Below are 576,716 nucleotides of genomic sequence, written 5' to 3' on the forward strand. Positions count from 1 at the left end.
TATCGGTGAGTTTTAAGAATCGTCCATAAGCTATAATTGGTAAGTTTTAAGTACAATCCTTAAATTATGACTGGCGAGGTTTTAGTACTGTTCCTAAGCTATATAATTTTCAACATTAAAATTCAATATAAAATGTATATAATTGATACTTGAAACTACTGGTAGTTGGTGAAACTCCATAATTAGATAACTCAGAAAAAAAAATTGTATGTTTCACATTTAGCACGACCATTGTATCGCCGGTAAAAGTGCCATCAGGTTCTTTCTTACAACTCACATCTTGTCCTGTCATACAACACCCATTTTAATCTGTCAAATCAAGATATATCCTGGAAACCACATCTTCTCATGCCCCACAAGTTACATCACATTCTGTCAAATCAAGATATATCTTAAAAACAACATCTTTTCCCACCACAAAATTGACATTACATTCTGTCAAATCAATATCTACCTTTCAAACAACATATTATCCTGCTGTAACAGTCTGCTCTATCGTGGGTACAAGAGTGTTGTAGTGAGAGACATGACATCAATAACAACAGATTGATTAAAAAACCCAGGCATGCAATTATACATTGTTTACAACAAATCAAACTTGATTGTACACAGTTTACACAAAACAAGCCATGACTGATACAAACTTATACGTTGTTAACAACAAACATGACTTGGTTGTACAAAACTAAAGATTGGTTACATTAGCAAAAGGTATTGTTATATCATATTAGTTTTCTAACTTCTCACTCTGTATTGTCTTGAGTTTCTTCATGCAGGTTCTGTTCCTGTTCCTCCAGATTTCTTAGCTGGTGGTCGGAAGTGGAAGCTGGTGCAGACCCAACTGTAAATAGCAGGAGGTACAATGTTGGTCTGGTAATCATAACTGATTACTGGGGCTACAAATCTCTATAAAGGCAGGGTGATCCAATTTCTCTAGGGTTACACAGGACATCAAGAATACTTAGAAAATGAGCTGCAACTTTTCACGTCCTTTAGAGTCCAGCTGATTATGGTGGTGTTTCACCTTTCTCTAAATGTCGGGAAGCTCGTGGAAGAAATGCTCCCCTCCTTTGTGGACACTCAAGTCACATGCCGACAGTCGTTTTCTTTTAATAATCTCCTTAGAAAAAGATGATCCGAAACTGTAATTCTCGCAGTATCCACTCAACAGTGACTTATCTGATACTTTATAATATATATTTCCGACATCTAAAATCTTTTGATGTCCACTATGGGATTTTTTCTCAAAGTAGCGACTATAATATGATCAGATAATCTAAGTACATATAACACATAACACTCATATTTCGTTTCTTGATGGGCTTTTCACAAAGAATGAATTCCTCTTTCGGTTTGTTCCAATTTCAGAATCACCTTCCAATTATTGTTGACATTCCGATTTGACACATCTAGTTTTTTGTCGGTAAATTTCTTCGACATGGTTTCAGATGAATTCAATTGGTTTATCGGCATTTTTTTATCCTGTTCATTTAGACCAATAATTTTCATTCCAAACAGATTTAATTTCTTGAAAAATTTGCTACTCTTGTGATTGGTTATTAACTTTTTTTTCAGTAAATTTTATCATCACCATTATGGGTTGGCTATTAACTAAGCAAATTTTGTCATCACCCTTGTGGATTAGTTATTAACTAAGCAAATTTTGTCATCAAACTTGTGGATTGGTTAATAACTAAGCAAATTATGCCATCATTTTTATGGGTTCGTTAATAACTAAGCAAATTTTGTCATCACCATTATGAGTTGGTCAATAACTAAGTAAATTTTATCATCACCATTATGGGTTAGTTAATAACTAAGCAAATTTTGTCATTACCTTTATGGATTGGTTAATAACTAAGCAAATTTTATCATCACCATTATGGCTTAGTTAATAACTAAGCAAATTTTGTCATCACCCTTGTGGATTGGTTATTAACTAAGCAAATTTTATCATCACCATTATGGGTTGGTTAATAACTAAGCAAATTTTATCATCACCATTAGGGATTGGTTAATAACTAAGCAAATTTTATCATCACCATTATGGGTTGGTTAATAACTAAGTAAATTTTGCCATCACCTTTATGGGTTGGTTAATAACTAAGCAAATTTTATCATCAAACTTGTGGATTGGTTATTAACTAAGCAAATTTTATCATCACCATTATGGGTTGGTTAATAACTAAACAAATTTTATCATCACCATTATGGGTTGGTTAATAACTAAGTAAATTTTGCTATCACCTTTATGGGTTGGTTATTAACTAAGCAAATTTTATCATCACCATTATGGGTTGGTTAATAACTAAACAAATTTTATCATCACCATTATGGGTTGGTTAATAACTAAGCAAATTTTGTCATCACTATTATGGGTTGGTTAATAATACATTTTGTCTCCATATAATGTAATTAAGTTACTTCATATCTCACCAATTCGGTTCGTTTGTTGTTGTTTTTATTTAGAATCGTTTAGTTCAGTTAAATCGGTAGACTTTGAGTGTAACATGTCTTCATTTTGATTCAAATTTCTTTTTGTAACAAATATTGTAATCTGTGTATTTTCTACCGATCAAGATGACTTTCTCTGGTCCTGTGCTACAGTATACGTAAGAATAAAACTAGTACTACATGTACGGTGTTAATGAAATTCCAGTTCTCTAACCTAGCACTGACAAAGGTTGTTCTGGTATAATTCTTAAAGTTGGGACCTGTGCTTAATTCGTTCATGGCTTTTTATTCTTCCTTTGTCGATAAACCTAACAGTTCAGGCACTTTATCGTTTACTGGGCAAGAGTTTACTTAGTTTCATTTCTAAAACTGGACGGTAAAGTGATTCCTTGACCATGTCCTGAATAATTTATAACGAACTTTAAATAACCATTATCTTTTAGTTTTATCAATTTCGTTTGGAAATTGAATTAGATAAATTGAATTGAATTTAGTTAGATTTAAATAAAGATAAAGCTAATTATCACATTATATAACCAAGTTTCTGGGTTTTGTGTCTTGTAAAGATAAAATAATTGTGGTATGATTACAATCTTTTCACATGAACTTGCTATCCTAGCCTTAATACCTGAATATATAACATAGTTACATGTTACTACGTGTACTGAATATATCACAGAATTTGAATTACATACACTGATAGAACTGTCTATGTATTTTAACATTTCTTCAGTTAATTGGTTATAAGTATGCTCATCGATAGAATCAGCCAGATAAGGTTTTTCGTTTTTTATTGATAAAGCAAATTAATAGTTTAAAGTTAAATGCAATGGTACAACTTTATACAGTTGAAATATTCTGTCTGTAGTTGTTAGAGGCATTTCTACGAACATTCGTAAAGTATCTCTGATTGCAGGTGTCTTTACATCAGTCCGAATATAATACGTATAATCTGATCACTGAGGGTGGGGATTACAAATTGTAGATGTGGGTTCAGTTGTATCTCTTATTTTCTGTAATCTACTAGGGGTAACAAATAAAAGCGCAGTTCTCTGTCATCACTGACGTGAAAGCTTGAACTAACTTAGCTAATTCTGTTTTACAACTATCCAATCGTGTATTTCTTCTTTAGAAACTTGTCTTCGGTCAACTACTTTCTCATCTAGGTTCGACGTGGTCAAACGGTTAGGGAGCTCGTAATCTGACGATCTCAGGTTCGAACCCCTGCTGCATCAAACATTCTTCCTCTTTTAGTTCGGGGAATTACAATGTGACGATGAATCCCACTATTCTTTGATAAAAGCGTAGTCTAAGAGTTGGCGACAGATAGTGATGACGAACTGCCTTCCTTCTGGTCTTACACTCCTAAATTAGAAACGGCATGCGCAGATAGCCCTCGTGTAGTTTTATGCAACATTCAAAAACAACCAATCAAATTTCTTATTTAATTCTGTCGCTGCTGTTCCTGTCTATTACTGTCTGAGAGTGAAACGCTACTTTTGATATGATTTAGTTCGATCAATAATTACTCACTTTCTGCACGATACACATAAATTAATGTGCGATAATTATTTATGAAACCTGTGTGCATTATTCGTAATGCTCGCATTACAGCAACTCATTATATCTACTTCTTTATCAGTTGCCCCCCCCAGTGGTTCAGCGGTATGTCTGCGGACTTACAACGCTAAAATCCGAGTTTCGATACCCGTGGTGTACAGAGCACAGATAGCCTATTGTGTAGCTTTGTGCTTAATTCAAAACAACAACCTTTATCAGTAAATGTTCTAAGTTCTTCGTGTTCATTTGATCTAAATGTTACACTAGGTTCTAGAGTAATTGATTTATCGTAAGTTACTAGTTCTTATTGTAAAACCTGTCAATAATCTGATGTATTCTAAAAACGTAATATCTTCTGATAAATACAATAAATAAAATTCTTACATTATTTTCTATTGGGACAATACGTTTTAGTCTCCTATTATGTCGACAAGTAACATCACGGTAATCCTGGTATATCAAGATATATCTCCAGCTGCTTTACGTAACACACATTCACATGCAGCCGTATAAAAAATTAAGCTACGACTAAGTATATCAACCATGTGTGTTTATCAAGATAAAGTAACACATGAATAAATGGTCTTTTAACATCTGCTTTATCATTATTCACGTGCACTGCTTTCATGTGATTCTTGTGGTGGGTTCTGTAATACTTTTGGGTTAATTCTTACTCTTCGAGTTCTGAGTGCTGGTGTTTCTTTTTCTGGTTGCCTGGTTATTGTACTTGGTGATAATCATGTTTCACTGGTTCAACTGGTGGAGTAACTGGTTCTTCGGATGTTTCCTCAGATATAGTTATGTGATTTTTTCTTTTTTTATCATCTTTCTCCTTTCTAGTTCATTCTTTGATTCACTTTCTGATTCAACCATTATCATATCATCTACAATATGGTTTTCTCCTCAGAAGTATCTATCACATATCCATAGGTATGGGTTTTTTTCCGCCTTCTTTTCTTTTGAGTTTTCTGTTTGTTGTTTCCTTACGGCGTAACGGTATGGTTAGTATGATTACAATTCACTAGCTTGTTTGTTTGTTTTTGAATTTCGCACAAAGTTACTCGAGGGCTATCTGTGCTACCCGTCCCTAATTTAGCAGTGTAAGACTAGAGGGAAGGCAGCTAGTCATCACCACCCACCGCAAACTCTTGGGCTACTCTTTTACCAACGAATAGTGAGATTGACCGTCACTTATAACGCTCCCACGGCTGAAAGGGCGAGCATGTTTGGCGCGATGGGGATGCGAACCTGCGACCCTCAGGTTAAGAGTCGCACGCCTTAACACGCTTGGCCATGCTGGGCTGGACAATTCACTATATTTACATTAACTAACCATTAGCTGAATTTTTTTGTTAAATGGGTTTCTTTTATTCATTACTCTAAACTGTCTTCTATAACTTAGCCGTATTCTCTATGTGTTTTTTTTAATAATAAAGACTACTTAGTTAATCTAGATGATGGTCTTTCAATGCTATTAGCCATCTGTAATAACAAAATCTTATTTCATGTGTTTATTTGGGTTTTCTTTTCAACTCGTTTTTCTCTTGGGTCTGCAGTTTTTTTAAATATTTTTTTGTACTATTACATTATTTTGTTCCTCTCACCTTGTAGCTTTACATACAGCATAACTCATTCTAATAAGTTAATGTCACCAGAAATGGTAAAACTACATCTGTACCATGCAAAAGGAAAAGAAATCTTTCTTGTGTAGATTCGTTCTCAGCGTTTTTCCAGGCTAATGATAACAGTGCTACCCACTCAACCCAGGTCTCATGATTTTTTTCAAACGATTGTGAGATCATATCTAACAATATTTCCTTTCATTAGGATCATCTTCCCTAATTTTATTGGTCTGTGTCTAACTTGGAAATCAGAGTCCTGTAACAATATTAAGGACTACTTAATTAATCTAGATGACGGGTCTTTCAATGCTATTAGCCATTTATAATAACAATCAATTTTATATGAAATAGATAACAACGGATTGATTTAATGCCATGTAATACAGCTAAGTGTTTTTATTCCATTACTGAATAATTCATTTCAGCTTTTCCTAACTGCCTACTTCGTTAAGTTCTTTTCCACTCTCATTTAACTGAGATAATACAATACCTATTACAAAACTGAAACATCTGTGCTTAGAATAAATTTACTAGTGAAACGTGGTTAACTTAAGATTGGAGCTTTCAGTTGTACACACTTAAATTTTTACAAAAAATCCCATTTTGTTTTGTCTGTCCAATGAAAAGCTAAGTCTATGTTAGTCAGTTCTGTGAAAGGTTTAACTAACATTGCAAAATGTGGAATGAACCTTCTGTAGAAACCTACAAAACCTAGACATGCACACGTGTATTTTACTATTTTTTTACATTGGATAATATTAACATACTTCCAGTTTCTTTAGACCAGGTTTTTACACCTTACCACGTGACTTACGTATCTTACTTATTTTCTTAAAATGTGTCATTTACTTGGTTTAAGATTTAAATTAGAATCATATATTCTGTCTGATATGTATCTCAATCCCTCTAAATGGTTCTTAAAAGTTTTTTTTACAAAAGCAATAACATCATATAAATAACAAAAGCATCCTAAATCTGCAATCCTGAAAATACAATGTTCACTGATCTCTGAAATGTGGAGTGAGCATAACTTTAAGGCATTCTCTTGAACCAGTATTTACCTGAAGATAATACAAAATCTGTTTTTGCTTTGTCTTTTTCTTCTAATATCTCAACTTGCCAATAACCACTTTACAAGTCCATGGAAGAAAGCTATTTACTGTTACATGATCTTTCCTGGATATATGGTAGCAGGTACTGGTCTTTGACAGTAAAAAAGTTCAATTTTCGAAAGACATGCAAAACGCCAAACCACAGTCTTTCTCTGGTATTATTACCACTGGTGATACACAGGCATTACAATGTTCTCTACCTCTGGTACTACGACTAAGGATACTTCATTATGTACTTTGTGCTAGATCTTTGGTTCCATACTGTTGGAACTACTTCTAACGTGTAATTCCGACGGTATCATATATTTTGGATGTCCTTGGTGAAATTCTAATTTATTACTTTATGGTAAATTTCGCAAATACGTTACAACCTTTGAGACTTCTTCATCATTCATTTATGTTCCTTCTCTGAAGGTTTTCGCCACATGGTACATGGTGTCCATAGTTAAAGCAATCAGATCTACATCTGTTTTTTTATGACAGTTTCTAGCCAAATGCTCTGACTTATTACAGTTAAACCATTTAAGTCCATCGATTTTAGGTTTAGCTTAGTGTTTGATAGCTAGTTTTATTAAATTTCTGCTTTCTAACTATGTTTATAGCTGAATGTTGTTTGTTATATATTTATTCTTCTCATAATTATTTTCTGTTAGCTACTTCTATCAGATTTAATAATGTAGCAACAGGTGTGTTTGTCTTATGGTTGCATTGCTAGTTAGCTCATTTTCATAATTTCATTTCAGGGTATCCTGAACCACCTATTCACTTGATGGTTATGTGTATGCTCTCACTATTCTATTTCCTAACGTCCGCAATGTATTTCCGAATTCTTGGACCAATTTGCCGTTTACTTTAACCGTTGTTTGTATTCTTTTCATTATTGTGCTAGGTGTTTCTAGCTCACAATATTTTTATGAGAATCTGCAAGCTAAATACTCGAAACCTGTAAATTTTCTCAATGATACATGAGACCTGATGAAATACTAAACCTGAGTATATCTTCTGTTTGAGCATTAGATGAACAGCACCTCTCTGTATCGGAACCATTGGCAGTTCTTCGCTTAAAATATCAGTTCCATATTGACTATCAGAAGCGGTTTTTCTCTCTAGGGTGTGCGCCATGTTTACTGGTAGTATCAGCAGGAAATGTGACCTTTTTATACCTATGTCTACTCAACGTATACGACTAGTAAATAGCTATACTTACTAGGATTGGCAACTTTACTTAATATGTCCATGGTTTGATCCTATTGACTGAGCCAATTGTAAAAGACTACTTTATCGTGGGAAAAAGAATACTTCGTTTGTGGTGACAGTAGAATAATTACAAAATATTTATTTAAAAAAAACAAGTTGTACAGTCGCTAGTGGGTAAACAAATCAACTCATAATGGTGGATACACATAATCAACACATACAACACATAATGGTGTTCTGACAAATCAAGCTTCACTTTACAACCCACATTTTACTTCCATACAACACATAATGGTGTTCTGACAAATCAAGCTTTAATTCACAACCCACATTTTACTTCCATACAACACATAATCATGTTCTGACAAATCAAGCTTTAATTCACAACCCACATTTTACTTCCATACAACACATAATCATGTTCTGACAAATCAAGCTTTAATTCACAACCCACATTTTACTTCCATACAACACATAATCATGTTCTGACAAATCAAGCTTTAATTCACAACCCACATTTTACTTCCATACAACACGTAATGGTGTTCTGACAAATCAAGCTTTAATTCACAACCCACATTTTACTTCCATACAACACATAATCATGTTCTGACAAATCAAGCTTTAATTCACAACCCACATTTTACTTCCATACAACACATAATCATGTTCTGACAATTCAAGCTTTAATTCACAACCCACATTTTACTTCCATACAACACATAATCATGTCCTGATAAATCAAACTCGACCCCACATCTTGTCCTGCAATGTATCACCTCAAAGATTCTGTCTGAAATTTACTTAAAACACTATTATACACCCTTATATATTTTATGAAAACAAACGAATTATAAACACATATTTCAACTCATTTATTTGAAATACATTTTTAAATTAGCAGTTCTAAAACTAAGTAAAAACAAAATCTCCAACAAACTTACTTCTGTCAACATTTTGCCTCATCTTATATTTTTCAACGTATTGCTAGTTTGTTTTCGTAGCCTATATCAAAGATGCACGTTCACTATCTGTTCCGTCTAATCATTGATTCTTTTTGCTTAGCTCTTCCGAACTGGTTCGATCACACAATGATTGGTCAAGGCAATTGACTTCTGAGTTATTTATTGTTATTTACATTATGCTTGTTTATTTAGAGTTAACTTGTATTTTTATGTGCATATTTACTCTTTTTTTAGTCAGTTTAACTTCATAGTAGCATGTGGCTGGGTTTTAAGAAACATTCAAAACGCATTACTTTCTGTCTTCTCCGATTGTGTGATGCAACAAGCATGTCGTGTGAATGACGTTTATAAAACAGGTGGGACAAGACATTGTTAAAATACATTGTATGTTTGAGTTTAAGATAATCCCATGAGATGTGGTGTTACCGTATTGTTTGAGTTTAAGGTAATCCCATGAGATGCGGTGTTACCGTATAACTGCTGTGACAAAACTGTTTTAAGGAACAGTATATATTTCTATCCAATGTTGATCTGTCATTCTAATCGAGTTCCATTACTTTGTGAACCTGAAAGCTAATGTTGTCAAAGAGTTATTTATTTTGTTTTTTATAAAGGGGTTCGTGAGTGAAGTGAAGTTTTGAAAAGATGTGCTATAGTTATTTATTTTGTTTTTTATAAAGGGGTTCGTGAGTGAAGTGAAGTTTTGAAAAGATGTGCTATAGTTATTTATTTTGTTTCCATGTTTTTTATAAAGGGGTTCGTGAGTGAAGTGAAGTTTTGAAAAGATGTGCTATAGTTATTTATTTTGTTTCCATGTTTTTTATAAAGGGGTTCGTGAGTGAAGTGAAGTTTTGAAAAGATGTGCTATAGTTATTTATTTTGTTTCCATGTTTTTTTATAAAGGGGCTCGTGAGTGAAGTGAAGTTTTGAAAAGATGTGCTATAGTTATTTATTTTGTTTCCATGTTTTATATAAAGGGGTTCGTGAGTGAAGTGAAGTTTTGAAAAGATGTGCTATAGTTATTTATTTTGTTTCCATGTTTTTATAAAGAGGCTCGTGAGTAAAGTGAAGTTTTGAAAAGATGTGCTATAGTTATTTATTTTGTTTCCATGTTTTTTATAAAGGGGCTCGTGAGTGAAGTGAAGTTTTGAAAAGATGTGCTATAGTTATTTATTTTGTTTCCATGTTTTTTTATAAAGGGGCTCGTGAGTGAAGTGAAGTTTTGAAAAGATGTGCTATAGTTATTTATTTTGTTTCCATGTTTTTTTTATAAAGGGGCTCGTGAGTGAAGTGAAGTTTTGAAAAGATGTGCTATAGTTATTTATTTTGTTTCCATGTTTTTTATAAAGGGGCTCGTGAGTGAAGTGAAGTTTTGAAAAGATGTGCTATAGTTATTTATTTTGTTTCCATGTTTTTTATAAAGGGGCTCGTGAGTGAAGTGAAGTTTTGAAAAGATGTGCTATAGTTATTTATTTTGTTTCCATGTTTTTTTATAAAGGGCTCGTGAGTGAATGAAGTTTTGAAAAGATGTGCTATAGTTATTTATTTTGTTTCCATGTTTTTTTATAAAGGGCTCGTGAGTGAAGTGAAGTTTTGAAAAGATGTGCTATAGTTATTTATTTTGTTTCCATGTTTTTTTATAAAGGGGCTCGTGAGTGAAGTGAAGTTTTGAAAAGATGTGCTATAGTTATTTATTTTGTTCCCATGTTTTTTATAAAGGGGCTCGTGAGTGAAGTGAAGTTTTGAAAAGATGTGCTATAGTTATTTATTTTGTTTCCATGTTTTTTATAAAGGGGCTCGTGAGTGAAGTGAAGTTTTGAAAAGATGTGCTATAGTTATTTATTTTGTTTCCATGTTTTTTATAAAGGGGCTCGTGAGTGAAGTGAAGTTTTGAAAAGATGTGCTATAGTTATTTATTTTGTTTCCATGTGTTTATAAAGGGGCTCGTGAGTGAAGTGAAGTTTTGAAAAGATGTGCTATATTTATTTATTTTGTTTCCATGTTTTTTATAAAGGGGCTCGTGAGTGAAGTGAAGTTTTGAAAAGATGTGCTATAGTTATATATTTTGTTTCCATGTTTTTCATAAAGGGGCTCGTGAGTGAAGTGAAGTGAAGTTTTGAAAAGATGTGCTATAGTTATTTATTTTGTTTTTTATAAAGGGGCTCGTGAGTGAAGTGAAGTTTTGAAAAGATGTGCTATATTTATTTAAGTTTCCTCTGCATTATTTCGTCAAGGTTTCTTCGTTATATTCTCTTCCCAAGTTTTATTTCTTCTGAAAAAAAATATGATACGAACAAAAGCAGATATTTTCCGTTAACTTTACAGGAGTCATTTAACGAATGTTCAAGTTTCTGTCAAATCAACAGGATTATAAAGAGTTGTGTTATTTATTTTATTTCTAGGATAGTTTAATAAATAATTCCTGTTGTGACGTATGTTTCATGATTTTAAAGATTAATGTTTTTGTAAAGACGCCACAACATTTATTCAGGTGTACAATAGCTATCATTCAAGAATTATGCCTTTAATAGGCCTCTTGTTGTTTCTTGAAACGTTTCAGGAAGTAACAAGTATTTGTGAGACCATCTGAGCGCTGTAACATGATCAAACATATAAAATTTCAAACTACTATTATCGAGCAGCTATGTTTATAGTTAAATGTCTGTAGCGCCCAAGAAATACATCACAATTCAATTTCTTTCTACAATTTGATGTATTCAAGTGTACGCAATGTTCAACGAACCATTTCACTCAGCAAAGAACCACAATTTCTTAGCACATGGTTATGAATTCCAAAACAAAGACGATACCGTTGGAGGAAACTAATAAAAATATATTTCTCGCAGCCTGAGGCTTATAATGAAACATTTCCAAGTTCTTTGTATCAGGAAATATCAACTGTTTTTGGTTTAGTGATAAGAATGAAACAAAAATGTTTTTATTCTCCTCTCATCGAATAAAAGTTTTCCTAATTTCAACCATGTTTACATTACTGATGTATTCTCACATTTCAGATTAAATTAATGCTCTTTTTGTTCTTTAACAATATTAACATGCGAAAAATAAATACCACATAATATAAGTTAAAACAAGTATGTCTAAGTAAGCGTATTTGTTGTTGTTTGGAGTTAAGCACACAGCTGCTTACAGAGCTATCTGTATAGGTTCAATATTATTCGATGTAAATAACATTGTATTAATATTTTATCATGAGGTAAACAAGATTTAAACAGCATAAACTTACTGACGCAGTATTTGAAATAATAATAATACATTTTGTTTGGTATATTTCTATTCATTATGATAATATGTACAAATTATCTTTTAATTCTTTCGATAAACTCGTTTTATGATGACAAACCACTGCCAGTTAATAATTACCATCGTCTGTGGGTTATAAATACTACGGTTAGCCTTTGTGAACAGAAAGGTCATTTGATAAAAGTATCGACCTATAACTAAGGTCTCTTGATCATATGGCTACTTCATCATTTTGTTGTATGTAGCGACATATGTAGACGTATCATTTCCTCACAGGCCCTGACTACAAATACAAGGGTTCATTATTAGATTCTCTGCTATAAAATAGGTGTTTTCAACTTTTAAGTCATTGGTCTGCATTTTGATCAGACAATATTAGCTCAAAAATCAGTGGAAGGTGACACTTATAAGTTGTTTAGTCTGTAAGCTAAAAATAGGGACCACCCTGCACAAATAACTTTTAGTAAGTTTAGTTTGTAGTTAGACACAGAGCTGCACAAAGGGCGATCTGTGTTATGCTCACCTCAAATACTGAAACCATGTTTCTAATACTATAAATCTGCGGACATATCACTGTGTCAATGAGGGGGGGGGGCTGTTTCGGACGGATTCTTGAAAGTAGGTGTCTGTACCTTGTTGGCGATAAATTTTAACAGTAAAGAACCAGCATACAGTCCACTTGTTTCAAAATAATATATTAAAAGAGTCAAACGTTCATTAAAACACAAATGTTCGTTACTCAGTTAATTACCATCTGACAAGACAAATCAATATACTCTACCCTGTTGTTACAACAAAATATCTGATTACTACATTTTTGAAGGCGCTACTATACACTCTTTATGTCTAAACTCACGACCACTCACCCAATATCTCTTTTTTTTTCATTTTACTTTACTTCGTATCACATTTTGCATACACCTTTACAAATAGCCTAACTGAGCACTAAAACTTTCTGCATACCACTAGGTGTATCATGCAGAAATACTTACTTAAAGCAACAATAAAAACTCAGAAGGTTCGAATAACATGACGTAAATTTACATTAGTTGAACTACACAACAAACGATTCGTAGTTATGTAAGCCAATTTACCAATACTATTGCTCGTGAAAAATAACTTACTTCAGACGCTCTCACGATATAAACTAAATAATGATTGGTAGCAAACTTGAAATGAACAGTCACGTATATCTGATAGCATTAAATAAATTAATATCTTAGATAAAGCTCTTATATTTCGAGTCAATGAGAACGGAATCAGTGATAAAAATGTATTTATTAGGAAAAGATCATTCAACGATTAGTGTTTTGTTTCTTAACTTTACACATCTGTCGTTGTGTTCTGTTGTTTCTGTGTTATCTGTGGATTAACTTGGTGTTGCATGCTATACTATGTAATGATAATATATAGGGGGATTTTAATTTAGGCTGTCTTTTTATCCACTTCTAGCACTTTTAACTGGTGATTTCGAATTAACAAAGTATCTTGAGTGCCTTGTCTAATCATAGTTGATGATAAAAAGTGTTTTGGAACAAGAGAGTAAAGTTATAAAAAACAAACAATACAATAAATCGTCTTATATAAAATACTTTAACGTGTTATTAGTTCAAACAGTGATACCATACATGTTAGGTTATTAAATACACCTACTACTCAGGATGAAAATCAAAATTTAGCTTTTGAAAGAATGGTAGAAGAAAAGAAGACGCTGGTTTTCTTAACATTCTAAACAATTACAAATGTTTATTCATATATCTTGAGCTTACAATAATTTCGAATAATTTTAAATATCTTTTCAAATTTCTAAAATTAAAATACTGTTTTTATATAAAGATCTAAAAGAGCAATCAATTGGTTAATTAAAATTTGTTGAGTTTTTAAACTTACAATTATGTACTTCTAGTTTGGTCTCATAGAAATTAATATTTTTGTTTTTTATATCGGTATTTGCAATTTTTGTGGTGCACTTAATATCTTCATCTTACCCAACGTTGTAGTAATAGTGGTTTCTTTTGGATAAGTCTAGAGTTACAGTTGTGTTTAGAATTAACTACCTACTTGTACCTTGATCTAACAGAAGGTAGCAGATTTCGTGGGTTATTTTTAGAATATATTCAAGAGAATAAATGTTTTGCCCTGAAGCCAAGATGTGGTTTTACTTTATCGCTTACTTGTAAATATAAACGTACAGTTCCTCATTTTCTTAGTTAAACATTTAAAGTAGTGTTCATATTTAACATAAAAGTTGTTGAAGTTACATTAAAAAGTCACAATATAAGGAAGTGAGGTTAAACTAGATTAAGAACTTCACCAAAATCACTCAAATCCTCAACTTAAGTTCACCTCATCTTTACTCACTAACAAAAAGTTGTCAAATCTTAAGTTATTTACTCAGCAAATTTCGATGTATTGGCATGTGTTTCTACATTTATATCCTAGTAATAATAACTATCTGTCAAACACTACTAGAATATAAATATAGCAACACATGCCAACACATCGAAATTTGCTGAGTGTATAGTAACAATAATTATCCGTTAAACACTTCTTTACGGTTGAAAAAGCAACACACCTTGTTGCCTAAATGAACACCCAGTGGGTTAATTACATCATTGTAGTAACAAAAATAACATAAAAATCAAACAGTATAACGTACTTAAAGAATAAGAAATTGGAATGTGATTGTCATATTATTGAACAAACGTTTAACTTGATAGGTTGTTGTTGAGATTCCAATCCTCAACTGTGGTCATTTAAAGCCCCACGAGCAATATGTTCCGTTTTCAAAATACCCTTTAGTTATTGCTTTATATTCGGTTTCATCGCGGTCGATTTCTACACTGACACAGCTACTAGGAGTTAATCTACCTCAAGAAACGAGTCGAATTGTTCAGTTGGACATCACGTTGTGATAAAAAATATTTTGAACTTCTAAGACCAATCTTTCTTATATGAGATATCAATTTTCATTATGCAACAATTTTCAGTTTTTATATTCCAAGTTTAAGTTAACTTATATTACAAAAGGAAATTGGTTTAATCATTTAAATACATAATAAGTTCCACACAATGCAAATCGTATAGAACTTACCAACGGACAAACTTACCACTGAGTGGACAAACGCAACAGAAGGGTCATTTTACATCATTCGTATGTCTCTTTCATAAGATTGTTTGTTTTGAATTTCGCGTAAAGTACTCGAGGGATATCTGCGCTAGCCGTCCCTAATTTAGCAGTGCAAGACTAGAGGGAACGCAGCTAGTCATCACCACCTACCGCCAACTCTTGAGCTATTCTTTTACCAACGAATAGTGGGATTGACCGTCACATTATAACGCCTCCACGGTTAAAAAGGTGAGCATGTTTGGTGCGATGGAGATGCGAACACGCGACCCTCAGATTACGAGTCGCACGCCTTAACCCACCTGGCCATGCCGGGCCCTCTTTCATAAGAAAAATTGAGTTATTTGTGCAAATCGAGTATATTACTTTAAGAAGTTCAGTTTCGTATAATCCATTTTTTTTTTGACGAGCTCTAATGGCATAAAGTAATTTAATTCAAAAGCTTGTTGTCCAGTAATCTTGATCTAAACAACCCAACAATTAAGAAGTAAAATATACGACATAATTTACTGAAAGTTCCTGACAAAAATTTGATAAAATTTAAATATGATAAAATGTGTGAGAGTAAAGCTCCGGATTTCACTTCTTGTTTATAATATAAACAGAAATTAGTAAACAGCTGCTACAATTGTTCTGTGCAATGAAATGTATCGAAATAGATTACATAGACTTCTTCATGATTCACACATATCAAAAAAACTTGTAACGTCAAAATTTGATGAAACATCGACTATTGAAAATAATATTAGAGATACTAAGAACACTGATTTTAATTTTAGATTTTAAATAATTTTATTAACATCTTCAGAGGAACATCGATTTAGAGTAACAGAAAGTTTATTTCTTAATAATTCTCTTAAATCATAGTCTGTACCAGTGACAGAGCCGAATTTTATTAATTAGAATAATTGTATAGAATACATATATCACATCATAAACGTTTTTTTTTCATTTTAGCGTTTAACTGCATGATATACATCAGCTTTCAAGAAATAATGAAGTCCAGAGAAATAACGTCTTTAATATTTGACTTTTTCTAATTTCTTCTTGGAAGTATACTATAGAACATAAAATAAGACAACATCTTATACTGGTAAGTACAGAACACAAAATAACACATCTTATACTTGTATATATATGCACACAAAATAACAGAAACCTCTTATACTGGTAAGTACAGAACACAAAATAACACATCTTATACTTGTATATATATGCACACAAAATAACAGAAACCTCTTATACTGGTATGTACAGAACACAAAATAACACATCTTATACTTGTATATATATGCTCACAAAATAACAGAAACCTCTTATACTGGTATGTACAGAACACAAAATAACACATCTTATACTTGTATATATATGCACACAAAATAACAGAAACCTCTTATACTGGTATGTACAGAACACAAACACAAAATAACACATCTTATACTTGTATATATATGCACACAAAATAACAGAAACCTCTTATACTGGTATGTACAGAACACAAAATAACACATCTTATACTTGTATATATATGCTCACAAAATAACAGAAACCTCTTATACTGGTATGTACAGAACACAAAATAACACATCTTATACTTGTATATATATGCTCACAAAATAACAGAAACCTCTTATACTGGTAAGTACAGAACACAAAATAACACAACATCTTACACTGCTCTGTGCAGTCGTTGCTTTATCAGTTCTGCATTATCACGCTCAGTGAAAAAGATTTGAATCATACGTATATATTTCATATAGACGTGAGATCAACTCTTTATAATAGACAACCACTGTGCTGTCATCTAATAAAATGCAATCCTATTTTACCGAGAGTGCCACAGAGCAGATAAAACCAAAAGCTCTTAGCTCTGATGACTTGTTTTTTGGAAGGATATCAAATAAAATCCCTGAAGAATTTTTGTCTTCCATTTGAAAACATGATGTTAATGCTGCCATGCATATGCTTTTAAACTGATTTTATAACTCTGTTGCTGACAGCGAATAGTTATTGCGAAAGGCCTAACGTGTAAGGGAAGTTAACTGAAACTTGTCAAAATATAATGAAAAACTGGAGGAAAAAAATCTGTATAAACTTTTATATAATAACATATAAAACTATTTTATAAGCCTAAATGGTAGATTTTATTAACTGTACATCTCTTCGTGAAATACCACAGGGATTTTCTGAACTACGTTTAAAAGTAAAAATATTGCAAAAGGGTTAAAAAGGCTTCTTTCCCCTTATTTCACATCTGAAGCTCTCGATAAGTTACAATTTCTGCTTTTTATTAAATAAATCCGTGTAACAGCCATCCACTGCTGCCTTTCTTAATGAATCGTTTTGGTCATAAGCTCTTCTGTATGTTTGACAATAAACATACTTCAGTAACATTATAGACGATTCATTTCACTTCACTCAGATGATAAACTGTTAACACAATGTTAAGACCTATATTATTATCTATAGGTTAGTTTCGCGAGTTATTTTCATTAAATAAATATTTATGTGCCACTGTGATCATAAAAAAATTTGTAGTTTCTGTTACTCACAATTAACCATATTCATTAGTAACAGTAGTTATTATTGTAGGAATTTAACAGCGCCTCTGGTGCGAATTATTAATTGGATAATGGAAACACATTTATATTAAACAACACAAAAAGACATAAGTCAAGTGGCTTATTACGGAACAAAGGTGTACGTTTTGAGTGTTATAAAAGAATAAATCTAATAAGTAACTAAAACTTACGATGTGAGTGTAAGTTCAAACAGAATTCACAGAGAAATAAGAAACATTAAGGAAACTATAAAACATCTTTGGAATATCAAGAAATCCTTTAGGTTTCTTCTTTAGAAATACCGTTCTTATCAGTTCTTTGCAGAAGAAGCTCTCAACTGTTTTATTTCTAAAATCTTTTCCACTTCTTCTGTAGAAAACATAAGAAGAAAAACAAAGAAGAGATACCGCCATTTATAATTTCTAAATGATGAAATTCACAGATTTAAACTATAATTTCTTTGAATTCTTGACGACTGACTTCCTTGGATTGGAAATTTTCTCTCTCTAAGTGATTGAAAGACTTTATGTGTGCTAGTTTAAGTCTCTATTGATCTATTATCTACGTATACAGAACAAAATATGGTTTTCTACAGTTTGAACGAAAAAGAAACGAGTGGTACATTTATTGGATAAGGATCGGATAGATAATAACAACCTACTAGGTATATTTTGACAGAACGATGATGTATAAACAATAGCTACAAAATATCACAAATACCAAATATTATTTAATATACAGATGCTAATTAAATTATCTAAGAAACATCTCTTGTTTAAAGTAAATGAGAACTCTAATACGGTTAATTTTATTATAAGCTAGTGTCCAGAAATATGTTATTAATATAAAATGTTAATCCTTATTATAAATTAGTCTTACATAATAGATTTTATCAATACAAGATGATGATTTAAGTTTCATTATAAACTAGTCTTACATAAGAGATATTACTAATACAAAACAATGAGATAAGTCTAATTATAAACTAATCTTATACAATAGATATTATTAATACAAGGTGTTTAAGTCTTACTACAAACTAACCTTACATAATAGATATTAATACAAAATGTTAAGTCAAACTATAAACAAGTCCTAGATGACAGATATTATTAACACAAGATATTAAGTCTTATCACAAACTATCCTTATATAACAGATATTATTAATACAAGATGTTAAGTCTTATTATAAAATAGTCTTACATGATATATATTATTACTACAAAACATTAAGTTTTATTATAAACTAGTTTTACATAATAGATAATATAAATACAAGATGTTAAGCCATATCATTAAATAGTCTTATATAACAAGTATTAATAATTCAAGATGATGAGTTAAATGTAATTACAAACTAGATAATAGATAATATTAATACAAGATGTTAATTTTTGTTCTAAACTAGTCCTACACAATAGATATTATTATAATAAGATGATGAGTTAAATGTAATTACAAACTAGATAATAGATAATATTAATACAAGATGTTAATTTTTGTTCTAAACTAGTCCTACACAATAGATATTATTATAATAAGATGATGAGTTAAATGTAATTACAAACTAGCCTTAGATAATAGATAATATTAATACAAGCTGTCAAGTCTTATTATAAACTTGTCCTACATGAGGGATATTATTAATACAAGATGATTAATTAGGTCTTATATACTAGTCTTACAGAACAGATCCCATTCATTGACTTCCATTCTTTGTAGTGACTACAGCAGCTAACCCATTGAGGCTTTTCTGTAAGAGAAAAAATGAGCAATCGAATTTATTATATTTTTATACTTATGTGTACCTGAGCTTTTGTAGCAAACATATAAACATTGTTTTGGTTGTAAGTATTTTTACAAGGACGTTTGATCTTGACCTAAAGTTCTAAACATTGTCTGGATAGTTAGTATTTACACAGGAGCGTATGATTATAACTTTTATATTGTGATAAACCAGTAACAAACAAATTCATTAAGAATGAATTAACGTGACTTGCATAATAAACAACTACAATTTACTTTGTAACATGTTCGCTACATTTAATGTACAATATTCATATTCAGTAACATCTACTTTTTATAAAATTATCCAAGCATGCTCACCCTCTTAGCCGTTGGTGCGTTATAATGTGACAGTTAATCCCACTATTCGTTGGCAAAAAAGTAGCCCAAGAGTTGGCGGTGGGTGGTGACAATTAGCTGCTTTCCCTCTAGTCTTACACTGCTAAATTAGAAACGGCTAACGCAGATAGCCCTCGTGTAGTTTTGCGCGAAAATTCTAAACAAACATAAGATTATATTTATTAGATAAAGGTTTACTACACTCTTCTGATTTCCAATCATACAACTGTTATTAATGTATTTTCCAAGTTAAACTTATTGATATGAGTTCAGGTTTCCTGGGGCACAGATCAAGTTCGGTGAAAATGCTTACATAATGTAATTTACCGTATATCACAATTAATTTGCGACCTCCTAAGACATACAATAAACTATACAATTCAATGTTAACCCTTGCTGGTTTAACGAAAATATCTGAAAGAAATATACCTTCTGTAAACGTTCTAATTTATTTATTAGCGAGTACTTATTTGTTTCTTAAGAACAGATCAATATGAAATTTAAGAGTGATGCACAGAACAGGAATTCAAACTTGTAACTTACAAATTATTACATTGCACACTTAGATGTTTACTGCAAAAGAGAATTAGATAATGGCGTCTACCCTTTTTACTAAGTACTAATTGGACGTAAGAGAGAGTTTCAAGCAGAAAACCTAACTTAGTTTACTCACGTAACGCGTTCTTTTATTGGTGACTAAAGCAGTAAACGAGCACTGAGCTATGTACTAATATTTTATCTTGATAGGAACCGATGAAAGGGTCGGACCATTTTATTAGATTTTAAGTTTTAAATTTTCTTTTACGATAAATTTTTACTCTATCAGATAATGGATTAAAGTCATTAAGAATTTTGAAGTTTTGGAAAAGCAGTTCTTTTACACTCACAAGTAAAAACCATTAATCCATCTGAATGTAATCCGAAATACGAGGGTTATGCAGAAGTGCTCAAGAAATTACAACATTGTCGTAGATTCGTTGAATTTAAGGAAACATGCCTCTTTCAAACTGAAACATGCAACTAAATGTTCATAGAAAGCCACTTTAAAAAACACGTTTCTGTCGTCTCCTATGTTTTATACTTTACAATACTAGTAGCTTATGAGCAAAATTTGGGTTCGATACTCGGGGTGGACAAAGCACAAGTAGTAATGCATTCCACAAGTAGCCCATTGTGTACGTCAGTGGTTAACAAGGGAAAACAGAGGTCGTTCTTACTATACCGCTACTGAGTGGTTTAGTTAACCAGTATCAACATTATTACATTCCTTTATAATGTGGATAAACAACTTATCTATTTTATAATTTCTCACCCCTTTCGCAAGATGAAATTCAGTCTGTAATATGTTGTTTAATTAATAAAAGTATCCAAAAGATTGGATAATCCTTCCAATAATTTATCGTTTTTGCTATTTTAACACTTTATCTTCCACCTATAAGTACTTTTTCTCACAATACTCTCTGAATTTTCAGTGCTTAAGACGATGTTACACTTACCATTGTTACCACATTAACATTTCAGTCTCTCAACAAAATTATACACTAAACTAAAGGAAAATCGGAGACACTAAAACACACATAAAACACTTTCTTATTGTAGTACAGTTAAACACCTAAGAATATTGTATTTCTACTCAGCTTAAGCCCCCCAATGGCTCAGCGGTATGTCTGCGGACTTACAACACTAAAACCGGGGTTTCGATACTCGTGATTGGCAGAGCACAGAAACCCATTGTGTAGCTTTGTACTTAATTCAAAACAGCAACAATCACTGAGCTTAAAAGTAATTGACATAAAATATAAATATTAAAAACAGCGCGAAAACTCAACTGATGATTCAATGTTATTTAATCATTAATTTTATGATATATTGATGTATAATTTCAAGTATTTTGAGGAAGTTTGTTATTTCAGATTGTACTTTATAGTGTGTATATTATTTTAATAGTGACTCAGACATGATCATCTACTTAACTATTTATGTTCTCACTTTGGTCTCTGATGTTCGCTAACTTCTGGTTTAACAATAACCTATAGTTTCTTAGTACACATCTCCAAGACCATGATCCTAAATAAGGTAATATTAGCTAATGGATATACTTAATACTAGTTGTGTTAGTTTTTAATAAATATTAGTTTTTCAGTCGCACGTTCGAAAATTATCTAAACTTAGCAAATCTCACACCACCAGAATCGTGTTCCTACTTTATGCTGAAAATCTTAAACTGTCATGATCATGTTCAATTATTATTTCCTGAACCAGCTTCTGGTACCTCAAACCCACAACTCCAGGAACAAAGTCTCACACCATGTGAAACTTGTTAACACTCATTTCTTCACTTCACGAGCTTCCCAGTTCTACACCATGCAACACAATTAGTCTCCTATCTATTAAAATAAAACAAAAAAACGCGTGTTTTTATCAGTTCCATACTACATGGAACAATCTCCTAATCACCTATACTATATTTGATGTTGAAAGACGTGTGTGAACCCGAAGTTTTCGGTTTCCAGTTTCACACATCAACCATAGTATCCTTCCTCACTATGATGCTAGCAGTTTATCCTTTATTTTCTAGCGTATCTTCTCTCACAACTCCAATAACTTAATAAAACAAGTTTCCCTTTGTATTTATCTAGCTTCTTGTTCGTTACTAACTTCTTTTGCTCTTAAATAAACATTAAAAATGAAGCCGAATGTACATTGTGCGCATGTCAAATGCTTTATTCTAAAACGGGGTTTTAATCCAAAACCAAATATACAGAAAGGATTAGACTTGTTTGTAGTTTGTGAAGGACAAGAAGTGATAATTTATTTTCTGTTCACACTAATATAAAACCTTATATCCACATACAGAATGAAGGGATTGTGTTCGTGTGAAATGTCTATTATTAAATCCTTTAGAACTTCTTGATTCTTTTGGTGCTGACAAATGATCACCAATCGAGACTTTAATGTCTCACATGATTTCACAATATGAAAACATTTCTTAATAAGCACCATTAGCGACACCTGTGGGAAAATGGTGGAAAGCACGATCAATAATTTGCCCTCTTTTGTCAGTTCTATTCTTCATTTTCTATTAGAACATTGGTAAACTTGGCCACCACTTCACCTTCCATCTTCAAATTTACGAGATTTTCTAGTAAAAGGTTTGAAACTACAGAATAATGAAAAATTTTTGTCTTTGGTTTGAAACGAAGAAAAAAAAAAGATTTCAATCTACTTAAATGAAAATTTGTGTAACCAAACGTCACACAGAGTGTCTGGATTTTATATTAACAGAGATAAAATAAATAACTTTCTTAACATTATTTCCGGATGCTCGGCATGCATATATGTATATATAACTATACGAAAGGTTCTTTCAACAACTTCTGATAACTACTTACGTAATAAAACATTCTATCTATTACCAACAATTGGTCTCGATTGTGAGTTCTATTAGTTAATATTTTTCTGTAAATATCTTTAACCTAGTTATCCTCACTTCTGTTCTATTTCTGTAAATATTAATATTAAGTACATTTAAGGGTTAAGATATCAAGGGGATAATTAGACAGTAACTGGTCATTGGTTCGTTATGTACTTAAGGAAAAATTAATTCAAATAGAGTTATCAATCCACTATCAAGTAAGAAATAGGGATATCTGTACGACCATAACGTTACAAAGGGTAAAACAAACATCAAATATCTCATCTACTTTACTTTAACCTTGACTCTGAACAACGATATTAATGAAATCGATAATACGCACACATTGATACTGACTCATGCTTAGACGTCTCAAGTTCTGTTACCTTCTTATGTATTAAATATTACAAAATAGATGTTATATCATTATATTACTTATCATAATAATACACAAGAATATATTAAATTTCATCATTTTACAACCTTTAATTTAACATATTCTACTTTCTATTGCTGAATGAAACACAATAGTCTATTCTTATAACTTATACATATGTGAGACTTATTTTGAACTATTTAATTTTCCCTACTACCAATACAGAATCCTATGTAGGTAGTTGGTTGATAGAGGTAATCATACCGGTTATAAAAATAAAGAGGCGGTTTGTAGGGGTAACCATACTTGTTATAAAAGTAAAAGAGGCGGTTGGTAGGGGTGATCATACCTGTTAGGAAGAGTAAAGAGGTGATTGGAAGGGGAAAGTATACCTGTTATAAAAATAAAGAGGTGGTTGGTAGGGGTAATCATACCGGCTATAAAAGTAAAGAGGTGGTTGTTAGATAGGGGTAGTCATACCTGTTAGGAAGAGTGAAGAAACCTCTTTAGGTAGGGGTAATCATACCTGTTAGAAGAGTATAGAGGTGATTATTTGTAAAGTATACGTTCTCTACTTTATCGTTTTTCATTCATCTACGTCATCAGATGCTGGTGGTCATAATAAAACGTTTTCAAGAGCTTTGTAATCGATGGTGAGTTCAAATAAAACACAAACACTGAAGTGAGTTTTTTGATGGTGTTTTGTTGCTCTCTAAACAGATATTTCGGTACATGCGGGTATTTAGCAACATCGTATATACGATGATATCATATCCGTACTTTGTCCATTGTTGTAAAAACATAGTAAACTAGCGTCACATCCGTACTTTGTCCATTGTTGTAAAAACATAGTAAACTAGCGCAATACTGACATTTTTATTACTTGTTAATAAAACTGTTGTATTAAGTTATATTTTGATTTAATTTTTTTTTTAAATATAAGATGTTTTCTCTAGTATAGCTGAGTGTTTCTTGTATGTTTTTTTTCTTTTCCAACATCTCCAGAAAGTTGTATGGTTATTTCGAAGAATTTCGTTTTATTCACAAAACCATTCTTTGAAACTTCTATGTATCAGTTTAGCCAAACTCTTTTATCGTAAACTTACAACCAAGTGTAAATCTTTGTAAGCTACACTTGATTGATAGGTGTTGTCGTGTCGAACCATACACTAAAATATTGTTGACTTGGCGACACTTTGTCTTACTTTTTCTGTCATTTATATTCATTTACTTGTTCAGCTTATGTTCAAACCTCTATTATTTGACATATAACTTTTTTAATTTGTTTGAACACTTAATCTAATGCTGTTTGATTTTACAAAAACAAAGAAAGAAAAGAAAGTCGATATTACGAAAAGAAGTCTGAATAATAGATATGTGTTAAATCAATCGTTTTGATTCAATACATTTCTGGTACATTTGATTAATTCTGCCCATTAAGGCATTAATTCACTTTTCAGAATATTTTGAAAACTTTTTAAATAGATTTATTTAACTGTTTCGATGACCATTGTTCTGCTAATAATGATGTAGTGTTTGATGAATCATATCAAACTGCTCCTTTCTTTTTACATTTCTCACATCAAATTTTACGTTTAGACTTCCTGAGACAATACGTATTTGGTTAACCGAACGAGAAATAGTTAAATAAATAATTTTAGCGTTAACTTCTTAGTCCATAAGTCCTGACGAAATATTCCTAATGGTGATCCTGTTAAAACAGCCCATCGTTATGGCTAGTGTATTTAGGTAACAGAGAAATCCTATAGAATACTAATTAAAACAATATCGTTAATATTAACTACTTACAATACATTACCTGTTAACATTCACTACATTCAATATATTACCCGGTAAAATTAACTACCTACAATACATTACCTGTTAATATTCACTACATTCCATATATTACTCGGTAAAATTAACCAATTACAATATATTACGTGTTAATATTCACTACATTCAATATATTACCCGGTAAAATTAACTACCTACAATACATTACCTGTTAATATTCACTACATTCAATATATTACCCGGTAAAAGTAACTACCTACAATATATTGCCTGTTAATATTCACTACATTCAATATATTACCCGGTAAAATTAACTAACTACAATATATTACCTGTTAATATTCACTACATTCAATATATTACCCGGTAAAATTAACTAACTACAATACATTACCTGTTAATATTCACTACATTCAATATATTACCCGGTAAAATTAACTACCTACAATATATTACCTGTTAATATTCACTACATTCAATATATTACCCGGTAAAATTAACTACCTACAATACATTACCTGTTAATATTCACTACATTCAATATATTACCCGGTAAAATTAACCAGCTACAATACATTACCTGTTAATATTCACTACATTCCATATATTACCCGGTAAAATTCAGTACCTTCAATGCGTTTTTCATATCCTGTTTGGATGGACTCTTTATATGGTCTTGTTTGTTTTCAGAGCAAACCTTATACTAAAACTATTTGCACTTTGTTTATGAGAGAGAATCAAACCCGGATATTAACATCTGTTAACTGACTCACCGGATGTTTTGTTCCTTTCAAGTAAACACAAAACCTTTAAATTTCCCCTATCACACAAACATCGGTAAGCCTGAAGGCTTAAAACACTAAAACTCTGGTTTCGATACCCGTGACACAGTACAGATTGCCCATCGTGAAGTTTTGTGCTTAACAACAAACACTTTATTCACTATGACTCTTGAAATATATAAAGGTAGTAAAATCTTTTGTGTATGATACCTTACATTTCCGTGTCAATTTTCATCTAAAACTTGGACTCAAGTCCTGAGAACTTTGAACACATTAAAGGATTACCAATTTGAAATTTCAAGTACATATTTTTTGTTCAAAACTCTTTATTTTCATTTTTTGGTCCTTCAAAACCCATAACAGACCTTCAGAACCTATTTTCAGACCTTCCTTTGATTATATTCACCTAAGGTTATTGACTTACCTTTAACAAAATTACTGATAATTATGGAAATCCATTATAAACAAAATAAACATAAAAACTTGTTAGCATACAATTGAAAATTAGAAAAAAATATTTTCTCATTAGGCACAAGAGTGGTTAAAATGTTATTTTTTTCTAGAATATTTTTCAAATAAAGTTATAATTACTATAACATTACATAAGAATGTAATACAGATAACAGTGTTGGGCACATTTATATGCAAAAACGGCTCGTTTGGGCTGAGAAAACACTTTACATAGAAGAGCGAACAACGTTTCGACCTTCTTCGGTCATCTTTGTGAACCTGACGATGACCGAAGAAGGTCGAAACGTTGTTCGCTCTTTTATGTAAAGTGTTTTCTCAGCCCAAACGAGCCGTTTTTGCATATAAATTTCTCAACAAGTGGGTTTCTCGTCATCACTGAGTGTTGGGCACAGCACATGTTGTCCATTTTATAGCCTTCTGCTTAAATCCAACCAAACAATAACACTGTTTATTTAAAATAATTAACACTACATACACTTTACATTAAAAATAGGGGGATTTCTATTGTGTTAATACGGTTTTGGTGTAAACAGTTTAAATAAATAGTTTAAAATGTCATTAACGTTAATCACATGATGCATTTGCTTATTCTGGTACTATTCATATAACCTACCAGAACAGTGACATAAAATAAAAGCTATTTTATTATTTTCTAACGTAGATAAATAATCTTTACTTCCCAAGAGATGTACAATTCAACATTATAATCGACAGCTCTGGGAAGTGAACAGCTTTTCTCTAGACTGATAATTGTTTAAAGGGATAAAAAAAGTATGGAAATTATAAGTTTAAACAGTGTTATCTTACTCGAACCATATTGTTTTAAGTTTATAGAGGAGATTAGGCTTATTTAATTATTAGTTCCAAGTAAAATATCTTTAGCAAGATCTACACAAGCATGGAAACCTCTAGGGCTCGACAGAAGAATGAATTTGTTGAAGTCACTTTAAGCTGTTACACGAATGTAAACTTGATCGATATACATTATCATTACTATTATTTATTGCACGACTTTACAGTTATCATTACTATTATTTATTGCACAACTTTACAGTTATCATTACTATTATTTATTGCACAACTTTACAGTTATCATTACTATTATTTATTGCACAACTTTACAGTTATCATTACTATTATTTATTGCACAACTTTGCAGTTATCATTACTATTATTTATTGCACAACTTTACAGTTATTATTACTATTATTTATTGCACAACTTTACAGTTATCATTACTATTATTTATTGCACAACTTTACAGTTATCATTACTATTATTTATTGCACAACTTTACAGTTATCATTACTATTATTTATTGCACAACTTTACAGTGAGAAAGGCCAAATTAAGAATATTTGTACAAACAGGTTTAAGTGTTTGTAAATACTAACAAATAAAACGGTAGCTGAACTTAACGGGTCGAATTCAGCTAACTTACACATAAAAACTTTAAGTTGGTTTTTCTGTTGTTTTTTTTTTTGTTTCACAATCTCTATACTGCTGTCTTAGTGAATAAGCAGGACATATCGATTTGGGAAGGTGTTTATAACACTGCGGTGACCCTGAGCGGATATCAGTTTATTGTTTCTACAAAGCAAGGGTGGCTAGCCGTGTATTTACCAAGACAACCCAAATAAATGCTAGCAGGTGGAGTAAAACCTGCCAGAAAAATCTTTTCGATTGGTTGATCCAGCTAATCTCTGTGATTAGAAGACTGCACGAATCGCCCAAAGATCTTCATCGAAACTGACAACAACTCGTTGAGTTTCTCTTACAAAGGGATAGCTAAACCGGAAGTTGTTTTCTAGCTTGAGCCATTAAAAAGTACTCAACTTCATATGTTCGTACATGTTTATCTAAAGCCTTATAAAATATATTACTGCACAGTTAACTGATTCAAGTTTTTTTTTTTTTTAAATTAACAAACTAAATGTTGATTTTAATTCGTGGTTTTCTAAATGGTTTCAAACGAGTCACTATAAAAGTTTAATAAATTACTTGTTAATTATGTTCAACACTTTATTGGTAGATATGGTTTAGCTAATTATGAGGAAACAAACTTAAGGTAACTAACAAAAGAACGTAATTTGTGGTGAGGTTAATGTCTGAACTACTGTGAACGGTTTTCGGATAATTTTCTTTTTTCTTGTAAAAAATGGTAAAGTTATATGTGGTAAGATAGTTGGGAATAGACGTGAATCGTATCTATAGTCAAAAACCATCACCATTATCTCAATATAACTAATAAAGATATATATATGATGAGATTATTCGTATTACATATGAATCGTTTCTATAATCAGAAGCCTCACCATCATATCAGTCTAACTATCATTAATTAATAAAGTTATATATGGTAAGATTGTGGGGATTAGTCATGAGTCGTTTCTATAATCAGAAAACCTCACAATTATCTCAGTCTAACTATAATTAATAAATAAAATCATATATGGTACATTGAAGTATAGACACGAGAATCGTTTTCCATAATCAGAAACCATCACCACTATCTCAGACTAACAATCATTAATTAGTAAAGTCATATATGGTAAAATTATGGGGATTACAAACGAATCGTTTTCATAATCAGAAACACGCAGCGTTATCTCAGTATAACTATCATTAATTAATAATATTATATATAGTAAGACTGTGGGAAATAGAGATGAATAGTTTCTATAATCAGAAACCAATATCATTATCTTTGTCTAACTATCATAAATCAATAAAGTTATATATGGTAAGATTGTGGGAATTAGTCATGAATCGTGTCTATAATAAGAAACCAAAAGCATTACCCCAGTCTAGCTTTCATTAATTAATAAAGTTATATATGGTAAGATTGTGGGAATTAGTCATGAATCGTGTCTATAATAAGAAACCAAAAGCATTACCCCAGTCTAGCTTTCATTAATTAATAAAGTTATATATGGTAAGATAGTGTGGATTGGAGATGAATTGTTTCTATAATCAGAAACCCTCACCATAATCTCAGTCTAACTATCATTAATTAATATAGCTTTATGTGCTAAGATGGTGTGGATTGGAGATGAATTGTTTCTATAATCAGAAACCCTCACCATAATCTCAGTCTAACTATCATTAATTAATATAGCTTTATGTGCTAAGATGGTGTGGATTGGAGATGAATTGTTTCTATAATCAGAAACCCTCACCATAATCTCAGTCTAACTCTCATTAATTAATAAAGATAGATATGGCAAGATTGTCAGAATTAGAAATGAATCGTTTCTATAATCAAAATCAACACCATTATCTCAGTCTAACAATAATTAATTGTTAAAGTTATTTAAGGAATGATTGTGGGAATTACAGAAGAATCGTTTGTCTCGTTAGAAATCAACACCATCATCTCAGTCTAACTGTCAATAATTAATAAACTTATGTATCGGAAGACCTTGAAGATTGGAGATCAATCGTTTCTATATTCAGAAAACCACACCATTATCTCAGCCTGTCATTAATTAATAAACTTATATATCGGAAGACCTTGAAGATTGGAGATCAATCGTTTCTATATTCAGAAAACCACACCATTATCTCAGTCTAACTGTCATTAATTATTAAAGTTATATGTGATGAGATTGTCAGGATTAGAAATGAATCGTTTCTATAATCTGCAACTCAAACCATTATCTCAATGTAACTATTTTTGATTAAAAAAGTTAGATATGGTAGTATTGTGGTAATGAGACATGAATCGAGTCTATACTTCGAAACCATCACCATTATTTCAATCTAACTGTGAAAAATTAGTAAAGTTAGATATAGTGAAATTGTGAGGACTAGAGATGAATCGTCCGTAGAATTAGAAACGCCTACCATTATCTCAGTCTAAGTATTATTAATCAATAAAGTTTTATATGGTAAAATTGTAGGGATTACAGATGATTCGTTTATATAATCAGAAACACCCATAGTCATCTCAGTTAGCTATCGTTTATTAATGAAATTATATATGTTAAGATTGTTGGCATTAGAGACGAATCATTTCTATAATCAGAAGCCAACACTATTATTTTAGTCTAATTATCAAAAATTAATAAGGTATTTTCTCGGTTAAACAGCTGTTTTAACAGCACTTTCAAGCAGCAATTTGTAATTTTCTATTTTTAACAGTTAACACTTAACCAATCTATGGAAAGTCACTATTTATAAATAAATGACACTAACCGATAGCTCTAACCAAGTTTTTAATATTCTTTTGTTAATAAGTTCTTAAAACTGAACTGTTAATATATTTACATATTTGGACTTTTACAGTTAATCTTTAAGTTACTACTTTATATAAACGATCATTTTACCAATTCTGATTGTGGCGAATCGATACACTTGAAAGAATCAAGAACACAGCTACATTGGAATTTTGCTCGGCATTAGAACCTTTCTTGCATGATCCATCTAATTTAATAGAAGTATAGAATGACTTCACTACACCCATTTTCCATAATTTAAGAATAACTAGGGCATATAACTGTTTTATATAACTACTAAGCCAAAACAGGAGCAGTTGACAGCATTTCTCAATTACCCCAGTCATTAATATACTCTACAAATGGCAGCTAAAATGCAATTAACAAACAACTTTTTAAACAGAATTTTCCCCATGTATTTTTACTTGTTACGAAGGTAAACTATAATTTAAGACTTTCGTATCTTTTTCGTTTATTAATGAAGATTAAAAATACAATTTCAAGATGTGTTAGGTATGGGTATATGTTTTCTTATAGCGAAGCCACATCGGGCTATCTGCTGAGCCCATCAAGAGGATTGCTTTTTTTGTTTTTGGAATTTCGCACAAAGCTGTTCGAGGGCTATCTGTGCTAGCCGTCCCTAATTTAGCAGTGTAAGACTAGAGGGAAGGCAGCTAGTCATCACCACCCACCGCCAACTCTTGGGCTACTCTTTTGCCAACGAATAGTGGGATTGACCGTCACTTTATAACGCCCCCACGGCTGGGAGGGCGAGCATGTTTGGCGCAACGGGGATGCGAACCTGCGACCCTCAGATTACGAGTCGCACGCCTTAACGCGCTTGGCCATGCCAGGCCTCTCATCAAGAGGAAACGAACCCCTGATTTTAGGGTTGTAGATCCGAAGACATACCGCTGTACTAGCGGGGCGATGTGTTAGGCTTTCTTTTACGTTTTCGGTTACACGGCGTGGGTACGTTCATGTTGTCCGTATACTTTAGGAGTAGCAGTATGTAACACTGTAATTTCTATTTAGAGGATATACAGCGAATGAGTGAAACTTAAAAATTATGATTAATTTATCCTAGTCTCAAACTTACAGCTACTATCTCGTCACCACGTTTTCAGCACATGTTAAAATGTGTCTAAAACAAATATAATTGTGGAAGTTTATCACACGGATTAGCGACATATCCTTCAGCAACGAATCATGTGTTGTCTTTTCATATCATCTATATCAAACGCATAATACTGCAAAACTAGTCTCGTCTGTTTACAACACGTGTATCAAAACTTAACATTGCAAAATAAAACTAGTCTGTTTACACCATGCGTATCAAATACAAAATATTGCGAACCGAACCTTGTCTGTTTATACCATGTGTATCGAATACGTAATACCTTCAATTGTCCAATATTTTCAGTAACCCAGTATTGTTTCATTTGCATTTTCAAATATTACTGAGGCCAAATGATCCTCACTGTTTATTAATGTTAAATACTTCTGTATAACATGAGATCAGTGTTAACTGAAGCATGTATGAAAGATATACATACATACATAATTCCGTGATATTAAGAAAACGCGTAGGTTCCAAAAAATTAATGATGGACAAAAATAAGAAACCTCATAATACCTGAGCGCTTTCCGAAGGAAAACATTTCTACAACGGGGAAAATATATATATATATATTGCCCCCGAGGGAGAAGAAAGGTCTGCCTTTCGAAGTTTATCGGGTTAAGGGGTTTCCTATGTATTGCTGTCGTATATAACTGGGGATGGCGCCTCTGAAGAACAAAGGTTCGCCCTTCGTAAAACGCTCGGTTTATATGCAGTTTACCATTTTTTTGTCTGTTTACTTCTGCGTTTCACAGTTTCTAGAAAAGATATGTATCATTCATAGATGCTGAAAACTGAAAACATGAGACGTAGAGAAATATTACTTTCTGTATTACATTTGTGAACTTTACATGTATTTGACGTGTAAGATGTAGGAAAGTCTGGTAATGTTTATTGTGATAATTTAGTGTATTAACATAAATACATGAAGACTAGTCTTCAGTTCAAAAGGCAGATAAACTGGAAAAATGCCGTTGATGTCAAAATTCTCCTTTCTTCACAAATTTTTAATATTTTTGTTTTAGCACAAAACTACACAGTGTCACACCTGCGCAAAGTGTCACGGTGGTATGCCTGCTGATTTACACTGCTAGAATCCAAGTTTTGATATCTGTGACAGATAGAGCAGAGGGAGCCCATTGTGCAGCTTTGTGCTTAACTACAAATAAACACATATGCGCTATTTCCACCGTGGAGAATCAACCACAAGGTTTTAGTGTTGTGAACCTCTAAGCCTACCGCTGACTTACCATAAGAAGTTTGTACGCACAAAGCAACAAATTTGAAATGTTCATAAAAAAAACAGATGTAAGGGGGGATTACCTTGAAGAGTTAGATGTTAGCACAAAATAGAAAAAAAGTGACTTGGTGGATATTCATTATTTTACGAACTTAGTATATGATAAGAATTTCGAAGACTTTTTAACAGTTTAAAATGATTTAAGGCTGTATGTTATTACTCATGCGTTAACATGTGAAATATTTCATTAAACAGTATTAGTTTATCTATAAATAAAGAAGTTTTGACGTGATTTTTAAAGGAATCCTTTTATCATTTGCTCGTGTGACTACACTGTCTACGTAATTACTTTAGGTTTCACTCTGTTCTTATATCTTCTCTTTCCATTATATGTTGTTTTTCTTTACTTAAATTTTCTTTTAAATCGATCAGGAAGCGAGATTGTTTGATTTTTCAATAATAAATTCTTTTTTGCTGCCACGCTAGTTTCAATATATATATATAAAAAATAATGTACGATACAGCAGCCTCCAAATACGAAAAAAAAAAAATTCTTCCCAAACTCTAAGCTTTGGTACTTTACACGACACAAAGCGTGATCGATTCCATAAGACAGGTCCTACCCTGTCTCTCTTTCAATCTCCAATAGCAAAAATAAAATAATATAAGAAAAAAAAAGAGAAAACTCTTACATCATGACTTGAACTCACTTTAAGGAATTCTTTCTGACCTTGAACCAGCTCTTCTATTTCGTCAAATAATAATAAAAAGCGAAACCCGAGCTTCACACCGAAACTTTGAAATTATAATAAAATATCCTTTAACTCTTTGTTCTTCTTTTGACTTTTGTTTGTAAATAAGAAAAAGTCTCTGTACCACTACAAGTGGAAACGGTTTTTTGTCAATATTCAAAACAATTAGGACTAACAGAAGAAAAAATATTCACGTGCAGTTCGATGTCAGTGGTGTGTTTAAAACGTGCTCGCGGTAAAAAAACTAACATCTTACTAGAAAGTAATTTTCTAGAGAGATTTTTCACAGACGTAAAAACTTTAAACTAACCAATGTTAGTCCTGCCTGTCAATAAAACCGGTACATTCAACTAAGATTCTATTGTTTTCTCAGCAGTAGATTTAATAAACAATCGTGGTTTGGTTGTTAAATTAATGTTCTGGTTTAGGCAGTACTAACACCATTTTTTTGTCTAATCTAATCTAAGCCAAACAATTAAAACATCATCATCCTTAAATTTAGATCAACAGATGGCGCTATCCTAACATTAGCTACGTTTTGCTTGCATAGCTACAAAGAAAGACCGCTAGGTATCCAAGTAGTTTGTACTAAGCGCTAGACGCTTGCGGTAGCAGGTTTCCGGTTCGGGTACCAAGTTTTTTCAGAATGTCGTTTCTTCTCCGTCTGGTGCTCCTAACCACAGGTGAGTGATAAAAAAAAACCTTTGTTTTTCTATTTCAAAGTGTTTTAAAAACCAACCTTATAAGATACGAATATTATCAGCCTCTCAAGTTTTAGACTTTCGAATGTATTAATAAGTTTCTAACAAAAACTGCTTTTCTGTTAACATGTTTCCATTCAATGTTTCATAACAATTTCTACACATAAAATGCATACGTTTGGTTTTATTATTTTGTGAGCGATAAGCGCATGATGTGAAATAAGTAATATTTTGAAAAGAAGAACCGATGGATGCAGCCATTAAGATTCGATCTTTCACTAACTACAATGGGTTCTAATATTTAGTAGACTTGTTATACCATACCTATATAACTGTTGCGTAAGTTTAGGATTTTCGTAACTACATCAGAACTGTTACGTGAAGTGTAGGAGCACTTTAGAAGTTTGTTTATACAATAACATGTAAGTATTACTTTCAGTACCCGACAATAAAGTTATTAGTTTATGTCTTGTAGTAAATATTGTTAGTGAAGAAACGGGCATACTGTATACATATAACTACCGTTTTATAACGGCTTGTTTCATATTCAGATTAATATGGAAGTTATCGTATATGTATAACACGGAAGTAGTTAAGTATTTTTGACAAGGTTCCAGTTTTTCCTTATAATAAAGTTCCAGAAAATCATCTTTCATAAACAAAGATAAGTCTGTAGAAAATATTAATAGCTTCTAACACCGTATTAGTTTTCTTAAGATACAGTACAGATATGCTTTTATTAATACCTACTGTAGAATATTATGTTTCAGTAGAAGGTTCATTTCTTTATGTATTTCCCTAAGTTTCTGAAAGTGAATACAACATTAAAAGTAAAATAAAAATGGACATTCATTTGACCATCTGTATTTTTACCACTTGTAGTGTAATATATCACTGTTAGAAGTTTTACTGTTAGGAAATCGTCTAATAACATAAGACTTTATACATCTAACTACAACAATAGCGTATTACATAATTTGTAAAAGGGTATTGTAACTTGGTTTAAAAAATTGTAACTGACAGTGTAGTAAGTTAGCCCCCTTTGTTCAAATAACGAATCTCTGGGCGTTTTGTGAGTGACTATATCTTACCTAAAGAGCTAAAATCTATGAGTTATATACGTTATTCCTACAGTTTAAATTAACTGAGTTTTTATCTAAGTAATTAGGTTATTTTTAGCATATTTCTTATCTTTTCCGTCATGTTTTAATGTTTACACCCCTTAGTAGTAAGTAATGTTTAGCGTTTTTAACATTAAGATCGGGTTTCTGTTTTATCAACTGTTCTTGTTTTCTACATAAGAAACAATATCGCTTATTTCTTGTCTATTAGAAAAATGGCAGAGTTCCACTTCTCTCTCTCTCTTTGCCTTTGTTTTTGTTTATATTTGCCTCAAACAATAAAGCTATAATCTATATATCTTCTATTCTGTAGACAGACACATCTAGCTGTCGGTTCATTTCAGTAGTCATCCACTAGCACCAACAAAACATATTTGACTTCTGCATACTTCACAGACGCTACACTTAAATTAAACTTTCCTATCTATATACGTGTGCTATTCGCCCCTAATCTCAACGAACACGCCTCCTAGTGGATGTGTAGAATATTAGAGCAGGCGTTCCATTTCTGCATTCAATATCAAATTTCGTTAAAAATTCCGCGAATGGCAATACTTCGTCTTACATAGAGAAACAAAAGGAATGTTAACCATTATTTATATTAAAAACTAAGGTAGATTCAAATTCATGACTGTTATATTAATAAAACCTTCCAAACAAATGTGAATGAACTGTATATGTTAGAACCATAAAGAAAAGAAACCAATAAAGACAACGAGCTGGATAAAATTAAAATACGTTTTTTTATAATCTTCACTTTTGTGATTAATAATGTTTTAAACCAATAATATCTTACAAGTTTTAGCCATTTCAGGTGATTTATATTAATTCTAAACCAATATGACACTAAACTATTAATTATCGTAATTTTGACAACCATTTAAAGTTATCAAATACACTATATCAGTGAATAATTAGGGATATTAACTATACACAGAAACAGAGTATGTTATTACTTACAACACAGTAGCGCTTCTTGTACATGTATGTTAAAAATACAATAGCATTTTTTGCCCACGTATGTTACAATACAACAGCGCTTCTTGTCCACGTATGTTACAATATACTAGCGCACGTCCAACTGGTGGAAGGTCCTACTTAACAGACTAAAAGCCTAAACAAAAACATGCTTATAATCTCTGTTATTGTTATTTTTATATATATGAGTATATAATTATGAGACATATGCTTTACAGAGTCATATATGTAATATTTTATTGTAAATCCTTAAGAATAACATACTGAGCTAGGTGATTTAAATGTCTTTAAGAGTAAGTCATACCAAACGTAAACATAAGGTAAAGTCTGATTTGTGATTCTTACCTGCATACCTTATATTACAGTACGTTAATATTTTCAATATTGGTGAAATATATTTGTTCCATCGTACGGTTGTGCAGGTCTGGTTTATAATTTCATAAGATGTCTGTTTCACCTCAAAGTGTATAAATATATATATATAAATATACATAAAACATGGTTTCAAGACTTCTGTCGGGACACATATAATCTAATAACAATGTCTGTAGAGACGCATATAATCTGATGACAATGTCTGTAGAGACGCATATAATCTGATAACAATGTCTATAGAGACACATATAATCTGATAACAATGTCTGTAGAGACACATATAATCTGATAACAATGTCTGTAGAGACACATATAATCTGATAACAATGTCTATAGAGACACATATAATCTGATAACAATGTCTGTAGAGACACATATGATCTAATAACAATATCTGTCGAGAAACATGTAACCCGACAACAATGTCTGTTGGGACAAATGTAACCCCACAACAATGTCTGTTGGAATATTTGTAATTGAACAATAACAATGACTTTTGTTGGAACAATAACGCCCGTTTATAACACGTGCAGTAGAATCCTGTTAAAACGCGATAGTTGCGGTCCACGAAATGCGATCGTATTATATCGGGGTGGGGTATCCACAAATAGTCAGTTTCCATATCTCTTGTATTTTTATTCGGTACATGAGGTATTTTAGTAATTATATGAGAGCTTCAGGTGCCCAAAGTATTGTCCAGTTCCTGTTGTACATATCTTCTACTATAGTTTCTTTTTATCTTATATTAGAACCATAAACTGCGTTGTGTCAAAATTGTGTTTATTAATTACATTATTAACTTGGTTAAATGTCTTTGTTAAATACACAGTTGACAAAGATAAGTGTGATTATTAATTACATTGTTGTCATGGTTAAGTGTGTTTATTAATTACATTGTTGTCATGGTTAAGTGTGTTTATTAATTACATTGTTGTCATGGTTAAGTGTGTTTATTAATAACACTGTTGACATGGTTAAGTGTGTTTATTAATTACATTGTTGTCATGGTTAAGTGTGTTTATTAATTACATTGTTGTCATGGTTAAGTGTGTTTATTAATTACATTGTTGTCATGGTTAAGTGTGTTTATTAATTAAAATTGTTGTCATGGTTAAGTGTGTTTATTAATTACATTGTTGTCATGGTTACGTGTGTTTATCAGTTGCATTGTTGACATTGTTAAATGTAGTACGACACTTATCAACTCAAAGATCCATTGTTAACATTCTCCTAATTTTGATTGTCTCATTCCGACTGACCTCTGGCTGCGACCAAAATCTAGTATGCTGTAAACATCTAGGGTTTTCAACCCATCAACTACTGGCTTTAACTTCTCTTTGAAAGATTGTGCATGATACTATGTTGAATGGACAGCGACTGCCTGTTGTAGATACATATGTGAATAGGACGACGTTTCGAAAGTCCTCCATCTTTAGTTTTGAGATTCACTTGTGTTTTTACTGTGGATCCATTCAACTGATTTCATCATAGCTTTAACGTATTTTTCGTGATGACGAGAATACATTTTAAATATATTCTGTTGCTTCATCAGTGACCTAGGAGAAGTAGCTGACAAGTTATCATTGTTCTTTTTCATGGTAAACACCTGGCTCTGGTGTCTTTGGTTTTTTCAGCCCATGCTTTACGAATTGTGCCATAAATGGGAGGTCTTTTCAAGCGGGCATGAGAAAAAGAATCCGGGTTTCGAGACCAGATGCTGTTCTCCAACTTCACAAAATATACTTTAACGTGGTCCAACGTGTAGCTTTATCTGAAAAAACCATATCACAAATACAAAAATACAATAATAATAATAATAATTCTCAGAGAGTCTTAGTATTTTTCAGGAGAAAGCAACGTATTTGCCTCTTTGAAATAATATTAACCATTATTATAAAGACAATATAAAACATTATTTAGAGAAAATACAAGCGAACTCTATAGTATAGCCAAAGGATTATGAAAAACAAGAACGCCTTTTCGAATAATGTTATGTATTGAAATTCATCATGCAAAAATTTGTTTCAAACTCGTTTCAATTTCATTTTATCACGTAACAAAGACACTTTATGTCCAGCGTATACTGGAAAAAAAAACACGTGTAATCCTTCATGTTATATTGTGCTACAAAACTATATACGTATTCGTAGCAAGTGGAAAGATAATTTTATCATCATAAGAGTATGAACAACGAACCATTATATAATAAAATATTTCTTAAACTAATAAATATTGTTCTTATGTTTTATATGTATATATATATATATATATACCTATACGACGAGAGTAGTAAACAAAATGGAACTACCAAACCGTTTAAGGTCACATGAATGGTATTCGAAACTAACATAGGAATAGTTAAATATACGCTATACAAGCATAAACCCTGTCCTTATTAGCCAGTGAAGTGAACAATGGGATTTAGAACACCAGAAACACAGTAAGTTTGCAGACAAGCAGAGTCGTAGATTAGAATTCCGATCAAACTTGCCTTCCACTTCGTCAAAAGAAATCACCCAATATTACTTTAGTGATTTTACAATTTCATCAATCCTTCAAAACATATCTTCATTTATAAGAAAGGTTTAATATGTTTACTGATTTCGCTATTCTTCGTTATTATTATGAAATTTTAATAGGTGAACAAACAACGTCGGATAATCGGAATGTTCTTTTGGCTGATGTGGATTCTTCTAAAGAAATTACAAGCAAATGAGCTATACATAAGTAGCATCGTGAACATTCTTAAACCAATGAGTCATCTAAAGTTTTGTTTGCGAATGAGTCAAGCCTTAAGCTCATATCCTCTACGTCTTGAGGATTATACTTAAGTTGTTTTAGATTGCTTTAGGATTCCGCTATCTACGCTAGCCGTCCTTAATTTAGCAACTATAGATTAGAGAAAACCACCCAGTGTCAACTTTTGGGCTATTCTTACACCAAAGAATCCAACTGACTGTTATTTTGTAACTATCCATGGTGAAAAGGGCAAGCACCTTCAGTGAACGAGATTCGATTCCAGACCCTCAGATTGCAAGTCGAGCGCCCTAACCACCAGGCTTTGCCAGGTCCATGTTGATTTTGAATAATAACAAAGCCACTAAGCGAAATTAAAACAAAACAAAAACTCTCAGAAAATAAACTTGGAAAAAATTCTTGAATAATGAAAATTTATTAACAGTTTCCAGATAATATAAAACTGGAAATTGGTATAAACCGAACACAAAATTGGGCTTGAAAGATGAAAGGTTATTGTTAAATGAAACTCTGAACTCTTTTGTCAAATAACAGCTAAACAACCATAGTAATTGACTCTCACATCTTTTCAAACAATTTATACTTCCTATGTAACAAATTTGTAGATCACATAAAAGAAATTACTTGTAAAGTTTCTCCAATAGGAGTTAGTGAAATCTAGAAAGAACTAATTCAGTTACTGTATTCACGAGATAAACTATAGTTTGAAGAAGTTAAGGTAACAGGTTTCTAATTAGTTATTTTATAAACATATGGTTAACCCTGTTGTGAATCGTCGTTTTGAATTCTATCAAAAAGTCCTGATTTTATTTTGAATTCACGTTCTTCGAACGAGACATGAGAAATATTGTAGTTTCAATAAACGAGATGTATTTAAAATTCAATAATAAATATGTAAGAATAAATTAAATATAGTGTTAACATTTAGTAGCTTGTAACTGTAACATTTAATGCGTCTCGCCAGCTGAGAAATTTCTCGACAAACCTGAAGCTGATTGGTCCATATCCAGTTAAGAAGCGGAAATAGTTACCCAATGACGACTTTTACAACTAAATTAGATCAAAATGCCGAGTGTCACTTGAAAGAAAAGAAAACCATCGAGCACATATTTTTTGTGTTTAAAACCTACGTGTTTGGTAAACTACATCTTATATCACGTACCAGGTCTTAGTCAAAGATTCTCAAATGCTGAAACTTATATTAAACTCAGCTGAAGAAACCGTTCTTCGTGGATGTTACATGTACTATTTATAGTCTGTCGTGGCGTTTCACTGGAAAACTTTACCGATGGTTCGTAGATTCGTTTGTTTGTTATTTCAATGCAAAGCTACACAGTAAACTGAATCACAAATTTCAAGAGTTATAGCCGTGAAGCTTACAATTGAGCCACTAAGACCAGTATAGAGAAGGAAGGAAGCTAAGAATCCTAGTTTTATTTGATGGCTCCAACTAATTGTATCGTGTATCTAGAAATATAATAGGTTTAAAGTCGATTCAAATCGTACCAAAAGATGTAAGGACGTAAGGTAGCTGAATATAACATTAGTTGTTCTTGTTTTAAATATAAAAATATTCTGTTTTCGATTTAATTTGCTTTAGGTTTTAATGTGAACTTATCGATAATGGTTCATACATACAAATTAGTTGGAGTGTACAAAGCAAATCCTGTTTGTATTTTATAAAACTATAAAATACAACAAAATTATAGTCATGTGTTTATTAATCATTACTAAAAATACCAACAGCTTTTCACAATGTTTTCAAGATTTATGGTTTGTTTGTCTTCAAAGTTTTGCGTCAGCTACACAAGGACTGTTTATGCACAGCCGTATCTAATCTTGTTTTAAAATAATAAGGTTTGTTTGTTTTGAATTTCGCACAAAGCTACTCGAGGACTATCTGTGCTAGCCGTCCCTAATTTAGCAGTGTAAGACTAGAGGGAAGGCAGCTAGTCATCACCACCCACCGCCAACTCTTGGGCTACTCTTTTACCAACAAATAGTGGGATTGACCGTCACATTATAACGCCCCCACGGCTGAAAGGGCGAGCATGTTTGGCGCGAGCGGGATGCGAACCCGCAACCCTCAGATTACGAGTCGCACGCCTTAACACGCTTGGCCATGCCCGGCTAAATAATAAGGAAGAGAGATACTAGTCAAGGCGTTTATAGGTTTACCTGTCTAATAGAGCACCCGTTGCCCAATTACACCAACTACGATTAGTCTAAGACCAAAAACAAATGTTTAATTAGGTAAATTATTCGACATAAACGTAAAAACTATTAGCTTTCAACTCCTTCCTTAACAATAAACTTTCGACAGGACAGTTACTTATATTTAATTTCTAAAAAATCAAAATATAGAAATCTCATCTCACTTAAGAACAAATCCAGGATCAATTATTTAAAACTGATCATTCGGTCACACCATTGGTGTTAAATTCATTTAAAAACTGAATCTGACACATTTGTTGAACTCACAGCAAGTTTAGTTTCCAAACCAGGTTTTATAGGATAACGGCTGATATTGTAATAAGTAAAAAGTGTTGATGACATATAAACTTATCAAGTCCGTTAATAACCAATGGTATTACTGAATACTTAAGCCTTGGACAATGAAATACTTGTCTCATCCACACCCGAACAAAATGTACCATTTAGAACAGTGAAATACTTATCTTATCTACCTGAACAGAATGTACCATATAGAAAACACCAGAACAGGATGTACCATGTCGAACATGTACTTGTCTTATCACACCAGAACAGGACGTACCTGATTGGACAGACTAATTAACTGTGCGTAGAAACTGAAAGCAATATTCATCTTTATCTATTTTCTAACTGTTTAAAAAAATAAATTAAAACGAGAAATGGAGAATTTTATTGAACTATCGACTAGCTGTTCCTTTCCTTTTCTTTGTGTAAGCTGTTCACTTTAACAAGTAATAACAACAAGTGAAACACATGTCATGTGTGAGGCCACGTTCTACACTTCAGGTTGTCTTTTCATTCATTTATGGCCGTGCTATTTATTTGTCTCTGTCAACGTCGGCGAGTAATCGTATCCGTCATGACATGTATCGTCTTTTAAACAGACTGATTTGTACTACTGGGGTGGTGTATCGTATTCATTATTCTGTGAAGGCTCCACAGATAAGTTTCAAATTGTTACAGAGAATCCAAATATATTTACTAACGTGTCATTTTAAAACCACGTGGAGACAAGTTGTGCACGAGAGAAGTTTTCTTTAGTTTTTCAACTCACAATAACTAAAATGAGTTTCCTTCGTCGGTTACCTTTGTTATTTATCCATTTACTATTCATCAAAATTACTCATTTGTAAGTGAGATATATTGTACTTATATTTACATTTATTTGACGTTTAACAGTTCCACTAATGAGTTTTTATAGAGTATATATATATACAGGCGTAAAATAAAAATATATGAGCAGTCTGTTAATTGTTAAATTACACTTGTTATTTTGCTATTCATTACCGGTGGAGTATATTTACATGAAACTCAAATATTTGTTACACTGCAGATAATTAAGAGAGAAACATCGAAGTCTCTCATTTCCTTTCATGGTAATTGCTAGTATCTCTGAGTATTGTGTGACTCGTGTTATTAGGGGCTTGCAGCCAACAATGTCATGAGTCCACAAGCAAGTTGGTGTTTACACAGCTGCGATCTGATTTGTACTTATATGTAAAACCATATGGAGGAAGAACTATTTTACAGTAGATATGTCACTTCAGAGTGTGTAAAAAACACGAAATCATGTCGTTTTTCTTACTGATGTTCACACAGTTTTATGCTGTGAAAGAAATCCATTTCTTTGTGTGTATCTTTTAACGGTAACCATTTCCTTTATTCGGAACTTTATTTGTTGCTTTTCGAAAGCTTCCCATCAAATTAATATTACTACAAATAACGTTGGTTCGTTTTACTTCATTGTACATCAAGGAACATTCTGTGAAGGTTGTTAGTTAAGTGAATTATAATTTCATTTTCATGTAATGGGCTTTACTCGTATGTCGACGAATTAATTAGATCATTCAAGGCACATAAATGATAAATTTATCCATATTTATGACGATTTAAGCACCAAAATATTTTTTTTTAAAGTTCCTCTGGTGGTCATGAAATAAAACGTTTGATTTTCGACTTTTTAATGAATAACACTGTACTATCTGAAAAATCGATATGTTTATATGTAAGCAAGATGTTATTTACGGTGATAAGTAATCAAATTTGGATAAGTGGTTTCACGGGCCTTTGTTTGAAGACTGGAGATGGGTGTCAGAGATTTTATTCAATTTATATTTCGATATTCATTTTACGATTAAACATGTTGTGAATCATAATGCAACAAAGAATGTAAAAACCAAAACTTGAAAGTTTAAAGAATTAAAAGATGTTTCAATAGTAAGTTGGAAACTATTAATGGTAAATACAGTTACCTCAAACTGAAGGTTCAGATAATTAAATTAAGACGTGTATAAATCTATAAGCTGAGATAAAAGGAAAGCACAAGGCTAGAAGAATCACGTGTTTGATTGAAATGAGTCGGGCTCGTGCTAGGCATGAGTAAACCTTTCAGAATCCCCCTGGCCCGGCATGGCCAAGCGTGTTAAGGCGTTCGACTCGTAATCCGAGGGTCACGGGTTCGAATCCCGGTCGCACCAAACATGCTCCCCCTTTCAGCCGTGAGGGCGATATATGTGACTCTCAATCCCACTATGCGTTGGTAAAAGAGTAGTCCAAGATTTGGCGGTGGGTGGTGCTAACTAGCTGCCTTCCCTCTAGTCTTACAACAGGCATGCAAGTTCGCCACACTTGATTTGTTAGCTTTGAATATGAAGATAAAAAAAGTTTGGTAATTGCGTATCATGTATACTTTTTGGTGATGTCCCTTACTCGCTACGAGTAAGTAATATTTATTTCTATTTATGTTTGAATAATATGTCATATTATTACTAATTAATTTCTTTCAAAGAAATTTCTGTCATGAAACACTGCATGAATTAGTATAATTTGTTCTTTTCACTGTATGGTTGCGAAAGGAAGATAAGGTCCTTCCTTTTCAACTATTTGTCACAACTCGCGAAACAGTTCGATCGATTTGAATAAATCCCACCCCTCCATATCTTAGATAATAGAAGGCCAAAGAAAAGACGGCCAGATATCTATACAAAATATTGATAATAAAATAATAATTGAAATGTATTGTTACTAATACCAGATAAAATACTGAAAGCATTCAAGGAAAATTATCGTGTTCTTTTTTTTTTCTAAAACATTGAGTAAGTTCGTGTTTTTTTCAGTCTCACAATCTTGTAAGTCACATTGTATTCTTCCCTTTAAAATGGCAACGTTTTCCGAACATTACTGCCATGTAAAGTCTACCTGAACTCAAGTAATTAAAGAATATTAATCATATGTATTTTCATTTTAAGCCACCAGGTGCCAGCAATATCGTTTTGTTTTACCGTGTTCTGACAACAATGCTCAAAAAGGAAATTTATTACATCAAATTTTCACAACAAAACGTGAAGTTGTATTTTTTATCTTGTGTTTCGTAAATGTAACTTCATCCTTCCTTCCAAAGCTATACAATAACTTTCAGCGCATATTCATCGCTAATTTAGGTTAGAAGAAAGACACCATCACCAACCATCAATTCCTGGGACTAACCTTATCCAATTTAATATCGGAATTCGACTGACGCTCTAACGATGTACCAATGGCTCCGGTGATTTCAATGTCTCTGTCACTTTCCATTCTTATTTGATGTATTTCCACTTCCTTTGTATCATTTCTAATGTAATGAACCACTCAACAGAACTATTGCTTTAAAAATGACACAGTTAATTATGTTGTTAAATGTCTATAAATACAAACCTGAATTTAAAAGGGTAAAAACAAATACTAATGTTTCAATCTTGCTACAATTATCTAACCAAAATCTACATATACTGCAGCGTCCCCTACATTCCCGCACCCGTTTATAATCTCGTCCGTAAGACATGTGCCAGGCAACCGTCAGTTGCAAACTCTCTTAGTTAACCTGAAGGTGACCTGAGAAAGGTCGAAATGTTGATCTCTACTTTATTTTAATAAAAGTGTTAATTCCCATATTAGCCATCTTAAGATACATTTTTACTTTAAGTAGTTTCCTCGTCATCACGAATAACCAAATCCACTTCGGCTCTGAAAATCAGATGATTAAACTGACAGTTACACTTATATCGCTGATAATAATTATATGGCAAATATTCAGTCATCAGTCAAACAGGACGAGATTTTTGGGTTCGACGTGGGGCATGATAGTGGTTAAAATAAAATGCTCGGCCTAGTTAACTAAATAAGTGAATATTTGGTGTAAAAATTCTCATTAGTGCAATAAATGTAGCTATCAGTTTGACAGCCAGTTCTGTCTTCACTCCTTTAGATCGCACGCTGAGTTCCTTCTTTCACATGTAAACATCATAACGTTTTCTCAACACACACCAACAAACCACAGAAGTGACATTTTACTATTGACAAACACTATTATTTGTAATACAACTAACCACATTCTTTGAAGAATAAGTTGGCAATTGTTTGCCTCTAAAACATTGTTAATTTTTTTATTTACAGTCATGCGAAAAAGTTAGAACACTCTATGAAAGCCTGTGTATTTTTGTAACATTTTTGGATGTATAGATATTTAATCTCAATTTTAACAATACTGAGAGATTATAGGAATATAACTAAACAATTAAAACTGAAGAAAAGACTTTTCAAGATCTTCTGTAACTGTAATTATACAAAAATGCATATTCTAACTGAGGAAAAAGTTAGGACACCCTACCCCTAATAGCTAGTGTTACCCCCTTTGGCTGAAATAACTGCAGTGAGTCGCTTCTTGTAGCCATCTACCAGTCTCTGACATCGGTCTGAAGAAAGTTTGCCCCACTCCTCAATGCAAAATTCTGTCAGCTGTAAGATGTTTGAGGGGTTTCTTGCATGTACAGCCCGTTTCAAGTCACCCCACAGCATCTCAATGGGATTAAGATCTGGGCTTTGAATCGGCCATTTCAGGACTCTCCATTTATTAGTTTTCAGCCAGTCCTTGGTGAATTTACTGGTATGTTTTATGTCATTGTCGTGTTGCAGGGTCCAGTTCTGCTTCAGCTTTAATTTTCGTACAGATGGTTTCACATGATCATCAAGCACTCTCTGATACACAGTAGAATTAATGGTGGATTCTATGATTGTGAGCTGTCCAGGTCCTGCTGCAGCAAAGCAGCCCCAAACCATGACACTTCCACCTCCATGCTTCACAGATGGTATGAGGTTCTTTATTTGGAATGCTGTATTTGGTTTACGCCAAACATGTCCTCTGTTCTTGTGTCCAAATAATTCAATTTTGGATTCATTTGTCCAAAGACCATTATTCCAGAAGTCCTGGTCTTTGTTTACATTCTCTCTGGAAAACTTCAGTCTGGCCTTGATGTTTCTCTTAGAGAACAAAGGTTTCCTCCTTGTACACCTCCCATGCAAGTTAAACTTGTGCAGTCTCTTTCTGATTGTAGAGGCATGCACTTTCACATCAACAGTAGCCAGAGCCTGTTGTAGGTCTCGTGATGACATGTTAGGGTGTTTGGAGACCTCTTTTAGCATCTTGCGGTCTGCTTTTGGGGTGAACTTGGGCATTTTGGCAGTTGTTTTGAAAGGTCTCCACTTGTTGACTACTTTCCGGGCAGTGGAATGGCTGATTTAAAAAATCTTTTGGGATCTTCGTAAGGGATTTACCCTTACCAGACTCATAAGCTGCTACAATTTTCTTTCTGAAGGCCTCAGACAGCTCTTTTGCTCTCACCATGGTGCTCACTCTCACTTCAACAGTCAGGAGCACACCAAACTAAATGTCTAAGGTTTAAATAGAGCAAGCCTCATTCAAAATGCTGAGTGACGATCTTCTAATCATGTGCACCTGGTGTGATACACCTGTGTGTGAGTTGAGTCATTTTAAGTGGCAATAAATGTGGGGGTGTCCTAACTTTTTCCTCAGTTAGAATATGCATTTTTGTAGAATAACATTTACAGAAGATCTTGAAAAGTCTTTTCTTCAGTTTCAATTATTTAGTTATATTCATATAATCTCTCAGTATAGATTAAATATCTATATATCCAAAAATATTACACAAATACACAGGTTTTCATTAGGTGTCCTAACTTTTTCACATGACTCTATAGTAACGCAGTGGAATTTAGATTAACAGTTTTTTATCATCACCACCATGCACTCGGTATAGCCAATGGGATGGCTAGGTACAGAAAGCTTTTGTGTAGTTTTTGTAAAAAGAGTACAGTACACTTATAAACCACGAGATAAGAAAGTTATGCTAATTGCTTCAGCTAATACCAAATGATGCTTAGAACGATTTAATTAGGATAATTTTGTAAAACTGAGTAAACTTGTGTTAAAAAGTAGGCAATGAATAATCAATAATAACCGTCCATCCGAATAATTCTTTTGAAAATTTGAACTAGATACTGACCGTTACTCTAGTGTGCTTGACCTAATCACCGGTTATGTATCTGCACGTTCCTTTACCTTATAGTTCCGTTTGACTTAATCTGAATGATTGAAACTTAAAACGGTCCACTTTTATCCTGAGGTTAAGCTATAGTAAAAACGTTAGTCCAATAACTCATGTAACTTTGCATGGACGTTCGAAAGAAGAAACTAAGTCAAAGTTAGATGTTACATCTCAATGTTTTTAATTGATTGCCAAGAAATGTGATAAAATAGAGCATATCTACAGATCTAGTGTTTAGGATTACTAGTGTCAGAGATATAGACGATGATAGATAACTGAACTATAACTTCTTTTAATAACACACAAAGTGTCCTGTAGCAGATTGTATAGGTCAATGCTGTATGTCTTGATATACGGCTGGAGTGTTGTTTGCATCAAATATACTGTAACATTTACGTGTGCTGGTTTGATATGTTCTGATTTTACATAAATATACAGTAATATAAAGGGCTAGAGATTAGCAGCAAGTATAGTTATAAGTTTAATCCTACCTTATACGGGTTTATTTTATGCAACAAGTGAAGTATACCGAGACACCTTTACTGTTATGTTTAACTTTATTTTATGTTGGTATATTGTAATAAAAAAAAGCCAACGTACAGATCAACTACTTAAACATGTGTAGTGGTAGGTTTAATTCTGTCTCATGCAGACATATTGTAATAAATCAGGCAGAGAATAGGTCGAGCACGGGGATATCTGTACAGGTTGGTTGAACAGTATTTTTTACTGATATATCGTAAGAAAGGAACATGAGAAGAGTATCGAATACACTGAGACAGATGTATTGGTAGGCATATCTCTGTGCATTTATGTTAAAGTAAACGTGCTATAAAACAGCTTGAAGTATAGTGATATATCTGTACTGGAAGTTTTAACTCTATGTTATGTGAGTATGTTGTAGTAAAAAACTAATGAACTGTTCAGGTGTTCAGATATCTGTGCTGTTAAGTTCAACTGTACGTCATGTAAGTAAGTTGTAGTCAAAGGTTAGTGAATAGCTCAGATATTTAGGCCCAACTGTACGTTATGTACGTATGTTGTAATGTGAAAGCTAATGAACAGGCCAAGTATTCAGACTGCAGTATTGGCAGGTTTTATAGTATCTTACACAAAAGTTTCTTGGTAAAAACGCTAGAAAACGGCTTCAAATACAGAGACATTTGAACTCGAAGGCTTAACGCTATAGCGTAAAGGAACCATTCATTTATAGCCAAGCCCTAAACCAGTTCTTTGAAACATGTTATCTAATTAGTCAGTATACAATTAAAACTTTTACAAGAACAAGGAAACTATTTAGAAAAATGGTTAAAAATGAATCAGGAAGATTCTTATTGCATATTTTGTATTTACCGAACGTTTCGTTGCGTGCTTACTGTCAGAGGAAATGAGAGCGAGATAGTGTGATGTGATTTATTTAAAATCACAACTAACCTTTACCACATACAACTTTCATACACTTACTTCCAGTGTCAAGTATTATGAAAATAAATATGAAATGCGACTGGATTAGAAAAATAACAAATTCCATTTTCCTATGTACTTACTTATGTCGTGATGGCTCGTGTTATTCATCCGTATAGGAACTCGAAACGCTGTTTTGGTAGACGTTTTCATATTGATTATTTTATAAAACTTTCGTAATGTAGTTGTCGGGCCTGGCATGGCCTAGCGCGTTAAGGCGTGTGCTTCGTAATCTGAGGGTCGCGGGTTCGCGCCCGAGTCGCGCCAAATATGCTCGCCCTCCCAGCCGTGGGGGCGTTATAATGTCACGGTCAATCCCACTATTCGTTGGTAAAAGAGTAGCCCAAGAGTTGGCGGTGGGTGGTGATGACTAGCTGCCTTCCCTCTAGTCTTACACTGCTAAATTAGGGACGGCTAGCACAGATAGCCCTCGAGTTGCTTTGTGCGAAATATCAAAACAAAAACAATGTAGTTGTCAAAATTAGGCACATATATGTACGTACAAAATATCAGGTGCTTATTCAACAAACGTTCATTCTAACAAGTTTTAGACAGTTAATACACTGAGGACGGATGGAAAGCTGTTCTACTCTGTGAATGAAAATAAAAAAGTTTAACTTTTAGCTCTGGAAAGTCATTATTCTGTATTAGAACACTTCTAGATGGAAGGTTTTTTTACTGCTACTGGGTCAAAGTGCATGGTTAAACTAAATATATTTAATAAATCAGATGAATAAATCCAATGCGGAATTGTCCAACTTGCGGTTTGAAATATCTGCTTCAAATCTCCCATTCCAAAACAAATTGGACTTAATATATACATAGCTCTTTAAATGTGCCACACACATACAAATTCAATATTATTTTCTTAAGGGTAATATGAAAGATAAAATAAATATTTTTTTTCTACATACCTTCTAGTACTTTAGAATTCTTGAATATTTTTGTCATGAAAATATTTTATTCGCTTCTTACTTATAATTTGAAAACACGTATTCAAATGAACTTATTGAATTGTTGTATAATTTATTTTTGGTTATTTTACTCGTACACATACCATATATATGATTTATGTGGAAACGTTTGTTTGTTTGTTTTTTGATTTCGCGTAAAGCTACTCGAGGGTTATCTGCGCTAGCTGTCCCTCAATTAATAGTGTAATACTAGAGGGAAGGCAGCTAGTCATCACCACCCACAGACAAATCTTGGGCTACTCTTTTAACAAGAAGAGTTGGATTGACCGTAACATTATAACGCCCCACGGCTAAAATGGCAGCATGTTTGGTGGACGGGGATTCGAACCCGAGACCCTCAAATTACGAGTGTAGTGCCTTAACCACCTGGCCACGCCGGAGCCTGTGGAAAGGTTCGAGTCTTGTCATAATGTGACATTAACGACTAAGAACAATAACTTTCATACTTTTATTTTATTATTATTATGAAGTCAAATGTGTTTTTAATTATCTGGTTATTAGTGATGATGAAAAACCCACTTGAAGTTAAAATGTATCTCAAGATGGCTGTTACGATTATTAAAACTTTTATTAAAATAAAGTACAGAAAACTTTTCGACCTTCTTAGGTCATCTTTAGATCGAAACGTTGTTCTCTGCTTTGTTTTAATAAAAAATGTAACACCCACATCAGCGGTTTTTAACTACAATTATCTGGTTAATTTTATAGTTTTACTTACGGTCCAGACATGCCACACTGCGAACCAAGCGAGTGCAGCTGTGTTGGAGTGTACTGCGACGATCTGTTCCAGTATTTTTTGGTGAGAAAGTAGTTTAAAACTTGACGGTTTGTACCGTAGTTTGACCTTCCTTTTGGTCGGAAGTTCAAAATTAACATATAGAGATAGTTTTAGTAGATTTGTCTTAAACAAATTGACAGAAGACATAAACCGTAATTTACGTTGCTGAACATTTCAGTGCTTTATAGAACGGGCACTGAATTTGTTATTCACGGTTTCTTATAATAACAGCCCTTGCTTTTTTCTTTTGTTAATTTGGATTGTGTGCAGGGGTAAGTTCGTCATGATAAGAACAGCTGTAGCGGTTGATGACTTGCTTGTCAGATTTTAGATCCAACCATAAAATGTAAAATCATAAATCTAATTCTAACCAAAGACCAACACAAAAGCTTTTATACAATAGAAGGCCAATATGGATTCACGTCTTTCATAGAAACATCGATAAAGAAGTAGTGCTGTTCTTTATGGGGTCTGGTAGAGGTGATTAGTGTGTGTTTGTACATTGAAAAGCTTGTTTTATTGATCACGTATTTTTTTATGATAATTTGCTTCCACAACTTTGTATCAACGCTTTTGACTCGTAGTGCAATAGCCTATTGTTTCTAGCAGGACTTTTTCTAGAAAATAATAGGTATAGAAAAGCAGACTTATAGCAAGATGTATCAGGAAATTAAGCCCATGGTTTTCTTTAACAGGTTGGATGAAGCCGGTGTACGTTACAAGAAGCTGAAACCTTCTGTCACTGCCTCTGTTTTGTTGTCAGGAATTGACAGGGGAAACATATTAGACACATTTAACATAAATGAATACATGACAGACGTTTACCCACGCCTCATTATTGGATGTTTAGTATACGGAATTAGTTTTCTTATTATGAGACCAAATAAATCAATATACGTCAGGAAGTACATTATCGTCAGTGACATTGTTTAAACAGTTTACGAAACTGTAAAAATGTGTTAGATATTTAGGTTTGCAAAATTTAACTCTTTGGCTCTGCTTGTGTGTATTACGTCCTCCATGTAGCAACATTAAACCTAATCCGTATTTCTGTCAATCATGAGTGATTGTGTTACCTGACCCGTAATTTTAGTATCCAGACGTAAGATACAATATATATTTTAAATATAAAAAAACATCTTATATAATATATTTTGAACATTTTTTTGATTAACCAAATATGTTTATGTTATCTGATCAACTACTTATCTATTTATATTACTGATCAACTACTTATCTATTTATATTACCTGATCAACTACTTATCTATTTATATTAGCTGATCAACTTTCTTTCTTCAGCTACGAAATGTGCTTATGGTAACTGATCAACTTGTTTTTTTGTGATACCAAATCTGTTTATGTTACTTAATCAACTTTCTATCTTTAACTTCTAAATCTGTTTATGTTATCTGATCAAATTTGTATCTCAGAATGGCTGGTATGCGTATTAACACTTTTATTGATAAGCAGAGAACAACGTTTCGACTTTTCTAGGTCATCTTTAGGTTAAGAAATTTCTTTCTTCAGCCACCAGAATCTGTTTATGTTATCTGATCAACTATCTATTTTGAGCTACCAGAATCTGTTTATGTTATCTGATCAACTATCTATTTTGAGCTACCAGAATCTGTTTATGTTATCTGATCAACTATCTATTTTGAGCTACCAGAATCTGTTTATGTTATCTGATCAACTATCTATTTTGAGCTACCAGAATCTGTTTATGTTATCTGATCAACTATCTATTTTGAGCTACCAGAATCTGTTTATGTTATCTGATCAACTATCTATTTTGAGCTACCAGAATCTGTTTATGTTATCTGATCAACTATCTATTTTGAGCTACCAGAATCTGTTTATGTTATCTGATCAACTATCTATTTTGAGCTACCAGAATCTGTTTATGTTATCTGATCAACTATCTATTTTGAGCTACCAGAATCTGTTTATGTTATCTGATCAACTATCTATTTTGAGCTACCAGAATCTGTTTATGGTATCTGATCAACATGCTATATTATGCTACCAAAATATGTTTATAGTATCTTATCAACTTACTATATTGTGATACCAAATCTATATTAAAGACTGAAGCTCTGACCCACCCATCCCCATCCCCTGGATTCCTCATGCTCTAAATCTTATAAAAACACTTGAGTTTAAGACAAGACTCTTCTAGTATTTGAGTGGTTACAGTCGCTGTGGGATTAGAAAAGCACCATGTTATCGTGTTTTATACACAGGAAACTATTAGTAAGTTAAAGTATTTCTTAACATCAATTAAAATTCAAACACGGCACATAAATAAGATTTAAAAATACATCATATAAATTTAACACAAGTCTGTGTTATTGTTAAATAACAAACATAACACTGCACAACAAAGTTTTTGCTTCTTGAACACTGTTTGGTGTTCCTTATAAATTTTTGGCTGCTGATCACGAAAATCACATCCAAATTTGCCCATCACGTACCGTTTCATCAAAATCTTCAGTTTTTATTCATGTTTTTTCTTATATTTGTGTCCAAAAATTTTTGTTTCTGTAAGAGACCTATGAACACAGTATTGTGCAGTCTGGGCATGTCCAGGCATGAAATCAGGCCAGGTTGGAAGCTGTTCTGTGGAAGTATGCAGCCTGGGCATGCCCGAGCCAGCTTGACACTGTCTCAGCAGGCTATAAAAGTGACTTGCATACACAGATGCTGCTCATTGGATTAATATAGACCTGATAGTGTGAACGTATTGTTTCAGAATATAGAATTGCTTCAGTAGCACTGTAACAACTAACAAGTTAGATGTTATAGACGTTTTACAGGACGATTGGTGTCGGTAAATATGCCTCGTCAATGTCGTAACAGCCGCGATACATTCTGCTATATTTGTGGCGAGTATACTCAGAGACGCTCAATGACTACTCTTGTGAAGAAAACATATCATATGTACTTCAGCTGTAAAATTGTCGATCAAGACCAGGAATGGCGCCTCACATTTGTTGTGCGACATGTGCTGTCTATCTGAGAGCTTGGCTCAGAGGCACTCGAAAGACAATGCCGTTTGCTGTCCCGATGATATGGCGAGAACAGAAAGACCATGTGATGGACTGTTACTTCTGTTTGACTAATGTGTCTGGTTTCTCTGCCAAAAACAAGAAGTCAATTTAATACTCTAATCTGCCTTCAGCAATGAGACCCGTGCCACATGACGACAGCCTTTCAATTCCGAAACCACCAGAGGAATGGACCTTAGACGAACCAGATGAAGAAACTGCAATGCAGGGAACTGGTAGTGACATTGATCCGGGTTTTGAACCGTATTCCTCAGGCAATCCACATCTCATAACACAGTCAGAATTAAACGATCTGGTCAGAGATTTGGGTCTGTCAAAAGCAAAAGCCGAATTGCTGGGTTCGAGATTGCAGGAATGATGTTTGCTGTCACCAGGTACGAAACTTTATGTTTTTCGAAGCCGCCAAGATGATATAACCAAATTCTTTGCAAAAGTTGACAGTCTCTGTTTCTGTGTTGACATCGAAGGATTGTTCTCTGCCTTGGGTTGTGACCATGACCCGCAAGAGTGGCGTCTCTTTATTGATTCATCAATGTTAAGTCTCAAACTGTTCTGTTACACAATAACAACGTTCACCTTTTAATACCTGTTGGCTTTGCAGCACATGTGAAAGAAACCTACAAGACAATGGAAATGTTGCTGAAGCACATCCAGTACAGCAAGTACAACTGGAATATCTGTGGAGATCTGAAAGTCGTTGCTCTGTTACTGGGACAGCAGCTAGGCTATACAAAATACTGTTGTTTCATCTGTGAATGGGACAGTCGTGCCAAAGAGTCACATTATTCTAGACATAGCTGGCCACTCCGTAAAACGTTAGTTCCAGGATAGAAAAATGTGGCGCATGAACCGCTTGTCGACCCAGCAAAGATTTTTTTGCCTCCTCTTCACATAAAATTGGAACTTATGAAGAATTTCGTGAAAGCAAAGAACAAAGAAGGCGAAGGTTTTCGTTATTTAAAACAGATGTTCCCAAGGATAACTGAGGCCAAGATCAAAGAGGGCATTTTTGTTGGCCCTCAGATCAGACATGTTATGAGTGACAAGCGGTTCGAAGATCTGTTAGTTGGGCAGGAAAAGATTGCCTGAAAAGCCTTCAAAGACGTTGTTGACAATTTTCTTGGCAATTACAGAGCCCCACATTACATTCAGCTGGTAGACAAACTTCTCAAAGTATACAAAACAATGAAGTGCAACATGTCACTCAAGATTCATTTCTTCCATTCACACTTCGACTTCTTCCCCGCAAATCTCGGTACTGTCAGTGACGAACAGGGTGAAATGTTTCACCAGGACATTGCTACAATGTAAAAACGATATCAAAGCAACTGGAATCCGTCATTGCTTGCAGACTACTGTTGGACACTGCAACGTGATGCACCGGACATTGAATACAAACGAAAATCAGGAGCAAAACGCTTTAAATTATGTTGAACTTAACAGCGTATTAGAAACATAAAACGCAATTAAATACTTTATTGCCGGTAAACAGTTAACTGTCTATTTCTCAGAGTTCCTACGTGATGAAGCAAAACCAAAACTATATTTGTACATACCCACCAGGTACCTGTCACAATCAGCAAAAACTTGTCAGGAAGCAAAACTTTTCAAAACAATTGTTGTGCAATGTAATTATTAGTTTATAATACAACGTTTTTCTGTATATGTTTACTTTAAATAAAATTATTGGAACTTTTATTCATGTTACAACTGCTGGTTGTAAACAAAAGGCCCATGTGTAGACGAATTTGTTTCTTTGATTTTTTTTAGAGTGGAGTATCCATCGTGATGAATCGAATGTCGATTTTTACTTTGAATGTTCGTAATCTTGGCCAAAATCTTAAGGCCAATGAACATGAAGAAAAAATATGCATTTTGCATTGTTAGACTAAACCACTTATTTGAGTACAGCTTCGAAAGATTAAAATAAGAAAAGGGAAAATGCGAACGCTATGAAATTAGCCTAAATACTGGGTGATTAAAAGTTTAGGACCATACTGAAACGAAGCGTTAATCGCGTAAACACGTAACGAAATTTAGTTATTTGTGTTCAAGCATTAGCGTTGTCAACATCTCAAACTGATATCTCCTGTGTTACACTGGGTAACAACATTGCAAAGGCTAAAAAGTTGACGTGGCAGAATTGTTAAGCTGCAAAAGCAAGGTCTCTCTCAACGTGCCATAGCTGATGAATTTGGGCGTAGTAAAACTACTGTTGCAAATTTCTTAAAAGAACCTGAGGGATACGAAACAAGAATTCCAAGTAGTCAGTCCAAGAAAATTTTGCCGGCGCTGAGCAGGAGGATTCGGCGGATTCTGCGGCAAGACACCAACCGATCGTCGAACCAGATTAAGGCCCTTACGAACGTAGAATGCAGCTCAAGAACAATAATACGGCATCTACGAGAGAAAGGCTTTAAAACCGTAAACGTCTTCAAAGGCCACGCCTCCTTTCACACCACAAAACAGCTCGGTTAAACTTTGTTGAAAAGCACCAAACATGGGACGTAGAAAAGTGAACGAAGGTTTTGTTGTCTGATGATAAGAAAGTTAACTGGCACGATAAGGATGTCCTACCGGAGACATTTTCTACACGATACAGTGGAGAAGATTCCATCATGATCTAGGGTGCTTTCTCCTTCCATGGAACAATAAAGCTTCAGGTTATACAGTGGTGTGAAACAGAAGCTGGCTACATTGGCATGTTGGAGAGAGCATTCTTATTGACTGAAGGCCCTCGCTTGTATAAAAATGACTGGATCTTCAGCAGGTCAACGCTGCAATCCACAATGCCCGCAGGACAAAGGACTTTTTCATGGCGAATAACGTAATTCTTTTGGACCATCCAGCGTGTTCGCCCGAACTGAACACCATTGAAATGTTTTGGGGTGGATGGCAAAGGAAGTCTATAGAAATGGACGTCAATTCGAAACAGTGCATGATCTTCGTGAAGCCATCTTCACCACTTGGAATAACATTCCAGCCAGCCTTCTGCAAACACTTATATCGACCATGCCAAAGCGAATGATTGAAGTTATTCGCAGTGCAACTCATTACTTAGACCTCTTGTTGGGCATTTCTTACTCTGTTTAGGACTTCTTTTTGGTATGGTCTTAAACTTTTGACCAGCTAGTATTTAGACGACTTTCATAGTGTTCACATTTTCCCTATTAAATGCTAAAAACGTTTTTTATTTTTATTTTCCCTTTTCCTTTCTTCATCTTTCGAAGCTCTACTCAAATAAGTGGTTGAATCTAACAACGCAAAATGCATGTTTTTTCTTTATGTTCGTTGTCCTCAAGATTTTAACCAGCAGTGTATCATTGTCCTCAAGATTTTAACCAGCAGTGTATCATTGTCCTCAAGATTTTAACCAGCAGTGTACCATTGTCCTCAAGATTTTAATCAGCAGTTTACCATTGTCCCATCGGTGGAAGAATTAGGAGAAAAACTGGAATTCGTTAAACCTTCTTTAAGTTTTCAGTTAAACGAAAATATAACAAAATTTTATTTGAGCAATACAGCTTACCAAATCAATTTATCCTAATTTTCTCAAATAGTGTTTTGAAATAAATAAAAAAGTCAGTGTATTTACAAATATTATTTAATATGGATATTATTATTACACATTATTTCTGTCGTTACTTGTTTCCAAGTCTGGAATTCACCTAACATTTAAAGACAAATTCACGTGCGTAACATTGGAACAAATACACAGACAGGTTGATATTCCGTTCCTTTAGAGAAAGCTAAAGAAACGCCTCTTTTTCTCTGAATGAGCTTGAATTAATTTCCATATTTATTTATGTATGACACCAATATAATGCCGTTGCCACTTAATGTGCTTTAAAATAATGTAATTTTGAAAGAAATTCTACTTTTTTGCAACATCAACTTAGTTGATAGTTGTATTTAGTTATCTTTCTAAAATCTTGTTTAATATCAGTCAAATTAGAGAGTTTAGGCATAAAAGATAGGTTAAGATAACATTTTAGGGATATTTAATCTCTTTGTTAACCACCGTTATAAACGCTTGTAAACTATTTTCACGAGCTGTTGGTGGAGACATAATAAACAGAACACTTATATCGCTAAACCAATGAAATCTAAGTTAGTTATAAAATTGAAAGACTCTTGAAACATTGACGAGAAATTGTCTTTATTTTAAAGACCTTTAAGAATCCTGATTTCTAGAAGTTAAACGATTAAGTAGGATATGTTTTTTTTATTTGTAGAGAAATTTCAAAGATCAAATTAGGCTTAGCTTTCGTGTTTTTGTATTTGATATTTGATAAAAAGTGTACGATACGGTTTACTGAAATAGTTCATATTAGCCCGGCATAGCCAGGCAGGTTAAGGCGTTCGACTCGTAATCTGATGATCACGGGTTCGAATTTGGATCGCACCAAATATGCTCGCTCTTTCAGCCGTGGGAACGTTATAATGTGAAGGTTAATCCCCACTATTCGTTGGTAAAATGAGTAGCCCAAGAGTTGGTGGCGGGTGGTGATGACTAGTTGTCTTCCCTCTAGTCTTACACTGCTAAATTAGGAACGGCTAACGCAGATAGCCCTCTTGTAGCTTTGCGCGAAATTATAAAACAACAAACAGCAACAAGTTCATATTAATGGCTCCGTTTGGCTATTGCTCCTATACGGTTATAAATTACTCAAACATACGGTGTACGTTTCCACTTAAAATGAGCTGGTTGGAGTTTAAGCAGAAGAATGAACTTAAGCCACAATACTGAACCTGAAGTATGTATATCAGATAATGGCAAATACATCAATTGTTCTGTAAACAGATATCATGTTTACAATTAAATAGTATCTTGGCAGTCTTCCATTATTAAAGTAAAACAGAGTGTACTGTAAATAAAATTCTAAAATAACAAATACGTTTTAAAGGCTATATCACATTACTTATTACTCACTGTAACACGTTTCATCTTTGCGCGTTACTCTGAAATAACGAACGTGGTGTCTGACATGATATTAGCATGTTAATGTGCAGGACACGTTCTCTGGTGATGTCTGTGAGGTTGAGCGAAACGCAGGGGTTGGCATGATTCCTCAACATTGCATTATGTGACCTGTTTCTAAAGTATAAGTTTCTCATTTGGTAAATATGGTCTTTAATTGAAAATAATTTTCTGATAATAAAATCAACCGATAAATAACACAATGCAAGGAGTGTCTGTAGTCTGGGTTGGTATTTGTCGGCCTGGGAGGGTCAGGTCCAATATTGACCTCTTGCTCTCTACCTTGTTGTTTTTTTATTTATATATACTATATGGTTTGATTTGAATTTCGCTCCAAGCTACACGAGGGCTATCTGCGCTAGCCATCCCAAACTTAGCAGTGTAAGACTAGAGGGAAGGCAGCTAGTCATCACCACCCACCACCAACTCTTGGGCTACTCTTTTACAAACGAATAGTGGGATTGATCGTAGCATTATAACGCCCCTTTATGTTGTTTGATCACATTAAAGTCCATAAACAGTTCATTGACAAACATCACTTATCCCAGTTAAGGTATGAAACGAATTTCATATAAATAACCTTCACTTACACTTGTGATATCGAAATTTCAGATGAAGCATATGATTCAGTTTTTAGATGGTCTGTTTATTCGTAAGGTACCTTGGTAGTTCTTTGTATTTTAAACTATGGATGTGTTCATGAGCTTTTGTAATATATGGGACTATACACGAAAAATTAAAATTGTCTTAGTGTTTTTGGTAACCCTGACAAACTCTAAAATAGTGTTTTAGTAGCCTCTAATATAGGGTTATTTGCTATACCTGTATGTAGTTTGACAGATGCTTTAGAATTAGATGGGTTACTTGTATCTATTTCGACGTTTCTTTGTATTATTGTGGTTGTGTTAGTGGTTGTCTTTGTTTAACCTGTTTATTTTCTTAAGAGTTTGTGGTTTTACTGTTTCTGCTGGATATGTAGGTATTGACTCTATTTTTTGTGTGGACTGAAACGGAAGTGTTCTGGATATGTAGGTATTGACTCTATTTCTTGTGTGGACTGAAACGGAAGTGTTTGTACTGAAACAAAGAAAAAAAACTATTTTGTTTGTCGTAGTTACTGGATGACTGACTGCGGTAATTTTAAATTGATAGACAACTTGTCAATACCACCGACCGCTGAATATTGGATTACTCTTTATCAAAGAAGATAAGGATTTACCGTAACATTATAACACCCTCATGAGTGAAAAAGCAAGATTTCAGCCCCAACCCTCAGACTGTGGGTTGAGTGCCCTAACCATGCCCAGCTTAAAACACAACAAGAGAAATAAAAACACCATAAACACGTTGGTTTGTTTTGAATTTCGCGCAAAGCTACACGACGGTTATCTGAGCTAGCCGTCCCTAATTTAGTAGTGTAACACTAGAGAGAAAGCAGCTAGTCATCATTACCCACCGTACACTTTTTAGCTACTAACGAATAGTAGGACTGACCAAACATTATAATGCTTCCACGGCTGAAAGGGCGAGCATGTTTGGTATGAGGAGTATATATTGTTAACAATATATAGAAGTCCACATATATATAGTTTCTGTATATCAGTTAAAAAATTTTCTGAAAGAAACCGTGAGTTTAGTGTATGTAGGCCAAACATACCAGGTTACATAGCAGCTACACACTGATGCGATCAACCATACAGCAATCTGCCAAATACAGCGTTTGTTCAGTTGTATTTGGTATTTACGAATACATCAGATGTCTAGATGTATGGTGCACACAAACATCAGATGTCTAAAAGTATGGTGCGCACAAAACGTTTGAGGGACAGAATGGAATAACCACTATTTACATTTTGTAACCAATGGGATAATACCGTGTTCACGAAGAAGTGACGTTGTCTTTTGTAACTGCACGCTACCTCTCGTAACACACATTATCTTGTTAATATCGTCATTAGTTTTTACGGTGTAAGAGAAAGGAGCCATATCCTGTTTGTCGCTCATATAAAGATATCTCATTAATTACTCCCACTTTTACACAATATCCTGTTTGTCGCTCATATAAAGATATCTCATTAATTACTCCCACTTTTACACAATATCCTGTTTGTCGCTCATATAAAGATATCTCATTCATTACTCCCACGTTAACAGGATATCCTGTTTATCGCTCATATAAAGATATCTCATTCATTACTCCATCTTTTACAGAATATCCTGTTTGTCGCTCACATAAAGATATCTCATTCATTACTCCATCTTTTTACAGAATATCCTGTTTGTCGCTCACATAAAGATATCTCATTCATTACTCCATCTTTTACAGAATATCCTGTTTGTCGCTCACATAAAGACATCTCATTCATTACTCCCACGTTTACAGGAAAACGAATTCGCACAAAGATAAGAATGATAGCAGATACAATGTGCAGTTTTATTGAAGACAAGTTTTACTTTTTCATTTAGGAGATTCTCAAAGCAATCCAAATGAAACATGAACACTGTAATATGGAAAATGTATTTTTAATCTTAATAGGAAAATCACCTTGGTTTGCAACTGGTCAGTGTTCGAGTCATACACAGACTTCACAGTGTCAAACACAAAGCCAGATAATGAACAGTAAAATAACAACATTTCTAAACATCTTAACCGAACGTTTCAGAATTACTAATATTCTTGTCCTAATTCAACTCTCCTATATTTTCTTGCTGAACGTCATCACACATTGCTTGTTAGCAAATGTTGCCTGCTTCATATAGTTATGTGGATAACAATCTTAACAAAAGTAGGGACTGAAAACTATATAATAATGTATCCAACTAGCATCAACTTACTTGTCCATTATTTATATTGCATTATTTAATCTGTTTTCGATACTTCTTACAACAATTTTACGAATAACCATTAACTATAATGTTAAGGCCCGGCATGTCCAGGTGGATAAGGCACTTCACTCTTAATTTGAGGATCGCGGGTTCGAATCGCCGTCACACCAAACATGCTCGCCCTTTCAGCAGTGGAGGTGTTATAATGTAACGGTCAATCCCAGTATTCGTTGGTAAAAGGGTAGCCCAAGAGTTGGCGGTGGATGGTGATAACTAGTTGCCTTCCTCTAGTCTTACACTGCTAAATTAGGGACGGCTAACGCAGATAGCCCTCGTGTAGCTTTGTGCGAAATTCAAAACAAACCAAATCAAATCTAACGTTAAATTAAAGTTAATTTTTTTCCCTATTTATTATATTTTAATCCTCTCACACAATATTTATATATTATCAACAATACGGTATTAATATCAACATGCGAAGAATTATTTAGGTTTCAATATATAAGAACTCCAACTTCCTCCAGAAAGAATAGACGAAAGCTACGTAATAGTATTGAAAGGTTATTATTAGATATAATAAAGTTTGTTCTCGACGTTTCCCTATAAATGTTTATCAGAAGCTGAGTAACTTTATCTACCTCGCTATTTGACTGAGAGTTCTTCCGAATTCCCATTACACTATGACTGGTGGAATTGAATTACTGAAAGTGTATACATTTTTCCGTAGCAGCTCAACCTAGCAAAAGATGTCAAATTTGTTTTACATCTTTTTGATATCGGAATACTTTTTAAGTTCTTGATCATATTGAAAATCTGTCGAAAGTAAGATAAGGGACCAGAAAGTTTTTCATTTTAAAATAAAATCCAGTCAGTTTTCTTTGCATTCCAAAGATACAGATATCATGTGTTATCATTTCAGTTTATAATAATATTGTTAGTTTTCGAACTGGTAAGCATTGTGTGTTTAGTAGAATTTTAATGTTTTAACAATCATTATGTCGAAATTACTAACTACTTCCATTTCTAATCGGGTTTTGTTTTTGCTTGAAATTCTTGTGCTTACTTATTATTTCGCAGAAAATTTATCCAATAATAACAATTTTCACCTGGCTATTGTTTACTCACTTAAACACTCGAATTTCATTTTTTTTTTCTGAAATAGTTTGAAACTGCTTCCACAATATCAGTACTAATCTATCGTAAGGCTTAACTATCGTGATATTTGTGAATTTATCTTCTGATCCATTCACTCTTTGAAGTATTACAATAAGCAAACGATAAAACCCTCTACCAGGAAAAGCATCACTCTTTCAACATACCTTTAAAGATTTAGAAGTACTGGATTTTGTGAAACACTTAACTTAAATCAGGTTTTAGCCTTACCAACGTATGAAGTGCGTATCACTGGAGCTCTTGAAACACTTATGTTCAAGGAAGAGATCATCTTGCTTGGATAAATAATAGATTTAAAGAGTGCTTCGTCTATCTTTCAATAAAGATGATAAACCTTGAACAGGCTTTAAGTAATAAAACTCGATCTGCGTTAATCAGTAGTAATAATACTTTCTTTTTTTGTAATGTAATCATACATTATTAACCTCTAAAAATATGTACTGACTTTTAACTAAAATGACAGATGTATTTGTTCTTCTCTAGACATATCTGAATACTGACTTGTTACAATAATGTACACAACAACTTTGAATTCTCTGTTCAATTTATATGAGTTTGTTGGAATGACTTAATATATATATGTGTGTGTGTATGTGTCTCTTAGACTACTGCATAAGAATTATCATTTAGAGTTGAAAGAAGTGATATAAAAAGACAAGAATATGTTACAATACTATTAGGTTTTTATTACGCCAATATTGAAACAAGAACAGCGAAAACCTTGTCAGTTTATGGGTGTGACGCGCGTAATATTCACAAAAGATATTCCAGGAATAACGGAACAAACAAGTTTATCAAACTGGCGAAACCACGATTTTAATATTTCATCACAATAGCTGAGAGTAATATTATAGATACCAGAACTTTTCCACAAAGTGCAGCTTTCTTTTGTTGCATACTCGGCGTGTATACCGACCGAAAAGTGTGTTTGTGTGTGCGTTATGAGAAAAAACGTGAAAAGAATGCATTGATATGGGTTTTCTAGAAGTAATGTTTACAGCCCGGAAATATGTTTTACTGAGAATCTAGTTGTGTTAATATGTGAGTAACAGTAAGAGAGATGATATATATATGTTTAATGACAGTAATTACAGTGAAATACATATATATATATATATATAAATGCTATATTTAGTTTGTTTCTCCATCTTCATTATGTTTTACAGGTGGTGGTGAAATATGACATAGAATTACCTATGTTTGTTACGACACTATCATGAATTTAAATAATGACCACAGAACATTCCAACATATTAACTTTCAATTGGTCAGGTACTTCTGGTTAATCAAAAAATAATTTGGAATGCACCTTTCAAATTTTTTGACTTTGTCTGAAGGTTGAAATATTTTAACATGTAACAATTATGTCTGTTTTTATATGTGTTATCTTTTTAAAATGGAACAATCGAAATGTTATTTATAATGCTCTGTGTTACATATGTAATGACGGGTTTCAATACGTATCTTTGCAAGACATAAGCTTTACAGTTTAGACAGACAATCCATGATAACTGTAAAATACCGGTCGGCATGTGAAACTGAAATAACCTTAGGAGAGTATGGCTTCCAGAAGCTATAGTCAGAGATTCATGCTTTCAAGACTGTTTCACTTAATCAGTATGAATCTCTGACTATAACTCATGGAAGCCATACTCTCCTAAGGTTATTTCAGTATAATTATCGAAAATTAACGAAACAGTGTGTGTTTTCCTTATGACAAAGCCACAAAGGGCTATCTGCTCAGCCCACCGAGGGGAATCGAACCCCTAATTTTGGCGTTGTAAATCCGGAGACATACCGCTGTACTAGCGGGGGCATTAACAAAACAAAAGAATGTAATTTCTACGATCTTTATGACTGAATTTTAACGGAGTTTTTAAGTTGTAGATACAACAATCTAATGTGAAGGTAAACATGTGATCTATCTGTTAGAAATATACGTTTTATTATCGACAACAAAGATTAAGACAGAAGCTTTCTTAAGGCCATAGTTTGAGTAAAAGGTATAATTAAGCCAAGTATGCTAGGTCGTAGCACTGAATTGTAACGATACACTTTAGCAACTGAGATTAGAAAAACAGAGAACGTATTGTTTGGCTGGAAAGTACACTTGCGAGTTTGATACATTTGGTAAACTTCAAGTCTAAAGACAATATCACTTTATTTTTGTAGATAGAACCCACAACAGCGTTTCACTTCTTGAGTTATCTTTTATGGTAGTTCTTCATTTAGAGAAAGCTATAATTGTAATCTTTTTGTTGACTTTGTCTGTAACTATACCGTGATATTTTTGCTGCTTTGAGCGGTAAATGCACTGTGGTCTTTTAGCTAACATTATCTGTAAGTATATGGTTATTTCTTTACTGACATGATATATGATTATATTATGATCTATGTTTTGCCGACATTTTCCCGTAACAATGTTTTGATGTTTTTTTTAAAACACGATCTATAAATATATTGTGATCTTTTTACCAACATTATCTGTAACTACATTGTTATCTTATTACTAACATGATCTGTAATTATATTGTGATCTTTTTACCAACATTATCTGTAACTACATTGTTACCTTATTACTAACATGATCTGTAATTATATTGTGATCTTATTACTAACATGATCTGTAACTACACTGTAACCTTATTACCAACATTATCTGTAACTACATTGTTATCTTATTACTAACATGATCTGTAATTATATTGTGATCTTATTACCAACATGATCTGTAAATATACTGTGATCTTTTTACGAAATGACGCTTAATTTGTTCATCTGGGTGGTTGGAATTTGCGAAAAGTGTTTTGTTCTTCTTTGTAATACCTAACTCTTAACATTGTTTTCTTTGTACAGATATTTAATTTCTTCATTATACAGATGTTTGTTAAGTAATTCTGCTGGTAGTACTAATACACAACAAATGGACAGATAATATCTTTGATAGACAAAGTTGTTAAAAGTAACTTAGTAAGTCTACGCAGCTTTTTACTTATATAAAAACAACATGAATACACAGTTGATATGCAAAATATTTTCTTTGTAAAACAGTACAATATTTATACCTAATAACTACATCTGTTAATAACTAATATTTTTTATTATTATATCACATTAATGAAATCTGTAAGTTAATTGTATTGGTTTCCTCAATTATACGATAGTGCAACAAAAAACACACGAAATTTTCTGATAAGTAGATGAAATGAGAGATAATTATACAATGTGTCCGAATGTTTTATGAACATCTGCATGGGTTTGAGAGTAGCGAAAATTGCAAACACACCGAGGATGTGCTACGTGTTGAGTTAAGAAATGTTACATGGTTGAGTTACAACACTCGAAGTTGTGTTTACATCTCACTTGAACGAATAATTGTTGCTATCGGATACTGGGCAAAGTAAGCAAACAACGTCATCGAATTCACCGTTAAATCGCACCATGAACAAAATACAAGTCCTGAAGGTTGGACACAACATTTCATGGCGAGAAATTACCGTTTACTTCAGGTTTTTACTCGAAACACACGCAAAAATACCATTAACCACTGGTTTCTGTAACACCCTACGTGTGTGTAACATTCTGCGTATTGTGTTTGCAACTTCTTTAGAGGAATACAAATGTACATTTTCAAAGAAACGTTCGTACATGAATATATATGCATAGAAACAAAAGACGAAGTAAATTCATTTTGTTTGCATTTCTTTTGCTGTTATTTTGATCAATAGTTTACGTTCGTTGTTTTGTTTCGACGTTTGATAAGAAAGGATGTTAATCTAAAGGAAAAATATATATTTATAAGTAAGAAATTCTGAAGAAAAAACAACAACAAACTATAGTTTCGGTTGCTTCGATATTATGACGAAGAAAGGCAACATTTTTCTTTGCAGAAAACTCCGCGCATGCTCATTCATATTGTTGTATTCATACCATTCTTGTTACGTAACTTCCTTTTTTATTTTACTAAGCCTTGACTCGTTTGAAAAAGTAAATCACGTTACACATAAAAACAACTGTTAGGTATGATTTGATACATACGTAACTAGATTTGATACATACGTAACTAGATTTGATACAACATATGTTCCATTGGAAGTGGTTTAACACCTACATAACTGGATTGAATAATTGTATAACATCTGACATATTGTGGTTTAATGCCTACAGAAGTGGACTGAATATAACATCTTACATATTGTGGTTTAATGCCTACAGAAATGGACTGAATATAACATCTGACATATTGTGTTTTAATGCCTACAGAAGTGGACTGAATATAACATCTTACATATTGTGGTTTAATGCCTACAGAAGTGGACTGAATATAACATCTTACATATTGTGGTTTAATGCCTACAGAAGTGGATTGAATATAACATCTGACATATTGTGGTTTAATGCCTACAGAAGTGGACTGAATATAACATCTGACATATTTTAATTTAACACCTACACAAGTGGACTCAATTTAATATTTGTCCCATCAGATGTCATTTAACACGTACCTTATTAGATGTGATGTAATATCTACCTTATTAGATTGATTTAACACCTGCCCTATTGGATTTGATTTAAAACCTGTCCAAGTAAATGATTTTCAAGGTGTGAGCAAGGTGTGCAATATAATTTTCTCAAATAACACAAAATATAAATCAGGTTTGGATCACTATCAGTCTAACAGTAGACGTCAGAACTAAAAGAACAATGTTAAAGATTTTCCCTGTCCACGGCCCTCTATCATAGTGGTCTTTCCTTTTCCCGGGTCCTCTATAATAATGGTCCTTCCCTGTCTATGGTCACATTAAAACAATATATGGAAAATGGAGTAAAAACGACAATTACCATTCTTTTTGTGACTATTAACAATTGAACATGAAACATTTTTTTTTTTTAAATATACAGTAATAGGTTTGTTTATATTCCAGTCTCTTGATGTCAGCTAAACACTTACATTTCCAAGAGTGTAAGCATATAATATTTATCCTCGTAGTTTAGAAATGGGAAAAATTTATTATATTCATTCAAGGTTAAGGTACATATGTACTATGATGTTACATATCATATTGATGAAAACGGTGCAACAGAAAATAGTATCAAAATGTCCCAAACTATTAAAAACTTTCGTGTTGGGCCGCATTTACAGAGCAATCATAAGCCTTACATCTAGTCAGCCTTAAATATATTTGTTTAAAGCGTGGCGATCTACGCAACTATTTAAAGAGATATCTCATCTCTCCAGAAGAGATCTAGTACTGACAAGGAATTAGAAAGGATATTTCTTCTAATATAGCATAATAACCTATTTCTCGAAATAACTATTATCCTTAAAACAGTATTATCCTTAAAACAGTATATAAAACATATAGTTTTCATACTCTTACAATTACCGAAACGTCAAAATATGATTTTAAATTTTCATCTTATTTGAATCTCAAATTAATATCGATTGAAAACTCAATTCTATTACCACAGGTAAAAGAAAAAGAGGAACGAGGGAAGGAAGTGGGTGATTCAATTGTGTGCAATGTAAAAATTCTATTAAAGATTGTAAATTTCAACACTATGGTAATGCTGGACTGAACCCTGTTGACAACTGATTGAACCAGGGTGAGAATACTTATTATTCCTTATAATTTTCATATACTTGTACCAAAGGTATGTTATAAGGGTTCTGTTTGAATGAACATACTGTTGAAATTTAGACTCTGAAATGACTGTCATACTATCCTATGCAGTGTCTTATTTGTACAGAAAGAAACTCGCAAGAAGCTAGTATATGGTACCAGTATATGCTAAAAGATATCAACGTAACAGCACTCAACAAATAAACCATGATAAAAACAGTGTTTAACACTATATATTAAGTTTCGCTATCACGTCACGTCCTAAAATCGTGAAGAATTGTTAGTAGACTAAAGAGTTAACATAAAAGCTTTTCGTCATGATGGGTGGACTCTCCGACAAATTACTATAGATTTGAAATGTTCCCTAAACACTGTCAAGTACACCCTAAATCGTGAGACCAAGACAGGTAAATTTGAAAATAGTAAAGTAAGAGGTAGAACACCTAAACGTAATGGTACTGTTGTTAAGTATCTTTGTTTGTGTAGCCTTTAGGATAGAAGGAATATTGCCACTGATCTCAAGCATGAGATAAACAGCCATGGACCAAATGACAGAGAAGTGTACAGATCTACAGTATGAAGAAAACTTAACGAGATTGGAGTATTATGTCGTATAGCAGTTTTTAAAAAAAACCTTTAATCTCCAAGTATTGTGAAGAAACTGAAATTTGCTGAAAAGTACAAAATCCATACTGTTGGTAAAGGTTACGTCCAGTATCAAAAAGTGAAATATACTTACTTCAACGTATAGTAGCTACTATGATATGAAGAGGCAACTTACTTCAACGTATAGTAGATACTATGATATGAAGAGGCTTCAACGTATAGTAGATACTATGATATGAAGAGGCAACTTACTTCAACGTATAGTAGATACTATGATATGAAGAGGCAACTTACTTCAACGTATAGTAGATACTATGATATGAAGAGGCAACTTACTTCAACGTATAGTAGATACTATGATATGAAGAGGCAACTTACTTCAACGTATAGTAGCTACTATGATATGAAGAGGCTTCAACGTATAGTAGCTACTATGATATGAAGAGGCAGTTTGAGGGTGTTTCTCGACTGAGCCGACTTAAACAGATGGAATAATGGACCAGCGCAAGTACCATCAGATACCGATATATTCATGATATATAGCATTGGTTTGCGTGATATTAGATTCTACTATCAACTAAATAGTCACCACAAACACTCATCCAACCTAGTCACAATTTATTTAGCTAAGAAAGAAGCTGCTGGAGTCAGTCAAATAATGCAACAATTCCCACACGATACTGATCTCAACAAAACTGAGCAGATCTGGGATTTTATAGATCAAAAATTGGACAATTCAAAATTTACTTCCAAATAAACTTTATGAGAGTGTAATTCATACTGGACTATACATTTCCTGGGACTCGGTACAAGAAACAAAATGAAAACTCAATATATTAATAAACCAAATAAACACAGCCACAAAACTATGTTCACCTGATAACATTAACGATGAAATCAACAAAATAAAACAACACTTTATCAACATCAACAAATTTCCTCTAAAAACCGTGGAAAAAATTACACACACACACCTGGAACAGCAACAAACAAACAACAATAAATCCCATGATACAACAAACTACGAAACCTTACATTGCTGTATACCATATGTTCCGAAACTAAAAATAAAATAAAAGTTTTAATACCCATACCATCTGTCTTGAGATACATGGGAGTGTATAAGACACATTAAATCCTAAAACACAACTTCATTAAATATTTTGCAACAACGCCTGAAAGACTAACTGTCTGCAGTTATTAAAATATCAAGAGTTTCCTCAACTCACAAACATCCACTAAGTTTCTGTTGTACTTAGTAAATATTAATTAAAAATAATATTTCATTTACCTTTCATTGTTTTTTGAAAGAAGACTGAAATATAATTTTTGACTTTGTCCTAACATCTTTGCACAATACTGTATGTCGTATATTTCACTATTTACAAAATATATTTTATACTAAAGAATCTCTAAACAAGCATTTATCTTTTAATACACCAACACCTGTATATCTGAGCTCATTGTGTTATAGGTTAAGCTGTATACACCAACACCTGTATATCTGAGCTCATTGTGTTATAAGTTAAGCTGTATACATCAACACCTGTATATTTGAGCTTATTGTGTTATAGGTTAAGCTGTATACACCAACATATGTATATTTGAGCTCATTGTGTTATAGGTTAAGCTGTATACACTAACACCTGTATATCTGAGCTTATTGTGTTATAGGTTAAGCTGTATACACCAACATCTGTATATCTGAGCTTATTGTGTTATAGGTTAAGCTGTATACACCAACACCTGTATATCTGAACTCATTGTGTTATAGGTTAAGCTGTGTACACCAATACCTGTATATCTAAGCTTATTGTGTTATAGGTTAAGCTGTATACACCAACATCTGTATATTTGAGCTCATTGTGTTATAGGTTAAGCTGTATACACCAACACCTGTATATCTGAGCTCATTGTGTTATAGGTTAAGCTGTATACACCAACACCTGTATATCTGAGCTCATTGTGTTATAGGTTAAGCTGTATACACCAATACCTGTATGTCTGAGCTTATTGTGTTATGGGTTAAGCTGTATACACCAACATCTGTATATCTGAGCTTATTGTGTTATAGGTTAAGCTGTATACACCAACACCTGTATATCTGAGCTTATTGTGTTGTAGGTTAAGCTGCATACACCAACATCTGTATAGTTGAGCTCATTGTGTTATAGGTTAAGCTGTATACGCCAACACCTGTGTATCTGAGCTCATTGTGTTATAGGTTAAGCTGTATACACCAACACCTGTATATCTGAGCTCATTGTGTTATAGGTTAAGCTGTATACACCAATACCTGTATGTCTGAGCTTATTGTGTTATAGGTTAAGCTGTATACGCTAACTCCTGTATATCTGAACTCACTGTGTTTTGTATTAAGCTGTATACATTATGACCACCATACCTGAATAACTCACTGTGTTTTGTTTAAGCTGTATACATCAGTATATCTATACCTGCATAGATAAATACCTGCTGTCTATTCGTCAGCATCTCTGGACAGCTGAACTCAACATTATTTATGAACTTATGCTATGTGCAAAAAGATTTGTACTGAACTGAACTTGATTTAGACTGGGCTGTATGCATTACGAGAACTGAACGTGATTTAGACTTACGAGAACTGAACGTGATTTAGACTGGGCTGTATGCATTACGAGAACTGAACTCAAACATGAGCTCAACTTGTGTTTGATTAAACTTTGTATATCAACAGATTTATATCTGTACTATATGTTTTTTAGATAAGGTATACAACTTTATAACATAATGAGATCAGGTATACAGCTATTGGAGTATACAGCTTAACCTATAATACAGTGAGCTGAGATATACAGCTATTAGTGTATACAGCTTAACCTATGACACAATTAGCTCAGATACAGAGGTAGTTGTTATAGAATCATCACCAACTAACTTTTGTAAGAACATGTAAATACCTTCTACCGCTTAAAAAACTGTTATGTTTCTTAGGATTTATTTTCTTTAATTTATGCCCTTGTGCTAAGTTTGACAGTTGAATGAACGTGTTTGTAAACTTTCACTTCTGGATGAGTAGGGAAAATATTTTCCAATATGTGTAAATTAAAACTGGAGACTCAAGAAAGCTTAGACTGAAAGTAAAATAGTTTATAATAAACTTTCATAGATAAAGTTACGATAGTTTCCTATTCAACAATTACAGGCATGATTTCATTTTGTTAATTAAAATTAAAGGCTTAATGAAAGTGGTCTTAATCTAAAACTTATCTTGTTAAAAGACGCTGGTTTTCAATTTGTGAAAGCTCGTTTAGATTAGTTTTAAACAACAATACCCCCTTTTAGTTCCACATAAGACCACTTCCATTAGCCTCCTTAGAAACAGGTTGAATGTCAACAGCGTCAACAGAAGAAGGCCAGTTTGATTACTCAGTGCTAATAAACTTAAAGTCTGCCATTCTACAAATCAACAATATTTGTTAATAAATAAACTCTTTCGTATTCACTTGGTTCATGTACTTGAAGCTATATTCGGGTGAAAATATTGCGTGACATTTCGAGATTGCGTGCAAGAAACTGTTTTTTGAAAACTTGTTCAGTATGAATATGCCTCAGATCTCTCAAATCTGTAAGAAATTTAACGGCCTCTGGTGGTAGTTCATTTTAGATAACCGTAATGTCTATTTCAGTGTACGTAAACTATTACGACCTATCAAAAGTAAATATATGTCAGATAAATTCTTTGTTATATCGTTATGTGGTTAAAGTTAAATATTGAGACTTAGTCACTATAACTCACAGATTGTCTTCAATGTTATAACTAAACACGTTGGGCTTATTTAGAAATACTTCGTTTAAGACTAAGAGTTAGTTCCATATTCTATCTTTTAATTGTCCATTCAGTTAAATTTCAGTTAAAATAAATAATTATTCACTTGAGAAGAACAAGTCTCTTCTACATAAAGATATTCGAAGTTGAATAAACAAACCTTTGCTTTCCCCGCGGGTAGCCAGATCATTCTTTCGAAACATCAGCTTTATCGGTTATGCTGACGTCAGCATCTGGTTTAGTGCCTGTTCGACGTTTAGGTCGCAACGAATTTTTTTTGGCAATAACTGTAAATGATTTGGAACATTCTTTTGGAGACTTCTATTTGACTTTAGGGCTAGTTTTGCCCTCACCATCGTTATAAGGTTGAGCGCTTACTAGTTAATTCTCCAACTTCAAACGAATTCACTTGTTGACTTTAGGGCTAGTTTTGCCCTCACCATCGTTATGAGGTTGAGCGCTTACTAGTTAGTTCTCCAACTTCAAACGAATTCACTTGTTGACTTTAGGGCTAGTTTTGCCCTCACCATCGTTATAAGGTTGAGCGCTTGCTAGTTAGTTCTCCAACTTTAAATGAATTCACTTGTTGACTTTAGGGCTAGTTTTGCCCTCACCATCGTTATGAGGTTGAGCGCTTACTAGTTAGTTCTCCAACTTCAAACGAATTCACTTGTTGACTTTAGGGCTAGTTTTGCCCTCACCATCGTTATGAGGTTGAGCGCTTACTAGTTAGTTCTCCAACTTCAAACGAATTCACTTGTTGACTTTAGGGCTAGTTTTGCCCTCACCATCGTTATGAGGTTGAGCGCTTACTAGTTAGTTCTACAACTTTAAACGAATTCACTTGTTGACTTTAGGGCTAGTTTTGCCATCACCATCGTTATAAGGTTGAGCGCTTACTAGTTAGTTCTCCAACTTTAAATGAATTCACTTGTTGACTTTAGCGTTAGTTTTGCCCTCACCATCGTTATAAGTTGAGCGCTTACTAGTTAGTTTTCCAACTTAAATGAATTCACTCTTTTAACCCCCACCTATTTTTTCTTTCAAGGAGAAATGTTTAGTGTGCTCTAAAAAGGATTTTCAGCGTATTAAGCTCGTCTTAAATTCAAACATGTGTTCGGTTATTCCCTGATCGAACATTTCAAATTTCAGTTAAAGATACTGGATCACAAAATTAAAAGAAGACAAAATGATATCAAAAGAAAACTTCTTTATTTCTTCAGTACAGTTTTTTATTTGTTTAACCTAAAGTCCTATGGTATTTTAACTAATATCAAACTATAATATATATATACACACATAAATAATAAAGATGTAGCAAAAACAAAATAAAAAAAACATTGGAAACTACATTCATAGCATAAAATGTTTTATTTGAAACTTCACAGCATGCTGATAAACTTCAAAACTAACATCAATTCATTGTTCATGTAGCGGTACAGTGAATGGAACAAACAGAGTACTTGACTTGTAAAGTGGAGTTTTATTTATTTATTTATTTTTGAATTTCGCACAAAGCTACTCGACGGCTATCTGTGCTAGCCGTCCCCAATTTTGCAGTGTAAGACTAGAGGGAAAGCAGCTAGTCATCACCATCCACCGCCAACTCTTGGGCTACTCTTTTACCAATGAATAATGGGATTGACCGTAACATAATAACGCCCCCACGGCTGAAAGGGCGAGCATATTTGGCGCGACCGGGATGCGAACCCGCAACTCTCAGGTTACGAGTCGCACGCCTTAACACGCTTGGCCATGCCGGGCCTGTAAAGAGGAATCGAAACCTGTAACTGGTCAAGCTTGACCTTTTAATAGTAAGGACATCATAATGTTTCGTTTAATCCCACTATTCTTTAGTGAAAAAAACAAAAAAACACATAAATGTAGCAGTAAGCTGTGTTAACGAGCAGCCTTCCCTCTAGTCTTCCATTTAAAAAATTAGAAACGCTTATCTCAGATGGTCGTCGAGTAGCTATGTGCGAAATTCATTAAAACAGAATCAACGCGCAGAACATGCAACAGCGTAAAATCTTTTATATTACTCAAACAAGATGAATCGCTTATTGTTCCTGTCACTACTAACAACAAAGTATATCTCTTATTGTTCCTGTCACTGTTAGTACCATAGTATATCTCTGACTGTTCCCGTCATTGTTAACATAAAGGTGTATCTCCTATTCTTCCTGCCACTGTTAACATCTAGGTGTATTTTTTATTGTTCCTGTCACTGTTAACATCTAGGTGTATTTCTTATTGTCCCTGTCACTGTTAACATCAAGGTGTATTTCTTATTGTTCCTGTCACTGTTAACATCAAGGTGTATCTCTTGTTCTTTTTGCCACTCTAAGTACAATAGTGTGCCTCTGATTGTTCCTGTCACTGTTAGTACCATAGTATATCTCTGACTGTTCCCGTCATTGTTAACATAAAGGTGTATCTCCTATTCTTCCTGCCACTATTAACATCTAGGTGTATTTCTTAATGTTCCTGTTACTGCTAACATCAAGGTGTATTTCTTATTGCTCCTGTCACTGTTAACATCAAGGTGTATTTCTTATTGTTCCTGTCACTGTTAAAATCAAGGTGTATTTCTTATTGTTTCCGTCAATGTTAACATCAAGGTGTATTTCTTATTGTTCCTGTCACTGTTAACATCAAGGTGTATTTCTTATTGTTTCCGTCACTGCTAACATCAAGGTGTATTTCTTATTGTTCCCGTCAATGTTAACATCAATGTGTATTTCTTATTGTTCCCGTCAATTTTAACATCAAGGTGTATTTCTTATTGCTCCTGTCATGGTTAACATCAAGGTGTATCGCTGAATGTTCTTGTCACGGTTAACATCAAGGTGTATTTTTTATTGTTCCTGTCACTGTTAACATCAAGGTGTATTTCTTATCGTTCCTGTCACTGCTAACATCAATGTGCATTTCTTATTGTTCCCGTCAATTTTAACATCAAGGTGTATTTCTTATTGTTCCCGTCAATTTTAACATCAAGGTGTATTTCTTATTGTTCCCGTCAATGTTAACATCAAGGTGTATTTCTTATTGCTCCTGTCACTGTTAACATCAAGGTGTATTTCTTATTGTTCCTGTCACTGTTAAAATAAAGGTGTATTTCTTATTGTTCCTGTCACTGTTAACATCAAGGTGTATTTCTTATTGTTCCTGTCACTGCTAACATCAAGGTGTATTTCTTATTGTTCCTGGCACTGCTAACATCAATGTGTATTTCTTATTGTTCCCGTCAATTTTAACATCAAGGTGTATTTCTTATTCTTCCCGTCAATGTTAACATCAAGGTGTATTTCTTATTGTTCCCGTCAATGTTAACATCAATGTGTATTTCTTATTGTTCCCGTCAATTTTAACATCAAGGTGTATTTCTTATTGTTCCCGTCAATGTTAACATCAAGGTGTATTTCTTATTGCTCCTGTCATTGTTAACATCAAGGTGTATCGCTGAATGTTCTTGTCACTGTTAACATCAAGGTGTATTTCTTATTGCTCCTGTCATTGTTAACATCAAGGTGTATCGTTGAATGTTCTTGTCACTGTTAACATCAAGGTGTATTTTTATTGTACCTGTCACTGTTAAAATCAAGGTGTATTTCTTATTGTTCCTATCACTGCTAACATCAAGGTGTATTTCTTATTGTTCCCGTCAATGTTAACATCAATGTGTATTTCTTATTGTTCCCGTCAATTTTAACATCAAGGTGTATTTCTTATTGTTCCCGTCAATGTTAACATCAAGGTGTATTTCTTATTGCTTCTGTCACTGTTAACATCCAGGTGTATTTCTTATTGTTCCTGTCATTGTTAACATCAAGGTGTATTTCTTATTGCACCTGTCATTGTTAACATCAAGGTGTATCGCTGAATGTTCTTGTCACTGTTAACATCAAGGTGTATTTCTTATTGCTCCTGTCACTGTTAACACCAAGGTGTATTTCTTATTGTTCCTGTCAGTGTTAACACCAAGGTGTATTTCTTATTGTTCCTGTCACTGTTAACATCAAGGTGTAGCTCTTATTGCTCCTGTCATTATTAACATCAAGGTGTATCGCTGAATGTTCCTGCCACTGTTAACAACAAGGTGTATTTCTTATTGTTCCTGTCACTGTTAACATCAAGGTGTATTTCTTATTGTTCCTGTCATTGTTAACATCAAGGTGTAGTTCTTATTGCTCCTGTCATTGTTAACATCAAGGTATATCGCTGAATGTTCCTGCCACTATTAACAACAAGGTGTATTTCTTATTGTTCCTGTCACTGTTAACAACAAGGTGTATTTCTTATTGTTCCTGTCATTGTTAACATCAAGGTGTATTTTTTATTGCTCCTGTCATTGTTAACTTCAAGATGTATTTCTTATTGCTCCTGTAACTGTTAACATCAAGGTGTATTTTTTATTGCTCCTGTCATTGTTAACATCAAGGTGTATTTCTTATTGTTCCTGTCATTGTTAACATCAAGGTGTATCGCTGAATGTTCTTGTCACTGTTAACATCAAGGTGTATCTCTGATTGTTTCCGTCATTGTTGTCATCAAGGTGTATCTCTTGTTGTTTTCGCCACTCTAAGTACAATAGTCTGTCTCTGATTGTTCCTGTCACTGTTAGTACCATAGTATATCTCTGACTGTTCCCATCATTATTAACATCAAGGTGTATCTCCTATTCTTCCTGTCACTGTTAACATTAAGGTGTATTTCTTATTGTTCCTGTCACTGTTAAAATCAAGGTGTATTTCTTATTGTTTCCGTCAATGTTAACATCAAGGTGTATTTCTTATTGTTCCTGTCACTGTTAACATCAAGGTGTATTTCTTATTGTTCCTGTCACTGTTAACATCAAGGTGTATTTCTTATTGTTCCTGTCACTGCTAACATCAAGGTGTATTTCTTATAGTTCCCGTCAATGTTAACATCAATGTGTATTTCATATTGTTCCCGTCAATTTTAACATCAAGGTGTATTTCTTATTGTTCCCATCAATGTGTATTTCTTATTGTTCCCGTCAATTTTAACATCAAGGTGTATTTCTTATTGTTCCCGTCAATGTTAACATCAAGGTGTATTTCTTATTGCTCCTGTCACTGTTAACATCAAGGTGTATTTCTTATTGTTCCTGTCACTGCTAACATCAAAGTGTATTTCTTATTGTTCCTGTCACTGTTAACATCAAGGTGTATTTCTTATTGTTCCTGTCACTGCTAACATCAAGGTGTATTTCTTATTGTTCCCGTCAATGTTAACATCAATGTGTATTTCTTATTGTTCCCGTCAATGTTAACATCAAGGTGTATTTCTTATTGTTCCTGTCAATGTTAACATCAAGGTGTATTTCTTATTGATCCTGTCATTGTTAACATCAAGGTGTATCGCTTAATGTTCTTGTCATTGTTATCATCAAGGTGTATTTTTTATTGCTCCTGTCATTGTTAACATCAAGGTGTATTTCTTATTGTTCCTGTCATTGTTAACATCAAGGTGTAACGCTGAATGTTCTTGTCACTGTTAACATCAAGGTGTATTTCTTATTGTTCCTGTCACTGTTAACACCAAGGTGTATTTCTTATTGTTCCTGTCACTGTTAACATCAAGGTGTATTTCTTATTGCTCCTGTCACTGTTAACATCAAGGTGTATTTCTTATTGTTCCTGTCATTGTTAACATCAATTTGTATTTCTTATTGTTCCTGTCATTGTTAACATCAAGGTGTATTTCTTATTGTTCCTGTCATTGTTAACATCAAGGTGTATTTTTTTTTGTTCCTGTCATTGTTAACATCAAGGTGTATTTCTTATTGTTCCTGTCATTGTTAACATCAAGGTGTATCTCCTATTCTTCCTGTCACTGTTAGCATCAAGGTGTATTTCTTATTGTTCCCGTCAGTGTTAACATCAAGGTGTATTTCTTATTGCTCCTGTCATTGTTAACATCAAGGTGTATTTCTTATTGTTCCTGTCACTGTTAACACCAAAGTGTATTTCTTATTGCTCCTGTCATTGTTAACATCAAGGTGTAGCTCTTATTGCTCCTGCCATTGTTAACATCAAGGTGTATCGCTGAATGTTCCTGCCACTGTTAACAACAAGGTGTATTTCTTATTGTTTCTGTCACTGTTAACATCAAGGTGTAGTTCTTATTGCTCCTGTCATTGTTAACATCAAGGTGTATTTCTTATTGCTCCTGTTATTGTTAACATCAAGGTGTATCGCTGAATATTCTTGTCACTGTTAACATTAAGGTGTATCGCTGAATGTTCTTGTAACTGTTAACATCAAGGCGTATTTCTTATTGTTCCTGTCACTGTTAACATCAAGGTGTATTTCTTATTGTTCCTGTCACTGTTAACACCAAGGTGTATTTCTTATTGCTCCTGTCACTGTTAACATCAAGGTGTAGTTCTTATTGCTCCTGTCATTGTCAACATCAAGGTGTATCGCTGAATGTTCTTGTCACTATTAACATCAAGGTCTATTTCTTATTGTTCCTGTCACTGTTAACGTCAAGGTGTATTTCTTATTGCTCCTGTCATTGTTAACGTCAAGGTGTATTTCTTATTGTTCCTGTCATTGTTAACGTCAAGGTGTATTTCTTATTGTTCCTGTCATTGTTAACATCAAGGTGTATCGCTGAATGTTCATGTCACTGTTAACATCAAGGTGTATTTCTTATTGTTCCTGTCACTGTTAACACCAAGGTGTATTTCTTATTGCTCCTGTCATTGTTAACATCAAGGTGTATTTCTTATTGTTCCTGTCATTGTTAACATCAAGGTGTATTTCTTATTGTTCCTGTCATTGTTAACATCAAGGTGTATCGCTGAATGTTCATGTCACTGTTAACGTCAAGGTGTATTTCTTATTGTTCCTGTCACTGTTAACACCAAGGTGTATTTCTTATTGCTCCTGTCACTGTTAACATCAAGGTGTAGTTCTTATTGCTCCTGTCATTGTTAACATCAAGGTGTATTTCTTATTGTTCCTGTCATTGTTAACATCAAGGTGTATTTCTTATTGTTCCCGTCAATGTTAACATCAAGGTGTAGCTCTTATTGCTCCTGTCATTATTAACATCAAGGTGTATCGCTGAATGTTCCTGTCACTGTTAACAACAAGGTGTATTTCTTATTGTTCCTGTCACTGTTAACATCAAGGTGTATTTCTTATTGTTCCTGTCATTGTTAACATCAAGGTGTAGTTCTTATTGCTCCTGTCATTGTTAACATCAAGGTATATCGCTGAATGTTCCTGCCACTATTAACAACAAGGTGTATTTCTTATTGTTCCTGTCACTGTTAACAACAAGGTGTATTTCTTATTGTTCCTGTCACTGTTAACATCTAGGTGTATTTTTTATTGCTCCTGTCATTGTTAACTTCAAGATGTATTTCTTATTGCTCCTGTAACTGTTAACATCAAGGTGTATTTTTTATTGCTCCTGTCATTGTTAACATCAAGGTGTATTTCTTATTGTTCCTGTCATTGTTAACATCAAGGTGTATCGCTGAATGTTCTTGTCACTGTTAACATCAAGGTGTATCTCTGATTGTTTCCGTCATTGTTGACATCAAGGTGTATCTCTTGTTGTTTTCGCCACTCTAAGTACAATAGTCTGTCTCTGATTGTTCCTGTCACTGTTAGTACCATAGTATATCTCTGACTGTTCCCATCATTATTAACATCAAGGTGTATCTCCTATTCTTCCTGTCACTGTTAACATCAAGGTGTATTTCTTATTGTTCCTGTCACTGTTAACATCAAGGTGTATTTCTTATTGTTCCTGTCACTGTTAACATCAAGGTGTATTTCTTATTGTTCCTGTCACTGCTAACATCAAGGTGTATTTCTTATTGTTCCTGTCAATGTTAACATCAATGTGTATTTCTTATTGTTCCCGTCAATTTTAACATCAAGGTGTATTTCTTATTGTTCCCGTCAATGTTAACATCAATGTGTATTTCTTATTGTTCCCGTCAATTTTAACATCAAGGTGTATTTCTTATTGTTCCCGTCAATGTTAACATCAAGGTGTATTTCTTATTGTTCCTGTCACTGTTAACATCAAGGTGTATTTCTTATTGTTCCTGTCACTGCTAACATCAAGGTGTATTTCTTATTGTTCCTGTCACTGTTAACATCAAGGTGTATTTCTTATTGTTCCTGTCAATGTTAACATCAATGTGTATTTCTTATTGTTCCCGTCAATTTTAACATCAAGGTGTATTTCTTATTGTTCCCGTCAATGTTAACATCAAGGTGTATTTCTTATTGTTCCTGTCATTGTTAACATCAAGGTGTATTTCTTATTGATCCTGTCATTGTTAACATCAAGGTGTATCGCTTAATGTTCTTGTCATTGTTATCATCAAGGTGTATTTTTTATTGCTTCTGTCATTGTTAACATCAAGGTGTATTTCTTATTGTTCCTGTCATTGTTAACATCAAGGTGTATCGCTGAATGTTCTTGTCACTGTTAACATCAAGGTGTATTTCTTATTGTTCCTGTCACTGTTAACATCAAGGTGTATTTCTTATTGTTCCTGTCATTGTTAACATCAAGGTGTATTTCTTATTGCTCCTGTCACTGTTAACATCAAGGTGTATTTCTTATTGTTCCTGTCATTGTTAACATCAAGGTGTATTTCTTATTGTTCCTGTCATTGTTAACATCAAGGTGTATTTTTTTTGTTCCTGTCATTGTTAACATCAAGGTGTATTTCTTATTGTTCCTGTCATTGTTAACATCAAGGTGTATTTTTTTTTGTTCCTGTCATTGTTAACATCAAGGTGTATTTCTTATTGTTCCTGTCACTGTTAACATCAAGGTGTATTTCTTATTGTTCCTGTCATTGTTAACATCAAGGTGTATCGCTGAATGTTCTTGTCACTGTTAACATCAAGGTGTATTTCTTATTGTTCCTGTCACTGTTAACATCAAGGTGTATTTCTTATTGTTCCTGTCACTGTTAACATCAAGGTGTATTTCTTATTGCTCCTGTCACTGTTAACATCAAGGTGTAGTTCTTATTGCTCCTGTCATTGTTAACATCAAGGTGTATTTCTTATTGTTCCTGTCATTGTTAACATCAAGGTGTATCGCTGAATGTTCCTGTCACTGTTAACATCAAGGTGTATCTCTGACTGTTCCCATCATTATTAACATCAAGGTGTATCTGTTCCTGTCACTGTTAACATCAAGGTGTATTTCTTATTGTTCCTGTCAGTGTTAACATCAAGGTGTATTTCTTATTGTCCTGTCATTGTTAACATCAAGGTGTATTTCTTATTGTTCCTGTCACTGTTAACACCAAGGTGTATTTCTTATTGCTCCTGTCACTGTTAACATCAAGGTGTAGCTCTTATTGCTCCTCTCATTGTTAACATCAAGGTGTATCGCTGAATGTTCCTGCCACTGTTAACAACAAGGTGTATTTCTTATTGTTTCTGTCACTGTTAACATCAAGGTGTATATCTCTGTTCTTATTGTTCATCAAGGTGTCATTGTTAACATCAAGGTGTATTTCTTATTGCTCCTGTCATTGTTATTGTTAACATCAAGGTGTATCGCTGAATATTCTTGTCACTGTTAACATTAAGGTGTATCGCTGAATGTTCTTGTAACTGTTAACATCAAGGCGTGTATTGTTCCTGTCACTGTTAACATCAAGGTGTATTTCTTATTGTTCCTGTCACTGTTAACAAGGTGTATTTCCAAACGGGTGTATTTCTTATTGTTCCTGTCACTGTTAACATCAAGGTGTAGTTCTTATTGCTCCTGTCATTGTCAACATCAAGGTGTATCGCTGAATGTTCTTGTCACTATTAACATCAAGGTCTATTTCTTATTGTTCCTGTCACTGTTAACGTCAAGGTGTATTTCTTATTGCTCCTGTCATTGTTAACGTCAAGGTGTATTTCTTATTGTTCCTGTCATTGTTAACGTCAAGGTGTATTTCTTATTGTTCCTGTCATTGTTAACATCAAGGTGTATTTCTTATTGTTCCTGTCATTGTTAACATCAAGGTGTATCGCTGAATGTTCATGTCACTGTTAACATCAAGGTGTATCGCTGAATGTTCTTGTAGCTGTTAACATCAAGGTGTATTTCTTATTGTTCCTGTCACTGTTAACATCAAGGTGTATTTCTTATTGTTCCTGTCACTGTTAACACCAAGGTGTATTTCTTATTGCTCCTGTCACTGTTAACATCAAGGTGTAGTTCTTATTGCTCCTGTCATTGTTAACATCAATTTGTATTTCTTATTGTTCCTGTCATTGTTAACATCAAGGTGTATTTTTTTTTGCTCCTGTCATTGTTAACATCAAGGTGTATTTCTTATTGTTCCTGTCACTGTTAACATCAAGGTGTATTTCTTATTGTTCCTGTCATTGTTAACATCAAGGTGTATTTCTTATTGTTCCTGTCATTGTTAACATCAAGGTGTATTTCTTATTGTTCCTGTCATTGTTAACATCAAGGTGTATTTCTTATTGCTCCTGTCATTGTTAACGTCAAGGTATATAGCTGAATGTTCTTGTCACTGTTAACGTCAAGGTGTATTTCTTATTGCTCCTGTCATTGTTAACATCAAGGTGTATTTCTTATTGTTCCTGTCATTGTTAACGTCAAGGTGTATTTCTTATTGTTCCTGTCATTGTTAACGTCAAGGTGTATTTCTTATTGTTCCTGTCATTGTTAACGTCAAGGTGTATAGCTGAATGTTCTTGTCACTGTTAACATCAAGGTGTATTTCTTATTGTTCCTGTCATTGTTAACATCAAGGTGTATTTCTTATTGTTCCTGTCATTGTTAACATCAAGGTGTATTTTTTTTGCTCCTGTCATTGTTAACATCAAGGTGTATTTCTTATTGTTCCTGTCACTGTTAACGTCAAGGTGTATTTCTTATTGCTCCTGTCATTGTTAACATCAAGGTGTATCTCCTATTCTTCCTGTCACTGTTAGCATCAAGGTGTATTTCTTATTGTTCCCGTCAGTGTTAACATCAAGGTGTATTTCTTATTGCGTCTGTCATTGTTAACATCAAGGTGTATTTCTTATTGTTCCTGTCACTGTTAACACCAAGGTGTATTTCTTATTGCTCCTGTCACTGTTAACATCAAGGTGTAGTTCTTATTGCTCCTGCCATTGTTAACATCAAGGTGTATCGCTGAATGTTCCTGCCACTGTTAACAACAAGGTGTATTTCTTATTGTTTCTGTCACTGTTAACATCAAGGTGTAGTTCTTATTGCCACCTGTCATTGTTAACATCAAGGTGTATTCTCTTATTGTTCCTGTTATTGTTAACATCAAGGTGTATCGCTGAATATTCTTGTCACTGTTAACATTAAGGTGTATCGCTGAATGTTCTTGTAACTGTTAACATCAAGGTGTATTTCTTATTGTTCCTGTCACTGTTAACATCAAGGTGTATTTCTTATTGTTCCTGTCACTGTTAACATCAAGGTGTATTTCTTATTGCCCTGTCACTGTTAACATCAAGGTGTATTGTTCTTATTGTTAACATCAAGGTGTCATTGTCCTGTCAACATCAAGGTGTATCGCTGAATGTTCTTGTCACTATTAACATCAAGGTCTATTTCTTATTGTTCCTGTCACTGTTAACGTCAAGGTGTATTTCTTATTGCTCCTGTCATTGTTAACGTCAAGGTGTATTTCTTATTGTTCCTGTCATTGTTAACGTCAAGGTGTATTTCTTATTGTTCCTGTCATTGTTAACATCAAGGTGTATCGCTGAATGTTCATGTCACTGTTAACATCAAGGTGTATTTCTTATTGTTCCTGTCATTGTTAACATCAAGGTGTATTTCTTATTGTTCCTGTCATTGTTAACGTCAAGGTGTATTTCTTATTGTTCCTGTCATTGTTAACGTCAATGTGTATTTCTTATTGTTCCTGTCATTGTTAACATCAAGGTGTATCGCTGAATGTTCATGTCACTGTTAACATCAAGGTGTATTTCTTATTGTTCCTGTCACTGTTAACACCAAGGTGTATTTCTTATTGCTCCTGTCACTGTTAACATCAAGGTGTAGTTCTTATTGCTCCTGTCATTGTTAACATCAATTTGTATTTCTTATTGTTCCTGTCATTGTTAACATCAAGGTGTATTTCTTATTGTTCCCGTCAATGTTAACATCAAGGTGTAGCTCTTATTGCTCCTGTCATTATTAACATCAAGGTGTATCGCTGAATGTTCCTGCCACTGTTAACAACAAGGTGTATTTCTTATTGTTCCGGTCACTGTTAACATCAAGGTGTATTTCTTATTGTTCCTGTCATTGTTAACATCAAGGTGTATTTCTTATTGCTCCTGTCATTGTTAACATCAAGGTATATCGCTGAATGTTCCTGCCACTGTTAACAACAAGGTGTATTTCTTATTGTTCCTGTCACTGTTAACATCAAGGTGTATTTCTTATTGTTCCTGTCACTGTTAACATCAAGGTGTATTTTTATTGCTCCTGTCATTGTTAACTTCAAGATGTATTTCTTATTGCTCCTGTAACTGTTAACATCAAGGTGTATTTTTTATTGCTCCTGTCATTGTTAACATCAAGGTGTATTTCTTATTGTTCCTGTCATTGTTAACATCAAGGTGTATCGCTGAATGTTCTTGTCACTGTTAACATCAAGGTGTATTTCTTATTGTTTCTGTCACTGTTAACATCAAGGTGTATCTCTTGTTGTTTTCGCCACTCTAAGTACAATAGTCTGTCTCTGATTGTTCCTGTCACTGTTAGTACCATAGTATATCTCTGACTGTTCCCATCATTATTAACATCAAGGTGTATCTCCTATTCTTCCTGTCACTGTTAACATTAAGGTGTATTTCTTATTGTTCCTGTCACTGTTAAAATCAAGGTGTATTTCTTATTGTTTCCGTCAATGTTAACATCAAGGTGTATTTCTTATTGTTCCTGTCACTGCTAACATCAAGGTGTATTTCTTATTGTTCCTGTCACTGTTAACATCAAGGTGTATTTCTTATTGTTCCTGTCACTGCTAACATCAAGGTGTATTTCTTATAGTTCCCGTCAATGTTAACATCAATGTGTATTTCTTATTGTTCCCGTCAATTTTAACATCAAGGTGTATTTCTTATTGTTCCCGTCAATGTTAACATCAATGTGTATGTCTTATTGTTCCCGTCAATTTTAACATCAAGGTTATTTCTTATTGTTCCCGTCAATGTTAACATCAAGGTGTATTTCTTATTGTTCCTGTCACTGTTAACATCAAGGTGTATTTCTTATTGTTCCTGTCACTGCTAACATCAAGGTGTATTTCTTATTGTTCCTGTCACTGCTAACATCAAGGTGTATTTCTTATTGTTCCCGTCAATGTTAACATCAAGTGTATTTCTTATTGTTCCCGTCATTTTTAACATCAAGGTGTATTTCTTATTGTTCCTGTCAATGTTAACATCAAGGTGTATTTCTTATTGTTCCTGTCATTGTTAACATCAAGGTGTATTGTTCTGTATTGTTCCTGTCATTGTTAACATCAAGGTGTATCGCTTAATGTTCTTGTCATTGTTATCATCAAGGTGTATTTTTTATTGCTCCTGTCATTGTTAACATCAAGGTGTATTTCTTATTGTTCCTGTCATTGTTAACATCAAGGTGTATCGCTGAATGTTCTTGTCACTGTTAACATCAAGGTGTATTTCTTATTGTTCCTGTCACTGTTAACACCAAGGTGTATTTCTTATTGTTCCTGTCATTGTTAACACCAAGGTGTATTTCCTATTGCTCCTGTCACTGTTAACATCAAGGTGTAGTTCTTATTGCTCCTGTCATTGTTAACATCAATTTGTATTTCTTATTGTTCCTGTCATTGTTAACATCAAGGTGTATTTTTTTTGCTCCTGTCATTGTTAACATCAAGGTGTATTTCTTATTGTTCCTGTCATTGTTAACATCAAGGTGTATTTTTTTTTGTTCCTGTCATTGTTAACATCAAGGTGTATTTCTTATTGTTCCTGTCACTGTTAACATCAAGGTGTATTTCTTATTGTTCCTGTCATTGTTAACATCAAGGTGTAACGCTGAATGTTCTTGTCACTGTTAACATCAAGGTGTATTTCTTATTGTTCCTGTCACTGTTAACACCAAGGTGTATTTCTTATTGTTCCTGTCACTGTTAACACCAAGGTGTATTTCTTATTGCTCCTGTCACTGTTAACATCAAGGTGTAGTTCTTATTGCTCCTGTCATTGTTAACATCAATTTGTATTTCTTATTGTTCCTGTCATTGTTAACATCAAGGTGTATCGCTGAATGTTCCTGTCACTGTTAACATCAAGGTGTATCTCTGATTGTTTCCGTCATTGTTGACATCAAGGTGTATCTCTTGTTGTTTTCGCCACTCTAAGTACAATAGTCTGTCTCTGATTGTTCCTGTCACTGTTAGTACCATAGTATATCTCTGACTGTTCCCATCATTATTAACATCAAGGTGTATCTCCTATTCTTCCTGTCACTGTTAGCATCAAGGTGTATTTCTTATTGTTCCCGTCAGTGTTAACATCAAGGTGTATTTCTTATTGTTCCTGTCATTGTTAACATCAAGGTGTATTTCTTATTGTTCCTGTTATTGTTAACATTAAGGTGTATTTCTGATTCTTGTCACTGTTAACACTGTTAACATCAAGGTGTATTTCTTATTGTTCCTGTCATTGTTAACATCAAGGTGTATCGCTTAATGTTCCTGTCACTGTTAACATCAAGGTGTATTTCTTATTGTTCCTGTCAGTGTTAACATCAAGGTGTATTTCTTATTGCTCCTGTCATTGTTAACATCAAGGTGTATTTCTTATTGCTCCTGTTATTGTTAACATCAAGGTGTATCGCTGAATGTTCTTGTCACTGTTAACATCAAGGTGTATCGCTGAATGTTCTTGTAACTGTTAACATCAAGGCGTATTTCTTATTGTTCCTGTCACTGTTAACACCAAGGTGTATTTCTTATTGTTCCTGTCACTGTTAACATCAAGGCGTATTTCTTATTGTTCCTGTCACTGTTAACATCAAGGTGTAGTTCTTATTGCTCCTGTCATTGTCAACATCAAGGTGTATCGCTGAATGTTCTTGTCACTATTAACATCAAGGTGTATTTCTTATTGTTCCTGTCATTGTTAACATCAAGGTGTATTTCTTATTGTTCCTGTCATTGTTAACGTCAAGGTGTATTTCTTATTGTTCCTGTCATTGTTAACGTCAAGGTGTATTTCTTATTGTTCCTGTCATTGTTAACGTCAATGTGTATTTCTTATTGTTCCTGTCATTGTTAACATCAAGGTGTATCGCTGAATGTTCTTGTCACTGTTAACATCAAGGTGTATCGCTGAATGTTCTTGTAACTGTTAACATCAAGGTGTATTTCTTATTGTTCCTGTCATTGTTAACATCAAGGTGTATCGCTGAATGTTCCTGTCACTGTTAACATCAAGGTGTATTTCTGAATGTTCTTGTCATTGTTAACATCAAGGTGTAGTTCTTATTGCTCCTGTCATTGTTAACATCAATTTGTATTTCTTATTGTTCCTGTCATTGTTAACATCAAGGTGTATTTTTTTTTGCTCCTGTCATTGTTAACATCAAGGTGTATTTCTTATTGTTCCTGTCATTGTTAACATCAAGGTGTATTTTTTTTTGCTCCTGTCATTGTTAACATCAAGGTGTATTTCTTATTGTTCCTGTCATTGTTAACGTCAAGGTGTATTTCTTATTGTTCCTGTCATTGTTAACGTCAAGGTGTATTTCTTATTGCTCCTGTCATTGTTAACGTCAAGGTATATATCTGAATGTTCTTGTCACTGTTAACGTCAAGGTGTATTTCTGAATGTTCTTGTCATTGTTAACATCAAGGTGTATTTCTTATTGTTCCTGTCATTGTTAACGTCAAGGTGTTTCGCTTAATGTTCTTGTCACTGTTAATATTCTTTGGTCGATAATGTTTTTGATATATTTGTTCAAGAACAGTTTTGTGGGAGTCGTTAAACATTCTATATAGATTCTCAATGACACTACACACAGAACGTGCGAGAGTTTCGAACCTTCCTCTAATCTACTTTTGTTGGCATAAATGAGCAGTGTTTTTTTTTTTACTGTCAACTCTCAGTTTAGGAGTAAATTAGAGTTTATAGAAAGAAGAATAAGAAATGTATTTCTTTTAGCAAAATGGTTTAAAGTACGACACTAACTTTGTCCATGATTAGCATAGTGGGATCATGTATACATGAAGGATTTCGTTTCATTACAATGTTCATCACTGTTAGTTTTTTAGTTTAGTAAAATATCAGCATGACAAAAATCAATGAAATATAAAACATTTTAATGATATAGTTTAGACTAATAAATGTATTTATTCAGTTTCTTTACCTTCCTGTACTTCCAGTGGTATACAGTCTTCGACTTCAGAACGTTTTGTCCCTACCGCTGTTAGAAGTGGTGACCCCGTGTGGTTGAACTGTACCTTTAACTTGGAGTCTGATGAACTGTATTCGTTGAAGTGGTACAAGAACAACGTGGAGTTTTACCGGTATTTACCAAGTGACGATCCACCAGCACAAAAGTACGATTTGTCAGGAGTATATGTGGATGTAAGTAGTTTAGAATTACAAACAATAACTGTTTGGGGACAAATCTAATGTTACTGAAAATCATTTGTGCTTTCATCCTGAAGGAAACAAACAAAGAAGAAAGAACACCTGCTCTGAAATAGAGTTATTAGATTTAAATTTAGATGTATTGTGCCAAGTTGTGTATCAAATTACCGCATCTGACCCAGTGGCCACCTGCCTTAAGATATTATTATTAATATTCGTGCACAGTTATCAGTGGGAAATTGAATTTTCATAGCTGAGTTTTAATTTAATCTGATAAAGAATCGTTTTTATAATTTTGTTTGATGAAAACAGGTACCAACAAAATAATAAATTGGTATAATTTATCCGTTAAGTCTAATATCAATTTTCCCATTCAATGTATAAAGTTCACCAAAATTACTTTTATTAACTTAATTAAGATATTACTGTATAAAACATTAGACACAAGAATTCTTGTTGAACTAAGACATTCTTTAATTTTCTGTCATTCCTAAATAAAGTAACAAAACGTCTTCAGGTAACATACTCCAAAAACTATAATGAAGTTGTTAACTTCTACTTTATACATTCACCACACATCAGTAGCTTTTATAAATAAAAGACGTTGCAAAAGCTTGTATACGTACGTAATTAAATCTTTGAGTATTTCACTGTTTTGAAGGCATTTACGTTTCAAGATGACCTTCGTATTCTCACATAAGCACCTGAGGGTTAAAGTCAGTATATATCTGACTGATAGGGCCGGGCGTATCTTATGATTAATGGACCGTAGTCTTGAATCCATGGTTCCTAACTGACGTACCTTTACAGAATGAATATCATAATAGCAAGCAAATAAACATCATTATTCGATTAGAGTCGGCAGTGAACACTGTTGACTAGTTCCCCTTCGTCTGTTGTTAAAAGTTAAAGCTAGTTTGGTATTACTGAATAACATTTGAAGTACTCAGTAATGGTAGGCAGTTCTTATATTGCTAGGCCTAACTAGATACAACACTGTTTTATCAGATTTCCCTTTCGCCTTCCCTTACATTTTTTCCCTATACTAGAATGTCATTATACTGTTCTTAATATCCACTTATTTCTCTTCAATTCCTATTTTAGAATTGAAATCATCATGGCTATATTGTACTTTACTTTCATGATGTGCTAAAAACACATAGGCCCAAGAAGTATTGATAATCAGGGTTTGTACACTTCTGTCTATCAGCACCTTTTCAACATTATCATAGAATTCCTGTATCTCATCATCATAATAGTCAGATATTAGGATGTAAGCTTGGATTAATGTCATTGCTTCCCTTCTACTTAGATTTATGCCCAAGAATGTCGCTGCTTGATTATGTATGAAAGCTTCTAATATAGTCTTTAATTTTTATATGAATGACAGTCTACCCATTCCACTTGTAAACTTTGTTCTGTCTTCCCGCCTCGTATATCCATAATCCTCTTGTTTCTACTAGAACTTCTCCAATTTGTTTAGACCCCATGTGTCCCATTTCATTTTACATCTTCCAGTAATATTTCAAGATCGTATTTTGAAGTTCGTACAACATAAGTACAGATATGTATTTACAGTGAATCCATCTATTGCAGTAGATATATTTTAGTTTTTACTAATTATCTCATTTTAGATATTTTTCAATTTTCTTAAAACCTTTCGACACTTAAATAAATAAAAAATTTATATCCATTTTATCAATTACTAGCACAGGTATCAGACAACTAACACTGGGATAAGTAAACAATTTATATCCATTTTATCAATTACTACCACAGGTATCAGACAACTAACACTGGGATAAATAAACAATTTATATCCATTTTATCAATTACTACCACAGGTATCAGACAACTAACACTGGGATAAGTAAACAATTTATATCCATTTTATCAATTACTAGCACAGGTATCAGACAACTAACACTGGGATAAGTAAACAATTTATATCCATTTTATCAATTACTACCACAGGTATCAGACAACTAACACTGGGATAAATAAACAATTTATATCCATTTTATCAATTACTACCACAGGTATCAGACAACTAACACTGGAATAAGTAAACAATTTATATCCATTTTATCAATTACTACCACAGGTATCAGACAACTAACACTGGAATAAGTAAACAATTTATATCCATTTTATCAATTACTACCACAGGTATCAGACAACTAACACTGGGATAAATAAACAATTTATATCCATTTTATCAATTACTACCACAGGTATCAGACAACTAACACTGGGATAAGTAAACAATTTATATCCATTTTATCAATTACTACCACAGGTATCAGACAACTAACACTGGGATAAGTAAACAATTTATATCTATTTTGTCAATTACTACCACAGGTATCAGACAACTAGCACTGGGATAAATAAATGTTATTTTTATTCTATACGTCAAAAAGAAAACCAAAAAAAATATGTCGGTATTTTTCTCACGTCCCCATTTCCATATTTGACATCAACGTGGTTTTTGTAAACATTTGATTTTCACCGCCACTTCGCAGTTATCTTTTTCTCAGAATTCCGAAAAACACGTTTCTTGAAACATTCGCGTGCTGTAAAAAAACGAAATGAATGCTAAGAATTTTTTGAATAGCGAATACAAAGTCCTTGGTGGATGAACAGTGAGACTGAGGACTTATAACAATAAATATCGAGTTTCGATATGTGCAGGGGACAGAGCACAAATTTTCCCTTTCGTATCTTTATTCTTAACATGAAACAAACAACACAAAAATTAAAGCGAAAAAATCAAATTCTGCGACTTATGGTTTCATGAGTCTTTATATAAATAAATAAATATATATGCATATATATATGCAATACTTATATATGCTCTCATGTTTCTAAATAATAATATATAATAATATAATATTACATGGCCCACTTTCCCTTAATCACAGAAAGCTGATTTGTTTTCCTCAGATGTTTACTCAAAGTAATGATCATTCTGTAAGGGCTATCTTCGCCGGCTGTCCTTAATTTTGAGTCGATGGACTGAAGGGTAGGTGACTAAAACGCTGCTTTTTAACTGCTGTGATCGAATAGTAGCATTTGGCCATCACTCTTATAATACCTACACAACTCCAAGTGCGAGGCACGACATTTTGGCAACGGGACGCGAACCACGGCTTCTGTGATCGACATCAGACACCCAGTCTTAAAGAGCAGCATCACTCTTGTATTTTACTAAAATAAAAGTTTAGGGTGACGATTAGTAGAATTCTGGAACTTGAAGCTAACATAAAAAGTTCAAATACTACAAAAATACCCGACGGACTTCCCGTTTTGAGCTCTTTCTTAGAGAGAGATTCCCTTAGTGCATGTGTTAAGTTGTTGCTGGCTGACTCCTTTCCTCTGGTCAGTATTTCAGAGCTAGGAACGACGGCAATTCTAGTAGCTTTGCCCAAAGCCGACGCAGCTTTATCTAAATAAAATTCAATAATTTAATTAAAAGATACGCCCTCTTTCTAGAGGTGGACACTTGTTGATAAATAATATGTTTCTTAGGTGTTACCTTTGTTTTTGAAAACAATATAAATATATATATATATTTCTTCTTTGATTTTTACAAATATATAGTGGACTTTAATTTCTGATTTCAAGAACTAGGCCTTGTCAGAAATAAAAACTATTTTTTCCTAGTTTGCATAATTGCAAGTACTTTAGAGTCACTAAACTGAACTTCATAGTTTAGTACAGTGCAACAGTTAGGTTGTAACCGCTAGGGGATAGTGATGTTTTTTTTTTTGTTTTTGAATTTCGCACAAAGCTACTCGAGGGCTATCTGTGCTAGCCGTCCCTAATTTAGCAGTGTAAGACTAAAGGGAAGGCAGCTAGTCATCACCACCCACCGCCAACTCTTGGGCTACTCTTTTACCAACGAATAGTGGGATTGACCGTGACATTATAACGACCCCACGGCTGAAAGGGCGAGCATGTTTGGCGCAACGGGGATGCGAACCTACGACCCTCAGATTACGTGTCGCACGCCTTAACACGCTTGGCCATGCCGGGCCAGGGGATAGTGAAAGAAATAATTATTACCTACTCTCTAAATTAATGCAGTTTGGAAGTAACCATCTTCATTTACATACGTCCAGAGACAGTAAACGTATTGCTTCCAAGATTCGGTTTGGGCGGGTAATTTTCACGATTGATAGTTAGTGTGAATTAAACTGTTTAATAGTCCGTTTAAGTTAGAGACAGCATATGAATTGGACTTAATTTGATATTGATTAGAAAACCTAATTGGTCTCGCCTATTTTTCTGAATTAACCAACTGTACCGACGAATGTTATATCGTCGATGCCACGAACGTAATTTTAACTTAGAAGCTATATATATTATGATAGAATGTTTATGTACAATTCTACTCGTAAGTGTATGTGGAAAATTCTTATATCCGTGTGCGCGAAGCCCTGCCACGTAAGTATGCACGACACATATGTAGTTAATTTTACATTTTCCTAAAATATTATTTTGTATACAGCATGTTTTCTTTTTTTAGCATATATTTGTTAATTCCTATTATAGCCATACAGCGTGCACATTATTTCCTTTCTAAAAACGCCACGCAACACTCTGCATGTTCAACACCTAATAATCAATATTTCATTTCCGTACGACACATGTTTCCATTTGGCGGATTGCTTCCCACCTCAGATCGAATAATTCATCACGCCACATCCTTTCCAAGAACTATAAAACCTCTGTGCACGCGCACACTCGGGGGATTAAACCCCAATCCGTTTCTCTCATGGTACAAACATGCAAGCGAGAGATATTCACAAACATATCTTTGTTTTCTCTGTTAGTATGTGATCCATTATTTCCATATAATGTTTTAATGGACAGTTCTGTCAAGGAAATCACGCCTTCATCTACGGCTTACTTGAAGGTGTCAAGCGCTTTCATCATATGGAAAACAGGAAAAGACGATTCAATCAATTACACCAGAAAATTATAACTTTAACCCACTTGACCACTTCTTGACTATAAGCTGTAAAATGCTTTCTTGGAAACATTGCTGAGACAAACATTTAATGACCGCCCTAGACAAAGAAAGAGCGATATGGTTTAAATGTGAGCAGAAGATTATTACAGTTTATCTCTCAATGAAAACGTAACCCAACTCCAAGTCATTACGGTGAATAGAACAAGAATTTAAAACTGTAAAAAATAATAACGTTTCAATCTATTACTGGTAACCACTACGTTAAATATTATGATACTGTAATATTGAAGCATTAGAATATATTTGGTGCATTTATGTTGAAACGCCATATGGTTAAAATAATATTATTGCTATATTTTAATAGAAAGCTAATTAGCCTCAAACATTCCTTTGTAATGAAATAGCACACAATTTCGCCAAATTAACTTTCAACGACTATGAACACATAAAAATCTATTGTTTGAAACTCGCTACCACCATAAAGGTGATTAAATATTAAATATATTTGTTCACCATCAGGTGTGTCAGCTGCACGTCCAGTGATCGATGAACCCCCATCTCTGCACGTAGTCCACGAAAGGACAGGCATAGCTAGGTCTTCTTCACCTTTTTGAGAACAAGCTAACTTCAAAATAATCTTTCGTTTTGGATTCAAATGTAAACATGTTTTGCAATTTGACACTTCTCCATACCTAATATTAACCACAGACAGACTTGTGGCTGCTCTTATGCCTCATTCAACTCCCCATCAAATATGTCTGGTGTACTGTCGTTGAGACATATCATGTAACCTTTCTTTCGACCTTTAAAAGTATGATATTAGTCGCATACAAAGTTTGGAGTTTTGTACTACGGCGTTAATAAGGTGTTTTCTTCTTTAAACATTTTAAAATTTAATAGTTTCAAGTTTCGGATAAATAACGAAATATTAAAGCATTCCCTTTTGTTTTTCATACTCATGCCGTTTTGTTTTTCATACACCATAAAACAAATTTGGTAAAGGTGAATTTTTATTATCTGTAAGAGGCCTGGCATGGCCTACCGCGTTAAGGCGTGCGCTTCGCGCCCGAGTCGCGCCAAACATGCTCGCCCTCCCAGCCGTGGGGGCGTTATAATGTGACGGTCAATCCCACTATTCGTTGTTAAAAGAGTAGCCCAAGAGTTGGCGGTGGGTGGTGATGACTAGCTGCCTTCCCTCTAGTCTTACACTGCTAAATTAGGGACGGCTAGCATAGATAGCCCTCGAGTAGCTTTGTTCGAAATTCCAAAAAAACAAACAAATTATCTGTAAGAGTAACATTAAGAATGTTGTTTTTTATCTATAAACGTGACAGTGGGTAAGTTTATCTATAAACGTGACAGTGGGTAAGTTTTTATCTGTAAGCGTGACAGTGGGTAAGTTTTTATCTACAAGCGCGACAGAGAGAAAAATTTTGTCTATAAATAACATAATGGGAGTTTTTATTCCCAAACGTGGCAAAAGAGTTTTTATCTGTAAACTTAAATATAGCAATGGGAGAGTTTCTTTTTATTTATAAATGTGGCATTGAGAAAGCTTGTATTTATATACATTGCTCTGGGAAGAATGTTTATCTATTGGTGGCAGTGGGAAAGTGTTTTTTGTAAATTTGACATTGGAAGATTTATTTATCGATAAACGTGGTACTGGGAGAGATTTTTCATCAATAAACATGGCAGTTGAATAATATTTTTACTTTTATACGTGATTCTTTTTTTAATCTATATATTCTTATCAAAGTAAGACACCTACATAGACCAGTGTAAATAAACATACCAGTTAATAGACATGACCAGTGGGGCAGACAGAAGGAAAAGGACTTTGAAAAGTTAAGATCTTATAGATTTCTGAGATTTATTTAATTTATTATTATTATTTTTTAGTAATTTTGGTAACACAAAAACAACTAAATATTGTAAGATAGGTACATAAAAATAAAACGGTCACAGTTTTAACTTAGAGATTAATGGTGTAAATTTCAAGTTGACTACTTTGACAGAAGATTACAGAAGATCAACAAGTTGATGAAATTAGAACATGAATGTATGAAAAAAGTTGATTGTAAATGTAAGAATTAACACTAAGAATTTATTTGAATAAATTAAGGGTAAATAGAATGTTAGGATAGGAGCAGGACCCTTGAGGGGTGATAAAGGAAGACTTATATATCATATAATATGAGAGTTTATTAGATTTGTTTTCTTTTTCTTTGGTTTTTACCAACAAAGATTTAAGAGAATTTCACATTTTTAGCAGTTGGTAGATAGAAACGAGATAGAACAAGATGTCTGTGTTAATTGTGAGCTGCTTAAGAAAAAAATTGAGACGCTTAAAAAATTATAAGGTTCCTGGACCGGATAATATTTCCATAAGTTGATTAAAGACTGGATATCAGAACAACTTATTACTACTTTTAGTGAGTCCTTGAATAGTGAGCGGGTTCCAGAAGATTGTATCTTAGCTAATGTAACTCCTCTTTTGAAGGGAAGTGTTAAAATTGTCCCAGTAATTATAGGCCTATTTAGTCTTACATCAATTATGGGAAGAATTTTGAAACGTCTATTAAAAGGTGCTTTGTAAAATCACTCAACAAAGTTTAGAATTTTTTAGACTAGTCAACATGGTTTCATCACGGAAAAATCTTGCAAACAAATCATTTTAGATAATTTGAAAAGGTTAGTTCTTACATAGATGAGGTTAAGAGTGTAGATTTGGTTTACCTGGATTATCAGAATGCACTTGTCGAAGTGCCAAGTAAAAGTCTTGTAAAAACTACCTCTATAAGTTTCGGAGGTTAATTAGTAAATTGGATAGAAAAGCGACTAGATGGAAGAAAACAAAGTAATTTTAGAAATGGAGTTCATTCAAACTGGATTAATATCATACGTAGGGCACCTTGAGGCTTAGTCATGGGACCCTTACTTTACTTTATTTACATGACATAGATGAAGCAATATTCCATAAATTACTTAAATTCTTTGGTTATATTAAGGTCTTGGATGTTGCTAGCTATGAAGAGGAAGCTGCTTATATAAAAATGGATTTAGATCATTTAGTGAACTGGGCAAATAAATAACAGATGGGCCTTAATTATAATAAATGCAATATGTTTCATTTACGTTATCATAATTTAAATTATAAGTGTAGCGTGGGTGGAAATAGCTCTAATATCATGAGAGAAAGGGATCTTGGTGTAATAGTCAACCAGAATCTAAAGCCATAAAACCAATATGTTTTTACTAGTGGTAAGGCAAATAGAAACATTCAAAGAGGTTATAATTTCATTGTATAGGTCGTTGATCAGGACACGTATGAATAACGTGTTCAGTCTGGGGCTTCTTACATCACGATAGACGTTGAATTTTCGAAACTTCTTCAGAGAAGGGTTATTAAAATGATGACTGGTATGTAGGGATTGGTAAATCCCTGAAACTGATTAATCTTTAAGAGAAGGAGATAGGGGAACATAATTGAGGTGTTTAAGATTATATTATAATGTTGATGCTTGTTTGTTTTTAATTTCGCACAAAGCTACTCGAGGGCTACCTGTGCAAGACGTCCCTAATTTAGCAGTGTAAGACTAGAGGGAAGGCAGCTAGTTATCATCACCCACCGCCAACTCTTGAGTTACTCTTTTACCAACGAATAGTGGGATTGACCGTCATATTATAACGCCCCACGGCTGAAAGGGCGAGCATGTTTGGCGCGACGGGGATGCGAACCCGCGACCCTCGGATTGCGAGTCGCACGCCTTAACACGCTTGGCCATGCCGGGCTATAATATTGATGCAAATATTTTCTCATAGTTATATAAAATAGCAGGACTAGAAGACGTAAGTATACGTTTTGGGCAGGGTAGGAGTCATTTTCAGGTAAGACAGTTTTATGTTTCAAACAGTGGCTGGAACATAAAATATATATTTAAAAACGGCTGGTTTGGGTTGAGAAATTTTTTTTATGCAGAGGAGTGAACAACGTTTCGACCTTCTTCGGTCATCGTTAGATTCACAAAGAAAGAAAGAGATAACTGACCGATAGAAAATACCCAAATACTAAATAAAGAAACAAACATAAACAAACGTAAAATTAAAGAAGCTTTACTTATACAACAACTCAAGCCCAAAATAAACCAATATAAAGAAACATCTTTATACCTTTAGTAATAAATATATCAAACATCTAACACCGCCCTCTACATTCCTATACTCAGTTATACAACCGCCTTCAAACATGTGGTCAGCTATCCGTCCTTACCTTTTTCTTTCTTTGTGAACCTGACGATGACCGAAGAGGTCGAAACGTTGTTCGCTGCTCTACATAAAAAAATTCTCAACCTAAACCAGCCGTTTTTACATATATATTTTTCTCTACAAGTGGGTTTTCTCGTCATCATAAAATGTTTTGCGTTTAGATGTTGTGAAAGCAGTAAACTTAAGTGAGTTTAGGATAAAGTTTCTTAACTGTACGAATGATAGTTTTAAGTTTTTTTAACTTTAGTTGTGAATAGTTTTAATTTAGGTTAGAAGATTAAACACCTGAGATAGACCAATAACTTCCATATTATAACAAAAACGTTTATTTTATAAACTCGGCAGTGAGAAAGGTTTCTTATTTCGAATCGTGTCTGTAAGAGATAGTTTGTACATATAATTATAGCTGTAAGAAAGTTTATTATCAGTCCATGTGGATGTGGGAGAGTTTATTACCAGTAAGTGTGGCTGTGGTAGAGTTTATTATTAGTAAATATGGCAGTGGAAGAGTTTATTATTAATAAATGTACCTGTGGTAGAGGTTATTATTAGTAAATATGGAAGTGGGAGAGTTTATTATTAGTAAATATGGCAGTGGGAGAGTTTATTATTAGTAAATATGGCCTGTGGTAGAGGTTATTATTAGTAAATATGGAAGTGGGAGAGTTTATTATTAGTAAATATGGCAGTGGGAGAGTTTATTATTAGTAAATATGGCAGTGGAAGAGTTTATTATTAGTAAATATGGCAGTGGAAGAGTTTATTATTAATAAATGTAGCTGTGGTAGAGGTTATTATTAGTAAATATGGAAGTGGGAGAGTTTATTATTAGTAAATATGGCAGTGGGAGAGTTTATTATTAGTAAATACGGCAGTGGGAGAGTTTATTGTTAATAAATATGGTAGTGGGAGAGTTTATTATTAGTAAATATGGCAGTGGGAGAGTTTATTGTTAATAAATATGGTAGTGGGAGAGTTTATTATTAGTAAATATGGCAGTGGAAGAGTTTATTATTAATAAATATGGCAGTGGTAGAGTTTATTATTAGTAAATATGGCAGTGGGAGAGTTTATTATTAGTAAAGGTGGCAATGGGAGAGTTTATTATTAGTAAATATGGCAGTGGGAGAGTTTATTATTAGTAAAGGTGGCAGTGGGAGAGTTTATCATTAGTAAATATGGCAGTGGGAGAGTTTTTTATTAGTAAATATGGCAGTGGGAGAGTTTATTATTAGTAAATATGGGAGTGGGAGAGTTTATTATTAGTAAAGGTGGCAGTGGGAGAGTTTATTATTAGTAAATATGGCAGTGGGAGAGTTTATTATTAGTAAATATGGCAGTGGGAGAGTTTATTATTAGTAAAGGTGGCAGTGGGAGAGTTTATTATTAGTACATATGGTAGTGGGAGTTTATTATTAGTAAATATGGCAGTGGGAGAGTTTATTATTAGTACATATGGCAGTGGGAGTTTATTATTAGTAAATATGGCAGTGGGAGAGTTTATTATTAGTAAATATGGGAGTAGGAAACCCCTCTTTTTACAGCATGGCAATGCACCAGTGCACAGAACGAACTTTATAAAGACATGTTTTGACGAGTTTGGTGAGGAAGAACTTTATTGGACTGCCGAGAACCCTGATCTCGACCTCATTAAACATTTTTGAGATATATTGGAACGCCAACTGCGAGTTAGGCGTTCTTGCACAACACCAGTGCCCGACATCAGTAAGGCTCTTGTGGCTGAATAGAAGCAAATCCTCACAGCTAATATTCAGAATTCTGGTGAAAATCATTCCCAGAAGAGTGGAGGCTGATACAGCAGCAAAGACCAACTTCATATTCATGGTTTTGGAATAAGATGTTGAACAATCACATACGGGTGTGATGGTTGGATTTTGGAGAGTTCTGCTATTTACTAACGTAATAATTGGAGAGTTTTGTTATGTATTAACGTGATAGTGAGAGAGTTTTGTTATCTATTAACGTGATAGTGTGAGAGTTTTGTTATCTATTAACGTGATAGTGTGAGAGTTTTGTTATCTATTAACGTGATAGTGGGAGAGTTTTTTATTTATTAACGTGATAGTTGGAGAGGTTTTATCTATTTGCGTGATAGTGGGAGAATTATTTTTATGTATTAACGTGAGAGTTGGAGAATTTTTTTTGTCTATTAACGTGGTGATGGGAAAGAGTTGTTATATATTAACGTTGTAGTTGGAGTTTTTTTTTTGTCTATTAACGTGATGGTGGGAAAGAGTTGTAATATATTAATGTTGTAGTTTGGAGAGTTTTTTTGTCTATTAACGTGGTGGTGTGAAAGAGTTGTTATATATTAACATTGTAGTTGGAGAGTTTTTTGTCTATTAACGTGATGGTGTGAAAGAGTTGTTATATATTAACGTTGTAGTTGGAGTTTTTTTTTTGTCTATTAACGTGATGGTGGGAAAGAGTTGTAATATATTAATGTTGTAGTTTGGAGAGTTTTTTTGTCTATTAACGTGGTGGTGTGAAAGTGTTGTTATATATTAACATTGTAGTTGGAGAGTTTTTTGTCTATTAACGTGATGGTGTGAAAGAGTTGTTATATATTAACATTGTAGTTGGAGAGTTGTTTTGTCTATTAACGTGATGGTGGGAAAGAGTTGTTATATATTAACATTGTAGTTGGAGAGTTGTTTTGTCTATTAACGTGATGGTGGGAAAGAGTTGTTATATATTAACGTTGTAGTTGGAGAGTTTTTTTGTCTATTAACGTGATAGTGAGATAATTTAGAAAGCTCATGTTGCCTTTATCACAGAACCGATGACATTATATCAAGATAAGATTAAAAACACAATTATTAAATTCAAACCATTGGTACTTTTTTCGCTTTGTTTATATAATGTTTTACTTTGTGGATTAAGAAACGTTACACTATCTGTAGCTGTCTAAATGTGTTTCTGATCCATGAATATTTTCCATTTTGATCTATTTTAACATATTTCCTTATTAGCTGCACGAAGAAAATTGATATGATAGACGCTAACATTATTAATAGGTGTTTCGCAGGTTATATAATTAATAATGTAATTAGTGTTCTATTATCAGAGATACCACTCCCTTCATACATCCATGGCGTTAGTAAATATTACACATCAAGTTGCTTTCTTCATCATTATTTCTGATTATATTAAAACGTCAACAGGATTCTTTCACATTTTGATAATTCCTGCTAATGTGATTATCTGGAACATTCTCTGTTTCGATACTTAGTAGCCTTATCTTCTTTCTAGGTGATTTTACTTCCTATCATTAGTTGGCTGATAAGCGGAGCCGTTTAACACCTCCCTAGTTTAGTCCACTTCGTTTCATTTGGCTGTTTCTGCTGACCACCTTTTTTTTCACACCCGTTTGCTGACCAGCTATTCCATGCCATTCTTGATCACGTGTCTTTAACCCACTACTTCTTCCAACTGTTTGATGGCTTTCTGCTAATTCTAGTTTTATTCTTTCTGTTAGGGATGCTTCCAAAAATCCTTATCCTTTGTTCTCGGAACTTTATTTATCTCTTCCTTCACTTACGTCAGCAATTCGGTAACCTGTCTTTAGCCATATTGAATCATTTTCATGTGACTTAAAACTTATGCCTTATATCCTTACATGACGATACTTTGATCATTTTATATATATCAATGGATTAAGAGGAAAATCTAAATCGATTTTTTGACTATTGGGTTCCTGAATTAAGGAAAAAAAATCTGAAAGGTTCAAGTTAAATATTTGGATACTGTTGGAAAATGTTATTCTTCACTACAGTGTCATATATACATACATGTTTACATTTTTTTTTGGAAATCGGTATAAAATATATTCATGTCCAGTTTTTCTGACATTTGAACTTAGGAGTAACAGGAGATCTGGATATTATCAACAATCATTTTTTGTTCACATTATTGTTTCCCTTAACGCTAGAATTTTCCACGTTTGTTATATTTCACTTATGACTCATAACAATAGAGTACGATCATCAGTCAAACAGTTATAATAGAAAAAAATAAGAAAACGTATATGTTCTTCTGCTGTTTTGAGATTTTTCCTTTTTCGGATTTTGTTTTTATTTAACCTATTTTTATATATTCAGTCTCTATGAGGATCGTGTACGACCTACCGGTCTCGGTTATAAATGAGGTTGCCTTTCGAAAGGGAATTGTCTACATTCACACGTGATAGAATAACACGTGTTTCATTCCTCATACGGTTAAATATCCACTAAATAGTTTATACACTCGTTCACGTCCGATAGCAATTTCCTACTCAGTATGTTTCATGTACTTTTCATACGTCATCTTATTTCTCACAAAATCAAATTTCTCTCTCAGGTTATCTCTGTTGTTTTACAAACCATCGTTGTTTCACTGCTTTTCTTAAAGTTTTGTTTCTAAAATATTTTATTTCGCAATTTCAGCATGCCTATGTTTTTGATGCGCCCTAAAGGGTTACAAAATCTCCGGAATATATGACAAAAAGTACTTCCCAATCGGATCAGTTTTAAATAGATGATGTTTCATGATCATTAGAGGTTTCATAGACTGCATGCTCAATATATTTCGTTGGCAAATTCCTTAAAGTTAACGTGTCTATTGAGTAGCTTTGATAGAGAAGTTACTATTAACTAAATTGGTTATTATAATATTTTACATGTAAAACGTAAACTAGTTGTTCATAACTTGTTAATCGATGTTAACTATCAGTTGCCAGAGGAACTGATACCACTGGAATATTTGTAAAGTTACGAGACTTTCTAAGTGTTTACTTGTCCAAACACGGCCAGTATTTTCTATCCAGTTTTATTCGTTTTACATGCTGTTTGCTTATGGTTTTACATGTTGTTTACTTGTGGTTTTACATGTTGTTTGCTTGTGGTTTTACTTGTTGTTTGCTTGTGGTTTTACTTGTTTATTGCTTGTGGTTTTACTTGTTGTTTGCTTGTGGTTTTACATGTTGTTTGCTTGTGGTTTTACTTGTTGTTTGCTTGTGGTTTTACATGTTGTTTGCTTGTGGTTTTACTTGTTGTTTGCTTGTGGTTTTACATGTTCTAGTAAAATAATTGATCATCCTTAGATAAATTTGTTTTTTACTAATGATAAATCGTATACCTGATATAGAACCTGTTGATACTTAACAGTAGTCTGTTAGTGGCAATTAAAAGACAATTATTAACAGTTCTATCTCTTTGCTGTCCTGTTAGACAATAATCTGTATTTCATTTTCTCTATTTTTAGAAATGTACGTGATTTACTTAACCTCTGATATAGTTGCTGTCAAGAATTATTATATTGTTCAGAGAAATAGGCATATTCTGTCATAATAATTTGGTTTACTCACAATTTTTACCTGGTAACAGCTACAGTGCTTAATAAAAATTCAAACACCGATTTTTTTTTTCAGGTGGATTCTTAATATAAGCCACTAAAAGTTTTACAGTCACGCTGGGTTTATGATAGATTCCGGTTGTTAGTGACTTAAGATTCTAATTTTTCTTAATAGACAAATCGCTCCTAACAAGCTGGCTTTTTACTTGACTTTGCTCGTTACAAAGGTTTTACTGATCTAAGAGAATATCCTAACCAGTTGTATTGTTAATATATTTTATTTTCAGACGAGAACTTACATCCTGGATACTTACTTTTAACAGCTGGCTCCTAGGCTTTCCATCTCCAGGAGAAAAAACAAAAAAAACTATTGGTATAACCCACTTAATTAGTTGTATATGCTAGGTTTTCGCTTTATTCAATAGATATTTCATGTAATCAAATTTTATACACAGGCCTGCGATGGTTTTGTTGTCTTGAATTTTTATGTCCTACAGCAATTCCACTACGCTATATCTGAGATATGCATTTTCTCCATCACGTACAGATTTTTTACTTTTACCACTATTTTTCTACTTTGTGAACTTTTATACAACTGAATGATTTTCATTGAAATTAGATCAGATTTTGTTATGCTTAAAAGGTTAACTATCATTAGCTGCAGATCTGTTTAGACCAATCGTGACGTGAGTGTTTTATCAATCGTTCTAGAACAGGGGTGTGCAACATTTTTCGTCGGTGGGCCATATAACCAACTTCATCAATCAAGCGGGGCCACTTAAAAAACAAGCTTATTCGTGTACATGGACAATAAATTAAAAAAAATTCTCAAAATGCAAGCAATAATATTTTATATTTTTGCATGAGTGATCATTTTAGTGCGACACTTGAAATTTAGAGTCCTTGCAGAGCTTGTCAATATCAGCTTTGACAGAAGTGGTTGCCACTCTTAACTGACTGGTCAAATGTTCATCAGTCAGCTGACTTCTACATTTGGTTTTGATGAGCTTCATTTTGGAGAAAAATTGCTCACAGCAGTAGGTGCTACCAAAAAGGGAGGCAATTCTTTGTGCATGACGGGACAAATTGGGAAACTTTTCACGTACACAGAGTTTGTAAAAGTCTAGCAAACTGTTTTCAGAGAATTTCCTTTTAGTGTCCATGTCAGCCTGCAGTTCAATGAGTTCCATTTGGCAATCATCAGGACTGTCTTCCACTGCCAAATCAAAAGGTTGAGCGAACAATTTCAATCTAATTTCAGTTTGTCTGAAATCTGGAAATCTCTTTGCAAACTCATCACGCAGCTTTTGTACACTGGTTCCATATTTGGTGCAATCCAGATTAGGAAATTCCAGTTTCCTGGTTGCAAGACATGTAAAATGGGTCAATATGGCTCTTCTCAACTGAACCTGGAAAAGTTCCAATTTCTTCTCAAAAGCACAAATATGCTCAAACAACTTATTCACAAGTTGACTTTTCCCTTGTAGTTTTAAGTTTAAATCAGACAGATGCTGTGTAATGTCTGTGAGGAATGCTAAGTCATTCAGCCAGTTCTCATTGCTCAAGAAGTCCACATTCTGACGTTTGCTCTCCATGAAGAACTTAATCTCCTCTCGCAGATTCCAGAATATCTTCAAAGTAGCAGCTCTACTAAGCCAACGTACAGCAGAGAAGTACAAAACATCTGAATACTCACTGTCCAGCTCATCTAAAAAGTTTTAAATTGTCGATGATTTAATCCTCGTGTTCGAATATAATTTACGCATTGGACGACATTTTTCATGACTTCTGCAAAATCCAGAACTTTGGTGCACAAGCTCTCTTGGTGAATAATGCAGTGGCTTACAACTACGTCTTGTGCTCCAATTGCAGTTAGAGATTTCTTGGTGAATCCATTTGTCCTACCTGTCATGGAAGGAGCACCATCTGTTGTAACACCACATAATTTATAAGGATTCAGTTCAAACTTTTCTACAACCTTAAGCACTTGTTCACAAATATCCTGTCCTGTGGTTGTGGAGGAAAGGCTTGCCATATCTAAAAAACTCTTCGAAAACATCAAAGCCTGCAGTAACAGCTCTGATGAAAATGACAAGTTGGGATGTGTCATTGATATCAGTGCTTTCATCCAAAGCCAGACTGAAAGCTTCACACGAATTCAATCTCTCTTTCAAAGTTTCTTTGATGTCCTCTGAAAGATCTTTTGTCCTGCGTGAGACAGTAAAGCGGGAAAGGCTAGTTTGCTCCACCAAATATTTTTTCTCTGGACATGCATATTCTGTGAATATTGTTAAACAATTTTAATAAATTCTCCATCACTGAAAGGCTTTCCCTTTTCTGCCATACATTCACAAAGCTTAAAACTCAGTTTTGTCACCAGTTCTGAATTTTTCTTGAAAGTGGTAAAACACCTTGTTGCTTTTCAATGGATGTTTTAAATGTTCAATTTTGTCCTTTCGTGCCTGACCAACAATTTCATCAAACTGGGAGGAGTGCTTAGTTGCGTAATGTCGCTTAATATTGTACTCTTTCATGACTGCAATTGTAGTTTGACAGACGAGGCAGACAACACCTTGATTATGTGGGACAACAAGATATTTTGTGCACCATTCACTGTTGAATAACCTTCCCTCATCATCAATTTTCGTTTCTTAACTGCTGACATTTTACTAGCCCTGAAATCAAAACAAAAATTATTCTCACGAAAATAGCAAAGTAGAAAAAACATAGAATTTATTTACACATGGAACCTCTTATGGACAGAAACACATGTTTCTAAATTGGCATCCCGATCATAGCCTTCCGGTACTTAAATTAATTGAGAATAGCAAAATACAGTGTGACCTCGCCTATTCGCGGTTCGCCATTCGCGGCCCCGCATATTCGCGGGTTATGCGCGAACTGCGTTTTGTAGGTCACAGAGACTGAAAGGGCTTTCGAGGAGATTTCTGTTGTATTTACTCAATCAAGCCGTTTTATCAATTGTCGTCTTCACCAAACAAGATTGACTGCTATTGGCTGACTGCCTCAGCTTCCCAACAACGCAAACGGCAAAGCACAGCCCGGTAACGCACGGTACAATTTAGTGAAATACATAACAGTATGCAATATTGCTACATTATTACTGCATCAATGAGTATAAGTATCATTAGTGTTTGGGAAGCATTTCATATAGTATATAATCGCATACATATACGTTTTAAAACTGCATCCAATATTCGCGGTTTTCGCTATTCGCGGAGGGTAAAGAACGTAACCCCGCGAATAACGAGGTCACACTGTACATAGAATCAGATGCATCTGAAAGCAAAATTTTAATAAATTCAGTAAAGTCACAACAATATGCTAAATAATAATCAATTTACCTTCAATCTCTTGTAGTAACTGTAAAATGTAATAAAATTTTCACCAATAATGAATGACGGACAGCAGAGGTTAGGGAAAATTGTCGCCAGCGGGCGAAGGCGAGGTTCAGGACATGACGTTGAGTCGTAGACAATAGTGCTAGTGCACGTCACCTATTCATGCCCTAAGGAGGCCGACCAATCGAATTCGGCCTGCTCCTCTCTAGCAAAGATAATTTTAGAAGTTTGTCGAGTCGAAGCCTGGGAATCCCGTAGGATCGATGCTTTTAAAAATATTCCATTTGCGTTGGATTACAGATCAGGCCACATGGTTAGATTACAACAACTAGGGCCACACTAAATGGCTTGGCGGGCCGGGTTGTGGCCCGCGGGCCGCCTGTTGCACACCCCTGTTCTAGAACCTATGAAAAACACACCACTAGTATATAAACAGTTAACAGGTCGCATGACGTGTCATTTCTGGAGAGTATTTATTGGTGCGTGAATTTTTACATTTAGTTCCTTTATATTAATATTATTTATTAATCGCTATAGCAACAAGAGATATGGAAAAATAGCTCAAACATATTTGTGTTAAATTTGTAGTAAATTTGACCAAAGTAAGAGTGTTATATTTCCATCTCTATTTGTAAAAAAAAAATTCTTTACGCAAAAAAAAAAAATACTATCTTAGAAATCTTTATCTCTGAGTTAAGCAGAATCCGTTATTAAAACTTAACTTTTATAAGTTTAAATTTGCAGGTCTGTATTATCTCCAGTTTTTTAAAAAAATATTATTAACTATCTAGGTCTTTAATACTAAACAATTTCACATCGCTACATACTTTACGTGTATAAAATAGAAACTTTCGCTTTAGTTATCTAGATTGTATACAAAATGTTACATAGCAGTCGCTAAAATATTTTACCTTTATAAGTAAAACCTTCAATTAGGAAATTATTCTGAAGTTGTGCTCCTGAGAAATTTATATTTAATAATTCCAGTAATCGGTTCGGTTTCAACCAGCTGAATTTTCAGTTTACTTTTTTGTTGTATTATGTTTACCTTGTATAAATATCAACTATTTTATGGAATTAATTTATTTTTAAATAACTCGCAAAAGTTTCAACTTGTTTACATGTGATAGAAAAGTCTGTTTAACAAATTCGTTTCTATAGACAAGTTTTCTCGCCAAAGTAACTAGTGTATTTTTTTCTTCCTTCCTTATCTAATTGAAACTTTCATCTGAAAAGATATCCCTAACCAGATTAGCTATCAATAGTTTTAATTATTAGTCGCTGAATGTTTCTTTAGTTGATCATGGGTTTGCATTACTATAAATTTTACTTACAATCTGCTAAAATGAGGCCTGGCACGGCCTAGCGCGTAAGGCGTGTGACTTGTAATCCGAGAGTCGCGGGTGCGCGCCCGCGTTGCGCCAAACATGCTCACCCTCCCAGTCGTGGGGGCGTTATAATGTGACGGTCAATCCCACTATTCGTTGGTAAAAAGAGCAGCCCAAGAGTTGGCGGTGGGTGGTGATGACTAGCTGCCTTCTTTCTAGTCTTACACTGCTAAATTAGGGACGGCTAGCATAGATAGCCCTTGAGTAGCTTTGTGCGAAATTCAAAAACAAACAAACTGCTAAAATGTGTACGTGTCTAACTAATGAGGCCTCCGGTGGGTAGGTGGCGTCTAATATATTTTATTTGTCACTGAATAAATTAATAACATCTAAAAGGAAAGTTACAACTAAACAGCTGAGTTTTTTAATAGTTTGTACTGATTAGCTGATAAAGGTTCTACGAGAACATGCGACATTTTCTGTTGGAATTAGGTTGCTTATAACTTGTTGGATTTGTTTTTATATAATGGTAGATATTCTTCTGATCTGAACAGTACTTCCTTCAGAGAACTCGCTTCTAGCCAGTAGAATCCTTAATTTCCTCGAAAAGAGTTCAAAAACTGTTAATACAGGACACCCGTGTTAGCCAATCGCACCACCGTACAATAGACTGCTGTCTGTCAGTCAGTCATTAGACATTAAATTGACATCACATAAGGAACTCTTAACTTTGCAATTTGTACTATCGTGACGTTTGTAAAACGTACTCGTGCCATGAATCACGAGTAGAACTGCGCACTCTATAGGCTATAACACAAAATAAGATATGAACTTCAAATTCAATAAGTAAAACTATTGTTACCTTTAATTTTGTTTTATTTACTCTTGAAGCAGAACACTTTGAAGTACCCTGTGAAAGTACATCTAGTATACTTTACTTCTGCAAGTTCCCAAATAGTGCGTTGTTAAAGAAGTTTCCTCAGTAACTGATTTGTTACAATAATCCATAATGCATTTACAAAAGGTTTTCCAGACAAGGAAGAGCTCCAGTATGTCTGAAAATCTGATTTCTTAGTTTGCTGTTTTAGTGAGTTTTTCCGACTCTAAAAGGAGAAACATCGTTAAGAGAAGGTCACCAACTGATGAACCAATGTACTGTTACAATTAGAAGTTTAATCGTATTAGTTGTCGTAAACATAGTTAGAAAGGTATAATAAATTACTTATAGTAATTATTGATTTACATCTATATTATATTTTGTGTATAATTTATCAGAGGTAAATGATAATAGGTTTTACTTGTAAAGAACTATAGTTTTCTTACGCCTAAAAAAATAGTTTTCGAGGACAAATTACCTACTTCTAGCTAACAAGAGTTTTAACATTATTTATAGTTGCTAGTTACAATGTGGGACAAAGTGCCCTATTATACTGAAAAAGTCCCTTCCTTATTCTGAGTTATTTTTATAGCAACCCCAAGAGGAGTTCATGCCAGAAAACAACCTTAAGGACACTTTGCTGTATTACCTCAGGACGTATACTATGTTCGTTCTCGCTAGCCTGTAGTGGGGTTAAACCAACAGTTTCAAACATGGCGTTCCTGGGATCGATAAGGCGATAGGTGCATAATTTATGATGGTGGATTAGGTTCAGTAACTGTTTAAACCTATTCCTACACCCTCATTATGTCTGGATGACTTTTCAGGGGTATCTTGAGCTTTGTTGACACCTCTTGGTGTATCTTTGTTTTTTTTTTGGCTATCTGCTGTACCTCTTGTTATTAGGCTACGCTGTGTGAATAACAACTTCCCTCACAAATCCCCTTGAAATGTTTGGTCTTGGTAGTTCCATAATTCTAAATGGATACAAAAAGTAAACTACCAAACAATCTTCACAGAACGTGAACAGGATGTGATTTTCATGTCCAAGTATGAGTTTTCTTATGAAATTCGTTATTTTGTTAGAATTGATTTCAAACACACTGAACTTTGGGCAGTTAAATAATTAAAATACTTTACTCGTTAGTCCAAACATAAAGGGTGTCTTTCTTAGCCACTTGTATTCTTCATTCATTTTAACTGCTAGCCGCTAAATCTTTTGAATAGCTAGAGAAAACCTTTTGTGCTAAGTTTAGCCTTAATTATTAATCACTAAAATTTTTATTTATACAGAAAGTGCTGTCAATAGAAATATTTTATTTATACAAGAAGTGCCTTCATTAGAGGTTTTAATTATATATGACGTGACTTGACTAGAGGTCTTAATAATATAGGAAGTGACTTGACTAGAGGTCTTATTAATATAGGAAGTGACTTAACTAGAGGTCTTCTTTATATATGACGTGATTTGACTAGAGGTCTTAATAATATAGGAAGTGACTTGACTAGAGGCCTTAATAATATAGGAAGTGACTTGACTAGAGGTCTTATTAATATATAAAGCGACTTCAGTTTATTATCCCACCTAGTCTCTCGTAGTTATATAATGGTTTTGTTTATTCAAACAAGAACAGATCATAGAGTTTTTCACACATATCACTTTTCTTTTGTAATATTCTTTACGTTAAGACACTAGATTTAAACCTATGAAATTTTTGTTAACTCGTAATGTAATTATTCATTATTGACTGCAGATAAACATTAATAATATATAATTAAATATAAGTTAAAACATCAAAAAGCCAACTTATCATAAATATGCATTATTCTCTAACAATTAAAATAACATAAAAAATACAGTAACTGTATCAAATATTAGTAATTGCATATTCTATATTCTCGTAACGTGAACAGTTTTGTTTTTTGATACATTGATATAAATGTCGAACAAAAGTTTCATGTTTATTCGCAAGCTGTTATTAAAAACTCTTTTTTTACAGCAATATACAATTTATGGGGATCTTTTCTATGGATGCGACAGTAGTCCAAATACTTCCATAGTAAGGAAGGCTATATATTTAAACAGCCACGTTGATGATTTCTTGGGTCTCATAAACGTAGAAGTCCAGTCATAGACCACTTAAAAACCAAATTAATGATCGCCTCTTTAATGTTATTTGTCATCAGGATTTATAAAGACTGAAGAACAACACGAAATGAATTTTATACATAGGAAATTTACGACCGAGAATTGTTGATCACTGATACATTCCAAATGGGTTTCAAAACACACTTCGCGAGTCCAATAGCAGATTTATCATTACAATAATTACGAGAATTAAATACGGTTCGTACCACATAAGAAAGGTAAGATACAGACAAACATCACAGCAACTTCTCGGAGCAGCCACAAGTCGGTTTCAATTCTTTCTTTGTTTTCACTAGATATAACAATGACGTAACGTTTTGGATTGTTCAAAGAATCATCAATCATTGCTGTTAGTATTAGCAGTAGAGAAAAATTACGAAGAAAACTGCAGAACGGGTCGTGACATTAGTTGCGTTGTTCCAACAGTAAAACTGGCTGTTTTAGTAAGAGAACAGTTTTTGTTGCTGTAGAAGAATGAATAACGACAACAGTCAACCCGAATGAATTTCTTCATCCAGCCCAACCGATAATTTAAAACTGGTGGTTCTTTGAATTGAATTTCGAGCAAAGCTAATTTAGGGGTGAAATACATTAGGGAAGGCAGCTATTCATCACTACCCACCGCCACCACTTCAACTACCATTTCATCAATCTGTAGTAGGATTGATTGTAGAATTATAGCTCCTCCATGGCTGAAAGGGCGAGCGTATATAGTGGGACGGGATTCGAATCTGCGACCCTCAGACTGGGAGTTAAGCGCCCTAACCACGTGAACATTCAGGGCTTTCAATACTTTTACACTATCCTTTTAGTTCATAATCTTCTCACTTTTTCTTTAACCAATAGAATTACTGTATCTCAATTCAACTGACTGAAATGGAGATGGCCCATGTACCGCTGTGAGTTATTTTCGGTCCGTACACTGGTTGGTTGTTTAGTGTTCATTGAAACAAAGCAACTGAGCTATCTGCGCCAAATAGCCGGTAAAAAGTAAAATCAGTAAAATATGTAAAAATGAATCATGCTAAAATATAAAATAGTCCCATTTTCGGATCAAAATCTCGAATAGAGTTAAAAAGAACAATGGCCTTTAAAAATATAAAGACACAACTAAGCTGGACGTTCCCAACCTCACCAATGACACTGACTAATCTGAAGAGTGAATTCACCGTAAAAAACTATGTTTAAAATGGTGCTGTCGTTCTCAGTTGTAATGATGGCATGACAGTAAGATGTGTGCTATTGTGCTTCAGTACCACACAGACCCCACATTGGTGCATCAGTACCAGATAAAAGAAAGTGTGGAGTTAAAAACTGTGACCAATGCGTAGCCTATCCAGAACAACTTCCTCCTTTCGATCCTTACGGAAGCAAGATGGTCAAAGAGCAAAAAACGGTTTGATTTGGAAAACTACTATCATGTTGCTCAGTTCAAGTTGACTGCCAACTGACGTGGAGCCGAGACTTGAATACAGGACTATAGTCCATGTGTGGGACTAGCACGGTAGTGATAGTACCAGAACAGATTGACTACGCTGCATTGTCAGCGAGCTCGGTCCCGCAAATATCGACGTGGGCAGGTATCCCGAAACACTGGACAGAAGTAGACGATAGAGAGAAATGGGTTAGTCAGTTTGGAAAATGGACAAGAAATGCTTTTACAATAATTATAATTCAGGAAACGATTAAATTATAATTATGTCCAGAAAGCTTAACATTGAAGTATCTCCTGCCATAATGATATACTTAACATAGAAGTATCTCCTGCCATAATGATATACTTAACATAGAAGTATCTCCTGCCATAATGATATACTTAACATTGAAGTATCTCCTGCCATAATGATATACTTAACATAGAAGTATCTCCTGCCATAATGATATACTTAACATAGAAGTATCTCCGGCCATAATGATATACTTAACATTGAAGTATCTCCTGCCATAATGATATACTTAACATTGAAGTATCTCCTGCCATAATGATATACTTAACATTGAAGTATCTCCTGCCATAATTATATACTTAACATAGAAGTATCTCCTGCCATAATGATATACTTAACATTGAAGTATCTCCTGCCATAATGATATACTTAACATTGAAGTATCTCCTGCCATAATGATATACTTAACATTGAAGTATCTCCTGCCATAATGATATACTTAACATTGAAGTATCTCCTGCCATAATGATATACTTAACATTGAAGTATCTCCTGCCATAATGATATACTTAACATAGAAGTATCTCCTGCCATAATGATATACTTAACATTGAAGTATCTCCTGCCATAATGATATACTTAACATTGAAGTATCTCCTGCCATAATGATGTACTTAACATTGAAGTATCTCCTGCTATAATGATATACTTAACATTGAAGTATCTCCTGCCATAATGATATACTTAACATTGAAGTATCTCCTGCCATAATGATATACTTAACATAGAAGTATCTCCTGCCATAATGATATATTTTGTAATTAAATAATGCGTTTACTGAACATCCATTTCACATTAACATATTTATTTAAAATCAAGATTCAAACATGACCGATTCATTGAACGTAAAGTTCGATTAATGTATAAAATATTTCTAGACAAATATATACAACAACCAATTATTTCGTGATTATTTATTTTGGAGTAGATTACTAAAACTCATAATTTCACTGTTATGCTATTTTGGCCTTATATACTTTAAACAGTTAATTTAGTGGTTCGAAAGCAAATCCATAGTGAGCTATCTGATGCTATCGAACCTCCGATTTTAAGTTAAGTTAAAGATTTTAAGATTAGTTAAGTATGGTTGCAATTATTTCAATATTTGAAAATTCTACAATTATGTTTCTTTCTTTTTAACTTTTATTTTTATTCATGACGTTCTTGTGATTCCAGGGCCCGGCATGGCCTGGTGTGTTAAGACGTTCGACTCGTAATTCGAGTGTCGCGGGTTCGAATCCCGGTCGCACCAAACATGCTCGCCCTTTAAGCAGTTGGGGCGTAAAAATGTAACTGTCAATCCCACTATTCGTTGGTAAAAGAGTAACCCAAAAGGTGGCGGTGGGTGGTGATGACTAGCTGCCTTCCCTCCATTCTTACACTGCTAAATTAGGGACTGCTAACGCAGGTAGCCCTCGAGTAGCTTTGCGCGAAATTCAAAAGAAACAAACAATTTAATCCGAAGCCGAATCTTTATTTTATGTACAACTAAAATGTCACATTTTCAAATTGTTACGCTCCTGTTTTTTGTTTTAACTGTTCTTGTTTTTAATATTTTTAACGTTTGAATCACAAACAAACTTCCTGAAAATTAGCGATTCATTAGTAAAACGTTCGTATGTATAAGCCTATTGTTGTCAACGAAATCAATAAATGTATAAGACATATACAGAAGTATTATTGTTTAGCGTATTCTCTAACACGAATCTCATTACTTGCTGTATATAAACCAAAGGAAGACGCTTTAACTTGTACGATATTAATATACAGCAATAATGATTACTTGTCGTGTTGTATAATCACTTCAATAATTCATCCTAATTTATTTACATACAAAGTTACATACACGTGAAAATGTTTGCAAATTGGGAAATTTCTTCTGAAAAAAATAAACTTGTTTGAAAATTACTAAAATAATTGTCTCTAAAAGAGACAAATTAATTACTTTTATTCCCATATAGTGACAACGTGGGTCACTTCATATTAAACATCTTAATTTACTATAGAACCAGTCTCCTTTGTTCAGGAGATGATGGCTATTATTCCAATTTAGAGAAATGTTCTAATTATTTCTGTTTCCCTTCTCCATTAAAAACAACATATTTACTGCCAACTCAATGTTATAAAGTTTATATTCGATATTTATTTTGTCTTTCCAGTTATGTAAAACCCTAAAGTATTTTAACAAGAAGCACGTTTTTGGCTATAAAACTTATTGTTCTATAAACCGACTATCTGATACACTTACGGCTTTTTTTTTTGTAATTTCTGTGATGTTGCTTTCAGTTTATTTATGTCTTAACATAAACCGAGCGCCCCCTTCCCCTCCCCCCAAGAATTAGTAGATTAACTCTTGGCCCAGTGATTAGATATAAGCTTAACAACAAAACAAAGAAACCGATCTTGTGAGGTAAATATTATACTAAATAAATGGAAGTCCTGGTGTCATAAGTATACAGGTAACCATCACTATTATTAAAAGTCATGGTATAAGATCATCAGTAACCATCAGTATTATAAACGCTTATGGTATCAGATGTATGCACTTAACCGTCAGTATTGCTAACACTTATGGAAATACTTATAAAATATTTTGATGGCCTATATTAACAAATGTAGGATTGCAACAAAGCTCTTTCATCCAAGCTAATATTGCTATATTTTTGAGCCTTCGTTCATAGTGAGTCAGTCTGGAGAGAACTGGTAATTTATTATGTTGTCCGTAATGTACGGTACACACACCAGATGTTTGATAACATCTCTAAAACCCTCGTTCTATACCGTTAAATATATTAGAACTTAGTGCTACGTTTTTCTGTTTTTCCAACATTTAAATAGCACTCACAGTCTCTAATTGTATCAAAATCTTTGCCTTGCGACCAGTGAGAAACGTGGTTACACAGTTATATTGAAACATTAACCAAAATAGAATTTATCATCAGAACAGTTACTGGCCAGTTCTGAAGACACAGCGGAGCACCGTTGCGTATTATATTTTAAATGCGGAGAAAGAGACGTGAATTTGATAACTGGAGACATGAAACACGTTAATGTTGTTTGTTTTGTTGTTTTCGAATTTCGCACAAAGCTACTCGAGGGCTATCTGCGCTAGCCGTCCCTAATTTAGCAGTGTAAGACTAGAGGGAAGGCAGCTAGTCATCACCACCTACTGCCAACTCTTGGGCTACTCTTTTACCAACGAATAGTGGGATTAACCGTCACATTATAACGCTCCCACGGCTAAAGAGGGCGAGCATGTTTGGTGTGACAGGGATGCGAACCTGCGATCTTCAGATCACGAGTCGCACGCCTTAACACGCTTGGCCATGCCGGGTCAAACACATTAGTGTGTTAAAAATTTATCCAAGCATAATTTTTTTCAGTCGCATTAACTATTGATCATTTTAAATAACGTTTTTTATAATATTATTTTGTTCTAAACTTTATAGTTAACTCTTGAATAAAAGAAGTAGAACAAAGAAACATGAATAATAAGGAATGTCATATATATTTTGAAAATTAAATATGCCTACACTGTATTTGTATATATTACGTAACTTGTCTGATCGTCTACGTGTATCTTGATGAATTAACTCTTGTTTTATTGTATTGTACATTTGTAAAACTGGTGTTTGTGCAATCCATATTTCTTTTATACAGGGGCCCGGCATGGCCAGGTGGTTAAGGCACTCGACTCGTAATTCGAGGGCGGCGGGTTCTAATCCTCGTCATACAAAACATACTCGCCCTTTCAGCCATGGGAGCGTTATAATGTGACGGTCAATCCCACTATTCGTTTACAAAAAGAGTAATTGCCTTCCCTCTATTCTTACACTGCTAAATTAGGGACGGCCAACGCACATTGCCCTCGAGTAGCACTGCGCGATATTTAATTCAAACAATATTTTATGCACATAAGAATATTTTCTGAAAGTCTAGATCCATGATTTGCTGAATAAATAAAACCTTTTCAAAACATTTATCTTTTTTTAGTGGCTGTTAGTATAACAACAAAAGATGACAGTCATTAAGAGGAAATCTATTTCACTATTAAGAGACATCGAGGAATTTTATTTCACTATTATTAGTGTATTAGTCCGATAGTTTTTAAAACGTCAATAAACACTTGGTTGAATAAGTTATATTAAACCAGTTTTTCATATTCAAATAAGTAGTTTACGCGACAATCAGAGCGGATATAAAGTCAAGGTTGAACATGAACTATCAAACTACACTTGGACAATGTTTGGCATCACGTAAGTAGTCCAATAAATTATCGCTTTTAAGTCGGTTAAAGAAATAGCTCATCTGACATAAATATATATCTATACATTCAGATCACAAAGATATATTCATTTCTGGAATTTAGAATTTCCAAGAAAATGCACCAGACTAGCAACGAGTCGTGTAGCATTGCATCTTATTAATAGATGAGAGTCCAGGAGTACAAGAGTCATCAAAGGGCAATAATTAAAGCAGTCAGCTTGTAACACGTCACTAATCAAGAAAGATATCTATCTATACAGGTCACATATGAACGAACTGCTTCAACGACATATCCCTTCAGCCGTCATAACCTGGAACATGAAATGGGGAATAGAACTATTCCACAGGAAGACATATCTGTAAAGTCTCCGGACAAGAAACTTATAAATTTATGTGGGAATGGAATATCGAAAAGGGTTCTGGATAACCTTTATTCTCGCACATTACGTGTTTTATAAAAAGCAAACTTGTTTGTTTGTTTTGAATTTCGCGCAAAGCTACTCGAGGGCTATCTGCGCTAGCCGTCCCTAATTTAGCAGTGTAAGACTAGAGGGAAGGCGGCTAGTCATCACCACTTACCGCCCACTCTTGGGCTACTATTTCACCAACGACTAGTGGGATTAACCGTCACATTATAATGCCCCGAGGGCTAAAAGGGCAAGCATGTTTGGTGCGATCGGGATTCGAACCCGTGACCCTCGGATTACGAGTCGAACGCCTTAACCCACTTGACTATGCCGGGCCGAAAAGCAAACAAAGAGTGCTGATGAAAAGATTCACAACCATTAGATTGAATATTGCTGGACGTCGTGACATAGACTGTAATGACGTGGTGAATCTCCAAATTCGTTTTAATATAAAGTCATCAATCACATTACTCTTTAGAATTCACACGGGGAAATCTCACATAACTATTTTGAGTCTTGCATAAAAGATTGCAGAAATGGTACTGAAGTCGCACTCAACTAATCAATATAATGTTCCTCGTGTAACAGTCTTTCATTATTGTACATTATAAATATCTGCCCACGTTTTTCTTTCTCAGTTTAATGCACTTGTTTTAAATTTATTATTTAATTATTAGTTTCAAAATTTATATCCTAACTTACTTTTTGTAACGGCAACTGAGTTAATGCCAAAATTCAAATAACATGAATTATACGGAAGAATATTGACAATTCAATTTAATCTTCGTTTTGTAAAAAATACAATAAAAATGTATAATATTCTATATGAGAAATAGCGAACCAAAAAATTGAAAACTGAAGGGTAGCCTTAGACATATTGATTACTTCCCATATTTTTTTTAATATTGAAATTCTGATTTGTTAATTTTTTTAAAATTCAGACATCCATAACTGACTTAGTTCGTTATCCGCTAGGATTACTATAAGTTATTTTTCGTTTGTTTTTTTAATTTCGCACAAAGCTACTCGAGGGCTATCTACGCTAGCCGTTCCTAATTTTGCAGTGTAAGACTGGAGCGAAGCTGCTAGTCATCACCACCCACCGCCAACTCTTGGGCTACTCTTTTACCAACGAATAGTGGGATTGATCGTCACATTATAACGCTTCGACGGCTAAAAGTGCGAACATATTTGTTGTGACCTGCATTCGAACCCGCGACCCTAGGATTACGAGTCGAACGCCTTAACACGCTTGGCCATGCCGGGCTCCTACAGAATAGTACCATTTTATTTGTTACCTGTTCATTTGATTATTGTGTTTCTAGTGAGTCTGTTATGTTTACAGATCTCTAGCTGTTATTTTATCACCATGTTATTTGTTTAAGTAAGTGTATAATGTGTACAGTACTCTAGCTGTTATTTCATTATTGTGTTATTTTTTCCACTGACAGTATACTGTTTTCAGAACTCCATCTATTATTTTATTACTGTGTTATTTGTACCACTGACAGTATACTGTTTACAGAGCTCTAGTTGTTATTCTATTACTCTGTTATCTGTTTTCACTGAGAGCATAATGTTTACAGAAGTTCAACCTTTATTATTGTTTTATTTGTTTAAATGAGTCTATAATATTTACAGAACTCTAGCTCCTATTCTATTAAATTTTTAAGTAAGTCTATAATATTTAAATAACTCCAGCTGTTATTCAATTACTGTGCTATTTTAAGTGAGCCTACAATATTTAAAGAGCTCTAGTTGTTTTTTTTCTATTACTGTGATATCTGTTAAGTCTATAATGTTTAAATAACTCTAGCTGTTCTTCTATTACTGTATTAGTTGTTTAAGTAATTCTATAATGTTTAAAAATATAGCTGATTTTCTGTTACTGTACTAGTTGTTTAAGTGAGTTAATAATATTTAAAGAACTCTAGCTGTTGTTCTATTACTGCGTTATATGTTTTCACTAATAATATATTGTTTACAGACCACTGTCTCCAGGATCACTGAGCATATCACTCAGTTACTTTTTATTGCATCAGGGTAATACGTTTTGAATTACAGTTTAGACTATTTACGACAATATTTCTTCAGGGTTTTGCATAACACCATGATTTCATCTGTGTTATAGTGTTATTCTATTTTTCTTCAGTTTAGTGTATTATTATACGTGAATAATCACACATTATACCTGGCATATGAAATGAGATGATTTACTGTTCAGTGATTTCAAGGGCTTTAATTGTAACAATAAAAAGGAAGGCTAGTGGATGTATGCTCTACCTAAGAGCGACTCAGAAATTACAATAGTACATGTGTGACTGTTATGTTGATGAATGAGGTTTAATGTTATACTCTGCAACACAGTTGTGGTTCTTGAGGAGCATCTTGGAGGCATGTTGGACAAGTCCCACATCAGATGAAGATGTTTTGTTAAGAGAATATTATAGAAGGAAATTGCTGAGTAACATCAGAAAGACACAAATGAGTTACTGGGACACGTGATAGTCGAAACTGGAAAGACTAAGAAAAGTACAGAGGTTGACTTTTCTCAAGATTCTATCTAACTGGATGAATGTATGGATATTTAAAGTTTTTTGTGCCTCAAAGAGAAGAGATATGCGGAGAACTATGCTCACCAACGTCCTCTTTGAAAGTGAAACATACAGAGAGGAAAATACACTGTCTCTGAGATTGTCAACTTTTAAATGTTACGCTATTATTAAGTTAACCGTTGGAAATGAATATGAGTTTATGAAGTGTTACATCTTTAGGATCATCAAATGGTAACTTATTACTTGTAACTCCAACATATATTTATTTAAAACTTCACTGTAGTTTCTACAATATTTTGTCTATTTTATCATACAATATTTGCTTGAGGTGATTGTTCATTATATACAATATTTGCTTGAGGTGATTGTTCATTATATACAATATTTGCTTGCGGTGATTGTTCATTATATACAATATTTGCTTGAGGTGATTGTTCATTATATACAGTATTTGCTTGCGGTGATTGTTCATTATATACAGTATTTGCTTGAGGTGATTGTTCATTATATACAATATTTGCTTGAGGTGATTGTTCATTATATACAATATTTGCTTGAGGTGATTGTTCATTATATACAGTATTTGCTTGAGGTGATTGTTCATTATATACAATATTTGCTTGAGGTGATTGTTCATTATATACAGTATTTGCTTGAGGTGATTGTTCATTATATACAATATTTGCTTGAGGTGATTGTTCATTATATACAATATTTGCTTGAGGTGACTGTTCATTAGATACAGTATTTGCTTGAGGTGATTGTTCATTATATACAATATTTGCTTGAGGTGATTGTTCATTATATACAATATTTGCTTGAGGTGATTGTTCATTATATACAATATTTGCTTGAGGTGATTGTTCATTATATACAATATTTGCTTGAGGTGATTGTTCATTATATACAATATTTGCTTGAGGTGATTGTTCATTATATACAATAATTGCTTGAGGTGATTGTTCATTATATACAATATTTGCTTGAGGTGATTGTTCATTATATACAGTATTTGCTTGAGGTGATTGTTCATTATATACAGTATTTGCTTGAGGTGATTGTTCATTATGTACAATATTTGCTTGAGGTGATTGTTCATTATGTACAATATTTGCTTGAGGTGATTGTTCATTATATACAGTATTTGCTTGAGGTGATTGCTCATTATATACAATATATGCTTGAGGTGATTGTTCATTATATACAGTATTTGCTTGAGGTGATTGTTCATTATATACAATATTTGCTTGAGGTGATTGTTCATTATATACAATATTTGCTTGAGGTGATTGTTCATTATATACAATATTTGCTGGAGGTGATTGTTCATTATATACAATATTTGCTCGAGGTGATTGTTCATTATATACAATATTTGCTTGAGGTGATTGTTCATTATGTACAATATTTGCTTGAGGTTATTGTTCATTATATACAGTATTTGCTTGAGGTGATTGTTCATTATATACAATATTTGCTTGAGGTGATTGTTCATTATGTACAATATTTGCTTGAGGTTATTGTTCATTATATACAGTATTTGCTTGAGGTGATTGTTCATTATATACAATATTTGCTTGAGGTGATTGTTCATTATATACAATATTTGCTTGAGGTGATTGTTCATTATATACAGTATTTGCTTGAGGTGATTGCTCATTATATACAGTATTTGCTTGAGGTGATTGTTCATTATATACAATATTTGCTTGAGGTGATTGTTCATTATATACAATATTTGCTTGAGGTGATTGTTCATTATATACAATATTTGCTTGAGGTGATTGTTCATTATATACAATATTTGCTTGAGGTGATTGTTCATTATATACAATAATTGCTTGAGGTGATTGTTCATTATATACAGTATTTGTTTGAGGTGATTGTTCATTATATACAATATTTGCTTGAGGTGATTGTTCATTATATACAATATTTGCTTGAGGTGATTGTTCATTATATACAATATTTCCTTGAGGTGGATGCACATTATATACAGTATTTGCTTGAGGTGAATCTACATTATACGCAATATTTGCTTGAGGTGGATGCACATTATATACAGTATTTGCTTGAGTTGAATATACATTATACGCAATATTTGCTTGAGTTGAATATACATTATACGCAATATTTGCTTGAGGTGAATGTACTTAATCTATAATATTGTACATAAGGTGAATCCACATTAAGTAAAATATTTTGTATCTCTAATCAGTAAGTATATTATTACTACTAGTTACCGTTCGTTTGTGGTATTTTAAAATTTTTATAGCTAGAGTACATTAGTTTTCTCAACGTCGTTGAAAATTCAAGTATTATTTTTATACAGAGAAAACCTATTACTAACTGACTATTAGAAACATTATTTTTCAAATTTGGATTTTATTATACTTTCTATTACTCATATATTCCAAACATTATGTACAACTCAGTTACATCTTTATGTTAATACAAAACGTGGTATTGTAGTCAATCACAGTCATAATGTTAATTCAAAACGTTCCAGTCAGTCACAGTCATTGTGTTAATTTAAAGCGTGGAATTCTAGTCAGCCACAGTCATTATGTTAATTCAAAACGAGGCATTCTAGTAAGTCAAGGTCATTATGTTAATTCATAATAAAGTATTTTAGTCAGTCACAGTCAAGATGCTGATTCAAAACATTATATTTTAGTCAGTAACAGGCAATATGTTAATTGAAAATGTGGTAATCTACTCAGTCGCAGCAATTATATTAATACAAAACGTGGTATTGTAGTCAGTCGTAGCCATAAGGTTAATACATTGTAGTCAGTGACAGTCACTATATTAATTTAAGCGTGATATTCTAGCCAGTCACAGTCATTATGTTAATTTAAAGCGTGATATTCTAGTTAGTCACAATCATTATGTTAATTCAAAAGGTTGTATTCTAGGCAGTCACTGTCAGTATGTTATTTCAAAATGTGGTATACTAGTCAGTCACAGTAAATATAATTCGAAACGTGATATTCTAATCAATCACACCCATAATATTAATTCAAACTGTGGTATTATACTCTGTCACAGTCATTATGCGAACTCAAAATGTGGTTTTCTACTCAATAACAGTCAATATCTCCATTTGAAACGTGGTATTCTAGTCAGTCACAGTCACAATGCTAATACAAAGCCTTCTAGTCAGTCACAGTCATAATGCTAATTCAAAACATTCTAGTCAGTCACACTCATTACACTAATTTATAATGTGGTATACTACTCAGTCATACATAATATATTAATTAAAAACGTGGTATTCAATTCAGTCACAGTCATTACGTTACTTAAAAATTTGTTATTCTAGTCGGTCACAGACATTACTCTAATTCAAATTTTATGATATACAACGCAGTCGCACACAATATATTAATTCAAAACATAATACTATAGTCAGTTTTAGTCATTATGTTAATTAAAAACGTGGTATTCTATTCAATTTCATTCATTATGTTAATTCAAAACGTGGTATTTTATGCAGTCAGAGTCATCATGTCAATTGAAACAATGGTATTCTAGTCAGTAACAATATTTATGTTTATTCAAAATGCGGTATTCTAGTGAGTAGAAGCATTGTGCTAATTCAAAACATGGTGTTCTAGTAAGTCAAAGTCATTATGTTAATTGAAAATGTGGTATTTTGTTCACTCAGTAATAATATCTATTCAAATCGTTGTATTCTAGTCAGTCACAATCATTATGTTAATTAAAATCCTGGTATTCTAGACAGTAATAGTCATTATGTTAATATAAAACGTGGTATTCTAGTCAGTAACACTAATTATTTTAATTCAAAATGTGGGATTCTAGTAAGTCACAATCATTATGTTAATTTAAAATGTTGTATTTTATTCAGTCACAATCATTATGTTAATTGAAAATGTGGTATTCTAATCAGTCACAGTTATTATTTTATTTCAAAACGAAGTATTCTAGTCAATCACAGTAATTATACTAATTCAAAGTTCATGGTATTCTATCAGTCACACTCAGTATGTTAATTCAAAACGTGGTATATTAGTCAGTCACAGTGTTAATTTAAAATGTGGTATTTTATGCAGTCACAGTCATTATGTGAACTGAAACCATGGTATTCTAGTCAGTAACAATATTCATGTTTATTCAAAACGTGGTATTCTAGTCAGTAGGAGCCTTGTGATAATAAAAAAACATGGTATTTTAGTCAATAGAGACATTGTGCTAATTAAAAACATGGTATTCTAGTCAGTCACAATCATTATGTTAACTAAAAATATGGTATTTTGTTCAGTGACAATAATAATATCTATTCAAATCGTGGTATTTTAGTCAGTCACAGTCATTACGTTAATTCAAAACGTGGTATTCTAGTCAGACCAGAAATTCTGTTAATTGAAAACATGGTATTCTAGTAAGTCACAGTAATTATTTTATTCAAAACAAGGAATTTTAGCCAGTCACAAGAATTATGCTAAGTTAAAACATGGTATTTTAATCAGTCACAGTCATGATGGTAAGTGAAAACATGATATTCTAGTTAATCCAAGCATCGTGTGATTCAAAACGTGGTATTTCAGTCAGTCACAGTCATTACGTTAGTTAAAAATGTGGTATGTTAGTCAGTCTCCGTCATTATAGCAATTAAAATGTGGTATTCTAGTTAATCAAAGCACTGTCTAATTCAAAACGTGGTATTCAAGTCAGTCACTGTCATTATGTTAATTCAAAACGTGGTATTCTAGTCAGTCACAGTCATTACGCTAATTGTAAATGTAGTATTCTGGACTGTCACAGTCATTATGCTAATTCAAAACTTGGTATTCTAGTCACTCATATTCAATATATTAATTCGAAACGTGGTACTCTAGTCAGTCCCAGCCAATATGTTAATTGAGAACGTTGTATTCTAATCAGTCAGTCATTATTGTAATTGATAATGTGAAATACTAGTCAGTAACGTTTAATATATTAATTCAAAACTTGGTATTCTACTCAGTCACAGTCATTATGTTAATAGAAAACTGGTATTTTAGTCAGTCACAATCATTATGCTTATCCATAATGTAGTATTCTAGTCAGTAACAGTCTTGATCTTCATAGGAAACGTGGTATTCTAGTCAGTCACAATCATATTGTTGTGTCAAAACGTTGTATTCTAGTCAGAAACAATAATTATGTTTATTTAAAGCATGGTATTCTACTCAGTCAGAGTTATTTTGTTAATTTATAATGTGGAATCCTAATCAGTTACGTTCAATATTTTAATTCAATAGGTGGTATCCTAGTCAGTCACAGTTATCATATTAGTTGATAATGTGACATTGTAATCAGTCGCTGTCAAAATATTAATTCACAACGTGGTATTATAGTGAGTCACATTCATTATATTAATTGAAAACGTGGTAATCTAGTTAGTCACAGTCATTATGTTAATTGAAAGCGTATTATTCTTTCTATTCTGTCACAGTCATTATGTCAATTAAAAACTTCGTATTCTATACAGTCACAGTCAAGATATTAATTCAAAACATGGTATTCTAATCAGTAACAGACAATATGTTAATTGATGATAAGGTAGTCTAGTCAGTTAAAGTAATCATGTTAATTTAAAACGTGGTATTCTACTCAGTCAAAGTAATAGTGCTAACTCAAAATGTGGTATACTAGTCAGTCACAATAAATGTTAATTGAAAAGTGTTATTGTAGTTATTTCAAGCACTGTGTAATTCAAAAGGAAGTATTCTAGTCAGTCACAATCATTATCTTAATTCAAAAGGTGGTTTTCTAGTCAGGCATAGAATCATGTTTATTCATAATGTGGTATTGTAGTCACAGTTCTTATGTTAATTTAAAGCATGTGCTACTGATCAGTCACAGTCATTTTGTTGATTCATAATGTGGAATTCTAATTAGTCACAGTTAGTATATTAATTCAAATCGTGATATCTTAGTCAATCACAGTCATTATGTTAATTCATAATGCGGAATTCTAGTCAGGTACAATCAACACATTAATTCATAACGTGGTTTTCTAGTGAGTCACAGTCATTAGGTGAATTGAAAACGTGGAATTCTAATCAGACACAATCTTTACGCTAATTCAAAACGTTATATTTTAGTCAGTCAAAGGCATTATGTTAATTGAAAATGTGGTATTTTTTCAGTCGCAATAATTATGTTTATTCAAAGAGTGGTATTCTACTATGTCTCATTCATTATGTTAATTTAAAACATGGTATTCTAGCCAGTCACAGTAATTATGCTTGTTCAAAATTTTGTGTTCTAGTCAGTCACAGTAATTATTCTTGTTCCAAATCTGGTGTTCTAGTCAGTCACAGTAAGTATTTTAATTCAAACATGGTATTCTAGTCAGTAACAAAAAATTATGTTAATTGAAACGTGGTAATTTAGTCATTCCCTGTAATTATATTAATTGAAAACGTGGTATTATAGTGAATCGAAGAATTTTGTAATTCAAAACGGGTATTATAGTGAATCGAAGAATTTTGTAATTCAAAACGTGGTATTAAAGTCAGTAACAGTCATTATAGTAATCAAAGTGTGGTATTCTAGTTAGTCACAGTCATTATGTTAATTCAATATGTGGTATTCTAGTTAGTCACAGTGATTATGTTAATTCAATACGTGGTATTTTAGTCAGTCACAGTGATTATATTAATTCAAAATGTGGTATTCTAGTCAGTAATAGTCATTATTTAAATTGAAAATGTGGTATTTTGGTCAGTCATAGTTGTTATGTTTATTCAAATCGTGGTATCCTAGTCAGTCACAGTGATTATGTTAATTCAAAATGTGGTATTATAGTCATTCAAAGTCATTATTTAAATTCTAATCGTGGTATTCTGGTGAGTCACAATCATGTAAATTCAATCTTTCATTTTTTAGGTTTATGTTTATTAGCTGCTATATTCTCTCATTATTTAATGAGTATTATAATTACTATTTGTTTTTCTACTACGTTTCTCATTAAAGATAATGTATTTTCATTTTAGATTTTAGGCTTAATTATTATTCGTAGAATAGGACGTTTTCAAACTAGTATATGTGTTCTATAATCTGCAGAATATCACAAAGTAAGGCTGATGTACGTCCGTAGTATAAGAGAGGACAACATGTAATTTAGCTAGCATATATATTATCACTATTATCGTGCAATATGTGATTTTATAAAATTATTTCTTCAACATAATGTGCTTCGTTTTTTATATCGTTTAGTTTCACTATCCTTATATTGTGCGAGTGTAGGGAATTTGTAAGTACCATTATGTAGAATGTAATTTCTGTTTCTTAACACCGTCATACCTGGGATAGTTTCTTTATAATGAATTGAGTAAAAAAACATTAGACTTTGTGAATACCACCGTCATCAAATATCCTAGTGATTTATTACATCCAATATACGTAATTGCTGTCATATATTCACTGTTCTGGAAATTTTATTCTTTGTTCATATACCAAGGTAACAAATTTGTATTCTATAAATTTCTGGTCACTTTGAGAAATAATATACGTAAAAAAAAAAGTGGTATTTTTGTTTGATAAAACATAGCCCGGCACATTACGAAACGGAAAGCTTAATTAATGTGGCAAGTTTTTTCCTTGATATTAAGTGAGACAATCTCTGGCTCTGTATTAACTTGTATACAATTAATAATCATTCCCGAATAGTGCTACACATTAGGATATTAAAGGATTGATTTATTGTCAGACTAGTTCTGAACTTTCTAGCAGTTTCACGGCTCTGTTGTTATTTAACAGCTTAATTTGAAAACTCATGTATTAATTATCATAAGTGATTAACTAATATATACCGTGACTGCTTTTTTCACTTTATAATCATTAGTAAGGCATTCCTGAGAAAATACTATTAGATTTGTTCATACCTTATGATAAGACATTATAGGCCTACGAAAATTCATTGGTCTGAATAACCATAAACAACATTGGATTTATTATGCATCTTCTCAGTTCTTTGAAATACAGAGCCTTGTCTAATTATAAAAATTGAAAAAAAAAACGTTTTAAAATAACTGTCTCCAAGTAATTAATTACTTTATTACTTTTAAGCGTGTAAGTGATTACAATGAAGTTCTTAAAAGAATATAATATTTATATAATGTTAAAATAACTCGAAATATAACAAAGTTTTTTACACATTGTGATTAGGCGTTATGGAAAATATCGCTTCTCTCTGTTGTAGGCCAAACAAGAAATAGCCGTGCAAATGAATTCAGCTGTATCTATAAAAATAATGATATGATATTGTATTTATAACACACTATCGTATATGACAGCAACACGAACAACGCCTACACTGTTTTCAGAAGACGTTTGTCGTTGTTAAGACAAATAGATAGATGCACGTACAACTTAGCCAGAACATGGAAACGAAATAATACAAAGTGAGGCTTCAGTAGCGAATGGTTGTTTATAGCTATAGATACATCTCATAGTTTCGTATAGAGAAACTTGGGTGACTTGAATTACAGATCCTGTTATAAACTCATTTGATCAGTATTTGCATAATAAACGCTAGGATATTATTTTCTCTTACGAAATCTAAATAAGAACGTTACTTGAAACTGAAATTCAAGATCGTGTTTCTTCCTGTCCAATTAGTAAGGATCATACTGGATACTTTGAAGTGACGTGTACGGCATACGTATATATTGGCCTGCTTGAAAGATCCATTTACAAAACATAAAACAAATAAGTGTTTTCTACATTGTAAATTTAAGATGAATTTTGTTTATACATGTAATAAGCAGCAGTTGCTGAGTTTATACAGACTTGATAAAGATGTTCCACATTGACGTAACTCCCTTCTTGCATGTACGACTTATTCTGGTCTGTATACGTTGTTTCTTTAGTGTTTGTCAAATCACCCTTGTTTTATGTAAGAGACTGTACTTCTGCTATAATATTTTATACAACAGATTAACGTTTGTTCAGTTAATTTCTCTGTGTTTTGTCTACAGTCGTCACATTTCAGATGTTATAAGGCGTCAAATTGTTTATCTCTTCAGAAATGGTATGAAAGAAACGGACATTGTTAGAATAATAGGCTACCCAAGTGTACTTTATCCAAAATCCTGAAGTTTATCTAAACATATCTAGTAATAGACCGTGTTTTGATCAGCATAACACTTCAAGATCAAACGAAGTCTTTGAACATCATATGACAGGAATGACATGAACACATTTACTCGAGGGTATTCAGAAGAACAGCAAATTTGAGACTGACTAAACAAGGTTATTTTGCAAAAAGAGCTATCTACAAAGCAAAGTTAACGAGAAATCACTGCCTTCATTTCGTTATTTTGGCAGGAAAGCTTGCCAGCCTATAGTTAGGAAACTGGTGACATGTCATCTTTTTAGATAAGTCGTGTTTACGGCTTGTTAAAGCCATTGGTTTCCGTGTTGGTTCCTTCTCTAGAGCACAGATATGAGGGTAGACTGTCTTTCCCACAAGGAACACACTGGAGGTGGTGCAGTACTTGTTAGAGCAGCTATTCATCATGGTGGAAAAACTGCTCTTCATATTCTCTAGAGAAACGTTAATTGGTTGGTTGGCGTTTATTGGCGCAAAACAACTAGGTTATCTAAACCAAACAACAGGTAAAAAAATAAAATGAAAGTAAACTTTTTAAAATACATAAAAATTAATCATGGTAAAACAAGTAAAAAATCATGGTAAAGCAAAACAAAGTCTAATTTTCGAATTAAAAACTTAAATAGAGTTTAAAAGGTCAATGGCAAATTGAAAAACACAACTGAGATGGACAGTGTCACCATTGCAAATTGCACTTCCAATGTCAAGGGTGAACCCATGGTAAAAAATATGCCTAAGATGGTACCGTCACTCATGATCATAACGACGGCACGACATTAAAATGTGCATTATTGTGACGACAGCATATTGGTGCATCAGCCCCAGATGAAATAAAATGATGAGTTACAAAAATACTGCGACATTCTCCTGCCAGATTCAGTTCAAAACAACCAGAGGAATACCAAGAAAGGCAGAAGAGAGATGACGCAGCATCTCGTAGTGAATATCATAAAGTCTGACTGATATACTGCTAGACTGATGAAGAGCAAGCTTGAGTCCTACTGGTGTAAAGTAGAGATTATACTCATAGAGACGATCAGCCTAAGAGGAAGAAGGTGATAATTCTGCCCGAGTTTTGATAGCTAGGAAGGTAGAGGATGAGGCAGAAGTGCCAGATACCCAATGAAAGCTTTTACTCAGAGTATCGGCGAGATTTTGAACATCAGCAACTTGCCATCAGAGGGCAAGATTGAAAAGGGGCAGAAATATACTGCCACTGACCTTTCGAATCTTGACCCTATGACTATGGAACTGGTGGTAGAAGAGTTGGTAGATGTAAACGTAATTCAAGATTCCTTCTGGCTTTGACGTATTACCTGACGGACATGTGCGTAGGCCCGCTGGAAAGCAATGCAGTTTGAAAGTGTGGGATACCTACGAAAGGTATCCCAGGCCTGTTTGTTAGCCTTCCGTTTCATGTAGCAGGCATGGTTCCACCATGGATGAGGACACCAAAGAAAACGTGTCAAAGTTTCTTGAATAGACTAAGCAGCTGTTTGGACAACACAGTAAATTACTACCACCACAAAGCTGTATATCGATGGCTCACAGACGATGGCAGAATCAAGCTCCGAGAGAGCAGTGAAAGCGGGCCAGTTGGCCTGGTCCAGCTTCCACCATGGCATGCGTGTCGGGTGGCAATGACCACGGCTAGTCTTCCTTAAAATGATAGGAAAATAATCACTACCCTGTGGGTTACTTTCAAGCCTCGAAGAGAAATGAGAGAAAAGTGAAGGGAGCAGATAGAGAGGTGAATAGCAGTAAAAACTGACCAGGTACATGAAAAGAAGTATAATTACTAGTACTGAAGAGAGAAAGGTTGTGATCCAAAAGCATACACTCTACAGAACGACCCCTTCCATCAATATCAGCATTACCTCAGAGGGGATTATGTCCATTATAGTTGCCTAGGAGACGGCAACTGTTCAATAAGAGCTTCAAGATCTGACTGATCATAGTTCTCTACAGAAGACAGGTAGAGAAAACAAACAGTGATGGTACGAGCTAAGAAAACACGGATGGCTACAGTCTCCAAGGAAGTATCAAGTGACAAAGACAGGGTAGACACATGCTGATTGACCAGCAGTGCCACTCCTTCATGCACTCGTCCACCACATAACCTGTCGTTTCTGTACAAATAAAACTGCCAAAAGGTGACTATATCGGCAGGTTTCAGAAATATTTTCTGCAAGGAAAGACACACAGTATAGTAAGAATCGATCATCACTTTTATGTCATTTAAATTAGAATGCAAACCTCGGCAGTTTCATTGCGTTAAAGTGGCCATTTGTACTTACGTGAAGAAGAATGGGGTGGAGAGTTTTTTTGTCGTTTTTCTTCATTAGAAGGTCTACTGACCTCCGTGGATCCTGCTCTGGGTCGAGTGGGCAGGTTTCTATCGATAGATGAAGATTCCAGTGACTGAGAACGTGAACGAATAATCGTTCTGCATATCGAGAAGATGCCAGAAGCCAAAGGAAATGAATCCAGGGAGCCACTGGAGAGGAAGGTGGGGATAGAGATAAGTGTTAACGCTGACTCTTCAACTCTCCTAACCACGGAGGATAAAGAGATTCTTCACGAGGTTTGAAAACGACTCTTTCAGAGACACGGAAAGATCTGTCTGCACTCCAATTGTAATAGTGGAATGTAATGCAGCGAATACGTACAAGTTGGAGTGGTTGACAGTAGCCTCAGAGTAAGAAATGTTGTTAACCGTTTTCAAACGCTCTATCTCTTTTTCCTCCAACCATCTAGGACAAGAACGAAAGTAAGAGGGATGAAAGCCACTAAATTAAAATAATGAGGGTCAACTTTGAACTCCTAGGCATCATGGTCTTTGCCACTGCAACCGACACACGTCAAAGAGCCACGACATGATGTCTACAGGTAACCGAACCGTTTAAATTGGAAACATCTGAGAGAGTTTGGAAGATATATGGTTGTACCTTGCAATTTAGATAACCTCCCTTGATAGTGGCAGGTGGACATGATGATGTAAACTACAAAATTAAAACATTGATCGACATAATAAATTCCATCTTTGCAAGTGGAAATACGCCTCACTGCAGAAACTGCTTGGGTGGAGAAACCAGCAAGGATTTATAAGTCGGAAATGTTTTTCAAATTCCTCTCAATAATAACTCCTTGTGACGAAATGAAAGTAGCATGTGAAGTAACCTCACAGGGTATACCCCAATGGCCTTCGAATACAAGAGGATTTCTCCATGTTTTGGAGTGGATGTTTCCACCAAGATATCTTCAAAACGTAGCTTTTTAACTGATTTAGTAAAGCCAGATAAACTCTGGTACCTTCTGAATAAAAGGGAGACATTTGCTCTAAAGGTTTGTCTGATAAAGAATGTAATATCAGAACATGAGGTACAGGTGTTGAAGAACTTGAAGATTGATGTTCAGAATATTCAAAACATGGTCGTTTACTGTTTGTCTGCTTTTATTACTTTATTTTTATTTTGAGTTGAAGGATCCATAATAAAGAAAGAATAATTTGATGCCCAGTGACCCACCCAACAAGGACCTCCACGAAGGGACACACTACACTGCGAAACAAGGACACTGCAGCAACGCAGTATTTGGTTAATCCTAGCCCAAGTGGATTATCCGATTGACTCTTGGGGGTCTACCTCAAGGTCGCCCGTCTACAGGAGTTCAAGGTCAAAATGGTGTGTTATGGTTGTATCCTTCAATCACCAGAATTCTCTCCTCCCCTTAACGGGTCGCCATGCATGGCACACATGTGGGTAGATGTTTAGATCCCAAGGTAGGTAAACTGAGAGAACGGAATCTTCACTGGGAGTCCTCATCACCACGTAGAGGAATCCTCATATGAATCCTCATCACCACGTAGAGGAATCCACATCATGGGAGGGAGTATCAATGACACCTGCTACAGGCATTACATGGAGGCAATATTTATACCATATTCTAGGATAAGGTTTGGCAATAACGTTGTTTTCCAGGATGATAATACTATGAACAACAGTATTGTACTGGTATATCTTGACATGCAAAGATCGTTATGGTTAACAAAGTTTCCAGATTGTAATCTCATTAAGAACTGTTGAGCAAAACTGAGCTGGAAATTTGTTAACCACGACTCTAAAATAGTTACTGCAGCTGAATGCAGCGTCGTCTAGTGACAAGTTGAAACGAAATTAAGGTGGACTACATTAATAACCTTATGGAGAGCACATCACGTCGCCTCGCGGATTTTATTGGAGTACCAAGGGAACCACCTAAGTACTGAATACTTAATGTGAACTGATATAAGGTTATGATAAGTTGATATATTTTGTCATTACATACGTTTTCATAAAGGTTTGCTGTAACAGGTGAAGTGCTGATTAAATTGTTTACTGTTTTAAAAGCCGTTCATGATGTCTATAGAAAGTGTATCATTATAAAAACTACAGATGTAGATGTTAAATATAACATACAGTTTGACACCACTTAGTGTAGATTGTATTACATCTTAATAGTAACGATTTTATTTGTTACAAAATATGAATACAGTTTGGCCAAGACTGTGTTATTTTAAATCAAATATTACTTTAACCGTCGATTAACGAGTTTAATTCACACACACGAACTGTAAATGGAAGATAATTTTCACTGATTATCTTAGGTTCTTGTTTCCTTAGTTCAAAGCTATAGATGGGCTATCTCTGTTTTGTCCATCATAAAGAATCGAACTCTGGATGCTAGTAATGTAAGCAGGCCCGGTATGGCCAAGCATATTAAGGCGTGCAACTCGTAATCCGAGGGTCGCGGGTTCGTATCCCGGTCGCGCCAAACATGCTCGCCAAATCAGCCGTCGGGGCGTTATGATGTGACGGTCGATCCCACTATTCGTTGGTTATAGAGTAGCCCAAGAGTTGGCGGTGGGTGGTGATGACTAGCTGCCTTCCTTCTAGTCTTACACTGCTAAATTAGGGACGGCTAGCACAGATTGCCCTCGAGTAGCTTTGTGCGAAATTAAAAAAAAAAAAAACAAAAAACAAACAAAAACAAAAAAGTAATGTAAGTACGCCAGCTTACGGCTGTCTCACCGAGGAACAACTTTAATATTTCTTACACTTTGAATCAGAAACCTTTATTTGCTAGTCAATGTTTTATCCAATACTTATTTAGAATAAAGTGAATGAAATATTTTACTCTAAAAATATGTCATAAAATGTTCAGATATATCGCATGACAACTCATTACTTGGAATTTCGAAGAAAAGAATTATACGAAAACAACACCATATATCACGATAATAACCGTATCCGTCACGAAAACAAAAGTCAATCGTTTCAACTAATTTCATATCACAATGAAGCAAAAAAAAAAAAAAAAGCTTCCATAGCAACGATCGCCTGCATTTTGTTTTTGTATGGAAAAATAGAAAAACATAAACGATATATATACAAACATACCTACAGATTTAACTTACACAGCCCAAAAATAGGCTTACCTGAGCTCAGATAATATAGAATAAGAGTTTGTATATTATGCTATGTATAACTGTCATAATGGCTATTTTTTATAACTGTGTATAAAAGTTTTAGACAAGTATATTGGTTACTTTTAACAAATATGCAACATGTTAGCTCAAGAGAACTAGAATAAACAAGATAATGTTCAAGGACAGCAAAGAACCTATTGGCCCATCTCGACTGTCCCATCCTCTGGACTAGATTAAAACTATCACATAAATAAACTAAATATTCTTTAGATAAACCCTTGCTATTCATATATTTATCAAGCTTTCTTTTAGAATTATTTAAATTTACTGCTTACAAAACATCTGAAGATACTCTGTTCCACCCTGTTTACCCAACTCAATAAACGATCTAAATCCTTTTGTAAAGCAACAAAATCCTCTTCACAGCCATCAACACCCAAGATCATTATATTATCAGCACAGTAATTTACTGATAATTTCTTCATTAATGCCACTGATGTAAATCAAAAAAGAGCAAAGGTCCTAATAATTAGTCCTGAAGTGCATCACTTGAAACATTAATCCAATTTAACTGAACTCCATTTATAAGAACAGTCTGCTTTTTTCTATCCGTTTAGTGTTCTTTCTAATTTGCTAACTTATCCCCATACCTATAGAGACAGTTTTTACAAGCCTTTTACGTGTCACTTTGTCAAATGGTTTCTGAAAATCCAGATATACCCAGTCGACACCCTTACCTTTATCTATATATGCTGTAACCGTTTCTGAGAATGTCGAAATATTTATAAGGCAAGATTTTCCCATTAGTGAAGCCACGTTGATTAGCCAATAAAATTGTAACCTTTGTTAAATTATTTTTGAAAGTATCTTTATCAAACCTTCTAAAGTGTTTCCAACAACAGTGATAACACTAATAATTACTGGATGAATCTTTATTGAAAGGAGAAGTTACGTAAGCTAACTTCAATTTTCTGGTACCTACACACAATTCAAGGACTGACAAAAATATTAGCAAGTGGATCATATATTCAATCTGTAACCACCTTCAAAATCCTTAGGGTAATATTATGTGGTCCAGGAGCCTTATTGTTCTTTAAACTTTTCAATTGTTTCTTAACCAGCTGAGAACTGATGCAGTCATTTTGTTCGATCTTGTTACTACGTATTAACGTGGTAACGTTATTTAATACGTATTTAATACTACGTATTTAAGATGTGAAATAAGTAAAAACTAAAGACAAAGTAAAATTTAATATCCTCCCTCAAGGGTCGTACCCCAAGGATAAAGCTTTGTTTACCCTTAATGTATTTAAAGAAATCCATACTGATAAATTGTACATTTTCAGTGAATCCTTTCTTTACGTTCTTTTTGATCATCTGTAATCTTCTAAATCACCTGTCATACCAGTCAATTAACATTTCTTATGATGTTTTTCTTTAATTTTATCTCTTGCTTCTATTTTGATGTGAAAATATTTTGTTTTATTTATAACTATCTTTTTCTCTCTTTGCTTAACTTGAATATTTAAAGATATTTTCCACACTTCATCAATGTCTTCAGATAACTCGGCTGTCCAACTCGCAACAGTTAATTATTGTAAAATCCCCCCAAAAGTAGCAGTTTTGAATTTTGTGACCAAAATATTCTTTCTTATCTCCATATGCAAAGAACCTAATAGAACAACGATAACTTGTATCCACACTCTTGTCCATTAATATATTTGAAGTTAATAATAAATCTAAACTATCATTGTGTCTAGTAAAACCCTTGACCAACTGGCCTAGAGAGCCGTCGTGAGCATTTCCCAAAACTTTACTCTCCCATGGTTTCACTCTAGCAATACCCAGTTAATATCTTTGAAATTAAAATCACACATAATTATGACTTCATTAACAGTTGAAATCTTAACATCGTTGTGAAGGTTCTCACTAACCTCATCAGCAGTATTTAGTGATCTGTAATAAATTTCAACTAAAAGCCTTTTTCCCTTTATGTATACTTCAAAATAAATTCATTCTCCCAGCTGTTGTCTTTGCTACCCTCAACTTCAACTCACACTTTGCATATAAAGCCACTAATCACACTCTTTAATACTCTATCCATCTGTAACCCTACATTTCAAAGAAACTTCTTTCTCAAAATCATCTAAGTTTAATCATGTTTTAATTATTCCAATCATATGAAAATCATCTAAGTTTAACCATGTTTTAGTTATTCCAATCATATCAAAATCATCTGCCCCCCAGTGGCTCAGCGGTATGTCTACGGACTTACACGCTAAAATCCGGGTTTCGATACCCGTGGTGGGCAGAGCACAGATAGCCCATTGTGTAGCTTTGTGCTTAATTCAAAACAACAACAATCAAAATCATCTAAGTTTAACCATGTTTTAGTTATTCCAATCATACCAAAATCATCTAAGTTTAACCATGTTTTAGTTATTCCAATCATACCAAAATCATCCATTCCTATCAGTGCATTAAATCATTTATTTTATTTCTTATGTTTCTGATATTATAAGAGTAATAATTAAGTCTACCCATATAACTACTTCTACACTCATTTCCTATGACAAACCTTTCTCTAAATCTTATTCGTTTTATATTTAGTTTTTCTTGGCCCTCACCACTGTGTAGCCTCAGTTTTAAACTTCCCTTACAGTTGAGTCAATAGTTGTATCAAACAAGCCAGCCATTATATTATTTAGATGTAAACCATCCATTTCAAAAGGTTCCATTCTTTTGTTGAAATGATCTCACATGTCCAACCAATCGGTGTGTTCTTCCATACATAATAATATAACCCTAGCATTTACCCCTAGTGACCTACTCATAATTTCATTCACACAATTAACTGTTGGCAGTATTTCTGACACAATTAATTTATGAAAGTTTTCTTTAAATGCCTTTAACAGTTCAAGGAATTTATTAATTAGCTACTTTGACCTCCATTTTTCTACATCATTAGATCCTTCATTCACCACAAAAACGGCATCTCTGCTAGCCCCTTTATTATATCCCCTGCTATGTTAGTTATATCCTCCACCAGTGCCCAGCCCCTTTATTATATCCCCTTCTCTGTTAGTTATATCCTCCACCTGTGCCCAGCCCCTTTATTATATCCCCTTCTCTGTTAGTTATATCCTCCACCTGTGCCCAGCCCCTTTATTATATCCCCTGCTCTGTTAGTTATATCCTCCACCTGTGCCCAGCCCCTTTATTATATCCCCTGCTCTGTTAGTTATATCCTCCACCTGTGCCCAGCCCCTTTATTATATCCCCTGCTCTGTTAGTTATATCCTCCACCTGTGCTTTGGCCCTTTATTATATCCCTTCTCTGTTGGTTATATCCTCCACCTGTGCTTGGCCCCTTTGTTATATCCTCTGCTATGTTGGTTATATCCTCCACCTGTGCTTGGCCCTTTATTATATCCCCTGCTCTGTTGGTTATATCCTCCACCTGTGCTCCAGCCCTTTATTATATCCTTCTCTGTTGGTTATATCCTCCACCTGTGCTCCAGCCTCTTTATTATACCCCTGCTCTGTTGGTTGTATCCTCCACCTGTGCCCAGCCCCTTTATTATATCCCCTGCTCTGTTAGTTATATCCTCCACCTGTGCCAAGCCCCTTTATTATATCCCCTGCTCTGTTAGTTATATCCTCCACCTGTGCCCAGCCCCTTTATTATATCCCCTGCTCTGTTAGTTATATCCTCCACCTGTGCCCAGTCCCTTTATTATATCCTCTGCTCTGTTAGTTATATCCTCCACCTGTGCCCAGCCCCTTTATTATATCCCCTGCTCTGTTAGGTATATCCTCCACCTGTGCCCCTTGGTAGAGTAATCTGATTCTTTTTTCATTGTTTACTTACTCTACAGACTGTCATATCATATCCACTTGTCTTGTCAAGGAATCATCTGTGACTATAATTTTTTTATATCATTTATATCTGACATTTTCATTTTCCTTCCTTCAAATAACGTTTCATCTACAGAAAACAAGAGCTGAAACCTGTTGATCAATCAAACAGACTCCTTACACTTAAATTCACTACTTTAGTTCTAATAGTATTATTTCTAACTTTCTGAAAGTCATTGTTAATTAATGTATCTCTTGCATGTACAAACTTAAGCTATGTTCCACAGTCTACACTTAACTTTATCTGTTGCTCCTACTTTAATTATGATATCCATAAATTCTACATCTTCATCACTAACTTTTTTAAAGTATGTCATTCCCAGGATCTCAACTATAACCCACTTAATGTAATTCTAACACTAATCTTCACTGTTATATTTCTAGCTGAGAAATAAATACTCAAAACTAAATGTAAATACTATTAGCCTGTTGCCAATACTGTTATTGTTAAGCATAACGTTATAGAGTACTTAACATTTTTTGTCTCTACGTTATGCCTACAATAGTTATGCCAAATATTGTTTGTTTTTTGTAATTTCGCACAAAGCTACTCGAGGGCTATCTGCGCTAGCCGTCCCTAATTTAGCAGTGTAAGACTTAAGGAAAGGCAGCTAGTCATCACCACCCTCCGCCAACTCTTGGGCTACTCTTTTACCAACGAAAAGTGGGATTGACCGTAACATTATAACGCCCCCACGGCTGGGAAGGCGAGCATGTTTGGCGCGACTCGGGCGCGAACCCGCGACTCTCACATTACGAAGCGCACGCCTTAACGCGGAAGGCCATGCCAGGCCCAATATAACAAATAACTAGTGTCAACTTTATTTGTGGTTTACATCATTTTAATACTAGTAATACAATTAATTCAAACTGATTTATAAGCTACTTAAAAACTGAATTTAAACTAATAAATCTTAAGTTAAACAAAAGAAATCTTACAAAGTAGCACACAATTAACTAATCTTTAAATTGTACTTATTTAATAAAACAGTATATCAGCCTGTTTTACGATTTCCCGGTAAGATGAATTAGAATCTAATGCTTTAGTACAGATAATGTTATTAAGCTGTAACTTAGAAAAATAACCCTACTATTTTTATTTATTAATCTTACTAAGTTCAATTAATATTCTGTTATTCCCTGTAAATGATAATAGTAACTGCAATAACTTGTATGAAACATCTATCCTCCAATCTTCCATATCTTTTACTTCAACACCTTTCTAATATCGAGTTTATATATGTTTTTAAAACAAGCTTAATTTAACACTACATGCAAACAATAATTTATTTTAAAATTTAGGCCTTTGTGCTCGCTCGAGTGCCTTTTATCTTTTTCTTTGTTTTGCCGATAATCCACCTTTGACAAAACGTGAGCCTCATGGAGGTAAACTTATAACAATAATGTTGATGTTCCTTATAAATGTAAACAGATCAAAAGATTAAAGCACTGTTAAAGGATTTGATTATATGGTCGAAGTTTTGTTATTTCTGCATAACTGTCCTTAATTCTAAACTAATAACCTATAGAGACGGCAGTCAATCAACTGTCAGCTCTTGGACTACTCTTGCCAGTCGGAAGAGTGGGATTGCACCTCATTTTTTATTGCACCGATGGCCTTAACCTGTTGACTGCCGAGTATTTCAGCTGCTACAATACAACAAATGCTTCTTCATTTTGTAACTTTTCGTGACGCCATTTTAAATCGAAAGTGAAACAATTTGTAAGTAGGTCAAATGCATGTGTGGTGCTGACATCTAGCGTTGAAGCTAGGCATTATTAAGAACGAATTAACTCGTCCGTGGCACTGTGTTACCGATCTCGTCTACGGCACTGAACAGGTTAAAGTGAGTAGTGTATTTTAACAACAACAGTGTGCAAACCAAGAAACTACGGATCCAATACCCAAACATTTTACTGGTAGGCCACGCCCAAATGGAAGTAAGTAAAACTACGTTCATTCCACTAACCATTAGCGAAAGACTTGTACGTGAATCAGGTGAAAATATGTGAAACTATCAGTTCATTAATATCACATAGTTTGGAGAAACATTTTAATACCAGAGTTTCTGCTCTCACTTGATGATTTAAAATTTTTCTACTTGTTCATTACCTTGATGGAGGATTAAAATTACCTCACAGAAAATATTTATACTTCGTCAAAACTAAATTAATTAACATTCCTAAGAGAATAGCATGAAAAGTGGCTCAGCATGGCCAGGTGACTAAGTCGCTCGACTCGTAATCTGAGGGTCACAGGTTCGAATCCCCTTTACACCAATCATGCTCACCCTTTCAGCTTTGAGAGTGTTATAACATGCAGTCAATCCCAATATTCATTGGTAAAAAGGTAGACCAAGAGATAGCGGTTATGTGGTAATGACTAGCTTCCTTTTCTCTAGTTGTTACACTACCAAATTAGGGACGGCTAGGCAGATAGCCCTCGTGTAGCTTTGCGCGAAATTAAAAAATAAACAAACCATGTAAAGTAAAAATCTACAGCTTATATATTATGTATTAACTTTAAAACTCTTCCACTTTACAATTTGAGCTGGCCTTTATGACTCGCATGTTTACCTATCAACGTTACATCGACTTCAAAGCTAAAGCACATTATATAACTATTATTTAAAGAATTAGTTAGCACCTCGCGAAATGTGTATCACTTAGCATATTATTGTAAGGTTACATTTTGTAATTAATATAAAAATAATTATTAATTGTTGACGTTTTCTTTTAAACGAACAATTTGTCTGGAAATAATAAAATGTGATGAAGGCTTATATTGCCCTTGATTTTGGGTGAACCTTGCTGATGGCTATCTGAGGCATAAGTTGTCCCTAATTTTAAACTGATAAAGCGAAGGGAAATCAACCAGTATTCATTGCCAACTCTTGTTTGATTAAATAACGGAGCTTGAACGTTACGTTTATAACACATCTTTGTTTACGTAGAGAGAACGCTAACCACTAGATCTCTCTCGGTCCTTTAATGAAAACACTGAAACGCCGCTCAGGCAGATTGTATGTTCAGAAATACATTCGTTATAAAACTTAATAATGAATATTATGATCCCGAACTATTATGTTCGACTTGTTTACTTCTGTGAGATTTTAAAAATAAAATTTTTCGTGTTTTTTTTTCCTTAGCTGTACAAGTCTTCTCTTGGGCACGTATATTTGACTAAAACTGACCTCAACACTGAGGGAACTTATAGGTGCGAGGCGTCTGCAGAGGCACCCTCTTTTCAAACGGAACGAGCAGAAAGAGAACTCAGAGTTTATGGTAAGTTAAATTTTGGTCGTAGTTGTTTCTGTGGTCAATCGTAGTATATCACAATGCAACTTGAATATAGAATACATTGTATTAAAAGGAAGCTGAATATTCAAATCAAAACGTCATTTGACAGCTACAGATGAACACAATTTTGTTGGAACTGCATGCAGTAGAACAACATTTTGTTGTTACTTAGGTGTTACAGCCAAAATTTATCATTTAAATTTAAATTAAAAAGGTTCTGTAACAGCTCTTCCTGGTGGGAAATGTCTACATACTCAAATCATAAAGGTCAGTGTTTATAAAATAAAAGTACCTCTTATATTTATTGGTATTACAAAACAAAGGAATATGGATCAACTTGAGATACAAGGACTATTCAGAAAGAGACCTGTATTAAATCTTATTCGAGTACCGATGAGCAAACTGTAGTGCTTTTGTAGCAAGTGAGAATCTATAAACGCACAAAATTCGTCTACGTGCACTACTTAGCAATACGCAGGGATAAGTAGTGTGCTTTGAACGTGACAGCCTTACGAAGACGTTTTTGCAACGAAAATTATATAACAGTTTTATAGTTAACGTGAGAGGTCGTAAAATTGGGCATGACCTGAAGCGGGGACATGGACTTTAACAACGTAAACTTAATTTAATATAGCGCACTCAATTTCCTTAGATTAAATTACCAATAAACAATAGTACCTTTATCACTAAATAATCTAGGTTGTGTTTTATAATGTGGAACCAACGTTCCCAAATTGGAGGTACACATACAAAAGATCGTTAATCCCGCTTTAAATGTTAATTAATCTGCCTTTAGCAACGGTTAAATTACATGTTACAAATATTAATTAGTCTGCCTTTAGCAACGATTAAGTTACATGTTACAAATGTTAATTAGTCTGCCTTTAAAAACGATCAATTGGCATACGAGAAATGTTAGTTTTCCTTGAGAAACGACTAAGCAACATATGATAAACGTTAATTAGTCTATTTTTATCAACGACTGAGCATCATATGACAAATGTTAATTAGTCTATTTTTATCAACGGTTAATCATCATATGACAAATGTTATTTAGTCTATTTTTATCAACGGTTAAGCATCATATGACAAATGTTATTTAGTCTATTTTTATCAACGGTTAAGCATCATATGACAAATGTTATTTAGTCTATTTTTATCAACGGTTAAGCATCATATGACAAATGTTAATTAGTCTGTTTTTATCAACGGTTAAGCATTATATGACAAATATTAATTAGTCTGCCTTTAGGAACGATTAAGAGACATACAACAAACTGTTAGGCGACAAACAATAAATGTTAATTAATCTGTCTTAAAAATGGTTAAATGGCATGTTACAAACGTTTATTAATCTGCCTTTAGCGACGGTTAAGCGACATTTAACAAATGCTAAGCGAAATACAAGACAAATCGCAACATTATTCAGAATGAACTGTATAATAAAATAAATAAATTAAAATTATTAAATTTACATTAAAGACAATAAAAATAGATTTACAAACAAACTACTTTGATGAGTTGTTATTAATTATGATTTGATCGTGAAGAAAACTGTCAGCTTAATGAGATGATAATGTATTATTATATAATATAATAGATATGTTATTATATAATATAATACATAATGTGTTATTATATTATATAATACATAATACTTTATTGCATAATAGAATACATAATGTGCTATTATGTAATGTAGTACATATTAAAATTATCTTTAGAAGATCCTTCTTTTTAAATTACAAAAAAAGTCACTTCAGACTTATGAATGTGTCAACCATTAAATGTTGTAGAAAACAACAACTCTCACAACAATACCTTATCCTGCTATAAAATACAACAACTCCTACAACAATACACTTTCCTGCTGTAAAGTAAAACAATACTTACAACAATACACGATCCTGCTATAGAATAAAATAACTCTTACAACAATACATTGTCCTACTATAGAATACAACCACTCTTACAACAATAGATTGTTCTACTGTAGAATACACCCTGTAAAAACAGCTGTTAACTGCAATTTTTATGACTAAAGGCCACCGAAGAAATTCAGTAATTTACTCAAAACTACATGTATAGAAAGGCTTTATAAATGGAACTAGTTCTTTTTTGTGTAATAATTACGTTATATGTTAAATTATGGAAACATATTTTCTCTAATTGTGTAAATAATACAACAGAGGTGGCCTAATTTTATTAGATGTTAATAAATAAACTCACATAATAACTCGAACTTGTGTGTCAAATTTTAATTACCGGTGTCTCAGCAAATGTAACGTTTGTTAATTAGCGGTGTGTCGGTGATCATTGCATGAACGAGACTGTAATGTATTTTTAATGAAAATAACTATTTAACCAACATTTTTTTGATTCTCTAAGGACAACAGTTGTACAGCGCGTTCCAGTTCGTAATTAAAATACGTTGGTTCTCTTAAAAACAGGAAATATTATATTTATGTAGTAAGATATATCATAGTTTTAGATGGGTCTGTAGAGGGAAATAATTTTTTTCTCTAATGTTTGTACAAATGTTTTAACCCGGCGTTAATTGTTAATTAATCCACCAATCGGGTTAAACATTAAAGCTTGCTGAAATTCGTGATAAGGAAATGAGAACACCTACTCGCTCATGTTTTCGAAACATAGGTTTTTTTTTTTAAAACAACAACTGTAAATTGGGAACTTCTATGGTCATAACAATTCCTAACTTGTCGTTATTCGCAACGTAATTCAGATAGCAAGGTACTTCATGTTTATGATAATATTCGGAGTAAAATTCACGGATAAGATGCAAATCTTACTTATTGACATATCTCATCTGATAACCGACATAGTTTTCCTTTCCTGAAGAAGCTAAAACGATTCATCACAAAGTTTGGAATATAATTTGTGTTTCTGTTGTTTTGAATTAAGCACAAAGCTACACAATGGACTATCTGTGCTCTGCCCACCACGGGTATCGAAACCCGGTTTTTAGCTTTGTAAGTCCGCAGACATACCGCTGAGCCACTAGGGGGCATTTGTGTTTCTAAAGCATTCGCTCCCTTTTAAGAGTTCGACAGGTAGAAAACTAGTTTAACCGTTGTGAAACTTACCACTAGGAGATAACAATAGTTTTTTCAGTCACAACTAAAGTAAATTGGTAGTAAATTAATGTGTACAAGTTCTTTATACGAAATACACAATTCATTGATTCAACTTTTTAATATTAGTTTGTTCTGAATTTCGCAAAAGCTACACGAGAGCGCAACCGTCCGAAATCTAGTAGTGATAGATAAGAAAACTCCTCTTTTGCAAATAAGTAATGGGATTAACCAAAAGATTAAAACCACTCCACAGATGAAATTGTGAGAATGTTTGGTGAAAAGAATTCGATCCTGCAATTCTTAGATTGCGAGTCGATCGCCCAGAATACCAGATCATATCAGGCCCGAAGTCTTAAAGAAATAAACAAACGGATTTAATATTAAAGTGTCCTTTGTTGCATCGTTAAAACTATTAACATACTGCTTTATTTGTTAAATACTGTTCTTCCCAATAATAATGTGTTGGTAAAAGAGTATCCCAAGAGTTGGCGGTGGATGGTGATGACCAGCTGCCTTCCCTCTGGTCTTACGTTGCTAAATAAGGGACGGCTAGCGCAGATAGCCTTTGAGTATATTTACACGAAATTCAAAACAAAAACAATCCAATTATAATATGATCGTTAAAACTAGCCCAAGACTCCTTTACTCTTTAAATACTGCTCTTCCCGATTATAATATGATGGTTAAAACTAACCCAAGACTGCTTTACTCTTTAAATACTGCTCTTCCTGATTATAATATGATCGTTAAAACTAGCCCAAGACTGCTTTACTCTTTAAATACTGCTCTTCTCGATTATAATATGATCGTTAAAACTAGCCCAAGACTCCTTTACTCTTTAAATACTGCTCTTCTCGATTATAATATGATCGTTAAAACTAGCCCAAGACTGCTTTACTCTTTAAATACTGCTCTTCTCGATTATAATATGATCGTTAAAACTAGCCCAAGACTGCTTTACTCTTTAAATACTGCTCTTCCCGATTATAATATGATCCTTAAAACTAGCCCAAGACTGCTTTACTCTTTAAATACTGCTCTTCCCGATTATAATATGATCGTTAAAACTAGCCCAAGACTGCTTTACTCTTTAAATACTGCTCTTCTCGATTATAATATGATCGTTAAAACTAGCCCAAGACTGCTTTACTCTTTAAATACTGCTCTTCCCGATTATAATATGATCCTTAAAACTAGCCCAAGACTGCTTTACTCTTTAAATACTGCTCTTCCCGATTATAATATGATCGTTAAAACTAGCCCAAGACTGCTTTACTCTTTAAATACTGCTCTTCCCGATTATAATATGATCGTTAAAACTAGCCCAAGACTGCTTTACTCTTTAAATACTGCTCTTCTCGATTATAATATGATCGTTAAAACTAGCCCAAGACTGCTTTACTCTTTAAATACTGCTCTTCCTGATTATAATATGATCCTTAAAACTAGCCCAAGACTGCTTTACTCTTTAAATACTGCTCTTCCCGATTATAATATGATCGTTAAAACTAGCCCAAGACTGCTTTACTCTTTAAATACTGCTCTTCCCGATTATAATATGATCCTTAAAACTAGCCCAAGACTGCTTTACTCTTTAAATACTGCTCTTCCCGATTATAATATGATCGTTAAAACTAGCCCAAGACTGCTTTACTCTTTAAATACTGCTCTTCTCGATTATAATATGATCGTTAAAACTAGCCCAAGACTGCTTTACTCTTTAAATACTGCTCTTCCTGATTATAATATGATCCTTAAAACTAGCCCAAGACTGCTTTACTCTTTAAATACTGCTCTTCCCGATTATAATATGATCGTTAAAACTAGCCCAAGACTGCTTTACTCTTTAAATACTGCTCTTCCCGATTATAATATGATCGTTAAAACTAGCCCAAGACTGCTTTACTCTTTAAATACTGCTCTTCTCGATTATAATATGATCGTTAAAACTAGCCCAAGACTGCTTTACTCTTTAAATACTGCTCTTCCTGATTATAATATGATCCTTAAAACTAGCCCAAGACTGCTTTACTCTTTAAATACTGCTCTTCCCGATTATAATATGATCGTTAAAACTAGCCCAAGACTGCTTTACTCTTTAAATACTGCTCTTCCCGATTATAATATGATCATTAAAAGTAGCTTAAGAGTGCTTTGCTACTTAAATACCGTTCTTTCAAGTGCAAACGTTAGATAGAAACATTCAAATATTTGGAATGCGCAACGGTATACTTACCAGTTAATAACAACACATGATAAGTTTGTAACCAGATAATAACAACACACGACAAGATACCAGATAACAGTAACACATGGCAGGAGACTTACCAAATAATAACAACACATTATCGCGGTTCATTACCAGATAATAATTACACACGATAGGTTAGTTACCAGATAACAGCAACACATGATAAGATACTTACCAGATAATAACTAAACATAACAGTATACTAATCTGATTATAACAACAATGGACAAGATACCCACCTGATAATAACAACACATTATAGGTTACTTACCAGATAACAACAACACATGACAGGATACTCATTAGATAATAACAACGCGTGTTATGTAAGTTACCAGATAACTACAATACATGAGATAATAACAACACATGACAGGATACTTACTAAATAATAACAACACAAAACACATAGTAAATAATAACAACACAAGGCTGATACTTACCAGGACAAAATGCTTACCAGATTTTAACAACACATGACAAGATAGTTACCAGATAATAACAATATGTGATAGGTTAGTTATCAGATAATAACAACACATGATAGGTTAATTACCAGATAATAACAACACATGACAGGATACTTACCAGATAATAAGTAACGTTTATACCAGCCTCGAGATGTTTCGCTGTAATTCTAATTGAATTTTTCTAATACATTACAGGTGTAAATTAGCCTAGTAAATAAAACCTTGATGAAAGGTATTTTCTGTAATCTTCTGTTTCTTTCTTTGATTTTCGACACGCAGGCGTCTGACTAAAATAGTCTTCGCGATTGTCATGATTTCACTGTTTGTACATATATCGAGTTTTTTTTATAAAAAATATATATTTAATACCATTTCTTTACGTATGACCTGTTCTGGTTTAGCGATTAACGTACCGATAAGATCCATGGTTTGACCTCTCATATATTTCCTAATTCTATCTTCACTTTCAACTGAGCCGGCGCTATAGATACAACAGTCAGTTCTGACATTTGGCAAAGAACGGAGGCATATTAGGCGGTAGGTGGCGTCGTCTGTATTTCTTCTCTCTCTAATCACTAGTTCTAGATTAGGGACGGCAATAGTTTTGCTTTAATGGGATCTGTAACCAGTCCGCTTAACTGATGTGTTTTGCTTGTTCGAAACTTAGCACAAAACTACAACAGAATGGGCTATCTGTGCTCTGCCTACCACGAGTATTGAAACCCGAGGGGGGCTTATAGATGTGTCTCGTAAAGTATTGTAAAAGTTGAAAACACCAACAGAGATGAGAAAAATATTTTTATCTTGTTGAATTTTGTCTTATATGCATATATTTCTCTTTTTGTTTATGACGTATTGAGTTCAGTTCGATACCAATTTGTTGACATAACCATTTTTATTTATTTGGTAAATGAAAAATCGAAATGCTAATGAAACTTGTATATATTGAAAGCTTTGGCACAACTTCAGTGATGAGTTATGGTACACACTATAACTGAAAAAATAAAAGCCCTTGGAAATAGAGTAACAAAAATAAAAACAAGAAACGGATCACAAACTAAGAACAACAAAAACAGAACGATGTAAACATAATAACTGTTTGTCACAAGAATGACCGGAAGCAATAGGTACAAATGTTGAGTACATTTATCAAGGCAGATTTTTCTCTTTTCTCCTTTCATTTCTTCATTTTAGTTTTAAAAAAAAAGGTTTATATTTCCGTCAAGTTCCACATCTATTATTTCTTCCTCTTTCTCCTTTTGATTTCGTTTTAACTTCTTCTTTCAAAGCAAATTACTGTAAAGTAAACGAAATATACGTTGGAGACAAGTACACACATTTGTAACACAAGTCGTTAGTGTTAGTTGTTGTAAGTTTTACAACACAAAGTTGACTTGGTAGATATGATCTGCATTAGGAATGACATGACTCGTCTGTGGAGAAAGTGAGTCTTTGGTATAAATTCACACACAGAGAGAGAAATGTAATTGACTGCTATTAGTCCCCATATTTGTATGGTGACTAAGAGATTGTATCTTAAAGCAGTATTGACACACGGGTCGCTGACGATAAAACTATCAGCTTGTGTCATTAAGCAGTATTCAGACATGGGTTGCTGACGATAAAACTATCAGCTTGTGTCATTAAGCAGTATTCAGACATGGGTTGCTGACGACAAAACTATCAGCTTGTGTCATTAAGCAGTATTCAGACATGGGTTGGTGACGACAAAACTATCAGCTTGTGTCATTAAGCAGTATTCAGACATGGGTTGGTGACGACAAAACTATCAGGTTGTGTCATTAAGCAGTATTCAGACATGGGTTGCTGACGATAAAACTATCAGCTTGTGTCATTAAGCAGTATTCAGACATGGGTTGCTGACGACAAAACTATCAGCTTGTGTCATAAAGCAGTATTCAGACATGGGTTGCTGACGACAAAACTATCAGCTTGTGTCATTAAGCAGTATTCAGACACGGGTTGGTGACGACAAAACTATCAGCTTGTGTCATTAAGCAGTATTCACACTCGGGTTGCTGACGACAAAACTATCAGCTTGTGTCATTAAGCAGTATTCAGACATGGGTTGGTGACGACAAAACTATCAGGTTGTGTCATTAAGCAGTATTCAGACATGGGTTGCTGACAACAAAACTACTCGTAACGAATCTCACTCTGTTCATATACTCTTTTAATGTAATTTTCATAACAATATAAGAATTAAAAATGATTTCGAATGAGAGAATGACGTTGTCAATAAGCCATTGAAATCCAATAAACATATTTATTATTAATTGTGACATTTGTTTAGATTAATCTAGAAGTTATTAAACTAACAATAAATGCAACTGCGGTGTTATAAAAGGCAAAACAGCAAACAATGGTTGAGGTTGAAATCATTGGAAAAGAAAAAAAGAACCACGTGGTTGTATGTTTTAGCGGAAAACGTGGCTATAAAAGTGTTTTCCATTATAGCTATTTTAACAATTTGTTTCCATTAGTAACAACAGTCACTACACTAAAGTGTTAAGTTCGAAATTAAAGTAATTTATCCTTTGTTTGATTTGTTATTTTTTTACTTTCGTGCAAAGGTACCCGAGGGCTATCTGCGCTAGCCGTCCCTAATTTAGCAGTGTAAGACAAGAGAGAAGACAGCTAGTCATCACCACCCACCGCCAGCTCTTGGGCTACTCTGTTATCAACGAATAGTGGAATTGACCCTCATGTTATAACTACCCCACGGCTGAAAGGGCGAGCATATTTGGTGCGACGGCGATTCGAACCCGCGACCTTCAGATTACGAGTCGATCGCCTTAACCCACCTGGCCATAATTTATCCTTCGATCTGTTTTTATTTAAAGTGAACATGAATTATTCACCCATTGCAGGTATAGTTGTGGTGAAGAGTTTGGTGAATACATAGATGGATCAAAGGTTGAGTAAATAAGGGTTTTAAAGCCTCACTACGTCGTTACAGTCCATGTCGCCACATAGAACACTCTGGTGCTAGCTTTGACAATCGTGCTGTAACTGAACAAGAATATTTAAACGGTATGGCACTCTGAATTCTATAATTGTGAAACAACACTAGCAACATAAAAGGTACACGAAAAATCAACTTATTTAGAGACGACTCATGAGACAGAAGGACCGCACATGGCCAAGTGAAACGCTAGAGTACTCGACTCGCTCGCACTTTCAACCAAGAGTCGGCGGTGGGTGGTGATGACTAGCTGCTTTCCTTCTAGTCTTATACTGCTAAATTAGGGACGGCTAGCGCAGCTAGCACTAATGTAGTTTTGCGCGAAATTCAAACAAATAAACAAACAAAAATAAGACAGTGAAACAAGAACATTTTTGACACTATCGACAAAGTTCAAAGCTACTTCCACAGAAACTCATTTCATCAAAACTTAAATCTGTTTCTTTCACACTTATTAATGTGAAATTTTCACACTTTGTTATTTCTTTGTTCAGCCTTTTTCATATATTATTTTTTTGGATTCTTTATAATAATAAAATACTGAAATTATTTCCTTCATATTCATATTCATTAGCCTAGTTTTTTAGTTTCACCATTGATCAATTGACAGGCTTAATGCATCACAGAAGGAAACAGATCAATACAGATAATTTTCAAACACTCATTACGACGGTGAGTTTAAACCTGTGTTTTCTATTCTGTGTACAGGAACAATTAAATATTTTCCTTCTCGTTGAAATGGTTTGTATGTTTCTGTTCTGACTCGTCCGTAACCAATTATTCCCTAAAGGATAATACATGATATATTAAATAGAATACAAATTCTCGGGCTTGCTTTATGTCTGCATTGTACGTAATGGTATATGAACACGAAATCTGAACGTATTATAAACATTCCCTGAACGTGTGTCACGGCACGCATCTGAAGTTATAAAAGAATATTGTTATTATATTCGAACAAATATTAGATTCGAATATACATTTTAGCTATATTGTATTCGATTGTATAAAAAATACTTCAAAATAGTTCTTTTTTACACTTCTTTTTACGTACATCTGTATCCAGTACAAATCACGTACACGAGTATGTATAAGTCCACAGGGAAATACACTCAGTCTGTTAAGGGTACGCTGGGTAGCGACTTGAACTGAATGAATTATCACATAATGAGATAAATCGAGTTTTACAACTTGTCTAGTTCTAAAGTAGCCTCGCAGAAGATCTGATTGATTGGGTCACTATGGAATGAACTACCACTCTAAGCTATAACCGAATATACATTGCATAAAACTAAGCTGAAATAACATTATGAAAACATGAAGTAAACATAGATTTCTTGACTGTTAGTATCCAGTTTATTCCAATATATATATATAATAGACTGATGTGATTGTCACTAGAACTGAATGATTATCCAAACAGAGATGTCTTCATCTATGTTACATTGACAGTTGGATACTTCTTGAAACAACTGCTAATTAGTTTATTAGTTCGTTATAACTCTTGCCTTTTAAGTACTTACAACAATCAGTTATATTATATTTAATGTGACGTATTTGTATAAAAGTTTCTAAAGAGTTATTTCTTGTAACATTTAAAGATGGAAACAATTAATTTATATTATTCTGTCTTTCTGTAACCATACCTAATTAGCTTCGTATGAACAGAGTAAAACTTGGAATATAGTGCTATAAAGGAGTTTATATATAAGATACGATACATAAGATGTTGGATTACAAAATAATGCTTAGTTCTCAAAACGTAAGTTAATGAACCTCACTTTTGTCATGTCAACTAAACATTAAACATATATTACATACGTTCAACGTCTGATAATCTCCAAAGTAAAATTTTGATTTATTCCACTAAACCTTCTTACTCTGAATGTCACACACATATCTATATACACGTGTGCGTGTGCCTGCTATACCTACATTTTGCCATGTGATTTGCTTATTGCGTGGGATTACATCCAGTAGCTTTGAAACCTATTTAGTTAGCTACTGATTTCTTCGAAGGAAAAATAAACCCAAAGAAATATGATCACGAACACGAAATGCAACAGCTATATTATACATTGAGTTTTTTGTTAACGTAATACTGAAATACTCGAACTAAAAATTAACTTACAGTTGAATACGTACATAAATACATAACCATTCAATACATTTATTTATGCATTTGAAACTGTGAAAATATATAAGAAATAAAAATTTAAAAAGAGAGATGAAGTTTAGAAACATATCATTATACGTAATCTATGGAAAATAAAGTGTATTTATGAAAAAAAGAGACATTCTAGAACTGCTAAGTATATATAAAATATAATTATTTGAATTCCTCAAATAAGAAAGCAATAGAACAAAGTTCTACAATAAAACAAAGGTCTAAAATGAAACAGAGTTCTACAATAAAACAGAGGTCTAAAATGAAACAGAGTTCTACAATAAAACAGAGATGTATAATAAAACAGAAATTTACAATAAAACAGAGATTTACAATGAAACAGATATCCACAATGAAATAGAGTTCTATAATAAAACAGGAATTTACAATGAAACAGAGTTCCACAATAAAACAGAGATCTATAATAAAAAGATGTACAATAAAACAGAGATCCACAAGAAATAGAGATGTACAATAAAACAGAGATCCACAAAGAAATAGAGATGTAGAATAAAACAGAGATGTACACTTATGATAATTATTGATGTTTAGGAACTATTTAAAGTATTATAATCAGAGTTTCACAAAATGTTCGGGATATTTAGAATGAGTAACACGTTGCTCGCTACTTCTAATAATTATATACCTCAAGGTGACACAGTAACTCCTGATATTTATTTCTGACTTCAAATATAATTGAAATATTAAAAATCCAAAGAAAACAGGAACTGTGAAATAAATTCATAGCGACCTATACTGACATATATCAATTATGCTTTCTAAAGTTACAATAAAAATCGAGAGAAAAGAAAGAAGAAAAAACACAACTTTAACTCATATTCAATAAAAAGTTGCATGTTTACGTTCAAGAATTGCTTATTGATTAACGTTCTTGACAATTTAAGTAAAAATGTTGCACACATATTATTCGAACAGAACTGGTTTTCGTGTGTTCATTTTCTAGCTAATTTCAACACTAAAAAGTAAAGTTTTGGGTGACATTTTCAATTTGAATAAACCTAACCTTGTTGCTGTTGTACTCTATATACACGATCAGTAATAGGTGTTTGTATTTCTATGTCTGCATGGGGTCGAGTTGCCACATAACTCATAAATGTTGATCAAACAGAGAAGAAAGGTTAGGTTGTTTATTAAACAAACACCACAGGTCAAACAGCGACTAGATCTCGTTTAGCGACTTTCATTAGCAAGTGTACAGAAAAACAGAAACGTACGTTTTACTGTTGCTCAGTAAAAAACTGTTTATATATCGATAGTAGTACGTCATAATCTCTTAAAAACTTTATAATAATACGAACGACGTGATGGTTATTGCATTTCTTCGAGAATACGGTATTTGTTTTCGCTGTGTGGGACTACATACTGTGTTTACTTTACGGCAATAGCTCGTTACGTTTTCTTTCAATCACAAAGGAATTCTTATAATTATTAACATTCGCGCTGTAGAAATGTCGAAGAGAGAGTTTGCGTGGTAGAAAAAATAAAATAATTATTTTTACACTGTGTGTGAACGACACTGCTTAATTACGTGTAGTTTTACACTTACTTATGTGTGTTAAAATACACTTACGTATGTGTGTTAAAACGAACATTAAATAAACACTGGTGTAGTGTACGTGTTCATATATACATTACTGCCCATAGATGACACAAAAGGTTTCTATATCAACCAAATCTTATGACGTACAGCTCGCTTCTCGACATATATATATATATATGTTTATAAATATAGAAAATTATAATAAGATAAAACAATTCACAGTGTGTGACTTAGGTATGTGGTATTCAATACAAACCACAAAACCCGATAGGTATGTGGTATTCAATACAAACCACAAAACCCGATAGGTATGTGGTATTCAATACAAACCATAAAACCCGATTTCTTTCGAAACGCGGACCTTTTTTCTTCAGGAACAATTTGTACTAATGTGAATTTATTAAGAACAATAGGAGTTTACCAAGACATTATTAATAATGGGGCCTGGCATGGCCTAGCGAGTAAGGCGCGCGACTCGTAATCCGAGGGTTGCGGGTTCGCGCCCGCGTCGCGCCAAACATGCTCGCTCTCCCAGCCGTGGGGGCGTTATAATGTTACGGTCAATCCCACTATTCGATGGTAAAAGAGTAGCCCAAGAGTTGGCGGTGGGTGGTGATGACTAGCTGCCTTCCCTCTAGTCTTACACTGCTAAATTAGGGACGGCTCGGTACAGTGGGCTAACAACCTACTCACTTAAATACCTGTTGAAGAATCCGCAAGCGATTGCGGCCCTATGTTCCTAGATGGAATCTAAGGAGACAACTAACAAACTAAACTATTAATAATGAGTCGTAACTGGTAACTTGGTAACATGGCCGCAAGTTTAATATTTTTATATCCAACTTACAATTCAAAATTATTTCTAAATGAATTTCTCCCGAATAGAAACTTTTTGAGTTAAAAAAATAAAGGGATATGGAGTCTTGAGAGAAAACTGGAATTGTTATACTCCATTTTAAGCTAGTGACCAGATAGTGACGTAATATACGTCAAAAATGGTCCTCTCAAGCTTAACCTTTAATGAATACTCTCATAATTAATTAATTAATTACCTCTAACAGAACAAAAATCTTATGTAAGAATGGAATGTTGTAGTGCTAACAACACTTACTAAATAAACAGTTGTGATTAATGTGAAACAACCAGCTCACGTTAAATAAACTATATGATAGCACTGGACAATAGGAAACAACCAACATATTTTAAAGAAAGTATTATACTGATGACCAATAGCTAATAGCAATGTAACAACCAACTCACTTTGAACAAACTATATTAAAATAATGAATATTAATTAACAGCCAACTAATTCTAAATAAACTAAATTACAGCAATGTATCAACCAACTCACTCTGAACAAACTATATTAAAATAATGAATAATAATTAACAGCCAACTAATTCTAAATAAACTGAATTACAGCAATGTATCAACCAACTGACTCTAAACAAACTATATTAAAATAATGAATAAAAATTAACAGCCAACTAATTCTGAATAAACTAACCTACAGCAATGTAACAACCAACTCACTCTAAACAAACTATATTAAAATAATGAATATTATATTAACAGCCAACTAATTCTAAATAAATTGCAGTTACGAAAAGTAATAACCAAATCTTTTTTTTTTTTTTTTTTTTATTTCGCGCAAAGTCACTCGAAAGTTATCTGAGTTAATCGTCCCTAATTTTGCAGTTTAAGACTAGATAGAAGGCACTTGGTCATCATCACTCACTGCTAACTCTTAGACTTCTCTTTTGCCAACGAATAGTGGGATTCATGATGACGAGAAACCCACACGAAAGAAATGTATTTCAAAACAGTTGGTATGGGTATTAACACTTATTAGTAAAGTACAGAACAACGTTTCGACCTTCATAGGTCATCTTTAGGTTAACAAAGATAGTTTGCAACTGAAAGTTATCCGACGCGTCTAGAGACAAGAGTTTAAACGGGTACGGGATTGTAGGGGGCGTTGCAGTTAGACGTTAGGTTATTAATTAGTGTGTTGTGTGTGTTTTCTTATAGCAAAGCCACATTAGTTTATCTGCTGAGCCCACCGAGGGGAATCGGACCCTGATTTTAGCGTTGTAAATCCGGAGACATACCACTGTACCAGCTGGGGGCCTATTAATTAGTACAGGTATAAAGTTGTTCTTTTATATTGGTTTAATTTTGGTTTTAGTTGTTGTATAAGTAGGGCTTCTTTGATTTTGTTTTTGTTTATATTTGTCTTCCTACTTAATATCTGGGTGTTCAAAAACGTGTGAAGGTGTTTTTTAGTTTTTGTTCATGATTCAATGAACAGCTTGTTTCAGCTTGTTTCTACAATATAGAAGTCGTGGCAGTTGTTACGTTGTATTTCATAAATTACGTTGGTGTTGTGTTTGGCAGTGTAGTTTTTACAAAGTATGGAATTTAGTTACCTGGTTTTTAATAATTTTTTAGAAAAACCTTATAACAAAATGTTGGTTATTTTTTCGCTGATGTCAGGAACATAAGGTATGCAGCAGTGTAAGGTTCTGTAGTTTGTTATATCTTGGTATTTACTGTTGTTTGTCTTTGTGTGTGCGTATAATTTTTTCCAAAGTTTTTGGAGGAAATTTGTTGATGTTGATAAAGTGTTGTTTTCTTTTGTTGATTTCATCGTTAATTTTATCAGATTAACATAGTTTTGTCACAATCAGTGAAGCCTGCAAAACAGCTTTAGAAGTTCATATCTAAGACCCCAAACCATTAATATGCACCCCAGCAACCAGTTAGCAACCTTTATAGAATTCACTACCACCAAAACTAACTTTATGTTCAATAACCAAACCTTCCTACAAATAAATGACCTAAGTATGGGGAATCCATACAGTTCTAGCCAACAATTTTTACGACACAGAGTGAATCTTAAGCGATCACTTCAGTCTTACACCCACCACTATACTAGTACAGGAACGTTAACGTATGATTACTACATTCAGGAACGTTAACGTATGATTACTACACTCACACCTACAGAACACACAGTTTTTCAACCATGTTTACGCGATACACTCTAACATTAACTTCACCTGTGAACACGAAAAAAACTAATCAATAGTAGTTCTTAGCTTCAAGATCACTAGAACCGATACATAATTCAAACCAGAAATCCACCGAAAAATCACCCATACTGGATTATACATTCCCTGGGACTCAGCACATGAAACAAAACAAAAACTCAACATATTAAGAAACCAAATAAACACAGCCACAAAACTATGCTCGCCAGATAAACTTAACGATGAATTAGACAAAATAAAACAATACTTCATCAACATCAATAAGTTTCCTTCAAAAACCGTTGAAAAAGTTATACGCACAACCCAAAATTAAATCAATATAAATGAATACGTTATTGTAGCGGATGTTACAGTTAGATTATAAGGTGTTCTTTAAAACGAGAGTGTAAACGGTCAGTTGCAAACTCTCTTTTGTTAACATGAAGATGACCTGAGAAGGTCGAAACGTTGTTCTCTGCTTTATGATAAAAGAATAGACGGATTTAACATAACACATAACGCCACCACCGCTGAATTAACAAGCATGTTCGTATGACGGGGAGCCGAACCCTTGACCCTCACATTACTAGTCGACTGCACAAACTACCTGACCAACGACGAAAAAGTTCAAATTGTTTTAATCTATTAAAACACTTTATCTACAGTAACCAAAGCTGGTCAGTATGGAATTATGTTTAAGGTTATTCTTGTAGTTACTTCACCGTGAGACAGTGGCTAGTTTATGAGACAGTGGTTACTTTATGGATTTACAACGTCAAAAGACAACTCGTTGCGTGAGTTTTCACTTAGAAAACAAAAACATAAACACCACCATATTTTTTTTACTTATTTTTACTTATTACATTCAAATTCCAGTGTTGTTTCTAGCTTCGAAAACGGTTATGTCTCATTAAGAAAGATTGTTCAACTTTAAATCATATTAGAAACTCTCTGTAATTATTATTTGAACAAAATAAAAATGTGTTCGGATGACAGGTTTTAATTTAAAGTTTTTGATCATGCGCTCTGATACGAGAATTACTAAAATTTTAGAATATTTTAAATTAAATATATCATTAAATAAATTATAAATGTATTAGCTTCAAAGAAGAACCAATTTCAAAAATTGATTAAAACTAGTTTTGAGGGAAAAGACAAGAAAAGCTTATACGTTGAAGAAATTATTTCAACGTTCTGATATCAAATTATGTATGTTAAAGAAGCTGGAGGTTCATAGGTCAGTGATTTAAAATAATAAAACCAAAGGAGAAGACGTTTCATATTAAAACACAACAGAAAAAGTATACACTTATAGGATTATTTTAACTCATGTAATTTCACCTACCAATGTCAGTAGTAAATATTTCAGCATAATGTGGTGACCATCTTCATCCAAAATGCTGATGTGTAGAATAAAGAAACTTGAACGGTACAAATGTGACGATCATCTAGGGACTGTTAATGTAGTGCAGACTGGAAAATATGTTAATGCTAATATCTACAAGCAGAAAGCTGACTCGGCTGTTTTAACGACGTGGGATTCGAAGGATGCGTTACGTCATAACCTCCCAGAGGTTCCACATGTACTTATGATACTTGGTATGCACGCGCATGTTTATAAATCCGAGCAGGTTGTTTAATTACAACGGACTTTTTTACTTATCGAAACTAATTTCGCGTGCAGGTATCTTCACACAATATATTATTCTGCATGGAAAAGTAGAAACAACACCTCTGTTTCACCTTCTGATAACCAGATATGTCACTCACAATCGTAACCCATTTTTAACAAAAATAATAAATAACCAGATATTTTATTTCCGACCCAAACTGCTTTTAATAAGAATAATGAATAACCAGATGTTAAATTTATAACTGAAACCCATTTTCAATAAGAATAGTGAGTAACCAGATATTTCAATATAAATGAATAACGACTCTGAAAGCCGAGTGCTTTCGAAAAGTGGATCTTTCTTCTTCAGGGACAAACATATATTTCATTTCGTGCTGACGAGAAACCCGCTTGAAGTAAAAATGTATCTCAGGACGACTGGTGTGGATGTTAAAACTTTTACTGATAAAGCAGAGAACAACGTTTCGACCAAATACCTCTACCAGTCGTCCTGAGATACAAATAATTTCATTAGTAATCGACACCTTTTTTACATACAGTACAAAAAGTGTTTTACTGAATTATCTGTATTTCATAGCGAAAACGGGATTGTATTTACTTTTACAATGTGTTTACCTGATATCTATGTCAGGTTTTATACCATTTGCCTGAGTATCATTAGACTTGGTTGTTGTTTCCTTATTAGCTTTTTGAAGCTAATACGTTCTTTGAATATGTTGTACCGTAGGTCGATGTAACACAACACAGGCTAACAAACTAAACGTTGTTCCAGATTTACAATATATATAGAGAGAACAAACTTGCGTCATGCAGTCATTGTTAGTAGAATTACATCTTTGAATAACTTCTAATTACTTATCTCTTACCATCTATTAACATTCAGATATCGTTGTTCATAGATACAATAGAATAGGCCATTTAAATGTACTTAGTTTTACATAATCATGGTTCAGGAAAAATGTGTTATCAAACCGACAGTCAATTATTTAAAATACCGCCTGCCTTTTTACTCTCGAATACATGTATCGTAGCTATTTGGTTACTGACTTAATGTGTCAGTATACGAACATCTAAACAAAGCAATCCATTATTAGTTTGCCAAAAACACGTGTTGGTATGTCTGTTTTTTACGTATTCAATAATAGGGGTAAAATATAACGTGGGTGTTTATGGAAAAGGTGTGATACTAAATATCTATTATTAAAATGTCTTGTTATTGAACGTTTTATATTTTCGGGGATATTTGACTTAGTTAATGGATTAACATAACGAAAGAAATCGCGTGATATGTTTTTATCATTACATCAATGAACGCAGAAGCTGTAAGAATCCACAGATGTCTCTTAGTGACGAGATCCGGACGAACACATTGATTGACTTATAAACAATCACTAAAGATATCAACGTTAGAGTGAACATTTATGAACCATTACAGGTACAAGTGGTTGTAAAATACAACTTCTAAAGTCTAGAGAGACTTACTTTGAAATAACTGCTGACTGGTCTTAACGTGACTTCTGCGTGTATGTGTGTGAACAACAAACTGTTGGCAATAACATAGAGTTGTAGATAATTCATATTTTTTCCACACGAACAAAACTCTTTTCTCACTTATCCACCATGTATCAAGTTGATGGTTTCTATGGACACGTGACTTAAACATTCAAATAAGCGTATGAGATATTCAAGATAATCAAAATGACAGAGTACAATATGTTAAAATGTGGACAAAATAGCTAGTTTAAACAGAAATCCATCCAGCTAGATAAATACGTATTTATTCAGGTTTCTTTGTTGCCTTTAAGTTGAAATTAAAGTAGTCAGCCACAGGGCAATGTTTGCCATGATACTTAAGGACGTCTTTTATTTCTCATTAATAATACATCCTACAACTTACTAGCTCAACATATATTTCGTTTCTAAAATGTCATGCATACGTATAACATGCTCAAAGCTTCGAGATTGTGTATTTAGATAGTCCCTATGCAATACCAAACGAGCCTGTAAACTGACAGAAGCTATAGATTCATAAACCAACCCCTACAGAAGCAAATCGTATATCAGTATTCTTATGTTTCCTTTCTTCATTTTAAAATCAAACAAGACTACACGCAGTTCGTTAAAATTATGTTGTTATTTTAAAGGAATATAATATGGTTGAGAATGATTTTAAAGAAACGTGAGAGGAGTGTAACATGGTTGAGGGTGTATTTCAGGACGGCTGGTGTGGGTATTAAAATAAAATACAGAACAACGTTTCGACCTTCTTAGGTTATTCTTCAGGTTAACAAGAAGACAGTTCGGTTCTGACCGTCACATTATAACACCCCAGGGCTTAAAGGGTGAGCATGTTTGGTGTGACGGGGATTCGAAACCCTGACCCTCAGATTACGATTTCAATGTCTGAACTACCTGCCCATGCCGGGCCTGATTTAGTGAATTTTGGTTTGTTTGTTTTTTTAATTTCGCGCAAAGCTATACGAGAGCTGTCCGCGTTAGCCGTAATTAATTTAGTAGCGTGAATTGTTTGTTTTGGAATTTCGCACAAAGCTACTCGAGGGCTATCTGTGCTAGCCGTCCCTAATTTAGCAGTGTAAGACTAGAGGGAAGGCAGCTAGTCATCACCACCCACCGCCAACTCTTGGGCTACTCTTTTACCAACGAATAGTGGGATTGACCGTCACATTATACACCTCCACGGCTGGGAGGGCGAGCATGTTTAGCGCGACGCGGGCGCGAACACGCGACCCTCGGATTACGAGTCGCACGCCTTACGCGCTCGGCCATGCCAGGCCCAAGTAGCGTGAAACTATAGGGGAGACAGCTAGTCATCACCACCTCCCGCCAGCGCGTGGACTACTCTTTCATCACCGAAGAATGGGATTGACCGACACGTTATAACGCCCCCACGGCTGAAAAAGTGAGCGTGTTTAGTGTAACGGGTATTTGAGCTCGCGGCTCTCAGATTACGAGTCGAGCGCTCTGACCACTTAGTCATGCCGGCATGAGAATGAAGTTAATAAAAAAGTAAGATGACTATAACATTGTTAAGAGTGAATTTGAAGAGTACTGTAACATGGTTCAGAGTGAATTTAATGAGGACTGTAACATAGTTTAGAGTAAATTATTGAAAAGTAAGACGACTATAACATGGTTAAAAGTGAATTTAATGAGGACTGTAACTTGGTTAAGAGTGAATTCAATAAAAAGTGAAGATGACTATAGCATGGTTAAGAGTGAATTTAAAGAGGACTGTAACATGGTTCAGAGTGAATTTAATGAGGACTGTAACATAGTTCAGAGTGAATTATTGAAAAGTAAGACGACTATAACATGGTTAAGAGTGAATTTAATGAGGACTGTAACTTGGTTAAGAGTGAATTCAATAAAAAATGAAGATGACTATAGCATGGTTAAGAGTGAATTTAAAGAGGACTGTAACATGGTTCAAAGTGAATTTAATGATAAAGTAAGGTGACTATAACATGGTTAAGAGTGAAATTAATGAGAATTGTAACATGGTCCAGAGTGAATTTAAAGAGGATTGTAACATGGTTCAGAGCGGATTTATTGAAAAAGTTATAACACCTTGTGTTTAACTATTTAAACTACTATTTTACGCCTTTTTAGAAATAATTTTTAAGAATAAATAGCAGAAATCACTTTGAAAATATTTAAGCGCAATGCACGTGTAAAATATGCCTTATTGTTAAAAATCTCAAAACTTCTTTCTTAGCTTGTATGATACATTGTAGGTTCTATTACAAGATATCTTAATATCAATGTCATTGGCAGGTTGGAACTTATTTCTTAATATCAAAGACTTCGGCAGTTGGTACTAGTTCCTGTTTAATTAGAAGTAGAAACACTTCAATTACATATTTCATCGATCAGATAAACGTACAGATTCATAAGTTTCGCCATCTATTGTATGAAACTAAAACCGTAACATTTAAATGTGATTTCAGTTGAGTTTTGTAATCAATATTTGAAGTAGCTCCGAGAGTTATTATAACGAAGAAACTACTTGACATCTGTAGGATATCCAGGAAACTGTTAGCTAGTAAAACTACAAAGGTTTAAAAATAAGTAACAACGTATAAAACAAAGGATGATATCACTTTCCGTAGAGGACAAGTAGTTGTTTACTTGAAAGAAATATTTCTTTTGCTAAAATGAATTTAATCGAGTAACTAATACATTAATACACGTGTTAAATCAAGGAAAGGTTTCAGTTTAGATTTATTATAATGAAGCAAGAACAATATTTTTAATTTCCACGTTTTTTGTTTTAAAACACATTAAAAATTTCCTGCCTGATTACTATTTGTGAATACTTTAAGTTTATAGCTGTTTCTTGCACAAAAACAGAGAGATTTTATCCAATAATGGCTACTCTTGTATCTCACACGGAAGCTAGGAACACATCTAAATACTAAAACTTTGCTTTCCAACAGAGTCCTGATTATCGGAACGCTTATTTTATGATTCACTTAATACCTGGCCTCAGATGATTTATTAATACCTTAAACACACTGTTATGAACAAAAAAATGGCAAATGTATTGTTATTTGTGTAAGCATCTTATTGAGAATTAATAATAATAGCATATAATAAAAATATATTATTGCTTGCAACTAATATAATCACAATACAGTCGCACCTCGATTATACAAAATATAATTTAATTGTAGAATAGAACTTGGATTTTCGATGCAAAATTCAACAGAAGATAAACGATTTTGTCTAGAAATTTTAATGGTCGTAGTTTTATGGGTACTTATAAATCAAAATTAAGAAAATGTTTAGAGAGAAAAGTCCAGATAATCGAGGTTCGATAAAACAAGATTAAATCTCAAAAAACGTTTAATTCATACACAACCACTGTTTTATTACTTCATAGGAGTGAGGCTTTTGTCCACGTGTTCTTAGAATATTAACATTTCATAACAAATGCAAAATTAACTAAAATAATAGATGTATTAGACCGTCTAATGAAACTAAGTCATTAGGTACATCAGAAAGTCTACTTTAAAAGTTGTCATCTTATAGTTTTAACACAAAACTATAATAAATTGATTATTTTTACAAAACTATAATAAACTGATCATTTTAAATGGATGTGTATCTTAAGCGACAACAAAAGTTACACATATACAATCTATGATAACATTTGATTTAACTACATCTTGACCATTTCATTTTGAGTTTGTTTTATAGATATAATAAACGATATCACTTGGTTTAACTACTTCCTGACCATCTTATTTTGGATTTGTTACATAGATACAATCACCAGTGTCACTTAGACTAACTACTTATTGACCCATTTATATTGTGTGTTACACAGATACAATCACCCATATTACTAGGTTTAACTACTTATTGACCATCTTTATTTTGGATTTGTTACACATACAATTACCCAAATACCATCACCCAAATTACTTGGTTTATCTACATCTTGACTATCTTTCTATTGGTTTATTACACATACACCATCATCGATATCACTTGTTTTAACTAATTCTTCTCCATCTTTATTTTGGGTTTGTTACACAGATACAATAACCATTATAACGTATTTTAACTACTTCTTGACCATCTGAACTTTGGGTGCGTATACAGATGCAATTACCAATATCTCTTGGTTTATCTACGTCCTGTCCATCTTTATTTTAGGGTTGTTACACAGATACAATAACCATTATAACTTGTTTTAACTACTTGTTGGCCATCTTAACTTTGGGTATGTATACAGATGCAATTACCAAAATCTCTTGGTTTGGAGATCTTTAATTTGGTTCGTTACACAGATATAATCACTTGGTTAACTACTTTTTGGCTATCTTTAATTTGGTTTGTTACACAGATATAATCACTTGGTTAACTACTTTTTGGCTATCTTTAATTTGGTTTGTTACACAGATATAATCACTTGGTTAACTACTTTTTGGCTATCTTTAATTTGGTTTGTTACACAGATATAATCACTTGGTTAACTACTTTTTGGCTATCTTTAATTTGGTTTTTTACACAGATATAATCACTTGGTTAACTACTTTTTGGCTATCTTTAATTTGGTTTGTTACACAGATATAATCACTTGGGTAACTACTTTTTGGCTATCTTTGATTTGGTTTGTTACACAAATATAATCACTTGGTTAACTACTTTGGCTATCTTTATTTTATGTCAGTAACAAGAATATCATCGCCGACATCATTGGTTATAACAACTCCTTGACCATAATTATTGTGAGTTTGTTACAGATAAACAATCACCCATATCACTTGGTTGAATTACTTCTTGACCATCTTTATTTTGGGTTTGTTACTCAGATACAATAACCGATATCACTTGGCTTAAACAAGTTCTTGGCCATCTTTATTTTGTGTTTATTACATACATAGAATCACCGATATTATTTGGTTTCACTGTTACTTGACTATAATTATTTTTTGTTTGTTTCACAGATACAAATCACCCACATAATTTACTTAACTACTCTTAACGATTTTCATTCTGGTTTCTTACATTGGTACAATCACCCTTATCACTTGGCGTAACTACTTCTTGACCATCTTTACTTTGGGTTTGATACACAGATCAAATCTATAGTGTCACTTCTTTAATTACTTCTTGCCCACATTTAATTTGTGTTTGGTACAGAGATATTACTTGGTTTAACTACTACTTGGACATCTTTAGTTTGGAGTTCTTAAGCATATGCAATCTTCCATATTACTTGCTTTAAGTACATTTTAACCATTCTTATTTTGGGTGTTTTACACAGATACAATCACCCTTAGTTTAGCTTCTTCTGGAATATCTTTATTTTGTTTTTTTCCCCATATACAAACACCACTATTACTTGGCTTAATTACCTCTTGACGATATTTACTTAAGGGTTTTACATTGATACAATCACCCTTATCACTTGGCGTAACTACTTCTTGACCATCTTTGTTTCGAGGTTGTTATACAGAAACAATAACACATATCGCTTGGTTTAACAACTTCTAGTCCATTTTTATTATGGGTTTCTTACACAGATAGCGTCATCCATATCATTTGGTTTAACTACTTCTAGTCCATTTTTATTATAGGTTTCTTACACAGATAGCGTCATCCATATCATTTGGTTTAACTACTTCTTGACCATCATTATTTTGGAGTTGTTACGCAGGTAAATTGTACGATATAGCTTGGTTCAACTACTTTTTGACAATATTTATTTTGGGTTTGTTTCAAAGATATAATCACCTTTATCACTTAGCTTAACTACTTCTTTATCACATTGATTTTGGTTTGTTACATATATACAATCACCCATATCACTTTGTTGAACTACTTATTGAACTTTTTCGTTGTGGATTTGTTACACAGACACAATCAACTACATCATTTGGATTAACTACTTTTCTACCTTCTATATTTTGTAGTTGTTACACAGATACAATCACACATATCGTGTCGTATAACTACTTTTTGATCATCTTTATTTTGGCTTGTTTCAAAGATACAGTCAGCCCTACTTTTTGGTTTAACAACTTTTAGACCCTCTGTATTATTGGTTTTTTCCCCAGATACAATTACCCATATCGCTTGGTTTAACTAGTTCTTCACCATCTTTGGGTTTCTTACACAAATCGATTAACCCATATCACTTGGTTTAACTAGTTCTTCACCATCTTTGGGTTTCTTACACAAATACATTAATCCATATCACTTGGTTTAACTAGTTCTTCACCATATTTGGGTTTCTTACACAAATACATTAACCCATATCACTTGGTTTAACTAGTTCTTCACCATCTTTGGGTTTCTTACACAAATACATTAACCCATATCACTTGGTTTAACTAGTTCTTCACTATCTTTGGGTTTCTTACACAAATACATTAACCCATATCACTTGGTTTAACTAGTTCTTCACCATCTTTGGGTTTCTTACACAAATACATTAACCCATATCACTTGGTTTAACTAGTTCTTCACCATCTTTGGGTTTCTTACACAAATACATTAACCCATATCACTTGGTTTAACTAGTTCTTCACCATCTTTATTTTGGTTTGTTTACACAGATACAATCACCCATATCACCTATTTTTCAACCTTTTCATCATCTTTATTTTGGAGTTGTTTCGGAGGTACTATCACCCTTATAATAACTTTGTTTAACTCTTTCATAACAATCTTTATTTTGGAGTTGTTTTGGAGGTACTATCACCCTTATAATAACTTTGTTTAACTCCTTCATGACAATCTTTATTTTGGAGTTGTTTCGGAGGTACTATCACCCTTATAATAACTTTGTTTAACTCCTTCATGACAATATTTATTTTGGGTTGTTTCGAAGGTACTATCACCCTTACAATAACTTTGTTTAACTCCTTCATGACAATCTTTATTTTGAGGTTGTTTCGGAGGTACTATCACCCTTATAATAACTTTGTTTAACTCCTTCATGACAATATTTATTTTGGGTTGTTTCGGAGGTACTATCACCCTTATAATAACTTTGTTTAACTCCTTCATGACAATATTTATTTTGGGTTGTTTCGGAGGTACTATCACCCTTATAATAACTTTGTTTAACTCCTTCACGACAATCTTTATTTTGGGTTGTTATTAAGGTTCATTCAACCATATCAGTTTGAACATCTTTAATTTGGATTTTTTCCACCTATACAATGTTCAATATGACTTGGTTCAAGTATTTCTTGACTAACTTTATTTTGGGTGTGTTACACAGAGATAATCACCCACATCAGTAGGTTTAACTACTTCTTGACCACCTTTATTTTGAGTCAGTTTCATGAATACAATCACCAGTTTCACCTTGTATAACAACTATTTGACAATAAGTATTTTGGTTTGTTATGCAAATGTAATCACCCATATCACTGAGTTCAACTACCTCCTGTCCATCTTTATTTTGGATTTGTTTCAGAGATACAATCATCCATAACGTTTGACTACTTATTGACCATTTTTACTTTGGATTTCTTACACAGATAAAATCACCCATATCACTTCGTTTAACTACTTGTTGACCATATTTGTTTTGGATTTTATAACCGGTATCACTGGGTATAACAACTATTTGACTATGATTATTTTGGGTTTGTTACACAGACATAATCTCCCGTATCACTTGCTTTAAATGCTTCTTGACCATCTGTATTTTGAGTGTGTTATACAGAGATAATCACACATATCACTTTGTTTTGGGTTTTTTACATAAATACTATTATCCATGTCACTTGGTTTAATTTCTTCTTCATCAACTTTATTGTGGATTTCTCACACAGAAACAATCACCCATATCACTTGGTTTAACTACATCTTGACCATCTTTTTTAGGAGTTGTTACAAAGATACAATCAACTATATCACTTTGTTTAACTACTTTTTTACCTTCTTTATTTTGTACTTGTTACACAAATACAATGATACATATCACTTGGTTTAACTACTTTTTAAAAATAAATCTTTATTTTTGGTTTCTTACATGGATAGAATCACCATATCATTTTTAACAACTCTTAACCGAATATATTTTGGGTTTGTTACATATATACAATCACCCATGTCACATAATTTTAACTACATCTTGACCATCTTTAATTTGGGGTTGTTAAGCAGACACAACACCGATATCACCTGGTTTAGCTACTTTTTCATTATCTTTATTTTGGGTTCTTACAGCGACACAATTACCCATGTCACTTGGTTTAACTACTTCTTGACCATCTTTATTTTGGGTTTGTTACACAGATACAATCAACCCTATCATATGGTTTAACTACTTTTTGATCATTCATCTTTATTTTGGTTTTCTACACAGATACATCCACCCATATCACTTGGTTTAACCACTTTTAACTGACTATATATTGGGTTTGTTCCATGTATAGAATCGCTTTTATGACTTGGTTTAAGTATTTCTTGACTATTTTTACTTTGGAATTGTCACACAAATACAATCAGTGATTTCACCTGGCTTAGCTACTTTTTGACCAACTCTGTTTTGGATTTGTTACGGAAACATAATCTCCCTTATCACATGGTTTAAATACATCATGACCATTTTTAATGTAGGGTTGTTTCACAAATACAGTCGCCCATATCACTTTGTTTAACTACTTTTTGACCATCTTTATTTTGGGTATGTTACTGGGATACAATTAGTCATATCTATTTCTTTAACTATTTCATGACCGTTTTTGTTTTGGTATTGATACACAGACAAAGTCACCCATATCACCTGTTATAGCTACTCTTTGACCATCTTTATTTGGCATTTGTTTTGGAGCTAGAGTCACCCATATAAGTTGGTTTAAGTACTTCTTGACCATCTTTATTTTAGGGTAGTTACAGAGAGATTATATAATTTAGTTTAAGTACTTCTTGACCATCTTTATTTTAGGGTAGTTACAGAGAGATTATATAAGTTGGTTTAAGTACTTCTTGACCATCTTTATTTTAGGGTAGTTACACAGAGATTATATAAGTTGGTTTAAGTACTTCTTCACCATTTTTTTATGGCTTTCCTACACAGATACAATCACCTATATAACTTTTTCTCTCCTTCTATATCATTTTTATGTTGGGTTTCTTACATAGATACAATCAGCGATGTCACTTGGTTTAACTGCTACTTGACCATCTTTATTTAGGTTTGTTACCTATATACAGTCGCTGGTATCTCTTGGTTTCACTACTTCGTTATCATCTTTATTTTGGTTTGTTACCTAGATACAGTCGCTAATATCTCTTTGTTTCACTACTTCGTTATCATCTTTATTTTGGTTTGTTACCTAGATACAGTCGCTGATATCTCATGGTTTCACTACTTCGTTATCATCTTTATTTTGGTTTGTTACCTAGATACAGTCGCTGATATCTCATGGTTTCACTACTTCGTTATCATCTTTATTTTGGTTTGTTACCTAGATACAGTCGCTGATATCTCATGGTTTCACTACTTCGTTATCATCTTTATTTTGGTTTGTTACCTAGATACAGTCTCTGGTATTTCTTGGTTTCACTACTTCGTTATCATCTTTATTTTGGTTTGTTACCTAGATATAGTTGCTGGTATCTCATGGTTTCACTACTTCGTTATCATCTTTATTTTGGTTTGTTACCTAGATACAGTTGCTGATATCTCATGTTTCACTACTTCGTTATCATCTTTATTTTGGTTTGTTACCTAGATACAGTTGCTGATATCTCATGGTTTCACTACTTCGTTATCATCTTTATTTTGGTTTGTTACCTAGATACAGTTGCTGATATCTCATGGTTTCACTACTTCGTTATCATCTTTATTTTGGTTTGTTACCTAGATACAGTCGCTGATATCTCTTGGTTTCACTACTTCGTTATCATCTTTATTTTAGGTTTCTTACACAGATAAATCTCCCGGTTCAACTACTTTTAAATCATCTTTAATATATGTTTGTTAGAAAGATACAGTCAGCAATACCACATGTTTCATTGATTCTTGATCACCTTTATTGTAGATTTGTGACACAGATACGATAAACTATATCATTTGGTTTAACTATTGTTCCACTTTTCATATTTTGTGCTTGTTACACAGACACATTCCCCCATACAATGTGGTATCGCTACATTTTGATCATTTTTATTTTGTGTTTGTTACATAGATACAATCAGCGATGCTTCATGGTTTAATAACTTCTGGACCATCTTTATCATGGGTTTTTTAAACAGAAACAATCACCAATATAAATTTGTTTAACTAGTTCTTGGCCATCTTTATTTGGGATTTGTAACAGAGATACAATCACCCATATCACTTGGTTCAACTACTTCATAACCATCTTTATTATGGGTTTGTTACACTGATACAATCACCCACATCACTTAGATTAACTACTTCTTTACTATTTTGAGTTTTTACATATATACAATGACCCTCATCATTTAGTTTAACTACTCTTGACTATCGTTATGTTGTGTTTGTTATATAGATACAATAACCATTAAAACATGTTTTAACTACTGCTTGACCATCTTAACTTTGGGTATGTATACAGATGCAATTACCAAAATCTCTTGGTTTGAGTCTTTATTTTAGGGTTGTTACACAGATATAATCACTTGGTTAACTACTTTTTGGCTATCTTTATTTTATGTCAGTAACAAGAATATCATCATCTTGACCAAAATTATTGTGGGTTTGTTACAGATAAACAATCACCCATATCACTTGGTTGAATTACTTGTTAACTATCTTTATTTTGTGTTTGTTACAAACATGTTATAACTGATATCACTTGGTTTAAACAAGTTCTTGGCCGTCTTTAATTTGGGTTTGTTACACAAATAGAATCACACACATATCACTTGTTTTAACCACTCTTGACCGACTTTATTTGAGGTTTGCTACATAGATACAATCACTGATACCACTAGGTTTAGCTACTTCACTGCCATGTTTATTTGGAGAATTTTAATTAGCTACAAATACTCTTATTACTTGGGTTAAATACTTCAACTTTATTTCGGGGTTGTTACACAGATACAATCACCCATATCACTTGTTTAACAACTCTTGTTCGATTTTATTTTGGTTTTCTTACACTCATGAAATGACCGATATTACTCGGTTTAATTGCTATTTGACCATACAGTTACGACAGAAAGTGTTCGTACCCATGCGTCGTGAGTCGGTTTTTCCTCATAACTTAAAAAGTATCACGATTAGGATAATGAAAGTTGAGTATATTATAAATATTATACTAACAGATATCTACATAAATTTGTATGTAAATGTAACCACAGAAAAACTGTTTATAAATAAATAATTAAACATAGGAGGAGCAGAAAGTGTTCGTGCGTCTACTTTAATGGTCAGTTGTGTAGCCTTTCAGGTGAATTACTTGGCGCAATCTCACCTCATCATAGCCCTCCATGATCGTTTGAGAGTTTGAGAGTTTTTGTTACACACATAGGATCACCGATGTCACTTGGTTTAACTACTTCTTACCGACTTTATTTAGGGTTTTCTACATATATACTACGTCTTGGTTATTTTTAATTTTGGGTTTGTTACACTGATACATTTATCGATATCACCCTGTTTGAGCACTTCTTGCACATCTTGAGTTTGGTTTTCAGTAGACTATGATCAGCTAGTTCCACCAAAACATGTATTTTTGTTTTGTAGTAATGGAAGACGGTTTTACTTTTATAATAAACTTTTATTAATTCAACCTGTGATCTCCATACAACACACAAACAACGTTGAGGTAGAAAATTGAACTTGGCTGTATTTGAGTGTCCTCTACCCAGGTAGTCTTTAGAATCGCGTAAGTAATCTATGTTTTGTAATATTATATTTGCTTATATTTTTAAGAGTCCGTCAAGTTTTATTGACTTAGTATGAGTTGAAACTATTATCAGTGAAAGTTAATGAAAATAATTAAGTTGTCCATAAATATATTAACTCTGATAAATATATTAACTCTGATACAGCTTTGGGGTTTTGGAAAAGATCTTTTACATGTTTGTATTTCGTTGTTTTTTAACTCGATAGGCCCGGCATGGCTAAGTGTGTTAAAGCGTTCGACTCGTAATCCGAGGGTCGCGGGTTCGAATCCCGTTCGCACCAAACATGCTCGCCCTTTCAGCCGTGGAGACGTTATAATGTGACGGTCAATCCCACTATTCGTTGGTAAAAGAGTAGCCCAAGAGTTGGCGGTGGGTGGTGATGACTAGTTGCCTTCCCTCTAGTCTTACACTGCTAAATTAGGGACGGCTAGCGCAGATAGCCCTCGAGTAGCTTTGCGCGAAATTCAAAACAAACATTGTAACTCGATAGTGTTATAGTTAGGCCCATTGAATTTTATTTTCATTTTATAAGATAATTAAATGTATTTAAGTTTTCAAGATGGTCACTTCTACGCCTTCGATATTTATTTTGTGATAAAACTTTCAAAGTAAATGATAATTTCCCAGGGGTGTTTCAGTATCTGTGCTTTTGTCACGTACAAACATAAACATGTTTAGCATATCATGTTCAGGAACGAATAAATATTTACTTAAGAACGAACAACAGATTTCTTTCTCTCTTCAAGGAAGATGGTTTAGCTTTTGAAAGCTCTCGTCTTATCGTTTTGTTTCTTCAATAACACGTTAGTGTATGCAAGAGCCGATGGTAAAAACTGTCTAGATTGGTGGCTAGAATCTTGAAAAATGAGAAATTTTATATTGTGAGCGTAATATAAAAAACAAAAGATTACATATATTCTAAAAAATATAAGTTTCGAGGAATAATTGGCAAAATGACAAATAGATCGCTAGGCTGTTATCATAGCTGAAACTTGTTCAAGCACTGTCAGGATTTATGGAAGTACGAAAATCTTGTGTGGGGTAATTACGTTCTGAGTCGAAAGCTCACATGGAAATAACTATAAAATGAATTGGTAGTTTAACCCATAGAAAATTTAATGTTTGTGTTTTCGTTGATTCGGTGTGGCATTCAGAAAGAGTGTAGTAATAGATTGAATCAGTGTCACTTGACTATGATCATCAATCAGTTACAGTTGAAGAGCCAGAAGATACCACGTGACGTTTCCAAGAAGAAACACAAAATACAGATTAATTCTGATTGCACTTTCTAAAACTCCCTACGAGGTAGAAACCTAAACTGATTAAAATACTGAAAGTTACGTATAGAGTAGGTTGCTCTTCCGTAGGTTTGCAATAGGAGAAATTCCGTAACCATAGCCCCCCAGTGGCTCAGCGGTATACAACGCTAAAAATCGGGTTTCGATACTCGTGGTGGGCAGAGCACAGATAGCCCAATGAGTAGCTTTGTGCTTAATTTAAAACAACTACAACCGTAACCATATTCATGCGAGTTACGTGTATTACCACATATCAAACGTCATTAGCGAAAACATACATCTGTGTAATATTTATCATATTTTCCTCTTGAAACATAATTCAGGAAATTACATAACTTTAGTTCCCTTTGACTTTAAACTTTGCTCAGTTATTACAAAGATTCGAAACACCAAAAGATATGAAATTCACACTTAATAAATAAATAAATAAAACGGAAACCATTTATAGATTTTATCCGTTTTATTCAAGAAGATATTTACTAGGAAACGCATTTATACTGAAGTATCTCTGAATTTTTTATCTTTAAAATTAGGATAACATATCAGAATAAAATGTTAAATAATTGTCTATTGATATTTAATTAATTTTATTTCCAGTTCTGCCAGCAGGGAAACCCACTATTGTGGGAACAAATACAAAATTAGAAGTTGGAAAAGAAGTTAATGTGACATGTATAGCACAGGCCTCGAAGCCAGCAGCCTCGCTGAGATGGTTCCTAAACGACGAAGAGGTATCTTTCGTGTTGATGTGTTATTTATTTACTGAATAACTCCTCAGTTTATATTGTGTTATCTGCTATTCCTCAATAAATATTTAATAATTTGAAGAAACAGCAACTTTTGTTTTTTTAATTTCTGAAGTGTTGCTACAGACAAGTTCCCAAGCTGCTATATTTCTGGACGTACAATCAACGTCTAGAAAATTTGTAAGAAAGGTGTGTTACTTTGACATCAATTTCTTTACCACAACTACGAGATTAGTCTAAGTGTACATTATTTAACTCCTTGTTTTCTAAGCGAATTATTTTCTAGCGTGTCCGCGTGTAACTTCATATCTATTGTAGCTCCACCAAACTTTGGAAACAAAATGATGAAAACGACAAAAAAACTTGGAATTTTCACAGGTGACAGAGAAAATTTATTTATATATTTTTTTTCAGGATGAATGGCTGTTCTTTATTTATTTGTCTATTCATTTTTTAAAGTAACTTAGGGTCGCCGTTTGCCGTAAGTACGTGAAGGATAATAATCGAAAACAGTTTACGAGTTCCCTTAGTGTCACAGAAGTATGTTTGCGGACTTACAACGGTAGTAACCGAGGTTCGATAACCGTGGTGGGCAGATCAGAGATAGCCCATTGTGTAACTTTGTGATTACTATTTCTTCACCATTTTTATTCGTTGGTTATTTGTTTTATAACTAATGACAACCTTTATTCTTGTTACACTTAAAGTAAATATTATTGTTGATGACAATGTTTGAAATAATGTTGTACATTTTACAATTACGACAGAAAGTGTTCGTACGCCTGCGTCGTGAGTAGTTTTTACCTCATAACTTAAAAAGTATCACGATTAGGATAATGAAAGTATAGTATATTATAATTATTGTTCTAACACACATGTACATAAATTTTAATGTAAACTTAACGACAAACAAACTGTTTATAAACACATAACCAACATAGGAGAGGCAGAAAGTGTTCGTGCGTCTACTTTGATGGTCAGTTGTGTAGTCTTTCAGGTGAATAACTTGGCGCAATCTCTCCTCATAGTCCTACATGATCGTTTGACAGTACTCGACTGGTATTTTCTTCCATTCTTCTTTACAGAAGACCTCCAAATCTTGCAAGTTTTACGGATGATGCTGATGAACCCTGGTCTTCAACTGATGCCAAACGTTTTCAATTGGGTTGAGATCGGGTGATTGCGATGGCCACTCCAGAATGCTTATATGGTTTCTCTGCAACCAGGATTGCACATATTTCTATGTGTGCTTAGGGTCATTGTCGTGTTGGAAGATCAAACGATGCCCTAGCCGCAAGTTCCGAGCATCATCCTTGATATAAGTGCCTAATATATCAACGTACTCTTCTTTTTTCATTATTCCGTTGACGTAGTGAAGGCTGCGTACACCAGAAGAGCTGAAGGAACCCATAGCATGATCGAGCCACCTCCATGTTTAACTGTAGGGACTGTATTCTTTGGAAGATTTCGTTCACCCTTCTTACGGAAAATATTGCAAACATCACTGTGGCCGAAAAGCTCGATTCTAGTCTCGTCTGACCAAATAATACTCTTCCGCTAGGTAAAGGGTTTATCTACATGTTTTCTTGCATACCTCAATCGTGCTTCTAAATGAACAGGCTTTAAATATAGAGTTCTACAAGGACGGTATGCTTTGAACCCAGAAGAGCGTAACATGTTCGTAACTGTAGAAGTGCTTACTTGAACCCCAGTTTTCCTTACCAGTTTCTGTATGTCATTACGTGTTAAACGAGGGTTCCTACTTACTTCTCTGAGTACCTTCCTCTTGGTTCTCTTTGGAATTTTGGTGTGGCGTCCGGAACAAGGAAGGTTAGCAGTTGATCCTGTCAGCTTAAACCTGGCAATTATGCTTTCGGCACATTAAGTTGTGTAGCAATGCCGGAAAGAGACACACGAGACTTGTATTTTACAATAATTCGGTTTTTTAAATCACTGGACAATTGTTTCCTATTCGTCATGATGACCAAACAGATAATGACGGAGACGGCGCTAAATTGCCGGAAGTACATTTTTTGCTGGCTAAATTCCAATAATTATGAACCCAGTGTTTAGTTCTGGAATGGTATAATGTAGTTTATTCACCAAACTAAACAAAATTTTTACTGGAATATCAGTTTTATCACACGTTCTGAACTGTACGAACACTTTCTGCTCCTATTATATTTGGTTATTCGTTTATAAACAGTTTATTTGTCTTTAATTTACATAAAAATTTACATAGATGTGTGTTAGTATAATATTTATAATATATTTTACTTCTATTAGCCTAATCGTGATACTTTGTAAGTTATGAGCAAACAAACCGCTTGTGACGCAGGGGTACGAACACTTTCTGTCTCTGTATATTGTATAGTTTAACATATCATAGTTTAACATAGTTGTAGGCTAAAATAATGTTCCTCTCCACACATGAAGTATTACATGGCTGGCACTCCGCTAACATCAAGGGTATCAAACTCACGATTCTAATTATTGGAGCTTCTGGTTTTCCAGTGTATTATTAACAGAATTGATTATTCTACTCAGTAGTTAATGTATAAATCACGTTACAGACGTAGTTATAAGTAATATTTTATTCTGATGCTTAGAGTTAACCCACTTTTAATAGGACGTTATTAACAATTTTAATGTGATTCGTGGTTCATATTCGAACTAAATTACCACCTTAATTTAGAGTAATACTAACAGATCATCCAAATTATACTGTTTTCAAACGTATCCTGATAAACTTGTAATATTAAGTGGATAATCGAATTAGTTTCACTTGTTTCACAGAGAGCGTGATTCCTATCGGGGCACCTGCTTGATCTCTTTATCATTTGTTGGCGAGTAAACGACAGGTTAATAATTCGGTCTGATTACAATCAATAAACCTAATTCAATCAAAGGGCATCTGTATCATAACATGCTTTGAAATGGTTTCATTAACTCTTTACAACTCGTGGAGGATGGACTGTGGGTAAAACAATGTTAATGTTTCTAACACAGCTGACAAAGTATTTAGTGCCAACTTTCTGACACAGAATATCTGGTATTTAGTGTAAACTTTCTGACACAGATAATCCAGTGTTTAGTGTCAACTTCTGAAACAACTGACGAAGTATTTAGTGTTAACTTTTGACACAGATGATCACTATTTGGTGTTAACATTTGACACAGATGATTAAGTATTTTGTTTGTTTGTTTTGGAATTTCTCACAAAGCTACTCGAGGGCGATCTGCGCTAGCCGTCCCTAATTTAGCAGTGTAAGACTAGAGGGAAGGCAGCTAGTCATCACCACCCACCGCCAACTCTTGGGCTACTCTTTTACCAACGAATAGTGGGATTGACCGTCAAATTGTAACGCCCCCACGACTGAAAGGGCGAGCATGTTTGGCGCGACAATTAAGTATTTAGTGTTAACTTTTTGTCACAGTATATCTAGCACTTAGTAACACCTTTCTGACACAGATGATCCAGTATGTATTGTCAACATTCTGAAACAAATAAACAAGCATTTCGTTCAACTTTCTGACACAGATGATCCAGTATGTACTGTCAACATTCTGAAACAGATAAACAAGCATTTCGTTCAACTTTCTGACACAGATGATCCAGTATGTACTGTCAACATTCTGAAACAGATAAACAAGCATTTCGTTCAACTTTCTGACACAGATGATCCAGTATGTATTGTCAACATTCTGAAACAAATAAACAAGCATTTCGTTCAACTTTCTGACACAGATGATCCAGTATGTATTGTCAACATTCTGAAACAGATAAACAAGCATTTCGTTCAACTTTCTGACACAGATGATCCAGTATGTACTGTCAACATTTTGAAACAGATAAACAAGCATTTCGTTCAACTTTCTGACACAGATGATCCAGTATGTATTGCCAACATTCTGAAACAAATAAACAAGCATTTCGTTCAACTTTCTGACACAGATGATCCAGTATGTATTGTCAACATTCTGAAACAGATAAACAAGCATTTCGTTCAACTTTCTGACACAGATGATCCAGTATGTATTGTCAACATTCTGAAACAGATAAACAAGCATTTCGTTCAACTTTCTGACACAGATGATCCAGTATGTATTGTCAACATTCTGAAACAGATAAACAAGCATTTCGTTCAACTTTCTGACACAGATGATCCAGTATGTATTGTCAACATTTTGAAACAGATAAACAAGCATTTCGTTCAACTTTCTGACACAGATGATCCAGTATGTACTGTCAACATTCTGAAACAGATAAACAAGCATTTCGTTCAACTTTCTGACACAGATGATCCAGTATGTATTGCCAACATTTTGAAACAGATAAACAAGCATTTTGTTCAACTTTCTGACACAGATGATCCAGTATGTATTGTCAACATTCTGAAACAGATAAACAAGCATTTCGTTCAACTTTCTGACACAGATGATCCAGTATGTACTGTCAACATTCTGAAACAGATAAACAAGCATTTCGTTCAACTTTCTGACACAGATGATCCAGTATGTATTGTCAACATTCTGAAACAAATAAACAAGCATTTCGTTCAACTTTCTGACACAGATGATCCAGTATGTATTGTCAACATTCTGAAACAGATAAACAAGCATTTCGTTCAACTTTCTGACACAGATGATCCAGTATGTATTGTCAACATTCTGAAACAGATAAACAAGCATTTCGTTCAACTTTCTGACACAGATGATCCAGTATGTACTGTCAACATTCTGAAACAGATAAACAAGCATTTCGTTCAACTTTCTGACACAGATGATCCAGTATGTATTGTCAACATTTTGAAACAGATAAACAAGCATTTCGTTCAACTTTCTGACACAGATGATCCAGTATGTACTGTCAACATTCTGAAACAGATAAACAAGCATTTCGTTCAACTTTCTGACACAGATGATCCAGTATGTATTGCCAACATTCTGAAACAGATAAACAAGCATTTTGTTCAACTTTCTGACACAGATGATCCAGTATGTATTGTCAACATTCTGAAACAGATAAACAAGCATTTCGTTCAACTTTCTGACACAGATGATCCAGTATGTACTGTCAACATTCTGAAACAGATAAACAAGCATTTCGTTCAACTTTCTGACACAGATGATCCAGTATGTATTGTCAACATTCTGAAACAAATAAACAAGCATTTCGTTCAACTTTCTGACACAGATGATCCAGTATGTATTGTCAACATTCTGAAACAGATAAACAAGCATTTCGTTCAACTTTCTGACACAGATGATCCAGTATGTATTGTCAACATTCTGAAACAGATAAACAAGCATTTCGTTCAACTTTCTGACACAGATGATCCAGTATGTATTGTCAACATTCTGAAACAAATAAACAAGCATTTCGTTCAACTTTCTGACACAGATGATCCAGTATGTATTGTCAACATTCTGAAACAAATAAACAAGCATTTTGTTCAACTTTCTGACACAGATGATCCAGTATGTATTGTCAACATTCTGAAACAGATAAACAAGCATTTCGTTCAACTTTCTGACACAGATGATCCAGTATGTATTGTCAACATTCTGAAACAAATAAACAAGCATTTCGTTCAACTTTCTGACACAGATGATCCAGTATGTATTGTCATCATGTATTTAATGCAGTGTTACGAAAACGTTGACTTCTTGCGATAACTTGTTATGTGTACTCAAATTTTGATTTTTTTGTACATTTCGATAAAGTTCTGATGAGTAAATCCATAGTTTTTGTCACGTTACAGTGAAACTGTAGTGGAACAATGATCCTTGTTAACCTTTAAAAAACAACAGTTTTCTTTCCTTTAAAGTGATTAGTTCCTCGTAAAAGAAAAGTGGTATAGGACGAGGTTTTTAGTGTGTTGATAACGTTAGAGAAGGTGATATAAACACTGTTTTATTTGAATGGTATAGGACGAGGTTTTTAGTGTGTTGATAAAGTAAGAGAAGGTGATATAAACACTGTTTCATTTGAATGGTATAGGACGAGGTTTTTAGTGTGATGATAAAGTAAGAGAAGGTGATATAAACACTGTTTTATTTGAATGGTATAGGACGAGGTTTTTAGTGTGATGATAAAGTAAGAGAAGGTGATATAAACACTGTTTTATTTGAATGGTATAGGACGAGGTTTTTAGTGTGATGATAAAGTAAGAGAAGGTGATATAAACACTGTTTTATTTGAATGGTATAGGACGAGGTTTTTAGTGTGATGATAAAGTAAGAGAAGGTGATATAAACACTGTTTTATTTGAATGGTATAGGACGAGGTTTTTAGTGTGATGATAAAGTTAGAGAAGGTGATATAAACATTGTTTCATTTGAAAAGGGACAATAAAAGTCATTTTAATTATTACTGTTCTCAGTGATGCAATCATGCTCGTCAACTTACTCAACCAGAATAAGAAACTATATTATGAAAGTTGTCTGAAACCAGAAAAGCCACAGATCACTCGTTCATCCTGGAAGTAGGGAAGAAAACGAATCTCTGTACACAGATAATTAAGGTTTTAGTTTATGTTTATTAAAAATTCATGAGGTCTAATATGTTAAATTTTTAACAACGCGTTCGAAAACGCTAATTGCAAACGTTTAGAGTCATTCACTACCAACCCACGTAATTAATAAAGTAGCTGACATTTCGTCCTGCCTATAGAACTGACTATACTGTAGTGTTGAAATGGAAACTGAACTCACGGTTTATAATCTTTAAACCTTTATTTGAAACAAACATCAGTTGGTCCATGATTTCAGGTCGAATTCTTGGTAGCCCCTCGCTAGTATAGCGCTAAGTCTCCGGATCTACAACGCTAAAATCACGGGTTCGATTTCCCTCGGTGGGCTCTGCAGATAGCCCTATGTGGCTTTGCTATAAAAACACACACACATACGAATTCTTGGTTATACAAAAGTATGGGACTAACCTTTATATATCTTTCTCCCAACGGTATATAAGTTTGTTCTTGTAAAACAAATAGTGTTGTCTCAACACCCACTGCTTATAAAGCTACTGGTAGACACAAACAAAGATTGTCTGTATCGTTTATAGCAAAATCACAACCAAATATGCGAGTGTCCACCGACACATCGTGGTCATATCCTGGACATTTATATCATAAATCTAGCACGTTAACGACTACACATTGACTGACACAAACACCGTGTTTTTTGTTGTTTTTTTGTTATTCGCAATGACAAATTTTAACTGTAATTACAAGCATCAAAACTGGGATTTTCAATAGGTTGTCTTACAAGACCTTATGATGAAGTTGCAAGACTTGATAATGAAATTACAACACTTAGTAGTGACGTTACAAGACCTAATGATGAAGTTAAAAGAAATGTATTTCGAGACGGCTGCTGTTGGTATTAACACTTTTACTAATAAAGTAGAGAAGAGGTCATCTTCAGGTTAACAAAGAAAGAGTTTGCAACTCTGCCGGACACATGTCTTAGGGACGAGAGTATAAACGGGTACGGGATTGTAGGGGGCGTTGCAAATAGGTTAGGTTATTAAGAATAAAGTATAAAGATTTTCCTTCATATTGGTTTAATTTTGGTTTTAGTTGTTGTATAAGTAGGGTTTCTTTGATTTCGCGTTTGTTTATATTTGTTTCCCTACTTAATATCTGGGTATTTGTTTTCCATTGTTATGTTGTGTTTATTTGATTTGCAGTGTTCAGAAATATGTGAAGGTGTTTTGTCGTGTGTGTTATTTTTAATGCTATTTGGTTAGTTTTTTTCTATTCACAGGTGAACTTAATGTTGAAAAACTATGTGTTCTGTAGATGTGAATCCAGCAATTGTATCATCAACATATCTGTAACAGTATAGTGGTGTGTGTGAGGCTGAATTGATCGCTTGAGATTCAATCTGTGTTATAAAAATGTTGGCTAGAACTGGTGACATGGGATTCCCTACACTTAGGCCATTTATTTGTAGGTAGTTTTGGTTATTGAACATAAAGTTAGTTTTGGTGGTAGTGAGTTCTATAAGGATTGCTCGGGATGTGTATCAATGTGTTGGGGTCTTGGATATAAAGTTCTAAAACACAACACCAAAATAATTTATAAAATACAGTGCAACAACTGCCACGACTTCTATATTGGAGAAACAAGCATAAAAATGAGAAGTAGGTTCGAAGAATACAAAAAAATCACCGTCATACGTTTATCAACACTGGAAATCAAATAAACACAACATAACCATAGAAAACACCCAGATACTAAATAGGGAGTCAAATATGAAAAAAAAAAACCCCACAAAATCAAAGAAATCGTACTTGTACAACAACTAAAACCAAAATTAAACCAATATAAAGAAACACCTTTATACATATACTAATTAACAATCTAGCATTTAATTGCAACGCCCTCTACAATCACTTACTCGTTTATACTCTCGTCCCTAAGATATGAGCCAGTTGCAAACTCTTTCTTTGTTGACCTGAAGATAATCTAAGAAGGTCGATACGTTGTTCTCTGCTTTATTAGTAACAGTGTTAATATCCATACCAGCCGTCTTGAGATACATTTTTTACATCAAGTGGGTTTCTCGTCATCAAGAAATTATGATGAAGTTACAAAACTTGATGATAAATGTTGTTCGTTTGACATTCTTTTGATGTAATTAGCATGTTTTATTAAGTAAGGAAAATACACATCTTGGAAATGAATAATGAAACGAAATTTCATCATTACCAAATCATTATACGTTTGCATAAAAGTTGCTGCTAGTGATATGGAAAATTTGATATCTCACACATAGCGTGAAGGTATGTCACCTACATACAGATAGAGATATTCCGCACGAAAGCTCAGATCATAACGAATTACTAAAAAATATATTAATTAATTCCACGAAATACTGGTTATGATATTTTCATTTAAATATTTTGTACTTTGTTCTCACGAGTTTCTGGATAGTGAGTTCAAATGATGTTTTACGTCTTTTCGCGAATTTCAGAAACTGGATAAAGAGGAGTGAGTAGCGCACGTTAATTGTGAATTACATTTTCTTAAATAATTTGATTCATATAAGTTACGAAAAATTTACTTTTAAAAAAATGTTTTTATTAAAAATATAGATTACAATCTGGTTAGGTAAATTAAAAAACAAGCTGTTTATGCGAACGTCGTTAACTTCAGCCAATACATTCTCTTCCGTTTCGTTATAATATAAACATACAATCACATATCGTTGGTTTTCATTTCAGTTAGAAATTCTTCTTGGTTATTTAAACATTTCAAGCAAATCAAAATTAATAAAAATACCACGTGCCGCCCATTATAGTGCACGAACCTTTGGAAGTTTAATTTATAGAAGCAATATTTATTCCTATTCAACCAGGTTATAGAATAAAAGAAGGTAGTAAAAATAAAATATTTAATTAATTGAGACAGTCTGTATCTGAAAATTAATAGCGTATTCCTATTTCGAAAATATTTATCGACGCTAACTAAATATAGGCATAATAGAAACGTAACATAGTCGTCTATTGAAATATTTAGTAACATACTTGCATTAAAATCCTTCACGTGTTTAGAGAGTTTGAGAACTAAACATTATTGTATATTTTGAAATTTGCTTCCGAAGTGTTTTATGCTACCATTAATAAATATTAAACCCTAACCAACATTTTTGAAAGAGAGGTATAAAATTTAGAAAGTTAGCAAATACGGATCTACTCTCGTTAGCAGACCATTTCATATTTTATTTAATATCAAAATATATAGATAAATCTAGTTTAGAATTCACTAGATCTTGACGTAGGCACACTTTGAAAGACTTTCCCTCAGTAAACTCTTACCACACTATAATTCGTTTAGTTCGGACAAGTCTTGTAATTAAACAACCTCATTTGGTATGGTTTCAATATAACACCGATTATCACGTTGTAAAACAAGGCTGACAAGATCAAATGTCACTATTTGAGTTAGTACGCCAGTAGTAATTCTTTGAAATACACAGGAAAATCGAAATATTTGACATCAGTCTGAGGAAAAGAAGGTCAAAAGGAACAAAATGGCGGATGTTTATATTTTGTCAAGACAGGAAACTGCTTGGTACAAAAATTATCTACACGGAAATAATGTGATAATAAAAGTTGAGTGATCACGTTTGATCACTAAGTAGAAAGAGGTTCATTTATTATACAATAGAAACCAAAAAAAGGCAATCCACTATTGGAAAAGTAAAGGACGCCCGAGTTTCTTCATCATTTGTCGTCACTCTAAACCCACAATGGAATTCGCTATTGGAAATGTAAAGGACGCCCGAGTTTCTTCATCATTTGTCGTCACTCTAAACCCACAATGAAATCCACCAATGGAACAAGTAGAGAACGCCAGAGTTTCTTCATCATTTGTCGTCACTCTAAACCCACAATGGAATCCACTAATGGAACAAGTAGAGAACGCCAGAGTTTCTTCATCATTTGTCGTCACTCTAAACCCACAATGGAATCCACTAATGGAACAAGTAGAAAACGCCAGAGTTTCTTCATCATTTGTCGTCACTCTAAACCCACAATGGAATCCACTAATGGAACAAGTAGAAAACGCCAGAGTTTCTTCATCATTTGTCGTCACTCTAAACCCACAATGGAATCCACTAATGGAACAAGTAGAAAACGCCGGAGTTTCTTCATCATTTGTCGTCACTCTAAACCCACAATGGAATCCACTAATGGAACAAGTAGAGAACGCCGGAGTTTCTTCATCATTTGTCGTCACTCTAAACCCACAATGGAATCCACTAATGGAACAAGTAAAGAACGCCGGAGTTTCTTCATCATTTGTCGTCACTCTAAACCCACAATGGAATCCACTAATGGAACAAGTAGAAAACGCCAGAGTTTCTTCATCATTTGTCGTCACTCTAAACCCACAATGGAATCCACTAATGGAACAAGTAGAGAACGCCGGAGTTTCCTCATCGTTTGTCGTCACTCTAAACCCACAATGGAATCCACTAATGGAACAAGTAGAGAACGCCGGAGTTTCTTCATCATTTGTCGTCACTCTAAACCCACAATGGAATCCACTAATGGAACAAGTAGAGAACGCCGGAGTTTCTTCATCATTTGTCGTCACTCTAAACCCACAATGGAATCCACTAATGGAACAAGTAGAGAACGCCAGAGTTTCTTCATCATTTGTCGTCACTCTAAACCCACAATGGAATCCACTAATGGAACAAGTAGAAAACGCCAGAGTTTCTTCATCATTTGTCGTCACTCTAAACCCACAATGGAATCCACTAATGGAACAAGTAGAGAACGCCAGTGTTTCTTCATCATTTGTCGTCACTCTAAACCCACAATGGAATCCACTAATGGAACAAGTAGAGAACGCCGGAGTTTCCTCATCGTTTGTCGTCACTCTAAACCCACAATGGAATCCACTAATGGAACAAGTAGAGAACGCCGGAGTTTCTTCATCATTTGTCGTCACTCTAAACCCACAATGGAATCCACTAATGGAACAAGTAGAGAACGCCGTAGTTTCCTCATCGTTTGTCGTCACTCTAAACCCACAATGGAATCCACTAATGGAACAAGTAGAGAACGCCGGAGTTTCTTCATCATTTGTCGTCACTCTAAACCCACAATGGAATCCACTAATGGAACAAGTAGAGAACGCCGGAGTTTCTTCATCATTTGTCGTCACTCTAAACCCACAATGGAATCCACTAATGGAACAAGTAGAAAACGCCAGTGTTTCTTCATCATTTGTCGTCACTCTAAACCCACAATGGAATCCACTAATGGAACAAGTAGAGAACGCCGGAGTTTCCTCATCGTTTGCCATCGTTCCAAATCGAAACTTTTGAATGTTAAAACAAGAAACTTATAAATAAAGTTCTACTTTAATATAGTAGTTAATAATATGATAAATACTTACATCATTGAAATTAAGAATGAGCATATGAAAGGTCAATAAGGTCGATATGAACATAATGGGTAGAAAACTATGGTACATTGACATAAGAATGCAATGTTTGTTATTTAAGAAGTATTTTCTTTTACATGGTTTTGCTTTATTCTTTTTACATGTTATTATAATAAATTATACTTATCTGGTTTATCTGTTGTATTTTCTGTGCTAAAATTGTAGAAGATATATCAGTATCTGTGTATATGCTATTTTTCTTATGAATGTTTTTGCGTCTGCTACATCACATGGTACTATAAACCAGTCTTTCTCGAAACGGTCGAACGTTATATATCCAAAGTTTAAAGCGTTATGGAAAAAAAATTGATATAAATACGTTAGAAACATAACAAAATAAATACATATAATCTCCAAAAGAATAGAGACATAACAAGCAGGTGGTCACTCACAGAGATCTTTATGACTTCAGAAGTATCTTCAGATGAGATAAAATCCATTTCATGAATTATAGAACATGTGGTAAAAATAAAAACAAAGCTTTACTCATGAAAACATTTGTTAAGTATATCCCACTAAAGTGCTATATATTACTTGGCAGTTGTTACGTAAACTTAGCAAATTAAGTCAAGACAATAACAACTAATAAAATAGGATATTAAAATAAATAAATTATACAGTGTTGTAGTACGAATAAAAATACATTTTGACAAGTTAATCTTGTGTTGTACCTCAATAACTGTTTGTAACACATTCATTCTAGAAATAGCATCCAGTTCACTGTTGTATCTTTTATATCCCAATTGACCTGAAGAACTCTGGTATTATAGGAAAGGACTCTTCGAAACTGAATATGGCAGACCTGTTTTTATAAATTCTTATTCACATAACTTAGACTTTCTCTCTGATCATTTGCAACACCATATTATTTTGCACAATTATCATTGCAAATGTTTTTGATCTTTGACCCTTTTACTCAAATCGCTCCTCGGCTTGTATTGCCTTGTTATTTTCATATGTCGTAAAGTACCGTACGAAACTGTTGTTTTATCTAAACATTGAACCTGAGACTTCAAACTGAAAATTATGTATTGAATATAAGATGAAATTTTGATGATTTTTGTCTTTACTTTTTACGTGAATGAATCTTTCTTTCTGGAAGAAATAAAAATTAGAATGTTCAGATTTAGTCTACATCAACGTTCTTAGAATGGTTAAACATACTAATATTATTTTTTGTAATATAAACAGTTCACTCGCTTATGCAAAAATGTTTTCGTAGACAATAACTACTGTCTGAAGAAAAGGTAAACATATAATCTTTTTTTTCTATTGGTCGAATGTATTTGAAACTGGTGTCAGTAAATTAGATTTCACTATGTATTTCAATGAGATACTATATGCAATGCTGGTATATTTCCAGTTATTTGTTTTCTGGCTTTAAAGCTAGTATAGGAAAGAAAGGCTTATTGTAAACTTATACTCAGAATAGCGGTAGAGCATTCACAATACTAGTAACTTTGAAAATAGGGTTTCGGTACACGTGATGGGCAAAGCGCATATAGCCCACTGTGTAGCTTCTTACCTAAAATTAACAAATACAGGAATATTTTGATAGTATCTAGGAAACATTGAGAAATTTGATTTTTAAAATTAACAGCACAGATGGGTGGGTCCAGGAGGTAGATCACTGGATTTTAAGTATAATCATTTCTGACAAATACACGCTACAAGGGTATGCTTAAGTTCCTTGTTTCATTAAGTCCTCATTTCGGTTCACTAAAACGTTTATTTTTTTTTTTTTTTTTTTTTAATTTCGCACAAAGCTACTCGAGGACTATCTGTGCTAGCCGTCCCTAATTTAGCAGTGTAAGACTAGAGAGAAGGCAGCTAGTCATCACCACCCACCGCTAACTCTTGGGCTACTCTTTTACCAACGAATAGTGGGATTGGCCGTAACTTTATAACGTCCCCACGGCTGAAAGAACAAGCATGTTTGGCGCGACCTGGATGCGAACCCGCAACCCTCAGATTACGAGTCGCACGCCTTAACACGCTTGGCCGTGCCGTTTACTTGGAAGTAGTTTATATTATTAAATTATAGTATATATTTTTCCAGCTACATAATCTAATAAAGCCTTCACTCAAAACATACAGGTGTAAAAACGAAAGCAAGACATACGAAACGTACCACATTTTATGTTAAAAAAGCAACCTCTATCAGCCATATAAATTCATAGATAACCAAAAATTCAAAACAATCTGAACAGAAGTATTAATATTAGCTCTATAAGTCGTTTCAGGTGTTCTTCCATTTAATACCAAAACTTAAAATAATGTGAAGAGAAGTCCTAATGTTAACTCTATTAGCCACGTCATGTGTTATTCTTTTTGACATTAATACGTACGGCCCGGCATGGCCAAGCGTGTTAAGGCGTGCGACTCGTAATCTGAGGGTAACGGGTTCGCATCCCTGTCGCGCCAAACATGCTCGCCCTTTCAGCCGTGGGGGCGTTATAATGTGACGGTCAATCCCACTATTCGTTGGTAAAAGAGTAGCCCAAGAGCTGGCGGTGGGTGGTGATGACTAGCTGCCTTCCCTCTAGTCTTACACAACTAAATTAGGGACGGCTAGCACAGATAGCCCTCGAGTCGCTTTGTGCGAAATTCAAAAAACAAACAGACAATTAATACGTACATTGTTATTCATTCAACAATGTTAGAATATTAAACGAAATGAGTCAGAAAATATATGATAAGAATTGTTCTATATGGCAGAACATTTGTTTTAATTTTGCACAGTAAGGCGCTCTATTATTTTCAATAAAAACTATGATACTTACGCCAGTTTTTAATTGCTCTGAAGTTGTAGACGTAGAACACAAGCAACGAGAACTAATCGCCCTTTAAAAACTGCTGTTATCAGTGAAGAGCAGGGTGTAATGATACCATAAATCATAGCCTTACACACGTTTATATAGATATTAATAACAAACGTCCAGTGGAATTTACTTGTTTGTAGTTATACAAAAAAGTAGTACAATAAGTTATTTTTGTTATACTTACTGAATCCATCTTTGAATGTTATAAGTTCCAAAAGCTACTACTATTAGTCGAACAAATTCCAACATATTTTGAAAGTTAACGATTACGTTTTCAGACCTAATATATAAAATCAGGTGACACAAACTAGCTGTTATATGATCGGAAATTTCTTATTATTGTGTCTTCACTTATATTTCGGTTATCAACAGTTCGTTTATTTGTTTGTTTTTTAATTTCGCATCAAGCAATAGTAGGGCTATCAAAACTGACCGACCATAATTTGGCAGTGTAAAAAAAAGAGAGAAGGAAGATAGTCATCACTACCCACCGCCAACTTTTGAGCTACTTTTTTACCAATGATCAGAGGGATTGACCGTCATCTTATAACAACCCCACGGTTGAAAGGGCAAGCTTGTTTGGTGTGACGGGGATTCTAACCCGCAACCCTCAGACTGCGAGTCGATTTATTAAAATAAAATAGTTTCATACTTATTGCTTCAAATCTATAATGTACAATATTCTCAAACCTGATTTAGTTAGTAAAATTAAGTAGTTTTATATTTATTAATCGCTTGAGCTCTCTGCTGTACTGTATTTCAAACTTGATTTAATGAAATTCAATAGAGTTATACTTGTTAATCGTTTGAAATCTCTACTCTGTAGTGTTCTCAAATTTCATTCCATAAAATTCAGTATTTTTTATTTTTTAATCGTTTGAAATTTATACGTTACAGTATCCTAAAACTTGATTGAAGACATTAGAGTACATATAGTGGCTATGTATGACTTCAGTCATTCATATTAAGACATTTATTTTCTCACGTTCGCTTTCAACAAGAAGCAGGTCTCTGTTTAAATAGTATAGCGCAACGTCAGTTAAAGACCGTACCATCAAATGAAAATGTGTTTAGGAACTTGATTTTGTTTTTGTTTTTTTGACAGAGTCCTTCATCATATCTTTGGCATCCTCCGATTATAAAATATACAAACGACCTCATAAGCTCGCGACTAGGGCTATATTTGACCCTCACATCTGCTCATCTCCAACTCGAGGAGTTGAAACTGAAGTGTCTGGCCTCCATATTTCAAGCGTACTCTATCACGACTGAAGAGGTCATTGTGGGAAACAGTGTTAGACCCTCTGGATACTTCACAAGTAAGTTTGCTTTGATAATTACAGTATTTACCAAGGCTGGCGTGAGAAACGCTTTTCTTACGTTTGTAGTGAAATTCGTTTGGTTTTGGTTTCGTTCTGTGCAGGATATCTGAGAAAGTTGATCCCATGATCAGAGTAACTTTGAGAAGAAGAAGAAAAAACTCATGTTATTTTAAAAACAATTTGTTTTTAAATCAACATTAACAATTTTCTGATATGGTATTTAACAGTAGTGTAGATTGTCCTACGTAGTCAGTTTGTTTATAAGCAGCTAATTCCAGTCTTGTCTTTTATACGTTTCTGTGTAACCTACGATTGTAAACCAGTGAAACGTGAAGATTGGAAACAGTTTCGTTGTAACTACTTGACTGAACACCTGATTAAAACGAAAACAACAACAACAAAAACAGTGGCACAGCGGCATGTCTGCGGACTTACAATTCTTAACACCAGGTTTCGACACCCGTGTTGAGCAGAGCACATATATTTTATTTTGTTGCTTTGTTCTTAACTTCAAACAAACGAATCTGTTGAAAGAAACTTCACGCAGCGCTAGATAACGGATTAACTACTGCTGAAAATAGAGGGCACCCAATAGAGGGCGTACCTCGGTCACGCAGCGTTGATAATGTACGCCTCTCAAAAAAATACGAATATATGTTCGTTAGTGTCAACGGACACGGAAAAGTTTGGACTTAATGACGAGAAATAACATACATCTTAACATGAGGATTTTATTTTTTTACTTTGGCAATCTAAAAAAACTAATCACTTTTAAGTTTGGTCATAGTCGAAATGCAGACCAAATTTCGTCAAAATCTATTCAGCCGTTGAGGGTGAAAAGATGACGTCCATCCATCTTTGATGGTGACGGTAGTTATTAAGACGAGCTGGCAGTTACGTAAACTTATTCAATATATGTAGCTGATTGAGTTATTTGTAATGCTACTACTAGTGTATAATACACATAATTTTATCCACCAGTGTCATAGCTAGAGCATATATTCAAGTACTGTATCCGGACCTTTTCCACTGTAATGCTAGCAGCATATGCCTTCATTAATATTTTCGCATTTCAACAGTTAGGGGGCGTACGTGGTATGTGGAATGACTTTCCTTCTGGTTTATAGATTAACTTAATATTGAACGAATGAGGAACTATTAATAGGACGTTTTAAATGTAGAATATTACCCCTCGTTAAACATTTGACTTTTCTTGATGACGAGAAACCCACTTAAAATAAAAATGTTTGAAACGTTGTTCTATGTTTTATTAGTACAAGTGTTAATACCCTTACCAGCTGTTCCGAGATACATACTTGACTTTTGTATTAATTATATTTAGTTTTTTTTCTTTCTTCCCACTAGGTTTGGTGAGGGAAGTACAAACCATCACGGAAACATACAACCGGATGTACAAATTACTATAACGTAATAAAAAAACAACTTCTTAATCCATTAAGAATATACCAGTATAAAGTTCCCTCTGGTGACGAGTGTAGTGCATGTTCCATTAAGCCCGTATGTGGAGCTTTTAATTAATGCATATCTACGGCCATTTCAGTTAATAAAGCTGTTACAGTTTCTATGTTAAACAATACTGCGAGAAACTATATAAAATATGCTAAACATTCGTTCTCAGAACAATAAAACACAAACATTCTTAGATCCTTGTCTATTTGTCATTGTTGACTTTTGAACTGTGTGAGCTACTTTTGTCTTTAGTTGTGAAAAAATAGGAAAACAGTTTCGTTGATTGTATTCTTAGGACGGCAGGTCATTAGGTCATCTTCAGATCGAAACGTTGTTCTGTTCTTTATTTTAATTAAAGTTTCATTACCCATACCAGCCGTGTTAAGAATACATTTTTATATCAGGTGGGTTACCACGAAAGTTTTGATTGATTATTATTTTTGAAACTTCCTCAAAGCACCAATAACAAATGCTGTACATCGTGTTAAGGAATTCTGAATAAGTCACTAATAACCAACGTTTTGTAGGCGTGAGCAACAACTACTTTGAAGTCACTTGTTTTAGGATATTTAGTTAATTGCAGTTAAGGTGTCCAGCAAAAAAATGTTCACTTACAAATGATGAACGTTAAACATGCCTCAGTTTAGCTACAAATGAATCTTAAATCACCTTGTTGAAGAAAGACTGTTAAATGGTCAGACATCGAGAACAAAGTTGATCTGTAATTAAATCAGGCATACTGCGATCTGAAGCCATAGACCTTGTTATTTATTCCATCATTGTCCAACAATAGGTTTCTTTAGTGCGATTAGAGGCCTAATACCATCTTTTTCTCATACGGTCTTATCTCTTCTCGCCTATAGCTCCCAATGGACCGACCATCGACGGTGGACTGCAACCTCGTTACAAGGTCGGTGATACGATGAACTTAAATTGTACCTCAGCCTTGGCGAAACGAACAGCTGAACTATCGTGGTACATTAACGACATTGAGGTAATGTAACAGGATGGCTATTAGAAATTCACTTATATATTTTTCTTTATGTTTTATTCACAAATGAAATCAAATAATTGTATTTGTGGCGTATTATTGTATGATATTTTACACTTGAAGTATCTTTGTTAGTTAGTGTGTTTGCTAGCTAAATATAGGTTAAGCCAATACTCTACGTAATATAGATACAATAGAACTATATGTTACGTTCCTACTCTCTTGTAACAAAGAAAACAACTATTAGAACATAAGATTTAACAATAACTGTTGGCATAGAGACGTCACCACCTTTACTTTAAAAAAAATAAGTTTTTTGGGAAACTTTTGTCTTTAGATCTTATCAACTGAATACACAATTCAAATGTCTATATAACTCACGTTTAGTGATTATTGTGCAGTGTGTCTTTAAGAAGCCGAAGAGCTGAACGGAAAATCTTCCCAGTAATCTTTCAGACTCTCATTGGTTTATTACTTTGTTCTAAAACACGCGCAACGAATCAAATAAAACAAATTTATTCCTCATTGTTCTCTGATTCCAGTGTTAGAGATTAATTCTTTTTAAACGAACATGCAGTTGAGAAAACTTACACTTCTTACCTGTTTACCTATGATAAAATATTTTTCAATTTTTCAATATTATCGTTTGTAATATGTCTATTATAAATTAAACAAATCGGAACTCTTTAATCAAAGGTGAAAATCATTTAAGACTAAGTTTTCATGCGTAACTGGTATATCATGCATCTGTTTACAAAAATCGTTTAACAATATTTAAAATCCAAACCAATTACTTTGACATTTCACGTGTGAATATGCTACAAACATTATGATCTTTCAGTGGCTGATCAAATAGCAAAGTATTATTTAAAAAAAATTAATTAGAAGTCAATGCTGTTTATAGAGTTTAAAAGACCTTCCTGGATTGCGTCATGTATTCTGTCTTATATACAAATTAATTATGAAGTCATATTGTAAAGTTCAGACATATTTGTGTCTTTCCCAGAGAAACGTTAATTGTTATAAAAGGATTTAAAGTTTGATTTTACTTTTTCCCTGTATTTTTAGAACGCCATCAGACAACTACAGGTTGGATTATTGATATATACATATAAATATATATAAATATGTTGCTTTCAATAGATTTTATACTTCATAAAACATGATCGGAAAATGAATCGCAGTTTCTTGAGGATTAAAAACATATTGTTGTTAAATACACACCTATTTCTCCTGATAACCACATATGGATTTATTTATATAAAAGTATATAGATGTAATTCACAGTATATCTGCGGATTTACAACGCTAGAATCCGGGTTTCTACGGATAACCCATTGTGTACCTTTGTGCTTAATTTGAAGTAAACAAACAAACACAGCTGAGGAACTTCCAGCCAATATGCACTCTGACTTCATTGTTTTGTCTAAATATAAACCACCGAATGCAGTTTATATTCTTTGAACTGGCTGATCTCTAAAAATAATACTGAGTGAATTTGTTCATTTAACATCCTCTGTACTTGTTTATACTCTATTACACGAATAATAAGAGTAGATGTACCAGTATAGGGTTGTATCTCCAAATTGTTTGTAATCATTTGAGCAACATGATAAACAAATCCAAAGCTAAATACAGTACAGTTCTTATAGATCGTGCCCTAGAAACATGAAAATCACGTATTTTTGTTTATGATGTCTAATTTAGTTGATTAATTGTTGTAAAAGTTTATTCTATAAGGTAAGCTTCATTGGTGTAAGGACATAGTTCTTCGTAATTAAAGCAAATAAGAATATAATCCCTAGTGTTTAAAATAGAGAAAGTAGCATACAGGGATATAGTTCTACGTGTTCAGAGCATGCAAGTGCATAATTCATCCTGTTGAAAGCTAGCAATAATATCGTTGCGTGTATTAAGAGTAGCGTGAGAACTTAGCCCCTGGTATTAAGAGTAGCATGAGGACTTAGCCCCTGGTATTAAGAGTAGCGTGAGAACTTAGGCCCTAGTATTAAGAGTAGCGTGAGAACTTAGCCCCTGGTATTAAGAGTAGCATGAGGACTTAGCCCCTGGTATTAAGAGTAGCGTGAGAACTTAGCCCCTAGTATTAAGAGTAGCGTGAGAACTTAGGCCCTAGTATTAAGAGTAGCGTGAGAACTTAGCCCCTAGTATTAAGAGTAGCGTGAAGACTTAGCCCCTGGTATTAAGAGTAGCGTGAGAATTTAGCCCCTAGTATTAAGAGTAGAGTGAGGACTGAGCCCCTGGTATTAAGAGTAGCGTGAGAACTTAGCCCCTAGTATTAAGAGTAGCATGAGGACTTAGCCCCTGGTATTAAGAGTAGCGTGAGAACATAGCCCCTAGTATTAAGAGTAGCTCGAGTGAGGTGAAGTGAGCGAACTTTTTATTTGCGTTTATCACTTAAACTTTTAAGAAAATAAAGAAAAAATACATGTCACATGTTTCAAATAGTTAAGTAAGCTATTATAGCTTATGTTAATCCTACGCCACGTTATAACAAATAGTTAAGTTATTATGGCTTGTATTAATCATACACCATCTTATAACAAACAGTTAAGATATTATGAGTTGTGTTAATCCGATGCTATCTTAAAACAACAAACATAACGGCTTACAAAGGTCGCAGTTAGCTGTTAAATAAATGTATGTCGTACTGTATATGGTTGTCAGATATTTTGAAGTCTGGGAGAGACAATGGTTACATGATATGACCTTATTCTTAAACATGTGTTAGTTGTTAATGTTAAGCCTAAGTGACGTTAAGTTTGATATATTTCCAAACGTAGCTTGTTAAAATGAGAGCATTTTTAACCAGATATACTCGATTCTAGGTTGATCCTACCTACTTAGTGCACTATCCTCCACGCCATAATCCAGATAATCTAGTCTCTACAGTGATGGGACTTAAGTTTAAAGTGAGAGCAAATCAGTTCCAGAAAGGTGAGATAAGGTTAAAGTGTACTTCCACACTTTTCAAAATAATAGACGAGCGAAGTGTTGAAACCGTAATAGGAGGAAAAGAACAAAGTTCTGGACTTCATATATCGGAAAGTAGTAGTTCGGGTGAGTGCTGGTATTTCTTTATAAATAAATGGAATATTCGCAAATAAATAAAATATTTATATCTCTAAACTTCTATAAAGTTAAGTCTAGAGACGATTGCTAAGGTAATCGGGTTAGATCGAAGTTGAAACTAAAACAGTGTTTTTTCAAACACCAACCCTGAATAAATAAGTTATCAGAGCATAACGGATTTACAATAAGAATTCGATATAATAATATAAATTATACAAATAATTTATACTAGTATCCGAATAAATATATAATGTATAATACTAGGCCTAAGAAAATTTTCTTTCAGTCCTAATTTTGAGTGCTGTATTTCAGTGGATTTCGAAACACTTGTAGTTGCAGTTGTAATACATTTTCGAAAATATAACAACGTAAATGATTTATATTCTATGTGTGTGTGTGTGAAGATATTAGACGTCAGAATCAATCTTTAAAATTCATAGCTCTACACATCTATTTATATACAACGTTTGGTTTTTGAAAGGATAAATGTGAAATGATTTATACAAAGGTAAATGTTTCTTTCTGTACAGTCTCCTGGCTTTATCAACTTTATGTGCAGTTAACAATGAAGGTTGATGACGTTCATTCTGATATAGGTATAATTTTAAAAATTAACCAGCTTAGTTTCATGGTGATAAAACGAAATTAGTGAAAAATAAAAGCGAAACGAAAATACATGTTCAGTGAAGAAACGAAACGAATTTTTCACATTACTATTCAGTATACTCTCACTATCTCTTTTAAATCCATTCCCAGTTTCTCTGAGCATGCGCAGACTGTAACAAGAACTTTGAATTCTGTTACTATATATATGTGTACGGGTAGACAACCAAATCGCCAACACGAAATAAACCATTCAGTGTCGAGGTCGTGTAATTCACCTAACTTGCGTGATCTAATAATTCAGTTGTATTATTTAGTGTGGGGATTTGATTTAGTTTTTCAATATAATATAATTATAATGTTTTAAGTTACAAAATGGTAAGTTGCCTTGGGGTACATAATCGGTCGTTTGTAAAGGTGAATTTTACAGGAAAAACTTTGCAGTCAAAAGAACTACTCATACTGATTAATTTTGCAGGTTCACATTTTTTTAACAAAAAAATATGTGCTAATAAATGAAACAGAACTTTGTGCAGGAAGAGCTCTTTCCGAGCGGCAATCCGAAGGTTTTAGTTTTTACGTTTGCCGCTAGAAAAAGCACTGTGACGTAATAGTTGCCAAACAAACCGACAACGCCAGCGCGTTGAATGTAAATAAACATGGCCAATGCATACGGAGAAACAGAGGCGGAGTCTGTTTTGACTTTGTGTTCTGAACAGTGTTGAGTAGCGCCATATCAATTTGAACCTACTCTGAACGAACCTAGAACGGTTACTTTTGACACAGATCTGACAAGTTCTAGTGATGAGGACAGTTCCACGAGCGAGAGTAGTGGAACTGTGAGTGATACTAATAGCGCCCAGGCCGGCTGCGAGTCGGTCATACCGCCAGTGGAGGAATGGTAAGCCTAAGTCATGACAACAGATATGGTCTGTATTATTTTACGTGCAATTTTAAGCATCTCGAAACCTGTATGGTGTTTATAAATTATTGGTATCACAGATTGGGTTTTATTTGTTTATATTTTGCCGACTATGGTAACTAATACTCGGTCCTTCCACAATCATTGTACAAAGTATTTATGACTCGCAACAAAATGAATTTCAATTATACGTCATAATTCTGTTTATAAAATCAAACTAGATGTAGCAGTCTGAATAATTAAATTTTCTTGAAATATTAAATTTGAAAAATGGAATTCTTCAAACTTTTCCATATTTAAAAATGATACAAAAACATCTACAGAATGATCTACCAGCTTTTAAACTTGGAATATACTCTATTTGGGATAGATTTGTCCACTGTTTAGACTAGGAAATCAAGGTTTCACTGACTTTCAGGTGCCACAAATGCAAAACACGCTCATGAATGTGAAATGTGTATGTCTAGTTACATTCTTCAAAAACTTGTACTTTTTAGATTATTATATTATACTAGTTATTGTTTATCGCTTTATACTGCACACACACCTTTAAGTTTGTTCTTTTCATGATGGCAAAGGATGGCTTCAGAGGGGTGGAACCTGTATGCTGCAGACTGAGATCAATCCTCAGCTCTACACGAGGAAAGATGGTGGGGACGATCCTGTCTACTGCCGATGGTTTTATTCAGTCTCAACCTGCCTCGCTTGAAACCCATGGAATCTAAAACAGCGGGATCCAACACAAAACATGAGCGTTCAAAGTGATCTTGACAAAGCTTTGCATGGTGTGAAGGAGTCCAGTTCTTCCTATTGACCATCCGCACCCACTGTCGCCACCTTGTCGGTTCCTTCTCCTTGCATGAAAACGAAAAGAAGCTTTTGCCCGATGCTGAACCGTTTTTACAAACATAAACAACGCAGTAAACCATGTTATCATAAGACAAACATAAAGTAACAATATCAAGACAAAAAATAGTCTCACAAGGTATGTAATCCTAAAAAAGCATCGATAGATTTACATAAAACACCAGCATTGAAAGGAACACAATGGTCGGCGCGCAAGAAGCGTGTTTGGCAACTATTACGTCATAGTTGTAAAACGTCACAGAAACAACCGAACGACCGAGAGGAACTTGAGTTCGAGGATCCGCATATTTTGTTTCGTTTTTTACTCAAAAACTTTCGTATTTAAAAATATGGCAACCTCACAGGAATTATACCTAGCCAAAGTACAGTTTCTAAGGCAATTATTAAATTTGTTGAAAATTCACCTTTAACAATATTTTTCATTGCATGGATATCCTAATGTTTGAATTTACAAACATTATTTGTATCAAGTAACAAATATTTCATTTTAAAGTGTAATTCTATGTAGTAGGGAAGATGGTTCATCAACTTCTTATAGTGAAGAACGATTTATAAGTATTTCGCCTAAGTTTTCTATTATTTTATGTCATGTGGAAACGTCGACATCAGTAGAAACATGCCGTAATTTTTAAAAAACAGATTTATCTCTTCTATTTTTAGATAAACATATCTTTTACGCTGTAAGCAATTAATCCAACTCGAAATTTCTTGATAGTGCGTACATTTACAAGTTGAAAATGATGTGTTCCTCTACAAGGTCTTGAGTACCTGTTTAATACACTTGTAAATGTCATATCTACAAGAAACCATCACCTATGACAACTATAAGGTTAGCAGCAAAACTACCGTGACTTTTTACTCCATATACGTCTGTCAAATCCCTCTCTATACTGTTCTGACAAATACATTCTCTACAAGCATAATTACAATGCAAAATTTCTAGTTAATTACAAAGTGTTTCTATATAAAGAATATATTCAGTAATTTTTAGGACCAAAACTAACTATAGCAAACGTAATCTTCAAACAAATACGTTCATAATATCAGAAACTATTCAGTAGGCATTCACAAAAAGTGCATTAGGTCTTATTGAATTGAGAGAGAGAAGGTTGAAAGTGTTATATTTTTCACATAACAAGCACCACCAGTAGTTATATTTAGAAACAATACATCATCATTAATTGTCTTAACGAAGGGCTATATGTACAAACCGAAAGAATTGTTTTAGTTTGTAAACTTTAAAACTTATATTTAGAAACAATACACCATCATTAATTGTCTTAAGAGCTTATATGTACAAACAAAATTGTTAGTTTTCTTTAAAACTTACATGTACAAACACCATTATTAATTGTCTTAAGAGCTTATATATACAAACAAAATTGTTAGTTTTCTTTAAAACTTACATGTACAAACACCATTATTAATTGTCTTAAGAAGTTACATGTACAAATAACATTATTAGTTGTCTTTCGAAGCTACATGTACAATGAATATTATTAGTTGTTTTAGAAGCTACATGTACAATGAATATTATTAGTTGTTTTTAGAAGCTACATGTACAAACACCATTAATAGATGTCTTTAAAAATATATCTACAAACACCACTATTACTCTTCTTTAGTAGCAACGTCTACAAACACCATTATTAGGCAACGTGTACAAACACCATTATTAGGCAACGTGTACAAACACCATTATTAGTTGTCTTAAGAAAGTACATGAAGAAACACCATTAATAATTATCTTTAGAACTTATATGCACAAATAATATTGTTAGTTGTCTTTAAAACTTATATCAACAAATACCATTATTAGTTGTTTTTAGAAGTTACATGTACAAACACCATTATCAGTTGAATTTAGAACGTACAGTTACAACAGAAAGTGTTCGTACCCCTGCGTCACGAATGGTTTTTTTGCTCAAAACTTAAAAAAGTATCACGATTAGGCTAATAGAAGTAAAATATATTATAAATATTATACCAACACACATCTACATAATTTTTATGTAAATTAAACGACAAATAAACTGTTTATAAACAAATAACCGAAAATAGTACGAGCAGAAAGTGTTCGTACAGTTCACAACTTGTGAAAAAACTGATTATTCCGTAACAATTTTGTTTAGTTTGGTGAATAAACTACATTATACCATTCCAGAACTAAACACTGGGTTCATAATTATTGGAATTTAGCCAGCAAAAAATGTACTTCCGGCAATTTAGCGCCCGAAATTTAGTAAATTTAGCAATTTAGTGCTCGAAACTTGCGGCTTGAGCGTCGTTTGGTCTTCCAACACGATAATGACCCTAAGCACACATCGAAATATATGCAATCCTGGTTGCAGAGAAACCATATAAACGTTCTGGAGTGGCCATCGCAGTCACCCGATCTCAACCCAATTGAAAACGTTTGGCATGAGTTGACGACCAGGGTTCATCAGCGTCATCCGATAAACTTGCAAGAGTTGGAGGCCTTCTGTAAAGAAGAATGGAAGAAAATACCAGTCGAGTACTGTCAAACGATCATGGAGGGCTATGAGGAGAGATTGCGCCAAGTAATTCACCTGATAGGCAACACAACTGATCTTTAAAGTTGACACACGAACACTTTCTGCCCCTCCTATGTTGGTTATTTGTTTATAAACAGTTTATTTGTTGTTTAATTTACATAAAAATTTATGTAGATGCGTGTTAGTATAATATTTATAATATACTCTACTATCCTTATCCTAATCGTGATAATTTTTAAGTTATGAGGTAAAAACTACTCATGATGCAGGCGTACGAACACTTTCTGTCGTATCTGTACATAAAGAAACACAATTATTAATTATCTTTAAAACTGATATGTACTTACAACATTTTTAGTTGTCTTTAAAATTACATGTACAAACACCATTATTAGTTGTCTTTCGAAACTACATCTTAAACAACATTATTAGTTGTTTTAGAAGCTACATGTGCAAATACAATTATTAGTTGGCTTTATAAGATATATTTACAAACACCATTATTACTTGTATTTAGAAGCTGAAGCTCCAAAGAACCGTTATTAGTTATCTTTAGAAGCTTACATGTACAAACAAAATTATTAGATGTCATTAGAGCTTACGTGTACAAACACAATTATTAGTTGTATTTAGAAAGTTTATGAAGAAACACCATTATTAAATGTTTTTAGAACTTATATGTACAAATAACAATGTTAGTTGTATTTAAAACTTACATGTATAATCACCATTATTATTGTCTTTTGAAGCTACAAGTACAAAGAATATTATTAGTTGTCTTTAGAAGCTACATGTACAAACTATGAGTTTAGAAGCTATATCTACACACACTTTAGATGGAACATCAAGAAACACCATTCTTAGTTCACTTGGAAGTCATATGTACACACAACATTAATAGTTGTTTTTAGAAGTTACATGTACAAACACCATAATTAGTAATCTTTATTAGGTACTTCTACAAACACCATTATAAGTTCTTCTTAGAAACAAATATACAAAGAACATTAGTTTTCTTTAGAAGCCACGCGTACAATCAACATTATCAGTTGTCTTTAGAACTTATATGTACAAACACCATTATTAGTTGTCTTTACAAGCTGCATAAACAAAATCTTTATTAATTGTCTATAGAAGTTTCATCAAGAAACACCATTTTTAATTGTGTTTGGAAACGATATAATCAAATACCATTATTAGTTATCTTCAGAAGCAACATGTACAAACACCATTATTAGTTGTCTTTAGGAGCTACATGTACAAAGAACACTGTTAGTTTTCTTTGTACAAATATAATTATTAGTTGTGTTTAGAAGCTACATGTACAATCAACAATTTTAGTTTTATTTAGAAGCTATTTCAACAAACAGTATTATTTGTTGTGTTTAGAAGCTACATGTACAATCAACAATTTTAGTTTTATTTAGAAGCTATTTCAACAAACAGTATTATTTGTTGTGTTTAGAAGCTACATGTACAATCACCAATTTTAGTTTTATTTAGAAGCTACGTTAACGTCGCCGTACTGAATAAAAAGAAAAGAGTTCCAGGACTAATTATTAATCATTATTTACAGTTCGATTTGTTTGTTCTGAATTTCGCGCAAAGGTACATTAGTGCTATCTGCACTAGCCGTCCATAATTTAACAGTTTAAGACTAGAGGAAAAGCAGCTTGTTATAACCAACCACCGCAAAGTCTTGGGCTATTATTTAAGCAACAACTAGTAGGATCGGCCGTTACATTATAACGACTCCATGACTGAATAAGCGAGCTTTTTTTGGTGTGAAGGGAATTCGTACTCGCGACCATCGAGTGACGTGTCGAGTGCCTTAACCCTTTCAGTCCGTTTGGTTTTTTTTTCACGGAACTGATTCACCGTTTTCCACTTTATACAAAGCCTTATAACACATGAGTTATTCTTGTTTAGACTGCGTTTCGTTTAACTTCGAACTGCGGATGCGGTCGAAACACACTTTTAATAGAACTATTTGTGCGTCTTATAAATTTTTAATAATTCTTGTTTCTAATAAGATTAAAATACGAATATAATTCGTATTAGTTTTTTCATTCTTCAATTAGTGGCTGACGCATTATTATATAAGAAGCAAAATCAATTTATTAAGTATTTCCTCGATATGTGGCATGCAACGTTATTAAAAATAATTTTAACTGCTTTAAACTGCGTGCACCAGTTTTCCCCTTATCTATACCTTTTGTATCAGTGTATTGTGAAGTCTTAAGTTTAGCCAATGAAGCATAAGGTATGAGCTGGAATGTGACCAGCTAAAATCGCAGTTAACGAACAGACTATTGTGGGCGCTGACAATTTATTAGCATGCAATCTTCAAATACAATGTTTCTTCTAAACGACGTTCTTAATTCAACATTTCGCAGCTGCTTTCGCACATCACATCAAAGTTTCATCAGAGTGACATGGAGAGAAGATTCTTTTTTAAATTTCGCGCAAAGCTGCACGAGGACTATCTGCGCTAGCCGTCCCTAATTTAGCAGTGTAAGACTAGAGGGAAAGCAGCTAGTCATCACCACCCACCGCCAACTCTTGAGCTACTCTTTTACCAACAAATAGTGGGATTGCCCGTCACATCATAACGCTACAATGGCTGAAAGGGCAAGCATGTTTGGCGAGGATGCGAACTCGCGACCCTCAGGTTACGAGTCGCACGCCTTAACACGCTTGGCCATGCCGGGCTCAAAGAGAGAAGAAAAAAGCCTCAAACGTAATAGAGATAAGTTAGATTACATATTCAGTAGTGTTTTTAGCTTGTAGTTTTACATGGCTTGTTTACAGGAACTAAAATAAGTGTTTTTATTAAACGACACATATTTTTACGACAATTGCTATTCTTCTGATGCTCACCAAAGCAAAGTTTGTTTTTTCAATCTCTCCTTTTACTGGTAATATAACAGCCAATATAACGACCAAGTTTGTACTAATTACACGTACTTATTAATTAATATTACGACATTTATTTTTGTGAGATAAGCACTAATATTCCCATTATACGCGTTTCTGTATTAATTCTTTTTTTCCGTCATACATTTATGTAAGAAAAAAATATATAATATTATATGAACACTTACTTGTAACACACATTTCTATTGGTTAAAAGACAAACAATGCTTATTACGCCAAATATTCCACACTAATGTTCCCGTTCCTTATAACATTAGGCCTGTCTCTTCTTTCAACCAATTATTTTCATGAAATTGAATCAACCTTTTCGTTAATATAAATACTTTTCCCTTTGCCCAATTAGGTTTTCTGTATCCAAACAACGAACAGATTTTGAGTTTTCGTCTAATCTATTACTTTTTTTGAAACATAATCTCTACGATCCGGTTAGATATTTTTATTGTCATAAAAGCCAGCCACATATTTTGGAAGTTTAGGCTCCTATGAATAATTGGAACGTTTGGACGAATTGATTCGTTGAGGAATGTCTTGTTGCGCAGCACTTATTGGCGTCGCTTCATCTCATATTTGTGTTGTTTTCTGTGTGACTTTTAAAGTAATCTGCTGGTAACATATGTATTACATTTTGCTTAATGTAATATCTCAGAGATTATATGACGTACTTGCATTTAGCTTCATTTAATGTACCATTATAATCAGTCTTCATTAGTTTAGAAATGGATAAAAGTCATAAGCGTAATAGGCAAGGTGGATAATTAGTTTAAAAGTAGTCAGTAGATTAGAATGAAGATTTAAAACACTATATATATATACATACACAGATAGACTTTAAAATATTTATCTTCCTATTTTTGTTCTATGTGTTTTGTGCTACTTTAGCACCAGAGGGCAAAGAAGGATAAATGAATTGCTGAGAGCAATTTTTACTCATGTTCCCTAGTATAATCTTAAACCTAACTATCACTAACTACCCCTCAGGTTATCTAATAATGTAAAGCAGCTCTACATACACTGACATTTGACCTCAAAATCACCCCTTCCTGTGATATATCAAGATATTATTGTGCTAAAATAATAGATATATCAAAGTTTTAATAAAGAGAAACAGACAGCACTGTTTATTCTCTTCATTAAGTTCTGTACTGGTTATCATTAGCACAAGACTTCGTATTCATTAAATATAGGTTTAACTGAAACTCGTATGCTCTTGCATTAAGAGTTTGTTTTGAATTTCGTGCAAAGCTACACGAGGGCTACCTGCGCTAGCCGTCCCTAATTTAGCAGTGTAAGACTAGACGGAAGACAGCTAGTCATCACCACCCACCGCCAACTCTTGAGTATACTTTTTTACCAACGAAAGTGTGATTGGCCGTCACGTAATATCGCCTATCGCCTGCCACGGCTGAAAGGGAGAGCATGTTTGATGTGAAAAGGATTCGAATCCGCGACCCTCGAATTACGAGTCGAATGCCTTAACCACCTGGTCATGTGGGGCCTGCATTAAGAGATGTCTGTTACTATTTGCTTTATGTCAAATTACTTAGATAAAATAGTTTAGGTTTATTTCGTATATGAATTGCCCTTACTGTGATCGCTATTCTATTACTTTCAACAATTAAATAGTTTTATAAATATATATATTTTTTTTTATTTGTGTCCATTACCCCCGAGACCCAGCATGGCCAGGTGGGTTAAGGCGTGCGACTCATAGTCTGAGAATCGCTGGTTCGCATCTCCATCGTACCAAACATGCTCGCCTTTTCAGCCGTTGGAGCATTATAATGTGACGGTCAATCCCATTATTCGTTGGTAAAAGAGTAGCCCAAGAGTTGTCGGTGGGTGGTGATGACTAGCTGCCTTCCCTATAGTCTCGCAGGTAAATTTCGTAGATAGCCCTCGAGTAGCTTTGCGCGAAATTCAAAAACAAACCATTCCCCCCAAGCTAGAGTTCGGGTTTCGATACCTGTGGTTGGCAAAGCACAGATAGCTCATTATGTGTCTTCCTGCTTAATTATAAACAAACAAACCTTATGCCCAATTAAATATAATGTGATAAACATGTTTATTTGGCTGGTATTCAAATTAATATGTTGTTATAAGCATATATACTTCATCACATCCAAATAAATATAGAATTATAAGTAGACACATATATTTCCTGGTATTCAATTTAATATCTTGTTATAAACATAAATGTATTTCTTCATGTCCAGTGTAAATATGAGGTAGAAATATTTTAATTCACAACTGCTCATAACTCAATTTTAAAACAGAATACATAAAAAATAAACATAAATCATTCCAGAGATAGAGTGCATATCCTAGAGTACAAAACACGCAAACATGATTTAATTGTTAATATATATATATATAAACAACTTAGAGTGCAAAAATACGCTCTTTCTACACTTATCTATATTATAGTGGATAAAACCTAATTTTTAAAATTTTGAAATGCTCGTTCAGCTAAATTTCTTAACGTTATTCTAATTAATGTACTTCTGGATATGTTTTCTTGACGTAAATATAATAACAATTACAAAAGCAAACGAAAATAATGAAAGTGAATATTGAATTATTCAGAACGTGGTTTTCGAACTTTTTTAAGGCCTAAGTGCAACTGCGTAGTCTTACTTGGAATGATGTCAAAATGGGTGTATCCGAAACGCCACTGTGATTAACTCGGTAGATACATTTGTTAATATCATTTCTCTGAGCGGTACTACTATCCAGATAACGAATACTTTCTCTCTGAAAGTGCACCAGCAACTTTCTGTTGTGTACTGTGTAAAATATTAACAGCAACTAGTTTTACTAGGTTATTTCTCCAACAGCTAGCTTAACTTAGCTACAAGTTTTGTTTGTATACATATCGATTAACTAAGACTATGAGGTATTCCTAAGGTATGTTGACATGACATTTAACGTGGTTGTAAACAAGTATGACTTATCACAGAGAATTTTATCTATTATACGCCTTGTTTAGCCTAATGGTTATTGAAGTACAAATTTAGAATGAACCTTGATGGGTGTAAATAAGACACACTCATTTTGTGTTATATTATATATTGTTTTGATTAACTTCTCTTGTTAAATACTCGAACTGACTACTTCATTTTCATTTTTTAACAGTTCACGATGGTGCCATGAAAATAGCAGAGCCGCTCAAGATGGTGATTGGATTTATTTATGTTATTCAAAAGTGGATGTAAGTTTTAGTTACTTGTTTCTGTCTATGTGAACTTGATACGTGTTGGACACATTACGTCATTAACATCTGGCTCTATATGATGTACAATTTAACCTCCTCAAAGCAGTCCAGAAGCTTCGTCCTTTTCTCATAGTGGAGACATTAGAACGTTATGATCTAGCTGTATAAACTCATCCGTGTGAGAAGTGAGGGAAGAGACTGTAAGGTTTACGTTAATCTCAAAGAACTTAACGAGATAAGTGTTAAACCGAAAGAAGAATAAACGAACGAGGAACAACAAGGTAATTTTTTTTTATGGAAATCTCGCTAGAAATATAACACTAAACTAATGTTCAGGCACGAAATCCCTTCTGCAAAAGAGCATTTTGAAAACTGAATAATGAAACTAGAAAGTGGGAGCTTTTCAACGTAAAGCAGTAGATATCTTACGTAATGTTTCATGAGACAGTCTTTTATGTGTAACTTGTGCCTTGTATGATATTTTTCCTTTGTTTCCTCCTGAGAATAACTGAAATAAAGTGGATATAAAAAATATAAAGAGAAAGTAAGTAATTATAATCCTGAAACAGGCGTTTAGAAGCAGATGAACGAGAGTATAAACGAACTCTGACATACGAAACAGAACTGGTGTTACTCAAAATGGCGGCTCATTTATGGTTTAACAGCACAACTTCTAGAGTGAGAAGTGTGCAATAACATTTAAATCAAATTGTTCTATAATTTGTCTTAAACATATTAAATTGTCGTTCTAACTAAAATTTGAATATGTCATTGTAAACATGATGTTTAATTTAGCTGGAATAGAATGCGTAAGGTTAAGTTTTGTTAATCAGTGATTTTAAGACGTACTCGCTTTATTGAGTACCTTTCAACCGTTATGATTTGAAGATTTACGGTGCAATCAAACTACACATGAATATTTCTAGACTGTTATATAGAATTGTTTGAATATTATTGGAAATTTTGCTTGAAGAAAGCAAATTCGGTAAGGTGACATTACTGTGAATATATACATATATAGACGACTTTGTTTTCTGCTTAAGCACTTGTGATGTACTGAAGACGAGACTCAGGATATTTGTAACATCATGTTTACGTGCGTTATTGTATTGGACGCATTGCACATCATGAATCTATTAGATATTTGTAGGATGTAATAACACGTGCTTAAGAACTAGTCATTTCAAGTGAACCTATCAGTATATCAGTGTTTACAGTCATAAGATCACAGACTTATTGGACCAAAAGGTATGAATTACCTTTCTCGGCGTTAATATTGTAATTGTTGCTCATGGTTTAATATACAACTTGTCTAACTCTTTACTAAGTGGTATGTTGCATATGATGAGAATCACTCATGTAAAAGCCATTTTTATTCTCGATTATAATGTGTTTCAAGCTTATGTCACTGTAGGAAAAATATTGTCGTATTTAAAGAGGAAATAAAAGCACTTATATCCTTATTTCAGATGTTCTGCTAAAAAAAAAAATGACGATTCTCCCACATATTAAGAATATTACGTCTTTGCTTCCATTTATATATAATTTGTTTCTTCAAATTATTAAGCACTAAAGATATTGTGAGGACCCCGCAATATAAAAGCGAAAAATGAATCAAGGGTTCTTAACATTAACGTTTATGTCGAAATATAAAACATGAGGGAATATTTCACAAACTACAGTTAGTCACTTTTATGTCATCAAAGGAATATTTCACAAACGACAGTTAGTCACTCTTACGTCATCACAAATAAACACGAAACTAAAGTTTCAGGTTTCATTTGAGATATTTCTAAAAAAGCTTTTTCAACCAAAATTAGAATAAAAACATAAATAAGACTCTTTACCTTCGACAAAACCGAAATATTTCTTTCTGCTGTTTGTTGATTTCGGTCAAATTCGTTTTTTTTTGTAAAACACCCTATCCTAGTGGTTTTTACTTGAACTAAGAAGGTTTTAACTTTATTTTCGGGTTTATTGCTTACTTTGGATATTTATTTACCATTTATCCTCTTCCTATAACTTATATTTGTGATATCTTTCGTTTTCAATTGTATATATTTGTTACATGAAGTGCACTGCTTTTTCTGCTGTTAGTCAATCAAAACCAAAACCCTTTCACGATTCTTCTTGTGCGAGCTTTACTGGATTTGTTATTCTCATAATAACCATAGGTGAAACAAGCGGCGATTTCTAATAATGTAACGTGCCGAGACTGGTTTCTCAGACATAATCCATGAAGTGTGACAGTTATCCTTTCTTAGCCATAGGAGGAACCAGCGTCGATTGTTAGTAATATAACGTGCCTTGTCTTGTTTCTCAGACATGTTTCATGAAGCGTGACAGAGATCATTTCTTAGCCATAGAAGGAACCAGCGACGATTGTTAGTTTGTTAGTAATATAAATTGCCAAGGCTTATTTCTCAGACATGTTCCATGAAGTGTGACAATGATCATTCCTTAGCCATAGGAGGAACCAGCGGCGACTGATACTAGTATAACGTGCTAAGACTTGTTTCTCAGACATGTTCCATGAAGTGTGACAGCGATCCTTCCTTAGCCATAAAAGGGACCAGCGGCGTTTTTTAGTAAGATAATGTGCTAAGGTTTGTTTCTCAGACATGTTCCATGAAGTGTGACAGCGATCCTTCCTTAGCCATAGAAGGAACCAGCGGCGTTTTTTAGTAATGTAACGTGCTAAGGCTTGCTTCTCAGACATGTTCCATAAAGTGTGACAGCGATCCTTCCTTAGCCATAAAAGGGACCAGCGACAATTGTTCGTAATATAACGTGCTAAGGCTTGTTTCTCAGACATGCTCCACGAAGTGTGACAGCGATCCTTCCTTAGCCATAGAAGGAACCAGCGGCGTTTTTTAGTAAGATATTGTGCTAAGGTTTGTTTCTCAGACATGTTCCATGAAGTGTGACAACGATCCTTTCTTAGCCATAAGAGGAACCAGAAGCGATTCTCTAATAATGTATCGTACCAAGGCTGGTTTCTCATACATGTTCTGTCCTTTCTTAGCCAAGACTGACTATGAACGTAACTAAAGTGTGTTTGTAAGTTATGCTAAAAGTACAGTGTTATTGCTCTACAAGCATGCATGTACAAAGATCTGGAAAGACGTGTAAAATGTAATGCACGAGATCCAAACAAGACGATTCGTCAACGAATCATAGCAGTCGATTAAACTGTCTTGAGAAATTAAGTCAAAGAGTTCGCATAGTTTTATAAGATTTCTAAAAGAAGAAATGTTCTTGAGGAGGTAAATATTTTTAAATAATGAAAACAACATACATTTAAATATTATGCCGAACCTTCAACGTACCTTTCAAACAATTTTTTTGTTTTGTTTGTTCAACTTCTTGGAAGTGTTTCACAATACTGCTAATTATTTTAAATTGTTCATTCGTTCCTCAGAGATGTTACAGTTAAGTTACCCTATTACAGAAACATCCAAAAAACCTTACTACTATAGTAATCACGCTTAAAATATTTAAATGAGCGGAGGTCAACTCAACGAAAAACAAGGTCAGATACAATCATGAAGTAATGTTGCAAATGAACCAGAACCACTGATATATATGTGGTCATTTATTCTGAAACTCACAATCAGACACCGTATGAACATCAACAGAACCTTACCATAACAAAGGTATCATAAGGTATTATATAACACTGGAGTACAATTTATATATATTTCTTATTATTTTAACAAGGGATCAAGTTTTCAAAATTACACGTCTTAATTTTCACGTCTTAGACGTATTTGTCACTAGATGTCAGTGCAAAGAATTTAATAACGTCAAAAAGAGTCGTTTTGTTAAAAATAATAAAATATAATTGTAACCAAGGCTAGGAAGTATTTCTTGCACCTCACGTGCAAGAACTGTGTCTTATACTGTGAAAGAGTTGTTGTGTGTTATATCGACTAGTCGGAAATGATGGACATGAGCTAAAAAAAGTGCTTACGTTAACATGCCTTTAGGCTTAGTAAAGTATAACTAAGTATAATAAAATATATACTACACCAACAAAGCTCTACTGATAAAAAACACAATTCAGTTTTCATGCTGGTATCTCTTCTGATATTCCAAACAATTAACAGTTTTAACGCTATAAAAGTTAAAATTAAACTCAGACGTTATGAACTATTCAAGTGTCGTTGGAGTGGGCTGTTGAGAATTAGTGAAAATATACATTTTAAAAAATAAAGTTATTTCCTGTGAAAAATGGTGAGAACAAGAACAAAACATAAAAAAAAAAAACTTAATGTACTCAATAAAACTACAGAGAAATAAGGAGGAAATATAGTGTGGGAAAAATGTAATAATCTATTGTTTAAACAGTCTTACCTTAATGGAACATTTTAAAATCGTGCTGTAGAAAAGATTCAATAGTGAACTAAAATTACATTTTTTATACTTTATAGAATCTCAATATTATGTGTTGTTTCTTATTAAGCTTTGAATTTATAAAAATTTTATTACAAAAGTTAGAAGTGATTTGGAAAGGTCATAACTGTAACAAACGTTTCAGTGTTATTCAACATGTTTTTATCATACTTGAAGTTTTTAATAAAGAAGTTACATACCATTGATTCAAAACGAAAAACAACCATTAATTTTTGTTTCAGTTTCTAATTCACAGGTTTTACTTTGTTTAGAAATATAAATTTAAAAAATTCTATGGTCAACAACAGAACATAGCGTGTCTTAAAATATCACGTTTTCCATTATTACTGATACGATTTTTTTGTTTTCTAACTTCGTTAATGTTAGACTTATTTTTTCCCTTGAAAATACGATGACAAAACTCGATTTGAAATTCTTATGATTGTTTCAGGTTTAATTAATTTAACTTAGCGTTGGAATTTGGTTGTTCTTTAAGTCAGGTGGCACTGAACAATTTTTCTTTATTACTGTGGTTTTATTACAAATTCCTACAACTTTTAATTGTATCACAATATCGTATCTTTTCTCTTATTTTGGATATATTTTGACTTGTCGAAACATTTCACAAAGTGGAAAAGTTCCATATCACCTAAAAATATCAGGATGGCACAAAAACGTTAGAGAGTAGATACCAAAATTACTGAACAATTAGAAAAAAAAAAGATAAAATATTAACAACGAAAGTATATTTTAAGATATAGGTAAGTTTTATGGTAATATGAAGTTTTATAGACTAGGATAAAACATATTACTCTCGTCTAATAAAATAAATTAAAGGATCGAATGGTTCAGATTTCCGTAAATCTATCTTTAAACGTTATCCATTATATGATTCAGAGTCTAGTCTTAACTAAATGTTATTCATTATATGATTCAGATTCCAGTCTTAACTAAACATTATCCATCATGTGATTGAGATTCCAGTCTAAACTAAACATTATCCATCATGTGATTGAGATTCCAGTCTTAACTAAACATTATCCATCATGTGATTGAGATTCCAGTCTTAACTAAACATTATCCATCATGTGGTTCAGATTCAAGTCTTAACTAAACATTATCCATTATATGATTCAAATTCTAGTCTTAACTAAACATTATCCATCATGTGATTCAGGTTCCAGTCTTGACTAAATATTATCCGACATACAATTCACATTCCAATCATAGTAATTAAATTTTATCCGTCATATAATTCAGATTTGAATGTTTTAAATAAATTACTGTATCATTTTATTAAGCATTTCTGTTGAGAAAAATGTAATCTTAATAACATATATTCAAACATATCAATATATTCATTTTAGTCCTAACTTACTAAGTATGGTGAGTTTACTTCTGTGTTCCGTTTGTATATATATATATGAGCCAAAAGTAGGTGGACAGCATTTGGAATAGGTTTATGTATCGGTTAGATTAATGCAATTGTATATTATAACTATGTTGCAACTATATTATTTGTGTTATATAATTACAATTTTATAATTACATTTGTTTTAATTTAATCTGTTTTCTTTTTTTAGATTGTTAATAAATAAATAAATGTTTTTTTTACTGTCCACCTACTTTTGGCTCATATATATATATGAACCAAGCATTCATAACTTTGATCTATTGTAACGTATTATAATTTATATCGATTTAGTTTTCGATTTATTATGTTACGTATTACAAACTTAAATAGCCTGAAATATTAATTTAACATTAGAAGTTAAGTAAATGTCAACATGTGGTGAATTTATGATATTTTTCAACAAGATCGATAGATAGAAGTTTCGTTCTTAACACAAATATATTTTAATATACGAACAACAACATGCTTTATACTAGCGATTATTACAAATGGTTTGCAAACTCATAAACAAGTTTTATGAACGGTTCACGATGAACGAATTAATTGTATGTTGATACACGGGTACACTTCACTTGACTGAAAGCTAGCTAGCTTCTTTACATGTGAGTTCCCTCCCCCGACGAAAATATCTAATGCCCTCGTAGAAATACTAACGCCCGAAGTTAAATCGATGAAGTCTGTAATGTTACAAATCTATAAACACTCGTGGTCAAATATCTGTTTTCTATTCCAATCAATAAGCATTTACCACAGTTATAGCTTCCAAGGATCATAATACACTGACTGTAGCAAACCAACAATATTCTAGAAAAATGTCTCTCCGCGTTGCGTTGGTTACCTTTTGTAAGCTTTAGGGCAAGGTTCTTAAAAGTTCAGTTGGCAACAATATTCGAAGACACCCTAGTACTTTCATAAAGCATATATTGTTGATTCTTACACTTGGTAGTCTTCTACAAATTTAGAGAACAATCGGGAATTTTGCAATACACATTTTTAAATTCTGTACAATATACACACACAAACCAATTATTTGAATTCCTTTTCCATAATAAATGCATACCACATTTTATAATATACAGTGAAACCTATTAATCATACGTAAGAACCGAGTATTTATATTCTGGTCGCTTTATACGTATTTGGGCTGTCACTTTTACTGACACTTTGTTTTTTTCATCTGCACTTGACCAATGTACTTAAGTTCCTCAGAAAGGCCCAGAAGTACCAGATAGAAATGCCCTTGACAATTGGTAAATTGACCCGAGATAAGGTCAAAACAGTCCAGAGCTATTTAATTTTCTGCATCTTTACTTCAGTATGCGCATTGATACATATAAGTATATAAAATAAGTGGAAGGATACACCTGATAACCTTTACATACCACATAACTCTTTTCTTTATATCCATGACATTATTGCTAAAATCTTTAACTTCGAGTCCAAAAAGTAACAATAATAAAATGAACCATTAAATGTACATTCAAAACGTACTTAGTCTAAAGTCCTTTGAACTTTTTAAGACAAAGTATTTTAATTTTAATATACGAGTAGGTGAAACATATTTACCTCTACAAAAAACAAACAAACATGAAATGTCCCTCGTTATTAAAGTGGAAAATACTTTGTTTTACAAACAAAAATATCGTATTTTAAATGAAAAAAACACTTAATTTTCGAAAGTCACATTTAATATTTCACCGAAGTACATAACACATGCGTACTTTTTTAACAACAGTTCTAAATCATATATGGTATATATGTCCACGTAAAGAAGATGACACAAACCTATCTTTTATTCTTGCTATGACAAGACTTATTAAGTAATAAAGATTCTTGAAAACATTATATTGTAATGTAAGATTGGTTTAGATTTAGAGTAAACATGACTGTTGAAATAAAACTATATTTTCGGATAATTCGTCTGGAAACTTCTGTTAACAGATACCAGAAGCTCTATAATTCACTTGCTGTTAAACGATATTTATCTATTCAAGTTTACTATGCAAGGTTCTAATGGTCTTGAAAGGCATTACATGGACCTGATGAAGCACTCAATCGTCCTGAATTGTGGCTTTCCCACATGTCTTCCTCCTTTATGGACGTGACCCAAGCTTTGATTAGTTTTGCAACATAATGTTCCAGTTTGGTTGTTTTCTGAGGGCTAAGTGGACCAGAACTGAAGCTTTGGGTTGTCGCCGAAAACTATTAATGTAAATATTATGGTTTTACAAAAATAAAATGGAGGCGTTGGCACTTGTTTCAATGGTGTTGACCTGTCACTAGGTTAAGCTTTTATACTGTTTCTATGAATGATTCTATAAGTCAGTATTCGGTTGATGACACTTTCTAAGTGTTCTAGTGTTCAGACCTTCCTTTGAGCAGTTCTTCTGTAGTCACCATAATAGCTTTCACATTGGAGATTTCTGACAACTGCAAATCCTGCCACTGGTTCCTTGTGAATGTTAGATATACAAGGACCACCAGATTCCAAGGATTTTCTGAAAACCCATCAGGGTCGCTAAGTTTTCTAAAATAATGTCTCATATTATTCCATAATGGTGATAAGGTTACCATTTAGGATGATCAGATTTAATGAAAATGAAAGATAATCAGAAACTGAAAGATGATGAACTTATATAGCTTAATTAAAAACAGAAATAGCTTGATCAGTTAAGATTACGACATGTAAAAATGTTGCATAGTAGTGAAAACATAGTGAGAAATAGTAGTGAAGACGCATGACTGGATAGTTAAAGCCTAAATCTATTTTATGAAAATTTCTTAAAATATTAATTTTGCTGAGTTATGATTTCTACAGACACTAGTCAACGTTACAGTCCAACATCATTTACATGAGATAAATACTTTACCAATAAATTACAACATTACCTGTCAGTCCGCTGTTAAGAGATGACAATAAAGTAACAAATTACCGGTTTGTCCACTTCCAAATAATAACAATAAAGTACCACATATATCTGTCGTTATTTAGTAACGTACAACTGTTATTATTTAGTAACGTATATCTGACATTTAAAAACACATATCTGACATTATTTAGTAACACATAACTGTCATTATTTATAAAAACATATATCTGTCGTTATTTAGTAAAGTAACGTATAACTGTCATTATTTATAAAAACATATATCTGTCGTTATTTAGTAAAGTAACGTATAACTGTCATTATTTATAAAAACATATATCTGTCGTTATTTAGTAAAGTAACGTATAACTGTCATTATTTAGTAACATATATCTGTCGTTATTTAGTAACGTATATCTGTCATTATTAGTAACACATATCTGCCATTATTTAGTAACATATATCTGACATTATTTAGTAACATATATGTGACATTATTTACTAATATATATCTGTCGTTATTTTGTAAAGTAACGTATAACTGTTATTATTTAGTAACGTATATCTATCATTATTTTCTAGCGTATATCTGACATTATTTAGTAATATATCTGACATTATTTAGTAACATATATCTGTCGTTATTTAGTAAAGTAACATATAACTGTTATTTAGTAACGTATATCTGTCATTATTTAGTACGTGTATCTGACATTATTTAATAACATATATCTGACATTATTTAATAACATATATCTGACATTATTTAGTAACATATATCTGACATTATTTAGTAACATATATCTGTCGTTATTTAGTAAAGTAACGTATAACTGTTATTTAGTAACGTATATCTGTCATTATTTAGTACGTGTATCTGACATTATTTAATAACATATATCTGACATTATTTAATAACATATATCTGACATTATTTAGTAACACATATATGTCGTTATTTATTAACGTATATCTGTCATTATTTAGTACGTGTATCTGACATTATTTAATAACATATATCTGACATTATTTAATAACATATATCTGACATTATTTAGTAACACATATATGTCGTTATTTATTAACGTAAATCTGTCGTTATTTAGTAACATATATCTATCGTTATACAGTAAAGTAACGTATAACTGTTATTATTTAGTAACATATATCCGTCGTTCTTTAGTAAAGTAACGTATAACTGTCATTATTTAGTAACATATATCTGTCGTTATTTAGTAACATATATCTAACATTATTTAGTAACATATATCTAACATTATTTGGTAACATATATCTGTCGTTATTTAGTAACATATATCTGTCGTTATTTAGTAACATATATCTAACATTATTTAGTAACATATATCTAACATTATTTGGTAATATATATCTGTCGTTATTTAGTAACATATATCTAACATTATTTAGTAACATATATCTAACATTATTTAGTAACATATATCTAACATTATTTGGTAACATATATCTGTCGTTATTTAGTAACATATATCTGTCGTTATTTAGTAACATATATCTAACATTATTTAGTAACATATATCTAACATTATTTGGTAATATATATCTGTCGTTATTTAGTAACATATATCTAACATTATTTAGTAACATATATCTAACATTATTTAGTAACATATATCTAACATTATTTGGTAACATATATCTGTCGTTATTTAGTAACATATATCTGTCATTATTTAGTAACATATATCTGTCATTATTTAGTAACATGTATCTATTTATCAATTTCTACACCACATTCATCTATTTTTGCTCTAGTTATGTGTATTTTACTGTTGGATTTTAATACGTTTAATGTTCGTGTTACTTACGTTAGTTTTGAAGTTTATTCTCCTAATCATTTTAAAACAGTAAATACGTTGACTTTACATTTTTCATTAAGTTAGGGAGAATGTAAACCTGAGTTTAAGATAAGAATTTCATGATTCAGTTTAGTGGTTTACAACAGATGGAGAGAGCTAATGGTTGGCAACTTTTTTTTCTTTTGAAACCTCTTTTCCTGGTTGGTTTTGTTTTATTCTGCTCTATTTGTAGATCTAAACTAACTTTAGTTTGTTCCAGTTGAAGGTCTTTTATTTATAGCTGGATTTCTAACTTGGGTATTTTTCTGCGGACGTCTCTTGTTGGCTGTTTACACTGTAAGGCACTTGTTTTCATTTATTGCTTCGATATGATAAGATTTAGCGGAACACTTAATTAAAATAACGCTGGGAATAACTTTAGAAGACTTGCAGTTCAGATTCAACTATAGATGTAGGATAATCTAACCCCAAATTTTAGCTTTGCAAGTCTGTAAAATTATCATTAAACGACCTTTGGTAAAAGAACTGAAGTAAGTGTGTGTTTTCTTATGACAAAGCCACATCGGGATATCTGGTAAGCCCACCGTGGGGAAGCGAACTCTTGACTTTATCATTGTAAACCCGTAGACATACCGCTGTACTAGTAAGGTGCAAGTTGTAAGTTTGTTTCTTGACCTGTTGATAGCATTGATAATTGTGTAAGGAAACGCATTACGTCAGGAGATTTCTGTGTTTATAAGACAACGATTCCTAAGTACAGTTTAGTACCTTTCAACAGAGCGTTGGTCTATCATTTTCAGGTATGATACACATCCAAACAAAGAGGTTTAATTACAGAACAAAACATTTATACGGACTATTTATAACAGGATGCAACAACTAAATGTTATGATATGACAACAACAAACTGTGACAAAGTTACTACCTAAAGGTAGATCACAGGAAGTGAAAGCTAAGTGAATAAAGTGTATTAGGTTCTATTAATGTTAATAGGGCCGTTGTCGCAGTTTAAAGAGGAGACACTTGTTTCATCATTTGAATACTTTCAATAATATGTCGTTCTGTCTTACGTTTTGGTTGGTGTGAGAGGGTTCGAGATATTGGGTAGTTTGTCCAATATATTTCTTACCACATTCAAAGTCTGTGAAGAAGACATCTTGTCAAACACGTGGTATGTATCAAAATGTTTCAAACTCCAGCTGGTTTTGAAGTTAGCTCACTTGTACATCTGGATTTCTGCGAGCATTCTAAGTTCTCCCTGGTACGACTAGATTTTAATATTAGCAAAAGTGTGATAAAATGTACATTTGAATCAGTTCTTCAATTATATATAGTCTGAAATAATTCTTAACTTAGAGCACTGAGAAAATTCTAGTTGTATAACGAATTGGGTTATGTGATTCCACACTCCATTAGGCACTCACGAATGTTTGCACAACTGCCACAGGCTACCAGAATTCATGTTACAGTTCTCTATCTGCAACATTTCATACGGTGCACAGCAGTTAGCAATCAAACTGTATCTGGCAAATAGCATGAATCCTTGAAATACAACAAGCGGAGAAATCACAGAGGTTACACAACTTGAGAGCTGATCTAACTATCGCAGACAAGCTTATTTTGTCCGATACCGACATGACAAAACATTTGATAGGAAAAGTTGGACCAGATATATTTCAAACTGTTAAGAGTACTGAATGATAACTGAGTTAAACGAGTCTTTATAACTAGTGCATTTAATGTCTTTTACTTTCTATGTGACCCAGTAAAAGTTAAACTATATAGAATGCAGCATTTAGTTGTATATAGAATACCATGAGTTATTACAGTCCAGAATATCTGACATCTGAAGGAATTTATATAATCTAAAATATATTTGTCATTTTAACGTTTTTAAATTCTCAATAATATGCACATGAAAGCTAAAACTTTAAAAAGTGGATTTCGATTCCCGTAGTGAGAAAACTATAAGAAATCCGTTGTGCAGTTTGTGTTTGACAGCAAATGAGGAAAAGACAGTTTTTATTATTAGACACAATTTTATTAAGACATTTAAAGGTACTCCGTTTCGTTTTAGAATTTCAATTTTTTTAAATGGTGACAATAAAGGTTCACTATTCATTTCAGCAGTTAATACTGCCATTTACAAGTCGTAGAAAACGTGTTAGAATCTAACAAAGATGTATAGGTGACATATAAATGACCTTCACAATAACTCACGTTCGGCTACGTAACGATATGTTTGCTAATACCATTCTCCGTCTAAATCAAACAGTGTACTTTTTATACCTGATACCTTAAAATAGAATGTATTTTCCGTACTTGATACCTTACAATAGAATGTATTTTCCGTACCCGATGCCTTACAATAGAATGTATTTTCCATATTTGATACCTTATAATAGAATGTATTTTCCGTACCTCATACCTTACAATAGAATGTATTTTCCGTATCTGATACCTTACAATACAATGTATTTTCCGTACCTGATACCTTACAATAGAATGTATTTTCCGTACCTGATACCTTACAATAGAATGTATTTTCCGTACCTCATACCTTACAATACAATATATTTTCCGTACCCGATACCTTACAATACAATGCATTTTCCGTACCCGATACCTTACAATACAATGTATTTTCCGTACCTGATACCTTACAATACAATGTATTTTCCGTACCTGATACCTTACAATATAATGTATTTTCCGTACCTCATACCTTACAATAGAATGTATTTTCCGTATCTGATACCTTACAATACAATGTATTTTGCGTACCTGATACCTTACAATACAATGTATTTTCCGTACCTGATACCTTACAATACAATGTATTTTCCGTATCTGATACCTTACAATACAATGTATTTTCCGTACCTCATACCTTACAATACAATGTATTTTCCGTACCTGATACCTTACAATACAATGTATTTTCCGTACCTCATACCTTACAATAGAATGTATTTTCCGTACCTGATACCTTACAATAGAATGTATTTTCCGTAGCATTGATTCCGACAAATTTAATTTCACACGAACATGTCTTCAGGAATGAAAAGAATTTCTAAAGATCTATAAAAAGTCCTCTAAGTATTCTCACGAAATTCCATTGTTCTAATTCTCACGAGTTAGATCTCGTCACTTCCCACGAAACCATAAATTACTTCTTACATAGTTTATTCGCTCGATATTGCTTTATAATGTGTTACATACTTCGGTATTTAAACACTGTCGCTAGTTCCTTGTAAAAACAGAGATACATAACTATTTATTCCTATCACAGGTTGCGAGATCATGTAAGGCCATTATAAAAAATTTAAACGATGAATGGGAAAATTACCCAGGAAAAAATATAGAGAACGCTGTTATTAGTAAAGCTGTACGACATATTCTAAATAAATGTTACCAAATAACAAAATACTAATTATAAAGTACTTGCATACAAACACAACTGTTATTTTTATTTTTGAGACTTGTTCTGAAGGTTTCCTCTGTGAAAGAAAGCTGTATCGACACAGAAGAACATAATTAAAACCTATATGCTTACTATTTTATCAACTTTCGAGAGCTGTAAATAAAATGTGTAGTCAACTGAGTTTTACAGTTTTCACACCACCGGTCTAATGAGATGTAATTTACATAACGTAGATCTGGTGAAAGTTTTCCTTTGGTTTTTATTATAAACCTTTTGCAAACAACTGACCTTTACTTACAAGGTTCATGGCAAGGAATTATCGTCCTGTGAGGCACCTAACTCTGCAACTTACTTCTGTGACTGGCAAAATACGAAACACCTATATTCGTTCAACTACAATTTACTTATTATTACGATTCGTGCACCTTAATAATAAAAATTACTTGAACACGAACAGGTCGTTTTTATCGTAAGTAATGTTGAACTAAATGAACATGATATAAGGTCGAGAAACTCCTTATCTCTTCTTTGTCTAAATCTCGCCAACGAAGGGTCATAAGTTCAAATTTAAGTAGCGTAGGAGCCGTCTTTAGCATAGGCAGCATTATTTTTTAAATAGGACAGTTGACCTTTGGATTGAGCTGCCTTCAAGGGTAGTAAGAGGTAGAAAATTTAACAAAGTACAAGAAAAGATTGGATGACCACATGAGTAATAAAGGGCTTTATAGCTGTGAGGGACGTACTCCATGAACGAATAATTTTCTTTTTTTACTTTAAAATTTTTGGAGTTCACGTTCTAACTAACTTACGTTTGTTTGTTTGTTTTGGAATTTTGCACAAAGCTACTCGAGGGCTATCTGTGCTAGCCGTCCCTAATTTAGCAGTGTAAGACTAGAGGGAAAACAGCTAGTCATCACCACCTACCGACAACTCTTGGGCTACCCTTTTACCAACGAATAGTGGAATTTACCGTAACATTATAACGCCCCCCCCCCGGCTGGGAGGGTGAGCATGTTTGGCGCAACGCGGGCGCGAACCTGCGACCCTCAGATTACGAGTCGCACGCCTTACAGCGCTTGGCCATGCCAGGCCTTACTTACGTGATTTTAAAGTCATTTCCCTTGACAAGGATAATGGAGAAGTTATAGAAAGGTCTGTATGGTCAAATGGTTAGGGTGCTCGACTCGTAATCTGAAGGTCACGGGTTCGATTCTTTGTCACACAAAACATGCTTTCTCTTATAGCAGTGGGAGCATTATAATGTGATATTAAATTCCACTATTCGTTGGTAAAATAGTAGTTCATAAGTTGGCGGTGAGTGGTGGTGACTAGCTGCTTTCCCTCTATTTTTTTTTGTTCTTTACTCAATTTCGCGAAAGCTACTCCGAGGGCTGTCTGCGCTAGCTGTCTCTAATTTAGCAGTGTAAGACTAGAGGGAAGGCAGCTAGTCATCACCACCTACCGACAACTCTTGGGCTACTCTTTTACCAACGAATAGTAGGATTGACCGTAAAATTATAACGCCCCCACCGCTGAAATGGCGAGCATGTTTAGTGCAACGGAGATGCGAACCCGCGACCCTTAGATTACGAGTCGCACGCCTTAACCCACCTGGCCATGCCGGGCCTTTCCCTCTAGCCTTACATTGCTGAATTAGGCACGGCTAGTGGAAATAGCCCTCGTGTAGCTTTGGCGAAATTGAGAAACAAACAAAGTAGTTATACTAAACAAATAGGATAATGTTTATAAAGTGAATGCTATTCTTGGTGAACTAGTAATGTGTTTTACACTAATACACATTTAATCAGTCATATTACTACTTAAAACAAACATGTTCATGTTTACCCTAAAGCTAAACAAGTTATTTATGTTATTTGAGTTGATAGCATACATAGAAGTGCCTTAAATGGTCACGATTTTATGGTTGTAAATGAACAATCAATCATTGTAATAATTATACGTATATCTCATAATGGTCTTTGTTAGTTAAATATTGTCTGATATTAAACTCAACCAACCATAAGATATATTATACAATAAAACTTTAATAATGTTTATTATTTGTCTCTCACTCTACCTTCTTGTTTCTTCTGATAGCAGCGTAGATAGCCACCGATATACGTAATATTCAAGAAGGCTTGATGGGTTTTTTATTAAAGCTTTATTGTGCGTTACATTTCAACGTTGTGACGTGTTTGGCTTTAATTAACGTTTGTAGATTCTCATTAACAATATATATTTACTCTTTAAAATCCAAGATCGTATGATATTTTATATACGGGTTTTAAGTAGTTATATTAGCTTTGGATGTAGTAGTGAATAACTCATCGTTTCATATGCTAACCCTTCAACATATTAACCGACGAATCTTTTACTTATGAAGCAAATGCTTAAGCCTTTTCCTGAAATATTATTTTATTTTGGTGTTTTCTTTAATGGAATATGAGTTCTTTTATCTTTATTAATGGACTGTAATAGTAATAGAACGGACCAGTCTTGAGTAAAAAATGTAAACAACTTCCTGACAACGTAAATTGAAGAGTTTAGAATGTAAACCACTTTATAGTTTTAGAGTTAAATAAAACGTGAATTACTAAATTATGTTATAGTAAATGTTGCTGCTCAAAGTAAAGACCTGAAATATGACATTAAAACTCACTACTCTAAAAATAAATTACTGGATAACGAAGTTTCTTTAAACTTATATATTTTAGACAATATTTTATTAAAACTTAGCATACCTATTATAAAGGATTACAATAATGCTACTCAGTTGTTATTTTCAACTTTGTGCATCAGTGACCTCTTACGTAACAGCCATTTACGAGAAATGACCCAAATTTTGCAACTCAAAAGACTAGTATTGATTGATAAGGAAGGATAACACCAGGTTTATGGATTTCCTATGTCTCGATATTGACTTTCTCAAAGTGTCAGAAATCAATTAGCTGTAACAAAAGTTAGCAGCCATCACAAAAAAACTGCACCCAGAATGAGGTGTCACAAACTGTGGTATATAGACTGTGACACAGAGAACAAACCAAGAGTCCAGGACAGTCACACGGAAATACTAAGAGTCCAGAACAGCCACACGGAAGTGCTACATGTGAGTAGATGAGTTTACATTACGTAACAAGTTTCAGCAAACCATTGAGATGTACGTGTCGGGCTCCACGTGCACAGGTCTAGGTCACCTGTCAGAGCCCTTGTAAAAACCCTAACAGCTCGGCTAGCGTTAGGACGTGAACTCTTTAGCTATGGACTCTTGTCTACTCAAAGTTTTACATGTTTTATTTTATGGAATAGATACAATATTCCTCTATCCACGTAACAATTGTTTTTATTTTTCTCAGTAATATATATTATTTTACACTTTTTACTTTATGGTTTTATCTTACGTGCAATTTATAAAGGTGTGTGACTTTCCTGTAGATGGATAGTGTGATGATGATGTTATGAGGAAGATGGTTTTACTAGACGTAAGGTTAAATACCTTAACAGATAATGTAATGTCAGTGACTTATATAGTGTAAGATTAAATACCTTAACAGATAGTGTAATGTTAGTGACTTTATAGTGTAAGGTTAAATACCTTAACAGATCATGTAATGTTAGTGACTTATATAGTGTTTTGACCATAATTTTGATATATTTGTAGCCTACAAAATGAGGCGAAAGGTTTCGTCGGGCAGACTTAATATTATGCATTCGGACATTCCTATAACTTCAAAAAAATGGTTTTACATTTAACGTTGAACATAAATTTCATTTATCTCTGTATAAAGAAGAAATTCCCGTTATCTGAACGTTTTTCTGCAATTTTATCCGGATGCTCTGGTCATGAGATCAGAAGGTTGCGTCAAACATGGGTCACTAAACAGATTTTGCAGTGACAATAAGTTCCATGTTGTACGCCTATTTACCATCAAAGAACACTTGAGGAAATGATCATTATATTTTTTTTTACGGTGATTTATTAAATTTGACTAATATAATAAGCATATGGTGCAGGTATTATTACAGTGGTCTGTAAATCAGTAATTTAAGTTTTCGTAAGTAGTGTATCTTGAAATTTTGTATGAAACGTAAGTTTTACATACGTATATCACAGAACACTAATTTGTAACCGATTATCTCTCTATAAAGAAAACTGTCTTATAGCAACGCCACATCGGGCTATCTGCTGAGCCCACCGAGGGGAATCGAGCCCCTGCTTTTAGCGTTGTAAATCCGTAAACTTATCGCTGAACTAGCGGGTGGACAGAAAACTAGGAATGCTAATGTATCATATATTTCAAAATATTTGTGAGTAAAATATCTTTGAAATAATCAGAACATATCACTTAATTAATATTTGAAATATTCGAAATATAGTCACTTAATTAATAATTGAATTAATCGAAACATTATCACTTAATTAAAAGTCCTTTTCCAATTATGTTCATTTGCAAAAATGCATTTGAAAGAATAATAAGTTTAAATTTAGATGAAGTTACGAAAGATACGGACATGGAATATTTGATTTGACAATCAGTTTTGTAGAAACGGAAATATTTCTCGTACTGAACATGTAGTAACATAAACGTAATATTTAAAATATGTTTGAAAGTTAATTCAGCGAATCATAGAGTTAAATGTTTTAAAATTTTGTTAATAAATGTTTTTATTAAGTCATCACTTTTATTGATGGAGTCTAACTGAATAGAAAGTATACAAGAATTGTTTGCTAACTGAAATTTCCTATAAAATATTGAATGCACATTTATTATTTTGTATCACTAAGTTTATTGAGTTTTAAATTCACTGTATATTGCGAAATAGCCTTGGTCAACTGACCTGTGAATGATCTGAATTTGCAGTATTTGCAAACATTTTCTGGAAATACAGTAACACTGAATTTTAGTGTTGATATGTTGATTTTTTAAACATTTTAACGCAAGGTATTTAAAAAATAATTGGATATTTAATTGAACTTGTCACTAAACATTATCTAGACTGTTAATACTTGAGTGTATAACGAAATCTTTTACATTTGATATACTGCTGACCAAAACCTTAAAGCCAATGAACATAAAGAAAAAATATGCATTTTGCGTTGTTAGACTGAACCACTTATTTGAGTAGAACTTCGAAAGATGAAAATAAGAAAAGGAAAAAAAAACAACTTTTTTTAGCATTTAATAGGGAACATGTGAACACTATGAAATTAGCCTAAATACTAACTGGTCAAAAATTTAAGACCATACCAAACAAAAGTCCTAAACAGGATATGAAATGTCCAACAAGAGATCTCACTAGTGAGTTGCACTGCCGTCGTTGCGAATAACTTAAAAAATTCGCTTTGGCATTGTCGATATAAGCGTTTGCAGAAGTCTGACTGAAATGTTATTCCATGTAATGAAGATGACTTCACGAAGATCATGCACTGTTTGAAATTGACGTCAATTTCTATAGACTTCCCTTGCCATCCACCCCCAAAACATTTTCAATGGGGGTTCAGTTCAAGCGAACACGCTGGATGGATCCAAAAGAATGACGTTATTCGCCATGAGAAAGTCCTTTGTCCTGTTGGCATTGTGGATTGTAGCGTTGTTCTGCTGAAAGATCTAGTCATTTCTATACAAGCGAGGGCCCTTAGTCAATAAGAATGCTCTCTCCAACATGCCAATGTAGCCAGCCGCTGTTTGACTCCACTGCATAACCTGAAGCTCCATTGTTCCATGGAAGGAGAAAGCATCCCAGATCATGATGGAACCACTTTTACTGTGTCTCCGATGGGATATCCTTATCGCGCCAGTAACGTTGGAAGCCATCTAGACCATCCAGGTTAAATTTTTCTCAGAGAACAAAACTTTCGTCCACTTCGTCTATGTCCCATGTTTAGTGCTTCTCAGCGAAGTTTAACCGAGCTGTTTCGTGGTGTGCAGAGAGGCGTAGCCTTTGAAGACGTTTACGGTTTTTAAAGCCTTTCTCTCGTAGATGCCGTCTTATTGTTCTTGAGCTGCATTATGCGTCTGTAAGGGCCTTAATCTGGTTCGACGATCGATTGGTGTCTTGCCGCACAACCCGTCGAATCCTCCTGCTCAAAGCCGGCGAAATTTTCTTGGACCAACCACTTGAAATTCTCGTTTCGTATCCCTCAGATTCTTTTAAGAAATTTGCAACAGTAGTTTTACTACACCCAATCTCACCAGCGATGGCATGTTGAGAAAGACCTTGCTTTTGCAGCTTGACAATTCTGCGACGTTCAAATTCTGTCAACTTTTTAGACTTTGTTATGGTTTTACCCAATGTAACACAGAAGATATCAGTAGGAGATGTTGAACGCTAATGCTTGAACACAAATGATTAAATTTTGTTACGTGTTTACCGATTAACGCTCTGTTTAAGTGTGGTCTTAAACTTTTGACCAGCTAGTAATTAGGCTAATTTCATAATGTTCATATTTTCCCTATTAAATGCTAAAAATTTTTTTTATTATTTTCCCTTTTTTTATTTTCATCTTTCGAAGTTCTACTCAAACATGTTGTTGAGTCTAACAACGCAAAATGCATATTTTTTCTTTATGTTCATTAGCCTTAAGATTTTGGTCAGCAGCGTTTGTCTCAGTTGATATTAACAGTTAAATTGAATCGATATTTCACTAAAAAACAAAAAAACAAATCTATGTCAACTGGCATGTCAGAACTTTTTCCTTACTGTTTTAAAATACGATTGAAATACAAAAATTACACTCTGTCTTTTAGAAACTAGATTCATTTGTAGTATGTCATACCTTTGTTATAGTGCATATAAATAGAGATATAAAAATACGAAAATAGAACTTATGGTTTTTAAAAACAAGAGCATTATTAGTTTCAACATTGGGCAACACACATGGTTAAAGCCTTCTAATTTTGTCATCAACTGTTACGCATCAGTAATGTTTGTACGAGTGACCACATGACGATCTTTGTATTTTCTAATACTAAACGATCTTTACGACCCGTGAAGATTTATCTCAGTATCTATTAAAGAAGAAAATACCGATATAATTTAAAATAATAAATTTTTATGAATTTTAACTGCATGGTATTTCAAGTGAATATTATGTTTTGTTATTTTAAGTACCTTCTATAAAAGTAAAAGATTGTATTAATAGTGAGTCATTGGCTTAATATATTTAGTTGTAGAAAATTAATGAAAAGCAGAATTGCTATACGTTACAGTTATAAAGCTTTAGGCAAAGAATTTCTACAATTTATTCGACTTTAATAATCATCATAAAATAATACATGAAAATAAGCATTCTTTTCAGGAGAAATAGACATTAGTTATATGAATGAAAAACGTCTGGGAATGCATATGATTATAAATCATAAGATTTTTATAGATGCATAATAAATCAAATAATGGATAATATGATATCACAGCATGTCTTGTTAAAATATTGGTATTAACTTCGTACATATGCTGACATCTACACATTGATGGCAGAATTTAAACAGAGTATTGTGCAAAAGTGTTAGAACAAAGTTAACAATTAGATTCCGGACAACTTTTAAATAACAATGGAATACCTTACAGGCTAAACATTAAATTGTTTTAACGTTCATATTTAGTACAACAAGAACTCAGTGAAAGTGTTTGAGTTCAGGAAACAGTTAATATTTCATGTGCATCTCTTTTTCTTTAATAACTGCAGACAGTCTTTCATGTATTTTAAAACATACTTAATCAACTTTTACTTCAAACTTGTCTGATGCACTCCCGCAAATTTTCTTTGGAAGTAAATTTTGATTTGTCAATTGTTTGATCTATAAAATCCCAAAACCGCACAATTCAGCTGAGATCGTGGCTCTGTGGGGGCAATTGTATCATTTGAATGACTTCAGCAGCTTCTTTCTTAGCTAAGTAATTTCTGCATTGGTTGTTTGGGGTCATTACCTTATTGGTAATAGTATTCTTTACCAATAATATGAAAAATATTATTTATACCATGATGGATCAGTATCTGATGGTAGTAGCATTGCTCTCTTATTCCATCTGTTTTGCAAATATCTGCTGTGATCTCAGCAGAAAAACACCACAAACCATCACACTGTCTTTTCCATGCTTCATGATAGGTGCTGTGCATTGAAGTATGTATCCTTCCTTTTCTTCCACTGGACGTACAACTTACGTTTTGAATAAAATATTTCAAAGTTGGACTCATTTGACCATAACACCTTCTTCCAATCACCAAAAATCTGTTTGTACTTTTTTGAAAATTTAAGTCCCTTGAGAATATTTGGAGATCAAAGTACAGGTGATTTAACTGCTACACGACAAAATAATCAATTTTCTTTGAGACCTAGTGATACTATGTATGTGGACACTTTTCTGTCGTTTGATACATGGTTATTTATTTCATACTTGAAATCAATGGCAGTAGTTCTTCTGCTCTGAAAGCTACGTAAACAAGATATTTAACATCAACATTATTAAGCTTAGGAGTTCTACCTCTTTCTTTCCTATTTTCAAAGTAACATGTCCAGGACTCATGATCTAAGGTGTACTTGACAGTGTTTGTGAAACATTGCAATTCTGCAGCAATTTATTGGAGAGTCCAAACAACATCACGTAAAGCTGTCTACTGACAGTCCTATACGCTTTTTTTGGTCGAGGCATGACAACAAAACTTACTAGATAGCATTACACACTGTTTTTATCGAGGTTTATCTGTAGATTGCTATTATGTTGGTTTCTTCTAGCATATATCTTCACCATATATTAGCTTTCTCCTAGCTTCTTCCTATATAGTTAAAACACTGTGTGGAGGACCATAACAGTTGTTTGGAATCATAAGTTTCATCAGTATGTTTATTCAAGCAGAACACTTATGAAATGTTCTTGGTACAGGTATATAGGAATTCTCAAGAATAATAAGTATTCTCACCCTGTCTCATTCAGTTCTCAACAGGGATCAGTGAAGTATTACCATAGTGTTGAAATTTATATTCCGTAATAGCATGGAAGAATTAGCTCCATAAAATAAAATGAATGACAATATATTCTTTTTTCCTAACACTTTTGCACAGTAAGGTACATATATCTGTGTATATTTAGTAAGTTAACACTGTCATCTTTGAAAAAAAACATATGTAAGTTAAAACTGTAAAGTAACGTATGTAACAGAATTACGTTTATACATTTACGTTAGTATCTGCATTTATTTCTTTTTGTTGCATGTGATGTGTATTGGTGGATTTGTATTGCACAAGTCACACCTGTTCTCGAAATTTGTAGAAGATTCTTGAGAGTAAGAACCAACAATATATATTTTACAAAAACACTAGCGCATTTTCGAATATTGTTCAACTTTCGAAAATCTCGCCTAATAAGTATATAAAAACAAGTCATTACAAGACACCGAGAGACAGCAATAGAACATTGTTGGTCGGTTACATACAGTGTACTATAAGCCTCGGAAGATATAATTGTATTTAACGCTTATTAATCTGAAAAAATACAGAATTTGATCAGGATTATAGATGTGGTACATTACAAACCGTTTAACTTCAGTGAATTAACTTCGAACGCCAGCATTTCTACGAGTACATTAGATATTGTCATCAGTGAAAACCTTATGTGTGTTTCAAGCTAGCTAGCTAGTGTTAGAGAAGGGTACAGATGTGTCAACATGGAAATAATATGCTCTCCGTGAACGTCGATCAAAGAAGCAGTCCCAGACCAAATAGAAGACTCAGTATTTTTTGTAAGATTGTAAAACTCTTGTATATAAACCATTATTTGTAATAACAGTTATCATAAATTATATTGTTACTTCTATATTAAAATATATTCGTGTGGGAAAGAAAATTGTATCTATTAATCTTGTTGTCAAGTGTCATAAATTTAATACATATCTATATTTAATTAGCTTCTTAATTAAAATTAAAATTTCGGGCTGTTTGAAATAGTACTTGTACTCGTCCAAGACTGATTATAATACGTAACGTGTGTGTGTGTGTGTTTTCTTATAGCAAAGCTACATGGAGCTATCTGCTGTGTTCAGAGAACCGAACCTCTGATTTCAGTGCAGTAAGTGAGTATACTTACACAGTCCAAGCGTGGGACATAATTGGCACATACGTAAAATGAAATATTTTGCCAAGATCAATATAAATCATAGTTATATAGATAGAGGAATATCATGTTTAATTCATAAAGACAAACAAATGAAACTGTGAGATTTTATGTTAAAATAATGGTTTTACTTTATAACTTAATTAAATCTAGACATTGATGACTTGTTGATGCACTCTATGACAATATAGAAAATCGTCCTCTCCATTGCATAGCACGGTTTCTGTACAACTTCCGTCAGTTATGACGTCCTAATACATCGTCCTTTAGTGACACTTCGTTCATCTACTCCATTATCGTCTCTAATGTCTATGTCATCATTGTCTCTTTCTCTACCCTGTTGCCTGAGATCGATACATATGTGGCACCCTCTGGCGGCGTGTTATGCAACATTCTTCCTCACCGTACAGACAACCTGGTCCAACCACTGTTCGGTAGCTGAGAGCTATCATCATCCAGGAGAGAGCTATGGTATCTCAACAAGTCTTCATAAGTGTCATCATCTAAGAGAGATCTGTGGCACCCCAACAAGTCATCCGAAGTGTTGTCATCCAAGAGAAATCTGTGGCACCCCAACAAGTTATCAGAAGTGTCATCATCCAAGAGAGATCTATGTCACCCCAAAAAGTTATCAGAAATGTCATCATCCAAGAGAGATCTGTGGCACCTCAACAAGTCATCAGAAGTGTCATCATTCAAGAGAGATCTATGTCACCCCAAAAAGTTATCAGAAATGTCATCATCCAAGAGAGATCTGTGGCACCCAAACAAGTTATCAGAAGTGTCATCATCCAAGAGAGATCTATGCCACCCCAACAAGTTATCAGAAATGTCATCATTTAGGAGAGATCTGTGGCACCCCAACAAGTTATCAGAAGTGTCATCATCCAAGAGAGATCTATGTCACCCCAACAAGTTATCAGAAATGTCATCATCCAAGAGAGATCTGTGGCACCCAAACAAGTTATCAGAAGTGTCATCATCCAAGAGAGATCTATGTCACCCCAACAAGTTATCAGAAATTTCATCATTTAGGAGAGATCTGTGGCACCCCAACAAGTTATCAGAAGTGTCATCATCCAAGAGAGATCTATGTCACCCCAACAAGTTATCAGAAATGTCATCATCCAAGAGAGATCTGTGGCACCTCAACAAGTCATCAGAAATGTCATCATCCAAGAGAGATCTGTGGCACCCCAACAAGTTATCAGAAGTGTCATCATTTAGGAGAGATCTGTGGCACCCCAACAAGTCATCCGAAGTGTCATCATCAGTATGCGGAACTTTGTTAAGTTTGTTCATATCGATGAATCACTTTTATTCGATATTGGTGCGACCAAGTATAGATATTTTTCATTAAGATTTCTTTTTATTGTTTGTAAGTTAATCCTTCGTCTTGTTTCGTATTGTTTACTTGTAATATTTATAATAAACAAGTTTTTTTAACATTAAACTTTTCTCTGAGTGTATGTGTTTTTTCTTTGATACAAAATTCCAAACCTGTTCATTCTAAATTTTCGTGTGTAGTGCAGGATACATGAAAAAAGAAAGTATCCCAGAAAAAGGAGTTAAGAAATAAAAATGATCAAATCCTGCTCCTTATCCGCTATAAAACAATGAATGTTTTAAAACTGAGCGAAACATAAAAACAACGTAGAATTAAGGAGTGACAAATGCGTAGAGATTATTATTTTATGTCTGGGCATTTCAAAGCCAACGATGTGCATCGATCAAACATTAATGTTTCGAAAGCTCTATTTACAAAAAGTGAGTTTAAATATAATAAGAAAGGACAAATATAACAAGAACAATAAGTAAGTTAAGGATAGTATCATTCGATGAATTTCAAAACAAGATTTATTTAGAAAAATTTCAAGAGTAGGTGAAAGAATATAGAATTAACAATAAAAATGATAAAAAAGATTATGAAATAAAGGGATTGAGAAGTTGCAGCGTAATGTTTCAAAGTAAATAAAGAAGACCGTTAAAACATTGTAATGGATCACATAAATTGTTAAAACATTGCAAATGATCTAAGAAATTCTTAAAATATTTTTAATGATCTTATAAATTGTTAAAAAACTGTAAAGGATCACAGAAATTGTTAAAATATTGTAATGATCTTAGAAATTCTTAAGTCATTGTTAAGTATCTTCGAAATTGTTAAAATATTTTAAAGGATCACAGAAATTGTTAAAACATTGTAAAGAATCACAGAAATCGTTAAAACATTGTAATGGATCACATATATTGTTAAAATACTGTAAAGGATCACAGAAATTGTTAATATATATAGTAAAAGATTAGAAAAATTGTTAAAACATTGTAAAGGATGACAGAAATTGTTAAAACATTGTAAAGGATCACAGAAATCGTTAAAACATCGTAATGGATCACATATATTGTTAAAATACTGTAAAGAATCACAGAAATTGTTAATATATATAGTAAAAGATTAGAAAAATTGTTAAAACATTGTAAAGAATCACAGAAATTGTTAAAACATTGTAAAGGATCACTTAAATTGTTAAAATACTAAACGGATCATAGAAATTGTTAAAATATTGTAAATGATCTTAGAAATTCTTAAATCATTGTAAAGTATCTTCGAAATTGTTAAAATATTTTAAAAGTTCACAGAAATTGTTAAAACATTGTAAAGAATCACAGAATTGTTAATAAACAGTAAAAAAGATCACAAGTTGGTTAGCAAAATGGGACAATGTTTTCTAGACAAACAAAATTAAAAACCTGCAGAGTCGTTTTGCGGATATTTTGTGATGAGATGTTTAACAAGTGTAACCTGAGTCTATGAAAGAGTGGGTATGTGTTCTGGGCTGCAGAAAGCACTGTGCTGCTATTATGAAGTATCAGTATAAAAACATTCTGATAAATAAAGTGAATTCGGATAAGAAGAAAGGATCTAGCGATATGTAAGTCGTGAAATAATTGGCTGAAAATTTAGGTTGTAAAGACAAAAATTTGTGGCACCTGCTGATAAGTATCGTTGTAAAAAAAGCTATTAACTAATATTTGGTAAACTAGAAGAGAAAGTTCATGAAACATAGAAATTAATACCAACAAATAAAATTATTTATGTCCAATCGATGTCCTCGTATTTATGAGGCCCTACTAAAATCATATTTCTGTGTCAGTTGATTTTGATGTTTCATGTGACTATAGGTATAATATGCTAATCAGAACAGTACCCTCTTTTGGAATCTTTCTTGAGAACAGAGCTTTTGTTTTCTATTCAGCGCTCCAATGTGCTGTTATTATCTTTTACACAATGTTTGATTGTTCTAAGGCTACATTCATGTTGGTGATGTATATGTTGGACATGAGTTAATGCTGGGAGGCGGACATCTGTCATTATTCTTTCTTTGATTAACGAAAAAAATAAGAACATATTTTTTTTCATTGTTTGTTATTGATTTATCAGTCTCTGACTGACTAACATCTATATAGCTGGTTCGTTAGTTCTTTTGTGTTTAGGAACTGAAAACCAAACAATGAACGAAAAACGTGAAAATAATACGATCTTGTTTGCCAAAAAACAGAATGGTAAAGAATGTAATACTATTCTGTGATATAACAGCGTAGCTAACATCTGCAACAGAAACTGGAGATCATTCACTGGTTACTCTGCATATCAGGGCGTATTTTTAAGGTGAGCGCTAGTTTATTATCTTATTTCCGAGTTACAACAACATATTAATGAAATCAGTTAACAGTGTCACAATTGCCATAGATAAGACGTAACTATTAGAAATTTCTAATGATATTTCAAAGGTGGGTGATTCAGTTATAATTAATTACAAAAAGAAACAAGAGGGAATCCTCAATAGCTTTGGCACTTGAAATTCTTTTAGGCAGGAGTAGAGTAAATTAATCTATGACATCTTGCACGTGGTCGAATACACCAATCAAAAAGGCTTGACCTCCTAAGTCAAAAATTACAATTAGATCTCAAATCGGTAAAGAATTAATAAAAATATGATCTCAAAGCTTGCACTCAAAATAAACAAAGAACTCAGAGCCATTCTGTTAGCCGCTATCCGGCTTAAAGGAATGAACTAACATGTAATATCTGTGATTTAACCCTAAAATTACAGATAGGTTTCACGGGCTCCACTCATTTTGTAAACACAAATTTCAGAAGGTTCTATACAAAAAATTTCTGTGATATTATGATGTTTTCTTAAAGGGTTTCTAAAACATAAGTTATTCACGGGAAAAAAAAACCGATGTAGCAGTTTTTTTCTTCTTGCATCGTTTGTCTTCCATTTAGGCCTTTTAACATCGTGGTGGTGTGACATTACAGCAACCGTTAGTCTCACGTTCTTAACGTAATTCTATGTCCTTGAACATTTCCGTTCCGTATTCCAATTAATTCAATCCGTTTACACCCTTATGTTTTAGTAACAATGCGCTTAGCAACGAACAAACTGAGCGAAGTCAAAAATATAAACCTTTGATATTTGTAGTGTTCAAACTCTGAACGTCTAATGTTTACTTGAAAAAACAGTTTAGTGAGAAGGAATATTTTATGATATAACTTCAATCGAGATAACAAAGAAATATTTTTCTTTTGAGTGAATTGGTTTCCATTTATCGTAACACTCTTAATGTGATAAAGCAATGAATAATTTCCAGCCTTGTGTTTGTATTACACATACCACAATAACAAAACTTCCGAGCTTTCAAACAGTTCTTTGATTCCTAATTAAAAGAATATATATACATGTAAATTGTTTATTTACAACGTTCTCTACAAACGATATTTTTCTTATTTTTTATTAGGTTTTTAATCGAAAGTTGGTGTTTTCAAAAATGAGGAAAATAATAAAAAATACTATCGTTGTTTTTGAAAACTTATTATTTCTTTTGGATTGATCTCATAACACAGAATTACTTGAGAAATGAAAAGTGCTTGCAAATTGGACTTATAGTATTGCGAAGAGGAATAGTGAACTGACTAATATATCTATGTACAGTTTTCAAATAGTCAACTCCGAAAGTTTATTCTTACTTTAGTGTTTATAGGTTAGATTTTAAGCAGCTGATACCTTTTATTGTTATTTTATGATGTACTTTATTGTTTGAAGAGTTCTTACAAATATGAGGTCAAACCTCATGAGGTGAGATTCATTATAACCTGTTACGAGTCTTGGGTATTGTACCTTTATTTATTCTTATATACGTAAAGCCAGTTTTAGCTAACAGACCTTAACATAAATTCTCTCCAAGCACTTTAATTTACTTAGAAAAGAATAATGTTAGAACTAAACCGTTTTAATAAACACAAGCTCAAAACTAACGTGTTTTATATTGAAATAAACTTAAAAAGTCTTTCTTTTATAAAACGATACTAAACAACAACCCTTTTAGACTTACTTGTTTTTGCATACTGTCAGCTACATATGCTGTGACCATCGTTTATATCGAACCCTGAATTTTAATCTCATAACATTACTTTAGAACAAAAAAGAAAGTCACTGAACTTAACTATATATTTTCTGTTGCTTCGGTAGAAGGAATAATGATGTCCAGCGTTATGTTTGACCCTAAAAATCAAATTTCGTTTACCGCTGTCCGCAGAGCACCGATAACTAGTGGTGCATATTTGCACTTAACGAAATCATAGTTCAATTTCTAAAATTGGTTTGAAAGTTGGAACAACGAACAAATGTCAGTGAAGTTTCGAAAAGGTTGTTGGTTGATCATTCGATGTGTTAGTCAGTTAGTTAATCCAATTCTCTAAATGTTTGTGTTTTCAACAAAGTAAGAGACACAAAGAAATTAGCAAGTTTGTAAAGTTAGGCCTACCGTAGAGTCGTGTGAGTGAAGAACTCGTAGTTGAAGAAATGATGAACCGTAATCATTAAACTTTATATTCTCAATACAACCGAATAGTCCAACAAAACTGGACTAGTAACAGAAACTCTTATAACAACGTTCAGAGTTTTTCGTCATTTTAACACTAAAATGATTGTAAAAATAATATACGTCTCATACTTTCGGGTCCGTTCGATTCCTCTCAGTGGACACAGCAGATAACCCAATGTGGTTTGCTATAAGAAATAAAATACTCACATACTTTCAAACAAGTTTCTGATAAAAAACCATAGAAAGAAAAACATAGTGTTTAAAATGTAAAACCTTAAACCAAACTATAACTTACGTTTCAATTTCGGAAAATGGTTTAAGGTGAAAGAAGAAAAATCTAAATTGATTGGCTGCTTGCGATGACTTTCTTAAGGCATTCAGTTTTTATTGGTTTAGAGGAAAGACAGTTTTGTTTTGCTTTCAAGAATTATAAAATGCGTTTCTATAGGCGGAAAAAGGTTACGTCAGTGATCAGTTTTATCCATATTTTCTTCTTGTTAAAAAACCACTTCAGTCTTTCTATGTTTTCTATAATTAATACATGTGTGTTAATTGTACTGTTCCTCCAAACTTCGTATCAAATTATAAGAATTAATAATTATATCGGTGTAAAGGTAATTTTTAACTATTTTTTAAAGAATTCTCCATTGAATTTTTGTAATAATCGTTTTGATATATAACCTACATTTTGTGAAGTTACAAGATTTTTTATTTAACCGAAGTTCCTTCGACATTCAAATGTAATTTATCTCCACTTTTGTTTTAACATTTTTGCTATCTAATTTTTTTCAAACTTCACAAACTGTAATTTGAATTTACATCTAAAGCAGGTTTTATCATTTCTAAGCCAAGTTCTGTGAAACTTCTGTTTCAAGCAGACGACTTTAATTTGACCACGAAATGATATTCATCAAAAATAGTTATAATGCCGAAATGACTACTACCGTGTTTAAGTCTCGTGGATAGACGAGACCATGGAAGGAGTAAATAAGAACACATTCATTCCAACCAAAAGACGAGGAAATTTGTTCTTTGGTAGGACATCAATTATGCATAAGCTTGTATTATTCCTTGTTCATTTTGGATTCATAAGCATTTACACCGGGAGAACGTGGAAGATTAGAAGCCAACGTGATCTATTCTCGAACAAAGCTGTGTTCACAGTTCTTTGTATGAAGCCAGTAATATCGGTTTCAGGTTTTAATGTCAAGTAGCTACAACTCATCGTATGTCGTTCTTCAGGGATGTAAACTCTCAACGTGTGGCGACTTATTTTAAGGCTATTTACCGATTCATTTTTGTAGCTGAAATTTAAGATTTGCGAAGTAATTTTCACTGGTGTGAATAAAAAAACCAGAATAATATATATAATATAATAAATAAGAAATCAGAATAATATATATAATATAATGAATAAGAAATCAGAATAATATATATAATATAATGAATAAGAAATCAGAATAATATATATAATATAATGAATAAGAAACCAGAATAATATATATAATATAATAAATAAGAAACCAGAATAATATATATAATATAATAAATAAGAAACCAGAATAATATATATAATATAATAAATAAGAAATCAGAATAATATATATAATATAATGAATAAGAAACCAGAATAATATATAGAATATAATAAATAAGAAACCAGAATAATATATATAATATAATAAATAAGAAACCAGAATAATATATATAATATAATAAATAAGAAACAAGAATAATATATATAATATAATAAATAAGAAATCAGAATAATATATAAATTATAATAAATAAGAAACCAGAATAATATATATAATATAATAAATAAGAAACCAGAATAATATACATAATATAATGAATAAGAAATCAGAATAATATATATAATATAATTAATAAGAAACCAGAATAATATATATAATACAATAAATAAGAAACCAGAATAATTTATACAATATAATAAATAAGAAATCAGAATAATATATATAATATAATGAATAAAAAACCAGAATAATATATATAATATAATGAATAAGAAACCAGAATAATATATATAATATAATGAATAAGAAACCAGAATAATATATATAATATAATGAATAAGAAACCAGAATAATATATATAATATAATGAATAAGAAATCAGAATAATATATATAATATAATGAATAAGAAACCAGAATAATATATATAATATAATGAATAAGAAACCAGAATAATATATATAATATAATGAATAAGAAACCAGAATAATATATATAATATAATAAATAAGAAACCAGAATAATATATATAATATAATAAATAAGAAACCAGAATAATATATATAATATAATGAATAAGAAACCAGAATAATATATATAATATAATGAATAAGAAACCAGAATAATATATATAATATAATGAATAAGAAACCAGAATAATATATATAATATAATAAATAAGAAATCAGAATAATATATATAATATAATGAATAAGAAACCAGAATAATATGTGTAATATAATGAATAAGAAACCAGAATAATATATATAATATAATGAATAAGAAACCAGAATAATATATATAATATAATGAATAAGAAACCAGAATAATATATGTAATATATTGAATAAGAAACCAGAATAATATATATAATATAATGAATAAGAAATCAGAATAATATATATAATATAATGAATAAGAAACCAGAATAATATATATAATATAATGAATAAGAAATCAGAATAATATATATAATATAATGAATAAGAAACCAGAATAATATATATAATATAATGAATAAGAAACCAGAATAATATATATAATATAATAAACAAGAAACCAGAATAATATATATAATATAATGAATAAGAAACCAGAATAATATATATAATATAATGAATAAGAAACCAAAATAATATATATAATGTTAATATATAATAATATATAATTATATAATATATATTATATAATAATAATATATAATATATAATGAATAATATATTTATTTTGTTGTTGTTTTGTTTAAATTACATATTAACATATAGACTTGTGTGGATCCAAGATACTTAAAGTTGTATTAACATATAGACTTGTGTGGATCCAAGATACTTAAAGTTGTATTAACATATAGACTTGTGTGGATCCAAGATACTTAAAGTTGTATTAACATATAGACTTGTGTGGATCCAAGATACTTAAAGTTGTATTAACATACTTTAATTATACAACTGTTTCTTTCGTCACTGTTGAAACTGTTTGTTATTAAGAACAAAGCTACACAATTGGATATCTGATCAGTCTTGTGCTCAGCACAGGTATCGAAACCCGGTTTATAATATATTCTAAGCAGTAAAATGTATTTCTCAGGCTCTATGCTCTCATGATGAGCATCTCGTTTGTTTCTCTATATCTCTTCTAGATATATATTTTTTAAAACTCAATCAAAATAATCTCCACACAGTATATGAAAGTGATAGTTGTTGTTAGTATAGTCTGCCTTCCTTTGACATTGGTCTTACTCAAAATGTTAGCTCAAAATATGTGCGAGTTACAGTGTCTGTAGCAATTCGGATGCTAATAACAAAGATGAGGTACATTAGAATACGACAATAAAGGGATAAAAGGTTCAGTAATCCCTAAACCCTGAGCTAATCTACCTATTAAACCCGGCTGGCTGACTACAGTATATTAATGTTTCCTTTTTAATCAGTAGTAATAAAGAACACCAGGAGTAGAAGATAATTGTTCTTTATTGTTATTATCTCTTCAAAAAGAGATTTTATGATAGAGTCTGTATACAACGGTTATAAAGCTATTGTCTCGTATATCTATATATACGTTTTATCATTTGATCGAAGAATTTTACGTAACTTAGCTCGGAATTCCCAACAGTTACGAAACCTAACTGGAGTTGTTTTTTTATACTTAGAAGTTTGAGATCGAAAGTTATGAACATAAGGAGAGAATAAATCCAGTGAAGATGAAATAAAGCTAATTAATTAAAAGTTTGGTATCAAACTTAGTTTTGAGCTTGTGTTCTCAAGCGATTTTTTTAGCGCAAAGTTACACAGTTGGCTAGCTGCGCACTTTCCTTTTCAGGGAATCGAATTCCAGATTTTAACTGTATAGTTACGTACACTTACCCCAGAGAACAACATAAATAAACCTTAGCTTTTACTTCACAGGAAATATTCAATAGTGTTACAAGGTTATAGATTCTTCACAACATATATGAACGAAGTGAGTACGTCGTTTATAACTTGTATGATGTCAAGGTATCAGAGTTCTGATTTGAGTGTATTTTAGGGCGCGTAACACATTTAATATACAAAACTAAAAAGTACGATGAACTTTTATCCTTCTTTTGTTTTTATGGACTTAGGAAGATCTAACGGTAAATTTGAAATTCATGCAAGCATGAAGGTTTATATCTTGCGTTAGAAACGTAAGCCTGTTTAAAAACCAATGACAGACGCCATGTTATTTGTATTTTATTTATTTACATGTTTGACTGATTGACTTATCAGAGAAGATAAGAAGAAAAACTAAAATTATTGAATTGCAGTGTCAGTAGTAATGCCAATAAAATAGCTTGCTTGAGAAACAAAAAGTATATAATACAGGCAAGTGCTGATTGGTTAGTTTCACCGAGAGACTTTTGTAAAAACCTATGACATTGGTGGAAAATATTACATGATTCCCGGCAAGTATTACGTAGCAGAGTTTGAACAAAAAATCAAAGCATTTCGTCCTAGAAATCTCTAGGTTTAATATGAATTTCGTTATTCTCACAAGTTCTATCTATATGTGAAAATAATTCAACATGGTTTTGTCCACATACGTGAATGTGGCTGTTATTACATGCAGACATGATGTCATGTTCTTCATCAGTAAATGTCTTTATTGACATGCTACCTATACACAGTTGCAGAAAAAGTGATTCACAAAAACGTTCGTGTTTCCTAACACGAAAGGTTTTGTAACCTATAGCAACATTAAAACGTTTATTATTCCACGTAATCTCACAAACTACGTGGAAAGTTTGATTTGTCTTTGTAATATATTTCTGATTGTTCACGTGTATATGATACATTACTTATGTCATTGTGACTTTATTCTTTTGAAGTTTTATTACGTTATAGTACAGACGCATGACGTAATCACATTCCAAAATAGGTCATATCTTTGTGAATCCTTTAATGACTAAAGTATTGGTTCACCATGTGCGTGTTTGTAAGTACAAACTTTGTGTAAAAAACAGTTAAATTAGGGTGTTTAATTTCGATAAAAATTAAATAAAAATTGGTTGACATAAATCAATACAAGCATCCAATAAGTATCGAACACATAATCAGTGACTATTTCGGGCAATCGATTTCATCAAAATGGCTGCTTTAATTTCCCAAGAATCAATTTGTAGAGTTATTTCGTTTTAAAATAGAATATTTTTAATGTAGGCGCTACTTGTTTCTTTGCATTTAATATCGCGCAAAGCTATACGAGGGCTATCTGCGCTAGCCGTCCCTAATTTAGCAGTGTAAGACTAGAAGTAAGGCAGCTAGTCATCATCACCCACCGCCAACTATTGGGCTACTCTTTTACCAACGACTAGTGGAATTGGCCGTCACATTAGAACGTCCCAACGACTGGAAGGTCGAGCATGTTTGGTGTGACGGGATTACGAGTCGAGTGCCTCAACCACCTGACCATGCCGGTCCAGGCGCTACTTACTTATGTAAGTATAAAAACATGTTTTAGAACCAGAAATAAGATTTGTTGTACAACATGTGACAGACTATTGTAAATTTAAAACATTAAAAATGAGTTTTTTTATAAGCAAAACATCTTATATGAAAATAATAAACTTTGTTTTCACGAACTATTCTAGATGTATTTCTGAGACATCAGTAAATTATAGGCGATTAATAATTCATAAGAGACAATTATTTATAGATTAGCATTTGCCTTTTATAAATAACAACACAAAGATTTAGTTTTATGAGTTATAACATGTGAAACTGCCAATGTTGTAACAACAGATGTTCAGCACATGTATTTTTATAGAAATTATATCAATACCTTTAACGTTTCTCCTAAAATATTTGGTCCGGCATGACCAGGTGGTTAAGGCACTCAGCTCGTAATCTGAAGGTCGTGAGTTCGAATCTCGTCACACCAAACATGCTCACCCTTCTAGCCGTCGAGACGTTATAACGTGACGTTCAATCCCACCATTCCTTGGTAAAAGAATAGCCCAAGGACTGGCGGTGGGTGATGATGACTAGCTCCCTTCCCTCTAGCCTTACACTTCCAAAGTAGGGACTGCTAGCGCAGATAGCCCTCGTGTTGTTTTGCGCGAAATTCAAACCAAACCAAGCCCAAAATATTCTGAATATTAATATCTCATGAATAGTTGTAGCTCTGCAGATAAGATATTTTAACCATTGGTTTTGAAAGTTAGAACGTTTCATGTCACTAACCTTTTCATTTTATTAACAGGATAACAATGTTATTATGTACTCTCGTTACTAGTAGCAAGTAACACAAAGTTCCTAATTATAACATAGTGTATAAACTACCCATTATTTGACGCAAAAACACGAGTTAATTATAACGGATTTAATTATTTGAGTTTATATAGAAAAATAAAACTATATAAAAGTAAGTTTTATTTATTTATTAGAATTATATATACTTTTTAAATTATTGAAATATTTAAGATGTTTTAAAAACGATGACAAATATGTTAACGTTCTCACAACAGTTTTGTTATGTACGTTATATTGTTTATGTTACGATGTAAACATGGACTCTGATACCACCATCCTTGGATGTGGATTACATACACAATGTATTTAATGGTTTATTCATTATTGTTTAGTGACGAAAAGAAAGAATGCAGTTAAGAGTTATCTAGCTGATGGAAATTACAAAACGTCATCTTGGTCTAACGAGAGAACAATGGAACAAATCACTGAAGAAACTTGCCACGATTAGGCGGGATCACTTTTGGGTTTCTTATCTCAGTGCCCTGTTTCTTGTTTAGACGCGCGTGGAGCTTGCGTCACTTACCACTTAGTAGACGACTTGGCGATTAGATCGGTATAACACATCTACAGTATTAGATGATCTATACAACTATTCTGGTATATAGTAAGGCTAGGGTTTTCTATTACTGCAAAGATCGGACTAAGTCATCATTTATATGTCTGTTTGTGTATGACCTTGACCTTGTTGGTTGTCGGTAGGTGTACAATCACTGTTTCCATGGAAATCAATTTCCTATGTTCTGTTTAGTCGATACGTTTATACGGTAGATGAAAACTAGAATTTGATAACGGGCGTTCTTTGTTAAATATTTTCTATTTCTTTATCAAAAAACAAATTATAATTATAATAAGAGTTGTGTAGAAATTGTAAGAAAGAAGTAAATTTCAAAGGAGTAAATAACAATGTTAAAACTCAGTAAATTATTTAAAAGGAGTAAATAACAATGTTAAAACTCAGTAAATTATTTAAAAGGAGTAAATAACAATGTTAAAACTCAGTAAATTATTTAAAAGGAGTAAATAACAATATTAAAACTCAGTAAATTATTTAAAAGGAGTAAATAACAATGTTAAAACTCAGTAAATTATTTAAAAGGAGTAAATAACAATGTTAAAACTCAGTAAATTATTTAAAAGGAGTAAATAACAATGTTAAAACTCAGTAAATTATTTAAAAGGAGTAAATAACAATGTTAAAACTCAGTAAATTATTTAAAAGGAGTAAATAACAATGTTAAAACTCAGTAAATTATTTAATTTGTATGAGTATTAGATGTGACATTAACAAACTTTTTATTGTGACCGATGTTTAAAATTTGTTTCAGTATAATTATGAAAGTTTCCAGCAAAAAAAAGCGTATCAGTCTTAGAACAAAGTAACTCACACATTGGTGTCTCTGAAAGATTTCGTTCAATTCTAGAACTCATTTTTGCAGTTGGGCTACAAAGCCGAGTTTTAAATCAAGTACAATCTATACCAGTCGTTTATGAGACAGTTTTTCTTTAACCCATATAACACAAAATATACAATAAACTATTGATTAGTAGTTGGTGAGATGTTATAATATAACAAGAACGCTTACAATAACTTATATAATTTTTATCTAGTTCTACACAGATTTTCAGTGAAAATAATTCATGTGAGCATTTTAATCACCAAAAATATGTGGTTAGCTGGGTTACGAAACATAAAGTTCCTGTTAAAAAGTAATTTATGTCGGTATTTTATGAGACAACAACCGAATGAGCATTTAACAAATATGGCAGTTAGTGATTGAAACACTAAGTAAATGGTTGTAATTTTGTTAAATAACCTTCTAATGGAAATCATATGGGACCTAAAATAACTGAAATCATGGATAACCTTATGCGAATATAAGTTGCAAAATGTATTTGTCTCCTTAAACAAAAACTAGAATCTTCAGTGTCAAACACATGGCAAGTTTTATTGTGTGCTACAGGCTGAATTACAGCTTTGAAATATCTCGTGTAATTACCACGTGACATGAATTACATAAATACCGTTAGAATTACGAAAAGCTTTTTACTATTATTATTATTATCTAAATGAAGTTATAATCTTAAGGGATCGAAGACCTAATCTGTGACACGTTATAATAATATTAAACATAAAACAGTTAACAAAAAACATCTAATAACGTATAGTGACAAACAAAATACATTGAAATGAAGTCCTGCTTTATAACATGCTTATTTAGGATATGTACACCCCTTTAGTTCATTACTAGTTTTAATACAACAGTACAATTACTAAAACGTTTCATAAGACAAAAGTAACTGATAATCGTTTTCATTTCTATATTTCTAAACATATTACGTTATGACTGTCTACTAATATTTTATATCGATAACAACACTTTCTCCCCGATAAAGTCCTTCAAGTGGGTTTCTCGTCATCATGAGAGGTCCTCTCTTCTGAAGTACTTTATGGTTTTTTATTATATTGATTTTTAAACGTTTTTTTCCAATATTGATGGCTGTTATACAAACAATTTACGATACATTTACCAAACAGTTTAATATCTTGTAATGTTTTATTTCAGTAGCCCAATATTCAGTAATCAGAATGTGGTACATAACTCTGTATTAGAAGCTGTATTTACTCAAAAAGTAAGTTACTCTTTTAAGTGCGCAACTGTATTTTGAATCTAAAAACGTACATAATCTGATAAAATTACCAGAGAACTTGAGCGCTGTTATAATATCTGCATTATAATATACAAAAATACAATCGCTTTCACTTACGGTATTTCGTGTTTAATATTCACTATCACTCATAATATGAACAGAAAATACGATTATTGAGGTAGATTTCAATGAGTTAGGAGCATATAATTCTAACTAGTTTCCATTACAATGATAACAATGATTATTGTATATGGTTGATAACATTTTATAGACATTAGTATATGTTTTTATACAATAATAATTAGTACTTTGAATGTTAGGATACACTTGAGATAACTTATTTCATAAGATCTCATGGTTGTCCCGCTTAAGACAGATATGGTAACAAAACAAGTCAATAATCAATAAATATTGAAATATAATTTCTGGATTATTACGTTTATCATTTGAGTTTGATCGAACTTTTCTCACATCTTCTGGAAGAGGACATTAAAACTGATATTCAGTTTTGAGAATTTCGTTTTAGGAAGTTTTGAAGTTTACGTATTAAATAATTATCTGTATCAGATTTTTTAAAAAATCTAAGGAATAAATATAAGAACGTTTACTACAATGAATCTGTACAATGTTATTATCTGCAAACACTGTGAGTTATAACTTATACTAAAGTAAATTTTTAACTTACAAATATTGATGCAAATATATACTCTTCAAAAAAAGAAACGCAAAAGGCAAAATATGAGACAAATTGTTAACAAGTTTATTCCAGTTAGTTCTGTATAACATGTGTGAAACTTTGCACATTCACTGCTGAACATCCAAAGTCTGCAAAGGTGAAGTCCACGCTCACTAGTTGATGTTTAACGTCACTCAACGTCAATAACGAGTATGCCCCCCGTGAGCATCAACAACTGCTTGGCATCTCCTGCCCATGGAAGCGATGAGATGACGAATCACATCCTGTGGAATGGCTGTCCACTCAGCCTGCAAAACTACTGCAAGCTGAGGTAGAGTCTGCGGTTGAGGTTTTCGCCGTCACAGACGTCGGTCCAACTCGTCCCAAAGATGTTCGATGGGGTTTAAATCTGGTAATCTGGAGGGCCAGAGAAGAACGTTGATGTTGTGGTGTCTCAAGAAGACAGTGGTGAGTCGGGCTGTGTGAGGACGGGCGTTGTCATGTTGAAAAACATCGTTGACGTTCACCATGATGGGTTGCACATGAGGCCTAAGAATCTCGTCGACGTATCGTTGAGCCGTAAGATTCCCTCGAATGTGCAAAAGGTCTGTTCTGGCATTGTAGCCCACATCATGACGCTGCCACCACCAAATCTGTCAACATCCTGTACACAGTTTGCTGCAAAACGTTCACCACGGCGACGGTAAACACGGGTCCTTCCATTCTGCCTACGAAGCATAAAACGTGATTCATCGCTGAACCAAACATGCCTCCATCGTCGATGGATTTTTCACTAGATTTTATAACATGGATGCGGAGTTTCTCTCCTATTCAGCCACAAGAGCATTAGTGAGGTCAGACACCGATGTCGGGCGACAAGGCCTGGCTCGCAGTCGGCGTTCCAATTCATCCCAAAGGTGTTGGATGGGGTTAAGGCCAGGACTCTGTGCAGGCCAGTCATATTCTTCCACACTTACCTCGAAAAACGATGTCTTCATGGACTTCGCTTTGCGCACGGGGACAGTGTCATGCTGAAACAAAAAAGGGTCTTCCCCAAACTGTTGCCATAAAGTTGGAAGCACACAATACTCCAGAATGTGATTGTATGTTGTAGCATTAAAATTTCCCTCACTTGAAATAATTAGTCAATAATAATAGCTAATAGTCTAGCTCAAACCAAGAAAATCAGCGTCAGATTATTAAACTTCCATCACAAAACTTTACAGTTGGCATTATACTTTCAAGCAGGTAACGTTCTCCTAGCATCCGCTAAACCCTGATTCGTCCATCAGACTGCCAGATAGTGAAGCGGATTCATCACTCCACAGTCCAATGGCTGTGTGCTCTACAACACTTCATCCGACGCTTGGCATTGTGCATGGTGATCTTAGGCTTGTGTGCGGCTGCTCGGCCATGGAAACCCATTTCATGAATAACGAATAGTTATTGTGCTTACGTTGCTTCCAGAGGCAGTTTGAAACTCGGTAGTGAATGTTGCAATTGTTGACAGACGATTTTTACGAGGCACGCGCTTCAGCAAACGGTGGTCCCATTCTGTGAGCTTGTGTGGCCTATCGCTTCATGGCTGAGCTGTTGTTTGCTCCTAAACGTTTCCACTTCACAATAACAATTGATCGGAGCAGCTCCAGCAGGGATGGAATTTGACGAACTATCTGTTGAAAGTCACTGAGCTCTTCAGCTCGACCCATTCTGCTACCAGTGTTTGTCTGTGGAGATTTCATGGCTGTATGCCTCATTTTATGCACCTGTTAACAATGGATGTGGCTGAAATAGCCGAATCTGCTAATCAGAAGTGGTGTCCACATACGTTTGACGTGAAGTGTATATTAACTAATAACCTAATGTATAACTGCAACATTCTCTACAATGTTATAACCGTTTATACTCTTGTCCTTAAGACAAGGGTCCAACAACAGTCAGCTGCAATCTCTCTCTGTTAACCCAAAGATGACCTAAGAAGGTCCAAATGTTGTTCTGTACTTTACTTTAATTATACACTCAATATCCATACCAGCTGTATTTAGAATACTTTTCCGCAAATAAAAGATTTACTAAAATGATTGTAAAATATAAAAATCTGGACTCGGTAGCTGTGATGAAATTTCGTTTGCTTGTATGGAAAACTAGCCCACGATAAACCAACTGACAGTGATTCATTATTTGTTGGGTTAATTATAGCTATTATATCACTGAAGCAAGTTTTCAACAACAGTAAAATGACCAGTTTCTCACACAGGTTTCCAATTTAATTAAAGCATCATTAAAGTTCACGGTCATCCAATGAATAACATCAATCAGTATAAGAAGTCAGTAGAAGACTAATTTTTTATTGCAGTGACCACTGTAGCATTAAATACATTTAACTTTTTCTGTCAACAAAATTTCATAACATTTGACGATTTCGAAAGTACATTTTATCGAATAGAATAATAAGGTAATGAAACATCAGATTGTATAGGATTCTTTTACGGCCCATTTCGTTAAGCATGGATTAATCGCATAACAATTTGCCAAAGTTATTAACATATATTTATTCTATCATCAATTTATTTTATAAACAACAGTCTAATAAGTCAGTTATTACCAGCACAAGATGGAAAAAAAATGTTTTGACTGTTTCATATGAAGTGTGGTTAGTAAAACTTTATGCGGCATATATTTATATTGTCATAGTAACAAATAGAAAATCAATGGAAGTATAAATTTACCTAACATCACACATATCATTAGTTTATTTCCACTACGTCACTTCTTCTGGCTTATAACTATAGCGGCCCGGCATGGCCAAGCGCGTAAGGCGCGCAACTCGTAATCCGAGGGTCACGGGTTCGCGCCCGCGTCGCGCCAAACATGCTCGCCCTCCCAGCCGTGGGGGCGTTATAATGTGACGGTCAATCCCACTTTTCGTTGGTAAAAGAGTAGCCCAAGAGTTGGCGGTGGGTGGTAATGACTAGCAGCCTTCCCTCTAGTCTTACACTGCTAAATTAGGGACGGCTAGCACAGATAGCCCTCGAGTAGCTTTGTGCGAAATTCCAAAAAACAAACATTATAACTATAGACTTCTTTGTGACATCTAAGTGGAAAAACACATAAAGAAAATCCAGATTGTACGTGTTTTATTCTTAACATCACAGTGTACTGAGAAGAAATAATCAAATATTTATATAGAACAATATTTGTTATAAGTTTTACGTACTTTGTAAATAACTCAGACTTATCTTTATCAGTATCACTGTTTGTCCGTGATATCCTAAGCATTATCTCAAAACGCATCATATAAATTAAATAGTAACGTATACAAAGATCCAGTTTAAAGTTTATATATACCAAGTTGTTGTTTCTCCAGGTTTTTTCAGGACTGTTTGTTAACTCCAAGAATTATATATTACTCAATCATGTTTAAGTAACATCTTATATCTACAAGATAATAATTCACTCTAGTTCAGCAGCACCAACTCTGTACTTTATATTTACGAGACAGAGTTCTCTGTAGTTACTGATTCACAGTTTGTAGATACTCCATAAACATTTTTGCAATATTAAACAAAAGTTTCCTAAGAAAGTCTACAGGGAATTCAAAAGAACGTTGATAAAGATTAACTATTGATGAGAGAATGTGGAACAGGTTTCTAAACTTGCCAACCGGTTAAAGCATGTTTCTAGGAACATTCATGGCAAAACATACAACAAGAATTTTCTGTAAATCTTTGCTGAACAGGAAGTGTAAAAAAAAAAGGAATATACAAGTGTTGTTTTTCATCTTCGCCTGAAAATATGTGTATAACTTCATTTTAAATTCAAGGCAACAAGAAACGGTTTGATCTTTATTCGAGTTGAATTACGAGAAAGATATTCTAAAGGGTAAGTTTTATGCGACTTTTCTTTGGTCTGATATAACTTGTACGACACTGGTCAGATATGAGTGGTCATCATACTGGTGAGAGGTCGCCGATGTTCTGGGATCGAAAAGAAATCACGGTGGTTATGAATTAACAACAAAAGTGTGTGTGTGTGTTTTTCGTATAGCAAAGCCACAAAGGGCTATCTGCTCAGCCAATCGAGGGGAATCGAACCCCCGATTTTAGCGTTATAAATCCGGAGACATACCGCTGTACTAGCGAGGGGCCGACAACAAAACAAATCAAATACAATATCAATATATAACAATATATTGATATAGCAATATATAACAAATGCAGCTTACGTGGTTGCTAAGAAACACGTATTAGCCACGGAGCACATCATTTCAAATTAGTTGAATCTGTATGACCAGTTACCTGAATGATGTAAATTTGAAAGTGCATATGGTAAGGTGAGATATAAAATAATAAATAATATGTATTAATGAAATTGTATAATGATCCCTTGGAAACATATATGAATAAAACTATTTACGTGTACGTGTGATTTGTTTGAATATTAATATTTTATAGTAAAATATTTAATTACAATATCATCACTAAAGATAGAATCTTCTTCAGTTTAGTATGGTATTCTAAGTCTTTTTTCCTAAACGAGAACGATATAAACATTCTATCATAAATGTACCCGATGACATTTACGTCCAATGGTTTTTTTTATGTCTATTTCTATGTACTAAAACAAACATGCACGTCCATTGTATGTTAATAAGCCATCGTTCAGCCAGGGTTAGAGTAGAAAACAAATAAATACCTCATAATTCGTAATTTAGATGAAAGAAACAAAAATATTGTGGAAATAATGACGAAATCTCACCAGATACGTATTTTTAATTATTAGAAACACAATAATTCTCTATCTGATTATACTTCATTATGGATTTACATTGTTACGATAGTACTGTTTCTGACAATACTTTATTATGGATCTACATTGTTACGATAGTACTGTTTCTAACAATACTTTATTATGAATCTACATTGTTACGATAGTACTGTTTCTGACAATACTTTATTATGGGTCTACATTGTTACGATAGTACTGTTTCTAACAATACTTTATTATGAATCTACATTGTTACGATAGTACTGTTTCTGACAATACTTTATTATGGGTCTACATTGTTACGATAGTACTGTTTCTGACAATACTTTATTATGAATCTACATTGTTACGATAGTACTGTTTCTGACAATACTTTATTATGGATTTACATTGTTACGATAGTACTGTTTCTGACAATACTTTATTATGGACCTACATTGTTACGATAGTACTGTTTCTGACAATACTTTATTATGGATTTACATTGTTACGATAGTACTGTTTCTGACAATACTTTATTATGGATCTACATTGTTACGATAGTACTGTTTCTGACAATACTTTATTATGGATTTACATTGTTACGATACTACTGTTTCTGACAATACTTTGTTATGGATCTACACTGTTACTATAATGCTCTATGTGATAAAATATTATTATGGAACTACATTGCTATAACAATTCTGTATCTGCCAATACTTTATTATGAATCAACACTGTTACGATAAACTTGTATCTGACAATACCATATTGCGAATCACATTGTTACAATAATGCTGTATCTACAATAATTATTATGGAAGATACATTGTTACGATGATGCAGTATCTCACAAAACTTTATAATGGATCTACATTCTTACGATATTACTGTACCTGACAACCCTTTATTATGGATCTACATTGTTACGATAATCCTGTGTCTAACGATATTTTATTCTGTATCTACATTATTACAATAAAGCTGTATATGACAACACTTTAATATGCATCTACACTGCTACGATAATGCAGTATCTGACAATAGTTTATTGTAGATCTACATTGTTACAATAATGGTTTATCTGGCAATATCTTAATATTCATCAACATTGTTACATTATTGCTGTATATGAGAAAGCTTCATTATGGATCTACATTGTTACACTATTACTGTACAGAAAAATACTTTATTATGGATCTACATTATTAAAATAATGCTGTATCTGACAATACTTTATTGCGGATCTACATTATTACAATATTGTTGTATCTGACAATACTTTATGATGGATCTACACTGTTACGAAAATGCTGCATCTGATAATATGTTTTTGGAATCGACATTGTTACCAAAATGCTATAGCTAAGAATACTTTATTGTGGAACTACATGATTAAAATAATGCTATATTTCACATTATTTTCACATTGATCTATATTATTAAAATAAAGCTCTATCTGACTATATTCTATTGTAAATCTATATTATTACGATAACACTATTTGTAAAAATATTTTATTGTGAATCGAAATTCTGACGATAATATTGTATCTGACAATATCTAATTGCGAATCTATATTGTATGACTAATACTGAATCTCAACATACATTACTATGGATCTACAATGATATCTCAGGGCTGTATCTGACAACACTGTATTGTGGATCACCATTGTTAGGACAGTACTGTATCTGATAAGATTTTATTATGGATAGACATCGTTACGCTAATACTATATCTGGGAATACTTTTTGTGAATATACACTCTTACTATAATGCTGTATCACACGAAACTTCATTGTAGATCTACATTTTTACAATAGTGCTGTATCTGACAATGCTTTATTATGGATCTACATTGTTACGATAATGCTGTATCCGACAATACTTTATTGAGGATCTAGATTGGTAGGAAAGTACTGTATCTGACAACATCTTATCATTCAAGAACGTAGTTACAAAAATGCTATATCTCAATATACTTTATTGTGAAACTACTTTGTTACGATAATGCTGTATGTGAAAATACTTTATTGTTCATCGACATTCTTACAATAATGCTATATGTGACGATGCTTTATTGTGCATCTACTTTGCTACAAAAATGTTGTATGCCATATACTTTATTGTGGATCTACATTGTCGCGACAATAATTTATCTGTAAATACTTTATTTCGGATCTACATTCTTACGATAATGCTGTATGTGATAATACTTTATTTCGAATCTACATTGTTACACTATTGCTTTATCAGACAATACTTTCTAATGAGTCTACATTGTTAAAATAATACTGTGACACACAATACTCTTTCGTGGAACGATATTGTTACAATACTGCTTTATCTACAATACTTTATTCTGGATATACATTGTTACGATATTACTATACCTGGCAATACTTTATTGCTAAATCTACGTTATTACAATATTGCTGTATTTGAAAATACTTTATTTCTGATCTACATTGTTACAATAATACTGTACCTGACAATACTTTATTATGGATATACACTGTTAAGATAATGATGTACCTGATAATACTTTTTGTGGATCAACATTGTTACGGTAATGCTGTATCTAACAATACTTTATTGTGGATCTTCATTGTTACGATAATGCTGTGTCTCACATTATTTTAATGAGTGTAGATATTGTTACAATAATGCTGTTGCTGACTATACTCCATTGTGGGTCTACATTGTTTCGGTAACAGTGTATCTGACAATATTTTATTGTGGATCGATATTGTGACGAGAATATTATATCTGACTATACCTTGTTTTGGATCTACATTTCTAAGCTAATGCTTTGTCTGACAATACTTTATTATTAATTTACATTGCTACGATAATGCTGTATCAGACAACGTTTAATTGTGGATCGACTTTGTTATGATAATGATGTATGTGACGATGCTTTATTGTGGATCTACATTGTTACAAAATGCGGTATTAGAGAATACTTTAACACTGATCTGCATTGTTACGATAATGCTGTATCTAAAAATATTTTATTGTGGTTCTACACTGTTAAAATAATACTGTATCTGACGATGAATTGTATATTATCTAAATTTTACAATAATGCTGTATCTGACCATAATTTAATATGGATCTACATTGTAAAGGTTATGTTGTATCAGATAATACTTTATGACGGATATACATTTTTACGATAGTGCTGTTTCTTAAAATACCTTATTGTGGATCTACGTTGTACAATAATACTGTATGCAACTATATAAGTTAAGATAATTGTGACGATGATGCTGTCTCTGAGAATACTTAATCTTGAATTAGCATTGTTACAATAATGCTGTATCTCACAATACTTTAGTATGTATATACATTGTAGCGATATTGCTCTATCTACAATACTTTCTTGTAGATCTACATTATTACAATATTGCTTTATCTGGCAATGCTTTATTTTTGATTACATTGTTACGATAATACTGTATCTTTACTTTCCTATGAATCGATAGTGTTATGATAATTTTATAGCTAACAACACTTTATTATAGGTCTGCATTGTTAAGGTGATTCTGTATCTGACAATACTATATTATAAATCCACATTGTTACGCTATTTCTCTATCTAACGATGCTTTATTGTGGATCTACATAACTATAATAACGCTGTATCTGACAAAACTTTAATATGCATCTGCATTATTACGATAATGCTGTATCTAATAATATTTTATTATGGCTATACATTGTAACGACAAAGCTATATCTAACAATACTGTATTATAGGTATACATTGTTACGATAATTCTGTTTCTGAAACTACTTTCTTAAGGATCTACATTGTTAAGATAATACTGTAACAAACAATACTTTTTGCGGATCTAAATTATTACGATAGTGTTTTTTCTGACAATACTTTATTACAATAGTTACGATAATACTGTATCTGAAAATACTTTATTATGGATCTATATTGGTTAGATAATACTGTATCTTACAATACTTTATAGTGAAAGGACGTTGTTACAACAATGCTGTATTTCAATATCCTCGACTGTGACCGACATTGTGACGATAACACTGTATCAGACAATATTTTATAGTGGATCTACATTGTTACGATAATATTATAAATGACGATGCTTTGTAGTGTATCGACATTGCTACAAAAATGCTGTATCTCACAATAATTTATTGTGAATCTACATTGTTGAGATAATGATATGTCTGACAATATCTTATTGAGGATCTGCATTGTTACGAGAATGCTATATCGGACCATACTTTATCATATATCTACCTTGTACCTCAATGTTGTGTAAATCTGTATTGTTATGATAATGCTGAATCTGACAATATTTTATTGTGAATCTACACTGTTACAATATTGCTATATCTGATAAAACTTTATTATGGACCTACCTTGTTACGATAATGGTGTACCTCACATTATTTTATTGTGGATCTATATTGTTACAATAATGCTGTATCTGATACTACTCTATGCAGTATCTACATTGTTACGATACGCCGTATCTGACTACATTTTATTGTCAATCGACATTGTGACGATAATACTGTATCTAGCAATACTTTATTGTGTATTTACCTTGTTAGAATAATGCTGTATCTCACAAATCTTTATTGTGGATCAACATTGTTACGATAACGTTCAATTTGAAAATAATTTTTGATGGACCTAGATTGTTACAATAATGATGTATCTGACAAAATTTATTATGCATCTTCATTTTATAACAATGACGAATCTGACAATAGTTATTTATGCATCATTTTCTTACGATAATGCTCTATCTGACCATACCTTATTGGTGATCTGCATAGCTACAATAATTCAGTATCTGACAATATTTTATTAAGAATCTACCTTAATACGGTAATATTATATTTGACAATACTTTATTGATGATTTACTTTGTTACAATAATGTTCTATCTGGCAATACTTTATTCTAGATCTCATTGTTACGATAACGCTGTATCTGACAATATCTTATTATGGATCTACATTGTTATGATAATTATTTATCCAGCAATACATTATTGTGGATCTACAATGTTAAGGTAATTTTGTATTTGACGATACATTGTTGTTGTTCTACATTTTATATAACGCTGTATCTGATAATTTTTTATTAAGGATCTACAATCTTATGATAATGCTGTTTCTGAAAATATTTTATTATGGATCGACATTGTTACGATATTGCTGTATATGAAAATACTTTATTGCGTATCTACATTGTTACAATATTCCTATATCTCATAATACTTTATTATGAATCCACATTGTTACAATAATGCTGTATCTGACAATACTTTATTATGGATCTGGATTGTTACAATATTGCTGTATCTGAGAGTGCTTTATCAAGAATCAACATTATTACAATATTTTTGTATCTGACAATATTTTATTATCCATCTGTATTGTTACAATTTTGTTCTATCTGACGATGCTTTATCATATATCTACATTATTAATATATTGCTATTTCTGACAATGTTTTATTATGGATATACATTAATAAGATAAAACTATATCTGACAACACTTTATTATGGATCTACCTTGTTACGATAATACTCTATGTGACAGTAATTTATCGTGTATGTACATTGTTACAGTAATGCGGTATCTGACAATTCTTTATTGAAGATCTACATTGTTACAATAGTGCTGTAACTGTCAATATTTTATTGAGGAATTAAAATTGTTACGATAATGTTGTATCTAACAATACTTTGTTGTGGATATAGTTGCTACAACAACGCTGTATAACACAATATTTTATTGTGGATCTATGTAGTTCGACAATGGTGTTTCTGACAATATTTTATTGTCAATCAACACTTTTACGATAGTGCTGCATCTGGCAATACTTTAGTGTGGATCTACATTGTAACGACAATGCTGTATCTCACAATACTTTATTCTGGATGTACATTGTGACAATAATGCTCTAATTGACATTACCTTTTTGTGTATCTATGCTAATAGGATAATGCTGTATCTGACAGTACTTTATTATAGATCTACAGTGTTATATAATAATGCTGTATCTGGCAATACTTTATTGGGGATCTACAATTTTCCAATATTGTTTATCTCACATAAATTTATGATGGATCTTCATTGTTACGATAATGATGTATTTAAAAATATTTTGTTGTCGATCGACACTGTTACGATACTGTTGTATCTGGCAACATTTTAATGTCGATCTTCATTGTTACAATACTACTGTATCTGAGAATACTTTACTATGTATTTACATTCTCATGATAATACTGCATCTTACAATGCCTTATTGTACATCTAATTTGTTTCGATAATGATGTATCTGACGATACTTGTTTGTAGATCTACATTGTTACGATAACGCTGTATCTGATGATAATATTATGGTCGATCTACATTATTACGATAATGCTATATATGACGATACTACGTGTAGATCTACATTGTTACGATAACGCTGTATCTGACAATTCTTTATTATGGATAAACATTGTTACAATAATGCTTTATCTTGCAATGCTTTATTACGGATGTACATTGTTACGATAATGCAGTATCTTACAATAACCTTATTGTATATATAACTTTTTACGATAATCATGTATCTGACGGTACTTTATTGTAGATCTATATTGTTATGATAATGCTATATATGCCAATACTTAATTGTGTATCTTGATTCTTCAATATTGCTCTATCTCACAATTCTTAATAATAACTATACATTGTTACAGTGATGCTGTATCTGACAATACTTTATTACATATCTGAACCGTTACGGTAATTTTGTATTTAAGAATAATTTATTGTGTATCTAAATTGTCAAAAAACGTTATATCTACTTTGTTACGATAACGTTGTATCTGATAATACTTTATTGTTCATCTACATTGTTACGATAATGCTGTATCTGACGTTACTTTGTTGTAGATCTTGATTGTTATAATAATTCTGTATCTAACAATACTTTATCGTGGACCTACATTGTTATGCTAATTTTGTATCTGATGATACTTTGTTGTAGATCAATCTACATTGTTATAAAAACACTGTATCTGACAATACTTTATTGTGGCTCTACATTGTTACGATAATGTTGTTTCTGACAATACTTTGTTGTCGATCTACATTTTTACAATAACGTTTTATCTGACAATTCTTTATTATGGATCTACGTTGTTACGATAATGTTGTATCTGACAATGCTTTGTAATGTGTTTGTATTGTTACAATAACGCTGTATCTGACAATTCTTTATTATGTATATACATTATTACGATACTGCTACATCTGACAATGCTTTATTATGGATATACATTTTTACTATAATGATGTATCTGACAATACTTTATTGTGGATGTACATTGTTACAATAATGTTAAAATTGACATTAACTTTTTGTGTATCTATATTCATAGAATAATGCTGTATTTAATAATACTTTATTATGGATCTACTCTGCTACATAATGCTATATCTAGCAATATTTTACTGCGAATCTACATTTTTACAATATTGCTTATCTCACATTTATTTATCATGGATCTACATTGTTACGATGTATTTAAACGGTGTATTTAAAAAATATTTTGTTGTCGATCGCCACTGTTACGATAGTGCTGTATCTGGCAACGTTTTGATGTCGATCTACATTGTCACATTACTACTGTATCTAAAAACACTTTATTATGGATCTACACTGTTACGATAATGCTGTATCTGACAATACTTTATTATATATCTAAATTGTTAGGTAACATTGTATCTAACAATCCTTTTTTGTAGATCTACATTGTTAGAGTAATATTGTATATTACGATGCTTTGTTGTATATCTATCTATAATGTTTTGATAACGCTGTGTCTAACAATACTTTATTATAGATCTATTTTGTTACAATAATGCTTTATTTGACAATAGTTTATTGTGGATCTACCTTGTAACGACAACACTACATTTGACAATATTTATTGTGGGTCGAAATTTTTCGACTCTATCTTAGAATACTTTATTGAGGATCTACATTGTTAAGGTAATGCTGAATCTAAAGATGCTTTATTATTGATCTACATTATTGCAATAATTCTCTAGTTTATGATGCTTTACTGTGGATGTAACTTGTTACAATAATTCTGTATTTGACATACTTTAATATGAGTCTAGACTTTTAAGATAATGCTGTATCTTAGTATATTTTATTGTGGATCTTCATTGTTATAATAATCCTCTATCTGACGAATCTTTATTATGCATCTACATTGCTACGTTAATGCTGTATTTGACATTACTATATTGGGGATTGACATTGTTACGATAAAGCTGTGTCTGAAAATACTTTAGTGTGGATCTACATTGTTACAATAATGCTGAATCTGACAAAACTTTATTATGAATTTACATTTTTATAAAACTGCTGTATCTGCCAATACGATAATGATTCATCTGACAATAATTTATTATGGATCTTGATTGTTATAATGTTGTTTTATCTGACAGTGTTTTATTATGTATCTATATTATTACAATATTGCTCTATCTGACGATGCTATATTATGGATCTATACTGTTAAGATAAAGCTATATCTGACCACACTTTATTATGGATCTACCTTGTTACGATAATGTTATATCTAACAATACTTTGTTGTGAATATAGTTGTTACGATAATACTCTATATGACAGTACTTTATCGTGTATGAACATTGTTACAATAATGCTGTATGTCACGATACTTTATTGTGGATCTACATTGTAACGATAATGTTATATCTAACAATACTTTTTTGTGAATATAGTTGTTACGATAATGCTGTATCTCGCAATATTTTATTGTAGATCTATACTGTTACAATAGTGCTGTATCTGAGAATACTTTATTATGGATCTACATTATTACAATATTGCTGTATCTGACGATGCTTTATTATGGATCTACATTGTTACTGAGGGCTCGAACCAATAATTTCAAGTTTTCATACTCTTTCATTGAAAGCTAGAATCAGACATTCTACCCGAACATTACAATCTATATACAATGTGTAATATTTTTATTTACGCCTACTTACATAACATATTTAACTTACTGCTTGTTCATCTTCTTCATAGATCACGTAACCAACATACTTAATTTTAGGATCAACCCCCATCCTGCTGAGCTATTTTCTGGTGTTGTGTCTAATATCGCAACTAATTAATTTACCAGAATATCTCGTTTTCTAGCATTTTTATCACAGGATAGCTTCTGTTTATCCGTATTCTTCTGGGTAGCTTTAATCTCTAATCTTTGTCGCAATCTGGTAACATCAGGTAACACATTTGATATCTTGGCTTCCTCTCTGGACCAGCTAATTTTTGATAAGTCTAACAGGGTCTTAATGTTTTTACCATTTGGTAACTTAAAGGCTGAAATTCTCTGTAGGTTTTGATGTGCAAGTAGAACAGAATCTAATATCACATCCCAGTCAACAGTATTCTACTGTACCATTTATCTTATTATGGCCAAACAGTCCCATTTATTCTCCCACACTTTTTGCTTCTTTGGAGACTAAAAAGTCAATAATGTTTCGTTTTTGTACCTTTTTTTTTTCTTACGTTTTGTATTTTTATTAATTAAATAGTGATATATAAATCTAACAAAAGATTTCCAGAAAATCTGACAAGTGGAAATTATCTCTCGTGCTGTTTTCTCTGCTGTCGTCCAATCTACAGTTACTGTTAATGGAAGCAGTCAGATAATATCGATATTAACAGATATATAGGATCGCTAATGGCTGGTAAACAACCAATTGGGTTCTTTTACTTTCACCCTATCTTACCAGCTCAATAGCCCTCTACATACCCCAACAGTAGTACTTTTTACTGGTCGTTTCTGTCGTTTTAACTATGTTTAAATGTGTACTCAACATTGCGTTCGTGCTCTATGCATTTCTTTGAAGTAAATATTTACCATCTATTACATGATCACTATTTCACTTATCCCTCAACACATCTTTACGTCAGCAATAATAATTTCGCATTTCCGGTTCCGCTACTACGGCTTCACTGCGGAACTTATTCAAACTATCATCTACTAATAACCATTTAGTTTTTTGTTCGCGATCCACGTTCACTATTCACAAAAAGAAAATTGACTCAGTTTCTTAATATCACTATTTCATATAGTTGTGTTTCTTCCTTGAACTTTGTTGACGTGGTTCAAACTGGAAGCCCTTCCTTCGTTGTTGGGTTTCAGTTTCTAAATATTAATGAATCCCATTTCTGACATGTGTTTGTTACGATTGTCCTATAATCGCTTCGCTTTTCATTTATGTCAATCAAAATTACATAGATTGTATTTATTCCTGCTGGGAACTAACTCAATCCAATGTAAACATAACAAATAGTCGCTTGTTGCTGATGTTTAATAACACATATATTTAGAAATAGGTTTTGTTTCTAACTGGCAACATACTTTCTTAACCCATTTTGCTGTGTGGTTTTAATTAACGAATTAATGAATCTCATCTCTGCAAAACCACACCAACCGATCCATTTGGTTTTAACGTTGCAATCTGTTTTCATAATTAGGATTATAACCTTATAATCCCAGTGGTTCTATAAAGTTACAGTGGCTAAAGAAGAAAGGCAGCCAATCCCGCTGTTAATTGTCAAATGTTGTAACCTTCTAATCTCTTAGGAACTGAACAAAAGTCAGCCGTTCTTACCTCTTTCAAACCCAGCCGATTCTCACATGGAACTCCATAAAAGTAATCTTATAAATGTTTGAGAACAATCTGTAGCCTTCAGAAAACGCGATATTTTGATACTGGTAGTTAATATTAGAGATTATTGTTGTATTGCTGGTACAGGGTAAGTCTGCTGATTTGCAACCCTAAAATCAGGGGTTTCATTCCTCTCGGTGGGCTACGCAGATAATCCGATGTGGCTTTATTATAATAAAGCACGCACACACGTTGTTTTAATTATGACACTTTATTACGGAAATCCTGAACAATTGAAGCGATTAACAAATGATGTCATTAGTATAACGTGTATCATTTAATTAACCAGACCAAAGTATGACATCAAATTTCTCACACTGTTTTTCGTATCATCTCCAAGTGAACATTAAACTCATATTTGATTTCACATATTTCATTTTGTCAAATATCTGACGTTTAGCTATTTCATATTTTTATCAGTTTTCAGCATAAACATTTATTAAAGCGAAATGTAAAATAGAACATGATAAAGTTTAGTAGGATGTAGCTTTTAACATCAACACATTCACACAGATATGATATTAGCTCAAATTACGAGAACTCCAGAAGAATCATAATGTAGACATCACTACGACATGTTATTTTGTAAGCTGTACCGATATCACTGAAAATGATATTCGCTTGGGTTACTTGTAACACACCGCTATTAAAGCATTATTTCGTATGTCACACAGGCAGGCTTTCTAAGAGTAAAAACTTACCAGTTTCTCACACAGTTTTCTCAAACAACACATCATTAACGTTCACGATTTTCCAATGTGTAACAAGTTTTAAAGTAAACATTTTTGTTGATTACATGAAGATGCTTACTTTAATTTGTTCAAAACAGTACTTACTATTTGACAAGTGAATAACTACATTCTAGTAGTTACAACACTGACGAAATATAACACCAAACTCGGTCAGGATTGTTATATGCGCTTCATATTGCGTATAATAACATTACAGAATGATAATAACAACTTATGGATTATTTCTATTCAAAAAGGTTACCTAACATCACACATATGATTAGTTTATTTCCACTACGTCACTTCTTCTAGCTTATAACTATAGACTTCTTTGTGACATCTAAGTGGAAAAACACATAAAGAAAATCCAGATTGTACGTGTTTTATTCTTAACATCACAGTGTACTGAGAAGAAATAATCAAATATTTATATAGAACAATATTTGTTATAAGTTTTACGTACTTTGTAAATAACTCAGACTTATCTTTATCAGTGTCACTGTTTGTCCGTGATATCCTAAGCATTATCTCAAAACGCATCATATAAATTAACTAGTAACGTATACAAAGATCCAGTTTAAAGTTTATATATATATCAAGTTGTTGTTTCTCCAGGTTTTTTGTGAACCGTTTAGTAAACCCACGTATTATACATTAATCAATCATGTTTAAGTAACATCTTATGTCAAGAAAATAATAATTTGCTTTCGTTAAACAGTGAAAACTCTGTACCTTAACATAACTACGAGTCAGAGCACTGTATAGTTTTCTTTCTACGTCGATTCCCAATCTACGAGATTCTGCAATGTTAACAAGGTGTTTTTGTTTTACTTTTTTGAAGAAATTCTACAGGGAGCTTAAGAGACTGTTGATATAAACTACATATTGATGAGAAAAGATTTGTAGGATAACAGCATACACGTAGTTTTGAATAAACCTTTGAAGAGAAAGTAGCACAACAAATCTACCGTTCTTTTCATTTTTTGCTTTTAAAGTGTATTTGGTTATATGTTATAATTAAGGAGGCGAGAAAAGTTCTGATCGTTGTATATTTAAAATAAGGGAACAATATTCATGTATATAATCATCATTCTAGTAACTGAGAAAATACTGACAAAAGAATGCTACGATATTCCGTCTGACTTTGTTAACAGTACACGACATTCTATCTGTTGTGTCTCCTGTTTGACAATATTCTGACTTTGCTAACAGTACAAGACATTCTATCTGTTGTGTCTCCTGTTTAACAATATTCTGACTTTGCTAACAGTACAAGACATTCTATCTGTTGTGTCTCCTGTTTAACAATATTCTGACTTTGTTAACAGTATACGACATTCTATCTGTTGTGTGTCATGTTAAACAATTTTCTGTATTCGAAAAGATAGTTGAAGAATGTAGTGTTCAGGGTTCTTGTAGTTAAAAACGAGCTCTGTTTTACGGGGTCTTTGGGACATCAGCTACTCGCAGATCATGATAGGGCGGTTCAGGCTTCTCTCTTGTAAAACAAAACAAAATAACAAAATGCATGTTCTTAGTTGACAAATTCTCAGAAAAACTTATAACATTTTAATTATACTATTTTAAATATCACCGGTTTTTATTGTTGTTTTTTATTTTGAAGTTTTGTTTCATTTGTTTTAAAATTCGCTCAAAACTAGCTTTCCGAAATAATGTTGGGATATACAAGAGTGACGGCAGCTCCATACACCATCAATTGTATAACTACTTTATAAGGAACGAACATTTGGGTTCACTGGTACATCTGAACACTCCCGCGAAGAAAATAGCGAGTAAATTTGGTGAAGAAGATTCGAACCCAAAATAGTACATTGCGAATGGAGTGCCCCAACCACGCGACCATTCTAAGACTTTTTCTTAAGAAAGATATAAAAGAAACTAGAATTATATAGCATTCATTCTGTTTAATTAAAACCAAACTACAATTTCAGCACGTTCAGAATTATGGCATTATTAGTGCTTGAGGATATGACAGACAATAATTACACCAGTCTTCCTGTTTAAATACAGACCGAACTGGAATTACACCATTTTTTCTGTTTGACAAAATTACAAACTATTATAATAATAATATCATAATAGCACATTTCCTGTTTAAATATATTCCAAACTGTAGTTACTGCCTCACTCCATTTTGACAACGTAACAAAGTAGAATTACAACACACTTCAAATCTGACAATTAAACAAAGTAGAATTACAACACACTTCCTATCTGACAATTAAACAAAGTAGAATTACAACACACTTCCTATCTGACAATTAAACAAAGTAGAATTACAACACACTTCCTATCTGACAATTAAAGAAAGTAGAATTACAACACACTTCCTATCTGACAATCTGACAATTAACAATTAAACAAAGTAGAATTACAACACACTTCCTATCTGACAATTAAACAAAGTAGAATTACAACACACTTCCTATCTGACAACATAACAATGTAGAATTACAACACACTTCCTATCTGACAATTAAATAAAGTAGAATTACAACACACTTCCAATCTGACAATTAAACAAAGTAGAATTACAACACACTTCCTATCTGACAATTAAAGAAAGTAGAATTACAACACACTTCCAATCTGACAATTAAACAAAGTAGAATTACAACACACTTCCTATCTGACAATTAAACAAAGTAGAATTACAACACACTTCCTATCTGACAATTAAACAAAGTAGAATTACAACACACTTCCTATCTGACAATTAAAGAAAGTAGAATTACAACACACTTCCAATCTGACAATTAAACAAAGTAGAATTACAACACACTTCCTATCTGACAATTAAACAAAGTAGAATTACAACACACTTTCTTTTTTAATTCATACCAAACAGTACTTGTGGTATTCTTTCTATTTCACAGCATTCTGAATTAGAATTACAGAACAACTGATATTTGACAACATATCAAACTAGAATCATAGCCTTCTTTCTGTTTCACAACATACTGAGTTCTCTGGCTTCAATAGTGTTTGTCGAGCTCTTGGAAGCTGTAATTATGTAAAGGATATGTAGTTTATAGAAAACTGGATAAGTGGAAGCCAAAAAAAAACTATTTTCTTAAAATAAGGAACGTGAAGTCATGGACCCATCTCTTAAGGATTGTTATTAAGACAGAGGGACAGCAAATAATGTATGACTTCTGCAGGTAATGCGTAATGTTATCTATAACGTAATTATTGTTTCAAAAATAATTGATTTTCTTAAGCCTCGATCATTGGGTGCAGATTTTAAAACAATAAACAAATTTATTCACTTTTAAGATCAATATACAGTGAAACTAAATAAATGTTCTTAAATTATAAGCAAATGTTTTTTTAAGAAACTGGATGCGTTTGAAATATAATTTTGCTTTAGAAAAGAAGTGACAAACAACTTCTGCAACATGCTAGATTATGTATATATATTTTGCGTGTCTTTGATACATGTATTGTCTGTATCATAGCAACAGATTGATTGATTGCTATTGGTACATGGTCTTGAGTCTCTTTTTACCTTTGTTCCTTTTGATAACGTTCCCATGGTCCTTCGAATTCTGTCGTATGTAGAATAAGGCGTATATGCGACATTGTTACAAGATTGGGCGTTAATCAGAAACTGGTGGCCTTGCCATATTCTCTACTTTATAACCATTACGTGACTCAAGGTACATTTTCATTCCATATTCTTTTGTGTTGGCCGAGTTTAGAACTAGAGAGTTACGCAGTAGGTGATGACTGGTGGTTATACAGAACAACGGCGCCTCTGAAGTAACAAAACGGAAGCTCGGTCAATACCACAAGGAACCTTTCCTTGAAGAATGCAAACTGTGTTTGTGTGTCTGCGCTTATTTTTAATTTTTCTCTTTTTGGAAAACTAGTTACTGATCATGTACAAACTGTTTATCCTAAACGAGATATTGAAAACATCAATAGTGATAAAGTTTTTTCTCATTTAAAAAAAGTTAACAGTTGAGACACATATAGCGATTCTCAATGTTTAAGTAGCTATACGGTAACCTAGTAAAGGGAGTTTGTTGTAGCCAATAATCCATTTGCTTTTCATTAAGTGTTAAAAATACTTTATGATGAAGTGTGTATAAGAGTGTCTTTACAAACTGCAGATGAAGTTAAAGAGAATTTTTTCAAACTTATTAAAGTTTACTGAATGGATAAACGTAGTCTTAAAGTCTACATTTCTCTAGTATAAATTGTAAGCTTTGTCTTGGTTTTTGCCGCAGCAGTGGATTATACAAACCGCTAAAATGAAATTTTTAAATTGCACTTAACGAAATATTACAGAATAAACTGGTAAAATTAGTAACAATATCCGGGCCCGGCATAGCCAAGCGTGTTAAGGCGTGCGACTCGTAATCTGAGGGTCGTGGGTTCGCATCTCCGTCGCGCCAAACATGCTCGCCTTCCGAGCCGTGAGGGCGTTATAATGTGACGGTCAATCCCACTATTTGTTGGTAAAAGAGTAGCTTAAGAGTTGGCGGTGGGTGGTGATGACTAGTTGCTTTCCCTCTAGTTTTACACTGCTAAATAAATTAGGGACGGCTAGCACAGGTAGCCCTCACGTAGCTTTGTGCAAAATTCAAAAACAAACAAACAAGTAACAAGTAAATACGCTTCTGAAAAGTTTAATTATATTGTTTCCAAGTGTGTGTATTTTTTTATGAAAGTTCTCTTTATTTGTACGACATTTTGATCGCTGCTGTGTTCATTGTTAAAAACGTAAGTGGATTAAAACATAATGTCACTTTTTTCTTACTTTAAAAAACATTCTACCAGTTAACAGTCACTTGTTTAATATAATTTTAATAATGTGTGAGGCCTCTGTTATTGTATATGTATTTAGAGCTCGAAAAAACCTGAGTAAATGTTAATTAAAATAGATATATTTGGGCGTATTCATTACAAAGATTTATTTAATTATCATTTAATTTAAAGTTCACAAGAGTTGTTTTCGTTTCAATAAAGGATTTTATATAAGTCAGTTACGAATATTTCAAAAATAATATTTTTCTTTATCGTATAAGGTGTTTTTACAAATCGGGTAGATAAAACTCTTACTTTGTTCAAATTAATAGTTCGTTTACCACAATGAAGATTATTACTATTTTGTTTGTCAAGAACAATACAAACAAACTGAAGAAAAAAGAATATTAATTGTTTGTTTAGAACATTTTTTGTTCTTATGTTTGCTGACAAAAATAGAAAGAAACTGAAGAAAAGGAAAGGACACTGATATCAAACGAATATACATCATCATTCATCCTGATTGTATGTGTGAACTCGACGTCTTTTAGTCTCAAACCTACGAGTTGTGGTCTTTCTTTTATGTATAGTGTCTTGAGCATCTCGGTTCAACAACCAACAGTAATCAACCATGGTGCTAATATTCCATTTTCCCTAATCTCTTGATGGAATCATTTTCCTTCTTCTGCACTGACAGCACCAACATTTCCAGAGAAATTGTTTATATCTGAGTGTCAGAAAATAACTTTCCAGCTCATATTACAGACCAATTCTTTGGTGTTATCAAACATGTTACTTATATTATTTTCTTAACTTGGGTTCTTGTTGTTTCTTAAAAGGTTATCAATAACATCTTCAAGGATAACCCACGCTTCATTTATCACTTTTCTAAATGCCCTTTCTATCTGTTCATTCGAAATCACTTTCCTACTCTGAGGCCCAAGAAAAAATCCTTTTTACGTTTCAATTCTGTAAGAGTTGGGAATTCTCCACATAGATACTTGAAGAAGTTTCTAAGGCCTTTACAAATTGCTTCATCAAGTCAAATTTTATATGAAGTGGAGAGAGAAGAACTTTCTTTGTGTCAACGTAACTTTCAGTGGTTTTGATCCTGGTATCTGCATGACTTTGTGTCACCATTGTTTCTTTACCCAGTACTGATTTGATCCTGGTATCTGCATGACTTTGTGTCACCATTGTTTCTTTACCCAGTACTGATTTGATCCTGGTATCTGCATGACTTTGTGTCACCAATGTTTCTTTACCCAGTACTGATTTGATGTTCAACTGTCCCATTCACACACAAAAAAACTTTGTATAACGAGACTGTTGACCCAACAGCATACAAAATCTCCACATATTAACCAACCAGGGATTTGGTATTTGACTTTATTAAGAAGAAGATGGAGAATTTCTTACATTTCATTTAAATAAACTGAAATGAGTAATACAAACAGATACTTATAAATTACCATTGTGAAGAAGAACATAGTTTAGATTTCTTTTGAAAGTAATAAATGAACAATTTCCACTCACTTGATTCCTGGACTACAGCTTCTAAACATTGATATTAATTTATCAATAAGCCAGTGAAGCTTCTTGTGAAGATTTTCTGAAGATTTGTGTACCAGTAAAATTATGATCTTGTAGAAACTAAGTTCTCAATGAGTTTGGACGCAAAATCTGTGAAGAATCCAAAACTCTTCACCTTATGTAAAAAGTAACGGTTTCAGGTTGAAAACGGTTTCTGTCATCGTTTATATTCTGGTGGAGTAGCTACAGGGACATCAGGTCCATGGACAACAGGTTTTATAGGAGACTGAAAGTTCGGATAAGGAATATTCTTTATATTTTGACAGTTCTAGCCTTGCACGTTAGATAAACAAAAATGGCGATTATCTCCGTGGTTTCTAGGCTCACACCAGACTATTGAACTTCCAAAAGTCAAATAAATTTTCTTACCATTGTCTCAACGCTTCGACACAAACGATGCAAAAAACGTGCGGATCCCATGGTTTGTCTTGATCCCTATATTTTATTTTTAAACACGAGTGATACGCTTTTTACACAAGTTTTGTAATGTTTGGCTTTTGTTTCTTTACAATAAATTTACCATCAATATAATAGAATTAACATGGGTCATTTTATATACGCTTTGATATGTGGCGTACATAACATATACTAAGTCCTTTAATGTGTGGTGTATGCAATATGTTCTAAGTTCTTTGGTGTGTTGTGTATTTAATATATACTAAGTTATTTTTCTGAGATTTAAAAACCCTTTTATTTACTATATGCTGAATTAAAGTCTTTTACTATGTTGCGTTTGTGGTACATTACGAATTTAAGGTTGATTCTTATAATATACTCTCATATATAGTGTGTGACTTTAAAGTTTTTATCATGTAGTGTATATTTATATGCTGGATTTAAACTTCATAGTGTGTGAAACGCCTTTTATACTCTACTGTGTATAAACCTTATAGTGTGTAATATATGTATAATATGTGGGTCCGTTTAGAATGTGATATGCATGGTATATGTTGAACCTTAAGTCTTTATTGTGTAGTGTATATCGTATATTCTGTAGTTAAACCATTTAGTGCATAATGTATGTATATTATACGCTTATTTTAAACCTTTTAATGTATGGTATATGTAGTAGAAACTAACTTTAATTCATCCGGGTTATGTATATATATATATAGATACAAGGTATCCGCAAAAAAATTATACACACCTTGAATGGTTATAAATAAAAAATATTAAAGCAATTAAAACATACCTAGGTTTTATATTCCAAGTTTAAGAGGACAAGTGTATGATCTTTTGAGTTATCGCAGGCGTTCGAACTGATGACCGTTCTGATCCAGGCACTGCTGATAACGTGGACATATGGTATTGCAAACTTCACGAATCATTTCATTTGGTATTTGGGTGCATTCTCTATTCAATTGCTGCTTTCAGCTCATTGGTTGTTGCAGATTTTGTGTTTAAACCTTATCTTTGACGCATCCCCATAAAAAAAAAGTCCAGGGGTGTGAGATCTGGTGAATGTGGGGGAAATTCACCACTACCTCGTCACCCAGTCCATCTGTTCAGCAAATCTTAGTCAATATAGGTCCTCACATTACGATGGTAGTGTGGAGGTGCTCCATCTTGCTGGAAATAAGACTCCTCATCTCCAAATTGTTCTCAATGCGTGGCATGACAGATTCTTGCAGCAAGTTGAGATAAACGAGACCAGTGACTATATTTTCGAAAACAAATGGTCCAATTACACCCAACGCTGATAATCCACACCACAATATAACCCCTGGTAAGTTTACATGGTGTTCATCCGTAACTTGTGGCTTCTGAGGTACCCAGTAGGTGCAATTGTGGCGATTAACTAAGCCATTTAACTTAAATGTGGCCTCATCTCTCCAGACAATCTTGTTTGGAAACTGTGCATCCTCTGCAGGTTTTGTCACAAAATTCAACTGTCCAGACAGGATCATCTTCATTGAAGGCGTGGACTAATGCCGGAATAAAACTTTTCTAATGAACGCGCTTCAACATGCGATGGATGCTTGATTTTGGGATTCCTGTCCCACGTGCTGTTTGCTGAACAGATTTTCTTGGAGATAGGAGGAGATTTTCCAACAGCTCTGCCTTTCGTATGGGACTGGTGGAAGACCACGGTCTTCCAAAACGCCCTTTATGGATGTCTTGAACAGTTCCATTTGTTTCAAACTTATCTCTGATGCAAGCAATGGTGAGTCACATTGGTGGATTTGTTTCAAACTTATCTCTGATGCAAGCAATGGTGAGTCACATTGGTGGATTTGTTTCAAACTTATCTCTGATGCAAGCAATGGTGAGTCACATTGGTGGATTTGTTTCAAACTTATCTCTGATGCAAGCAATGGTGAGTCACATTGATGGATTTGTTTGAAACTCCCTTCTAAACCGTCTTTACACTTCAGCTACGTTCTCACACTTCCAGTAACACTTTAAGATAAATTTCATTTTATCAAAGCTTAGTCTTGGTTCTACCATTACTTCAAATCAGTTTGAGTGAGTTATGATCATTCAAAGTGTGTATACATGTTTTGAGACACCCTGTGTGTATATATATATATATGTAGTATAAGCTTAGCCTTGTAGTTTATTGTGTATATAGTATATGTTGAACTTGAAGAGGCCTTTCATTGTTTGGTGTATATACAATATGTGATCTCTGATCCCTTTGTATGTTGTATATGTAGCATATGCTGAACTTTAAACCTTCAGGGTGTGTTATATAAAATGTATGGTTAGCCTCTTAGTGTAAGGTATATATAGCGTATGGTGTCTTTAAGCCTTATTGTGTGTGGTGTGTATAGCATATTTCGAATTGAATCCTTTTAATATGTGTTGTTTATAGTATAAACAGGAATGTTTAGAGTGTGGTGTGTATGTTATATGCTAAATGTATTCCTATTATAGTGTGGTATATATAACTTCAACTGAATTTAGCCCTTTTGGTGTGTAGTGTATACAGTACATACTGACTCCAGTGTAGTGTATATAGTATATGCTGACTCTTAAAGTGTAGCGTAAATAGTATATGCTGAGACTTAAAGTGTAGTGTAAATAGTATATGCTGACTGATTCTAAAGTATATGTTGAGACTTAAAGTGTAGCGTATATAGTATATGATGAGACTTAAAGTGTAGTGTAAATAGTATATGTTGAGACTTAAAGTGTAGTGTAAATAGTATATGTTGAGACTTAAAGTGTAGCGTAAATAGTATATGCTGAGACTTAAAGTGTAGCGTGTATAGTATATGATGAGACTTAAAGTGTAGTGTAAATAGTATATGTTGAGACTTAAAGTGTAGTGTAAATAGTATATGTTGAGACTTAAAGTGTAGCGTAAATAGTATATGCTGACTCTTAAAGTGTAGTGTATATAGTATATGCTGATTCTAAAGTGTTAAATAGTATATGCTGTAGTGTAGTGTATATAGTATATGCTGAGACTTAAAGTGTAGCGTAAATAGTATATGCTGAGACTTAAAGTGTAGCGTAAATAGTATATGCTGAGACTTAAAGTGTAGTGTAAATAGTATATGCTGACTCTTAAAGTGTAGTGTATATAGTATATGCTGAGACTTAAAGTGTAGTGTAAATAGTATATGCTGACTCTTAAAGTGTAGCGTAAATAGTATATGCTGAGACTTAAAGTGTAGCGTAAATAGTATATGCTGACTCTTAAAGTGTAGTGTATATAGTATATGATGAGACTTAAAGTGTAGTGTAAATAGTATATGTTGAGACTTAAAGTGTAGCGTAAATAGTATATGCTGAGACTTAAAGTGTAGTGTATATAGTATATGCTGAGACTTAAAGTGTAGCGTAAATAGTATATGCTGAGTGTAAAATAGTATATGCTGACTCTTAAAGTGTAGTGTAAATAGTATATGACTGACTCTTAAAGTGAGACTTAGTGTATATAGTATAGTATATGCTGAGACTGAAAGTGTAGCTATATAGTATATGCTGACTGTGTGTGTATATAGTATATGCTGAGACTTAAAGTGTAGTGTAAATAGTATATGCTGACTCTTAAAGTGCTGACTGATTAAAGTGTAGTGTATATAGTATATGCTGACTCTTAAAGTGTAGTGTAAATAGTATATGCTGACTCTTAAAGTGTAGTGTATATAGTATATGCTGACTGATTTAAAGTGTAGTGTAAATAGTATATGCTGACTCTTAAAGTGTAGTGTAAATAGTATATGCTGACTCTTAAAGTGTAGTGTAAATAGTATATGCTGACTCTTAAAGTGTAGTGTATATAGTATATGCTGACTGATTCTAAAGGTGTGGTGGATATAGTGCATGCTGAGACTCTTAAACTGTAGTGTGTATAATTTGTGCTGGACTTTGGGTCCTTTAGTACGTGAATTATGTGGTAAACCTTTTATTGTGCGGCGAGTATGGTATAAGCTGAGCTTAACCCTTGTAGTGCACTGTATATATGTAAATGATATCTGAATGGGGGGGAGGTATACAGAGTCCATGTAGCCGAAGAAAGTAAAGATCATTCATTGTATTGTAAGAAAATGCCTGAACAAAATTATAAAATTTAAATTCAGAGTTCCGATTTGGAATAAAACACTTTTTTTTACTCAAGTCCTTTAAAAGTTTCCCAAAGAACAGGTTTTGGATATGTTTTATAATTTCATCAGTACGATTCAACTGTTTCACTGTCTTTGAGTGATATCAAGGGGTTTAATTTTTATAATACGTATTCTAAGAAAAAAAGGGTTATATTCGAGTTGATATATATAAAAACAAAGTTTGACAGAAGTGAAAATAGTTTGATTGGATTTCTACAGACTTTAAAAATCCTGTCGTGATAATTTTAATTTTATATCTTTTTTTTTTCTGATTATTACGCCAACTTGTAATTTTGAAGTTGTTAGTAGAATATTGCACGCTTTGAACGAACGTTGATATACATTTAATAAATTTTAAAATTACATAGAACGGTGCTAACTGGCTGCCTGTATCACGGCTGAAAACATTTATAACAGCGTCCCCCGCTTGTACAGCGGTATGTCTCCGGATTTACACAGCTAAAATCAGCGGTTCGATTCCCCTCGGTGGGCTGAGCATATAACCAGATCTGGCTTTGCTATAAGAAAAACACACACAAAACACACATTTATAACAGCTGAAGGGTCTTCAAATGACGAATCAAAGTATTACAAAAAAATTTGAATATATATTTTATGACAATGCATGCTTCTAGTTGACTCTTAGAATTGCTACAAAATGTACTAAGTTCATTGTTAGTTCGCACATATATGTAAATAAATTGCTTTCATAGCAAGACATTCACAATAAAAGGCCAAAATCAGACATGTAATAAGAAAACCCACAACTAGAGGTATAAAAACAAAACAGAGAATATGTGAGAAAGATAACCGAAATAGTCGAGATTAACAAAGGGAAAAACAATCCAATGATCATAGTTTTCGATGGTTTTCTTTCTTAGACGTTATACACATACAGAATTTCTGGTCCAATTGATCTACGTAAATTAAAGTGAGCCAACGAAGTCTCACGCCAGATGTTAGAAAATAAGTGTTAACTATGTCTGTATTACCATTTTAATCACCGCTTGTGACTTTTTTAAAATTTCTATATAATTCTGATGCAGTTTTTTTCAAGTGGAGACAATGTTTACCTGATCGCATAACTTTAAGATAACTTCGAAAATACAAACATTTTTATCTATTAAAAAACAACGAACTCAGAAGATGGTCACACGTCAACCAATTGGTAGTACAATAGACAACTTAGATTTATAGGTCATCTTTATTGTTACTGAAGTACATGAGGTGGTAGTACAATAGACAACTAGGTTTCTAGGTTATCGTTATTGTTATTGAAGTACAGGGTGTAGTAGTACAATAGACAACTCAGGTTATAGGTTATCTTTATTGTCACTGAAGTATATCAGGTGGTAGTACAATAGAGACCTGAGGTTTGTTTTTAATGAACTCCACCAGGTGGTAATATGAGAGCAACAAGGAAGAGTAAGCTTTGAAATATTTGTGTTCCTGGACATGATACAACCAAGAAAGGTCATGTCCTATACCATCCTTGACCAGAAAATCTACCTTTAGACTATTGAAGGTTGTAACCGAGTTATCATTGAATCTCATTATTAACAGCTTTAATATATCAAATAATAAAACTTCATATAGGTTTAGGCTACTTATGATGAATTGGACGACCGTACATAATAACCATAAAGTGCGTTTATTTATCGCATTGTTAAATTCGACGAAACACAATGCCTTCTATGTGAACAGTCAAGAAATATAAATGTAGAAAACTGGGAGAGCGAAACTCACAACCAATAAGACCACGTGTGCGAGTAGCTGGAACAAAAATCAGTGTTTGATGTGTTATTCCGAATCTACAAAAATAGCTCATTAGGTTTTCATACCTGGATATAATGAGAAACGTTTTCCTTTGTGAGGCTTAAAGTTAATGGTGGTGTTAGCACTTTTTTATTTTTCACAGTAAGACTTTAGTCTTATAAAGGAATAATTAATATCTTAAAATTATTTTAAATTAAGTCCGTCGTGAAAGTTACACTTTAAGGTGCTTTAACTGGACATGACGCCTTTGAAATGTTGACTGTTAATACGCAAGAATTTTTTATGGTCTATACCTCACAACCATCTACAACTGCAAATATTGAGAGATGTAAAGCAACAGGTGTGTGCTCTTAACATGTTTAGCAAAATATACTGAGATTTTACTGATAAAACACAATAGAACATAAATATGTTTTATCTCTTACCTCCATCCTACTTCTTTTAAAGTTACCAGATGTTAGTAAACCGGAATATTTGCTACGAATACTTCTGTGTTTGTTTTTATTAAGTCAGAAACGTGGATGACGTGGTTTATTGTAAAAGTTCCTACCTGTTTCTATTAGTATTTATTTTGTCCTGTTAAGCAATAAATGTCCCTGAGCAAATACATCATTTTTAACCGCTGTTCCGTCAAATATATCTGTATAATTCTTCCAAACCCGTTAAATAAATGTGTCGCTATTAACTTATAACGTTAAGATTTGGTCTACGGAATACTTTGCTTATAAGCACATTATGAAATTAAGCGTGCGGAAACAAAAAAAAATATAAATAAAGATATATATATATATATACACAATTGTATAATTATGGAAACACGAAACATATATATCATAATCGGTTACAAATGAGCAACGTGAAGAAGACGTCAGACTCATGTCCACCGTTTATTTGATCATAACTTGGTGGCGAACATGCTTGACCCTCCAACTGCGAGATCATTATAATGTTACAGTCAATTCCATTGTAAGAGGTAAAGTGTAGCCCAAGAGTTAACGATTAGTGTGTCCAGCTGGTTGCTTTCCATGTGGTCGACAGTAGAATATTGAAGAGGTCGACTAGTACATTTGGTAGCTTTCCAGAAACAGACAAACATTAAAAATATTCCTTGTAGAATAGCAAAATAATATTGGAATACTCGCGGAGTAGAACTTTTAGGAATTATATCACGTTGTGACATAGTAAGAACACCTGGTGTAACATGACAGATTTCACATTAACATGGACATCATATGATTTAATTCAAGGTAATCAGTTAGCAAAATCTGATTTATAAGCATAGTAATTGTTAAAGAAAGCTGGTACGTGTTTCGAGGGCCTGTGTTCTTCTGGTACTATTGAAACATATATGTTTAACAAGATATATATATATATCATTGTGCTTATATATGTTTAACAAGATATATATATATATCATTGTGCTTAAAGCTTGCTTTCTCTTATTTTCGAACTGTATGACATAATTTATTAATGCACATTTGGTGTTTTTATAATATTACTTAGACTATTCTGCTGCAATGAAAAATAATATATATATATATATATATTATAAAATGTAAAATCTATGATTAGATTACTCCATTTCCACGTTTGATGTAAGGAAAGGGGCGTCTTATGCTATTAGATATATATATATTGCTCAAGTTAAGTTCTTAAAAGTTCATTTTATATTTAAATGACTTAGAAAATTTTCTGTTAAAATGAAATATGCCAGAAATGTAATAAAGTCATGTCTTATAAACTTCAAGGATTGCTATAACATTTTATAGAATCAAACGGCATCAAAAAAAGAACTAGAAACTAAAAAAGATTTTCTAAAGCTTTGAGGAAAATATCTCATTAAATATCTTCATGTTAACAAGCATAGTGTAAAAAAATGTTGTTTTTTTCAATAAACCTTTATTACATTTTGTTTCCAGTGTTTTACTTTTATCGAAGAACATAAATAATTGGGTGTTAGCAAGTTTGATACAATGCTTTTTCGCATTTCTTGAATTTATTATGAATTAATTTTACGGGATGCACCAGACATTTCATGATAACAACAACTGTCCCTACTTTTCAATGCAGTCTTATTCGTTTTTGTTGTTTTATTTTAAGTTAAGTACAAAGTTACACCATGGGCTACGTTTGCTCTGATGGGGATCGAAACCCGTTTTTTATCAAAGATGTAAGTCCGTAAGCAAGCATACCACTGTGTCGCTGAGGGGGTATAAAACCTTGTATGTCCGTAAGCAAGCATACCACTGTGTCGCTGAGGGGATATAAAACCTTGTATGTCCGTAAGCAAGCATACCACTGTGTCGCTGAGGGGATATAAAACCTTGTATGTCCGTAAGCAAGTATACCACTGTGTCGCTGAGGGGGTATAAAACCTTGTATTTAAGGTTATAATTTAAAGGGAATTTAAGCTTGTTTCACAAACTACTGTACTTTAGTAAACTATCGTTCAAAGGTAGACTTAACGTTCTCTATTAATACCTATTTACAGTTTAGTCGACATGAGCGTTTCTACAGATGTTGTAGTCGAGACATTTGTAGAGCTATTCTCTCACACATGAATACTCTGAATTTTGGAAGCGATCTAGATTAAATGTGTCCATGTTATCATAATGTCAATGTTCGAAAACGAGACACTGAAAATACTTCGACCTTAAGTATGTATGTAGCTCAGATTAAATAAACGACCGCTTTAGAATAGACCAATAGTATAAGATCCTTTTGGAATCTACTCGATTTTTATTGGTTATCCTTCATACTAATTCTTCCATTATGACTATTTTACAGATTTAAGTTTCAATTGTTTAAAATGATATTAGTTATCGAGCAGCCAACAGTGATGAAGTGTCAGCGAAGCAGAACCACCGATCTTTCATAAACTGAACATTTTGAGCAGAAGTTTTAAAACGACGGATTTGTTTGTTTGTGTTGGAATTTCGCACAAAGCTACTCGAGGGCTATCTGTGCTAGCCGTCCCTAATTTAGCAATGTAAGACTAGAGGGAAGGCAGCTAGTCATCACCACCCACCGCCAACTCTTGGGCTACTCTTTTACCAACGAATAGTGGAATTGACTGTCATTTTATAACGCCCACACGGCTGGGAGGGCAAGCATGTTTGGCGCGACCGGGATGCGAACCCGCGATCCTCAGATTACGAGTCGCACGCCTTAACACGCTTGGCCATGCCGGGCCTAAAACGACGGAGCATGGCAAGTTAACTACACACAGACAACTACACACATGAACAGCTAACTTTTATGAAAGGATGGAAAACGGAGAGCTGATTAGCTTTGATAATATTTATATACGATATAATATAATTAATAACGATATACACGAAGTAAAAATCGCCATAGTATTTAGAAAGGCCCGCATGGCCAGGTGGGTTAAGGCGTTCGACTCGTAATCTGAGGGTCGCGGGTTTGAATCCCCATCGTACCAAACATGCTCGCTCTTTCAGCTGTGGGGGCGTTATAATGTGACGTTCAATCCCACTATTCGTTGGTAAAAGAGTAGTCCAATAGTTGGGGGTAGGTGGTGATGACTAGCTGCCTTCCTTCTAGTCTTATACTGCTGAATTAGCTTTGCGCTAAATTAAAAAAACAAACAAACACAAACAGTATTGAGGATCATGAATACTAATGTCTCAATACGTATTCGATTTTTCCTTTGTCGGTTTAGTTTGGCTGGTGTTAAGCGCAAAGTTACATAATGGGGTCTCTATGCTCTGCTCTCCACGGGCATCGAAACCCGGATTCTGGCTGTGCCACTAGGAGGCAAATTTTGCGAGAATAACAAGCGAACGTTACACTTCAAAGAGATAGACTTGATAAACCGTTTAAAATTAGATCTATCTAGCTGTCCCTTCAGCCACACCATCTTTTTATATTAAACATTTCATCTATCTAGCTGTCCCTTCAACCACACCATCTTTTGATATTAAACATTTCATCTATCTAGCTGTCCCTTCAACCACACCATCTTCTGATATTAAACATTTCATCTATCTATCTGTCCCTTCAACCACACCATCTTTTGATATTAAACATTTCATCTATCTAGCTGTCCCTTCAACCACACCATCTTCTGATATTAAACATTTCATCTATCTATCTGTCCCTTCAACCACACCATCTTCTGATATTAAACATTTCATCTATCTAGCTGTCCTTCAACCACACCATCTTTAAACATTTCATCTATTTAGCTGTCCTTCAACCATATTAAACATTTCATCTATTTAGCTGTCCTTCAACCACACCATCTTCTGATATTAAACATTTCATCTATCTAGCTGTCCTTCAACCACACCATCTTCTGATATTAAACATTTCATCTATCTATCTGGCTGTCCTTCAGCCACACCATCTTCTGATATTAAACATTTTATCTATCTATCTAGCTGTCCTTCAACCACACCATCTTCTGATATTAAACATTTCATCTATCCAGCTGTCCCTTCAGCCACACCATCTTCTGATATTAAACATTTCATCTATCTAGCTGTCCCTTCAGCCACACCATCTTCTGATATTAAGCATTTCATCTATCTAGCTGTCCCTTCAACCACACCATCTTCTGATATTAAACATTTCATCTATCTAGCTGTCCCTTCAGTCACACCATCTTCTGATATTAAACATTTCATCTATCTAGCTGTCCCTTCAACCACACCATCTTCTGATATTAAACATTTCATCTATCTAGCTGTCCCTTCAGCCACACCATCTTCTGATATTAAACATTTCATCTATCTAGCTGTCCCTTCAGCCACACCATCTTCTGATATTATACATTTCATCTATCTAGCTGTCCCTTCAGCCACACCATCTTCTGATATTAAACATTTCATCTATCGAGCTGTCCCTGCAGCCACACCATCTTCTGATATTAAACATTTCATCTATCTAGCTGTCCCTTCAGCCACACCATCTTCTGATATTAAACATTTCATCTATCTAGCTGTCCCTTCAGCCACACCATCTTCTGATATTAAACATTTCATCTATCTAGCTGTCCCTTCAACCACACCATCTTCTGATATTAAACATTTCATCTATCTAGCTGTCCCTTCAGTCACACCATCTTCTGATATCAAACATTTCCTCCCTCTATTTATCTTCCGGGTAATTCAGTAATATATTTATCTTCCACAAATCCGTAGAGAACTTCATACACCTGTTTTGTCATTTGAGAAAATGTTAGATTCTTTCTTGTGTAAATAAACAACATTTTTCATTACCCTATCTTCAGTTATAAATGTCAGGTAAGATAATATGTACTAGTACAGAATAACGTTGTTCTGAATTTGATGAATATTACGAAATAGCGGTTTCTTTGATCAATAACTTTTTGTGGCTTTAATGTTACGTAAGAAACGTAAATATCTTAAATTATTAAAACAAAGCTTTATTATAGGGCTGATGATCAGGTTTGCTGTTTAATTAGGTACAGAAAATTATCAAATATATAAGTCTTCAGTCTTGTTTCTACGATGTTCCAAAGTCTCCTAATTAATGAAGGATAAATGATGATAAAAAAAATATCTTTTAAAAATTGACTTAAGCTTCTTATGAGTTAAATCCGATAGTTGAAGGAAATAATATAAGCTTTGTTTTAGAAAGAACCTTAGAAAGGTTGATCATGTAATTAATAATTCTTGTACTTTTCCTGGAGATGCGGAGTAAGAAGTTTACATTAATAAGTATTCAGTTAGCGAAGACTACTTTTCTGGTTTCTTTTCTCATTTTATTTGAATAAAAAGTTACATATTCTGTTGGAAGAGTTTTCTCATCGAGTGATATCCTGATATCTAGATTTAAAGAATTTATTGATAGTCATTACGGTCATCACCACCAGTCTTATTTGTTGTTGTTTTTTTAATTTCGCGAGGTCTATTTGCACTATCCGTCCCTAACTTAGCAGTGTAAGACTAGAGAGGAAGCAGCTAGTCATCACCATCCCACGACAACTTTTGGGCAACTTTTTTACCACATTATAACATCCCCACGGCTGAAAGGGCGAACAAGTTTAGTGTGACGGAGATTCGAACCCGCAACCTTCGGATTACGAGTCAAGTACCCTAACCACCTGACCATGCCGAGCCCCACTAGTCTTATAAGTGTAGCTGTGTTTCTTTATTTTATTTTCACTCTGGTTTTTCTAATTTGTTAGAATTCACTTTATACCTAAAATTTATATATATATATAATTTGGTTTTGTTGTGCTAAGACAGACGATAGGCTACCTGTGCTGGAATTACGTTATGTCTCTGTTACTTTCAATTTATTAAGTAGTGTTATATATATATAATACTTTATATATTTTAAATCTGGTAAGTTTTTATGAACGTCAACTAGTGTAACATTCTCTGTTAAAGACTTCTTAAGGTGCAACACCCACTGCAGCCTTCAGTCAGAATATTCCTCTGAAATTCACTATGGGGCTTCTATCTGCGTATTTCTCTACATATTCACTAGAAGCCTTCTGCCTGTGTATTCTTTTAAGTATTTAATTTTGGCATTCTCTGTGTGTATTCTTCTAAACATTAACTGTAGACCTTCTGTCTGTGTATTCCTTTAAATATTCATTATAGATCTTTTGTCTATGTATTCCTTTAAGTGTTTAATTCAGACCTTTTGCTTGAGTATTCCTGTAAATATTCACTATAGACCTTCTGCTTGAGTATTCCTGTAAATATTCACTGCAGACCTTCTGTCTGTATATTCCTTTAAATTTTTATTGTGGTATTCTGTTTGTATTTCTCTTTCATAATTTGATAGGAATAGCTTTGGTACAGCACCGCCGGACAGCTGTTTCAACAATAAGTGTCAAAGCTCATTAAAAATAATAGTAACCCTTGACCTTGTTAACTAATTCCAATAATCTTATTTTCATTGCTGCGTATTTCGTCAGAGATTGTGCACTGGATCATGATGAAGGTGAAATACTGAAATACTTTTGTGTTCAGCTGTTTTGTGTATTTTGGTTTTTAGAAGCATTTCTCTAATGCTTAGAAACACTTGACTATAAACTTTTTTTCCATAAGTACAAACGCTATTGGCTTTGGGTTCGTATCTTAACTCAGAAATACCTACCAATATAGTTGTTCATCGGTTGAACTCTCACTTTTGTCTTATTTATTGTCCTATAACTCAGATATTTCTAATTATACAGTTGTTCATCGATTGAGTACTCTCATTGTTGGCTTTGTTCTCGTCCATTAATTAAGAAAATTTTGACTATTCAATTATTCGTCGTTGAGTACACTCATTGTTGAATATATTTTCATCCCTTAAATCAGAAACACCTGACTATACACTTGTTCATCGGTTGAGTACTCTCATTGTTGGATATAATTTCAACCCTTAAATCAGAAACACCTGACTATACACTTGTTCATCGGTTGAGTACTCTCATTGTTGGATATATTTTCATCCCTTAAATCAGAAATACCTGACTATACACTTGTTCATCGGTTGAGTACTCTCATTGTTGGATATATTTTCATCCCTCAAATCAGAAACACCTTACTATACACTTGTTCATCGGTTGAGTACTCTCATTGTTGGATATAATTTCAACCCTTAAATCAGAAACACTTGACTGTACACTTGTTCATCGGTTGAGTACTCTCATTGTTGGATATATTTTCATCCCTCAAATCAGAAACACCTGACTATACACTTGTTCATCGGTTTAGTACTCTCATTGTTGGGTATAATTTCATCCCTTAAATCAGAAACACCTGACTATACACTTGTTCATCGGTTGAGTACTCTCATTGTTGGATATATTTTCATCCCTCAAATCAGAAACACCTTACTCTACACTTGTTCATCGGTTGAGTACTCTCATTGTTGGATATATTTTCATCCCTTAAATCAGAAATACCTGACTATACACTTGTTCATCGGTTGAGTACTCTCATTGTTGGATATATTTTCATCCCTCAAATCAGAAACACCTTACTATACACTTGTTCATCGGTTTAGTACTCTCATTGTTGGGTATAATTTCATCCCTTAAATCAGAAACACCTTACTATACACTTGTTCATCGGTTGAGTACTCTCATTGTTGGATATATTTTCATCCCTCAAATCAGAAACACCTTACTCTACACTTGTTCATCGGTTGAGTACTCTCATTGTTGGATATATTTTCATCCCTTAAATCAGAAATACCTGACTATACACTTGTTCATCGGTTGAGTACTCTCATTGTTGGATATATTTTCATCCCTCAAATCAGAAACACCTTACTATACACTTGTTCATCGGTTGAGTACTCTCATTGTTGGATATATTTTCATCCCTTAAACCAGAAACACCTGACTATACACTTGTTCATCGGTTGAGTACTCTCATTGTTGGATATAATTTCATCCCTTAAATCAGAAACACCTGACTATACACTTGTTCATCGGTTGAGTACTCTCATTGTTGGATATAATTTCATCCCTTAAATCAGAAACACCTGACTATACACTTGTTCATCGGTTGAGTACTCTCATTGTTGGATATATTTTCATCCCTCAAATCAGAAACACCTTACTATACACTTGTTCATCGGTTGAGTACTCTCATTGTTGGATATATTTTCATCCTTTAAATCAGAAACACCTGACTATACACTTGTTTATCGGCTGAGTACTCTCATTGTTGGCTTTTTTCTCGTCCATTACCTAGAAAACATCTGTACGTAAAATCTTAACTGTACATCTATCACTTTAAGTGTATATACTTTGTATTGTATTTTAACGTATAAGTAACTGAAATATATATTGAATTATTTTAGTTTCTCTGCCTAATACAAAACAATTTATTCTTCAACATTCAATACGACCAAATTCATCAGATGTTTTATTTTAAGTGGTAAAATAAAGCAAAATATGTGTCGAAAATTAAATATTGTTATACCTAATTGTTGTTTTTTTACATTTTGGATTGTTGAGAACTGTTGTAGAATTAGTATGGACATTGTATGTTGTAAGTTGATCCATATTCAGCTATCCATACACATATGTTTATCTTTATTAACAAACAATCCGTGATAAACGTATCGTAGGAGATAATCGAAAAGTAATTTAGAAATGTGTATGTAAGAATAGTTGGTATGAAATATATTGTTATTTCAAGTGCGTTTGTCGTCATCAAGAAATACTTGATGTATACTAAAATATCCTCTGATTAACAAAGTCTAGATTTAAAGATAACGTCACTAAAGTGATTGACATAAAGTCGTCGTAGAGTCTGTTTCATGTTTTAATACTTGGTTGTTTTCTTTTAGCCTTGATTTCTGCTAGGCATCGCTATGGCATATAATGCACGAGGGATTGAATGTAGTCAGCTGTATCAAGATGAAGTCATGCGCGGATTTTAATATTTTTCTCCTGCAGTTTCTGGTGTGGTACACATCTGGATAATTTTGGTTCTCTCCCTTCGAAAGCAGTGGCATCAAACCTAAGTTATGTTTTTGATACGCGTAGAGTGAAGTTTCTTTTGGTGCTACCGCATTTTACGTGAATATTACCAATCTTCATAGTTATGTGACATGGAGCAGAGTCATCCTGAAGTGTCCCGAATAGTTGATTTTAACAGTCAGAGATGAATTCGCTCCACATTGCTTTTGCCCAGTCAACAATGCTCTGTTGCTCTGTTCAGTCTAGTTTTTCTCATCTGGTTGGTGAAGACAAGTTTCTTTCTTGGATATCTTGTTAGAAAACCATTTTAATATTAAAAGACCAGCTGAACACAGTCGAGACCGTATGGTGCCCAGGGTCACAGTGGTTCCTGGAGTTTTTTGGCTACGCTTTATTGAGATATTTGGAGAACAATCCAAGATTCTGCAGGTTTATGTGTTTCTGAACACGATCATTAGCTGCTGTACAAACTTTCTTTCGTTCAACTGTTCTCTCTTTTCTTAGCATCAGACTGGTTCAGTTTACTTCTTGGAGCAATCTAAGTTGTAGAATGTTCGCTCCTAAAAGAAACTTTGACCATGGAAGCATCGCAAGCAATTTGCATCATATAGGCTTCAAAAGTTCTTAAGAAAACTTATATATAGTCAGAAAATGATAGACGTAATACCAAGACAGCCATTAAATCTGCTGAACCAATAATTAGACTCACTATGAACTAATTTTCACCTGCATGCGTTAGGACTTTGTTTTTTTACTCGAAAGTGTTTGTTAGGATCGCTTTCAATCGCTAGAGGGCTTTCCGCTTGTAATAATTTCATACACGAACTATCTCTGTTTCAAGGTGACCATAAACTCCATCTGTCTCTGCAAGTGATAATTACGACTGATGTATCGTTAGCAAAAACCACCCATTTCTGTAGCTTTATAATTCACCCTAGCCTGTTTAATAGCAACTAGTACGTTACTTAGCTACGATTTATATATATATATACGTGTGTGTGTGTGTGTGTATTATTATTATAAACAAAACCATCATACATGTAACTATACTTTCTGATAAACCTGAGTTCATCAACTTATGCAAAAACGGCTAATTTACTGGTCATGTTAGTTTTTTATTATTTCTCACAGAAAGAGTATAATACCATATTTTATATTTATGAATAGCACTATATTTCACTTAGCATAAACAACAACTGACGAGATAATACTGACCACCATCCATAAGCCTAAAACTGGCCTCAAGTTCAAAAATATTGTTCGTTAAGAATTGTTGAAAACGATAGATTCCTTTCCTAAGCCCTCAGTGGCTTATAAAAGGAATCTATGTTGTTAGGACTGAAGACTCATGATGTTAAAACGCGGGTTCCTTGACCACAGCGTACTTTGTTCATGTATCTCTTTCCAGAACCTTAAACTGTCGAAACTACAGCCAACCACATAAACTGTATTTATGTATCTACAACTATCTACTCGAAAGTATATTTTTATTGGGTTGTTTATTCATTATGTTCAAAGATACACAATGGGCTATCTGTGGTATCGAAAGTATGCTGTGAAATGTTTTTGCTGTAACATAGCGTAAACAGTTGGTCCATTCCACAAATTATATCTGACTAACGCATATCCCATCAAAAATGACAGGGCAAGTTTACTATACCCACCCCTCACAGTTCATAGCTAACCAAATAAATAAATTTTATGAAATGAAGCTTGAAAAATAAAGAGACAGACAAACTAGATAATTTGTTTGTGTGTGAGAACCAATCGATGTTACAATCATTCGTTAGACGAATTCGTGGTGTATTCATGTAATAATTACTGATCAGAATAAGTTAGAAAAATATAAAAAACCAATACGTTTTCATAACATTACGTTCACACAATGGTTTATATATCATGAGGTTCATGTTTTTATAAAACTCGTTGATGATGTAACGGATACTTTATTAATTCTTAATAAAATTTAAACTTAAGTTTAAAAACGAAACAATATTTTTGCTTTTATGATAAATTTTCTACTCTTGGCTCTAGACTAAGTAAACCCACTCTACGATTTTAGGTTTATTTTTTCAACAGTCACTATACTTATAAGGTTTCACGGCAACCTTCCTCACGACCTTATTTTACCTTTGTCACCGAAATCGTAATGAGCAAACAGTAATTAAACTAATTCTATCTGTTTAAATGCATTTTGGCTTTTATGACTCCTCCTATTTTGAGAAATCAGAAGTGAGGTGATACACACTGGCTTTTACACAAATTAGATATGTACTATCAGTTTAAATGGAACTTGTCATCCTATAAAGAATGGTCAAGAACCAAATTATCTCTGGAAAGGTATTGGTTGCATTGATCAAGAATTCTATTTTGGTTACATATTTTGGAACACGTATTATTTTGGTACTGGCTCTTGTATTTATATTGTTTTTAGTTAGAAACCCATAGAGAGAAAATGTGAAATTAACTTTCTTAAAGCACAGACAGCAAATAATATTTTATGGCTTACGGTTTCATAATAAAGATGTATTCACATTTCTAACTTGAAAATTAGATAGAACTTTAACAAGAAGTTCTTATTTTTATTTTATATAAAAAAGTACAATAAAAGTAAATTTTTAAAACTTAATAGTAGAAATGTAGCCACAATAGACATTTTACTCCACTACTACTATGTAACCACAATAGACATTTTACTCCACTACTACTATGTAACTACAATAGACATTTTACTCCACTACTACTATGTAACCACAATAGACATTTTACTCCACTACTACTATGTAATCACAATAGACATTTTACTCCACTACTACTATGTAACCACAATAGACATTTTACTTCACTACTACTATGTAACCACAATAGACATTTTACTCCACTACTACCATGTAACCACAATAGACATTTTACTCCACTACTACTATGTAACCACAATAGACATTTTACTCCACTACTACTATGTAATCACAATAGACATTTTACTCCACTACTGCTATGTAACCACAATGGACGTTTTACTCCACTACTACTATGTGACCACAATGGACATTTTACTCCACTACTACTATGTAACCACAATGGACGTTTTACTCCACTACTACTATGTAACTACAATAGACATTTTACTCCACTACTACTATGTAACCACAATAGACATTTTACTCCACTACTACTATGTAACCACAATAGACATTTTACTCCACTACTACTATGTAACCACAATAGACATTTTACTCCACTACTACTATGTAACCACAATAGACATTTTTCTCCACTACTACTATGCAACCACAATAGACATTTTACTCCACTACTACTATGTAACCACAATAGACATTTTACTCCACTACTACTATGCAACCACAATAGACATTTTACTCCACTACTACTATGTAACCACAATAGACATTTTACTCCACTACTACTATTTTATGCATTCTTGAGTTCAATACAAATTAATGTCTCCTTAAACGAATTATCTGAAGGTTAAAGTTGTAAGCAGAAAAAAAAACTCTATATAGATAAACAAAATGTTAGCAGGTCCGACATGGCCAACTAATTAAGGCGCTCGACTCGCAATATGAGGGTCGTGAGTTCGAATCCCCGTCACACCAAACACGCGCGTCCTTTCAGCCGTGGAGGGCGTTATAATGAGTAGCCCAAGAGCTGCCTTCTTTGTACTCTTACATTACTAAATCAGGGACAGCTGGCGCAGATAACACTCATGTATCTTTGCGCGAAAACAAACAAAATGTTAGCATTCATGATAAAAAACATACATTAAAAACTTAAATATAATCTTAACTTAAGATTCATTAAGTTTGTAATGCTTTGTAAATCAATATCTTATCTAAAAGTACCGTTAATTCGCTTATTGATTTATTTTAGAATATTCCGAAATGTTCCAAGTTTAGTGACGTAAAACTTGTTGATAAATTCGAAATTTTTGAGATGTGAGTACTTGGACTTTCGACGTTTTAAAGCAACAAAGACAAAATGAAAATAAACTTGAACTGGTGAAATCCATTTCACTCAAAAATATTTTGCATGATTTCTTTGGGAATGATTTACTTTGTTGTTTTAGTTAAAACTTCATTGCATTAGCACTGTCAACAATAATGTTTCATGTTGTTCTTTCACAGACAAAGTTGCCATAAGAACAAACTTCAAAAGTAATAATTCTTATCCATCAAAAGTCTGACAACCGTAAGCAAGAAAACTATCAAAGACACAAATTCAATGGATGCAGATGATCGATTCGCTTATGTCTGTGTTTATTTCTAATTTTCGAAAACAGCCGTGTACGTTCTTGATATTGCATTTCACTGTTGGTGTTCCACCTCAACTACCATACCACTCCACCCTCCCTGCAGTTTAGAGAAGATACTTTCTATATCAGAAGAGAGTCAGCCGATCAGTTGAGCACATTTTCTACCTTGTACCCCTTGTACCAATAAACCCCCGTCGTTAAGAGTCGAACACACTTCCCACTTTGTACCCTTTATCACGGCCCAATAAACCTTCTTCCCCCAGAAGTAAGCCAAGCATTCCTTAGAAATAATTAGAATTTACAGAAACTTTGTTATACATATTGTGAAGTGTAATATCGAGAGCTCAGTCACATATTTAATAAAATCACAGCAAATTCCAAATGCACCTGAACTTCAAAGGTGAAACATGTTTACGAACCAAAAACTAAAACTATGTTAACACTTTACAGCCATTTTAGATTCTGTTTCAGTTGATTGAAAAATTACATATTTCATGGTTATAACAAGATGAGGAGATAACAATAGTATGTAGGTAAGACTTTAACAGAATCAGTATAGATCTAACGGTTTTAATAATACTACTGTCAAATAACAATACTATGTAGGTAAGACTATAACAGAATCAGTATTGATCTAACGGTTTATTAATACTACTGTCAAATAACAATAGTATGTAGGTAAGACTATAACAGAATCAGTATTGATCTAACGGTTTTAATAATACTACTGTCAAATAACAATAGTATGTAGGTAAGACTATAACAGAATTAGTATTGATTTAAGTATTTTAATAATACTAATAATAATAATATGTAGGTAAGACTATAACAGAATTGGTATTGATTTAAGTATTTTAATAATACTACTGTCAAATAACAATAGTATGTAGGTAAGACTATAACAGAATCAGTATTGATTTAAGTATTTTAATAATACTACTGTCAAATAACAATAGTATGTAGGTAAGCCTATAGCAGAATCAGTATTGATCTAAATATTTTCATAATACTACTGTCAAATAACAATAATATGTAGGCAAGACTATAACAGATTTGGTATTGATTTAAGTATTTTAATAATACTACTGTCAAATAACAATAGTATGTAGGTAAGACTATAACAGAATCAGCATTGATCTAAGTATGTTAATAATACCACTGTCAAAATGATGTAGTTTTGGAAAGTAGAGAACTAATGATATTTGATAGCATATATGTAGTACGTTGATTTAGACAACGTTTCGAAGTATAAACGATGTGTTATAAAATAACATTTGTTTACCTTAGGTAATTAAAGCTGCCTCCTCATGTCCCGGATGTAATTGTTGTTTACGGCTCATAACGGAGAGTAATGAATGATTAACTGACATTATTAGAAGTCTTCCCTACTTTAATATTATCATCATACCATGTTATTCCTTATAATGTTTGAACGTATAATGTTACGAGCAAATGCATTTCACTTGCCCAGTCAATATCATTAGATAATATACGTTTTTTACTTTTTTAATTAATTGCTAACTTCAAGTTAGAAGTACTCAATTATTTTATTGGTCATTAATTTTATCAACCGATTTATTTATTTGATAAGTGATTCACAACTTAACGTTACCAATGAGATAGTAGAAATACTAGAATGTAATCTGGTGGCTTACTTCTGACGGTATTTTTTTAAAAATCTACTAAAACTTTTAAAAGTGATTAAAACTAATTATCCAAAAAAACGTTGACAAAATTTGAAACAAAAGGAGTTAATAAATCACACTAACTATTGTCTGTCCATATGTAAGAACGTTGGAAGAGTTTAGAGATTTTAAGAGTTAAATAGACCACAAACACAGTCTCCACTTAATTAAAGAAAACTGCTCTATATTTATCTCTCTTATGTCCTTTTCTGGTACAGTGGTAAATCTACAGATTTACAACTCTAAAATCAGAGGTTTGATTCCCCTTGGTGGACTCAGCAGATATCCCGATATGGCTTTGCTATAAGATAACACACACTTATCTCTCTCCTATCAATAAGACAATATTTTAAAATTAGTTTTATCTGTGACATCTTGAAAACTTTAAATTTTTGTAGTGCCAAAACATCAAGATGGTTTCAGATAATGTTCACACGTAAGAAAGATGTAATAATAGCACATTCTTCTAAAACTATTAGCTCTGGCCCGGCATGGCCAAGCGCGTAAGGCGTGCGACTCGTAATCCGAGGGTCGGGGGTTCGAGCCCGCGTCGCGCCAAACATGCTCGCCATCCCGGCCGTGGGGGCGTTATAATGTGACGGTCAATCCCACTATTCGTTGGTAAAAGAGTAGCCCAAGAGTTGGCGGTGGGTGGTGATGATTAGCTGCTTTCCCTCTAGTCTTACACTGCTAAATTAGGGACGGCTAGTGCAGATAGCCCTCGAGTAGCTTTGTGCGAAATTCAAAAAACAAACTATTAGCTCTGTTATTATTTGTTTGAGACGTAAAATATCTCGCGTAGTTTATTAACTAATCGAATATTGTAAAGACAAAACATGGTTTTATATGATACACGACAATATCATTAAGTATAACTTACATTGATGTACCTAACACGATACACATACATACATATATATCATATACGACAATGTTATTAAGTATAACTTACATTCATTTACACACGATACACATACGTACATATATATATATATCATATACGACAATATTATTAAGTATAACTTACATTGATTTAACTTAACACGATACACAGTGTATATAGACTACCAAATCATCTATGAATGGCGTTCAAAAAGATCTTGTTTCATACAAACCATAGATTATAGCCAACAAACATACAAAGTTTGTCCAAATCATTTTTGAAGATCAAAGTTAATGTTTTTTATTTACATTTTCATAATTTAAGATATTATCGTAGCTTTCTCATCTTTTATTTAAATAGTATTATAATTTAATGGCAAAAGATTTAATATTCAAGGGGAATGTACCCCCTGGAGAAGGTAACTGGTAGTGGATGTTAATTAATATTAGTATTTAATGGCGAACCACCATAATTTTAATTTATAATTTATCTCATCTTTTGGTTAAAATTCTAATTACTTTATTTAAGGAATTAACAAAAAAACAGTTTCTAGTTTAGTGCAAATATACATTGTTTCCTTATTAGTTTCATTTTTACACATAAATATTCAAAACGATGAATCTATAAGAAAACTTAATTGATGAAAAAAATGTTTTCAATCTTTACCAAACACACGCCACAACATTTATAGCAATTTCTCGAGTACCGTCAGCTCGTAGAGTTACGGACTCTAAAACAATCCTGATTTCCAAATAGCACTGTTAAAATTCAATGAAAGACATAAATTGAAATCAGAACTATTGATACCCCAAAACTAAACCAATTCACCAAGTGTCCTGAAGACATGTTTTGGATTTCGAGAGCTCCACTTCGTAAAAGAGATGCAAGGGTTTACCATATTTATACCTCAGATTAATATTTCATTTGAATAAAAGCTATGGTTTTAGTTTTAACAACACTCAAAGACGCATACCATATTCTTTGTAGATTTAGAGTAAAATATTTTTAACACGATATGGATTCTAAGATAATCTGGTACAGATTTGTAATGAGTATTTTGAAAAACGTATATGAACAGTTATCTTTACAATACTGTTTCGAAAATTAGGAAGACTTTAAGAATATTATTATCTTCACCTGACTGATGAAGAATGTTACTATAAACAATTATTTGTATTTGACTCTCAGGAAACGTATGAAAGGTTCTAAATCAGCAGATATCTCCACTGTACTGTTCACAACGTAAGAAAACCTGTATATAAATAATTATCTCTATTTTACTAATAAAAATGTAAGATTATAAATAAACAGCCATCTCCACTTTACTGTTTAGAACGTAAGTAATATTACAAATGAACAGTTATGTACAGTTTACTGTTGAGAACGTTGGGCAATTTTAGATAAAAACTCATCTCTTGTTTGTTTGTGATATCAGTATGGCTAGGAGATTATGGCTCTCGACTAGTAAACTGAGGGTGACGGTTTCGAATCGCTCGTCACACCAAATATACTATCTCTTTTAGTCTTGGGGTGTTATTATGTGACAATCAATCCCACTGTTTGTTGGTAAAAAGTTACCCAAAAGTTGGCGGTGGGTGGTGATGACTAATTGCTTTTCCTCTAGTCTGCTAAATTAGGGTTGGCTAGCGCAGATAGCTCTCGTGTAGGTTTACGCGAAATTGAAAGCAAATAATAGTTCTAGCAATTAAAATATGTTGGTAAAGTAAGTAACCGTTTATATAAACAGTTATCTAGGCAATTAAAATATGTTGGTAAAGTAAGTAACCGTTTATATAAACAGTTATCTAGGCAATTAAAATATGTTGGTAAAGTAAGTAACCGTGTATATAAACAGTTATCTAGGCAATTAAAATATGTTGGTAAAGTAAGTAACCGTGTATATAAACAGTTATCTAGGCAATTAAAATATGTTGGTAAAGTAAGTAACCGTGTATATAAACAGTTATCTAGGCAATTAAAATATGTTGGTAAAGTAAGTAACCGTGTATATAAACAGTTATCTAGGCAATTAAAATATGTTGGTAGAGTAAGTAACCGTGTATATAAACAGTTATCTAGGCAATTAAAATATGTTGGTAAAGTAAGTAACCGTGTATATAAACAGTTATCTAGGCAATTAAAATATGTTGGTAAAGTAAGTAACCGTGTATATAAACAGTTATCTAGGCAATTAAAATATGTTGGTAAAGTAAGTAACCGTGTATATAAACAGTTATCTAGGCAATTAAAATATGTTGGTAGAGTAAGTAACCGTGTATATAAACAGTTATCTAGGCAATTAAAATATGTTGGTAAAGTAAGTAACCGTGTATATAAACAGTTATCTAGGCAATTAAAATATGTTGGTAGAGTAAGTAACCGTGTATATAAACAGTTATCTAGGCAATTAAAATATGTTGGTAAAGTAAGTAACCGTGTATATAAACAGTTATCTAGGCAATTAAAATATGTTGGTAAAGTAAGTAACCGTGTATATAAACAGTTATCTAGGCAATTAAAATATGTTGGTAAAGTAAGTAACCGTGTATATAAACAGTTATCTAGGCAATTAAAATATGTTGGTAGAGTAAGTAACCGTGTATATAAACAGTTATCTAGGCAATTAAAATATGTTGGTAAAGTAAGTAACCGTGTATATAAACAGTTATCTAGGCAATTAAAATATGTTGGTAAGTAAGTAACCGTGTATATAAACAGTTATCTAGGCAATTAAAATATGTTGGTAAAGTAAGTAACCGTGTATATAAACAGTTATCTAGGCAATTAAAATATGTTGGTAAAGTAAGTAACCGTGTATATAAACAGTTATCTAGGCAATTAAAATATGTTGGTAAAGTAAGTAACCGTGTATATAAACAGTTATCTAGGCAATTAAAATATGTTGGTAAAGTAAGTAACCGTGTATATAAACAGTTATCTAGGCAATTAAAATATGTTGGTAGAGTAAGTAACCGTGTATATAAACAGTTATCTAGGCAATTAAAATATGTTGGTAAAGTAAGTAACCGTGTATATAAACAGTTATCTAGGCAATTAAAATATGTTGGTAAAGTAAGTAACCGTGTATATAAACAGTTATCTAGGCAATTAAAATATGTTGGTAGAGTAAGTAACCGTGTATATAAACAGTTATCTAGGCAATTAAAATATGTTGGTAAAGTAAGTAACCGTGTATATAAACAGTTATCTAGGCAATTAAAATATGTTGGTAAAGTAAGTAACCGTGTATATAAACAGTTATCTAGGCAATTAAAATATGTTGGTAAAGTAAGTAACAGTGTATATAAACAGTTATCTACTTCTTTACAGTTGAGAACATAAACAAGTTTGTATATTTATATATACATGAACAATTAATTTCTTTTTATCAAATCTTGTCGTATGAAAAACGAAGTACATTTATTATATTTTAATCTGACATGAAGGAAAAAAGTTTATGTGTGGAAGTAAAATCAGACAAACATTCTGAAACATTCAATGGTTTAACTAGGTTTATTTTTACAAAAAATTCTCGGTAACTTTATTGGAGCCGATGTAACATCTTTCAAAGAGAAATGTTTAGTAAACTTGAACAAGACTTTGGTGCTGACATCCAAGATAGATAGACAGATATTTTTAGACAAAGGAGTTCCTATGTTAGTAATAAGCTGAAAAGAAATAAAACTGTGAAATTTGCCATAAATTTTCAAAAATTAAAATAAGGAAAACTGTATGGTTTACGGTATTTTGACACATACATCTACATAAAGCACATTTTAACAAGTATCAAAATAGATTGGGTTGGACACATCACTTGACCTGGCTACTGATCACTAAACAGACTAATCTGTCTTGACTTTGCGTTACTAGCTTTACAACTTTATCTATCAAAGTATTGGTAAACAGTAAAACCTTGCCTTTCCTCAGAAAACCATTCCTTTAGTTGGCTTTATAATACCACTTTTATGATTGTTTTAGACCAGAGTAACATTTTACGATTGGAACTTCTGGCTCTGTTGGTTTTGCCAGTGAGGAAGCCAGTAATGTTGAAGATTTATTTTTCATGTAGAGTTGAGACGATTTAGTGCGCTATGTGATCATTAGCCAATCAGATGGCTTGTTTAATTCGTTATTTCAAGCTCGGTATCCAACCCTACATATTTGCCTAAGAATAATAATAAGATACGTTGTCAAAGATCGTCAAGAAGTGTTAAATGATGATAAATTTAAAGCTACTATTTGAATTAGGTAGGCACTATGCCTGTTGTAGAAAGTTCACTATGAATACAAATAATAAATCTTGGTTGAAAACTGTTCACTGGTTTTCGACTTTGGACGCTCTGGGTAACTGAAAAGCAGCATATATATACTGGTGATAAAATGGCGATGTCAGGTATTTCTTCATATCCAGTTTCTGGCGACCTGTCTTAATAATGGTTTTTATAACATTTTGGTTGGCGTACTAAAGACAGGTCTGGCATGGCCAGGTGATTAAAGCACTCGATTGGTAATCCAAGTGTCGTGGGTTCGAATCCCGGTCGCACCAAACATGCTCGCGCTTTCAACCGTAATGACGTTATAATGTGACGCTCAATCCCTCTATTCGTTGGTAAAAGAGTAGTCCAAGAGTTATCGGTGGGTGGTGATGACTAGTTGCCTTCCCTTTAGCCTTTCACTGCTAAATTAGGGAAGGCTAACGCAGATAGCCCTCGAGTAGCTTTGCGCGAAATTTAAAAAAGAAACAAACACTAAAAACACCGATCGCAGTTCCAAAGAGTATACTTTGAACAAACTGACATTTGTTTACACGTGTGAAAAATATATCTGTATTTCTGACAAAATTTCAAAACTCTGATGTTTGAGCGCATCAAAACAATTGTAAAAGAAATTAATAATAGATATCTATTAATTACCAATTAGAATAGAACTCTGAAGAAAAGTAAAATTTAATGAATAATTAACATTGGGAATACTGCAGCTAATCCAGCCTCAGTAGCTATGGAAACAATAGTACAATTGCATTGCTACGGAGCTGAAAACTAAACAATGTTTTTCTTGCATACCCAATTGAAACATTAATAAAATTCAAAATGTGGAAAAAAATCAATTTCATGAAAACTCAGTTTTCAATATAAAGCTTTAGATAAATTTTGTCTGAAAGAGATTCTGCACTCGAACGATATAATGTCTTCAGACAATCCAGCGCCAATACATTTCTAAAATTGTTTCTATTTCATAATCCATTTTTAGTTTTGTACATCTCTTCCAGTTCTTTATTGTGCAATAATCTTTAAAGATGAGGCCTGGTATGTCCAAGAACAGTTTGTTGATGGTTAAAGAAAAAGATAGTACGAAGAAAAATTAACTTTTTTATCACTTTATCCTACAATAAAACTACGGGTCTATTACATCTTTAAAGTCGAGCTTCATCATTGATTTCATTCAACTTAGGATTTAGGGCTTTACGGGCTTTTCGTTGCGAATGCATGAAAAAACAAAATTTAACACAAAATGTGGATAACTCTCGTCACGTAATAAGTTATTTAACCGAAAAAAAGAGAAAAATACGTACATTTCATGTGAAGACCATGATCGTACCATTAGATTACAAAACGTTTAGTTACAAATCAGTGATTACTTATTTTTTAATTTAGTGATAAAACTGGATTATATATGAGTCATAAGAAAGATCAAACTATTATATGTAAAGTTATCATGATACGTTTAACTTATCAACAACATTTAAATTAAAAATCATGATAAAAGTTGAAAGTCGTAATATTAAATATAAGTGACATCAGGCTGGTTCTTCAGGCTCTTAAAATTATATTTTTATTGTGTGTTTATTTCTACTTGTTTTTTTTATTAGTTAAAGTATTAATTCAGTAAAACATATCGAATTTGTTTTCTTATTAACGTAATCAACTAGCGCTCTAAAAAACTGATTGAATATTCATTGTATTTCACTAAATCATGTAAATGAATTTTCATAATTGTAAGTTAAGGCTTTTTAACGAAAACCTAACTTAAATTTCAAACGAATATTTAAATGGTGTGATAACTATGTTTAGTAGCTTTGTTTAATTAACGTAAACTAGACTTACTAGAGAATGGATATTTTTTTTTATTTCAGTCAACAACATCCACTACAAGCTCTTGTGTGAATAAACAGTGCGAATTGATCGACGTTCTTACAGTGGAGCCACATTCCCAGTGCGTGGAGCACGTTGTACGTCAACCAGATGTGAATTTGTACAATAGATAACGTCATAAAACTTGTTTTAGACAAATAAAACATTTGTTTAATTTACTTGTGCGATTAAGATACAAATTATTTTCTATTTCGTTCAAAATTACTACCTTAATCTTTTCAGAAAATGTTTAAATATTTAGAATATTTAAATTTAATTATTATTTCTTTGGACCTATGATGGATAATGTATGATTTACAACACTAGGCGTTCCATTCTACCTTTTAAACCCTCCCAGTGACTCAGTGTTAAGTAGGCTTAAAACGCTAAAAATCGGTTTTTCGATATATGCGGTTGGCAGAACACAGCCCATTGTATTGTGCTTTATTTTTAACTGAGTTGGAGCTATTTTCTATTAAACTAAACACTGTACAACAAAAATTGTATGAGAAAACAGCATCATCAGAAAATAAAATCTTGAAATAATGAAAACAGAAGATTAAACAAAATACATTTGTAATTTTCATGAAAAAACATCGGTTTGAAGAATTGAAAAGACAAAATAACTCACATCACAGTTACAAATCCTATACTTTATTATTTAAAGTTAATATTAAAATTATACTATAATGGAACACTTACTTATATGTTACTGGAAAAAAAAAACCGTTTTATTACGTGATTTGCAACACCTAACTTCGCGAAAGTTTTGTCCTGTATGCATCTAGACTTGCAATAGGATTCATGATTTTCACATCTCGCCTTCATTTCCTGTCATGGAGAACTTTTTTTCCTCCATTATTAGGGAGCAGAAATGACGTCATGAATACGTCATACGCGGATCTAATGCACTAGCGCCACAGGAAATTGGCCAGTATATCTAACATGCATCTAGTCACCTAAAATAAGCACATTAGTAGTATATCTTTGTTTGTTTGTTTTTGTATTAAGCACAAAGCTACACAAAGGGCTATCCATGCTGTGCCCATCACGGGTATCAAACCCGGTTTCCAGCAGTATAAGTCCACAAACATACCACTGGACCAGCTTACTAGTGTAACCAACGATTATTAACAATAAACAGTTTGTATTTTACTTTAAAATTAGTTGATCCCCTCATCAAGATTTTTAAATTACTTGTTTCCCTCAAAGAACTTTTTTAAAATTAGTTGATCCCCTCACAGACGTTCCTAGACATTTCTCTTTCTATTTGGTTTGTAAATATTGCTTAAGAAATGTTTATTAATGCATAAACTTTGGAATTTACTTTAAGATTAGATGTAGCAACAAGCACGATATATTAAACATTCAAAACATTTTACTTAAAGCAATTTGTGTACTAAATCTAACGACAATATCTTCTATTTATTTATTTCTGTTTGTCATGGTGTGTTATGTGTTATTCACAACGCTTACACTGGTTTATCTTGTTAAAAGTGCATGAAAGGACGTTTCCAAGTTATAGTCATAAAAATTTTGGAAAACAACAAATGTTTGAAACACCTATTTGTTCGTATTTGTTCACTGTACAAGATTTATTGAAAAGTGGTTTCCTTTGGAGTACATTTTGTGAATAGATGTATTTTATATTTTATAGACAAAGCTAAGTCAGCTGACTAAGCAAAGGAAAAACGTAATTTTCTTAAGTGTTTCGCTCGACTTCAATGTGCGAGTGGAGGGTAATTTACATGACATAAAAACAACAGACAGCTTTTCCTATCATACAACTACCGAAACATATCGTCTTCCTCCTGTGAGCTAAAGGGACATGAACATTGTTTTATAGTTTGTACTCACAAGTATAGCACAACAAAGTGAAAGCAAATAATTTCTTACAAGCTTTCTTTGGTAGGTATGTCTTCGTACTAAGAAAAATGTAAATCGACCAGACTTATAGCTAGATACAGATTGCTTAGGCCTTACAGCACAGCTTTGAATCAGCATGCTGTCTTTTGATAAGAATGAGATACAATTTATATTTTAAAAGTATATTATAGAGCTGAAGAACAATCTTAAATTACAAATATATATACATACATTAAACGAAGTTAGATAGTATAGTTATTGGTGATGCAGTTTTTAAAAAATATTTTGTATGTTTTCAGACAGTCTTATCAGTGTTCTGTAAGTTTACATAAACATTACCGAAATGGTCCCATAATTCCGAGCACTGAGTATGTCGTAAATGGGAACCCATTAATATCAGGTACTTAATAATATTTTTACTGTAAAGTTCAAAAGAACTACAGTTAAATACAAATCGACAAGTATGCAGCTCGCGGCACTTACAACCTGATAAAAGCAATGCCGCTGTTGACTGAAATGGTTTAAAACGTCATTAAGCCAAAAATATTTCATAGTTAGAGACTGTAAGCGATACGTGGAATATGAAGATATGATAAATATTTAACCACATAACTCATCAATATGAAATTATCTAAACCAAATTAAATCAAAAACACAAATTGGTAAAGGAAGAAAAAATCACAACAGTTACCGTTTATAATTTAGAAAACATTTTAAAATTACAACAGGGAATTAGTAACTTAGATCTTCAATAACAATATAACAATTATATCATTCGTTTTTTTTTTGTTTTGTATTTTCATAATTTCTTTATCAGAGGCCCGGCATGGCCAGAAGGTTAAGGCACTTGACTCGTAATTTGAGGGTCACTGGTTCGACTCCCAGTCGCACCAGAAATGTTCGTTATTTTAGGCGGGGTTATTATAATGTTACAATCAATCCCACTATTCGTTGATAAAAGAGTAGTCCAAGAGTAGTGATAACTATCTGCCTTCCCTGTAGTCTTATAATGCTAAATTGGGGACGGCTAGCGCAGATAGCCCTTGTGTAGCTATGCGCGAAATTCAAAAACAAAATTTTTATCAAGTAAATATTAATAAATAAATAAGTTCACGACGCAGTCCAAGGTTTCTTTCCACTTACAGTAACGTGCGTTAGAAAACTGTACTTTTATTAATTTCTGATAAAAAGTTCATAAGAAATCTTGTAATTAAACGTATCTGGAGAATTCTGTATCACTTGTTTTCCAGTGAACTCCGAAACAATTTAACTGTACCTAAAATATTCAAATCAAACTGAAATTTTGGCAGCTTTAATAGTTTGTTTAAAGGCTGTCATTTTCAAAAATTCTAAGATTTTACCAATTAATAATATTAGCAAAAATCGATTTTCATCTTACATATAATTATTTCCTTTCTGTAAGTAATCCCAAGTTAACATTCCATAAAAAACTAAACCTTGACACTTGGATTTACAGATAATTGTTTTCACTGTTTCCAAAACTAATTTTTATTACGAAATATAAGTTGCTCGTAATTAGGCATAGATAAAATCAAAAGTCAGCTAACTATAACCAACACTTGGTATTGAAACATTGCTATCGTTGGTTTAATATGCATAACGTCTAGATAATACTGAGCTTCACATAAGCAATTTCTCAGAACTTTTAAATCACGTTATTAAAAACAGTTTATTATCAGTGTATGTGGCACAGAACAGAAATTACCAAAGATATGAATAAATATGATCGAGCTGAGTTGAATAATTTCAGTAACCTAAGCGAAGAACGAATACACGAATATTAAAATACCCATAAAGTATTATCTACTGTATGAAAGCTCCATTTCTCTTGGTTTCTTACGAAGGTTTGTCTGTTAAATGTGCTTTATATCTACTATATTGATCAACGTATAGGTTATAACACAAAATATTTAAATATTTTTTCGAATAGCAGCTCACTATTAAGGCATGCTATAGACTTGAGAGACTTATCGATCATCTAGAAACCATGGAGATGACTGCTATTTTTGCTCATATAATGTGCAAGGCTACAACATGAAAAATGAAAAACAAATTTCTTATCCGAGCCTTCAATCTGCTATAAGACTTGTTGCCCATAGACCTGATGTACCTGTAGTTACTCCAATAGAGAATGTTGATACAGTTTCACCTGAATCTGATGTTAATAGAAACAATAATAGGGATTGTTTTCAACATGAAACGTCCGGTGAACCACAACTTTTCACAGAAGGATAACTTAATGATTTGATGAGAGTTTTGGACCACCTAAAGGATTCTTCAGATACTTAGTGTCCAAATTTCGAGCCAAGAACTCACTTTCTCCAGGGACATCATCTTACTGGTACAGAAATCTTGAGAAAGAGTTTTAAACTTTTCATAAGAAGGTTAACAGGTTAACAATATTGCTAAATTAATACTAATGCTAGAAGCTGCATTCTATGAAGCGAGTGACTGGTGTTATTCATTGATTATCCAGAAAACGTGTAAAAGGTGTTGTTTTTACACTGGTTACTTCTGTTCCTATAAGCATCTGTTCCTCATTTCGGTTTATTTGAATGAAATCTACGAAAATCTTCCACTTCTTTTTAATAAGGTCAATAACCTGTTGGATACTTTGTGGAGACTTTGTATGTTGTTGGGTCAACAGTCTTGTTATATAAAGTTTTCTTTTTTGTGTCTGTGAATAGGACAGCAGAGCACAAAATCAGCAATGGTTACACAAAGTCATCCTGATACCAGGATCAAAATCATTGACACAAAAAAAGTTTTATTATCTCCACCTGATACAAAACTTCACCTGATGAAGCAATTTGTAAAGGCCTTAGAGACTCTTTCAAGTATCTATGTGGAGAATTCCTAACCTTTTCAGAATTGAAACGAAAAGAGGAATTTTGCTTGAGCCTCAGAGTAGGAAAGTGATTTCGAATGAACAGATAGAAAGGGCATTTAGAAAAGTGATAAATGAAGCGTGGGTTATCATTGAAGATGTTATTGATAACCTTTTAAGAAACAACAAGAACCCAAGTTAAGAAAATAATATAAGTAACATGTTTGATAACACCAAAGAATTGGTCTGTAATATGAGCTGGAAAGTTATTTTCTGACACTCAGATATAAACAATTTCTCTGGAAATGTTGGTGCTGTCAGTGCAGAAGAAGGAAAATGATTCCATCAAGAGATTAGGGAAAATGGAATATTAGCATCATGGTTGATTATTGCTGGTTGTTGAACCGAGATGCTCAAGACACTATACATAAAAGAAAGACCACAACTCGTAGGTTTGAGACTAAAAGACGTCGAGTTCACACATACAATCAGGATGAATGATGATGTATATTCGTTTGATATCAGTGTCCTTTCCTTTTCTTCAGTTTCTTTCTATTTTTGTCAGCAAACATAATAACAAAAAATGTTCATTGTGGTAAGCAAAATAATAATTTAATCTAAATAACAGTTTCCTTTTTGCCAATTTGTGAAAAAAACATTCATTACCTGATAGAAAAATAATATTAATATTTTCGAAATATATTGGAACTTAATAAGGGGATACCCCTAGTGGTACAATTGTAAGTCTGCGAACTTATAATGCAAGAAACCACTTTTTGATTCCCATAGAGGGCAGAACAGGTAGCAAATTGCGAAGCTTTTTGAATAACTAGAAACGTACTTACTGACAAATCATTCCACCACACATAACAGAAATAATTCAGACTGTTAAAATAAATACTGCTTTATTGATTCATACCATAATATCTCTGTATACTTCAAACTAATCTACACACTCAGATCCACTCTGCCTGTTTGAATGTGTTATCTGTACTCAGATCCACTCTACCTGTTTGAACGTGTTATCTGCACTCGGATTCACTCTGATTCATCTTGAATGTTATTTGAATTTTAAATCTTAGACGTTTCTTACTAATTATAAAAGAATTTCATCTTTGTCTTCATCTGATTCGTATTGTGTAAGAGCAACAGCCAAATCGCATTATTATGTAAGATTTGGTTTGGTTTGTTGGTTTGTTTTGAATTTCGCTCAAAGCTGCACGAGGGCTATCTGCGCTAGCCGTCCCTAATTTAGCAGTGTAAGGCTAGAGGGAAGGCAGATATTTATCACCAACCACCGACAACTCTTAAGCTACTATTTTACCAACGAATAGTAGGTTTGACCGTAACATTATAATGCCCCCACGGCTGAGAGGGCGAGCAGGTTTGGTGTAACTGGGATTCGAAACCCCGACCCTCGATATACGAGTCGAATGCCTTATTATGTAAGATATGAGTGTCCCAGTAGTGAGAAGTGGATACTACCTGTCTTCATTCCAGTTTGTTAATTTAAAGTTAAGGGAAACTAAGTCCAAATAGTGCTTTTATATCCTTGCGCGAAATTCTGAAATATGATTTGTGCACAACATGTGTTAATACTCTACTTACCAAAATAGTGCATAATATAGAACTAAACTATCAATATTGTGTCACACTCCACTATATTCAAATAAAATACAATACCCTACTCTATGTATATAAATGTGTGTACAAGAATTTTACGTGCCCTAAAGTGGTTCAATGATTAGCATGACATACAATTGTATAGAGATTAGTTCTTCTCATCTTGTTAAGGCCAAAAATGAAAACATCGCGTCCCACTTAAAGTTTATTATGAGGGTGACGGTCAAATTCCACAATTCGGTCAAACAAAAGTGATCCAGGACTTGGTAGTTGGTGATGTTGAAAGGGCATAGGTACAAGATAAGAAGGAAAGGAATCCGTTTGGGTTTGAGAAGGAAATATAAGAAATGAAATCAACAAAAGAACGAAAAAAAGGAGATATGTGAGAGAGAACGAATCAACCGAAATGGCGAAAGAAGAAAGTAACATTCTGCCAGAAAGAAACAAAACCAATTTCTAAAGTAACATTCTGCCAGAAAGAAACAAACCCAGTTTCTAAAGTAACATTCTGCCAGAAAGGAACAAAACCAATTTCTAAAGTAACATTCTGCCAGAAAGAAACAAACCCAGTTTCTAAAGTAACATTCTGCCAGAAAGAAACAAAACCAAGTTATAAAGTAACATTCTGCCAGAAAGAAACAAAACCAGTTTCTAAAGTAACATTCTGCCAGAAAGAAACAAACCCAGTTTCTAAAGTAACATTCTGCCAGAAAGAAACAAAACCAGTTTCTAAAGTAACATTCTACCAGAAAGAAACAAAACCAATTTATAAAGTAACATTCTGCCAGAAAGAAACAAACCCAGTTTCTAAAGTAACATTCTGCCAGAAAGAAACAAAACCAGTTTCTAAAGTAACATTCTACCAGAAAGAAACAAAACCAATTTATAAAGTAACATTCTGCCAGAAAGAAACAAAACCAGTTTCTAAAGTAACATTCTGCCAGAAAGAAACAAAACCAGTTTCTAAAGTAACATTCTGCCAGAAAGAAACAAAACCAGTTTCTAAAGTAACATTCTACCAGAAAAAAAAAACAAAACCAGTTTATAAAGTAACATTCTGCCAGAAAGAAACAAAACCAGTTTCTAAAGTAACATTCTGCCAGAAAGAAACAAAACCAGTTTCTAAAGTAACATTCTGCCAGAAAGAAACAAAACCACTTTCTAAAGTAACATTCTGCCAGAAAGAAACAAAACCAGTTTCTAAAGTAACATTCTACCAGAAAGAAACAAAACCAATTTATAAAGTAACATTCTGCCAGAAAGAAACAAAACCAGTTTCTAAAGTAACATTTGCCAGAAAGAAACAAAACCAGTTTCTAAAGTAACATTCTGCCAGAAAGAAACAAAACCAGTTTCTAAAGTAACATTCTGCCAGAAAGAAACAAAACCAGTTTCTAAAGTAACATTCTGCCAGAAAGAAACAAAACCAGTTTCTAAAGTAACATTCTACCAGAAAGAAACAAAACCAATTTATAAAGTAGCATTCCGCCAGAAAGAAACAAAACCAGTTTCTAAAGTAACATTTTGCCAGAAAGAAACAAAACCAGTTTCTAAAGTAACATTCTGCCAGAAAGAAACAAAACCAGTTTCTAAAGTAACATTCTGCCAGAAAAAAACAAAACCAGTTTCTAAAGTAACATTCTGCCAGAAAGAAACAAAACCAGTTTCTAAAGCTATGTGTTCTTGTTTACAGTAATAAACAGGAACTTGTTATGTTTATTATTCGTATGCGTCAACTCCTGGTGGTACAAAAGACACCTAAATACAATTGATGGGCGTAAGTTTAAAATAAACAGGAAAAATGCAAGCACAGCATATTTATAACACAAGAATACAATAATGTGCATGTCTTAACAAACAAAACGTAAACCAAGAATATTTCCTCAGATAACCCTTACCTCACAACAATTCTTAAACCTGTCTAACCTGATCTATTTAACTCAACATAACAATAATATTTTCTCTTATTTGACCTACCTCACAAAGAATTCTAACCCTGGCCTTTTTAACACAGCCATACGACAGGAAACATCTTATTTTAAAGAAATAACAGTCACCTAGAAAAATACATTATCTTTTACTAAGCTAATAGGAAACAAAGTGTAAGAAAAGAAACCTAGAAAATAAGGAAACTGACTGTCACTCTTGCGCTGAACAAAGCTATCATGGCAGTGTGTGCCGCTTATTAAGTGTATTCTTGTCAGTAGAACAAAATTAGGTGTGGTTAAACCTTAAGAGTATCTAATTGATCGTTTATTCTGTTTACTGTTCCGGTTAAAAATATTAATTTTAACATTTCATGTTTTTGTTTGCTTCCTTAAATGTCTTTAATTGTTTTTTTTATTGTGTATTCGTACATGTGTTGTGTTTTGCGAAGCTATTTTTGAAACTAGTTGCTTTTTTTCTGGAGAATGTATTCATCCATTGCCCTATCATTTGTCATGTTCGATTAGCTATCCCGTATCAGTTACAATTTTATTTGTTTTGAATGTTTTTATTTGTAACCTAAGTCATCATGTTACGTAAGTTATGTTAAAGGAAATTTTGATAATTTTGTTGTATTAAGCCTTTATTGCAACATAAAAACAAGTTCTCTTGCGTTAACTTCCCAAACATTATGTGTTATTTGGTGAGAAACATGTTTAAAGGCTTAGTTCGGTGTTTTACAGGTTTATTTAGATCAGACATATACATCAGTACTTTATTCAGTTTGAATCTTTATTCTTTTCGTAAATATTTAATAAACATGTCTTTTGAAACGGTTTTAATGGATACAAGCGTGATCTTGTAAAGAAATATAAAACCAAGAGCAAGCTAAATATAAAACATATACGTATATATTATAATTTGTGTTTTAAGTAAAAGTACAAACAATATCCTGAGGGTGACGTTAGAATTTTACTGAAGCAGCTTGTAATGAAGTGTTGCTGGGTTGAAGCAGGGCGTAACAAAGTGATACTTGACTGAAGCAGTGTGTAACAAAGAAAGACAGGACTGAAGCAATGTGTAACAAAGTAACACTTGATTCAAGCAGTGTGTAACAAAGTAATACTTCATTCAAGCAATGTGTAACAAAGGAATACAGGACTGAAGCAGTGTGTAACAAAGAAATAAAGGACTGAAGCAATGTGTAACAAAGTAACACTTGATTCAAGCAGTGTGTAACAAAGGAATACTGGATTGAAGCAGTGTGTAACAAAGTAATAATGGATTGAAGCAGTGTGTAACAAAGTAATACTGGATTGAAGCAGTGTGTAACAAAGTAATAATGGATTGAAGCAGTGTGTAACAAAGTAATACTGGATTGAAGCAGTGTGTAACAAAGTAATACTTGATTCAAGCAATGTGTAACAAAGGAATACAGGACTGAAGCAGTGTGAAACAAAGTGATACTTGACTGAAGCAGTGTGTAACAAAGAAATACAGGACTGAAGCAATGTGTAACAAAGTAACACTTGATTCAAGTAGTGTGTAACAAAGGAATACTGGATTGAAGCAGTGTGTAACAAAGTAATAATGGATTGAAGCAGTGTGTAACAAAGTAATACTGGATTGAAGCAGTGTGTAACAAAGTGATAATGGATTGAAGCAGTGTGTAACAAAGTAATAATGGATTGAAGCAGTGTGTAACAAAGTAATACTGGATTGAAGCAGTGTGTAACAAAGTAATACTGGATTGAAGCAGTGTGTAACAAAGTGATCTTCTCAGAATAATCCAAGTTCCATCTCTAAAGGTCTAATGGAAGTACAATCTAAGAAAGAGTCTAATTCAGCGTGTTGGAATGTAACTTTGAAACATCAGCAGGAAAAAGTAGGTTGTGGGGGAAGCTTCTCTCATCAGGGTATGGGGCACCAGCATTTTGTGAAAGGTTCTCTAGACGACAACAATATCGATATAATTAAGTCCCAGTAAAAGTTAACAGTACGGGATCACTTCAGTGTAGCTGACCAGTACACATTCCAGGACGACACTGCTCCATATCAAAGGACTATAATGGTTGGTAACATTCGTGTAATATATGTAGTAGACATCACATACAGAGGAAACTTCTTTTTACGTGTGTTGAAAAGACATCTTAGGGTTTGTTTTATTGATTCGAAAAGAAGGGATCAAGACACTACGCTAACCAGTCAGAAGCCCAGATCTGAACCCTGTCGAAATTTGTTGGTAGTTAATATGTAACAAAGTGTAAGAGAAGAAACCTAGAAGCACCTTGGAACTGCAGGAAGCCCTAATCCGCGTTTTTTCACTTACACATTACTGTCTACATTCAATCCCTCGTGCATTGAATGTCAGAGCGACATCTGCCAGTTATCAAGACTAGCAGGGAAACAACTAAGTATTAGAACAAAAACAGACTATTTGACCACTTTTTATCAATTACACCTTAGTGACGTTATCTTTAAATCTTTGTTTTATTAATCGGAAGGATAGTCTAGTACTTGTTAAGTATTTGTTGATTTTCTACTGTAATACGTTTATCACAGTTAAGCCCATTAAGTAAACTAACGGATATTTCAGCCATTCAAATACACGTACTCATTTTTATTAAACATAAACCATTTTACACCAGACCTTATACTCCTAGGAACCAAGAAAGATATGAAAATTGTGTGTAATGCAATAACACTGCACAACAAAGTTTTGCTTCTTGAACACTCTTGGGTTTCCTTGTAGATTTTTGGCTGCTGATCACGAAAATCACATCCAAATTTGCTCATCACGTTTCGTTTCATCAAAATCGTCAGTTTTGCTACAATGGAAAAATGATATTAGGGCAACTGTAATCCGTCAACGCTTGCTGACTACTGTTGGACACTGCAACGTGATGCACCGGACATTGAATACAAACGAAATTCAGGAGCAAAACACTTTTAATTATGTTGAACTTAATAGCGTATTACAAACATAAACGCAATTAAATACTTTATTGCCGGTAAACAGCTAACAATCTATTTCTTAGAGTTCCTACGTGATGAAGCAAAACCAAAACTATATTTGTACATACCCACCAGGTACCTGTCACAATCAGCAAAAACTTGTCAGGAAGCAAATCTTTTCAAAAAATTGTTGTGCAGTGTTATTTTTTCCACCACACTGTAATCCTTAAATATTTATATAAACAAGTTTATGAATCTAAGAAAAAAATGTTTATGTGATGAAACTTCGATTGTTCGTACGATTTATTTCTTCTACTCGTCAAATAGTTTCATTTTTCATGTCAAGTTTCTCTAAGTGAAACTTGTGTTCGGCGACATTTTGTGGGAGTGATTTTTTTATTTTAACTGTCGTAAAGACTGCACAATAACTCATGATCTTTGTATTGAGAAAGTCCGGAATATTCCTTGTCTGTATAGAGCAACACGTTTTATTAAAATATAATCAAGATGTGAAGTTCGTGAATACAGTGTTATTAAACTAAGCCTACAGAAGTGAGAAAACGAAGTCCAATGATGTGAGTTTCGTCCTTTAATCAGACTTCTTTCTATGTCTTTTATTATTGTTGTTCTGTGGGAAATATTAAGGACCTGCCTAGAAGACTTATTTCAGTTTTATTTTCTCATTTTTCACATATGTCGTACGAATGTTATTCAGCGTTCGACATTCTTCAATTATAGAATGAAAAATGTGAAAAATCTAAGATATGCTCTTGAATCTATAGTTAGTGAAAATTATGTTCTCATGTCAGTGTTTTTAAATTCATTCAAGAGATAAATTATTAGAAACAGCAGCACGTATTCGAAATATCACACTAGGCGGACTTTTTTACTCCTGTCTTGTTGGATGTCTCAACGAGAAGCATTTCGTATTGGTTTCGTATTGCTACTCAACCCTTAAACGGTGGCCATCATGAGTTGATGTTGTTACCTCCAACATTCCCGCTGTTAACATTCCTACGAAAAGTGGGGCCTAATAGGCCCCAGAGCAACTTGAAAGGTTATTGATATACGGCTAATAACTTTGTATTTAAATGAAATTGCCATTTAAATCCATTAATGAATGGATTAACGAGATTCCCACTGTCCCTATCTACTATCTAGCGAAACCACAGCCAAGGGGAACGGGCTTGGAGAAATCAGGACTAGAAACGTCTTTTCGTAGGAGTGTTAAAGGGTTAAAAACGTTTATGTTATCGGGTTCTGTTTATTACTGAGATTATATTTTCTGTATGGTTGTTTTTTGTGATATTGGTTGGATAACAAATGTTATATTATATCAGGTAGTGAAGGTGTAAGTTATTCAATGGCTGGTTTAATTATTAGTGTGTGATACTGTTTTATTGGTTTCTGTTTTAGAAATTTCTAAATGATATTTGCTGTTTCTGTTTAGTTATGGTTTCATTATGTTGCGTGTCTGAGTTCATGTGTTGTGTGTTATTATTTCTTTTGGGAGTGTTGTGAATTTGGGTGAGTATTTTTGTGCTTGAATATAAGTATATGTTGTACTTGTTTAGTATTGGGTTCTTCAGTTTTGGGTTTGGGCAACAGAGGGGTTCTTTTTTGTGTTTTACGTGTTTTCTTATTTTGAACATGTATCTAATTTGTGCTTGTGTTATATCGCATGCGTGTTCTGATGTTCATGTATTTTTGGCATCTATTACATTTTGACATGTGTTGCTGTATGGTTGTGTGTTAACTCTGGACAGTCTATATTTCTGTGTTCTTCCCACACAGCGTGTGAGAGCTTTGTATGGAGCTGCCACACGTCGGTATTGTTGGCAGTTGTAACACTGGTGTTCTTGTGGGTTCTACTGTATATATTTGATATCAGAGAATGACTTGTTTGATTTGAATTTCGCGCAAAGCTACTAGAGGGCCATCTGCGCTAGCCGTTTCTAATTTAGCAGTGTAAGACTAGAGGTAAGGCAGCTAGTCATCACGACCCAATGAATAGTGGAATTGACCGTAACTTGATAACGTCCCCATGGCTGGGAGGGCAAACATGGGATGACGACCGGGATTCGAACCCGCAACCCTCAATTACGAGTCGAATGATTTAACCCACCTGGTCATGCCAGGCTACATCAGAGAATGATACCATTTGATATCACTACCTAGCTATCTCGTGTTTCGTGTACGTCTATTTTAACTAAGTTATTTAGTTTCTGTGTTCTGCTTAAAATGATTCGTTCTAGTCTGGTATGTTATATGCGTTTGTGTACTAGTTTAGCACCAATTACTTTGTGTGTTAATTCATGGATTTTTTATTACAAAATATTTGTTTTACATTCTGGAAAGTATTTAACGACAGTGCCTGGTTGTGGAGGCGTCTTGGTGTCAATTATTTAAGAGACGGTTGACGTCATCAATCTCTTTCTCTTTAACGAGAACGCCATCTATAACAAGTTGTTTCATTTGCTGCAACAGCGACCTCTCGTTAATTTGCCCGCTAATTGTGGTTCCTGGTACACGGCTGTGTTAAGGATATGATTTGTTTTTTGTGCTCTATTTCTCTATGTGTATTTATTTGGTGTGTGTGGTGTTAGTTTGCTTTGTTTAAACAATAATGTCATTTGTGGTTATCGTGTTCTTTACCTTTACTTTTCCTTGTTTCTTTTGGTTTTATTTTCATGTTTTGCGTGGCTTACGAGTATGTTATTCGTGGTGTTCAAGGTGTGTTTGTGTTTTATATCCTTAACACGTGGTTTCTGTAATCTTTATCTACGACTCCTCTGAGTGACTGCTGTGTGGTGATCTTGGTAAGGATCCCTCTGAGTGACTGCTGTGTGATGATCTTGGTAACGATCCCTCTGAGTTCTGCTGTGTGGTAACCTTGGTAACGATCCCTCTGAGTGACTGTTGTGTGGTGACCTTGGTAACGATCCCTCTGAGTGACTGGTGTGTGGTGATCTTGGTAACGATCCCTCTGAGTGACTGCTGTGTGGTGATCTTGGTAACGATCCCTCTGAGTGACTGCTGTGTGGTGATCTTGGTAACGATCCCTCTGAGTGACTGCTGTGTGATGACCTTGGTAACGATCCCTCTGAGTGACTGCTGTGTGGTGATCTTGGTAACGATCCCTCTGAGTGACTGCTGTGTGGTGACCTTGGTAACGATCCCTCTGAGTGACTGCTGTGTGGTGACCTTGGTAACGATCCCTCTGATTGACTGCTGTGTGGTGATCTTGGTAACGATCCCTCTGAGTGACTGCTGTGTGGTGATCTTGGTAACGATCCCTCTGAGTGACTGCTGTGTGATGACCTTGGTAACGATCCCTCTGAGTGACTGCTGTGTGGTGATCTTGGTAACGATCCCTCTGAGTGACTGCTGTGTGGTGACCTTGGTAACGATCCCTCTGAGTGACTGCTGTGTGGTGACCTTGGTAACGATCCCTCTGAGTGACTGCTTTGTGGTGGCCTTGGTAACGATCCCTCTGAGTGACTGCTTTGTGGTGATCTTGGCAACGATCCCTCTGAGTGACTGCTGTGTGGTGACCTTGGTAACGATCCCTCTGAGTGACTGCTGTGTGGTGACCTTGGTAACGATCCCTCTGAGTGACTGCTGTGTGGTGATTTTGGTAACGATCCCTCTGAGTGACTGCTGTGTGGTGATCTTGGTAACGATCCCTCTGAGTGACTGCTGTGTGGTGACCTTGGTAACGACCCCTCTGAGTGACTGCTGTGTGGTGACCTTGGTAACGATCCCTCTGAGTGACTGCTGTGTGGTGACCTTGGTAACGATCCCTCTGAGTGACTGCTGTGTGGTGACCTTGGTAACTTCCTTTGTTTTTCTTATTTTCCTGCCACGTTGAAACTTGAAGTTGTAGACCAGAGAGAATAAAATTAGTCAATACCACTAATCTCTAATCTTTTGGATAACTCTTTTATCAACGAATAGTGAAATTCATAGTCACGTTAGAACGCCCCCACGACTGAAAAAATGAGTATTTTTCATGATGGGGTTTCGAACCCGCAACCCTCAGATGCTATCTCCCAAGAGAGACAAACATTAAAACGTCAGTCTGTCTTGAAACATATGTTTTCGTAAAAATAATTCATGTTTTCTACTTTCACTTCATTAAACAATTATTTTATCAATAACTTAGTTCTGAAAATACTTTGATTGAACTGTACATCTTAACCACAATACTAAACTGGCTGACTTTTACAATCATATTAATTAATTATGTGTGAACTAGATGAATACATAAATCTCCTTTTCAGATTACACTGAATAAATACGATTAGTTTAACGATGTCACCGTTAGGGGTCTTCATGTTTATATACATTAGTGTCGTTAATTTGGAAACTTCATTAATTATCAATTAGAACTGCACGAGAAGTTCAGACAAAATTGCTTTGGATTTAATGGCACAGAGCAAACTGTTTTTATTTGATATATTTTGTCTTTCTATAAGAATTAAAAATTAGCAGATTAAAATTCATAGACGTATTTCTCCGTGTCTATTTTATAATAGAAATATATTTATCATATTTCCTAATGTCTACACGTTTGCTGTTTTTTCAAGTACATTATGAAATAAATGGATTAAATAAACCACAACGGTTATTTGTGGACAGTTTAAAAACGAGTGCTTCACGTTACGATGTTTGTTTGTTTTGAATTTCGTGCAAAGCTACTCGAGGGCTATCTGCGATAGCCGTCCCTAATTTAGCAGTGTAAGACTAGAGGAAAGGCAGCTAGTCATCCCCACCCACCGCCAACCTTTGGACTACTTTTTACCAACAAATAGTGGGATTGACCGTCACATTATAACGTACTCACGCCTGAAAGGGTGAGGATGTTTGGTGCTACGGTGATTCGAACCCGCGATCCTCGGATTACGAGTCCAGCGCCTTAACCACCTGGCCATACCGGGCCTTTTACGATGTGGCTGCCTGTAATACACACATTTAACTATCACCAAATACATTATTATATACTTCGCAGTTGTTTTGAAAATATTTAAAAAAATAATTACACGTACAAATATTCAAATAACCTAAACTAGGCTGAAGTTAACAATAAAGACGGTTTTCTGGCTCTCTCTAACATATTTTTATATAACTTTTGCTGGACACTTTTTGTATTTTACACAACGTGCTTCCATTAAATCGTTCAGTTCCACATTCTATTTCTAAGATAAACAAAAAACTGTTTCATTTAAATAATACATTTTATTAGAGATCAGGCTGGAGCGGTAAGAGATGTTGTTATTCAGATTCAAATCCAAAGCTAATCATAGATACAGATTTGATACCCAAAATGAACAAATATGTTTCACGTTTCTATTTTTTTCTCAATGCGATTTTAATTACGTCATTTCCCTTACAGAAAACGAACGTAAGCGAAAGCAGAATAAGACGCGATCGCCAAGTCACACGTGCAAACGCTCGCACGTGCATATTTTATACATATCCTGCTAGAATCTGAAATCGTATTATTAATAAATAGTGAAAGTCAAGATATTTTCAGGTTTTAATTACAAATGTGAACGAAAAGTCCAAAAGGTAACCAGAATAACCAACAAACTAGAGCATCAAAGAACACATTATATCAAACATTAACCAGTGTAACCAGCAAACCATGTAATGTATCTCAGAACGGCTGGTATGGGTATTAACACTTTCACTAATAAAGCAGAGAACAACGTTTCGCTCTTCTTAGGTCATCTTCAGGTTAATAAAGGGTTCCTCGTCATCAAGAGAAACCATATAATATTTAGTCAGGTGTATCATAAAACACACTATATCAAACGTTAACTAGTGTAGCCAAAAAAAAAACATAATGTTTAGCCAAGAGTATCAAACAATACACTGCATCTCATACGTGTCTCTATTGGAACAGAATTTTTAAATTATATCAGCTGTCCTGGTCGATGACAAGGAACTTATATGAGCGCAGCTGTAAGCTTGATGGCTTATAGCATTAAAATATCTGGTTTGATCTCTGTTGTGTTCACGGAATAAAGAGCCCATTATCTGGCCTTTGTTGTTTGACAAACGAGAAAGAACTTATCTCGTATAGTTTGAATTGTAGTTTTGTTAAAATTATCTCAGTCCAACAGAATGCGTCAATTTCTTGCGTTTCTACGTCTCGTCTAAGACTCGGGTCTTATGTTTTGTGCGATGTCAAAACGTCAGTTTTGTTTAACGTCTGACACTTTTATTTTTCTGGAGTCGTGATATTGACATTTTGTATCAACTAAAACAGGGACTGGTTTGTCCTGTGAGCAAAAAATGGTTTCACTCGTTACTTCAAAGTAACCATTATTAATCGTCTTCTGCACACATATGCGACGATATACCTGTACTGTATATTCATGGGAAAATAACAGATACTCGAAGAACCTCAGTAAAATGAAAAAAGGCTGATTATTGTATCAACTTTTAAAGGTATTCAAATTAACAGTCCATCTCAGTGTATGTAGAAAATATTATGATGATAGGACAAAGAAAGCCACTTCAGAACTGACTGACGTAATTAAAACAACTGCACGGGGAGAGGTAACTAGCCAATGAAGTGGCTTCATTTCTCTTTATTAAATATTACAATTTATGTAGTGTTATGTAATGAGCAATTTTTTACATTCAAAGTTCATTAATTATTTTAATTTTTGTTTAATAATAAATAACCGATTTTTTTGTTGAAATCCACTTTCAATGACATCGTATGTTTGATGTTAAGTTTGTTCGACATCAAGGTCACATTTAAACTAACTACAATTTACTACAACTAGACTTCCTATGTTACTGTCTTATCGTATGAAAAGAAATGAGTTTCAAAAGTGTTTTAAAAAGCCAGCATCAGCTTACTTAAAACGGACTTTTGTACAGTATAGATCTAATATTAAATTTGAGTATATAAGCTACTCAGAATAAAACGAATATGATTTATAAGCTATTAAAATATGTCTTTCAGGTGATGTTCTCTAACTCTATATAATTATAAAAATATTTCTAAGTAAAAAGTGAATTATTCTTGAACAAAGTTTTAACCTAACCTTTTGTAAAGAAAGACTGTTCACACAGAAGTTTCCTTGTCCCATGCAGCACATGTTCAAGCAATTATTGAATCATTCGACATTTTATCATGTCCTCAATTTTTATATTTCAAAAAGTCACATCTTAACTTGATTTTCATCAATAATGAACCCTGTATGAACTATTTATTATTAATTCAAGTTAGTTTTATGTCTTGTATGTTTGTGTAATAATATTTAAACAGTTGTTTTCACTCAGATCTATAATCAATCACACTGATATGGAGCCACGAAATAAACATATTTTTAATCGATCTGAGAACCATTCTAATGATTGTTTACTCTAGATCCACTTGATAACGTAAATAATCGACAGTAATACTGTAGTGAACTAAGTGTCTCATTTTAAACATTATCAGGTCCTTGGAGTGTTGTTATTCACTATAATGTAATTCAGGATTATTTTATGTTATTCATTTCTGTGTAGAAAATCATCTGTTGCTCTAAGACTGTACTAATATTGTTTAAAACTGTTCTACGACTGTCGTAAGACTGTTTTAATACTGTTCTAATACTTCTCTAAGACTATCCTAATATTGCTATAACACAGTCCTAAGATTGCTCTTTCACTGTTCTAAGACTGTCGTATTATTGTTTTAATATTTCTCTAAGACTGTCCTAATATTGTTCTAATATTTCTCTGAGACTGTCCTAATATTGTTCTAATATTTCTCTGAGACTGTCCTAATATTGTTCTAAGACTACTCTAGTACTGTTCTAAAACTGTTTTAATAATGTTCTACGACTGCTCTAAGACTGTCCTAAGATTGCTTTTACAATGTTCTAAGACTATTGTAATATTGTTTTAAAACTTCTCTAAGACTGTCCTAATGTTGTTTTACGGCTGCTCTATGACTGTCCTAACAGTGTTCTAAGACTGTTTTAATATTGTTCTAAGACTGCTCAATACTGTCCTACGACTGCTCTACGACTATCCTAAGATTGCTCTTACACTGTTCTGGGGCTCATATCAGCTGTCAGTAATACACGAGTTTTGTTGTGTTTACCATAGTGTCCCTACTATAATACTGTAAATTTGATTTAGAAATTCAATTCATGGGCTGTATTCAAAGAAAAATACCTTTAAGTTCATAACTTCCTTTGAAATGTTTCCTAATTATTTCTGTAGGTAATTCAGTTAAATTCCCTTTAAAGGTTTATCAGATACCCAACTCGCAATAACATGGTCAGAATAGCAAGTTTAGTATTCAAATGGGATGATTCGTCTGATTTGTAAACTCAAGAAGATCAGTTTGAATGTAAGCAATGTTGTGTTCATTTTGAACATTTCTTAACAGTAGAACTTTCTTCTGGATAGTTGAACATGAAGTAATGTTGTGTTCATTTTGAACGTTTCTTAACAGTAGAACTTTCTTCTGGATAGTTGAACATGAAGTAATGTTGTGTTCATTTTGAACGTTTCTTAACAGTAGAACTTTCTTCTGCACAGCTGAACATGAAGCAATGTTGTGTTCATTTTGAACGTTTCTTAACAGTAGAACTTTCTTCTGGATAGTTGAACATGAAGCAATGTTGTGTTCATTTTGAACGTTTCTTAACAGTAGAACTTTCTTCTGGATAGTTGAACATGAAGCAATGTTGTGTGCATTTTGAACGTTTCTTAACAGTAGAACTTTCTTCTGGATAGTTGAACATGAAGCAATGTTGTGTTCATTTTGAACGTTTCTTAACAGTAGAACTTTCTTCTGGATAGTTGAACATGAAGCAATGTTGGGTGCATTTTGAAAGTTTCTTAACAGTAGAACTTTCTTCTGGGTAGTTGAACATGAAGCAATGTTGTGTTCATTTTGAACGTTTCTTAACAGTAGAACTTTCTTCTGGATAGTTGAACATGAAGCAATGTTGTGTTCATTTTGAACGTTTCTTAACAGTAGAACTTTCTTCTGGATAGTTGAACATGAAGCAATGTTGTGTTCATTTTGAAAGTTTCTTAACAGTAGAACTTTCTTCTGGATAGTTGAACATGAAGCAATGTTGTGTTCATTTTGAACGTTTCTTAACAGTAGAACTTTCTTCTGCACAGCTGAACATGAAGCACTGTTGTGTTCATTTTGAACGTTTCTTAACAGTAGAACTTTCTTCTGGATAGTTGAACATGAAGCAATGTTGTGTTCATTTTGAACGTTTCTTAACAGAAGAACTTTCTTCTGGATAGTTGAACATGAAGCAATGTTGTGTGCATTTTGAACGTTTCTTAACAGTAGAACTTTCTTCTGGATAGTTGAACATGAAGCAATGTTGTGTTCATTTTGAACAGTTCTTAACAGTAGAACTTTCTTCTGCATAGTTGAACATGAAGCAATGTTGTGTTCATTTTGAAAGTTTCTTAACAGTAGAACTTTCTTCTGGATAGTTGAACATGAAGCAATGTTGTGTTCATTTTGAACGTTTCTTAACAGTAGAACTTTCTTCTGGATAGTTGAACATGAAGCAATGTTGTGTTCATTTTGAACGTTTCTTAACAGTAGAAATTTCTTCTGGATAGTTGAACATGAAGCAATGTTGTGTTCATTTTGAACGTTTCTTAACAGTAGAACTTTCTTCTGCACAGTTGAACATCAAGCAATGTTGTGTTCATTTTGAACGTTTCTTAACAGTAGAACTTTCTTCTGCACAGCTGAACATGAAGCACTGTTGTGTTCATTTTGAACGTTTCTTAACAGTAGAACTTTCTTCTGGATAGTTGAACATGAAGCAATGTTGTGTTCATTTTGAACGTTTCTTAACAGTAGAACTTTCTTCTGCACAGCTGAACATGAAGCACTGTTGTGTTCATTTTGAACGTTTCTTAACAGAAGAACTTTCTTCTGGATAGTTGAACATGAAGCAATGTTGTGTGCATTTTGAACGTTTCTTAACAGTAGAACTTTCTTCTGCACAGCTGAACATGAAGCACTGTTGTGTTCATTTTGAACGTTTCTTAACAGAAGAACTTTCTTCTGGATAGTTGAACATGAAGCAATGTTGTGTTCATTTTGAACGTTTCTTAACAGTAGAACTTTCTTCTGCACAGCTGAACATGAAGCAATGTTGTGTTCATTTTGAACGTTTCTTAACAGAAGAACTTTCTTCTGGATAGTTGAACATGAAGCAATGTTGTGTTCATTTTGAACGTTTCTTAACAGAAGAACTTTCTTCTGGATAGTTGAACATGAAGCAATGTTGTGTGCATTTTGAACGTTTCTTAACAGTAGAACTTTCTTCTGGATAGTTGAACATGAAGCAATGTTGTGTTCATTTTGAACAGTTCTTAACAGTAGAACTTTCTTCTGCACAGCTGAACATGAAATATTCTTTGCACATTTAAAAAAAAATTAAGTACTGTTTGTTTCCTCTTAAAAGCTTGTGCTATTAAACGTTATTAACAATATGAAAGGTTTAATCGCAATAAATGAATGTTAAAGGATTGATACAAAAGATAAAAATCCAACCGTATTTTGAATAAACCTAAAAGAAACATGTTTAAATATAGCGATCATAGCTCACTTATCCAGGTTCGCTAACAAAAGTAAAATACGAGAAAGTGATGATACCTTAGCAAAGTAATGTTTATAAACACTTCTAAACTGAGATATTTTATATTAATACATATGTGTATTATGTATTGTAAACCTATTCTGGGTTATACTAAACCATGAAACCTATCGGAGTTTACTGAACTGTTATTTAGAACTTTATAATAAAATTACAATAAAATAAATAAATACTTATGTACGTAAAATACGCATAGAATATATTTAACATAAAAATAGTTATAAAATAAGATATAAATAAATAATTTTAAGATTAATCAGAAGGATTGGCTATAGAAACCTCTTAACTAAAACACTTTTAAACCTGATAAGCAACTGGATCGATACCTCATTCAGAGTTCGATTATCCAATTAAGGACTGAAAAATACTGCAATTTGACTTCATTTTAAAGAAAACATTTTGTGTCTGGAGCAATAGGTAGGGTAAAATAAAACAAACTTACAAAGAAAGAGAAAAGAAAATAACCCTAAACTAAAAACATTTTATTAATTGCTAAGAATATATATTTTGTTACAATCCGTGTTAAATAAAGACAACAAAACATTGTATTCTTCGTCACTCACTTATTAGCCATATAGACATATATATCAGGATGAAAAATGCATTTTTCTTTAATAATCCACAATGGAATTATAGTTAGATACGTTGAAACAAGTCACTTTAGGACTATATTTATATTATTAACAGATGAGTTTTCTCATCCATTTAGACATATTACACTACAACATTTAGTACATAGTAACTTAAACAGATTTTTGGCTGTCATTGACTGGCCAGCTGATTGGTTGTAACGTTTAGCAATATTCTACATGGCGGTGGATTGTGACAACCTACAGTTAAATCTAGTAGAGATCAAACGTTAGTTGATGTAATCATTAGCGAAGTGTAAGTTAACTCTAGTCTAATTACTACTTAGTTACTTTTGAAATTAAAAACTAATTAGATTTAAATTATGGTACAGAGACTACTAGCCATGAACACGACCGAAACGTTATTTCTACCGACCTAATTTTAAAAATCATAATGAGCCAATCAAGAAAAATATGATAATTCACTAACAGCCAAAATCAGATTTAACACTATTTGGTCTCTTAGCTTATGTTTTTAACACCACAATATATATTCCAGTTAACAACTAAATACTTGAAAACTGATATAAAAGTTCACGTAAGGTAATTCTTCCATAAACCATATTACACTAACAGTTTATGTTATCACAATACACGATAAATAAACTGTTTATGTTGTCCCGCTACCCTGTGAAGTAACTATTTATGTTATCACAGTAAAGGGAAAATTAACTGGTTATGATATCACATTAAAGGGAAAATTATTTGTTTATATTATTATCACATTACACGGTAAAGAAACTGTTTGTGTTATTACATTACACAGTAAATAAACTGTATATGTCATCACTTTACACAGTAAATAAACTGTTTATATCATCACTTTACACAATAAAGAAACTGTATATATCATCACATTACACAGTAAAGTAAATGTTATCACTTTACACAGTAAATAAACTGTTTATATCATCACTTTACACAGTAAAGTAACTGTATATATCATCACTTTACACAGTAAAGTAACTGTATATATCATCACATTACACAGTAAAGTAACTGTATATATCATCACATTACACAGTAAAGTAACTGTATATATCATCACTTTACACAATAAAGAAACTGTTTATATCATCACTCTACACAGTAAAGTAACTATATATATCATCACTTTACACAGTAAAGTTACTGTTTCTATCATCACTTTACACAGTAACTAAACTGTTTATATCATCACTTTACACAGTAAAGTAACTGTATATATCATCACTTACACAGTAAATAAACTGTTTATATCATCACTTTACACAGTAAAGTAACTGTTTATATCATCACTTTACACAGTAAAGTAACTATATATATCATCACTTTACACAGTAAAGTTACTGTTTCTATCATCACTTTACACAGTAAATAAACTGTTTATATCATTACTTTACACAGTAAAGAAACTGTTTATATCATCAATTTACACAGTAAAGTAATTGTTTATATCTTCACTTTACACAGTAAAGAAACTGTATATATAACCACTTTACACAGTAAATAAACTGTTTATGTCATCACTATACACAATAAAGAAACTGTATATATCATCACATTACACAGTAAAGTAACTATATATATCATCACTTTACACAGTAAAGATACTGTTTCTATCATCACTTTACACAGTAAATAAACTGTTTATATCATTACTTTATACAGTAAAGAAATTGTTTATATCATCAATTTACACAGTAAAGTAACTGTATATATCATCACATTACACAGTAAAGAAACTGAATATATCATCACTTTACACAGTAAATAAACTGTATATATAATCACTATACACAGTAAAGTAACTGTATATATCATCACTTTACACAGTAAAGTAACTGTATATATAATCACTTTACACAGTAAAGAAACTGTGTATATCATCACTTTACACAGTAAATAAACTGTTTATATCATCACTTTACACAGTAAAGTAGCTGTATATATCATCACTTTACACAGTAAATAAACTGTTTATATCATCACTTTACACAGTAAAGTAACTGTTTATATCATCACTTTACACAGTAAAGTAACTATATATATCATCACTTTACACAGTAAAGTTACTGTATATATAATCACTTTACACAGTAAATCAACTGTATATATCATCACATTACACAGTAAAGTAACTGTATATATCATCACATTACACAGTAAAGAAACTGAATATATCATCACTTTACACAGTAAATATACTGTATATATCATCACTTTACACAGTAAATAAACTGAATATATCATCACTTTACACAGCAAATAAACTGTATATATCATCACTTTACACAGTAAATCAACTGTATATATAATCACTTTACACAATAAATAAACTATTTATATCATCACTTTACACAGTAAAGAAACTGTTTAAATCATCACTTTACACAGTAAATAAACTGTTTATATCATCACTATACACAATAAAGAAACTGTATATATCATCACATTACACAGTAAAGTAACTGTTTATATCATCACTTTACACGGTAAAGTAACTGTATATATCATCACTTTACACAGTAAAGTTATTGTTTCTATCATCACTTTACACAGTAAATAAACTGTTTATATCATCACTTTACACAGTAAAGTAACTGTATATATCATAACTTACACAGTAAATAAACTGTTTATATCATCACTTTACACAGTAAAGTAACTGTTTATATCATCACTTTACACAGTAAAGAAACTGTATATATCATCACTTTACACAGTAAATAAACTGTTTATATCATCACTTTACACAGTAAAGATACTGTTTCTATCATCCCTTTACACAGTAAATAAACTGTTTATATCATTACTTTACACAGTAAAGAAACTGTTTATATCATCAATTTCCACAGTAAAGTAACTGTATATATCATCACATTACACAGTAAAGAAACTGAATATATCATCACTTTACACAGTAAATATACTGTATATATCATCACTTTACACAGTAAATAAACTGTATATATAATCACTATACACAGTAAAGTAACTGTATATATCATCACATTACACAGTAAAGAAACTGAATATATCATCACTTTACACAGCAAATAAACTGTATATATCATCACTTTACACAGTAAATCAACTGTATATATAATCACTTTACACTGTAAAGAAACTGTTTAAATTATCACTTTACACAGTAAATAAACTGTTTATATCATCACTATACACAGTAAAGTAACTGTATATATCATCACATTACACAGTAAAGAAAATGTATATATCATCACTTTACACAGTAAATAAACTCTTTATATCACCACTTTACACAGTAAAGTAACTGTATATATCATCACTTTACACAGTAAAGTAACTGTATATATCATCACTTTACACAGTAAATAAACTGTATATGTCATCACTTTACACAGTAAATAAACTGTTTATATCATCACTTTACACAATAAAGAAACTGTATATATCATCACATTACACAGTAAAGTAAATGTTATCACTTTACACAGTAAATAAACTGTTTATATCATCACTTTACACAGTAAAGTAACTGTATATATCATCACTTTGCACAGTAAAGTAACTGTATATATCATCACATTACACAGTAAAGTAACTGTATATATCATCACATTACACAGTAAAGTAACTGTATATATCATCACTTTACACAATAAAGAAACTGTATATATCATCACATTACACAGTAAAGTAACTGTATATATCATTACTTTACACAGTAAAGCAACTGTATATATCATCACATTACACAGTAAAGAAACTCTATATATCACCACATTACACAGTATATAAACTTTTTGTTTTATTACATTACACAGTAAAGTAACTGTACATATCATCACTTTACACAGTAAAGTAACTCTATATATCATCACTTTACACAGTAAAGTCACTATTTTTATTAGGGGGATTGACTTACACATTATAACGTGAAAGGACAAGCATCTTTGGTTTAACGGGGATTCGAACTTGCGACTCTCGGATTACGAGTCAAGTGCCTTAACCACCTGGCCATGCCGGGCCCTAATGGTTTGTTACAGTCAAAGAAAGAAAGAATAAATAATTATTTCCGTTAGTTCAAGCAACATTTCTTAATTACGATTCACTTGACTTATAATGACATGTTTTATGCAGAAAAACGATATTAAGATATTTATCTACTATGATACGTTATATAATTTTATTTATCTACTACGATACGCTATAGAGTTTTTATTTATCTACTATAATACGCTATATAATTTTTATTTATCTACTATGATACGTTATATAGTTTTTACTTATCTACTATGATACGTTATATACTTTTTACTTATTTACTATGATACGTTATATAGTTTTTACTTATCTACTATGATACGCTATATAGTTTTTACTTATCTACTATGATACATTATACAGTTTTTACTTATCTACTATGATACCGTATATAGTTTTTACTTATCTACTATGATACGTTATACAGTTTTTATTTATCTACTATGATAGGTTATACAGTTTTTACTTATCTACTATGATACGTTATATAGTTTTTATTTATCTACTATGACACGCTATATAGTTTTTATTTATCTATTATGATACGTTATAGAGTTTTTACTTATCTACTATGATACGTTACATATTTTTTATTTATCTGCTATGATACGCTATATAATTTCTATTTATCTACTATGATACCGTATATAATTTTTACTTATCTACTGTGATACGTTATATAGTTTTTACTTATATAGTATGTTACGTTATATAGTTTTTACTTATCTACTATTATACGTTCTAAAGTTTTTTACTTATCTACTATGATACGTTATAGTTTTTATTTATCTACTATGATACGCTATATAGTTTTATTTATCTACTGTGATACGTTATACAGTTTTTACTTATCTACTATGAAACATTATACAGTATTTATTTATCTACTATGATACGGTATATAGTTTTTATTTATCTACTATGATACGTTATATAGTTTTTATTTATCTACTATGATACGTTACATAGTTTTTACTTATCTAGTATGATACACTATAAAGTTTTTACTTATCTACCATGATACGCTATATAGCTTTTATTTATCTACTATGATACGTTATATAGCTTTTATTTATCTACTATTATACGTTATATAGTTTTTACTTATCTACTATGATACGTTATATAGTTTTTACTTATCTACTATGATATGCTATATAGTTTTTATTTATCTACTATGATACGTTATATACTTTTTGTTTATCTACTATGACTCCTTATATAGTTTTTACTTATCTACTATGATACGTTATACAGTTTTTACTTATCTACTATGATACGTTATACAGTTTTTATTTATCTACTATGATACGCTATATAGTTTTTATTTATCTATTATGATACGTTATAGAGTTTTTACTTATCTACTATGATACGTTACATATTTTTTATTTATCTGCTATGATACGCTATATAATTTTTATTTATCTACTATGATACGTTATGCAGTTTTTACTTATCTACTATGATACGTTATACAGTTTTTATATATCTACTATGATACGCTATATAGTTTTTATTTATTTATTATGATACGTTATATAGTTTTTACTTATCTACTATGTTACACTATATAGTTTTTACTTATCTACTATGATACGTTATATAGTTTTTATTTATCTACTATGATACGTTAAATAGTTTTTACTTATCTAGTATGATACACTATATAGTTTTTACTTATCTACTATGATACGTTATATAGTGTTTACTTATCTACCATGTTACCGTCTATAGTTTTTACTTATCTATTATGATACGTTATACAGTTTTTACTTATCTACCATGATACGTTATACAGTTTTTACTTATCTACTATGATACGCTATATAGTTTTTATTTATCTACTATGATACGTTATATAGTTTTTATTTATCTATTATGATACGTTATGGAGTTTTTACTTATCTACTATGATACGTTACATATTTTTTATTTATCTGCTATGATACGCTATATAATTTTTATTTATCTACTATGATACGTTATACAGTTTTTACTTATCTACTATGATACGTTATACAGTTTTTATATATCTACTATGATACGCTATATAGTTTTTATTTATTTATTATGATACATTATATAGTTTTTACTTATCTACTATGTTACACTGTATAGTTTTTACTTATCTACTATGATACGTTATATAGTGTTTTCTTATCTACTATGATACGTTATACAGTTTTTACTTATCTACTATGATATGTTATACAGTTTTTATTTATCTACTATGATACGTTATACAGTTTTTATTTATCTACTATGATACGTTATATAGTTTTTATTTATCTACAATGATACTTTATATAGTTTTTACTTATCTACTATGATACGTTATACAGTTTTTACTTATCTACTATGATACACTATATAGTTTTTACTTATCTACTATAATACGTTATATTGTTTTTACTTATCTACTATAATACGTTATATAGTTTTTACTTATCTAGTATGATACACTATATTGTTTTTACTTATCTACTATGTTACACTATATTGTTTTTACTTATCTACTATGATACGTTATATAGTTTTTACTTATCTAGTATGATACACTATATTGTTTTTACTTATCTACTATAATACGTTATATAGTTTTTACTTATCTAGTATGATACATTATATTGTTTTTACTTATCTACTATGATACACTATATTGTTTTTACTTATCTACTATGATACGTTATATAGTTTTTACTTATCTAGTATGATACACTATACAGTTTTTATTTATTTATTATGATACACTATATAGTTTTTACTTATCTACTATAATACGTTATATTGTTTTTACTTATCTAATATGATACACTATATTGTTTTTATTTATCTACTATGATACGTTATATAGTTTTTACTTATCTACTATAATACGTTATATAGTTTATACTTATCTACTATGATACACTATATTGTTTTTACTTATCTATTATGATACACTATATAGTTTTTATTTATCTGCTATGATACGTTATAGAGTTTTTATTTATCTACTATGATACACTATATTGTTTTTATTTATCTACTATGATACGTTATATAGTTTTTACCTATCTACAATTATACGTTATATAGTTTTTATTTATCTACTATGATACGTTATATAGGTTTTACTTATCTACAATTATACGTTATATAGTTTTTATTTATCTACTATGATACGCTCTATAGTTTTTACTTATCTACTATGATACGTTATATAGTTTTTATTTATCTACTATGATACATTATATATGTTTTACTTACTACTATGATACGCTATATAATTTTTATTTATCTACTATGATTCGTTATACAGTATTTTACTTTACAAATTGCTTGTATTCTCGGCATTTACTTTCAGCTTGCATTTGGTCTCAGGTTCGATGTAATATGCTACATGTTTAAGGCATGGTTTAAAATAATACAACCACGAATTTTTATATAACGGAAAGTGAAATACTACGGTTCTACGGTTAATTTTTATTCTAAATTTTTATTAGTCGAATTAGATATATCTTCCTGTTTCTTTAGAAATGGTTGATTTATTCTTTGTTCCCTAATTGTTTTCAAAAGTACATACTAGATGGCGCAAATTTAGCACGCAATTAATTAAAATTATGTTTTTGTTAAAGGAAGTTTTCGTAGTTTATTTATATTTAATTTAATTTAATTTAATTAAATTATAATAAAAGAAATCTGAGAGTAACATTTCGGGACTAACAAATAACATCTAAAATGTTGTTTCCTTTTGTTTGTTTACGTCTTTTTCGTACACTATGTAATTGGTTTCGAACAAGACACTTGTGGTTTGGCTTGTATTTAAAAGTATACCAGTATTGAACAAACAACGAATCGTATTGTTCGTTTACTTTAAAAGTATACCAGTTCTGATGCAACCACCATCGTGTCGAATAAAAAAGTAATTTTGAAAAAGTTAAAAAGGATATCCTACTATTTAACGGATGCAAAGAAGTAAGTAATTAATTATGAAATTGTTTGTTGCTCCATTACCAATACACGAACAACAAACAATGCCATTATCCTTCTTTAATAGGACATATAAATATGACAAGACGTTACTTTAATTAAATGTAATCTAACAAGTAATTACATCAACGCTATGAACGTGTCTTTTAATCACAAATGATTAGATTTTCTATGATATAATAAGTTGGTAATAAATCACATCAGAAGCATACTTTGAAAATAACTCTTGTAATCTGAGAAGATATAACTACGGTTTGCTTGTTTGTTTGTTTTTGAATTTCGCACAAAGCTACACGAGGGCTATCTGCGCAATGTCCCTAATTTAGTAGTGTAACCTTAGAAGGAAGGCAGCTAGTCATCACCACCCACCATCAACTCTTGGTCTACTCTTTTACCAACGAATAATGGGATTGACCGTTACATTATAACGCCTCCACTGCGAATCAAGTGCCTTAACCACCTGTCCATGCCGGGCTCCAAGACTCTTTATTTCACTTTTATTTCTTTTTTTACCACTACTGCTATATCATCTTGGTCACTTCATTTTACTAGACAATGTTACAAATAAATAAGACTTTACATGACCCGTGTCCACTGAGTTTTGTACTTTAAAGAAAATTGCTGTAACACTTGTTATGTCATCTTTCCCCTTGCTTGCTGTGTCAAATATGAAATGTCATTTCAATTATTTATTTGAGACATATTTAAAATGACATTTGTTGTTACAAGACTTTACTTGTTGTATCTATTTCTGTATACTTTGTTTGTTTCGATATATCTGAGAAACTTAATTTTAATTGATGTCCTTTCTTTAAGACAAGACGTGATATTGTTCACATTTGCTTCCACATTATTTTTTTAAGCATCAATGGTATTGTTACGGTCACACATTCCTAACTTATAGTTCCTGAACGGTGTTTCATGAGTTACAATTTAAGGCGTTCATCAAGTAAAAGTAGAGATTTTATTAGCTAATTAATTACATGTCTATAGTCCCACTTTCTTACTAATTCCTAAATGTTTGTTTTCGATAATACTGTAGAAAATTTCAGCCAATTTATAAAGCAAAAATCTCTGGCTTACCAATATTCCAGTGCTACATCAGTTTGCTTGACTATAATAGTAAAAAAGCAATACATTATTCTGATATAGTCCTATGTATCCATTACCGAATCCATGAGATTGTGTTTCCTGGAACACATATTCCAGGTTCTTAAAATGTTTGAGTAATGAGGTGTCAGCTGATATCGTTGGTTTCAGTGCACCATAATCCTCTGGTGACACGTAGTAGTGTCTATTGATCAGATAGTTTTTGTTTTATCCAAGTACTTTGTTTATTAATTATTGGCAAAATGTTCCATCTAGCTGATTGTGTTGCTTTAGAGTCGAAATGTGGATGTGCAAAGCTTGTGAACGTAGTTTCTGAAAATATTTTTCTTTAAAATGATTATGCAGGTACATAAAACTTGTGATTATCGTACTATTGTACCATCTGGTGAAGTTTCATCAAAGTTTATTTGTTAATTATTAATGGTTAAATTTACAGTAATTAACAGACGACAACATCTGCCACAGTAGCAGACTTCTAGCAAGCTAAGAGACAAAACACTACACCCAACGCTAAAAACCTAATATTATTCAATGCCGTACCAAATAAACAATTTATAATTAAATATTCATTGGAAATCATAGACGATTAAAAATTAATTAGTAAACATCACGTAACCTGACCACTTTCGAAAGGTGGATCATTCTTCTTCAGGGTTAAAATGAAAAAGAAAGTTCCACCATTTGAAAGTGCTCGGGTCATAGGGTTTTATTGTTTTATATTAAGACATTGTGAACCTACGTGATTTTTTGACATCATGAATATTTAACCTGATGGTACTGAAAGGAAACTCTTCTGTAAATTGAAAATATATTTATAACGTAATGCAGGATTGCTTTTGGTTTGTTTTGAATTAAGCACAAAGCCACTCAATGGGCTATCTGTGTTCTGCCCACTACGGGTATCAAAACCCGGTTTTTTGCGGTATGAATTCGGAGATATACAGCTGTATCACTAAGGGCTTCACGAGTGATCCAACATTTTGTAATCTTCGTACCTCGATTTGAAATTTTATGTTAGAAATTTAGTTTATGTGACTGCTTTTGGATATCCAACCTTTAGCTATTAAAAAAAAAAAAAAAACAGTTTCCTGAGAACCGGATAAAAATAAGCGACACACGAAATACGTGCGGGTAAACAGACAAACATGTCGCCTGTCGGTACGAGATTGTAATATTTCATGTAGCTATACTTAGTGTATGTACCACACATTTACATAAATCTGCTTCACAAAAGGTTTACAGATCAAACCTTTACTTAACCTGGTATTGTGTAAACTGAATCAGTGATGTTATATATACAGTAAATGTCTTATAAAGGTTCATTTTATATACTTTTTGCACTACGTATACATTAACCTCATGTCTCAGGAAAAAAAACTTTACGCATCCTAAACATTTAAAACCATTCTGCCCTGACTGCCTTCTGGAAGACTTGTTGGAAAGCTATTCACGATTGTGACCGAAATTAATTCATAAAATAAAAGCCAGAACGCCACTTTTTTGTTTTACTAAAGCCAAAAAGGGTTGAATATATATTGAATATATATACATATATATATGTATAATTTCCTTTTCGTAAATGGTGTAACTTCAACGAATATGGTAATCAACACGAACTATACCGTTTTGACGTTAGGTACGTGCTTAGAAATCATGTGTTTCGTCAATCGAATCCGTCTCGCTACGTGTACAGTTTTGTGTAGAGACAAAATGGCTTCGTATCAGAAGAGTGAAGAATTACGAATTACAAACTTCCTTTTTTGGTTTTTTATTGAAGGTGCTCGAGATACGCTCTACGTTACATTATAGCGTTTCGTACAGATATTAATATTAATACAAAATGAATTATACAGCTAAATCATTTGTTTTGGTAAAGATGAATCAACATTCGTTAGATTCCTTTAACGAAATCTTAACTGTTCTAGATATATATGTGTGAAGGACAGTTGATGGTTACCGATACAGAGTTGTGATGCGGTGATACAGACTTGGTGGTTAGTGTCATAGAGGTTTAATGCAAACACGAGGCATTGGTGTTCAGTGGTGTTCGTGAAGTCAAGTCTGTTACATAGTACTACCTGTCTCAAATAGTAACAATGCCCGCTGTATTAAAACTCATATAAACACAATAGTAAATAAACTTTCCCACGAGTTTTCATCACTATAACATTCAATACAACATAAAAAATGGAATAAATTTCGATTTTATTAAAATTATTAGTAGTAAAATGAAGTCTTAAGGGAACAAGTAAATTATTGTTTGATAAATAACAAATAATACTAACATACAAGGAATGTTTTATGAAGTTTGAACGTTAACATCTAATGTTATTGATAATTTCAAAGTATCTACATCTCTTCAGCCTCGGATAGTATTGATCAAGTACAATCAATATATATATATTTTAAAGAGGATAATATAGATAATTCAGATCTGTATAATATCGTTATTTCTATGCGAGAGACTTTAAGCAAGATAGAGATAGCTTAAATATTATCCAACCATTTTGGAAAATGAACTTCAGTCTAAATTACTGACCAAAAATTAAATTATGGTGAATGATTTAAAAGCAAATTAAGCTAAATACGGTTAACATTTGGAAAGGATGAATTACTGATTTCAAACGATACATGAAAAAAATATTATTTCAATTATATAAGTATTCAAGGATGTTATATGCAAATGCAAATATATGAAACTAAAACCTTTGTATAGAACCAAGATTTAAAAAAAGTTTTCTTTGAAAATAATAAACAATATTCTGTTGAAGATGATAATATATCAATAGAACAGAAAACAAGAAACGTTTATTCATGGATCTATAACTTAGATAACGCTAGTCAGTACTATATATAACTTAGATAACGCTAGTCAGTACTATATATAACTTAGATAACGCTAGTCAGTACTATAACTTAGATAACAGTGATCGGTCATCATCATCGTGGTGATCCCTCGAGGTCGCCATTTTGGAAGCGACCATTATCTGAATGATGGTCCTCCAAGTTCATACATGGATGAAGCTAACCCTTGCTGCACAGGTCTTCTGGCAGTAAGGGCAAATAAGTTGGGAGGTAAGGAGAGGTTTTAGTAGTAGGTGGCGTTGCTTTCTGTTCTCTCGCTTCTCTTCAAAATGTTGTCTTCTTGATGATTTAAAGAATTCTGCTCCCTCATGGATAAGGGATCTCCAGTTGTTAACGTCAATGTTGCAGCTCTTAAGCGTTGTCTTCAGGTCATCCTTGAACCACTTTTTCTGTCCTCCTCTCATTCGTTTCTCATTTTTTAGTTAACCATACAGGAGTTGTTTCGGGAGTCGGCTATCAACTAATCAGTAGTATAACTTATATAACACTAATCAATAGTATAACTTACATAACAGTAACTTAGATAACCCTAGACGATATGACATAAACCATGTAATTAACTTTATTTCGTAGAATATTGACTATTTGTTTCGAGTTTTTGTTCAAAACTACACAAAGTTTACTTACACTAGCTGTTTCTAACTTTAAACTATAGTTAAAAGAGGACAACAGCACCCAACACCATCTTTTAGGAATCTCTAATCGTCATTGGGACCTAAGATCTTGAAGTACTCTGCGAAGTACTCTACGTAGGTTTCTATAACGTAATGCAAACCGTGGACGTGGAATTCACGAAAGCCACCAGGCCACATCCGACCATCCTCTACGTAAACGAATTTTTTTCAAGCTTTGTATATTTTACCTAAAAACACATTAGTATATCTCAGCTAACATGTTTTACGTCAAATATTGAAAGCGATAATAGATGCTTCAACCTATGGGTTGATGGTTAATATTTAATTAAATATCAGCTTTAATTTATAAAAAATTAAAGGAAAAATACCATAGCAAATGTTTGCAGAGTAATTGTGCTTATGGATGTAACAGCAGTTTTACTTTCGATGTTTATCACGGTGTCTTTGACACCAACAAGTACGTTTATCCGCCGAAACTGTCTTAATAAAAACTCTATACTTGCATACATATAAAATTACTGAGATATAAGACCGCTAATCAGACTTTCCAGAAATAAAACAGGCACTTGAAATTATGGATTTATAACTATTCATTTTCTAATGCAACTATTCAAAATACGTTGTGCTAGAGTATTCCAAGTCGCGCATAATTAGGTTCAGTGGATTGTGTTCCAGATTGCAGTATTTCACAGACTTTTCAAGACTGTACGTTCATTTTCTTCAGAGTTCTTCTTGTGTGTATTGAACGTCATTTTCTTCAGAGTTCTTGTGTGTATTGAACGTCATTTTCTTCAGAGTTCTTCTTGTGTGTATTGAACGTCATTTTCTTCAGAGTTCTTGTGTGTATTGAACGTCATTTTCTTCAGAGTTCTTCTTGTGTGTATTGAACGTCATTTTCTTCAGAGTTCTTGTGTGTATTGAACGTCATTTTCTTCAGAGTTCTTGTGTGTATTGAACGTCATTTTCGTTCAGCTTTTGATGAAATATTGTACAGCTTAAATGTCGAAATCCGGTAAACAATCCTAAAATTTATAAAAAGACGTGAAGAACAGTTGTTTAACCTCATTTTACATTTCCCTACAAATTAGAGGTTGAAAACACAAAAATATCTCTGAAGAGATATTTTTAACACATCCACGGTTTCAAACTGTAATGGGCAAGCAAAGACTAATGTCGAAATAAAAGTGTTAACCTTATTGTTACTTTTGTGTTTATTTCTCCTCTTACCATCATATTGTGTTATAGATGTAAGTTTTGACTGTCTCTTAACGCTTACCTTCTGGCTACCGTCTCATTAATTTTCTTGGTATTGAAGAATAGTTGAAGTACAATTAGTTGGGTTATACACAGCTTAGTATGTTTGTTAACTTAGTATAAATATTAACATGTTTACCATTTATCTTACGATTATTTAAACGTTTAATTTATTATTTTTCTATTTTCTTACACATTAGTTTGGTTGCTGTGTTATCTGTTCCGTCCTGCAACCAGTCTCTATAGTTAAACAGTAACATATTTATTTTGTTATCTGTTCCGTCCTGCAACCAGTCTCTACAGTTAAACAGTGACATATTTATTTTGTTATCTGTTCCGTCCTGCAACCAGTCTCTATAGTTAAACAGTGACATATTTATTTTGTTATCTGTTCCGTCCTGCAACCAATCTCTATAGTTAAACAGTAACATTTATTAACAGTACCGTCTTATACTTCCTGTTTCGTTCCACTTCCTCCCTCCTTCCTACTTTCTCCATTCTTCCTCTTGATGAACGTGGCCTCTGTTACATGTTTTCTTCAGTCTATATACTATTTTATTAACCATGTTATTTGGAGGTCTTGTGGTCCATGTCGATATTCCACTGTAGATGAATGTACCTTGTGGTCCATGTTGGTATTCCACTGTAGATGAATGTACCTGTTTCTGAACGAAACAAAAATCAATTTTCATAAACAGTTTATACGAAACAAACTAAAATAATGAACTACACAAACTAGCCGTATGGAAAATCTACAGTTCAAACACATTAATTCAACTGACTGTGTTAGACAACAGAGCTCATTATATTTAATACCTGAGCTAAAAACTGTTCTAGAAATTCATAATTACTTGAAAGAACTGGTGTGGTTACTGACAATTTGTTTTCTTCGGGGACAGTTCAGAATTTTTTTCTCAACTTACACAAACGTGCTTTAAAGGAACGTCAGGTAAACCTGAAATTCTGTGTGTTTATTGTAAACTAATCATCAACATAAAAGTGGAACAAATAAACTAAAGCTTCGAACTACCTGAATCTCAGAATGTGTTTTTATCAAACTTTACAAAATTGTAATCTCTTTTTAATTACTAGGACTAATTCAAATCTTTTATTAAGTAGTAAATGATTCTTAACTAGTTTCTATTTTCATCTTTACACTGGATCCATTGTGTACGTCAACCAAGAAGTGAAGACTAAAACAAAAACTCAGAAACGCCTTTAAGCTAACCCTAATTAAATGGAAAGACCGAACAACCTTCTTTTCCTTTCTCGAACAATTACGGGGCGGAGTGGTGCGTAGTATACATAATCTATTTTCTTTTCTTTAGTAATTATACTGTTTTGTTAGTCGTGGATGCAATTAGTTCCAGACCTTTTCTCCCTACGGAAGACACAACGGAACAGCAGTGCATTCCTTCTAAACTCTTTTTGTGAGAATCTTGGGTTCAGCTTTTCACTGCATTCATTTCAAACGAGTATGAAGTCCACTACACGTTCTAAAAACTGATGTATATGAATATCCTAAATATCCTCATGTATTTGTATCAAAATGTTATTTGTTAGCTAAAGCTACTTATAACTGGTTGCATTTTCCTCAATATTTCAAGTTCAAAAGATATTAAAATGTTTAACGTGTATTTCTGTATTTAATTGTATGTTTTATTACCCTTATCAACTCCATATGGCTTCATGTTATTGAGTTCTGCATGTATTTTCTAGGAAAAGGCTGTTATTATACTCGTCATGATACGGTTTTTAGTCAAGCAGTATTTTCATTAAGCCAACAGTTACACAGCATTAGGCCAAGTAGTTATGGACGTGTTGCTCCAAAGTCTATTATCCAATCAATGACGACTTTTTATTAAATTCCACGTATTGTTTTCACGTTTAGCTAAAGTCAATGTGCAAGAGTGGTGGTCAGAGCACGCGCATCTCGGCTAACGTTTAAAGTGGTGCAACGTATATGTGACAAATCTAAGTTTTATATCCAACACTGAGCTGGTCTTACCTTGTGTAGATACATGTAACCACAACACTACTCAGAGCTGGTCTTACCTTGTGTAGATACATGTAACCACAACACTACTCAGAGCTGGTCTTACCTTGTGTAGATAATAATCCACAACACTACTCAGAGCTGGTCTTACCTTGTGTAGATAATAATCCACAACACTACTCAGAGCTGGTCTTACCTTGTGTAGATACATGTAACCACAACACTACTCAGAGCTGGTCTTACCTTGTGTAGATACATGTAACCACAACACTACTCAGAGCTGGTCTTACCTTGTGTAGATAATAATCCACAACACTACTCAGAGCTGGTCTTACCTTGTGTAGATAATAATCCACAACACTACTCAGAGCTGGTCTTACCTTGTGTAGATACATGTAACCACAACACTACTCAGAGCTGGTCTTACCTTGTGTAGATACATGTAATAATCCAAAACACTACTCAGAGCTGGTCTTACCTTGTGTAGATAATAATCCACAACACTACTCAGAGCTGGTCTTACCTTGTGTAGATACATGTAACCACAACACTACTCAGAGCTGGTCTTACCTTGTGTAGATACATGTAACCACAACACTACTCAGAGCTGGTCTTACCTTGTGTAGATACATGTAATAATCCACAACACTACTCAGAGCTGGTCTTACCTTGTGTAGATACATATAATAATCCACAACACTACTCAGAGCTGGTCTTACCTTGTGTAGATACATGTAATAATCCACAACACTACTCAGAGCTGGTCTTACCTTGTGTAGATACATGTAATAATCCACAACACTACTCAGAGCTGGTCTTACCTTGTGTAGATACATGTAATAATCCAGGAATTAATCTAAGTTTTATATCCAACACTACTCAGAGCTGGTCTTACCTTGTGTAGATACATGTAATAATCCAGGAATTAATCTAAGTTTTATATCCAACACTACTCAGAGCTGGTCTTAACTTGTGTAGATACATATAATAATCCAGGAATTAATCTAAGTTTTATATCCAACACTACTCAGAGCTGGTCTTACCTTGTGTAGATACATGTAATAATCCACAACACTACTCAGAGCTGGTCTTACCTTGTGTAGATACATGTAATAATCCAGGAATTAATCTAAGTTTTATATCCAACACTACTCAGAGCTGGTCTTACCTTGTGTAGATACATGTAATAATCCAGGAATTAATCTAAGTTTTATATCCAACACTACTCAGAGCTGGTCTTACCTTGTGTAGATACATGTAATAATCCAGGAATTATGATCGAGTCACTGAAATAATTCTGTATACCTTCGGTTAACACACATGTAAATATAGATGTCACTTCATTCGCCGATGTTTTTGTTGTTGTTGTTTCCTAACACAGTTGGCAGTTTAAATGGGTTAAAAAGGAACGTGAATGATACTAAGTATCGATATGCAATACTAAGTATCGATATGTAATACTAAGTATCGATATCCAATACTAAGTATCGATATGTAATACTAAGTATCGATATGCAATACTAAGTATCGATATGCAATACTAAGTATCGATATGCAACACTAAGTATCGATATGCAATACTAAGTATCGATATGCAACACTAAGTATCGATATGCAATACTAAGTATCGATATGTAATACTACGTATCGATATGCAATACTAAGTATCGATATGTAATACTAACTATCGATATCCAATACTAAGTATCGATATGCAATACTAAGTATCGATATGTAATACTACGTATCGATATGCAATACTAAGTATCGATATGCAATACTAAGTATCGATATGTAATACTAACTATCGATATCCAATACTAAGTATCGATATGTAATACTAAGTATCGATATGTAATACTAAGTATCGATATATATGTAAAAACGGCTCATTCACAAAAACCTGTAAACCTGACGATGACCGGATAAGGTCGAAACGTTGTTTGCTCCTCTACGTAAAATATTTTCTAAACCCAAACGAGCTGTTTTTACATACATATTATGCTCTACAAGTGGGTTTTCTCGACATCACTGATAAGTATCGATATGTAACTGACATAAACATTAATCATAAGAGATGTTATTCAATTCTCTTTCTCGATGTAATAAAGCTTTCTTTCAAACGTTTCCTGTGTTCTGTTTGTAACGTTGTCTATATTACAAAATGTTTCAGAACTGATACCAAACAAAGATGATAAACAATTAGGATAATAAGTCTAGTAGTGTAAACACAGATGATAAACAATTAGGATAATAAGTCTGGTAGTGTAAACACAGATGATAAACAATTAGGATAATAAGTCTAGTAGTGTAAACACAGATGATAAACAATTAGGATAATAAGTCTAGTAGTGTAAACACAGATGATAAACAATTAGGATAATAAGTCTGGTAGTGTAAACACAGATGATAAACAATTAGGATAATAAGTCTAGTAGTGTAAACACAGATGATAAACAATTAGGATAATAAGTCTAGTAGTGAAAACACAGATGATAAACAATTAGGATAATAAGTCCAGTAGTGTAAACACAGATGATAAACAATTAAGATAATAAGTCTAGTAGTGTAAACACAGATGATAAACAATTAGGATAATAAGTCTAGTAGTGTAAACACAGATGATAAACAATTAGGATAATAAGTCTAGTAGTGTAAACACAGATGATAAACAATTAGGATAATAAGTCCAGTAGTGTAAAACACAGATGATACACAATTAGGATAATAAGTCTAGTAGTGTAAACACAGATGATAAACAATTAGGATAATAAGTCTAGTAGTGTAAACACAGATGATAAACAATTAGGATAATAAGTCTAGTAGTGTAAACACAGATGATAAACAATTAGGATAATAAGTCCAGTAGTGTAAACACAGATGATACACAATTAGGATAATAAGTCTAGTAGTGTAAACACAGATGATAAACAATTAGGATAATAAGTCTAGTAGTGTAAACACAGATGATATACAATTAGGATAATAAGTCTAGTAGTGTAAACACAGATGATATACAATTAGGATAATAAGTCTAGTAGTGTAAACACAGATGACACACAATTAGGATAATAAGTCTAGTAGTGTAAACACAGATGATAAACAATTAGGATAATAAGTCTAGTAGTGTAAACACAGATGATAAACAATTAGGATAATAAGTCTAGTAGTGTAAACACAGATGATACACAATTAGGATAATAAGTCTAGTACTGTAAACACAGATGATACACAATTAGGATAATAAGTCTAGTAGTGTAAAACACAGATGATACACAATTAGGATAATAAGTCTAGTAGTGTAAACACAGATGATACACAATTAGGATAATAAGTCTAGTAGTGTAAACACAGATGATACACAATTAGGATAATAAGTCTAGTAGTGTAAACACAGATGATACACAATTAGGATAATAAGTCTAGTAGTGTAAACACAGATGATACACAATTAGGATAATAAGTCTAGTAGTGTAAACACAGATGATACACAATTAGGATAATAAGTCTAGTAGTGTAAACACAGATGATACACAATTAGGATAATAAGTCTAGTAGTGTAAACACAGATGATACACAATTAGGATAATAAGTCTAGTAGTGTAAACACAGATGATACACAATTAGGATAATAAGTCTAGTAGTGTAAACACAGATGATACACAATTAGGATAATAAGTCTAGTAGTGTAAAACACAGATGATACACAATTAGGATAATAAGTCTAGTAGTGTAAACACAGATGATACACAATTAGGATAATAAGTCTAGTAGTGTAAACACAGATGATACACAATTAGGATAATAAGTCTAGTAGTGTAAACACAGATGATACACAATTAGGATAATAAGTCTAGTAGTGTAAACACAGATGATACACAATTAGGATAATAAGTCTAGTAGTGTAAACACAGATGATACACAATTAGGATAATAAGTCTAGTAGTGTAAACACAGATGATACACAATTAGGATAATAAGTCTAGTAGTGTAAACACAGATGATACACAATTAGGATAATAAGTCTAGTAGTGTAAACACAGATGATACACAATTAGGATAATAAGTCTAGTAGTGTAAACACAGATGATACACAATTAGGATAATAAGTCTAGTAGTGTAAACACAGATGATACACAATTAGGATAATAAGTCTAGTAGTGTAAACACAGATGATACACAATTAGGATAATAAGTCTAGTAGTGTAAACACAGATGATACACAATTAGGATAATAAGTCTAGTAGTGTAAACACAGATGATACACAATTAGGATAATAAGTCTAGTAGTGTAAACACAGATGATACACAATTAGGATAATAAGTCTAGTAGTGTAAACACAGATGATACACAATTAGGATAATAAGTCTAGTAGTGTAAACACAGATGACATACAATTAGGATAATAAGTCTAGTAGTGTAAACACAGATGATACACAATTAGGATAATAAGTCTAGTAGTGTAAACACAGATGACACACAATTAGGATAATAAGTCTAGTAGTGTAAACACAGATGATACACAATTAGGATAATAAGTCTAGTAGTGTAAACACAGATGATATACAATTAGGATAATAAGTCTAGTAGTGTAAACACAGATGATACACAATTAGGATAATAAGTCTAGTAGTGTAAACACAGATGATACACAATTAGGATAATAAGTCTAGTAGTGTAAACACAGATGATACACAATTAGGATAATAAGTCTAGTAGTGTAAAACACAGATGATACACAATTAGGATAATAAGTCTAGTAGTGTAAACACAGATGATACACAATTAGGATAATAAGTCTAGTAGTGTAAACACAGATGATACACAATTAGGATAATAAGTCTAGTAGTGTAAAACACAGATGATATACAATTAGGATAATAAGTCTAGTAGTGTAAACACAGATGATACACAATTAGGATAATAAGTCTAGTAGTGTAAACACAGATGATACACAATTAGGATAATAAGTCTAGTAGTGTAAACACAGATGATACACAATTAGGATAATAAGTCTAGTAGTGTAAACACAGATGATACACAATTAGGATAATAAGTCTAGTAGTGTAAACACAGATGATACACAATTAGGATAATAAGTCTAGTAGTGTAAACACAGATGATACACAATTAGGATAATAAGTCTAGTAGTGTAAACACAGATGACACACAATTAGGATAATAAGTCTAGTAGTGTAAAACACAGATGATACACAATTAGGATAATAAGTCTAGTAGTGTAAACACAGATGATATAATAAGTCTAGTAGTGTAAACACAGATGATACACAATTAGGATAATAAGTCTAGTAGTGTAAACACAGATGATACACAATTAGGATAATAAGTCTAGTAGTGTAAACACAGATGATACACAATTAGGATAATAAGTCTAGTAGTGTAAACACAGATGATACACAATTAGGATAATAAGTCTAGTAGTGTAAACACAGATGATACACAATTAGGATAATAAGTCTAGTAGTGTAAACACAGATGATACACAATTAGGATAATAAGTCTAGTAGTGTAAACACAGATGATACACAATTAGGATAATAAGTCTAGTAGTGTAAAACACAGATGATACACAATTAGGATAATAAGTCTAGTAGTGTAAACACAGATGATACACAATTAGGATAATAAGTCTAGTAGTGTAAACACAGATGATACACAATTAGGATAATAAGTCTAGTAGTGTAAACACAGATGATACACAATTAGGATAATAAGTCTAGTAGTGTAAACACAGATGACACACAATTAGGATAATAAGTCTAGTAGTGTAAACACAGATGATACACAATTAGGATAATAAGTCTAGTAGTGTAAACACAGATGATACACAATTAGGATAATAAGTCTAGTAGTGTAAACACAGATGATACACAATTAGGATAATAAGTCTAGTAGTGTAAACACAGATGATACACAATTAGGATAATAAGTCTAGTAGTGTAAACACAGATGATAAACAATTAGGATAATAAGTCTAGTAGTGTAAACACAGATGATAAACAATTAGGATAATAAGTCTAGTAGTGTAAACACAGATGATAAACAATTAGGATAATAAGTCTAGTAGTGTAAACACAGATGATACACAATTAGGATAATAAGTCTAGTAGTGTAAACACAGATGATATACAATTAGGATAATAAGTCTAGTAGTGTAAACACAGATGATACACAATTAGGATAATAAGTCTAGTAGTGTAAACACAGATGATACACAATTAGGATAATAAGTCTAGTAGTGTAAACACAGATGATACACAATTAGGATAATAAGTCTAGTAGTGTAAACACAGATGATACACAATTAGGATAATAAGTCTAGTAGTGTAAACACAGATGATACACAATTAGGATAATAAGTCTAGTAGTGTAAAACACAGATGATACACAATTAGGATAATAAGTCTAGTAGTGTAAACACAGATGATACACAATTAGGATAATAAGTCTAGTAGTGTAAACACAGATGATACACAATTAGGATAATAAGTCTAGTAGTGTAAACACAGATGATATACAATTAGGATAATAAGTCTAGTAGTGTAAACACAGATGATACACAATTAGGATAATAAGTCTAGTAGTGTAAACACAGATGATACACAATTAGGATAATAAGTCTAGTAGTGTAAACACAGATGATACACAATTAGGATAATAAGTCTAGTAGTGTAAATACAGATGATACACAATTAGGATAATAAGTCTAGTAGTGTAAACACAGATGATACACAATTAGGATAATAAGTCTAGTAGTGTAAACACAGATGACACACAATTAGGATAATAAGTCTAGTAGTGTAAACACAGATGATACACAATTAGGATAATAAGTCTGGTAGTGTAAACACAGATGATACACAATTAGGATAATAAGTCTAGTAGTGTAAACACAGATGATACACAATTAGGATAATAAGTCTAGTAGTGTAAACACAGATGATATACAATTAGGATAATAAGTCTAGTAGTGTAAACACAGATGATACACAATTAGGATAATAAGTCTAGTAGTGTAAACACAGATGATACACAATTAGGATAATAAGTCTAGTAGTGTAAACACAGATGATACACAATTAGGATAATAAGTCTAGTAGTGTAAACACAGATGATACACAATTAGGATAATAAGTCTAGTAGTGTAAACACAGATGATATACAATTAGGATAATAAGTCTAGTAGTGTAAACACAGATGATACACAATTAGGATAATAAGTCTGGTAGTGTAAACACAGATGACACACAATTAGGATAATAAGTCTAGTAGTGTAAACACAGATGATACACAATTAGGATAATAAGTCTGGTAGTGTAAACACAGATGATACACAATTAGGATAATAAGTCTAGTAGTGTAAACACAGATGATACACAATTAGGATAATAAGTCTAGTAGTGTAAACACAGATGATACACAATTAGGATAATAAGTCTAGTAGTGTAAACACAGATGACACACAATTAGGATAATAAGTCTAGTAGTGCAAATACAGATGATACACAATTAGGATAATAAGTCTGGTAGTGTAAACACAGATGATACACAATTAGGATAATAAGTCTAGTAGTGTAAACACAGATGACACACAATTAGGATAATAAGTCTAGTAGTGTAAACACAGATGATATACAATTAGGATAATAAGTCTAGTAGTGTAAACACAGATGATACACAATTAGGATAATAAGTCTAGTAGTGTAAACACAGATGATACACAATTAGGATAATAAGTCTAGTAGTGTAAACACAGATGACACACAATTAGGATAATAAGTCTGGTAGTGTAAACACAGATGACACACAATTAGGATAATAAGTCTAGTAGTGTAAACACAGATGATATACAATTAGGATAATAAGTCTAGTAGTGTAAACACAGATGATACACAATTAGGATAATAAGTCTAGTAGTGTAAAACACAGATGATACACAATTAGGATAATAAGTCTAGTAGTGTAAACACAGATGATACACAATTAGGATAATAAGTCTAGTAGTGTAAACACAGATGATACACAATTAGGATAATAAGTCTAGTAGTGTAAACACAGATGATACACAATTAGGATAATAAGTCTGGTAGTGTAAACACAGATGATACACAATTAGGATAATAAGTCTAGTAGTGTAAACACAGATGATATACAATTAGGATAATAAGTCTAGTAGTGTAAACACAGATGATACACAATTAGGATAATAAGTCTAGTAGTGTAAACACAGATGATACACAATTAGGATAATAAGTCTAGTAGTGTAAACACAGATGACACACAATTAGGATAATAAGTCTGGTAGTGTAAACACAGATGATACACAATTAGGATAATAAGTCTAGTAGTGTAAACACAGATGATATACAATTAGGATAATAAGTCTAGTAGTGTAAACACAGATGATACACAATTAGGATAATAAGTCTGGTAGTGTAAACACAGATGATACACAATTAGGATAATAAGTCTGGTAGTGTAAACACAGATGATACACAATTAGGATAATAAGTCTAGTAGTGTAAACACAGATGATACACAATTAGGATAATAAGTCTAGTAGTGTAAACACAGATGATACACAATTAGGATAATAAGTCTAGTAGTGTAAACACAGATGATACACAATTAGGATAATGAGTCTAGTAGTGTAAACACAGATGATATACAATTAGGATAATAAGTCTAGTAGTGTAAATACAGATGATACACAATTAGGATAATAAGTCTGGTAGTGTAAACACAGATGATATACAATTAGGATAATAAGTCTAGTAGTGTAAATACAGATGATACACAATTAGGATAATAAGTCTAGTAGTGTAAACACAGATGATATACAATTAGGATAATAAGTCTAGTAGTGTAAATACAGATGATATACAATTAGGATAATGAGTCTAGTAATGTAAATACAGATGATACACAATTAGGATAATAAGTCTAGTAGTGTAAACACAGATGATATACAATTAGGATAATAAGTCTAGTAGTGTAAATACAGATGATACACAATTAGGATAATAAGTCTAGTAGTGTAAACACAGATGATACACAATTAGGATAATAAGTCTAGTAGTGTAAACACAGATGATACACAATTAGGATAATAAGTCTAGTAGTGTAAACACAGATGATACACAATTAGGATAATAAGTCTAGTAGTGTAAACACAGATGATATACAATTAGGATAATAAGTCTAGTAGTGTAAACACAGATGATACACAATTAGGATAATAAGTCTAGTAGTGTAAACACAGATGATATACAATTAGGATAATAAGTCTAGTAGTATAATTTGTCTCTTTGACCAATTTTCTAAAATATTTACGTGTACACGAACTCCTTTTTAATAAACATAACTTATACGTACGAGTAATACAACTATTTAAATTACGCCAACAAATATGGATAAAATGACTGTTAAAACGTAAGGACTGTATTTCTTGAGAAGATACGCGACCATCATATGTATTCACAGGAAATACAGAAAATAATCACAGAATTGAGTATGATATAATAAAACGGTTTTGTCTGTTCCAATGAGCAAGTCAAGTGAAAACCACTGCCGATATAAAGTCAAGACGGAAGAGTATGTAACGGGGCTAAAATGTTTCATTCTTTGACCTGCCAAAGGTAGTCTGGTGTGACCAGAAACCGATCTATCTTATTTTCCAATACAAAATATTCAAACGATTAGATCGTAAATATTAGTTGAGATTGGAGATTTAGAATTTACAAAACAAAGATATCAATTCATACTTTCGTATGAATATGAAGTAATATGAATCATTCTGTGATACCAAGATCAACTAGAATGAGACCTGCAACAAGTCGTACTTCATCCATGATAGTTAAAAGTCCAAGTCTTGTAAAAGATGAGAATGCATAAACACAAAAGTAATAGACAAAAATCTTACCACGTGAACCAGGCAACAGTGCACAAGAGAAATAAGAAAATTCAATATCTGGAGAACACAGCTGATTGGTACACGTGACTTCCATGACACGTACCTCAAACATTTGGAAAGTATATATTCCTTCTGCTACTTAAAAGGAAATACCGGTTAATTCACTGAACGCAGCACCCATGAATTTTTGTGTGATCAAACTGTTGAAGCAGGCTAGGAATAACTGTCTTCTTTGTAAGTTCGATGGTTTATGGAAAGCAACCAAGGAGGAATTGTTTACCTTGGACCCTGCAGCGCTATTTAAGGTACATGGTCATTATTTTGTTTGTTTGTTTTGAATTTTGCTCAAAGCTACATGAAGGTTATATCAGCTAACCGTCCCTAATTTAGTAGAGTAAGACTAGAATAAGGGCAGCTACTCATGTCACTCACCGCCAACTCTTGGGCTCCTCTCTTACCAACGAATAGTTGGATTGACCGTCAAATAATAACGTCCTCACGGCTGAAAGGGCTAGCATGTTTCGAGTAGCGGGATTCGGACCGACGACCGTCAAGTGCCCTAACCACACGTTCATTGTCATCAGACGAAGTGTGACTTGACGAGGCGACATACACTTTAGCGACACAGTAAAATTGTTTTGTTTTAAAGTAGTCAACCAGTTGTAAGCACAAACAGAACCTGAAAATTCAGTACTTAAAATATCTAGAACGTTAACAAAATCAACTGGAGAACAAGAACCACGTGTAGGATGCACGGTTTAACTTGATACCAGCAAGTGTTAGAGACGGCATCACAGAAGTAAGGTTCTCCACCAGTTAATTAATCTATGCTGCTTCTGGATATTTAAATATATTCCAGTAGAACTTTCGAAAAGCAGAATTTCTCAGTAATGAGTTTCCTGTTCCGGAAAGTCCATATGATTTAAAAATCTATTTCTTTAAGGTCATATTTTTCCATAACTAAGACATTCACTATACTCTAATATTAATTTCGTTGGAAGATTTAGTACCATCGATACAGTTTTTAAAGTGAAATTGTTAAGTGACATTAATGAACTGTATTAATAAATATGAACAGAATAATTCGTACAAATGAACTTTCTGTAAATATCATTTGTTTGTTATCTACAATATAGGACGCCATCTGCCAATTATTCACAATTCAATGGGTCAGACTTAGGTCATAGGTCAAATGTTGAAATTAGGCATAGCACATATTCATGATAATATCTGACGTCTGAAATGTTTTATTTTTCTCAGAAAATATCGTATATTTTGTATAAATTAACTGCTGAAGGTAACAATCTTATGTTCGTACCATTCTTTCAATGTTGTTTATTAAAAGTTGCAAGACTTATTTAAAACAAATATTTTGTTTCACATGTGGACTATAGAGAACAAGATTAACTACTTTTATAGCACATATATTACATTACCATACGGTTATCAGTTTTATACTACATTAGTCGAGTGAGTAGATAGGATTTAAATAGCTTTCTAGGGCTAAAGACGTCTTTTTATAACAACATAGTTGTAACATATATGGAAAGCGTAAATATACGTCTCACTGGATTGGCCAAAAACAGTTTGTTTTAAACAGTGGATTATTTCAATCAAACAAACCACTCCAACAAAACAAATACAGTATATATGAACACAACCTCTGTCCTTAAACATCGGCGAAACTGACAGTCATAATAACGGTTATATTTATATCACTTATGTCTAGGAACACATCTGCAGAAAACAACAATCAAAGACTCCAGTACTTCTGTAGGTTATGTTTGCTTTTACTGCAAAGTCACATCTGCTGTGTCTACCATAAACTCGTTTGTTCATTTCTTTTGAATTTCGCGCAAAGATACGCGAGAACTATCTCCGCTGGCCGTCCCTAATTTAGCAGTGTAAGACTAGCTAATCATCAGCACCCACCGCCAACCCTGGGGCTACTCTCTTACCAACGAATAGTCAGATTGGTCGTTACTTTATAACACCCCCTTTCCTAAAAGGGCGAGTATGCTTGGTGCGACGGGGATTCGAACCCACGACCTTAGGATTACGAGTCGAACGCCTTAACTCACCTGGCCATGCCGAGCCCGTTATTAGTTTATATATGCAACAGAATGTATAGAATACGAAAGTAGAAAAATATTTTTAATTACTTAATTTGCAGTCTCCACTGATTTAAAAGTTTATATTTTATTTAAAATTGATGATATAACATAAAACACCTCAGTTCAGAAACGATTTGAGTTTAAAGTTAAATCCATATATTTACTAGCTGACCCCCCACTACTTCTTTATGGCAACCTTATTATATCAGCACTCACTTGAATTACAATGTTTTCTGGCATCTCTCCCTCTTTCACGGCTCCATTGACCCAGTCACTAAAACTGTATATTTGGAAGATAATAATTGAGCTATTCGATCTTTATAATTACATTTTGGCTTTTATGACTTCTTCTTCGAAAATACACTGATTTTGCATAGGTTAGAGTTCCTTAACTTTTTAAAGAACCATATGGAATATGGTCCACAAATACTTTTTAATAATAGTTAATAACACTAACTTGACTGCAAACCTTCAGCTATAATCAGTTTTGTTAAGGATGACACAACAGCGCCCCCTTTGTCAGATTGTTTAATAACAAGGCTTATACAAAGTTTTAGTGAAGTCAAATCAGCACATTCATTACAGAAGAGTTAACTTTTGCTCTGTGTTTTGGAATGAAACTTAATGGTATGAATTACTTATTTCTTAGTGTTATTAATAAAGCTTTCAAATGTAGTTCTTTGTTTATTAAGAATGATCAATTGGATTTCTCATTAAAATGTGAGTGTTAGTGGTTTTGTTGCAGAAAAATGTTAATTTTTTTTTAGTACGCAAACAAATTTTGTACAACTCAGAAATAATTCCTAATTGTCAAACGTTATAAACTGAGACCTTTAATTAAAACTTTAATTACAAGCTCAGATAATGTTTTAGTGGTAAGAATAACGACATTGAATTGTTTAAAGATTGTATTTGTTTAGTCAAAGAATTAACTGAACTGGGGGAAGAAAAGACAGTTTAATCGCTCAGTTTCGTATTGATTGTAAAAGTTTGTAAAATACATTTGTTTACGAGCGTCTAGTTCTTAAAAAACTTTCGAAGTTCTGAGATCATTTTTGTATTGAATGGAAAACAGTTTGAGGATTCTTCCTCTTTGAGTTTGTTTTTTTTCTAGATTGGTTTTAGTTTTTCTCGTGAACTTGTTTTGTTTCTAAACAATTTACTACAGCAACGCTCATATTGTAAAGTCGGTTGTCGTTGTTTTGAAGAAAGCGGTTGAGTTTCATAACAGTAATAGAGGTAGCGTGGAAAATCTACTTCCACTGTGAGATAAACTGATTTGTCTGCAATAGTATGGGCTACTATAATATTTGATAATTTTAACATTAGAAAGTTAGGTACGACGTGATTCTGTATATTGAACTCGAACAATATGGTATAAAGGGCGTAATTCATGAAATATGAATCTCAGAAGTTTGAAACTAAATTTTAGAAGAATTTTGAAAGCATTTTAGTGTTAAAATAAGAACAAACTTATGTAGTAGCGAAGGAGAATAGGAGTTCTTCAAGGAGCGTATAGGCTTCTGCTAAAATTCTAGGAGGATGAAAGATATAGGCAGAGTATAAAATTTTAGAAATGATAAAAAATATACGTTGTTGTTCTTTCAGGACATTGAATGAAATATTTATGTTAGGATATGAGTAACAGCAGAGGCTTGAAGTAGGGTAGTTTAGGTTGGGTATAATTAATGATAACGTAGGTGTGTTTAAGCTGGATATAATTAATGATGAAGTAGGGTAATTTAGGTTGGATATAATTAATGATAACATAGGTGTGTTTAAGCTGGATATAATTAATAATAACGTAGGTGTGTTTAAGTTGGATATAATTAATGATGAAGTAGGGTAATTTAAGTTGGGTATAATTAATGATAACGTAGGTGTGTTTAAGCTGGATATAATTAATGATGAAGTAGGGTAATTTAGGTTGGATATAATTAATGATAACATAGGTGTGTTTAAGCTGGATATAATTAATAATAACGTAGGTGTGTTTAAGTTGGATATAATTAATGATGAAGTAGGGTAATTTAGGTTGGGTATAATTAATGATAACATAGGTGTGTTTAAGCTGGATATAATTAATAATAACGTAGGTGTGTTTAAGTTGGATATAATTAATGATGAAGTAGGGTAATTTAGGTTGGGTATAATTAATGATAACATAGGTGTGTTTAAGCTGGATATAATTAATAATAACGTAGGTGTGTTTAAGTTGGATATAATTAATGATGAAGTAGGGTAATTTAGGTTGGGTATAATTAATAATAACGTAGGTGTGTTTAAGTTGAATATAATTAATAATGAAGTAGGTGTTTAAGATGGATAACTAATGATAAAGTATGGGAGTTTAAATTGCATATAAATAATTATAAGATAGGAAAGTTTAGATGAGAAACAGTTAATGATAAATTATGGGAAGTTACAAGACAAAGAGAAAGTTCACTGTAAACCAATATGATCAACATCTTCGGATAATAATTGTTTTTTTAGTCTCAAGTATAGTGTTATTGCTATAAAGGAAAGCTAAGTCTAGAATATGTAAGAATATAATGTTTCAATATACATAAAATTTTCAATCTTTTGATTTAAGGATTTAGTAAAACAGACGTTTTTTGTCATAGAAGATAAGTATGTCTATTGAAATGTCAGTACAGAACACTACAGTAGATATTGAAATGTCAGTATAGAACACTACAGTAGATATTGAAATGTCAGTATAGAACACTACAGTAGATATTGAAATGTCAGTATAGAACACTACAGTAGATTATCAGCTTGATTTAGTGAGTCAAGTTACGAAAAAGTAAGCTTTAAAATCGTTATCAGTCTTTGAATTAGATCTGTAGTCTTTAGTTGAAACGTAAAGGTATTCTAAATAATGTGGTAATTAAGTTACAGAGTCGAAACGTCAGGTAAAATGAAGAATAGGAAAAGGTGACTATAGTCCTTTAAAAGTAAAGAAAGGATAAGAATAAATAAATATAGTCCTTCAGGAGTAAAGAAAGAATAGGAATAGTTGCCGATAGTTCTTCAGGAGTAAATAAAATACAGGAATAGAGATCGAGTTTGTGAATCTTTTGAAATCTACTGTGAAATTTGTTCAAGACTGTAGTTATTAATTAGTGTGGACATATAGAGATCCCAGTATTCATGGTTCAAGACCGTAGTTATTAATTAGTATAAACATATAGTGATCCCAGTATTCATGGTTCAAGACTGTAGTAGTTAGTAATTAGTGTGGACATATAGTGATCCCAGTATTCATGGTTCAAGACTGTAGTAGTTAGTAATTAGTGTGGACGTATCGTGATCCCAGTATTCATGGTTCAAGACTGTAGTAGTCAGTAATTAGTGTGGACATATAGTGATCCCAGTATTCATGGTTCAAGACTGTAGTAGTTAGTAATTAGTGTGGACATATAGTGATCCCAGTATTCATGGTTCAAGTCTGTAGTAGTTAGTAATTAGTGTGGACATATAGTGATCCCAGTATTCATGGTTCAAGACTGTAGTAATTATTAATTAGTTTGGACATATAGTGATCCCAGTATTCATGGTTCAAGACTGTAGTAGTTATTAATTAGTGTGGACGTATAGTGATCCCAGTGTTCATGGTTCAAGACTGTAGTAGTGAGTAATTAGTGTGGACATATAGAGATCCCAGTATTCATGGTTCAAGACTGTAGTAGTTATTAATTAGTGTGGACGTATAGTGATCCCAGTATTCATGGTTCAAGACCGTAGTTATTAATTAGTATAAACATATAGTGATCCCAGTATTCATGGTTCAAGACTGTAGTAGTTAGTAATTAGTGTGGACATATAGTGATCCCAGTATTCATGGTTCAAGACTGTAGTAGTTAGTAATTAGTGTGGACGTATAGTGATCCCAGTATTCATGGTTCAAGACTGTAGTAGTTAGTAATTAGTGTGGACATATAGTGATCCCAGTATTCATGATTTAAGAGTGTAGTTAGTAGTTAGTGGGCCAATAAAGTGATACCAGTATTCATGTTTGAAGAGTGTAGTTAGTGTTCCCATATAATGATCCCAATATTCATGGTTCAAGAGTGTAGTTATTGTTTCCATATAGTTATCCCAGTATTCATGGTTTAAGAGTGTAGTTATTGTTCCCATATAGTGATCCCAGTATTCATGGTTCAAGAGTGCAGTTATTGTTCCCATATAGTTATCCCAGCTTTCATTGTTCAGGAGTGTATTTAGTAGTTAGTGGGCCAATAAAGGGATACCAGTATTCATAGGTTGTTACGTATTATAATTTATCTCGAACCAGTGTCCGCGTTATTCTGTTACAGACCTAGTAGATTAGCTAGAAATTTTTATTTTAATTTAGAAGTTAATTGAATGACGATGTATATCAAACTCATGATATTTACCAACAAGACTGTTATTGTTTCCCAACAATATTTGTAACGAGTCTTGGCGCGTTGGTTTATATACTCAAAGGCCAGATTCTTGAAAGTTCGTGAACATTCGAAGACACGCTCGTGTTTTACAAAACATAAATTTTCGGTTCTTGCTTTTGAGAATGTTCTTCAAATTTCGAGAACAAGTGGAATTTGCTCAAGACACATTCAACAATGAACGTAACATGTATCAAACTCTAACAAGCATAAATAATAAAATAATGGTATAACAGTAAATCCGTCACATGATTCATGAGTGTGGTTATTACTTTGTGTGCCTAAGCAGTTACCCCAATGTTCATGGTTCAAAAGTGTAGTTAGTGGTTACTGTGTTCAGACTGCAGTTTCCAGTGTTTTTGGTTAAATCTTGTGGTTACTAGTCAGTATGCTCAAATAATGGATTCAAGTATTCATCTGTCATGTTCTTTTTTTTCTTCCAAAAACGCCTTCAATACATTAAATGAGAAACGTCATATCCGGTCAGATAAGAATAGGTTAAAAGCTAACCCTGGGTACAGTTAATTAGGTAGCTGTTTAACCTTTTCTCATACATACTTCATAATCCCAAAATTAGGGTAATATTTTAATTAGATTTCCAGGGAATTTGATAAACAATCAAATAATTACATCAAAAATTAAAATATTTAAGAAAACCTACATTTCAATTTTTCTGAATTATAATATAGAAAAATTAAAGATTATTCAGTGTTCACTATTTATTATTGTTTGTTTTTTGTATTAGAATTTCGCCCTATGTGTATCCGCGCTAGCTGTTCCTAATTTAGCAGTGTAAGATTAGAGGGAAGGCAGCTAGTCATCACCACCCACCGCCAACTCTTGGGCTACTTTTTTTTTACCAACAAAGAGTGAAATTGACTGTCACATTATAACGTCCCCAAGGCTGAAAGAGTGAGTATGTTCGGTGCGACGGGAATTCGAACCCAGTCTTTATAAAATAAAGAATGAGTTAAATTTTTAGTAACTCGTTTGCAATCATTACGTTATGGTACTATTATAACGTATCGTGTTGTTGCAATATTTACCTAATGAAGAAATGTGGCATTTAGTTTTGCTTAGGACAGCCACTCCACAGCAGTATGTCTGCGGACATACTGGACCAGAAACTGGGTTTCGATACCCGTAGCCAGCTGAGCTCTGATTTCTCTTTCTATAGGTTTGTGCTTAATCACAAACAACACGTCATTACGCAACAGAGCTCATTAAAAATGTTTTGTATGTTTTAAATGAACTTGTATTTGAACACTGTATTACACAATAAAACTTTAAATAACACAATTTTCAATTTATCCACACAATAAGCACAATAAAATTAATACTTTTCCATACTAAAGTATGGAAAACTAATACTCATATCTTCAATAGTGTTGTACTGGAAAAAAACTGTTCATCATTAATTCAACAGGGTTGAGTTTTTTTTTACCACAGACGTCTTATCCCACGTAGAAGTATAGCTTTTTAATAGCTAGCTATGGTTTCTTACAATCTCAACAAAAATGCAAACTAGCAGTGCGGTAAGTTTCGTGTCTAAACTGGGTCCTTCACGGCGAATTCATGAAGTCAATTTCTTGAAATTTTGTGAATGCCAAACACTTTTATTGTTGTCCATAATAACTCCTTGGCGGTATACTGGCTAGTTGTAACTGCCCCATAACGTGGTCTTTATATCAATTACTTCAGCTACCACAACCTGTCTCAAAACATTATCACAACCGTTGCTATGAATTTATAAAAGGTTTGACACTCGTTTATGTGTTATTTCAATTTCTAATAGTCTGTAGTTTGGTAAAAACCTTCCAGTAGGTAATATTATTATTCAATGACATACAAATTACATCTGAAACTTAAAAAAAAATCATAAAAGTAAATCTTCTGAGAATATTTAGATCCAACACGAAATGGCATTTCTACCTGTTCAGTGCAGGTAGCACAGAAAAAATAGGAACAGTCACGTGTTTTAAGAACAGGAAACTGGAATAAATATAACTAATGATATATTGATTTCTGGAATACATTAAGATGTTATTTCATGTACTCTACCAAGTACTTGATTGGTATTTTATAACCTTTCACGTACAATAACAAATAAATTTAATTTTGGTAATTATAAACAATCGCTAACAATGAAATACAACAAATGGATAAAGCCTAAACACGACATTTTAGTATTCCTTTTTTTTTAGTTAACTATTCAATATGGTTGTTTAGTTTTATATAAAACCACATATATATTTAACGTAATATTCTGTTTACACATTTCTTTTCTATTTTTCAAGTGCAAATAGTCTCAAAACGAGATAAGTACTGAGGATATGATTTTGAAATTTTTCACAGAATTTGCTGACGTAACAGATCTCATCACTCCAGTATAAAGAATGTTTATAAAAAATATGTCCTTCTTGTGAACAACAGCTAGTTTCATGACCTTCTATATAAAGAACATTACCTCCAAGTTCATATGTTAGGTTTCTGTTGCTGTTTTTGTAAATTATATGTATTTTCATGACCCTCTATATAAACAATACTCTTTCTAAGTTTATATAGGAGGTTTGTTTTTCTTTGTTTTTATGAACAATCGGTGTTTTTATGACCTTCTATATAAAGAAAATTATCTTTAAGTGTATTTACAAGGTTTTTGTTGTTGTTTTTATGAATTATAGCTACTTTCATGACCATCTATATAAACAATATTGTTTCTGAGCTTATGCACTTTCACGAGCTAAAATTTTTCTTTTAGGATATCCCAGATAACCAATTAATCACTATTTGAAGCTGACATGAACCTCATAAATATGATAGATTTTAATACATAACTTAAACCATGTTACAGATGCAAAACTAATGAAAGTATTCAACTAAAAATGAATGTGGAAGAACATTGTTTGAGCACGATATTCTGACAATTGGTGGAATTACTCAAATACTAACTGGACTAGTTTGAGAAAGAGCATAGCATTAGGTGATAAAGTTACTTATATTTTATAAAGTTTTAAGACAAGACTGACACTTTAATAAATTACTATATCAGTTTCCTTAAACTTCTTACTCAATGATCCATGGTACAAAAAATCGTTTCATACTGATGTAACATAGAAATAAATTGCTTGCCTGAAGAAAATATTCACAAAACCCTCGAACGAAGAATCATAAGAGTTGACTGAAATGTTTTTAAAAGACTGACGGTTGTGTAACATCAATTTCTTTTAGTTTCTTTTTTCAAATCAGCAGCTGTTTTTGGATTACAGCAGGCTGTTATAGGACCACATCAGACGTTACTGGATCAAAGTAGACTGTTATTCAATCATAGCAGGCTGCTATTTGAATATTTAAAACATAATTCATTAGATAACTTGTCATCTCTTGTTTCGAAATATTTTTAAACAGTCCAAAAGAGCTTGTTTAGTAACCATGGTTTCTTATGTGTTGTTTTTTTTATTTACTTAGCTTGTTAATAATTAACTAAACTGTAATGTGTGAGAAACTTTTTTGGATAGACAGACATACAAGGTTCTGTTATAGATACATATATACAAGTTTCCATATTCAACTAATAACTCCAACTCTATTTTGTCAACGCTGAAAGAGGAAGTCCATGACATGAATAACTGATTACATTTTTTTTAGTGGACGATTTCCTCTTTAACGTCAGAAAAAAATATAGTCCGCTTCGCTTTCTTAACATAAAAACGATTTTTCACATCAGGAATACTTTAAAATATGTCTGCCTTCATAATGGTTGAGATTGAATTTTTATAAGATAAGTTGCATTAATCCATTGTATTTTGAATTTCGTGGTTAACTAGTTACGAAAGTCGTAGAATGGAAGATTCTTTTTCTATACGGAACATTCTATTCTAGGCTCAGATGAATAACAAGTGAGAGGGGTAAAAAACGTTGTTTGTTGTGAAAAGACATCATCACATCTGACTTGACGCAGACAAATAAAGTTTAGCTGTTTTCTTCCACTAGAAGAGAATTCAATATTCTGTCTGACAGAAATTTTTAGTCAGAATTATAAATCATATCCAACACCAAACTGGTGGCGACATAGTTTAAAAAATATAATAACTGAAAGAAGGAAAATATCAATGTAATTACAATATACCCGAATGATGTACACTGTTTAGAGAGAAGGGACAATACAGCGTTAGTTGGGAAAAAGGTAAACCTAAGATAGTTTAACTCATATAAGATACAGATATATCAAGAACTGAGACACCAAACACGATTTTGATACATGGTCGACAAATAACGTGAACGATATTGCACATAATCGAGCCTGGAATGGTCAGGTGGATAAGGAACTGGACTCGTAATCCGAGGTTTGCGGGTTCGAATCCAAGACACATCAAACATGCTCGCCCTTTCAGTCGTGGAGGCGTTATAATGTGACGGCCAATCCCAATATTCTTTGGTAAAAGAGTAGCCCAAGAGTTGGCGGGGTGTGGTGGTAACTAGCTGCCTTCCGTCTAGTCTTTCGCAGCTAAATTAGAGACGGCTAGCGCTGGTAGACTTAGGGTAGCTTTGGGCAAATTTCAAAACAAATCAATCTGATAATAGTGCTTGTTCTGTCTAGCACTCATTTCTACAAACATTACATTCTATCTCACGTAATAGTGTTTCTCCTGTTTAGCACTTATTTCTTAAAACCTCACTTTCTATTTCACGTAATAGTTTCTCTTGTCTAGCACTTATTTCTAGAAACCTTACATTATATCTCACGTAATAGTGTTTCTCCTGTCCAGCACTTATTTCATTTATTCAAGGCTCATCAACAAACCAAAGAAATACAGTTATGCCTCTTATAATGATGAAGTGTATTCAATATTTATGTGTTTTTTGAGTTTTCCTTGATTTACGATACAGTAACCTAAATGAATGTGAGTTTGTAATGTCGTGTTCAATATTGGTGAGTTTGTAATGTCGTGTTCAATATTGGTGAGTTTGTAATGTCATGTTCAATATTGGTGAGTTTGTAATGTCATGTTCAATATTGTGCTTCATTCCCAAGAAATTACGTAACAAACTTTCATTCCAGGTTTAGCTTATGTTAAAAATGAAAAAAAAAAACCGTTTGTAATACATATACTTACAACCATTACACAGTAGACAACTAGTTTTACTTTTGTTAATTGTTTAAAGGTGCTATGGTCAAAATTATTCGTCTGATGTGATTGCTTATCTGCTTACATTTAATGTAGATATTATATCTTGTTTAGTGAAAACTGCCGCTTTTGAAGTGCAAGGTTACTGGAGCCACAAATGTCTTTTAATGTACTTATATCTTTGTTTACATGACCTTAACTTGAATGTTTGATACTATTTCTTTATTCGCACCTAATACCTGTTTATTTTTTTACAGCCACTGTTTCTAAAATAAACAGTAAACGTGTTTTCTCGTATTTAAAATTCTTATTGTTGACGACCGTAGTTTTATGGGCCTGGCATGGCCAAGCGTGTTAAGGTGTGCGACTCGTGATCTGAAGGTCGCGGGTTCGCATCCCCGTCGCGCCAAATATGTTCGCCCTTTCAGCCGTGGGGGTGTTATAATGTGACGGTCAATCCCACTATTTGTTGATAAAAGAGTTGGTAATTATAAAGTGGGTAAAAGAGTAGCCCAAGAGTTGGCGGTGGGTGATGATGACTAGCTGCCTTCCCTCTAGTCTTACACTGCTAATTTGGGGACGGCTAGCACAGATAGCCATCGAGTAGCTTTGTGCGAAATTCAAAAACAAACAAACAAGCAAACCGTAGTTATATCTTCTCAGATTACAACAGTTATTTTCAAAGTATGCTTCTGATGTGATTTATTACCAACTTATTATATCATAGAAAATCTAATCATTTGTGATTAAAAGACACGTTCATAGCGTTGATGTAATTACTTGTTAGATTACATTTAATTAAAGTAACGTCTTGTCATATTTATATGTCCTATTAAAGAAGGATAATGGCATTGTTTGTTGTTCTGTATTGGTAATGGAGCAACAAATAATTTCATAATTAATTACTTACTTCTTTGCATCCGTTAAATAATAGGATATCCTTTTTAACTTTATTCAAAATTACTTTTTTATTCGACACGACGGTGGTTGCATCAGAACTAGTATACTTTTAAAGTAAACGAACAATACGATTCGTTGTTTGTTCAATACTGGTATACTTTTAAAGTAAACGAATAATATGATTCGTTGTTTGTTCAGTCAGTACTGGTATTCTTTTAAAGTAGACGACTAATATGGTTCGTTGTTTGTTCAGTACTGGTATACTTTTAAAGTAGACGACTAATGTGGTTCGTTGTTTGTTTAGTACTGGTATACTTTTAAAGTAGATGACTGATGTGGTTCGTTGTTTGTTCAGTACAGGTATACTTTTAAAGTAGATAAAAATGTTCACTTGTTCTTCAAAATTTCGAACACGTTTCTACAGAGGAAGACCAGCACACTATCTCTAACTTACAACTGTTGCACCAAATGAACAAAAGCTATTCAACACCACCTTTTTGCACTACTCTTTTCTGAATATATATTATTTTACTGTTCGTATGTTTGTTTGTATATTTATTTTTTCAGGTCCCAATGTACGGAACACATGTTTACAGCAATGGAAAAGAACATTTATACAACAAGTGAGCGCTAAGTTCTTATTAGAAAGAAATACAACATGGTACATGGATACATGATCAGTATGTTATTGTTAAAATCAAATAAGGCATAATACATAGATATGTTATCAGTATGTTATTGTTAGAATCAAATACGACATAATACATGAATACCTGATCAGTATGTTATTGTTAGAATCAAATACAACAAGGGCATATTAAATATATTTAAATAAATCGACAAACGATACTAGCATATTCAACGTATAAAATTATACTGATATTTTTATAGACTAAAAATATTTTTAAAGTGAATTCAAAATATTTTTATTGATAAAAATATTGATTTTGTTGACATGAAATGTACAACTTACTAGTAAAATAGTTCACTTTTATCGTTGAATCATGTTGTAGCGTGAATAACTTTGCTGTTTGTTTGATTATGATGAACTTGGTAAAAAGTATTGTTTTATTTGTGGAAAGTCAATATTACCTGGCTTCGAAAATTTTTTCTGTTACATAATTAAAATATTTTAGAGCAAACATAGTTATTATAATATTAATAATCCCAGGTAGGATGTTGTTTGTTTGTTTTTAATTAAGCACAAAGTTACACAATGGGCTATCTGTGTTCTGTCCACCACGGGTATCGAAACCCGGTTTTTAGCGTTGTAAGTCCGCAGACATACCGCTGAGCCACTGGGGTGCCCCAGGTAGGAGAACAGTAAGTTTAAAACATTACAACAGTTAAATCCGAGGTTCAATTCCTCTTTAGCTAGCCTAATCCGGCTTAGCTCACTCCTTATGTTATTTAGGTCAGCTATTCAAAAGTAAATACAACTGTAAAAACATGCCCTTCAAAACTAGAACGTGGAGTATATACTACGCCTAATCATGATAAGATGGTAAAGTTCATAATACACGACCAAAGCTCACTGACCGGAATATCAGCTCGTTTAGCCCATGAACCCAGCTTCCAATCCATTCAAATGGAAAATTTGTCCACGATGACAATTGGGAAAGCAATAAGGTTAAGGAATATGAGATAAAGCCTACGGTGTTTCTAAGCCTAATTAACTCTGACAAACTTTTTATATAATTGAAGACATATTTTGTGTTTATAAATACACAAACTTGTTTCGTGTTTGTAATTGTTTCGAGATGATTTTCAGTACTCACAAACATTTTTTTTCTACATTGCTCGCTTGTTGGTCAAGGAATATTACACTCACAGACTCGAGTTTTGAAAAAAATAATTCGCTAAGCCTACTGATATGATTCATTGGCTATTAAACATATTTCTAAGCTATTTAGCTACCAAACTCCCTTTGGGCTTACAGCTTTCTTAATTACAGACTTTCTAACGAGACAAACAAATCTTATGAGAAACTTAAATAGAAGTAGAGAGTATAAAGCAGTTATTTCTACTGATTACTGACTTACTATTGTGTGTACTTTATATAGATGTAAAGTGAACAGAGCAGCCAATTTCAGTGATTACTGACTTACTATCCTGTGTATTTTATATGGAACTATGGTGAACAGAGTGAGCATTTCTGGCCCGGCATGGCCAGGTGGGTTAAGGCGTTCGACTCGTAATCTGAGGAATGGCGGGTTTAAATCCCCGTCGCACCAAACATGCTCGCCCTTTCAGCCGTGTGGGCGTAATAATGTTACGATCAATCCAACAATTCGTTGGTAAAAGAGTAGCCCCAGAGTTGGCGGTAGGTGGTGATGACTAGCTGCCTTCTCTCTAGTCTTACACTGCTAAATTAGGGGCGGCTAGCACAGATAGCCCTCGAGTAGCTTTGCGCGAAATTCAGAAAACAAAGAAACAAGCAGGCAGTTCCAGTGATTATTGAGTTAGTCTTCGGTGTATCTTATATAGAATTATAGTGAATAGAGCAAGCAGTTCTAGTGATTACTGAGTTAGTCTTCTGTGTATCTTATATAGAATTATAGTGAATAGAGCAAGCAGTTCCAGTGATTACTGAGTTAGTCTCCTGTGTATCTTATATAGAATTATAGTGAATAGAGCAAGCAGTTCCAGTGATTACTGAGTTAGTCTCCTGTGTATCTTATATAGAATTATAGTGAATAAAGCAAGCAGTTCCAGTGATTACTGAGTTAGTCTTCTGTGTATCTTATATAGAATTATAGCGAATAGAGCAAGCAGTTCCAGTGATTACTGAGTTAGTCTTCTGTGTATCTTATATAGAATTATAGTGAATAGAGCAAGCAGTTCCAGTGATTACTGAGTTAGTCTTCTGTGTATCTTATATAGAATTTTAGTGAATAGAGCAAGCAGTTCCAGTGATTACTGAGTTAGTCTTCTGTGTATCTTATATAGAATTATAGTGAATAGAGCAAGCAGTTCCAGTGATTACTGAGTTAGTCTTCTGTGTATCTTATATAGAATTATAGTGAATAGAGCAAGCAGTTCCAGTGATTACTGAGTTAGTCTCCTGTGTATCTTATATAGAATTATAGTGAATAGAGCAAGCAGTTCCAGTGATTACTGAGTTAGTCTTCTGTGTATCTTATATAGAATTATAATGAATAGAGCAAGCAGTTCCAGTGATTACTGAGCTAGTCTTCTGTGTATCTTATATAGAATTATAGTGAATAGAGCAAGCAGTTCCAGTGATTACTGAGCTAGTCTCCTGTGTATCTTAAATAGAATTATAGTGAATAGAGCAAGCAGTTCCAGTGATTACTGAGTTAGTCTTCTGTGTATCTTATATAGAATTATAGTGAATAGAGCAAGCAGTTCCAGTGATTACTGAGCTTAGTCTCCTGTGTATCTTATATAGAATTATAGTGAATAGAGCAAGCAGTTCCAGTGATTACTGAGTTAGTCTCCTGTGTATCTTAAATAGAAGTATAGTGAATAGAGCAAGCAGTTCCAGTGATTACTGAGCTAGTCTCCTGTGTATCTTATATAGAATTATAGTGAATAGAGCAAGCAGTTCCAGTGATTACTGAGTTAGTCTCCTGTGTATCTTATATAGAATTATAGTGAATAGAGCAAGCAGTTCCAGTGATTACTGAGCTAGTCTCCTGTGTATCTTATATAGAATTATAGTGAATAGAGCAAGCAGTTTTAGTGATTACTGAGCTAGTCTCCTGTGTATCTTATATAGTATTATAGTGAATAGAGCAAGCAGTTCCAGTGATTACTGAGTTAGTCTTCTGTGTATCTTATATAGAATTATAGTGAATAGAGCAAGCAGTTCCAGCGATTACTGAGTTAGTCTCCTGTGTATCTTATATAGAATTATAGTGAATAGAGCAAGCAGTTCCAGTGATTACTGAGCTAGTCTTCTGTGTATCTTATATAGAATTATAATGAATAGAGCAAGCAGTTCCAGTGATTACTGAGCTAGTCTTCTGTGTATCTTATATAGAATTATAGTGAATAGAGCAAGCAGTTCCAGTGATTACTGAGCTAGTCTCCTGTGTATCTTATATAGAATTATAGTGAATAGAGCAAGCAGTTCTAGTGATTACTGAGTTAGTCTCCTGTGTATCTTATATAGAATTATAGTGAATAGAGCAAGCAGTTCCAGTGATTACTGAGTTAGTCTCCTGTGTATCTTATATAGAATTATAGTGAATAGAGCAAGCAGTTCCAGTGATTACTGAGCTAGTCTCCTGTGTATCTTATATAGAATTATAGTGAATAGAGCAAGCAGTTCCAGTGATTACTGAGTTAGTCTCCTGTGTATCTTAAATAGAAGTATAGTGAATAGAGCAAGCAGTTCCAGTGATTACTGAGCTAGTCTCCTGTGTATCTTATATAGAATTATAGTGAATAGAGCAAGCAGTTCCAGTGATTACTGAGTTAGTCTCCTGTGTATCTTATATAGAATTATAGTGAATAGAGCAAGCAGTTCCAGTGATTACTGAGTTAGTCTCCTGTGTATCTTATATAGAATTATTGTGAATAGAGCAAGCAGTTCCAGTGATTACTGAGTTAGTCTCCTGTGTCTCTTATATAGAATTATAGTGAATAGAGCAAGCAGTTCCAGTGATTACTGAGCTAGTCTCCTGTGTATCTTATATAGAATTATAGTGAATAGAGCAAGCAGTTCCAGTGATTACTGAGTTAGTCTCCTGTGTATCTTAAATAGAATTATAGTGAATAGAGCAAGCAGTTCCAGTGATTACTGAGCTAGTCTCCTGTGTATCTTATATAGAATTATAGTGAATAGAGCAAGCAGTTCCAGTGATTACTGAGTTAGTCTCCTGTGTATCTTATATAGAATTATAGTGAATAGAGCAAGCAGTTCCAGTGATTACTGAGTTAGTCTCCTGTGTATCTTAAATAGAAGTATAGTGAATAGAGCAAGCAGTTCTAGTGATTACTGAGCTAGTCTCCTGTGTATCTTATATAGAATTATAGTGAATAGAGCAAGCAGTTCCAGTGATTACTGAGTTAGTCTCCTGTGTATCTTATATAGAATTATAGTGAATAGAGCAAGCAGTTCCAGTGATTACTGAGTTAGTCTCCTGTGTATCTTATATAGAATTATTGTGAATAGAGCAAGCAGTTCCAGTGATTACTGAGTTAGTCTCCTGTGTATCTTATATAGAATTATAGTGAATAGAGCAAGCAGTTCCAGTGATTACTGAGCTAGTCTCCTGTGTATCTTATATAGAATTATAGTGAATAGAGCAAGCAGTTCCAGTGATTACTGAGTTAGTCTCCTGTGTATCTTAAATAGAATTATAGTGAATAGAGCAAGCAGTTCCAGTGATTACTGAGCTAGTCTCCTGTGTATCTTATATAGAATTATAGTGAATAGAGCAAGCAGTTCCAGTGATTACTGAGTTAGTCTCCTGTGTATCTTAAATAGAAGTATAGTGAATAGAGCAAGCAGTTCCAGTGATTACTGAGCTAGTCTCCTGTGTATCTTATATAGAATTATAGTGAATAGAGCAAGCAGTTCCAGTGATTACTGAGCTAGTCTCCTGTGTATCTTATATAGAATTATAGTGAATAGAGCAAGCAGTTTTAGTGATTACTGAGCTAGTCTCCTGTGTATCTTATATAGTATTATAGTGAATAGAGCAAGCAGTTCCAGCGATTACTGAGTTAGTCTTCTGTGTATCTTATATAGAATTATAGTGAATAGAGCAAGCAGTTCCAGTGATTACTGAGTTAGTCTCCTGTGTATCTTATATAGAATTATAGTGAATAGAGCAAGCAGTTCCAGTGATTACTGAGTTAGTCTCCTGTGTATCTTATATAGAATTATAGTGAATAGAGCAAGCAGTTCCAGTGATTACTGAGTTAGTCTCCTGTGTATCTTATATAGAATTATAGTGAATAGAGCAAGCAGTTCCAGTGATTACTGAGTTAGTCTCCTGTGTATCTTAAATAGAAGTATAGTGAATAGAGCAAGCAGTTCCAGTGATTACTGAGCTAGTCTCCTGTGTATCTTATATAGAATTATAGTGAATAGAGCAAGCAGTTCCAGTGATTACTGAGTTAGTCTCCTGTGTATCTTATATAGAATTATAGTGAATAGAGCAAGCAGTTCCAGTGATTACTGAGTTAGTCTCCTGTGTATCTTATATAGAATTATTGTGAATAGAGCAAGCAGTTCCAGTGATTACTGAGTTAGTCTCCTGTGTATCTTATATAGAATTATAGTGAATAGAGCAAGCAGTTCCAGTGATTACTGAGCTAGTCTCCTGTGTATCTTATATAGAATTATAGTGAATAGAGCAAGCAGTTCCAGTGATTACTGAGTTAGTCTCCTGTGTATCTTAAATAGAATTATAGTGAATAGAGCAAGCAGTTCCAGTGATTACTGAGCTAGTCTCCTGTGTATCTTATATAGAATTATAGTGAATAGAGCAAGCAGTTCCAGTGATTACTGAGTTAGTCTCCTGTGTATCTTAAATAGAAGTATAGTGAATAGAGCAAGCAGTTCCAGTGATTACTGAGCTAGTCTCCTGTGTATCTTATATAGAATTATAGTGAATAGAGCAAGCAGTTCCAGTGATTACTGAGTTAGTCTCCTGTGTATCTTATATAGAATTATAGTGAATAGAGCAAGCAGTTCCAGTGATTACTGAGTTAGTCTCCTGTGTATCTTATATATAAAATGACTGATTTAGTCCATTCTATTTTTCAGTTCCATACAATGAATATTTTAACAGACATAAACATAAATCTATCAGTATGATCCATGTAATGTATTGATCCTGAGGTTATTAACAGCTTTATAATAAAGCTGGTACTTGAGGTTTTAAAGCTAACATTTAGATTTTAATCACTGTGAAGGAAACGTTACAGCTTTGCGCTCGATAAACCACAAACTGGAGTTAAAAGTGATATTTTAAATAGTCACGGGGTACTTCTTGATCTGCATAGATCAGATTGAGTGCTTCAGTTGAACGTTTTTAACCTTTTATTTCCGGTTAGTGTTTTTTGTAAAAATCAGAAAAAGAGAACTTTACTCTTAAAACAGAACACTTACAAATGATAATGACCTACAATAACTAAGGTACACTACCTGTTCGAACCAATTTCGTGTGACTGAATTAGCTCAGTGTCTGATCACTTTGGTCTATGTTGTTGAATTACAGTTCGTTTGGTTTCTAAGCTTATTCTAGTCTACGTTTGTTGTTGTTGTTGATTTTAAGTAGCTGATTAATTACGGTTTTAGTGACATATCTAACGTGAATAAAATCACTCTATTAACAAAACCCATCTGCCATAAGATTGTAATGTTTCGTTAATGTTTGTAGTTTCCTGTGTCTAGCGTAATGAAAAACGTACTAATCTGTAAATTAATGGAGAAAAATACTTTGTATCTAAATATCTCGAATTCATGGGCTCTAAGGTTTAACAGTCTGATGTCATCTCATTCTGAAGCTTGAAAGGAATTTGATTGTTCTCAACAAACACATTAAAAACGTCGGATAGAAACTATGAACGTTTTATGAGCTATCAGAAAACAACTAACGTTACTTTGAATATCGTAGCTAAACAATAGGAGAAGTGTGTCTCCAACATGATGTGTATTCTAATGCTTATTGAAGCATAACATAAAGTAACGAAACTGAAGCAGAATATGGTAACTATTATCGTATTCTTTATAGAGAATTCAGAAAAGAAAACAAAACCTATTCCTCGGGAAAAAAAAATTCCATATATGTTTCTATCTGATATATACGAGGAATCTGAAATTGCATTTTAAATATTTCTAGAGCGAGAGGAATTCTTGTAATAAAATCGTTAATAACGACAATTGAAACGTTCTAATTTCATGAAAAGCATTTATTATTTCTACCTACTGTTATGTTATTCGTATGAAGTTGTAACTTAGAACATTATTAAATAATCCTGTTAAAGCACTTTTTAAAATTATCTTTCAGCTCTTACAGTTTTAATTCAATTAACTGATGAAAAAAAATCTCGTGTTTTAAGAAAGTTTTACAGTATATTAAACTTAATTTAAACCGCTTTAAACACTAACAGTCTCAGCTAATTTGATGGACTTTAGCCCTTAAGTGAGTTTTTATCTGATTTATATATAACAAGACATTTTCAATACAACAAAATTATTATCAATGTTTACTCATAATCTGTTACTATTAAGCGTTACGAATACATTTTTTGATCTGATGACTTTTGAAAACATATGTATATGCTAAATACATGGTAGATTTATTAAACCAAAAATAATTTATATAGATTGTTTTCTTTACTTTCTGTCCACTCTACAAAACTGAATACAATTGTTTATGCATTACTTGAGCGATTGCTCTTGTCCTAACGCAAAGGACAGAGTTATCTGTGCCCTGGCCATCACAGTAATTATCTCACTGGAATCCATAAACGACCACTGACTGACTGATCCAACGGGTGAGTATATATATGTAAGGCAATCCTGTGTTTGACGAATCTAGTGATTAATATTTTGCTGCCATCTATTGAGCGCTTCTAAATACTTTAATGTTACGTTTCTAAGAGGTAATGTGTAACTATAATCCAACACTCGTACAGTGTTCGTTTTCATGTTTCGTTATATAAAGGATTTAACCCTTATAAGGCAGTAACTAGTTACCCATTAACCTCCGTTGATAATTCTGACTATCCAAGTATGGGATGGGGTTTGGAAGGACCACAAATGTGAAAACGTTATTTATATAGCAAAAAGCATAAAGAAACGACAATATGTAAATTTAAATAGCTTTTCGAACGAAGCCGGGCCCAGCATGGCCAGGTGGACAAGACACTCGACTCGTAATCCGAGAGTTGCGGGTTCGAATCCCCCTCCTACCAAACATGCTCGCCCTTTCAGCCGTGGGCGTTATAAAGTGACAGTCAATATCACTATTCGTTGGTAAAGAGTAGCCCAAGAGTTGGCGGTGGGTGGTGAAGACTAGCTGCCTTACCTCTAGCCTTACACTGCTAAATTAGGGACGGCTAGCGCAGATAGCCCTCGTGTAACTTTGCACGAAATTCAAAAAAACGAAAATAAATCGAACGAAGTCTTAAGTTTTAGCTGCCTTGGAAAAAGACATAACACATTAAAGTTAAGGACATCAACCTGTTACACTTATATTAATACCAATTAAAAATACTGGTAGAATGTTCATTACAAATAATAACTTATCAACACCAATTTTGAGCTTTTAATAAATCACAAATAATTTCGAGATTTTCCCTTTATATTAATATTCGTGGTGTTAAGTACAGCTGATAAGTCAGTTAAAGTTTAACATTGTTGGGAGCAACTACGATATTTAAGTTATTCTATTTTTAAGAGAGTAACATTTATTTTCTACAAAATTCAATCCAATTTACATGTTTTTAATAAAATATTTTATTCTATTTTTCAATAATAGTAATATGCTATATTCTTTCATTATAACCATTACAATTTTATAACTGTTAAGAATCTGTAAACTTTGAAACAAATAACAATATGTAATGATTAAAATTGAAATGTTGATGCAAAATTAATTTTTAATGAATTTAATAAATTATAGGAAAAATATGGGACGATCTATTTTTACTATTAGAAATTTTCTTTTTCGCTTTTTAAATCTCATCAAAAGTTGTTGTTTTGAATTAAGCACAAAGCTACACAATGGGCTGTCTGTGCTCTGCCCACCACGGGTATCGAAACCCGGTGTTTAGCGTTGTAAGTTCGCAGACGTACTGCTGAGCCACTGGGGGGAAAATCTCATCACAAACACAAAGAGTTGAGAATTTTACATTGTAAAATTTTTTAGAATAATTTAATTCTATTTAACGCCCCCCGCTAGTACAGCGGTATGTCTCTGGATTTACAACGCTAAAATCAGGGGTTCAATTCCCCTCGGTGGGCTGAGCAGATAGCCAGATGTGGCTTTGCTATAAGAAAAACACAATTCTACTTAAGGTTTCCTCTAAATATTAGTTTCCCACAACTGGCTGCAGAGAGCAGCAGAAGTTGAGACGTTGTGGAATCAAGCTTTCAACTCTCAGTTCTTAACTGATTCTGTTCAGTTGCTGCCTATTTTAACATCAGCGTCTGAATCTTATCTGACAGATGGAACATTCACAACACGTTTCGGTGAAAAAGACGGAAACGAGGACTGGTAGTGGAAGAATATTTCTGAATTTTTCAGTCTCGTTATATTGTTGTCATTAATTTCATTATTGTTTCATCAGTGAAAATCTATTGGCCTATTGACATTTAATGCAATTAATAGCATTATAATTATTTATTCATGTATGCACACGCATTAAGACATTTGTAGAGTTCAAAATACACAGAAAGTCATCTTGATTTATCATGGTTTGTTTGATTTTTTTTATTGTGCTAGATCTTTATTAACGTTATGTTTACTAATTGCACGGTACATATATACTTCTAAGCTAAAGAGGACAGATCCTACAAGAGACACATTGTAAACATGAAGGTTATTTAGAAGGTACTGGACCTTGTACGATCTAAATCACTAGTCTCGCAAAATTACCTTTATTTTTGTTTCTCAAATCTCTTTTAACAATAAGGGATCGTGGATTTGAATGAAACGCATGTTTGTGTGATGACTGGTGTAAACGTAGTTCTCGTGTTCTATCAAACTAATTACGATTTCAAATATAATTATCCACTTATGTTGGCTTAAAAGATGGTGTGTGTCACCGGGTATTAGCTTAAAAATGGTCTGAATCATTGTAGGATTAAAGGATGGTCTGTGTCACTGGGTGGTAGCTTAAAATGGTCTGAATCATTGTGTGGTGACTTAAAGGATGGTCTGTGTCACTGGATGGTGGACTAAAATGGTCTGAATCATTGTGTGGTGACTTAAAGGATGGTCTGTGTCACTGGGTGGTAGCTTAAAATGGTCTGAATCATTGTGTGGTGACTTAAAGGATGGTCTGTGTCACTGGATGGTGGACTAAAAATGGTCTAAATCATTGTGTGGTGACTTAAAGGATGGTCTATGTCACTGGGTGGTAGCTTAAAAATGATCTGAATCGTTGTGTGGTGACTTAAAGGATGGTCTGTGTCACTGGGTGGTGGCCTGAACATGGTCTGAATCATTATGTGATGACTTAAAGGATGGTCTGAGTCACAATGTAGTGATTTAAAGGATGGCCTAAATCACAGTGTGGAAGCTAAAAGGATGGTTACACTAAATCGTTTTATAACAAGCAAGAATATAAGAAAGATTACTTCTTAAATTTGTGAAAGATTATTTTATTAAGTCTGAGTAAGATAATTTTGTTAAACCTGAGAACAATTATTTTATTACTTTTGAGAGAAATTATTTTAAGTATTCTGAGACAGACTTTTTATTAAATCTGAGAAAATATTTTATCAAATCTGTGACAAATGATTATATTAAATCTAAGTGCTCTTCTGTGTCTCGTTACAAAAAAACAACATGGTGTGAACAGTAAAGAAAGCAATTTGGTGGACATCAGAGAATCCTGCTAAAGACATTAAGAAAACGAGATCTTTGAGACATATTTCTAGGTTATAAGACATTATGCATCAAAGTGTAGTCAATACATGAGCGGCATTGTGGAGACGATCCCCAAATATCACTAAAGAGAGTTGATTCACAGTTTTATATTCAACGGAACATCACTCATCTCCTGCTATAGCATCAGTGTTCTGAGATTTATCGTGAGCGGTGCTACGATACAAATCTAACGCTCGTTATGACTTTGGCTTTTTGAATCCTTCGCTATAAAACTTAGGAAACCACCACTAAATCAGAGGGCGATTCCGTTGAACTTATAATCCTGTGGTAAACACATACGTCTCGGCTGAGAAATAACATTAACGGCTGCCTAGAGAGTAGCAAAGAACAGAACCACCCAAGCTATTTTCGAATAATGTATCGTCAAAATTTAATAACACGTTGGGAACAACACATAACGATTTCAGTAGCAGAGCCACTTTTAACAAAACACTTACTTCTGTTAAAAACAAAATGCGTTTCCTGCAGCTGTATCGTAAAGGTCGGTATTGGAACCTGAGCAAATGGAAGAAAATCGCGTGATCCACGATGCATTTGTTGTCCTATCGAACAAATGAAAAAAGATTTTATGTTTCAGAATCTAGATGAATAATATTAAACTTTAATACTGCTGGGAATGGAATGATGAGGGAGGTTGGTGATGTCACGTGAAGGTCAAGTATCATCCCTGAAGTGATGTATGGACAGTAACCAAACACGTGAGTCTTTTCGTGTTACAAGTTTACCTAAATCGTGTTTCAAGATAGCAAATGAGATCACTGTTAAAATATTACATTGAGATCTTTATTAAGCAAAACAAAATCTGAAATGACGTGCAATTCAAAAGTGAATATTTTGTTAGAAATGACTTGTTATACAGAGAAGTAGATAATTAACAGTCATGTGTAAATATTACGACACATCCATTTAAAATTTGGTTCTAATATCTCTATAAATAAGGAAGAGATAAACCTCTACAAATAATCTTTTTATTAAAAGAAAATTTTTGTAAATAATATTTATTTATGGAGATTTGACAGCATACAGGTTTGTAACAATCCGTTACTCTACAAATATCTACATATTGTAAAACCAGTCTCGGTCAAACTGATGTAATTATTGTATACTGGAGACTTCACACCTCTAGCCCCCCTCTAGCCCCCCAGTGGCTCAGCGGTAAATCTGCGGACTTACAACGCTAAAAATCGGGTTTCGATACCCGTGGTGGACAGAGCACAGATAGCTCATTGTGTAGCTTTGTGCTTAATTCAAAAACAAACAAACAAATAAACAAGCCACCCTCTAACCTGAACACGGGCCACTTTCGTTAGAGTTTGTAAGGATTTGTTTACACTTTTGTCCCTAGTATACTGGTACAAGTTTATTAAGTGAATAAAAATGGAATTGCGAGAAAATACTTCAGCACTATCAAAATAAAACCCATGATCCAAGAACTGGACAATGGAAGCATGTCATTATGGATGCTAAGAAATGACCATTCTTTTAGGCCTAACTATCTTATCTTGTAAAACAAACGTTAATTATCAAAATACAACTATATAAAAATGTAACAAAACTGTAAGAAAAGTGAAGTAATAGAAACTAATATTTATTATAAAAATTATTTTTTTTCTATAAATAAAAAGTCAGGTTCTCTTCGTAACTGCCCTTCATAACCACGTATAAAAAGACTAATTAGTTTAAAATCGGGCTTCATAAGCACATCTAAAGGTAAAATCGCCGCTATTTCGATACTTTACCCTAACCCATCTTAATAACACTTACTGAAAGCAACTTTGTTTTCATTACCCTCCGTTTCTCTTAATAAAATAAAATACTGTCAACCAAAGTGTCACTTTCTTAATGTCAATCAAAATGTCTTACAAACCGGAAAAAATTGTGATTTACTGAAGAAAATAAAATAAATATGAGAGATCCAACCCATGTTTTGTCACATTAGCTCTTGTTATGTTTGATATAGGACCAGTAATTGGTTATCGTTGTAACCGGCTCATCATGTACCTAACAAACATTCTCTGTATTGAAATATATGTATAAATATATATCGAGAGAAATATTGAAAGCACAGCTTGAATATCGGACGAACGTTCCAAATTTTAGGAACGTTCCTCTTCCACAGTGAGGTTTGAAGATACGCATGGTTGAACTGGGCTTTCCTTGCTTGAAAGGGATTTATGAACCGACATGTGTTATTCAAAGCATGCATGAGTTACTTTATATACTTAAGGGACTTGAAATGCCGAGTGGAGTAAAAACTTATAACTTTTAGAAGTACCGTATCATTGATAAAAAGAAAATCGCTTTTCCATCTCATCATACATTCAGGTTATCTGGTAACACATCTTCTCGTGATGTTTAACTTGAGTGGATTGATAGTAATAGACGACTATCATCTTTTTGTTGTCCATTCTCTAACAGTTGAACACATAAAAATCAATGACTTATTCGTGCATAAATTTTCCACAGCTACATATCTATTCAGGTGTCTTAGCTCTAAAATGGGATTCTCTATTATTATATACAACTGTCAATACATCTGATATTCTTAGGTACGTTGCTAATTTCATGGATATATATGTACCAAACACAATATTTTTATCAAGACAAACTTAGAGAGTCTCACAAACTTCATATTTTGCAAGATTTTCAAAAATACTCTTCAAACTGAACGCAATTAGTATGCTAGAATGTTTCCAAGATGGCGACCGTAGACAGTTTTCGCTAAATCAGTTTGCAGATGAAATTAAAGCAATTTCATTTGAATACTTTTTATTATAGTACATACATTATTTCATGTTCTAAAATCTTAACTAATAGAGTAAAGTCTAGATTAAAACTGTTTTTCACACGGTGTTTATAACGAAAAGCGTACAAATATATTTGTGTTCTTCAGTCATCCATTAAAACTAACTGTTATGTCCCTCTGCAAAATATAGAAATCTATTGATATTTTGTATTTTGTTCTTGCCTTTTGCAGAAACGGTCAAGTTGAAATAATGGAAGTTAAATAAGAATAGTCTATAAACTGCTTTTCACAAATCTGTCTGAACAAAAATGTAACGTGTATTTGAGGTTAAACTAAAATAACTTTACATTTCTCAGATATATTACTCATCTAAACCCCTTTCATTCTCTTGTTTAATTGTTTAAATCAAGCCACGCGATAGTGTGTCGCGCGACCTAAACAAAGTGCCACGTGAGCTTTAAGATCTGACATTTTTAGAACAGCTTCACCTAAGAGTAAAAGTGGATCGCTTTTAGTCAATCGGATTATAGACGGCTCATTTAGAGCAGTAAAACTATAGGTTGAAAATATGTGCAGATATACAAGTATATACAAGTAAAATCTATTATCAGTGACATGAGTGTAGCAACCAGTTTGGCTGCAATTTTCTCTTTCTTTTCTTTAACAGGAACACTGAATTCCTGTTTTGGCAGCACCTTTGTTTTTGATTCTAGGTATTTTACGCCCTTCTCATCCTTTGGTTTAAATTATTATTTCATTTGGTTGACTTACACGTGGATTCTGATTATTTAAAGCCTGCTTTTCATTGAATATGTTGGACTTAAGATTATTAGATCAGTAATAGTAAACTATTTTCTATTGTAATATCACTTTAGTTTACTAAAACTATCAAGGATGATATGAGAAGAACACAAAAGATAGCTTGATTATGTATACAAGTAATGGTCATCTTGGTAGCATCGACTAAACCTCTCTGACCCTCAAGCGACAACTAAAGTATTTGTTAGAGTTATACGACAAAGAAAGGTTTCTCATTACAAATAGAGCATGAATTGTGTCGTCTCTGTCACTTATGCTCTGTTACGTTTCCGGAAGTTTCCTTTCGTACACGCCATGATCAACCCTAACGAAACAGTGACAACTACCCTACCGACGAAAAGCAGAAGTAATCAATAAAAGGACGATCTGAGAAAATTTTGCGCGAATGAAAGGTGCAGTAAAAACTAAACGTTCATACACTTTAATTTCATAAACAATAAGGTGCCAAAGAACTTAGTTTCTGTGATCTTGACCCAACTAGATAATGAAATGTTTTTAAAAATGCTTGTTGACGTACTTACTGGAAAGGCATGCAAGTTCTGATAACACTACGTAACAAAATGTTTACTGTTTCTTGTTCCTGGACAGAAAGTGTTATTTCGCAGTTGCTTATGCCTGAAGTAAATGGAAAATACCTATTTGGCTCTACAAACTTTGCTTTTGTGACCCGGGAGCGTATAACGAAAACTTAATGTGAGACTATGTTTGGGGGCTGATACATGAAAGTGATTTATATTACAGTCGCAAAACTCGAAAAACCACTCACTTCTAAGCATTTTTGTTCATTTCTGTATAACTTTAGTATAAATACATATAAATCTTGATTCGTATGTTGTTTTATTCAGACCTCATGTAAATGAAAATGTGCAAATTTGCCCGTTTTTACAAAGAAAATAGATAAATTTCTAAATTTCATTATCCAGGTCACAAGGGCAAAGTTACAAGGGAATAATGGCCATTTTCTGTGCTTTTACAACATAAGCAATTAAGAAATAACACATACTATCCAGGAACAAAATTTGTGTTACATAGTGTTATTTCTGTCACTTTCTTTAGACTAATACTAGACTGAAACATATTGGAATCTTTGTTCGGTTAATGGTACTTCACCTAATATAATTTTTAGTTTCTTATATTTATAGCTGGTATTTTTTATAAAACTTTATTTTTCTTCACGTTTTAAGCAAGTTAAAAAAGTTATATTTTTTCCAAGTTTAATAATCCTAGATAATGACTAGTGTCATCACTTTATTTAGAGACAATTTTTAAGAAATATAAATTCCAAAGTTCATACTGCTAATGCGTTTACTTTTTCACGAACCAAGCTTAAATTCTATTTTCTTATGGCTCGTCGAACATTTCATAGCTGCAAGCAAGATAACTCGTTTTTTGAACGAGCAGCCATTTTGTAAGACGATTCCAGCGCATAGCTCGAAAATAACTCAATAACGCGTATTAGAATCATACGCTAATTAAGTATCTTAATAAGCATGGATGAGTCGTTAGCAATCGATCGATTCACACCCTTTAGATGCCAATAACCTACAGAAAGAGGAGGAAAACCCCTGTATTGTCATGTTTAAGTTTATTAACCCTGACATCAAACTAGGTCAAAGAAAAATAATAATGATGAAATTGTTATTGTTGGTTTGATTTTTTGTATCAGACATTTCATGAAGGGACGCTGAATATGTAATGAATGGAGTAATGAACGTGAAGGATTAGTAAGTAGTGAATAAAGTACTGGACGTGAAGGGTCAGTATTAGTGAATAAAGTACTGGACGTGAAGGGTCAGTATTAGTGAATAAAGTACTAGACGTGAAGGGTCAGTATTAGTGAATAAAATACTGGACATGAAGGGTCAGTATTAGTGAATAAAGTACTGGACGTGAAGGGTCAGTATTAGTGAATAAAGTACTGGACGTGAAGGGTCAGTAGGTAGTGAATAAAGTAATGAATGTGAAGGGTCAGTATTAGTGAATAAAGTACTGGACGTGGAGGGTCAGTAGGTAGTGAATAAAGTAATGAATGTGAAGGGTCAGTATTAGTGAATAAAGTACTGGACGTGGAGGGTCAGTAGGTAGTGAATAAATTACTGGACATGAAGGGTCAGTAGGTAGTGAATAAAGTAATGAATGTGAAGAGTCAGTATTAGTGAATAAAGTACTGGACGTGAAGGGTCAGTAGGTAGTGAATAAAGTACTGGGCGTGAAGGGTCAGTATTAGTGAATAAAGTATTGGACGTGAAGGGTCAGTAGGTAGTGAATGAAATACTGAACGTAAAAGATCAATATTAATGAATGAAGTATTGCAAGTGAAAGATAAATAGGTAGTGACATCTGAGGCAAGAAATTAAAACAAAATCTAATCAGTTACCCTATGTAAGGGAATACAACACACATGTAATCTATAGCAAGTGTACGGTGCTCAAGTTGGACCAAGGTTTACTTTAAGTACACGTTAAAAGATTCATGCGAAATACACGCTTTAAACAGCTAAACAATGTAGTTTTTCCCGCTGGATTAATCCTTAACATATAACTTTCGTTGTGTAACAGCCTAAACCAAGTAACACCATAAAAAGTGTTCCTTACATACAGGGTCGTAGATCCTGGGGTTTGAGGGAATACATCTCCCCTTTATTTTAGGTGAGGGGTATGGTGCATACAATCATCCCCCCCCTACAGTTTGGTCTGTTGAATTGTTCTATTGCATCACAGGCCTACAAATTGTGTGTTTGTTCTTGTGATTCTCGTGTTCTTACCAATCGAATTACGTAATTAGGCCTAGACGTAGGCTTTTTGAGAAGCCGAAATGTAAATCTTTCATATACACCCTTGTGCAACTTAATTGAAACAAATGGTCATTTTACAATATTTTCAGCATGGAAGCCTGCTGATTTCCTTTAATAGCCATTTTGTTTCACACAGACATCGTCATTAGCTGTGTTTTGCAGTACGGTCGATCTATTTTTGGGAAATATGATGAAATTTTGGGAAATATTACGTCATTCGAAATTACGTTCGAAAGGCAAGGAGACCAGTCAGAAAACAACTTCTTACCAACTCAGTGAAGAAAAAACGGTATCAATGTGGTCTGAAATACAAGAACTGGACGCAACAACAATAGAGAAAGGTGTTACTCAGTGACGAGACTCATTTCTTCGTACAAGGTCAAAGAAGTCTGCATGTTCGCAGATCTCCAGGTGAGCAACTTCGAGAATCTCACATCAATGGCCTGGAAACTCTCCGGACTTAAATCCTATTGAAAATCTTTGGGCGATTTGTAAAGAAAGACTTCGGGGAAAAGACTGTACTACAAAAGATAAGCTAATTGAGGCCATAATTGAGGTGTGGTACCGCGATCCAAAAATTAGTAAAGATTGCAGTCAACTCGTGAACTCAATTTCAAAGCGGATTAATGATCTTCTGAAAAATAAAGGCGATCATATCATGTATTAATTTGTGAGTAATTTTTGTGGATTCTCAGAAATAAAACGCAAAAAGTTGAAAAAAAATGTAATTTTCTGTCTTGTTTCAATTAATTTGCACAAGGGTGTAGGCGTGCTACTAAGCTTTTCGATCTAAGCAAGAGTTCGTGAGTATCAGTCAATAGGCCTACGTATACATGCAAAGCTTGCAAGCACTATCACAGAATAAGTAAAATTATCATCACAACAGATTGAACAGAGCATGAAATTCGAAGATATTACTCCCAAGCGTAAACTCCTGTGACCTAGATCTGGCAGGCCATTTGTAGCTTGTAGCTGCATCAATCTTATGTGTATATTGTGAGGTTTTCCTACGCCATTTGTTCTTATGCATGTCTAGCCGGTTTTATTGTCGAACGCCTTACTCTCCTTAGCTACCGAAACCCCTGACCATAGTGTACGTTTAATGTACAGTTAACAAGTTCGGGCTGCTCGGATCCAGACGCGCCCTACATCACCCCCCTCCGCTCCTTTTAGTCTGAGCCTCGATTTTACAACAGGGATCATTAGACCTGTGTTTGTGGCCCTCATTAATCCATGAAATTTCAGATTATCACCGCCCTCTAATAAAGTGCTGGTGCTTTATGGTAAAAGAACAATATATTCTCTTATCAGAGATAGTAAAAATATTTTATTTTCTTGTATAATTAGAACACAAAAGGAGCGATTTCAACGGCCTAAAGCCTCTACTTGAATTGTATTGCTAGTTTTTTGTTTAGGTGTTTTTATTTAATAGACGTGCTTATAGACATTATATCACAACGTGTTTGCCTTTTGATAAGCCTTAACAGGAATTTAATATATTGGTGATTGTTTAAGTATTTTTTGAGAAACTTACAATTACTTGTGTTGTAACTAGTACACATTATTGTCTCAGCGATGCCCAGTTGGTCAGTCGGCTTGGTAGTCACTGTGAGGTTCGCGCGTTTAACTTAAATACATTGTACAGTTCAGTCCTACTTCCATTCTGTTCTATCTTCGTTCGTTGTACGTTAGAGTTTTTCAATAAAGTCTGTATTTTAGCTTGTTGAGTCATCTGGGAAACAAATTCCAATTATGAAAAGCAAGCGTCTGAAACTTTCCGATATTAGACAGTTCTGCAAGCCAGTTACTAGTACTACAAGTGACAATGTAGATGCAGATAATCCAACAACTTGAAGCAAAGGAATAGAAACTTGCCATACAGAGGAAATACCATGTTCATCAGAGGAAGGGTCTGAAAATGCTTGTGCAACTATTGCTCATCATGAACCACCAGATAGTTGTGAAACAAGTTTGTGCAGTAATGAAAAATCTGACACTCCACAGATACAGTATGGAAAGCCATATCATCCATACGCACAACTAATACCACGACAGAAAGCAAAATCTCAAAATATCAATTTCCAGGGCAAGTGGTTTGATGAGTTCCCATGGCTGCACTTCGACAATCAGACTCAAAAAGTTATATGCTTTCATTGTGCCAAGGCGGAAAATAGAGGCCTTTTACAGGGAAATTGGAGAGGCCAGTGGAGTATACCTTCATATCCACGGGTTTTTGCAAGTGGAAAAAGGCAAAACAGAAATTCAACGAACACCAATCCTCCTCTCAGCACAGATTCGCTATATCTCCAGAAGGTTCACTTGATGTAACTCCAGTGACTGTCCAGCTACATGATGTAAAAAATAAGCAGCAAAAGAAGTCTAGCCAAAATATTCAGAAGTTTACTTTCTTACTGCATCAAGGTTTAGCATTACGTGGACATACTGATACGGAGGGGAACTTCCTGCAGTTAATGAAGCTCCTGGAAGAGGAAGATCCTGAGTTGACAGCCTACTTGTTAAAGAGAACCACATTCACATCACCCCAGGCTCAGAATGAAATAATGGAGATGTTCAGCCATCAAATACTGAGGAACATAGCACACGAAGTGCAGCAAAGTAAAATATTTGCATTAATAGTTGATGGCACTCAAGATGGTACAGGTACCGAACAGGAAGCAATATTTGTACGATACGTAGATGAAACCCTTGACGTCCATGAGACATTTCTTGGTTTGTACATTGTTTCCAATACAATTGGTGAAACAATATTCTCGACTATACTTGATGTACTGACTAGACTCAATTTACCACTGTCAGGATTAAGAGCACAAACTTATGATGGAGCCGCTAACATGAGTGGTGCGTTCAGTGGATGCCAGACAAAAATAAAAGTGAAGCAACCGTCAGCTTTGTTTCTTCACTGCGGAGCACACAAGGCTAATTTAGTAATGCAACATGCAGTTGAAGCTTGTGAATGTGTTCGAGATTCTATCCAGTGGGTACATGAACTTGGTGTCTTGCTTCAGAGGTCAGGCAAATACAAGACAATCTTTGAAAATATTGTATCGTCAGACAGCCACAATGGTCCAGTTAAATACATCCGCCCACTGTGTCCAACACTCTGGTTGTGCCGCCTATCTGCAATTACATGTGCTAATGATCACTACAGTGACATTGTTGATTCTTTGTCTGAATTAGCAAATGAAAAATCAGATGTAGCAGTGAAAGCACGAGGTCTGCTGGACAGATCTGACAAAGGAAAGACAGTTTTAGGATTGTTGATGGCTCAGTATTTATTACCTGCATTAGAGGAACTAAACAGTGCATTCCAAGCAAAATCAGCGACAGTATCTGGCATGACTGAAGCATCTGCAATGACAGTTGAGCAATTGTGGGTATTACGAACAGAGGAAAATTACAACAAGATATTTGATGAAGCTGAGAAAAAGGTAACTTCCCAAGATCTGGTGCCTATTGAACTACCACGCATTCGCAGAACCCCCCAGAAAGATCACAGGTGATGGCTCAGCACACCATTCTGCAACAGCTAGAGATTACTACAGAAGCCAATATTTTGAATTTCTGGGCACAGTCATAGAACATCTGACCACTAGATTCAATGCAAACAGCAATGACTTAAGGCAATATCTGGTACTTGAGAACATGATCACATCTTGCAAGATTGACAACTCGGTTATAAACTTCTATCCAGAAATCTCTGCACAACGGCTCGAGTTTCAGTTGCCCATGTTCAAAGGAACAACAAAAGCAGTATCTCTGAAAGGTGCGAAAGATGCTTACTGTGAAATGCATGAAACAAGTCAGCAGATGTTCAGTGAAGTGTTTCTTCTCATGAAAATTTTGCTTGTATGTCCAGTATCCAGCTTTTCTGCATTAAGACGTTAAAGACGTGGGTAAGGTCAACTATGTCTCAGTGCCGCTTCAACCACGTGGCAGTTAGTCACACTCACAAAGATGAGGTCGACAAGATAAATATATAAGAGCTTATGAAAGAATTCATAAACAGATCATCACAAAGGAGGTCTACGTTTGGGAACATGTAGACTAGAGGACTAAATGAATCTTACTTCAATGAAAAGTATGAATAATTATGTGCTACATTGAACTGATGTGTAATTTTCAAGAGTTTGCAAAGACATTTTAATTATTTTTATCAAACAACATGAACAGTTTTTCAGTAGATATAAACTTATCAAGTGTAATTACTAATTTTATTAATATTTGAAAACGTAATTCATGCAATGAAAGTTATTAGTAACCTTGTCATGTATAATGGCCATCTTTTATACTGTGCAGTGTGCAGGAAGAAATTCATGTGGCAGTTAATTTGTGACACATTTGTCTTTATTCTATTAAGATTTTGAAAACTGTTCACAACACCTCACTTATACAAACCTACATGGAAACCTTGAAGTATCATGACAACAAGATTACTCTGTGACTGCATGTTTACAGCTTTCAGGTTCACGTAATCAAAGATTACCAATTTGCAAATTGAACAGTCCACATAAGTGGTTGCAAAAATCATCTCCCCCCCCCATTGGGTGTAAAAAAGATACGCCTCTGCTTACATATATACATCACAATAAATTAGTTTGTACATTATTGTTTATTTGATATCTGTTTTTAATTGCTACAACCGAATGTCTAATGATAATGTCAACAATGATATAATTATTGTAACCCAGTACGAATGACAACACTTAGTTTCCTTTTCGATACCAATATATCTTCTTATTGACGTACAACTCATTACTGTGGCTTCTGCAATCTGTACTCAAAATGTTATTTCATTGAAATAATACCATTGTTTTTTACCTTTTTTCTTTCCCTAAAATTTGAAAAATTGCACATGGAGAAAACTACAATAAAAATTATAAAAACATTTGTTTAGATACGAGCCAGATGTTTGGTCTGATACGAAGAATATTTTATTCTTCTAAATGAAATGTCGTAACACCATTTGCTAACCCTACTTTCCGTTAAGTAAGTACTGAATTAATCAAAAGATCTGCATCTGTCTTACAGATCAGTTCAGTAGAACTTCTAACGAATTAACATAAAGAGAAACCTCATCATTAGATTTTTAGGTATTGATAACGAAGAAATGTTAAAGACCAAAACATGGTATATAACACAAAAACTAAGCGTTTTAGAAGCATGCAAATAATTTCTAAATATAAATCCAATTTAATTTCTTAACTACTAAAACATATGTTTTACAGTAATATAGCACTATACTAGCGTATATCCCGTCACAAAGGACGGAACAAGTATTACCACCCCTACCCTAACCTCACAATTCATCGAGAACTGAAATAAATTTATTTTGCGAAATTAAGATCGACCAACAATGAAGCAGAAGAGTTCAGTCTAGCCAGTAACACGTCAGTAAATTAATTTGTGAGCCAATCAAAATCAAGATCATTCATGAAATAAATTCGTTGCGTATTCATAGGATAATTATTGTTAAAAATCAGTTTGTTTAACAACTTAGATATACAAAAGCAGTGTGGTTTGGTAACACTACCTTCCAACAATGGTTTTTATGTCACTTAGCAACAAAAGTATAACCTAATATTGTTGTTGGTAGTGAAAGTATAAAATGAAATTTATGGACAACAAATGTGGATATATATTTTTTAATTTCATAATTTAGATTCTCTGTTTATTATAGAAGTGTGTTTGTTATTGAAATGGTTGATGATTTAACATAAAATAACTGAATTCAGAAATGCTTTAAGTTTAAAATTAAATCGATATTTTTGCTTCCAAGATTAAATAATAGGATAGGTAGTCCTAAAACTGTTTATTTTAGACTTATTTTTAAGTTAAGTAAGCCCCTTCACGGCCCCCTTGCTACCTTGTCACTAAACTCGTAATGGGCAGACACTGACTGAATGTCACTAAAATTGTAATGGGCGGACACTATCGTACTATTCCGTCTATATAAATGTATTTTGACTTTTATGACACCTGTTATATCGAGATATCAGACGTAACGTGACACAAACACTGCTTTTCCTAACGCTCTATCACTAAATGTTTTGGCATGTTCATAAGTTAAAAAAAGTATTCAAATCTCCATGAACATTTTCTAACACCCTATAGTAAATGTTCTTTATCTAATTGTTTATTATTTCCTATGTATAAGCACATATTATACTTATTGGTGCATATCTCTCAAAGCCTAAAACAGCTTTCAACACAGCTCAATAACTTGTTTAACATTCATATTAAATCAGGACTATGTAAATCGAACATTTTGTTAGTTGTGCACTTTGTAACTGATGAATTAGTAGGACATAGCAACTGTCTTTATAAGGTCCAATATTCGTCATTTGTAAATAAAGTTTAGGATAGTTTCACATTGACGTAAATCATTTGTGCTTATTTAATTAAATATTTTTGCAACAAATTGGTTTTGTTACTTAAAACATTACTTTCTGAGAAGAATTTCTATTGTACATTACCCACTTGACACCTTTAAAGACGTAAGCTAATAAAGGATATTTCTTATAACGTGTGAAATTAACCTTGTATGAGTTTTCACCAATCTGGTGTCAATTCTCATCAATAAGGATATATGAACAATGTTATGACATTTTGATAATTTCATTATTTTATTTTATGAAGTGGACCAATTTTTTATCGATTGTGTGTATACCTGTTAAATATTTATTTTCTTGTTCATTAGAGATGAAACTGAAAAGAAAATATGTGACGTAAGGCTTATTGCATTCTTCAATGGTTATATTTTCCTTTGTGGACTACAGTTTCACCTTTCAAAGTTTTTCAGCACAGCTTGGGTTAGCAAACAAAAGGAAACACAGTTAAACCTATTATAATGGTGATGTGTATATAATATCTATTAGAGTTTTAATCATACAGTAAGAAAGAAATCTTTACGACATATGTATACAAATATTAATAACATAAATGTCAAATTTATGTCAAATGCCAACATTTGGCCAACACATCTTTTTTATCGTGAACAATAAATAAACAAGACATTTCTGATAACATAATAAAACATGTTTTTTACTTGTATTGAGATAATGTTCAAACATTTCTACAACTCATGATATCTGCCTGTAATGTAAGCTGTCGTCTGTTTATAAGTTTTGTTTAATGACTTATGTTCTAAACTTACTACTTCGATCGAGTGACTTTATTTTTTTGTTATATTTAATAATGACTGAACTGTTTTAACAGTACTGCTCTTACCACTTGTTTCGTCTAATAATTATTTTACGTTAATTAATTCACGTTGTTTACTATGGTAGTCGATAATTTTAACGTAAACGAAAGGTCTGAATTTATCTACCTTCACTTCCACTTTGCGTCAGAGAATCAGAAAGCAATATACTATCTCATTCAGACCATGTGGCTACTTTCGACTGGATGAATATAACTAGAGACACAATTTGTTCCGATTACAGAGGTTTATAATATATACGTATACATATGAAAGTTACATATATTAACATAATTACGATTTCAATTCAGTCTCAAGTTTCATCTATTAAGAATTAACCAATTTCTTCATAAGATATTAAAATTTAATCACCAAAGGTTGCTTATTCGGGAGCATTTCAGTCGTCTATACCAATTAGTTTGTAATAAATAAACTTTATCCAAGGAGAATGTAGCTGTAACATGTTCGTTATCAGCTGAAAAAAAGACTCAGTATTGTATCACAATAATGAAAAAAGTACACACACTAGTTGTTACAAGAACACTATTCTAATACACAGCCTGCTTCCTTCCTATTCTCAACCAGCTGTTGGAGCCTACAGCGGAATCTCAATCACAGAGACTGGCACAATGGACTGGGGAATTTATATTTTTCGTCTATGTTTTTTATGATAACACAATTCTTATTTTTATTCTGTTCTATAACAAATACTGTATATGCCAGCGTCAATAACAACGTTTTGATCGCAGCTAATAACAAACAAATAAAAAAAAACATTTCTAACACTGATATAAATTACTCTAATATGAACAAAACTCTTACGGATAACATATAATTAAGTTTCATAATGTGCAAGACAAGCCTAAAAATGTTAATAAAATTCAAAACCTATTGAACGTCTATGTTAAACTAACTAAACCTTCATTAACATACCTTTAAATGTATCAAGTCATTTATCAATGTTGATATATTTTACTCTGCAGAACTTTGAGATGTGTTAAAACTATTCAATAAGTTCTCGGTACAAACTAAGTAAATTTTAAACATTATATCTTTATACAAACTTGACAGTTTGGAAAGATAGAAGACCATTAGTAGGAATAAAGTTTGTTGTGGTAGAAATTATCGTCATATCAGTAAATAAATAACCTTACAATGTTCAGGATTTTGATTAACTTTCAAACAACTACTAAAATATACATACAAAATAATACACATTAAAAGATCTAGCACTACAATGTGGCCAATCAAAACAGAGCCTATGGTGTTCAGCTTTAACCACCGTGAGTACTGTGTCTGAAATCCAACACGGTTGTGCCTTTGAGAACGTAGGCTTCAATTTCTTTTTAAAGTTCACTGATGGAAAGCTTCGTCGATTTAGTTCAGCCAAGCTCATGTACTCCACTAAGAATTCACTTAATAAAGTCCTCAGGCTAATGGCAAAATATATGGTAAAGTGACTCCGTATTCAGTTTGTTTCTTAGCTTGATTTGTTCGGTTGTTCTGCCTTGAAAGCATCTTCCGTGTTCTGGAACATTCCACAACAACTCAGTTCTCGTATAAGATAATGACATTTAGAGTTCACTTTTCTGGAAAGTTAGTGTACAAAACTTGATAAACTAGTCCTGGAATATATCTACAAACTACTTCGGTAGTTTCCTATTCCTTAAACTTTCATATCATTTTTCGTTGTGAACTCACATAGAAACACCAAACGTCAGTGTGTCTGTCGTTCAGAATTTAACATTTTCCATCCTGTCTTTAACAGGTATACAAATTGTGTGTTGACGGTGAAGGTATATTGGACCTACATAACAAACTAATCTTTCAAATAACATTGCTATCGTTTTCGTTGGTGGAAGTGGAAGCTGATATCTTGTCCAAATTGTTGTTCTTTCTTTTTAAGCGCTATTTGTAGACACTGTAAAGGTTTAGAAGCTAATCCAGTAACACCAAAAGCTTTCATCAGTTCGGTTCCCATCGGTGGGCTCAGAAGATAGCCCGATGTGGCTTCGCTATAAGAAAACATACACAAAAACAGTTCAATCGTGGAACTCTTCGATTTTATCTGTAGGTGCTCTTTTCTAACCGAGGTAATGTAAAGTTAAAGACAGACCGTTAGGCAGTTTAAAAGCTAGTGAATGATTGTTTGTTTGTTTTCGGAATTTTGCACAAAGCTACTCGAGGGCTATCTGTGCTAGCCGTTCCTAATTTAGCAGTGTAAGACTAGAGGGAAGACAGCTAGTCATCACCACCCACCGCCAACTCTTGGGCTACTATTTTACCAACGAATAGTGGGATTGACCGTAACATTATAACGCCCCCACGGCTGGGAGGGCGAGCATGTATGGCGCGACGCGGGCGCGAACCCGCGGCCCTCGGATTACGAGTCGCACGCGCTTGGTCATGCCGGGCCCGCTAGTGAATGAGATACCATCAGAAAGTGTCATTAATGAAACGGTAGTGGTAATTTTTTGTTTAATATATAACAATAGAACAATGAAACTGCACCAAAATAATAAATACATATCACGTAAATGTCCATGTTTTTAACCAACGAACGATGAACATTAACTTTACCTTAGAAAAGAGTAAATCAATGTGTGCTTAGTTTAATATGGTTATGATACCAATCAAATCTGCCTTAAGGATTTTTTCTTTATCTAAGAAAGGAACATAGTTGATCGTGGATTAAATTATTAGGGTTTATTTAAAGATAAACATGTAAAAAAGTGAATCTCACAGAGCAAATTTTTCTTACAAAGTCATCAAACGATAGTACTATATTCGTTTTACGAGAAAAAAAACACACTAAAACAAAGCTAATAAATTTAGGGATCTTCATTAGTTAAAATAAACAAGAGAAAGAAACGGATAATTATAATAAATACTAAATCAAAAGCAGGCCAAAAACAGATATTTCTTAAACCGACAACCAGATGGCCACAGTGAGTGATTAGTCATAAATACTAGAGTCGTGTTTTATTAATAATAAATTACATTAATAGACATTATGACTCTTGTAAATAACAAGTGACGTAAAGGTGTTCGCATAAGCGTGTTTAAACATTATTATAACTTCAACACTGATCTACGACTTATCCAATTTTCTATCTATCTGTTTTTTCAAACAGATATTGAGTATTTAATTTGTTTAACTGAAATACTTAAGTGTTGTTATAATTACGTTTCAGTGTTTACTAAGTTATAGTTATATCTATTAAGTTCTGATCTTTAGTATTTATTAAGTTATAGGAAGATGTCTTAACTACTAAACTACAGTGATCAGTAAATTATAGTTAGATGTCTTAAGCTCTAATCATCAGTGTTTATTAAGCTATAGTTAAATGTTTTAAGTTCTAATATTCAGTATTTATTAACTTATAGTTAGATGTCTTAAATACTAATCATCAGTAATCAATATATTATAATGAGATGTCCTAGCTTCTAATCTTCAGGGTTTATTAAGTTATAGTTAGATATCTTAAGTTCTTATCTTCGGTAATCAGTAAATTATAGTTATTTTGTTTTAAGTTCTAATCTTCAGTGTTTATTAAGTTATAGTTAGATGTTTTAAGATTTAATTTTCAGTAAGCAATAAATTATAGTTAGATGTCTTAAGTTCTAATCTTCGGTGTTTTTTTCCTTTATAGTTAGATGTTTTAAGTACTAATCTTCAGTAATCAGTAAATCATAGTTAGATATCTTAACTTCTAATATTCATGGTTTACTAACATATAGTCAGATATCTTAAGTTCTTATCTTCAGTATTTATTAAGTTAGAGTTAATGTCCAAACTTCTAATCTTCAGTGTTTATTAAGTTATACTTAGATATCTTGAGTTCTTATCTTCAGTAATCAGTATATTACAGTTAGATGTCTTAAGTTCTAATTTTCAGTGTTTATTAAGTTATAGTTAGATGTTTGAAGTTTTAATCTTCAGTGTTTATTAAGTTATAGTTAGATGTCTTAGTTACTTATCTTCAGTAATCATTAATTTATATTTAGATATCCTAAGTATTAAGTATCAGTATTCATTATTTATAGTTACACGCCCTAAGTTACAGTATTTATTAAATTATAGTTGGATGTCCTAATTTCTAATCTTCAGTATTCAGTAATTTATAGTTAGATGTCTTAAGTTATAATATTCACTATTTATTAAATTATTGTAAGAAGTCATATGTAATCTTTTTACAAACCCATACAGTTTTAAGATCTATCGTAAAACGTAGTACTCTGATGTTTCAGAACACAAACCTATTTGATTTGCTCTACATGTTGTAAAACAATATGTATTTTATATTATTAGTAAGTAATGCATACCAAACAATATTGAGTTATGTCAAATCACCTTATTTTGTGACCAACATAAAGTAAAGAGTCTTCGTATGTATGACCACAATATGAAATCAATTTATGTACTTATTACACAATAAATTCTTATCAGTGTTTAGTGCTGATCTGCTCTGCTATAAATAAGTTTAAGGCTTAAGGAATATATCTTAGCTTTCTCGTGTGAAAGATATTCCTAGAAGGATATAACACATTAGTTTCTAAGACGGTTATCTTCAAAACATTCAAGAAGATATTAGAAAACCTATAATTAGGATTTGGCATTATCAGAGTCAAAATCTGTATAGTGGTTGTTCAAAAACCAGGTATATATATCAATCGATTTTCATTGAAGTTACACTCGTAAAGAAATGCAGTCTTGAGTGTACAATACGTTTCTCAAGAACCTCGAATACGCATGATATTGTTTAGGTATATTAGTGATGTGAAGATACGCTTCAGAGAATGTCATACACGTTTCAAATTACGGTTTATGGTGGCACTGGAATACATAAAGTAAACAGCGGCAAGAATTTCAAAAAATATCACAAAATAATTAATTAAACAGAACAGATAATATCAGGATAATAAAATGGTGTCATTAGAAATACGAAATGCAATTGTTTGTATTTTTTTTACGTAACATAGCATCATGTCTTAATCCACAGAAGTCTTTCAACAAATAGTTGAGGTTGAAACCTGTATAGATGTTATTATCTACAAATCATGTAGCCTGTTTTCACGCAATCCTCTACAAGCTATGCAAAGTGAAACCCGTTTTCACACTACCATCTACAAACCAAAAAGAATGAAACTTGCTTTCATATCAATTGAAGGGTTTATCGCATCCATGAAGTGGGTGTGTTTTTAACTGTATCAATACTTCGTTGGTCCATAGAAAGATCTGTTAAATTCCTTTTTCTTGAAATTTCTTAAAAAGAATGTTACCAAAATATTTAGTTTCTCAATCTTGATTCATTTGTACGTTTTGACAGTAATTCTGAATCCTACTACAGTCTAATTCAGTTTGTTATCACTATGTTGTAAATTTGTCCAGCTGTGACAAAATGTACATGTTTTATTGAACGGCGTCTCCTTAACTTACTGAACTTACTGTTTGTGTCTTCATATTGTTTTCCCAATATGTACATAAGGAATATTCTAGACTAAATGTTGTTGTTGCTTTGAGTGTTTTGATTCTTAAAATCTATCTTATAATATTTAACACTGACTTGCAGGATTTAATATGTACTTAGATTTTAAATTTCATGTAGTTTTGTAGATCAGATTTTACACATGTATTAGTGTGGTGGTTTATCACATTTTACACATGTATTAGTGTGATGGTTGATCATACTTTACACTATACATTTTGTGATGATTGATCACATTTTATGCATGTATTAGTGTGACGGTTGGTCAGATTTTATACATGTATTAGTGCGGTGGTTGATCAGACTTTGGCCCGGCATGGCCAAGCGCGTAAGGCGTGCGACTCGTAATCCGAGGGTCGCGGGTTCGCGCCCGCGTCGCGCTAAACATGCTCGCCCTCCCAGCCGTGGGGGCGTATAATGTGACGGTCAATCCCACTTTTCGTTGGTAAAAGAGTAGCCCAAGAGTTGGCGGTGGGTGGTGATGACTAGCTGCCTTCCCTCTAGTCTTACACTGCTAAATTAGGGACGGCTAGCACAGATAGCCCTCGAGTAGCTTTGTGCGAAATTCCAAACAAACAAACAAACAAACAAATGATCAGACTTTACACATATATTAGTGTAGTGGTTTATCACATTTTACACATGTATTAGTGTGATGGTTAACCAGACTTGACACATGTATTAGTGTGATGGTCGATCAGTCTTTACACGTATATTAATGTGATAATTGATCAGATTTTGCACATAATTTGATGGTTGATCAGACTTAAAACATCTATTAGTGTGATGGCTGACATTCTTTCGTTTATAAGTATGTACATCCTTGTGCAAATTAATTGAAAAAAGACGAAACATTACGATTTTTTCAATTTTTTGCGTTTTATTTCTGAGAATCCAAAAATTACTCACAAATTAATACATCATATGACCGCCTTTATTTTTCAGAAGATCATTAATCCGCTTTGGCATCGAGTCCACGAGTTGACTGCAATCTTTACTAATTTTTGGATCGCGGTACCACACCTCAATTATGGCCTCAATTGGCTCATCCTTCGTAGTACAGTCTTTTCCCCAAAGTATTTCTTTACAAATCGTCCAAAGATTTCAATAGGATTTAAGTCCGGAGAGTTTTCAGGCCAGTCCAGCACCTTTATTCACGTTGTAGTCATAAAATTCTTCACAAGTTTCGATGTGTGGCACGGAGCCAGATTTTGCTGAAAAATGCCAGATCCATTTGGAAATCTCTTTTTCAATTCTGGAACGACTCTTCTCTGCAAAACTTCGATGTACTGTGGTCCTCGCATCATACCTTCTACGATATGTAAGCCTCTGACACCATAGTAACTGAAAAAGCCCCAAAACATCTTCTTCAAGGGATGTTTTACGAATTGGTTCATATGAGATTCTCGAAGTTTCTCACTTGCAGATCTGCGAACATGCAGATTTCTTTGACCCTGTATGAAGAAATGAGTCTCGTCACTAAATAACACCTTCCTCTATTATTGTTGCATCCAGTTCTTGTATTTCAGACCCCATTGATACCGTTTTTTCTTCATTGAATTGGTAAGAAGTTGTTTTTTGACTGGTCTCCTTGCCCTTCTAACGCAATTTTGAATGACGTAATATTCCTCAAACTTTCGTCATATTTCCCAAAAATAGATCAACCGTACTGCAAAACACAGCTAATGACGCCGTCTGTGTGAAAAAATGACTATCAAAGGAAATCAGCAGGTCCAACGAGCCTACACCGGCCGCCATGCTGAAAATATTGTAAAATGACCACTTGTTTCAATTAATTTGCACAAGGGTGTCTGTACAAGTTTTGTTTTAATAAACGTTTAATGAATTATTTACGGTATCAATAGTTTCTTTTAGAATATTTTTAATAAATTGTAGATGTGGTAAATTGTTAGTGGTTGTACAATCAAATACGAGAAAGACTGTTTACTAAGCAGTTATATAGATGAAATTTACATGTGATTTAAATGTCAACTCGACTAAACAAATGCATAAATATATTTACATAAACTCCTTTATTCAAAATGTAGCTTTCGTATTTAGAAAGACCATAGTGATAACACAAACAAACAATAATTAATGAAGAAAAACAATCCAACCATCTTCACGTATGATAAGCCTTATTTGTGGCAAGTTAATTTAGCTACTGTGCTTCCTATTTATAACTTATATTCAGATACATTTAGACACAAGTCTACAGTAATTGTTCTTTAATTTCTAAAATTGTATTCTTATTTTGTATTCATGAAAACTTGCACTAACAGCAGTCTGGCAATGAAAGGTTACAAACCTTCGACCTCACCTACGGCCGATCGAAGGACACCATGGAAATACTTAAAATTTTGGAAGAAAAATGACTCAATCTTAATATTTTAAAGAGAAGAATTAATACACACTAAATGACATGATAAAGATATTCTATTGATATTTTAAAGACAAGAATTAATACACTCTAATTACATGATAAGAATATTCTATTAATATTTTAAAGACAAGAGTTAATACAGTCTAATTACATGATAAGAATATTCTATTAATATTTTAAAGACAAGAGTTAATACACTCTAATTACATGATAAGGATATTCTATTGATATTTTAAAGACAAGAGTTAATACACTCTGATTACATGATAAGGATATTCTATTGATATTTTAAAGACAAGAGTTAATAACACTAATTACATGATAAGGATATTCTATTGATATTTTAAAGACAAGAGTTAATACATTCTAATTACATGATAAGGATATTCTATTGATATTTTAAAGACAAGAGTTAATGCACTCTGATTACATGATAAGGATATTCTACTGATATTTTAAAGACAAGAGTTAATACACTCTAATTACATGATAAGGATATTCTATTGATATTTTAAAGACAAGAGTTAATACACTCTGATTACATGATAAGGATATTCTATTGATATTTTAAAGACAAGAGTTAATACACTCTAATTACATGATAAGGATATTCTATTGATATTTTAAAGACAAGAGTTAATACACACTAAATGACATGATAAGGATATTCTATTGATATTTTAAAGACAAGAGTTAATACACTCTAATTACATGATAAGGATATTCTATTAATATTTTAAAGACAAGAGTTAATACACTCTGATTACATGATAAGGATATTCTATTGATATTTTAAAGACAAGAGTTAATACACTCTGATTACATGATAAGGATGTTCTATTGATATTTTAAAGACAAGAGTTAATACACTCTAATTACATGATAAGAATATTCTATTGATATTTTAAACACAAGAGTTAATACACTCTGATTACATGATAAGGATATTCTATTGATATTTTAAAGACAAGAGTTAATAACACTAATTACATGATAAGGATATTCTATTGATATTTTAAAGACAAGAGTTAATACATTCTAATTACATGATAAGGATATTCTATTGATATTTTAAAGACAAGAGTTAATGCACTCTGATTACATGATAAGGATATTCTACTGATATTTTAAAGACAAGAGTTAATACACTCTAATTACATGATAAGGATATTCTATTGATATTTTAAAGACAAGAGTTAATACACTCTGATTACATGATAAGGATATTCTATTGATATTTTAAAGACAAGAGTTAATACACTCTAATTACATGATAAGGATATTCTATTGATATTTTAAAGACAAGAGTTAATACACACTAAATGACATGATAAGGATATTCTATTGATATTTTAAAGACAAGAGTTAATACACTCTAATTACATGATAAGGATATTCTATTAATATTTTAAAGACAAGAGTTAATACACTCTGATTACATGATAAGGATATTCTATTGATATTTTAAAGACAAGAGTTAATACACTCTGATTACATGATAAGGATGTTCTATTGATATTTTAAAGACAAGAGTTAATACACTCTAATTACATGATAAGGATATTCTATTGATATTTTAAAGACAAGAGTTAATACACTCTAATTACATGATAAGGATATTCTATTGATATTTTAAAGACAAGAGTTAATACACTCTAATTACATGATAAGGATATTCTATTGATATTTTAAAGACAAGAGTTAATACACTCTAATTACATGATAAGGATATTCTATTGATATTTTAAAGACAAGAGTTAATACACTCTGATTACATGATAAGGATATTCTATTGATATTATAAAGACAAGAGTTAATACAGTCTAATTACATGATAAGAATATTCTATTAATATTTTAAAGACAAGAGTTAATACACTCTAATTACATGATAAGGATATTCTATTGATATTTTAAAGACAAAAGTTAATACACTCTGATTACATGATAAGGATATTCTATTGATATTTTAAAGACAAGAGTTAATACAGTCTAATTACATGATAAGAATATTCTATTAATATTTTAAAGACAAGAGTTAATACACTCTAATTACATGATAAGGATATTCTATTGATATTTTAAAGACAAGAGTTAATACACTCTGATTACATGATAAGGATATTCTATTGATATTTTAAAGACAAGAGTTAATAACACTAATTACATGATAAGGATATTCTATTGATATTTTAAAGACAAGAGTTAATACACTCTAATTACATGATAAGGATATTCTATTGATATTTTAAAGACAAGAGTTAATACACTCTATTTACATGATAAGAATATTCTATTGATATTTTAAACACAAGAGTTAATACACTCTGATTACATGATAAGGATATTCTATTGATATTTTAAAGACAAGAGTTAATAACACTAATTACATGATAAGGATATTCTATTGATATTTTAAAGACAAGAGTTAATACACACTAAATGACATGATAAGGATATTCTATTGATATTTTAAAGACAAGAGTTAATACACTCTAATTACATGATAAGGATATTCTATTAATATTTTAAAGACAAGAGTTAATACACTCTAATTACATGATAAGGATATTCTATTGATATTTTAAACACAAGAGTTAATACACTCTGATTACATGATAAGGATGTTCTATTGATATTTTAAAGACAAGAGTTAATACACTCTAATTACATGATAAGGATATTCTATTGATATTTTGAAGACAAGAGTTAATACACTCTGATTACATGATAAGGATATTCTATTGATATTTTAAAGACAAGAGTTAATACACTCTAATTACATGATAAGAATATTCTATTAATATTTTAAAGACAAGAGTTAATACACTCTAATTACATGATAAGGATATTCTATTGATATTTTAAAGACAAGAGTTAATACACTCTGATTACATGATAAGGATATTCTATTGATATTTTAAAGACAAGAGTTAATACACTCTAATTACATGATAAGAATATTCTATTAATATTTTAAAGACAAGAGTTAATACACTCTGATTACATGATAAGGATGTTCTATTGATATTTTAAAGACAAGAGTTAATACACTCTAATTACATGATAAGGATATTCTATTGATATTTTAAAGACAAGAGTTAATACACTCTAATTACATGATAAGGATATTCTATTGATATTTTAAAGACAAGAGTTAATACACTCTGATTACATGATAAGGATATTCTATTGATATTTTAAAGACAAGAGTTAATACACTCTAATTACATGATAAGGATATTCTATTGATATTTTAAAGACAAGAGTTAATACACTCTGATTACATGATAAGGATATTCTATTGATATTTTAAAGACAAGAGTTAATACACTCTAATTACATGATAAGGATATTCTATTGATATTTTAAAGACAAGAGTTAATACACTCTGATTACATGATAAGGATATTCTATTGATATTTTAAAGACAAGAGTTAATACAGTCTAATTACATGATAAGAATATTCTATTAATATTTTAAAGACAAGAGTTAATACACTCTAATTACATGATAAGGATATTCTATTGATATTTTAAAGACAAAAGTTAATACACTCTGATTACATGATAAGGATATTCTATTGATATTTTAAAGACAAGAGTTAATACAGTCTAATTACATGATAAGAATATTCTATTAATATTTTAAAGACAAGAGTTAATACACTCTAATTACATGATAAGGATATTCTATTGATATTTTAAAGACAAGAGTTAATACACTCTGATTACATGATAAGGATATTCTATTGATATTTTAAAGACAAGAGTTAATAACACTAATTACATGATAAGGATATTCTATTGATATTTTAAAGACAAGAGTTAATACACTCTAATTACATGATAAGGATATTCTATTGATATTTTAAAGACAAGAGTTAATACACTCTAATTACATGATAAGAATATTCTATTGATATTTTATACACAAGAGTTAATACACTCTGATTACATGATAAGGATATTCTATTGATATTTTAAAGACAAGAGTTAATAACACTAATTACATGATAAGGATATTCTATTGATATTTTAAAGACAAGAGTTAATACACACTAAATGACATGATAAGGATATTCTATTGATATTTTAAAGACAAGAGTTAATACACTCTAATTACATGATAAGGATATTCTATTAATATTTTAAAGACAAGAGTTAATACACTCTAATTACATGATAAGGATATTCTATTGATATTTTAAAGACAAAAGTTAATACACTCTGATTACATGATAAGGATATTCTATTGATATTTTAAAGACAAGAGTTAATACAGTCTAATTACATGATAAGAATATTCTATTAATATTTTAAAGACAAGAGTTAATACACTCTAATTACATGATAAGGATATTCTATTGATATTTTAAAGACAAGAGTTAATACACTCTGATTACATGATAAGGATATTCTATTGATATTTTAAAGACAAGAGTTAATAACACTAATTACATGATAAGGATATTCTATTGATATTTTAAAGACAAGAGTTAATACACTCTAATTACATGATAAGGATATTCTATTGATATTTTAAAGACAAGAGTTAATACACTCTAATTACATGATAAGAATATTCTATTGATATTTTAAACACAAGAGTTAATACACACTGATTACATGATAAGGATATTCTATTGATATTTTAAAGACAAGAGTTAATAACACTAATTACATGATAAGGATATTCTATTGATATTTTAAAGACAAGAGTTAATACACACTAAATGACATGATAAGGATATTCTATTGATATTTTAAAGACAAGAGTTAATACACTCTAATTACATGATAAGGATATTCTATTAATATTTTAAAGACAAGAGTTAATACACTCTAATTACATGATAAGGATATTCTATTGATATTTTAAAGACAAGAGTTAATACACTCTGATTACATGATAAGGATGTTCTATTGATATTTTAAAGACAAGAGTTAATACACTCTAATTACATGATAAGGATATTCTATTGATATTTTAAAGACAAGAGTTAATACACTCTGATTACATGATAAGGATATTCTATTGATATTTTAAAGACAAGAGTTAATACACTCTGATTACATGATAAGGATATTCTATTGATATTTTAAAGACAAGAGTTAATACACTCTAATTACATGATAAGAATATTCTATTGATATTTTAAACACAAGAGTTAATACACTCTGATTACATGATAAGGATATTCTATTGATATTTTAAAGACAAGAGTTAATAACACTAATTACATGATAAGGATATTCTATTGATATTTTAAAGACAAGAGTTAATACACACTAAATGACATGATAAGGATATTCTATTGATATTTTAAAGACAAGATTTAATACACTCTAATTACATGATAAGGATATTCTATTAATATTTTAAAGACAAGAGTTAATACACTCTAATTACATGATTAGGATATTCTATTGATATTTTAAAGACAAAAGTTAATACACTCTGATTACATGATAAGGATGTTCTATTGATATTTTAAAGACAAGAGTTAATACACTCTAATTACATGATAAGGATATTCTATTGATATTTTAAAGACAAGAGTTAATACACTCTAATTACATGATAAGGATATTCTATTGATATTTTAAAGACAAGAGTTAATACACTCTGATTACATGATAAGGATATTCTATTGATATTTTAAAGACAAGAGTTAATAACACTAATTACATGATAAGGATATTCTATTGATATTTTAAAGACAAGAGTTAATAACACTAATTACATGATAAGGATATTCTATTGGTATTTTAAAGACAAGAGTTAATACACTCTAATTACATGATAAGGATATTCTATTGATATTTTAAAGACAAGAGTTAATACACTCTAATTACATGATAAGAATATTCTATTGATATTTTAAACACAAGAGTTAATACACTCTGATTACATGATAAGGATATTCTATTGATATTTTAAAGACAAGAGTTAATAACACTAATTACATGATAAGGATATTCTATTGATATTTTAAAGACAAGAGTTAATACACACTAAATGACATGATAAGGATATTCTATTGATATTTTAAAGACAAGAGTTAATACACTCTAATTACATGATAAGGATATTCTATTAATATTTTAAAGACAAGAGTTAATACACTCTAATTACATGATAAGGATATTCTATTGATATTTTAAAGACAAGAGTTAATACACTCTGATTACATGATAAGGATGTTCTATTGATATTTTAAAGACAAGAGTTAATACACTCTGATTACATGATAAGGATGTTCTATTGATATTTTAAAGACAAGAGTTAATACACTCTAATTACATGATAAGGATATTCTATTGATATTTTAAAGACAAGAGTTAATACACTCTAATTACATGATAAGGATATTCTATTGATATTTTAAAGACAAGAGTTAATACACTCTGATTACATGATAAGGATATTCTATTGATATTTTAAAGACAAGAGTTAATAACACTAATTACATGATAAGGATATTCTATTGATATTTTAAAGACAAGAGTTAATACACTCTAATTACATGATAAGGATATTCTATTGATATTTTAAAGACAAGAGTTAATACACTCTAATTACATGATAAGAATATTCTATTGATATTTTAAACACAAGAGTTAATACACTCTGATTACATGATAAGGATATTCTATTGATATTTTAAAGACAAGAGTTAATAACACTAATTACATGATAAGGATATTCTATTGATATTTTAAAGACAAGAGTTAATACACTCTGATTTCATGATAAGGATATTCTATTAATATTTTAAAGACAAGAGTTAATACATTCTAATTACATGATAGGGATATTCTATTGATATTTTAAAGACAAGAGTTAATACACTCTGATTACATGATAAGGATGTTCTATTGATATTTTAAAGACAAGAGTTAATACACTCTAATTACATGATAAGGATATTCTATTGATATTTTAAAGACAAGAGTTAATACACTCTGATTACATGATAAGGATATTCTATTGATATTTTAAAGACAAGAGTTAATACACTCTAATTACATGATAAGAATATTCTATTAATATTTTAAAGACAAGAGTTAATACACTCTAATTACATGATAAGGATATTCTATTGATATTTTAAAGACAAGAGTTAATACACTCTGATTACATGATAAGGATATTCTATTGATATTTTAAAGACAAGAGTTAATAACACTAATTACATGATAAGGATATTCTATTGATATTTTAAAGACAAGAGTTAATACACTCTAATTACATGATAAGGATATTCTATTGATATTTTAAAGACAAGAGTTAATACACTCTAATTACATGATAAGAATATTCTATTGATATTTTAAACACAAGAGTTAATACACTCTGATTACATGATAAGGATATTCTATTGATATTTTAAAGACAAGAGTTAATAACACTAATTACATGATAAGGATATTCTATTGATATTTTAAAGACAAGAGTTAATACACTCTGATTTCATGATAAGGATATTCTATTGATATTTTAAAGACAAGAGTTAATACACTCTGATTACATGATAAGAATATTCTACCCTAAGTCAGTTTCGTTATTTATGCACAGGTTTCCTTTTACTCTTGCAGTCCAAATAGTTGTAAGGTCCTACCTTTAAGAAACCGAACCTCGTTATAATGGAAATCTCTGACACATACGTTATTTTTCTTTTATCACGAAGTTTAGAAGCCTCTGTATTATTTCCCTAACTCCACTCTTAACGGAAAGAGTTCATATTAGTTCATACAAGTATCAGTGAACACGTGAAGATGACAGTTTCCTGGAGGTAACAGCCTCCGTCTAACCGATGACACGCATTTGGTTGCGACTTTGGATATCTGTTATCGTTCGCGGCTTAAGCACGTGATAGGCCCTAGGAAAAACATTTTAAAGGTTCTAACAGTGACTACTGAACAAGTTTTATTCACGTTCAAGTTATAAAAGTAACAAATTCCATTATAAAGCCAGTAAACTACTTTCCAGATGGACCTGTTCCAGCACTACTGTTTGCCAGTCTACAAAGAATCGTTCCTCAGATTCAGAATTTTTGAACCTCCAAGTCATGTAGAGAAATTATTTAAACATTCCAACTATCTTCGACTCAATAGAGAGCGTGAACTTTGATTAGTTTCTTTGTAATAGAAATATACAATGATAATAGTGTGTAGCATTTACGTTACGATGTTACTTATTAGGCGTACTGTTGGATTTCTTCATTATACATAAATCTTGTAAATATATTCATAGAGATAGTTGTATAACATGTGATAACTTAGTGTGTAATCGATATATTTTATGGTCCAGTTGTGGCACCACAAACTACAGTAACAAGAAAACTTGAAAATAGAAAACATAAAATAGGTTCAAACTCAAGGAATGTGTTCATATTTAAATATTCACACCCTTTTAGTACAAATAATTATAAGTAAAAAACGATGCGGTTGATTACATTGAAAAATACATTAAAGTTCAATTAATGTTAAATAAATTAAGAGCACTGGATCAGACGTGCAATATATTTCTAAGCTGATATTGACGAACAAACGTTTATCTGATAAACTGAGCTATACAACGATTTTATTAGGTTCACAATCACACAAAACAAACCAGCATGCCGTACTTTAATGTATGTAAAATTCATAAGTAATGTGTATATACGTGAAGGGTCCCGGCATTGCCAAGCGTGTTAAGGCGTTCGACTCGTAATCCGAAGGTCGCGGGTTCGAATCCCGGTAGCACCAAACATGCTCTCGCTCTCCCAGACATGGGGGTGTTATAATGTGACGACCAATCCAACTATTCGTTGGTAAAAGGGGTAGCCCAAGAGTTGGCGGTGGGTGGTGATGACTAGCTGCCTTCCCTCTAGTCTTACACTGCTAAATTAGGGACGGCTAGCGCAGATAGCCCTCGAGTAGCATTGCACATACAGTCATCTGTATTATATAAAATAAAAGAGAATACATTTCCATATATTTCCGATAGGCGGCAAATTAGTATATTTAAAAAGAAATTACCAGATAATAGAAACAAATTCATTGGGAATCACGATTTAAACATTAATTGATTTGAATACACAGTAGCAAAAAACATGTGATAGCTACTAAAAGTCCTCCTTATGTTATCTTCTACTTTGCCAGTGGCGTCGTTTCATGCATAATGTCTGAACAATTTAACCTTCGAAATCCTTAATGTAAATATTTAACAAGTAATAGAATTTAATACCTACTTGTTGAACTACAGTGGGCATTAAGCAGTAATTTGGCGTTTCTTTCTTCCATGGTTGGTGTCATTTCATAGTAACTAGCCGTGCAAAAAAGTGTGCCTTCAGAGTAGAAATAATTATACTTCAGTTTAATTATATAGTCGAAAAGAAGACGTATAATTAAAAAATTAATCAACCGATAATCGAAATTATAGTCAAATTAGCGATTCCTCCTTTAGGGAAGTTTCAAGCAATAACATCGATGTGTTAGATGTGTTTAGTTTGCATTTTGTGAAAATGCTGTCGGCTAAATTGTGTTAGAACTAACAACACGAAGAAAGCTCAGTAAACTTTCGCTGGTTAATGATAAAGTAAAATACCTTAAGTTCGTGTTAAATAATACATTAGGAAAGATACTGTGTTTCATTAAATTAAAGATATCTGTAGATTTGCCTCTTGTAAGATCGAATACAGCTTTTAAACAGATGCTCTCTTCCACACAAACGCCACTGAAAATAAAATTCTAATAGTGTAAGTATCTTAGTTGGCATAACTGTTTATACCTGCTCGATTGTTAAACAAATGTTACTTTAAAGATAATACAGAAGCTATGGTTTTTATTTCAAACTCTGATCACGACCAATTCCAGAAAATATATATATACTTACTATCCACACCTTTGGCCTAGCATGGCCAGGTGGGTTAAGGCGTTCGAATCCCCGTCACACCAAACATGCTCGCCCTTTCAGCCGTGGGGGTGCTATAATGTGACGACCAATCCAACTATTCGTTGGTAAATGAATAGCTCAAGAGTTGGCGGTGGGTGGTGATGACTATCTGCCTTCCTTCTAGTCTTACACTGCTAAATTAGGGATGGCTAGCGCAGATAGCCTTCGAGTAGCTTTGCGCGAAATTCAAAAAACAAACAAAGAAACAATCCACACCTTTGGTATATCACGTTCAAGTGCTAGACTATTTGTTCACGACACACTACCATAAAACAAAAATATCACTCCGCACTCTGTGGCCTTTCTGACATTATAAAAGTAACAATCAAATCTCACTATTCAATGCGAGTTGGAGTTGGAGCACCCGTCTACCTCGCTGCTGTCTTGGAGTACCTGGCTGCTGAAGTTCTGGAGTTAGCAGGTAACGCTGCACGTGATAACAAGAAGACTAGGATCATTCCTCGTCACTTGCAACTTGCCATTCGTAATGACGAAGAATAGACCCTGATTCGGGTCGTTTGAGTTCGTGTTCATATTTACTTTGACTTCTGCCTTTCGGGACGGGACTCGGCCGTTCTCTTTGGTGCTGCCTTTGCCTCGGTCTAGGATAACATTAAGAGTGACCTCCTTCACCCAAAAAAGAGTCAAAAATTATTTGTGAAATAAATAAATAAAACTAAGCCTAATAACCTTTCACGAAAGTAGACGAAGAGGAACCACAACGTTCCTGAACACCCCAGTTGAAGAGAGAATTCTTACGATTTCTCTCTCTCTACACTAAACCCCTGCCACGTTAGTTTGCGTTTTGCACTATTCAATTAGAGTAACGCACGAGCTGATGACAGGTTTTGCTAACTAGTTGTCTTCCTTCTAGTCTGCTCCCCAGAGGCTCAGTGGTATGTCTGTGGATTTACAACGCTAAAAACCGGGTTTCGATACCCGTGATGGGCAGAGCACAGATAGCCCATTCTGTAGCTTTGTGCTTAATTCAAAACAACAACAACAATCCTTCTAGTCTATCATATAATAATTAGACATTGATTAACTCTGCATGAAATCAAACAACAAAGTCAGTTTTTTCTATTCATATCTTCAAGATAAAACCGATCTTAATAAGAAAGAAGAAAGATTTAATCAGTAATGTGGTAAACATGCAACAAGTCTAGTTAGAACTATCAGTGTTTTTCCATTTCACATTTTTCTCTAGTCATTTCAATGAACAGAATGAATTATCTTGGTAAATTTTAATACTTTGGACAAATAGTTTGTAAGTCGTAATAACTCGTTATGATTCCATTAGCAGCCATTGTTAAAACGTTATATAAATCCAGGAGTCGTCACGAAGACAACATACGGTTGTGACGTTAGTGAAATGAAATATACAATGTATACAACAAAATACAGACGCGAAAAAAGTAACATAAAACAAATAATATTCAATAACACAAATGAGTTTAATAATAAATTAAAATAATTTACACAGAACTTCTATAATTTGCTTTACTGCTTACACAAGTAGTAATTTTTAAACAAAGCATTGATTTTTAAAATTAATAGAAAAATAAAAACAAGTGTGAAGGTTTCTATCACTGTCGTAGGAGGGTGTTTTCGTTCAGATGATAATGGTAGATTCCTCTCGTATAGTTTATGTTCTATACAATATTTACACACTAATTCTTACATGAATAACTACATTTGTACAAACTAAGTTAGATAGTTTGTGCTAATGTCTCATCTTCAGAATGTTAAGTATACTTTCAGTGTTGAAAGTTAACTGATGATATGAAGATGTTATTGAATTTAATTTGTTTACATTTCTGATGTTAAGCTGATGTTTAACTTATCGTCACGACACTTAACAACTAAGACACCAGTAAGCAGTCAAAGTTCACTTTTATAATGGTGTGTATTGATTCGGGTTTTATGAATCGATAAATGTATTTAAAAATTGGTACAACTAAGACACCAGTAAGCAGTCAAAGTTCACTTTTATAATGGTGTGTATTGATTCGGGTTTTATGAATCGATAAATCTATTTATACCCATGGATATAGATTATTTTTCTGTGAGAATATAAAGGCAAACCACTGGGCAGGTTAAACAACTACATCCAATCACTTTTACTGCGTATGAAGATAGGCATGGCGTCAACTTATGAACTGAACAGCCTAAAATTGTTTATTGTGGTCAACTCCGCAACCTCACACAGCAAAAATTACATTACCTCTCCAACCCACTCATATGGACTTGGTACAGAATAGTATTAATATTCTAGATTCCCTGAGAACCTCCAGTTATTGTCCCACGAAATTTACAAATAATATTCTGTCTAGGGTGAACCATATTATACCATTTATTTCATCCATGATGACAAGAGAACATTTCTTCTTCCATAAAAACCATCATGATATTACCAGATGTAATAGGCATCATTGAAGGTCACAGATTACCAAGTTTACAGCAATCACTGAGAGAGGTAATACTAGATCCTTTAACTGCTGTACAAGCTTGAACCCTTTTATTTAATGCATTGTTTGTGCATTAAATAAACAGTTTTATGTTTTACATTAACAATATGTTCTACACCAAAGTGGTTATTCAACATGTCCTCATTTAAAATTAACAATATGTCCTTATCAAATGGTTATTCAACATGTCCTCATTTAAAATTAACAATATGTCCTTATCAAATGGTTATTCAACATGTCCTCCTAGAACATTAACAAAATGTCCTGCATCAAAACGGTTTTTAACATGTCCAAAGAGAACATTAACAATATGTCCTTATCAAATGGTTATTCCAAATGTCTTCATTGAATATAAACAATATATAAGAACATTACAATATGTCCTACATCAAATTGTTAATCAACACGTCACCATATGACATTAACAATATGTCCTACATCAAATGGTTATTCAACACATCCTCATAAAACATTAACAATATGCCCTACATCAAATGTTTATTCAACAAGTTCTCATAAAACATTAACAAATATGTCTTACATGAAAATGGTTATTCAACATGTGGTCATAGAACATTAATAATATGTCAGACCATTAACAATATGTCCCACATCAAATGATTATTCACCATGTCCTAATATAACATTAACAACACGCCGTACATCAAAGTGGTTATTCAACATGTCTTAATAAAACATTAACAATATATCTTACATCAAAGTGGTTATTCAACATATCTTAATAAAACATTAACAATATATCTTACATCAAAGTGGTCATTCAACATGTAGTCATAAAACATTAACAATATATCTTACATCAAAGTGGTTATTCAACATATGTTAATAAAACATTAACAATATATCCTACATCAAAGTGGTTATTCAACATATCTTAATAAAACATTAACAATATATCTTACATCAAAGTGGTTATTCAACATATCTTAAGAGAGCATTAACAATATATCCTACATCAAAGTGGTTATTCAACATATCTTAAGAGAGCATTAACAATATATCTTACATCAAAGTGGTTATTCAACATATCTTAATAAAACATTAACAATATATCTTACATCAAAGTGGTTATTCAACATATCTTAATAGAGCATTAACAATATATCTTACATCAAAGTGGTTTTTCAACATATCTTAATAAAACATTAACAATATATCTTACATCAAAGTGGTTATTCAACATATATTTTTTTATAAAACATTAACAATATATCTTACATCAAAGTGTTATTCAACATATCTTAATAGAGCATTAACAATATATCTTACATCAAAGTGGTTATTCAACATATCTTAATAGAGCATTAACAATATATCTTACATCAAAGTGGTTATTCAACATATCTTAATAAAACATTAACAATATATCTTACATCAAAATGGTTATTCAACATATCTTAATAAAACATTAACAATATATCTTACATCAAAGTGGTTATTCAACATATCTTAATAGAGCATTAACAATATATCTTACATCAAAGTGTTATTCAACATATGTTAATAAAACATTAACAATATATCCTACATCAAAGTGGTTATTCAACATATCTTAATAAAACATTAACAATATATCTTACATCAAAGTGGTTATTCAACATATCTTAATAAAACATTAACAATATATCCTACATCAAAGTGGTTATTCAACATATCTTAAGAGAGCATTAACAATATATCTTACATCAAAGTGGTTATTCACCATATCTTAATAAAACATTAACAATATATCCTACATCAAAGTGGTTATTCAACATATCTTAATAAAACATTAACAATATATCTTACATCAAAGTGGTTATTCAACATATCTTAATAAAACATTAACAATATATCTTACATCAAAGTGGTTATTCAACATATCTTAATAAAACATTAACAATATATCTTACATCAAAGTGGTTATTCAACATATCTTAATAAAACATTAACAATATATATTACATCAAAGTGGTTATTCAACATATCTTAATAAAACATTAACAATATATCTTACATCAAAGTGGTTATTCAACATATCTTAATAAAACATTAACAATATATCCTACATCAAAGTGGTTATTCAACATATCTTAAGAGAGCATTAACAATATATCTTACATCAAAGTGGTTATTCAACATATCTTAATAAAACATTAACAATATATCCTACATCAAAGTGGTTATTCAACATATCTTAATAAAACATTAACAATATATCCTACATCAAAGTGGTTATTCAACATATCTTAATAAAATATTAACAATATATCTTACATCAAAGTGGTTATTCAACATGTAGTCATAAAACATTAACAATATATCCTACATCAAAGTGGTTATTCAACATATCTTAAGAGAGCATTAACAATATATCTTACATCAAAGTGGTTATTCAACATATCTTAATAAAACATTAACAATATATCTTACATCAAAGTGGTTATTCAACATATCTTAATAGAGCATTAACAATATATCTTACATCAAAGTGGTTATTCAACATGTAGTCATAAAACATTAACAATATATCTTACATCAAAGTGGTTATTCAACATATCTTAATAGAACATTAACAATATATCTTACATCAAAGTGGTTATTCAACATGTAGTCATAAAACATTAACAATATATCCTACATCAAAACGGTTATTCAACATATCTTAATAAAACATTAACAATATATCTTACATCAAAGTGGTTATTCAACATATATTTTTTATAAAACATTAACAATATATCTTACATCAAAGTGTTATTCAACATATCTTAATAGAGCATTAACAATATATCTTACATCAAAGTGGTCATTCAACATGTAGTCATAAAACATTAACAATATATCCTACATCAAAGTGGTTATTCAACATATCTTAAGAGAGCATTAACAATATATCTTACATCAAAGTGGTTATTCAACATATCTTAATAAAACATTAACAATATATCTTACATCAAAGTGGTTATTCAACATATCTTAATAGAGCATTAACAATATATCTTACATCAAAGTGGTTATTCAACATATCTTAATAGAACATTAACAATATATCTTACATCAAAGTGGTTATTCAACATGTAGTCATAAAACATTAACAATATATCCTACATCAAAGTGGTTATTCAACATATATTTTTTATAAAACATTAACAATATATCTTACATCAAAGTGTTATTCAACATATCTTAATAGAGCATTAACAATATATCTTACATCAAAGTGTTATTCAACATATCTTAATAGAGCATTAACAATATATCTTACATCAAAGTGGTTATTCAACTAGTAGTCATAAAACATTAACAATATATCTTACATCAAAGTGGTTATTCAACATGTAGTCATAAAACATTAACAATATGTCCCACATGAAATGATTATTCACCATGTTCTAATATAACATTAACAATATGTGTTACCTCAAATGGTTATTCAACATGTCCTCATAGAGCATTAACCATATATTCAACATCAAATGGTTATTCAAGGTGTCCTCTTTTATTATAGTTCTTTAATATTTGTGAGCCCCTTTAGTGAAGCATGATTAGTTTTAATTATATACTTATATATAACTTTTGATACTGCTCAAGTAATGCAAAAAGCGCAGTTAGTTTTTATTTGCTTTAGTAATGTTACTTATAAGCAATGAGTGTAGGTCTTGTGGACTGATTATGTCCTCTTTACCAATTTGCACCTGCGACAGCAATAACTGTTCTTCTTCCACTGTCACTCTCATTCATATCGAATGCAGAAAGTTATGGAGATATTTTGGTAAAAAATCCAGGTAACTTTAAATTTTTCCCTTTATTAATAGTAAATTGTGGCTAGTCGCTTCATTTCTAACAGGATAAAATTCAACTTTTGCTCCACTACACATTTTGTAAAAATTTGTTTTTCATAGGCAGTCTGAAGTGTGTGACCACACTCGGATCTCCACTAATATAGATGTGTCTCTCACTCTCATTATGAATCTTGTAATGCGAGCTCCGTCAATAGCAACTGGCAGATTATTATGGAGAACAAACGAAATCATTTAAAATTATATTAGTATTTCTTGAAAACAAAATATGTGGTTTCTTTTCATTGTCAAGCTCGAACTTTCCTTAGGCAGAAACAAGATATAAAAGTTTAACTTCTAAAGCTACCGAAGGGTAAAATAGTTGAACATTAATCAAACTGAAATTCACACAGAAACATTAGTTGTTTTTTCCTTCTTCATTGTAATAACATGTGATGATTTTGTTAACCTTCGACATCTAAGTTAATTACGTGTCACCAAAATGGAGAAAAGATTAGTTTTTCAACCAAGGTAACAATGACACAAGCATGGTTTAAAATACTCTGATCTGTTTTTTTAAATATGCTCCGTCCACATCTTTATTTTCTGCAAGTTTGAGTATGTAGTAAAACACAGCATCACTCGTTTGTTTCTCGTCATCAAAGTCAGAACCATTTAAGATTTGCAGAAACATTGTTTAGTCATCCAAGCACTCAGATAACTCTATCAAAACATTAAAATGGTTCACTCCATGATTCCTAAGTGAGATGAGTGAGGGCATTCAAGTTCTATTAGACACAAAATTTAGTGAGCTAGAACAACAAAAGTATTATATCTTTGTGTTTGTGTGAACAAATGTCCAGTCAAATTCGCTGGTTCACACCTTGTCCAAGCTGGTTTCTGAACGCATTTTTTAACTGAAAACATTGTTGGATTAGTATTTCATCTAGTTTTCTCTCTAGTGATAAGCTCACCAGATTCTCAACCCACCTCTTGTTAATAGGATACATTTACCAAATGCTTCTTTGTTCCTACTGCTACAGATAACTCAAGCCCAGCACTAGGAAAATGGAGGGCTGAAGGCTAATAATCTAGGAACATCATAGAATATTTCCCAGGGGACATCAATGCATCAATGCACATGATGTTTCCTTTTTCAAATTATTCATGACAAAATGGTCGTCAATGCTTAATAGATAGAATCATGAATCATAACTCTCAATGAGAACTCCGAAGTTTAATGAGATGAGCATTTAACAGAGTGCAGAGGTTATCCAAATCTGAGATTGGACTCTCTCCCACTTCTTGTAGGCTTTCCACCCTTAGCCCAGTTACAGCACAAAATTTTCTATCCATCTCCATCAATTTCTACTGCAGTTGAGAGATATAATACTCAGTTGCCTAAAACAAAAATACAACGACGAAACAGCAGAATTAGAAGAATAGAAACATTTCGATAGATCTGGTGATTACTTAAAATTATGTATATGCATACATGGACAGTAATTCAGTCCTAAAGAAAGATTGTGATAACAACATCTGATTTGTTGGGATAATATTGATCCATTCTCGTTTTCAATAAATCATTAAATGAGTGCAGAAATGTGATAGAACATCACTGAAAAAGATGTTATAATATTATTTAGCTGTTAGACCTAAGTGTATTTATTAATTCTGTCCTAATTGTGGTTTTAAAAATGGTTACAGATGTTACTTGTTATCAGTTCTCTGTTAATGTTTGACTTGTGCAGATTTGTCTTGAATGCTGTTTTTTATTTTTGTATTGTTCTTTGCTGTCCTTTAAGTTGTAATTTCAATAGTATATGTAGTCTCGTGTGCTTGGTTATAGCAGCTTCCTCTGGGTGAAGAAACCATATTGTGTCTGCATGCCTTTGTTTAATTGTTTTACCTGTTTTCCACAAATTAATTTTTATGCACCTGCATGTAGACTATGTACTTACGTATGAAACTTTGTAGAATAGACGACAACTGCCTGTTGTGGAGACAAAAGTGTAGAGGACGACGTTTCGAAAGTCTTACACTTTTTGCCTTCAAGTCAATGTGTGTGTAGGTGTTGTCGGTCTTTTATATTGTCCTGGTGGATTGTAAAGAACATGTTATGATTGGGTGGATTATCACTGTTTCTGATTGTAGGAGAGATTTTCTGTAGATCTAACCAATAGCAGCCACAGGTTATTCACCTCTAATCCGAAACCTCTGTTTATTGAAGGTTTAATAGTGTTAATATAAAATGATTCTTTGATTTTTCTTGTCTTCCAGAATTTGTTCGTGTCGATGATTCTAGTATATATCAAAGGTGTACTTATGTACTTTAGGGTCACCAATTTGTTTAATTGTGCTGAATGGATAACTTAGTGTCTTGCCAGACTTGGAGATTATATTAATATCAGATTGCTATCAAATTCTTCTGAATTTGTAGTAGATGCTCTAGAAAAATTCGAAGGAAATTGTGTAAGTTAGTTTTTTGAGGGGGTATGTTTTTAATCGTAGAAACTAGGCAATGAATTTCGTAAAAATATCTTTTTTGCACAAAATATTTGGTAAATGGCTTCAAGCTTCTATTGTAGATATTGAGGATCTTAATTTCATTTGCAGATTCCTGTTGTCTCACATATGATGAACAGCAGATGGTTAAATTTGCAATATAGGTACTGGAGGATGTGAGCTGGATTTCTATAGGTCTCAGTCATAATGTGAAATCATGGAAATGTATTAACATGTCATTTGATTTTCTCTTGTAGTAATTAACCGAAGTTAACATTTTGGAAGATGAGTTTTTATAGATAGTTTTAGATAGTGTTCTGTGCACGTGGTTAAATGAAAAGAATACTATTTAATATATTGTTTCCAAATGAGTGGCCTTAGGCTAGTAATTATTTTGTTTGTGACTTGAAGATCTGGCTGACTGTAGATGTTTCCACAAAAATGTGATTTGAAAGTGGTCAGGAAAACTGAGTGAGGAATAAGTTCCATTAGATACTTCTTTGAAAGGTTTAAGTTTATATGTATATAAGAACTCCTTCTGGAATAAGCATCTTGTATCAGTATAGTTGTGAACACGTTGATGGTGTTAAAACTACCCAAACATCTCCAGATTTCACGAAAATTTTCTGATTTGAGGACAAAGAGTTTTCAAATGGATAATTGTTGGTTTCCCAAAAACGTATAGAAATGACACTAGGAACCAAGTTGATAACAATTAGACTGAGAAAGAGTACCTAAAGTTAGCAGTGACTTCTATTATAGGTACCTAAAGTTAGCAGTGACTTCTATTATAGGTACCTTAAGTTAGCAGTGACTTCTATTATAGGTACCTAAAGTTAACAGTGACTTCTATTATAGGTACCTAAAGTTAGCAGTGACTTCTATCATAGGTACCAATTTTTCGTTGTATAAGACGTACTTTCTTTTCCAAAAAAAGGGATCTCAAACCCCTACTGCGTCCTATACACCAAAGATAAAGTATTATATGACCCTTTAGGCATACTTTGAAAGGATTTATGACGAATAAACATTTGTTTGTTTGTTTTTGAATTTCGCACAAAGCTTTTTGTTTGTTTGTTTTGGAATTTCGCACAAAGCTACTCGAGGGCTATCTGTGCTAGCCGTCCCTAATTTAGCAGTGTAAGACTAGAGGGAAGGCAGCTAGTCATCACCACCCACCGCCAACTCTAGGGCTACTCTTTTACCAACGAATAGTGGGATTGACCGTCACATTATAACGCCCCACGGCTGGGAGAGCGACCATGTTTGGCGCGACCGGAATGCGAACCCGCGACCCTCGGATTACGAGTCGCACGCCTTACGCGCTAGGCCATGCCAGGCCAAAGTGTGTGTGTGTGTGCGTGTGTGTGTGTTTTTCTTATAGCAAAACCACATCGGGATATCTGCTCAGCCCACCGAGGGACGAATAAACAATTTTTTTTTGTTTCCTTGATGTTTAAAATTACCAAACCTTTCTCTTTTTTTTCCCAAAGTGTAGAAACTATAATAAAGGTATTTAGAAAAACGTTATTTGATTTGTTTATAATTTCGCGTAAAGCTACACGAGCACTATCTGTGCTAGCCGTCCCTAATTTATCAGTGTAAGACTAGAGGGAAGACAGATAGTCATTACCACCCATCACCAACTCTTGGACTACCCTTTCACCAAGGAATAGTGGGATTGACCGTCACATTATAACGCCTCTGCTTCCACGGCTGAAAGGGCGAGCATGTTTGGTGCGACGGGGATTCGAACCTGCGATTCATCAGATTACGAGTCGAACGCCTTAACCACCTGGCCATGCCGGGTCTTAAAAATGTGATTGACGGCACCAAAGATTATATTGTTTGAGGACAAGTGAGAATGAACTTTGAGAACTTGTTTTCAATGATGCAAAAAAAAAAAAAGATTTCGAAAGTTTTCATAATGAATGAACTTCGATGTAAATGTATAAAACAACCACATTTTATTTTGTTATGGACACAACTTTTGAAGTATTTTAAATAATAAGAGAAGGTTATGGTGATGTTGAACAAACAGATAAATGACAACTGTGAAAAATATTTTTCCCTAAAGATAGCCTTGAAAATGCGGGTGCGTATTATACACCGAAAAATACGATAGTTATTTAGTAATAGCCTTGAAAATAGGGGTGCGTATTATACACCGAAAAATACAGTAGTTATTTAGTAATTGGAATTCAGTCCTATTATGTGGACTTGCTTTTAGATTGTTTAATATGGGCCTTTCTCCTATTACCGTATTTTACGCCTTGTAAGACGAATCTTTTCTTGAAAAATATCTTGAAAACTCCCCATGCGTCTTCCAAGACAAAAGCGATGGGTTAAGACAAGAGGTTATCTTAGGGTCTACTCAAAACAGCCTCTCTCACACCTTGTAATCTCATTCCTTTTCAATTACAAGTATTTTCATCAGCATAAAACATTAAATTTAACTAATATTGTCTACATGCTATGAAAAATACGATGTATTTGACTGTATTTACTCAGTAGAAATTTACTTTTTTACCAAGTAGAAAAAAAAAGTGAAGGTTACATAAAAATATTGGTTGCTAAGTCAAAATATTATTTTCTTAGAATTGTTTTTTTCCAAAATTAGGGTGAGTATTCCACCATATATCGTCTTACAAGACGTAAAATACGGTATATATATATATAATAAAGCAGTCATGGTATTTCTGTTAGATTGCAACTGTATGGCTTGTCTTCGTGGGATCAAGTTTTTGAAAGAGTTTCTAATTTACTTGGTATGTGGTGTGTTTGACATGTTCTTTCGTTTCTTGCCTAGTTAGATAAAATGACATGTTTTGAAAATTGTATCCAGTTTTACAGATATATCCAAATTATAACTCCGGGGAATTTGATGTGACCCATATATCCCTGCTTCTCGGGTAAAACGTTAAGTGGTTGATTATTTGTATACAAGAAATGGTTGCACTGATTTATAGTAAGAAAGATCCATAACTATTCCTAGGGAACCATACATTATCTAAAATGTATAAATAACCTTTATAAACAACCTTTTCTATCATCTAACCCAAATAAAGTCAGTGTGTGTAACGTCACACTTGATTTCTCTCAGTAGTTGAAATCATAAAAGTCAAAATACATTTATCTAAATAAAGTAGCTCTGTTGCTGTCTGCCCATTACAATTTTAGTGACGGGGATGCAAGGGGCCATAACGGGGGAGGGTGGGGGTAGTGAAACCTTGTGAGTGTTCGGGTCACCAAGCCTAGAGAGAGGGTGTGGGGTAGTGATGCCTTGTGAATGTTCGGATCACAAAGCCTAGAGACAAATTTATAATATTTATCATGAAGATAAAAATATCGATTCAGTTTTTTACTTAAACCATTTTTGAATTAAGCTATGTTATATCACCAGTGTTTTAAATAAAAAAAAATATCGTTAAATTAGCCAACTCTCTAAATTGGGAAACCAACAAATATTATTACGTTATACTTTTGTTGCTAAGCAACATAACATAAAAGCCATTGTTGGAACGTTGTGTTACTAAAACACACTGGCTTTTCAAAATATTGTAAATTATTAATCTAACTGATTTTTACCAATAATTATTATGTGAATATACCACAAATTTGTTTCACGAAACGCCTTACTTTTGATTGGCTCACAAATGAATTTACCGACGTTTGACTGGCTAGATTATACTTTTGTGTCTCTTTGCTGGTCGGGCTTGGTTCTGCAAAATGTATATATTTCAATTAGCTATTAAATATGATGTTAGGGTATATTATACGTTGAGAATGGGGTGGAAATAAATTGTCCCACTATCTTTACTTAGGCCTAATTAGAGCCTCATACCATTAGAGCTCATTTACAGTTACAATTTAAGCTTAACTCGTAGTTTAGGAAAACATCACGACTTAAACAACATTCTCAGAGCCACCTGGTATCACCATTCTTTTGTAGATTTTTTATTCATTAATCTGTCATATCAACTAGACATAAGGCAAGCAGTTCATTTGAAATTATTCAACAATTTCCCGTATCTGTCTAACCCTTTCTTTAAATGAACTATAAATAGAAAACCTAATCAAATCTACCACGCTTACTTTAATAAGGTATTTGATATGATATGGATATTTTAAGCTCAGGTTAAAATAGCTACAGGGAGTTAGATCCTGTAAAACTAAAATGAATAGAGAAGAATCGAGAAAGCTATATGTGCGTGAGAAGCTGGATGCATGAAACACAAAATATACAACAAAAATATGTATTCGTTATTTATCAAAACAATAATGATAAAATTGCAATTAACACTGATGGCGATGAGAGAACAACATTCATTGTTGTAACACTGAAATGAAGTACAAGTGAACCGTACTGATCCGAAGATGGCAGATATTGAACTTCATGATTCACACTGTAGCACTGCAGATAAATGGCAAAAACAGATGTTTGCCAGTAGAAAGAAGCTGTTCAATAGTCGGTCAGAGTTTAAGAGATGGTGTACGTGACTGTATTAGGCCTGAGACAACTGTGCAGTAAACTGGACACTTGGTCCACAGATAACTTCAGCCCTAAGTTAACTTGTCACAAACGGATCACTGGTAATTTTTTCAATAAGCTGCACAAGTTAGAATACGACAAAACTATGACAACACAGTTCATTCTCCTAATACAAATAATGTTAGAATACGACAAAACTATGACAACACAGTTCATTCTCCTAATACAAATAATGTTAGAATACGACAAAACTATGACAACACAGTTCATTCTCCTAATACAAATAATGTTAAAATACGACAAAACTATGACAACACAGTTCATTCTCCTAATACAAATAATGTTAGAATACGACAAAACTATGACAACACAGTTCATTCTCCTAATACAAATAATGTTAGAATACGACAAAACTATGACAACACAGTTCATTCTCCTAATACAAATAATGTTAGAATACGACAAAACTATGACAACACAGTTCATTCTCCTAATACAAATAATGTTAGAATACGACAAAACTATGACAACACAGTTCATTCTCCTAATACAAATAATGTTAAAATACGACAAAACTATGACAACACAGTTCATTCTCCTAATACAAATAATGTTAGAATACAACAAAACTATGACAACACAGTATCATTCTCCTCCTAATACAAATAATGTTAGAATACAACAAAACTATGACAACACAGTTCATTCTCCTAATACAAAAACTATGACAACACAGTTCATTCTCCTAATACAAATAATGTTAGAATACGACAAAACTATGACAACACAGTTCATTCTCCTAATACAAATAATGTTAGAATACGACAAAACTATGACAACACAGTTCATTCTCCTAATACAAATAATGTTAGAATACGACAAAACTATGACAACACAGTTCATTCTCCTAATACAAATAATGTTAGAATACGACAAAACTATGACAACACAGTTCATTCTCCTAATACAAATAATGTTAGAATACGACAAAACTATGACAACACAGTTCATTCTCCTAATACAAATAATGTTAGAATACGACAAAACTATGACAACACAGTTCATTCTCCTAATACAAATAATGTTAGAATACGACAAAACTATGACAACACAGTTCATTCTCCCAATACAAATAATGTTAGAATACGACAAAACTATGACAACACAGTTCATTCTCCTAATACAAATAATGTTAGAATACGACAAAACTATGACAACACAGTTCATTCTCCCAATACAAATAATGTTAGAATACGACAAAACTATGACAACACAGTTCATTCTCCCAATACAAATAATGTTAGAATACGACAAAACTATGACAACACAGTTCATTCTCCTAATACAAATAATGTTAGAATACGACAAAACTATGACAACACAGTTCATTCTCCTAATACAAATAATGTTAGAATACGACAAAACTATGACAACACAGTTCATTCTCCCAATACAAATAATGTTAGAATACGACAAAACTATGACAACACAGTTCATTCTCCTAATACAAATAATGTTAGAATACGACAAAACTATGACAACACAGTTCATTCTCCTAATACAAATAATGTTAGAATACGACAAAACTATGACAACACAGTTCATTCTCCTAATACAAATAATGTTAGAATACGACAAAACTATGACAACACAGTTCATTCTCCTAATACAAATAATGTTAGAATACGACAAAACTATGACAACACAGTTCATTCTCCTAATACAAATAATGTTAGAATACGACAAAACTATGACAACACAGTTCATTCTCCTAATACAAATAATGTTAGAATACGACAAAACTATGACAACACAGTTCATTCTCCTAATACAAATAATGTTAGAATACGACAAAACTATGACAACACAGTTCATTCTCCTAATACAAATAATGTTAGAATACGACAAAACTATGACAACACAGTTCATTCTCCTAATACAAATAATGTTAGAATACGACAAAACTATGACAACACAGTTCATTCTCCTAATACAAATAATGTTAGAATACGACAAAACTATGACAACACAGTTCATTCTCCTAATACAAATAATGTTAGAATACGACAAAACTATGACAACACAGTTCATTCTCCTAATACAAATAATGTTAGAATACGACAAAACTATGACAACACAGTTCATTCTCCTAATACAAATAATGTTAGAATACGACAAAACTATGACAACACAGTTCATTCTCCTAATACAAATAATGTTAGAATAAACTATGACAAAACTATGACAACACAGTTCATTCTCCTAATACAAATAATGTTAGAATACGACAAAACTATGACAACACAGTTCATTCTCCTAATACAAATAATGTTAGAATACGACAAAACTATGACAACACAGTTCATTCTCCTAATACAAATAATGTTAGAATACGACAAAACTATGACAACACAGTTCATTCTCCTAATACAAATAATGTTAGAATACGACAAAACTATGACAACACAGTTCATTCTCCTAATACAAATAATGTTAGAATACGACAAAACTATGACAACACAGTTCATTCTCCTAATACAAATAATGTTAGAATACGACAAAACTATGACAACACAGTTCATTCTCCTAATACAAATAATGTTAGAATACGACAAAACTATGACAACACAGTTCATTCTCCTAATACAAATAATGTTAGAATACGACAAAACTATGACAACACAGTTCATTCTCCTAATACAAATAATGTTAGAATACGACAAAACTATGACAACACAGTTCATTCTCCCAATACAAATAATGTTAGAATACGACAAAACTATGACAACACAGTTCATTCTCCTAATACAAATAATGTTAGAATACGACAAAACTATGACAACACAGTTCATTCTCCCAATACAAATAATGTTAGAATACGACAAAACTATGACAACACAGTTCATTCTCCTAATACAAATAATGTTAGAATACGACAAAACTATGACAACACAGTTCATTCTCCTAATACAAATAATGTTAGAATACGACAAAACTATGACAACACAGTTCACAAATACAAATAATGTTAGAATACGACAAAACTATGACAACACAGTTAATTCTCTAATACAAATAATGTTAGAATACGACAAAACTATGACAACACAGTTCATTCTCCTAATACAAATAATGTTAGAATACGACAAAACTATGACAACACAGTTCATTCTCCTAATACAAATAATGTTAGAATACGACAAAACTATGACAACACAGTTCATTCTCCTAATACAAATAATGTTAGAATACGACAAAACTATGACAACACAGTTCATTCTCCTAATACAAATAATGTTAGAATACGACAAAACTATGACAACACAGTTCATTCTCCTAATACAAATAATGTTAGAATACGACAAAACTATGACAACACAGTTCATTCTCCTAATACAAATAATGTTAGAATACGACAAAACTATGACAACACAGTTCATTCTCCTAATACAAATAATGTTAGAATACGACAAAACTATGACAACACAGTTCATTCTCCTAATACAAATAATGTTAGAATACGACAAAACTATGACAACACAGTTCATTCTCCCAATACAAATAATGTTAGAATACGACAAAACTATGACAACACAGTTCATTCTCCTAATACAAATAATGTTAGAATACGACAAAACTATGACAACACAGTTCATTCTCCTAATACAAATAATGTTAGAATACGACAAAACTATGACAACACAGTTCATTCTCCTAATACAAATAATGTTAGAATACGACAAAACTATGACAACACAGTTCATTCTCCCAATACAAATAATGTTAGAATACGACAAAACTATGACAACACAGTTCATTCTCCTAATACAAATAATGTTAGAATACGACAAAACTATGACAACACAGTTCATTCTCCTAATACAAATAATGTTAGAATACGACAAAACTATGACAACACAGTTCATTCTCCCTAATACAAATAATGTTAGAATACGACAAAACTATGACAACACAGTTCATTCTCCTAATACAAATAATGTTAGAATACGACAAAACTATGACAACACAGTTCATTCTCCTAATACAAATAATGTTAGAATACGACAAAACTATGACAACACAGTTCATTCTCCTAATACAAATAATGTTAGAATACGACAAAAGTTCATTCTCCTATGAGAATACGACACATGACAGTTCATTCTCCCAATACAAATAATGTTAGAATACGACAAAACTATGACAACACAGTTCATTCTCCCAATACAAATAATGTTAGAATATTCTCCCAATACAAATAATGTGTTAGAATACGAAAAATCTATGACAACACAGTTCATTCTCCTAATACAAATAATGTTAGAATACGACAAAACTATGACAACACAGTTCATTCTCCTAATACAAATAATGTTAGAATACGACAAAACTATGACAACACAGTTCATTCTCCTATGACAACACAGTTCATTCAATACAAATAATGTTAGAATACGACAAAACTATGACAACACAGTTCATTCTCCTAATACAAATAATGTTAGAATACGACAAAACTATGACAACACAGTTCATTCTCCTAATACAAATAATGTTAGAATACGACAAAACTATGACAACACAGTTCATTCTCCTAATACAAATAATGTTAGAATACGACAAAACTATGACAACACAGTTCATTCTCCTAATACAAATAATGTTAGAATACGACAAAACTATGACAACACAGTTCATTCTCCCAATACAAATAATGTTAGAATACGACAAAACTATGACAACACAGTTCATTCTCCTAATACAAATAATGTTAGAATACGACAAAACTATGACAACACAGTTCATTCTCCTAATACAAATAATGTTAGAATACGACAAAACTATGACAACACAGTTCATTCTCCTAATACAAATAATGTTAGAATACGACAAAACTATGACAACACAGTTCATTCTCCTAATACAAATAATGTTAGAATACGACAAAACTATGACAACACAGTTCATTCTCCTAATACAAATAATGTTAGAATACGACAAAACTATGACAACACAGTTCATTCTCCTAATACAAATAATGTTAGAATACGACAAAACTATGACAACACAGTTCATTCTCCTAATACAAATAATGTTAGAATACGACAAAACTATGACAACACAGTTCATTCTCCTAATACAAATAATGTTAGAATACGACAAAACTATGACAACACAGTTCATTCTCCTAATACAAATAATGTTAGAATACGACAAAACTATGACAACACAGTTCATTCTCCTAATACAAATAATGTTAGAATACGACAAAACTATGACAACACAGTTCATTCTCCTAATACAAATAATGTTAGAATACGACAAAACTATGACAACACAGTTCATTCTCCTAATACAAATAATGTTAGAATACGACAAAACTATGACAACACAGTTCATTCTCCTAATACAAATAATGTTAGAATACGACAAAACTATGACAACACAGTTCATTCTCCTAATACAAATAATGTTAGAATACGACAAAACTATGACAACACAGTTCATTCTCCTAATACAAATAATGTTAGAATACGACAAAACTATGACAACACATTCTCCTAATACAAATAATGTTAGAATACGACAAAACTATGACAACACAGTTCATTCTCTAATACAAATAATGTTAGAATACGACAAAACTATGACAACACAGTTCATTCTCCTAATACAAATAATGTTAGAATACGACAAAACTATGACAACACAGTTCATTCTCCTAATACAAATAATGTTAGAATACGACAAAACTATGACAACACAGTTCATTCTCCTAATACAAATAATGTTAGAATACGACAAAACTATGACAACACAGTTCATTCTCCTAATACAAATAATGTTAGAATACGACAAAACTATGACAACACAGTTCATTCTCCCAATACAAATAATGTTAGAATACGACAAAACTATGACAACACAGTTCATTCTCATAATACAAATAATGTTAGAATACGACAAAACTATGACAACACAGTTCATTCTCCTAATACAAATAATGTTAGAATACGACAAAACTATGACAACACAGTTCATTCTCCTAATACAAATAATGTTAGAATACGACAAAACTATGACAACACAGTTCATTCTCCTAATACAAATAATGTTAGAATAAAAACCATGACAAAACTATGACGAAAACACAGTTCATTCTCCTAATACAAATAATGTTAGAATACGACAAAACTATGACAACACAGTTCATTCTCCTAATACAAATAATGTTAGAATACGACAAAACTATGACAACACAGTTCATTCTCCTAATACAAATAATGTTAGAATACGACAAAACTATGACAACACAGTTCATTCTCCCAATACAAATAATGTTAGAATAAAAACAAAACTATGACAACACAGTTCATTCTCCTAATACAAATAATGTTAGAATACGACAAAACTATGACAACACAGTTCATTCTCCTAATACAAATAATGTTAGAATACGACAAAACTATGACAACACAGTTCATTCTCCCAATACAAATAATGTTAGAATACGACAAAACTATGACAACACAGTTCATTCTCCTAATACAAATAATGTTAGAATACGACAAAACTATGACAACACAGTTCATTCTCCCAATACAAATAATGTTAGAATACGACAAAACTATGACAACACAGTTCATTCTCCTAATACAAATAATGTTAGAATACGACAAAACTATGACAACACAGTTCATTCTCCTAATACAAATAATGTTAGAATACGACAAAACTATGACAACACAGTTCATTCTCCTAATACAAATAATGTTAGAATACGACAAAAACTATGATTCATTCCTCCCAATACAAATACATGTTAGAATACGACAAAACTATGACAACACAGTTCATTCTCCTAATACAAATAATGTTAGAATACGACAAAACTATGACAAACACAGTTCATTCTCCTAATACAAATAATGTTAGAATACGACAAAACTATGACAACACAGTTCATTCTCCTAATACAAATAATGTTAGAATACGACAAAACTATGACAACACAGTTCATTCTCCCAATACAAATAATGTTAGAATACGACAAAACTATGACAACACAGTTCATTCTCCTAATACAAATAATGTTAGAATACGACAAAACTATGACAAATACAAATAATGTTAGAATACGACAAAACTATGACAACACAGTTCATTCTCCTAATACAAATAATGTTAGAATACGACAAAACTATGACAACACAGTTCATTCTCCTAATACAAATAATGTTAGAATACGACAAAACTATGACAACACAGTTCATTCTCCTAATACAAATAATGTTAGAATACAACAAAACTATGACAACACAGTTCATTCTCCTAATACAAATAATGTTAGAATACGACAAAACTATGACAACACAGTTCATTCTCCCAATACAAATAATGTTAGAATACGACAAAACTATGACAACACAGTTCATTCTCCCAATACAAATAATGTTAGAATACGACAAAACTATGACAACACAGTTCATTCTCCTAATACAAATAATGTTAGAATACGACAAAACTATGACAACACAGTTCATTCTCCTAATACAAATAATGTTAGAATACGACAAAACTATGACAACACAGTTCATTCTCCTCCAATACAAATAATGTTAGAATACGACAAAACTATGACAACACAGTTCATTCTCCCAATACAAATAATGTTAGAATACGACAAAACTATGACAACACAGTTCATTCTCCCTAATACAAATAATGTTAGAATACGACAAAACTATGACAACACAGTTCATTCTCCCAATACAAATAATGTTAGAATACGACAAAACTATGACAACACAGTTCATTCTCCTAATACAAATAATGTTAGAATACGACAAAACTATGACAACACAGTTCATTCTCCTAATACAAATAATGTTAGAATACGACAAAACTATGACAACACAGTTCATTCTCCTAATACAAATAATGTTAGAATACGACAAAACTATGACAACACAGTTCATTCTCCTAATACAAATAATGTTAGAATACGACAAAACTATGACAACACAGTTCATTCTCTAATACAAATAATGTTAGAATACGACAAAACTATGACAACACAGTTCATTCTCCCAATACAAATAATGTTAGAATACGACAAAACTATGACAACACAGTTCATTCTCCCAATACAAATAATGTTAGAATACGACAAAACTATGACAACACAGTTCATTCTCCTAATACAAATAATGTTAGAATACGACAAAACTATGACAACACAGTTCATTCTCCCTAATACAAATAATGTTAGAATACGACAAAACTATGACAACACAGTTCATTCTCCTAATACAAATAATGTTAGAATACGACAAAACTATGACAACACAGTTCATTCTCCTAATACAAATAATGTTAGAATACGACAAAACTATGACAACACAGTTCATTCTCATAATACAAATAATGTTAGAATACGACAAAACTATGACAACACAGTTCATTCTCCTAATACAAATAATGTTAGAATACGACAAAACTATGACAACACAGTTCATTCTCCTAATACAAATAATGTTAGAATAAAACAAAACTATGACAACACAGTTCATTCTCCTAATACAAATAATGTTAGAATACGACAAAACTATGACAACACAGTTCATTCTCCTAATACAAATAATGTTAGAATACGACAAAACTATGACAACACAGTTCATTCTCCCAATACAAATAATGTTAGAATACGACAAAACTATGACAACACAGTTCATTCTCCTAATACAAATAATGTTAGAATACGACAAAACTATGACAACACAGTTCATTCTCCTAATACAAATAATGTTAGAATAAAACAAAACTATGACAACACAGTTCATTCTCCTAATACAAATAATGTTAGAATACGACAAAACTATGACAACACAGTTCATTCTCATAATAAAAATAATGTTAGAATACGACAAAACTATGACAACACAGTTCATTCTCCCAATACAAATAATCTTGACATATTACGTCACAATTAAATTAAACAATACTTAAAGTATGACTTCACAAGCAAATCTTATAACAATACTCTATTTTGAAATACTATATCGTAATACTATTATATAACCCTTAACAGCAGCTGTTTCTAAAATGTGACGTGGAGTGTTAAGGCGTTCGACTCGCAATACGGGGGTTGCGGGTTCGAATTCCAGTCGCACCAAACATGCTCGCTCACACGTCCTTGGGGGCATTATAATGTGACGGTCAATCCCACTATTCGTTAGTAGAAGAGTAGGCGGTGGGTGGTGATGACTAGCCGCCTTCTCTCTCGTCTTACACTGCTAAATTAGGGACGGCTAGCAAAGCTACTCGAGGGCTATCAATGCTGGCATTCATAGCATTTTGCAAACCAATCTCTAAGAAACGGTTATTGTTATGGTATGTTGTAACTCTGTACTTTCTTAGAATGTCATCCCAAACTAATTTCCAGATTGAAGTAACTCTTAAAGTAAGCCATTGTAATCCAATCCCTCAAACAACGCTAATTAATTAATTGAAAGTTTTATATCACTAAACAGGTTCAAAAGTTTCTTTCTGTTGAAGAAGTCTTGAAAACTATCGTGTTTTTAGAGGGAAAACTGTACAAAAATTATCGGCATGACGTTTTGAGAAGGTTTTTGTTCTCACTTCTTAAACTGAAAACTCGCTATTGGGTTATCTATACTGAATCTACCGTCGGTATTGAACCATCGTTTTTGTTGTTGTTATCTTATCGCTAAGGTACCCGATGGGTGGGGCTTTTAAGAAAGATACTTAACGTTATGAAAGGAAAATGTACATGGATTGTACGTAATTGTGAATATTTTTATAAACTTAACAACTTAGTTAATTACTTTATTCGTAACACGTTTCTGTTGTATTAAACATTTACCACATTAAACATCGTCATGTAATTAAATAAAAACACCCAAAGAGTATTTTAGTTTCCCATAGAAACAGCTGCACTACTTGGATAAAAGAATGCGTTGTGTGAAGCTGAGCTGTACTTAATATTGATAAAACTTAACATCTTTAGATGTATACCAGCTGTTCTTGTCTTAGAAGCAACATTAAAGATACATTTTTAGATGTATACCAGCTGTTCTAGTCTTAGAAGCAACATTAAAGATGCATTTTTAGATGTATGCCAGCTGTTCTAGTCTTAGAAGCAACATCAAAGATACATTTTTAGATGTATACCAGCTGTTCTAGTCTTAGAAGCAACATTAAAGATACATTTTTAGATGTATACCAGCTGTTCTAGTCTTAGAAGCAACATTAAAGATACATTTTAGATGTATACCAGCTGTTCTAGTCTTAGAAGCAACATTAAAGATGCATTTTTAGATGTATGCCAGCTGTTCTAGTCTTAGAAGCAACATCAAAGATACATTTTTAGATGTATACCAGCTGTTCTAGTCTTAGAAGCAACATTAAAGATACATTTTTAGATGTATACCAGCTGTTCTAGTCTTAGAAGCAACATTAAAGATACATTTTTAGATGTATACCAGCTGTTCTAGTCTTAGAAGCAACATTAAAGATACATTTTTAGATGTATACCAGCTGTTCTAGTCTTAGAAGCAACATTAAAGATACATTTTCAGATGTATACCAGCTGTTCTAGTCTTAGAAGCAACATTAAAGATGCATTTTTAGATGTATACCAGCTGTTCTAGTCTTAGAAGCAACATTAAAGATACATTTTTAGATGTATACCAGCTGTTCTAGTCTTAGAAGCAACATTAAAGATGCATTTTTAGATGTATACCAGCTGTTCTAGTCTTAGAAGCAACATTAAAAATACATTTTAGATGTATGCCAGCTGTTCTAGTCTTAGAAGCAACATTAAAGATACATTTTTAGATGTATACCAGCTGTTCTAGTCTTAGAAGCAACATTAAAGATACATTTTTAGATGTACACCAGCTGTTCTAGTCTTAGAAGCAACATTAAAGATACATTTTTAGATGTATACCAGCTGTTCTAGTCTTAGAAGCAACATTAGTGATACATTTTTAGATGTATACCGGCTGTTCTAGTATTAGAAGCAACGTTAAAGATACATTTTTAGATGTATACCAGCTGTTCTAGTCTTAGAAGCAACATTAAAGATACATTTTTAGATTGCACCAGCTGTTCTAGTCTTAGAAGCAACATTAAAGATACATTTTTAGATGTATACCAGCTGTTCTAGTCTTAGAAGCAACATTAAAGATACATTTTAGATGTATACCAGCTGTTCTAGTCTTAGAAGCAACATTAAAGATACATTTTTAGATGTATACCAGCTGTTCTAGTCTTAGAAGCAACATTAAAGATACATTTTTAGATGTATACCAGCTGTTCTAGTATTAGAAGCAACGTTAAAGATACATTTTTAGATGTATACCAGCTGTTCTAGTCTTAGAAGCAACATTAAAGATACATTTTTAGATTGCACCAGCTGTTCTAGTCTTAGAAGCAACATTAAAGATACATTTTTGATGTATACCAGCTGTTCTAGTCTTAGAAGCAACATTAAAGATACATTTTTAGATGTATACCAGCTGTTCTAGTCTTAGAAGCAACATTAAAGATACATTTTTAGATGTATACCAGCTGTTCTAGTCTTAGAAGCAACATTAAAGATACATTTTAGATGTATACCAGCTGTTCTAGTCTTAGAAGCAACATTAAAGATACATTTTTAGATGTATACCAGCTGTTCTAGTCTTAGAAGCAACATTAAAGATACATTTTTAGATGTATACCAGCTGTTCTAGTATTAGAAGCAACGTTAAAGATACATTTTTAGATGTATACCAGCTGTTCTAGTCTTAGAACCAACATTAAAGATAAATTTTTAGATGTATACCAGCTGTTCTAGTCTTAGAAGCAACATTAAAGATACATTTTTAGATGTATACCAGCTGTTCTAGTCTTAGAAGCAACATTAAAGATACATTTTTAGATGTATACCAGCTGTTCTAGTCTTAGAAGCAACATTAAAAATACATTTTTATTGCTTTCCCCATTATGCGTAAAACACTAAAATTCAACCAACAAATTAATAAATGAAGGTTTTCGAGATTTTCCAGTCATACCGAAAGATTCACTGATAAATCTTATTGATGTGTTTTATTTCCAAAGTGCTTATCCCCTGAGGAAACATATAGGAACATTCAAAATATTTACTGTTTACATTAAACATTGAAGCGTAAGTATAAACTTTAAAGATATGTGTGTATCTTTTCAGACATTCATATTATTACCAGACATGAACCATAATAAGGAATGCATGTATTCACATTTCATATATTTCTACTCCATGTGGGCCAACGTGACGTAAATGAAAATAAATGTGGTATACTTTAAGATATAATACGAATATTACAATTCGAGAAACAAGTGTTTCCATTTAACGGAGTTTGTAATCTGACACATTTGTACTCGGTTTTCCTATAGCTGGTGTTTAGGGCGCGAGTAATTGCATGCGCGTGTTCTTTCCCAGAAATCTGACAAAAAAAAAAACAACAAACAATCCTGTCTGTCAGTTTGCAGAGAATATCTTACACACGTACTATGTAGCTCATGCTTTGTGCAGAAAGAATTAAAACATATGAAAGCGAAAGGAAAAGCTGGCATTCTGCACATGCAAAACGTTTACTTTTTATTTCTGTGTTAACTAAATGTTATATAAAAGCTTACTGGAGCTGTGAAAATTTAACATACGAAATATATATGAAGCAAATGCTGAAACCAACAAACTTTACTAAGTACAAAAGCATTTAATTTGTTAATTAACCACATTCATCTTAAGAAAAGAACCCAAAAGGTAAATGACTGAAACATCGTTAAATAAATTTTGTTTATAATAAAAGTAGGTGGCAGCATATATATACTATTCATACTGTCAACACTGGGTTAAATAAATTTAAAACGTGTTTATGAACAAGTGACATTTTTAAAACACTTGTCCTTTATTTTAGTTCTGGAATACTACGTTTCGCTAGTTCGATGAAATTGAATAATGGAACAAAAACCGTTTCGCTTTAACATATCAAAAGCAACGATACATCTTAAGAAAAAAAAACAAATAATAATTCAGACCTAAGTCAAGTAAAGAGAAATAAAAAATATAATTTTACCAGAATATTCCTTAATCTTTGGTTTATGTTTCTAATTAATAGATTTTCTTTGATTAAATTATATGAAGCTGTGTTTTGTTAAACAATTACTTCTTTGGTATTGTTACAATTGCAACAGTTTAATCTAACCATTATTACATGACCCAGCATGGCCAGGTGGGTTAAGGCCTTCGACTCGTAATCCGAGGGTTGCGGGTTCGAATCCTGGTCACACCAAACATGCTCGCCCTTTCAGCCGTTGGGGCGTTATAATGTGACGATCAATCCCATTATTCGTTGGTAAAAGACTAGCCCAAGAATTGGCGGTGGGTGGTGATGACTAGCTGCCTTCCCACTACTCTTACGCTGCTAAATTATGGATGGCTAGCGCAGATAGCCCTCGGGTAGCTTTGTGCGAAATTGAAAACAAACAAACCAACAGTTTAAAGAAAAGATATGTTAATATTAGTAATAAATTCTGACTGGAACTACATTTTCAAGCAGTAATACATAAAAACTAGGCTCAACGTAAAAATATATAATCCGCAATAAAGCATTTCACACACACATAAAGACTTGGTAAGGATTCTCTGAATAGATTCACTATTTTCTACTTAACTATCCTTAACAATGCTAACATACACGATATTTTGAATATGTTTAGTCTTAAAATAACTACACTTCAACTTAAATAGTATTCAGATTATAAACTTAACTACTTTTAGGAAACCAAACCTACACTTTTTAGCGGGTTAGGGTCTGTTATCGAAACTAAGAAAGTAGGTCTAACATAAGCTATACAATCTACAGTTTTAACCCTGAATAATATTGGAAAATTATGTTAGTACAAAGATTTTCTGCAAAGCTATACGAGAACTATTTGCGCTAGCTCTCCATAAGTTAGCAGTTTAAAACCAAATGAAAGGCAAACAGTCACCACAAACCATTGCCAACTCATGGGCTACTCTTTTACGAGCGAGTAGTGGGATTGACACTCACATTATAACTCTTCCACGGCTAAAAGATCAAATGTGTTTGATGTGAAGGTTATTCGAGCCCGCAAGCCTCAGATTACACTATAACCACCTAGCCATGCCATCTCAAATACGAAGACCTATATCAGATAATGGTTTACCATATTCTTTTTTAAAGGATTATATCATTACCTTTGTGACTTTAAACATCTGGAGTAATAGTTTATTTTTTTGTAAGATTATATCGTTACCTTTGTGGATTTATTCCTGTGGAGCAGCACTTTATTATATTACTTTTTGTAAGATAATATCGTTAACATTGTGGCTTTATACCTGTGGAGCAATAATTTATTATATTTTTTGTAAGATTACATGATTACCATAGAGGCTTTATACCTGTGGAGCAATAGTTTATTATATTCCTTTTGTAAGATTATATCGTTACCTATGTAGCTTTGTAGCCGTGAAGCAATATTTTATTATATTCTCTTTGTAAGATTATATCGTTACCTTTGTGGCTTTATACCTGTAGAACAATAGTTTATTATATATTTTTTGTAAGATTATATCGTTACCTTTGTGGCTTTATACCTGTAGAACAATAGTTTATTATATATTTTTTGTAAGATTATATCGTTACCTTTGTTGCTTTATACCTGTGGAGCAATAGTTTATTATTTCCTTTTTTGTAAGATTGTATCATTACCACTTGCAGCTTTATACCTTTGGAGAAATTGTTTATTACATATTTTTTTGCAAAATTATATCGTTACCTTTTTGGCTTTATACCTGTGTTGCAATTGTTTGTTTTTTTTCGTGAGATTATATCATTATCACTTGTTGCTTTAAACCTTTGGAGCAGTAGTTTATTATATTATTTTTTGTCAGATTATATCGTTACCTTTGTAGCTTTATTCCTGGAGCAATAGTTTATTATGTTATTTTTTGTAAGAATATACAATAACCTTAGTGGCTTTATACCCGTGGAGCAATATTTTTTATATTATTTTTGTTAGTTTATGTCGTTACCTTTGTCGCGTTCAACCTTTGGAGCAATAGTTTATAATATTTTTTGTAAGATTATATCATCACCTAAGTGGCTTTATACCTATGGATCAATAGTTTATAATATTCTTTTTGCAAGATTATATCGTTACCTTTTTGACTTTATACCTGTGGATCAATATATATTAGTATACTCATTTTGCAAGATTATATCGTTCACTTTGTGGCTTTATACTCGTGGAGCAGTATTTTATCATATTTTATTTGTAAGATTATATCGTTACCATTGTGGCTTTATACCTGTGGAGCAATAGTTCATTATATTTTTTGTGAGATTATATCGTTACATTTGTGGTTTCATACATGTGGACCAATAATTTATTATATTATGTTTTGTAAGATTATATCGTTACCTATGTGGCTTTATACCTGTGGAGCAATGCATTATTATATATTTTTTGTAAGATTATATCGTTAACTTTTTGGCTTTATACCCGTGGATTTATATTTTTCTATATTCATTTTGTAAGATAATATCATTAATTTTGTGGCTTTATACCTGTAGAGCAATTGCTTATTATTTTTTTTGTAAGATTATATCGTGACCATTGTGGTTTTATACATGTGGAGCAATAATATATTATATTCTTTTTTTGTAAAATTATATCGTTAACTTTGTGGCTTTATACCTGAGTAGCAATAGTTTATTTATTTTTTTTTTTGTAAGATTATATCGTTATCCTTGTGGATTTATACCCGTGGAGCAATATTTTTATATTATTTTTGTTAGTTTATGTCGTTACCTTTGTCGCCTTCAACCTCTGGAGCAATAGTTTATAATATTTTTTGTAAGATTATATCATTACCTAACTGGCTTTATACCTATGGATCAATAGTTTATTATATTCTTTTTGTAAGATTATATCATTACCTAACTGGCTTTATACCTATGGATCAATAGTTTATTATATTCTTTTTGTAAGATTATATCGTTAACTTTGTGGCTTTATACTCGTGGATCAATATTTTATTATATATATTTTTTTTAAATTCTATCGTTACCTTTTTAGCTTTATACCTGTGGAGCAATAGTTTATTCTACTCTTTTTCGCAAGATTGTATTGTTACAACTTGTAGCTTAATACCTTTGGATCAATTGTTTATTCTATTATTTTTGTAAGATTATATAGTTAACTTTGTGGCTTTATACCTGTAAAGCAAAAGTTTATTATATTTTTTTTGTAAGATTATATCGTTACAGTTTTGACTTTATACCCGTGGATCAATATTTTATTATATTCTTTTTTGTAAGATTGTATCGTTACTACTTGTGGCTTTATACCTTTGGAGCAATATTTTATTATATTATTTTTGTAAGATTATATCGTTACCTTTGTGGCCTTAAACCTTTGGAGCAATAGTTTATAATATTTTTTGTAAGATTGTATCGTTACCACTTGTGGCTTTATACCTTTGGAGCAATATTTTATTATATTATTTTTGTAAGATTATATCGTTACCTTTGTGGCCTTAAACCTTTGGAGCAATAGTTTATAATATTTTTTGTAAGATTATATCATTACCTTAGTGGCTTTATACCTATGGATCAATAGATTATTATATTCTTTTTGTAAGATTGATTCGTTTCCTTTGTGGCTTTTTTACTGTGGGACAATATATTATTACATTTTTTTGTAAAATTATATCGTTACCCTTGTGTCTTTATACCCGTGGATCAATTGTTTATTATATTCTTTTTGTAGTATTATCTTTGTGGCTTTATAACTGTGGATTAATAATTTATTATATTCTCTTTTGTAAGATTATATCGTTACCTAAGTGGCTTTATACCTGTGGAGCAATAGTTTATTATATTCTTTTTGTAAGATTATATCGTTACCTTTGTGTCTTTATACTCGTGGAGCAATATTTTATTATATTCTTTTTGTAAGATTCTATCGTTACCTTTGCGGCCTTAAACCTGAGGAGCAATAGTTTAAAATATTTTTTTTCGTAAAATAGTGTCGTTACCACTTGTAGCTTTATACCTTTGGAGCAATTGTTTTTTATGTTATTTTTGTAATATTATATTGTTAACTTTGTTCCTTTATACCCGTGGAGCAATATTTTATTATATTATTTTTGTAAGATTATATCGTTACCTTTGTGGCTTTACAATTGTGGATCAATAGTTTATTATATTATTTTTGTCAAGTTATATCGTTATTTTTGTCGCTTTGTACATGTGGAGCAATGGTTTATTGTATTATTTTTTGTAAGATTATATCATTATCTTAGTGGCTTTATACCTCTGGATGAACAATTTCTTATATTCTTTTTGAAAGAATATATCGTTACCTTTGTGGCTTTGTGACTGTGGAGAAATAGTGTATTATATTATTTTTTGTATGATTATACGGCTTTCTTTGTGGCTTTATTCCTGTGGAGCAGTAGTTTATTATGTTATTTTTTGTAAGATTATATCGTTACTTTTGTTGCTTTATATCCGTGGAGCAATAGGTTTTTATATTATTTTTGTAAGATTATATCGTTATTTTAGTAGTTTTATACCTGTGGATCAATAATTTATTAAATTCCTTTTGAAATAATATATTGTTATTTTTTGGCTTTATACCTGTGGAGCAATTGTTTATTATATTTTTTTCGTGAGATTATAACATTACCACTTGTAGCTTTTTACCTTTGTTGCAATGGTTTATTATATTATTTTTTGTAAGATAATATCGTTACCTTTGTAGTTTTATACATGTGGAGCAATAATTTATTATATTATTTTTTGTAAGATTATATCGTTAACTTTGTGGCTTTATACCTGTTGAGCAATGGTCTATTATATTTTTTTTGTAAGATTATATCGTTACCACATGCAGCTTGATACCTTTGGAGCAATAGCTTATTATATTATTTTTTTAAGGTTAAATCGTGACCTTTGTTGCTTTATACCTGTGGAGCAATAGTTTATTAAATTCTTTTTCTAAAATTATATCTTTACCTTTGTGGCTTTATACCTGTGGAGCAATAGTTTATTATATTCTCTTTTGTAAGATTATATCGTTAACTTCGTGGCTTTATACCCGTGGAGCAATATTTTATTATATTTTTTGTAAGCTTATATAGTTACCTTTGTAGCTTTATAATTGTGGAGAAATAGTTTATTATATTATTTTTTTGTAAGATTATATTGTTACCTTTGTTTTTTTATTCCCCTGGAGCAATATTTTGTTATATTCTTTTTGTAATATTATATCGTTATATTTGTGGCTTTATACCTTTGGAGCAATAGTTTGAGATATTATATTTTGTATGATTATATCGTCACCTTTGTGGCTTTATGACTATGGAGAAATGGTTTATTATATTATTTTTTGTAAGTTCATATCGTTACCTTTGTGGCTTTATTCCTGGGTAGCAGTAATTTATTAAATTATTTTTTGTAAGATTATATCGTTAACTTAGTAACTTTGTATTTGTGGAGCAATAATTTATTATATTCTTCTTGTAAGATTATATCGTTACCTTTCCTGGTTTATACCTGTGGATCAATAGTTTATTATATTATTTTTGTAAGATTATATCGTTACCTTTCCTGGTTTATACCTGTGGATCAATAGTTTATTATATTCTTCTTGTAAGATTATATCGTTACCTTTCCCGGTTTATACCTGTGGATCAATAGTTTATTATATTCTTTTTGTTTGAGATATTATATTTTGTATGATTATATCGTCACCTTTGTGGCTTTATGACTATGGAGAAATGGTTTCTTATATTATTTTTTGTAAGTTCATATCGTTACCTTTGTGGCTTTATTGCTGGGTAGCAGTAATTTATTAAATTATTTTTTGTAAGATTATATCGTTAACTTAGTAACTTTGTATTTGTGGAGCAATAATTTATTATATTCTTCTTGTAAGATTATATCGTTACCTTTCCTGGTTTATACCTGTGGATCAATAGTTTATTATATTATTTTTGTAAGATTATATCGTTACCTTTCCTGGTTTATACCTGTGGATCAATAGTTTATTATATTCTTTTTGTAAGATTATATCGTTACCTTTCCCGGTTTATACCTGTGGATCAATAGTTTGTTATATTCTTTTTGTAAGATTATATCGTTACCTTTCCTGGTTTATACCTGTGGAGCAATAGTTTATTATATTTTTCTTGTAAGATTATATCATTACCTTTCCTGGTTTATACCTGTGGAGCAATAGTTTATTATATTCTTTTTGTAAGATTATATCGTTACCTTTCCTGGTTTATACCTGTGGAGCAATAGTTTATTATATTCTTTTTGTAAGATTCTATCATTACCTTTCCTGGTTTATAGCTGTGTATCAATAGTTTATTATATTTTGTAAGATTCTATAATTATCTTTCCTGGTTTATTCCTGTTGAGCAATAGTTTATTATATTCTTCTTGTAAGATTATATTGTTACCTTTCCTGGTTTATACCTGTGTATCAATAGTTTATTATATTTTGTAAGATTCTATAATTATCTTTCCTGGTTTATTCCTGTGGAGCAATAGTTTATTATATTCTTCTTGTAATATTATATTGTTACCTTTCCTGGTTTATACCTGTGGATCAATAGTTTATTATATTCTTCTTGTAAGATTATATCGTTACCTTCCCTGGTTTATACCTGTGGAGCAATAGTTTATTATATTCTTTTTGTAAGATTATATCGTTACCTTTCCTGGTTTATACCTGTGGAACAATAGTTTATTATATTCTTCTTGTAAGATTATATCGTTACCTTTCCTGGTTTATACCTGTGGAACAATAGTTTATTATATTCTTTTTGTAAGATTATATCGTTACCTTTCCTGGTTTATACCTGTGGATCAATAGTTTATTATATTTTGTAAGATTCTATAATTATCTTTCCTGGTTTATTCCTGTGGAGCAATAGTTTATTATATTCTTCTTGTAAGATTATATCGTTACCTTTCCTGGTTTATACCTGTGGATCAATAGTTTATTATATTCTTCTTGTAAGATTATATCGTTACCTTTCCTGGTTTATACCTGTGGATCAATAGTTTATTATATTCTTCTTGTAAGATTATATCGTTACCTTCCCTGGTTTATACCTGTGGAGCAATAGTTTATTATATTCTTTTTGTAAGATTATATCGTTACCTTTCCTGGTTTATACCTGTGGAACAATAGTTTATTATATTCTTCTTGTAAGATTATATCGTTACCTTTCCTGGTTTATACCTGTGGAACAATAGTTTATTATATTCTTTTTGTAAGATTATATCGTTACCTTTCCTGGTTTATACCTGTGGATCAATAGTTTATTATATTTTGTAAGATTCTATAATTATCTTTCCTGGTTTATACCTGTGGATCAGTAGTTTATTATATTCTTCTTGTAAGATTATATCGTTACCTTTCCTGGTTTATACCTGTGGATCAATAGTTTATTATATTCTTCTTGTAAGATTATATCGTTACCTTTCCTGGTTTATACCTGTGGATCAATAGTTTATTATATTCTTCTTGTAAGATTATATCGTTACCTTCCCTGGTTTATACCTGTGGAGCAATAGTTTATTATATTCTTTTTGTAAGATTATATCGTTATCTTTCCTGGTTTATACCTGTGGAACAATAGTTTATTATATTCTTCTTGTAAGATTATATCGTTACCTTTCCTGGTTTATACCTGTGGAACAATAGTTTATTATATTCTTTTTGTAAGATTATATCGTTACCTTTTCTGGTTTATACCTGTGGATCAATAGTTTATTATATTTTGTAAGATTCTATAATTATCTTTCCTGGTTTATTCCTGTGGAGCAATAGTTTATTATATTCTTCTTGTAAGATTATATCGTTACCTTCCTGGTTTATACCTGTGGATCAATAGTTTATTATATTCTTCTTGTAAGATTATATCGTTACCTTTCCTGGTTTATACCTGTGGATCAATAGTTTATTATATTCTTCTTGTAAGATTATATCGTTACCTTTCCTGGTTTATACCTGTGGATCAATAGTTTATTATATTCTTCTTGTAAGATTATATCGTTACCTTCCCTGGTTTATACCTGTGGAGCAATAGTTTATTATATTCTTTTGTAAGATTATATCGTTACCTTTCCTGGTTTATACCTGTGGAACAATAGTTTATTATATTCTTCTTGTAAGATTATATCGTTACCTTTCCTGGTTTATACCTGTGGAACAATAGTTTATTATATTCTTTTGTAAGATTATATCGTTACCTTCCTGGTTTATACCTGTGGATCAATAGTTTATTATATTTTGTAAGATTCTATAATTATCTTTCCTGGTTTATACCTGTGGATCAGTAGTTTATTATATTCTTCTTGTAAGATTATATCGTTACCTTTCCTGGTTTATACCTGTGGATCAATAGTTTATTATATTCTTCTTGTAAGATTATATCGTTACCTTCCTGGTTTATACCTGTGGATCAATAGTTTATTATATTCTTCTTGTAAGATTATATCGTTACCTTCCTGGTTTATACCTGTGGAGCAATAGTTTATTATATTCTTTTTGTAAGATTATATCGTTACCTTTCCTGGTTTATACCTGTGGAACAATAGTTTATTATATTCTTCTTGTAAGATTATATCGTTACCTTTCCTGGTTTATACCTGTGGAACAATAGTTTATTATATTATTTTTGTAAGATTATATCGTTACCTTTCCTGGTTTATACCTGTGGATCAATAGTTTATTATATTTTGTAAGATTCTATAATTATCTTTCCTGGTTTATTCCTGTGGAGCAATAGTTTATTATATTCTTCTTGTAAGATTATATCGTTACCTTTCCTGGTTTATACCTGTGGATCAATAGTTTATTATATTCTTCTTGTAAGATTATATCGTTACCTTTCCTGGTTTATACCTGTGGATCAATAGTTTATTATATTCTTCTTGTAAGATTATATCGTTACCTTCCCTGGTTTATACCTGTGGAGCAATAGTTTATTATATTCTTTTTGTAAGATTATATCGTTACCTTTCCTGGTTTATACCTGTGGAACAATAGTTTATTATATTCTTCTTGTAAGATTATATCGTTACCTTTCCTGGTTTATACCTGTGGAACAATAGTTTATTATATTCTTTTTGTAAGATTATATCGTTACCTTTCCTGGTTTATACCTGTGGATCAATAGTTTATTATATTTTGTAAGATTCTATAATTATCTTTCCTGGTTTATACCTGTGGATCAGTAGTTTATTATATTCTTCTTGTAAGATTATATCGTTACCTTTCCTGGTTTATACCTGTGGATCAATAGTTTATTATATTCTTCTTGTAAGATTATATCGTTACCTTTCCTGGTTTATACCTGTGGATCAATAGTTTATTATATTCTTCTTGTAAGATTATATCGTTACCTTCCCTGGTTTATACCTGTGGATCAATAGTTTATTATATTCTTCTTATAAGATTATATCGTTACCTTTGTTGTGATGAAAGAAAAGTGATACTCAAACTGTAAACTTTTGATACTCAGACGAAGAAGGTTCGCAGAAAACACTTTGAAGAAGATCAAAAAACATGATCATACATCCTTATCAAAATCTGTAGGTCTCTGTTGTCCCTTCTTATCATTGTGTTTTGTATACATTTGAATACAATTATTATTGCTAGAGGGGCACTTGGTGAAAGGTATACCTCCACCACGCTTCCGTGATCTTATTTGTCTCTTAGTTTTGATTAGACTGTGAGGAATTATATTGTTCGTAAGTCCACCATTTTTCATCAAAATACAGTCATTTGTATTGAGTTATGGGGAAAAAACAATGTGATATTTTTAGATACTGGTGTTTTCCCAATATATTGTTTTGTGATATTTACTCTCCAAAAGCAACTCGATTCTAAGTCGGGTCATAGTTCAAATGCATGTCAACTTTGATCAAAATCCATTTAGCCGTTTTTGAACATTTTTGCTGACAGACAAGCACACAGAGTTAAAAACATGACGTCAGTCTACTCTCGATGCCAGCGGTAATGACGTGTGAAAATGACGCTATACGAATACCGTTACAGAAGAATATTTTTCATAACTATTCTAAAAACATGTTGCAATTCTTTTGTACCTGAATTTGTGTTTCTTTATAAGAGCAGAATTGAGAACATTGGTTCCCACTATAATCTTCAGTGACGTCAGTTAAGATGAATCCTTAAACGAAACGTGCATTTAAGTTTTAATATTTAATTCTCTGAAATAAATGAAAACAAATTGTTAACGTGTACTAAATTTGAGCTAAGTCAATGCTTCATTCGATGTTATCAGAGGAAATCACTATTTACATTTGATGGCGTTATTAAGTAGAACCAAACCAAATGTTTATTCACGGTGATTGTTTGGAACTGAACTGGAGATGGCGTGATTATTTACCTTATATCGAAACTAATACAGTCTGGATCTGTCTACTTGTTTGTTCGTTGTTTTTTTTTTTTTTTCATTTCAGGCGAAGCTACACGAAGACTATCCACGCGAGCCGTCCCTAATCTAACTGTAAAACTAATCATCACCACCCACCGTAAATCACAGTGAACAGAAGTATTAACTACACGAAGGTAAACTTTGTTAAAAGTCTTATTTTACCCAATAGCTATTTTTGTTTGTTTGAGAAGACTATCTATTGTGTAAATAATTCAGAATCGAACAACAAATGTTTGGGATGTAAGTCCACAGACTCACCATTTCCTCACTCACCCCCCCTCGTCTCACCGGGAGACGTCGAGTGCTGTGCTTCGTGAAAGAACCTCCTGACAGACATTATCAACTGTGGTTCATATAGTTAACGGAAGATACCCGAATCGATAGCAAACAGCTGTCTTAAATGCGAGCTTCACACAAAAGGTGTGTTTTAACTAATGCTAACAGCAGGAGTTTTAGTCTATATTTTTATTATCTAATTCTGCGATATCAACTTCAATATATCCTAAGATCAATGTCGTCAGGGTTTGTTTTATTTGACTATAATAGTTATAAATAACAGAATTAAAATAAAAGCACTTCATTTTTAAAACACTTTCTTTTAGTGCTAAACATTAGTTTATGAGTAAGTCATTCTTTAGCGCCAATTTTCTAAGAATTCGATTCTCTGAAAAAAAAGCTATTTTAGAATTTGTAACAAGAAAACGTGTTTGTGAAAAGAAACGGTAGATGGATTAAAAACGCAACCTAATAACTGAGAAATATACGATAATTACAGTTTATAAGAATAATTCTTACAAACGTACATGCATGTCTAACAACGCATGTATTATGTCATTCAACGTAACTGTTCTATCAGCTATTGATTCTATGATTTTAGATTAGATGGAATATAAAATGCTACAAAAACATAGCGGCAGATGTGTGAGATACATACATATATTTCTGAAGAGGCAGTGACGTGTTTATATATTTGGAATTGTTGAAAACCCATTTAGTGTGTAAATAATGCGATAATGCACTGATAGGATTGAAGGGAACTACAAAACCAAGAGAATTATTTCCACAAATATCTTATCGAACGTTCATAAACTTTCACTTATTATCCCAACATTGGTTTCATCTGTGGTAATGTAGTATCTACAATGTAATAACTCATAAGAGGAGTGTTCATATTTCCATGTATGTTTCCAGTATGCCACGAAATTTTAACATTCGATCTGATAACGGGATCACGTCTCGAACCTCAGACTATTTAAAACAAAGACTGACACGCTCGCTACTAGAAACCACCATATTTAAGTATAGTAGCTAAGCAGGTTATTAATTATACGTATCAATTTTAATGTTGATTTTTTTCCACTTACCAAAAAGCTTATTTGAAAACACACCTACTAAATATTTTAAAATTTAGAAGTAATTTAAAAGTTAAACTTTGTTTTCAGCAAAGTACAACTCTTTTAAAATAAACAATATGCATGGTTAGGCTTAAAAGTCTTAATTTCTTCTTGTAGAGTAGTTGCCCTTACAGAATAATTTATCATCATAATTTACTAAATAATTACAAGATTATAAATAAATTTTTAGGATGTGCATTACTGACAGGACACGTTCTCTCTCTATCTTTTCGTTACTTTAATCGTTATCTCGATCTGTTAATAACTAGTAAGTGCTAACGTTGAAACCACGGTCAAATAATTAAAAACTATTATGTGTGTTTTTCGTATAGCAAAGCCACAAAGGGCTATCTGCTCAGTCCACCGAGGGGAATCGAACCCCTTATTTTAGCGTTGTAAATCCGGAGACATACCTCTGTACTAGCGGGGGGCTGAAAACTATTAAAGGAAACATATCACAATCTCTCTAATAATTGGCCTGACATAGCCTGGTGGTTAAGGCACTCAACTCGTAATATGAGGGTCACAGGTCGAATCCACGTCACACCAAACTTGCTCGCCCTTTCAGCCGTGAAGGCGTTATAATGTGACGGTAAATCCCATTTTTCGTTGGTAAAAAAGTAACCCAAGAGTTCGCGGTGGGTGGTGATGACTAGCTGCTTTCCCTTTAGTCTTAACTGCTAAATTAGGGACATTTAGGGCAGACATATCTCGTGTAGCTTTGCTTGAAATTCAAACCACTCTGATAAAGATCAGTTTCAGTGGTAAAGGTTATTTCTTGCCAGTATTGTTATAGTGTGAAATTGTCCCTCCCCGTTTCAGTAGTGAATGTTATAATCCTTCTTCTGTGGTTGTAATGTAAAAATGTACTTCTCCGATTCAGTGGTGAAGGTTAGTTCTCACTAGTATTGTTTTAGTGTGAAATTGTTCACTATTATTGATTTAAAGGTTAGTGGTGAAGGTTAGTTCTCACTAGTATTGTTTTAGTGTGAAATTGTTTACTATTATTGATTTATTATCTAATACTATTATTTATTTATTATTTAATACTATTATTTATTTATTACCTAGCACTATTGTTTATTTATTATTAAACGCTATTATTTATTTAATATCTAACACTACAGTTTATTTATTATTTAATGTTATTATTTATTTATTATCTAACGCTATTATTTATTTATTATCTAATACTATTATTTATTTATTATATAATACTGTTATTTATCTATTCATTAATGCTATTATTTACAGTCATGTGAAAAAGTTAGGACACCCTATGAAAGTCACCCACAGCATCTCAATGGGATTAAGATCTGGGCTTTGACTCGGCCATTTCAGGACTCCCCATTTCTTAGTTTTTAGCCAGATCTTGGTGGATTTACTGGTATGTTTTAGGTCATTATCGTGTTGCAAGGTCCAGTTCCGCTTCAACTTTAATTTTCGTACAGATGGTCTCGCATGTTTTCTCAAGCACCCTCTGATACACAGTAGAATTCATGGTGGATTCTATGATTGTGAGCAGTCCAGGTCCTGCTGCTGCAAAGCAGCCCAAACCATGACACTTCCACCTCCATGCTTAACAGTTGGTATGAGGCTCTTTTCCTGAAATGCTGTATTTGGTTTACGCCAAACATGTTCTTTGTTCTGGTGTCCAAATAATTCGATTTTGGACTCATCTGTCGAAAGAACATTATTTCAGAAGTCCTGGTCTTTGTCTACATTCTCTCTGGCAAACTTCAGTCTGGTCTTGATGTTTCTCTTAGAGAACAAAGGTTTCCTTCTTGCACACCTCCCATGCATGTTAAACTTGTACAGTCTCTTTCTCATTGCAGAGGCATGCACTTTCACATCAACTGTAGCCAGAGCCTGTTGTAGGTCCCGTGATGACATGTTAGGGTATTTGGAGACCTCTTTTAGCATCTTGCGATCTGCTCTTGGGGTGAACTTGCTTGGACGACCAGACCTGAGCATGTTGTCAGTTGTTTTGAAAGCCCTCCACTTGTTGACTATTTTCCAGACAGTGGAATGGCTGATTTCAAAATCCTTTGAGATCTTTTCAAATCCCTTACCAGACTCATAAGCTGCTACAATTTTCTTTCTGAAAGCCTCAGACAGCTCTTTTGTTCTCACCATGATGCTTCAACAGTCAGGAGCACTCCAAACTAAATGTCTGAGTTTTAAATAGGGCAAGCCTCATTCAAAATGCTGAGTAACGATCTAATCATGTACACCTGGTGTGATACACCTGTGTGTGAGTTGAGCCATTTTAAGTGGGAATAAATGTGGGGTGTCCTAACTTTTTCCTCAGTTAGAATATGCATTTTTGTAGAAGTACATTTACAGAAGATCTTGAAAAGTCTTTTCTTCAGTTTTAATTGTTTAGTTATATTCCTATAATCTCTCAGTATAGTTAAAATTGAGATTAAATATCTGTATGTCCAAAAATGTTACAAAAATACACAGGCTTTCATAGGGTGTCCTAACTTTTTCACATGACTGTATATATTATATAATACTATTATTTATCTGTTATATAATACTATTATTTATTTATTATGTAATACTATTATTTATTTATTCTTTAACGCTATTATTTATCTATTATATAATACTATTGTTTATATATTATATAATACTATTATTTATTTATTGTTTAAAACTATTGTTTATATATTATTTATCCCACTGCTTGTTTTACGTCACTTTTAATTGATAATTCTGACTTACGTCCCGTAATTTATCAACAAGTCTTAACGCTAGTAATGCTGGAAAACTGACTTCAGTGTCCGTGGTGGGCGTATTACAGACCTTAATTACAAGAAACAAGTAATTCTGAGGCGGATCTTCCCTCGAAATCCCTTAAGGAAGAGCAGTTCTCCCTTTTCCTGTCACATATTTAGATGTACTACGAGTTTGACAACATAAAGCTGTAGGTTTTATAACATAGAAATATCGTCTACAAGTCATTATTTCATATGATAACTATTGGATACACTGATTTCATTGGTTTCTATGTCAAATGAATTGGAACTTTCTAGGTGCTTGTTACTTCTTTAGAAGCGTTCCACGTCTTTCGATAATTTTATACAGAAACTCTATATAAATAATTATTCAAACAAGTATTAACGAAAGATAATCTGACATTTACTAATGTTCATTGAATTACTTGTTTTTAAACTGATGTGTTAAACATGTCATATAATGGCTAAGCCAATTAAATTAACGTGTTAAGCATGTCACCTTGTGGTAAATACAACTAAACTGATAAGTTAAAGATGTCATATTATGGTAAAGCCGTCTCCGCAAGTGACTCAGTGGTTTGTCTGATGTTTTATAACGTTTAAACATCGGGTTTCGATCCTTGGTTGGCAGAGCACAAAGTGTTTATTGTGTAACGTTGTGATTAACAACAAACTAAACAAGAGTAATGGTAAGTTTTAAATAGAAACGGGGTTTTTGAAATAATGATTTACTCTCAAATCTTATCTTTTCGCAATGTTTAATAATACATCAAGTTAAATTTCACATATAATAAGGCCCGACATGACCGGATATGTTAAGGCGTTAAACTCGTAATCTTAGGGTCGCGAGTTTGAATCTCCGTCGCACCAAACATGTTTGCCCTTTCAGCCGTGGGGGCGTTATAATGTGACGGTCAACCCGTTTTTCGTTGGTAAAAGAGTAGCCAAAGAGCAGGCGGTGGGTGGTGATGACTAGCTGCCTTCCCTCTAGTCTTACACTGCTAAATTAGAGGCGGCTAGCGCAGTTAGCCCTCGTGTAGCTTTGCGCGAAATTCAAAAACAAGCAAACAAACATTGGCATATAATAGCGTTTCATGAACTTATGCAAGTGGATTGTTCATAGCTTAGTAGAACATGTCAAATGAAACTTCATTGTGAAGTAGACATTTATAAGAAGTGTTGGCATGTCAAACAAGAAACAGTTATTAACGTTTTCGTTAACAAAGACAAGTCATCACATAATAATTTGTTAAGATAGGAATGTTGTATAAGTTTCGAACCAGTATAAAATACTTATTTCTTGAAGAAATTAAAAACTATGTATATATCCAAGTGGAAAAAAAAATGTGCAGGTTACTCCATTGCTGTGGATTCGTTATTGATAAAAATATAAGGTATAGTTCGTGTCACGTAAAGTGGACATTATAAAACCCAGAACACGTGGAACACGTTTCAAGGACTCATGAACAGTGCACTGAGAGGCTTCATTCGTTATTCCTTTTAGACTTTCCGATAGAAAGTATATAGAAACTGGTAGTTCAACAACCAGAACCAGGGTTAGAGGGAACTTCCAACAAAATATAAAGTACACAAAATCGTCAGTTTACGTATGGTGTAACATTCTATATAATAACTTAAGATTTTGTGTTCATTCCTCTGGATTGTAGTGCAATAAAGTAATCAAATTATTCTGTTATATTTTTCGTTTTTCATTTGAATAATCGATTATTATTTTCTTCTAACTGTTTGTTGTTATTCTTGTGATGTGTAATCTCCTCTTCATTTGTAACATGTAATTTATCAGTGGTTATATAACCGGTTAAAGTTTAATGGAAATATATTGAATTGTCAAAGAAATTTCTGATAAAACACTGAAGAAATCGCATTTTTTTATTATCCAGGTAATAAAGTAAGTGTTCATATTGTTAGAATTATTTCTAAGTTACAATTGTTACAAGCCAGGTAATATTGTACGTTTTTATTAGGTTAGACCTATATCTGAGTTCTATTTTTTATTATCCGGGTATTATAATAAATGTTTATACAGTTAAACATGTTTCTGACTTAAAGTTTTCATATTCCTGCTACTCGAAGAAGTGTTTATACCGTAAGACATATTTTTTAAGTTTCAGAACGACTGTCTAGTCCACTGCTACTCAAAATTTTTAAATCCTACTTATGAGAATGTTTCAAACATATAGGGCCCGGCATGGCCAAGCGTGTTAAGGCGTGCGACTCGTAATCTGAGGGTCGCGGGTTCGCATCCCGGTCGCGTCAAACATGCTCGTTCTTTCAGCCGTGGGGACGTTATAATGTTACGATCAATCCCATTATTCGTTGGTAAAAGAGTAGCCCAAGAGTTGGCGGTGGGTAATGGTGACTAGCTGCCTTCCCTCTAGTCTTACACTGCTAAATTAGGGACGGCTAGCACAGATAGCCCTCGAGTAGCTTTGTGCGAAATTCCAAAACAACCAACCAATTCAAATATATTAAAAATCACAAAATTTGAAATTCAAACTGAAAAAAAACTTTATTAAAAATCTATTATGCCATCTTCTACAGTCAAATGACTTATTACCCTCGTGAGGATATTGAAATCAGGTTCATGTGTGTTTGTTTTATTACCCTAGTGAGGATATTGAAATCAGGTTCGTGTGTGTTTGTTTGTCCATCTGTGTTTTCGCGCACTTAACTCAAAAAGTAATTAAACGATATATACACAAAATGTACACAAAAAGTCAGAATGTGACATTTCTTCCTAAATTTGGATTGTGGGTCTCATTGAAGCATTTTTTGTAACGGTAAGATAGGAATTTCTTTGCAGTTTTGGGTAATAACTCTAAACAGTGTGGTTGGATCTCTACAAAGGTTTTGGGTTAATAACACTTTAAAGTGAGGTTGAATCTTTACAAAGGTTTTGAGTTATTAACTCTTTAAAGTGAGGTTGGATCTTTACCAAGGTTTTGAGTTATTAACTCTTTAAAGTGACGTTGGATCTTTAACAAGGTTTTGAGTTATTAACTCTTTAAAGTGAGGTTGGATCTTTACCAAGGTTTTGAGTTATTAACTCTATAAAGTGTGGTTGGATCTTTACCAGGGTTTTGAGTTATTAACTCTTTAAAGTGAGGTTGGATCTTTACCAAGGTTTTGAGTTATTAACTCTTTAAAGTGACGTTGGATCTTTAACAAGGTTTTGAGTTATTAACTCTTTAAAGTGAGGTTGGATCTTTACCAAGGTTTTGAGTTATTAACTCTTAAAGTGTGGTTGGATCTTTACCAGGGTTTTGAGTTATTAACTCTTTAAAGTGAGATTGGATCTTTACAAAGGTTTTGAGTTATTAACTCTTTAAAGTGTGGTTGAATCTTTAATACTGAGATTCATCGTTCATCGTTCTGGATCTAAAGTGGATTTTCAGAGTTTTCGAATGTAAAACCTGACATTATCTAATAAAAGAGCATGCTATACCGTAAATTAGCGGCATGACGAGGACATGTAACGTTTGTTATTGTTTTCATGTTAGAATCTCTCACATTAACCATCATCACAGAGCATGTGTTTCTGTCACGTTTAAGAACTATTAATGATTTGTGTTGCTAAGGGTATTAGCACGTTTAAACCTGATATGAACTTGTGAATCCCCTCTAGGTGGTTCATCTTTTTTTGTCGTAGAAATATCTATTTCTGTCCAAAAACTGGTTCGGTTTTCGGTTCTAAGGTTGTTGTTATTTTTTGTTATTATTTGGTTCATGTTGCTATAAATTGTTTGAACTTTGATGATTGGTCAACCTCTATCACTAGGCTATTTAAATTAAAATTATGTAATTGTTTATTTAATAAACATGTGAATAATGTTTACTTTAAGAATACTCATACTGCATTAAATGATTGTAACTTTATCATTTAATATAAAAAAAATAAAATTAATTTAAACTTAAGTGACTCTCTCAAATCTCTGGAGAAACATATTTTGGGTTTGAACACCTATTAACAGAGTTACTGTTACTACCGTTATAATAAATTAAGGGATTTTCTACAATAATAATTTTCCTAGCAATATTTAACTTTTCGAAAAATTCGAGTCACATTTTAGTTTGTGTTTTTTGTTTTGTTTTTGAATTTTGCGCAAAGCTACACGAGGGCTATCTGCGCTAGCCGTCCGTAATTTAGTAGTGTAAGACTAGAGGGAAGGCAGCTAGTCATTACCACCCACCGCCAACTCTTGTGGGATTGACTGTAACATTATAACGCCTCCACGGCTGAAAGGGCGAGCATGTTTGGTGTGTCTTGGATTCGAACCCGTGACGCTCGTATTATGAGTCGAACGCCTTAACACTCTTGGCCATGCCGGGCCTAACATTTTAGTACCAGTGGAAAAGATAGAATGGCAGATTGAATAGACTTATTTTATTAATATCAGTATTAATAATAAACTTAGATATTAATATTAATAACAGACTTAGATATTAATATTAATAACAGACTTAGATGTTAATATTAATAACAGACTTAGATATTAATATTAATAACAAACTTAGATGTTAATATTAATAACAGGCTTAAATATTAGTTGTTGTTTTTGTTGTTGTGAATGAAGCACAAAGCTACACAATGGGCTGTCTGTGCTCTGCCCATCAGAGGTATCGAAACCCGGTTTTTAGCGCTGTAAGTCCGCAGACATGACGTTGAGCCACTGGGGGGCGGCTTAGATATTAATATTAATATTAATAACAGACTTAGATGTTAATATTAATAACAGGCTTAAATATTAGTTGTTGTTTTTGTTGTTGTGAATGAAGCACAAAGCTACACAATGGGCTGTCTGTGCTCTGCCCATCAGAGGTATCGAAACCCGGTTTTTAGCGCTGTAAGTCCGCAGACATGACGCTGAGCCACTGGGGGGCGGATTAGATATTAATATTAATATTAATAACAGACTTAGATGTTAATATTAATAACAGACTTAGATATTAATATTAATAATAGACTTAGATATTAATATCTTCTTGATAGACAAGATACCATCGTCTCAGAACAGTAAACTTTCTCATTGTTTTCTATCTTTGTGTTTCGATGTCCTTAACACTGGTGCTACAGTAGAGGTAATAGCATTGATCATGTCGAAGAAATCGTTTTAACTCAGAAACAACTCAAGAAAGAAAATATTTTGTCCATAATATCGTAAGTACACGTTGTAAGTGTTGTAAACATTATTTTTTATAAAGAAACGACAACAAAAAACAATAACATAACAAAGAAAATATGTTAATAGTCTCTTAACCTTAGCATTCGGAATGACGAGAAACTCACTTGAAGTAAAAATTTATGTCAAGACAGCTGGTATGGGTACCAAAAATGTTATTAAAATAAAGCAAGGAACAACATTTATACCTCCTCAAACAAAGAGTTAATCTGAAGGTGATCTAAGAAGGTCGAAACGTTGTTCTCTACTTTGTTTTAATAAAACTTTTAATACCCATACCTGCTGTCTTGACACAAATTTTTGTCCTTAAATTTATAAACGTTTTAATAACTTGCTTTCTCTTAAACCTTAGAGTAGTTTTTTCCAACAACAGTTCTAAGTTTTTCGTATAAAATGGAACCCTTTGGCCTTAAGAAATAAAACTGAAAGACATTTTTAATTAACCGTTTGAAACATACGATAGAGAACAGCTCGAAACTTGAAATGTTGTCATTTATAAGGGTGACAATCACAGTCTGCTGAGTTTATTAATTTTGTTATCTAATAATATGTCTTATACAAGTACCGTCGGCAAATCATCGACTCTGTCCCTTGGTCAACTGTAGTTAAAAATCAATCATGGAGAAAAAGACAGGTAGTTCTGAAATATGTCTGTAAGATTTAGCTTTTGTTTAATAAACGTCAAAAAACATATTTTGGGGAAAATATAGTGCTAAGAACTTTGTACTAGCGTATTCTGTACGTGAAGAGAGATGATCCAAAATCCTAGCTTTTCATGTTTTATGATAGTAGGTAACCTGCCAAAAATCAAAATCACATTTACGCAACACTACACAATTCTTAAGAAAACCATTTCTATCTTAAATCAAGTAGCTGAGCCACGCTGTAGTGTACAGGATAACATATATACCAGAAAAAAATACAGTCGTTGTTATACTATAAACGTTCTTTCGTCCTCATTGTTTTAAATACATTCTGTAGTACTTTCTAACTACGTTCTTCTTTACGACAGTCATAAACGTTCAGTAGGACCCAACTAATGATCAACTGCCATTAAACTATAGAAACATTTAACGAAACTATGGTGAACTAAGATGATGTTTCATCTTATTCACATTAATAAGAACAACATTGTTAAGTTTAGTTCAAGTAAAAAACTATCTTCATAATAAGTACGATTTCTACAACAGAAGGTCATAAAGGGATTTCATTAAGATACTAAAGGGAACAGTTATTAGAGAGATTTTAAATTTAAGAAGTAGAAATTTTAAACAATAGTAGAATATATAATATTTATTATGAATTGCACTTTACATAATGCACAAGTTTTAAGCCCGCAACAACACTGCAATCAGCCCATCCTGAAGAATTATAATTGTACTCAAAACACTACTTTCGTCAGCTTAATATATCAGCAAAACTGTGTTATGTACTCATAACAGATATTTGTGTAACGAAGACTTTGGTTAAACCATTACCAACACAATGTCATAAAACCCAAAGTTTTGGCACGATTACAGTTTATACCTTATGCAAGTTAAACCATTACCAAGACAATATCATAAAACCCAAAGTTTTGGGACGATTACAGTTTATACCTTGTTTATACAAAGTTTTGTTAGCGATAAAATATGAAATTTGATAATGATAGTTAAAAAGTTGTGTTGTGCCTAATCCTTTTATAACTTTGTAATACCAAAGTTTTGTGGTTAAAATTAACCAGTACGTCGGGATAGCAATATTTATAAATCTGTAATGCAAGTGATTTTGTTTCAACTTTTCTCTTGACTGACACGAAATGGTCTTCGACAAAATTCGTGTAACTGGAAGAAAAAACAGGTGATAATAAATGATGTTGTAATCAAGTGAAAATTTGTATGTAAAACGCACCTTCTAAATTTAAGTTAGCAACCATATAATTTACACTCACTGTTATGTCGTCATATATGTATATGATTCTGTGTTTATATTTTTTTCTTCTCTAACTATAAGTGAAATATATTTAATAGTTGCTACAATTTCACATCACTAAAATTTATTGTTGCACATTACGGTCTAACTGATAAAAATGTGAACAGAAAGCTAGGATTTCTAGCAAAATTTAAAATAATTCTTAATGGCTTTTTCGTAAAAGGATTCATATTAAAGTTGATGGAAGAAAGGAAATTGTTGACCTTTATTTTAATGTGACTAAAGAGTTCTACAACTAACTATAACCACTTAACATATTACAATGTTTACCAGTAAAAGGTACTGGTTATGGAAATGTCATATTTACTGTGAGTAAAATCTTAACATCTGTACAATTTTTATAGCATATATTTTAATGATATACGAAATAGTAAACTTACGTGTGAAATGCATGTCTAAAGAACAGTCGTCACTATGGTTAGTGGTGGAAACTTGGATTTCAAATATTGATACACAGTTTTTAAAACACTTATGGATTTTATGACGTTAAATGCTGGCAAATATGAAGTCCAGTAATTTCCTTTAATATATACAACGTTTTATAGTATTAAGGAGTATCCAATCTCTGTTTCTACTTAAAAGGTTATGTGTGTAAAGGCTTGACAAATAGCCCGTTATTTTTTTGGTAACTCTGCTTGAAATAACAACTAAACACACAGTAGATTACAAGATAAGTTTTTTTACAACCCTTTGAACAACATTACATGATACTGTGAAACATTTTTATGTGTAGCACAGTCATGAATAAACTGACACATTGATACAGTAGTGGGATTCGTAAAGTAAGTATTAACATATCCGTCAGTAAAAGAAAAAAATCCCCTACTCAACCTTTAGGTTTATAGACTCATCTCAGGAACGAAATAGAGCGAAACTAGAATAGGAGAGTTGAATTATAACATATACAGACGTAACGTTTCTGGAAACACACGTGTCCTTAGTTTTAAAAAGCTATACTTTAAGGAGAACAGATAAAAAATAACAAAACTGCTACACTTATTGATGCTTATAGTTAAATTTAATTATTTGTTTGTTTTTTTCCATTTCGCGCAAAGCTACCCGAGGGCTATCTGCGCTTGCCGTCCCTAATTTAGCAGTGTAAGACTAGAGGGAAGGCAGCTAGTCATCACCACCCACTGCCAACTCTTGGGCTACTCTTTTAACAACGGATAGTGGGATTGATCGGCACATCATAACGCCTCCACGAATGAAAGGACGAGCATGTTTGGTGTGACGGGATTCGAATCCGCGACCCTAAGATTACGAGTCGATCGCCTTAACCCACCTGGCCATGCCGGAACATGTTAAGTTTAATAAGTTTAAAATCAGGAATCCATAGTAAAACACTTTCTATCATGAACATATTTTATAGCGAAAGCTATCACAACATTTATAAAATTCAATCCTCAATATATGTTAACACTTTCATAATCGCTTCCTTCACTGAAAATGTCACCATAAGCGGTGCCACCAGCGAATCCAGTCTCTGTTTATTAAACCTTCTTTAAATTTGTAGTATAAAACTACGAAAGGTAAAGCCTAGTTATAACAAAAATACTTCAATGAACAAGGATAATTAAATGTACCCGATAAATTATATACAAGTCATTTATTACTTACACTACCTAACATCTTTCTAGCTTCAGTATCCAACCCCCCTCCCCTCGTGGCCTAGCGGCAAGTCTGAAGGTCTATAAAGCTGATAAACGGATTTCGATATTATGGTGGGCACAACACATGCTACTGCTGAAGAACTAACACACTATGCCAATAAATCTGTAAAGTGTTGTTATGTAACTTTACAATAACGTGTTACACAATCCTTCAACAACAAACAAACTACATTAGTAACTCTGTAAAGTGTTGTTATGTAACTTTACAATAACGTGTTACACAATCCTTCAACAACAAACAAACTACATTAGTAAATCTGTAAAGTGTTGTTATGTAACTTTACAATAACGTGTTACACAATCCTTCAACAACAAACAAACTTCATTAGTAACTCTGTAAAGTGTTGTTATGTAACTTTACAATAACGTGTTCACAATCCTTCAACAACAAACAAACTACATTAGTAAATCTGTAAAGTGTTGTTATGTAAATTTACAATAACGTGTTACACAATCCTTCAACAACAAACAAACTACATCAGTAGATCTGTAAAGTGTTGTTATGTAACTTTACAATAACGTGTTACACAATCCTTCAACAACAAACAAACTACATTAGTAAATCTGTAAAGTGTTGTTATGTAACTTTACAATAACGTGTTACACAATCCTTCAACAACAAACAAACTACATCAGTAGATCTGTAAAGTGTTGTAATGTAAATTTACAAGAACGTAATACACAGTCCTTTCATTAAGAAGTTACCTGTAAAATGTCTTTGTTTTTTCTATCCACCAATAATTTAAAAACTCTTCATTGAGTTGATGTATTGTGTGTTTTTGTTTCTAATTTCGCGCAAAGCTACACGAGGACTATCTGCGCTAGCCGTCCCTAATTTAGCAGTGTAAGACTAGAGAAAAGGCCACTAGTCATCATCACCCACCGCCAACTCTTGGTGTACTCTTTTACCAAGGAATAGTGAGATTGACCGTTGCATTATAACTCCCCCACGGCTAAAAAGGCGAGCATGTTTGGTGCTACGGGGATGCGAACCCGCAGCCCTTGGATTACGAGTCGAGTGCCTTAACTACCTGGTCATGCCGGGCCTAAATGTATTCACAACAACTGATATGCCCTTACCAACACGCCCAATGTCAGTAACTCAGAAAGGAACATTTTGAATTCTTATATTTATTTTACAGTCGACCACAAATACTGTAGTCTTTGTAAGAAACAGCAATGTAATTACTAGCAGTCATATTTCATTAAGTATCTTCATGATGTAACTAGATTTCGTTTATTCTCTGGGATAAACAGGGTAAAATGTTTTGTAGTATATTTGTTTGTTAGGTTACGCATTAAGCTACTCGAAAGCCATCTGCGCCAACCTTTTATCATTTGAAAGTGTTATACTAAAGGAAAGAAAGCTAGTCAAAAACGCCCATATCCAACGCTCATGCTGCCCTTTATCAGCGAACAGTAAGATTGGCTGACGGGTTATACCACCCTCGCAGCAAGTTGAACGCCCTAGCCACTAGACCTTGTCAGTAAAAAACGCTTTTGTCAATAGTACTACGTAAAGTGACCTTTGTTGAAGAAAACACTTTAACGTCTCCAAAGTAGTGTTTCTTTCATGTTGGCGATAAACTGGTACTCAGTACCACGTCGACTACGATTAAGTCTCTGGAGGTTTTAGTCATAAAATCAGATTCTGTTTTATCGAATACCAATGCTTGTGGTTAGGCAAGGCTAAAATCGGGAAGCTGAGGTAAAAATTGGATCCGATTGTGCTGCCACCCTACGGGAAATCGAACTTTAAAAGCGACTGGCAGTGCACATAAAAACAGTCTAGGTACAAGGTGTATATATAACTTGTAGTTTGCGTGGTTTTCTATTTTTCATTGTACAAAGTACTGAAAATGTCACTGAATTAAAATTAATAAAATTATCATAACAACGGTTTTGTTTTAAATTATTTCTTTCTTAGACATACCCGAAATCACATGACTGTTTCTCTTTTTGTGGGTATTGTTTTAACAGCATATAACGCAAGTGTTAACTTTATTTCCAACCTGTGATTTTATTTTATTTAAATATCAAACTGAAAGTATCATTTATGAACAAAGTAATTATAGTTGAGTACTACAACTAATATATAAACAAAGTGATTATAGTTGAGTACTACAAATAATTTATGAACAAAGTGATGATAGTTGAGTACTACAAATCATTTATAAACAAAGTGATTATAGTTGAGTGCTACAAATCATTTATAAACAAAGTGATTATAGTTGAGTACTACAAATCATTTATAAACAAAGTGATTATAGTTGAGTACTACAAATAATTTATAAACAAAGTGATTATAGTTGAGTACTACAAATAATTTATGAACAAAGTGATGATAGTTGAGTACTACAAATCATTTATAAACAAAGTGATTATAGTTGAGTGCTACAAATCATTTATAAACAAAGTGATTATAGTTGAGTACTACAAATCATTTATAAACAAAGTGATTATAGTTGAGTACTACAAATCATTTATAAACAAAGTGATTATAGTTGAGTACTACAACTAATATATAAACAAAGTGATTATAGTTGAGTACTACAAATAATTTATGAACAAAGTGATGATAGTTGAGTACTACAAATCATTTATAAACAAAGTGATTATAGTTGAGTGCTACAAATCATTTATAAACAAAGTGATTATAGTTGAGTACTACAAATCATTTATAAACAAAGTGATTATAGTTGAGTACTACAAATAATTTATAAACAAAGTGATTATAGTTGAGTACTACAAATCATTTATAAACAAAGTGATTATAGTTGAGTACTACAAATCATTTATAAACAAAGTGATTATAGTTGAGTACTACAAATCATTTATAAACAAAGTGATTATAGTTGAGTACTACAAATAATTTATAAACAAAGTGATTATAGTTGAGTACTACAAATCATTTATAAACAAAGTGATTATAGTTGAGTACTACAAATCATTTATAAACAAAGTGATTATAGTTGAGTACTACAAATCATTTATAAACAAAGTGATTATAGTTGAGTACTACAAATCATTTATAAACAAAGTGATTATAGTTGAGTACTACAAATCATTTATAAACAAAGTGATTATAGTTGAGTACTACAAATCTTTTGAAACAAAGTGATTATAGTTGAGTACTACAAATCATTTATAAACAAAGTGATTATAGTTGAGTACTACAAATCATTTATAAACAAAGTGATTATAGTTGAGTACTACAAATCATTTATAAACAAAGTGATTATAGTTGAGTACTACAAATCATTTATAAACAAAGTGATTATAGTTGAGTACTACAAATCATTTATAATCAAAGTGATTATAGTTGAGTTCTACAAATCATTTATAAACAAAGTGATTATAGTTGAGTACTACAAATCATTTATAAACAAAGTGATTATAGTTGAGTACTACAAATAATTTATGAACAAAGTGATTATAGTTGAGTACTACAAATCATTTATGAACAAAGTGATGATAGTTGAGTACTACAAATCATTTATAAACAAAGTGATTATAGTTGAGTGCTACAAATCATTTATAAACAAAGTGATTATAGTTGAGTACTACAAATCATTTATAAACAAAGTGATTATAGTTGAGTACTACAAATCATTTATAAACAAAGTGATTATAGTTGAGTACTACAAATCATTTATAAACAAAGTGATTATAGTTGAGTACTACAAATCATTTATAATCAAAGTGATTATAGTTGAGTTCTACAAATCATTTATAAACAAAGTGATTATAGTTGAGTACTACAAATCATTTATAAACAAAGTGATTATAGTTGAGTACTACAAATAATTTATGAACAAAGTGATTATAGTTGAGTACTACAAATAATTTATGAACAAAGTGATGATAGTTGAGTACTACAAATAATTTCTAAACAAAGTGATTATAGTTGAGTACTACAAATCATTTATAAACAAAGTGATTATAGTTGAGTGCTACAAATCATTTATAAACAAAGTGATTATAGTTGAGTGCTACAAATCATTTATGAACAAAGTGATTATAGTTGAGTACTACAAATAATTTATGAACAAACTGATGATAGTTGAGTACTACAAATAATTTATAAACAAAGTGATGATAGTTGAGTGCTACAAATCATTTATAAACAAAGTGATTATAGTTGAGTACTACAAATCATTTATAAACAAAGTGATTATAGTTGAGTACTACAAATCATTTATAAACAAAGTGATTATAGTTGAGTACTACAAATCATTTATAAACAAAGTGATTATAGTTGAGTGCTACAAATCATTTATAAACAAAGTGATTATAGTTGAGTACTACAAATCATTTATAAACAAAGTGATTATAGTTGAGTACTACAAATCATTTCTAAACAGTGATTATAGTTGAGTACTACAAATCATTTCTAAACAAAGTGATTATAGTTGAGCACTACAAATCATTTCTAAACAGTGATTATAGTTGAGTACTACAAATAATTTCTAAACAAAGTGATTATAGTTGAGTACTACAAATCATTTATAAACAAAGTGATTATAGTTGAGTACTACAAATCATTTATAAACAAAGTATTATAGTTGAGTACTACAAATCATTTATAAACAAAGTGATTATAGTTGAGTGCTACAAATCACAAGTTATTACTACGCATGCTCTCTTAATGTCATCTCTTTTGGTACTGCTAGTGTTATTTCTAACTAATGACGATATTTTGTTAATACAAAACTCTTAGTATTATTCTAGTAGCCTGTGGTTATCTTTTCTCTCAATGCAATTTAACCTCACATTTGTCTGGAACAATAGAACGTGTCTAATAGGCTTGGCCATGTTAGCAGAAAACAGTTCTTGACCCCGCCCGTCTGTGTCATTATGATTGATATCACAGTCTTTCGTGCAGCTCTGTTGAACGTGTTTGTTGAATAAATGGATTAATAACGCTCTCATAAACGAACCACTGTTCAGAAGCTAGGTTTACGCTTTGCTTTAAGCGTAGAAAACCCAAGAAATATCACTTAAGCACGTTTCGCTTACCCTGAGTTCCAAACGTTGATGAGGTAAGCAGCAGACGTTTTTCGTCTACTTAGATAAAAATTTTAAAAACAAGAGAGATCTTTTTAACCAAATAGAACGATTTGTCTTGCTCTAAATATAATATTTTTTATTGTTTCACTGCTTATATTCAACGGAGCGAATTAGAACAAAATAGCTAAATAAAGTACCCAAAACTCGTTTCCAAAGAGACAAGACAGTGTTCTAAACGGTTCAAATGTCTGATGCTCTAAACTTATGATTATCAGGAGTTTGTTATGTTCCCAAACGTCGTGATATTTTGTACGACCTTCAATGCGACGGATATACTATCCTGTCGCTTCCTCTGCGCATTTCGTATAAAGATTCCAAGTCCAGAAACCACATGAAAGGAGTCCATGTGGACACAGCCAACGGGTGAAAAAAATATAGAAAAAGTACATCCACAAATGAAAGGACGCTTATCTTTCTGAAGTAATTGGATTCCTCTGGCACTCCATGTTTCCAGAAACGTGTTCATGTTAATCGCGTATTTCGCTAGAACCAGTCACGAAATAGACTGCGGAAGGAAAAGGTGTATATATATATATATCGAAATGTGTTAGTTCATAAATCATTATCCAGCAATAAAAATATAATAACAGAAGTGTCGAAAAGCCACCCAGTGGTTATTTGTGCTTTTCTCACCACGGGCATCGAAAACTAGTTTCTATCTATGTCAATGTATTCTCAAGACGGCTGGTATGGGTATTAACACTTTAATTAGAATAAAGTACGGAAGAACATTATGACCTTCTTAGGTCATCTTCAGGTTAATAAAGAGAGAGTTTGTAACTGACCGTTGCCAAGGGCATGTCTTAGACTAGAGACTAGAGTATAAACGGGTACCTAATTGTAGGGGGCGTTTTAGTATATGTTAGATTATTAATTAGTATAGGTATAAACATGTTCCTTTATATTGGTTTAGTTTTGGTTTTAGTTGTTGTAAAATAGGGTTTCTTTGATTTTGTGTTTGTTTATATTTGTTTCCCTACTTAGTATTTGGGTATTTTCTATTGTTAAGTTGTGCGTATTTGATTTGCAGTGTTCAAAAACATGCAAAAGTGTTTTATTGTGTGTGTGTTCTCTGAATAGGTTTTCTTTTTTTCTGCTTGTTTCTCCAGTACAGAAGTGGCAGTTGTTACATTGTATTTTATAAATTATGTTGGTGTTCTGTTTATCAGTGTAGTTTTTACATAGTATGGACTTTAGTTTTGTACCTGGTTTTTGAATAAATTTGGTGTTTACTTGAAGGTTGTGTTTTGTTACAATTTTTCTCCAAATGTTGATTATTTTTTCACTGATATCAGGAACATATGGTATGCAGCAGTAAAAGGTTTTGTAGTTTGTCGTGTCTTGGGATTTATTATTGTTTGTTTGTTGTTGTTTGTTGTTAGTCTAGGTGCGTGTGTATAATTTTTTTCAACGGTTTTTTTTTAGAGGAAATTTGTTGATGTTGATAAAGTGTTGTTTTATTTTGTTGATTTCATCATTAATTTTGTCAGGTGAACATAGTTTTGTGGCTGTATTTATTTGGTTTTTTAATACGTTGAGTACACAGAAATAAATCACTTATCTAAATTTGATAGTTCTAGCCAGTACCATAAAGTGTCGTCCTGGAATATATCTGCACCATTTAGTTTTCTGCCCCAAACTATTACACACATGTACACAAAACAAAAAATTAACAGAAATCAGATTGGGAAACAATCATATAATCTGATAACTGGTATCTTCAACCTCAATAAAAACAATTAAAAGAAAGATGACAAACAATCTCTGATTTGTAACTGCTGACCAGAAGGAAGAAAACTATTCACAAATACTAACCACCAAAACGGTTATTCTTAAATCAGGTGGTTAGGTGCTTGCCTCGCATTCTGAAGGTCACAGACTCGAGTCCTCGTCCCAAAAAACATGCTTGACCTTTCAGCATGTGGAGACGTTATAATGTAACGCTCAATCCCATTGTTTACTGGTAAAACAGTAGCCCCAGAGTAATGATGACTAGTTGCTAGTCCTTCAGTTCTAACTTAGGGATGGCTGGTGCAGATATCCCTGGAATAGCTTTGTGGGAACTTTAATGGACAAACACACATCATCATTTGTTTTAATTATTATGTAGATATTTTTAAGACTGCATGAGCTTATACTTCTGAATCCATTTACTGGAACAATTATAAAACTAAAAATGAATTCTCCATATCTGCGGTGGGCAGAACACGGATAGCCCATTGTGTAGCTTCGTGATTAGCAATTAAACGAGAACAAAATTATACCAGAATATTTATATTGTATGACTCATTTACATTAGTCATTTAATTGTTTATGATTTTTCTGTAAATTATAAAAATTATACTAGAATATTTATATTGTATGACTCATTTACATTAGTCATTTAATTGTTTATGATTTTTCTGTAAATTATAAAAACTATACTAGAATATTTATATTGTATGACTCATTTACATTAGTCATTTAATTGTTTATGATTTTTCTGTAAATTATAAAAATTATACTAGAATATTTATATTGTTTGACTCATTTACATTAGTCATTTAATTGTTTATGATTTTTCTGTAAATTATAAAAATTATACTAGAATATTTATATTGTTTGACTCATTTACATTAGTCATTTAATTGTTTATGATTTTTCTGTAAATTATAAAAATTATACGAGAATATTTATATTGTATGACCCATTTACATTAGTCATTTAATCGTTTATGATTTTTCTGTAAATTATAAAAATTATACTAGAATATTTATATTGTATGACTCATTTACATTAGTCATTTAATTGTTTATGATTTTTCTGTAAATTATAAAAGAGACATAATTACTTTTTGATATCTATATTTAAATTTTATTTAAACACAGAAGCGTGTTCTATTTATTTGTTGTTGTTTTAACTCTTTTCTAAGTAGTTATAATTTTATCACAACATAACAAGTTACTGGAGCACGTCTCGATTATATCTTGATAAAAAGACTTGTTTGTCTTACCCAAACAAAGGTGAACTTCGCGTTAGAACCCTTAATATGCTGAAAGAACAATATATTGCAGACGAGTAGAAAAATTATCTATTGGTCGTTAGAATCTAGTAGAAATAACAGTAGGATAGGACATTTCTTAAGAAAACCGCTATCTGAAAGGTCGTTTCAAGAAGGTGTGAGCGTCAGACGTAAAATTGCAACGCCGGCAAAAGACTCATCGAACGTGAGAATTAGCCAATCGGGATGTTTGGAATTGTTGAAAGAAAACAAAGATCTCTAACTGTAGAACGTGCCATAAAAGAATGAGAAAATAAGTTTATGTGTTATTCCCCCCTAAGCACGCCATATCGGCTATTTCGTCCTGTTAACAGCTCAGTTGAAAAACTGTCTCAGAAAATGAAGAACAATCAAAACGCACTAATTTTTGCAAAACTTGCACAAACTGTGTTATCGTAGATATAAAGTATTCATGATGACGTCTAATGTATGCTACATTTTGTGGTGTATATATACAAAGTTTCTTTAGTGAAAAATGTATAATTTTATTTTCCTTCTTGCATAACTTAGTGATTTAGAACTGATTCAATCAAAATAATTCTCTCTTCTACCATTGTGTAACCCTAATGAAATAAAGATATCACGTCAAATGAAGAAATGAATGCAATTTCACCAATTTACATAACTAATGCTACGTATTATTACGATGTTAAAATTTAAAGAATTTGCTTGGTATCGAAACTGCCCATACGAGATAAGAAAGTAAATGTCACTTTGGAATATATATGTGTGTGTGTGTGTGTAATAAGTGTATTTTAATTTCGCAAAAAGCCACGCGAGGGCTATCCGCCACTAATTTATTGCTGAAAGACCAGAAGGAAGGCAGGTAGTCATCACCACTCGCTGCCAACTCTTGGTCTATTTTTTTAACAACGAATGGTGGGACTGGTAGTCACAGTATAACGCCTCCGTAAAAGACAGGCTGGAATGTGGGGATTCGAGTCCTCGATCGTTAGATTGCGGGCTAAGCGTCCTAACCACCTGACCATGGTGGGTCTAATAATTAAGCTTACGTATAAAAAAAGAGTGATATAAGATCGGTACAACGATACCATAAGTACTTAAAAACATTTCAATATACTATATTGTTATGTCATGTAAAAATGATATAACTTGACAACTTTCATTCTATTGTGTCATGTGTAAAACAATTATAACGTATAATTCATCCTCACAGTTATATCACAACTTGATTATGGTGGTTCTATCGTGAATAGGCCCGGCATGGCCAAGGGGGTTAAGGCGTTCGACTCGTAATCTGAGGGTCGCGGGTTCGAAACCCGGTCACACCAAATATATTCGCCCTTTCAGCCGTGTTGGCGTTATTATGTTACGGTCAATCCCACTATTCGTTGGTAAAAGTGTAACCCAAGAGTTGGCGGCAGGTAGTGATGACTAATTGCCTTCCCTCTAGTCTTACACTGCTAAATTAGGAACGGCTAGCGCAGATAGTCCTCGTGTAGCTTTGCGCAAAATTCAAAAACAAACAAACAAACTATTGTATCACGTGATAAAAGTGTGACGTAATTTATCCTCACTGTTATGTCATTTAAACGTTTTAATACACTATGCTTCACCTCTCAGCTAATTTGTTCAAAGAATGCATTACGTTGTTTCCGTAATACGTTTTGTAAAACTGTAATATTACAGAAAACGTTCGCAACTCTTCCTTCTTTCTCTCCTGTCTTCTGATATCATTACAATGTAAGCACGTGCTTTGCACGTGTTCGGGTTTGTTGTGGTTTTGTTTCCAAGCTTGTTTAGTTTTTGTTATAATGTTCATTATTTATTAGTCACAATCTACACTGTGTTTCTATGGTAGTTCAACACCAGTAGATCAATATGAAATCTATACCTTTACTTTCTCTCCTATACATATATTTGTCTCTTTAATTTCTCTCCTATACATATATTTGTCTCTTTACTTTCTCTTCTATACATATATTTGTCTCTTTACTTTCTCTCCTATACATATATTTGTCTGTTTACACTCTCTCCTATACATATATTTGTCTCTTTACTTTCTCTCCTATTACATATATTTGTCTCTTTACTTTCTCTCCTATTACATTATTTGTCTCTTTACTTTCTCTCCTATTACATATATTTGTCTCTTTACTTTCTCTCTTATACATATATTTGTCTCTTTACTTTCTCTCCTATACATATATTTGTCTCTTTTTACTTTCTCTCTCTATACGCATATTTGATCTCTTTATTTCTCTCCTATTGCATATGTTTGTCTCTTTTACTTTCTCTCCTATACGTATGTTTGTCTTTTTTTCTTATCCTATACATATATTTGTCTCTTTTATTTCTCTCCTATTACATATATTTGTCTCTTTTACTTTCTCTCCTATTACGTATGTTTGTCTCTTTTGCTTATCTCCTGTTACGTTGTTTGTCTCTTTTACATCTCTCTCCTATTACGTATGTTTGATTTACTTTCTCTCTCTATATGCGTATGTTTGTCTCTTTTGCTTTCTCTCCTATACATATGTTTGTCTCTTTACTTTCTCTCCTATACATATGTTTGTCTCTCTTTTTTCTCTCCTATTACATATATTTGATCTCTTTTTTATCTCCTATACGTATGTTTGATCTCTTTTGCTTTCTCTCCTATACATATGTTTGATCTCTTTTGCTTTTCTCCTATTGCGTGTGTTTGTCTCTTTTACTTTCTCTCCTATTGCATATGTTTGTCTCTTTTGCTCTCTCCTATACGTATGTTTGTCTCTTTACTTTCTCTCCTATACGTATGTTTGTCTCTTTATTTTTTCTTCTATTACATATATTTGTCTCTTTACTCTCTCTCCTATACATATATTTGTCTCTTTACTTTCTCTCCTATACATATATTTGTCTCTTTACTTTTTCTTCTATTACATATATTTGTCTCTTTACTTTCTTCCTATACATATATTTGTCTCTTTACTTTCTCTCCTATACATATATTTGTCTCTTTACTCTCTCTCCTATACATATATTTGTCTCTTTACTTTTTCTCCTATTACATATATTTGTCTCTTTACTTTCTTTCCTATACATATATTTGTCTCTTTACTTTCTCTCCTATTACATATATTTGTCTCTTTACTTTCTCTCCTATACATATATTTGTCTCTTTACTTTCTCTCCTATATCTCTAATTTTGTGGGCTTCCCTTCTTATTTTAAATATAATATTTTCGTTTAAAACCTATCATTTTTTTACTACTCAGAGAAAAAAGTTTTGTCACTTTCTCAGTTTGTAAGTGAGTTGCTGTATTTATTTATCATAATGGTCACCAGTTGCTACGGTCACCACAACGGCGGAATGGCAAAAGCTACATGCTTGCAAACTTAAGTGCATTTTGATTTACATTCACAAAGTTTGTCTGTTTTAAACAGTTTTTAATTTACGTAAAATAAATGCAAATAAATATTGTTTAAGGTTAAGAAAGAAAGAGTCATATGTTAAAGAGTCAAATGGTAAATTTACCTACGGAACTTTAAAACTACTAATATTGGTAAGATAGTAAAGAGTTCCATTTCGAATTTTGCTAAACAATTATAGAGACGAATGTGATAGATCTATTATGACATGTTTTATCCTTACCAATTCGTTATTCCCAAGATGGCGGCCATGAATATATACGGAAACATTTTCTGTTTAATACTTTCAAGGATTGAATGTTTATCAATAATATCTCTTATATTTTCACCAAATAATTATCTTTTCGATAACTGTTAAAGCGTTTTAATGATTTATACGTTAAGCAGTGCAGGTTTTAGACGTTAAAAGTACTTTTAAATTACCGAGTATGATAGATCTCTTATGATATATTAAATTATTAACAAATTCGATAATATAATTATAATTAACTCACTTTATGATTATGAAAGTATTCGAGTCATATTAATTCACTATCCAACACGTGCGTTAGAATGGGAAAAACTAAGAATCTGTAGCTATCAGTTGCAGGTTACATTATATTTACCGAAATAAAGCTCAGCTTTAAATTACCAAGCGTTCGAGTATGGTTTCATTTGGTTATCTCCATCGTGAGTAGAGTCCTCGTCTTAATAAATACATCGAGAACTTGCCGTCCTTATGATGTTTAAAGGATATGAGTCGGTTACAACGGAAATCTAAGTGTCATAAAAGAAACGTTACGTGATCTCGACTCTCAGCTGAGGAACAATGATGATAACAAAGCCTCGTTCTGATGCTAGCTGATGTTATAAGGGAGAATCCCTTTAATGCCACATTTTGTGAATTGCCTTTAATCTAGGTCAGATTAGTGTAGCACTTGCAATAGACTTGGGTAAAGTTTCTCGAACTCGGATCCGTATATTGAAATATATAAAACATTTAATTCTGTAATACAGTTTACATATCTATGGGGTATTGTTGTTGCTTTTTTAACAAATAACATCGATAGTTTTAGGAGTCAGGGAAACATTTGAAGTAGAAAATTTGAGACCTGCATAACTCGGACGTACTGCTGGTGTTTAATAGATGTTCCTGGTCATAAGACTTTACTTGTTTTTTTAATGATTAAATCTAAATAGGAAGTATAAGGAATTCAAACATTATAACACAAATCAAATGCTGTTGGAAACACTTGAACATTAATCTGAACTTTTATGGATTAAAGTAGGTGCCTACAGTCCAATAAGACGATGTCTATTTTGTTTGTTTGCTGTTTGAATTTCGCGCAAAGCTACACGAGGGCTATCTGTGTTAGCCGTCCCTAATTTAGAAGTGTAAGACTAGAGAGAAGGCAGCTAGTCATCACCACCCACCACCAACTCTGGGGTACTCTTCTACCAACGAATAGTGGGACTGACTGTCACATTATAACGCCCCCACCGCTGAAATGGCGAATACGTTTGATGTGACGGGGATTCGAACCCGCGACCTTCAGATTACGAGTCGAACGCCTTAACCTACCTGGCGCTGATGTTTAGTACTATGTAACTGATATCATTCTTCGCCATTTAAAAAACACTTTGTTCGAATAAACTTTCTAATGCCTGACATAGCCAGGAGATTAGGGGGCGCTCAACTCGTAATCTGAGGGTCGTAGGTTCGAATCCCCGTCGCACTAAACATGTTCGTCCTTTCAGCAGGGGGTGTTGTAATATATGATTAATCCCACTATTCGTAACCCTAGAGTTAGATTAGGGACGTCTTGCGCAGATAGCTTTGCGCGATATTCAAAAACAAACAAACAAACTTTCTGAAGACAACGTCCTCTGTGAACACGACATTCCATGCAAGTATCAATTCGATACTGAAGATTCAACCATCAGAATGTCATGTCGTTGTCTCTGTACGTTAAAGCACTACTGTCAAGATGTGCTACTATAAAAATGCCTTTCTTTAATTGTTGTGATTAATGTATTTATCAATATTTCCATCTTATTATGTTTTATTTTATTTTGTGTGAGGCGTTCAACCACTTTAGAACTTCTAAAGCACCCATTCTTTCATTAGAAGAAACTAAGCACCAAAAATAGAAAATTAATGAAACTATTCAAGCTTACTTAGATGCAATTTTTGCACATATATCTACAATAGATGTGGAAACTACTTTATCAATAACCTGAGCACTAGGGGTCGCTATAGACACAGAATTATCAAACTACGAATTTCGTCTAAATCCCTGCAATTTGTGGTTAGATACATGAACATTCTTGTTCTGTGATCCATTCTAATCTAAGTTTTAGTTTTTCATCTCTAAAGATGCCTTAGAAAATTTCATATTTTGAAACAAAATGGTGACACAGTATGGTTTGTTTCAGATATTCACGCAAATATACACGAGAACTATCAATGGTACCGTCCCAGAACTTGACGTTATTGACAAGAAGGAAGACAGCGAAATTCACCGATAAGTTTTTGGGTCACTCAAACCGAATAGTGGGATTTAGCTGCACACAGTTTTATATTTTGGTGACAATGGGGCATGAACCATGGAACCTCGGTTCCATAGTGTGGTACGCGAACCGTTAGGTCACCCCCGACTAAAAAAAATGTTAAAACCATATTAACTTTAGAATTATTATGTTCGCCAATTCCAAACGCATTTATATCTCTCTGAGAAAATAGCGGGTCCGGCAATCTGAGGGTCGCGAGTTCGAATCTCCGATAGCTGAGAAAACGAGCACGTTTGGTGTGACGGGGATTCAAATACGCGACCCTCAGACTGCGAGTCGAACGCCCCCTATCCACTTGGTCATATCGAACCACCTTTGTTTTCTCAGAGAGATATAAATGCGTTTAGAATTGGCGAACATAATAATTCTAAAGGGGTAAAAGTGTAGTCCAAGATTTGGCGGTGGGTGGTAGTGACTTACTGCCTTTCCTCTAGTCTTACACTGTTAAATTAGGGACGGCTAGTACAGATGGCCCTCGTGTAGCTTGGCGCGAAATACAAAACAAACAAACAAATGAAAATGAGAAAAACGTAATATTCTGATAACACGTGTGTGTTTTTTTTTTTAACAATATAAAAAGTTTTGGTATCTGTGATACTGACTGAGCATAATAAAAATAAATTTTGGAATAACTTAAATACCACACAATTTAATTACCTGAGTAATTTGCTTTAAAACTTTTGTTTAACCATCTCTTTCCAAAAACATTTATTTGCGTGGCTTTTTCAAGGAATTCTGCTTCTGTTAGCTGAAACCATTAGTTGGTACAGTGCTTTTAGAATAAATAATGATTGACCATTCTGCTCAAACTAAACCCAATATCTAGTAATGCATTTATTTCCAAGTACAACAGCACCAATTTAGCTTTCTTTTTATAAAGTGAAGACATGTTATCATAAATGTTTTGTCTCAACCAGTAAGTGTCCAGTAGAACAAAACATATCTGAAATTTTAATAAATGTGATTTAAAATTTACAGCTATAATTTACGTAAGACTGAAATAACAGTTAAAATTATATAAACATGTTGAACAACAGTGTCACATATTTATAAAATTATCAACATGTTAAACAACAGTGTCACATATTTATAAAAATGTCAACATGTTAAACAACAGTGTCACATATTTATAAAAATATCAACATGTTGAACAAGAGTGTCACATATTTATAAAAATATCAACATGTTGAACAACAGTGTCACATATTTATAAAAATATCAACATGTTAAACAACAGTGTCACATATTTATAAAATGTCAAAATGTTAAACAACAGTGTCACATATTTATAAAAATTATCAACATGTTAAACAATAGTGTCACATATTTATAAAATTATCAACATGTTAAACAATAGTGTCACATATTTATAAAATTATCAACATGTTAAACAACAGTGTCACATATTTATAAAATTATCAACATGTTAAACAACAGTGTCACATATTTATAAAAATGTCAACATGTTAAACAACAGTGTCACATATTTATAAAAATATCAACATGTTGAACAAGAGTGTCACATATTTATAAAAATATCAACATGTTGAACAACAGTGTCACATATTTATAAAAATATCAACATGTTAAACAACAGTGTCACATATTTATAAAAATGTCAAAATGTTAAACAACAGTGTCACATATTTATAAAAATTATCAACATGTTAAACAATAGTGTCACATATTTATAAAATTATCAACATGTTAAACAATAGTGTCACATATTTATAAAATTATCAACATGTTAAACAACAGTGTCACATATTTATAAAATTATCAACATGTTAAACAACAGTGTCACATATTTATAAAATTACCCTAAAACATTTGTGAAACAGATAAATATCGTTAAATTAAAGATCCATACAGAATGGCATATTTAAGATTCAGATTGTATGAAATAATCTGACTGTCTGTCAACAGATACGATAACATCCATACAGAATGACATAGTTAAGTTTCAAATGGTATAAAATGATCTGACTGTCTGTCAACAGATACGATCCGAAGTGATAAGATTGATCAGAAAACCAAGAAGAAGAGTTGTTGATGTTTACAAGACAAAATCAGTAAATTATGGTTTGTTTGTTTTTTCCTATCAAGTAATACGTGCTTGCATTTTAAGTACGTCAGGTTTCCACGACCAGCCTGAAATCCAAATATTTGTTCTGGTTGTAGTGTTTTACGCCTTTATTTATCTAAAGCGTATCCTACCTACAAATTAAGCTATGATATATTTAATTATAAATTTAAAGTTCAATTTGATATGGAATGCTTGACTGGCATGCACTTAGACTGGAGTGGAGCTCAGATGGAAGTAATAGTCTAACGCTTGCGCCACTAAGCCTAGTTAGTCCAAAGTCTACAACTTTAACCACTAATCCTAGTTAGTCCAAAGTCTACAACTTTAACCACTAATCCTAGTTACTCCAAAACCTAAAGTGTGAGCCACTAAGCCTAGTTAGTCTAACGTAAATAATCCCTAGAATGGCACACTATCCAAACTTTGGATATGATGATAAAATCAGAATTTGTGGAATACAATGTGTATGTGATTGTTCCGTAAAGTTTAAATCACTAACAAATAAAACTCAGATAATACTACCAAATTATTATGATGGCATTTCTTTCTGAACGTTATCCGCTGATTTCATCGTGCAACAAGTTAAAAGTATTAATAAACTAGAAGATCACTCAGTAGATGGTATATTCCGTCACGCAGCGTTGATCATATCCGGGTTCAAAAAGTTAAAAAAAAAATGTGTCCGTATGTCCGTCGTTATCAACCGTCACGAACCGTTTTTGAAAGAACACTGGTATTCTACATATATCCACCACGTTTAATATAAATCTGATAAATTCTGAATTAGTTATATAACAAAATGTTGTGTAAATCGATCCGCATGTTAACAGGTGGTGATTATTTTTATTTTCATGACCTTGGTATTTGACCATGACCTTAAAAACTATTGATTTCTAAGTTTGGTCATAGTCCAAGAGTATACCATATCAAGTCTTGTTTGTTTTTCAATTTCGGACAAAGCTACTCGATGGCTATCTGTGCTAACCGTCCCTAATTTAGCAGTGTAAGACTAGAGGGAAGGCAGCTAGTCATCACCCACCGCCAACTCTTGGGCTACTCTTTTACCAACGAATAGTGGGATTAACCGTCACATTATAACGCCCTCACGGCTGAAAGTGCGAGCATGTTTGGCGCGACGGGGATGCGAACCAACGATCCTCAGGTTACGAGTCGCACGCCTTAACACGCTTGGCCATGCCGGGCCCCATCTCAAGTCCAAATACATTCAGCCGTTTTCGAGAAATCTTACTGACAAAACACACAGAAATAAAAGAAATGATATTTTGATTGTTGAATGTATTTACGTGTGTAAGTTATATATTAGAATTTAAGGTAAGATATCTAACTAAGGCAATAACCATTAGGATAAACTTTATGGCAAACTAATGTTTTGTATTAACTAGCCAGACCTAACCGAAATAGCTCAGGTTGTTTTCGTTATTGAAAATACTGAAACTCAAACCAATTCCTTGATTAACCTTTACATAAATAACATGAAGCCTAGCAAATACACGTTCTGCTTAGTTACTTTAAGGTTATATTTTTGACACAATTGAAACAAAATATTAACACAAAAACTGTGAGCAATGAAACAAAAACTAGTTTATCACCACATTAGAATCCTATATATTAAAATTACATAGAAACATATAGAAACCAATGTGGTAATTCTAAATTAAGCCTAACAAACAGATTCAAACTTGGTCTCTTCTCTTACTCTTAATTTTAAAAGTTTATAATGAAAGCTAAGCCTGACAACATGCTTGGGGAAAATAAATATTTAAATCTAACTAATAGTTAAAATATTAAGCATCTAACTATTAGCCTGACGTCATTAAGAGATATCTACTAGCATTGATGAAAACAAATACTCGAATTTCGTTCATGTCTTTATTAGGAGACACATTATAAGCGAGTTTATTTAATATAATTCTTCAATGATACAAATACTAGTCAGTGTAGATCCTATAACACTAATACTAAATAACAACTAAACAGGCAAAATCTTCACGCTGTAAACGAGTGAAACATAAATCTTTCTTACGTATGATGATTTATATTTCTACATGTTTATAGCAGTTGAGTCTCGTAAAGCCAGTAATTTTAATAAACGTTTTGCTTTCTGCACTCGCTATTGTTTGATTTGTTAGAATATATTAAGGCAGGTAATAAATGGTCATTAGGCCTATGTGAAAGATTTTATGGCATTTCAGCTGAGGAACAAATATATGTAATCATAAAGACAAAACACGACAAGAAATATAATACATTTTGTACGTGCACTAATGTACGCTATATCTAAATATTAAATACCAAACTATTGGTTTCTACGGTCACTTCTTATAGTCTACAAACTGATATTATTAAGCAATGAAGTATCTCCCTCTCATCTGGTTATTTGCAATTACAATTAGGTTCACTGAAATCTGTAAAAAAAAAAAAAAAGAAGAAAGATTATGGATTTGGTTCTCCAGCTCAGTGCATATTGATGGAGCTTTGTCTATCGTATCCTCCTGGCGGCCACATCACCCAACACTCTCGTGGAGGCTTTTTGTAATAAGAATGTAATAACTAACATCAAAAACGCATCAATAATTAGTAAGAAAAATAGAATGAAGCCTTCACCAGATGGCGTTCTCCGTGACACATGCCAAACCGAGGGGTGGCTAATGTGGAGCAAGCCAACGAGACGAGTGTAATTCACCCAGTGTTCGATACGTCAGAGAGTTGAATGGATGTTCTGTCCCTCGCGGACTCTCAGGCTCACGTTCATGAACTGTCCCACAATGCTCATCTTCATAACGCTTGCTGCTTTTCTCGGACAAGGTAAGATAGCGAGTAATGTTTCCCGTAAAGAAATGTATAAATAACAATCTTCTCTTTCAATGAATGTTCCTTAGTCAGGAGCTTCGCGTGTCTATTTTACCACGCGCACTAATGTCTTATTAAGTGGAAAAGTGGTCACAGATGTCACAACATGACATAAAGTTACTTTATCAAGAGGCGAATTGAGCCGTTTCACGTGTTTGTGTGTGTCTGTTTTTTAGTATAGAATTTCGTGACGTATCATACAAAGAATGATAGGTAATTAAAATACTGAACTAAATATTTAATTCGCTTATGATACGAACACACAATGAAGGTCAGATATGGCATTCTGTTATGTAACGTTTTTAACAAGGCGGTGATTATACCGTCTTTTCAACTGGGACGATACTATTTAAATCAATATAATACAAAGAAATATAACAGTTAACATCATCAAAATTGTTAAACCGTTTAAACATAGAAAATATCACAACCGAAAGGTATTTGTGTGTTTTTTGAATTTCGCACAAAGCTACTCAAGGGCTATCTGCGCTAGCCGTCCCTAATTTAGCAGTGTAAGACTAGAGGGAAGGTAGCTAGTCATCACCACCCACCGCCAACTTTTGGGCTACTCTTTTACCAACGAATAGTGGGATTAACCGTCACATTATAACGCCCTCACGGCTGAAAGTGCGAGCATGTTTGGCGCGACGGGGATGCGAACCCGCGACCCTCAGGTTACGAGTCGAACGCCTTAACCCGCCTGGCCATGCCGGGCCGAAGTGAACGCTTAACTATCTTATAAACCAGGTTTTTTAACTATTATGTTCTAATAGTTAACTAGTTAAAGTAGTTGATAATAATATTACTATTTGTTACGTAATTTTCTTCAAATGACTATTTAATTATATTTGCAAAATTATAATTGTGTAAATCATGCTAATATTTTAAAGTACTTATTAGATATTTGTAATAACTTTCTTACTTGTATTTTAAACATGTAATTTCCATGAGACTATGAACAACCATAAAGGTAAGGCTGTATGAATGTACGATGTTATATTTCTACTTGAATGTGAATCGATTTTTTTTAATTCTTGAACTGTTTGGAATTTCTCCTGCACAGATTATTTTCTAGTTATTCATGTATGAAACTCATAAGCGATTATTTTGTAACAGAATCTGCTTGTTTTGCTCATTTTTTTACTTACACAAACGTACAACTTACGGACAATAACGGTGACTTCGCGCAAACTAAATTTTCTCGTATTTGGATGGAACAAACAATGTCAGAAGTACCATTCGTTCGAGAATATGTGATTTCTTGTGTGTGCCACCTACACATAATTTAAATGGTTCTCAGATAACGCGATATCCATTTTATTAAATAACCTGATACAATTTGATACTCTAATTAGACGATTCACATAATGAGAAGAATACGAACATTTCTTACAAATATGAATTTTTTTGTGGGTCAACGGTTGAGTCGTTTCTTACACAAACGATATCATTTCGATAACACATCATTCCTACAACACATTCAATATTTCAAACCTAACAGTTACTTCGCACTAAATATTTCAAACCTAAAAGTTACTTCACACTAAATATTTCAAACCTAACAGTTACTTCACACTAAATATTTCAAGCCTAACAGTTACTTCACACTAAATATTTCAAACCTAACAGTTACTTCACACTAAATATTTCAAACCTAACAGTTACTTCACACTAAATATTTCAAACCTAACAGTTACTTCACACTAAATATTTCAAACCTAACAGTTACTTCACACTAAATATTTCAAACCTAACAGTTACTTCACACTAAATATTTCAAACCTAACAGTTACTTCACACTAAATATTTCAAACCTAACAGTTACTTCACACTAAATATTTCAAACCTAACGGTTACTTCACACTAAATATTTCAAACCTAACAGTTACTTCACACTAAATATTTCAAACCTAACAGTTCAAACCTAACAGTTACTTCACACTAAATATTTCAAGCCTAACAATTACTTCACACTAAATATTTCAAACCTAACAGTTACTTCACACTAAATATTTCAAACCTAACAGTTACTTCACACTAAATATTTCAAGCCTAACACTTATTTTATATTTAATATCTCAAATCTAACACTTATCAAACCTAACATTTATTTTAAATTTAAGTTCTCAAACCTAACACTTATTTTATATTTTGTACAATAACAATAATACTTACGTCTATCACCTCTAACTGTAAAAGAGTTCACTCTTCAAATTCCAGCAAATTATCTAACTATAAATCAGAATTAATATACATTAAAACAAATAGAGGATTATTAGATGAATGTTAGTGTGCTAGAAGTTGAAATAAATGGTTAAAGATTTCTCTTGAGCATGACTAGTTTAAACATTAATTTTTAAAGGTATTTTCTGATAGAAAAACATTGTCACAATTCATGCATTAGCGCTGGATGAACTCGCAGTTAACCTATTTATATTACTATCGCACGTATTCTAAGAAATACCATTGTATGAACTTGTGTTTTGAGCTATCAACTTCTCAACTTACTTATTGTTCCGTTACTTTGTTGGCACGAGCTCCTACAATACATGAACCATAAAACAAACTTTATTTAACAGATATTTGTTCTTGTTCCTTTAAAAACTCAAGTACAGGATGAAAAAGGAATTATCAGTGAATAATAGATAAACAATAACTATTACAGTTCGAACTTCATTGTATTTAAAACTCGCTTATAAACACAACCTTCCTGTGTCTATTAGAAAAACAAGCAAATAAATACAGAAAAACATTTACAAAAAGAAAGTAAAAGTAGCGATCGCTAATATTTAAAAACATTTGAAACAAAGTGGTAGAGATGACAATTGCATTGTCTCTACGTAATAGCACAGCAAACAATTAACATACATCTATATATACATGAAACTATTTAACCACAATTGGGTTATTTCTATCCTATTTGTGTCTTTTAACATTCTATTACACTCCATCAGTACTATTATGTATGGATGGTAATATTAGCCATCCTTATATTTATTTACTTTGAAAACTCGCTGGAATCACACACTTTTAAATTACAGATTCAAATGAACTTTTGTTGCATGAGCAAAATTTGCTTTAGTATAATTTTGTTATCGTTTCATCTAATTAAAAGGTCGAATAAAAATTAAAGTTAATCACACACAGTATTGTATTTATTTTTATAAGTCAGTTAAATAGTTTTAACTAAAGAAGGTAAAGCTACAAACACTTATTACAGTCAATACTGTGTCCCAACATTGGTACTGTATAAACAGTCATTACAGTCAATACTGTGTCCTAACATTGGTACTGTATAAACAGTCATTACAGTCAATACTGTATCCCAACATTGGTACTGTATAAACAGTCATTACAGTCAATACTGTGTCCCAACATTGGTACTGTACAAACAGTCATTACAGTCAATACTGTATCCCAACATTGGTACTGTATAAACAGTCATTACAGTCAATACTGTGTCCCAACATTGGTACTGTACAAACAGTCATTACAGTCAATACTGTATCCCAACATTGGTACTGTATAAACAGTCACTACAGTCAATCACTGTATCCCAACATTGATAATGTAAGCTTATTGTTATTCTGTTAGGTTAAGAAAGTAATGTTTTTTTCCGCAATACACCAATGGACTTTAATAATCACTGAGTGTTTGGTTTTCTTTCTTAAATGTTCAGTAAAATATACACTAATTTATCATAACGAGTACTTTAAATTAATTCATTATCTTGCAAACTGGAACTTCAACAGCTGGTATTTCCAACCTAGTTTTTTTGGTTTTTTTTGGTTTCCTGTGAAAGTTACCAATTATATTTCTCTATCTAATAATACGTTGAATATTTTTGTTTAATGGGACCAGTTCGATGGAAAATATTTGAGGTAAAAATGTTGATTAAGAATGTGAACTGTCCTTCCTAAGTTATTTAATAAACTCAAAACTAATATAACGTTCTTCCTTGAAATATGATAGCCAGCATTGGTAGATATATCGAACTGTTTCCTCTAGGTATTATATATACATTCGAACTTCTCTTGTAACTGCAACGTTGTACGTATCTCTTTCATGAACAGTTATGAAATCATTCATATTTTTCTTATTACATTTATTGCCTGCGCGGAATCATTAGCTTTATTGGTCCTTTCTAAAATTATATCATGAAAATAAAACATATTGAAATAATACATACGTACATATATATATATATATATGTATACATATCACAGTGTGGAGCCGTGACAAGCGTGTTATCAATACGGTTATAATATATATATAAATGTTTCTATGACTCAAGCGGTAAATATTCTAGTTTTACCTTTCATTTCTTAACTATCAGAACCGTTACTGATGTAGTGAAATATTTAATTGGAAGCTATATACATCCAAATTTCTAAGTTCTTTTCTTATGTAAAAATGTACTTACCTCACCAAGTTGTGAAGTTTCAAAATTTCGTTATAGAATGTAAGGTACAGTTCGGTAAGGCTATCAATGGCATATTAAGGTGGTTACTGAATATTGACTCATATGTAAGCTTGAAGCACACAAGAAAACTGCAAACATAGATTGTCATTTAGAGTAATTAACTGTATTCATTACTTTCTTTTGGTGAGTAAATACGAGTAAGATGTTACATAAACTCCCTTGTAAGTCGGTAAATCAGAGATAAGCAAAACCATAACTTATATTATCCAATACATTTTATATGGATAACGGTTTGAGATTTTTTTTACCCATTGCAGTGAACTTATATTTGTATAAAATGTGAATAACAAATCTGATACTATCTATTCTTCTCTATTATTAAGCAGGTTGTCTTTTGTCGAATATTAAAAATACACATAATGTCCAATCATTTATTCAGTTCTTCACCGTTTACTAATTTATGTCGGTTTTAAATATTTTATACAATGTAGTTGTTGTATAGAAAGTAATGTCTGTTGTATAGAAGGTAATATCTGTTGTATAGAATGCAATATCTGTTGTATCGAAGGTAATATCTCTTTAGTCCTGATTAATATTATCAACTAAAAAATTTAACTGTATTTTAGCTGGTAAGTTCGTTATATAACTGTATTTTATCTGGTAAGTTCGTTATATAACTGTATTTTACCTGGTAAGTTCGTTATATAACTGTATTTTACCTGGTAAGTTCGTTATATAAATGTATTTTATCTGGTAAGTTTGTTATATGGAAGAACTACTGTTTAATCCAGAAGAGTACGTTAAGAAAAATTATTATATTCATTTTCGAACTAGATTACATTCAAATGATGGTAAATCTGTGTTTAATTTTGAAAAAGCAAAAATCCGTAGATAATCCAAAATGTAATATTCAATTTTAAATGGTTTTGAAAAACAGAAAAAATAAACTCTTCTATTTAGTCTTGAATCGTTTGATTATTTATTCAAAATTAAAATTTTTTGACATTATGCAACTGAAGGATTTACATTTCAATTTAACTTATTTTCAAACTTTTCATCCAAATAGTGAGAGTTCACTACTGTCGCATGTGTAACACACTTCTGGTTCTAAACTGTTTTGATTTTACTCAATGTTAGAAAATGCATTTGTTTTCGAATTACAAAAATTTACTTCATTGGACAACAGTTATATTCTCTAAATTATCTACATTACTTGGCACTAAATATTTGAACATAATCGTTCATTTTGAAGAGATATCTCAATTAGTCGGTTACTTTTTAAAGTATTAGGCATTGTCTTCAAGTTTTGAACAATAGACATAACGTTTCTGGCCTATCTTTCTCTTATTATTCTTTATTCAGTTGAGTGGATTTATCTCTGATTAGTTTCCATATCATCTGTTACCTTCCTAATCTTATATTTCATGTAATTATATTGGAAGCAATCCCTGCTCATCTTGTCAGCCGTTACTTAAAAACAAAATGGATCAAAATAAGGTTTTAATAAAGGACCATTATCAGACATATATTTCAATATAAAGTAAAGACAAAATGAATCGAAATAAGGTTTTAATAAAGGACCATTATCAGACATATATTTCAATATAAAGTAAAGACAAAATGAATCGAAATAAGGTTTTAATAAAGGACCATTATCAGACATATATTTCAATATAAAGTAAAGACAAAATGGATTGAAATAAGGTTTTAATAAAGGACCATTATCAGACATATATTTCAATATAAAGTATAGACAAAATGAATCGAAATAAGGTTTTAATGAAGGACCATTATCAGATATATATTTCAATATAAAGTAAAGACAAAATAGATTAAAATAAGGTTTTAATAAAGGACCATTATCAGACATATATTTCAATATAAAGTATAGACAAAATGAATCGAAATAAGGTTTTAATGAAGGACCATTATCAGACATGTATTTCAATATAAAGTATAGACAAAATGGATTAAAATAAGGTTTTAATAAAGGACCATTATCAGACATATATTTCAATATAAAGTATAGACAAAATGAATCGAAATAAGGTTTTAATGAAGGACCATTATCAGACATGTATTTCAATATAAAGTATAGACAAAATGGATTAAAATAAGGTTTTAATAAAGGACCATTATCAGACATATATTTCAATATAAAGTATAGACAAAATGAATCGAAATAAGGTTTTAATGAAGGACCATTATCAGACATGTATTTCAATATAAAGTATAGACAAAATGATTCGAAATAAGGTTTTAATGAAGGACCATTATCAGATATATATTTCAATATAAAGTAAAGACAAAATGAATCGAAATAAGGTTTTAATAAAGGACCATTATCAGACATATATTTCAATATAAAGTACCAGTTAATATTATAATGTTACTGATTTCATAAAAAAAAAACTTATTGTTTCAGAGCAAATAAACAAAGTGTTGTCAGAAATTATAAACTTCCTAACATACCTTCTTCTACAGGGATATTTGCAGTCAAATCCACCTGCTTGTTGAATACGATATTATTATACTAAATCTGTATTGAATCATATTTTATTATATTCGTATTCAGAAAGTCTATTATGGCTAGAAATCAAATTTTAATCTAAACATTATTAATTTACAAAGAATGTTTGTCCTCCCCTTTAGTAGTTTGTATCATTTGTATATAACAATAACAAAATTAAATCTCAGTACAGAGTGAGCGTATTCAACTCACATCAACTGTCAGATACAGTTATCGTGGCTTTAAAATGTCAACAGAAACTCTGTTATGTAGTGGATATTTTGACGCTTCAATTTGTGATTAACGTTTCCACTTGAAACGTTCTTACTTGCGTTATAAATAAACCAGTTATACACTTACACATACACGGAGTCGCTAAAGTATACGTACTGTTATCGCTGTGTATAAGTGTAATTTGTAAGTTCACCAGGTTCGTTAAATGAATCAATAAAACTAGAAAGACATGAATGTTCTACCTCAGTTAAAACAGTTTTCGTAATTGTTCTCCATAAGCAATAAAAACGTTGCACAAAATGTTCAATGGAAACGTTGTTAAAATAACTATAGTTGTTCCAGTCACGTGACAACTTATTTATCGTGATTGTTAAAGCGTGGAGAAGTATACACTGAATGTGTCAAGTATTCGAGGAATGTGTTGCTTTTAAGAAAATTTAATAAACACGTATAATAGTACTGGAGTGAAGCAGTTCAAAAATGGTGTTATATAAACTATTACACAAACACCATTTATCCTCATTTCTTAGTGTTAGATCTCTTCTCGCATTATGGAGGACTTTTGTTTCATCCATTTGTTTCTTCGTTCAAGTAACTGTAGAAATTATGTAGTTAATGTTTTTTTTTTATCATTCCAGTATTAGAACTTTACACACAAAAAATACCAGGCTTTCGAATAACTGATTATTTCACTTGAGAAGAACAAGGTGTTAGACTTTTTTTTTTCCTGAGATTTATTACACTTTTGTACATGATCGAATGTGTTAGTTCTTTTATCAGAGGTCCCGGCATGGTCAAGTGTGTTGAGGCGTTCGACTCGTAATCCGAGGGTCGCAGGTTCGAATCCCGGTCGCACCAAACATGCTAGCCCCTTCAGCCGTGGTGGCGTTATAAAGTGACGGTCAATCCCACTATTCGTTGGTAAAAGAGTAGCCCAAGAGTTGGCGGTGAGTGGTAATAACTAGCTGCCTTCCCTCTAGTCTTACACTGCTAAATTAGGGACGGCTAGCGCAGACAGCCCTCGAGCAGTCTTGCGCGAAATTCAAAAAAACAAATACACAAACTTTTATCAGGATTGAAATCCCAGCGCTTGAGTAGAATGGATATGGGCGATGAGTGAACACTGATTAAATTCTTTCCCAAATAATTCTAGATTATTCAGTAAGTTTCTAGTATTTAGCTCTTTATATCGTATGGTTCGAGTGAGACTGAACAAAGCTAACATTTTTCTAAAATTACTTTTTAAAACTGGTATTCAGAAAGTTCATAATTTTACTTTCTAAATAGTTGACATAATAGATTAATTACTAATTTCTCTTGAAATGCGCCCCCAGTGGCACAGCCGTATATCTCCGGACTTGTATCGCTAGAAACCAAGATTCGATATCCGTTGCGGGCAGAGCACAGATAGCCCTTTACGTAGCTTTGTGCTCAATAACAAACAGCATCTCTTGAAATACAAAAGTTTATGAAACTCAGTTATTCGTGTTTTACGGTTTGTTATCTGAACATTAAGAGTTCTACGCTTCGTTCATTCTTTTACACAGTGAATAAGTTTAAGAAAATATAATTGTGTTCCTCTTGTCTTTGAACAAACACACAATATAGTAAGAGTACAGCACTCTCCTGACGTAGTTAGAAACCTTAATTCGCGAAACTGATATGTGATTATTGATTTAGCTAAAAAGTAATTGAAAAACTCATTACGTCAGCAGTTTATTTGGAAGTTGCTCAAACTGTTCTATGTTCAAATCTAATAAAACCTTTTATTCGAGGGAGTGTTTATTAAAGAAACAAACATGGCAAGAAAATTCTCGAATTGGTTCAACCAGTTTTTGTTGATCTGGTAATTTATTATAAAACTCATAGGGGTTAAGAACAAGTGTCATCTTGGTTCCCTGTAAAAAAACGTAGTTATGCAAAATCAGTTCGTAGCATTAACACTGAAGGACTTTGTCAGAATCATTGTTATACACATCTATCTAATAAAGTAGTAACACTTAATCATCGAAAAAATCCTTTAAAACTGTTTAAATTACATTACTAATCGTGTTAAAATTTAAAACTGTTTAAATTACATTACTAATCGTGTTAAAATTATACTTTAACGATCTCTTGTAATTATGGTCTTTCACACTTTGTTTTTTCAACAGGAGTAAAACAGTTCGTTTTAGTATATGTATAAGAAAATTGGTGTATCAAAGAATACTTCTCTGTGTGTTTTATCTTTTAATACCAGCAAAGTGACTTAGAGAGCTACACAGTAACGTTGAAAGCGCCTGTGTAATTAAGTCTGTTTCTAAAAGAAAAACAATTTTAACCTTTTTCGAGAGCTATGATTTATTGTAGTGTGGTTAATAGGCGTGTTGAATATTTCATATCGTTTTAAGTTATACACTTAGTAAGGCCCTTAGTTTCAAATAGGATTAGCTTTTGCTCTTTAGGTATGCTTTTCTTGGACTTTATTAGGATTTTCTTTCGCAACGTTTGTTTTGTTATACATCAGTCTTGAATTCTATTGTTCTCCCTGTCTCTATGGACTTCTGTTGCGTTGTGTTTTTAAATGGTTAGCGTTTTTGTGAACTGGCAATAAAAACACTAAGCTGTGGCAATTCGAGAACATTAAGCCTCGTGAGTAACACTAATGTTGTAACACACATACTGACACACTGATCATGCTTGGCCTTCTGGGAAGCATTCAGTCCTTCTACTTAGTCCTAACTTACTTTTTTCTAAGAAGTAATTCCCTCAGGAATTAAAAATAAAACCTAACTGTTTCCTCCTAAGACAAATCCTGTTTGTTTGTTCTCACTACTAATGTTTAAAGTACAAGTAGTTTAAGTAACCATGAAACTTTGGGGAGTTACTTTTAGCCGCTGCACATTGGCTCGTAGAACGGCTCTAAGTTCTTTCAAGTACAAACTTTTAGTTCATAGCTCCGTAATCTCTTAGCGGATTTGAAATATAATTACAGTTTAGGACTCAGGAGGCTAAACTTTTTCAATTGATGTAATTCACCACGTATTTGCTCAAATCTTGCGAAAAAAAATTCAATTTGACGGTAGACTGATGGAGATTCTGACGAGTAATAAAATTTGATCAAGTATACATGCGCCCCACACTTGCTATTGTTGACGTATAAAAATATAGCTAATAAGACTATCATACATTATTTTACTCTAATCCTGCCCGAAAGAATTTCAAGACCACCGCTATTGAGAATTCCCTCGTGTTTAATTACGCAACTGCGAATATTAATTTCTTTGTTTAAAGTTGACCCGATAGAGCCAGGTGGTTTGGTTAGAACGCTCTACTCGCGATCTGATGGTCGCAAGTTCGAATCTCCGTCACACCAAACATGCTCGCCCTTCGCGATGAGCGAATTAAATTCGAGTTGATGTAGATATAATTCACTAGCTAGCTCTGTATACTTCTTTTTTCGCGTATCGCGCATCGAGTTTTTCGCCATTAATGTTATATTTTCTTAAAAATACTGTTGTCCAATGGGAACCCACTGAAGTTAAATGGTTTATAATGTTCGAAATATATAAATGTTCTGGTCAGTTATCTTCAATTCTTAATTAATAAGCGCTAATTACAGTTATAGCTTCCAAGGTTTACTGTTTGTTTGTTTTTTGAATTTCGCGCAAAGCTACTCGAGGGCTATCTGTGCTAGTCGTCCCTAATTTAGCAGTGTAAGACTAGAGGGAAGGCAGCTAGTCATCACCACCCACTGCCAGCTCTTGGCTACTCTTTTACCAACTAATAGTGGAATTGACCGTCACATTATAACGTCCCCACGGCTGGGAGGGCGAGCATGTTTGGCGCGACCGGGATGCGAACCCGCGATCCTCGAATTACGAGTCGAACGCCTTAACACACTTGGCCATGCCGGGCTCAAAATGTTGTTGCATCGGGCGGGAATCCAAGGTTTATACTATATAACTGTAGCAAACCAACAATGTATACTTCTCTTGTCGCGTCGCGTTGGTTACATTTATGGACGTGAAAAGAGTTTCTAGAAATTTCATCCTGCACAACAATACAGTAATATTTAGGTAAAACACATATTGTTCATTCGTACACTCGAAAATCTTGTACAGTTTTTTGTGAATAGGCGGGAATTTTACAATACAGATACAATATTATAAGTTACACGCATTTCTAAATATATGTTTGCCTCAAAATACAGCCGATATCAAAGTAGATATACAATTGTAAACCCGTCACAGTATTTCATCCAATCCATATACTTACAAAAGATACTGATTGGTCTATAAAATTTACTTCAAGTTTTTATCCGTTTCTAAAACGGTTTAAACATTTGGCCCGGGCATAGCCAAATGTTTAAGGCATTCGACTCGTAATCCGAGGGTCGCGGGTTTGAATCCCCCTCACATCAAACGTGCTCGCCTTTACAGCCATGGGGGCGTCGTAATGTTACGGTCCATCCCACTATCGTTGGCGGTGGGTGGTGATGACTAGCTGCCTTCCTTTTAGTCTTACACTGCTAAGTTAGGTACGGATAGTGCTGTTAGCCCTCGTGTAGCTTTGCGCAAAATTCAAAACAAACCAATTTAAATAAAATCAAATTTTTTTCTACAATATCGTAAAAACTACACTTTGTTTTATTAAGTAACATGTTTACCATATTTTCATCAATCAGTATTTAGTGATTTATCAAATAAGACATGATCAAATAGACTGAGGCATATGTTAATTCTATATACGACCTCACATCAATTTTTAAATATTTTAACAACATTTTGAAAATGTTGCTTCGCGTAGATGAACGGGCCCACTCTTAATGAAAAAATTTAAAGATAATTTATATATACATATAAATATATATATTTTGTAAATGTAATTTATTTTATTACTATGGTGTTATTTGCACCTGCAAGCTTGTAGTTACTTTTAACACTAACCTCAAAGATTACGACTCGAAGAATCAACAACTTAATAGAATTTGAGATTTTTCTAGATGGTTCTTGAAAAGCTAACGTAGTAAGTAATTAAAAGAATAAATGGTCTGTTAAATATCGAACAGTCTCCTTCTTGTACAACATTGTTATATTTGTAGTTGTACACGCGTGGCTCAAGAATAGACACAAGCAAATAAATCACCTTTTACTTAACTGATGGAGAACATATGCGCTTACAAACTATATCGCGAAGAAATTATTAAAATCCGTTATAAACTGTTAAAACAAAAGTGTGCTTGTAGAAACTTAGTTTTATTAAAGGAAGCGGGAGTTAATTTGTCAACACGTGACCTCTTTATTTGGTAAAGGCATGTGTGTCGGTATATGTCGAATCGCTGGATAATTATCACCAAACCTCGTATATACTCTTAGAACTCTCTGGAAACTGAGCGCTGGGGTATAATCCCCAAATATGACCCCCCGCAGCTCCTATGACTTTCTCATGCATTGTGTCTGCTTATAAGTGGCGAACCGCTGAACTAATTGTTATCAAACCTAGCGTTTACCTTTAGGAGTGATCTAGGAAAATTTGTTTTTGGATCTGACCTGAGCTATATCACTACCAACCCACATTAGAGTATCCCATGTCTTCCCCATTCATGGGGTGGGTACATTAACAAGTTCAGCAATGAAGTATATATGAAAATTATAATTTTCATATGTACTTTAATTATTGGAACATACAAAATATACACAGTTTTAATGAAATTACACAATGAAATACAAAAGCTTCTATTCTAACGAACAAAGAAGGAAAAAAAAACAGAATAATATTATATACATTACTGATATTAATTAAACTTAAAAAATAAACAATTTTAAAATTCGTGTGGCATGCGGCTAATATGACGTCATGCTGAAACTGAAGTCCATTGCACCGTCAGAACAATGACTACAATTTACAACAATAAGATCTCTAGATTAACATGATTATGTTTCAGACTTCATTTGCAAATGCTGTGCAAAAGAAATCTTTATTTCACATAAAAATTGTGTGGCGATAATTTATGACAAACTTTCTGTTAGTACCTGAGTCATGAAGATTGACTGAAAGTTTGTGTAGGAATATTTTAGTCCTAAGATTGATCTAACATGTACAGGAAGCAGATAAGCAACGATAGCAGTCGACGACCAACTAGTTAACAAGCTCAGCACAATGAATTTCCTGATGCGATTCAACTACCTCGTGACTCATCGTCTCCCTGGAGACGATCAGACACTGTTGGCAAGGCTGGTAGAAGAACTTCTGGGATCATCTAACAATTTCACCTTTTATCTCACTGCAGTATTTGAACGGGACGAGTTCTTGAATATGAATAAACTGAATTTGTAACACTGAGCTAACTCTGATTCTGGATGTACGTTTCAAACACGTGACAGGACTGAAATAAGGACTTGTATTTCTGTTACAAACAAAGTTGGCCTCAGTGACTTATCTCCCTCCGTGACTTATTTCTGGTCAACAACATTACCATACTGATCACAAAATGATCCCAACAACATTACCATACTGAACATAAAATGATCCCAACAACATTACCATACTGATCATAAAATGATCCCAACAACATACCATATTGATCATAAAATGATCCCAACAACATTATCATACTGATCACAAAATGATCCCAACAACATTACCATACTGATCACAAAATGATCTCAACAACATTACCATATTGATCATAAAATGATCCCAACAACATTACCATACTGATCATAAAATGATCCCAACAACATTACCATACTGATCATAAAATGATCCCAACAACATTACCATATTGATCATAAAATGATCCCAACAACATTATCATACTGATCACAAAATGATCCCAACAACATTACCATACTGATCACAAAATGATCCCAACAACATTACCATATTGATCATAAAATGATCCCAACAACATTACCATACTGATCACAAAATGATCCCAACAACATTACCATACTGATCATAAAATGATCCCAACAACATTACCATACTGATCATAAAATGATCCTAATTCTTGTAGCTTAGCAATAGTTTCATTAAAGAAAACTAATATAATACTGTTAATTGGGTGTCTAAAGAGCTTAATGGTTTGTTACATAAAATCCACGTATTTAGCTTAGAAAGGTAAAGCTACTCAATACAGTTCATATTTAAAATATTACAAACAAGAATCACCTCGTAACATGTTCAATAACGTTGTCACATAAAGCGTATACTACAGTAATTATCTCTGTACAACCTAATTCTGTTTGGGCTGTTTTGTCTTGATACGCAGTGGGTTATTTGTGTAAGTAGCTATAGTATTGTTTTTGAAGCCTGTCCATATGTCTCCTGTAAAACATTCCAATAGTGATAATATAACAATAATATTATTACTTTGTTATAATATAGCAATAATATTATTATTCTGTTGAGAGGCAACCGTGTTTGTTGGACAACTGATGAGGTTCAAAGATGTTTATCAGATTACGCTACTAATTTCGTAGGTTTGTATCCTAGCAACAGAACTGAAACGTAAATCACGTGACTTCTTAAGACCAGAGGGAAAAAAAATTAATTAAAAGTCTTCACGATATAAAAGATTTAGACAAAACTTAACATTTGATTAAAAATTTACCTCAGCAAACTGGAATCCATTAAAGTTTTAACTCAAGTTACCGATCTTTCATGACAAAAAAAACCTTTGCATTTACAATTTCACCAAGTCTGAAGGCTTGAAAAGTGAGTCGCTAGGGGGAACATACGTCACAGATTATGTGTAGAACAACCTCTGATGTCAAATAATCCTGGAGCATGTGGTAACAACGATACTTCAGCAGAACACAGGTGAAGTATAATATATATCCACTTCTCAACAAATCTTGAATAATAATACGACCGAGTCACTCTGGTACAGTGGTATGTTTGCGGACTTCCATACTAAAAACCGGGTTTCGATACTTGTGGTGGGCAGAGCACGGATAGCCCGTGTGTAGCTTTGTGCTTAATTAAAAAAAACTTAACTTAATTCAACTTTTATGGTTAAAATCAAGTATTTTGTGCATAAGATCTTCGCGAGGTGAGACTGAAGAAGATAAAAGCCACGTATTTCAGTCTCTTGCACAACTTTTGTTTTCTTTATTTGTGCGTCTAGTCGTCAGTTAGTGAGACTGCCTATCTGAGGATCCGAGTTTCGTGTCCCGCTCGATCCGTGTGAGCGTTATAAAAGTGACAGTCAAATTCTAAAGTTCAGTTAGACTAACCCCAAGGATAGATGCGAGGACTGTTGATTGAACATATTCCTTGTGTAAGTTTCCATGAATATCCGAAACGTTTTTTTTTTTTATATTTACAGTGAAACTTTGTTAGGTTAGATAATATTTTACTTTCAGTTTCACTTAAACGGATAACTGCAGCTTCGGTCTTTGTTTAACTTAATGCTCTTAATTGGAAACGCCAGGTGGCCAAAGTGGACAAGCAAAATACGTGAAACACGAGTTTTCCAAACTTGGCGCCTGGTATAAAAGCTTCAGAGACGTGCAACGCAGGTGCTTTTTGTTTGAACGGCACATAAAAATTTAAAAGGGATTATTTTAATATTTACGGGGCTTTTAAAGAAACACATAATATGTGTTTAGTGTGATATATACCTAATTAAGTGATTTTTACATCTCGTCTGAAAACTTCGTGTAAAAACTAAACCTGAAAACTAAGCGAGTAAGTTTCGTGACTGTTACTGTTCTACAACAAGCTAGATAGTAGTTTTTTTTGGTACAAGTACAGCTTTGCAAATAATAGATGTCCCCTGGTGATTCAGTGGTAAGTCCAGAAAAAGATGTTTCGGTATTCGTGGTGGGCACATCAGAGATGGTTCATTCTCTAGCTTCGTGATTATTCACAAACAACAAATAATTCGTGAATTATAAAAATACATAAATACAATACTGCATTGAAAACGGTTCACACCATATAGAACTTTATTATTTAATTTTAAATTAAAAAATATACCAAATATTCGTCAACGAAAACCAAGCAATGGCATGAAACACAGACTGATAGACAAATTAAAAGAAACTTTTAATTCTGGTTCGAACCTCTGTCGTTAATACTCGCAATATGTTTCATAAAAACGCTAGTTGCCTTACGTCGTACTTTCAAATTACAAACATCATATTTCGGAAATTCACGAAAAGTTTGTTTGTTTGTTTGTTTGTTTGTTTTTTAATTTCGCACAAAGCTACTCGAGGGCTATCTGTGCTAGCCGTCCCTAATTTAGCAGTGTAAGACTAGAGGGAAGGCAGCTAGTCATCACCACCCACCGCCAACTCTTGGGTTACTCTTTAACCAACGAATAGTGGGATTGACCGTAACATCATAACGCGAGCATGTTTGGCGCGACCGGGATGCGAACACACGACCCTCAGATTACGAGTCGCACGCTTTAACACGCTTGGCCATGCTGGGCCTTCACGAAAAGAAGTATTATGGAAAAAAAACATTTTCAAATAATTCTCTATTTTAATAGCTATTAAAGCTATTATAGCTATTACTACTTCTTGAACCTCAAAGGTATAAATAGTGCAAAGCTCATTTTGGTCAAATCAAATTTACAAAATTTTCTTAATTTAAAGTAATAATTCTTGGTAGTTTAGGCTTAATTTGACATGTTCATCAGCCAGTAACAAGAAACCAATGATATTTGTTCGATCAACTGTTGTTAATTATCTCAACAGTACACTCGTGTTTTCCCGTTGTTAGTATTTTGGCACAAACTAAAGTAATTAATCTATATTTAACATAAAAATGTTTCATATAATTTGTGACATATAGCATCAATAGACGTAATCTATTACAACCTGATTAATTAGTTTGAATTCCATTTATAGCAAAATCTCACTGTTTCTGTTCACGTCTTTGTTACATTTAAAAAGCTTCGAACTTTAATGACTAGTGCACATTAAACCTGACGTTGTAATTACACTGCACATTGCAAAAGGTTTTTAATAATAAAGTAGAATCAAATAAGTGTAGTACTAGTGTTTCTAATATCACTGCTTCTTATGTTCACAGTTGATGAAATATCTTCCCAGTATTAAAATTTCGGACTCCATATAATAGCCTTTTCCCTTTTTGTATATATATAAAACCAGGTTCTAATTTCCTGGTCTTGCTTTAAATATTTCATATTTCCGGATACACGAGAGAGACCGCAGCTTCTAACGTTCCGTATCTTTTTTACCACAGCCCAGAACTGCTTGAGACACGAAATGTAACTTCTCTCTGATGATATACTTCGTATGTTCCGTTGTTTCAACACAATAGCGTGTCTTACCAGTCTCTGTTGTTGAGTTTCGGCTCACTTACTTCCAATGTTACTCATCGATTTAAGTTTGGTGCAGTCGTGTTCCTCGTGTATTCCTCATGCCAAACCAGTCAATTAGTCTAACCGGAAGCACTGGCCCGCAGTGCAAGTTTACTGGTAGATATATGAGAAGACCAAATGATAAAACCGTTCATTATTTTGTGGGTAAAGTTTAGACTAAACTTGAAACCACAAGCCTATCATTGAGTCAATAGGTTTTGTGGATTATTTCCCACTTACTACAACACACCATTGCCTTTCCTTACAGTGTAGTTTAGATACACATACGTAAATGTATACGTATATTTATAAAAGTATGTTATTTAAAAGCAATGTATAAAGTACATTATTGTAAACAGAGCATTATTTCAATAGTATAAATGAGTTTATGATCATTTGTTCTTCTGTAAATAATATTAAAGAAATACAGTTATTTATACAGCTTACTTAAGGTAAGTTTAATAACTTAGTACTCAACTATTTAACATTACTTTTGCTTACAACGATAATCAAAAACTGGAACAAATTTATCATAAATTAAGGTGATAAACAATAGTCCAGAACATGTGTATTTTATATATAACATGAACATGAGTATTTATTTTTTTTAAAAATGCCTTCTTTATCTTGAACATAAACATGTACCATGAACATATATAATTTGTCCTGAAAATGAGGTTTTTGGTTTTACAGAAGAATAAATACAGTTCTTTGATTTAAAGTTTGGTATAAACTAAGTTCTTGTACATTCAAAGCTTATAGAAGTTTTACAATCATAAATATCTCTCAAACTGTGGTATAGGTTGTTCATGAAACCAGCTAGCAAAACAACTACAAAAAAAGACGTTCATTGGATACCATTAACATATCCTCGAATACTTCCCTATATAGAGAGTATATAAGTGTATTCGTGTCTGTAACTTGTTTCCTTTCTTATTAGTTGTCTCAGCTCTGAGACTACAAAAAATGGAAGTTCCGACGGCTGTTAGCAGTGGCGACCCCGTGCGGTTAAATTGCACCTACAACTTAGAATCCGAACAGTTGTATTCTGTGAAGTGGTACAAGAACAATGTGGAATTCTACCGTTATTTGCCAAATGATAACCCTCCAGCCCAGAAATATAACCTGTTGGGCGTGTACGTGGATGTAAGTATGATTAACAACCATATCGTAAGTATTCTTTCTTGTTTGGCTTGATGAATGTCATTCATCACCAATACAGAAGTGCGGTTTCCGAGTAACGTACGTATGAATGGCATTTAGTACCAAAGACAACCACTCGAAGGCTTAAATGTAAGTATTTGAATATTTACAGCTGTCTTGACAAAAGTATAACCTCTTGGGGTGCTCGTGAAGTAAGTAGAACACGTGCCTTTGTGTGCTTTAATTTTAAATTCAAATTTGTGATATTGAATACCCTTTACTTTATGAAACGTTTCATTTCTTCACGTCTACAATTGTTTGTATTTTGAAGTACAAATAATAACTTCTGTTTTTCTTTCGTATATTAATATTAATTATTATACCACCTTAATTAGATTAATTATGGTTTGAAAAATATTCTTACATAGAGGTTTTCCATTTAAAATTTCAACGAATGAAATTACCCTTGGTTAAGAAGCTCTGTGTTTCATTTTAATGATTGTTTTAGTTGTAATTTAGTTGACTTGTATTCAATACTGTTCGTCAGTTGAAAATTAAGTTATTAAAGTAAAGAGATCAGATAACGATAATTTTTGTTTGAAGCGAGATGTAAGTACAGAAGTAGGATACGTTACACTGAAATGACGTGATGTCTCATCAGTTTGTTACATTCTATATTTTAACGTCAGGTCATGTTCTCTCTGACGACCGCGCACTTGACAACAGCCCTGCGGCGCAGTTTCAATTACAAAACGCTTAGTCTTAAGGCTGTTATACTAATACCTCTTCTCTCTGCTGGTTTTGTACAATGCATATAATATTTTAGGACTACAGCTTTCCATCGCCTGTTTAATAGCCCTATCGCCTAAAAATTTATAGACACTGCATCAAGCGGCTGAACTAGTATGTCTTAGAGTCATACTGCACGAATCTGTGTATATTCTCTATTTATTTCATGTATGTGACAGTTAAAGAAATTTATCGTGTGAGCAGCTGGATACTTGTACCTTGTGCTGCTTTTCTAAGAAAAGATTCTTCTTGATTATGTTCGTTGTTTTTGTCTGAAGAGATCCTTCTTTGTAATGTTCCTTACTGTTGTCTGGCAAAGTCCTTCTTGATTATGTTTTCTGTTTTTGTCTGAAGAGATCCTTCTTGATTATGTTTGTTGTTGTTGTCTGAAGAGATCCTTTATTAGATTGCTTGTTGTTGTTGTCTGAAGAGATCCTTCTTGGTTATGTTCGTTGTTGTTGTCTGAGGAGATCCTTCTTGATTAGACTGCTTGTTGTTGCCTGGTAACACTCCATCTACATAGTGTTGTACAAGGCTAAAGTGTAATTAATTCATACTGTTCCACAACCGCATTATATCGGCTGTGATTTTCAAGTGAATTACATAGTTTTATGTCCAAGATCGTTTTTAATATAACGTCTCAACCTTCTTTACCTTTAAAAAGGCTATAAATATTATTTAAAATATTTTTAAAACTTTATTTAAATCACTTTACTTACTTATCTCTTGAACAAGCTTACGAGATTTTCAAGTTTGTGGTAATTTTGTGTATTTTTCTTCAACATAACTTATGAGATTTTTAAATTTGTGGTAATTTTGTGTATTTTTCTTCAACATAACTTATGAGATTTTCAAGTTTGTAGTAATTTTGTGTATTTTTCTTCAACATAACTTATGAGATTTTCACGTTTGTGGTAATTTTGTGTATTTTTCTTCAACATAACTTATGAGATTTTCAAGTTTGTAGTAATTTTGTGTATTTTTCTTCAGCATAACTTATGAGATTTTCAAGTTTATGGTAATTTTGTGTATTTTTCTTCAACATAACTTATGAGATTTTCAAGTTTGTGGTAATCTTGTTTATTTTTCTTCAACATAACTTATGAGATTTTCAAGTTTGTAGTAATTTTGTGTATTTTTCTTCAACATAACTTATGAGATTTTCAAGTTTGTAGTAAGTTTGTGTATTTTTCTCAACGAAAGGTATTCTCATCAACCAACCTAACCGAAAGAAAAAACCAGAAAAAAGATTAATTAGAATTGTCTGCCAGCTTTCTTCTTATAATATCGACAAATGTTATAACTCTTCAGTAGAGATACAAAAAACAAAATACTTCGATTAAAATTAATGAGTTAATGAGTAAAACATTCTTGAATAATTAATAAAATCAAAGAATAAAAACAATTCATTATAAAGTTCAAAGGTTTACATATAATTAAAAACAAAACTTGAGAATTACCTAATGTTATAAATATTATTTTGTTGAAACTAATAGTTTCTCAGTTAGAAGAGGACAAGGTTAACATAAGATAAAATTTGTTGTGGGGTTCATTTAACAGTTCTTTACTAAAAGTAACCACAGTTTCTCAGCTAGAAGAAAATAAGGTTGGTATAAGATAGTTTGTTGTGTACTTCAGTTAACAGTTCTCTATTAAAAGTAACTACTTTTCTACTATTGCTATCATTACGTATGATTACGTTAATAGTTTAATGATTCAAACTTTGAGGTATGTTTTATCTGTCAGGTTCCTGGTTCGATACAATTTGATAGTGGTGCTTACACTAACCACTTTGTGACAAACACGTATAAAGCTTTTTTTTATTTAAAGTTCACAGTACAGGTTGTAAATATGTTTATATTAACGAGTTTTGGGTCCAATGAAGGTAGATTGTTCTGCTAAGAGTGCAGTACAAATTATTATTCTTTCATTATAATCAACACATACAACCTGCAGAACTCACTGTGTGTTTTAACAGGAGTGAAAGTTTACCAATTTTCCATCTTCTGGAAATAGGAATGTAGTAATCTAAAGTATCACATATTTTCAGTGAATGTGTTCTACGCAACACATCAAATTGCAAGGTAATCCATGGGATGTGTTCCACTTAACACATAAAATTTCAAGGTAATCCAGAGCATATTTTACTTAACGTACCAAATTGCAAGGTAATCCAGGAGATGTGTTTTACTTAACGTACCACATTTCAAGGTAATCCAGGGGATGTGTTTTACTTAACGTACCACATTTCAAGGTAATCCAGGGGATGTGTTTTACTTAACGTACCCAATTTCAAGATAATCCGTTAGGGAGTAGGTGATCTGGATTCAGTTTCTTCCTTTCATTTTTTTCACATCAAAAATATGAAAACTTTATTTGATAGAAAAACAAACTTAACTTTTGTGGGTCTTTTTTTTTCTTTTTTTTCAGATATGGTTCATTGATAGATCTTCATAACCTATAACTGGTAGACTTATCTGGTGTAAATATAAGCCACGTGTCTACAATTAGGTATCTCATTTGGTGTAAACCACATGTACAAAGTTATACAACTAGAGCCACTCACATTTAACGAATATTTTGGCGCATGCCAGTGCAGAAAGTCGCATGGTCTAGCATTTTCACCACAGCTTCACCCAAGAGCAAAAGTAGGCAGTTTTTATAATTGAACTTTGTAGAATGGACGGCAACTGCCTGTGATAGAAACACAAGTGTAGAGGACGACGTTTCGAAAGTCTTCCGCCTTTCGTCTTCAATCTATCAAAGAATAGACAGTTTTTAGTTTTTTGGGTTTCTTTTTTCATTGTAATTAAAGAATGCTATAACTATAGCGTGAAAAGACACGAAAAATACATAAAATTTAGTTAGGCCAACAAATTAAATTATCTCAAGCTTTCAGATGAATCGTACAGATGGATGATTATTGTTGATTATTCGTTGTTAATATTTCAACACAAGTTTTTACTAAATTTTAGAAAACTATCCTATTTAGCATAAATAGTGATGGTTGGCATGGCTGTACCGATTGCATGGGGGCAATACCATGAAACTATTAATTTAAATTCCATGGCGTTACTACAAAGGAAGGACGTGTTATTTACCCACCATAATGCACATGGTTTAACAAAAAATACGATCCATCTAAATAATAAATAAATATTTGCTGTAAAATTCCTATCAATACTACAGTTGTAGCTACCAGTTCAGCAACCAGTTTTGATTTCATTCCTTTAAGACGCACACTGAGTCCCTCTGTTTTATTACTTGTCACACCTAAGGTGATTTTCTTAAATATTCTTATACTGTAATACATGGGGTCTAAAAATGAATACGCTAAAAATAAAGTTGATTAATAACAAAATTGAATATAAAGACAAGTAGAAGGCTTGTAAGTTTTCGTTTTGATAATTCATTGAATTCTACGTATTTTCATCATTCGCTATAATTAATCTAATTCTACACTCAGAGTCTGAAAAAATTTTTTTTTCAACCCAGCAGTAGGGATGGATAAGACAATATCGTAAGTTCAGTTCTTTAAAATCTTTTTTGTTATGTTTGTTTATAAAAAGTCCCAGAGATGAAAATCTGAAGACGTTAAATCGAGCGACCGAGATGGCCACTCAATAGATCCTTCTTACTAATCCAACCCTCTGGAAAAATTTGGCTTAAAAACACTTTAATAACTTGAGCAAAGTGGGTGATGGTCCATCCAGTGCTTCTAGAAGTTTCTCAAAGTTCTTGTAAAATATGTAAACACGAACTTCCATTAACAAAATAAGACAAGAATTAACGTGTGTTTGTTATAGCAAAGCCACATCAAGTTATCTGCTGAGCACATCGAGGGGAATCGAACCCTTGATTTTAGACTTGTAATTCCGAAGACATACCGCTGTACCAGGGGGAGACCAAGAATTAATAAAACGAAACAAAACCTACGAGCCTTCTACATATATATTTATATTTACATTTTGTTTTTATCTCAAATAGTAGTAAAGTTGTTGTTTGATAGATTGTTTAGGCAGAGAAATCATGATGAAACTTTGTAGAGTGGACGACAACTGCTTGTTATGAAAACACAAGTGTAGAAGACGACGTGACGTTTCGAAAGTCTTTCGTCTTGAGTTCTGATTACTAGAAAACACTCTTCAGTTTGAATTACATAATTTTCAGTAAACACATCATTAATATTACTAGTTTTTCTAGCAGTGAAATATTCCGTGAGAAACTACAATAATAAAACTTGCATCATTTTTAGTTTTATGTACATGTTTTTTTGTTCGTGAAGATCTAAATATTCTTACCGTAGTTACTAAAGGGGAATAGTGAGTGTATTATAAAAATATATATAAACTTCCTGAAAGTATAGATTTATGTGACTAATAAACAAAACCAAATATGATGCTTTTCCAAACAATTTTCTATAACAAAACAAAAATGAAATCTAAATAATTCATAATTTTGTTACTTAGCAGCGTAAGAAAGAAAACTATAAAGAAAAACAACAGCGTCTAATATAAATGAACAACTTAGAAACAGTTTCATGGATGTTATCAGACTTAAATGAATCGATAGATCTCTTTATTGTACAGGGCCCGGCATGGTCAAGCGTGTTAAGGCGTGCGATTCGTAATCTGAGGGTCGCGGGTTCAAATCCCCGTCGCACCGAACATGTCCCCCCTTTCAGCCGTGGGGGTGTTATAATGTGATGGTCAATCCCACTATTCGTTGGTGAAAGAGTAGCCCAAGAGTTGGCGGTGGGTGGTGATTACTAGCTGCCTTCCCTCTAGTCTTACACTGCTAAATTAGGAACAGCTAGCGCAAATAGCCCTCGTGTCGCTTTGCACGAAATTTAAAAACAAACAAACAAACTATAACGGGTGTCATATAGTCAAGTCATGATTTACACTGCGGACAACGCTTTTAATATAAATAATTTATTAGGAAGTTACTTACAAGACACTAACAATAATGAAAACTCTTTGAGCAGAACACGGTATAACAGTGTAACCACACTTCATAGTAAAATATCAGTACAACATTGTATAAAAATATACCACACATTATAGTAAACAACAATAGAACATTGTATAGCTACGTGATAATATGTTATAGTAAAATAACAATAGAACATTGTTTAACTACGTGATCATGCATTATAGTAAAATAACAGTAGAACATCGTATAACTACCTGATAATATGTTATAGTAAAATAACAATAGAACATTGTATAACTACATGATAATATGTTATAGTAAAATAACAATAGAACATTGTATAACTACATGATAATGTTATAGTAAAATAACAATAGAACATTGTATAACTACATGATAATATGTTATAGTAAAATAACAATAGAACATTGTATAACTACATGATAATATGTTATAGTAAAATAACAATAGAACATTGTATAACTACATGATAATATGTTATAGTAAAATAACAATAGAACATTGTATAACTACATGATAATATGTTATAGTAAAATAACAATAGAACATTGTATAACTACCTGATCCTACGTTTTAGCCGTATACCATAAGATGAAAATATTTTGCTTTACAGTAAGAGCTACATAACAAATAACATTATGATTTTCAACCATAACATATTTAATATTTTGATCAGAGTTTAGTGAACACATACCCACTGTCTGTATTTCTACTTTAACTTGCAGCCAAAATTAAGAAATATTTACGATTAAGAGCATTTTCAGTCGAATGCGGTGAACTTGCTCTGCACGTGCTTATTGTAGTGATAATTTAAATCGTGGATTTCAGTTAGTACATCATTCTGTGTAGCTGGTAAAGCAGTTACAAATATCTGATTTTTTTTTTAATTTGAGCGTGAAAGAGAACACAGTTAGTTGGTGCGTAGATTAGGAGTTGAATTTTGTGTATTAACCTGACAAATGTCATATCTGACCTCTAAGAAGCATATTATTTATGAATAGAAAGAGCGGAAAGTTATCGTAATGTTCGGTTTTTATCATTTCTGTAACTGCTCTAAAAGTTACAAAGGTGAATTTTTCTCAAACAGTTTGCAAAAAGAATTTTCAGGATATTATAACTTACTTGATTTTTCAGGATATTACAACTTACTTGATTTTTCAGGATATTATAACTTACTTGTCGATTTTTTAATCCATATAATTTTAAAAGAATTGTGCGTTTATTTTCAGTTAAACAAATCACGTTTTGGTCAGGTTTACTTGTCACGAAGTGACCTTAACACGGAAGGAACTTACAGATGTGAAGTGTCAGCTGAAGCGCCCACTTTTCAAACAGAGCGAGCTGAGCGAGAACTTCGAGTTTACAGTAAGTAAAAAGTCCTTAATTGTTGGAGTAAGTAAGAAAGTGCTTATTTGTTAGAGTAGGTAAGAAATTGCTTATTTGTTAGAGTAGGTGAGAAAGTGCCTGTTTGTTTGTTACAGTAAGTAAGAAAGTGCTTATTTGTTTGTTAAGTAAGAAAGTGTTTGTTTGTTACAGTAAGTAACTGCTTATTTGTTTGTTTAATACGGTAAGTAAGTAAGTGCTTATTAGTTTATTTGTTACAGTAAGTAAAAAAGTGCTTATTTGTTTGTTAAGTAAGAAAGTGTTTGTTTGTTACAGTAAGTAACTGCTTATTTGTTTGTTTAATACGGTAAGTAAGTAAGTGCTTATTAGTTTATTTGTTACAGTAAGTAAAAAAGTGCTTATTTGTTTGTTAAGTAAGAAAGTGTTTGTTTGTTACAGTAAGTAACTGCTTATTTGTTTGTTTAATACGGTAAGTAAGTAAGTGCTTATTTGTTTATTTGTTGCAGTAGGTAAGAAAGTGAGTATTGGTTTATTTGTTACAGTAGGTAAGAAAGTGCTTATTTGTTTCTTTGCTGCAGTAGGTAAAGAAGTGCTTGTTTGCTTGTTTCAGATTTTTTGTGACAATCTACACAAAAGGTAACTGTACATAGCCATATTCTAATGTTGAACTGACAAACCAGAGGGACCATCAATTGTTTTTGTCAGTACTTCCTGACCGAATAGTGGAACTTTTATATTTTTTCTTGTACATACACTAACTACCCTTGAGTGTGAAACATGATACATCACATTAACAGTACGAGTACAGTAATTACTAGGCCACACCCGGTTCGTAAGAACATAATCTGCAAGAGTTAAAAGACGAAACGTGTTTACGTTTACTGTGTATTCCACAAACATCTTTAACTTTATTGTCATGACTTTGGTTTTACAATATGGAACACTTTAAAACATTAGTAGGACAGCAAGCAAGGTGTATCCATGGTTACTTTTAAAAAGTTATTGATTTAATATAAAAGATGGAATTCAATTGAAGACGTTTATATTTATTCATGCATTTCACTTTACGATTACGATGTAGTAAAATGGTGTTTACACCCAGATACTTAAGATGGTGGACTGCCTCACAGATGTAAGGGCAATCCATTAAATGAATTATTAAATCAGTAGCTGTCAAAGCATAGACGCTGCAGCGTAAGTCCCAGCAGTCATTGCGATCAGTTAGAAAGAGCATGTGGTTTATGACATCACTTCAAACATGACTGGAAGACCGATGTTACGTGTTCAGGGTAACTTACCACGCCTTGCTTTGTTCATTTAGAACAAACACGTTCAAATTAAAAATGTGTTTGTTTGGAGTTAAGCACAAAACTACTCGATAGGCTGTCTGAGAGCAGACATACCGCTGTGCCACTGGGAGACATTTGAACTCTATTTTATTCTCTTTTATATGTCGTGTCATTTAGAACAAATATGTTCAAATATCAACTCTATGTAAGCCTTTTTAACATACCATGTCATTTAGAACAAGCACTTGAAGGTAGATTATAACTCGTGGATGTTTTGTAAATCAATGATAGTTTGTAACTCAGATAATTTACGAGGAAGAAAACAAAATGACTTTTCCACTGATGAAAATCAAAATTGGTTCAAGCATACCAAACGTTTACGTTGTTTAATCATTCACACTGATAAATGGTAAAGTCATTTGGTTCTCCTTTCCTAAGGGTAAACCGACTCGGCCTGGATCGTCAGAGTACACCTGGACTTTGACAAAGCTTAGGGCAGTGAAGCTTGACGACTATAGTCATTAACTGGAAAGCATTGATACATGTCTGTGTAGAAATAAATGTAATGGGCACGTGCGCTGCCTCCACCCGCTGCACTATATCTAACATCCGGTATAAGTCCGTAAATTAGGAAACAGATGGATGCTTAACCACATAGAAGAACGTACGTATAGCTTCTCGGGTAATTATCGTTCATAATTCCAGTAATATTTGCTCATATTATATATTTACAGTGCCTGTCATAACAATATTTTTTTTAATATGCAAAGAGCGACCAAAATGCTACGTTTCATTAAAATAGCCACCGTGTTTCGAGATCTAAGTTAAACTTGACGTTTGAAAACACACGCATCGTATGAACCCAAAATGCTCAACATGTCTAGCGAAACTGTAACAACAAAACTCAGTCTGTTTCCTCCGTTCACAATCTATAATTTGGAAAAACCCTTTCAACATGAACAACCTGGTAAAATAATTTCCTTGCTAAAGTCAGTTCATATGCAGATTATGTTGATTACTGCATATGTTGTATGCGTAAGTACCTGTGACGTCAACACGCTTCATGCAGAATAAAACAGAATCCGTTATTGAAAATTTGAAACTGAACTTAAGGGCACGTTCAACGATTCCTGCAGTTGAGGTATACTTGTCCTTAATGTGGAAGGCAGACAGCTTTCAGTGCTCGTCGCTATGTAAAGAAATTAGATGTTAATATTTTAGCATTCCATAAATAAAACAAACAAAAAGATGTGTTAATATTCATATTTGAGAGCAAAAGAAAAATTGTTAAGACCTAACCCCCCAGTGACCCAGCGGTGTATCTGCGGATTTCGACAGCCGTCGTGAGCAGCACAGATAGCCCACTGTATAGTTTTGTGCTTAACATAAAAGAAACAAACTATTTGCTCATTTATTTAAATACAACATTGTCAATGTTTCAGTCTTCCGAATGAAACTGTACAAAAACTACGCCAAAGAAAACTGTGCGAAAACTACGTTATTTCATGAAAGAACAAAGAAAACTGTACAAAAACTACGTAATTTCATGAAAGAACAAAGAAAACTGTACGAAAACTACGTTATTTCATGAAAGACCAAAGAAAACTGTACAAAAACTACGTAATTTCATGAAAGACCAAAGAAAACTGTACAAAAACTACGTTATTTCATGAAAGACCCTTCGATACAACACCTTATAGTAAAAGAAAGATATTATATCCTTATGTTTTATCTCTATTGATATATGTTAGCGAGTTATAAATTTTTTTTATAGAGTAACAATTCTCTTCATCTCTAGCTCAGTATGCACACACACACACACATTCATATATACATCAACAAAATTCATCATTGTAGATATAAAGCTAAGTAAATTTTTAGAAACTGTACTTTCATTGACTCTAACCATTTTTGATATATGTTTTGGAAACTTTATCGTTGTATTTAACCTTTTTATTTAGACATGTATAAAGAAACACACACATTTATGTGAAACCGTCTACCCCAAGTATTGAGATAAAACATTACTGTCAGTAACAAATTGTAAAATTAAACACCCACTATACCCACAGTTTATGGTTAGTGAAACATATATTAATCAGATTAATTACTGTATTATAAACGCGTGTACTGCTCTTTACGTGCGCGTTAATCAAATACTATGTTACAAATCTGTAACAACGTTGTACACACAAATAAATACGTGCGTTATTCATTGTTATAAGCAATAAAACCACTGGTTGAATTGAAAGTTTAAAATCTTAGCTGAACGACATAACAACTTACTTACTCGTTTGTAACCTGTTAGGCTTAGTATTTCAAGAACATAGCTTTGTAAATAGTTTCGCTGTTTTCGTTTTTACGGCTGACAAGTCTTTTCTTACTTCGTGTAATCACCTCTTTTCTCTTGTACATTATCAGACATATTTACATATTTTATCCATGAAAAATGTATTTTTTTCAAGTAGAATTATAAAGTGGATACATAAATAAAAGTACGAAAATTTGCGTAATTACTATGCTTTGTTTGTTTAGTTTTCAAGCGGGTACGCTCCTGCGACAGTGTAAAAATCGTTCGCTTAATAACGTCGTTAAGAGAAGTGCACGTTCGTAAAGCAGTCGCAAATTACACACGTGACAATCACTTCTGAGTCATTTCCATGGAGCATGACATTTTGCAGAAACGCCTGACTTTTTGGTCATATTACGATCCCCGTATAAACAAAGTACAACATGAACATCATATGTTGGTATACATCGTAATGTCAGGGGGATTACGTTTCAGTGAATGATCCCAAAATATTATGACGTACTCAAGGGGACCTAGGAGAGGGGAGAAAGCGATGAGGGGTAGTAGCGGAACATTACAAAGCCGTCGAAATTGATTTCTCCAGGCTATTTCTTGAATACTAGTCGGTAGAACGGAAAATTACAAGGTGTACATCAATAGTAAGCAAGCGAGTGAAACATGAACTAGTCTTAACAAAAGCCTGCCACACGTGTCTTTAGGTAGAGACGTGTATTCCACTTTGATATAGTTTTAGATAGAACCGCTAAGTCATAACTACAGCTTTCACTATGACCGGAACCCAGCGGCTGCCAGATGCGAATGAAAAAGAGGGCGGGACAACTCACGCCTGTAGGTATATACTTTCATTGAAAAAGGCGAAACGGTCACTTACTCCAACAACGATCAGTCTTAATAATACAGCCCATTACTTGTGATTTGTTAGAGGACAATTCTCTTCATCGCACTTTTCGCCTACTGGTAAACCTTTTATAGTGTTATTGATTAATGAGTTGAAAAGTTTCACCTCAACTGAACAAATTATTGCTCGAAGTTGTTAAGTCACATCATCTTGGAAATACATTACGTAGTCCAGACTTACTTCTTGACTATCTTCGTCAACATCAGAGCGCAACAATTTTCTGTCAGATTTCGGCCAAAATTATTCTACTTTTAGTTTCCAGGTGGCTCTGGTGATTCTTCTGAGAGTTGGAACCGAAATGGGCCTGGCATGGCCTAGCGCGTTAAGGCGTGCGCTTCGTAATCTGAGGGTCGCGGGTTCGCGCCTGAGTCGTGCCAAACATGCTCGCCCTCCCAGCCGTGGGGGCGTTATAATGTTATGGTCAATCCCACTATTCGTTGGTAAAAGAGTAGCCCAAGAGTTGGCGGTGGGTGGTGATGACTAGTTGCCTTCCCTCTAGTCTTACACTGCTAAATTAGGGACGGCTAGTGCAGATAGCCCTCGAGTAGCTTTGTGCGAAATTCCAAAATCAACAACAACAACGGAACCGAAATAACTTTTGAATCCGTGGAAATAAATCATTTAATTTTGTGATAATTGTGATATTTACTCCAAATACGAGCGTAATATATCCTTCATGTGTGTTTTTATTTGGATGGATTTTTTCAAGTATTGAAAAGAGGTTTGAAAACAAAAGATTTTCAAATGTCACAAAATTTATGGAGTGAAATAAAAATACTATTCATAATTTCATATCTATATTTATTGTTGAAAAATATTTTTTGCCATTCGGGTTCCTGAGCAAAGTGTATAACTTTTAACCCGCATGCTTCACAATATAAAACACAGTTTTAAATGAGAATTACATTGATGTTTGTGTCAAATTTGATTATCGAGTTTCCGGTGTGAGTGCCCTTCCGGCCCGGCATGACCAGGTGATTTAAGGTGTTCGACTCATAATCTGAGGATCGCGGGTTCGAATTCCTGTCGTACCAAAGATGCTTGCCCTCTTAGTTGTGGGGGCGCTATAATTTGACGGTCAATCCCACTATTCGTTGGTAGAAGAGTAGCCCAAGAGTTGGCGGTGAGTAGTAATGACTAGCTGCCTTTCCTCTAGTCTTATACTGTTATATTAGGGACGTCTAACGCAGATAGTCCTCGAGTAACTTTGCGCGAAATGCGAAATTCAAAAGAAAAAAAAGGAAAAAAGTGCCCTTCCAGCCTCAGAGTTCTGTGTGTGCTTTTTTTTATTTTAATTGTATTTCATGTCAGTTACGGACATGGTTGTTTTATCATGTTTCGTAAGGTGTTTTTTGACTTTTGTGGTGATTATGCATTTAAAGTTTTTCGTTGCTTTCATATCAGCTTCAAAATGTAATGCTTCTCACATCCCTTGAGTGGATTTTTGTACGTGGTGAGGGATCTCCCAGGGAAGGTTATATTCTTTCAGGTTACCTCCTCTGGGATCTAAACATTCACCCACGTGTTTGCCGTGCGTGGTGACACGTCAAGGGGAAGAGAGGATCCTGGTGGTTGAGGGGTCCAACCCTATCACACCACTTTGGCTTTGAATTCCTGTAGACGGGCGACCTTTGGGTAGTCCCCTTGGTTCAATCGGTTGGTCCACTTGGGCTAGAGTCAACCAAGCACCAGTGCTGGAAGTTCTCAACGGGTGTTGTGGGCATTGTGTCTGATGCTGGTGTTTGGGTATAGTGCTCACGAAACCCTGGTGTTGCTGCAATGTCCTTGCTTGACACTGGAGTGCATCCCCTCGTAGGACTCCATGGTAGGTGGGGTCAATGGGTACCGAAATTTTTCTTTTTTCCTATGGATCTTCCTACAAAAAAATTTAAATAAAATAGTGAAAAATAGGTAAACGATTATGTCTTGAAGACTCTGATCAGCAATCTTCAACATCTGTACCACCAGTTGTACCTTATTTTCTCATCCTACGTTCTTTTCAGAAAAACCTTTAGAGCAAATGCCACCTTTTTTATTCAGAAGGGACTAAAGGGACTTGCTGGCTCTCCAAAGCCAGTAAAGAAGCTTCAATCTGGAGACATATTGGTTGAAACATCCACATCCCAACTCACTGAACTCCCCTTGAATTCAAAGGCTATTGGGGATGTACCTATTAAGGTTACCCCTTATGCTACCTTGAATTCATCACGAGGAGTTATTGTTGAGAGGGATTTGAAGAACATTCCCGAGTCAGAGATTTTTGCTGGTTTCTCCACTCAAGGAGTTTCTGCAGTGAGGTGCATCTCCACTCACAAAGATGGAGTTACACTGCCGACAGATATCCTCGTTTTGACATTTAGATCACTTTTCCAGGAAAAAAGAAGTAGTCGCAAACAGAAGGGTTTTCCAGCCAATTCGTCTACACGTCATTAGAAATGGCCACCTTGATACAATGGAACTGTCGAGGTTTACGTTCTAATCTGGATGATATCAAAACACTGATTGCTTCCTACCATCCCGTGTGTCTTTCCTTACAGGAAACATTTCTAAAATCTGCCGATACAGTCACCTTTTGGCGGTTTTCTCTATACAGAAATGACAGGCTGTGTGATAGACGAGTACATAGAGGGGTGACACTATTGGTTGATCAGCATGTGCCCACCCTGTCTTTGTCACTCAACATACCCTTGGAGGCCGTAGCCATCCGTGTTTATTTGGATCACACCATCACTGTTTGTTCTCTCTACCTGTCACCTGGAGAGACATATGATCAATCAGACCTTGATGCTCTCATTGAACAGTTGCCGTCTCCATTTCTAATCCTGGGGGACTTTAATGGACATCATCCCGTCTGGGGAAGTGCTGTTATTGATAGGAGGGGTCGCTCTGTAGAGCGTATGTTCTCTGATCAAACCTTTCTCTTTTCAATACTGGTTCTTCTACTTATTTTCATGCACCTAGTCAGTCCTTTACTCTATTGATCTCTCAGTTTGCTCCCCTTCATTATTCTCCCGTTTTTCATGGAGGATTGACAATTATCCACTAGGCAGTGATCATTTTCCTATAATTTTGAAACAGACTGGCCGTGGTGGATGCCACCCTACCCACGTGCCCTGGTAAAAGCTGGATTAGGCGGACTGGTCCACCTTTACTGCTCTCGCAGAAATTGATTCTGCCATCGTCTGTCAGCCATCAATAGACGACCGTGTGGCAGCAGGAACTGACTGTATTATATAGGCAGTTGCTCAATCTATTTCTAAAACCTCGACACGTTTTCCACTATATCCTCGTCCGTGGTGGAATCTTGCTTGCCACATGGCACGGAAGACTCAAAAACGGGCCTAGGATACTTTCCGTAGATATCCCACACTTTCACACCGCATCGATTTCCAGCGGGCCCGTGCACGTGCCAGGTTGGTCAGACGTCAAGGAATCTTAGATTAAGTTCACAACTGGCATTTCTTCTACCACCAGTTCCAATATCATATGGGACAGGGTTCCAAAGGTCAGTGGGCATTACAATTCTGTCCCCCTCTTTATCTTACTCTCTCATAGCCAAGAAGTAGCGATGTCCGGAGTATCGCCGATACTCTAGGTGAAAGTTCTTGCCTAGTATCTAGCATTTCTGCTTGTTCCTACACCTTTTTAGCCATCAAGACTCGGGTGGAAAACTAAATGGCCCTTCATTGTAACTGTCATTAGTCTGGCAGTACATCTGTTGAACCAGATGATGTACACTATGACATGCTGTGCCATCTCTCTCCTGCTTCTCTTGATATTCTTCTAATTGTCTTTAACTGGATCTGGCAGGAGAATGTTTTTCCTAATGCCTGGCACCAAGCTATTATCTTACCTTTCTCTAAGCCTGGGAAAGATCCCAAAGTTCCTTCAAACTACCGTCCAATTGCTTTGACAAACTATCTCTGTAAGCCTTAGAGAGGATAGTTAATGCTCATCTTGTTTGGTTCCTCAAATCAAACAACCTCCTCTCGCCCACCCAGTTTTGGTTCCGACGACAGCACACCACCATGGACCACCTAATTAGACTTGAAACGTCAATCAGAGAAGTCTTTTTCGAACGACAACATCTTGTATCAATATTCTTTGACATTGAGAAGGCTTATGACACAACATGAAGGTATGTCATTTTGCGAGACCTCCATATATATGGGTTACATGGCCATTTACCCATTTTTATTAAAAAAATTTAACGGACAGAAGATTCCAAGTTTGTATGGGTTCGACACTTTTTCGTTCTTTTGTACAGGAACTTAGAGTTCCTCAGGGCTGTGTTTTCAGTGTCACACTTTTCAGTATAAAGATTAATGCCATCACTGAACAACTTCCTCTCACTGTTGCAAACGGGCTCTATGTCGAGGACTTTCACATCTCATGTCAGTCGTCGAACATAAGGTATATTGAGTGGCAGCTACAAACTGCCCTCAATCGTGTACTGAAGTGAACCACGGCTAACGGCTTTAATTTCTCTCTCTCTAAAACCGTTTGCATGCACTTTTGCCGCCAACGGGGTATTCGCCCTGATCCTGGCCTGGCATGGCCAAGCGCGAAAGGCGTGCGACTCGTAATCCGAGGGTCGCGGGTTCGCGCCCGCGTCGCGCCAAACATGCTCGCCCTCCCAGCCGTGGGGGCGTTATAATGTGACGGTCAATCCCACTATTCGTTGGTAAAAGAGTAACCCAAGAGTTGGCGGTGGGTAGTGATGACTAGCTGCCTTCCCTCTAGTTTTACACTGCTAAATTAGGGACGGCTAGCACAGATAGCCCTCGAGTAGCTTTGTGCAAAATTCTAAAACAAACAAACAAACAATCACCCTGATCCTGAACTTCATATTGGTTAAATTTCGCTGCCAGTGGTCCCTGAGACAAAGTTCTTGGGGCTTATCTTTGACCGTAAGCTGACCTTTATACCACACTTAAAGCAGCTACAGGTCAAATGCACAAGAGTACTGAACATCCTCCATCTCCTATCTACCACCAGTTGGGGAGCGGATCCATGATCTATGTTAAAGATATATCGTGCTCTTATTCAATCGAAATTCGATTGTGGATCACTGGTCTATGGCCTTCGGCCTTAAAGATGCTGGACATCGTCAAAACTTCGACTCTGCACTGGGGCTCTCTGCACCTCCCCAGTTATACGTGGGATCTCGTGAACCTTCTCTGTACCTTCGCCGTTTCCAACTATCTTTAGTATATTCTTCAAAACGTTCGTTCCTTACCAAAGCATCCCACCTGGGGTTGTGTTTTCCTTCCTCGGTTGGCCATACGTTTTCAAAACAGACGATCTGCAATTGCTCCTTTTGGCCTTCGCGACCAGACGCAATTGGGTGAATTAGATCTTTTCTTGGATAAGATTGGAGAATCCACTGGTCAGCCAATCCCACCATGGCTTATTACAGTCCCTAAATGTAACATTTCTTTAATTCATCTGAGAAAGTAAGATACTGCCGATTGGAAGTGCCGACTTTTATTTACTGAACATCTTTCTAACATCTTTCCATTCCAATTTATACAGATGGTTCAAAATCAGGTAACTGTTTGGGCTCTGCTATGGTTTGTTGTGGTTCGGTGGTTTCGTGCAGAATCCCTCTACAGCTTTTGTGTTCACTGCTGAACTGTATGCCATTTCTCTTGTCCTGGATCACATGGAAGTTAAGCAGTACTCAAATTGCACTATTTATACTGACTCGCTTAGCTCTCTATTGGCCCTGAAATTGCTTCACGTTAATTCACGCCCTGTTCTCGCCGATATCACAAAACCGGTTGTCCCATTTCTTTTTAGCATGTACTTTTATCCAGTTTTTTTGGATACCGGGCCACATTGGTATTCGCGGGATCGAGCTCGCCGACACTGCAGCTAAATCTATTTGCTCTTGCACTATCACTGTTGTGCCTGTTCCATACATGGACTATGGTTCTGTATTCAAGGCTCGGCTCCGTGCCAGCTGGCAGTCGACTTGGAGTGAGCAACCCGAAAACAAGCTTTTCCAAATAAAATCCTATATTGGACTTTGGCCATCTAGCTTCCGTAAGGTTCGGAAGGAGGAAGTTGTTCTAACTAGACTACACATTGGTCACAGTTTTTTAACTCATCGTTTTCTTTTACCTGGAACTGATGCACCAGTGTGTAGTTTGTGTAATACTCAGGTCACAATAAGCCACATTTTACTTTCTTGCTATCGTTACGACTCTCAACGACGACACCATTTTAAACATGTTCTGTACCAGGGTTTGTCTGTAACATTGGATAGTGTTATTGGTGATGGTGACACTGTCCACCTTAATAAACTTTTTAGTTTTTTAATGACCATTAATTTTTTTGATGTCATTTAAGTGTTTTATATTTATTCATTAAACCTTTTTTATTGTGGTTCCCATTTAAGAGTCAAAATCTCTCTAGTTCGATTTGAAATTGGAAAATAACATTAAGTTGCTCAACACCATGACTGGAAAGGCCAACTTCAAGTGACTGACGCTGCTGTTTGAACTATCCGTCTGAACTACCTGTTAGTCGTCCTGGCGAGTTGTTATTACACTTTTGCTGCATGTCTTTTCACATTTTCGTAACTTTACCTTTTGGTACTGGCCATAATGACACATAACTCGAAACCAGGACTGGAAAGGCCAATTTCAGGTGACTGATGGTGGTTCTTATACTTACCTGTTAATCTTCCTGGTGGGTTGTAATAACTACCATTCTGGTACAGAAAGTCTTTTACATCTTCTCTGACTGTAGTTTCTCTCTTAACATTGTAGACTAGATGTCAATATTGGTTTTATGCTATTTATGTTTTTCAATAATGTTTTGTTTTACCTTCATTTCCTTTTATGAATTTTACTACATTTACTTTATTTTTAACTTTTTACTGGATGTTTGGCGCAGATAGCCTAGCTGCTTTGTGCCATAAAAACACTTAAATTGACCAATCAGCTAACCAAGCTTCTCACATATCAGTGGTTTTATTTTTCGTTACTTTTTAGCACTTTGAAAAATAAAATAATTTCTATTATATTCAAATCGCCATTTCCGGTTTCAAACATTTTTGTTTTTTTCTTTAGCGCTCCCTAAAGGAGGACCAAAAATACATGGTACGAAAGCACAATACAGTCCTGGGGACGAGGTTAACGTCACTTGCACCGCAGCTCCCTCTAAGCCTGTTGCAGTAATCAAGTGGTATATTAACGATGAAAAGGTAGGAACACAAAACTTCCTACCTTTATCGAAGTTTATTAAATGGAGATTTAGAGATAAAACTGGTTATTAAAGAAATTCTGCACTTAAAGAAACTTTTATCGCTCAGACATTGAAGGTAAAATTGTAAAAAGAAATAAAAGCGTCCACTAAACAGGTAACAAAATACTCTTTATACTTTTATGATGTTCTGTTAGGTTGTTTGAAAATAATGGCGGACTTTTATACTGAAATTTTAGTCATTCGTATGGATACGAAACCTGTATTTTTAGCAACTTCATATATACCAGTAACAAATCAAAGCTTCTATTAATTGGTGCTTTTATTCTTTTATAAAACTTTATTTCTAACATTTCAAACTTCTAAGATTAATGATGGAAAAAATTGTACATCATTTTGTTTTTGTGTATTCAAACTTGGCCATAAAACATCACAAACAGCTCACAATATCAACCAAGAATTGATCGAAAGAACCACCTCCGAACGTACAATACAGAGTTGGTTCCAAAAGTTTCGTGAAGAAGATTTGAGTTTTGAAGATAAGGAAGGCAGAGGACATCCTTCTGTAGTTAAAAACGACCAACTGAGAACATTAGTGGAAAGAAACTCGCGCCAAACTATTTGAGAAATGATACAAGAATTGGATGTCGGCATTTCCACAGTTTTGTATCACTTCGAGCAAATTGGAAAAATGATAAAGCTCCATAAGTGGGTTTTACACGAAATCAATGAAAAATCAGAAAAATCACCGTTTTTGGTAATTTTGTGCAACAAAAATGACCCATTTTTGATGGAATTATCACTGTGACGAAAAGTGGATCCTTTATGACAACAGAAAGAGATCTGTACAATGGCTTAACCGTCATGAGGCTCCAAAACACTTCCCAAAGCCAAAGTTGCACCAACGAAAAATTATGGTCACTGTATGATGGCTTGTGGCCTGCATTATCCATTACAGCTTGTTCAACCAAGACCAGAATATCGCTGCGAAAGTTTACTGTGAAGAATTAGAAGAAATTCAAGAAAGGACCAATCTTGCTTCAAAAAGACAATTTATACTTGTTTTTCCTATAATAGAAATTCAAACTACATCTAATGAGGAAAAATAACAATATAGAACAGACGACAAATGTACAAAAATAACAATCAATATGTAATTATTCATTTTTATCTTGAATACGTATATTTTAATCATATAAAATATAAATAACTTGTGCAACTCACTAGGATGTTATATTTTCGTTGTGCAGATAATTTCACCTTGTTTTATGCTACCATAATTGTAATCAAGTATAATATGAGACATTCCAGATTTCTGTGATATAATTTAGCCAAGCTGTGTGGTTGCCTTGTTACGTTCTCAGTTTTCCTTACTTGTGTTTGTACCGGAGTTTTGTTCAAGATGTGAGTGTATATCTCCTCACAGGTATTATTTCCTCACATTTTCTGACGCTTAAGATTACTGTCTTATTGGAAGCTTAATCTCTGCCAAGAATTTTCTATTTAAGGAGAAATTGCATAATGGATAAGAATCTCCTGGACCTCCTAATAGTCAAGCTGCAATCAATTTTGTGTAAACTTCTGTCATGTCCGATGAAGATGCCACCTAACATGATTTACTGTAGATGTTGTACGTTAACCGTGTTTCTCTTCTCTGTCATACAACACCTGTCGATACTATTTGAATTTCTATTCGTCTGTAAAGAACACCATACTCCAGTTTTGCTAATCTCAGTATTTTATTATGCCTAGTTTAGCCCTATGATTATTAATTTATTATGACTAGTTTAGCCGTATGATTATTATTTTATGATGATTATATTATCCCTATGATTATTACTTTATGATGCCTACGTCTATGGTTATTGTTTTATGATTCCTAGTTTAGCCCTATGGTTATTAAATTACTGTGACTGGTTTAGTGTTTATTATTTTGTGTCTAGTTTAGCTATGATTATTATTTTATGATGATTATATTATCCCTATGATTATTAATTTATGATATGGTTATTGTTTTATGATTCCTAGTTTAGCCCTATGGTTATTAAATTACTGTGACTGGTTTAGTGTTTATTATTTTGTGTCTAGTTTAGACCTATTATTATTTTATGATGACTAGTTTAGCCCTATAATTGTAATTTTGTGATTCCTACTTTAACCCTATGATTATTAATTTATGATACCTGTTTTAGCTCTATGATTATTCTTTTATAATGCATTGTTTACACCTATTATTGTTAATTGATGAGGACTATGTTAGCCCTATGGTTATTCGTATGTGTGTGTGTGTGTGTTTTCTTATAGCAAAGCCACATCCGGGTTTCTTCTGAGCACACCGAGGTGAATCGAGCCCATGATTTTAGCATTGTAAAATCCGTAGACTTGTCGCTGTACTAGCGGGGGACACGTTCTCCTACACAGTAATTTCTAAGTAAATTCAGGGCGATTTGATGGCATTTTTTGAGATAATAGGCCAGTTTTTTTTATAGCTAGCTCACTGAAAATATATTTATTATATTATCACGTAAATAGTCTGTCCTTAGTTACTTCACATTACTTTTGAAAAGTTCCACGTATCTTCATCAGATGTTCACAGATTTCTCCTGGAAATTACTTTCATCGACAGATATTTCTATACATTTCCCAAATAACATTTTTCTCTCGCAAGCCATGAGTGCTACTACTGCTGGGAATAGTTAGACTGTCGTGGTTTTATGTCAGACAAACACAGTGTAAGCTATCGACATGTTACTTGACACTGGTACAGTTTCTGTTCATAAAGGAGAAGTACTGTAATTCTAGAATTTTATTCACAGTTTCTTAACTATTTCCAATGTATTATTATTTGATGTTCAGTTCTGTCCCCTTCCTTACCACAGCCTCAAGAAAAGTATTAATCAATAATGTTAACAATATATTATTGTTTAAGCTCGTTTGCAAACAACAAAAACAATCAGAGACGTTCCACACCCTCGCCTGGTTTCTCCTTTTCGATACTGCATTCGCTTATATTAAATTTAATTTTCTAAAACTCAGAAAATCCATCTCAGATTCACAAAGTTCTGGATCAGTTTTTATAGTGTGATGAAGGATCTCAAACTTAAAGTGCCCACGACATTTAGTAAAAATCCGATCCTTATTAATCCAAAACCGCGAAAATATCCTATCTCCAGAAATTATATAAAAAAAAAATATCCGAAGTGATCTAGAATCCGGATCTGGATGAAGGACTGGACCAAATTAATGGAGGAATGTGGCATGCTGTCTTCACATTTTATGTCATTTTGTTTTGTTCGTGTGTGTGTGATCGTCATTTTATTAACTTTTACTATGCGCGCGCGAAAACACGAGCAGACACACACACACACACTCGAACGTGAGTAATAATATTCCAAACACTATTTTATGATCTGTTATAAATATTTCGACTCCTAATAGGAAAATGTTTGTACTAATTGGATTAGAAAGGTTTATCATTGGTTGTTTTTTTTTAAGTGCGTCTATTTCACCAGATCTTTAAAAATACATATTAATTTTGTAATGTTAATTATCAGACCGTGAAGAGCACTCCTGTAAAGTCCGTAATACGCAGTTTGCTATTCAATGAATTTTGATGTTTAAATTTGTTTCTCTGTTTCCAGGCTCCAGAAAATAGCGTTAAAGCTCTCGCCACAAAACGACATCCTGATGGACTCCAGAGCTCCAAGTCCGCTTTACGTTTCAACGTTCTTCCTTCCCATTTGAAAAACAATGCTCTTAAGTTGCGTTGTACAGCAATAATCTCCCAGGCCTACTCTATGAAAAGCAAAGAAATTATAATTGGGAACACGGTTAGGCCCTCTGGTTTGTATACTGGTGAGTCATCTTCTAGCCTTCATCACCACTTCAGATTCTATTTCTCCAGACCACTGTACGTTAATACATTATCTAATAGTGTTGCATTAGAAATACAATCAAACATAGGTGTAATTACTATTATAACAAACTGTCAGTTTCAGGGGTAAATGAACCGTTGACATAAGAGATCTAACAGACTTTCACTTTACCAATGGATTACGTCCCTACAATATCGTTGTTCAATAGTACGTTTTCGAATTCAATACAGAAAGATTACACATTTCTTATATTCACTCACAATCTTATAGTGCATGTTTAAACAAAGTTTTTCAGCCTTGTGTAATTGTATATCTTTCATAAACGTGTTTAATTAAAAATATTAATTAATGCTTAACTTTGTCATAAATAATTAACTATTTGCGCCACAAAGCTGTAAACTGAAATTAGCCAATGAATCTAAAACAAAAGTGATTTATCTTTAGTAATACCTAGTTGTTTTATGATGCTTTTAACTTACAATATATCAAACCAAAAAAGAAGAAATGCAATTTCCTTCGTGACACGTGATAGCACAAAGGCAAATAACGTGCCATATGATAATCAAATAAGTCTAGATGACACACTTGTTTCTTAATTATAATTATACAACTTGTGTGGCTCATTGTTTCCTGAACTAACTGAGATAAATCGAGATAACGTATTTATTTCTTTGACGTCATAGCGACGTATTTGTTTCAAGGTTTTTCTAAAGTAATAAAAAATGCCGCTGGTAATATACAAATATTTATATCCTTGCTTCAGGCAAGTCTGTATTAGATCAACGACTCGAACAATAGCTACCAGAATGAAGGCGCATGCGCTTAAAAGCCCCTTAAATTATTCTAGACTGTTAAGAGAAACCAAAGAGTGAACCCTTCAGAATAATGGACTCAGCGAAAGATGATGGACGCTATGAAAAAAGGAAGCTGTCCTAATTGATAATTTACAACCTAAGCTGAACAATCAGCTAGTTACGTCACTGTATCTCAAACTTTGATCAACTCGTGGTGCCTACACGTTAAAGCTATCTTTAACGTGACATCCTAACGTAATTATCTCAAATCGTATCTGAAGTAGTCATATTAATATAAATTCAAATAAAGTATGTATCATACACCTATTTCAGCTCTCTCTCCCCCCCTTCCCCCCACTCTCCCAGTAAACAAAAATAAAAAAGGCAAATATCAAGACATAATTGACAATATAGATGGCGCTTTTCTGTCACTTCAAGAAAACATAAAAATGTGTTTGCTTTTCATTATTGTTAATGTCTCTCTCAATGCCTAATGAAAACATTTGTCAAAAAAATAAAGAAATAAATTTCAAAACTCGGTTTTGGCCCGTCATTCGACTCGTTGCGTCAAACATGCTCGCCCTTTCAGCCGCGTGGGCGTTATTATGTGATGGTCAATCCCACTATTCGTTAGTAAAAGAGTAGCCTAAGAATTGGCGATGGGTGGTGATGACTAGCTGCCTTCCCTCTAGTCTTACACTGGTAAATTAGGGACGGCTAGCACAGATAGGTCTTGTGTAGCTTTGCGCGAAAAAAAAAAAGACTCGGTTTACAGCTGCAAGGCTAAAATATTATCTTACTCCATATTAACTAAAAGTTGTATTATACGGTTTCATTACACATTAGCTTTTTGTTGTAAAAATATTATATATTTAGAATATTTGATTATAATGGTATTCAACCTAGTTAAGATACGATATTAAGTGGCTGTTATTTCATTATAATTTTTTTTAATTTTCAGTTTTATACTCTCACCTGGTTATATCAGATTATGTAATAATGTTTTCCTATATCGTCTTCTCACCGTAATGATATCCAGCAGTTTGTTTTTGTTTTTATTAAACTAAAGCACTTGTAATACGTATTGTTTTTACTTAAACTAAAGCACTTGTAATACGTATTGTTTTTACATACACTAAAGCACTTGTAATACGTATTGTTTTTCTTAAACTAAAGCACTTGTAATACGTATTGTTTTTCTTAAACTAAAGCACTTGTAATACGTATTGTTTTTCTTCTCATATAAATGTTAGTCACGAACTTATTTTTATTAAGTTCAAATGGAATGTCTTTAAACCAGTTTAAATAAAGCAAACTGATAATAGAAAACATCAGATACCTTAGACTCTCAATAAACTCTAAAACGAGAAGACGAATTTACTTTTTAATTAAATAGAATAAAAACCACGAATTGTATTACACGCGCTTTTATATTTTATAGCGGCAGACGGCCCCACCATTAGCGGAGGGCTTCCTAAGTATCAAGTTGGCGACCTTGTAGATGTAGGGTGTACGTCTTCTAAATCACAGAACCCAGCAAAACTGGCTTGGTCTATCAACGATAAGATGGTAAAGTTTTTAGTTTCTTACCAGCAGTAGTTTAATTATCGGAGTTTCAGGTTCTAACCAGCAGTAGTTTAATTATCGGGGTTTGTTTCTTTTCACCTTAAGGTAAGCAGTCACTTCCTACCTTACACTCAAACATACTATTAAGTATACAACTATCAATATAAAGTATTTCTTATAGTGGATGTCTGACTACAGAGATATAATAAAAACTACAACGACTCTCATATGACATTTCCATAAGATGTGAACTTTCTATACATTGTTTAAAACGATGAATCCGTGTACTTTTCTCACGCGTCAAATCTTTCTTCTGTAAAATCAATCTAAAAACGTAAATTTTTGTCACTGACTCTCTCCCAGATTTTCAGTCGGAGCTCAGAATAATTAGACTAATGTAATGATAATCCCTGATACTCAGGCAAGCCCCGATCTGACGGTGTATCAACCACCGGTTGTCGACAATATGGGACTAAAGGCCTCAGTGTTGGAGTTAAAGTTTACAGTGAAGGCCGAACACTTTCATAAAGGAGAGATGAGACTGAAATGTACTGCTACCTTATATAAAGTCATCAACACCAGTAGTGAAGAAACGGTAATAGGAGTCAGCCATCTCAGTTCCGGACTCCATGTTTTGGAAAATTCGGAGAAAGGTAAATTAGAGAAAAACAGTTAATGTGATTTCAATGTTTTATTGTTATCAACAAATATTTCTGGCGATCCACGTTTTGTCACTATTAATCGATAATTGGTAATACGCTTAGTATTATGTTACTGTATGAGAAACGATAATTTCAACTACATATTATTTTACTGTTTCAATACAGGTTTCTATTTAAGAACCGTTTATTAATAACACTTTAACTTGTGTTAAAGTGTAGTGTGTTAGCCACTGCCAAAGACACATTTAGCTAAATACCAGAACAATTTCAACTTAAAATTATTTGGTGTTTCGATGAGAATCTGTCGAGTTTATAACGTTACATTTGTGGTTTGATCCCTGCAGTGAGCAAAGCTTGCAGTAAGCTTTCGCTGAAACGAAAATTAGGTTAAATTATGTAGTTGAAACTAAAACAGTCACTTTTATGTATTGAGACTGCTTTCCGAGTTTAGAACAAAAAACGTTAAGTACTTAGCTTTACGAGGAACAAATCTTAAACAGGTTTCACTATAGAAACTATAAAGTGTAAAGAAATAGAACTCCACAGATAATAGAATAACGAATTAAATCATTTATTTTATCTTCCATTTTCAAACTGTTAAAAGTTTGTAAAAAGGAAAGCTCTTTTTAAAGAATTCGAACACTGTACTTGTTTCAGGAACAGATAAGACCCGTTATTTAAATACTAGTGTAATAGTTTCGTTGGAAACAAAATTTGAAAGCAATAGTTGACGTTTCAATGGACGGATGAGAATAATATTCATTATAAACTTGTGTAATTTATATTTTGTACGTTTAAATCGTCTTTGTGTTAGCTTTATATTCAAAATGTTTAAAATAAAGGTTTGGACTTAATGAATTTTCGCCAAGCATATGATTGAAATTACATTTGTTACTTTTTAATGTTTCTGTTATTACAGACGCAACAAAAACTGAAACAATTAGCTAACTCCTTATTTAAATCGGGAAAATATTTTATTGTGTTTTAAATTCACAGTAAATATATCTAATATTCGTATTTTCGTTAACTAACACTGAGAAAATTATTTCGGATTTTGAAGACAGAAACTCGGTAAACAACATTAAATAATTAGTTGAATTGAGAACGTGTTTTTAAGATGACACTCTTGTTTTGGTTAATTAGAGCTGTCAAAATTATCTCTGCTATTGAAGACAGAAACTCGGTAAACAACATTAAATAATTAGTTGAATTGAGAACGTGTTTTTAAGATGACACTCTTGTTTTGGTTAATTAGAGCTGTCAAAATTATTTCTGCTATTGAAGACAGAAACTCGGTAAACAACATTAAATAATTAGTTGAATTGAGAACGTGTTTTTAAGATGACACTCTTGTTTTGGTTAATTAGAGCTGTCAAAATTATCTCTGCTATTGAAGACAGAAACTCGGTAAACAACATTAAATAATTAGTTGAATTGAGAACGTGTTTTTAAGATGACACTCTTGTTTTGGTTAATTAGAGCTGTCAAAATTATCTCTTCTATTGAAGATAGAAAATCGATATTGAATAAACAAACTTCGTTGTGTATTTTTTGTTCAAATTTTGTTTACGTAAACTAAAATTAAAATATTTGAAGTTATATGTAACGACTTTTAACGTTCTTTTATATTTAAAACGAATACATGTAAATAAAACCAGTCCGTGATATTATTTCAGCTTCTTCATGATATCATGAAAACCTCCCAGTTTGCCCCTGAAGAAGAAGGGTCCACCTTTCAAAAGCGCTAGAGTTATAGGGTTTTTATTTCATCATTTCTGAACCTACGTGTTGTTGTTTTTTAACATTATGAATGAAAAACTGATATTTATCGACGTGATCTAAAATGAAACTATTGTCCTTAATACCTGAACCATTTCGTCTTTTAGCCACTGGAGGAAAAATTAAAAAAAGATAATAAATAATATTGGAAGAAAGACACGCTGAGTCTACATTTCTCAACGTCAAATAACGGTTTATTGACCACAGCTTGCAGTTCATTTACAAAAACTAGAATTAGTTTATTGATATGAAGCTGTTGGTTCTTTAATTGAATTTTTCTTCAGATCGTTAAAAAGATCAAACAGCTATTATCTATAAGCAATTAGTTTGATTTTTTTTCAGTTAAAGTATAATAAAAGAATCTCGTAGAATACACTGAGTTCTAGTTACCACAATACTTTATGGGCAGCTCTGTTGGCAGTTGATGTATTGTTTTTGTTTCTTTGTTGAGTTTCTTGCAAAGCTACAACAGAGATGTCCGTGTTGACTATTCTAGATTTTGAAGTGATAAAGTAGAATAAAGGTAGCGCCAGATCATGGGTTAATAGTTGGAATGGTCTTACTTGGCTTCTGTAAAACGATTCGAAATGGAATAACAAGCAAGCAGTTCACACGAACCTCCGGTTATGAAACGGTTCATTAAAATTTCAGTGATAAAAGTGAATTTATTGTGACCTCATATTCTATTATACGTCTTTACTTATGTAGCGTAGCTGATCCTTTGTTATCCGGAAGAACAAATATATTAATGTTTGACATATTAAATTCTTTTGATCGAAGCTTCACGTACGTCAGTTTAACATGTCGCTTATTTTGTTTTGTTTTTCAGTTCACAACAATGGAAGCAGATCCTCTACGGCCAGTTGGGTGTCTATAGTTTCAACATGTTTTGTAATTATACTCTTATTTTAATTCTGACAATATAACTAAAGTCAGGAGAGTTCGAATTGACTGTGTGTTATTAATGTTTTTGTGAATGTAATGATATGTCATCTTCTACTGAGAACCAAAGGATGGGACCCAGTTGTGGTGATGAACCTAACAGATGAAACTACATGTATTTTTTGTCATTAATACAACGCCAAAAAGGTAAATTTATTTAGTAGTGTTGTAGATGCTTACATTCTACTTCTCTAAGTTACTATCTTCGTATAAACGCTTCATAAAATATTTCTATTATAACCTTGGAAATGTTATTAAACGGCAGTATGATGGCTAAAGAAAGCCAATCAACGTCTATCTTTTGTCTCTACAAGAGAAGATAAAGAAAGGGGTAAAATAGTAAAATGTTTTTTCGTGATTTTAATTATTATTATTATTATTTTCAATTTAACGATTCCTAAAAATTAGGCACCCCTGATATCAAAGGCAAGCAAAATAAGTAAAGATTGGAAAATGTATTTTGATGCTTTCATTTTTAACTTGTAAGTTACATGTTTGCCTCGTGACATTACGACCATTTTGAACATTGTGATGGTGCAGGCCAACAAGTCTTTTACATAAGGACTGATAATCGAGGAATATTATCTTCAGTGAATAAGTTAAAGTAGGCCTACGATGTCTCTAAGTGTGGAGCGTATAATACAACTGTTTGTCCTGTGGTATGACGTCATAAAGTTATTCGATGTCTTTCACTTAACGTGTCGATGTAAATTAAGATTCTCCTGAAAAGGACAATAAATTTGTACTCGGTAAAATGATTTTTTTTTAACAATCTGGTGAGAGTGAAATTAATAAGAAGAAATTAAACTCTATGAAATGTATTTATGCTGGATATGTGATCGTGTATGAAGGATGTAGTGGTGAGGAGTGTATAAATATTTTCATTATATTAAACAAAACAATCATCATGTAATCCTCGTCATAACGTTTTGTATAGCATGTTCTTTATGATATTCACTTTTATAAGTGTTACGTTCAATAGGTTTAATTGCAAACTTTTGCTTTTAGTATTAAATGTATTTAAAGATATTAATAATTGTTTAGTTCTTTGGTTTTAAACCAATCTATTAATTTAACGTCTTATTTTATTTTTATTTTTAAAAATTACCAAAGAAATATAGTAGATTTTACACAATATTTAATTTCATTCTATTAGAAGATAGTTTATGAAGTTTACTTTTGAAATTCATCTTAATATAATATTATTGTATATTATTTTATTTTAATTATTAGATACACGTAGTTTCGCCTCATTACGACAGATGCATTAAAATGTTGTGGAAAGTTAGGTGTTTAAAAAATCGTATCACTTGACAAGCTTGCTTAGAACTTAAGTTCACAATTACAGTAAAATTAGAAATAAAATTTCAATTCCAGCTTTATTTTTATTTCACGATGATGGTAAGTGTTTAATAAATAAATTTAGATTCAAAATCAGTTTAATACCTGAACTATTAATATGTTTAATAGTAAAACGTACATTACTTTATTGTCACTTGTGGCAGTTCACTTCATATAATTCCTTATATTTGTCATTCAGTTTCACAGTTTATTATTTTGTGGAATACTAATGAAATATTCAGATGATTAGCTCAAGCACTTTCATGGCTTTATCAAGTAATAGACAAAACAAGACTAGCTGTGCGTGTTTTCCTACCATGAAGAATCAGAATTCATCCACTAATGTTTTTGCATGCACATTAAAATTATATATTTCAATAAAACAGTGAAATGTATTTCTAAGAATGACTCACCTTTAAAAAATCTCCTTGTATTTCTATATGTAAAAGCTGTTCTGTTTGTTTTTCTTCGAACAGTATACAGTTAAATAAATTATTTAATTTCTGTAGCCCACCAGTGGCTTAGCGATATGCCTGCGGACTTGCAACGCTAAAAACCGGGTTTCGATAGCCCTTTAAGTAGCTTTGTGCTTAATTCAAAACAACAATAATTTCTGTAGCACATATTAGTTCATAAAAGACACTTGTGTTTTAATGGACCGCTCAAGCAGCTGTAAAGCGGAACGTTGATTGTCCAAATAAATAAAAATAAATATGGTGTCATAAGGTCGTTTATTACTAGTATTGAAATTTAGTAAACATATTTTATTTTCCATTTAGACTGAGGATACGAACATGACGTAAGTTAGAATTACAAGTTTCAGTGATTTATATTATCGTCACGTTGTAGGGTTTTGTGTAATATATACAGTTCATTTTTCTATCTCATTCTAATCGTTCAAGTTTCGGCTACTTACTAGTTTTCAGTCTCAGATCCAGAAAAATATTTTAAACGTTGTTGTAGGATAAGAAATGGGACAGGAAACAGTTGAGGAAGGTATACCGAGACACCACACATCATTCAAAGATTTTGATTGTAGTTCGGTCACCCATCAAAATTTGGATATTACATTTACAGAAGTAATTGTTTAAAACCTTGAAAACTTGAATGATAAGTTGTCAATATATCTAAATAATCAAGCGGATTAGTTTCATTGAAAGTGACTTTTATTATTCAGCTTTCTAGTGACTTTGGTGACATTTTGCTCTAGTCATTGCACGAGGTGTGTTCCTGTGATAAAACTGAATGTTTTGTGGTATTTACCTTTCTTGTTTTTCTATTATATTTTAAGCACCAGTCCTCTGTAATCGTTAATTCTTGAAGCAGAATTGGATGCTAGGGCACCTTATGTTGTGATATCACACTGTGGTTCTATTAAACATTTCTTTACGCAAAAAAGTGTTTCCGTTGTGTGTTTTTGATGTCTACATTATTATAGTTGCATTTTGTCTAAGCACGTTACGAAATCAGTGACGTACAATCACGTGTTAAAGAACGTGATGAATCCAACAACAGAATAGAATAGATAAAATCATTTGAAACTGTTTTAAGGTAATATATCTTAGGAATTTATGTTTTTTTCTAAAACAGTTGTTATAAATACGTCATAATTAGTTTGCTTTATTATTTGCTTGATTTAGTTGCTTTGTTTTGGGTGCACGTCTTAATAAATACACACAGAACAATGTTCAATAAAGAACTGAATCTTAGGATACAAAACTTTATTTTTATTCATAAATATTCAGTTCCATACAAGCTATTCTTATGTATATAAGATAGTTTGAAGGTACAAACATTTGTATCTAACTTTCTTAATTACATTAAGTAATGAGTTCATTACACAAGTAACATTTTTAATTATTATTTAATGGTTAATTGTCAACAAACAATAAAATAAGACCTACTAACACACACTTTAATAAACTGGAAATAATTCACCTGTGGAGAAATGAACCCATGAAATAAAACATACCTTTTTAAAAAAAAACTGACAACCTATATGGCGTTGATTTTCTTAGATACAAAAACTCTTCGAATTCATATGAACTTTAGGGTTACAATCATAGTTTTAGGATGGGGGTTCTTGTTTTAGTTTCTGTGCAAATTGATCAACTTATTTTTAAAAGCCAAGTCCTTGTTTACTTTGCTATTTTCAAGTAACTAAAATTATGAACTTAAGACTAGTAACCAGGTACGTACTGGTAATATTATTTAGAACTGTATTCACTAGCGAATAAACCCAAATCACAAAATATTGTTTTAATATAGTTCCTATTCGAAACATCTGTGAGAATGAACAAACAAATGTTAACTAGTGTTCCTTAAAAGGCGAAATACTAATTAATAATTAATACTAATTAACTTTGATGTTAATTCATAGATTAAATAGGAAGAAAAATTAAAATGGTGAACTAATTAACTCGAATTACTTTCCCACTTCATGAGATTGTTTTGGCCTGGCATGGCCAAGCGCGTAAGGCGTGCGACTCGTAATCCGAGGGTCGCGGGTTCGCGCCCGCGTCGCGCTAAACATGCTCGCCCTCCCAGCCGTGGGGGTGTATAATGTGACGGTCAATCCCACTATTCGTTGGTAAAAGAGTAGCCCAAGAGTTGGCGGTGGGTGGTGATGACTAGCTGCCTTCCCTCTAGTCTTACACTGCTAAATTAGGGACGGCTAGCACAGATAGCCCTCGAGTAGCTTTGTGCGAAATTCCAAAACAAACAAACAATCATGAGATTGTTAAAATCACAGAGCATTACGTGCAATGTTACTTTCAGTTTGCAGAACAATAAAATTATATGTAACAATAATGATAACGATGGTATTGTTTTAAGTTAACGAAATTATAATAAATGTTCGTTATTAGTAACTGTCCGCTTATATCATGGTGTTAAGAACATTAAAAGTCGGGCTGCCCAGTATATCATATCAGTTTAAACACAAAATACAAAAAAATGTTTACATACAGTATATAATTTTTTTTAATCTAAATATCGTTTCCTTTTACCCAATGACCTATTTTACCAAATCGTATCACGAAACTGTAGAAATCGACACAATTGTATACTTGTATTAATTTTTTAAATTTCTATAATATTGAAAATAACCAGAATGAAGACCTCTTCCACTTAACAAAAGACATTAATTCATGAAGTTATCCTGTGTCTGTCTGTCTGTCTGTTTTGAATTTCGCGCAAAGCTACACAAGGGATATCCGTCCTAGTCCCCAATTTAATAGTGTAAGACCAGAGGGAAGGCAGCTAGTCTTCACCACCCACCGCCAACGTTTGGGCTACTCTTTTAACAACGAATAGTGGGATTGAATGTCAAATTATAAAGCCCCAATGGATGAAAGGGCGAACATATTTGGTGTGACGGGGATTCGAATCGCCGCGACCGTCACATTACGAGTCGAGAGATCCCAAACCATCTGGTAATGCTAGGTCGTTATCCTGTGTCCGAGCTAAGGTGGATCATGGAATATTTAACACCACAATCCTTAGCCTAAAATGTTCAGACTGGGAATATGAGAGTATATAGATCTCATTTCGTTGCTCTAAAACTGTGTTTTGTCACTCACTTTGGAAGCATATGTTTTGTGTAAGATTTGTGGTCAGTTCTCACTATTGAATCAGAAAGAGTAGCCCAAAAGTTGAGAGTGTGTACTATCATACACCTTACACTCTATCAATTTAAAGTTAGAACTAAGTGCAGATGACCTTTGTGTATCGTTTCGTGAGAATTCTAAGTTTAAATTACCAGCTCTTTTGACATTGTCAGGCGTGTTATGTCTCATCAAACATGAATTATTACTCTAGAAATCAGCACATTTCGTCAACGTCAGGCGTTATTTAACATAAAAAGGTATTTTTACGTTATCTACTCCACTACTTATTCTAACAAATGACCAAAGAACCCACCAAACAGTTATTAATATCCATTTGTTTTAAAATGACGAAGTTTCTCATTTAATTCTTTACTCAACTAATCAACACGTCCTAAATTATCTCCAGTGAGAATAAAACACATAATAACAATGATAATCAGTAAATGTATTTAAAAGTTCTGATAGTGATACATATCTGTTTGGAAATAATGACAATTGGAGATTAACGACCGTAATCTACTCCGATGTTCTTGACGTCTTCTCATTACTTTATTGTGTCTTCTTTGAACTGTATTCCCAGTTGAGATATAGATAATTCATATTAAGTTGGCTCAGTTCGAGCTAATGTTTACTTCAAATCACCTGTTATATCACTAATGAGGTACATCAGAAATCTCTATCAGTTGTGTGATGTAGGCATGTTTCAGCAGCGCTGGTTATTCAGATATTTATTTAATGGGACGGACATTCTAAAATATAAATAAATTATAATCACAACGAAGGACTTTCTAAAATTATGAGTGATAAATTTCAAATATAACGAAGGATTTTCTAAAAAATATATAAGTAATAAATTATAAATACACTGCTGGCCAAAGTCTTAAAGCCGATGTGCCTAAGACAAAATATGCATTTTGCGTTGTTAGACACAACCACTTATTTGAGTAGAGCTTCGAAAGATGAAAATAAGAAAATGGAAAATAAAAATAAACTTTTTAGCATTTAATAGGCAAAATGTGAACACTATGAAATTAGCCTATATACTAGCTGATCAAATGTTTAAGACCACACTGAAACGAAGCGCTAATCGGAAAACACGTAACGAAATTTAGTTATTTGTGTTCAAGCATTAGCGTTGTCAACATCTCCCACTAACATCTCCTGTGTTACATTGGGTAAAAACATGGCAAAGACTAAAAAGTTGACAGAGTTTGAACGTGGCAGAATTGTTGAGGTGCAAAAGCGAGGTCTCTCTCAATGTGTCATCGCCGGTGAGATTGGGCATATTAAAACTGCTGTTGCAAATTTCTTAAAAGACCCTGAAGGATACGGAACGAGAATTTCAATGGATTGGTCGAAGAAAATTTCGCTGACGTTGAGCAAGAAGATTCATCAGGTTGTCCGGCAAGAACGACCGATCGTCGAACCAGAGTAAGGCCCTTACAGACGCAGAATGCAGCTCAATGACAATAAGACGACATCTATGAGAGAAAGGCTTTAAAAACCATAAACGTCTTTAAAGGCCACGCTTCCTTCCACACCACAAAACAGTTCGGTTAAACTTTGCTGAGAAGCACCAAACATGGAACGTATAAAAGAGGACGAACGTTTTGTTCTTTGATGAGAAAAAAGTAAACCTGGATGGTCCAGATGGCTTCCAACGTTACTGGCACGATAAGGATATCCTACCGGAGACACAGTGGAGGAGGTTCCATCATGATCTGGGGTGCTTTCTCATGGAACAATGGAGCTTCAGGTTATACAGGGGTGTCAAACAGCGGTTGGCTACATTGACTGAAGGCCCTCGCTTGTATGGAAATGACTGGATCTTTCAACAGAACAACGCTGCAATCCACAATACCCGCAGGACAAAGGACCTTTAATGGCGAATAGCGTTATCCTTTTCGATCCATCCAGCGTGTTCGCCCGAACTGAACCCCCTTGAAAATGTTTGGGGGTGGATGTAAAGGGAAGTTTATAGAAATGGACGTCACTTCAAAACAGTGCATGATCTTCGTGAAGCCATCTTCACCACTGGGAATAACATTCCAGCCAGTCATCTGCAAACGCTTATATTGACCATGCCAAAGCGAATGTTTGAAGTTATTCGCAATGACGGCCGTGCAACTCACTACTGAGGCCTCTTGTTGGGCATTTCCTACCCTGTTTAGGACTTCTTTTTGGTGTGGTCTTAAACTTTTGACCAGCTAGTATTTAGGGTAATTTCATAGTGTTTACATTTTCTCTATTAAATGCTAAAAGGTTTTTATATTTATTTTATTTTTTCTATTTTCATCTTTTGAAGCTCTACTCAAATAATCCCGGTCGCAGCAAACATGCTCGCCCTTTCAGTCGTGGGGACGTTATAATGTGATGGTCAATCCAACTATTCGTTGGTAAAAGAGTAGCCCAAGAGTTGGCGGTGGGTGCTGATGACTAGCCGCATTCCCTCTAGTCTTAAATTAAGGACGGCTAGCACAGATAGCCCTCGGATGGCTTTGTGCGAAATTCAAGAACAATCAAACAAACAATCTAGTCAAATAAGTGGTTGAATCTAACAACGCAAAATGCATATTTTTTCTTTATGTTCATTGGCCTTAAGATTTTGGCCAGCAGTGTATAACAAAAGACTTTTTAAAAAATATAGATTATAAATATTACAACAGACTTTTAAAATTATAAATTATAAACATAACAAAGAACTTACTGAAATATAAGTAATAAATTTCAAGTATATCGTCCACCGCTGCTACAGTTTACGGACTTAAAACGTTAAAATCAGGGATCGATTCTTCTTGGTGGACGCTGCAGTTAGCCCAATGTGGCTTTGCTCTATGAAAAAACACACAATTAAGTATAACTAAGGGCTTTCTAAAAATATAAATGATAAAAAGGACTTCCTAAAAATATAAATAATAAATTATAAATATAACAAAGGACTTCCTAAAAATATAAATAATAAATTATAAATATAACAAAGGACTTCCTAAAAAATATATGAAATAAGGTATAAATGTAACAAACTTTAAAAAAAATCTGAACTTCAGGATCTACGTAAAATTATATATAGTTTGAATTGAAAAATAATTATCCATATACACATTTACATGTATTAAAGTAAAAATAATTTTAGATTAAAAAATGCTTTCTAACAACACAAAATGTTTTTAATCTGAGTGAAACTTTCTAACAACATAGAATGTTCTTAACCTGAGTAACATTTTCTAACAACACAATGTTTTCTTAATCTGAGTGAAACTTTGTAACAACACAGAATGTTCTTAATCTGGGTGAACATTTTCTAACAACACAGAATGTTCTTAATCTGGGTGGACATTGTCTAACAACACAGAATGTTCTTAATCTGGGTGAAAATTTTCTAACAACACAGAATGTTCTTAATCTGGGTGAACATTGTCTAACAACATAAAATGCTTTCAATCTGGATGAACATTTCTAACAACACAGAATGTTCTTAATCTGGGTGAACATTTCTAATGACGCAGGTGTTCTTAATCTGAGTAAATTTTTCTAACGACACATACTGTTCTTAATCTGGGTGAAACTTCCTAACGACACAGAATGTTCTTAATCTGGGTGAAACTTCCTGACAACACAGAATGTTCTCAATCTGCGTTAAACTTCCTAAAAATATAAAATTATCTTGATTTGGAGTTACTTCAAAATGAAGTCAGTCACATTTCCTAACATGGCAGGATGCTTATAATTTGAAGTTTTAGTTTCTAATATGGCAGAATAACATTAATCTGGAGCAAAACCTGCAAATAGGAAACGTTTAAGAAAAACGAATTTTTGTCTGTGGAACAGGTACGTATTTACTTCGTAGTTTGGTGAAAATGTTTGTTGAAGTGATTTACATTCACAGATACATATCAGTGAGTCACTCGAGAATGTATCAATATTGCTAGGATTTAATATATTTTTAAGCTGATATTAAAACGACTATAACTCATTCGTATGCTATAACTTCGTATGTTACAAGACTTAACTTGAACTCGAAAATAGTTTTCTCTGGTAACTTTAAGAAACAAGATAAGAATTGTTAAAAGAGAATATTTTTACATCGGTTTCTGTCTACGATGGTAGTAAGTTTCCCACTCTTTCAACATCACTTAAGATGTTATTGTGAAAGTCCGCCACGTTGTTCGATAATGAAACATTTTTGAATAAACAAACAGTTAATAAGCTGAGTATGAACTTTGAAATATTTAATAATATTTTCATCAAAACTCAGTAATAATTGTATATTATGTTGCTACAGGGATAATTAGTGTGTGTTTGTGTACATATATACAAATGTATCTCCCTTGGGTGATTAAAATAGATCAGAAAATATTCCCTCCGCAGATGTATAGACTGTAATACGCCTGTATTTAAAACCATACACTCATCGCTGTAAAAAACTAATTACAACCCTCATATGCTAATGCACTTTGAGGAGCTGGTGTTACCATATAGTTTCAGCTAAAGATATCAGTGAGATTATTAGTGTGTCCATTAATGTGGATGTGTATTTTATAAGCACCAAGTACGCACATCGAACTTTAGAATTTTCTAGAACTAAATATCCAGATTAAAACCACCAGATTTCAGAAGAAGCTCATACTGCAAGATTTAAAAAGAAGCAATAAAGAAACTTTCATTCACATATTGAAGTTATATTAAAATAATTATAAGTAAAGGATGAAATGTTAAAGTAAATAACAGGTCTACGTTAAACATGTTTTAACGTCTAGTAGCTTAATTCCAAGAAACAGTGAAGAAAATAAGAGATGAAGCCCCAAACAACATTCTGCTGTTTACATATTTTATAATTGGTAAGTAGAACAAACGTAAACTGCATATGAACAGATCTTGCGTATATAATTGATTGATATTTGAGATACATTTCTTCTGGTTCTTGTTCGCTTGTATGGCTCAGCTTACGAGTTATCTGATGGACGTAGATAATAGTTACCTTATCTTTCATTAGATTTTGACTTTTCAGGAGAAATGGGAAAGAACGTAACACTTGTATAATTATATTAGACAAACATCTAGCATGAATACAACTTATTAATGAGGTGGCTGCGGATATCGTTAGACATAGTTCGTTCTTTTCTTTCGTAATGTTTGTAACTTTGTATCTCTTTCTTCGGGCATCATTATATTTTATCACTGCTGCATACAAACAAGTCTATCATCCAACGTCTTAGCTTCTGCACATTGTTTACATTCTTAAAGTTTTACCTTTACAAGTTTACAGATTATTCTGCTTCTAGTATAGAAGAAAGTGAACGTCACGTTCGTATGTGATAAAACATCGCTTCTAGGATTGTTTGTTTGTTTGTTTTGGAATTTCGCACAAAGCTACTCGAGGGCTATCTGTGCTAGCCGTCCCTAATTTAGCAGTGTAAGTCTAGAGGGAAGGCAGCTAGTCATCACCACCCACCGCCAACTCTTGGGCTACTTTTTACCAACGAATAGTAGGATTGACCGTCACATTATACACCCCCACGGCTGGGAGGGCGAGCATGTTTAGCGCGACGCGGGCGCGAACCCGCGACCCTCGGATTACAAGTCGCACGGCTTACGCGCTTGGCCATGCCAGGCCCGCTTATAGGAAAGCTAGTATACGTATTTTAATATCTTAAACTCGGGCATTTATACAAAAGTTATTGGTATGGGAGATAAGTTGTTTTTTTTTTAATATATATATAGCTTTGCCTCCCAGTGGCTCAGCGATATGTCTACGGACTTACAACGCTAAAAACCGGGTTTCGATACCCGTGGTGGGCAGAGCACAGATTGTAGGTTTGTGCTTAATTCAAAACAACACCAACAAATATATAGCTCTATAAAACAAGTTTAAAGAAAATGTAGGTTTGAAAACAAACAAATAACACGTTTATTCTCCAATCCCACGATTATACGATTGATTGCAAACCAGTCATCTCTCTGTTGAGAATAATTCTAGTTACTGTTCCTTAGAATCTCTGTCATATCCAAAGAACTATCTAAAAACTGCCTCCCTAGTTTAAAAATAAATCAGTGAGTAATGAATGAAATATACTAGTGGCAGTTTCTCCTGTGAACAGGAATCCTGTCAGGTCGCCATGTTTATTTAGTTTAAAACTGTTTGTTTGCTTTGTTGAATTTCGCGCAAAGCTACACGAGAGCTATCTGCGCTAGCCTTCCCTAATTTAGCAGTGTAAGACTAGACGGAAGGCAGCTAGTCGTCACCGCCAACTCTCGGGCTACTTTTTTATCAAGGAATAGTGAGATTGACCGTCACATTATAACGTCCCCACGGCTGATAGGACGAGCACGTTTTGTGCGACCGGGATTCGAACCCGCAACCCTCGGATTACGAGTCGAACACCTTAACCCACCTGGTCATCCCGAGCCTAGTTTAAAACTCTCGGTTATTATGTATTTCCTTTTGATTGGACAGTAGAGCAAGATCATTGTTAGTGCTAGAATAAGATTATTATAACAATCCATCAGAAATTCTGTTATTAAAAAAAATCCAATTACTTTATTTTTGTAATAAAACCTTCCACGAAAGTTAATAAGTTTGTTGTCGTTAAGAGCTTATATCATGATGGACTTTTAATTATATCCTTTTAGTGACTGAAGTCCAGTCTCCTTAACGATATAATAATATGAAGTGGTAGACTGTAATTATTTTTCTGGAACTTTGATACTTGTGACTGATAGCTTACTGATATAAAACCTTTCAAATTCACTTTTCTTAACCGATTGCACATTTATTGAACAAGGTCAAATTTACGTCATCATCTCTGTCGACCAATGAGAACAAGAAAACGTGGTGGATGTGCTTTAGCATATTTATTCTTGTTATCATTCGTGTAAAGGAATATAAAATACGTGGTTAAAACATTCAAGGAAAAGAAAATCATTGAAGAAAGCTGAAAATACTACTGTGTAGTAAATAATTACATATTAAATGGATGTTCTAATGTTGTTACGTTGGTTTTACATCTTCAAATGTTGACAGATAAATTTCACAAATGAATTTCGTGTTATAACTCTTTGATAAGACATGATGTTCTCTTTTTTATTAATAGCGTTATTTACTGATTTTTACTTTATTATTATTTATTGAAGCAAATAAGATTATTTTTAAACAAAGCTAACGTAACTTCCACAAGAGGGCGTTCAGGCTTACTCTTATGATATGTTCTTACACCATTAATAACTAATGTGACGAAAATGTCGCCTACTTATCAGTCGCTAAGAAATACTTATACAGAAGTTACGTTATTCTAGGATTTGTAGGCCAGGAAGTTAAATAAACTGACCCTCACGAAACAAAAACTCAAAATATAAATTATTCACATTTAACTCCACTGAGCGAGGGCAAATCCCTGCTCCCCGTGGCCTTCCTAGATCACCCCTAATCCTCCAATCGCCGTGACCAAGAGGATATCTGTACTCACATTTAGGGTCACCTTAAAGATCACTGACCGTAATATGTTTACATTTACTGCATACAAAATCTTGATCACCCATTTACACTTCGTTAGATCAAACGTGCGTATTACTAAAGTTTCACAAGCGATAGTCGTATTATAAGTATAAACAAAATATTAATACATTTTCTGAGGATGTTAACACGGTACAAACGTATTTATTACCTCTAAATGAAAACAAAACATTAAATATTTGTTACCTGTGCCCAAACTAACATATTGTAGAATTTATGTTTCAGCAGATTAAACAGTTCAAAGCGTTTAAATGTTACAAAACGTTTATGCCGCTGAACATTCATTTATGTATTCTTACTATAGAAACAGAACATTCTTTTTATTGGTGTGTTCATGCTTTAGAGTGGGACGCAAAATAAGGGTTAAACTATCAAGTTGACGCAAAATAAGGGTTAAACTGTCAAGTTGACGCAAAATAAGGGTTAAACTATCAAGTTGACGCAAAATAAGGGTTAAACTGCCAAGTTGACGCAAAATAAGGGTTAAACTATCAAGTTGACGCAAAATAAGGGTTAAACTGTCAAGTTGACGCAAAATAAGGGTTAAACTGTCAAGTTGACGCAAAATAAGGGTTAAACTATCAAGTTGACGCAAAATAAGGGTTAAACTGCCAAGTTGACGCAAAATAAGGGTTAAACTATCAAGTTGACGCAAAATAAGGGTTAAACTGCCAAGTTGACGCAAAATAAGGGTTAAACTAGCAAGTTGACGCAAAATAAGGGTTAAACTATCAAGTTGACGCAAAATAAGGGTTAAACTATCATGTTGACGCAAAATAAGGGTTAAACTGCCAAGTTGACGCAAAATAAGGGTTAAACTATCAAGTTGACGCAAAATAAGGGTTAAATTGTCAAGTTGACGCAAAATAAGGGTTAAACTATCAAGTTGACGCAAAATAAGGGTTAAACTATCAAGTTGACGCAAAATAAGGGTTAAACTGTCAAGTTGACGCAAAATAGTGATTAAACTGTCAAGTGAGAAAAAATCTACATTTCACGAAAGTGCCTTATAAGAGTGACAATAATTATCGTTATTTGGTTTAATCTATAACAAGTGACAGGTATTACTAATAAACAATCTGATCAGAAGTTCTAAGTTAACGATACTGATATTTGTTCCTTTGAAAAATCTCATCTCTCTCAACCTAAGGCGCCGTTCAGATAAAAAATAATGAATACACAATTTAATACACAATTTAATATCAAAACAACATTTGTGAATTATTTAAAGACACCATTTTAGATTTTATACTTGAATATTGTACAGACAGGACTAACTGGTATTTCTAATATTAAACTGACAGATTCCAAGAGTACCAAGATTCAACTTAAACTGATAGACCACAAGAGTGCTCAACTTCAATTAAAACTGACAGATTACAAGAGTGCCCAGAGTCAGCTTAAACTGATAGACCACAAGAGTGCTCAACTTCAATTAAAACTGACATATTACAAAAGTATCGAGAGTCAACTTAAACTGATAGACTACAAGAGTGCTCAGAGTCAACTAAATCTGACAGATTACAAAAGTGCCCAGAGTTAACTTAAACTGGTAGATTACAAGAGTGCTTAGAGTTAACCCAAATCGACAGTTAACAAGAGTACCCAGAGTCAACTGAGCTATATTTACCTTACAGAATAATGGAATATGTCTCTTACTTTTATAACATACCAAAGACCATAAAGCTTTGTGAACTTCCTGAACCTTCAGATATAAAGTTCGCATGCGCAAACCAACAGGCTACGCCCGCTCCGTCTACAAAAAAATGGAACTCAGCCATAATAATGCTTATAGTTGCATAATGTGATTTACATTATTCTCGATTGTTGTTTTTGAATAACTTTTAGTGTAAGATCATATTTAAACAAAGAGCAAAATATGTTTTTTTTAGAAAAATATGCAATAGTATGGCATAAAAAGTTAGTTATTTTAATTAAAGTAATCAACACACTAACAAAAAATCAAAAATTTGTGAAAATCATTAAAATACATCCCTGTGTTTGCTAATTAAAACTGCTTAACATTAAAAGAAATCAGTAAAAAATACTTTAATTCACATCCGTGGGGACTTCTGACGTCAAATGTAAACAAAACATCTTCGAGAAAATGAAAAATGGAAGGTTTTAGTTATGGACTGGATTCTTTACAGCAGGCGTTTGTAACTTATTGACAGTAAATAAACAGCATGTAGTTCATTTATTTTAAAATAATTCATCTAAAAAAGCAAACGTACATACAAATGTTCGTTATACTGTTTTTACCACAGTTGTATCCAGAACTTTAAATATATTTTTTCTTTTTTCGTTAAAGTCCAAACAGATTAGTTTAATCAATTTAGAACACAACTGACAAGACGGATTATTCTTTTCTACTCTGTTATTACAATATAGTCTGTGATAATTTTACTTTAATCACTTTAGAACATAACAGACGAGATGGATTATTCATTATGATGAGAAACAAGTTAAAATGCAATGCTAGACGAATTTATTTTAATTAAAGATTTTAATACGTATACCAACTATCTCTGCAATACAAAATGGATTATTCTTCTCTACTCTGTTACTATAATTCAATCTGTGATAATATTACTTTAAAAATCAACACTGCATGCTCTTTACGGCTAAACTCATAATCACGCAGTCTAAATCTAGTTATCTTTATCTATTTAATTAACTTCAAATACATTTTGGAGACGTATTTATTGCCCAACCGAGGACTAGAACGTTATACATGATACGAGATACTGTAATACAATAATAATCAATTAAAACAACGAGAAAAGCTTAGAAAGTTCTGAAAACATAGCAAACAATTACTATTTCATAACAAATGAACCAGACAAAACAAGATTAAAAAATTACGTTAAGAAACCTACCATAAACCATCAAAGATAACTAAATTTAACACTCGCATTAAACATAAACAGTCGTGTTTATCTAACAGGAAGTATTGTCGCTGGTTATTAACTAAAAATATAGTCTTCTCAACAACACAAATCTTATTTAATTCTAACAGTTTTGTACTTTTTGTATGATTAAGTAGCAGCCTAGCTTATACAATAACTCGATTATTTTGTCTTGGATGTGGAAGACGATAGTTAAAAAAACAAAATAAATAAACATATAATTACGTCTGTTGAATATTTTTAATTGACTTTGTTTTATTTATCAAACACGTAGGTGGAGCTGTAAAAGTTGGCTCTGATTTAGCTTATTCGTCAATGTCTTTTTTTTATTCTTCTTTCTACATTCAACAGCTCTTCAAGGGCAACGTTAGTAACAGTAAAACCTTGAATGTTAGGCAGTAGTGCAGATAAGTGCTTCGTTTAACTCATTATAACACAATAGTTATGTTACAGATACAGTATTTTGAATTAGCTATAAAAGTATATCTAACGTCAAAAAAGGGGCATGGCATGGCCAGGTGGCTAGGGTGCTCGACTTTTAATCTGAGGGTCGCTGGTTCGAATTCGCGCACTGAACTATTCAGCCGTGAGGTCGTTATAATTATATCGTTCAATCCCATATTTTTGTTGGTAAAAGATTAGCCTAAGAGTTGGCGGTGGGTGGTGATGACAAGCTGTCTTCCCTCTAGTCTTACACTGCTAAGTTAGGGACGGCTAGTGCAGATAGCGCTCGTGTAGCTTTACACAAACAAACAAAACTTCAAGAAAGAAATGTTTCTGTATCAGCTGTTGCTATTTATTTAAGTATACGTAATGACCTTTCTGTATGGTCCTGTGTGCTGACGTAATTGCAATTATTTGTAAATAATTGTGTAAATATTGTAATTATTTTATTAAAATTATCAACAGCTTTGAAAGGTGCACATTATAAAGAATCTGATGACGTCGCGTAATTGACGTTGTGTCATGCTTTCACTGTAACATCTCTTGTATGTTAAATACACTTATCTAATCAATTAAACTTATTTTTGATTTCAAAACATAGTTATTACAAACTCTATATTCGATTATAAACTAATCTGTGCCATCCAATCTGACAGACCTAAACCTGTTATCAACGTGATTGTGTTCCAATCTAATTAATCACTTTCTGCAGGTATTGTCTTTGTATTATAGAATCAACGTATCAAACACTTATATCTTCTCTACATCAAATTATTCATTTCTTTCCTAAAATATTAACATACAAAGTGGTAAAATTATGTAACAGCAGAGCAGTGTAGTATTTTTTTGTGTTTTAATCTTCATCTGTTTTATATTAATTACAAGAATATAGTTATTATCACAGTTCAGTTTCAGGAAGGTAATTCTTTAAAATAATATAAACTATCGTAGCTGAACTTTAAAATACAATGTAAACTGCTGACATCATAGCTGAACTTTAAGCCATAGCTGACCTAATGACATCGTAGCTGAACTTTAAAATACAATGTAAACTGCTGACATCGTAGCTGAACTTTAAACCATAGCTGACCTAATGACTTCGTAGCTGAACTTTAAAATACAATGTAAACTGCTGACATCATAGCTGAACTTTAAACCATAGCTGACCTAATAACATCGTAGCTGAACTTTAAACCATAGCTGACCTAATGACATTGTAGCTGAACTTTAAAATACAATGTAAACTGCTGACATCATAGCTGAACTTTAAACCACAGCTGACCTAATGACATCGTAGCTGAACTTTAAACCATAGCTGACCTAATGACATCGTAGCTGAACTTTAAAATACAATGTAAACTGCTGACATCATAGCTGAACTTTAAACCACAGCTGACCTAATGACATCGTAGCTGAACTTTAAAATACAATGTAAACTGCTGACATCATAGCTGAACTTTAAACCACAGCTGACCTAATGACATCGTAGCTGAACTTTAAAATGTAGTGTGAACTGATGACATCGTAGCTAAACTTAGATATATGTTTTCTGCTGATTTTGGAAGTATATTACTCAACAAAAAACCACTTAAGATTACATTTTGTAGTTCGGTATAAGAAATCGTAATGTACGTTATTATACACTAGACATTAAGTTCCATTTTTGAGATTATATTTATATCTAGAGTAAAATAACATTAATGCACTTCAAGTGAACCTGCTGTCTGGGTAGATAGAATTAAGAACATACTGACAAAGAAACAGTTTCTCTAGTGTATAAATTGGAAGGCTTCAAAGTAACGTTTTGTGTGGTCGAGACTAGACTGCCCCGCTCGCTGACTTCTCAACAGCGCTAAAACATGTTAGAGTTTCCCGCCATTTCTTTGCAACTTATCAGAATGTCAGTTTCTCTGTTAATTATATTCGAGAACAAGTGAAATAGAGTCCCTGGTTTTACTTGAACACAACAGCAATCATGTTCTATCATAATAAATCAAGATCTATCTCAGTTTATCTCTTTCAGGCCTACTGCTTCTGACTCAGTACAGTGAGGATAAACCTTCTCAGCTCAAGTAAATAACTTGTATGTTTGAGCTAGGAGGGTGTATTTCCAATACTTTCTGCTATATGCGTATGTTTTACTGTTGTTTTTTTAACCTTAGTATTGTATGCGACGTAAAGAGTTATATAACATTCATGTTTTACGTTATCTAAATGTTATTACAGAACTTCATGTTTTTAAAGGTGTTTATATTTTATTGGAACTAGATATGTATATAACACTTTGTTTCTCCATATGTGTTACATTTTAATTAGATGAGAATGTAACACATACGTGTTTTGTTCTCTCTATTCTAAAGTATTTGTCTACTTTGCGTTGAATTTGAAAATAGTATAATTAAAAACCCTGTTTTTGTAGTTCTCTGCGCTATATTTGAAGAGATATGTATTTTACGTTGCTAGTTCTTTATATTGTAATTAAAAGATATGTATATACCATATGTGTTATCTTATCAAACACTAGTGTTGATAATACAAAGATATCTAACCCACAGAAGACATTCGTGTACGTTCAGATTTCTCTGCCAACATTTTTTTTTTATATTAAACTAATACTGTGGGCCCGGCATGCCCAAGCGTGTTAAGGCGAGCGACTCGTAATCTGAGAGTCGCGGGTTCGCATCCCTGTCGCGCCAAACATGCTCGCCCTCCCAGCCGTGGGGGCGTTATAATGTGACGGTCAATCCCACTATTCGTTGGTAAAAGAGTAGCCCAAGAGTTGGCGGTAAGTGGTGATGACTAGCTGCCTTCCCTCTAGTCTTACACTGCTAAATTAAAGATGACTAGCACTGATAGCCCTCGAGTAGCTTTGTGCGAAATTCAAAAACAAACAAACAAAAAACTAATACAGCCCTTGCCGGAAGGGGGCGCCTTGCTGATTATAAAAGATACATAATTTGCAAAATAACTCTACTATTTTATGTAATAATTCAGTGTCATGTAACTTCAGTTATTCATTAGGGATAACATAAATTTCACAAATCCGGTTAAAGCCTTGCGCATTATAACGTTTGTACGTCATTCCAGAAAGCGATGTCCACGTATTGAAACTGACATATATATGTCTATGTCAATAATTCACATCTACAACAGTGTTATATATACATATGTATGCATTTCTCTCAGTCATGATTTATTATCTGCACTTACAGAGGTTATGAAGTTGGATTTTTTTTTTTTTTACTTTCTTGACATACCATGTTCGCATTAATCTCCACCTATGTCGACTCTCTTATTAGGATAAACCGATTGCTTCCTGAAGTCAGGCATCAAAATATTCCATGTGATCGTCTACAGGAAAAACTTCAATCATAAAGACAATCCACTGCCTTCTCGTGTCTTATAATATAGGAAATATTCGACTGTTTAAACGAGTATAAGACATTCTTTGCACTAGTAGACATCGTCAGTTGTCTTTCCCCAAAGTTTGTAATCACGTCCGTATTCTAAACCTTTCATATCAAACCTCTTTCCAGTCCCTTTTCAAAACACAATATTTTCAGCTTCACTAGAGTCATTTCCGTGGAAAGCTGTGTGATCTAAACCCTTGTCAAAACTAAGCTGGTTGACCTCACGGAGAAGAAAACTATTCTGAAGAAAGTTTGCTAAAAAATCTTAAGTTTATAACAAATCATCAAAATAAAAAAAAACATGGTTAACATAATGTTTAATAATTTAAACTAGTTCGTGCAGTTTTATTTATAAATTACTTTAAAAAACTGTCCTACATATAAATGTATTAACACTTTCATTTATGACTTGTAATTTAATTAACTTTATGAATAAGTTGAGCAGCGAAGTAAAATACAAAACTGTAAATAAAAATCAACAGATTTTCAAGAGTCGTAAGAAATTAAAGTTAAATAGATTAATGTAGATTTTTTGACGTATTTTTCTCATCCTACTGCTAATTAAAACCCATGACAGTTACGTATTGTTCAAGGAACACTGCGCTGTAATGTTTTTCCCACGTGCTCTAAGGTAAAGAATCGGACAAAAGAAATCAAATCAGTTCGGTACAATTAGTGCAAAACAAACATTCCATTTGCAAATAACGCATAAAACTATTGAAATCACTTTCTAAAACACACACACACACACAAAAAGAAATCTTCGATAAGTGAAGATTTAGAGGACACATATCTTTCTACATGAGAAGTTAATACACAGAACCTTGTTTGTTTGTTTGTTTTGAATTTCGCACAAAGCTACTCGAGGGCTATCTGTGCTAGCCGTCCCTAATTTAGCAGTGTAAGACTAGAGGGAAGGCAGCTAGTCATCACCACCCACCGCCAACTCTTGGGCTACTTTTTTACTAACGAATAGTGGGATTGACCGTCACATTATAACGCCCACACGGCTGGGAGGGCGAGTATGTTTGGCGCGACCGGGATGCGAACCCGAGACCCTCAGATTACGAAGCGCACGCCTTAACACGCTGGGCCATGCCGCGCCCACGAACCTTATATGTTGGAATGTTTAACTATTATCATCTTCGACTTGATTGGTCTGTTTATAGCTCTACGTAACGATTATATCTTACTAAATACACTTAAGTGGTATTTTATAATGGGACTGCAATGAATTGAACCGTCTCAAAATAATTAAAACTTTTTTTTTAGACGGAATACACCTGCAAATTATAAAACGATTATACATTATGAGACTAAAATAAGAAGATTGTACTTATTTTAAATATCTGTTTGTTTTGGGTTTCTTTTTACAATGTTTTGGTGATTTAATTTTCTCGCCCTTACAGCCGTGGGGGCGTTATAATGTGACGGTCAATCCCAGTATTCGTTGGTAAAAGAGTAGCCCAGGAGTTGGTGATGGGTGGTGATGACTAGCTGCCTTTCCTCTTGTCTTACGCTACTAAATTAGGGACGGCTAGCGCAGATAGCCCTCGTGTAGCTTTGCGCGAAATTAAGAAAAACAAACAAACAAAACAATTAATTTTCCTAATGCAATGTAAAGAACTTTAACGCTTTACTGAAATCAAGGTTTCTGGTACTGGAAAACATGATTTTATTTTCAGACCTCGATTATTTATTGAAATAATGTACGATGTACGATGGGTTAACTTTGCTGTGCCCAGCTCGGAAGTCGAAACTAGATTTTTAACATTATAAGCTTATAAACTTATCGCAGAGCTGATGGGAGGCGGTTAGGCTATGACGTCTGATGAAAAGCAGTGAACATGTTAATTAGAAAAAAATATGTGAACTTCTCTGGTTGTCAAACTAGCATGATCAAAGCAGTCAGTTGTATACTGCAGAGAAATCAATACCAATGATTATGTCATGTGACGTATCTCTATGTAGAAAATCAATACCTGTGATTATTCTACGTGATATATCTGTATGGAAAAAAATCAATAACAGTGATTATTTACGTGATGTTTCTAAATGAAGAAATCAATAGAAGTGATTATCTTACGTGATGTATCTATATGAAGACAGTCAATACCGGTGATTATTTACGTGATGTATGTGTATGGAAAAATCAGTACCTATGATTATTTTACGTGATGTATCTACATGAAGGAAATCAGTACCTGTGATTACTTTGCGCGATGTAGCTGTATGGACAAAATCAATACCGGTGATTATCTACGTGATGTACGTGTATGGAAAAAATCAATACCGGTGATTATCTATATGAAGAAAATCGATACAAGTTATTGCGTCTCAGAACGGCTGGTATGGGTATTAATACTTTTATTGATAAGCAAAGAACAACGTTTCGAACTTCCTAAATAATTTCAGGTGAACAAAGGTTTGTTCTGAGTTACATTTTTATTTCAAATGAGTTTCTCGCAATCAAGAAATACAAATTATTATTTAACGTGATGTTTCTGTATGAAGAAAATCGATACCTGTGATTATTTTAGGTAATGTATCTGTATGTAATAATATATTTGTATTCGTTTAAAAATTGCCTCGTTTCAAAGGGTTTTATTTTCGAACGTTATTGTAATCAAAGACTAGTAGTAGATTTATTGAAGAAAACAATTTTACAATAACTTTATCTTCCACAGCTGTCTCAAGCTGTTCATGTTTTTATCCACCTAATAGTTGTTACGTGTATAAGATAAAAGCTGTGTTAACATCTACTTTGTTTCAGTCTTTCTCCCCTATAGTAAATGTTTGGTTGCTTCTTTCTCGGCTTAGAAATATCATATTTTCTTATTCCTTGTAAGTAGCAAAATATTAATTGCCACTGACAACACTGTTTGATAGGTATGTGATGGATTTCAAATAAAGGAGAGACACCTAGTAGTGGCTTCTGTAATTTTGCATTATTTTTCCATTGATTTTGTAATCATCATATATCTGGAAATAGATCACGAGCGTGTATATGAATATAGATACGTGTGGGTGAATGTAATTACGTGTATATTTTAACACTTATTGGATAGTTTGGTTCATGTAAACTAAAACTTTTTTCTATATGGAAAATCTTTTTTGTCATTTGATCGTCCATCTATGGCACATAAGTTATTAAACATATTAACATATATGTGTGTGTGTGTGCTCATGTATTATCAAAGCCTTTTAATTTTTACTCAAAATATTTTCTTATGAATATTGTTGTGTTTGGTAGTGAGAGAATGTTAGAACTAAATGAAAACACATACGAGGCTATCTTTTACCATATACTGAAAGATGTTCATTACATTAGGTGAGTATTCGCTACGAATGCAATACTTGAATATGTTTCTAATTCTTTTTCTGTTATGTCTGCGAAACATAAAGCTATCTGTCTTTATTTATAGATTTCTGATAAATTACCCTAACGCCACCTTGCAAATGGGCGTATAAATTTTCTTTCGTGATTCATTTTCCAAGTTAGCAAACCATGTGACTCGTTCCTTTCAAGCAAACCATGTGACTCGTTCCTTTCAAGCTAACCATGTGACTCGTTCCTTTCAAGCAAACCATGTGACTCGTTCCTTTCAAGCAAACCATGTGACTCGTTCCTTTCAAGCAAACCATGTGACTCGTTCCTTTCAAACAAACCATGTAACTCGTTCCTTTCAAGCTAAATAAACACGTTTTCTTACTTTACTCAACAACTTGAAAACCAAGAATTTTATTGTTTATCGTTTATATTAACTACTAATTCCGGGAATATGAACTTGGCGATATATTTGTTTAAATGGTTTAAAAATACGTTCATTTGATAAGAAACTGTTAGGTTTCATCTCTCTAAAAATTTTTCTCTGTTCAACGAAAACAGAAGTTTTTAAAACCTAACCGATTAATCAAATCTTCAATTGGTGTTGCTTGTCTTATCTCACGTGCTCATTTTCTGAAATGTTAGTGCAAATATTTAATATACTATTGAATAGCCCAATGTTTTAATCATAAGTTTCTGAGGACTGGAATCGGTCTTTATAAAAGTACATACAATGAGTAAACTTATGCTATCTTTTTCTAAAATGAAAATACATATTTGTTTAAGCTGTGAACATACTTTTATTAAGAACTATTTATCGAAATAATTAACCAATTAGTAACTATCCTTTTTTAAAACCAAAATACTCTAAAATTATTAGTTCAACAACACGGCTGTCTGAAACAACTGGTCTCATATGCGATGCTTTGACTTAAATTTGCATATCATTTAGAAAATTGTGTCGCTTTATAACTCTTGTAAAGGTCTTCAGGCTCCGAATTTCTTCGTGGGATTCCAAGTATACGACACGTGACTTTTTCTGTAATTTATACCAATCTTTCTCATGTACCACATGTAAAATATTTCAAACCCATTATAAACAACAATATATTTGCTTACAGTTTTGTTTTCTGCCTCAAATGTTTCTCTTATCCATAGGAATATATCACTTGTCTCAATGGACACATCACAATAAAATAAAGATCGCTCCAACACTTTTAACGTTTAGATCGATGATACGAGAGAATTAGAACAAATCATGTTTTGAATTGCTAGAATGAAATAAGGGAGTTTTTATACGAGCGTAACCTATGAGACTGTCAATTCTTCGCTCCGAATTTTATGGACGGCGGTTACACTTTTCACAAGTTTTTAGTGGTGTTCAAGAAGATTATTGGAATTGAAGAGTCAGTAACTTTCAACTGACGCCGAAAACATGGGCAAACACAAACAATTTTTGAGCTGAGTCAAAACGCATTTAAAAATAGAGTATATAATGTGCTTGATGTTGTATATCAGATACCTTTATAAAAAAAATGAAGACGTCTCTTCTTATGGCCAGCTGGTTAATATTTCTAGCTATATGTCGGAATAATTAGGATGGAGTTGAGCCCCTAATATGCCACTGAACACGTCTGACATTCTTAGCTGTGGATAAACAGTTAAAGTGACTGCCAGTTCCGCTATTCGATTCAGATATTTGCATAACGAGTCGTTTATGCTGTAAATACCAAATAATAACTCATTACTACAAACAGCTGCACTCGTCTTTGCAATGTTAATATACGTAATCCATGTACCACTAAACTTTCATCCAAATACGTGTGATCCATATGTTTCATTCAAACGTTGTGTGATGAATAATTCATAATTACATCCTTCAAATTTTGTGAAACTTTATTATGATATAAAACAGAAAAGAAACATCATGAGGCGTGAATGTTGGTTTTAAATTTTTACTTTTCTAACTTGTTTAAGACACCGAAAATATCGATATTACAAAAGCAATAATTTGAAGTATTTGTCAAATCATACCCCAGAAGTATTCCATTCAGGTTATCAGTCTAGTGATAACCCTCAAAGGAAACATATGTAAATACAACAAGCAGTAAAGAAAAACAGTGTTTCTTATGAGTTGTTATACCAGGCGAAAAGGGACATACTGACCATGTTTATCAGAAATGTTTATTACTTATGCAAAAAGGAAGCAACTGTCTTGCTTTCTCACACAAGGGGTCATTACTCGGGCCGACAGCGTACAAACTGGCTTTTCCTTGACACACAGGGCCCGGCATGGCCAAGCATGTTAAGGCGTGCGACTCGTAATTATAAGGGTCGCGGGTTCGCATCCCCGTCGCGCCAGGCATGCTCGCCCTTTCAGCTGTGGGGGCGTTATAATGTGACGTGTTATAATGTTATATCTACAATATAGAATACAAAAACTAAAGACCTAGAATATCGAATATCGAAAAAAGTTAATTACGTACAATATAAAATACAGGAACTACAGATCTAGAAAAAATAATAAAAAAACTAAAGATTTAGAATATAGAATACAAAAAATTATTTACCTAGAACATATAATACAAAACTTAGAAACCTAGAATATAGAAAACAAAAATATTAATTACCTAAAACATAGAATACAAAAACTGAAAATCTAGAACATAGAATACCAGAACTAAATATCTAGATCAGAGTGTACAACAACTAAATATTTAGGATATAGAATACAAACTTAAAGACCTAGAATATTGAATAAAAATAATTACTTAGAACATAGAATACAAAAAAACTAAATTTTTTGTGTAAATATACATCTTCTTCAAACGAATTTCTATAAAAAATATTAAATTTATAAATGATATTTTATTATGTCAAGAGAATCATGACAGAGGAATAGCATTCGGTTGTTCGAAAAGTAATGACAGATTTTAAGTGTTTCATAGCTCAATTAGTTGAGCTTCTGGAATGTCAGTTGAACAACGTGTGGCCGAATGAAGGATGATTGGTAGTTGACTGGCTGATGCTGGCATTTTTCTCACGCAACTTTCTATGCATTTCTTCAAATTCGTCACAGTAAACCTCCTGGTTGAGCAAGTTGTAATGGATAATACTGACCTCCGACCACCATACAGTGACTATAGTCTCCTGTTGGTGCACCTTTGGCTTTGGAAAGTGTTTTTGAACTTTGTCACGTTGAGTTACTCCCCAGATCTCTTTTTGTTGTCATGAAGGATCCACTTTTCATTACAGTGACAATTCGATCAAAAATGGGTCATTTTTGTTGCACAAAATTACCAAAAACGGCGATTTTTCTGATTTTTCATTGATTTCGTGTAAAACCCACTTATGTAGCTTTATCATTTTTTCCAATTTGCTCGAAGTGATACAAAACTGTGGAAATGCCGACATCCAATTCTTGTAACATTTCTCGAATAGTTTGGAGCGGGTTTCTTTCCACTAATGTTCTCAGTTGGTCGTTTTTAACAACAGAAGGACGTCCTCTGCCTTCCTTATCTTCAAGACTCAAATCTTCTTCACGAAACTTTTGGAACCAACTCTGTATTGTACGTTCGGAGGTAGTTCTTTCGACCCATTCTTGGTTGATATTGTGAGCTGTTTGTGATGTTTTATGGCCAAGTTTGAATACACGAAAATAAAATGATGTACAATTTTTTTCCATCATTAATCTTAGAAGTTTGAAATGTTAGAAATAAAGTTTTATAAAAGAATAAAAGCATTAATAAATATAAATAAGCTTTAATTTTCACTGGTATGAATGAATTTATTAAAAATGCAGGCTTCGTATCCTTGACTAAAATTTTGATATAAAAATCCGCTCTTATTATTCGTACAACCTAATATTTTAGGACTGGAGTAAAATGAACCAAAAATAGAGTAAAGAAACAGAATATTTAGTTTTAAAAGAGGTATTAGATAGTAGTTTGTTTGTTGAGAATTAAGCACAAAGCTACACAATGGGCTATCTATGCTCTGCCCATATCGAAACCTAGATTTTAGCGATGTAAGTCCGCAAACACACAGCTGTATCATTTGGGGTCGATAGTGGTCATAAAGAAGAGAGAATCATTATATTGTGAGAGATATGTACGACAAAGGATTACATTTTGTTCTAATAGCTTACTGAAATTAATAGTAATTCTTAAAATAATAATATATTTGTGTATAGAATATTTTAAAACACCCTTTACTTAGTGAAATCTCTATCACGAATGTTACAGTCTCGTTTGGTAGATCAATGATTTTAACATGTACAAACATGCCCCAGTTCTGGAGAGTCTTTTCAGGTTTCTTGCTTGTGGTAGGTAATGTTTGTTGGGAAGTATAGTTTTTATTTATGCATAAACTAAATAATGTTACAATGTAGTGAAAAACTGTCAGCTGAATAAATAAAGTGACGATTACTTATTCAGCGTTTACAGATAAATTATGAAAGAATGTTATCTGAATTATTTAGTGTTTACAGGTAAATTATGAAAGAATCTTCTCTGAATGATACAGTTCTTACAGATAAAGCAAGAAAGAATGTTAATTCAGTGATGTGGTGTTTACAGACGAATTTTGAATTTTTTCTTCATTTTTAATTTATATAATATCAATAAACATAAAGTAATATGTATACACTACATTACTGTTGAGAGGTTACTTTAATATATTGAGATGTATAGAGGTTACTTTAATATATTGAGATGTATAGAGGTTACTTTAATATAGTGACATGTACACAATACATTACTGTTCAGAGGTTACTTTAATATAGTGACATGTATACACTACATTACTGTTTAGATGTTACTTTAATATAGTGACATGTATACACTACATTACTGTTTAGAGGTTACTTTAATATAGTGACATGTATAAACTACATCACAGTTTAAAGGTTACTTTAATATAGTGACATGTATACAATACATTACTGTTCAGAGGTTACTTTAATATATTGAGATGTATAGAGGTTACTTTAATATAGTGACATGTACACAATACATTACTGTTCAGAGGTTACTTTAATATAGTGACATGTATACACTACATTACTGTTTAGATGTTACTTTAATATAGTGACATGTGTACACTACATTACTGTTTAGAGGTTACTTTAATATAGTGACATGTATAAACTACATCACAGTTTAAAGGTTACTTTAATATAGTGACATGTATACAATACATTACTGTTCAGAGGTTACTTTAATATATTGAGATGTATAGAGGTTACTTTAATATAGTGACATGTACACAATACATTACTGTTCAGAGGTTAATTTAATATAGTGACATGTACACAATACATTACTGTTCAGAGGTTACTTTAATATAGTGACATGTATACACTACATTACTGTTGAGAGGTTACTTTAATATATTGAGATGTATAGAGGTTACTTTAATATAGTGACATGTACACAATACATTACTGTTCAGAGGTTACTTTAATATAGTGACATGTATACACTACATTACTGTTTAGATGTTACTTTAATATAGTGACATGTATACACTACATTACTGTTTAGAGGTTACTTTAATATAGTGACATGTATAAACTACATCACAGTTTAAAGGTTACTTTAATATAGTGACATGTATACAATACATTACTGTTCAGAGGTTACTTTAATATATTGAGATGTATAGAGATTACTTTAATATAGTGACATGTACACAATACATTACTGTTCAGAGGTTAATTTAATATAGTGACATGTACACAATACATTACTGTTCAGAGGTTACTTTAATATATTGAGATGTATACACTACATTACTGTTTAGAGGTTACTTTAATATAGTGACATGTATAAACTACATCACAGTTTAGAGGTTACTTTAATATAGTGACATGTATAAACTACATCACAGTTTAGAGGTTACTTTAATATAGTGACATGTATAAACTACATCACAGTTTAGAGGTTACTTTAATATAGTGACATGTATAAACTACATCACAGTTTAGAGGTTACTTTAATATAGTGACATGTACACAATACATTACTGTTCAGAGGTTACTTTAATATATTGAGATGTATAGAGGTTACTTTAATATAGTGACATGTACACAATACATTACTGTTTAGATGTCACTTTAATATAGTGACATGTATACACTACATTACTGTTTAGAGTTACTTTAATATAGTGACATGTATACAATACATTACTGTTCAGAGGTTACTTTAATATATTGAGATGTATGGAGGTTACTTTAATATAGTGACATGTACACAATACATTACTGTTTAGATGTTACTTTAATATATTGAGATGTATAGAGGTTACGTTAATATAGTGACACTACAATTTACTGTTTAGAGGTTACTTTAATATATTGAGATGTATAGAGGTTACTTTAATATAGTGACATGTATACAATACACTACTGTTCAGAGGTTACTTTAATATATTGAGATGTATAGAGGTTACTTTAATATAGTGACATGTACACAATACATTACTGTTTAGATGTTACTTTAATATAGTGACATGTATACACTACATTACTGTTTAGAGGTTACTTTAATATAGTGACATGTATACAATACATTACTGTTTAGAGGTTACTTTAATATAGTGACATGTATACACTACATTACTGTTTAGAGGTTACTTTAATATAGTGACATGTATACACTACATTACTGTTTAGAGGTTACTTTAATATAGTGACATGTATACACTACATTACTGTTTAGAGGTTACTTTAATATAGTGACATGTATACACTACATTACTGTTTAGAGGTTACTTTAATATAGTGACATGTATACACTACATTACTGTTTAGAGGTTACTTTAATATAGTGACATGTATACACTACATTACTGTTTAGAGGTTACTTTAATATAGTGACATGTATACACTACATTACTGTTTAGAGGTTACTTTAATATAGTGACATGTATACACTACATTACTGTTTAGAGGTTACTTTAATATAGTGACATGTATACACTACATTACTGTTTAGAGGTTACTTTAATATAGTGATATGTATACACTACATTACTGTTTAGAGGTTACTTTAATATAGTGACATGTATACACTACATTACTGTTTAGAGGTTACTTTAATATAGTGACATGTATACACTACATTACTGTTTAGAGGTTACTTTAATATAGTGACATGTATACACTACATTACTGTTTAGAGGTTACTTTAATATAGTGACATGATACACTACATTACTGTTGAGAGGTTACTTTAATATAGTAACATGATACACTACATTACTGTTGAGAGATTACTTTAATATAGTGACATGTATACACTACATTACTGTTTAGAGGTTACTTTAATACAGTGACATGTATACACTACATTACTGTTTAGAGGTTACTTTAATATAGTGACATGTATACACTACATTACTGTTTAGAGGTTACTTTAATATAGTGACATGTATACACTACATTACTGTTTAGAGGTTACTTTAATATAGTGACATGTATACACTACATTACTGTTTAGAGGTTACTTTAATATAGTGACATGTATACACTACATTACTGTTTAGAGGTTACTTTAATATAGTGACATGTATACACTACATTACTGTTTAGAGGTTACTTTAATATAGTGACATGTATACACTACATTACTGTTTAGAGGTTACTTTAATATAGTGACATGTATACACTACATTACTGTTTAGAGGTTACTTTAATATAGTGACATGTATACACTACATTACTGTTTAGAGGTTACTTTAATATAGTGACATGTATACACTACATTACTGTTTAGAGGTTACTTTAATATAGTGACATGTATACAATACATTACTGTTCAGAGGTTACTTTAATATATTGAGATGTATACACTACATTACTGTTTAGAGGTTACTTTAATATAGTGACATGATACACTACATTACTGTTGAGAGATTACTTTAATATAGTAACATGATACACTACATTACTGTTGAGAGATTACTTTAATATAGTGACATGTATACACTACATTACTGTTTAGAGGTTACTTTAATATAGTGACATGTATACACTACATTACTGTTTAGAGGTTACTTTAATATAGTGACATGTATACACTACATTACTGTTTAGAGGTTACTTTAGTAAAACAGTATATTCAATAAGTTTCTGTTTCGAAGCGCCCCCAGTAGCAAAGCGGTTTATCTGTGGACTTACAATGCTAGAATCCGGGTTTCAATACCCGTGGTGGGAAGACTACAAGTAATCCATTGTGTATCTTTCTGCTTATTTACAAACAACCTGTTTCGAAGTATTATAATATCGTTAATAAGTAATGACCAAACTCAAGTGTGAGAAATCAGATATTTAAGATAAGAATTAAAAGATAGGGTGTGAATAGTCAGATATTTAAGATATTTAAGAAGAGTGAAGCACATAGGAACGTTGTTTGTATTTGTCCTATAAAGAAGAACGTGGGGAATTACCACGTAAATTATTAATGGTTTCTAGATCTTCAACAGAGAAGAGAGAATAAGAACAGGAAAAGAAAAAAGAGAGAGAGAAAAGGCTGGAAATAGAGAGAATAAAATTATATACGGAGATTATCCCAACACAAGGATAAAAAACCTGAGAATGAAACTAGAGCCAGGATCAGCTTACCCAAACTACCCAAATTTGATAAATAGTAAATTGACATGTATACTTTCTTGGAGAGGTATCAAAGATTCGCCCAAACTCTGAACTGGGACACGTGACTGGATAATCTGTCTCATCCCACTTTCAGAGGAAAAAAAACAATAAGTGTCTACAGGCATGATGTCAGAAGAAGGCAAATTAAAGTGGCCATTTGAAATTCTGTGAATTTACCAAGAAAAGTTTTTGTTCAAAGTTTATAAAAGTCAAACCTGAGACTGCTTCCGTTTGTGGAATGTCTACAGTGATACTTTACAATGTGTACTTGAAGGACCAGCAGATCTAGAAATATATAGAAAACCCATGGCCATGTGCTCCAAGGCCCGGCATGGCCAAGCGCGTAAGGCGTGCGATTCGTAATCCGAGGGTCGCGGGTTCGCGCCTGTGTTGCGCTAAATATGCTTGCCCTCCCAGCCGTGGGGGTGTATAATGTGACGGTCAATCCCACTATTCGTTGGTAAAAGAGTAGCCCAAGAGTTGACGGTGGGTGGTGATGACTAGCTGCCTTCCCTCTAGTCTTACACTGCTAAATTAGGGACGGCTAGCACAGATAGTCCTCGTGTAGCTTTGTGCGAAATTCCAAAACAAACAAACAAACAATCATGTGCTCCACTGACATGTCAATGTTCCTAGATATGTGGATGTGATGATAAAGCTGGTTGAAAAATATATGGAATCCCATGGAGGGAATATAATTGATAATCCCAAGAATAACCATTTAAAATAGAAACCAGATGTGGCTGACCATAAACAGGGAACCAGCAAAAATGACAAGAGTTCCTTATACAAAAGAGAGAAGAGATGCTATATTTGTTATAAAATTGGCACGTCTCAAATAAGTACACATTTGCACGAGACAAGTTTACACGAGGAATATCAGCAACTTCCTGGACATTCAAAAGAAGGGGTTCAGAAGAATACTACTAATTGACCTTCCGAATCTTGTCCCATATGACTTTGGAATTGGAGTAGAAGAGATGCTAGTTGTGTGCTTAAAACAATAATCCTTCTGGCTTTAACGTTTGACCTGCCGAGCATGTGCACGGGCCCAATGGAAAGTAATGTGGCTTTAAAAGGCGAAATACCTACCAAAGGTATCTCAGTTCCGTTTTGATTTCTGTGCCAAGTGACAGGCAAGATCCCACCATGGACGAGGATACCATGTGAAACGTTTCAAGGTTTTAAGAAAACATTAAGCAGCTAGCGGCCTGGATAATACAGTCAGACACTGCTGCATTGCAATCATCTATCGATAGTTTACAGACAACGACAGGATCAAGTTCTGAGAGAACTGTGAAAAGGGCCAGTTTGCCTGATCCATCTTCTACCGAGGCATTGGGTGGTATCGACCACGGCCAGTCTCCCTCGATATGATAAGAAAATAATCACTGTCCCGTGGGTCATTGTTAAGCCCCCAAGAGAAGTGAGAGAAAAGTGAAAGAAGCAGATAGAAAGATCAACAGCAGTAAAAGACTGACTAGGTATATGAAAATAGGTTTAAGTACTATAAATTCCCCAGGAGTAAGAAGGGAATTGGCAACTGTTGAACGAGAGCATCAAAGTCTGATTGATCATAGGTATAGAAAACAGACAGTGATGGTACGACCCAAGGAAACAAGGATGGCTACGGCCTTCATGGGTGTAACGAGTAGCAAAGACAGGGCGGGCACATGTTGATTGACCAACTGTGCCACTCCTCCATCACACAACCTGTCATTTCTGTACAAAAAAAAAACTGCGAAAAGGTGGTGGCATAAGCAAGTTTCAGAAACGTTTTTTGTAAGAAAAGACACATAGAATGATAATAATCAATCAAATTCAAAATGTCATCTATATTCGGACAGAAACCTCGACAGTTCCATTTTATCAATGTGGCAACTTTTATTTTGGTGGAGAACTGAGTGAAGACCATTTTGGTTTATGATCATGTCGTTTTTCTTTATTAGAAGATCTTTTGACCTCCATGGATTTTGCCCTGGATCGAGTGGGCAGGTCTCTGTCAGCAGATGTCGAGTCCAGCAACCAGTGTTGAGAACGAATAATAATAGTCCCACGCATACGCCAGAAACTGGATTGGAACAGACGTTGATTCGTCTACTCTCTTAACCATGGAGGGCAAAAGAATCTTCACATAGTTGGAGAACGACTCTGATAGAGTCACAGAAAGATTATTCTGCACTTCCACTCTAGCAGTGGAATGGAGTGTAGCAGCATATGTCCGAGATGAAGTGATGGACAGTACCTTTTTAAGCTTCGGTGTAAGAAGTGTTGTGAACCATTTTCAAATGTTGTACCTCTTTTTTCCTCCACTCACTTAGAGCAAGAACGAACGTAAGGGGGGTGAGAGCCACTACAATGAATACAATGATGGTCTATTTTGTACTCGTAGGTATCATGGTCCTTGTCAACGAGCACATGTCAGGAAACCATGGTATGATGCCTTCGAGGGACTGAATCACTGACATTGGAAAAATCTGAGAAGGTTCGGAATATGTGACTGTACCTTGCAATTTAGGGAACCTGCCTACATGGTGGCAGGTAGTAGTGTTGATGTAAGCGTCAAAATTAGGACATTGATCTGCAGCATAATCCCATCTTTGTAAATGGACATACACCTCCCTGCAGAAACTCCTTGAAGAGAGAAACCAGCAAGAATCTCTTACTCGGGGCTGCTCTTCAAATCCCTCTCAACAATAAGTCCTCGTACCGAATTCATGGTAGCATGGGGAGTAGCCTCAATGAGTGTATTCCCAATGGCCTTCAAATTCAAGAGGAATTCATTGTTTTTTAGATGTGTCCACCAAGATGTCTCTGGAACGTAGCTATCTGACTGACTTAGGAGAGTCAGTAAGCTCCTTTAGTCTCTTCTGAATAAAAAAGGAAATAGTTTGTCCTCAGGATTTGGCTGATAAAAATATAGTATCAGAAAATTAGATACAGGTGTTGAAGAAGGTAGAGATTGCTATTAATCATCTTCAAGACGTGGTCGTTTACATGTGATCTGTTGTTTTTTTTGTGTTTTTATTTAAATTTCGGGGATCCATAATAAAGAAAGAACATTTCAGTGCCCACAGACCCCGAATCATTGAGCCCTTCGAAGCGACATATTGCAATGCCAAACAAGGGTATTGCAACAACACCATGGTTTCATGAGCACTATATCCAAACACCAACATCAGAAAAAGTGTCCGCCACACCTGTTGAGAACGTCCGACTCTAGTCTCAGCAGACCAGCTGATTGACCCTCGGAAGCCACCACCAAGGCCATCCGTTTATAGAAATTTAAAGCCAAAGTGGATCCCTCAACTACCAGAATCATCTTCTTTCCTTCACGGGTCGCTATACACGGCAAACACGTGGGGGTGTGTTTAAACCCCAGAGAGGTAAACTGAAAGTAGAGAACCTTTCTTTGGAAAGTCCCCTCACCAAGTATAATAGTACACTTAAGGGGGATGAACATAAAGCAACTGGAACTATCTACAAAGATAGAGCGCTGGAAAGAGATAAGAAAAAGTAGCAACCACCATGACTTCTGCTGAGAGGAAAAATAGAATAGAAACGATACATTAGATTCACCACAATAAGAAAATATTATCTTCATGATTAAACAGAGCATGACTGGTAGTCAACTCAAGTTAGCAAACAGATCCACAGTTCCAGTGGTGAATGGATAATGTGGCGAACATTGAGAGGTGCTAAACAACCATAAAATGTTGGTTAGGAAAGGTTTTGTTAGGGACAAGAAAGTTGAGTTCCTATGAGACCTTGAAGACAAAAGTAAAACAGTGAGAACCAGACTATTATATGGTGTCCAGGTAACGACAAGGTTCCATCTGTGTGTGTGAAAATTGATGGTAGAGTGAGGAAACTTTCCAAGACACGAACGAGTAAAGTTGGACACTCCATACTACATGGAAGACCTCGAGGCTATTTGTATGAAGGCATCCATCTATGACTTGATTACTTGAAATAAATTAAGTATTAGAGGTTCCTCCAAGACTGATGAGGCATCTGCAGTTATCACAAGAGCTCAATAAAAGAGAAGTAAGCAAGACATCAAGCTTCTACAAGTATTGACAGGTGACATTACAAATGTAGGTTTATGTGAACTCAGGAAAGCACAGAAAAAAGACCCTTCAGTGAGAAACATTGGAACACTGTCCGTGAGAGTAGAGCAAAAAAGACAGAACGAGATTCACAGAGATCAAAAAGCAGTTTTGTACCAGTTATATAAAGGTAGTTAAACTGGGAAAATTAAAAAAATGATAGTTCCAACATAATAAGAGATTTGAGTGATGAAGCTAGCTTTGAGTCATAATAAGAGATTTGAGTGATGAAGCTAGCTTTGAGTCAGTTTTGGTAGAACATCTAAAAGCAAAAGAAAATGGCAAAGAGAATCACCAGCCACATCTACTGGCAGGGATCACCAGCCACATCCACTGGCAGAGAATCACCAGCCACATCCACTGGCCAGGGATCATCAGAGACGTGATCTGATTCTGCAGGTCATGTGACATCTGTCAAAGGGCAGTACCTAGAAGGAAGGTAGCCAATGATGCCACTTGATGAGATGCCTCTCGTAGAAGAACCGATCAGTAAAGTTGCTTTGGGCTCGATTGTACCACCAGCATCTGTACCTGAAAAGGAAAACTGTTAAGTTTTGACAATAGGCCATGTGACTCGTTATCCAGAAGCTATGGCACTGTCAAAGATAGAGTCGGATAGAGCAGGTGAATCCTTCCTGGAAGTATTCTTTAAAGTTAACTTCCCAAAATATGTCTTGAGTGTTAGAATGACCACGTTTACCTCAGAACTGATGCAAGAAGTGTGCAGACTCGTCAGTACTAGGTCACTTTCTACCAATACGTAAAATCAAGTTGTAATGGACTTTGTGAGAGATTCAATGGAGTATTATATAGCATGCTAAAAATGTACCAGGAGAGACACGTGACTAGGATCGATACCTTCAGGCAGTATTACTTGGTTACCTAGTTGTCCCACAATCAAGTAAGTTATTTTCATCCTTCTAGTTACTGTACGGGAGGATAGTGTAAGGTCTAATGCAGATGTAGAAGGAACTATAAACAAGACAAGAATAGGCAGAAGTAAGAAACACATACCAGCATATATTACACCTCAGAAACCAACTGGAGAACACATGTCAACTTGATTAAAAGATCTTGTAAGCAGCTCAAAGCAATCATAATTATTTGTGTGACAAGAAAGCCCAAAATTGACACTTCAGTATCGGTCAAAAGGTCTTGGTTTAGTTACTTTCAAACAAAAACAAACCATTCTGCAGTAGAAAGGACCCATTGACGAGTAGAAAGTGATCAACAGAATGTACTATATATAGTGAAAGAGGATGGGACCACTGAGTAAAGATGAGAAATACAAAGACATCACTATCTGTGAAGAAGTAAGTGGTAAGCAAATGAAATAGCTACAAGGTCTACTATGTCACTATATAAATGTCTTCACAGATAAACCAGACAAGACAGGCCGTGTGAAAAAAAAGGTTCAGACTGCGATAATAGATTCTGTAAACGTGAAGCTCTATTACCAAATGCCTTATGTGATGAGAGATCTTATAAAAAGAAGTCAAAGTTAAAAGCTATAATTATTTTGCTTTTGAAGTCAGCCTACTGTTCACCAAGTAAATTAAGTTAAGGGAAGTGAAAATAAATATGAAGTTTAAATTTTATGTTAGTTTAGCCAAAAAAGGATCATTTCTTAAGTGAGTTTCACAATGTATATTGTAATAACGGAAATAGTAGAGAATAATTTGCCGTGGATTTTAACGGAAATAGACGATTATTTAAAACTCTGTATACAAATGTGATAACCAATAGCGTGACGAAGTTTTGTACATATGTTGTACAGACTTGTATTGAGTATATTATTTTAAATTGAGTGAATTGTGTGTTGTCCATTTATTATTGAAGTTTATCGCCAAGAAATTACAGACACTTACTGTAAAAAACCTAATTTTACAAAACCGATACATTTAAACATGTGGATTTCATGATCTGCAAAGGACACTATATATGCAGTCACCTATAACGTACAACGTTTATAAAAAACAAAGGAACAGATAATCAAAGAGTTCTATACAACATCCCACAAATACCAATGCGGTGCTAAAAGTGTTATCAGTTGGGCATTATCTTAAAATCTGCATCTCCAGTACAGATTTTCAAGTGTCTGTAAAGTAATTCCTGATTCCAAAGATACAACTAGGAACTTTAAAAACTAAGTGAACGTAACTCTACGTTATTATATATTATGACAACATCATTATTATAATATATTATATATATTATGACAACATCATTATTATAATATATTATATATATTATGACAACATCATTATTGACATCTATCAACTATTAGTTACTTTAGTTTTACATCATTTTAACTACTGATCGGTACCTCTGGCTTACTTTTGACCAGAAAATCGACATAATAACAAGTTATTAGAGCTCCTTGTCAGACTGGAGGAGATTTGAGAATTTCAGGCTTGAGACGTGGCATTACTAAATACGCTTCAACTGTTGGTGTATTATAAGAGTAACAGTCCAGCACAACATTTGGTTAATAGTAACTGCTTCGAGCGATGAGTTCTATCAACTGGTTGGCTTTTCAGATTCAAGGTTGAATCATGGTTGTCTCTGACATAACTTTTCTCTCGTTTTATGCATAAAGTATAATTCAGATGGACAAACTTATTCAATATGACATAATGTGCTGAATACTTTTAAAAACGTATATGGACTAAGCGTTCTAGAGTGTGCAGTTTGATACCTGTTTCGTCGAAAGCTCACTCCGTACTTTGAACGATGGATGCATTATTAGAATGACGGTCAGTTAGAGAAGCCCAAGGTTTGATGATCTCCTGCGTTCCTCTAGTATATCAGTTGAAAATTAGGGATAGATGTATGCCTTTGGGTAGATTTACACTTATTTGCAAAAAAACAATATCTATCCTTAGTAACAAGGTTTGAAATATGTTATCTTGCTGATGAAAATAAACACTATTACGTATGAAGACTACACGTTTCCAAGTCTGGATATTGAAACTTATAAATCTCAAATATGTCTACATCACTTCAGGTCATTCGCACAGCCTAACGAATATTTTTTTCTTTTGAAAATTCTATTTTGTTTGTAAAACTTCTTGTGACGTAGTTTAATATTTGTTATATCTTTAGTTTGAAGCCAGAACTACCTAATGAAACTTTCAAAGATATCTGAAACTAATCCTCGTCTCTACGTTCTTCTTTTAAGACGAAAGTAATATTACTTATTGTAAACAAATCTAATTTCTAACTGGAAATAGGCACGATGAACGTTGTATTTTTCTTAAGAATTGGCCCGGCATGGCCAGGTAGTTAAGGAAATCGACTCGTAATTGAGGGTCGCGGGTTCGAATCCCTGTCACACCAACCGTGCTCGTCCTTTCACCCATGGGGGTGTTATAATGTTACGATTAATTCCACTATTCGTTGGTAAAAGAGTAGCCCAAGAGTTGGCAGTGGGTAGTAGTGACTAGCTTCCCTCCCTATACTCTTACACTGCTAAATTAGGGACAACTAGCGCAGATAGCCCTCATGTAGCTTTGCGCGAAATCCAGAAAACAAACAGATGTAAAAATGCAGTGGAACTTCATGCTTGAAAACCACATCTCTATATTGTTTGTATTTGAGCGTCTTGTTTTTAATATAAAAATGCATTGGAACGTTCCAGAATTACATTGTTTGGTTTTTTTCGGTATGCAACTAATGTGATGCCACATAAAAATGGGTATATTGATCAATTTTGGAAACTTGGGCCATCCAGAAAGATACCTACAGCAAGTCGTACCCCAATTATGGTAAGCACAATGCGACACCTTTTAATAGCTGTAAACACATGAACACAAAGGTCAGTGGCAAAAGCCATGGACTTCAGTATAATATACTGTCAAGAAAGATCTCCATCTGAAAATGAATCCAAATGGGCATAGCTTTACCGTAATAAGACATCTAGTCATACCTTCCGTTCAACTGTCGCATACTTCACTAAGCTAGAGAATGAAACAATTATTCTTACTATTACATATGAAGACGTACATTTGAGTCAAGGAAGCAACGTCTATGAAATTTTGCGCGAAATAACTGTCACAGTGAGGACAGAAAATTTTTATACAACTTTGTCAACTTTGTACAATATATGGATCTTGCAGGAAGAAGTGGTGTTCTTTGAACATGACAATCTTAAGATGAAGCTTTCTATAGGTAAAATACCACCAAACGTAAAAACGTGGTCTGTAATAACAAAGTGGAAAATCGTTTTACTGCAACACAGAAAATAGTATTGATTACCGATTGAATCAGCATTATTGATTTTAGGTTTTAATCACATTTTACATTATTTAAACAGTAGAAATAATAGCATAAAGTTCACTCTAGAACACCAACAATAACAACATGAAGCTTACTGTAGAACATCAACAATAACAACTCGAGGTTTAATGTAGAACATTAACAATAACAACATAAAGCTTACTGTAGAACATCAACAATAACAACATAACGTTTACTGTAGAACACCAACAATAACAACATAAAGCTTACTGTAGAACATCAATAATAACAACTCGAGGTTTAATGTAGAACATTAACAATAACAACATAAAGCTTACTGTAGAACATCAACAATAACAACATAACGTTTACTGTAGAACATCAACAATAACAACATAAAGCTTACTGCAGAACATCAACAATAACAACATAAAGCTTACTGCAGAACATCAACAATAACAACATAAAGCTTACCGTAGAACATCAACAATAACAACATAAAGCTTACTGTAGAACATCAACAATAACAGCATGAAGCTTACTGTAGAACATCAACAATAACAACATAACGTTTACTGTAGAACATCAACAATAACAACATAAAGCTTACTGCAGAACATCAACAATAACAACATAAAGCTTACTGTAGAACATCAACAATAACACATAAAGTTTACTGTAGAACATAAACAATAACAACTCGAAGTTTAATGTAGAACATTAACAATGATAACATAAAGTTCACTATAGAACATCAAGAATTGCGACATTTTGAAAGTTTTCTTTCAAATGTTATTATTTTATTTTTCACTTTCTTAGTTACAAGTAATTAAGACAAAATATTGATAGGGTAAACCTACAACCTGTTGTGTGTTTTCAAACCTAATTGGCATATCGGTATTTATGTAAAATAAAGGACCATATACATATATATATATTCTTATATTACAGTCCTTTCTATTAGTCTACAAAACTACTTGTTCTTGTTGTCAGTAAGGTTATATTGAATCTAAGAAAAGGAAATTAAAAACACATAAAGAAGAACATCCATCTTTTGAATCACCCACCAAATCTTATAGAATCGAACATGCTATAGGATATAGTGACGTAGTTATCACGTGTAATTTGCTTAATACCTGAGCTAGGTTTAGTGATGAAGGATATCTGCATACGACAGAGTACCTTCTGATTAATAGACTGAGGTCTGATATTCATCCTGCTGGTCGAAAGAGCATTCTATTCTTAAGGATAAAAACGTTAACCTTGTATGAAATGGTGCATCAACTTTTATGTACTGTAAATATTCTTGTATATGGTAAACATTATGAAGAGTCTTTTAAATATGTGTAAGTTTTAGTATGGAACAATAAATAAAACATTTTTTTTTAGTTTATTCACTCGCAGCTGGTGTCCAATGAGTAATTAATTTTCAATGGTGGAAACCAAAAAGTTAAACCTTGTACATTTACATACAGTTATGTGGCTATCCTAAGATATATCTTAAAACGGATTATAAGTATATGTATACAGTAGATTATATAGTATACTCATCAATTGTGATTGTTTTGAGCTTTTACGTATTTCCACACAAAGTTTGTTGTTAAACTGGTGATTCGTGTTAATCACTCCAGATGAATTGAGTTATAAGTTATTATTTCTATGAATAATCTAGACATCTGATATCATTTCGTAGTTTATTTATAAGAATATTTGTTCTTTAACAACAAACAAAAACTATATTCCATTATTGAATAACTTCTCAATGTAAAGATCTTATTACTGCTTAATTGACTGTTGACACTTCAATGAGGGTTCGATCTTGAGATGAAATGTTTGGTCATTGAACGTTTCGTGTCGTTTAACAAATCTTGAAACTGTGCTTGTATTCATGAATAAAAACAGTAGTCTATCTCAACTAATGAGAAGGAAGTAATTTTACTTAAGGGTTATACCTTAAAATTATCTGATAAATTATTTCTGAGGCCTAGCTAGAGTTATATATATAACTTTAATAGGTAGTTATTTAACGAGTATACGTTACAATTATGTGATAACTTAATTATCCCTCATGCTTAGCTAGAGTTATATATATATATATACAACTTTAATAAATAGTTACTTAAGGATTATTCGTTACAACTATCTGATAACTTGATTACTCCTGAGGCCTAGCTATAGTTATATATATAATATTGATAGGTAGTTAGATTGTTTGTTAAAATACAAGATCCATGCTTGTGACAGTATCAGGCTGTGATTGGTCATATACATCAGATACGAAACTTTTGGCACTGGAAATAGTTTGAAGTTACATTTGTCATATTTACATTATACACCCTTAAAAAGGTGTGTTTAATGAATATATACACGTTTTCCCGAGCCACCCCAAGATTCTATTCAGCTCCCCCAGTGGCACAATGGTATGTTTGCAGACTTACAAACGCCAGAAATCAGGTTTAGATACTTGGCCAGAATATAGATAGTCAGTCCATTTGGTCCGGCATTGCTAGTTGGTGAGGGCGTTCAAATCGCAATCTGAGAGTTGCGAGTTCGAATCCCCGTTTCACCATACATGCTCGCCCTTTCAACCGTAGGAGCACAATAATGTTTCGATCAATCCCATTATTTGTTGGCAAAAGAGTAGCCCAATAGTGAAGGTAAGTGGTGATGACTAGTTGCCTTCTCTCTAGTCTTACACTGCTAAATTAGGAAAGATTAGCGCAGATAGCCCTCGCGTAGTTTTGCGCGAAATTCCAAACATATACTTCAAGTCTATACACGCAGTGAAAATTCCATATTTACAAATAGTTTACGTTCTACTTTAGTAAGTAAAAGGCTGGGGAAGAAACCTATATTTAAATACGTAAATATTCATCGATTTTTACAGAGTAAGATTACTTCTGTTTCATTTTCCTCAAGGGACTTGAGTATACGACCCCTTATGTATGGAAGCTAGAGCTTACTCAAACACATTGGGTGTTAGAGACTTTTGTGAGTCATGTACGGCTTGAAAACATACAGGAAGAACGTTGTGGATTTTGTTAATAGCACTGACAAGTGATCAGATAATAGAATTTATCGATCGACGCTAATAGCTTGTTTATAGCACACACACATCACGTAAGCGTAGTTTAGGATATAAAATTTCCACTTTATTTTCCAAGAAAAGTTATTATATGTAAATGCTACATATTATAAAGCTTTTCGTGAGCTTTCCGGTTCAGCTAAAATAGGTTTTCAGTCGACCAAATCTCTGTAAGTGTTAATACGGTTCATCTACTGACTTCATCTTCCGCTTCGTTATGATCCTGAAAATTGATCCAGTTATTAGCGATACTTTTAATCCTTTCACGACACTAAAATATGAATAACAAGAGATAAAGATGGACTGAAATAATAAATTTCTAACAAATATATCATATACTACAGCACTGTTTCGGACATTTTGATTTAGTTGATCCACATGTCAGATATGACGTCTTACACTATTAGAAGCAGCCAACATTATAAGAAAATTAACTGGTCATTTCCACCTTCATTAAGAAATCACCCAGCAATATGATCTGCTGAAAAGAAACTAATTTTGTTCATAAGAAAAGGAACGAAGAACACCAGTCTCAACACCACACCCAAGTTCCCCAATTATTTTAATGAACTAAAATAAAACAAAATACGACCAGCGAAAGTTTTAAAAATACTTTTCACACACATTTTCTGTGTAAAAAGTAACTTAAACAATGTAATTATAATTAGATTCAACAGAAGTGATTTATGTAATGAAGTGTGTTCTAGAGATTTAATTTGGATAAAACGTTAATTTATTACTAAACCTATCGCCCCTCCTATCGGAAAATCTGCTGAATTACATACCCTTTGTCAGTTTCTTACCACTGATGTTAATCAACGAAAGCCTTCTCGAACCTTTAATAAATATTTAAAACCAGTAAGAACTCTTTGGTTACTTTATCTTTGTTTGTTTTAGTGGAATGTTTCTCATGGTTATTTTCAACCATTGAACCAAACATGAATGTCATCGTACAAGTATAACCTATACCTCCTAAATCTAGTGTCACTTTTTTGTAAGGTTATCCGACTTTCATTGTCCAATTCTCAGAACAACACACAAAGACTTCAACCTGGAATAAACAGCCAGCTTCAATCTCAAGACAACCAACAACCAGTTATAGGAAATTACTCGAGAAGGAAACAGAATGAAACCGTTATGAAGTCGAACTGAGTCAAAACTGAACTTCATTACACAATTTTCAACTGTAGGAGAGTTCGTAAAGAGAAATATTTCATTGTAGTACAGTTTTCAACGTATAAATACAACTTTTGTACGATATCTAACAAAGTTTATTAAGCGACGAGTTGCTACATTGTTAAGTTTGAGCACCTACTTCATATTGACTTTGTTCACATAAGATATTTGTAGCTCCTTTAAATGTATTTCTTGCAATTCCACACATCATTGCTGATTTGTTTTTAATCTTTATAAATATATAATATGCGTAGCAGTAATATATTCAAGTGTTTAAACGTAATTTTGTATCATACTACTGTGATAATATGACATACACCTTACAATATGTTTATATTCGTATTACAGCTTATAGCACATCCCTGACAGTTTTGTTTGTTTGTTTGTTTAATTTCGCGTAAAGCTACTCGAGGGCTATCTGCGCTAGCCGTCCCTAATTTAGCTGTGTAAGACTAGAGGGAAGGTAGTTGTCATCACCACCCACCGCCAACTCTTGGGCTACTCTTTTACGAACAAATAATGGGATTAACGATCACATTATAACACCCCCACGGTTGAAAAGGAGAGCATGTTAGGTGCGAGCGGGAATCGGACCTGCGACTCTTAGATTACGAGTCGTACGCCTTAACCCACCTGGCCATGTCGGGCCTGGCTAAGAGCCTATATCATACTGTAAAACTGAATGAAACCAGCATTATAGCTGTTTTTCATTCCCTTACTGCAACAGTTGTTAATTGTTTCGTTAACTGACTGAGTCCAATAAATTCTAATTATTATTCTTCTAAGATATTTAACATTTTCTAATTTTTGTAGTTCTGATATATTCCGTTTCTCAGCGTATTTATATCGGCTATAGTAATCACGTGACTTGCTGATTTACATGTCCAAAAGCCATTTATTATAACGTATTTAAACAACACAATTATAACTTTAAACAAAACTCGCACAAGTTATTTGATAGACAACCTAAACAATCTACAGCGATAACCAACTCCAATAAAGTGTTTATATTCATATCTGAGGTTGCATTAGGTGCTGCGTATAGTTAAAGATTTAATGTTCCATTTTCGGTTTTCCTTTTCTCTTCTTCATTAGCTTGGCCTCAAAGATAAACTGAAAAATTCGTCTTAAGATATAACGAAGCACAGTTTTATTGTGTAAATTAAAAATCGATATTATTAATTCTCGCGAGGTTCCTGCGAGGTTGAAGACGGTTTCTCGTGTCGTGCTCCAAATTTTTTTTTATTTTTCCTGAACTTCTAATTGTTATTTGCTTTCCTAAGCATTCTTGGTATATATAACAAAATAAATATAAAGACTTGGAGAAGTTTAAAAAAATTGTGATAAAAATTTCGAACAAACGCGTTCTTATCAGTAAATTCTTGGCTTCCGAAAAAATATAACTTTGTAAAGCAAAATATTAACTGATAAATTCTGTAGCAAAAATTAGTGTGGTATAACGAAGGGTAAAAGAATATATGAAATGGTTAAAAGTCAAATCAAAAAGAGATAATATTTTGTAATTCTCAATTCGTCTGAAATCGCGTTGAACACAAAACCTTTAAAAGTCACTGTTAATAGCTACAAACAGAAGTATAGACAAGTATTATACAAGTGGTATAAATTTGTTAATAAACTGAAAAATTTAAAACTTATTCTAGTTCAGTATGTTTATAAGTGGACAGTGTGCACCACGAATATCGATTTTCAGGTCTTGGTATTTTATGTCTGTGAACTGGTACAAATGGTATTAATGATGCGGAAATGAAAACAATTATTAGGCGACCAACCATGTCCACCGCACAATCTACACCAGAACCAATAAGTTAAACACTTTTTGTCTTACACAATATAAACAATTTATTTATTTATACGCCCTGTTATTTGTTGTTTTTAAATGATTCAAACCACCCATACATTGTACGATTCTATCTATTTTCTTCTCCGTTTAACACTTATTTAAACTTAAACTGAAAGTCAAAAGCCTTCTACGAGTTATTGAACCTTGTCTGAAATAAAATTTCCTTCTAAAGAAACTTTACTAATATTTAACTCTAACACCAATCATGATTTTATAACTCCCTTTAGGCCTATGGTGTATAATTATTCTCAACTGGATTTACTAGAGTGTTAAAAATTATCACAACACAACATATCAGAAAACTAAGTATATAACTTAGAGAAAAAGACCCCGGATGAAAGTGAATGCGGCCAAACTTTGACTCATTAAATGTTTTTTTTCCTAGTATCCACTTCAACCATTATATTGACACAATGTATTTTATTGTATATAATTTAACACTATATAAACAATAGATCTGCACTACAACACACTAACAAACACTGTATACGGTTTAACACTATATAAACAATACATCTGGACTACAGAACACTAACAAACACCGTATAATACTTAACACTATATAAATAATATATATAACACTATATAAACAATACATCTGGACTACAGAACACAAACAAACACCGTATAATACTTAACACTATATAAATAATATATATAACACTATATAAACAATACATCTGGACTACAGAACACTAACAAACACCGTATAATACTTAACACTATATAAATAATATATATAACACTATATAAACAATACATCTGGACTACAGAACACTAACAAACACTGTATAATACTTAACACTATATAAATGATATATGTAGCGTGTAATATATGAACAAACACTGTATGTAACTTAACACTATGTAAATAACACGTCTAGCGTATTTTGTACGAACAAACGTCTTGGGTTTATTTGTTTTGAATTTCGTGCAAAGCTACATGAAGACTATCTGCACTAGCGGTCCCTAATTTAGCAGTGTAAGACTAGAGGGAAGGCAGTTAGTCATCACCACCCACCGCCAACTCTTGGGCTACTCTTTTACCAACGAATAGTGAGATTGACCGTTATATTGTAACGTCCCCACGGTTTAAAGGGCGAACATGTTTGGTGTGACGGAAACTCGAACTCACAGCTCTAAGATTGCGAGTCGAGCGCCCTAAATAAACCACCTGGCCATGCCTAGCCCAAAATCGTGGTTTAATTAACACCATATAAATAATAAATTAGCGTGTGATATATGAAAAAACACCATCAATAACTAGTGAAGTATCCGATATCGCTCTGATTATTAGACTGATATATTCTAGAAAACTCTATCAGTGTGTGTATTCTGAACCTATTCTGGCACGGAAGAAAAACTGTCAAAAGTACTTTAAACATTTTTATTCAGAAACATAACAAGTCGTAAATGTCCGATAATAATAACATTATTATTGATAGTTATAAATGCTACTCACTATACGTCACGTCATCTAATTCATATAAAAGGCAATATGTGTTTTATCCTCTTTACTTCTCCATATAAAAGAGTCATGAAAGCCAAAATGCATTTGTACACATAAAATAGTTCGTTTAATGCCTACTTATTACGATGTCAGTAAGGGGTCATGAAGAGGGTTGCATGAAACCTTATAAGTGTAATGAATGTTGGTATGATTTGATAAATTTATAAATACGCCTAAAGTAAAGACGTAGTGTGGGATCACCTAGTCTCGAGCCAATTACGTAAAATTATCGTGAAAGTAGTAATATCGATTAAATTTTAAATTTATTCCGTTTCTGAATTTAATCAACAGAGAATCTAACATAAAAAAATCAACAAACATTTTTCCAGTATTGTAATTTATACATTCAGTACATAAACTAACAATAATATTAGGACATATCTTTGTTACTAAGAGCATCATAGAAAAGTCACTTTTTGGAAGACGTGGCCACATAAACGCACTGTATTTTCTATATATTAGGAGTTGTTACATAAGGAACCACTTTTTTCCTATTTGATTCTTTATCTGTTTACCCCGTTAAAAAAGATGCACAGCGCAAGCATATGCACGCACACTCATGGATAAGATAAGTAATAACACCCAGGTGCACACCCTCGGGATCCACTTAGTATTGGTGCAAAATTTCAGGCTTCTAGGTTATTAGGTTTCAATGCTATGGTTTTCACTTACTTGCTTTACAAAAAGATGCGCACGTGGACAAGTAATAATACCCAGATGCATACCCTCAGAGTCAATTTACTATTTGTGCAAAAAAATCAGGTTTTTAGGTTCTTCCTCTTGGAGTTATGACTGTCACATACACAAATAAACAGACACGCCATTATATCATTGTACATATATCTAGCATGTAATAAAAGACAGTACGTTGTATATGATTTAATGCTGTGTGAATAATACATCTAGATTATAATATACGAACAAACATTGTATGTGGCTTAACATTAACATGAATACGTCTAACGTGTAATATACAAACAAACTTTGAGGAGGACTTAAAATTATACAAGTAATACATTTAGTATGTGATAAACGAACAAACATTGCATGTGATTTAACATTATATAAATAATACACCTAATGAGTAATATATGAACAAACTAATAACCAAAAAACAAACAACGTTAAAATCGATATGAATTTATAAACGTTTTCAAACTTGTGTTCTCTACATGTTTCGACGTTTACCATCTTCAGGAGCGAACTTGCAAGACATAAGTGTCATATATATTTCACTTTTAATCGTATACTACACATCGTGGGTGACTTAACACATCATAATTAAAACGTCTAGCGTGTAATATATGAACAACACTGTATATGACTTAACACTACATAAATAATACATCTACTTTATAATATATAAACAAACATTATAGTTGACTTGACAGTACCATGAATGCATATAGCTAAATCAATATACATAAAACGTATAGATGACTTAATATTATATCAATAATATACCGAAACGGAGCCCCCTCCTTCAGTGGCACAGCGATATGATGGTGGACTCAAACCTCTAAAATGGAGTTTTGATACCCGTGGTGGGAAAAGCACAGAGAGCCCTTTGTGTAGCTTTGTGCTTAATTTCAAATAAATAAATCACCAAAACGGAAATGCGTTTACATTTTCTAAACATTTTAAATTATTTGATTTACGTTACAATCATGTTAGTTCTTGTAAACACTTCTATAGATAGCAAATAAATCTCAATATGTATATTTTATATATTATTTTATTAACCTGATATATAATTAAATGTAATATGATTAACCGCTTGTTAACTGTATTCATAATAACGTTGTCCTGATTGGTTGGATAATCTGTGAACTTCAATATTTTATAACAATCCAGGTTATGAAAACAGAGAAAACGAAACCTAAAGCAAGTGGTCTCTTGTAAAACGTTGTTATAGTTCTAAAGACTATCTTTGAGCTTCTTTAATGGCTTCCCAAACTGGTAATTACTTTTTGTCTGCATTAAGATTGCAGAAGCAAAGAATGAGATAAAAAAAGAACGTGAGCTTCCAAAAACAATAGAGAGTTCTGCTGGTTCAACAAAGAATTATGTATAGGAGCACAATTAAGAAGTTTTTTTATTCCAAGAGTGCATTGGATAACAAATAGCAAACGTGACTAGAAAACTCTCTACGCATCACTTAAAAGGTTTCCGAGTTCTGCAGTATTGGAAAATCGGGGTGTTCATTTACAAATTCAGTTGTATATCGATTGACATTAAATCTGCACTTGCGAATTCACTCATGAATAATGAATGAACTGTGGAGTATTTCGGAAAGAATAGTGTCCAGACACCAAGTTGGATTTCGACAGATTCCATTCATTTCCTGTTATTAGTATAAAATTTATAAAAAATAAAAAAAACATAAGTATAAATGTTTCAGATTTGCTAGACCAGAAAATTGAATTTTCTATGAAGTTTACATAGATTTATACTTCTAGAGACTTCTAAAAAAATGTGTTTCTTCTCTATTTTTTTTCGAGAAGATCCAACATTTCGTCAACAAACAGGAAGATCTAACCAGTCCGGTTGCATCAGATACGTATCATACGCTTCCGTTGTTTATACTTCACGTCTTACAACGTTTCCGGAGAGCAGAACTTTAATGTGGTGTTAGAACTTCAATGTTTAAATGTGCCCGAGTAAAAACGGTCTTTTATAGTCCATTCATCGAAAGTTTCATGATAAACTGCCTCAATCAAAGTGATGCTTATAGAGAATGTCTTCTAAGACTAATCTACGTTAGTAATTCATGTAAAAAAAGTCGACTTTTCGGAAGTCTTCTGTTCATCTTTAGGCCAGAACATTGAAAGTATATTTTTTGTGACGTTACATCTAATTCCTAACTTTCCTGACGTCATCGGGGCAGAACATCGTTTTTTTTTTAAAATTACACTTGGCTAGTAACAATTGACAAATTAAATTTCCAACGGATATGATAACGTGGCACGAACCTGAGATCCATAGTACTTTAGATATTTGTTCCCTTGTACACAAGCCATTCAACTTTCTAATACATGTCTGTACTTGAAGAAACCACCTCATTTTCAATTGCATTAAAATCTCTAATTTCATGTCATCTGACACTTATGTAAATATTAATGAAATAAATTAATATTTCAAAAATAAATAGTTTTTTACCACTTACAAGAGAAGCGAACAATATGAAAATAATATAATTTGTTATAATAGTTAAGTAATTGAAGTATATCACTCGAATCTTCCACATATAGCTATAAAAACGTTTAGTAAAGCAGCTGTCATTAACGACCGGCAGGGCCAGGTGGGTTAAGGCACTCGACTCGTAATCTGAGGGTCGTGGGTTTGAATCCCGGTCGCACCAAACATGCTCGCCATTTCAGCCGTGGGGGTGTTATAAGTGTGGCACACAAGTGATGTGGAGTTGAAACACTTTCAGTAACACACAACTGGTCAATCCAACTATTCGTTGGTAAAAGAGTAGCATAAGAGTTGGCGGTAGGTGGTGATGACTGGCTGCTTTCCCTTTAGTCTTACACTGCTAAATTAGGGACGGCTAGCACAGATAGCCCTCGAGTAGCTTTGTGCGAAATTAAAAAACAAACAAACAGTTAACAGTAGGCCCTTCATTAACTACGAAAGTTTACAGCTGATAAAGTAGAAAAACATAGAATTCTTCATGACATATAATAAAAACAGCAGTACATTAGAAGAAGCTGATGTCAGTGTTATGACCATAGGAACCAACCCTCATCTGACTAGTTGGTCGATAATAAAAGAAATGACAGCAAACTGTTCATAACCATTCATTTACTATATTGAAAAAAACATGTTGTTCAATAAAAGATTATAAAAACCTGTTTAAAGTGTTTAATAAAACCGACATATTATGAGATCAGACATTAGTGTGAAAGAAAAAACATATGAATGTGACTACTTTGAAATCTTTGTATATTTGGAGTCAAAATTTATGGTAGCGGGACTTATACGAAATATACAAACAAAACAAACAGTATATGTTTCCAAACACGGATCTCTACCAACGTAAACATTGGTAACTGACATTCAGTTATAAAGATAGATTTAAAATATCATTAGGTCAATAAACTATTTAGTAATTCATTTACTGTGTGAATAGAAAACCACTGGTATAAACTGATATAAGTCATTACTTCATCAGAATAGTTTCTCTAATGGCTTTTTATTTTATCTTTAAAGATTCTTCTCGCTTAAAACAAAATACGAGTTAGATTAGTTTTTTAACAACACGTATTTCTGTAGTGCTGGGATCAGAATAACAAAACCAATCTCCATGCGCTGTTTTTAATGACCGGAGTAATTCCAGTTGACGTTCAGCTCGCCAAATGAAAGCTCTGTTCCTTTTGTATAATAAACACTGGTACAAATATTATCTTTACGTTGGCATGACGTCATAGCTCGTGAATTCATTGTAATGAGTTATTACGAGAACGCAACTGCCTTACTCTCTATGTTCTGTGAATGTTGGTGTTATCACAGTTTTACCAATGGTGAGTCTTTGTTGGAAAAAACTTATTAATTTAAAACACTGTTGCATTAAAAATAATAATTAATTTTCTAGATAACAGTTACTTAGTTCATGTAAGTTAAAACTTTTTAGATACAAATATGAAATCCTTAAGTAAAAATGAAATAAAAAAAACGTTATTCTACTTTATTATGTACATTTCGTAACGAGGCGACAATGTAAAAATTATTCATAAATATTTGAGATTTCTCTTTTTCGTATAAACAATGTCGTTAGCTGTAATAGTATATAGATGGCACATCAGTACAGCCACAATATTATTACGACAAAATTATAATAATTTTAAAACAAATTAAATAAATCCATTCCAAGTCAATAGAGTATTATAATACGCTATACCAAAACGATTTCGATATGCAAATCAGCAAGTAGCATTAAAACTACAGCCGATATAAAGTGAGGGTGGAATAGGATGTATCAGAACTACATTTTGACATTGTGTGACGGTCATATAGGCAGTAATGGCACAGAATATTTACCTCTTTGGGGAGACGTATGTGTAAAAGACCTTTCCGACGAAAAATATCCATACACTCAGATCATAAATATGTTTTCAGGTCAGTGGTTTTGAATTTCCAAGACGGGGATATCCTTTAATGGAAAACAAAGAAATATGAATCAACTTAGGGTGCCAAGACCATCCAGAAAGAAACCTTTAACAGGCACTATAAACAAAATACGGTATTTTATAACAGGTAAGAATCTACAAGCACAAAGCTAACCACTTCTTCTAAGCAACTTTACCCAACATAGTGAAGAGGAATCAACGTCTTTGTTAACCAATTTATAATAATAATAATACATTTATAAAACTCTGAACACTTATAATGACATTAAAATCTGTTCTGAGGGACTCATCTTCTTAAAACAATAATCACATTTAGAAATAATTTAAACGGCTAATGCCATTATAGCAACTGAAATCACCTGAACAGTCGATAATTATAATTATAGGCTCAAAACATTTTATGTTGGCATAAATCATCTTAAAACTAAGACTGCCTGTGTATTTTTACAGTGTGACATGCAACTTGGACGAAAAATGTTGAGGCGTGCGACTCATAATCTAAGGGTCGCGGGTTCGCGTCCCCTTCGAACCAATCAAACTTTCAGCCGTGATGGGCGTTATAATGTTACGGTCAATCCCACTATTCGTTGGTAAAAGAGTAGCCCAAGAGTTGGCGGTGGGTGGTGATGACTAGCTGCCTTCTCTCTAGTCTTACACTACTAAATTAGGGACGGTTAGCACAGATAACCCTCAAGTAGCTTTGTGCGAAATTCAAGAAACAAACAAGCAGAAGTCGATCAGATTATTCATTACGACCTCTGGTGAAGCAAAGGTTAAGCGTAGAAATATTATTGCAATGAACTATCATTGTTCTGCACAGTATAAAGTATTTAGTATTCATATTTATAAATAGCATTATCGTTGAACCCTAAAAATAGGACAAAATTCTTACCAAAGTGTATTTGTTATTGGTAAGACAACATTATTCTACTCTTGATAACGAGAAACCCACTTGAAATAAGCATTTATCTCAGAACGGCTGGTATGGGTATTAACTCTTTTATCAATAAAAGTGTTAATAACCATACCAGCCCTTACGATATATATTTTCCTACTCTACAATATATCTAAAATACAAAACATTCCTCTTTCGGAAGTTCTTTACGCGTAATTTAAGTCACTTCTTTTTATAACTTTCTCTCATTCACTGGGATACTAAACTTGAATGGACTGAAATCTCAAATCGTGTTGAAATTTTAAAAATTAACTCAGTTTCTATGAAATTTCTGTGTGTAAATTTCTCAAAAACATAATGAAGCTGGAAAGTGAAAGAAAACCAAGTTGTACAAGTAGCGGAGAAATATTTTTTCGTCTTTTATCTACGAAGGAGTGAAGAGGGATAGTTTTAACAAATGAAAAAGGTAAGAGTGATAATGCTAGCCTTTCACAGTCTAGGTGTTTGGTTAGAGTAACTAGTTTAAGTCTGGTTTTGTGCACCTGTCACAGTCTAGGTGTTTGGTTAGAGTAACTCGTTTAAGTCTGGTTTTGTGCACCTGTCACAGTCTAGGTGTTTGGTTAGAATAACTCGTTTAAGTCTGGTGTTGTGCACCTGTCACAGTCTAGGTGTTTGATTAGAATAACTCGTCTAAGTCTGGTGTTGTGCACCTGTCACAGTCTAGGTGTTTGGTTAGAATAACTCGTCTAAGTCTGGTGTTGTGCACCTGTCACAGTCTAGGTGTTTGGTCTGATAGAATAACACAGTCTAGGTGTTTGTCTAAGTCTGGTGTTGTGCACCTGTCACAGTTTAGGTGTTTGATTAGAATAACTCGTCTAAGTCTGGTGTTGTGCACCTGTCACAGTTTAGGTGTTAGGTTAGAGTAAACAAAGTCAGATTGTATATATGTAAAAACGGCTGGTTTTTACATATATATTTTTCTCTACAAGTTGGTTTTCTCGTCACCGCGAAAGTCAAGTTGTGCTAATTCATAGACTTTTTAAATTGTTTAAGTAACTTGTTTAAACTTAACTTCCAGGTAATATTTTCTCGCGATAAACCAACCACTAGAAACACTAACAGTAGAGAAACCAAGCTTAAAAGCTATAAATATTCTATTAATGGCTGCAGCGGAATTCGAATAATGAAAGATACTTAACATCGCTCGCTCTTTCTGTTCTATTATCTTATTCTTCCACACGTTTTATAATTACAACACAATAATGTATTATAAAGAGGGTTAAGCGCTGGTTGGGAGTATATTAAATATTCAGTTAGTCAAGGTGACAAGTATCATCATATGGAACATATGTTTTGGTGTTGTTTCCTGTATTGTAGAAAAACATGATGTGGCGAACAAAATATCCACATATAAATTATTTTTCAATGAACACTAAACCAGCACAATATGTTCATGTTAACGTACAATTGACGTCATCAGAGGTTCTCGTAAAGTATTAATTTATTAAAAATAAATCCGTGGAATGAAGCCATGGTAGTCCACTAAGCCAGCAAAATTTCACCAACACTGGGCGTTATGCTCACAGAAACTTCTTGTTGGCCGAGTGTTACGTCTGAGGGTTTATAATCCTGAGAATCGTGCTTCGATACCCGTGGTGAGTAGATACAGTTAGCTAGATTGATATAGCTTTGTGTATAACAGTAAACAAACAAACACATGTTTTTTTGTCTTCACTTTTGGTATCCACCCCCACGTAAAACAGCGTTAATTACGTAATCTCTATATAACAGCTTATCTTGAAGCGGACTGTTTCACATCTGGTATATTTTTGACGAATTAAAATATCGGTTCCAAAGTTACGAAAAACAAGTTGTAATTTTTTTACCGCCCTCCCACTAGCACATCGGTATGTCTGCAGTCTTACAACTCTAAAAACTGGGTTTCATTTGCTTTGGTGGGCAGAGTACAGATAGCCCATCGTGTATTTTTGTCCTTATTAACACCCAACCATCTTTTAACCCATGTCTAATGCTGCAGTGAACATCATCAAATGGAGTGATAATAAATTATTACACATCAGATGGTGTACATTATCTAACGTATAAAACGATTAAACTGTTTTTTTCAGTAAAATTTTTAGTTGTAGTCCATCATTAATAGAAAAAGAAAACATTAATATTTCTATTTCTATTTACCATCGTACGTCTACATTTGGAGCTTTCTTATAAATACCATCCACTCAGCTCTTAAATCTCTTTAGATAATAATAATACATCAAGAATGTCAGTTAGAAAGTTGAGATACTTGTTTTTTAAAACGTGGCATTTTCTTACTAATATACAACGAGAGAGTATCATGAAAAAACAAAAGTTCATCTATATAAGTTGAGTAATCAGTTGGCGCCAAGCTATAAAACTATAACCTACTCTAATGTTCTCAAAGAGAGGTGTGAAAAAAACCGATGAATTATTGGGAGTTTATCCTGAAAACCCTTCTTTTAATATCCCATTCTTATTGTCTTCTATACTGTCAGAAACATGATGTATTTATACACAAAAGGTCAAGTGGCGCGTTTATTTAATAGGGTCATTAGTCTTTGTTGCGATAATGGCTATCTCGGATAGATTTTATGTTTTGATGATAATTAAAAAGAGTAACAAAAAAAGGCGATTTCAACAAAATTTCATTTTAACTCGTTAGTTTGATGCTAGAACTCTCCTGTTAGCTTCCTGTGTACAATAATTGATTCACAAGAACAGATAGAGTAAAGACAGGGTCGTTATACCTACTGTCCAGTTTTCGAGCGGATCTCAAAAACAATATGTGTTTAATTATATATGTATCTATTATAAAGTTTTAATTATCCTAAAACTGTTGTAATATGATATCTTTGAAACGTTGTAACGATCGTAGAATTTTGCAAGAATTGCTAATAATCTAATACACGGAAAAAAACGAAACGTTTTCATTATTCAGAGTTGAACATTATATATTGGTAATTGTTATCATAAAGTAGGCCCGGCATGGTGGGGTGGTTTAAGGCGTTCAACTCGTAATCTGAGGGTCGCGGGTTCGAATCCCATCACACCAAACATACTCGCCCTTTCAACAAATAGTGTGTTATAATGTGATGGTCAATCCCACTATTCGTTTTTAAAAGAGTAGCCCAAGAGTTGGCGGTGGGTGGTGATGACTAGGTGCCTTCCCTCTGGTCTTACACTGCTAAATTAGGGACGGCTAGCGCAGATAGCCCTTTGCGCGAAACTATAAAAGAAATCATCAAATATCTGTTACTGTTACAGGATACTAAACTAGTGAAATAATAATACATTTTTAAATACAGAAGTCAATAGCAGAGTCTCTTTATAGAGGATAAAGAAAACAACCTTTTCGTCTAAACATGAAAAAGCATGCATTGGTCACATTATTTAGATTCTATTTCGGCTTACTACACAGTCGTACGTCCTTTTAGATCCCTTTTGTTCAAGGAACATAAGGATATAAAAAAAGCATCTGTCATTTAAGACTTTCCTGATAATAAATAGTCATTCTAACATGCTTCAAAGCTTTTTTTCAGAAAATCCAACCCAAGGAATAAGTTTATTCTAAGCCAGACTCTGAGTCTTCACTGAGATCGC

The 576,716-nt window shown here is 33.0% G+C and overlaps 2 protein-coding genes across 2 annotated transcripts; both read left to right on the plus strand.

Moving 5' to 3' along the window:
- Positions 1-34,801: 34,801 nt before the first annotated feature.
- Positions 34,802-300,373, plus strand: LOC143231289 (uncharacterized). The gene is made up of 9 exons (XM_076465839.1): positions 34,802-34,838; positions 90,399-90,628; positions 143,569-143,704; positions 176,184-176,317; positions 192,232-192,445; positions 194,782-194,912; positions 197,756-197,987; positions 208,977-209,336; positions 300,197-300,373. Exons 1-8 carry the CDS (start codon positions 34,802-34,804, stop codon positions 209,054-209,056), a joined length of 1,194 nt encoding a protein of 397 aa, XP_076321954.1. The 3' UTR covers positions 209,057-209,336; positions 300,197-300,373.
- A 172,253-nt stretch (positions 300,374-472,626) lies between these two features.
- LOC143231654 (uncharacterized) lies at positions 472,627-522,603 on the plus strand. The gene is made up of 8 exons (XM_076466206.1): positions 472,627-472,772; positions 491,245-491,450; positions 498,422-498,557; positions 510,114-510,247; positions 513,888-514,101; positions 516,357-516,484; positions 516,903-517,134; positions 519,752-522,603. Exons 1-8 carry the CDS (start codon positions 472,682-472,684, stop codon positions 519,832-519,834), a joined length of 1,224 nt encoding a protein of 407 aa, XP_076322321.1. The 5' UTR covers positions 472,627-472,681; the 3' UTR covers positions 519,835-522,603.
- The last annotated feature ends 54,113 nt before the right edge of the window (positions 522,604-576,716 follow it).

This window comes from Tachypleus tridentatus, chromosome 11 (assembly GCF_004210375.1).
Source record: "Tachypleus tridentatus isolate NWPU-2018 chromosome 11, ASM421037v1, whole genome shotgun sequence".
NCBI classification, from domain to species: Eukaryota; Metazoa; Arthropoda; class Merostomata; order Xiphosura; family Limulidae; genus Tachypleus; species Tachypleus tridentatus.

Coding starts and splice junctions, on each gene's coding strand:
- LOC143231289 (XM_076465839.1), top strand. CDS start 34,802: ATGTCGTTTCTTCTCCGTCTGGTGCTCCTAACCACAG. Junction 34,839..90,398: donor TCTGGTGCTCCTAACCACAG/GTGAGTGATAAA, acceptor GTATTTATTCAG/TTTCTTTACCTTCCTGTACT. Junction 194,913..197,755: donor GGTACATTAACGACATTGAG/GTAATGTAACAG, acceptor ACTCGATTCTAG/GTTGATCCTACCTACTTAGT.
- LOC143231654 (XM_076466206.1), top strand. CDS start 472,682: ATGTTCTGTCCCTCGCGGACTCTCAGGCTCACGTTCATGAACTGTCCC. Junction 472,773..491,244: donor TGCTGCTTTTCTCGGACAAG/GTAAGATAGCGA, acceptor CTTTCTTATTAG/TTGTCTCAGCTCTGAGACTA. Junction 514,102..516,356: donor GCCCTCTGGTTTGTATACTG/GTGAGTCATCTT, acceptor TATATTTTATAG/CGGCAGACGGCCCCACCATT.